Genomic DNA, 575097 nt, shown 5'->3' with positions numbered 1-575097 from the left:
CCCACTGACAGTTGGGATTCAAACCCACAACCTTGGAGGAGTGGAGCTACCTACAGGGTACCCTTGCTCTGAACATACAATGAGCTAAACAGTAAGCAAAAAAAAAAAAAACAGCAGTTTTTTTCATATAAGAAATGAGGACTCTGTAGACACAGTGATGACATCAAGCACAATTCTATTGCACCTTATTTTAAAAATAACTGCAAAACACACACACACACTCACACACACACACACTTGACTGTTAGCACAGAGCAGCAATGTATGCAGTGACCATTTGAATACAGCAAACCAGTAATTTTTATAAATTACCATTAATGGGCACGCCTAAAGCTGCATACATTTATCCGTAGGTTGACTGTGTCAACTAATCTTATTTAATCATAGGTTAGCTACACCTGTGCAGAACACACACATGTTATATGACCTGCACAATACATGTACTGTACCACATATTTAGTATACAGTCTGCAAACAAGTTTATGAGGCACTCAGAGAGATTGTTCTTCTTACAACATTGCAATTGAGGAGATTATGTCATGAACAGACCCTGACCTGCTGATCTCTCATCTATGGAAACTGACAAACAAGATTTTTGGTGACAGTTGAGAGGTGAGCAGGTCAGGTAACGACATTAGGTCATTACTCACAAGTTACCAAGTACACTAAGATACACACGTAACTGACAAATACGACAGGTTCGATAAAGCTATGCTTTCCCATTCAAAATTACCATTCAGTATTTTATAGTAGTCGGAACAGTCCAGCCCAGTGTTTCCCAAACCACCCCCCCCACGTTTTTGCTTCCTCCCAGCTCCCTGCCACACAGTCCAAATTTCTGCTCCCTCTCAGTCCCAGCAAAAACATGGACTGTCTGGGGGTCCCCGAGGATCACTTTGAGAAACACTGGTGAAGCTCTGGAAAACAATTGTAATCTGTTACATTTTACTGTGTAAATAATTACAATAGAAGAAAGCACTGCCAAAAACCTCAGACAACACATCACCAGGAAACCTGGGAGAAAATATCATATTAACAAAGTTCTCTTTATAATCATGTCATTTTTTAACAATGGCGTACAAATTATGAAAATATATATATTTAATAGTGTCAACTCTCCTCAAAAACCTTCTCAATAGCAATTCTCCTTGAACAGTTGCTTAAGTGTTGAATTGAATTTGCACATCAGCCCAATTTCCCTGATTATGAAACTGATAAGAATCCAGGGTCTAACTTTTCTTATCTGTTATTGATTGGTAAAGTCTGGTATCTAAGGCAACAGAAACTGTTAAGCAATATAACCCTGGCTGCTGGATAAAAGATTGAGGGTAATTCTTCCTCTCTACCGATAGTGGTAACTGCATGAAATTCCTGGTATAACAAAATATTAAAGCACTTGCCTTATTTCATAGGTTTTAGCCACCAAACTTACTGCTAAGCTAATTACCAGGCTTTTCAGAAAAGATGCATAGATTGCTTCGGCCTGAAACAGATAAGGTTCTTTAGTTGATCACACACAATAACCAGAACATTGTTGTTTACAGATTACCAGTAACTTGTGAATATTTACAGCATATCTAGTATTTGCATGTATTCGCCCTTTTGAGGTTCAAAACATGTAAGCAGTTTAAACTACACGTCTCAATGAGTTGTGCCAAGAATATGTCTATTTTGAAGCAGACGAATGTGGTTTTTACTCACAAGATATTACAGACCAAGTCCAGCCAAAATTATGTATTTTTCTTCATTTATATGTTTTTTGCACAACAGTAGACAAATAACTCTGCAAGTCTGTTAAATGCGACAAATGCTAGTTCATTCAAATGCTATGAAAACACGGACCCTTCTGACTTCCAGGCTGTTCTGCAGGTCCTTTCTTAACCAACAGAACACAGGCTCTGTTTTCAGACCAGTGATGACTTGTGCTGCCGTACTGTTAATGGATTCATCTGTGCTGCATTCGTGAATGCACTGTCATACCCTGAAATACCAAGGAGATAAATACATACAGAGGAAATTAAGCTTACAGAAAAGTAGTTTTTAATTGTTCATTTAAGGGTTTGGCTTTAAAAATAACATGCAGCACGGAGCGGTTCAGTTGTTACCTAGAGATGATGTAAAACTGTTAAACTGACTAAGTATTTGGTGTTAAAAAGACCAATTTACTCAACACACCAGACCGTCAGGAGCATACGAGTGCCCCTTTGACCTAACTGATATCCTGCAGCTCATTTTATTCGATCATGGTGACAGTGGAGAGCAGATCAGTGTTAAGCTGCACCTGACAGAGACAAGGTCCACTTTTTTAGCCACTGCGCACTGATCAGCGTCACAACCCCAGTGATCCCCATAAATACCTAAAGATACCACTTCTTTCGCCTAGAAAAGCGGGTATGAAAATGTACTAGGAACACTCAACATGAATGAGTAGGTAAGTGAGAAGCATCTTTTATTGCCAGCAAATCTTTTCCAGTGCCATTTATGGTCTGTCATTTGCCAGCCCAGTACCAAATCCTTTGTTTCCCATGGAATAAAATCTGTCAGCTTTAGTGCCTTAACTTCTCAAGCACAGCTGAGAAATAAAAAAAGTAAAACCTTACAAAAAAACAAAGTGACAAATGTGCGTACGCACGCGCCCGTGAAATATTCGACCATGTGGCTTAATTTCCTCCAGCTGTAATACAAAACCACAAAGGAGCAAACGACCCTTCACCACAAAACCCAGAAACGAGAAACAAATCATGACCAAGACTGCCACCAGGAAGGCGACAAATACACAAAAATAGTTGCTTCATTTCCTAAAAATAAGCTTACGCTAGGAGCACAAGACCTCCGAGTAAAAAAAAAAAAAAAAAAAAAAAGAGTAGAGTGAGCAAAATAAAGTAAAACAGCTGTAGTTGTCATTAACGTTAAAAATACATGACGCTGTTATAAAAGCTGTAAAGGACAGTCGCCATATTTAACAGGTCTGTGGCTGACGACAAACAGTATGGCTACAATGTAGTCGACACGTGTACAGCATTGGCTCAGGAATTAGGATGCTACGGAAGAAGTGCCTCATATCCTGACTGAATGACTCTGCCAGCAGCCATATGGGGGCTGGAATCCGTTCCGCGTTTTTGTGAAAAAGCCACGGGCAAGACGTCCTTTACCACCATGTTATCTTGAACTCGTAGATGGGCCTTTTGCAATAGTAGTGGTTGACGAGGTGCTTATCGCACACCCCGATGCACTGCTGGTCCGCGGTGATGCCGCGCTCGGCTAGGTCGCTCACGATGCAGTGAAGCAGGTCATACACGTCCGCCACCGCCTCCCAAGGCCCGAAAGACACGTCTACCTCGCAGTGGTGCTCGAAGATCTTGGCCTCGCTCTCCGAGCGCTCGAAGCGCAGGGAGTTGAAGAGCGGCCTCTCGTACGGGGTGATGGGCATCTCCTCTTTGTAGACGCAGATCTTCAGCTTGGCGAAGCGTGCCTTCTTCTGCATGGCCCGCACCTTGGCGATCTCCACGATCTGCTCCAGGTTCTCTGCAGACGGGATACAGAGGGCTGAGGCTCAGTGAAACCAGGGCTCCTCGTGTCATCGTACTTTAAAGACTCTGTGGAATACAATCTATTCGCAAGAATCAGGGCAAAAAGGTGCTGCGATCAAGGCAACAAAACCTACAGGGAGACTCTGACAAATGTAGACAACTAGGTTCAGAACACCTCACCTTTGTAGTACGGAAGTAGGTCAAGGAAAGCTTGTCGGACTTTCTCTCCTGTGAGGGGCTGACTGTCCTCCAAACTGTCCAGCAAAGGTCCGATGGCATAGTACTGCGCCTCCTTGTGGACAGCCCGCACACGGTCACGCTGGGGAAGCTCTCCCTCTCGCAGGAAGTTCAAGATATCCCTACGGGCAGCCCCAAACATGGCCATTTGCGGAATCCAAAAAAAAAAACAACTCACAACACAACACTGTAAAAAGGATATTGTCAATAGTTCTTTAAAATTATGATCAGCAAAATCAGAAAGATTAAAACAAGTTTATGAAACTCCAATCACTTTTTAAAGTTAATCTTTTTGAAAACTTTTTTTTTTTTAATTTTTAAAGTTAACTTTTTTTTTCCAAACTGAACATAGACAGGTAGTATCTTTAATTTGTCAATAATTACCTTTATCTGTAATTTGTTCCATTCATCTTCCAATCACTTAATCAGTACAGGGTTGAAGGATGTGTTGGAATGTACTATAAGCACTATTGAACACTGTGTCCCATCCCGATCCTCGGGGACCCCCAGACAGTCCACGTTTGTGCTGGGAGGGAGCAAACACACTGTCTGGGGGTCCCCAAGGACCGAAACACAGCCATAGTACACAAGGCAAGTGCAAACCCTGAGCAGGACGCCAGTCTAACATTCACATCACACACTATGGGCAATTCAGAGATGCCACTTAGCCTAACTGTCTCTAGGAGCAAACCAACATAACCGAGGGGGAATTTGCAAATCCCACACACACAGGTAGCGGGCAGGATTCGAACCCAACACACTGCTACACACCATGCCGCTATGTTAACCTCATTAAGTTTACAAAACTATTAATTAATCATCCTACCCAGGACTCACCCAAAATAAGCTCCATCCCTGTCGATGAAAAAGCGCCCCTCAGCATCGCGGGGGATGTGGTGCCGGCCGCTGAACATGGCCGCCAGCATGGTGTCCTCATACCGCCGGAGGGTGGACAGTCGCGTGGTGAAGTAAGTGCCGCCCACATTCAAGGGGATGACTTCTGGGAACTGGGGACAATGGGGTCCGATAAACAGCATCACACCAACTGGACAGGAAGAGCTGCCTGTCTTTACTGTAAAGCTAAAGAACTTTAATGCACCCAACACTGAAAACACTGGAAACTGGACATAAAAACATTCGAGACAGAACTTACAGAAAGGTTTGTGTTTACAGATTACTGGTTTCCTAACAAACACAAGTAAACTATCCATCCATCCAACAAATCATTTTGCACCCTATGCAGGATCAGCAACTAAACAGCAACTACAGCAAATACATGGATCTTATTCACAGATTTTCTTTTTGTTTCAGCCTTCTATAAGGAATGTTTTTCTTTTATTGTGAAGTAATCATTTTCATCTTGCATCTGAGGAATTACAAAAGTGAAACACAAATTCATGCCTTATTATAATGAACACCGGGGAAAGCAAGTTCCCCTGTTAAATTCAGCGGCATCAATTCAGCACTGATAGGGGAAAAAAGTTCTTGAAGGTACCTTTCAGATGAAATCGACACCCTGTAACAAAAATTAAACCACAAATAAAATCCAAGCATTTAGAATAGATTCTGTGAGAAGTTCACAAAGACTGAAATGAATGAAAGTACAATATCAGAAATAAAAAACTGGCAGCCTATTATCTACCAAAGATCCGTATACAGACCATGTAAATAAAGAACAATTCCTTGCTGTCACATCCGTGGATAATTGCTAGCAAACACAAACGAAATCATGCAAAAATCCATAACATTCTTGCTAAATGTAAGAGTCATTTGGAATAATCCCCTTACTCAGTGTGTCCAAATACTCTTTGGAGGTCTGGATATACTCTGAAGTGTGCAGAATATGAAAAGTGATTTTTGGTCTAAACTGTGTCTGTGCGGGATCCAAAGTCTTAGGACAGCTAATTTGTTCAACAGAAAACTTCTTATTTAAGTCCATCCAATGGCAAGAGTTTAATTCACCTACTGCCCAGGGAAGTGGAGCTATATGGTCAAATCGTTAAACAACAAATGCATTCTAAACACCGCCATGACTATTTTCCAGTCTCGAATGATGTGGGAAGGTAAATCCGACTTACGTAAATTTGACTTATGTAAGGGTCTGCGGAACGGTTCACTTACATCAGTCAAGAACTGCTTGTATATTAAGTACAGTACTTTAATCTTTTTGTAAAATGCACGCAGGTACCATTGTGCATACATCTCAGAGCATATGCAAATCACGTGTGATTTGGCTGATCTTTTTCTCGCCCTTTTACCAATAATTAATATGGAGTTTGCTTGTTTACATGCACAATGTCAAAGGGCTGGCCGGAGACCCTCAGACAGGCTTTCCGATGCTGGCTTCCCCAAACGCGATTAAAGAAGGTTAATCCCAAAGAAGGCCACGCTTTGACATGCGCGTGATGTGAGCCAATTAGGACACACGGCCATTCGTCTTGGTGAAACAATGAACCAATCAGATTCAAGCAAGTCGGAGGAAGAGGGCATGAGTAATTCATCTGTTGCCAATGGAGACAAATCCACAGACCAAGGGGGTTGAGAAACGTGGGAAAACGGAGTTAAAACATCGGTAAATAGGCGAGCCCTTATAAATAAAGTTCCCAGGGGATATATTGTAACATTGAAACACAGTAATGCTTATACTTGTCCACGCATACAAATTCTACGCCGATCCTACTGTTAACAGAGCACGTAAACAGTATGAACAACAACATCCGCCCTGCTCCGTTTACTCACCTCCTGGGAAGCGTTACATGCACGAAGAGGTTTGCTAGGGTTTAGGTTTGGGATAGGGACAGATGGCTTCCGGAAATCATCCTCGGCGGAACCCGAACTCGACATCGCATCGATCGGTTCGTCAGTCTCACATTGGGCGGAAAATACCACCATCACTCCGGGCTGTTGGACAGCTCGCCTGTCCTGTCCAAACCTCCTTACCCAAGAAGCAGGCGTAGGGACCGGGCTGCTGGTATTAGAGGAAATGGGTCTCTCTCCGTTAGAACTGTCGCCGGAACCATGCTGCTGCATGCACACACACACTAGGACCGCTAATCACAGCCAGATAAATTAAATCCGAATGTAATGCAAAATGAATTTCACGTCGCAAGACTGACAGAACAACCGACAACGAAGTAGGGGTGGGACTTCACGGCTGCTGAAGTGGACACTTTCCTAGTATCGCTCGGTACCGTAGCGCATCTGCTCGGCTGTTACCGGAGCCCCGTGTCTCGGTGAAATACGGCAGCCGGCGCAGATCTCCGATATGCCCAGGAGCTGTGCGCCCAACACATCTGTAGATGTCGACATCTCACTACTTTCATTGTTTTTACCACTTCGTGTTTATTTATTGTCATTTTATTTTTTGAGTATTTTCAGACGAGCACTTCTTAAGCAATCATTTTATTTAAGGGGATACAATATAATATATGATCGCTACTTCTAGTAGTTATTTATTAAGGGGGAACGCTAAATTATTCTGGTCCAACTTATTAAAAATTCCATATATTTTAAACATAAAATGATGTCTTCACTTGCCATGTTCTAGTTGTTCAGCTTAATGATATTGGTCATTAAGTCTCGGAATCCTAACGATGGTTGTGAAACGTTGATATCTTTCTCTGTGTGCAATGTTTTATTTTTTTTACAGGCCATGCTGCCGCATCTTCTTCTTCAAAGAATTTTAGTATATACGTGCAAATGAGTGCATTGTGTTCGCATTTGTTATACTGTACATAATTACCAGAAATACCACATATAATACACACATACATACAGACAAAGCTGAAACGCATAACTAAAATCGAAGTAAGGTTATATTTGCCATTAAAAACTGCATTTATGAAATCATAATTTTTATCGCTTTATGTACTTCATAAATGTGTCATAATGTTTGTCTATTCAAATGCAAATCTGTTATTGAGAAAAATAAGATTATCTTTGAAATTCCCAAGATATTTTTCCTTGCCAGTAATATCTTTGTCTATATAAATACAAAAAGAACAGTGACATGTATATTTTGTAGTTTTGCAAAAAACCGAAACACACCTTCACTCTCACACATCCGATTTGATGAGTTTCTCCTGGGAAACAAAGTGTGTTCAACTGCAATAAGGATTTAAAAACTTTATTGTTATTTGCAGAGGCGCATTGACATGATCAGAAATCACCCACAGCGATGGTAAATGCTATCCACATGGTATTTTTCATTAATTCTTTTAATTAGTTTTGGCTCATTGTGTAACGCTGTTGCTTCATACTTCCAGGGTTGAGGGTTTGAACCCCTCGTCTATCTGGTTTTTGTGGAGTTTATATTCTTCCCAGAATGCATTGGTTTCCTCCCACAGTTCATTGACATCCACTTAGGGAAGCTTGTGTATCTAAATTGCCCCTGTAGGATTGTAAGTGTATGCCAGCCAGGGGGTGCCCTGGCCTTGTGCCCCCTGCTGCCAGGGAAAGGCTTAACCCCCCAGTAACAACTCTGATCAGAAAAAGTGGTTAGCTATGTGAGTTTACCCAGAGACTGTGTAATCTAGTTTTCTTAACTGTTTAGTTTGCACGGACTGTCCCTGATTTATGAATGGGATCCGTTCCGACAGACAGGTCACACATCAGAATGGCCGTTTTTCGGAATAGAATGATCGAATGGATTTTTAGGATTAAGAATGGAACTGGAAGATGCGTGAGACTGGGACGGTCGCTCTGCCATACAATACAGTTCTTTCCCGTGGCGACTATCATACCGCGCACAGCGTACGCTAGGTAGCGAAGCACTGCTGGGCGCACAGCTGCATGAAATTAATTTTTACATACAGTTGATTAATGTTTTTTATTTAAAAATAAACTTCAGTTGTAAGTAGTCGTAAGCCGCATAGGTTGTGAGTTGGGGACCGTCTGTAATTTTTAAGGCCTTGTCCCTGTCTGTGCTCCGTTTGCTTACGGTAAATAAAGCTCTGAATTTACTGGACTTTGCAGCCTTGCATGTCAATCGAGGTCATGTTTCTGGCTCCCAACACCTAACCTGCCACAACCTAAACTATTGCAGTTATGATCTGTCCCGGTCCTAAGGCTGTTCCCTGTTTGGCCAGCAGGTGGCTGGCCACCCTATGTCATTAGCTCCTGTGCTGCGTGTGCTTGTTCTGTGGTTGCTCTGGTTTAGATATATGTGCTATGTTACTTCCTGTGTTACTTCCTAATTTAGTTCTTGTTTTCTACCTGTTTAGACCCTCTTGTTCTCTTTTCTTGTCTTGACCAGTCTTTCAAAAAAAAAAAAAAACTGTTCTGGAGAACCGCTACATTTTACCACGCCTTGCCACCTTGGCAGTTTCAAGAATCAGGTATATCATTAATCAGAGACAGTAAGATATGCTAGAGGAGGGTATGGTGGCTGAGATTGGGGCACTGCCGTCTCAGGCCTCTTCCCACACATTTTCTTGTGCTGGTTTCTTCCTGCAGGACAAAGCCATGCAGTTAGCTTAATCCTAGTGTGTATGTATGTGCCCTGCAAAGGCCTGGTAACCAATCTTGGCATAGGCTCCACCCCCTGTCCTGCCTGGTAACCAATCCCCTGTCTTGTGCCCCATGCTGCATGGCATAGACTCCACCCCCCTGTGGGGCCTGGTAACCAATCCCCTGTCTTGTGCCCCATGCTGCATGGCATAGACTCCACCCCCCTGTGAGGCCTGGTAACCAATACCCTGTCTTGTGCCCTCTGCTGCCTGGCATTGGCTCCACCCCCCTGTGGCCCTGCCCAGGATAATGGTCACAAGATGAATAGATGAATAAAAGATGCATAATACATTTCTCCATCAAACAACTCCATCTTCTGAACATGGACTGGTGAACTGGAGTTCCAATATATGGACTCTGTCAAATGTAAAGATCAGTATCTTAAAATGGACTGAAATTACTGAAGGTAACTACTTGATATAATGTGTCGGCAAGATTAAAAATAAATGTGTATGTTTAGAATACCTGCAGGTCCACTCAATCATCACACACACACAGGTTTGTAATTATATCTTCATGGAGACTCTCCATTCATTTCTATGGGGAAAACTCTTGTGACAACATGACACCCTTAACCCCCACCCAGCCCTAACCTTAACCATAAGTAACCAAACAAAATATGAGACTTTTGGCATTTTTACCTTTTTGATTGCATTCAGATCTTTGTGGGGACCTGAAAAAAACTTTCTCTCTCTCTCTCTCACACACACACACACACAAACAGATAATATGTTTTAATCATTATGATCATTCATCCACCCATTTAAATTTTCCTTAGCCAGTACAGGGTCAGTCAACCTGCCTCCTAAGAAGCTCAGAACATAAGACAGGGAAATGTCCTGGACAGGATACCGGTTTGGGCTTAGAGACACCAAATCACATCTTTGGACTGCAGGAGAAAAGTGAAGAACAACCTCAGAACATGCAAACTCCACACCCACAGTGAAGGTGCCGTTTCGACTTTTTTAATCAGGGTGCAATTGCGCCCCCTACTTGTCAGAGGAAAATATTATTTGAATGCATTAAGTTAAATCAATTTAAATTATGTTATATTTGGAATTGTAACTTGTGTTAGTCCTATCAATGTATAATAATTATTTATGGTAAATGTATTTACTGGATAAAGTTTGGCATAGTCTGTAATGAATGATTTGTTTGGCTCTCATCTTATCGCTCACAACCTGCGGGACAAAGGATTCAAAAACAGGCGCAAGGCAAAAAAAAATGTTTCCTTAACTGAACAGGAACAGGGAAACAAACAAGACCACGAGGACTCAAAACAAGATTAGTAAATAAAGGCAGACAGACAGAGACAGACAGACAGACACACACACACGCACACACATTATATGGAGTAAAGTGTTGGGACACACCTCTGAATTATTGAATCCAGGTTTCATTCAGTCCCATTGCCACAGGTGTGTAAAATCAAGCACCCAGCCATGCAGTCAGGTCTGCAAAAACTTATGAAAGAATGGGTCAGTCTGAAGAGCTCAGTCAACTTTAAGTGGCATTACTGCAAAGTGGAAGTGTTTAGGAACAACAGAAATTCACCCACAAAGTGGCAGACCGCGTAAAGTAACAGAATGGGGTTGGCGAGTGTCGAGATGCAGTGTGTAAAGATCATCAGCACTGTTAATAACTGCAGTTCCAAACTTGCTCTGGCATTAACCTCAACATAAACTGTGCACCAGGAGCGTCTTGGAATGGGATTCCATGGCCGAGCAGCTGCATGCAAGCTTAACACCAGGCACAATGATAAGCGTTGGATGGTGTGGTGTAAAGTACGCCACCACTGGACTCTGGAGCGGTGGACACGTGTTCTGTGGAATGACGAATCACACTTCTCTGTCTGGCAGTCTGATGGACGGCAGATGCCAGCACTAAGTTACCTGTCTGACTGCATTGTGCCAGATGTAAAGTTTGGTGGAGGAGGGATAATGGTATGGGGTTGTGTTTCACTGGGCTAGGCCCCTTAGTTCCAGTGAAGGGAACTCTTCATGCTTCAGCATGCCCAGACATTTTGGACAATTATATGTTTCCAACAGTTTGAGGAAGGACCTTTTCTGTTCCAGCATGACTGTGCCCCTGTGCACAAAGCATGGTCCATGAAGTCACGGTTGAGTGAGTTTGGTGTGGTAGAACTTGACTTACCCGCACAGAGCCCTGACCTCAACCCCATCAAACATCTTCGAGAGATTGCAAGCCAGGCCTTCATGTCCAACATCAGTGCCTGACCTCACAAATGAGCTTATGGATGAATGGGCAAAAATTCCCACAGACACCATAATCTTGTGTAAAGCCTTTCCAGTAGAATGGCAGCTGTTATAGCTGCAAAGGGGGAGGGGGGGGGCAACTCCATATTGATGCCTATGGATTTAGAATGTGATATCATGAAAGTTCCTGTAGGTGTAATGGCCAGGTGTCCCAGTAGTTATGTCCATATGCTGTGTGTGTAAATACATACATACAGCTAGTACATACGTAAGGGAAGAAACCAATGGGACACAGGGCGAATACATAAACTCTATACACAACAATGGGTTCCAAATTTTTTATTTAAAAAATTAAATAGAAAGAAATACATTTGTAATTGCATTAGCTTCGTAGGAAACTGGCGGGGGCTGATTTTGGTAGCAAACTGTTAGGGCAATCGGGGGACTATGACTGGTATAGATTGGTTTTCCAGTTTTTTTTTTATGTATAATCGTCACAAATTGTAGCTGGACGACGGTGAAGCCGACCCATGGTTTTGATCAACTTTAATAACGGCTTAATCATAAACGCACTGCTACAAAATAAAATACACAGAATAGCAAAAAATAATAATTACATATACTAAAGAAATATTATTTTCCCTGCATATTAACCATCCACAGAAGCGTTTAGAACTCATTTTTAATACACTATAATAAACGGACTATTGGTCGACAGCATTAAACTTGTCTAAGTTAAAACAAAAAATAGGAAACTTTAACAAAAGGTACAAAGATAACATTTAAATACAACTTAAGAATAAATACCTCGTTCCCGCTCCAACTAGGCGCTAATTTGCATGAATGTTCGGTAAAAGTCGAGTCCATTTCTTTCCATCAGCTCCAGTCACACAATCAAACTTACCCGCCTATGGGGATCTATGGGGAAGTATCAAAATAAACGTACCACAGTCCTTGCAAGCTCATTCAAATTAAAAGCAGAGAAAAATAGCATGCAAATATAAAACCTCCTTACATAAAACAAGAAATACCACAAATCAAAATTATAGCAAGTGTCAGTTACACATATTGCATAACCCTGACAGCCTGTCCCACAAACCAGAACATGTTTTTCTTGTTTCTACCCCTATAGGTTTTTTGAATCCCCATTGAAAGTGGAAAAGTCATTTTGCACTCATATTCTTCTGTCCTTAATCACCTGGAGCTCTGGAGTCTCTTGCCCCGCTGTCGCACAGGCACGCTGGTTACTGAGGCGGGGAGACTTTTAAGGGCCGTTCCCTCCAAATTGTACCCAAGTTCTGGTCGTAAATATCGGAATGCTCTGACAGGGACGCAGCACGCACAACATCTACATGCGAAACATAAAATAGTCCCAGTAATACATACATATATATGTACGTATTTAGCCTTACTCGATCATAATCTGTCCAGGGGATTAATAGACATACCGTATACTTCGTGTGTAAGAATTATGGCGAGCGGTAAGTTTTTTTCATTTATTTGAAAGACAAAAAAAAACCATATTCATAAAAACTCCGTTAATATGCATACATATATATTGATTTTGAAAGTTATGAGCTAACTTAAAAACAAACAAAATTCTGAAACAAGATCTTTTTAAAAGCATTAGTTTAAAAACATGATACATTTTAAGATAATGTATATGAAACTGTACATTTTTACTTTCGTTTTTACGAAAGTGGATTTCTATACCGTACACACCCGGAAATATAACTAATTTTAATCTAACTGAAATTACGTTCTTGCATTAATACTGCTATTCATTTCCCTGGTAAAATTTGTATGCGTGAGACATATAATTTGTAACACTAAAAATCACGCCTAAATACTTAGGCGTATTTAGCGCATACTGCATGCTGCAAACATTAATTATTAAACATGGGGCTGAAACTCACGTTCAAGAAACTACGAGCAGCAGAACGTCGAAATACGCCTACACTTTATCTTTGTTATATATTACTATAATATTTTGGCTCATGCGTTTTTCTTCTTTGCTAAATGTGTTCGTAATGGTATGGGAAGGTGCATCAAACTGTGGAATCAATCGCTTAAGTTAGTCAAGAACTGCTTGTATACTTAAATTAATGATCTAGGAATTAAATTCCAAGGAAAGCCCAGTAATGCAACAACTACAGCCTGGAACCTGTCTCAGACAGCACTGGAAGGCCTGGAGCCCATCTCAGGCAGCATAGGTCACAGGAGGTCCTCGAGCCTATCCCAGGCGTCACAGGAGGTCCTCGAGCCTATCCCAGGCAGGACAGGAGGTCCTCGAGCCTATCCCAGGCAGGACAGGAGGTCCTCGAGCCTATCTCAGGCAGGACAGGAGGTCCTTAAGCCTATCCCAGGCAGGACAGGAGGTCCTCGGAGGCCAGGAGCCTAACTCAGACAGCACGTAAGGGTCTGGATCCTCTCTCAGGCAACATAGGTCACAAGAGGTCTCAGGCAGTACAGGAGGACGTGGAGATTATCCTAGGCAGCACAGGGCACAATGCTGGAATGGGATGCTAGTGCGTCACAGGCACAGTAATACACTATTAGGAATTTAGAGATGTCAGATAGCTTAACTGCATGTGTTTTGACCGTGCTGGGAAACTGGAGTGTCTGGAGGAAACCTCTATGTGCAATACATACACAGGCAGGGTTTATAATCGCAGGCCTGAAGGTGTGAGGCAGCACGGTTCCCACTGGGCCAACATGCCACCCAGAGGTGCAAAGTCAACAGTTTTAACACGCGTTAATCCTTCAGTGCATCTCCTGTGCCCAAGTACACGTTCCTCTAGACGAAATCAGAGCATATTCTTCTAAAATTAAGGCCACAGATAATTCTCTCTCTTTCTCCCATGTCTCTGTTAGTAGAAAGATTAAAGCAGGTGCGAACGAGATTTGTGGAAAAAGTCACAGGACCCACCTTAATCCTGTTGCTGGACGATCTTCTGACGGACGGGGTCATCAACGAAGGGGAGATGGAGCAGGTAAAGGAGGAGTACAGAGCGAGAGCGGAGAAGGCGCGGGCGGTCATCGATATGGCGCGGAAGAAGGGCAATGCGGCCAGTGAGAAGCTGATCATGCGACTCCAGGAGCGAGACCCCTCACTCTTCCAAGACCTCGGCCTGGGCCCGTAAACGGGGGGCCAGTTCCACATCTCCTCTGTAAGCATTACCTATTTCTTTATTACTTGCCTTCCTGCATTAACACTGAAAAAGGTTTAAAGTTGTGATGCTGAAGGCATTTGTATTTGTCTTTTTATGGCGCTTGTCGTCACAGGAATCGTCCACGAGGCTGCACATCCACAAAGCCAGACAATCAGCTGACACAGTCCGCCGATTCATCCCCGCCTCACTCTTTCCTAGCATTATAGAGAATTCATATATTCATGTCACAGTATGTATCCCTCAAAATGAAGTATTTCAGGTGCGCTTAGTTGAAAGTTTGTGAAATCAACGAAATGCTAATCAGACTTTTTTTTTTTTTTAAAAAAAGCTTAAGTTCTCTGTACTCACCTGTTGTCGTTAAATGTGTTCTTAGGTAATACAGTGAGGTTTTAAGTGTCACACGCTTTTTCGGTGTATGTGCAAATCTGCAGCAAATGGAGAAACAGGGGAGTCGTCTTCACAAAACAATTTTAACATTTTATTTATAGTCAACAACATTTTTTTACAGACACCTTACTGTTTAAAATTGCATAAGCTTTTTAAAATCGTAATACTCAGCCATTATAAAAACAAAAAATAGAACATGGATATTACACGGTAATTGCCCAAAACTATTCAGTTACATTATCATTTAAAATGATTTGTTAACAGTAGTGGTTTGGCTGGTCCCACAGTAAGTCAAAATGTATGAATATATTCATATAAGACATGTAAATTCTATTTTCTGCCGTAACATCCGGCCTGTTGCACTGTGATCTGAAAGTGGAATGGAGTCCATCACAGCTTCCGAGGATGGATTCGGGATTCTTCTGCAAACTCGCACTTCTGATTGGCTGCATGTGACTCGGGCCTTGACGCATCTTTGGTTTTGGCCGACAGGTGACAGCACAGCCAGTGAATGACCACAGGTGGAGCTGCTTATCAAGGGGGGGGGGATTGGCAGCCTGGCTTTAGTATTAAATTTTTTTTTTGTGCTCCCGAAAAAGAGTTGAAACCTTCTAAGTAAACTGCTGACAATAACGCGAAATCAAAATGTTCTGTGACGCATATCGAGAACAGCAATGTGCTTCCTTATTCCTTCAAATTGTGTCTGCAGCCTGATTAACCCACTGTGACGTCACCTGGAAGAATTTCGCGTGCATATATGCATGCATGCTTAGGAAGTAATTTGCATTCTTATAGGGAAATTTTCCTAATACAGAATAGCAGAGGTACTCCACATAATTTTAGGTGAAACTGGCATCACTCACTGCTTTAACAAAGGAGAATCTGTCAAATGGCCAATAGGAAATCAGGTGACTCGTGATTGACAGCAAAGAATAACCCCACCCACCCAGGCCTTTAAAGTCTCGTTTCTCTCCAGTTAACCCGTCACAGGTGTACAGGACACCATCCAACGCTGGTGCACTGTGACCCCTCACTGTTCCTCAGACGGTGCCGAGGCGACTACCTGGAACATACTGACCTCTGTCTTCAAGGCTCCTTAATGGCTCAGACCTGGCTTCATTACAGAATGCTATCATTCACCTGTCCCACGAAGCCTATTGAAAAATGATTATCTGGGGTTTGATAGTGATGAACAGCAGTAATTCCTCTCCAAGATGCCGTCTATTCAAGTACCTCTATGTGGGAAAAGGTAAATGTCTCTGTAGTAATGGATAACTTCCGTTTGGAAAAAGACTTTGGGTTCACACTGCAACACACCCTTCATACACAATTACATATCATCATTTATATATAGGAGTAATGATCAGCAAGGGATAATCTCTGTGGATATAGTTACAATATATTACATCTGTATAGGCTCCCACAATAATGTGTTGCACTCCAGAAAGGCTGCGTCCACGTCTCATTTGTCAGAATCAACGATGGTGTTAACAGAGGTATTTTCCTATCAATGCTCTCTCTACCCGATGTGCACAACTATGCCTAATCCCCCCCCGCATCTGCCTTTCAAAGATCTAAATATCGTATATACATCTTTCGCAACACTATTCTAACACAACTCCACCATTGATTGGAACTTAAGTCAATGAAAGTACAAAATAAGGGAGGGAAGACTTCAGAGAAAAAAGATGTTAAGGACACAAAGACATTCACTAATAGCACAAAGACCCTCATTCCGCTTGGTTGAGCCTTGCTTGGAATAACTCGAGTTTGTTGCTTCTCGCTTGTCATTTTTCTTCAGGAGACCTGGATTTTCGAGTGGGCGTCTGAGTGCGTGAAACACCATTAGTCATTCGAGTCTAAATACAGAACGGCCCATTGTCCTACCAAACGCTTTTCATCCCAATTATTTCCGATTAAGCACTTCGCATGGGGCACCCCAAAGGGACATCCCAGCTCAGAAACTCTTCTGACAATGCATAAGCATCTTCGGAATGGGGTGTTGGTGGAAGCACAAATACTTCTTCTCGAAGTGAAGAGGTTTTCAGATACGTCGCTAAGGGCCTGCGCTATATTGCTAAGTACAGTCCTCGTACCAACACCCCAATGTTACTTATAGCTTTTGGTACATGGTGGGGGGGGGGGGGGGGGCGATGGTGTGTAGAAAGCACCCTTCTAGTAACCTTTACAGGAATACTCCAGCACAAACATACACAAAACCCCAGGCCTCACGGGACTGTCGAAAAAACACACCTCTAACTAACGGCACTATACGAAAGCGAGGACAATACATCGAAACTCCAAAATGGCTGCAACATGCACTTTTTATTTTCTCGTTTCTTTCTACGTTTGTTCAGTTGTTCAGCTCTGTTGGTCGCGCTTGTTTTTTGTGCGGACGTGTACGTGAGGCGGGTGGTGAGGACTAAATGGTGGTGGTGGTGGTGGTGGTGGGGGGGGGGGGTCGCGAGCCAGATTGCTGACCCATCCCGGTAGCGCAGCCGGTGTTACCAGTAGCTCCCATGACACTTTGAACGACCTCCCACTGGAGATCGTTGGCCAGATGCGTGTGAAATGGATGTGCTGCTCATGAGCTAACCCCTGCTTAGAGGAGAAGCGTTGGTCCACAGTTAGAAAGCCCCAGCAGAGTCCGGACCCAACTGGTGTGAATTCGGCATGTGTTACCATGTGACTCAGCTCTTTACTGGATAGCTTCACCACAAAAGACAACATGGCGGCATCATAACAAAGGCAGCGGCTTGCGTAGGCAACGTGGCTGTTATTTCCTTTATTTATATATTTTTTTTGTCAAATGTAAAAGTTGTTGGAATGCATTCGGTGGCTGATTTAGGCAGCTGCCTGTAGTCAGGCCAGGCACGTCCACACGCGGACCAGACGGAACGAAAACAGCACCACAGGACAATTAAAAGCACACTAGAAAGGGTGAGACGTCCCGCAATGTTGGGCTCCGGTATTAACATCAGTCGCACGGTATGGATTACATTGAAAAACACGGAGTACACCGTAAGCTTAGAGTGTAACCCATAGCTATGTCTATTTGCAGTTGAGTTTGGATTATAGCTCAAACTCAATGTCAAGGCAGTAAAGAGCTCCACTATGCAGCAGAATTGGACCAGACGGGCAGAATGATTCCTGTAACGTAAAGACGCACACGGTTCAGCACACCCTCACAACAGAACGCATGAGAACCAAAGAAGGACGACAGAAGATGCTACTTTGTAGCAGCTTGCTAGAGCGCGTTACTATGACGATTGGGGTGGGGAAATTTCGATGGTCGTAATAATACTGAGTGACGATAATCCCAGTCTTATGCAGCCGTCACCGAATTGAGTCCAAAAGCAATGATCTAAATACAAAGATTTTTCACGACTTTGTTTTTTCACGGAACAACATTATATCGTCTGAGATGTCATGCATAAGTCAGGTCTAGGACACGTCATGCCAAGAGGGCAGAGTGGGGCTCCCAGGAATTTTGTCTTTGTTTACTTATGTAAAACTGTTTTAAATTACACCGTTTCCTGTTCTGCTCAACATCCGGTGCTGTTGCTCCAAATATTCACACAGATCTATTGTGTCTTTCTATTAGATTTAGAAATCATCAAATGGACTAGTGTAGAGGCTGCTTATTCCACTGTAATAGAAAAATAATTAGAAAATGCCATTGTTTGGAATGTGCGTGCAACATTTTCAAGATCCCCCTCGCGCCACCCCCCTCATTAAAATTAGACCTCAAAAACATTTGTAAAATTTGTCATACGACACTCAACACCCAGGTAAACACACCGCGAAAACCACACACATTTACAAAAAAAAAACTCATGCATAAAAAATACATCTCCTCCAGTACATTGTGCATCGTTTGACAGAATGCGACTCATTTCATTTAAAATATATTTCAAAACGTGTGCATGTGCTTGTGTGAAGATGAAAGGCAGAGACAGGGAGTGTGTGTGTGTGTATGTATGTGTGTTTGAGACTCATGTGTTTAGGCATGTGGATACTCTTTCCTACTGCTGTAGCCGTGTGCTCTAAGCCAGCGTCCCGGCAACACTGGACGCTATTACAATGCCTAACACCACACAACATATAATGATCATGATTTTCTTCTGCGTGGCCATCAAGAGCAACAACGAGAAAGCAGAAGAGGTCCCAGGGAAGCATGTAAAGAGGAACACACAGGGTTAAACGGTTATGGAGGAGAGCTTGGGCTCTTCTGCAAGTGCAGCTCAGAAAATAACACAAAAACCACACAAAGGGCAGCTAAAGCAGACAGAAACACATGCTGGAATGTAATACCTCCACGGGTCTGCTGTTACCCTGTGATGTCACTGTTGCAGTATTTCATAAATATTTTCCTATTATGATTCACCATCATCGTATCTTTGATTCAGATTATTTAACACTGTAATACTCAACATTGTAGTATGAAATATTTCATCTGTACATTTGAGTTACACATTGGTGTATATTATTTATCAACTGTACATTCTGTACATTTACTTATTCAGACTGGTACCTTTTATTTACTTGTACCTTTTACTGTATTCTTACTTATCCTGCCCCTATTGCTATGTCTGTCTCTTTTTGTCTTAATCTGAGCTGCTGTAATGTCTTCTTTTCCCTCTAGGGATTGACAAAGTACCATCTCATCTCACATCTCATCTCAACAGCCAAGCTAGTTCAGACTCTGGCAGTTCAGAGGAATGTGGCTGCACTTCATCCAAAGCTTAATTTTCGATGTTTTCCTGCATGATACGTCTTGCAAAGCCCTGTAAGACAGCCCCTTCATCTTCTGACTGCTCATGACGACTATTTTAGGACATTCACAGATGAGAACATCATCACAGATCATGCAACATAATATGTAGGGATGAACATGAACACACTCCCCCATTAAACTCCTGTCTCAAGACACACCAACTTCACTGCACATCATCCCGACTCTTGATTATACCTGAAGCCCAGACTGATTGCAAAGCAAAGTGTTTCTCTAAGAAGAGTATCTGACAGACCCCAACACCTGGGCAACTCTCTGCTCTAATTGAATTCTCTCTCCAGTGGAAATTCTCTTCTTAACTGAAATCTATAAGACAGACGGTATCTATTCTAGGCTGAAATCCCCCCCCCCCCATAATATAATCTGTGCCATGTTGTTTAGATATTGTGGCTTGACTGTTATGTGGATTTGAGATAACCCTGTTAGACGAGAAAATACAGAAAATATACCTGTAATCTTATCTGGAAAGGGCCATCGTGTTTGCGGGTTCTCACGGCAACTCCCTGATTATTAATTAGGGGACTGATTGGCTGAAGAGTCCTCACACCTGGGTTTGAACAGCTGACCTAAAGGTTACCCCAAATACCTGCACACACACCAGCCCTTTGCGGATAAGACTGGCCACCCCTGTTTTAACACAGACGTTAAAAGGTCAAACTCAAACTCAGTAGCATCAAAGAAAAGCACAGCTCAGAAGCGACTCCATGGTTATTTCTCCAAAAACGCTACCGTTGGTAGCAACTGATGACAAAGCCTATTTATCTTCCGACATTCAGCACGCTGAGCTCAAAAATGTCTTCTTGTGCCTGTGCTAAAGCTTATATTGCCATTCAAGTGTTCTAAATTACGGCTATATACTACATTATGATATATATCATTAGATATTGACTAAGGAGGTGCCAGTAGCCAAGTTTCCAGTGAATCTACATGTTTGTTTGTTTTTGTTTTTTTTTTTTGTTTTTAATGAATCCTCATTTGTTATTTGGGTTTCTTCCCAGCCAATGAAACAGCTGGATTTGTTGTGTGAATTTTGTTTAACCAAACACACACACAAAAAAAATACCACTTCATGTGTGGACAATCATGAGCACAAATTTTAAATATACCGAGTATGGATTCCTCTGAGGTCCATCTGAATGCAATTTCTGTATAATTGATGCTATTTTCTAAAAGAATTAGGAAGTATTTAACGTATTTCAAATGCTTTTATTAAAACAAGGTGCTGTCAAGTCATATCAATTGACATCATATCAATTGACGTTCCACTAAGAATCCGTATATAGTCAGTTCCACTGTAATTTTATCACACTGCATAAATTTCCAGCCATGTTTGTGGTTCGCTGCTGGAAGCTTACCAACTTTAGCCACTCCAACTTAGCAGCTTAAACTTAGCTTGAAACCTGGCCACAGGCACAGACTAGGTTGTGATTGTGAAATTATCTTTTACTACCAGCCTGTATATTATGAAGAACATTAAGACCTGAGATTTTGCTGGTGTACGTTAGGGACGTGCATCTCCATCACTGAGGCGGTGCAATACGCACTTCCATGCATCTCCAACGTCCTGATATATTTAAGATACATCTGAAGCAGCTACAAATACAATACAATATGATTCACCACTATTGTGATGCAGCACCGCTTGGCATGTTTTGATCCAACACAGCGCGATTGAACACAATATGATGTGATGCGAAAGAATACGACGCTTTGTAATTCATATGGCACAGATACAGAAACGGTTTAGAGAGGGGGAATCAATCTAAAAATAATATTATTGGTCAAAAATGATTGGTCACGTTTCTAAATAATAAAGGCATAGGGCATCTACTAGTTAATGAATATTAATAAATTGGATTTTACCAATGCAAAGATGTCAGACATGATGGATCCCGAATTCATCCCAAATTCTACCCACTTATTACTTCTTGAAGAGAATATGGTGGCGCAGGAGGTAGTGCTATTGTTCGGCAACCGGAGGGTTGTAGGTTCGAGCCCTGGTTCCTTCTGCCCCCATCAAAGGGTCCTTGAGCGAGACACTGAACCCCGAATTGCTCCCGGTGTGCAGGTTGGTGCCTTGCATGGCAGCCTCTGCCACTGGTGTGTGGATGGGTGAATGTGAGGCATGAAATGTAAAGCGCTTTGAGTGCTCATAAGGGTAGAAAAAGCGCTACATAAATGCAGTCCATTTACCATTGAACTTTTATGTCAGAGCACCGATGCAAATCGGTGAATCTTCCCATCCCTGGTGCACTTCCTCTGTTTTGTGGACATCCTTTAAGACCAATCACATTGAGAGCAGTCACCAAGAATGTGTCTCACTTAGGCCTAACTCGGCCCCTGAGGGTTTGTATCAATCTGACAAATGGTACCCAGCGGATGGCTACGTGATCCTAACAAAGCATCAAATAGACTATTATCTTTTTTCCCATCAAATATCTGCTTTAGGTGATAGCATTCATGGATGACTAATCCTTATTATGAGCTCTAGAGTGGACAAAGATGGTAGGTGCGATTAATTTTAAACAGAAATATTCCAGATTATTTTTAAAGATGTCCATATTCCTCACAGCGTGGCGGTAGCTAATCATCTCACTGTCATTCAGAAAATGTGCCACATGAACTGTTTGTGATCAATCTCCGTATCGCTCACCCTGTAAAGCTCAACTCTGCAATCCTTTATATTGTCAGTTACCAATGGTAGCAATACTTCAATCATCCAGAGGGTGGAAACCTTGACTAATGAATCTCAGAAAATCCCATATACGCAATATAAGGGGAAAAAAGGGCGATCTTCAGTTATTCATATTGCCCACAAGCCAGATGAAGTCACTGACAAATTTACACTCCCTATACACCGCGGCGTAATACAGGAAACTTAGGATAGAGGAGTCTAGCGATAGGCTAGAAGAGGAGCTGCCAGCCTGCAATCGGAGTATTAGGTAACAAACTGTTCATCTCTGGCACCGATTTTAACCAAGACACTAATATAACTTTTAGCACCGAGCAAGCTTCCTCAGCCTACTGCCTGTGCAGAGACTGTAGGAGTAAAAAGAGATACCAAGACTCAAAACCCAAAATTCGGTAATTAGACGGGGTCACCTATGAAAAGTCTTAGGCCAAAATTAATCCTGCCATATTGAAATCACGGGTAACCCCAGTGAGTGCAGTACAGCAGATATTGGTGAGTCTTGAGACATGTTTTGCAGGGACAGAAGTAAAGCCAAGCCACACCATGCTACGCCACACCACACAGCTACTCTGCACAAGCTTTAGCGGACTCACCCTCCGAGCTTTACTCTGGTACTTCACTGCTTTCTTGGTGTCGGAGACCGCTCGCTCCACATAATCCACGGAGTGCTCCACGTTGTACTCAATGCGATCGATCATCTCCCCCTGAAAGTCATGGGCAAAGAGAGACAGACAGACAAACAGAGCATGAGGAGAACAGTACAGAGGCAGATGAAAGAGGTCACTAATAGTTGAGGCTGGGCATCATGTAACTCCAAGTATCTTACTGTAAAGTACCTGATCTTCCTCACGTTCATTGAAAGGTGTCCTAATTTAGGATCACGGCAAGTCTTCACCTGAAATAGGGTGTCTGCTGGTCCGTGCACACCAGCTTCCAAAATCGTAAAGATTAAAAAGAATTTGACCAGACGGATCCAATATATAGTGATTCGAAAGTCCATTTCCTATGTGCCTCCTCCTTGCCGGGTGTACAGACTGCTTTCGTTACAATAAATGAGTTCAGACATTCTGTACTGGGAAAGGATGAGAGAGAGAACACTAGCTTCTCTGGGGATTCGGTGGTGATTTTACCTGTAAAACACACTGTACTGCCATATTGTAAATAATCCACAGAAAATCACCTCTTCGGGCACCACACAAAACCGACACTATAATACTTTCACAGTTCTCGATACCTTACATGAGGAAGCACAAATAACGTAGTAGTACGATCTTACTTACGTTACACGTACTGATTCCATGTTTGTTCTTTATTAATCAATAACGGTTGATGCATGTCATACAGTTACTGTATTCGTTCATGATTTGTACTTGAGTAGCAAATGGGATACTAAGTTACTTGTGCCCCCTTAAGTAAAGTGTTACTGAACCTTCTGAGGAGAAAACACTCATATGACGTGGAAAACAGCAGTGCAGCAGGAGGTAAGTGCAAGATCAGTAAGAGTAAGAGTATGAGTATGAGTAAGGCCTCTCTGTATACCAGGCATGATTATAACCCTATTCGTATTTACAGAAAGACCAAGCGTGGGGATATCCTCACAGACACCTCTATAACGTATTTTTATGTCTCACCATAGTCCTTGCACCATACCCAACATGCATCATGTTCTCACTAGGAATTGGTCCAGAAGTTAAAGTGCATGATGTCCCATTCCAGAAACGTACAGTTGTCATGCCGGAAGAGAAGCACAACGCATTTAGGCAATGAAACTTACACTAAGACCTCTTTATGATGAACGAACATGGGATCAGTACATAACCAACGGTTACTGGTTAATGCTTTAAGTAAGAGTGTACTTTAGAATGGAGATTGTTTTAAAAAGAGCTCGCCAAAGAAAAATTTATTCCACAAACACATTAAGAGAAAAGGCAATTACACTAAGCATACTTATGTTAATACAGGTTGTACCACATGAGATCTGTGAATAATTCATGCGGAACAATCACTTGAGAATCTGAAGAGCATCATTCTGAATTCAGTCCTAAGGAGAGACTGAGATAAAGGTGTGTGGGATGGAGACACTGAACAATGTGGCTGAAGGCCTCGTGTGGGAATGCATACACACAAATCACGTGACCCAAAAGGACGAGCACTGGGCGTCATCATCATACTACGCCCAGCTACTCCCCGCTGGAGGTCCATTAAGCAGCAGGGCAGAACACTGCCCATTAAATGTTGCTATGCTGCACCTTCCGTTGGGGTAACTGTTGACTCGGCCACTACCCCACCTTGTTTGGTTAATCGACACCTGACTGAGTTATTTAACTAATTAAGTTAATTAATTAATTGACCTGGGGGGTGAAATCTAATGAACACATGGAGTGGATGAGGTGCCCCTGAGGTGAGGTTTGGGAACTGAAGTGTTCATCTACCCATCCAGCAGGATATCAGTACCTTTTTGGAAAATATAAGAAATTCTTGTGAATTTTTTCATTCCTGTACGGCATATGTTCGAATGTTGAACTGTGCATTTTTTTTCTGAGCAAATATGCACTTACTGCCCAGATAAACAGCTTTTTAACATTTTCTGTGACTGCCTAAGATTCTTCACAGTACTCTATAATCTATTCGTTGACAGCTATGATCCAACAGACCTTCATAGACGCGTTCTCCATTAAATAGGTTAATCGTTGTTGGGGCGAGCTTCTTTAATTAGGCTAATATCGAACAGCCTTCTGGGACCTTGGTGGAGCAAACAGCTGTAGGCGGCAGGTTGGCATGAGGGCATCACGTCGGTCTTACCTGGCTCTCCACCAGCATGGCCATGTCCATGAACATGTCGTGCAGCTCGCGGATGCTGTTCTCCAGCTTGATGATCTCAGTGTGCCGTGTCTCGATCTCACTCATGGCCTGCTGGGTGATGTTGGAGTCCATGATGATCTGGAGGGGAGGGGGAGAGGTAAGTGTCTGGCAAATGTCTCCTCAGCGGTCCTGCTTGGTTTTAACGCACCCCTCTGAGCCAAGTTGGACTGCCCCTTTTTGTTTGGCCATGCCACCAAGTGAAGCGAGACAGAGCTCTGAGTTGAGAGACGTGTCAAGGAATCTCAAGGAGGAGAGTCATGAGAAAGCCACACGGCAGGCACCAGATCGTGTAGACGGCCTGTGCAGAATCAACAGCCCTACTGAGGGCATCTCGGCTGTGTAAATGCAGCGATGGTCAGTGCATGAACTTAGCCAAAGCTACTACTGTCAGAGAGAATTATCAAGCACCATATACCGTATAGAGAAGGGGCATATTACTGCACCTCCTTCATGTTTGCATGGGGTTTATTTTTTGGGGGACTCAATGGGCTAACCCTCTGGCGTCTAGGGGTAGGGAACACACATTCACTGACTGGTGCATGGTCACACATTTCATTCAATAGCATAAACTTAATTCATGGCAAATAAATTATTTCTTATATATTTGTTTTGGCATTAAACTAATGTGCTTTGTAGATATGTCAGATTTATGTGAAGTTTGTAATTTGACATCAAAATATAGACATTGCAAAATGCAGTATGGAACACTTCCAGAAAGATTATAAAAAGTACATAGTAAGTAATGGTGGAAGTTTGTTTTGATCCCAGATATTTGACCACCGAAGTCTTGGCTACATGAAGATGACTAAATGGTGTAGTTGCAACATTCAGTTGGATAAATAAATAAGAAAAATCTAACTCATGTCACTATTTCTGGCTCCTTTCATTGAATAAGCAATTTTCATGTGTATGAATGAGCCATTCACACCTGGCCACATCCCCCCCCCCCCCCCCCTTTTATGGCGCTGGTAGGGATGTAACTGGATCGCGTTTCACTGTTGGGTTGTTCATCAAATTACCATGTGAATGTGATTTGAACACACGGTAATGCGACTATTTATAATGCGAATAGCGATCTTCAGGTGAGGGCAGTACTACACGCCCCCGATGCAGGTAAAACAAAGAAAGGTGACATGGTTTATTTTTTAGCCGATTTAACCTAATTTTAAAAACTTTAATACTTCTGACAGTGGAGGTTTTGAAAAGAAGACAGATTACGGATTTAGTCAGCGTTTTTTTCCCATGTTTCTACAATACGATTTCAGCGAGTTATGAACTGAAATACACGAGAAAGATACGCAACCCCAGAGGGTTAAGAAACCGTGCCTTTGATCAGAAGGTTGTGGGCTTAAATCCCAGAGACGGCACAGTGATTTTGCTGTTGAGCCCTTGAGCAAAACCCTTAACCTCCAATGGCTCTAAGGATTGTCTGACCCTACTTTTAGACACTGTACTATCTTTGTGGAGATCGTCCATTCATTTCCATGGGTATAACCCTAATCCCAACAATGACAAGATTAACCCCTGCCCAGTCCTAACTTTAACCATAAGTAATCAAACAAAAGACAAGAGTTTTGGCATTTTTAGTTTTTTGATTGCAGTAACAGATTTTTATGTTTGAGTAAAATGTTTTCATCAGGTGCCCCCCGCACCCCCAACCCCGGGGAGCTACAGGCTCTAAATTAATGCGTCTGTTAGTGTGTGCCTGTCTAAAACAACCCACGCCTTTATCCTGTATTCTATAGTTTCTCATTTGTATCCTCTGATCTTCTACTGACAGAACGAGAATGAAGGACTTTTGTGATTAAAATCTGTACTTATCCTGCGGTGCATAGCCTCAGCCTCGATGCATCATCACACAGTAATGCAGAATAACAGCGGAGCATGGACACTTCCAGGCCGCTCACCCCCGAGGTGAAGATGGCGGGGTTGTCGCTCTCCAGCATGCTCTCCAGCTCGTCGTTCGTGGTGTTCCTGCCAGCTGAGGTGACACAGTGACACAGACAGGTGGCACTGAGATGGTCACATACAAGGCAATCAAACACTGACCAACCAGGGCAGAGAGCGATAAAACAAGAAATACTGATCTACCAGCTAACATAGAAGAAAAATGCCACTGACTGAAGGTTCTACCTGAACACCAAGACTGGGTCCACGCAGAACCCAAATTTTGACTGCTACAGTATAGAGTCCAAACCTGTTTTATCCTTTATCACGTTTTGGATGGTCTGCGCCATCATCCTAATTACCACTAATTAACAGAATCCACGGCTAGAAGCAAGTCAAGACGGTGTCGAAGGCACAGTAACGCTCAGTAATATCTAAAGGATACAACGGAGTTACTCAAGCCAAAGACACAAAGCGTGCTACATCTGCGACAATGATCTCATGAATGAGGAAATCTGAAATAAAAACATACAAAAAAGGAACCCCCCTCCCCTTCTGTCAACTGCTCAATTATCTGCCGCCCGTCTTCCGGTGAATTCTCATTTCCTTCCCTGGCGATGCATGGGGGACGCATTACGGTGACACGCTGAATGAATATCCCCAGGATCCTCTCCGAAGAGCATCGCTCAGGCTTTCCGCACACAATGGCAGCGCAGGCTGCGCCCCCACATGCCACGCAGGCAATTAGAGAGCTGATTAGGCCCTGAAAGGCACCCGTTGCAGAATTAATCACAATTCAGTTGGCGTTCGTCGGGCCAGTTAATTATTGGAGTTCGGCTAATTTTAGAGTGTCGGCGACGAGATGCGCAGTTTAATGGGAAGCCTGGGCCGAGGATGTGGGTGTGACCCCTCGGATGGGAGACATTCTGGAAAGGAGCCCAAAAACAATCCAGGAATCTCAGTGCATGACGGGTCGGCTTAAACGGTCGTGTCCAGTTGCAGCTCTACGTCTGTTATTTAATATCACTACGCATCATAAGCCTGCAATTAGCATAATACTCACAAACCAGCAGTGGCCAGCACGAATGGAGTTCTCTCAGAGGACGACCTTTCGTGGCTAATTAAGAATATCTGAAAATAAAGCCGATTCATTGCCTTGACAGCAGCATTAGGGAAAAACCCAGAGAGAGATGCGAAAGTCGAAATCTGCACCTGTAAATTTGAATTATGTATGACGGTGCTTGAAGTAAACCCCAAAGTGCTGTCCCCATGCCAGGCAAGACAAATGGCGCTGCTGTGACGGTGCCTGATCATCTGGAGGAGGTGCATGACAGGACAATCCATCAGGAGCTGGTGGAGAGGACAACGAGCATGCACCACATGTGACCCTCCCTGGGCCTTGGTGATTAAAACAGCTATGTTCTGCTCTACTCTCTCTGTTGGCCAGTCTGTCAAGCCTTCTGTTCAGGACAGAAATAAACAGGCATAGCTCATTAAAAACAATAACATCCCCTCCAACACACACACACACACACACACACACACACACACACACACACACACACACACAGAGAGTTTTAATTATATCTTTGTGGGGACTCTCCATTCATTTCTATGGGGAAAATTCTAATCACAACATGATGACCTTAACCCCCACCCAGCCCTAACCTTAACCATAAGCAACCAAACAAAATATAAGACTTTTGGCATTTTTAGCTTTTTGATTGCAGTTGCAGATCTTTGTGGGGACCTGAAAAATGGTCTGCACAATGTAAAGGAAAAAAAAAACAGGTTTTTATTACATATAAGGTAATATAAACCTAAGCCCCCCCCCCTCCCAAAACAAACTGTTGGTGTCCCTTGCATGGTGTTTATTATTATCTCCAGGGTAAAACTGATCTCACCTATCCTGAAGCTCAACAAGTAGAGAATCATGCCAACAGCACAAACGTTGTGAGTTTGAGTCCCAGGGAACACATGTAACCCTTCCCTCTGCTGTAAGCCGCTTCAGATAAACGGCTCAGATAAATGTATTGCACTGTTCTGAGCTGTTGGAGGTCATGTAAAGGCCCGTATTTGTTACTGCTGGAAGCCAGATGGTTGCCCGGGACTTTGGGATCGTTATCAGACTGTGTCCTACCCACCTTACCTGTGGCCTGGGTGGGTAAACGGCCCCCCCAGATGTTATGTGCCACTCCGGCTTGCGGCAAACCTGAAACCCCCACGCTGTCGCACGGGGATGAATGGTGTCCCTTTTTGGCCCAGCTGCCCCGGAGCTTACTGGGATGCTGAACTGGAAACCCGGCGACGCGACTGATTCCAGGCCTTTGCTTGGATGGGGGCAGATTAGCTCGTCACGAAGTGTTAACATGACCACTGTATGTTTTTCTGCTACTTGGATGTGGGTGGGGAGTCTGAATTTAAACCCATAAATACCTCATCTGTAGAATCTCATTCAAAATTAAAATGTCCATTTCTTCCAAAGTATACAATGCGTTACAGCAGACTTTCAGCATATACATCGCATACCAAAGACGTGCATCTCCATCACTGAGGCTGTGATACATCTCAATGTGTCGCTAATGATCCAATACATTACAGATATATATGATGCAACTAGTAATGTGATACAATATTATTCACTGCTGCTGCATTCAGTGTGATTTGACACGATTTGATTCAACACAACGCAATTCACTGCGATATGATGCAATGCGAAAGAATACAATGCTACGCAATTCAATATGGTACAGGGACAGTCTACAGAGAAGGTATAGTTCTAAATATTGCTTGTCAAAAATTATTGGTCACATTTTGAAATCATAAAGAGATACAGTATGGCCTCTACGAATAATTATGTATTAAAAACTGTGGTGCACGCTTTTTCAATCGGGGCAGTCGCACCGTGAATTTTTATGCCAGTGCACTGATAAGAATCAGCGACTCTTACCATCCTCATTGGATACTAATTACGCAACTTCTAACCAATTATCCATCACTGGGTCACTGGGAGTCTGGAGGCAGCACAAGGCACCGGCCACATGGTGCCAGTTACCATATATTGCATATGGTTAAATGCTAAAAACAATGCAGCCTAACTAGCATAGCGTCTGCATCACTGATATTACTGTAAGACATCACAATTACTGAGCAAGTATTCACTACAATTTTGCAAGTGAACCAGTCATTAATGGTTCGCATTCATTAGTGAGAATCTGATCTGTGAAATTACAGACAGGAATAACCAGAATGTCAGAAACCTCTTCTGCTTGGCCTAAGCTCCATCTTTTCCATAAGATCTTCCCAGTTTAAAATCTCAGTAAAAGAGGAAGGCAATACTTAACCCAAACGGCCATCACTAAGCTCAACAGTGCTACAATCAGGCCCCTCTTGGGACCAGCATCCCTTAGGTTATGAGCTTGTATTCCTAAGCACTAAGCTACCACCCACTCTCCATTAGAACTTCTGGCATATGCAGAGACCGTGACCGTGGTGGCGTGGTCATGTGACCGGATCGGCAGCTGTGACGAATCAGCACAGAGGAGGGTGTATATAGATCTCCTCATGGTCATAGGCACCTCCATATTTTTTACATGTACTAGATAATCTTGAAAAAGAATACTCACTAAAATTGCAAGTCTTTTTCCTAAGGCAAAGTAAAAATATTTTAATGAAACAAACTACCTGCTCAATAATGTCTGTACAGAATTGAAGGTAAGAAAAAACTTGATCTTAATCTAACTAACTAGCAATGTAAGAACTGCATGTGCATAACATGCAATGTTGGTATTAATAATGCACATCGTTGAGCCCTGTAAAATACTGCAGCCATTTTTTTAATTCAGTACAAAATACTCCACGCGTTGTGATGTCTTCGGCGCTGATGCCAGTTTTTACGCCAGTGGAAAACCAACACCTTGAAGTACCAAAAGTACGGTACCTGGTGTGTTGGAAAAGCAGCCTGAGGATACAAAGCAGGAACACAGAAGGTTTTGCAGCAAGAAAGGCTGAACTGAAGTACAGGCCAAGATCTAAAATGGGTTAGAGTTTCTCCCGGAATGTTATGCCCCATTAAAAAGAGCTGAAACGTGCTGAAGCGCAGATGAAAAGTGGCAGCAGAGCCTGACTTCTAGATCTCAGGTGCTGGAAGTGGTTGTTTCACAGCAGGTGCCTCAAATATTAGACTAATGGGAGGACCAACTGCGGGGTGGCAGGGGGACACCCTTAGATGGGATGCCAGCCCATCACAGGGGATAAGGCAGGGGGACACCCTGGACGGGATGCCAGTCCAACATTGCGTGCCATTTGAAAGCTGTCACTTTAGAGTAGATTTCATTTTAGTTTAGTATTCACATTAGTTTCAAGTGCATTATATTATTTATAATTTAATATGAGACCTTCCAATTTTATCTTATGGCTATTCAGATATTACATTATTATACATATTAACTTCAACCAATTCTCCAAGAAGAAAACTTATTAAATATCAGAATCCAAATCTGAATATCATATATCTCAGTCATAAATACACCAAGATAAAATCAAACTGCAAATGAAAATCAGAAATATAAACTTTTTGCACCTCTGAAAGAGTAACTCTTTCTGAAATTCAACAATCTGATTACCCTTTGCGTACAGCCACAGATAGCAGCTGATCTTCGTATACTGAAGACAGACTCGTCCGGTCATGTGGGAAACCGCGCAGGTTTGTGGGCAGATGAAGTGTCGGCAGATTTTATTGCCTGGCAGAATCTCTGGATTCATTTTTTAATCAGTCATGCATATATGCTCTTCTTTATAGGGTAATAATTTATCAAGTAAAATAGGAAACAGTATTTCAGACTTTTCTAATTTAAAACATTATAATAAAACAAGAGCAAAAAGACAACCTTGAACTATGCCTGTGTTTAGGACAGATGGTCGAAGGGTTAAAATATTTTCCCAAGTTAGACTCTGTAACTGAAGAAAAAAAAAAACTGTCCTGTTCAACCATGCCCCCCCCCGCCTCGCCTGCTTTAGCAGTGCATGGTGATGGTGAGCTGAGGAATTTCAGGATGGGGACACCCAGTCCATCGCGAGGCCTTTGCTGACACACATTATCACAGGATACGGCCGATTGAAAGTCACTGGTTCCGCTAACCGCATGATTCTGGTCTGTGGGAGGAACCGCATTCAAACATAGACAAAGCTCACAAACTCGACACTCAAGCCACGGGGGAAATCGAACCCACGAGCCCAGAGGTGTGAGGCTGCGTCATAATCAATCTATAATCAATCTATCCATCCACCCAAGGTGACAATATCCAAAAAACCCAAAACAGTAATGCACTGAGCCCTTTGTCATTTCCTTTCTCTCTTTAAAGTTTTGTACATTGTGAATATGCGCTCTGAAGTGTCGTTTTTCAAAATGTAAACCTAGCTAATTAAAGATCTCCCCTGCGTTTCTGCTCAGTTGGCTTTAAATGTGACTAGACGGCACATTTCCACTGACACGTGTGTGCTCTTCACCTGGGTATTAGAGAGGATGTTGCCGCGTCACGCGTGGCCCCCCCCTCTTGTGGGGGTGTAATTTCGCCGTTGACAAGGGCAAAGGAAATAGGCCCCACCCTCGCCATGACAACCTGTGCAACCTATATAAATCAGGGGTGTCGAACTCCAGTCCTGGGGGGCCGGAGTCCTGTGTAGCTTAGCTCTTTCCCTGTTCCACCATGAATGATTCAGCTCAAGAGCTGTGTAGTAATTAGCACAAGGAGTTGAATCAGGTGTGTGAAATGAGGGGAAACCCAAAAATGTGCAGGGCTCCGGTCGTCCAGGACTGGAGTTTGACACCCGTGATATAAATAATACAGAAAACTGGAAAGAACTTCTTGCAGAATCAAGTAGAACTTTTTTCAGGCTTAGAATCAGACACAGAGTGCAGACTGAGACTCCCAGTCCCCAGCCCCGGACCCCCCGCCCACCTGCCCTTTCCCCATGGGGGTGTAACAGGTAATTGCCTGCTGTGGGGAAGAGCTCCACTGATGTCATTGTGGTGCTCCTCCAGCTGCAGCGTTGTTTTTTTCTTTTCCAGGACAGGCTGGTTCAATATTGACACAACGCAGGCTCTCATTTCCTGCATGTCCCACACCTGCAGGGCGGCGCTGTGGAAGTCGCGGGGGCGGGGGATGGGGGTGCTAGGGCTGACTGACTGAATGCAGTACGGAGCACAATGTCTGGGGCTGATCATTAAACAACTCAGGCCCTGAACAAACAAGGAGGGGAACAAACTCTACTGTAATGCATACTAGCTATTGCTTATAAAATAACCATTTTCAAACATACACACACACACACACACATCTGTTTATTGTACACTTAGTAGTCTATTTTTTTATTCAAATATATTTGTTGAAACTTTCAGAAAACAAAACACACAACATAAAAACTGTTTTAATTAACCTCATAGAATGTGGGGGGGGGGGATGTGGATGTTCCACAGTTAGACCAAATGCGACAAGTGATTCTCAAAGCCGCCCCCCATTCCCCGTACCTTCAAGGCAGCTGTCACACCGTCCTCAAACAGTTGCTGTGAGTAATTGTGTTACGACGACGCACATCTGATTTTTTTTCTCTAATTAGCTAGCCGAAGCACCGTCCAGTTGATGTGATGCCGCTCCGTCCTCGTGTTGGGTCATGCGACGCACCGTACGGCTGAACCTCGACCCGCCACGTGTGAAAGCGCAAGCTAAGCACGTGCCTTTCAGCTACAGCGCTACGCGCTTCAGCACGGGCTGCGAGTGGCCTCACGTCACGGCCTGCACAAACAGCCACGACGTCATCGATGACGAGCACCTCATGTTGCTTACAATCGAGTGCGGTCAGACGCCGCCGGCATGAAACGGAGCCAAAACGATGGCATGCTGCCCCGCATTCAGTCCCACCACAAACCCTTCAGCATTTGGACACACGCAGGAATGAAGACATCATTTCCTGTTTACTTTCCATTTGCAGTACTTCGGGGAGCAGTACAGCCAGCGTGAGGCCGGAATTTGCATACAGTTGCAAGCAATTTCAATATAATCTGAGCTCCACATGACCGCAACAGCTTCGGGATTCCGACTGCTTGTTAGTGGGTTGGGTTGTCACTCCAGGGCCTACCACGGTTAGCATGCCTGCTAATCACAATGTCACAGACAAAACAGGTCATGCTGCTATTAAAGGATCTAACAGGCGTTTGGATTTGGAAGGCTCTGATCCATATGCAGGCGTAAAGAGTGGTATGGAAAGCGGTCAGCATCTGGGGGGAGGCTGTAGAGCACCACTGAGACACCTGGTCCATCACTAAGGACAAGACCACCCAGAGGAGGGCAGTCCACATTTCTGCAGACATCAGAGCAGAGCTGGAGAGGTGAATGGCTTCATAAGACCGTGCAGGCCACCATTAACTTGGTATTCGGGAACTGTGGAAAAAGAATATCACCAATGAAACAGACTGGCGGGTGCTAAGCTAAGCTAAGACTGAATTGGAGGACTGATAAAATGGAGAAGAAGAGTCTGGTTGAGAAGGACTGAAATACCAATGAGAGGAGAGATTGCAAGAGGCACAACGGGATAATGTCACTCGACATCTCCTACATTTTTAGATTTCGCTTCAGAATTCCCGGGTCTGTTTTTGATTCGAAAGGAAAACCACCTAGTAGCTTTGATCCATTGATTCGACCCATCTTTGGTAAAAAGCCCACCGCAGAGTGGGCTTGTCGACTCGGAGGGGAAAACTATGAGAACGTGCTGTCAATTTTTCCATCGAGGCAGTGGAAACGAGCTCCAACTCGACTTCCTGGAGAAACGGACTGAAGGTAAGGCAGCCAGGCAGACAGAATCTCACCTCTCGGACGGAAGAAGCGATAAAAACAAAACGCTCAAGTTCCTGATACTCCGGCTGAGAGTGTCAATGCTGAGAACAATCGAAAACTTAACAGAAACTCTGCACAATTCATTTTCACCCTCAGCCAATCAAATGTTCATGCTGTCCCAACATGTTTCTTAAATGGATAAAAAATTATTTCCAAGAGATAAACCATTGTTATTCCAATTCGCAACTGTGTGGAAAATCACAGACAATTTCCGAGAAGCCTTCCAGTGCTCTGCCTGATGGCATCCTGTGTCAGGAGCTCTCCACAGCATCGCAGTGATGCGTGATGAACATGATGAACACAATAGCTCAGAGCTCCAGGGAGATCCGGCAAATCCCCCACCCCCCAACCCATGGGAAGCGAAGGATCTGACAGGTTGCCATGGCAAACCAGTCTCACTGATTGGTGCATCCTCACCTCATTATTTCCCTTTTAAAATGATCACTCTTTGAGGGATTTAATAATAATGCGGTCCATAGAGAATTGGTGAACAATGCACTGGCTGTGAAGCCGGCAAATTAATTGTTGATGTGTAAGAAATTTCCTTAAAATCTGATTAGTTCAGTTCCTCTTGTTTGCGATGCTGCCTATTGAGGAAACCAGGTATGGGGATTGCGGTTTGTATTTTTATCCCCCTATAATTCCCACAGGCAATGGGAATTCCCGGGAAAATGTCTGGAAGACTGTGAGAGCATCTGGTCGGGTTGGTAAACAATTACAATCAAATTATGCTTTTCAGGGACTGATGGAAATGAATAAGGCAAATGAGATGCTAAAATATATGCAAAAAGACCAGTTGAGTCTCCTTCGGTCACAATAAACACGGGGGGTGAAGTCAGATTATGTACATCTACAGGAACACGATCCTACTATCAGTTCTCTTTACTGTTACTCTGCAGGTGCAGATTCTCTTCTAAGAATTAGCCTGCGGCTAAGCCGTTTTTATCCACCTCGAGACAAAATCGTGAGCTGCTGCTGTGAATCTGCAACAAAAGCAGATTAGCTAAGCATCAAATTTCAAATGAAAGCTTCTGAATGTGTAGACTAGTCATGCACTAGTCTCTACCTCCTGGCATATGTCAGCATTGATGTTTTCGCCCGTGTGCTACCTCCAGTTGCATGTGCTTCCACATGTTTGTTTCTGGTCAGTTACCAGTTACTGCATGTGCTGCCCAATGAAGGCAAAAAAAATCAAAGCTCAGAAAGAGGGCATCAACGTTTTTCGACTGTCCACCTGTATGTGCAGTAGACAGGTAAATTATAGTATTTTCTTCAAGCCTGAGCATAGTTAAGCTTGTCACAAGATAGAACAGAGCCTAAGCGACTGAATTTTGATCATAACTCAATTTCGATAAAATACGCAGTTACGGTGTTTCGCCTTTATGTGGCAGTACGGCTCCTCTGTTGCTTTTTGACCAGGCTCTATGATTGGCTGGATTAATTAGAGTTTGTGGAATGAAATATGACAACAGGAAGTTTTTGGGAGGCCACGTCATGGCGCTCCAGGACACCGCCTGTCCCTGCGGCCACCTGCACTCGTTTCTGACTGCAGGACTCGCGTCCAGGCAAAGTCAGAGTGGACTGAGAGGCATTAAGTAACTCCGACAGCTAACTGAGCTCGGGTGCCGATTCTTGCCCTGTCACACCAATCGTACGTCATGCAGGCCCAAGACGGACAAGAACACAGAAAGCACGAGAGGAGACTTTGTAGCTGCTTTCCGCCACCATCTCAGATCCGAATCGTCCTCAGAAGGTGCGAGCAGTCACACGGCACCTGGCAGTGATTTCCCAAACCCGTTTCCAAACACAGGCCTGCGGCATTGAGGCTCCAAAGGAGTCAGCAAGCAGGGAACCTTGCAACTGCTGTCCGGAACAATCCGTCCAGCCTGGCCGAAATTAGACACCGAGGGTTAGTCACAAGTCCAGTGGACGAAGGAGGGCGTCCACTTTTTTCAAAAAAATCGGTAAATCGGTGTCTGTGGATCCGAGGATGATCATTCAGAGAGGATGGCCCGCTGGTGACGTCACAGCCGGGCCCCGTCCTTGAGCTCGGGCTAAAGGACGGAGCAGCAGGCACAGGTGTGTGTGCACAGCATGGGCACGCGCTGAGCACGTGTGAGGGCGCCGCTCTCGTCGGGGGTGAGACGAGCCAGAGAGTGTCGGTTCAAACCGGCAGGATGATGCAGCTGTGTGGTTTTTCAAAAATGAGAAGCTAAATTGACAATGACAAGGTGATTAAGAATCCAAACATAACTTTGGCGAAAAGCAAACCAAACGCACCAAAGTATTGGCCACAGAACAAAAATTAAAATAGTATATAAACCAAAGCCATTTTTTTTTAGGTGGGGGGGCAGCAATGTTTGAGAACATTCTGAATACAATTATGTTGTACCGCCCCCACTGACTGGCCTACAGGTTTATCACAATGCAGGTTTGGGAACTTTGACAGCAGGACTGTAGGTCGGTTGCTAGAGATGAGGCAGCTAAAAAGATGAAATGGTGGCAAATGGCATCCGTGCCAATCCCAGTCATTAAAATCGTTAGAGACCCCCCCCCAGACCCCCTTCAATATAAATGAAGCATAACTGAACATATATAGCAAACTACTTGTATAATTTTTTAGATCCCCTTTGAGAGTATGACTACTATGCGGTTCTGAAACATTCTCTCGCCGACTCACGTGATTGGTGGGCACTGTTACCTGATTTACCCCCCCCCCAGTACATTCCCCCCCCCATACATCCATGGCTTATTTCAAATCTGAAGCAAAAGTAAAATTGAAACAGAAATTGAAGCCTAAGGAGGGAGAGAAATGGCAGCCTAATGAGAAGTGAGATCACTGTGGCATGCAGACGCACCCTCGTGACCGCCTGGGCGGCGGAAAAAGCAACAGTCAGTGCAAGCAGCTGAAGGATCGTGATGCAGACATGGAGCCGTGGTGCAGATGCTGGAGGACGTGGAGGTGGGGGCTAATGGCCCCTGCGGTTGTCACCGCCGACAGGCCCCCCCCGAAAAGGGGGCTGCCCTTTAGCATCAGACGCTGGGGGACTGGGAGTTCTGGGGCTGCAGCAGACATGTCAGATTCACAGGATCTGAGCGAGGGAGCGAGAGCCTGGCCAGGAGGAACCCCAGAGCACGCCTGCCCACCACACTGCCGGGCGCCGTCTTCCCCAGAAGGAAACGGCATCATCGCAGCGCGTTTCCGTACAGGGGCCCTCAGTGACCAACAGCGCAGTTAATATTCAGAACTGTATTAAAAATAAAATTCAAATCTCTTACACAGGTTGACTAAACGCAAAATATTCTGTCACCTAAATTCAAAACACTGTCTCTATGGGTGACTTAAATTGTAGATGCACAACAAACTAAAATTCACACCACCCAGCAGCCTCCCCCCTCAGTAAAGGGGAATGTCTGTGAGCAGCCAGGTTAGAAGGAAAGTGGAATGCAAATTGGGGGGGGGGGGGGGGGGGGCGACACACGATGGATTAATCATGTCTGCCGTTCCTACTTCCTGATCATCCTTACTTTCATCTGGTCCTTCAGAATGTTGGAGGTTTAAACACGTCCTCCAGAGAAAACTACTAACCGCACTACCTTACCTTAGTGGGTCAGGTGAGGGGCTCTAGCTGCGGCAGGCTGACATTAACACGACCTGTCACAGCCACGCGCAGCCATGGCAGGCAGGGTGGGTGTACCCCAAAGGATGATGTGCACGTAGTTCCCGCCTCCTGTGAAAGATGATTGGCCAGGTGCGAGCTGTTACCCTGTGCCAACAGGCTGCGTTTGCTGTCATTTAACTGGAAGCCTCATCCCCTAAATCAGGCCACAGACGCACATTAACGGCATCAGGAAAAAAAAAGGCAATCCCCGTTATCTACCCAGTCTTGGTGAGGCAGCTTCCTCGGCTTGATGTTATGAATGTTTAATGTCAACGGCACGGCAATGCCGCTCGCGGAAACAAAACCATCAATCAGCATCAACTGGCAGAAAACAGTAATGTGGGATGTGTGTTTTGTAAGCTACGGCTTCTGTCAAACACCGTGTTTGGTCTAGGGGCGTGCCGTCTAGCCGGTCGGGAGAGGCGGAAGGGGCGGAGCCTCAGGACATGGTTTAGGGCCCAAAAGCCCCACGAGTGACAGATGGCTGAAGCTAACGAGTCCCGTCTTCCTCCCCAGGCCGCAGAGCCCGCTGCCAGTTGGGGAAGGAGGCTCCAGGTCGCCTACCGGCCGGCCCTGTCCACGTTTGGGGTGTCAGGGTGAGCGATGGAGGGGCTCAGAACGCTTATGGTTCACATACGCATTATGAGTACAGATCAGACATTGTCTGGCACTCACATGCTACTTGGTGACATTCCCTAATACCGCTGCCAACGACAGATCGAGTCCATCTACGGGCTCCGTCAGCCGAGTCCAAATCAAATTATTCGCATGCAAGTAATTACAAATGAAATGGAACAAGAAAAAAAAATTATTTCCTTCACGAATCTCCACTATATATTTTTTTTGATCCCGATTCCCATAAAATTACCGTGCGGTGGCAAAAACATACGAGTATATTATGACAAGCTGGAAAACACTGATACACCCAAACTGGCTTCTCTGTTTCCTATCATGGGAATTAAATTGACCCGTGTGTGAATGTGCCTTTGACAGTTACTGGGCTGATGTCACGGTCGCACCAAAGTCTGTTCAGTCTCAGCTTTGGCAGCCAGAAAACCCTCGGACCACCACAGACTGGCTGACATGATTAATCACTGAAGGCCCTAACCCTTCCGATTTAAGGTTTTTTTTTTTGACCTATACAAGGCTTGATGTCTGGTCATTCAACTGGACCACCACCATCCAAGGAAAGCATTCCTGACCCAATGAAATCCTTCTGAATGTCTGAAGCTACAGTCATAACAACGTTCCATTGCTCTGCAGACTGTGAAGCTGGCAGCCAACTGTTACCGAGGTGACCGGATTCGGCATCGCACAAACACGCAGCCCCTGCACAGCCCCTGCTGATTCGCACAACCGTTATTTACCGCCGTGCATGGAGGGAGCTCACAGCAGTTCTGCAGGCTTGCAAGGATTCACGGCTCTCGAGAAGTTAGTAATGAGTCATCCGGCGCCAGAAAAAAAAAAAAACTTCTAACATATAAACATGGCGCAGAAGTTGTCATTGCTTACACGACTCGCCCAAAGTGGATGCTGAGACGTAGTCAGCGTTCTGCTTGTGGAACGGACAACTGAGCTCCTACATCCACTGCAGGATGCAGCTGAAGGTGTTCAGCCACAAACTGGAGGTATGCTGAAGTGCTTTTCTGCTCCCTTTGTTTGCTTTCTGTACCCATGCAGCTGATCAGCTCTGCGTGTCCACGTTCCAACACGTGCTGCCGCAGTGATCGAGCAGCCCTGTCTCTCTATGTGCCAGATCCTTTCTGCAGATTGTGTTAAAGATCAGCCCAAGAGTTTCTTCATGCCTTATTACCTGCTACACGCTCATGTTTTCACTTTTGCTCTTTATATTAAGAATTATGTATAAGTGCCATAACAAATATGTCATACTAATACGATGATTCATCATCATCATCATCATCATCATCATCATCATCATCATCATCACCACCACCACCACCATCTATTTTGATATATATCATAATTATTATTATTATTATTATTATTATTATTATTAATAATGATAATAATAAACCCTTTGTTTTTATTAAATTAGCTTTTAATTAATTTAAAACATTCCACAGAGGGCTAAGCGGTGCAGTCAGTGCATTTAACAGCAACGGTGCAGTAGTCTAAAGGTCGGCGTCACTGGACTCACTGATCTCCAGCTGCCGCTGGATGCGGCCCTTGCAGCGCTCCCTGTAGTCCGACTGGGTGGCGTTGTACTCCGTCATCACCTCCACGAACTTGCGGGACAATGTGGAATGCTGGGGAGAGAGAGGGAGAGAGAGAGAGAGAGAGAGAGAGAGTGCACGCAAGTCAAGGGAGAGCGAGAAGCAGGCTGACGTTTAACGTTGTATTTCTTGCGTTGAGTTTCCACTAACACTGTACAGCAGCATGAAATCTAATCAGAAGCACGAGGCGAGATAAACCTGGATTCTCTGTTCTTATTAACCCAATTTTGCCGTAAAATGAAGGCACCCGGGGCATGAGTACTGCGCAGGCTTCTAGGCGGAGAAGCTGTAGTCCAACCTCCAAACATGTCTGGTGGTGTTTTGAAAAGTTCTGCCAGAGAAGGTGCATCTTTGGTGGGGTAAGAATTTATCAGGCTCTGCACTCTTTTGCTCACCTGCGTCTTGCGTATCCGCAGGTCCGCAGACGACCTGTTCAGGCCTTCCTCGTGTTCGATGGACTGCTCGATGCCTGCAGAGAAACACAGGGGTCTGTTTACATTCCTGGAAGATATGTTGCCTATTCCTTCCTACAAATTTGTATATTTAGACAGCCAGATCACTATTAATTATCTACTGTGGCATAACAAGCAGCTCCCAACAGGGGATTTAAACCTGAAGCCTTTCAGTTATCTTGTCCCAATTGTACCATCTGCTGTTGGGGACTAGAGTATGGAGATAGCAGACTCTCGTGCCCTTAAGTTGGCTGGTATATAAATCAGATACAACACACTCCAGACCATTCTGGAAATGGTGTGGACAGCGTGTCATACTGGGCCCCCTCCACTGTTAACCACAGCCAAAACTCAAGGCCGGACATTTACGGAGATACTTCCTCCTTGCGCGTCCTCTGGGACTGTCCCACAGCTAACCCCAGCCAATGCTGGCGCTAAACCACAATTGACTGCCATGCATTTCCATGGAGAGAGCCACAAAAAAATGTTCTGGAAAGGCTGGAGAGCATCTTCATTATAAAATCAGAAAAATCATACAGAGAGTACCAGAACATTAACGAACATTACCATGTCCAAAAAAAGGAAAAACTTCATTTTAAGTATCAATGACCGCTATTACCAGAATGACAGGTGATAATGTAATCCATCACTCTTCTTGCCTATCTTTTATCTGCTAATGGCAGCAAGCCTCTCTCTCGCTTTGCATGCGATCACGGCTTGAGGCTCTCTCCGGACGGGGTCTCTCTTCGTGACACATAAGAGCGTAAGCACGCAGCAGGCGTCAACACGCACGCGGGGTGTGCTCATGCCCATAGACACGAACGTGAAGAGCCGCCCTCCTTCACTAGTGAAGCACAGTCTCATTTCAGGGTGAAGCGTGGTCTCGTTTGAATGACTATTCTAAGACAATTACATAACTACTGACTTGAAATTTTTAGAAAAAAAAAAAACAAGAAAAAGGGCATTATATATATATATATATATATATATATATATATAAAAAATTATTTATAAAATTTTGTGACAGAATGGTGGCCAAGATAACCAGGATCTCCCTAGCCTTGGGCCCTGGAATGACATGTAGTAAATATTAACCTGTGAACATAAGATGATCTGGCCCCCACAATCCCCCCCTGACCTAAACACTATAGAGCTGGTTTGGGATGAGTTGGATCGAAAAGTAAGAGAAAAGTAGCCGACTGGTGCCCAGAACTTGAGGAAACTCCTTCAGGACTGCTGGAGAAGCATTCCAGGTGGCTACATCTGGAATCTGGCTCAGAGAATGTCAGAAGTCTGCAGTGCTGTCATCGAAGTAAAAGGGGGCTGTTTTGAAGAATCTAAAGAGATGTTAAAATGTTGAGATGCTGATATCCATTGGATATGCATCAGAGATACTCCTCACTTTGCGACCTCGCTGTTTGCCGATCGCCAAGTTTGAATGAAGGAATGGTTTATACTTGGCATGAGCTCCATACTCCTGATGCCAAAACTGAGCCGTGCTTTGCAACTGTTATATATATATATGACACACTGCTTCAAGTTTAACACCCATGTGTCTGACATGGGCCACCATATGCTGAATCTGGCAGTTTGGGTAAAGCTTCCAGCAAAGCATCTGGAAGCATCTGATGATGTCCTTCAAGAAAGTTGTGCATGTTGGGTTGTGTGAAGTTTGTTTCAAGTAAAAGCAGGGCTGGAGACCAAGGCAGGTTTGACCGACGGCAGACGCCGATTAGGAGCCGTGGCAGCTGCACCATCGTCGGCCCTGCGACGCCCCAGAAGACTGACGAGAAGAATCACAAAGGAGCATCGGCGCTACTGCTGAACTCCAGCCTGCTTCTTGGCTTGTCAAGGTGACCCTGCCCCCCCCTCCCCAAGTAGTGACCCCATAGCCAGATGCTTCAGACTGTAGGCCACCCCCCCCCCCCCCCCAAGAGGACTTGCTGTCCTCTTTTTGAACCCAGAAAGACCAGGGGACACTGTGATGTTCACTTACGTCTAAAAAGCTTGTGGGGTAAAATGACACTTGCTACAGGACCCTGTGACACAAATATGATCTAATTCAAAACAAAAAAAAGGTGCTACTTCAATAGAGTGTACATGCGCACACACACACACACACACACGTTGTGTGATGGAATAATTATTATTAACAATAATACTATTCATTATCATAATATTAATAATCATCATCACGAGCAAACCTTGCAATCTCAGTCATCTGACTCGCACACCCCCCCCCCCCCCAATGGGTTTCCCTGCCGTTTCCATGATCCAGGCAGCTGCACCTATTTTCAGTTTCTCCAAGTCCCAGTTTGTGTCATCAAGGGACTCTCTCACTCAAAGGGGTACGTGTGAGACTCACACCAAGTTGCACAGCTGAAGTCAAAGTCTGGCGGAAAAATGCTTAAAACTACTTATCTGGGTAGTAAGGACACATCTGCTGAAAAACCACTATGTGGCATTGAAAAATAAACAGAAATACATTAAAAGGTAATAAGAATTCTATCCTGTTGGATGGCTAGAACAACACCACTTCAGATACCAAACCTAGTCAATTAACTTCCTGGGGAATAAATTAGCCAAACAACCTGTGCTGTAAATTGAGGTAAAAACTGGATATTGCATGGTAACTGCAAAACACTGGGGCGACTGTTGGAGCAGTTTTGAAATGGCTGAGCTGACACACTTTAACAGACATAAAACTATGTTTTACACCAACGAGGCTATAGCTAGTGAGTAATATCCCGCCCAACCGGATTTACAAGATGTGCCGTTCAAGCTGTCATGAAGAAATTTTAAGAAACTGGGCAAGATGCGGACAGAAAGTGCAGAGTAAGAGCCAAAAATCTGGCCGTTTCTGATGAGCAGCACTTTACGCAGTGACCTTAAAGGAAATCCAGTGACACTGGCACCGGGCAGAGTCACCTGGCACCAAAGAACACACTTCAGCTGTGAGAAGTTTCCCAAGACTTGGTCTCATGTTGCAGCTGAAAAGCCATTCGTGCAGGACAAAAAGCAAGCAGAAGCCGCACAAAGCAGTGGGCGGCTACCAGTGGCAGCGGATCTTATGGAACGATGAGCTCCAATTAGAAAGTTGTGGTTGGCAAAGGCACCCGTATGTCAAAAGACAGGTTGGGGTTGAAGTACACAGATGCTGGGCCATCTGGCCAGCTCACGGTCCTGATCTGAACGTGACTGAAGCTGGATGAGGTCACTGGGACAGGAGGAACCAAAGCCCGGCAAAGTCTAAAGAAAATATATGGTAAGTCCTGCAAGAAGCTCAGTGTTGGGTCCAGAATGAAATCACTGTGGGTGCTTCTGAAATTTGGGGGTCGTGACCTCTCACTAAATACTGTCACAGTCATACAGTAACTGGCTTCCACCTGAGGGGGTGCATTATTAATCTGAGTGTGTTGTGCACAAAGTCAAACTCGGGTATGAAGAAACTCGGAGGAATTTCTCTCAAGACTCTTGGAAGATAACATACAGAGGTGGACGCAAGTGAATTACCGTATTACTGTCTTAAGTGAGGTCAAACAAAAAACATTGATTCGTTTGAAAAGCACAACACATTCTTGTTTGTTTTAGTGTTCATGTTTGTTTCGCTTAATTCTACTACTGTTTTTATGAGGAAGTATTTTCAGGGCTGAGATAAACAGCTTTATATGTAATTTTCCCGAGGGACCCAACTAATGAATAAATTTAAAAAGGTGTGTAAAATAGAGAGCTGGTGGTCACTGTCAGAAGTGACGCATTTGTGAAAATTGTGAAAAACGCACGAAAAAAAGAAACGGTAAGGCAGTTAGACGGTAAGGCAGTTAGCCGGTAAGGCAGTTAGCCGGTAAGGCAGTTGCATATCTCGGCTTTCTGGGCACAGCCAGAAGCTAAGAAGCCGGTGCATGTGAGCAGAGAGCAGCTAACAGGAGCCGCAGCAACAAAAGAATGTGACGGGTGCATTGGCAGCCAGCGGGGTCAGATGGGGGGGGATAGTACAGGGGAGTCCGTCTCCACGGCGACATGCACAGCGAGGCAACCGGCTTTGACTACGGCACTGAAGCTACGTGGCTCTGTACTGTTCAGAGGAGCGAGTTCCAATTGTGACCCCAGGAAGAAGTGGAGAAGAGAAAGAAGGTTACATTACTGGCAAATTGTACTTATATCACGTTAGCCATCGAACTAAAATAAAATAAAATAATAATAAAAAAACAAAAAAAACAAAAAACACAACACTGACACTCTAGTCGCACAGTTGAACAATATGTTAGTGCGTAGCACTGAAAAATCTGTCTAAATCATTTCTGACTTTTCCATTTCGCCGGAGATGATTAATCACTAAACCTGCTTAAGCTGCTGAATAATGAAAGGGCTACTCTGTACCACTAACTGTTCCCATCTGCCGCTGCACGTCCACGTGAAAGCGGCTGGCGAGAGGATGACGCTCACGGACGACTCACTCTTTAACTTGGAGCGCACTTTGTTGGCCAGCTTCTTAATGTCGGTCATCAGCTGCTCCAGGTCGGCCTTCGTCTCTGTGAGAGGAGAGAAGAGAGAGGGAGGATGCTGAATGGGAGGGGGGGGCTCTGGTGCCTGTGGCCCCTATCTTGGCGACCGTGCTGGGGAGGCGTGAGTCACACTCGCACTGTCCTACATGTGAATGCTCACGCGTCGATTGGGCCTGGTCACCGTCTGCAAACCGGCGGTTGACAAGTGGGGAGTAATACCATCACAGATGCATTGTGGGGGAATGGTCAGACCTCTCAGGCGGGACAACCGCCCCCCGCCCATCTCGCACGCGCACACACACACACACACACACACACACACACACACACGTGTGTCTTCATTTCTTTACGGGCACACTTCATTCATTTCTATGGGCATAACCCTAATCCAGCAATGATGACCTTATCCCCTACCCAGCCCTAACCTTAACCATAAGTAACCAAACAAAATACAAGACTTTTGGCATTTTTAGTTTTTTGATTGCAGTCACAGATTCTAGAAAAAAAACAACATTTCACGATTCATTTTAAGTGGCAAAGGGGCTCCATTTAAAACACATTAGTTCTGTGTACATCGCAGTTCTGAATTTTGTGTTTCATGACAAGAAAACCACATTGTGCATCATACATATAATGAATAAAACATGACCGTAAAAAGGTTTGGGGTTGGCTAAAAACATTCAAGGCTAATCCTCAGTAGCACCGCCGCTGCTGCTGACCCGGTTGTTAGCAGAACCAGCGGTAAATCACCCGAAATCTTAATACAGGTTAACGATAAAGCAGAGATTTGATGACCCATAGTGCACTGGGCCATAATCTTCTGCTTTATGCCAGTGGAATCGAATGAGGGATCGAGAGATGTGTGACCGCGGAAGATTTCGTCAGTCCGTCTGCCCAACGAGGTGTCATTACGATGTCAATATCAGCTGGAAAGCAGGGGGCGGAGTCACATCGAGTGGTGCATGCATCAAACACAGCAGGAGAAACAGGAATCAAACTGGCTTCAGATCACGTAGCACCGTTTGACCTAACAGACATAGATGATTTGGTGTGTCATTGTGTCAACATATTTTTCAGCATGGTCTACATGTGGCAACGGACCGCACGGCTCTAGGCGGACACCTTTAGCGCAGTGCCCTTCCCATTTCTCCTTGCAGGCTTTTTCGTTCGCAGTGCTTGTGGGAAGCCAGGCGGGAGTAATCAAACTCCGAATAATGGATGGTCGATCAGGGCGGAGGTGCCATGCCTGGCGCTTTCTAACGTTGTGGCAAACGGCTCCCCGGCTGCCTGTGCGCACGCAAAGTGCCGGCGCAACAAAAGCGGAAGGAACGCAGGACCGATCATCCACTGACAGCTTTATAAATAAACCAGACAGTACGCGGTGGCATTCACACGGATGGAGACAGAAACGTACCTGGAGAGTGCAATTAATAGGCAAACGTGAGCTGGCTCCGCTGGGAGGCTGCCACATCTGCGGCAGAGCACAAAATGGCAAGGATGGATGGGGAGAAGCAAGGAAGACCTGAGGAGAAACAGCAGCCGCCGAGGCCCGAGCCACTTCCCGAAGGCTCTGAGCTGGCTGACATTTTGCTCTGCCTGGGTCTTCGCCTGCTTTCCTGTCACTTGTCACCTGCCTGTTTAAGCTCCTCGCTGGCCTTCCTGGGCTGGAGTCCCATACAGCCCATCAATTAGCTCTTAACGAGGGCGGCTCGTTATACTAAGCAGTGCTATCCGGGACAGAGATGACGATGTAGGGACTGCTTGGCGACAAGCATGATATTGGCATGCATTTCACGATAAGAAAATCGTCTTGACTAAAAGTCTGATTTAAAGAAAGATTTGGGGTTCAATTTTCCACTGGCAGCCCTGGCCGCTGGGATTAAAGCCGAATGGATGACAGACTCAGTGCCTAAAGACACAGGGAGAAATCGATCTTCTGTCGTGGGATATTGAAGCGAAACTGATGGCAGAACAGAGTCTGCTCTAACTTTGCTCGTCAGCTGCACCTTGCAGGCTGACTGGGAAGCTGGTTAATGAGCACAGGCTGTTCTGCCGCTTTGTCATGTGGGGGGGGTGCCCCGAGCCCCACTGACCGAGGATCACAGCCTCGGCAACCAGATCTAGCCCAGGGAGCATAAAACACGGGTTGCGGATGCGACCCCCACCGACAGCCCGCTCCGAAACGGGGGGGCCGGACATCAGGCTCAGCCGTGGAAAAAACAGTCCGTGGGTCCGCATGAGAAAACACATTTCAGAGTGTTTCCTGTTTTATGTGGAACATCAATCGGAATCTAATGCGATTTAGTGCTGTTTATACTTCACAAACAACAAACAGAAAGGTACTGCAGTAGAATTCATTCACTGACTTAATATACAGTATACACACACACATAAATATAAATATATTAAATATATACACATAATACACACACACACACACACACACACACACACACACAGGCTACATACTGTATGTATACACTGTGACAGCACAGCCGGCCTGACAGCAGCACTCCAGAACCTGCCTTTCAGCACCACTCATCCGGACAGCGCCGGTACTTAACGCCCCTCAGGAGGAGGTGCCGCGGCCCACCGGCATAAAGGGAGACAGGTAGGTCACACGACTGGATTATCTGAAGAGAGTGGTGCAGTCCAAGTGGCGCCCCCTAGGCCCGGCTGTGGTGGCCCTTCCAGTGTTTTCACCATCTTCCTTCCAGAACAGCCGTCTCCCTACACAGCACCTGAGCCCCCTCTCTCCCCCAAGCCCAAGGAAGCACGTCTCGGGCTTCTGGGCCTCCCCAGGGTCGCCCCGGTCTCTCTGACAACTGTATATATATTTTTTACACAAACAGACACAAGCTAAAGGCAAACACACACAGCTTTAAATTGCTAATTTCATTAACTTATAATAGCTTATCATTATAAGATAAGCTAAATCAGTAAGAAAGCTTCCTGTTTGAATGCCTGTAATTGCTAAATGTGCAAGTTGCCTCACGCGCTCTGTACTGTATCAGGTTTTGTGGCCTTAGCAGCAGGAACCATCTCCATGCCAGCAGGCTGTCCATCTAACCATCCATCCATCCATCCATCTAACCATCTATCCATCCATCGCATGAAGGAGGGCAGACTCTGTAGAGGACACCAGTGAATTGCTGAGCAAAGTTTCAGTAGAGTCTCTGCCCTGAAAACATTACACTTCATTTCTTTTGGGCACTAATTTGGTTCAATATATATTTTTATCATCTATGAGCCTGAAAATACTAAGTGGTTAGAAGATGAATATTTCATCGTCGCTGCTGCATGTCTATCCTCAGATGTGACACTATAAAAATCTTGTGCACAAAATAATGCTTATAGTGGATACAGACAAGATAATGTGAGATAATGTAAGATAAATACATACACACAGATTATTTTCGTTTCCTGTTTGCTTCTGCTTGATATTACACAATTAATCATCACCCCCCCCCCCCTGAACCAATCAAAGCATATAAGAGACCGATTTCAATAACGCTGTGAGCGTATACCCGGAAACACGGCACCAAAACAATCACATCCGGAGCAATCAGCACGGGAACAGCCGCTAATCTGATTTGGACTTAATGCTCGGAACGTCACAGCAAATTAACTCTGGGTATCAAACCAACACAGCGAAATGGCTGACTATGCGGTTCCAGGCAATGTTGTATGATTTCGGGGGCGGGGCCAAAGGAGCAGTGGCCCCAGCTGATTGGCCCCCGGGGGGGCCTCCCCTGTCACTCACCAATTTGAAACACATCATTGATTGATGCTAAGTTTGGCTCTTCTGTATGAATTACAGCTCTAGAATCACCCCCTGGCTCCAGCTGCATAAGTTTCAAAGATACTGGGGATATGCCTTACACTGCATGGTTAAACTCCTTTTTAGGTGACTATTGCCTGGGTATATCACAATGAAATCGAGGGAATGTTCTGGTTCAGTTGAGGGGACTCAGGAATACATGATACTTCATGCTACTTCGGTCTGTCATTTTTTTCCCCCCAGATAATTTAAGTCCCGCCCACCATTGTCCCATTTTGCTGTGAAAGGTGGGCAAGGACAACAGGAGCAGCTCACACCCGGCGAGGGTTTTTAAGCCGCGGGAGAGCGTCTCGAAGAAAAGGATCCCACCCTCGCTGCCAACCCCGCAAACTTATTTATATGTTAATGGGTGACGGCGCCTGCCTTCGAGCCGCCGGGAACCGGCCTCAGCCAGAGTGCCGAACGACTCCGTGGATTTCTCTTTAATCAATATATATGATCTCAAAGGAGGGATTTATCTGCTGCTGAAAGACAGTGGCGTGGAGAAGTGAAAGCCTGTTTCCCAGCTATGGTTAACGGTGACCTCGGCCCGGGGAACGTACATGCATATGCCTCGTGTGCCTTTGGTGACCAAAATGGCTGGGTTAACATTTCAGGTGAAGCTCTCATCTATAATGCATTATAAATGCCTTCATATTGCGTTATAATAGTCAGTATAACAATTAATAAAGCATTACAGCATCTTCTATTGAGAGTCATAAGGCATTATAGTGTTGATTATAATACTTCGTGAGCTCCAATGAAGCTCTCATCTATAATACACTATAGATACCTTCATAATGCATTATAATGGCCAGTATAAGCATTAAGGATGGTTTGTAATGCATTATGAAGGTATCTATAGTACATTATAGATGAGAGCTTCATAAAGCATTCATAATGCATAATAAACATGGCTATAGTGTATTTATAGCTATATTCATATGCTTTATCAATGTATTCAAATGTTTTTTGTAATTTGTTTTATTAAACAGCACCACACAAAACTCAAGACTGCACAGGCAAACATCACAGAGGTATTTACAAATATATCAAAATATCAATATTGGGTTCAACCTGAACGACCAGCAAACACAGTTTTAATATTAAGGTCCAAATGCTGTTGACAGTGAGCCGGTGTCATGTCTCCATCTCAGTAGATGTGTCTTTGGCATGACCCACACATGTGAATTTTCCGGACGGGGGGGACTAAACCGTGTGTCGGCCTGGGGGGGGGGGGGGGGGGGGAGTCACCAACCGGGATCCTGAGGCGTTTTCATGTGTGGTGGGTGCGGCAACATGCCGAATCAGTGCAAACTCCCCAAGCTGACGTGACCTGACCCAGAACCACAAGGGGGCGTGCTTCACAAAAGCTGGGGCTCTGAACCCTTGTGCACACGGCGAAAGGTTGAAAACTAGCCGAACTGCTTACTTCAATCCCCCCGCAGAAAGTCAGCTCCACAAACAGGTTACACACTGCCTGTTATCGGCATTGTAAAGCTGCCTCAATGAATAATTTAATGCCAGAAAATGTTAGATGAACTGGCTGAATAACGGCAGCCCAGCGATCATAAAATGATTTGAAAGGTGTTAAAATCACAGGCCACGCCCAGTCCCTTGTTGAAGGAAGGGTAGGCGGAGCTGGATATGCAGGAGGCGAGCGAACGATCCCGCCCCCCTCCAACTCCCCCCGCCGAGCTCATCGGCATGGAAACCCCGTCTCCACTCTCCCATTGGTTTCCCTGGCAAATCCCCGCCGTGCGGAATCTCATTCTGCTGTCCCACGAGGCCACGCCGGCTCTCCACTCATCCATGACAAATGCAGCTTAATGTCTACTCACTGTCTACGTCTGAAATATTTAACACCCCACACTAGGAACTTTTCTGCGTGTGGAACTGCGAGTCTCCCCTGCCTCTCTCCTCTACCCATTTCGGGATTATCGGCATATTTTGAAGATCTGAGCTGTCATCTGCCCACAAAACATAGACGTCATGGTACTTACTTGCATGGGAGATGTCTGTCGGTGAGGGCAGGGAGCTTACAAGTATTAGTTTCCCTTTTCCTGGTTTAGGGTGGGGTGGGGGGAGGGGGGGGGGGCGTGTGAGGGCTTCTGGAAATTCCATCCTTTTCTCCACAGCTCAGCAAGGTTACATCAGGCACCCAAAGTAAGCATAATAAGCAATTTGTCACATTAACGTCCGGGCCGAGCTCGTTTGCATACGTTAACGAAAAGGTCACAGAGTCCCTCGGAATGATTTTCTCACTGGCGCCGTTGCGATTCCATCTGCTGCTAAAAAAACACTCATGAATTCTCATGCAAAGTAACAGTCATTACCTAAAACTCTGCTATGACTTGGTACCAGTAAATTACATAATTATGACATTATTTCACATTTAAGGGTGTTTAATTTGTAGCTTGCTTGTGTGGCTTAAAATAACATTTCTGTCTATTTAAACAACCATATGTTCCAATATATATTTGCAGTTTCCATTAAATTGTAAACAATAAGCTACAATAGTCAAAAAATGGGCTGCAGGCAAATTTTCTTCAGCTTTAGCCTATAGTAGCAGTCAAGCTAAGCCTTGAATTTAGCGACAAATACAAGGACCTTCACCGCATCCTGGGGGTGTGAGTCTTGGGCTTGTGCTGCCTGCGATAGTGTCATGGGGACCTGGAGCTGAAGTTAAAGGGTTACAGATGACTGAATAAAATAATCCCTTAAAATAGTTACCATTGTCTCTGCTATCATCTGAAAAAGGGACTTCCTCACAACATCTGCTTTTCAGGAATTATGATAATAATATTTCCTACAAAGATAGCAAAACTCCCACACAGACACCAACATGCATACGTGCCGCGACCGCAATAGCTGCTATGAAATCTGCATTTCAGCTGGATAACATCAGCGAGAGTGACAGAGGAAATTAATGTCATATCCTCGGGATTCGAGACTCAATCCTGGTCTCCGTTTAAAGGTGACAGAGATGGGAATCAGAATTCCCTTCAGGAAAATGGGAGACGTGCCCCCCGGAAGCTCAGGGGGCAGCCTAACCAGCTCTGCTATCTCATAACAGAGCCGCTGAAATTGATTTGTTCACCACTCTGGGCAGAAAGGTAAAACTGAAAGAAAAAAAAAAGAATTAAGAGATCACAGATGAAAGAAGCTGTTACGCTGGAGAACATCTTGCATGTCTTCAATTAGGTTAAATTAGATCTTGTAACTGCGTGAGAGGAAACATTTATCTATCGAATGAAATCATTAACGCCACAAGCCCCTTTTAATTAAGTATATCTATAAGTGCACGCATACACTCATTCGTCATGCAATCGGGGTCAAAAGGATCGATTACCGGTGCGGCCAAGATGTCTGATCTCAGTGATTTACGCATGGTATGATGGCTGATGACAGAAATGCTGGACCTAACACTCCCCGAAAGAGCCACCCGCCTGATCGATACGATGTTGGGAGTTTACAGAGAATGGCGTGACGAATGATAACATCCGGTCAGCGACGGTTCTGCGGCTGCAAGCCCTCGTTATGGAGAGGGGTCGGGGGAGAGCGGCCAGACTTGTTAAAGATAACAGGGACGCCACAAGTGCGGTTTTTAAGGGATCCGGGGGGCCGAGGCACCTTCTCCAGACACACAGCCCCTCTCAGGAGTAAACTCTAAAGCAGGGGTCGCCAACCTTTTTGAAACTGAGAGCTACTTCACGGGTACTGAGTCATACGATGGGCTACCAGTTTAAGTTTAGGTGCTAAACTTCATGTATAATAAACGTTTTAAATGCTTTTTGTCATTTTCAACTCTATATAAAATGCAAATGTGATTAAAGAAGAATAGCAACAAGATAAAATTTAATTTTAGACGCTGCTCACTGGCGAGTTGTGCTATTTTCAGAACAGGTCCGAGGGCAACTCATGTGGTGCTTGGGGGCATCCTGGTGCCCGGCGGGCGCCATGTTGGTGACCCCTGCTGTAAAGATTGTGTGTGTGTGTGTGTGTGTCTGATTGTTGACAGGTAAATACTGCACACATAGATATATTACACATACCAATTAAAACATATCGTGCCTCTTCATACTTGCCCTTATTCACACATGGCTGACTATAACTTTCCCTTGAAAACCATCCATAGCACATTCTGGAAATTAAAGATAAAAAATTGACTGCATAAAGGTGCACCCCCTCGACTATAGCCACTAGCTGTTGTTAAACTCATGTACGTTACTGTGCCTTCAAGGTGACACAATAAGCTAATTAGCCTCCGTTTTAATCAGTAGTTGCTGTATTTAGCCAAAAATGAAGATGGCTGCTTTAGAGAAAGAGTAGAACTATCAATGGCAACATTATGAAGTGGAAGGCAGGGTAAGCAGACTTGGGTCTTGGGGCAGATTGGGTGGCCGGATTCATGCTGTTTATGCCAGAGTCTAATCCTACAGCAAACACCGATATTCATCAGACCAGACGACGTTTTTCCAATTTTCACCCTCACCATCCATCCATCCATCCATTTTCCAACCCGCTTATCCTACTGGGTCGTGGGGGGTCCGGAGCCTATCCCGGAAGCAATGGGCACGAGGCAGGGAACAACCCAGGATGGGGGGCCAGCCCATCGCAGGGCACACTCACACACCATTCACTCTCATCTATGGGCAATGTAGTAACTCCAATTAGCCTCAGCATGTTTTTGGACTGCGGGGGGAAACCGGAGTACCCGGAGGAAACCCCACGACGACATGGGGAGAACATGCAAACTCCACACACGTGACCCAGGCGGAGACTCGAATCCAGGTCCCAGAGGTATGAGGCAACAGTGCCAACCACTGCACCACCATTCCACCCCTTCACCAGTCCATCCTTATTTTCTTATATTCTTACTTTCTTATATTTTCTATATATTTATTTTTATTCCTGATCACCTTAGTCTATCACTGCTCCTTTATCATTTACTGTTTGTTTATTTTATTGCCTTCTCTTCGTTTTCTTCTCCTTTTCGTTGCACAGTCTAGGAACGACTTAGGTACCACATTTCACTGCATAAAGTATGCGACAAATAAACGATATTTAATCTTGACTCTAGCTTTGGTAAACCTATACCCACTGCAGCCTCAGTGTAACCCAACACTGTCTTCTGCTGTTGTACCCCCTTAATCCGCAGGTTGGCTTTCTTAGGCATTTAGAGATGCTTTTCTGCTCGTCACTGTCGTAGGGAGTGATTATTTGAGTTCCTGCAGCCTTTCTGTCGGCCTTGAGTCAGTCCAGCCATTCTCCTCTGACCTCTCATCATCAACAAGGCGATTCTTTGTATAGAACTGCCGCTCAGTGGATTATTTTTTTTGTGGTTTCCCCACCATCCTATCTAAACTCCAGAGACTGTCATGTGTGAACATCGCAGGAGATCAGCAATTTCGGAAAAAACTGACCCAACTGGCACCAACAAATACGCCGCGGTCAAATTCACTTAAATCACATTTTTTTCCCCCTTCTGGTGTTCTGTCTGACCATTAACTGAAGCTCTTCAGCCTTGTCGGCATGATTTTATGCATCGTGCTGCGGCAAGATGATTGGTCGATTGGATATTAACACAAGTGAGCAGGTTTTCCTGTAAAATATCGAAGTACGCCCAGATCTCAAGTCACACTAGAATCAAAAGGTGTGCGTCTCCTTTCACAGGGTTATTGACCCCCCTGGTTATTATTTTCATTTAATCCTCATAGCAGAGTGTCACAGAGTGTCCATCCACTAAAATAAAAATAAACCGCTTCTTTGAAGATCTACAGAATTAACAAGCGTGATAGAAAATCTTTCACCTAAATCGACAATGACAAAACGGCATGTTCATATATGCTATAAAAGGTTATTAAATAAATATGCAAACATGAATATAGAAAGGATAAGGAGAAACAGATTCATGCTCCCTTTCGACAGAGATCAGAAACCTCTTATACAAAACATGATTAAAATCTCTTACAATCTGTGTGGGATATACAACCACTCATTTCACTCATCTGGTGCACAGTGGTAGCTATCGAACCGGGGCGTAAAACACAGAGATAGGCAGGGGACAGGAGGGAGGCCTTATCAGATTGCATTTTCCACAGAACAGCTCTCAGCGATTTTTAACCTGATTTTCCCATTACTGAGTGTGGCTCTGCCTTGATGGCAGGTCCTGTGCTCCTGTAACACAAGGCACTCAACACACCGTAGGTCGAATTTCACACACGAGTAAGACTGGAGAGGCGAACCCATTTCTTTGTGCTCTATATTAGTCACCGTGACCAGAATTACTCTGCAGCGGAGCGGGACCCTGCCTGGGGCCCTGGGCCAGTCTAGGCACTCCAAGACCCCAGACCCTGATTAGGACAAACGACTAGGAGATGGAGGGAAGGATAAATGGGTGAAAACAGCTATGACAAATTAGCAGAATTTAACTAAACTGGACTTGATCAAGAACATAAATTTTGGTTGGGTACTGTATAAGAGTCATTAACCAATTAAACAACAAAATGAAAATTTTAAGTGAAACTGTCAACAAGACAAATAACACAGAAAAAAACAGAAAATAAAAGTACGTCTTAATTTGGAACTCCCCACCACCAGCCCAACTGGCCCCAATTGCCTGTTCGATCCACTCAAGCAGGAAAACCTGGTGATAATTACGTTTTAGTCTAGGTGGCTTTTTTTGTTGTACATCTTCATGCAAAAAACATACCACTGGTGCAAGCGGGCGATTTTTTTTGTCACACAAATTCAAATGCATATGATTCAGTTCTCTTTTAATAAATAGGACACATTCCCAATTATTCTAATGAACAAAAGCAAACTTACGTAATTTCTCCTTTAAAGAAACAATGTGTTAAATTCTACGCTTTCCTGAGCAAAACTGAGGAGGCTGTCACGACAGATGTCTTCTCTCTGTGATCAGCACTAGCAGCTCGCTGAACTCCGTCAGCCCGACTTCAAAAGGCCGGCGAAGACCCCCACGTGTCCTTAAAGGCTATTTAAATGCCCCTTTTAATCAGCTGTGCAGGAGGAGTTTTGGGTTGGGGTGGGCAGGATCCCAGCCCCGGCTGAGTGCTGGTACGTGCCTGGAAGATCACAGTAGAATGCAATCAACTCGAACCGGGGGCCCGAACCCGCCGTCTGCAGAGACGGAATCGTTAAGACGAGGTCTTTATCACATCCGTGACGAGGCCACCGCGGTAAACGGGCCCATCTGTCGCCTGTGTAAGTCTTCGGTGCATTATGCCACGTGCGAATGCATTTATGTTGCATTACAGGATTGATGCAGATCCAGAACCGGATGCCGATGGAGGAAGCGATTGCTTAGGGGTAAACAGACTGACTTTGTATGACTGTATGCTGGAACCTGGTGCTAGGGCTGTTATCCACCTGAGCTTCCTAACCCTTTGCTCCCCCGATTCCCAAATGTGTGCTGTAGTACCGATGGGGCAAACCCATTCCAGCACATTGAAAGGGGTGTAATATTCACTTTTTACCCCTGAGACAAGGAAATCTGAGGGAGGATATTTTGACTATGTGTTTTGCATAATTTCAGCTTAGAAAACCCCAAGTAAGCTGGCGGGGGGTGTGTGTGTGTGGGGGGGGGGGGGGGGGGGGGTGTCCATCCCATTTTGAGATAAAAGTGATGCCAACATCCTAATTCATAAGTATTGATAGAGCACCATCTCATTAATGTTGAATGTTAGGAAAAGTCTGCCATCTCGGAGGACAGCGTGTGCACATACGTGTCTGCGTGATGGCGTACTGCCCTTTTACGGTGTACTAGCCTCAGCTAATTCTGTTTCATTATCTTGCTTAATACATTTCTGCTTCAGTCCACAGCACACTCAGCTATTGTACTGGCCATGCAGTTTACAAAAACGCGTCGCTGACATTTAGAGGTTCAAAACAAACAAGGTAGAGTGCTGTAAGGAATTCTTTTTCCATCGTATTCCTCCCATCCCTACCTGCTTGTTTACCGTGAGCAGGAAAATTACAATGCTTCTGACATTTTACTGAACAATGGCACTGAGGCGAATGTAAATATCAGCCCTCCATCAGCAGCGTTTGAAAAAGCAGAGAGACAGACAGAAAAAGGTGAATCACAACCACTGTGCTTTTAAATATTTAGGGCCAGATTCACTAAGCAGGACAAATTAGCGGGACGACGCAATCAAAAAAAAAAAAAAAAAAAAAAAGGTTCTGCAGATGATCTACTAAAAATACGCAAATTTATGAACAAAGACAATGTCAGTTCATTTAAATAACGACTGGCCCAATCGGTCAAATGCAGGAGAATACATGCTTTTTTCAGCATTAAATAATGGTACAATTTACAGCAGATTGCCTACTGCAAACCTTAGTAAATCACGTTACGTGATTCATTTAAATACTCTCCTCCCTCAGATCTTCCACTTTGAAAGGGGACTCCTACAGCGGCCAGTCACAAAATTAACTGTGTCAACACTTTTCCGCTGATATCTTTTCATTGTGCATCTTTTAGGGTTGTACCGATACCACTTTTATTCAGGCCGAGTATGAATATTTACATTCGTGTACTTGCTGATATCGAGTACCAATACAAGTACATAAAGCAGTAAAACAAAACACAAAGAAAAATGACCTAACTTAGTATAACCAGACCAATACTCAACCTGGCACAGACAGTCCAATATGGTTGACAAATCTCTCATAGATGCCCCAATCTGATAGGGATGCCACTGCTTTGAGTTTTAACATTCATCCATCCATTTTCCAAACCGCTTATCCTACTGGGTCGCGGGGGGTCCGGAGCCTATCCCAGAAGCAATGGGCATGAGGCAGGGAACAACCCAGGATGGGGGGGGCAGCCCATCGCAGGGCACACTCACACACCATTCACTCAATTTAGCAACTCTAATTAGCCTCAGCATGTTTTTGGACTGTGGGAGGAAACCCCACGACGACATGGGGAGAACATGCAAACTCCACACACGTGACCCAGGCGGAGACTCGAACCCGGGTCCCAGAGGTGTGAGGCAACAGTGCTAACCACTGCACCATCATGCCGCCCCGAATTTTAACATAATATTGCACTTGGTATCGGACAATTTTTACAAGTACAGGTAAGAGTATATGAGCACAGTATCGGCCTCAGCGTCTTTAGTAAAACCCGATGGTACTATATTAACGCCAAAAGGGTCTGAAAATATGGCCCTTAAACTTAAAAGCTAGAAACTAAAACCTGAATACAACATCATCCTTATTAATCAGTCATTGAATAAAATTTAACATATAAATGATAATACAATTAGTAGAATATAACCAACGGTTCATAACACTTGAATACCTGCCAAATGGTTAAACAAGATTCCCTGTGATGAGGGGGCATCCCAGCCAGGATGCTCCCTGCCTTGTGCCCTATGCTGCCTGGGAGAGGCACCAGCTGCCCCTCCCCCCACCAGGATAAGGAAGACTAAAGGCAAACACACCAGCACATTGAGGTCAACATGAAAATAACAAATGAATGGCTGATTAGCATTACAAAAAAGCCCTTTTTCAAATTGTCTTGCTTCCGTGTCTTACTATTCTTTATAGCATGTAATAAAATTAACATATTATGGTCTTCATCCTGCATACTCATACTCCACATTTTTGAATCATAGCAAATATTCGACTCGCTTACCTTTAATTCTTGAATCATTACACGGTGAGTATGAGGTGCACATTTGGAAAGACGCAAACATTTACCTTGTTCGCCGGCCAGTTAACATGGTAAGTTCATACAATGCTGTTTATGTTATCCTAGACATGGACTTCAGCTTTTCATTCTGACACCATCCATCCATCCATCCATCCATGCTTCCTCCATCTGCTCATGGTCAGGATTACCGGGTATTGATAACAGACAAAAGATGGAACAATAAAATATATAAGCATGAATATACAAATCACCATTTACCATCTTTGCTAGGACAAAAGCTAACCTACCTTTTTCACTGCCTTGGAAGAACAAGAGTGAAAGTAAAATGCACAGCTGTGGAAAAAACAGAGCACAGCTCATTCACTCATTTCTCGAATTACGTGCAGCCTGGCTCTTCCCTGTTCCTCATTAATGAAGCGCTTCTTCCTCGCTTTATGGGACTTCAGTCCTGCTTCTAGAAGCCTCAAACAAACTGTCCTACCAGTGCACTTCACACCTGCACTTAATGTTCCCCGTTCCTTTTGAAGGTCACTTGATATCATGGTTTCAGGTTGTTCCCAGTGTCTCCTGCTTCACCTTATTCTGTCTTAGAAATTTTGCGCCTGGAAGTAACCTGCTGCTCAGTGTAGCCTTCAGCCAGCTGAACCAGGATGAAACCCGGATTTAAAAATGCAGATTTATTTTAAAATAAGGAGTGGCCTCTTTTTACCACGATATTCTCATTTTACAATACATGCGATGAATTATATGACATATTCAACACTTTATTATAAAATAGGCTTTGTGCTAATGATTGTGCCCAACTTCAGGCTCATGCAAGTGTTCTAAGCATGTTTTTAAGGTTGGCTAGGCTAGACTATGATCTTTGGTAGGTTAGCTGTACTGTATTAAAATGCATTTACGCCTTACGATATTTTCCACTTACGATTGGTTTATTGGAAGGTAACCCCACCGTAACCCTGGGGAGGGGCTGTGTATGTGTGCCAAAAACCCCATGTAGTCTGCGATGATGTCACCGGCCCCCTCTCTGCTCTCCCCCAATATCCATGGCTGCAGTTACAGTCAAGACAACGCAGCCAAAGAGACGATCTCGCTTCCCCTTTACACAGCACCTCACCCTTATCCTCGCAACATTTTACCGACAGCATGACTCCATCTATGATGTAATGAAATATCTGCCACCCTCTTCTCCCCCGCTTCAAGATGAAAGCTCTATTAAGACAAAGCTAGCATGACTTTAAAAAGCAGCTTTACTGAGTAATAATACACCCACCATCTGAAAACCATAAACAAGGATTTCAGAATTGTTTTCACCGTCCCGCTCGGCGTTAACTATATTCTCCACAGGGTCAAGCATACATGTAATTATTTTTAGCTAATTGTATTTAAATGTGAAATACTCTTTGTTTAAATAGGAAGTATACGTCAAAGAAATATTGTACAAGTATTTCAATATGTAATACTTCTTTAAAACAGACTAATATCTGTAGTCTGTTGATGATGTATGTGCTACCCATAGGCTTATTAATGCAAGGAAAGTGAGATGGTCGACGTGGATAAAAATGGTCTCCCGCTGAAGATCTACTTGTAAACAGACTTCTTGGCTTATGTGACAGGCTGTGTGGACTTACTAGGAGCAGGAAATTCCACCTTCAGGATCCACCCTCTGCTACAATCTGGTATCATACCAAATGGCGAGTTACAAAAATAACGCACCTGAGCTACGAATGACGGTCAGGGAGTAGCAGGGATACCTGCGGCTGCTCTCGTTAATCACCGATGCAACGAGGAGCCACAGTGGTTTGTGCCAACTGACCCCGAGACTAAACGGCTAGTTTGGCCTAATGTGGTCACGAGGAGCGAGCTGCAGTGTCTGAAAGCGAAGTGTGGGCAGGTCTGAGGTGCAGAAGCATCTAGCAAGTGACAAATGAAATTCTAGCAGGAAAATTAGCAAGAGAATCTACTCATCTGGATGCCTCAGACAGAAGGAATACTGAATACGACACTAATACGGCAAAACCTTGTTTCACCGTCGCCCTTAGTGAAGACCTTGGATTGGTCTGTAGAGATGGTTTTCAAGAACTGATGGCGGAAGCAGGAAAATGAATGTATGTGGGGAAATGATCAGTTGCTGTGGAGATGACTGGTCAATCCCATACTCACTGAGCTGGAAGGTCATCAAACCAGCACTACAGGGAGATAATGACCAAGACCAAGAGGTGAAGCATAAACATTGTTAATTTCGCTCTGTGCACCGTCATTTGCATTCGGTTCTTGTTGCTTGGTTGATTTATTCATCCATTAACATTTTTCCCTACTCAGACAGAGCAATATTTCTGCTGGAGAAATTCAACTTAATTACCATTCTGAGGGGTGCAGACGAACCCAGGCTATACTGTCATTGCGCAGGTTTATAGGGAAAAAGCTCTTTTACCTCCCTGATAACTGTTGCTTTTCAGTTATGAGAGTCTCATCTCAACCCAGAGAAAAACATTGCCCTAAACCACCAAACCGCACACCATTCTCTAAGAGGGAAACGCGATGTAAACCACAGGCTTCATCCCAGTCATGCCACACTTGTACCGAGCTGCTTTTCATTGCTGCTGATTAATAAAGACTTTTCACAAGCCAGTTCATGAGCTGACGTGTAAACTTTTAAAAAGCAGTGTTAATCTCAGCTTAACTCAATACATCTCTTCAGCTGTCATTCCACAACTCATCAGCGGTGGAGAGTTCAGGTCCAGAAAGTACAAATCCAGACCAAAATTTAGTTTCAACCAACCAGCTGAGTCCTCTGTGACCGTGACTCTTTATACTCAACTGGTAGACTGAAACAAAATCCTGGTCTGGATTTTTACTGCCCGGACCTGAAATCTCCAGTTCTGCCTATCATTCAACACTGGCTGCCAACATAACCTGGTATGTATGATGTATGGAAGATATGGATGCCGTTAAAGGATGGAAAAAAAAAAAAAAATGAGGGTGGGATGGAAGATGTAGTTCTTGGAAATGAAGATTATTATTATTATTATTATTAATGTTGGCTTTGCAGAAATGAAGCTATAGGAGGTACGGCTGCTTATCATACTAAATTAGATCTTGGGGATGTTGCTGAAGGAAGGTTATGATAACTAATGAAGTCGAGCGCCAATAGCGGGTCTGTGACATCAGCGGGGGAACGCATGCAGAACATAAACTCACTTTTATCTGGAGCAATCTTAGTGTTCAATCTGACAAAACTCCCCCAGAGCAACATTTTAATAAATCGGCATAACGTCCTGTTGGCAGAGAGAATGCAAGTGGGATTCCTGTCGAAAAGGTGATGTTCGAACGAAGCGTGGTTTAGTACGAGGACATTGATATCAGCTCGGTAATGAATGACACCCTTTTCGGTTGACGCGGTTGCTTGGCGGATACTGCTGCGGCCCTGCACCTCTAGGTTGCAGGTTTGAATCCCACCTTTGCTCTGGATCTGCCATCCACATGTCCGCCAGGTGTCACGCAACCTCCCACCTGCGGCTCAGATAATTGGTGTCTGTGGCCTGTTGAGAGCATGTTCACGGAAGGGCCCTGCACCGGGCCGGTTTATCCACGGTGCAACCCCGGCCTCATGCCCTGCGGCGCATGGGCAGGCCTAAAGCCAGAAATACATTTTGTGGGGGGTACAGCAACCCTACCGATAGGTAGTAAAATTAGGCCTGCAAAATCTAGTAAGATAGACCTGTCTACATGTCTGCCAGGGATAGTTAAAAGATGAATGGACCCCCCCCCTCAAATTTATGAGAAAATACTATTGATTTGCTCATAAAACAAAAGAAGCCACACAGAGCGGCGGATTCACACCACGAGCGCACGGCCTTCTGTCTGCAGCGCCAGAAACACATAAGCTTATGGCGAACAAAAAAAGATTATAAATACTTAATCATGTTTATGCATGTAAAGCCTGGGGGGGCTGTGTAACACATCCACTACTACTCCGTATTTTTAGACGATTCGTACCGATATTGTGCTCACGTTTACGCACTTTAATCATTAGCGAAGCAGTGAATACGGAAGGTCCCTTCACCCACGCTGACAGGGCTAACAGCTTCTGTGTAAATCACGCGAGTAGCCGGGGAAGTCCGGGCCCGCCGAACGGACCCCCCCTCTCTGAAAGGTGAGCTGAGGTGAGTTGGGACACTCTGGGAAAGAAAGGGCTTAATGGCGGCCAGCAGCTGCATGGGTGAAAAGTCCTGCATACGGGAGCGAGCCCGTGGCTCAGTGTGCCTCAGTTAGGCCATATGAAGTACTTAAACATTGAAAACCAAAGCGGCATTCATTATTAATAGCAAATTGTGTAGGAAACGGTTATAGTTAAAAATGGAAATAGAGTAATACTTCAAATTGGTTCCAAAAGGCACGAAGTCGAAAAATGACAACACTAAAAAGCACTAATAAACGTTATAAAAACCTAATGAATAAATGCGGCGGCGTTATTGGCACCAAACACCAGGTAAATAAGACAATTTTTTTCCATTTATAAGCTTTTGTTTGATTGTGTACATTACAATACATCATTTTACATATTTTAACATCGCCCGACCAACGTCAGGTTATGTAAACTGACTTAAGACTACTTGTCAAATTTGACTTATCACGCATCGACGTATAACGAGGCATTACTGAACACCTGCAGCTGTGCTGTGTCTATGGTGAACTGCTACTATACTGCTATATAACCAAAGAGAAAACAAAGCAAGATGGGGAAGAGCGACCAAAGGGGAACAGGGGACGCATATCACGGTGGTAAAGTGCTAACTACCTGCAAACTGTCATGACCTGCTCGTCCGCTCCTCCCGTGTGCCACGCCCCCTGATTACCCACGTGTTTTCTCCCGATTGTACCCAGCTGCATCTAGTTAATTTGCTCAGTCCTGTGTATTTCAATCCGTGTCTTACCTGAGTCCATGGTCTGTCATTGATGTTAGTCAGTGTCTGATGTCTCCTTCCCCGATTCCTGTTAATAAATCCCCGTTTACCCCGAGTACGGCCTGCCTTGCCTACTTCCTGCCCGCTCGATCTGCACAATCGCCACTCGCTGCCGTACCGCCCGTGACACAAACTACTCTGAATGTTATATCTACAGGGGTCACTGTAGCATTTTAACGATTTAGCAAAACGGGCTTTTGAAGATGGGGAGATTTTATAAAACGGCAGGGCAGCTTAGCTGGCCCCCAGTGCCTGCGTTGGGTCCTCGCTGGGTAGGAGCGACACTGACCGCGTAGAGAAAGGCGACGTTCATGCACCGAGCAGCCTGGACACGGGCAGGTGCCATTGCTGGGGATACCTGCCCTGCATGAAAATGAATACCATCCTTTCTCATTTATTACTGCTAATACTCATGTTTACCATTTACCACTTACTTTTCTTGTATTTATCGGTAATACACATCATTACGAACACCAACAATGTGGTCAACAGTGTGTGTTATTAAGTTATTAAGATCTGTTGTGTCGAAAAGGCAGTCAGTTTTTTAGGTTAGTAATACTAAATCTGTGTTTAGGGCAATTCGCTGAGCTCCATAAAGCACAGGGGGTCACCTTCCTGGCTAATGAAGGAAGAGACGATGACGGTACCCCAGTGGTTTTGGTCTGCAGACAGAGTACAGACATCTGATGATCTTCCTCTATCAAACTGAAGGCAAAACCTGGCTTCCTTTTATTATTTTAAGTTCAGCCGACCAGGACGAGATTTTCCGTCCACCGCCCTGATCACACTATCACTGATTAACAATAATGATGCAATAAACTAGGAGGTCCATTTCAGCTCAGTCAGCATGCAATCAGGAGAATAATAGCCTTTCAGTTACTCAGACATCTTCCCCGGGCACCAGCAGAGAACATTCTTCCAGAAGACAACATTGCATGCAGCATGAGGGTGGGGGGCGATTTCACGTTACACTGAGGACAACAAGGTAATACCGTCCAGTCATGTGTGGCTCATATTACACTCAACAAAATTTTGGACATCAGCATTGAATGCTGCTTATTTCATCTTTGTTAGAAAACTGCAATGCTGTGCTTCATGTCTCGTGTGAATCTCTGGTAGTATTTGGCAGTTTCACGCATTCCTCAGCAAGAATTTATCATCAGACTGTTCTCTTCATTTTCATAGCAGAAGAGTTTCACAAGAATGCAAAAATTACAACCCAGAAAGTGTGTGTGTGTGGGGGGGGGGGTACTCAAATATTTCAGTTTCACATGTGGAGCACAGAAAAGAAGCGGTTAGTTCACGGGTCAAGGTGTAGGAAGGGACACATTTAAAATCTGGACGTGCCTGCATTTTCAACATGATCCGGTAATATTCCAATCTGTACGTTCAGAGGTTACTGTGACCTAAACTGAGGAGCTGGTTGCTGAAAACAGATGGACATTCAGATCTTCAGGCTATCGCAGAGAACAACTAGTTCAATCTCGGAGGAATTTCAAGTCTCTGAGCTGCCCGTATAAAATATATCCATTCATTCACCCAGGTATTCATCTTCCATCCGCTTATCCTGGATAGGTGGGGGCGGGGGAGGCGGGGTCCTATCCCAGGCAGCATAATAAAATATATCCTCATATGAAATATTCAAGCTCTATAAACCCAAGGCCATCAGCAATGTCATCTTAGTTCATATGACAACAACAACACGATGTCACCTTCCTCAGAAGCATATTAATTTTACTAAGCAGGAGGAGATTTCAAAATATTTTATTTCCATATTGTCAAGATTAAAAATGACCTATACTGTCCCATAAACACACACTCCAGATACCAACAAAATAAGAATGCATGTAATATTCATATAGCGAGCAAAGCACCAAATACGTTGTTTTTCATATTATGTTTGCCAAAAAAATTTGCTACCGATATGGGACAATCCAACAAGAAAAGTCAATATGGGTTCAGTTTGCTCCAGTCAAACTGACGTGATTACAAGCTCAACTGGTACTTTCAAGGTCCATCGGGCTCAGCCCAGAACACCTGAGAAAAATTGCCAGAGTCAGCCAGTAGGCCTGATTATTAGTGCCATTAAAGTAGAGGGGGTAGAGCAGGAACTGAAACAAAATCCCAGTTATGACATCATCTCTCACAGCTTCTCCGATGTTCACTCTGTACCCCCATATTCCACCTTCCCTCAACCTGATTGGTGTATAAATCTCATTGCCACCAAATCAGCCATAGCATTAAAACCACCTGCCTAATAGTGTGTGGGTTCCATGCTCTGAGCCCTCATAATTTGGCCCTTGTCAATGTCGTCCACATCCTTACAGTTGTCCATTTTTGCGGATTTTTCCCTCATTTTTCCAGCACATCAATTTCAAGGCCTGGCTGTTCGCTTGCCTAATATATCATGGCACTCATGACGAATGCCATTGTAACGAGACAATCAATGTTATTCATCTCACTTGTCAATGGTTTTAATATTATGGATCACCGATGTATGGCACCTGTTGACGTAAGGCTGGACTTCGACTAAAAGCCATTCCAATTCTGGTCAAAGCCACCCCTCCCCTCCCACCCCCCACTAAGAAAAGGTGAAACCAGCTTTCTGGGTCTTTGAAGCTTCACTCCTACACACAGCTATTCAAACACACCCACAGAGCCTCTACGCCAATGTGCGATGAATGTTTTCTGGACTAACCGTTGAGTGCTATATCCAATTGTTGTGCAACAAAAGGGTTCTTCAGAAAATGTTGTTGGAAAACATCTTGCGCAAGAAGGGGGTTTAGGCTATTTGTAGGTAATAAACAAGATACAGACCAACCTAAAGTGTATCTTCTATAAGGAGAGGTTTCAAAAATAGAATGGAAATCCAGGTTTTTCCAAAGGGGTTAATGTATTTGCATATGTCCGATTTTAATCAGCATGCTGCCATTGCTTTTTTATTCCAGTCTCTTGTCGTTTGGGCAAAGTAAATATAGATGTATTAGGGGGCGGTGGGAGAATGGGCCCAGGCATTTTCGGCTGGGGTGTGTGGGAGGCAGGACAGTAATTGGAAAACACCAGAAAATATCTCTGCCACACACTGAGCATACAAAAGAAGATGAGGAGAGGAGCTGGGGGAAGCTGGGCGAACACAGCACTTGTTAACTACGATACAAGGGGGGAGTCATTACTGACTGGAAAATGGTGTTTAAAAGTTCCACACGGGGCGGGGGGGGGGGGGGGGGGCAGCAATAACGGCATATTGGCTTCTCCTTTTTTGACCCTTGGTTATTGGGAAATGTGCAAGTTGTCAATGTTCAAAGGGGGCGGGGGATCGGCTGGATCTGGAGGAGATTCTAGCGGGGGGGGGGCACCCCTTTTACTGTTGTTTCCCATCACTCACAGGGGTGTCTGCCTATATGTGTGACCTTTGACCTTCCTCCTTATTCCCCCCAATTCCCCCATGGCCCCTGTGCCGGCCTATCAGGGCCCTGCAGCTTGGAGAAGGCGCACATTAAAGTAAAATACGGCCCATCTTTCTGTCACAGCACCCCCCCCACCGGGCTCTCAGATAATAGCCGTGATTTATGTCAGCACTGTGATAAGAAGGCGGGGCCTTGGGTGGGGGAGCATGGAGATATGTCAGGGGGAGAAGGACTGCAGGGCCTCCCTCTGGAAGCAGGCCCTCTCGCATCCTCTCAGAAAGCAGTGACGATGTTCTCCATCGCGGTGTGACCCATCCTGGGCCCACAGAACCACACCACGCTACCACGGCGACTCTCTTCCTCTTCGCATCTTACACGATAAACGATTAACATATCAAGTCAGCTGGCCCATACTGACATCATATAAAAAGCGAAAGAATGCAAAAAAAATTAAAATACTTGAAAAATTACCCATTTAGAATCAGGTGGACATTGTTAACACGATACAGCACACAGTGCACAACTAAATGTGTCCTCTGCATTTAACCCATATGTGACATCGTCACATAGCAGGGGGCAGCTAATTCAGCGCCCGGGGAGCAGCGCTTGGGGGCGGTACCTTGCTCAGGGTACCTCAGTGGGGCCTTGCTGGTCAGGGATTCGAACCTGCAACCTTTCGATTACAAGTGCGCTTCCCAGCCACCACTGCCCATCATACTTACGCCAGACCAACCCAATTATGTTCTAAATCTTTTAGGGCCCCTGTCACTCAGGAGCCCTTGGAATCGTCCTAACTGTCCCCCTTTACGGCGCCCCAAGTGCCTGTCTATGCGGTTTCAAGAATAAATCAGCTGCTCAGCTAAAGAACACATTAAAAGTTTTATGACAGACTCCATGTCACTCTGGGGACTGTCACAGCACTGTACAGGTGAACTTGCAACTCCACTGTTACCGTGAGCGTAGAACCTTGCCAGTTAAACTTCTACTTACCCGATAAAAGATTCTCAATAACTACAATCTTATACAGTGTATTGTGAATTCCAACAATTGAACTATGCCGAATATGAGACCCCCGGGCTACAACCCTGATTTTCCTCCGCAAAGCCCCTCCATGCTTCCATCACGGGCAGCCATCAGTCTGTGAACATGCTGCGGGAGCCTCCTGGTCGTCCATTATCTAAGTGAGGAGTCTGAACAACCTAAATTCAATGCAGAATTACGCAAGTTCAGAACAGCAAATGCCAAAAGCACTTAAGGCTGGTGGGGCCCGTCCCACTATTTATAAAACCACTCCGCTCTGTTACCTCCAATACGAAATTTGTCTAAAAACAGCATGACGTTTCTCAAAGTCACATCAATAGCCGCAGCCATAATAATGGATATAGAAGACTGAGTCCTCTTCAGCAAAGACCCCTTTTGATAGACGGAAAATGAAATGATTTGCCCTCCTCCAAATCCCTTTCTGAAAAGCAATAAAATCTCATAAGAAAAGAAAGCCGGCACAAACAATGAAATCCGACCCTAAAGTGAGGGCAAGGCTGTCACTGGTTTCACCAGCCCTTGGATTATGACGGCAAAGGGGTAAATTGCTTTGCCCGTGCAGGAGAGGACACCGGGATCAATAAGCACCTGCCCGGTGAAACGGTGCAAGGGTGACAAACGGTCCCATTGTAACTTTTCTGTGGCGCTGATTAATGGCCCCTCGTTTAGGCTCGGTGAAGCACAGACTCGGCCACGTCTGCCAGCACCCGCCATCTCCTGGGCAGGGAGAAAATTTGCGAGTAGCCACATCCCCCAGAAGCATCTTCATCTACAGTACAGAGCTCTGTCCTCTTCACTTCTCACTACTGCCTGGCGGTCTTGACGACGAGCCGATATCCACCAAATGAGTGGCAGTTTGAGCTCCCACCAGGATCTGCGACCAGACGACCCCCATAAAAGACATGGATTCTGCCACATCCAAACTAAAACCTCATACCGAAACTAACAGCATCACAGAAACTGGAAGCGCAGCCACAGTCTGTATCTGACCTATGCGCCTCCAATTTGTGTGCTCGTTATACCACCCACTTCTCGTGCTGTGAGTCACGTTGATACCATGCAGGAGAACTAAGTGCTAACATTGGTGGAACGACGCAGTTCCTAAATTTGGCAAATCGGGGGCTTTTATGCACCTGGAAGGGTCAACAAAACTTCTTCATGTTGCAGTTGGCCAAGATAAACCCTTGTTACTTTCAGCAACACTTACCTCGGGCGTACAAGGCCGATACGAATCACGATTATCAAACGACTTAACCCAGACGTGACCCATGAATGAAGCTCTAGTTAACAACCAACAAATGAATGCACTCACGGATTCTGAGAGAGCCAATATACATCCATCCATCCCCATCCATCCATTTTCCAAACCGCTTATCGTACTGGGCCGCGGGGGGTCTGGAGCCTATCTCGGAAGCAATAGACTGAGGCATGGAACAACCCAGGATGGGGGGCCAGCCCATCGCAGGGCACACTCACACACCATTCACTCATGCATGCACACCTACGGGCAATTTAGTAACTCCAATTAGCCTCAGCATATCTTTGGACTGTGGGGGAAAACCGGAGGAAACCCCACGACGACATGGGGAGAACATGCAAACTCCACACACATGTGACCCAGGCGGAGACTCGAACCCGGGTCCCAGAGGTGTGAGGCAACAGTGCTAACCACTGCACCACCATAGAGACTGAATGCCAATTTAGAGACTGAATATGATCAAAACCAAGTATGCAATCTTACTTTCATCCGGGTTAGGCGCAGCTAGGATGGCACTGTGCTTCCTCTTCACATCCTCCACCTTCTCAGAGAGCGCCTCGATGTACCCCCGGATCTCCTCCACCTGTAGATCGAGAATCCAACGTCGTCAAATAAAAAGAAAGCACTTCATATTATGGGTCTGTTCTGCTCGGACATGAATTGGTGCAACATCATCACTTGTAACCATAGCGATGAAGCCTTCCTGAAAACGGAGCTTAAGCTGCCATTCGACACAACGCAGTGGTCTTCAAAAACATTCTGTGGTAAAAATTTTAACCTACTTAGAACTGTGTATGTTAAGGTCTGTACCAGCCAGCAGGGGTTGATGGTCCATATTCAGACACGGCATTGTCAAGATGGCCCCCCCCCCACGACCTCACCGCGAACCCAAAAGGTCACGGCGGCAGGGGGTGGCTGGGTTCACACACACAACTAGCTCCGCTAGCTCTCGGAATTCCTCACTGCTGGCGTTTCTCCAACGTCTGAGCTGAAGTCTTATTCCTGCCATCTGCCTGCTTATTGTCCTCCGTTACTTAGGTCTATGCTTTGAAGACAAATCTGGCTTTTCATCTGGATGAAGATGACTGACGTCAGTATCAGGACAGCCTTGTTTTTGCCTTCTTGGTGTCTTCGCCTGGATAATGAAATACATTCCGAATTTTCAATCATCAGTGATTCCTTAGTTACTTATGACATATTAAACGGTAAAAGGTCCCAAGTTCTGGTGCATTTTCATTTGCTGCAAACCCCTGTTACACTACAAAGTCTTCCTGTCTGTCAAATACGGGCCCGACTGAGGTGGAAATGGCACTAAAGGTGGGAAGACACCCCTAGAGATCAGAAGGGCTTGAGTATCAAATTAGCATCACAATGTATTAAAGCCACTGCATTAAGAAGAGAGGACACCAAATGAGCAGGGCAGCCCTATTAAAGTCCAATAACAGAGGATGACAGACCCTCCGCTTGCAAGGCGAGCCCTCCGCCATTACGGGTCCCGGAGTAACGTCCTCTCATTCTCATCTCAGCTGCCTATTAGCTACTCAACTGTCCTGCTAATTAAATCTGCATTTCTCTAATAAACTCTTGATTGGTTTTCTCCAATTAGTTCATTAATGCTTGAAGGCATTACTAGCGCGAAGCTCAGGGTTGGGCTTTCTGGCAAGATATTCAGTGCGCCTCTGAGACCATTTCTTGGGAGCTGGACTGTGAGAAACGGCATTTCAAGAGTTAAAGGGGAAAATTCTTGAGGGGTGGGTCTCGGGAGTCAGGCAGACCATCTTGATGACCTCCTTATCGTTTGATCTACGTGTCGCACACCTATGGGGAGCAAAATGCTAGACCAGGGGGGCCCAACCTTTTTTAACTCAAAATCTACTTTTCAAGTGGCCAGTGTGCAGAGATCTTCCAGTTCAAATAGGGAGCCATAGCTATTACTCTTTTACTCTATTATTACTCTAGCTGCTACCTTTCTACATAGTTAACATGCATACAGCAAATCCAGACAAATCCAGGTAATTCTCCAAATTGAAAAAGCGTAAATGAATGTATTTCTCTACCTTAGTGGGGCCGCTGGCACTGGGAAGATGCAGTTGGGTAAAGACTGCTGAGCTGCTAACTGACTTTTCAGTTCTCGCACCTTTCGGCTGCGTGTGGCTGTTTTTTTTGCAGGGAACTCGGTCTCGTAGCTTTTGTGCATCGTTTTGAAATGCCGCTCCAAATCGCCCTTCTTCATTAAAGCCACGCTTGCATTGCACATAAGACATATGGACTTTGAATTTGAGTAAACAAGAAAATAATCCTCTTCCCGCTCTGAATGAAAATGATGCGTTTTTGATCTTTTGGCTTCTGACCTGTTTACGGGCTAAAGGTTTACAGTACACGATTAGCTGCACACTGAAAAATGGGCGTGCACGTGCACGGACGCTTGCAAGTTGCAACGCATTTCGCGATCGATTGAGAATTACTCCGAGATCGACTGGTGGATCGCGATCGACTGTTTGTGTACCCCTGTGCTAGACCATCTGGCTACCGTCTCCATCATGTCATTGACCTCCCACTACACCCAACCTCCAACCAGAAGTGCCTGATGCATTACACTCTGCACCATCCCCTTGCTGGAGGTAACACCTGTTTGTAGACACCCCCCCCCCCCCACAGCTGCCAGCCCAGACCCACGAGTTATCGCAAATGAAATACTTGACCCATCCATGAATCCATTCCAGCTAGCGTGCATGCCATCTCATTATGTTGACATACTCTCGTTTGCTGTGTGCCTGGCGATTTTGTCGAAAGGCAACACAATATTTGCCGCTCATATAGCTGATAATCTTACTGAAGCAGCCAGACTTCGTATCACTGAAACCACAGCCTGCATGTCAGGGCACCGATAAGGACGTTACAAAGGCACCCCCATGCTTGGAAAATAACTGCAGGAATCAAAATCTGTATTCTCCAAATCTTTGAAGCCAAATGTCCAGTTCACCACTTATATTTCAGTAAAGCAAGAAGACAGAGAGCCAGACATTTTCTTTATGACACAATGGTGGGGGGGGGGGGGGGGGGGGGGAGAAAACGTCAGTTTTGAAATAAAGTATTTTCTGGCATTTCTCTCCATCGGAGAGACGGTTACTTTGCCTTTTTCAAGTTGAGAAGTCAGACAGCTATTCAGCTGAAAGCTGTCAGATGTGTGTCCATTTCAGGGCCAGTGGGCTTAAACACATTAAAGCGGAACGCTTCCCCTTATACGTCACTGTTAATACCACCTCACAATGCACATGTCAGTAACAAAGGCCCTTCTCTCCGTAGGACAGTAGCATTAGCCACCGGCCTCGTGACGCTACGGCTCACAGTGACAACATTAGCATCTCGGCTGTCGGCTCCCCTGCTTTAGACCACAGGACTTTCCTAATTAGAGGCTTCGCTGCCTCGAGAATGTAATTGCTGTCTTCTGCTAAAGCTCAGAGGGTTTTTTTTGGTGTTCACCTATTTGCCAGAAGCTGTGTTTTGTTTTTGTGGAAAGTCAGGAATGTCACCATCATGACAGCCGGGCATGTGGGAGGCCAGTGCGGCTCTGTGTTCATATTTACATCTTCTGGCGCACACATGAGTATATATATATATGTTTATTTGTTTGGGCATGTGTGTTTAAGCAGATCTGCAGCTGCGTGAGCATGTGGGTAGGCGTAGGCGAATCTGCGCAGCCATGTTACAATTCACTGTAGAATGGACTGCCGAGACCCGGGACTCAAGGGGGTGTGGGCGGCTGGGTGCTGAGATGATGCGAGCCACGTTCTTCGCGGGAGGGGGAGAGTGGGTGGGGTGTTGACCGCGGGCCCCGGTGGTGGCAGCACGCATGCGGGTGGGGGGTGGCTAGTCTCACGCCTGCCTGCTGGGGCAAGTGGCCTAGTGCTCAGAGACAGCACTCAGTAGTGATGAGGGCACAACAAACGCCTCAATACCAAACAAGCAAACGCCACAATGCCGAACAAACGCCACAATGCCGAATGAGCAACATCATGCTGAACGACAAAATGCTGAATAAATGACACGATACCAAACAAGCAAACATAATGCTGAACAAGCGACACAACAGTGGTGGGCAAGATGGCCAAAATGTCATATCATGATATTTTTGGTTAGAATCACGATCCACAATATAAATCTTAATTTTTTTTACTTAAAAACCAATCAAATTGGAATGTATGTAGTAATGTTAATTAACCATTTAAACTCATTCCGATGATAGTTGGAGTGCTGCCCATTCCCCTGTATTATAAGTTAGATGTGGATAGTGGGTCATCATACGGCCGGCAGTGCTGCCCATTCCCCTGTATTATAAGTTAGATGTAGATAGTGGGCCATCATACGGCTGGCAGTGTTACCCATTTCCCTGTATCATAAGGTAGATGTGGATGGTGGGCCATCATACGGCCGGCAGTGCTGCCCATTCCCCTGTATTATAAGTTAGATGTGGATAGTGGGCCATCATACGGCTGGCAATGCTGCCCATTCCCCTGTATTATAAGTTAGATGTGGATAGTGGGCCATCATACGGCCGGCAGTGCTGCCCATTCCCCTGTATTATAAGTTAGACGTAGATAGTGGGCCATCATACGGCTGGAAGTGCTGCCCATTCCCCTGTATTATAAGTTAGATGTGGATAGTGGGCCATCATACGGCCGGCAGTGCTGCCCATTCCCCTGTATTATAAGTTAGATGTGGATAGAGGGCCATCATACGGCCGGCAGTGCTGCCCATTCCCCTGTATTATAAGTTAGCTGTGGATAGAGGGCCATCATACGGCCGGCAGTGCTGCCCATTCCCCTGTATTATAAGTTAGATGTGGATAGTGGGCCATCATACGGCTGGAAGTGCTGCCCATTCCCCTGTATTATAAGTTAGATGTGGATAGTGGGCCATCATACGGCTGGCAGTGCTGCCCATTCCCCTGTATTATAAGTTAGATGTAGATAGTGGGCCATCATACGGCTGGCAGTGTTACCCATTTCCCTGTATCATAAGGTAGATGTGGATGGTGGGCCATCATACGGCCGGCAGTGCTGCCCATTCCCCTGTATCATAAGTTAGATGTGGATAGTGGGCCATCATACGGCTGGCAGTGCTGCCCATTCCCCTATATTATAAGTTAGATGTGGATAGTGGGCCATCATACGGCTGGCAGTGCTGCCCATTCCCCTGTATTATAAGTTAGATGTGGATAGTGGGCCATCATACGGCTGGCAGTGCTGCCCATTCCCCTACACCTGTTACACTAAGTGATACTCCTGCTAACGACGCACTATGGCCACTTTCAGAAGTCTTGCGATCAGTGTATATTATTTACTATGGAGCTGGAATGTAAATGCGACTGGATGTTACTCGATAGAATGCAAGTCGACGGATACCTGTATATCATCCGACCACTGACGAATAATCAACTTTCTTGAGAATTTTAATTTATAGCTAAGTTTCTATAAAAGACCTCACACTGACTTAACCAGGCTTAGGGCTTTACCACTGTGCCAGGATTTTTAGCTTTGATTTGTATGTAAATGGGTTTGATTGTAACCTTCATATTCATGTTACAGACACTCTGAACCTCATTACCAGAATCCACCTGGCCTGATGACTGGCATCTAATAACATTGGCTCCTACAAGACAGTTAGAATACAAAAGCCTGCGTCAAGAGCTAATTGTGACCGACTAATTTTAAGCTAATACTAGGCAGCCTCCAGCACAGTGGGGTCAGATCTGGCCCCTCTCCCCTTTAGAGTTTGTGATATTTACCCTCTTTTCTGTAGGGTTTATTTTGGGTTGTCATGGTTGCTTCCTCCAGTTGTGTCTGTAACTGAATGAGTGCGTGTGTGTGTGTGGGTGCAAGAACATCAATAGTGACAGCCCTCCGATGCCCGAATAGGTAACTGGCACGTGAAAAACGATGAATGGCTTTAAACTGCTAATGGTGATGCTTTTATAACATATGGTCCACACATGCTATAACACCGGGACCCACTATACAGTCCCTGATTGTATCCATCTCACAGACCTGTGCTTAATGGGAACTGCCGCATCACCCTCTGGATCGATAACTGGCTTAAGGGCCAGTGTCACCCCCGCACTGCGTGCGTGTGCACACAGAGGACAGACACACACACACACACACGCACGCACGCACGCACGCACACACACACACACACACGAACACAGAGGACACACACACACGAATACAGAGAACAGGAACAGACACACACGCACACACGAACACAGAGGACAGACACACACACACACACACAGAGAACAGACACACACACACGCACACACAAACACGCACACAGAGAACAGACACACACACACACGCACACACACACACACCCTATGCATGTACTCTTTCCACAAAGTCCCAGCTCTGGGTTATTATTCCCTGAACCGCTGAACCATCAGTACTGCAGAGTGTAGAAAGTGGGTCAAAGCAGACTAATCTAAGCTTTGAATCACTCATAAGCGACAGGCCTGAGGCTCCAGGACGCGTCTGAAGCTCGTGGGAGGTGTACTTACACAAAAATGTGCTGAGGGCAGAAGCAAAAAATGATTGGTTCAGAGTGATAACCAATCAGATTATGGAGGAGGTAGGTCCAAGAAATCAAATGTCCTGGTCACGTCTCCTTTAGTTGCTTGGACCCACATCCTCCATAATCTGATTGGTTATCACTCTGAACCAATCATTTTTGCTTCTGCCCTCAGCACATTTTTCTTTAAGTAAAACACCATGAGCGTGTCTGAACCTCTCCCAGGGCTTGATCTCTCACTCTGGACCCCTGTCCCCTAAAAACCTTACTACTGCTCACTGACACAGAGAACTTCATTTGACGCTATTTTCCTGGGAATCCATGGCACCAGTGCATCACACACAAATACCCACAATGGGCCTGGTTGAGGTATTCTGGGTATACTGTGGTATTCGGAAATCCTGCCGGCAAAATTTGCCAATCAGTAAGCTTGGCAGCATAATTATTATAAAAACTAATGATTGCCCTCTCCCTCCCGCAAAAAAAGGGAGGTCCACCCATTGATCTGACACCATTTATCCTCCGCATAAACTGGAAAATGATTCTGCTCAGCGTCAGCCCAGGACCCAATCTCACTAAATCCAAGTGTACTGTAAACCTGCAATAGCTATAAGTTACGTCACCTGCACAGAGACGTACAGGACGCTTGGCTATAAAGAGGCATGAGGCTTCGCAGAAGTGTCTGGATTTCCCTGCGTTAATATTTCCCCCATCCATAAAATGACAACAGTCCATGACAAAAGCAAACGACGCTGCCTAACCTGCTCAAAGAACTCGTCCATGAAGCGGTCTTTGTCCAGGCTAACGGCCACCTCATCATCCTCATCACTTTCCTTGCCCTGGGGGGGGAGGAAAAAAAGGAAGATGTGAGATTAAGCAAACAAACAATCACGTCGCACGACACGGAACAGGGTGGCCAGCCAGAGCTAAAGTGCAGAGCCGCAGACCAGCGAAACGAGCACAGAGCGCTGTGGCTTCCAGCTGGTTCGGCGACGGGAGAAAACGCAGAAATCAATACCTGCCGCAAAGAATCATGAGCCTGGCACTTTAAAAAAAAAAAAAAAAAGGTCAGCTGTTAAGAAGACAAATAGGTACAACACTCCGTTATGGTGTATATGGGGATCCATTCAGGCTCGTGCTGACAGACACTAAGGCTAATTAGAAACAGTGACTGTGCTGTACTCTTAGTCCGTTACGACGTCGAGAAGCCCGTGAGGGCTACCGGATAAAGCCTTTGATCCGGAACGGTTCCATCAGCACTAATAAATTAATAAACCATGCTGTAATTGCCATTAAACCTAGTAGTTACTTCAAGCCGAACCACACAATTCTGTACGCAAATCAAACTTGTTCCCTACATTATGAAAAAAAAGACGTCAGCTTCAGTCCATTTTTAAATACAGATTCAGCTTGACCAATTAAACGGGAAATTACTTCGGTAATATGAGTGAATATATTTTTCCCCACATAACCGCACAGGCCTGCAGCAGAGAATCTTGCATCAATGATGCCTTTATTCGGCATCCACAGTCAGTTCAGTTTCAACTACGCCACTGTAATTTGCCTCAGAAATGCCGGCGAAGAATTTTTTATTATTTTTTTTTTTATTGCCAGCTGATTACTTCGCAGACAATAGACGGTTCTCTCCGGAAAAGGGCTCGTGATCTTTTGACGCACACACTTCAAAGGCATCCCTTCATCGGCGTCGCATTGCTCGGTGGCTGTTAGTCATCGTCGACTTTACTTAGCGCTCCGCAGTTCACGGTCCGGGAAGGATTCCCGAGGCCTCACCAGAACGGGACTCAATTCACTTTAGCTACGCTTAAACGGGTCGCATCTGAGAATGTCCAACGCCATGCAAAATCGAGAGCTCCGTGAAGGATCATCTCGACCTTTCCCTTCCACTTCTGGTTGTGTTTAAAGGTATTTATTCCACGCTGCCTTGCGTTTTATGCCGTCTGTCTTGGCTTTAGATGTTCATGTCCTTGCATACAATTTAACATCTTCCAGCTGACCATGGGTGTCGTTAGGTCTGATCGCTCAGGGCTATAGCCCCAAGTGTTTTAGTCCCAATGCCAATTGTCTTCAAAACAAAGGTCAAGCCCCAAGTAAACTTGACTTAGCCCATAATCTTTTCAATAGGTAGAAATGCCCCTGCAGCTGACAGAGAGGATACAGGAGCTCATTGAAGCCCACACTGGCTGTGACGCAGCCAACCAGCTAATCACCAGTTTCACCCACATGATGGTAAAGGGGCAGGGCTACAAGGACTCAGGCTCTAATGTCTCAGGAAGGCGCGTCGTTTTCTTGTGAATAGTTCATTTCTGTTGCAATGTAAGCAGCAGAAACATGGATTAATTGATGACGACTTCAGTGGGGTTTTTCCTTTTTCCATAGGTTGTTCAGTTGAAGGTACCCGTGTACACCAGTGCCCCCCAGTTCGGGTCCTGGAGGGCCAGTCTGCGAAACAGTTTGTAGATTCCCCCGCTCAGACACACCTTATTCAGCTCACCAGCTAATTACCAGGTTTAGTAGGTATGTCTGAGCAGGGAAATCCGCAAACTGTGACACAGACTGGCCCTCCAGGACCGGAACTGGGGAACCTTGGTGTACGGATATTTAAGGCATGGCTGTAGCCAACAAGAGTCATTGGAGTGCTTCATGAAACAGTACACAGAATTTAGTAAGCAAATGCTACAGTATGTTCGTCTTTAGTGCTATTCCTTATATCATTTTTTTTTTTGCTGACCTAGACTGAATTTGACGCCCACCGCTGAATCCGCAGTATGGAACACAGTACAGATTCCAGTTGTTCCACACACACACACACACACACACACACACAGATGATCTGCGATTATAAAAGCCAATCATGGTGTGTCAGCACTGCTTCTGGCTACACGCAGAAGATAACCCGAGGTCACCTCAAACAACTGACAGTCTGGGAGAGAGACGGAATCAGGATTTCAAAGAAATGAGACATCAGGAACGTTCCGGAGAAGCTCCCCCCCCCCCCCTCAACAGGTGGTCTGACCTTTATGATGATTTGACTGGGGCCTCAGTTATGAAAACGGAAGGTACAAAGGGATCATTGGGGGGGTACTGCAAAGCAAAGAGGGCAGCGCAATGGAGGGAAACAGTCCCGGCTTTCTCACTGACATGTTCTAAATATTAAGATGTGTCTCCCTTCTGCAGTATTTCAGGATGGGGTGAAACGGTCCCATCCATCTTCTAGCCGCCTCTCCGGGGGGGGGGGGGGGGGGGGGGGTTGGGAAACAATTATCCAATTTCGTGCCATGAAATTGCTGAGAATACAGTAGCTCTCCCAACATGCCCTAACTCACACGCAAACACGCACACTGCCCAGTCAGTCACCTGGCCAGCCCATGTGCCGTACATTACCGCCGGCCATCGATCCGGACTGGACGAGACAAAAAGGAAAACTAGAAAAACACCGGGGGGTTAGTAAACAGACAAATAAACGGCGTGAAATGCAAAGACATTGATTGGCCTGTTACAGCCCAATGCTGCTAGACTCCGCAGAAGCAACCAGGCAATAATTCTCTCTGTTCCTCTGCAAGAATTCTGAAAAAAAATCCAGGATGGTGATGTCATATAAGGATATCTGGGACAGGCCTTAAAACCTCAGCGGGACCTCAGTCAGGTAACAAGGCCATGGTCTCCGGGTCAGTCTCCATCACCTGCTTCCTGAACCCACCCTAAACGGGCACTCTGCCAGGCGGAGCGTGGAGTCAGCCGTAAGCAGCGTCCTGCCTGGCAGCTGACTGGACTGGTGCCTCTTTGTTTCCCAGAGGGCTCCCGCTGACAAGGCCACCTCCGTATACACTTTACCTGGCCAAGATTCACATTTAACTCTATTCACAATATTATACATCACATTATACTTCAGCAAACACTCACAGACATAACTCACAAATACATCAACATTTTTATGAACATTTACCTTGCTGATGTTAAATGAGAACCACCCATTCTGTGACACTCTGTGTTTATAGCCCTTCATGTTCTACATCATCCATCCATCCATCCATTTTCCAAACCGCTTATCCTACTGGGTCGCGGGGGGTGCAGAGTCTATCCCGGAAGCAATGGGCACGAGGCAGGGAACAACCCAGGATGGGGGGCCAGCCCATCGCAGGGCGCACACACACACCATTAACACACACATGCACACCTACGGGCAATTTAGCAACTCCAATTAGCCTCAGCATGTTTTTGGACTGTGGGGGGAAACCGGAGTACCTGAAGAAAACCCCACGACGACATGGGGAGAACATGCAAACTCGTGACCCAGGCAGAGACTCCGGGTCCCAGAGGTGTGAGGCAACAGTGCTAACCACTGCACCATCATGCCGCCCCCCACTCACAGACATATAACTCACAAATACATCAACATTTTTATGAACATTTACCTTGCTGATGTTAAATGAGAACCACCCATTCTGTGACACCCTGTGTTTATAGCCCTTCAAGTCCTACATCATCCATCCATCCATCCATCTTCTAACCGCTTATCTGGGAATAGATGGTGGGAGGTACAGCCTGAGCCGTGTAGGTTGAATGCACACTCAAACTCACAGTTATGCGTCATGGGGACTCGGGACACCAAGTGCAGGGTGGGTATTGCAGAACATGGAGGGGGGCGTCTCCCCTCAGCACTTGATTACCCCCGGACTGCCTCATGCTGATTGCCCTTCGCCGCTGTGCCACGGCCTCCCAACAGGGCCATCCTGTCACACAGGGCACGATGGGCAATTTAGCAATGGCCATTATCCTAACTGCGTGTCTCTGGCCTGTGGGAGGAAACTGGAACACAGAGGGAAACCGGCGTGACAGGGGCGTGAAATCCCCCCCCCCCCCCCCAACAAACACACACACACAGAGCGGCTGGCATTCACACCCCCGAGTCTGGAGGTGTATAGACATCCATTGAGTGACCATGCCAGCTCAAAGGATGGAATTGAGATGGTTTCTTCCCCATGTTTGGCCACTGTGGGTCGGGGGGACGACGAGCAAGTCGTGCCCCCAAAGCCAGAGCTGCCGTACAAATCCCATCACAGCAGGCAGCCACACGACATGAACTCAATTAGCCACACCCTTCTCACCGCTCTGCTCCGGCTCCCCCCACTCTGCTCCACACGAGCCCATCTCCAAGCAGGGCATGGGGCTACACACACGCCATTTGGACAAAAACCACAAAAAGCACCAAGCATGATGCTTGAGGAATGTTGGCACGCACAAGCTGCGTTAAGGGAAGGGCTGACTCGGTAGGTGGGTATACCAACATACCATATTACACCATATAACTGCGCACTTGCACTTCTCAGACTCTCATACATTTCTCACAATTTTAGGTGGGTATACAGTAAATCCACATTTTTTTTTTTTTTTAAATAAAAGGTGTGTATGCACCATATAGTTACATATACCCACCTATACACCAATGCTGAGCAGTCACAGGTTTAACAGTAAAACAGACACTAAAATGTACTCTTTTATATATGCCATTAATAATTATATATTCACACACAAATAAAATGATTCAATACATTTTAAAAAGGTATTATTTTGTAGTCATTACCTTAATATAGTTAACATCTAGATTAGCAAAGATTAGTAGAATCAGGAGTTATATAATTTTATGGAACTGAAATGAATAAGAAGCAACCTGTATGAATGCAGAAAGCAGCCAGGAAGAGGGCAGACGTAAGAACGTTATAAAGGCGATGGCCTCCTAAATGCTTCTCTCTCCAGCCCACTGCTCCTCCGATCCTTAAGAGCTTCTAAAATTAGACTCAGACAGAAATGGTGGCCAAGGAAATTAATAACGCAGTTCCACGTCCAGCGGACACCAGGAGGCGCTGTGTCTACCAGCTGAACGTGCCCGGGAGGCCGATTCCGACTCTCCGTGTGGGACGGCCTTTCCAAGGGGCAGCTGTACACCGTCCCATCCGAAGCCAAACCACAATGCGAGACGCCGAACGGAAACACTTTGATTTCGCAACCATCGATGACATGGAAGATTTGCCTGACGGACAGGAAAACCTCCCATCTAACCCACAAACATGGAGCTCATTCTAGGGATATACTGCAACAAGTCTAGATGGCTGCTTCAAATCTCTACACAGTCTAGATTAGCGTTTCCCCAACTCCTTGGGGACCGCCCAACAGCTCGGGAGTTGGGAGGGAGCAAAAACGTGGACTGTCTGGCAGGGAGCTGGGAGGAAGCAAAAATATGAACTGTCTGTGGGGTCCCCGAGGACCAGATTGGGAAACGCTGATCTAGATCAGCGTCTGTGCATCAGTCTGGTTCCCTCACACGCCACACTGCACTGCAGCAGTACACAGAGCACATGTGCTTTACACATCACTCTCGTCGGTGAGGGTGTCAAAGAAATGTTGCCATTTCTGGACATAAAGATGTGCTGGAAATACGAAATCCCTGCTGCTCATCCACGAGGCTTGGGGATCTCCATCAGAGAGCAGAGTGCTACTCGTGGAGCCTGGTGACCGTGGGAGGGTGAGCAGTCCACCGGCGTCCCACTTCCAGCGAGGCACACCACTGCTGTTAGCTGCCCCAGATGCCTGCTCCACTTCGGAGAGCACATACCTGGGAAGATGAGCCTGAGGGGATGAAGAACCGTCCCATAACTTTCGCACCAAGAGATAACAGCATGAAAAGTAGCGGTTCTTGCCATCGTGTACCAGCTGTTCCTTGTATGTAGCTAAACTGTTTAGCGTGGTACAGAGGTGGATCCTTCAGGTTCAGAAAGTACAAATCCAGACCAAGATTTTGTTTCAACCAACCAATGGAGTACTGTGTGACCGTGACTCTTAATACCAGAGTTAGGCAGCCCTGATCCATGAGTGTCGGTATCCAGCAGGTTTTACATCCTACCTGATGAGGTACTATCTGCCTGGGATCAGATGTGGTTCATCAGAGACCAGGTAGGATGGAAAACCTGCTGGATACCAGCACTCCAGGGTCAGTGCTTCCTTCCCCGGCTTTATACTCAACAGAATTTTGGTAGCAGATCCCAGGAGGATTATATGGCTCTAGACAACAAAACAAAAACCCCATGTAACTCCATTAACTGCCTACCACAAAATGCCATGAGCTGGAAGATGTAATACTCTCAAAGAAACATTAAGTGCACAGATTAATGTCATGTACTCTGATTTTCATGCAACTGGGGGGGGGGGCTGGTGGACAAAATAACAGAAATAGCACATGAAAAAGGATTTTACCTTTGATGCAACTAAATCACAATTACAAATGCACTTACAAAAGGTGAGTCATATACAGCTGAATACCAATTAGCAGCATGTGTCAGCTGTACAGAAGGTCGGAAAAGCACTTTGGTAAGTGAGGCCGTCAAACGGCATGAGAGGGTAATAAAGTCACGAAGAGACTGAAGAGTTCGAAGAGTCCGAACTGTAGGCGCATAACTCATAAAACCAAGTAAATTCATTAATGTTCTAAGGGATGCAGTTCCAACATTCAAAGACAGCATATATCAATGTTAAACAGGCTTTGTCCTGATTTGTCCTGTGATTACACAACATCCAACAGTCACAACATCAAAACTCACTGAAAAGGGTGGGTGGACACTCACCTGGACAGCCGCCTCAGAACATAAAAGTACAACCTCATAAATTGCCAAGAAACCAAATCAGCACCTCTGGGACCCAGTCACAATAAAAAAATGTATGTTATGAAGTTCATAAGGCTGGGATTTATGGCAGGGCAAGTGCTCAGAAACCACTTATATCCAAAGCAAATTCACAATCATGCATAATCTGGTGCGTCGGGCGCGAAACCAGGACCCCCAAAGCGGAGTGAAGAACTTAATGATCTAATGAGTCATCTCTCACCTTTTTAACTGCGTCTGGATGGGTTTACGACTGGAGAAAGCCAAAGGATACCTACAGCCCATAATATCTGATGGTTCTAGGCAGCTGTCTCACCGGAGGCATCAGCTCCAGCGATTGCTCGGGATGGTTGTATAACAGGCAAGGAATCTGAGGCCATTCTACAGAACCACGGTCACCCTGTGACACAAGCAGCCCTCCTTTATGCCGTCTGCCTCTTCCAGGACGGAGATGCCATCTTGCAAAGCACTTGAACTAATTGTTATTGTACTTTAATGGGAATTTCAGCACATTCCCATTCCCTTCATCCCAATGTGAGATGAAGGCTTTTCTTTTTGACGATGGGTCTCATATCACATTATGAAAAGTTCAGGGTGTGAATGCACCCCAAGAAGACCTGAAGCCCGTAGATTTTTCCATCGTTTATTTCCCTATTCCCTTTACCCATGTGTTCTTCAGCTAAAATACTAACTATAAAGTTGAGTACATTTTGTTTCCCTTTTACAGGTAAAAAACGTTCACTTCTAAGCAGTGCCCCTGGGATCTGAAACATAATGGTGGAAGCACAGCACATGATATACTTTGGATCGGACATATGCCTATTTTGCAAAAATTGTGCTAACCTGCCCCATTCGTAAACTGCAGTGACTCCCAACCCGGTCCATGGGGACCCACAGACGGTCTACATTTTCACTCCCTCCCAGCCCAAAACTACTAATACACACTGCATTCTCCATCCATCTATCCGTATCTTTAATCATCATTAATCTTCCAGTTCAAAAGAAGTCTTTCTTCATATTCCACTGCTTTCAGTGGTACACGTGACGACGTGATTTGATCTCACTGCTGATGTGCAGTAATGTGTTCTTAGAAGCGCAGTGAACTGAAATCAAAAAAGTGGAAGGAAAAAAAAGGTACAAATAAACTGCCAAAGCATGAACTTCAATGAATCCTTGTTGACAATGTTCAGGCGTATACCACATAAAACAAACACCGCAGGAGTTAGAAAATACTGAATGGTATCTTAATTCTTTCCAAATAACTACAGAGATAAAGCGACATGAGATATATTTGGTCACACCATCCCACTGTGTCACACTAACAATTCAACCCAGGAGCAGATCTGCAGGACACTATATCAGGTAAAAAATATGGGAAGCCGCTGTCAGAACACATAAACCATTTTTTTTGTGTGTTTTCTAGAGTGCATAGTTTGCGGGATGTTTCAATAAAGATGAACTGGCAATACATTCATTTTTCAGTGCGGGTCAAGATGTTGGACTTACCTGTTCATACAAATGCTAATTCACGGCTGGACAACTACAGAGACGCGAGTATGATACCATAAACCAGGAAGGTACCCATCCGCCTGAAGTCTGCAACTGTGTGAACAATATCTACGTGACCCCCATCATGAGGCACAAAACACCAGGCAGCAGCACAGTGACGAGCAGGGGATGCGTTATGACGTCTGGCAAGCACAACTGCCACACACCAGCAGGGTTAGAGGTTCGAATCTCACCTCTGCTCTCACTGTGTGTGTGTGTGTGTGTGTGTGTGCGCGCGTGCGTGTTCCCTTCCGTGGTTAGGCTAACTGACATAATCTGAAAATGCACACTGACATCCCACCGGAATCTGTAGTGAAAACCCAGCGGAATCCAAAAAGAATCTGTTTAGTGAGATAAGCATCACCTTCCAGTTCACGTCCCATGATGTTAATTCGGCAGAACAGAAGCACAGATGTGTCGCAGAAGCCACTGTGTCATGCACAGGACAATAAAATAAACTCCAGGCAACCTTCACCACCAGTTAAAACAAAGAAACTCCACTTGTGTTTAGCAGAATAGAGCATCTGATACAATCACGACACAAAAGTATTTAGAAGTAATTTACCTTGCATTCTGTTGCTTAGCCGTCTGTAATAAAGGATATACAATTCCCACACATTTAAACAAAAATTCTAAATCTAATTTACACTAAATATTCAAAGACATTACAGCAACAACCCTTCTGGAAGAACTATAAGTACCGAACCGATCCACTTCCACCTTTTAAAAGCACTTTTTACTACTTTGATCCTTCAAAGAGAATTCGAGAGTAGTACTAGGGAGCGAGTAACATCTGTTAAAAAAAATATGGGGTGGGATTTTGCTAACATGGGGGCGGTCCACACCCAGACGGGAACCGCCATGCTTCTACAACAGCTGGGCTCAGCAGCACGGCACTGATCCCAATGACCTTCTCCACTATGAGCAGGAATGCTAGCAGGTTCTGCCTCCTGTGGGTACTGAGCACGAAACTAACCGGAAACCAACGGAAAACCATATGCTTGATCCATTTGGGTAGCGAACTGCACATGCCTCGGGCTAATTACTCAACTCCCTCCTCTAGCCTTGTGCTGGTCATCCGCCGCCTGAGGGAACAGCCCTACAAAGGCGGGGGTGGAAAAGAAGTAATTAGATCAGGGGGAAGATGATGTACTAAGCATTCCAGGGGAAGGGAGTGCAAACCCCAGGAAGTGCTTTAAAGATGCGGCCGACCACTAGGCGCATTAGCAGGACGACACCTGAGGTCCACAGATGGCTTGGGGCCTTGTCGCTCATACACCTACATGCTGAACCTACACACTGCAGCTTGGGACGGCTCAACAGTAGCCAGCAAGCTATAACACAAGGACAATAAAACTCCGCTGGTCATTTATGGGCGCTAAGGTCCTTGTGAGCTAGAACAATCTGGCATATTTTAATCAAATATTTCAATAAAAGTGGCTGTTTGGGACATTACAAGTCCTCTGATAATAGCCAATAACCTTGTAAAACCGTGGGAGGAAATGGCAACGTTGCAGAGCATCTGCGCAGCACCTTGCAAAGAACCCTTAGTCCGGTACAATCCTTCGCTCCTTAACTTTTCCACCTGCAGCATGTTCATTTGTATACAGTTGTACCCTTTAGGTCATCGTACAAAATGAGTAGCTAGACTGAAACACAAGCATGCGGTCAACTCAGGTCCTGGAAGGGAGAAGGCTTTTCTTCCTCGCCGGAGGGAACTGCACAGTTAAACCCATCGCCTTCGATGAAGCAGTTTACCTGCCCTCCCGCGCTCCAGCAAACAGAGTTATACCAGAAGCTGGGCAGAAATATATATATATAAAATCACAGGAACTCAATCCCAATACAGTATCTAACGACTGAGCTTCACATTTCTCGCAAAAATTCCTTTGTGAATATTCCGCATGCAGGAGAGAATTATCATTTCTTAGAAAGGAATATCTTCCCACACTGGTTACTCATGTATTTGGTTTTGAAGTTGACTTTGAAGTCGATCACGGGCGGGATAAATGCAAAATGGATAGGAAATGAAAGACAAACGGCATGGAATTCTGCCTCCGCTTAGGGTTATAACAGCTACATCATTAATGCAAAGACTTACAAAGACTTGGTGTGCCATTTTGCGATTCCATCCACGATAAACCTCTTATCTCTGGCACTTATGTCAGCAGCCTATCAGGTAATTTATATATATATATATATATATATATATATATATATATATATTTATATATATATATATATATATATATATATATATATATATATATATATATATATATATATATATATATATATATATATATATATATATATATATATATATATATATATATATATATATATATATATATATATATATATATATATAAAAAATAAAGTTGCGGACCAGTTCCTTAAGAAATCCCACATGGCACTCCACTGTTGTACCCTGAGGGAAAAAACGCTGAAGTTGAATTTGTTCCGTAAAATATCCATCTGTATAAGTGGGTAAGATGCTAAAAATATACTGGAACTTGTACAATTCATTCTGGACAAAGCCTGTTTAACAGTAATGTCACCTAGAATAGCATATAGCTGCCTGCCACACTTCCCTTAGTGCCAGAGAGGACATAATCTGCACAATCATTCACTTTTCCATTGCCTACGGCTATTTATTTAATTGAGCAAATGCCATTTTAGCATTTCATTCAGCAGTACGGATATACTGCTCCTCTGGAGATTTAAACTAGAAACGTCTCCAGTTTCTCATATTTTATGAAGATGTTTGGGTGAGTAAAGCAGGCTTATGTAAGGTACGTATAATGATGTTTATTATGCAGCGTGTTTCACTTTTTTTGTGTTCATTCATTTGTGGGATTTCTTATGCATCTACAGGAACTGCACCTGAATAGGCTGAGCAGAGATTTCCATCATCCTCAACCAGAAGTCTTTACAGCCCCCATCACTTTCCAGCGCTCCACATGGCACCTGTACATTTTCTAAACCCATGTAAGTTGATTTTTAAACAGTAATAACCGCCAGGCCACAGATATCAATATCAGAGCCTGTGAAAAATGACTCAGCTCGCAGACATAACCAAACGAAAATGACTGCTCCATCCATCTGTCTCTTACCTACCAGACGGCAAGATCAGCGCGGCTTAATGTCGCCTTTATGAGGGTCTGGTCACTCATCACCACACCCAGGTAACTGTCAGTCATACACACACATCAAGCAACACTGCACACCATCCCCGTTCAAACAGCCCTCTGTGCTGAATCTGGTCATAATGGTCTGCCTCACTGAGTCACCTAAAAGGTCCTACATGTGAACTCCTAGGTGTGTCCATCAACAGCCCTCCTTGGGGTGTGGGGGGGGAGCGGGTTGCACAATGGCATGGGGGGTGGTGCCAGGATTCAGGGCGAGCCTACAGGCATAGTTCAAACAGTCAATATATAGCATGCAGTGAAGATGGAACATATAGCCTATCATTAGAGTGCAAAAACAACAGGAACATATTAATGAGTCCCTATCCCCACCAGAACATTAATATGAAGCCACTCCGTTTTTTCATTGTGGACCTTTATTCATTTTCTAATAAACCAACTAGGATTACGTTTTTTAATCACCCTTCATTTGTATGATAATACGTGAGAAACTAAGCAAGCAGAACATTATGAAGACCCAGGAAAGCCGATGTGACGTTTTCCTCAGTACCCACCAATGGTTCAGCTGGAATGAGATGGAGCTGACGGGAACATTAGGGAATGGCCTCGGGAAACGATCAGCGCGCCTCTGGGAATTAATTACTGCCTCCGATCGGGGGGAGAGGCTACGGGCTTACAGAAGGATGGATCCGAGTGTGATTTTAGTATCGTTTCAGGCAGATTAGGCATGTCACCCGTTTAGCATCCAGTTATTAAATGCAAGAAGTCAGCGCACGATTTCAGTCACGCATGTAATACGTATATATATTACACTCGGTTTTGCCACAAGTCATTCCCCTAAACGATATACTTATTTTATAATCAGTGAATAATGAAAATTCATATTAATAACTGAAGAAACGCCTTTGCAATAGCTATCTTCATCGTTACTACAAGTGAAACTTATTTGTACTCGTCGTAATAACCGTAAGCGGATTTGTTTAAGAAAACCTCAAACATACCATGACGAAACAAGGACATTGCTGCACTTAATAGTCGTAAATTACGATCTCAAATATAGTTGTAGGTGGTTATTCAAGAGTTGACTATCTTGGGTTAGCCCTGACTCGATTTTGATAAAAATCAACACATTGGTATATTGGTGTGACAAGAAGCCACGCGTGTATTTGTTAAATTGCCTTCGCGTGTTGCTATTCATTACACGAGAATCGTTAGGATCAGGCGATAAACATGTACATGACTCAAAATCTTACGGGAAACCCCCCAGTGACCATTTTTTCCAATATATGTGCCAAGTTATTATTTACATGGACATAATGAGCCGACGCCTTAAACGTTCAATCTGCCACTACATCTTAAAAAATGAATGAACGCGAAAGTAGCTGTGCGAATCGGGCTTTAAAACAGCGCTCACACTCTCACTCTTGCAGGTTGTTCCTTTCAATAGGAACCAAGGAATCAGCAGCGACGTCAAAAATTAAAATAATACAAAAGAAAAATACTGTCGCGCTGGCAGACTGATATACAGTTAATAATCATTGTCGTGTCACTGCAAATGAACAACAGTTGATGTTTTATTAACCGGAGACACTGATAAATCTACAATAATCCCTTTCCATATGGTTTCAGCCACCGAACCTAATTAACCCCCGGAAAGATTAAACACCAAGCTAAATATTTATAAACATGAAAAATAGATTTAAAAATTACCCGTTTTACAAAAGTTAGGGAATAAAGCGTATGCTAATTACAAAACAAAAATAACCAGATACATTTGTTGGATTATCTGCATCTCCCCCTTGGAAAACAGGTGTAGCTGATGCATTTGTCTAAATATTACACAGGGTGCGTTCAGCAGCGATCCTGGTAACAGCAAACCACCGTTTGCTTCAGCTGCGCTCAAAACTTAAAATCGGATTAATCCGGTGCAACTTACAGCTCGGAGCTCGTGCGTGCGATCCTTCATGGTGCAGATATGAGTTGTGCGGCAGTTTGCCTGGTCCCTTCTAACAGAAAGATGATGCTGACCGTAATCTCCACTCGCCTTCTCTTATTTCCTTTTTGTCAAATCACTAAGGTGCGGCGGCGCGCAAGGGGTGTAGAAGCGGCGGGAGCGCGCCTCACGCTCCATCCAGCGAGAGCGTCATTTTCCCATTTTCATTCTCGTCGTAAAGAACGAAAGGCGGCGCGATCGGAAATTAAAAGGCTGATTCAGTATTAAACTTCTACCACCTTCGACCACATACATGATGATAATTAAGATATATATCGTAGGAGTCACGTGGACTTAAATTGCGATTAATATTGCCTATAATGACAGGGAAACGAAGGCCATATCTTAGGGGCGTGTGTAGTCCGTCATTAGAGCACGACTCCGTGGAGAAAAATAACGAGACAACGTGGTATAAGGTGCCGTGTCTTATACCAACTACATAAAAAACACGAGAACCAGGTTTTTAACATAATTAAATACTTATTTTGGTAAGTATTAACTTGTAATCGATGGCGACCTCTGCTGGTAGGAGCGTCTACAAATTTATACCTGGAAACTTTTTTAAACCGCTCTAAACAATTATTTTCACCATGGAACTCTACATATATATTGGAGGGAGGGAGAGACAGCCGGTCACGTACAGATCTGACGCACACATGACACCAAGTGGATGTTCTTTGCAACAGTTACGGATGAGAACTGAACATCAAACCTGAGAGACATGAGGTTTCAGGTCTCACCACTGATGTCTTGCTGTGCTATGCAATTTAATTTTAGATTACACAGCCTCTGACAAAAGAAGCCGTTTAACTAAGAATTCTACAGACGGTATGTCGCAACGAGGAAGACCTTCATATGATCCAATTAAACACAAACATAGATGAGGCAGAAAGAGTGCATTCCAGGCAAAGAAAATTGTATAAAGAAGCATGAGGACTGTAAAGAACAGCTTGTTGAATCACATATACCCATGTTACGATCAATAAAATGACAAAAGGGGAAAAAAACATCAATGCAGGATAAAAAGCCCTTTTAATAGACCTGTTTTTACATGAACACAGAATTCAGCTTCAACATGCATGACATATGTAATGCAAATGGGTGGATTGCAGTCCCGCGTTCCGCACAGGACACCTTCCATGGCGTTCCTGCGAGTACACTGTCCACTTCCAAAGCCGTCCTCTGCGTTCTCGCTCCCTCCTGTGGTCAGTGGGTCACGCAGCCTCCATACAGCTCCAATCTCCACGGCTAAAAGCGAGGTTTCCTCTTGCGTCCGGTGTACTTCGTATCAGCGCGAACCTCGCTGGGCGAGGGAAACACAGACATGCAGTTTTAAAATGTCAGACTTTCTTCAGTGTCTATTCACCTCAATGTTTCCTCGATCCTGGAAAAATGGGGGAGTTTCAGACATGTGTTTTAAAGAGGGTCCCTCTATGGACCAAAGCCAGCATGTGGTTTGGCAATAAGCATCTTTCCTTCACAACTCCAGGTTTGAATCCTGTTCCTGGTGTGTGTGTGTGTGTGTGTGTGTGTGTGCGCGTGCACACACACAGGTGCATCTGTGCATGTGTGTTGGTTTGTTTTCTAAAATAGCTACAAGTTTTGTATTTCATTTGGTTACTTATGGTAAATGGACTGCATGTATATAGCGCTTTTCTACCCTTATGAGCACTCAAAGCGCTTTACATTTCATGACTCACATCCACCCATCCACACACACCCATTCATACACCAGTGACAGAGGCTGCCATGCAAGGCACCAACCTGCACACCGGGAGCAATTTGGGGTTATATATATATAAGAATATAAGAACTGTGTGTGTGTGTGTGTGTGTGTGTGTGTGTGTGTGTGTGTGTGTGTGTGTGTGTGTGTGTGTGTGTGTGTGTGTGTGTAATGTATATATTACATTGAGGAGACCAAATGTTCCCACAATGTGATAAAAACCTGTCATTTTCATATTGTGGGGATCACTTTTTTGGTCCCCACCAGAGAACTCAATTTGATAAAAATCTGTAAATGCAATAAAAAAAACTAAAAATGCAAAAAGTCTTGTATTTCTTTTGGTTAACGTTAAGGTTAGGGCTGGGTCATTTGTCATCCTGGCTAGTTTAGGGTTATTCCCATGGAAATGAATGGAGAGTCCCCACAAAGACAGGAATATACAATGTGTGTGTGTGTGTGCTGCCTGGTATAGGCTGCAGGCTCATTGTGACAGATAAAAGTCTGGTTAAGGTTTTGTTTAAGTTATAGAAATCAATTCAAAAGCTCAATTAAAAGTTAACCACTTAAGACTTCACATAGGACAAAGGAGACAAACACAATGGATCACCATGAGCAGGATAAACACCTGCTTGCCGTTTACCCAAATCCCTGTGACATCTGCTTGCACTGATACTGCACCAGTGACCCTGCACACAGCGAGCGTCGCGAGGCACCTACCGGCCCTGGCGCCGCCTCCTCTCTTTCTTCTCCAGAACCCAGTCCTTGCTCTTCTTTACAGATTTCCCCTTCACATTTTTGTAGCGACACCTTGACGGAAAAGGACAGATCTGGCTTGGCATACTTATTACTCTGATGCAAGCTGAAATGCTATTTCCTGTCCCAGAAAATAATTAAACATAAATTAAGGGAACTGTAGCAGAAAAAAAACACGTAATTTTATATAAATTAGAAATAAAAGGGACTTCCCTTCCATCTCCTCTAACAAATACACAGAAGTCCATTTAACAAATAATTATTCATACATTTCATGTTAATTCATACCTCCCACAAACAGATTTTCTTTTTCTTGAGTTAATAAATCAGGATTTCGATATCCTTAAAAATGCTTTCAAATTATGTAGAAATTAAAATGCAATCATCCTAATAAATCAGTTTTTCCCAACTCAGCCCTTGGGGACCCACAGATGGTCCACATTTTTGCTCCCTACCAGACAGTCCACATTTTTGCTCCCTACCAGACAGTCCGTATTAGGGGTGAGGCATGAGTGCTGTGTTTTACCTCTGTCCAGAGTACTGGACCTGATTGGAAGCACCTCGGTCCAAGGCCTCAGATCCCAGTCCCTGGAACAAAAAGAATGTAGTCATACAGACTGTGCTGATTTTGCCGAGTTCAACGCGTTCCTGGGTGAATAAGGGAGGGGCTTGCATTTTACTTTATTAACCAATCACAGTCTTCATTGAATGACATCACCGCATTAATTAAAAGCAATGTCTTCTACTAAGCGGCAAGATGCATAGATTTGTAAAATACCCATTTGTTGTGTATGCCTTTTGTTACGGAATACAAAACATAGGAACATGCATATCTGCAAAGGCTGTACGGAACAATGTAATGGCATGTCTATTTTATGATCTTAATAATAATAATATTATCGTTATTGACAACAAGCCTTGAACCAGTGACCTTCCAGTTACAGGCACAGAGGCTTAGCCCACCGAGCCACACACTGATGCTGGCCTGACTGCCGGATGGCTGGAAATCTTGAGTTTGATAATGAAAACAAAATAGGCCGATGCGGTGACATCATATGATGAACATTGTGATTGGGTCCCATTGTGATTGGGTCCCATTGTGATTGGGTCCCATTGTGATTGGGTCCCATTGACTCAAAGCTTAAGTATTGGCAGCGTCTCAGCTCTCTGACAGCTGGAGGGAAAGTACCTTGGGCAACACCCCCGAAACTCCAGCAAACAGGCAGAGGAAGAACCTACAGGCCCAAGGGAAGCCAAAATATCGCAGGTGAGACACACAGCAATGACTCCACCAGACAAGTGTCCATACTGATTACACTTCCAAAAGGACTTCCACACTTCTCTGGCAGACCACTCATCTCAGGTGCCCGGTGGAGGCAAGACACGGACAGACTCACTTCTTGGCCTTGGTGCTGTTAGGGTAATCCACCACCATGCCCCCAGTGAATCCAGCCTTCATGGCCTGGGCTGTGATCAGTTCCAGCTGCATTAAAGCGAAAGGATAGTTAGCATATCCGGCAAGTATACAGGCATTTTCTCAGAAGTTAGTCCTGAGAGAGTTCAAACACTGCCATCCACCTGGTTTTAGGGATGGGCAATTAATCAAATTTTAATTTCAATTATGATTTTGGCTTCTAATGATTATCAAAACACAATAATCAAGACAAAAAGATTATTGTGCCGCATTTCATTTTGCAGTGATGCTCCCGTTTTGTCTGGTGTAATAACACACCCCATTCCAGCCCCTTTTTGTTTGTTTCTCAGTTGAATTATATTTAGAGTTCAAAGAAATCCACTGCAAAGACACAAGTTTAAGTTCAATAAATGCATAATATTTCCAAAGACAATGAGTGATCATGTTAAATAATCGCGATCTGAATATTGACCAAAATAATCGTGATTACGATTTTTGCCAGAATCAAGCAGCCCTAATTAGTTTAACAAACTTTCAAGTTCTTGACTTTAAATCACAACCCCCCCCCCCCCCCCAAATATTTGCATGAAAGGGAGGCACTCAGAGAAATGCTGAATGAATTTCATTTTAAGTTAGCTACATTCGGCAAATTCTAAAGTAATATAATGTACAAAACAACAACGAACAAGCTAACGACAAAGAACAAGCGAACTGCAAACCATAAGCTGCCAATCAGGGTTCAGCTCCAGTGGGAAACATCAGAGCAGAGAATCACTCACCTGTTCAGAGTTTTCTGGGTAGATCTGAAAGACAGCTCGGGCGCCCCGGGCCTAAAACACACACAAATACACCCACATACATTCTCAACAACTATCTGGAAGAGTCCAAAGCGTAGTACAATCTGCTCAGGATTAATGTGAGATGCGACTGTTCATATTTCATCGCACAAGAAGTTGATGAAAAAGGCGGTTATACCACTGTTGCTGAGAACTAAACAATTGCAAAATTTGTAAATGCTGCATAATTCACATCGTATTTTCCAGCTCTACACATCCGTCAGGATTAAAACCTTCATTGTTTACGCCCATTTTGATCTATAATACTGCTTAATAAATTCTTGGGAATTACCAGTGAGGAGTAAAGGGTGCTGAAGAACGTGTAGAGCCTTTTGGGGGGGCTGTATGACTTTTTGTCTGCATTGCAGAGCCATTGCAGGGCAGAGATGCTACAGTAAAAGAGAACAAATACATTACATATAGCTACAGTACAAGAGCCAAAGGCTAAAGTTGAAGTACAAGTCAAGGCATAAAATGACTCATCGGTAACTACCTTATACAGCCATCAAATGCTCCAGGTCTAAAGGGCATACCATGCCCCATATCGGCCAAAATAAGGTCGCCTTCAACCTCTCTGTCCAAAGCAACATCTAGAAAGGGGAAGGGTTTTATTTTCTTTGCAAATATATTTATTCTCCTTTTAATATTCAAATGACTAAGTCACAGTAAAGCCGACAAATTAACAAATTATTGATGGATGAGGGATAAAACAGATGACGTGAAAGTGATAATTGTGGTTAAAGATACCAACCCAACATAGCTGTGCTGATGTCCACCCCCAGCCAGAAGTGGCCTTCTTCAGACAGGTAGTCCCCACTCAGCCCCGAACCACATCTGGAAATGGTTCATTTCAACAGCCAAGGATGAATAAAAATGAACCCCTCGTGGATGATTATGCAACTTATCACAATATTCGAGAGAGAGACAGACAGACAGACGGACAGACAGACAGAGAATACACACCATACCCAACATCTAGCAGAAAGCATGGCTGATCTTCTGGCAGGTTCAGGAGCTCCACAGCCCTCTCGGACATTTGACTCTGAATCTCTATCATGCGAGAGCTGCCATCAAAGCACACAAGACAATTAGCTGGAATATGGCGAGACTTTCTCACCAGACACTAATATTCGACAAATGAAACCTGGATTAAGGTTGCAAACAGATCAGTGGTCTTATTTAAGATTATAGCTATAACAACATTTTTTAACTTAGTCGTTTACCATAATATGAATCAGTTAATTCATGCTGCCTAAGAGAAACGTATATTTATGCCAAAATACGTTTTCAGAAGCACAGATGTTACGTAACGTAATATGGAGATAAGTCGATAAGAACAAGACATTATTCAGGAAAAAAAATAAACATTTACAAACTTCTGAGAGTATTTTCTGGCCTCTTCTTCGTTGTAGAACTACAGAAAGAAGAATAAGAATGACCAGTTATGAGCGAAATTATATTGTTCAAAACAACAAACTTGAACTGTGACATTGTACTTCAGGGAACAATTCGTCGCCAGCAGAAGTGGAAGACTCATACACGCAAATATTTTTTGGTTTTTGTAACATTTCCATATTTGCTTCGATTGTTTATACTTATGGATTAGATACATCATTCAACATAAATGTCCTGGCGGTCATTGCGATGTGGAAACTATTAATGCAAGTAAATAGACAAAGTGACAATCGTGTTTAATATGGTATTAAACACGATAAGCTTCTTTGAAATAAATGCAACTACAAACGAAGACCAAAACACGCGAGTTTTACTATCTCCAGCTGGTTATTACTACCGATCTTCATTTTGACAATATGACTTACCACCTCTGGAGGTGCCGTATGTTCCGGTCTACGAGAATTTGAAGACATTTTGTTTCTTTGCTGGATATTTAGTTTTTAAAGAAAACGCATAAACGACACTGTAGAACCACATGGACCGCTATGGTGACGACATATTCAAGCGACGCATTTTTCAGAAGTTGTACGCTACAACACACATGCGCACCTTTTCAGGTTTTGTCAATAACCAGTCTGTGTTGCGCATGTGCAAACATTTTAAAGGGACAGCTCACCCCAAAACTGGAAAAAGATATGTTTCAAATATGGATATGCTTTCCTACTATCTGTCCATCTAGCTTGTTCTGCTGGGAGTTGCCGAGTTTTGATGATATCGGCCGTAGAAATGTCTGGCTTCTATTTAATATAATGGGAGTGAATGGCATTCTTTCTGTGGTGATTAGAGCGCCAAATACATTTAAAAAATTCGACAGCAGTGTCTCGTACTTGAAACACAATTGTATCACCGCCGCGGTGCTCCTGCTCGTGAATTTTGCGAAATGATGCGATTTCTCAAATGAGAGTCCCTATCACGTACAAATATCGTACACTGTGTGTTACACCATACGTCCGCCATTTAACATTGTGAATGCAGTTTACATTGTGTGTGCAGCACGTTTAAGAAAACTGCAAAACGTTTACTAAAAGGTTTGCTAAATTAAAAAGCCTTTGAAAGAAACTTATGTGTTGTTTTATGTATATTATCTGTTTCCAGGACCAATGAAGTGAATTTAAGTGAGGTCAGCAGCGTACAGTCACGTTACAATGAAATTAATAATTTCTACAGGTCAGGTCAGGTCAAGTTGTGGAACATGCGCTAATGAAGCGTGTTGCCGCACCCACCACGCGACGAAACTCAGCGATCCCCCAGGCAGATACACGGTCCAGTCCCATCTTCCGGAAATGGCCATCCATCTGCCGCAGCCAGGTGTAACGTGGGCGTCCCCTTGGCCTGGTCCAGCCGCTCGAGTGCTCAGCATTGAGGATCCTGTAAGCTGGATCACCCACAGGGAAACGTGCCACATGGCCATAGTGCCGTAACTGACGCTCCCTGACAATGCAGGTAATGTGCTTCATTTGGGGCTCCTCTAGCAACCACTCATTCGACACAAAGACAAACCAGTGGTACCCAAGGATTCTCCGAAGATACACAGTACCGAAGGAGTGTGGAAGTGTGTAACTGTTACCTTTGTGTTTGACAAATAATTTATTTTTGAGTTTTTTATTTCTTAAATTATTTACATGTACAAATGCAAGGTGTTTGTTTAGTGTTCGTTTTATAGTTTTTGAATTCAGATTCATGGTCTAAAATTGAACTTATTTTTTCCAAACTCAGCCAGAAAATCAATCTTGGCTGCCTGTCCAGTAATGGACTCTCATCTTAGACTCACCCGCTGTTGGACTCGGTATTGGCTCAGACTTGATTTGTTAAAGATGTGATCTTGACTCATATTCGGTTTGTTAAACGCACGGTCTTGACTCAGACTCGACTAAGCTGGACTCGAACCGACACTGGTGAACACAACAGATAACGATGTTCTCAACGTTTTTGCACTTAGTTACGCACTTAAACAAGAATAAAATGAATTCGTATGTCCGACTATATTCAGGATCTGGCTCCTGCATTGATTCTGTACACTGCAGAGCGGCTGGGTCATGGATGATGGACTAAGCAGATGTAAAACAAGGAAAAATCTGAAAATAATTGGCATGTAACGACACATGAGCAAAATCAACACGAACCAAACCCATATCCTGAAACATAATTAATAAATATGTCACATGCTATTAGTCAGAGTATCCTCAGAGGATCCCAGTCACATCTTGACACTGCAAGGATTACAGCAGGATAACATTCGAGCGGGCATCTTAACTCCTGTGAATTTGGAATGAGATGTTCAACAAGGAAATATGGGTGTGATATTCAAATATCCATATCATTTTGGCCATGCTGTGTTTCATTGTTACATGACAAACACAGGTCTTGACTAGCATGGTTAGAGCATTGCAGGTATAAATGAATTCAGAGAGTAAAAGGTTTTAAATCCATGCGTGTATAAACATTTACTACCAGGGCTGCCCTGCCAAAATAGGACGTGTAACATGCCACACAGGAATCTACTGCTAAACTAATATTGATGTTATCAGATCGGTTAGCTGAGGTTGTTCATGCATTTAAAATTATATTTATTGAGCCGACATACATTGGAGTAAGCAGGGTCAGCCAGTAAGTGGAACATCTGGGGTTAAGAGCCTCGCTCAGGGTCCCAACGGTGACATTGAAATGACTCTGCTGACCAGTGGACTCAAACAGAGAGTTAAAATGAGCCGCGCATGTACCATAGTCTAAGACCCGTAGGATTACGGAAGGTAAAAAGCAGAGGCACCTCAAAGGGGGGAAAGTTAGGACTTACCCTAAAAAATTTGGAACATAATTGGACTGATCTGGGTTGGGGGCCCAAAATCTCTAGCGGGGCCCCTAGTAAACAGAAAATTAAAGACCCATCCATAGGAAACTGTATATTACCCACCCTTTTGTCAACCAGTTTTAACACCTGCCAACGTAATGGGGGTTTTTGTCCATCCCGTTATAGTCCTACAGGTGCCGACTGCTGGTTAATGAAGGTTTGCGTTTGCGTTCCAGTAAGCTGGGAGATGATCCGCTGAAACTCCGCCATACCGGCAGCGAGCTTTCAGAAAAGGGAAACCGGATCTTCAGAGACCAGCGGCCAAATGAAGGCCTTGTCAGTTAAATATGTACCAAAGACATGTCTTTATTTGGAAGTAACTAGAATGGAAAAGGGCTCAAAACCAGCAGAATAAGAGACTGGCAGAGCAGATCATTTAGAAGCAGAGGAAGGATGGAGACGTGATCGATCCTTCAGAATGACCATTATGATCTGGTGCATGTTTGGCTGGCTACTGGGACACATCAGGAATAACAAAACCAGTACCCTAGATATACCTCTGCAGGAAAGTAAAAATGTGCATTAAACTATCTGCTAAGTTTCCCCAATGGTTCACAAAGGCAGATAAAAACCTCTTATTGCAGACAGATGTTAGTCTACCATCCGGACAGGAGGGGGCGAAACTCAGAAGCCAAGCAGCACTCCTTGGAGATCAGGGAGACATACATAATTCGGGGTAACCGGACTCGCCATGTTCTGACGCAGGCTGGCTGGCAGACAGGAGAGGATTCAGCTCGCTCGCTACAGACCGACGGAAGCCCTCTCCATCCTCTCCCACGCCGAGGACGAGCGGTAAGCCCTAATTTAACTTTGATACCACCTTCTAGGATCACCAGCGGGAGAGGGAGCTACGCTAACACCGACGACAAGCGTGGAAGAAGAAAGCGGCAAGCAACGGAGACTGAAAGTTAGGGAGAATGAGCGGAAGTTACATTTATATAGCGCTTTTCAGGACACACAAAGCACTTATCAGAAGCAATGGGGAGCCACTTCTACCACTCACCAGGTGATGCACTGGGACAGTACGCCCACCACACAGTAGGTAAGGTGGGGAAGGGGCAGGAGAGAATGCAGCAGTTATATAGAGGGGATGATTAGTAGGCCAGATCTGAAAGAGGTCCTTAGTGGGCAATTTTAGGCAGGGCATCTTGGTACCATCCGTACTCTTTCGGAAGATGCCAAAGGATCTTTTATGACCTGAAAGAGTCAGTGCTTCTGCTTTACGTCTCATTAGAAGGATGGTACCGTTTTAACTACAACTAATGCAGAAGGTACTACCAAGTACTGTGCCATTCTGGAAAACAATCCTAGTCCCAGGGGTGTTTGAGATCTTGAAAAGCACTGTATAAATAAAATGTATTTATCGTTATTTCAGTAAAGTTATTAATCAAAAAAAAAAAAATCTTTAGAATACAAGGATATTTTAGACGTTTGGTGGTAGAGTGTTTGCTTCTAGTACCGCTGTACTGGAACTGGAACTGGAGTGTCATTTTTAAAATTTAATACCGTGTTTGACCACCAGATGGCGCTTATTTTCAGAAAGACAATGACTTGAAATAGGAAAGAAAAAATATGTATTCAAGATCACTGTGAATTCACAGAAATATGAATGTTAAAAACTTCACTGTGTACAAAAGCAAAGGACTTGTTTAAACTTAGCTTTGTGACTTAAATAGCATAAATGTTTAAAAGTCCATGGAGTAATCCACATTAGTTATTCCCTTGTGTGAACACACTAATTCTTCATCAGAGCCAGCAATCATTCACAGAAGTTAATTAGCAAGAATTTATTAAATAATAAATTAAATTGCCAGGGCAATATAACTGACTTTGACAGAGAAACAGACTGTATTAAAAATATTCTACAGTGTTTAAAATTGGCACATGAACACTATTAAATCTTTCACTCACCCAAATCCACAAGATCATTTCCTGCACAGAAACTGTTGGCTACAGCACGACTCTTTACAGTGTAGAGGTGACCTCAGACACATTTTGGTGTCTGCCCATCAATTAAGTTTGGCATATAAAGAGATCTGAGTACAGCTTCTGAGGGAAGGGATACAACAAGAAATATGTAAACCCATTTCACAACTAATGCACTAGGTGCTCCCAAGTCCTGGGGCATTCTGGGAAAACAATCCCAGTTTCAAACCCCCCCAAAAAAATACAGATAATCCGACATTATCTCTCAGTGGGCATGACATTTCCACTTGGGGTCTCCGTGGAAAAAGGCAAATCAAAAGCTGTTGGTTCAGGTCGTGTGACTTCAGGCTCCTGGACTCATCAGTTTCAGTGTCTATAAGGCACCCAGACACACTGAACCTGAACAAGACAGCATTTAAGGGTAAAACATACAGTGACAAAGTGAAATACATATGGTCTAGTGGTGCTCTTTCTACCACTATTGATAAAGGCATAAACATCTATGCTCACACGGATTCTCTATTTAAATCACTCTCAAAAATGACGCCTCATGAACCATTTGCAGTATTTTTTGACCCCACTAGATGGGGCTCTTGGCTTGCTTTGGGTCATCCTATGAGCCCTTTTTTGGGGTCAAGAAATACTGCAAATGCTTCTTTGTTATCACTACTGAATCGATCTTACATGTCATGTCCCTAATATCTATTGTGTGACAAAATAAGGGCACAGTGTTTGACAATCTGGTTTCAAACTGGCACTGGGCATGGCAAGGGACCGAGGGGGCAGCATAAACATGTTTTTCTACAAATGAGCAACACATTGGCAAATTCAAGATTTAAGCCGAAAATATAACAAACATTCATGCTGCAAACACAGACACATAGTGCCTTCCAAAAAACGTTCAGACCCTTAGTTATATGACAGATAATCAAAGCAAAAAGGGCAAAAATGAAGGAAGGAGTTTTTTTAAATGAGAATCTCCTTGAAAGCTTATTTTAGGTGCATATGATAACTAAAGTAAACTAGCCATATTGGTTGAGTGGGCCTTGTGCACAGCAGTGAGATATTTGGATATAATAAAACTTGCTTTGTTCATGTAGGTAATCATCACTACACAAAAATGATGAGGTGGGTGAGAAAATCAGGTGAATGGGGCTACAGGGGTGAGTGGTCAAGCGAAGGAAACATACACAGGCCCAGCCTCAGTACAGACAGAAGGTGGCCAGTCTTTAAACAAAATGAGCCACTGGGAAGCTCATGGAGGTTTTACATACATAAAAATGTTCTGAGGGCAAAATGGAAAACAATTGGTTCAGAGAGATAACCAATCAGATGTCTTGGGCCTGCCATATCTCGTTGCTTGGACCCACCTCCTCAACAATTTGATTGGTTATCTCTGGGCATTGGGTGATGCTACCGTAAGAGAGGCCACGGGCACAGCGGAGCAGGGAGGCATGGAGTCACGCGATGGTGATGCGACCCTTTGGCTGAGACTAACGGAAACCCTGGTATGACTCAACTGCGGCAGGGCCACAAAAAGACGTATCGCTTCTGGCTTCCTAAAGGAATAAAACTAGTCATTCCTATTTCCAATTCACCACGTGAAACTGTATTTCATGAGGAGTTGGTGGATGCTTTAGTGGAGAGGTGGACAATTTCATTTTTATGAACAAATTGATTCTGTGGAGCACTTGACCATGTAGACATCGCAATGTTTTTATGGCACCAAGGATTCTTGGGAAAAACAGGATGTGAAATGTGGAAATGGGTGTAAATCCCACATTTTGGGGACATTGAGTTTCACATTTTGAAACAAAAACAGACAGTGATACAGGCTATGAGGAAGATGAAGGGTAGATGTTTATACTAAGGTTGGAAAACTGCTGACAATCTTTATCAATTTCCTGTTTCATGTCAGTCTGGGGAATCACTTTAAGCTGCTGACCTGAGTTTAAAAAAAAGTACTTTAATCACAGCCAGACATTTCCCCACCAAATCTGCAGCTCACATGTATAAACATTTATGAAATTAATACATTTAGGTTTTCCTCTTTAGTATGTGCTGCCTTTTACAGTAACATGTATGGTTTATAATAAGTAAATAATCACTATATCTAACCTTTAAAATTTTACATTTTAAAATCGTGTGCACATTGTACTGTTATTTTACAAAATGGGACATTGTACAAAGAACCAAAATACTTCTGCAAGGCAGTGAAACTATCTGTGATGCATTTTTTAGTGGCTAAAGCCAATTTGTGTGTGGCTTACATCACAGACACTGGGCAGAGTGATTCTGTCGTGTGTAACTGGGCTCATTCACAGATGAGAGCCAGAGAGGCAGGTCCTGCGAACATTACAGAAAGAACAGCTCTCTGGAGCAGTTTTCTAGTCCAAACCCTGATGGATTTTGCTCTAGGGCACAACACGAACACAAAATAACATTCAACAAAACAATAACAATGACAAACAATAATAAACCATACCAAAACATCTTTTATAACTGGTCTCTATAATATACTTCAAATGTAAATCATCCCTTACTATATCAACACACACATTCATTACCGAAACCACAGGGCCTGCATCAAAACAAAACAAAACGAAAGTACAGAAAACATTTTGAGAGCAAATTCAGCAACAAACAAAACATTTTAAGATTAATTAACTTCTGGTTATTAAAGTTGAAATCGTGTTATGTCAGTCATCACTCACTAGACAGCCGGGACTAGTAAAAATGATCCATTAGCTACTGTGCTGGAACGTTCCGGGTTAGTTTACACTGTATAGTGAGTCACTGAAAGCCAACGCTAATGACACCTGTTTGTGAAAGATAAAGGCCACCCTGATGGAAGAGACTCAAATGACCAAGGGAAAATCCATGGTCATCTTTGTGCAGCTTTTAAACATACAAGAATGCAACAGACCATTTGTTAAAATAACTGACAGGGTCTTTCAAACAGTGAGAGTGATAATGGTGGTAGCAGGGCATGTGATAATACAAGATCATTTCCTCTTCCCTGTCTACGTTCGGAGAAGTGAATCCATGACCTTTAAAAGCCGAAGCAGAGGTTAAATTTCATTGGGATTTGGCTGGTGTATCTCTGCCAACTGTTACGAAATGATTTCATTAGGGAACCCTAAGCAGGGGGAGTGATACTTTAATAAACTGATATGTGCTGTAAAAATGTATATTTGGATAATGTCACCTGTCTTCTATGTGGGCTTCTTCTGGAAGCCGAGCCAGTGAGGGCTCAGGCTGCCACCTCAGTAGAAGGAATACTGGTTTTCCACGGCTCGCGCTCTCCTAGTGGCGTCACTTTCGTGGTAGTCCTCGGCAGAGCCACTAGGGGGCTCCAGAAGGCGCTCAGAACTGTTGCTGCGGCTGCGCAACCCACTCCCCCCCCCCTCCGCCTCCCCCTCCCCCTGGCTCAGTCCGGGAGAAGGGGGGCAGGGCGGTAGGCGAGGAAGACGTGCTGGAGGAAGAGGGGGGTGCGTCCGTAGGGGGGGGCGCTGGCTGTGGGGCTCCAGGGAAGTAGTGAGGAGAATGGTGTGGGTCACTCTGACAGCCTGGGTCTCTAGAGGGTGCTGGGATGCGGGGCGCAGCGGGATCTGTGCAGCGACAAAAGAAGGGCAAGTGTCAGGATGGTCCGGGCGAGAATGACCTGCAAGGACGCTGAAGTGTATAAGTTATGCATGCTGGAGGCAATGCTGAAATGAGTGAAGTTTACGTGAAACATATCTTTTTATACTCCTGTGTCTGTATATAATAATAAAATAATAATATGGATAATAATAATATTGGGGTGCAGTGGTGCAGTGGTTAGCACTGTTGCCTCACACCTCTGGGACCCGGGTTCGAGTCTCCGCCTGGGTTACGTGTGTGTGGAGTTTGCATGTTCTCCCCATGTCGTCGTGGGGTTTCCTCCAGGTACTCCGGTTTCCCCCCAGAGTCCAAAAACATGCTGAGGCTAATTGGAGTTGCTAAATTGCCTGTAGGTGTGCATGTGTGAGTGAATGGTGTATGAGTGTGTCCTGCGATGGGCTGGCCCCCCATCCTGGGTTGTTCCCTGCCTCGTGCCCATTGCTTCCGGGATAGGCTCCGGACCCCCTACGACCCAGTAGGATAAGCGGTTTGGAAAATGGATGGATATATGGATGGATGGATAATAATAGTGATACATTGCATTTAGAAACCACTTTTCTAAATCCAAAGATGCCAAAAAAAGAAACAGGAGTTAGAAGAAGGAGAATAGAAAGGATTTAAGATGAGATATAAGATGAGGACAATTCAGACAATGTATGTATGTGTGTGTGTATATATGCATGCTGAATGTATGTATATAATATATATCTCTATGCATATATGTTAATTGTGTGTATTTCTACAGAAAATAATGGTATGTACATATTTTTAAAGCCATATATGCATATGTATACATGTGTTTGTGTATGCAAGCGCATATAACATATATATTCTGAATGTCTGTGTGTGTGTGTGTTTAGAGCTAGTAGTAAAAGCCTCCTTATATCCGCCTCCTTATATCCAAATTGCACCTTATCATAGCCCAGCTTCACCTGCTCATGTCCAAATCGGACCTTGCTGAAGCACAGCTACACCTGCTTATGTTCAAATCACACCTTGCCGGAGCACAGTTCCGCCTGCTTATATCCAAATCATACCTTGCTAGAGCACAGCTCCCCCTCCATATGGCCAAATCGCACCTTGCCGGAGCACAGTTCCGCCTGCTTATGTCCAAATCATACCTTGCTAGGTCGCAGCTCCCCCTCCATATGGCCAAATTGCACCTTATCAGAGTCCAGCACTGCCTCCTTATGTCCAAATTACATCTTACCGGAGCGCAACTCCACCTCCTTCAACTTCAACGTTTTTTTAACATCCCAAAATGTAGAAAAAGACTCAAAGTGAGTGGTTCAATAAAATGTCAGTTTTGCACTAAAAGTTTTTTTTTTTTTTTCATCAGCTTTGTTCATTTTCATCAGTAGCTCTGACTGGAATCATTTCTCGAGCGGATGAGATACCCGTGTGTTTGTATGACTTAATCTGCTTACCTACTGCTGCCAAAACGTCACTTACTAGCTAGACTCTGCTGGAGGTGAGGCCTGTGTAGGACGTAAACCATGAATAACTTTATATTTTAATGCATTTTCATGGGGCATTACAAATAAATAAGCAGTAATATTACTTATAGTGATGAGCCATTTTGATGCATTTTTAAGTTTCATGTACATGTTTAAAAAAATTCATCATGTTATATCATCTGTTATCTGTGTACATATTGCATCTTTAAGACTGCAAATAAATTATAATACACTAATGTACCAAATGGTTTATTCAGGACCCCCATACAAAACAGCCCCCCTCCCCTCGTTAATTCTGCTTTAACCTCTGGTAGGGGGGCTATACTGAGCTGCACAAATAATTACAGCACAAAGAAAATGGGTTTCGGTGTCAGCGAGCGGCTCAGAATCTCAGGACACCCCCTGTCCCTTAACCTCTGAGGCTAAGTGATCCAAAAGCGGCAGCTGTACTGTGTTGTGTTTGATTTCTGAGTCAGTGCTGGTCCGGTCCCCATGAAAATCCTGGCTGTTAATAGCATGTGTGACACAGGAAGCGGAGGAATGTGAAAGAACGAGGAGGTGAGAAGAGGCAGAGAGATGCACAGGAGAGTGTCGGCTTTCCGCTCTGCGGAAGAATGCTTCGCGATCCGGATCCATAAACACGCGACACCGATAAGTTTACGACGAAAAAAATCTATAGACGCCAGGTCCTTTCTCTCCTCTCCTCTATTGAGCGTTGACTGAGTAAAAAAAACCTGTCAGTGAGACGTCAAATAGGTGTTTTTCAGTAAATATGCATCAGGAGAGTCGTCTAGAACATACAAAAGTATGACTTTCTACATTATTGTGGTGTAAAAACAATGGACTATTGTGTTTTTTAAGTAATGCTTGAAATAATGTTTTGAAATGGCTGCTTTGTATTGGTTCCTCTAGACTAGAGGTTCCTAAGTGAGGGTCACAAGATGATGATATGTTTATAAAAATGTCAAAATGAGGATTGTACCCCCTCCCTGCTGGTGGGCAAAATGGGGGTCATGAGTCTCTGAGTCACTGATATTTTGGGGGTCATGGACTGAAAGGTGTGGGAGCCCATCCTCTAGGCTTATGTGAGATGTTTCCTGAGTCGTGACACATCACAGTGGTGTGCGGCTTGGGGTCCTGGTGTGTCACATACCCGCCGGACTCCGCTGGGCCTGGACATAGCAGCGCAGCGTGATGTCGGCTGACCCCCCCGACTCCAGCGGGATGGGGTGGGTGTGGAAGTGGCGCAGCATGTCCAGCAGCGTCTGGAACCACAGGTGGTGCACGTGACACTGACCGTTATCGTTCACGGACAGCCGCAGGTGCTGGGGGGTGAGAGGAGGGGCGGGGGGGTGAGATGGCACGAGTTAATGCAGCAGCTCGGAGGGGGGGGGGGGAACATAGTGGTCAAGGAACTGAATTTAATACAAATAAAGGTAGAGTGTGAATGGGAAAAGTCAGGAAAGGTGACTAGGTAATGGGATGGCTAGCTAGAGCAGCTGTTTAGCTGTTTAGTGGGTTTAAAAGGCAGTGCCTTCAGGGGAGTGTGTCTTTAAGAGAAGCAAACATTTCAGGTTTTTTCATGATCAGCCGACAGTTTTATAAACAGAGAGAAAAATAAGATGGGGAGCCGTTTTCCGAGTTTCCTGTTACAAGGCCAGCGTGTTTCCTGCAGGATCCAGAAGCACTGTCGGAACACTGCCGGAACACTGTCGGAAGAGTGTCGGAACACTGCCGGAACAGTGTCAGAACACAGCCATAACACTGCCGGAACACTGTCGGAGTGTGGCTTCCTCCCCTGGACGTAGATCTTTCTACCTCCACAGCGAGCAAATTGTTTGCAACACGAGACCCCCCCCCCCCTCAGCCCCCAGGACAGCAGAGGGTGGCTGCCAAAAGATGCCGACTGACACTAGAGAAGGAAGGAATTCTGACTTCCTGGCCATGCTGGGGGGGGGGGGGGGGTGCGGTTCGCATTTCGCTCAGATTGCAATGCAGGCATCAGCTGGCTTCAGAGCACAACCCCCACGCGGGATGGCGAATTCCGGGCGCCAGGCCCCCCTCACCTTGGCCTTGCCCTGGAAGTTGAATGTGAGGACGTACTCTCCCGGCCGCGTCTCGCTCTGCCGGATCACAAAGAGCCCGTGGCTACGTGCACCACCAGCCAGGACCAGCTGGGCGGCGCGCACTCGCGACAGCGTCCCGTGAAACCATGGGTAGCGGCTGAGATTGCCGTCGGCCTCGGGCTCCTGTGCCCCCTCGCCAAGGGCCCCTGTAAAGACAAACAGACTGTGAGGACTCAGAGTACCCGGCAAGGGCCGGGCCCTCCTTAGACCAACTCTCGCTATTCTGCACCTGAAGTTCAACAAGCAGAGCACTGTGCTAAAGACACAAAGGTTGTGGGTTTGAATCCCAGGGAGCACACATAAACTGTAACCCTTCCTTCTGCTGTTGCTTAGCATAGAAGCATCAGATGAATGAGCAAAAATGTTTTTCGGTATTCTCATTCATCAGTTTCACTTTACCATTATTGTGGTTAGCAAAGTGCGAGTCTGGCTAGGATACTTTTCTCACTGCGTTTGCGCGGTTGTGAATGGACCTTCAGCTAAAGTATTCTTATGTTTGACAGAGACTGATTTCACACGGAAGCGGCATGCAGGAGACAGCCTGCCAACAAATAATAGACTTACTAATTCAAGACAGAAAAATCAATGTATTTCAATCTAGTGTTTCACAGACTGTAATGCTTCAAGAGTCCTGGCGGTATCCAGCACTGTATATAACCAAAAGCAGACTCCGCCCCCCTCCATCATCATTTGGAAGGGCTGAGACTTACTAGAAGCAGACTCCGCCCCTTCCATCATCATTTGGAAGGGCTGAGACTTACTAGAAGCAGACTCCGCCCCCATCCATCATCGTTTGGAAGGGCTGAGACTTACTACAAGCAGACTCCGCCCCTTCCATCATCATTTGGAAGGGCTGAGACTTACTAGAAGCAGACTCCGCCCTCCTCCATCATCATTTGGAAGGGCTGAGACTTACTAGAAGCAGACTCCGCCCCCTCCATCATCATTTGGAAGGGCTGAGACTTACTACAAGCAGACTCCGCCCCTTCCATCATCATTTGGAAGGGCTGAGACTTACTAGAAGCAGACTCCGCCCTCCTCCATCATCATTTGGATGGGCTGAGACTTACTACAAGCAGACTCCGCCCCTTCCATCATCATTTGGAAGGGCTGAGACTTACTAGAAGCAGACTCCGCCCTCCTCCATCATCATTTGGAAGGGCTGAGACTTACTAGAAGCAGACTCCGCCCCCTCCATCATCATTTGGAAGGGCTGAGACTTACTAGAAGCAGACTCCGCCCCCTCCATCATCATTTGGAAGGGCTGAGACTTACTAGAAGCAGACTCTGCTCCCCCCATTATCAGGAAAAAGTTCCAAGACTAACCTGAAACTGATCCCGCCCCCTCCACTGTCTGCAGGAAGCGGTCCAATGGGATATGTGAAGGGTACTCTACGAAGGGTGTTTCTCGGCAACGGGCAGAGGGGGCGCTATGGTGCTCAGTCGCCGCCGCACAAGGTCGCTCAGGGGCCCGGTGCACTCCTGACGAGAGGGAACATGACACATGATCATCTTCAGCAAGGTTACTGGACACTTCAATCGGTCAGTGTTCCCTTTAGCCAATGAAGGATGGTGTGGGCGTGTCTCAGCCTCAGATTTTCACGGCGATGCAGCGCACCCTCAGAGAGGAGCTCACAGCTGCAGGAGGACACCATGGAGAAGTCCCTGTGAGGCTGGCCGTGCGGACATGATGCCAACTCAATGTCATCGCCACTGTCCCTGTGACACACAGGTAAAGGAAAAAACAGTCTGGATGATGCTCAGCCATTAACTGGCATCAATAATACATCAGTCACTGATTATTTATTAATGTTAATAAACTTCCCCCAACATTATTAGTTGCAGATCAAGCAGTACTTCTTGATATGCTACTTTGCCTACCTGTGTACTACATAGCTACAAAAAAAAAAACCCACAAAATTCAGTGACACTGTAACCTTCCTGACGTCACTGCAAGTGGATTTACCCAGGGTCTATGCAGTCCTGAATATCCGCCACCCAAGAATGCTTCTGAAGTGAGTCGATGGTCTCCAGGATGTACTCCTCGCCATTCTCCACCTTTTGTCCCCCAAAACAAAAACAAAGAAAGCAATTAGTCATGCTGTTATCATCCTGGAGCACAGGCGACAGAGAGGAGTGTCAGCACACCAAAGAGCCACTGGGCTCCACTGCAGCTGCTGCTGAATCTGGATCAGACTGAGCCTCCAACAATCATTTACCAATAGCAGTCTACTTTGCAACGATGTGGTGTAATTATCTAAGAAAGTCCAAAAAGCCAAAGCACTGTAACTAATCAGGGGATGCAAAATGCACATAAAGGCGAGTAAAACGCAGAGATTAGATGAAATGAAGAGCAGCCCGGCGTCTGGGGAGACTGAGGCGCAAGTCGGAACAAGTGCAGGTACCGACATCCTATTATCACTGGATCATTATAGGATTTCTCTCCATTTTCCCCTCACTGCGCCTCCGGTTTAGCCGGACGTCTTGCCTCTCGTTACTAAGGAGGCAGCGACGTCTCCGTAAACTCATATCCATGAGAATCGCTTCCCGAAAATAAAAGGTGCTGTCAGGAGACCAAGCCAGGAGGAAGAAGGAGAAGAAGAGAGGAAAGAGAAGAAATGAACAGAGACGACAGCAGGAACACTGCATCCTGCCAGACAGGACAGGCAGGTCAGTCACTCCCAGGACGTTACGCCAGGGTTCTGCTAGTCACCTTAATGCGACCGGCCTGACACAGACGCAAAGCCTATAGGCCTCGGGGTCCAGGAGAGTCTGCAGTACTACTGCATCCATGCACACGGCCCCTAAGACGCATGAGTGGCCCTGTCTGCTGCGAGCCTCGCTTTCAAGTTATAGTCATGGCTGTTTCTGGGCTTAGTTTTTGTGTTTAAACATGCATGATCAATCTATCCATCCATCCATCCCCCATTTCTTTTTTTCCTGTGATGTATCACAGCACACCCATGTAAAGCGTCTTTGGATGACTCTGTTGTGAAAGGCGCTATATAAAAATGTACATGCATCTGTGGTGAACATACACATTCTACACTGTTGCAGTGTTGGCTTGCATGCGATGCTGCTGGGATCACGCAGAGGAAGCTGTACCTTGAGGACGAAGGTGTTGTCCTTTTCTGGCATCTCCAGAGGCATGGTGGTCCTCACCTCCACGATAGCAGAGAGGGGGACGCTCACTTTGGGCTTTGATGACTGTGGGGGAGGGACAAACACTGAAAGAACGGCTATGATGTCATCACTACCTGCACTCACTCAACCACCGTACAAGGCGACACCTCAGCTGCCTCTTGTGCCTCGAGCACGACTCACTCTCATCGTGACACAATCATCCCCCTGCAGCAACTGCTTCACACTGTGGGAATCCTGTAAACTAAAGTAGGGAAATTGAGCAAGGAGAAAAAGTGGAGCTCCAAAGTTAGCGAAGCAAAGACAAAGCTACCCAGGGCAGCACAAGCACGTACGCACGCGACAGAGACCAGCAGGAGCACGTACGCACGCGACAGAGACCAGCAGGAGCACGTACGCACGCGACAGAGACCAGCACGAGCACGTACGCACGCGAAAGACCAGCAGGAGCACGTACGCACGTGACAGAGACCAGCAGGAGCACGTACGCACACAACACAGACCAGCAGGAGCATGTACGCACACGACACAGACCAGCAGGAGCACGTACGCACACGACACAGACCAGCAGGAGCACGTACGCACACGACACAGACCAGCAGGAGCACGTATGCACGCGACAGAGACCAGCAGGAGCAGGTACACATGACAGAGGCACACCAATTAGGAGACGACCCAGGTCCACAGGTGACCAGAACATCCTGAATCCGGCACGGGCATCTCCAGGCCTCAGGAGCCAGCAGATTTGATGGCTTTTGCTCATCATGGACTAGCCCTCATAAGCAGTGTTGGAATTACGAGTAACGTGATCATTTAATGACATTCCGATCTTAAACCAACGTCCTGGCAATGTATGTGTGCTGTCTGGGTATGTATGCATTAATAAGAGAACTGAAGAAATGCAAAAGTTACTTTTCCTAGCAAGTAATTAATTAATAGATTAATTAATGTAGTAATTCGTAAAGCAAATGAGTTACTTTTGAAGAAAGTAACTAGTAACTATAACTAATTACTAATTTTCAGTATTAGCACAATATTGTTCACTGCACGTTGGCTTTGCTACATGTATGCTAGACGGAAACTTATTTATTGAGGGACTGATGTTATTTAAATCCTGTTAGCCAACAAATTATTTTAGATGTTAAGGACATGGTTCTATTTGTCCTTACAAAATATTTCGAAGAGTAAATGTTAATTCTTAGGTATTTACCTACTTACTTATTGTGGAGGGGGCATTATTTATTGTTTTGTCATCATATAAAATAATGAGCACTCATGTTATTGTGGGAAGATACAGGGTTTCCCAATTCCAGTCCTGGAAGACTAATCTGCGGCACGGTTTGCAGAATCCCTGCTCAAACACACCTACTAACCCTGGCAACGGGCTGGTGAGATGAATAAGGTGTTTCAGCAGGGAAATCATCAAACTGTGACACAGACTAGCCCTCCAGGACCGAAACGGGGGAACCCTGATCTTTGCCATAGGTTTAGTTTAAATTGAATGAAGAGTACAGCTTTAACTTACTCCTTCGGTTTCTTTTTTTACTTGAATCTGGCAGTTAATTCAGCCGATGGGTCAATAACAGCTCATTAATTAATCTCCGGGATCGGAAAGGAGAAGCTGTGGCCCACTAGACCCACGGCTGACCTCGTTTGGCCTAGATAGAGGAGCCAAACATCTGCAGCTATGGGCTTCACTGTCCTGCTTGAAGAAGAAACGTGAGTCTTATGGGCAGTTTGGTCTCCATTAGCTCCATCATTTCACGACAATCTCTATGTTTTACTCGGCCAGTTGACCTTGAGGTTCCGAGACACGTCACCCCGTACGAGTGTGTGCCGTTGGCCCAATCGTGTCAGCAATACGAGGCATAGCACAATGGGGGGGTGGGGTGTCAACAGAGGACCCCAGGCTCTTTGTCACATTAGCACCTTCGAGTGACTTGATATGATAATTGAGTAAATGGCTTGGAGAAGCGAAGCGATAAATGAAGACAATAACCAGCACAGCTACATCAGAGTCGCTAAAATGTACGAAAAAAAGAATATAAAGATTTAGACTTTCCAGGTTCTACGGTTCGCTGTTTTCCTACAGAGACAGCTCCTCAGGGATGAGATGCTGTGCGTATTTTTAATACGATTCAAAACTCAATTTCCAAATAATAGATAAACTATACAGCAATTTCACGCATATAATACCGTTTTTAAACACAAGAGCTAACAGCACGAATGCAGCATTTGGGCCTAAGCAGCACATTCCGTGTCCAACGGCTACCTATTAAGGGCTATATTAATGCTAGATTATTTATTAAGGAGCACGTGACACAGCATGTGTCATCCTGAGCTCACAGGGAGGTAAAACCTCGACCTTTTCATGTCTATTCATTTTAACGGTGGTAACAATCCCCCGATCCTCTGCCCCCTTCCACCACACTGCGGCGGGAAAAATGGAGGAATCCAGCTACCTCATGCCGGCATTGCGTCGTTTCCTGTCGGTATTGGTTACAGCTGAATATAATATAATAAAGAAAGGGGCAGCCCAGGTGCAGAGGGCAGCCATGGGTCGGCTGATCCACCATGACAAAATAATTATGAATGCATACGGATGCATGCCTCATGCCTTGTGCTGGACTGTCCTCATAATGTGAGGATCGAAGATATCCATCACAAGAAACTCGTGGAGACGACAATAAAGCCACATGGCTCCATGGACACCTAACACCCCCCCCCCCCCCCCCAAGATGGTACAGCCCTAGGTTTTGACATGAAAACAATCATGCAGTGCAGCACGAGTAATAAAGTGGTACACTCCGCCCTGGAGACATGCCGGGGTCAGCAGGGAGAGCAGAGCCTCAGAAGGATTCCGTTACCAGGACACTGGGCAGAATGTCTTGAATCACAAAGAGGGCAGCGCTGAATGGGGCATGAAGAACGGGGCGTGTGCAAGACGTGCTATGTAGATCATATTTAAATATGATCATATAATACATATTTAAAACCTGGCAACAAAAAAAAAAAACTGTTCATGTGAATGGCGCTTTTGAGAAAGCGGGATGTGTTCAGTGAGGTGAGACGAAGCGATCGGCCATGTCGGCCATCCCTGTGCTGAAACCCTCTTACTAGAATTTTCTCTTTTGCGAATTCAAAACAAAATGGGAGAAAGTCTGTGCAAATCCTCTGTGCCGTCTTCTAAAGGGCAGCATAGAGAACCCAGCGACAGAGCAGTACACACACAGATGCACACAGAGAAGGTCACCAGGGACACGGCCATGTTAATAGTATTTCCAAATGCTGTGGAGCTCAGGTGTCCGCTGGATCATGAGGTGATTCTGGCCTGGGGTGGGGGGGGGGTGGCTTTGCGCTGGACGAGTCTGTGAGCTCAGGACTCCTTCCAGCTGGATGAGAAGAAGCCGCATGGCGAGAACGCTCGCATATGGCCCTATCGGTTGGAAAGCGTATTCCTGTCCTTCCAGCACTGCCGCGTGAACCGAGTGACCTTGGCGTGTTCTGCTAGTTGTCCTGACACACGGGGAAAGCAAGGATCTCATTTCCGACGCCCCCCACCCCCCCCCCCCCAACCACATCCCACCGCAGTTATCGCACACATTCACCAACTCCAGGCAGATTTAGATGGCCACCAGGGCGGCGCTATGGAGCAAAGTATCAGAACCCACCTTGGGCGGAACGTAGAACTCCAACAGGAAGCGTTCGCCCTCAGTGCGCGGCCCCGTCTTCCTCAGCAGCAGCCGGCACTTCTGCCACTGCGAGCTGCCCATGCAGTTGGTGTCGTCGGCCACCATGTAGCGTAGGGCGCCCTCCCTCTGGATTTCTAGCTGCTCGGCCTTGTGCCCCTGCGAGCCCTTGGAGAAACGCAGGCGCTGGCTCCACTTGTCCCCCGTGGCATCGCCATTGGCCCTGCGGCCGCCGTCAGGCTCCGGCGACGAACGCCTATGCCAGATCTCCTTGACTCCGTCCACCACACAGAGGCTCATGTTCCGCAGGGAGAAGCCCTTTTTGAAGCGGGCCTTGGGATGGCCTGCTGACACGTCCTCGGAGCTGCGTGACTGGCCCAGGGCCGACACCTTGTGCGCCAGGGGCTGCGAGCGGGGACTGCGGCTACCTGGACCACTGTCCATGCTGTCCAGGGACTCGCTGGAGGCGCCGGCGTCCCGCCGCAGGTAGAAGTCCTGGCCGTACGGCAGCGGGCAGCTCTGGAGGCCGGCAAATGGCACGATGCTGTAGCGGGGCCCCCCCGGGGAGCCAGGCGTGCGGGGCCGGCTCAGCTCAGCTGAGAAGCACTCCAGGAAGTGCTGGGCAAAGTGCTGGGAGAAGGTGGCGTCGGCGCCCGGCGAGTCGTAGCTGGGGTTCTCGCTGACAAAGCGGCGAAACTTGTCGGCGAAGTCGGAGGCGGAGGCCCGAGCATGAAGCTCACAGAACTCCTTCCAGTCAGGCAGCGGGCAGGAAGAGAGGTCCGGGCTACTGGGGCGGGCGTCGCCATTCATGACTGCGCCATTCCTCCGAGGGGTGGGGGGCCTGCGAAGGGGCGACAAGAGAGCTGCGGTCATTGTCCTCTTTCCGGAAGGAAGTTACACGGCACTTACTCGGCATTTATGTTCTCGCTCACCATAAACGATCATTGGAAACGCACCCTGATCTGTCACAGCGCGCCTGTAAAAGCATCAAAACGTCCTGCCCTGTCCTGCCGACAGGATGAATGTCTCGTCTCAGCTCGAGCCGTCCAAGCCTCTGAGGTCTCTCCCAACCGGAGAAGAGCAGAGGGTTGGTGGTATGCAGTCAGTACGGCCCCCACCCCCCCATGTGGGCAACTAACAGTGGATGTTAGGGGCACGATTCCAGGCGACGGTGTGCCGCTGTGCCACTCTGCCAGCACCAGGGGCCTGGCAGTGCGGCTGAGCGCCAACAGCATGCCCTGGGATGCACCTGCTGTACACGCTCTTCAGGCTCCAGACAGTCCTGGAAAGTGGGCCAAAAAACTGGGGGGAGAAAGAGGTGGAGGCCAGGACAGGAGAGAGTAGTGCTGCTATAATCCAGGCACTTAGGACGGCAGCCCATCTAGTCCATCAAGACACATTCAAAGCATTCAGGAGGCTGTAGCAAGCAAAAACTACCACTTTCTTAGACATTATTAGGTAACTGCACAGCAAAAAAAAAAAAACTGATTCCAACTGCCACAAGCCAACCAGAGCGACAGATCAGATATCTGGAGATCATAGGCTGTTATCAGTGCCAGTACAGAGCTGGGCTGTGGGGGGAGGGGGGGCATGATTTGCATGGTTGAAGAACCTCCAATAAATATTAAAGAGGCGTGATTATACTTCACAGGGGGGGACGCACAATCAGGCTGGGCGGCTGCCCATTAAGCCATAAGTTAATGACAAGCGTGAGACTCCTTCGCTTTGATGCTGAACAGAGAGAGATTCACAGTTAATTGATATTTAACGGCCACCCCAGACCACAGAATACGACAGATTTAAAGCCAACAATGTTAGACAGACAATGTATCACGGCAACCTGGAGACTCCATTGGAATGGTAAGCGGAGAACGCAGCGTGAAGTTCCCATCAAAAGTCACAAACTTTATTAAATTCCCTGAGGAATTAAGCACAGCCCTCGCGTACAGTGTGTATAACACGCCATAAACTGCCTGACTGCATCGGTGCCGACTGACTCCCGCTCTTTTGCCTTTTGTGTTTCGTTGCGATCTTTCAACTGCTGGAAAGTTTTTAAATCACCAATATTTTATCGCTCGACAGTACGACGCTCCGAGAATGCTACACTTTTAGCACCTTATGAAATTCACCACGTTGGTTGTACCATGTTCTTTGCACTCTCTGCTGTAAATATACACCGTGACTTAGCACCTTAAACTATTAACAGGTCCCCACATACAGCTGTACTTAATTTCTGACGCAGCACATTCGTAAAGAAATGGAGATTGAACTGGAACCGGAGATTTGTTGGAGGGGGGGTATGAACCGGCAGGTGAGGGGGCCAGCAGAAAAGCCTGGAGCTTTTAGCCTGCCTAGAATCACTGTTCATTGGAACTGACTGGACCCCCACCTCCACAAATATCCATGTATATAAAAGGTACACAAACGGCAAATTTGTAAGCATCCACACAGTCTCCTCCGCGGTCCTCCAGGAGTCACATCATCGCACCCCCTGTTCTCTCGAAACCTTTAACCTCTCCCCCCCCCCGAAAAGACCCAGGATACTATATGAACATTTGCACATTTTAAAATTCATCATAGAGCAATTTATGAAAAGAAAACTGGCTCTAGAGATAGTTATTGTTGCCTCCTGCATGGAGATTTCAAAGGTTCAGATTTCAATGAGAAGCAGAGAATGTGTCAGACTGTGCTTCTGATAATCGCTTCAGCTAAACAGAGGGACCAGGCAGTTCCTCCTCATCCTGTTTAACAGAAATAAACTGCCACAGTACATGCTATCAGGTTTTAAACGCAGATATTAAATAGCACAATATAAACCTTTACTGGATAAAATAAAACTTTTATGACCTTTTCCACGCTCTCTCCTTCACAGAGTCGTACTGCAGCTGGACCGATTTAATCTGTTACTTATCTTAATTTTTAATACAGATTACATTAATGATTAATCACAACAATCTAGTGTTCTATACAAGGAGGGCAAACTTTTTCAACTTGTTCACACTGCCCCTTTTTTTAACGAGAATGTGAATTACCATCCATGATATACCTTTATGTATAAAAATGGATAGACTGTGGGAAATTTCACAGAACTCTTTGGTTTTGTGATGTCCTACCCATTTACCGTTATTTATAGTTCATGTATATTTTGCCGAAATGAATGTCTCCCCTCAGAGAGCGCGCTCCAGGCAGACGTCAGGGCTATGAAACTCAGTGCTGTGAGTCCCCACCATGTCTAAGCATTCTCCAGAGACACTGGATGACGCTCCCTTATTCGAAATCAGGCCCCTGTGCCAGAATCTGAAATGTGAAAAATGGAATAAACGCCGTTTGGTGCTGAATCCCACCCACTCCCTAGATGAGAACCTGTCTCGGTTTTGGGTACAAAATTACAATGGCCATCCTGGGGGAGCCAGGAGAATTGCCCTCCGGATCCAGTGACCTTCTGCAGTCACCGATGATAACATTTTTAAATAATTGGTGCAATACAGGCGTAATAAGAAGAAGCCCCTAAGGGGGAGGAGCCAGCAGCCCTTGTCTGGCAGTAACTCACAGAACGCAGCATCTTTGCTGACATCCTGGACTCTACTGACTTCACCGCTACGCAAAAAATGCCCGTCGCTCCTTGGCCGCGGCGGCAGAAGTGTAGGCTTCGACGCCCAGCGTTCTCCGTGGTGGACTGGGCCTGATGACACCGATGGCAACGCGCTGGTTACCGACGCGAAGCCAATTAGTGTAGATCAGGGTGCGACTGGTCCGGGGAGAGAATGTATCCCAGCAACTGAAGCCTTCCTGTAATCCAGAGGAAGTTCATAGGAAGCAGTTTTTCAACAGCATGCATATTTTAGGGAAATGGCCATTTCTGCTGTATTACTGAGGGAAAAATAGAAAGCTTCACAGATATCATTAGGATAAATTATAACGAATTATGCGTTGTAAGCATTCCCATTACAGGAAAGAAAAAGCTCCTGAGTAACGTCCAGGAGCTACAAACCCAGACCACGGTTTTGTTTCTGCCAGCCACTTGAGCACTCAGTGACTGTGAGCCGTTATGCTCAGTCTTGGTCTGGATTTGTAGCACCTGGACCTGAAATGCCCAAATGCCGATAATGTTGGAAAATGAGGGTAAGTGAGTTTAAGAGGATAAGACAGAGCACCTTCCTTTTCAGGGACTTCTGGAGGGCAAAGACAACGACCTTACAGTAATAATAAAGTCGTCAAATCCTTGTAAGTCACTCTGTAATGAACATACCACCAGTGATGAACTGCGGTGTGAATAATTATACAAGATCGAAAGACTTTGCCTTCTTTCCATGCTGAATTCATTTCTTGCACCTTGATCAGACAACCTGAGGCCAGTAATATGCTTTGCAAAGCATGGATGTGTTTATTTGTGCAGTTAATTATTTTCTGATATGGAAGCTGTTTTTTTTTGCATTCATTAATATATGTAAATTACTGCTGCATGGCTTTTTGGACTTGGACACATCAGCTGATATCTCAGCACCTTCAAGTTTAAACTAAGTCCAACAGAAGGGTAAGAAATGAAGAACATACCGTGCTGATTTAATCTCACTACGTTTCGCTCTCATTCAGTTTGGAGACTAAGCGGTTTCAGATCCGTTCAGTTCTGAAGTGACTTCCCTCTGCTCAGAAACTCATATCATACTGACCCAAGGCTCCCAAATGTCACGCATTGACCATGAGACACACATGTTTCAACCAGTTCAGACGCTCACATGCCACAACTAGTGTTTCTCAGGCTGAGAGATAAGGGGTAACACCCAGCAAGGTGTCCCGTTATACAGAATCAATGGACGCTGCGCATGCGTACAGAGTGGAGTTTTCCGCTGATTTCGTAGCTGTCCCGTGTTATGCAGAGTTAATAGCCACCTACCAGCCAATCAAAAAATAGCATTAGTTTCTTCCGGGTAAATTCCAAAATAAGTCACATGTGATCCTGCTGCATGCACGTTATTACATGGATTGGCGCACAGATGGAGCGCAGGAAAGGTGGAAGTTAGCAAGATCCGATGAACGCGGTAGGCAGGGATCTCAAGTGTCATGTGTTGACCGTGAGGCACACGTTTGGCCCCAATGTAATCTCAGCCCGAACTTTTGATGAAACCTGAGAGGCTCGCTGACCTGATACTAACAATGTATCAGATTGCTATTACATAAAGTCGTATGGGGCAAACTTTCATTACAGACATAGAATTTCAACGAAACTCAGTGTGTTGTGGCAAAATTGGCAATTCCAAAGAAACCCGATCTATCATGACTGGCATATTTGGGTGAATTGGCTCTGAAGTAACATCAGTTAGATATTAAAATAATTCCTCCATGACATGACAGAACAACTGTGGCTAGAGAAGGGGCTGCTGTCTGTCAGAAGGCCCTGGAGGTATTCCCTAAGAACCCTGGAGTATGCCATCTCCTCCAACACAGTCTGTGCAGCAGGAGAAGTTAAAGCCGAATCTCAAGACTGTATCAGGAAGTGGCAACATTATTGGTGGACATCAGCGTTCGTTCCAGAGATACTCATTTGAGGAAGCAGTTTTTTCAGAACAAACTTATGTGTGAAGTAAGTTAAATGCCGGTGACTCATGAGTGCCAGTGACTCATTGGGACTCGAGCGACGACTCATGGTTATGGTCTCCCAGACAGCACTGGTTTCTGATCCAGCTCTTTCTGGCCTTGACTTCTTCTTTCGGCCAATTAGCTTACCCCACACAAAACCTTCCTCCGCTCATGTTCTCAGTTCCCTAAGGGTGAACCCACCCCAGGCCATCCATACCGTGGCCGAGCACATCTGACCCCCAAAGTCTAGTTCATTTGATTAGCCCGATCGCTCCATACCATGTCCGGACACGGTTCAGTCGGACTCAGACACGGTGCGCATATATTGTGATCACTAACTAAGCCCGAGCACAGAACACAGACATGACATCAATCATGCGACCAGCACCTGGAAGGAACGAATCGGGCTGGCTGTACAAATTGGGTAGCATCACACATTTAACAAACATTGTTGCAAAGGGATAACTGATAGGACATCAGTCATGAACTGCACCGTGCTGTGTGATGAGGTTTCTCCTCTTATATTTTCTTCAACACAAAAAGTCGCACAGTGATGACAGCATCGTGCTCGAGTGATGATGAAAGCATGCCTGGCCTGGTACAAGACAACCAAGCCGAGTGCGAGTGCAGCCTAAAACTCCCCCCCCCACCCCCCCCCGTCTCCGGGAGGCTGGGACTCTTCGCCTTCACTCCTGCGCCTCACACCCTTTCAATCTGCCTTTTTTTTAGACGGAAAGTCACACGGTGCCTCAGAAGAACGTTGGGGCAGATAGTAGGATGAGTGCATATCTGGAGCTGGCGACCGGAAAGCCACAGGTGCCTGACGGGTCCGTAGGCAGCGGCCGGCTGAGCCGTCGTGACTGACTCTCCCCTGGCAGTGGAGTGACGCCAAATACAATCAGCTTCCCCAGCTCCAGTTGCTGGGTAATATCAGTCAAGCTCAAACCATGGATAGACTGTGATTAAAAAAATGTATATATATACATTTACATATAAATATACAGACACACATACAAAAAAAAAAAGCATCGGATATAGCGGACTGGCATATAACGGAATTTTGCTTATAACGGATAAACAGTTTGGTCCCCAGGTCTGCTTTTAGCTGTAGTTTTGCTCGCTATAACGGACATGCAGCTCCGCCGGTGATATCCAACGCAGATACGGAGTCGCGATTATTAATAGTCACGCATCTGCTCAGGTAAAGTTGGATTACTACATGTACAGTATGATAATCTCTACCACAAGTGTGTCTGCTGGGGTGCAGCATGAGTAAATGGTGAGTAAATGGTGTTCTGGGCATACAGCGACTCTGGATACGACATGTCACAGAGGTGACTGGCAGGGATAAAGGGACTTCAGAGACAGGCGTGAGGATTAAGGCGGAGCCTAATTCCGTCTGGTTTAGAAGAAGCAGCTGCTGCCCCTTAGTATTTATGCCTTTGGTTTTTCAAGCCATTTAATGTATGAATCATTTCATCGCCCCGCTCCCCCCCCCCCCCCCCCAAGAACCCTGCACACCTCTTTAACCACAAGGTTCATTTTACTGGTGAGACTGACCCATATCACCCTTTATTTATACATGCTGATTTATATCAGTGTCCAGCTTCATGTGATACCATGTCACACACCCTTGCCTGGATCACAGACACCTGCGGCCACGGGCACGACAGGGAGACTCTGAGTCAGCTGGGGGCTCAACTTAAAATATTCTTTCATGGTTTTTTGGCTCATAATGGCCATTTTAAACCGATGGATCTCGGCCTTTATGCCACTGATCGCTGGAGAAGAACAAGCCGCGTTATACAGTTTTTCATGACTTGTCCTACCAGTGTCGCACATATTCCGCTCAGATACGACAATCTTGTGGACTGTTATCTTTGGGAAGTACTAATGTAAAAAAGTACATAAAAACCTAATGTGGAAGCTTGTGTTTAAGGTGCTGTTAGCTATTTCTGTTAATACCGTTACCGTTTGGCTACATCGCCTGGCAGTCCCTTAATGATAACTCAGATTACAGTTTTACGGAGCTGTTAACAGAGCACTAAATCGCTTTGGTAAAGAGAGAAGCAGCCATATATAAGGATATAATTACAAATGTGTCAATCTCTTCTGCTAAAAGCAGTACAAACATGAATATCATTCATATACTGTAATAGTTAGTGTATCTCCTATATTACAATCGACTTTTTCAAAAAAATCTCGCATTTGCTTCAATGTGAAATCATGTCACCCAAAGTTCTACCCACAAGCCTCTCTGTTTTCCTATCAGACCAATCAGAGCAAGTGCAGTCAGTGATTTTTGGTCTGTATCGAATAAGCTTTTTTAAAAAAAACACGGCAGCTGCTCATTGGTCATCTGTGTCCCTGAGCCCTCAGGTGTTGGTGGTACAAAATGAGAAGATGGGATATTTATGAAGCGTTAGAAAGCTGATCCATAACAACGATGATGTACCCAAAAAAAGAGGAACCACCCATATTGTATAAAGAGGACACCTGTATTGAAACACATTTTTACCCTATAAAAGATGTGGTTACTAACGGTAACCCGTAAACTACACAATAATCACTTAAATGTTTAATGCTGTAACATAACACTGGACAGTAACCGCTAGTTGAATAATTAAATATGATTTCGACAGCCAAAAATAACTAATGAAAACATTGGTACAACCTCAAAGTTTTCTGTCTTACGTCGGAAGGGTGGTGAGTCAGCCTCTCTACCGAACAATAACGACCCACAATCGAGATAAAATAAAAGCAGCCATCTTTAATTGGACCGCTGCGTGAGCAGAAGATGATGACCGGCATGCTAATATTAACAACGCTGAGACAAGAAACTATAGTAGCCTGATGGGAGGAAGAGCTCTGCTCCAGGAATATATTGTCTTTCATGAGATTTCAGAGAAGTATCGGCAGACAGGCTGAATGTGGCGGATGCAAGATAATGCCACTGCATGCAGAAGATTCTGGAAGCAACTTGCAGTGTCAGAACTATGGCTCAAAATGAATGACAGTACTGAGAAACGCCCCAGGGGAACTCGGTAGAATTCCCTGCCTGCAGGCCAGCGAATGCAATGAAATTAACTGACCCCGACTCCAGTTGAGTGCGAAACATGCCTTTAACTCAGCCCACAAGCAAGCTGTTTCTGCACTGCTGTGCCACATTATCAAGAGACAGGAAACATGGTTGGTAGGAAGGGAGAACTGGGATGGCTCAGGACCTGGCGTGTGATGCAGCCCACACACAGAGACGAACAGTCAGGCAGCCACGCACAAGCGCGCGCACACACACACACACACGCACAGATAGTCAGGCTAAAAACACACAACGTGCTTTACACATCCAGCTATACAGGCTCACCTGCAAAACATGAAACATCCACTTCGCAAAAAAAAAAACAATAAAATCCTCACCTGGCAGACATACGCCATCCCTCCCTCCATCCCTCCATCCATCCATCTTTAAACAGACTAAACAAGAAAAGACTCCAAAACAAATAACATCTAATCAGATGAACTGTTCTAGCACCGGCAGCAGGGCCTCTATTGGATTACTGGCCCAATCAACAATTTATCTGCACTGTCAGATAAATTCAACCCTGGTACAGTTTTGTTCCCCAAGGTACAAACAACAATAATGAACCCCAATGGTACAAAAATGTTCATCAGAGTCCATTTCTGTACCTTAAAAGGGACATTTACCTAAAGCTAGGGTACAACAGACGTCCCCTTGAGAATTAAGCCCCAGTGATAAGTAATTGTCTCTGTGCGCAGAAGATTCCGGAAGCAACTGAACAACGGAACAAATTTGTACTTTTTTCCTGAGAGTGTGAGTCTCTCAACTTTCCTACGTAGCAAAAGCTTTAAGGGCTACACTTGACAGCAGAGCCGATCCCCAGTGAACGACGCATTAATCTCCAGTTGAGGCTGGATTTCTTTATGAGATCTTATGAGGGATACATCTGATAGGCTGGTCTCATTCAGCTGTCGATAAGAATACTCAGTGGTCATTTTGTATATATTAACTTTTGTAAAACGCACTGTGGGAGAGACGCCAATTAAGTTTCATACCATAAGGCCTCGTCAAATTTAAGAATTTTAGCCTAGAACAATACAATACGCTTCCCCCTTTATAAAACTCAGGTTCAATAGAGCACCATGTGCCCTTGATACATTTATTGACAAAGAAGTTGCATTCTAATCTCTAGTTTGATATTGTCACACATTATTGTACAAAAATAGTTCAAGACATTTACGGCGCACTGACAGAGTGGAACATTAGTAATTTTGTCACTTATACATGCACAAACGTTTTCATTGTTACTTAATAAACATCATGTGGCTTATTTAAGACGCGCTACAGTAAGCTATGCCAGACCAGTACAGTTTGTGTTAACTAAATGCCATCATTATCTACTGAGCCCTGAAGCACCTCATGCATCAGTCTGTTCTGCTGCTACCTCGGGGGTGTCAATGGGAAGAAAACAGTAGGAGACGAATACAAAATTTGGTTAAAATTCCGTAGATGACGCCAAAATGAGAGGTTACGGGTTCATGCAATTACACTTCTAGCAGCAAGAAGTAGTTTGCCTCGTGACTTACGTCATTGTCTGGGTCGGGCATCCAAAAACAATCATTTTATGATTATAGTGGCTGTAATGATTAGAATGATAAGGCATTGTGACGCGAGGCTCGGTAACCAAAGAACATGCGCCGCTTTGCCAGCGTTTCATTGTTAAAAACGCAGCTGACGAACTGTGAATGATTCTTACTTTTAAAGCCATACATATTTACCAATATCTCCGGAGTTAAAATAAATAAATAAACAAATAGTTTTAACTTATCACTGTATAAAAGTAAGAGCATCGCTGGCGTCTTAAATAACTATACAGTCCGATTCATTGTTATCAGTATTGTTATCAGTATTGTAATTCTACGTTACTGACGGGCCGCCAGTCGCTCGTTTCAGGGCTAGTGGGAAATGTCCAGAAAAAAAGAATGTCAGCGTCCGTCTACATCCGTACTACATATAATAATGTAAATGCCACTTCTGTAAGTCGAAGACCCGAGAGATGGGGGAGGGGTGGGGGTCTTTCCCCATAACTGGAATAAAGAAGCCCTTTTCAATGATACTCAATCCCTTAGATTAATGAATTAAAGCAAAGCACCCTGCTCCGTTTGCAATGGATGTATTACTAGCTCCGTGAATAAAGGCGTCGTACGCCGGAACATCCCCACAAACATGGGCTTTCAGCTGCACCTGACCGGGCTCCCGCAAACCCGCAGCTCCCACGATTCTACTGGAATTAGGATATTTATATTCAATTAAAAACGCGGTTTTGACAGCCAAGCAAACGCATCTCCTGCCCGAGCACAATGCCCACAAAGGCAGCCCACGGATTATTCCTAAGGACGCATGCAAAGAAGTGACAAGTGAATGAAAATGAAACGCAACAACGCTCACCTTATTTTCGACTCATCGTATGACGTCAATGCCGATGTTGTTTTTAGGAATTATTATTACATTTTATTTCAATACGCGCCCTTTCATAAATATTTTTTGGCTAATGGAAAATTCCTGAATTAGCATTTGCTACATGATCGCTCCATATTTCCTTGCCGTGCACACTAAAGTGTAAACTACACAGACACACATTTTTTTTTTTTTGGGGGGGGGGGGGGCGGCTCTGTTGCCTGTGATCTATCTAGCAGACATTAGCGCAGGGCTTAAAGGAGACGCGCAATATTCCTCTTATTCTGATTTCAGATTTAAATTATTTATATTGTCCTTCTACGAGTATTATATCACAATAATAGTTTAAAATGGCTGAAACATACACGACAGGTTATTCTTTTAAGCTTTAGATAATACCAATATTAATGTTTTATTTACGAAAAACGGTTTGGGTCAGTGGTTGTGAATATCTTAACGTCCACCATATGTATTTGAAATGTGTATTCATATAATCTGAGACTGTATCACTCTTTATGTGTGCTTATGAAATATTTCACTGAAAACTAAAACATATCCTCGTCGAACATTTCCGATGTCTTCATGTTTTAGTTTTTCATTCAGAACTTTCGCACTCTATATTTTGTATTTACGTTTAAACCCAAAATTTCAGACACACACATTAAGAAATGCATATATTTCTTTATAACCTCTAATTAAATCCTGAATGGGGAAACCTAAAATATTCCGGTGTCGTTGGCATGTCTATCATTATCGATTATATTACCAAACCATTTCACAGGTAGAAATGAAGGTTTCCCGCGGCCTTTGTGCAATTGAATGGCTATGCTCGAGATCAATTTCAAACAACATAATAAAGACATAAATTCGGAACAAAACGGGTAAATCTCTGCGCTGTCTTCATCGAATTATTTACGTTTTGTTTTTTAAGTTTATTCTGCGATAAAATGTAAAGGTTTACATAAACAAGAGAATGAACTGGTTGCGTCTGACATACACCCAAACTATCTAGCATTTTACACATTAAGACTGTCGGGCAGACTAATAAATCGTCTTTTTTATATTGAAATAAGTATTAAAACAATGTTCTGAGCAAATAAAGCGCCTTTACTTTCTTCCATTTGCAATTTGCGGGAATAACTGCGATCATGTATGGCTGCAACATTCAGTTAGTTAGTCCAGCAAAATATTACTCTCCAGTGGGTGATGCCGTCGCCCTAAGATGAAATATCCAGTGGTGCAGTCTGTTTTACACCAATCGATGCTGACTATTCGCTTGATCATTTCTGTTTGACTTATCACTATGTTTTTTTTTATTTCCTATGATCTCGCCTCGTCTTTTATTGTCCACGTTGGCTTATAAAACTTACACCTGAATTTCAATCTGACCACCCCAGCCGTAAGGGAAAGTGACTTCAGCCATTGTCAAATGTTTATAATCGTTTCCGCGGAAAAGTCTTTAAATCAAACGCATCCGCTCTCTTACTGCTGAATAAATACGTGGAAAGTTGAGATTCACGTTGTCATTCTGCTTGATCTGCACACAAAAAAACTCCAGACTCTTTCTGAGAGAAAAGTTCAACATGCACAGCACATCTGCACTGTGACCGTGACAAATTGCACACTTAGCAGCTTGACTCTGCACTGTATGTAGTCTCGTTTGCGCACGTTATTAATCAAGGCCGTGCCGTTTGTCTGCGCTGGAGGACACAGCACTCCTTGCCTGCATGTAATCTGACTAGAATGTCGCATGATGAACTGAAGTCACTGAAAATAACGAGGCACCAGATATTCCATGATCAAGTCAGTACTGGAAGATATTGTTTGCTATTGGGTGCTTAAAGCTGTGTGGTGCTAATTACAGCATCGCATAAATCACCTTTAATTGGATGCTCGATATTTTAGGCATCGTTGCACGCGAATGTTGTCAGCGTGTATCAATGGCTAAAAAGGTGGGGATTATTACTTCAAAAATGCGCCTTATGTATCTGAAACAAAAGAAAGCGAAACATTCATGAACATGCTGTATCGATGTTCATCTCTTTATTTAAAACATATCCTGTGGGCCTTTCAAGAGAGATTAACAAACGGATTTCAAGGTGACCTTTTCTCTAGCGAGAGAACAATTACTGCTTGATTAGCCCCGGGCCTCTTCTCTCTTTATAAACCTACGGTGCCGAGCTGAAGCTTCTCTTTGTGACTGACCATAGACCTGCAGAGAGTGTTTGCGTGATTCACACATATTTTACTGATCAGTTGAAGCTTATGTGCCAATATTGCAATTATTTGTCATAGAACAAACACATAATACCAGCACATGGAAAAACAGTGGCCACAAATCGTTTCTTTCTCACACAAATTATCAGCACTGGAAACAACTGCTATGTGAACAGACCCACCCCATGCCTTTTCACAGTTTGGGTTCTTACACTGTATTGAAACAGTCTCTTCCAGGGTGTAAGTCGTCTAGGGGAAAATAGCTCTTTTGCGTATTTAACAGATCCCCTGGAGGGTGCCTCCTGTTCCCGTGTAGATGTTCCACCATCGTTAAATGTCCTCCTGTAGTGTAGAAAAGCTGATGGCCACAAGTCACATGACTGTATTACGTGACACTGCTTATCAATGCGCTGTGTGTAACATTACAGTTATTTTCTTTTTGCCTCTCTTGCGAGGAACCATGCGCACAGAAACGTTCATTATCTTTACAGGCAGTCGCATCGCAGCCAGACAATACGCCGGACGCACAATGAAATGATCGCAACCCTCTGTGCAAGCCGAACATTGAACGGAGGGCCCCCGGGATCTTCGCAGTGGCCGAGCTGAAGATGAAACCTCGATGCACCCGGCTGGCCTGGAATATGGAGAGAGTACAAGGTCTCCATAATCTTTGGAGTGGGACCGTAAGGACACGGTGTCACACATCTGACCAGACAAGCTGCATCGCTACAGAAACCTACCCGAGTCCCCAGAATGTCTGTGTGAGTATCAGTTATCAGGCTCATCTCACAGGAAGGAGAACAGCAGAAATAAGTGTTTTGTAGCCGCCAGATCCACAGGGAGCAGGTCGTCTCATGGTAACCATAAATAGCAATCTGCATACATTATAAGAGCCTTCCTCAGTGAGGGCAAGCGATCCATGGTGGGAGCGAGGTTATGAGAGAGCTCACCATTTCCGGTCTTGCACTGAGTGTTCAGTTCCTGCTTCTAAGACATCTGGCCTTTTTCGGGATCAATGGACGTTCCTCTAAGGGTACATATTGAATCCCGGACAGTGCAAGCATCCTGTTGGAAAGGTTAATGTCTTTCGATACTATGATAATTCACGAAAAGGGAAATATTGCGCGTCTGTCAAGACAAATGTACGTTTTACAGACTCAGGAAAAGATTAGCGACTAAATATAGCCTGGAGCTAAGTCAAGTATACAGAAGTAGATGTACACTGAAGGAGCTCTCTGTTAGCGGACTGCTGCCCCCCCTCCTTGTGCAGGGATAAAGCCAATCACAACCTGGGAGAGATTCCCTTGTATTCTTACATCGAATCTATTTTTTCACAAGGACCCTGTCGTGTTGTATGATACATTTGCTCATGGTCTGTCTTCAGTAACTAATGGCAAACGAGATTGGTGCTGAAGGGAAATCAATAACGCTCTTCCGTTCGTGGGGTCTCCCTACATGATAACACCATGGTACTGTACACTCTGTGCCTATTTTCTCTGCCCCCCCCCCCCCCACCCCCACACCTTTCCATAGGGTCGACAAACTGACCCTCTAAGTGTCTGCGCCAGGCTCTTCATGCCTGGGAACTTAGATAGTACAGAGTGGAATCACAGGGACATAATTAAACTGGCTTTGTACATTAGGTGTCAGCTAGTGAAAAGAGGAGTAGAGGTACTGGGGAGGGAGGGAGGGGGGTTAATGAGTTAATGGGGAAGGGGGTCACTGGAAACCAGTGTGGAGAAACAGGCTGTAGCAGGGGGCTCATTCTCTTCCAAAAGGTTCCAGCTACTCCAGTGACAGTTAGTTATGAACCATCCAACTGGTCTGCATGCTCGCTGTTCTCCATCACCATGACGCCTTGACATATGATGTTGTTATGGACCTTGGATGGACGTGTTGAAGAAATAACCCTTTGAAACAGGTGAGAAAGGCTCAGCTGAGTACATTGTTTTGTATAATACATATTCTGACATGTGGGGTTGGGGATGCTAGTGGCACAATCGGACAATTGGAAATGTCAGCCCTCAGCTGCTTAAACAGCTAGTTATCTATGGCCAGCCATGCTTCTCGTAGTTAATCAGGGTGTTACCAGAATCGACGACCTATCACCAGTTTTCCTGTGCGATTACTTCAGTCAGCGTTCATGAATATGCGCAAAGGACACATTAGGAGGAAGCATGACTGCATGTATTCCTGCCCTGCTCCTGTCTCTCACAGGATTTTGAAGATGAACATTGTTGTGGCAATAATCTGATTTTAATTTCAGATCTTGGCTTCACTGCGTCCGCATCGTTATGTTATTAAAACCCGGTTTAATCCCCAGGGCTCATGAGGGATTTACCTGTTAACCCCTTTGCATTCCTTGCAACCGCAGACACAATGCGAAGCTCTCCTGTGAAACAACAAAGGATCTTAGGTGTCAGCCAGCATTAAGTACGAATAGATGAGTGTAGAGTGACCATGGCTAGACTGCTTTAGGAGAGGAAGCAAGATGTATACAAGGAGAATGCCCTTAAATTAGCTTATTTGATTATATTCCGTGAGATTGCAGTAGACTGAAGCAACAGTACTACTCTCTTTAATTGCTATAGTTAAGTAGTGGGTGTGTCATATATATATATGTCACCTACAAATAAAGGACTAAGGTCAGGAAGCTCTGGAGCAGGAATGATTGGATAGGCTTGATCACATGGTTTGAGTGAGGACTTTAATGGGGAGAATCAAAAACAAAGCTCTGTTACCATGGAAACCTTACGGGGCTACACAGAAAATGTAAAATTGAACTGTATGCTGGGAGACTAGACTATATGATGCCGGTTCATGGCATGAATTGGGAGTTCTGAGAATAGTGCAAGGTCTGTAGAAGATGCTTTGACAAATATTTAGAATTATATTTAATTTTCAATATACGTTGCTCGTAATTACACATGTAAGTCTTATGGCTTCCACTTTGACGCTTATTATACGAAAAATATAAATATTTTTTGCACGGATGATAAAATGATAAAATGATGATACAATGCGCAGTGCATAGTAAGAAGTCTGGCACCAAAACTGCACCATTAAACTCTTTTAAAAAAATAACTGAGAATAAAATGTGTAGGATACAGGCCGGGCGAGATATTTTTGTGGAAAACAACTATTTTTACTCCGCATGGGAAAGCAGGCTATTTGTTTATGTTACTCCAAAAAGCACAAGTTTATGAAACCAACCAATGACCCTGAATAAACAAATACCGAAAAAAAAAAATACCAAGAAAACGGAATTTATAAAAGCAAGGTCACGATTCGCGGAAACGGGTAAGGCGTACGGGCAGGCAAGCGGGCAGAAAGCAGGCGAGCAAGCCAGGTACGAGGAAAATACTGGGGCTTATTTAACGGAGCGGGACAGCACAGGAGTACGAACATCGACTAACATCAATGACTGACAGGGAACCAACGCAAGACACGGACTGAAATACACAAGACTGGGCTAACAATCAGACACAGCTGGGTACGATCAGGGAAGCACACGTGAATAATCAGGGGGCGTGGCACACACGAGGATCGTAAGAGCCGGGTATGACAGCAAGCATTTTACAGTGAGATATTCTCTGTTAATTATCCGTCCCTTTTCTAACCAATGCAGTGCATTTATGAAAGATGTAACAGAAGCTCTCACTTGGGACTTGGTGGTTATTTATAATATATACAGGAAAAAAATAAAACAGTACAGCTAAAAAATAAATGCTTTCATTTTCCGTATGATTGAAAATGAAATTTAGAAATTGTAAAATATGCTGGTCACTAGTTATTACCGCGGAGGTACGGGTAAAATACAAGTAATCAAATTTGCTTCATTTTTCAAGGAAATGCGCTACAGCTGCCCCCTGTTGGTGCAGTGGGGAATCACAAGGCTACTTATAAGTTGAATGAAATCAAATATCCATAACAATCCAGGTCCTTTACTCCTTATCCCAAAATGACCTCAGCAACCTATTTATAAACGTACCTGTTTCAGGGAGGGAGGAATAGAAATATGGAACTGCAGTGGCCAAATCCTTTACTTGTTAATGGATGTGTAAACACATTGTGTCTTGGGTCTTATTAAATGGGACAATGAATAATTCAGTTCTTCAGAAAGCTCCAGTCCATTTTGGGGGCTGTCGCTGAGCTTTCAACGCGGATGATGCTCTCAAACATGTCTCAGAGGGCTCTGGGTAGGAGCAGAGGTCACGGGAGCAGCCACACCAATCACTGATGGAGCAGCTCCCCCTCGTTTAATACAGTAATGCGGAGCACAGTCCCTGAAGAGCTTTTCACTGCAATCACCTGCTTTCAAATCAGCGCAAAGGAAAGTGCAGTAGCTCGCTTCTTGGGTTGTGTTGCACGAGTTTCGATAGATTGCGGTTCTTTTTTCCTGCTTTGGGCATGTGGCCAGTCGTCCTGCAGTCTTTGCAGCGCTCTGAATACCGGTATGTAGGTAACGGGGTTAAACTAAGAGTTTCTGTGCCAAAGAGGTTGCAAAGTGTGCCTGTATTCAAGTGACACACATACTGTAGTACCCCGTTTACCTCTTGGATCGGACAATATCCCATAAGAAGCACTTTTCAGCTTCATGTTCTTTCTGCAAAGCCATTTCCGAATTCTTTATTTACAAAATGTTTGTTTTTGCGTGTAGTTCTTACTTATTAATTGCAGTCAATGAGACCTATACCCCCCACATCCAGAACGTGGTCAGTCAGGAACGCTCGTACCCAGCCGAACGGATGCCGGTGTCCCCGTCAGTGTCAGCATTATCTGGAGAAGAGAGTGTATATGAGCAGAATTCAGCCTGACATTGAAGCTTCATCCCATTACGTTCTTGCTGGGCAAGTCTGCGGTCACGGTTTAGCTGTGCAGACACGCTACACTGCGCGCTGCAGATAGCGGTTCCTAGCGCCTTCTGCGGCATCTCCCTTTGCTGCTAATGAGGTCGACTTGGGTCAGGTTTAAGATCGCAGATGCTTCTGAGGTTTCAGTGACGGTTTAATGTGTGTATTCCGGCACTAAATATGGCGGGACGGGGATCAGCTGTCAGAATGGGGAAGGACTTCCGAAGAGGACAGAACGCCCAGTGCGTGATGTGGTCGTCTGAGGGATCATACTGCTAAAGGCTAATTGTGTAGGTTAAGTCTGAACTGAACATCAAATATATGCACACATGGAAAGCTGTGATGGGTCCATGGGGGGGGGGGTTATAGAAAATACCAGAAAAATGTCAGACTGGATGCTGAAGGCACTCGAAAGGCAACTGAAAGGCTAAAAAGAAATGGTTTAATGTTTTCTTTGCAGACAAAAACAACTGGATGCTACAACTAGAGAGGCAAATGGAAAACTAAGACACTCTTTGAAGCTGATAGGTCCATCCTTCCCTCATTGAGGGATTACTCAGTCTTGCTCCTATTGCACTAATTAGCTCTCCTGCATTCTCTTCTCAGCTTTCTATAGCAATAATAGTATATAGGCCAAGCTGGGTTCAGTGAAACGTACCAGTTTTAGTTATATATTTCACAAAAGATTAATGCACAGCCTATAAAATATGCAGAGAATTGCAAAAAGCAAAGAAGTAACATGTATATGACCCAATTCTTTAGAATAAACTGATTGGTCATTAGAATTAGATCCATTTTGAATTTTATTGAATTTAATATGTGGAGCCCACTGGGGTGACCTTTGTCGCTTTATATCCCTTCTGGCTGTGGTCCTGCCGACTTGGCAGAGCCGTTAGGCAGTGGCTCGTCTTCTGTGTCGCTATGTCAGTACGTCCACATCATTCCCGTCGACGCGTCCAAAAGCTCACCCCCCCCATCTCCCTGCGGGGAGCAGCCTTGGAAAAGGGCAGCATGCATCATGCAAACAGAAATTGATATCATGTAACAAAATATGAAGAGCAGTTGGCTTCAGTTTCATTTTATGTTTATAAATTGTTGACAAATATCATTTCTTGAAAGACAGCGGCTTCATTCAGTTTTTCTCTACTGCGCACTGCTTCGAAGACCGTGCTTTAAAACAAATAGCTTTTTGCCAAAATAAACTAGTTCATTGTTATCATTGTATCCTGTTGCACTCATTATTATAAATCTCCATTTGTCGATTCTCTCAGCATTCCAGTTTCCTCTCATAGTCTAAAAATGTGCAGTTCAAGTGGACTAGAACCTCAGAATAATCTCTAGTATATGCCCCCTGATGAAACGGCATCCTGTTCACGGTGTGCCCTGCCCTGCGTCTTCCGCTTCTGGAAATTGGCTCCACAGTCGCTATGATCCTGAGTCGCTTAAGTGATTACGGATAACGGAAGCATGGGTACGTTTTAGTATTGTAAGCAAATGCGCCCCCTTGTGGGCAAAAGTTATTGTTACAGAAGAGAAAACGCTAGATGGCACAGCACGCTGTTTAAATCCAATGTACGCTCAGATTCTTCAAATAGGCATAATCTCATGTTAAGGATGCAGATGATCTTGGTACCTGAAAGAGACACAAGTAGGGCTGTTTCTGGAATCTAAAGACATCAGGGGCTTAAGCCCATTGGCCTAATCTGTCCGAGGGTCTTCATACTGAATTATCGTTCTCTGAAGTTATTATGAAAGTTTAGGGAAGCACAACTCTGGAATCGATCTGCTGTAATGTTCTAACCACCACGCTGTCAGACTGAGAATTACAGACATCATTTGTGTCTTCTGGCTCGTGACGCATCTGGACACAAGCAAGGTTTCAGAGTCACGGCCATTAGCTGCCAATGATTAGCGTTATTCTGTGATTGTGAATCTGTCTGGAATATAACTGACCAGTGCTCCCAGTTCAGTGTTTTCTCAGGTGAGGCAAAGCTGACACTGTACATACTTTAGAGCCTGTCGACTGAGCTATTCACACGCAGCTGCTGTGAAAGTGCATGGGAATGTAATGAAGGAAGAACATTCAGTTCTGGGCAGGAAGGAGGTGGAAACGTCTGCTCCAGTGCTGCATTCATGCATTTCATGCATTTCATGCGGCTTGCGGAACATCATCTGACATGGAAACACATGGTCACGTGGAAATCGAAGGTCCCAGCTGTCAACTTGCTTAATTTCAATTATATATCATTTCATACCAATTTCTTCCATCTATTCCGCCGTCCAGCAAAGGCAGATGTAGTACAGAAAACAAAAACTTCCCAAAGTGATAATTTCACTGTAGCTCAAACCTGTTATGCTGTGGTGCTGAGCCGGATCCTATCATACATGGGAATCCTTTAATTTCAGCATATCTGTGCCCCTGCCCACCCGACACACAGGCACACATATGCAGGTGACAGCATGGCTTGGTGTCAGCCATCTCTTTGACTTGCCTTAAGGAGCTTTGGGGTTAAGAGTCTCGCTCAAGGGCCCGGTACCGCTGTCCATGGGAGATGAACCAGGACGTGCTGGTACTATGAGTTCAGTTCAATTCATTTTATTTCCATATAGGGCCTTTCACAACAGAGTCGCCCCAAGGCGCTTAGACGGGTGTGTTGTGATAGATCACATCATCATTACGGAAAATAATACAAAAACAGGAAAAAGGAAAGAAGAAAAAAAGAAGAAAAAGAAAGTCAGGTGATGAGAAGAGGAACCAAAAACACCCATGAAGGGAGAAAAACCTCTGGGGCTCAAAGGTAAACTGGCTGCCCAGCCCGCGCCCCAGACAGAGATCAGTGCTGGAGGGCGCAGCTGTCATTTCTATCTGCAGCTCCTGCACACCAGACCACATGCAGAGTTCAAAATATGGGAGCCTGTCAGACACATATAGCCCTTGAACAGGGCTGCAGGTCAGCAACTGGCAACTGGCGTAACGTCAGACAAAAATACAAAACTCATGGACCCACGTATGACGACTATTCATAATACAGTATGAGGGCCGAGCAAATTATGGAAGAAAGAGAAAAAGGGAGGAAGGCCGGGGGAGACCCCGAAATGTGGGAGTAATGGGAGATGGCAGGTTTGCTCCTGCTGGCGAGTTCATTGTTCTTGCAGGGGATTATGGGAAGCAGAGAGCCTGCAGGACGTCAGTAGGTAGACAGCACTGGGCTTCTGCGCCATCCCTGGCCATTCAGACAAGGCCTGACAGACTGCCCACAGATGCAGGACATCTTCATCTTACCTCATCTTCCACTTCAGTATCCAGCGCTTGTTTGCACTTCATCAGGAAGTACAGTGTGCACGGAAGAACAGCATGCAGCTCCCAGGGGATGTGGAGAAGGTATCGAGGAGGAACCGCGGCCTCTCTGACAGGCTCTGGGAATCTCTCAGGGTCAATTACAGCCGCAGCCTGCTGAAGAGCGATTCCAAGGCCTCGCGGAATTACAGGTGTCGGCATAAGTCAGGCCAGGGGCCGGGAGGCACGCAGAAGTGTAGAAAATGGGACCGAGATTTACACCAAACAATGTTTTGCCTCCGTAACAGACAAGAGATGTTTAGTGTGAGCAGTGCCAACAATGGATGTTGGGGTCAGATATCTGATCATGAAATTGCCATGACCGTGACAATATAATGAATTGAACATCCTCTGAATCGCGCCACTTATTCGCTCAGCTGTACACTTAGTGCTACAAACAGCATGTCGCCATGTCACATGCTTTTCTTTACCATCATGGTGGCCGAATCAGGGTGTGACAGAGAGGATGGGCTCATTAGCAGTGAGGCCTCGGGGCGCCGGGGTTTCGGGCCAATAAGAGCCCCCTGCTGCTCTGCGTCGCCTTGGAGACGGCGTGCGGCAGCCTGGCGGCAGGCATACCAGGATGTGCTATGCATTTCACACACATTTCATACAGTCCAATCATCGTGGGGACTCTCCATTCATTTCTATAGGCTGAACCCTAATGCTGATCTGATCATGATAACCTTAATCCCTACCAAGCCTTAACCATAAGTAACCAAACATACAAAACGTTTGGCAACTTAAGTGTTTTGATTGTATTCAGATTCTTTTTTTTATTATTATTATAAAATTGGGGTTTATATTGTTGGGACCTGAAAAATGTCTTTCCAAACTCTTATCACATTTGACCCCTCCACTCAGTGTAGCAAATTCATGGAGACACACAAATGAAAACATGCTTACACATGTTACGCTAATAAAAGAGAAACACAGTAAATTGTTATGATGTTTAAGGGTGCAAAGGGAATAAATGAGGCTTTGAACCCCGTGGGGGGGGGGGTCACCTGTCCCCAAAGGGATCCAACAGATCAGTGCAACTGCAGTGAGTGACAGCACACAGTAACCCTGCCTGCTAAGGGTAAAGTCCGGCTTCTCCGATTCCCGCTTTAGGAATGTGTGCAGAGTGGCACCGACGTCAGGAAGCTAGTCGCAATTCGATCACATGGCTTCTGCTTTCATTCACATTTATTTTTGTTTTTTTTTTTACACAGATAATTGTCTACCTAAACCCCAGTGGTGCAGAAGATCGTGACTTAGTGTGCTGACAGTATTTGGCCAAAGGCCAGTGGAAAGCAAAATTACAAGCCATTTTTTTTGCTAATGGCCAAATGCAGTTTGTGAAATGCTCATTCAGCCATATTGTAACAGCCTGAATGCTTGTAATACTCAGTACGGCCATGAGGTGGCTCTAGAGTGAAGAAACCGGGCACAAGCAAGAGCCATTTGTGTTGTCATGTTATGTGCAGAGCAAAGGTCAGATTAACAGTGTGGGGAACGGCTTAAAAGACAAGATCGTCTGCCCAGCATGTTATGACTGATTTACTGACCATGTCTTAAAAAATCTGAATCACAGATGTTATATTGCAAAGCATTATAATGAAAACAACGGCAAATAAACACCACACACCAGTTCTGTGTTTGTATAAAAGATATTTACTTCAATTATCACACCTAGGGTGCTAGTGAATAATAATAATAATAATAATAATAATAATAATAATAATACATTGTGAGCTTCATACAGTGATATTGCTTCTCCATATTGTATAGGGACTGTCTTACAGTGCTCAGAACAGACTACATGACTTAAATATTAGAAAACATGTATAAAAAAAAAACAGATGAAACAAGTGGGAGCAAGAGAGAAAACTTCTTTACTTTATCACTATTCAGCAACAACCCCCCGACGATTAACAATCAGGCAGCCTCTCACAGGACTACGCAGACTGACTAATGGGATGGGGGGGGGGGGTGTTTGATGCCTGTTTGATGGGCTAAGCCTCTCGGACATCAGAGGCAACAGTTTAGGGCTGCCCGGGGAGGGGGGCGGGCAGGATCCACGTGTGCTAACGCAAGACTCCACCTGAGCTTTGAGACGTAGTACGTAACTGAACCAGCTTACTTGGTTCTCCTGCTTTGAGTTTAAAGCTTAATTGAATTAAATTTTAAATAGAGAAAAACCAAAAACAGGCAAAAACACCTCAGCAAAGTACACAGAGTGTCACAATGCCATTTCAGGACCCTGGGGGGGTCCGTACTGGGGGGCCAAAACCTCAACTGGGCCCAAACGCATCAGGGGAAGATCTGCTCTTACTGAGGGAACTTTTTGGTGGAGAGGAGTTCTTTCGTATAACACCAGGGTTTAAAAACAGACTTCAATGTGAGGTACGATTTAAAAAACAAAAAAAAAAAACAAAAAAAGAAAAACAATACCTTCACAAGAAATAAAATTGCACAAAAAGCCACATTTGCACAACTGAGGTCTCCAGCCAGACAGTAGTGGCTGAATGCTGGCATTGTCCAGCCAGGATTTGAGGAAAAATCTCTCCGACATTTAAAAGCTAAAGAACAGCAGGGTAATGAAATGCCATCATTATTTGGTATAAAATTTTTTGTTACAAATTGTCAAAAAATAAATGGCGACACCCTGTAAATGGAGACAGGGTTCACCTTTACACCCCTCTAGTGCATCGTGTAAGTATAAATGCGGGAAAAAAGGTGGCTGACCTAGTGCAGTGTTTCTGAAACTGGTCCCCGGGGACCCCCAGAGAACTGGGAGGGAGCAAAAACGTGGACTGGCTGGAGGTCCCCAAGGACCGGATTGGGAATCACCGACTTAGTGAAGACTGCATTGTGAGGAATGGTGGGTTGACATATTCTACACATGCTGCACTGAAGGACCACAAGAAAGGCTGCCTTCACTAACACACCGAGGTTGGAGACCTCTGGCACTTAAACGCTGTGATTCAGTGTGGCCCTCACCCTCACCCCATCCCCACATACATACAATGCGTGCACACATTTATGCCACAATGTACACTCCCCCCCCCCCCCCGCTTATAGATAAAAGTAGTGTCCCTGTTTAAGTCGTCAGCTGAAAAATATTCTTCTACAAAAAGACTGCTTATAAATCTGGTAAAGTAGTAAAGTGATAAAATGTGTAGAACCACAAAACCGGCAGCGAGTACAGGCAGCTGTCCTTTTAATACACTTTGTCAATGCAAATCTGTATAGGACGGCCTCTTACAAAGAGCTGAGGCTGAAAAGCAGGGTATGATCGAACAATGCTGAGAGAATCTATTTGCAGAGTGCGCCGATTTTCACGGAGGATGACATGAGTTCCAGACCTGCACGCCAGTAGTGTAGCTTGACAAAATAACAGATTACAGCCCCCAGCAGACAAACTTTACGGGAGGACACGGCTGTGACTACAACACTGAAAGGGAAAAGAAAGAACCCCAATCTACTCCACACTTCATGCAAGAAAGCATTTGGTGGACTAGAAAACAGCATTTCAGATCAAACAACCTGACTAGCAGCAAAGCACTGTGGGAGATGGAGTTTAAGCTTCCATGGTCTCCTTCCCCCTGCACAAGGTCCATAGCTGCAGCTCCTGGTTCCTGCTTGTTTTATACAGAGTAAAGCAGAAATCAATACTCAGTCATCCCCAAAGAGCTGTTCAAGGTGAGCCCAAAAAGCCCTTACTGTAAGATCCAGTATCATAAATAAACTCATATGAGATCTTGTGATGAGACGCTCAATGCAGACCACGAGCTCCTTACATGAATCTATTGAATTCTGTCAACATACCAGAGAAACATCGTTTTAAAATGTCTGAATGGGAGGGAAAAATTAACTCAAAAATTCATTATCGTTATAAATTAGGTTACTCTCCAAACTCAATGGTCTTTTCGAATTATACCATCTCACCTGTTATACTAGTGACGCCTGTGGCGGCCATGCGGAAACAACATACATGGACAGAGTGAATATGGGCGATGCAGTGCTGCTCTTGCATGCTAGGGGACACAATTTCACTATGGGAGCTTCCATTAAAGAACTTAAGCCAGGGTTCACCCCTTAAGCCTTGACTATTCAGGCTGCGTACAACAGCCTCTCTGATACAGAGACCAAACGGCATGAACGCAAAGGACTTTCCAACTTGACTAGAGCATTTATTGCATATTTATGCCATCTAGTCGACGTTGCCTTCTTGTTATTCTAAATACTCAGATCGACTCTTGATGCCTACATGCTACTGAATAGCACACACTAAGCTAGTTAGCTTACAGTGCTCTCGAAGTCCCCAGCTCCACGGCACCCCCATTTCTCAAACACGAAGGACAGCAGCAGCCTTATAGTGTGGTTCATATCTTGCAGCTCTCCAATTCCTTGGGTGTGCTGACTATGCTACGTTAATGTAAGAGAGTAGGGTGAGGAATACAGCCATTATACCGAAAGAAAAGTCAGACACAATCTTGGCGATGCAGACCATAAAAATCCAAAACGGCAGCGTAACCCTAACCCCTCCTGCTAACGGCTCGGTGCATTATGCTTACAGTTTCTTTGTAAAAGGGGATCAGCACTATAGAGTAACTAACACACCTTCTGATATACTTTGTTTTAGTATGCCCTTAAAACATGTACAGAAAGACTAAATGATTAGAAACATAAAAATGTACAAGAAAATCTATTTACTTATTTCTTTTAATCTGACAAAGGTTCTGTTAGAAAAGTTACTCCAATGGACTGCATTGTTTGTTTGTGTAATGCGAGAGATATGGAGAAATCGATCAATAATCCAAGCACATCTACTGCAGAATCAACCCCAGGGCGGCAGCTGAGTCTCTAGGGCCCAAAAAATTTATATGGCGAATGGAGCCGCAGATGCACAGTAAATCTACATCATAATACTTCAACAATAACAAACACAACCCATAAAATGTTTGACAGCTTAAGGAAACGCTATAAGGATATATTCTTATCTGTACAATTTTAAATGACAGTGTATAGAATATCTATAGCAATCTGTTTTAGTTCTATACAAAAATATTTGCAAAAGGGCAAACTCCTGAATATCATCCAAAAGAATCACATTGAATCTGTAGTAAATTGTACACATTTTGACTGAGTGTTTGGTACTGAGGATTCATATTCATCCTTGTGAATTCTCACAATGTCAAAGATGAAATGATAAAAAAAAAACAAACAAAAAATCTGAACAACACACATGAAATGCCCTTTGAATTAACCAGTGTCACTTTGGGAGTTGCATTCTACAGCCACGCTCCCCCTATTCTTCATAAGATGCCAAGTCCTACCCGTTCGCTCAGAATACGAGTGCACATCCATGAGAGGAACAGACGAGGTGAGCATGTCTCCCTTTGTCAAAGAGGAGACACAGAGAGGAGAGGAAATTCATGTCTACTGTCAGCCTTTTACTGACAAACAAGCTGATTTTTTGTATCCTACAATACCGTACATGAATCGACAGTTATTCTTTTTAAAGAAATGTATATCTGGTAGCAGAATCCATTCAGTGTCTCCGAGGCTCTGAGAACTTTTGGTCCTTATGTGATGTTCCTATTACCTGGCTTCAGCGTCTCTCCCTTTCACCTCAGTTTCTTTTTACTTGTACACCCGACACGCCCCACCCTGGCTGGCAGAGATACAGATATACGATGCGGCCGACAAGTTACCGGCAGCTCCCCAACCCGGCCAGTAAAACTCTCTGCTACATCATGACGTGTATTAGTGACACAGGGTGCATGAATGACAGCCGATGACAGACCGCTGATGAGAGGCGTACCAGGCTAGGTTCTCAGTGTTGTGTTACGCAACATCCCCACCCTCTCCATCCTCAGGGAGACAGCAGCTTGACTCGCATGATGTAAACTGAGAGACATTGCAAGGGACACATAAAAACTCAATGTCTGCTGACCTTCAAAAGCTTTAAAACATTTAAATGCATAAAACAACCCGTTTAAACCACCATTATTTGGTTTTTATTTAATCATGCACAAGTTTTGTCGACTGTTTACATCATGGATGCTCAGATATTTAAAAGCTGACCTTAACGTTAGATTTGCTGTGACACACAGAGCTGAAGCTTCTGAAATGTGAAGAATGGGCAGGAAACAGAAAACCCAAAACCCATCGTCCAGCAGCACCGATTCTTATGTGAATCACGTTTCTCAGACCAAGACGGACGCAACACAAAATGGTAACGGCAGAAGGCTGAATAGCAGAGCTTTCCTTTTCGGGGAAACGTCACTTCATGAAAAAGACTTTGAGATTAGAATATCTTTGTAGAAAATGGAGGTTCAAGTTACTAAGGGCAGCAAAATGTATTCTGTCATTTCATCACTCAATATGGCCACTGGAGTAAGACATTCTGGAGAATAGATTCAATCCAAGCTCTCTGTCTCATCACTGGTAGCTGAATCACAATGAGTGGAAGTAATGGCTGTATGCATCGTGTTGCCCTCAAAAGTGTACAAGCCCAGTCAAGTCTCTGTGAACCCTGAACTCATCTGGAACGATATGGGGGGGGGGGACTTAGAGCTATAATTCCCTGGTGCACCCTACAGTCCGACTGGAAGACCCTGGCACTGTTAGAATCCCACATAACACAAAGCTACATCGACCCCCTTGCATCAGGGATGTGACATTTATACACCAGACTCCCTGAAACTGCTGGCTATAGCCTTAGAATCTCACTAGGCATGGGGGACAGAAGGTGGCCGTAAGACAGGACCAGTGTCTCTGTGGGGCATGAGCTGTCAGCCACGCTGGGGAAAACACGCAGCTGATCCTGCGAGTGGAACACAAACCAAACAAGAAGGCTTCAGCGTACTACGTGCTCCATCCAAAACCGATTCCTGACAAAGACCTTCAGAAAGACTCCCATGGACTCTACACGCACACATAGGAAAGCGCACGCAGTGTGAAATTACACTGAGCTACCTAAACAGTAGAACTATCTTCTCAATAGGCTTAATTCATTTTTCAGTGGCAGCTGCACAAGGCTTTGTTTGACGAGTGAATGGGGGCGTGTGACAGCATCATACAAAGAAAACAGAATCAATCCGGGGCTTCACACCAAAACAGCCTCCCAAGTTAGAGATGGACTGAAACCTTTCTGCATTGGCGGCAGAGCGAATCATCAGGATCACTCTCAAGGCACTCTGGACTTTCCATGGCTCGTAAAATGTCAGTAAAACAGCTAAGTGCTACCATTTATTAAGTGTTTTACCAAACTCACTGGGAAGATGCGTGAATGAAATGCCAGTGTCATAGCATCAACTGCATTCATTATATAATACATACTGTGCTTTTTTAAACACCCTATGCACAAGCAAGAAACCCCTCCAACATTACCAACTAGTGTGACCCTGCAGCCCAGAGTTCCAGGGGAACTTGATTTGTCCGTGAAAGGGACTTGGGTCCTCACAGATGCCTGTGCTTCTTTTTGACACTGTGTCACTGCCCCCTGCTGCCCTCCTGAGTAATTGCATTACCCTTGCTGTGCTGTAGGAGCGGCCCAGGCATGCAGTGATAGACTTTTGGTCATAACACTGAGGTCACAGCTGTCTCAGCTGTGCAATCCTGGCTGGCTGCCAGTCTAGAGAGTGGATTAATGTAGGCCACATTAAGTGCTCGGATCACAGGGCAGTGCTATTACAGTTATATTTTAACCATAGACTTCATAACATTTATGACATTTTAGCCTATGCAAGAGCTAAAAAAAGGGAAAGTTCATTTTAAGCTGGTAGAAAACAACCTTTTTTGAAAAAGGTTATCAGTACAATAACAGCACCTCAGAACAAGATTCAAAAATCACAAACAGCACAATTTCACTTGTCTTTCTAAGCCCAGCCTGCTCCATTGACATATCTGCTTTTAAACTCTTAGAGAGTGTCCAGGGACATTTGTGCTTCAAACACGGGAGGCATGGGGCTAAGGCTGGGTGTGAAGGCTACGGCTCCTCTTTTCTTCCATGTGCTCATATAGAAACAGGAAACGCACATAATTAAGTACAGAAAGGCGAACAAACGAGGTGCACATACGCACAGCGCCTGCAGTAACACAGTAAGTTTTCTGGAAGTCCTTTTAAGACTGATTTTACCAGGTTTACCCTGTCAGCTTCTGTCATTACTGCATTTGAAACTGTGAGGAGGACACAAGTTACACACTAAAGCATAATTCACTCTGACAACAAGCCTTGTGCAGGACCACACGCAGAACCAATCACTCAAATATGGGGGTATAATATAGACAAAGTGTGACGTAAACTCTCTCTGACCAGGCCTCACTTCACAATGAAATCATACTGTTAATGTGACCCCCAACCCCCCCTGCCCCTGTCCCCCAACCCAGTTTCCTGGCCTCCAAAACCTCCACCAATGCTGCTCGTTTCTCTTGCCTCGAGAGGCACCCAAGCCCGTCGCTCCCGTGTGGAGCCTGAAGAGCTGACAGCCCGGTAGCCGGCTTGCTGCTCTCTACGCCCCAAAGCCTTAGATGCCATTTTTCCTCGCGTATGACCCGTTTGTGCCTGTTAGTCTTCTGCACGGCCCAAAGCCTGACCTATGAAACAAAACACTGAAATAAAATCAACATACGGTACTAAAACTTCAGTGAAGTGTGCTGAGGTGTCGTCTATTTCTGTCCTCCGGAAACATCACTCCAAATAAAAAAAAGTAACATGTGAACCGTGAACACACCATATAACGCTATCGTCGTCATTCTTATTCATTGCTTATTTCTTTTAAACAATATAAATGTCAGAATAGTCCTCAGAGTACACTAATATACAAGTATGACAACTATATCTTGTAAGTAATACCCAATACTGCCGGCAGTCTATCAGTCTAAAAAAAAAAAAAAAAAAAAAAAAGATTACTTTCCCCATTAGAATCCCTTCCGTAAAATACAAAACGAAAATGAACAAAAACCAAACGAAATAAGACATTGAAATGAAAAATACAGCACCTATAAATAAGCAGAAAGAACAAAAAAAATATATATATATCTCTAAAATAATCTACTGTAAGTTTTGATAGGATATGGAAATAGGAGTAACCTAAAGATCAGTTACATAAGTGGCAGAAATCGATAAAACGTCTTAAAGGAAGGGGGCGGCATTTGTGCACTCTGTGTGTGCGCAGGTATGTACAAACTAAAGCCCCGCGCACATGTACGAATCACACAGGGGCCAAACACACGCTGACTTGCACGCTCTGGGATGGGCCTGACAAGGGCAGCGGTACCCGTGTCGTACCTTCCCAGCCTCTCTCTCTGTCCCACACACTGACGAAAACACACACACACGCACACACACACGCACACACACACACACAACGGGGAGGCAGTGGGCTGGCAGGCACTGTGAAATTGTGGGGGAGGGGGTTGAAGTTAGGTGCATGCGAAGACTAGAGGTTGGATCCACTCGACAGCTTACATTTCGGAAAAGGAGTCCGTGTTCAGAGATACTAGGGTGCTCATGTCCCCCCCCCACCCCACTCCTCATTCTCCGTGGCAACCGCAGCAATTGCCGTTCGGCAATCGTCGGTATTCCGCTGAACATATTCAGAAAGGGCAGCCTGTGCAGGGGCAGAGAATCAGTAGCAAATTATGATCGTAAAAGAGATTACATTTCCGCATCCATTAGGTGAGGGGCAATTTTTTTTCCTAGGTAATATGAGTTTACGATAAAAATCTCTTACTATATAGAAGGCCGATGTGATTTTGGGGCGGCAGGTGAAGCGGGGACAGTATGAATCACCTGATATTTCTTCAGGCGGCTCGGCCGACAAATCTGAATGGGATGGTTTCACACAGACTGGAGGGAGTAGGTGCACCACTTGGGTGATCGAAAGCTTTGGTATTCAGTCATTTGGCTAGTTTCCGCTGCTGTGCTCATGTTAACCAGTTGGGTTAAAAGCGGTTGGGACACGTTCTAGGAGATTATCCCAGGCTCTCTCTCTCCATGTTTGGGGTGGGGGGGGGGGGGGGGGGTAAACCAATATGCAAGCTGCCCTTTGTAAATATAATTCAAGGTTACATGCAGGAGACTGGCGAGGGAGGAGGTACTATGAGGGCAGTATGTCGTGTGACTTGCATGTTGGGTAAGAGTGCATAATAGAGTGAACCACTTGCTCCCTGCTGATGCGTGGCCGCAGCCCCGCATGCGAGATAACCGCACACAGAGGGAATCTGAACAATATACATATTTACACAAAACAGTGAGTAGCACAGGGCTACGGCAAGATGCTGCCAACCCATGCTAAGCGATCGCTCTGAGCCCTGATTTCGGGCCCTGCAGCCCAGACCTCAGAGCCTCGCACTCCGAGGTCTGGAGCTTAGAGGCTGGAGCGTGTCTCTCCTAAGCTCTGGCAGGCCCAAGCCCAGCCACGGCCCCCAGGCGAGCGTAATGCGGTAGCCCTAGGCCACACTGCCTGCCCAGGCATGAGGTCTCAATAGTGTGGTTTTTGTGGTTAGAGGTTAAAAGCAGGTCATTTTCTGTCTCTTAAAAATATCTAGACTGAAATATTTCTCCATGTGTACATTTTTTTTTGTCTTTTTTTTCTGCTGCAAGTCTTTCCTGATTTCGGCCAAAGTGGAGCATGTTAAACAAACGCCCCCAGAGGCCCAGATGCAGACCAAGAAGTCAGTTAAAGCTATGAAATAAATGTGCACTACTTGTCAAAGAGCTATAGATCATTTACAAGAAATAAGACTAAAATCAGCTACCACCACATTTTTACTCATTTTTTGTTTTTCCTGATGAACATTATTTCCGAGTTAAAAAAAAAAATCTGTGAATTAAAGTGATATCTCATTATTCCTTTTAAAACCAGAGTATTAGTATTTTTTGTGTCTCAAAATAGCTAGGATTCCAAACTAGTATTGTTTAGAGTCGACAGACTGTGCAATCTCTTAGTGGCAACCAAATTGCTATAAAATTTTTTTTGATGAAAAAAAAGTGTCCAAAAAAAAAAAATTCTTTCCAAAGTAGTCCATAGCCTGACGGAAATCCATAGCCATTAAATGGCGGCTTGGTAAGTGAGGGACCGTAGGAAGAGGGGGGTGGGAGTGCTGTTTGTAAGTGCTTGGCTTTTTTCAGTCTTCGTACTGGACAGTTAAACAAATACACGACATGGGGGAGACGGGAAAACCACACGACAGACGTGATGAGGAGGGGGGGGGGTAATGTAACAGTTCTTTAGTTCCATCATGTGTGGGTCAAGTGGGGGGGTGGTCTCACTGGAGGGGCGCGGTCGGAAACGCTCCGGCGTGGCGCATTAACCTCTCGGAGGAAAAGCAGATGGACGGACAGACAGACGCCGCCTCCTTCCCCTGCTCGAAGCCGCGCAGTCTCCTGGAAATGAATGCTTCTGTCTGTACCGTGTCGCACCATTGGCCGGGATGCTTCTGCCCTGTGGCCAGCAGGGTTTTTAAGTGCTTTTCTCAACAGATCCACACCGAGGATATTTTTTTTTTTGTTTTGTCCTGTTCATACCTCCCTTCCTTTCTTCCTCTCTGTAAAAGAATATCTATAACATGCCAGCTTTCCCGCTGCGCTGTGCCAGGCTTGGCCATGGCTCTGCAGTCAAGGTAATAATTAACTTAAAAAAAAAAAAAAAAAAAAAAAAGTTACCCTCACCCCTGCCCCCGCCGGAGGGGCTTCAGAACTCCCACTCGGAAGGCTCCTCGCGGCTGGCCGCCTTCTCCAGCCGATGGATGATGTTGTTGAGGTTGGCAGCCTTCTTCTTCCGTAAACTGCTGTCCCTGGGGTTTCTAGTGCCCGGGGACGCCGTCTCGGGGAAGCTGAACAAGCTGCCGATGGCGCCGCCCTTGTGGCTGCTAGTGCCAGGTGGGCTGAGGGCTGAGGTAGGAATGTCCTGAGAAGCAAGGGTGCCAGAAGGCACCTCTGCACCTGCCTCCTCTCTAGTCTCCCCCGGGTCGGCCCCGCCGCCCTCAGAGGCTCCCCTGTACTCCTCCGAGCCCGATGCCGGGCCGGGTCGGCTCTCCACCGTGCCATCTGACTCGGTGCCATCGCAGCTATCGCCCTCGCCTGCCTTGCCCCCACGGGCTGAGGGGGAGCTCCCTTCTCCTGCGGCGGCCTGGATCTCCTCAATGAAGAGTTCGCGGCGGATTCGGGACCTGGGTCACAAGGATGGTGGTGCAGGTGTCAGAACTACCCAGATATACAAAGGTCACCTACACTCAGGAGCCTGCAGATACTCCACCCGGCTTATTACATGCATTCCAAATTGCAATTGTATATGGGCCTGTTAGGGTTAGGCCGTTGTTTATTCATATACAACCCGTTCAGTGAAGGAGTAGCTTCAGCACTGTAATGAAACCTGAAAGCCCACCCCCCCATCTGACCTGTAATTGTGGAACCAGTTGATAACAGTGCTGGTCTTGAGGTTCAGCTGGCTGGCCAGCTCCTCGATGGTTTTAGGCGAAGGGTACGGCTTCTGCTGGTAGGCCCGCTTTAGGGCCTCCTTCTCCTCGGGGGCCAGGACCACACGGGGCTTCTTCAGCTGGTGCTGCTGATGCTGGGGGCTGCTTCCCTGGCTTGTTTCCCCACCGGCCTCAACGGACTGGCTCTCGCTCACCGAGCTGTGTCGACGCTTCATGTAGGCTGCGGAGAAATAATCATAACGGATCAGCCCAAGAAACTGTACTCTGTATGCCGAAGGGGGAAGTAAACTGTACTGACTGCGCCGAGGGGGCGAGGAAACTACTGACTGCGCCGAGGGGGCGAGGAAACTGTACTGACTGCGCCGAAGGGGGAAGTAAACTGTACTGACTGCGCCGAAGGGGGAAGTAAACTGTACTGACTGCGCCGAAGGGGGAAGTAAATTGTACTGACTGCGCCGAGGGGGTGAGGAAACTACTGACTGCGCCGAGGGGGCGAGGAAACTGTACTGACTGCGCCTAGGGGGCCAGTAAACGGTACTGACTGCGCAGAGGGGGCGAGGAAACTGTACTGACTGTGCCTAGGGGGCCAGTAAACGGTACTGACTGCGCAGAGGGGGCGAGGAAACTGTACTGACTGCGCCGAGGAAACTGTATTGACTGCACCGAGGAAACTGTACTGACTGTGCCTAGGGGGCCAGTAAACGGTACTGACCTAGCAGAGGGGGCGAGGAAACTGTACTGACTGCGCCGAGGAAACTGTACTGACTGCACCGAGGAAACTGTACTGACTGTGCAGAGAGGGCGAGGAAACTGTACTGACTGTGCAGAGAGGGCGAGGAAACTGTACTGACTGCGCCGAAGGGGGAAGTAAACTGTACTGACTGCGCCGAAGGGGGAAGTAAACTGTACTGACTGCGCCGAAGGGGGAAGTAAATTGTACTGACTGCGCCGAGGGGGTGAGGAAACTACTGACTGCGCCGAGGGGGCGAGGAAACTGTACTGACTGCGCCTAGGGGGCCAGTAAACGGTACTGACTGCGCAGAGGGGGCGAGGAAACTGTACTGACTGTGCCTAGGGGGCCAGTAAACGGTACTGACTGCGCAGAGGGGGCGAGGAAACTGTACTGACTGCGCCGAGGAAACTGTATTGACTGCACCGAGGAAACTGTACTGACTGTGCCTAGGGGGCCAGTAAACGGTACTGACCTAGCAGAGGGGGCGAGGAAACTGTACTGACTGCGCCGAGGAAACTGTACTGACTGCACCGAGGAAACTGTACTGACTGTGCAGAGAGGGCGAGGAAACTGTACTGACTGTGCAGAGAGGGCGAGGAAACTGTACTGACTGTGCAGAGAGGGCGAGGAAACTGTACTGACTGCGCCGAGGAAACTGTACTGACTGTGCAGAGAGGGCGAGGAAACTGTACTGACTGTGCAGAGAGGGCGAGGAAACTGTACTGACTGTACCGAGGGGGCGAGGAAACTACTGACTGTGCCGAGGGGGCCAGTAAACTTTATTGACTGTGCCGAGGGGGCCAGTAACCTGTACTCACTATGACAAGGAGGTCAGTGAACTGTACTCACTGGAGTGAGGGGCATAGTACTAAAGAGGGGTAGTAAACTGCACCCACTATGTTGAGAAGGGCCAGTTCAAAATGATAAAAAGCAGCTATTTATGTAGCTGTATACACTGCAGACAATATGAGACATCTGCACACCTGTACCCAGGTTACAGATGATAAGACAACCACAGTCATGCAATAATCACAGGCAGAACTGTAATAGGAAAAGCTAGCTCTGTGTCTTGCAATTGTTGATGACATCTCAAGCCTCAAGTGTTTAGAGCTTAAAAATGAATGCCATTAGCTGTTTCAATCACGGGCTTAACGGAATATGAGCTCCCCGCTCAGCCGACACAGCTGAACGTGCAGGTTGGGTGATGCTCTGTAAGTGATGCGAAAGCCTGTTCAGTGACATACAAAGACAGAGATAGACATTTCTCTGTGAAGGCATTACTGACAAACCCTGTGAGGATGCCTCAACATCCTAATATATCCTACAGGGTTAGCAGACTGCGTGGTCATTCCGCATAAAAATTTAAGTAAAACACAGAATAACTAAGGAGAGTTAGCTTGTTACTGCAGTTTCAACATAATGCAGAATGTGGACAGAATTAGATGAAGTAAAAAGAACAGCTCACTCTGAAGTGCTGCCACCAGGGGGCAGTACAATCATACTTAAAGATCTTCCTGATTAATACCAATTCTAGAGCCCTGCTGATACAATGGCACAGTACCCTCAAAATTCTCACTTACATACTAAAATCCAAATACTTCCATTATCCATTAACAGACTGTAGGCATCGTTTTTGCCATTTAAAAGCAAAATTCTGTGACTCAGAATTCAAAACGTCACTAACCTTCAAAGATGTCAGATGTTTTGCTTCTTGTCAAAAATGAAACATAGTTCTTTTCAGCACAAAACTACACAGCACCACAGATAAAAAATTCTAACCTTGAATATCATCCTCATTGCCTAGCTAATGTATAAATACCATTTTGCTGCTGTTGCCCCGGACTAACAAGTAGTTTGGGGGCCATTTCAGTCTGGCCGGGCCACCGTGCGACTCCCCAACTTCGATGGTCCCCCAGCCCCCCTGGAAGGCAGACGGCGATCCCCTTTCTTTAAAGAACAGGTTTTCCTGCTCACGTATTGCTGGTCTGAGGTCAAACGCGGGCAGCACAGCCCCTCTGTGGGAAACGCTGCAGGATCACCCTCTTCCCAGGGCTGACATGTTTAGACAGAGGTCCCAGTTGCCCAGCGGAGGGCGGCGAGCTCTAATGAACGGTCCCTGGCGGACGGCCCACACGGCACTTGACTCATAATGAAGAAATTGTCATCTGCACCCAACAGCACTGGCAATGTCACGTCTACCCCGGGAGGAGCGTTAAACAGGCCTAATCACTCCAAGAATGTGCTCTTGGTTTGCATGGGGTGGGGGGGAAGGCAGCTGAATGCACTGGACTTTGAATAAGTGAGGCCCTGGAGAGACTTCAGAGTGTCACGTCTGATGAAAATGGTGACATCCATCTCCCAGATCAATCTCGACAGTGAGGAAGAAAGCTGCCTTTTATGGGAGCGGCCGGGGCAGTGGGAGGGGGGGCAGGCAGCGTGGTTTACTCGCAGCTGGAGGGCACATCTCGGCCATTACACGAACCGGGGGGAAAAAAATTGAAAGCTCAATCAAAAAAGGCCTTGCTTGATCCCTCTTGAGTCTTTACTTCCAGCATGTATTTTTAGGAACACAACACTGAGGCACTTAGAAAATGGAACGTCTGAGACAGAGGCTCATGGGAAAGGAGAGGACGAACAGAACAAAGCGCCATGTTCTCCAGGAAAGCTTGGGAACCTTCTCCATGGTTAATGAAGGTGAACAGACATTAACATCAGCGCCGTTTCACAGATAATTAAAATGTTTTCAGGCACATCGCACGGAATCGCATAAACCCGGTTGAGCTGAAGCTGTTTTACAGCCCCTGGTTATATTCCGGGTACTGCTGCATGTCCATCAGCACACGCAGCTTTCTGCAGACGCCCAGCTTTCACATGGAACTTCCTTCTCCAAGATCAAGCTCCTCTGCACCCAAGTTAGCAAAGCCAATGAACATGTACCGTGCAGGTTAAAGGGAATGGACTCAAGAGCTTTTGAGATCCAGGAAGAACCATTTAACCGAAATTAAGCTAATAAAACATACAGCTGTATAAACTGGAAAAACAAAGTTCTTGAGGCACGAATGTCAGAAGTGACAATGTGGGTGGAAAAAGGCAGGCTGGGGTGTGGGGAGGGGCACCTTGTTCTCCAACTGCTTTGTGGTCATGAGCCTCTCCACGCTGTGCGGGTTACCGCCCGCCACACACCCGGCTCAGTGGCGCCCCCTTCAGGCTCACCTTTCTTCTCCAGCCGCTTCATATCCATGAGCTTCTCCACGTTGCGTGGATCGCTGAGCCACAGCTGCATGCGGACGAAGGGCTCGCGACCTTTCAGACTCAGCTTGTGCCAGGGTTTGGGTCGAGCCAGAAGGTCTGACACGGAGCCCTGCGTCAGGCCCAGGATGGTCTCCCCGAAGAGGCGCTGCCCTGGAGGATACAAACACCCAGAACGCGAGGCATCAGGCCCAAGGCAAATAGATCCAGGCCTCACCGAGCCTTCCAGCAGGGGGTAGACAGAAGGGAGAGACGCCATCAAATGGAAAAATACTAAGAAATTCGACATGGAATAAGAGCAGCCTGCATGAATAATACGTGCTGTTTGCCTCACTCGTACGTCACTTTGGACAAAAGTGCCTGATAAATATCAATAAACGTTACCAAGAATGTGGGAATCAATGCGGCTCACCAGACAGTCCCGCTTTAAAGGCGCATGTTCGAATACGGCCCTCTGTTGTGTGTGTTCCCACCGCCTGCCAACACTGGTGTCTCTAAGAAGTGCTAGCATGCGAGAATGGCCTGCCACAGAGCGGCCCCTTCCAGCGCCAACGCTGCTATCTGCTCCACGTCACCTCAGCCCCGACTGGACGGGACAAGGACAGGCGACTAGGAACTGCACAGAGATTTCAGTCAAGGCCAAGGCAACTGGATATCAAAGAGTACTTTTAGAATGTGGGTTCCAGACTGCCTTAATAAAGCAGCACGCCTTTATGCTGCATCTTATTTTACAGGACAAAAAAAGCCAAGGGTCAATGTTTAAAGCAGATGAACCGCGCAAAAAGAGCAACTGAAACAGATCACACCCTGCGAAGATGGAATAATACTTCTTGGTATGCATAAACTGAAAAAGCCATTTAACTTCCCTGGATGTGAAATGCATTGTGCCGCTTTTCGTCTCAAATGAGCCGGGACCACAGTTCAAAATGGCATTTCGATGACTGAGAGCTCGACAGGCGGACACGATTTTCGCAGAGGCCTGGATGCGGGGCTGAAGATGCAACTCCTGGCACGCTCACACGGGGGCGATGTTTCGGAAAGTGTGGCCCCCCCAGAGGTCAGGGAGCGTGGATCCCCCAGCTTACCCCACCGTCCCGCTTTTCCCACACAGATGCTTTGCTAAATTCCCCATGAGAACAGCTTTCCAATCGTTTGACGGAGGTAAACCTCGCGGCTCGGAAAACATCAGCAGAATGACTTCCTGTCACGTGCGACATGTGGCTGGTTGCCCCCCCTCCCACTGTGAAGGTCATGCCTCAGCAGAGAAGGGGCCTTACACCTGGGCCTTGAGCTTATATACTGGAGCACTAGGGCCTATCCAGTCAAGCTCCCCAAGAACCCTCCCCAATCCCCCCATCACAGTCACACCAATGAGGAACTTCTGAACATCCTATCAACATCCTATAACTTGTTCTTTAACAAAATCTGACCAGAAAAATGAAGCACAACACCCAAGCTGAGTCACTGAGCAGGAATAATCAGCTGATTTATTCTGCTCTACAAGCTAGGGATAAAACAGGCTATGTGCCCGTGTGCCGACGGGGGCCACAAGGCAGCCTTTGTCCGGGCATCTTCAGTGGAGAATCGCACATAGACGCACTTCAATCTGCTTTTTCATTGACACTCAGGAGCACCAGCTCCTGTGAAGGCAGCGGCTTGACATAAGGAGTATGGCAGTGCGTTCAGGAAGATGGGGTGCGGTTACAAGGCCGAGGACAGATTCCAAGGCCCCACCAATGATAAATCACAGGGCTGTGACAGGGCGAGGGGTGCCGTGACACACAGCAGGGGGTGGGGGGTGGGCCCAGGCCAGTCACCATGGTGATCAAGGTACGGCTACGGGCCAGCATGCTCTTCAGAACACATAATTACTCTATGACCTTCAGATGACCCATTTGTGTAACTATTATGGGATTCACCTTGAACACAAACCTAAATGGCTACAGAGACTTAAGCCGAACAAAATGACTGTTCACCAACATTATTCTGAGTGAGACACAAAGCAGCCCACTTAGGGAGCCCCTAATACGGAGGATCCCGGGGCCACAGCAGCAGGCCAGCATTTCCATTCCGCATAATCACTAAGTGCTCATCATTTCCCTAATTGGACTAATTTGTCTGTGCTCTCAGTGCTGAGTTTGCGAGTCAGGCCTCATCAGGAGCAGCACTGGAGATGCTCTGCTTTGCGCCTGTGATTTATAACTCCCTGGGTACACTAGACTTGTTCCAGCTCACTTCTTAACGAATTAGTCATTAAGCGCATCACTTGCACCATTCAAATCATGGCTATTTTTTTTTTTGTTTTTAAATAAATAAAGTAAGTGAAAACCTGCATCTTTGTGTTCCCTTGATTTTTTTTTGCCTGGTTTAATACTAATTTAACAACAATTTGTTAAACTAGTAGCACAAAAACTTGGACCAGATCAGAAATTCCCAAGCAGAGGTTTGAAAGCCACCGTTTTGAGCATTATCCCACATAAAGAAGCACACAAGGACAGAGAGACCAGCTTGGAAAATCTAGAAATACTAAGACCCACAGAGATGCAGAAGGCACCATGGGGGGGGGGGGGGGGGAGCGGGAGACAGCCAGGGGGTGCCATGGACTGTCACACTCACCAAGGTTGTTGTCGGTCAGAACCTCCTTGACTTTTTTGGTGATGACGTACGTGTCCAGCTCGGGGGACATGGCCACCATCTCCTGGATGCTGAGGCCCGAGTGGCCAGGGACAGGCAGGGGCGCGGGAGCCAGAGACTCGGGGGGGTCGCTGGGCTCTGAGGCCGGGGGCAGGGTGGCCGGCTCGCCCAGGCTCTTCACGGACTCTTCGGCGGAGCTCAGGGGTGACTCGGGGGCGGGGCTGCAGCTGGCCGAGGTCTTCGGCGTGCTCTCTGTGGACAGGGGGGGTGGGGGTCAGGGCACAGTAAGCACTCCTGCTGCAGTGTGCTGTGAACGAAGCGTAGTACTGCGTTCACATGAACACATCTTCTACAGGATGGTCCAATAGCGTCGCTTCACACAAGCGCCCCCATGATTATGATTGGCTGCATGTCATGACAACACAAGGTGGGCGGGATCTAAACAGAAAGCAAAGCCAAGCTTCAACACAACAGAACCCAGAGCAATACCCCAGTGGAAATGTTTCAGAGACCCGTGCAACTGAATGCCAATTTACAGCAGAGCGCTTGGCTAAGTTACAGGCTAAACCAAGGGAACAAACATATGGGAAGAGAGTAACACTTCAGGAACCTGACCAGCTGTTCACAGCGCCCATGGAAAACTGATGGATTATTTTGCCAATTCAGCCGCTAGTAACCAAGACGACCCAAAGGCAGAGGGAGGGAAGGTGTGAGAACGGGTGGGGGGTCCCTCAGAGTAAGGGGTGGGGGCAGTGCCAGCAGACACAGACAGACTCTGCAGGATTTACGATTGAGAAGCAGACGCTGTTGTCTAATTGAGGTAAACTGCCACCTAATGCGGCGAGATAAATATTCCCGCTGTGTGCGTCGCTGCGGCACAAACAAACTCCCCGCTCTGCCGGCTGACAGTGATTAATACCGAACAATTACATTCCAAACAGACACCGGCTTCAATTACATGTTACACGTGCGAGCAAGCAAGTGGACGGGCAGACCCAGGGGGTCTGAGTCCCTGGGAAGCCCCCCCTAGTCCGTCAGGAGCCGCGGGGGGGGGGTCACGGGAACAGCCGCAAAGCTGCTGGCCGCCCGGCTCTGTGAGTCTCCGGCCCCTCGGGTGTGTGGCTGACCGGTCCCTCTCAGGATGGCGAGTGGGGGGGGTTGAATCGCGCGGCGGCCCAGGGGTGCCTGCCGCACCAGCGCATGGCTACGGCTCGCCCGCTGCAATAATGGCGTGTGTGTCAGCCGGCGACAGCACAGATGTCCTGGACTTCACCCGAGGTACAGCACACCCACAAGGCACCCACAGGAGACCCGAGCCGGTTTGGAGGGTTAACAAGCTGGTTTAACTACAGAGAAAGATCCCTTGTTTGTATCTAGACTGCTGGCCAAGTTTGATAAAATAAGTGCATGTTAAACAAGGCTGCATTAAATCATTAGAATGCTACACATCCATCTGTATTAAACGACAGGCAAAAGTGAAGGATCCAGTTGTACATTTCAAATGACCGCTCTGCATCCTCAATAGTGAACTCTAAGCTGTGAGAAACAGCGTGTTCATTCTTGCAGAAATGATAAAAAAAACATCAGATAGCTAAGCTAAGGCAACAGACAGACCACAAGAGGGGCCCAAAGCAGGACATGGCAGGCCAGAAAGCACAATTAGGGCCAAATTAGCCCAGCGTATTGAATGAATGCGAGTATCAATAGGTTGGAATCAGCTAATTACACAATTATTGGCAATGACACGATAACTGGAGAGAGAGCGTATGTGCCAAGCCATCGTGTCAGAAGCCATTAGCTGGCTGAGCCACATGCGTACGCATTTACATGAAGGGCTTCTGTCGGTGCCAGTGAACGGCAGTGCTGTCCATCTCACCACAAGCAGAACCTCTCCAAATCTGTCAGCTCAGATTTACGTGAATCCGGGAAGCAGCTGACTCGTTGAGAGGGCTGCCCACTGTGTGCACTGAAAGCACTCTCAGGGCCCATACTGACCACATGGGCAAAGAGGGCGATGGGGAACTGGATGGGGGGGGGGGGGGACCAGAGGCTATTACAGGGGTGCCCGACGAGTCATTTCCCACAGGTACCGGTGACGGCAGATAGGGGGTGCCCTTTCGTGCGCTCTGCAGGGAAATGCGGTCAACTGTGCGACCTGGATGCGGGAGAGGTGCAGCTCTGATGGGTCTCCATGTCAGCCCCCCAGGTTGCTACGGTTGGCAGTAATTTTATACAACAGCTGTAAGCTGAAGGTCCCCTGGCAAATGAGAAATTACTAAAGTATGGGGGGCTTCTGTGGAGAGAAACCCAAGAGGAAGGAATTGGGGGTGTTGCTGCCCCCCCACGCTGGCCGAGAGCTGACCCAATGGCATCCACCCCGAACCCGGCAGAAGCCCAGTCAGAGACAACTGCAGCTTAGTCAGGCTTGGTATGCAGAAAGGGCCGAGAGCACGTGCCAGCAGACGCGTGTGCTGCGACATGGACCGCGCCGACTGGGCCTGCGCCTAAGCACGCCGAGGCAGACACACCGTGGGTGCTGGAGAGCAGCCCCCGGGTAGGATTACAAATACACCGCGCCGTTCCCTGTGTGGCTCTCCCGTAGAATTTCCGGAAACCACACACAATACCCATCTTTTGTTTCTCCATGCGGCATGGCTTGGTGCTGATGAGCATGTTTTGACAGCCTGCTTCGAGCTTCGCAATAACGCTCTGTCTCTCTGCCCCCCCAACTATACCCCAAACGAGCTGGCCACAACCCATCAAGTGAACAACTGGGGGGTGGGTGGGTGGGGGGGGTGGTGGGTCTGTCACTTGGTATTAGGTCCCGTGGAGGGCAAGGCCGGGCGGGGTGGGGGACAGTCAGTTCACATTTTGAGATAGGGAATTCATGCTGGTGACATTTTAACCGGCGGCAAGGGGGGGCTGTGCTTTTAATGTTGGGTGATGAGGGGCTCATGGGGGGGGGCACATCTGGGCACACAGCTGCTTATCGCCGTTGGACTGACATGCATTACAGCCAGTGATGCAGCTCTTCTACACAGATGAGAGGAACAGGGCAGTGCATTACGGGCCACCGGGGCATCCAAAGTGAGCGAACCACTGGGGAGCATGAGCAGAGGGGGGTGAGAGGAACCTGAAAACAGGGGCTCGACATGAAGGACTTGCGGTTGAGAAGGGGAGACCGTGAGGATGAGCGGCGGCACAGCGGCTTCCCCGGGGATGGGGGGGGAACGCTCACCCCAAAGAGCGACATGTTCCCCGTCCACCATCATCCAGCTGTGGCCAGCATCTCTCTGAAGATACCGTCCCATCACCACTGACCAGTGCACACCGCCACTCTCCAGAACCCCAAGCTTAGCCTCGGCCACTCCGATAAGCACAGCGCATTCATCATGCCGTCGGCTGATTATTTGCATATTAATCAGCTGCCGGTGCGTGGCGGCTGTGTGTGGGGGGGGTGCTGCCTGGTAATTACTGTACTTCAGCGTGCTGATGGGGTAATTGATTACAACAACCACAGGAGGCCCCAGGGACGCACACGAGGCTGCCTCTCCCCAAAAAACATCCCCCACCCCCTACAGCCCCTCCCACCCTGCCTGCCTCATACATGCTGTACGTATAGACAGAGCACAAGCTCAGACACTGCCCAACCATTTCTCCAGGTGCCTACCAAACCCTGCACCTAGTCTATGTCGGTTCTGAGAGCATCGTTGCACGTTTAGCGTCACAAAACCACAATAAAACTGCTATTTCAATTCCAACAAACCAGGAATAATGGACCAGAGAGAATGTTTGACAGTACACATCAACTGAAGGCCTTCCTCACATATCAGTAGATGGACATAGAACCTGGTCTGGGCACCATACTGGTAATACAGTATACTACACATACTGGTAATACAGTATTCTACATGCTTCGGGTATACTGCGGTATTCTGAAATCGTTGATGAAATACGCCATGCAGTGGAATTTATCATGGGAATGACCGGCAAATTGTATCACGGGGGCCCCCCAATTCCGGTCAGTAAATTCTAAACGCGCAACATTTTGAAACACCAGACTGGGATTGGTTTTGAAGAAGCAAAATACTGTATACTGCAGTTTTCTGTCTGGCCAGAATAAAAAATTAGCCTATATAGCACTGCAGTCGCCCAGGAAGATATCGCCACTCCCTCTGTACGGGGAAGTCCTGATTCAGGAGGGATGACTGGTGGAGGGTCACAGCGATGGGCCAAAGCAGCCAGGTCCCTAAATGAGACTGGCAGTCCAAAATGATAAAAGAGCAGGCTACCCTGAAGCCCTGAATCAGGAGACACTCAGTGAGGAGCTGCAGAAAGCCTTAAGTGTTCTGCTCGGCGTGAGTTCTCCTGATGTGTTTGAATGTGGATCAAGCAGAGCTTCAAAGCAGAGGAAAGACACTGGCCCTCTTTGGACCGAACTCTGAAACTTTCAGGTTCCAGTCCAATGCCACACCATTTATACCCATCCTACAACACAGGGCCTAGAGGAAAACTTAGAGCTAAAATGTCCGCACATTAAAAAACGGTTTAGGAAACGCAAAGCAATGAGACGAGGATCGTCTTTGTTCTGCGAGTTCTTTTTGCACTTGCGTATCTTCGTCCTCGTGCACTAATCCCCCCCCCCCCGAGCGTGACACGACTGATTCCGCTATTACATAAAGGTTCTGGGAACAAACACAGGCACGTGGGCACACGTTTCGTATATCACGATGAATCTCACGAGCGTGCTGTGCGGTTGGCACGGGGTGAGTTTGGGGGGGGGGGGGGCGCATTTGTGTGAAAGACAACATGCTGCGATGAGCTTGCTCAGCCCAGACGTCGGGGATCCAAACCGAGCCGCCTAGTGGACTTTTAAATCATTAAACTGGGTCAGGATGAACTAGGTTTCCATAACAACGCGAGAGCACCGAGACACTTGGGCGGCCCTCGCCTGTCCGACGGCACGGCAGCACACAGGATCCCCAATTCCCTTTACATCCCGAGTCCTGTGCCTGAGAGGGGGCTGCCGCTTTGTGTCTGACTCTGAGCTCCTTGGAGTGTGGATCATGAAAGTGGATGAATCAGGCATGACAGAAGGTTTAGTTAGTTATTTCAGGAACTCTCATTATTTCATACACAGTATGCAGCATGTTTTTGGGAAAGGTCTAGCACTGTTTATCCGGCATTCCTCACAAGCTACTTATGGTGATCACAGCTAGCAGTGACACACACACACACACACACACACACACACACAAAGCAGTACTCGCATCTTTATGGGACCATCCATTTATTTCTATGGGCAAAACCCTAATCCCAGCAATGACAACCTTAACCCCCAGCCCTAACCAAACAAAATACAAGATTTTTGGCATTTTTCGTTTTTTGATTACAGTCACAGATTTTTACCAAAAAAATGGTCCAAACAATGTCAGAGTAGCAGGTTTTTAACGTCCCCACAATGTAACGTACACCTCGACCACACACACATAGCAGCCCTCCCTGCGATTCCCACTGCAAGATGGCGAATGTGAGACTGAGCTTCGGCACTGGCCTTATTCCATAGCCTTCACCTGACAGCAGACTCGTCCTCTCTGTCCTGCTTAGTCCTCCATGCCTTAATTAGACTGCTATAATTAGCGGCCAGGCCAGTGGCGCTGAAGTGAAGCTGGCCTGGGCTGGAGAGGACGCCGGGGTGCAGATGGGGGGGTGTGCAGGCATTTATCAGGACCTCCTGCACATTCCCACATCCATGTCACTGCTGAGACGCGCCGCTGTTACTGCGCCAAGGATGGGCCTAAAAAAATCCGGCAATGCAAGCCCGCGGCGGAGGGTGTGCAGGCGTCTTGAAACTCAGACTAAAAGGAACACGTTTCTGAGGGAGGGAATGGGAGGACATCCAGGGCCAGGCGGTCTGGGAGCCCGGAAGAGCGGGACCGACGCCCTTCAATTTGACACCTTCGGTGTGCTGGGGGATGCGTTTTTTTTACACGGAGAGCGTGGCCCGCCTTCAGCGGCGAGAAAAGGGGCCGGCTCGCGCCCCCAGCAGGTGTCCCTTTGCCCGTCGCCGGCTGCGAGGCAGGATCTGGCCATCTGGGGGGCGCTAACACTCTGTGTGGCATCACATTATGTGTCTTCATAGGAAGTGCCAGGCACCCGATTAAGGACTGAGATAAGGCAGCAGCGAGACCACCACTACGGCCTTAAACAGACAGGGCATGTTTTACACGGTCATTAAGGGGGATCTGTCATGAAGTGCAGGGCGTGAGGATGGCTGGGGAAGGGGCCGCATGCCCGTGGGACTGTGGGCAGAGGAATGGCTGTGCCAAGCCTGGAGGTGGGTATGGGGGGGGTACTGGAGCGGCAAGCACAGAAGTGATGGGTGGGGGGGAAGCGGGCACAGGAGCGATGGGAGGGGGAGAGGCAAGTACAGGAATGATGGGTACAGGAGCCATGGGTGGGGGGAGGCGGGTACAGGAACGATGGGTACAGGAGCGATGAGTGGCGGGTACAGGAACGATGGGTACAGGAGCGATGGGTGGAGGGAGGCGGGTACAGGAACGATGGGTACAGGAGCGATGGGTGGAGGGAGGCGGGTACAGGAACGATGATTACAGGAGCGATGGGTGGGGAGAGGCGGGTACAGAAACGATGGGTACAGGAGCGATGGGTGGAGGGAGGCGGGTACAGGAACGATGGGTACAGGAGCGATGAGTGGGGAGAGGCGGGTACAGGAACAATGGGTACAGGAGCGATGGGTGGAAGGAGGCGGGTACAGGAACGATGGGTACAGGAACGATGAGTGGGGAGAGGCGGGTACAGGAACGATGATTACAGGAGCGATGGGTGGAGGGAGGCGGGTACAGAAACGATGGGTACAGGAGCGATGGGTGGAGGGAGGCGGGTACAGGAACGATGGGTACAGGAGCGTTGGGTGGGAAGAGGTGGGTACAGAAACGATGGATGGAGGGAGGCGGGTACAGGAACGATGATTACAGGATCGATGGGTGGGGAGAGGCGGGTACAGGAACGATGGGTACAGGAGCGATGGGTGGAAGGAGGCGGGTACAGGAGCGATGGGTGGAAGGAGGCGGGTACAGGAGCGATGGGTGGAGGGAGGCGGGTACAGGAATGATGGGTACAGGAGCGATGGGTGGGGAGAGGCCGGTACAGGAATGATGGGTACAGGAGCGATGAGTGGGGAGAGGCGGGTACAGGAACGATGATTACAGGAGCGATGGGTGGAGGGAGGCGGGTACAGAAACGATGGGTACAGGAGCGATGGGTGGAGGGAGGCGGGTACAGGAATGATGGGTACAGGAGCGATGGGTGGAGGGAGGCGGGTACAGGAATGATGGGTACAGGAGCGATGAGTGGGGAGAGGCGGGTACAGGAACGATGATTACAGGAGCGATGGGTGGAGGGAGGCGGGTACAGAAACGATGATTACAGGAGCGATGGGTGGAGGGAGGCGGGTACAGGAATGATGGGTACAGGAGCGATGGGTGGAGGGAGGCGGGTACAGGAATGATGGGTACAGGAGCGATGAGTGGGGAGAGGCGGGTACAGGAACGATGATTACAGGAGCGATGGGTGGAGGGAGGCGGGTACAGAAACGATGGGTACAGGAGCGATGGGTGGAGGGAGGCGGGTACAGGAACGATGGGTACAGGAGCGTTGGGTGGGAAAAGGTGGGTACAGAAACGATGGATGGAGGGAGGCGGGTACAGGAACGATGATTACAGGATCGATGGGTGGGGAGAGGCGGGTACAGGAACGATGGGTACAGGAGCGATGGGTGGAAGGAGGCGGGTACAGGAGCGATGGGTACAGGAGCGATGAGTGGGGAGAGGCGGGTACAGGAACGATGATTACAGGAGCGATGGGTGGAGGGAGGCGGGTACAGAAACGATGGGTACAGGAGCGATGGGTGGAGGGAGGCGGGTACAGGAATGATGGGTACAGGAGCGATGGGTGGAGGGAGGCGGGTACAGGAATGATGGGTACAGGAGCGATGAGTGGGGAGAGGCGGGTACAGGAACGATGATTACAGGAGCGATGGGTGGAGGGAGGCGGGTACAGAAACGATGATTACAGGAGCGATGGGTGGAGGGACTGGTGGGGGCAGGCGGGTAGGTTGTAGGTGGGTACAGGTGCAATGGGTGGGTGGGGGGTAGGCGGGTAGGTTGCAGGTTGGTACAGGAGCGATGGGTGGGGGCAGGCGGGTACAGGAGTGATTGGTGGGGGGCAGCTGGGTATAGGAGTGTGGGTTCTAGGACGATACGGGAGTGATGGGTGGGGGGCAGACGGGTACCTTGCAGCTGGCCCTGCAGCGGCAGCACGCTGTGCCCCAGCTCGCCGTTGAGCCACAGCTGCATGCGGATGAATGGCTCCCTGCCCTTCTGGGTCAGCTTGCTCCAGGGCTTGGGGCGGGACAGCATGTCGCTCACACTGCCCTGGGACAGGCCCAGCACCTGTAACAAAGGGTGGGGGGGCTCCAGTTACTCCCACATATGGAGCATGTGGACGCCACACGCCGCACACACACAGACGCCCACACTGCTGTATGGGGACTCGCTGTCAGCTCTCATTAGAAAAAGAACACAGGCAAACCGAACAGCATTTGCTCGCTTGGTTTGTTAAATGTAAAGCAGATGACTTTGTAATTAAATGCTGCTAGTTTTGCTGGATCCTGTAAGAATTGCGCACAACATGCTTATAAGGAGTTAGTCTTTTTTGGGCACCTTTTCATATAGTTTGCCTCCACAAATAGAGTGAAAACACAGACGCAGACACACACCTACAGACATGGAAATGCACACGCATGCACACGCACATAAACGTATTTTAAAGCCTCTGAGATTTGAACTTCATTACCCGTCCTACCAAGCAAAATCTTTTGTATTTCGAGAAACAGTGAAGCTGCTTTTCTGCACCAAAAAAGGTCTCTGTTCAGCTAGCCTTTAATCAGGTTTACTCCCTTCTGCGCTTACAACCCGCTAAGGCCGGTCAGTCTGGGGTATGACCTAGCTGCCTGATGCCTAAAGTTGTTGGATCTGAAAGATCTTCTAGAGGGAAGACATGTGTGGGGAGAGCAGGGCATGTAGTTCTGGAGACAGCCAAAGGTGGGCTCAGCATCGGCAATGCTGCCACCTCAAGAGAGCGCACTGGCTGGGCTCCTTCACCACGCCTGGGTGCCAGGAGGCTCAGGGAGATCCTCGGTAAAACTGACGGGGCAGCAGCACGCGGAAGGCCCTTACTGGGGGCTTTTCAATGGGATTTTGGGCAGAGTGAGTGGATGCCGGGAAGGGGTGTGGCGGTTTGGCCAGGGGCTGCAGACCTTTTCTCCAAAGACGCGCTGGCAGATGCCGTTCTTGGCCAGCTTGTCCTTGACCTGCTGTGTGAGCCCAGCGGTGTCCACCTCCTGGTACATGTAGAACTCGTACTGCTCGGGCGAGAGCGGTGGCACAGCCGGCTTAGCGGCCTTAGCCGGGGCCAGCAGCGGCGAGCTGGGCAGGGGGCTGCTCTGAGGCGTGTCCCCGCGGCTGGGGCCCTGCAGGCTGGGCTCGGAACCCTGCGAATAGGGCGAGTCGGCGCGCGGCCAGTCCTTCCAGTAGTCCAGGGAGGAAGAGGAGCAGGAGGGCGCGACCACGGAGCCGGCCGGCCGGGAGGGCTTCTACAGAGACACAGAGAGGTACAGTCAGTCAGCCCGGGGGGGCGGGGGAGGGTCTCTGCCGCGGCTGCTATGGTCAGTCAGACTGCATTTCTGTAACATGCAGCGGTACGTCAAGTCAAATGCGGCCACAATCTTGGGGTTCGTGGCATAAGGTGAGCAGGGGTCATGACCTCACGACAGGCGGAGGAGCCACAAAGCTGAACCGACCCGAACAGACGACGGCTCCAATGGTCTAAATGTGGTATCTGGCTGCCCATCGCAGCCACCATTTCGTTAAGATGGCTCAAGCCATGATCACTCAGAGTAGGGAAACTGCAGCGTTAGCTGTTTGGGCGGTGAGGAGTTATGAGTCACTCCTCCAAAGGGAACCACTCTCGTGTGATGCTGGACAGACAGACCGCGGCAGGGGAGCCGGAAGACAACGTAAGGAACTTCAAATCTCAGGCTGTCAAAGGGAAGTGGGAAAAGTCGCTTGGCTTAGCGGTACCGACGCTGGCGGGGGTGGCGATGCTGGCCACATGAGCGACACCCACCTCCTTGGAGTCCTCCTGCCCGCGGCTCTCCTCCGACGGCAGCGGGGTCATGCCACGGCGCTCAGGGTGCATGGTGCTCCACCACTGGTCTCTCCAGGGTCCTGCACCGCTGCCGCGGCCCTGCCGGGCACCCCCCTCAGCAGAAGCCTCCGGGACGGGCGGCTCAGCACTCTCCTTCTTCATGGTGGAGTAGTCAAGCAACGGCGAGGGTGAAGATGAGGCGGCGGTGGGCGTCGGCTTCTTCAGGGAGAGGGCGAGGGGCGAGTAGGGGGGCGAGACGCCCAGCAGCTTGGGGGAGAGAAGCGACAGGTCGCCGGGGGACAGCGAGCTTGCCTTCAACACGGGCTCCAGCGCTGCCTGCTGGGCCTCCATCTCGCGCCGCGCCTGCTCCAGGATCGAGCGGATGGTGTCGTCGGAGCTGCCGCCGCCCCCGCTGGATGACAGGGGGGCCTGGGAGGGCTCCACTGCAATCAAATGAAGAACCGGGCACGTTCGATTCACGTCACTCAAAACCGCAGACGTCTCGCCACGCCGGTGAGGGTCCATCATTAATGCCAAGTAAGACTCAGACCGGACCCATTCCTGTCTGTGCACGCTTACAAAGGGAGCTTAAAAGATTACAAGGCATAGCAATTTGCGTGTCCCAGAAAGAAAACAAATACTCGCCATTATTACTGTCATTACAGCAGAGAGAGGGATAAGACAGTATTCTGATCACTGGGGAGGTATATGATTAAGCCCTGCAGCATTTTCTCCCTGTGCCCCCCCAGAGCGGTGCTTTCCCACATTCTCTGAGGCCGCAGGATCTCCTGCCCACGAGGCCCACACAGACTCGCCGCTCTACGCCTCGCAGCCCCAGTACCCACAATCCACCACACTGCAATCTCCTCGGTGTACCTGCAGACACACGCAAAAGCTGCTCTCAACCCACCCTGCAGGAGCATCTGCTCAGGCTCGCCTTTCACTTCAGCCGGGCTTCCTGGCATATCCGTGGCCTGAGGTTCCCTCTACGCTCAAACACCCCACCCGCCGCTGCCTCTGTCCCACAACACCCACGTCAGGTGGGGTGGGGTCTGACTGCCGTATCCTCGACTGATAAACCGCGGCCACTCATGACCCCGCGGTGGCTCATCCTTACAAGGTTTCGCCACACCCGATGCCCATTCCAGGCAGACGGTCCTGGGGGGTGGCCCCCCCCTCACTTACCCACTTTCTGCACCTGCAGCTCCCGCTTGGCCTGCTCCAAGATGGACTTGATGGCCTCGTCCGAGCCACTCTCGGGGGTGCGGATCCGCGTGGTGATGCTGCCTGTGAAAGGAAACCCAAAGGTGATGGGCGCTGACTAAAGCTGTGTTCCAGCTGTGGGGGGGTGAAGGTGCGAGTACGCTTGGGAACGCTCAAAACTGGATGCAAATTAGGACCCGAGAGGAAAAACTGATTAAGAGATTCTCATACCATCACGATTTCCTCCATTAATGATTATGAAATGATTACGGCAAAGGATGATTCTGCTCAGCACCAGAGTCCAACGGGACGCATCGGTAGAGTTACGGGGCACGCAGTGGTACGAGGCGAGTGAGTAAGCAGGGCGCCTGGCGGCATGGAGCAGAGCTGCTGCGCGGCAGGCGCAGACCGGCAGATGTGCCTCGTTAGCAGAACCAGAAACCCTCACACTCTCTGAAGAACAATAGGAAGCAGACCGTGGAATTGATTAGCTTTAAATTGGGGGGGGCGGGTCGGAGCTCCGACGAGCCGCGCGCAGCAACCCTAATTGGGATTCTGAGCAAAACAAAACGACAGCGATGGCGAGACAGCGGGAAACTGAAGCGCTCCCTGTCCCACGCCCAGCCCGTGTTCGGAGGCGAGCGTAATTGGACAAGGTCATGCTCGCTCGTGTGTGAGCTCGGCCACAGGGCACCGGAGGGGCGCTGGGGAGGGCCCAAAATCAAGCTACAAGCTACAACGGGAACCGGTCAGGAGCTTCCCGGAGTGGCCGTCGCCACCGGCGCCGATGTAGGTCACCATGGATTTGGACGTGCTTTTTCCCCTGTCCAGGTTTCCTTCTCTTTTTTGAGGAAAGAATTTCTTCTGGCCCTCATGAGTGAAACAGTAAAAGGTACAAATGCCTGCCGCGCCAGAGGGCTCCATGTGAAATGACGCATGCCAGCTGGGGCCTAAAGCAAAGCCAAGGGCACCCACCCCCCCGACCCCCCCCCCCCCCCGGCACCCTCTGCAGGCCAAACTGGACTCTATCATCCGGACTCCAAGCCAGAAAGGGAGACAAACGCACACGCGCTCTCGGCCTCAGACAGCACGGACCACGGACGGAACGCGAGCACACAGCGCGGCGGCGAGGACGAGGACAGACCTGGCCGCGAGGCGCCTTCAGAGCCGGCTCTTCGCTTCGGAACCTCCTGAAACACTCTGTTCAGGTTCTGGCCTGGGTTCTCTGTTGAGAAACAAGTGGCGAGAGGTTAAAAAAAAAATTAAGTAAGTGCTGGAACTACTAGTACTGCACAAGTGGACCTCTCCCATCAGCCCCGGGCCTAGGACGGCCCCCCTGCCCTTCTGAAGGGGGGGCGGATGTAAAAATGCAATATGGATCACCCTGAAAAGTGGAGTGTAGGGGGCAGGAGAGACTGAGGTAGACGGTGACCTAAGCAGCGCTGAATGCACGGTTATCGGAGACTGCGAGGGGCCAGCAAACTCACAGCTAGGGCAGAGTCCTTCAGTGGCACCGCACCCAGCACCCACTCTGCACCCCTTTGAAACTCACAGTTGGGGGAGGCATATTAGCCCATGGTGGGGAGGGAGGGGGGCTCAGAAGATTAAGTTTGGCCTTTTGGGAGAGAATTTGCAGCCGAGGCTTACAAAAAAAAACGCTCCTTTTGTTTTACGAACAGAGTTTGCTTAGTTTTATGTGACACTCATGCTGTACATACAGTCACTTCCTGCGATTCATTCCGGCTGCTCGCTTCACGGGCTGAAGTAGCAGACAGGATTGGGGCACATGGCCAGACCAAATGCTGGATGCAGCTGTAGACAGAGACGCGGCAAACGGAAGCGGCCCTCGTCTGCTCCACTCCGCTTTTAGCGCTGCGCGAGCAGGCTTTTGCTGAGAGCGCCATGTAATTTATGCCCGCCCCCGCCGCCAAGCGCAGCCCCAGCCTGTAATTAGGACGGACGAGGACGTGGAAGCCCACCCCCCTGCATCAGAGAGGCTCCCGTCACGCTCCGCGTGTGGCTCGCGCTCCCGAACCCGCACCACCGCGACTGTATCCGGCTAACAGCTCCGGGGTGTGGGGGGGACAGACAAGCAGGTCCCCCGAGGAGAAAGAGACAGAGAGAGAGAGAGAGATGCTGTCACCTGCATGACCGACGAGGCAAAGACCCACCACCACCTGCAACAGTTCACACCGTGTGGACACAGGGGGGCACCGTGAGGGGAATGGGGGTATTTCTGAGGGTGTCTATAAACACTGACTGTACCGGCTGCACGCTTTCCTTAGGACTCTGGGACATAAATACAGTGATGCAACACTGGGTCACATCAGAGGGCCACAGTCAGTTGTCACGAGGGTCTTTCTGCCTGTGAAGCTTATCATCGCTGGAGACGACGCTGATGAATGCGACAGCCTGCTGTCACAGCCCGAGACACTCCTTATGCTCAAACCTGAGCCAGCCCAAGGAGGACGGTCACCATGTCACTCTCTGGGGTCATTTTTAAAGCAGGTTCCTGTACACACAGAAGACTGCAACTACTTTCTCCATACTTACCAAGGTTTCCACAAGTCTTATCTATGGGCTGCTGCATTTAATTAAATGCTCGTGTTTAATGCAGAGATGTGATGTGAGTCTTAGTGTGTTTCTGAAATGGTCCGACGAAGGGGATGGGATCTATCCTTTGCAGGTGCGGCACATAGGAAGCCCCGCATGTGTGTGCGTGTCTGCAGGGGCTTACCTCGCTGCCGGCCCTGGATGCTCCTCAGTGCCAGGATGTTCTGCTCATCAGACAGGAACTGCCGCATCTTGTGGAAGGGCTCCTTGCCCCGGATGGTGAGCTTATTCCAGGGCTTGGGCCGGGCCAGGATCTCGCTGACGGAGCCCTGAGACAGGCCTAGCACGTAGTGGCCGAAGATGCGCTGGCCGATGTTGTGCTTGATCAGCTGCTCCTTGACCTGGCGTGCGATCTCCGCCGTGTCCATGTCCTCGCCCTCCGAGGCGCTTCCCGCACCCTCCGACTGGCTGGGCGATGGAGCCATGCCGTTGACGTCGGGACTGCCTGCGGACTGGTGTGGCGGCTGAGGGTGGGGACTGCCGGAGAGGGACCCGGTGCCATAGGGGCCTGTCCCGAAGAGCATGCCCCCCCCAGGGGCATCCTGCAGCGCTTTGGAGTAGAAGGTCTGCATGAGCTGGCGCTGCAGCAACGAGTTCAACGGCACCTTGCTGGCTGCCAGCGAGAAGGCGCTCCCGGCGCCTGTCACCGTCGGACTGAAGAAGTCCTGCCCGATACTCGTGGGGGAGAAGGGGTGCGCACCGTTGGCACTGGAGGGCACCTCGCCGGCTGCTGCCCGCAGAAGCAGCTGGGAGGAGGCTGGTGGGGAGGAGCCCTGAAGACCACTTGCGGTAGCCAGAGGGAGGCGCTGTTGGCTATCTGCTGGGGCCTCTTTCCCTTTCTTCCCTGTTTAAAAAAAAAAGCAAAGCATTATGGGAGACCATAAAAACACAAAACAAGTAACGAACAATATTAAAAATCAGAAAATCATTAAAGAATAAACCACAGATTTTCAGTTTAAAACAGACTTCTTAAATTCCTCAAAATAAAGTCTGTTGAGGTGCTTCTGGGCACGTACAGGATAATATTGTAAGCTTTTAACGGGCATAAAAAGGGCTGTACAAAGCATACTAGCAGGGTCTGTGACAGACGGAGAGAGATCGATGCCTCAGGAACACGGCCGTTACCGTGGGTGGAAGGGAGGAGGAGAAACAGCTTATTTATTAAAATGCACTTGATATGATGTTAAGTCAAAAGTAATGTAGTGTAGAAAATATAGGTTAAAAAAAATATTTTTATCCCAAAGAAGGAAAAGTCCTGTCACAGATAAATTCCCAGTAGTCATAGCCAGTTTGTTTTGCATACGAATCTTTACCACAGGATTAATTACTAGACAACTGTTCCATAAAATACTCCACCTATGCAGTCCTACCATCTTCCATTATACGCTTTCAGCATGACCTTGAATAAAACATACAGAGACTCACACTCGCACACAGAGACACACACGCCGATAGCAAAGTGCCAAGGGCCCAGAATGATCCACATGACAGCGAGCAGCAGCTTCCGCAGAGGTCCTCTCCCCTCTCCCCAGGAGTCTGGCAGCCTTCCCAGGTGTTGTCCCCCTTGGGCCCTTCCCACACTGTGGTGGATCCCCACCACATTCCCCGTCACTAGCCATTCAGCCTCTGTGCAGTCTCATTCAGAGCACTGTTCCCACATCATGGGCTACGTTTGGGCTGCGTATGTCTGCTACATGTAGGAAATGTACCAAATATACAGTCCGCTAGGGAAGGGCCTTCGGGGGACACGGTCCGCTAGGGAAGGGCCTTCGGGGGACACGGTCCGCGAGGGTAGGGCCTTCGGGGGACACGGTCCGCGAGGGTAGGGCCTTCGGGGGACACGGTCCGCGAGAGAACAGCCTTTTAGTATATCTTCCAGTTACTATTTTAGCTTACAGTTTTCCTTCCTGCCACCTTTTAGTTGATAAATAATTAGAAGATGGATGGATGGGTTTGACTCTCCTCTTTCGGGTCTGTGCCAGAGTCATAAAAATGAGGATGTAAATATCACTGTACTGCTAAGCTTAATGCCATCAAATGGCTTGGTTACTACAACAGATTTGAGTTCATCTACGATCTAAGGACTTTGCCAACGTGTTCTGAAAAACTATACCTATCCAGTAAAAGCCATTCTCAGTGTTTGCTCGTAAAAACTGCTTGGTGCCATTAGATGCTGTAGGAATGCGCCATAGTCAGGTGAAAAGTACAGATCGAGGCCAAACTCGCACTCGTACCGCAGCAGAAACACCCTTCAGACAAAGAGTGCTAAATGATCGTCATTCATTACTTAAACCTGTTCCTATTTTACATACTCAAAGTAGGACACAACTCCAAACTAGTGTTTTAAAAAAAAATCATAACCTTCAGTTTGCTGGTACATGATAAGGTCAGATAAACTGGGGCCATTAAAATACAAATTACTGGATTCATTTTTTTTTCCTGCAGCATATTCCTATGACATTTCAAAGCCACAGAGCATGCACTGTATAAAGGGCAGCTGAGAGCGCTGGGGGCGGGACAGCCACGATGCTTCATTACCATATCGTGTCCCCCCCCACTACGCCCCCCCCCACCGCCCCCGGGCCCTCCCTTTGTCCGGGGCAGCCTGCTTGGTGCTGGTCTGAGGCCCGACAGGGTCAAAGCCCAGGGAAGGGCACTGGCTGACCTTAAAAAGCAGCACGAAGAAGTTCCCACCCCCCACCCCCCCCATCCACCCAAACCCAATAATAACAGCAGCTGGGAAAAAAAAGCTTCTCAGTTTTGAAAGGTTACAAATAAAACTACAAAAAGTGGCCTTTCCATCTCCCACAAGACAATGGCATCAAGAGCGGCCAACAAAAAAAAAAAAAAAACGTCTTCAGATAAACACAAAAAAATGAAACGGCACGCACAGGAGGTAGCTTAAATGCTAACGGCTCGGGAATGCGAGCACTGGAGCCTGTCACGTCCTCTGATGTGGGGGCGCACCGTTTCTGCTTCAATCGCCGGCCCAGCAGAGGAGATTCAGCCATGAAAGCGGCACTTCAGCCGCGATGATTAAAGCCAACTGCTTTCACATTCACTTCCATTTTAGGTCTCGAGCAAGATGTGTTTCTTGTCAAATTTAGAAAAGTGCCAACAGAAATCCTGCAGACGAGCTCTTTTACAAGCACAGTCGTCTTTTGTTCCGAGTAAAACTTTCTTTTTTTCCCTCCTCTCCCCCTTCAAAGGGATCGCAAGCTTGCCGTTCTGCACGAGATATATTACCCCAAATAACTGAGGGGTGGGTGGGGGGGGCGTGCTACCCGTGAGAAAAGAATGCATATTTGTGAGAGCTGCAGATATACATCCCTGAGCTTATCTCTGCAGCCTGTGTTTTGATCCCGGTAGATATGTCAGCCCCCCCCCCCAGTCCTGACGCACACAGCTGCTCACACAGCCGTCTCCAAAGATTAAGCCCTCGGTGATATAAACATTACAGGAAACACAATGCAGGTGCTATAATCTGCTGGGAGCCCCCCCCCGTCCCCCCCAGATCGCTGGGCATGGTTCTTGCAGGGCTCAGAGACGCCATTGCTGAATCCGAGGAAGGCCGCAGCTCGGGTTTCAGTGGACAGGGTCCCCCCTGTCGTCACAAACGGCTGGGACTCACCGCTGGGCTCGTTGTTGGCCAGTCGGAGAGGTGCGCTGTCCGACTGCAAGCTCCGCTTCTTCTCCTGCAGCAGCATCTCCAAGGGCTTTGAGGAGTCCTGGGAAGAGAAAATTAGCAACAGAAGCTCAGGGGACCTCAACGCGGCGCGACTGCTCATTCGCCTCCACACCGACACCTTCACTCTTCGGTGAACTTAGTCCCTGACATACAGCAGCTGGGACACAGAGCAACATTAACGTCACCAATTGAACGCAGCCAGGCTCTCGATGCAGACCTCCAATAGCTCGTATCCGTTATTTAACCACGGCAAATCCCCAAACCCCCATGCCCCAACCCCGCCTGAGGCCTTACCTGTGCTGCTGAGCCGTCTGATGGCCCGAACTCCATCGACTTGAGGATGCTGTGGAGGAGGAGACACTTTAGATCCTGGCAGACTGAGAAAGACAGCCTGACCCACCAAGCTCAACCTCATGCGCAGCAGTATGCTAACAAAAAAAACAACGGCTCATTCATATCGATATTATATTGCACATGCAAAATAATCCCCGTACTTTAGATGACAGATGAAACATTTGGCCAGACGAGAGATTTCCGGTACTATAAGGACGTTTATTTACGCCCACAATTTCTTCAGCAGATTAGTAGTATGCATAAAATTATTAATAAGGCATTTTATCACGCCCAAAAGTTAGTAATCAGTATACATTTGGCATATCCTTATGTTTAATAAATGTGTCACACTTTAGACTGCAAAATGTCCCAACACATCATGTTTTAACCTTGTTTATGTTCACCTCTTTTAAAAGATGCTGTGGCTGCTGAGCTGTTCCTTTTCCTCAGAGCCACTTCAGTGCATATCGCACTGAAGTATACCAAACCATAGTATACTAAAACAGTATTATGTGGTGTGCCCCACTACTGTGCATATCGCACTGAAGTATATCAAACCACAGTATACCAAAACAGTATTAGGTGGTGTGCCCCACTACTGTGCATATCACACTGAAGTATACCAAACCATAGTATACCAAAACAGTATTATGTGGTGTGCCCCACTACTGTGCATATCACACTGAAGTATATCAAACCACAGTATACCAAAACAGTATTATGTGGTGTGCCCCACTACTGTGCATATCACACTGAAGTATACCAAACCATAGTATACTAAAACAGTATTATGTGGTGTGCCCCACTACTGTGCATATCGCACTGAAGTATATCAAACCACAGTATACCAAAACAGTATTATGTGGTGTGCCCCACTACTGTGCATATCACACTGAAGTATACCAAACCATAGTATACTAAAACAGTATTATGTGGTGTGCCCCACTACTGTGCATATCACACTGAAGTATACCAAACCATAGTATACTAAAACAGTACTATGTGGTGTGCCCCACTACTGTGCATATCACACTGAAGTATACCAAACCACAGTATACCAAAACAGTATTATGTGGTGTGCTCCGCTACTGTGCATATCACACTGAAGTATACCAAATCATAGTATACCAAAACAGTATTATGTGGTGTGCCCCACTACTGTGCATATCACACTGAAGTATACCAAACCACATTATACCAAAACAGTATTATGTGGTGTGCCCCACTACTGTGCATATCACACTGAAGTACACCAAACCACAGTATACCAAAACAGTATTATGCGGTATGCTGCAGTATTGTGCATATCACACTGAAATATATCAAACCACAGTATACCAAAACAGTATTATGTGGTGTGCCCCACTACTGTGCATATCACACTGAAGTACACCAAACCACAGTATACCAAAACAGTATTATGTGGTATGCTGCACTACAGTGCATATTGCACTGAAGTATACCAAACCACAGTATACCAAAAAAGTATTATGCACAGTACTGGGGCACACCACATATCAAACTGAAGTATACCAAACCACAGTACAGTAAGCCCTCGTGCATTCGCACTTCGCAAATTCACAGATCCGCGAAAATTTCATTGGAACCGAACTTAATTGCATCTGCAATTTTTTCACACATCTGTGTTCCTTTTTATGTACATACTGTATTGTACCTTTTTACAAGATGTGAATCCCATTCGCAAAGTTTATTCCCTTTCGAACTCTCATGAGCTGCTTGTCCGATCCTCCTGTGTGTCACGCCCCCCTCATCTACCTTGTGTGGAATCTCCGTGTGATCAGCCGTTTCGAGTTGATGTCATTAGACCTCTGTATTTAAGTTGCGTTTAAGTATGTTTCCCAAGTTCAGGCATTAACGTCATTTTGAGTTTGCTGCTTGTTCCGTTGTCCTGCTTGTCTTTTGATTAAACCCTGTGTTCCCCGATTACTTTGGTCCTGTCCCTACTTCCCCTGTCCGTGCCCCGGCAATACGTGACAGGAACGCTAATGGTTACATAAATATTAGAAAATAGTTAATTTACTATTTTGTGATTAGTAAGAATTAACGTAAATTCAACGCACAAAAATGATACATTTCTTGAAAGGTGCTTATGTTTACGTACATAGCAAATGCGTCCCGGGTTTCCATCCCAAGACGCATTTGCTATAAACACTGACAGGGTTGGTTTTTAAAGGTAATGTATTAAGCTAACTTTTAAATGAAATTAAAGTGTTTTGGGGTCATATTTAGGATTTAAACTAAAGAAATAAGCACATATTACCATTTTTAGTGACTACCAAAGATTTGCGAATCCTCCTCATTCGCGATGGGTTCTGGAACGTAATCCGAGTATTATGTGGTGTGCCCCACTGCTGTACATATCACACTCAAGTATACCAAACCACGGTAAACCAAAACAGTACTATGTGGTATGTTGCGCTACAGTGCAGATTGTACTGAAGTATACCAAACTATAGCATACTAACTTTTGGGTGTCACAAAACGCATCTGATTAATATTTTAGTTGTACTACGAGTCTGCTTAACAAATTGTGGGTGTAAATAAATGTACATATAGTAATGAAAAGATGGTGTCCCACCAAATGATTTGCCTATCACCTGAAGCCCTGGGAATTATTGTGCCTGCGTGAAATAACATCGATATCATATCACCCAAACCTCATTCACATGACACAAATCAGGCACGTAAAATCAACCGTGTTATTCTACAGCCTGTTACTCCAGCTGAATGCCTATTGTAACTTTCTACACAGGAAGTGTGTTAACCGAAAGCTGCTGAGGGGAAAGTTTGACTCATTACAGTGAATTGTCTTCACTGGAGCAAGCTATCAATACAAATTAAACACTTGCAGCCGAAAATAACAGCATTTCAACAGCCCCACAAAGAATCGGGAGAGAAGCTCCAGAGATATTAAGGTTTAATGTTTCAAAAAGTGTTATTGTGGCGTAAATCAAGTTACGGGGGATCATGACACGCTTCGCTTTGTGGTAATTCTCGCAGCTATCAGATTGAAGAAGCAAACAGATCAGTAGAAAACAAGCACAATAAAGTCCGATTATGGTGTCTGTCAGTTAAGTTTATAAACCTCTGCATTTATCCCACGAACCGAGAGAAGTTAGGGCGATAACTCTGCACAGAATCCAAAATGGACTAGCTCGAAGACAGGGAACTGCAGACCTTTGCCGGTAGGGCATGAAAGCAAACCTGAAATTACATTTCATATTTGGGAGTCAACAAAATGGCGAGACCGCCAACTGCTAACACAAACGGGTCAATGGCCTGTTGCCACGAAAAACACGAAAATAATGGAGACTTACAATCTAAGACGACGGCGGTATTGACTTTCCTGCTGTCGGCAAAGAAGAAATATGGAAGGTAGCGGGCATAAACCCTACCAATGAAGCATACACCCCCCCTTCTGCAGTGTTCCCCTACCCCGGACTGGAGCGGGGAAGGAGACGCGGACGCGAGCGTAAGCAGAGGCACGTCTGATTCACACGGGGAAGGTCTTCGTTGTGTGGATGATGGCAGTCTCTTAACACTGCCGTCCAGCCAACAAGAAGAGGGAGCTGGGGTAGGGAGGTGTGGGGGGTGATGCAGGTACCCAGGCGACAAGCAAAGGTCAGTAGGAGTCGAGGGTTGGCATGGTGTCAGAAAGCTGGGTCTCTAAACCAGGCCAGGGGGGGCCAGACACACACTGGGGGCGAGGTCCGAACACAACGGGGCTCAGAAACAGACGGCCCGGCTGAGCCTGGCGTGGCCCCATCACTTACTTCAGCTCCTTCTTCAGTTCCTCATAATCCGCCTGCTCCTGCAACTTCTCCTCCAGTTGCTGTGGGGCAGAAACAGACAGTGACCCTCAGAGTACAGGGATGCGAATGGGCTGAAGAGGATGCGTCACGTGGCGGAGAATCCTCAGCTCCATCGTCAGCTACCACAATCCTCCCTCAAGGGGTCACCACAATCTGGCAAGTAAATAACTGACCAGCTAACCCAGATGGGCCAATACGAAATTCAACCTGTACTGCAAACAGCAGCCAGAAAAATAAGCTGGGGGAAGTGGCTTCAAACGGGCCTGCAAAATCAACTTGAGCAAGAACAGCGAATTGAGGAAAGCGGGTCATTCTAAAGGCAAACACTACAGAGAGAGCAGCTGTCTAGCTACATGGCCGCTGCTTGTGAGCCGCCCAATAGAGAGGCTGGCCCCGAACGTGTGCTGGCCAATCAGACGGGGGATGTGGAGCTGCACAGCCGTGCCCTGCCCTGACCTTCAGGGTGGAGTTCTTGCTGCTGAGCTGCCGCTCCAGCTGTGTGATCTGGTTGGCCGAGGTCTCCCGCAGCTTGTTCAGGCTGGCCTGCAGCCGCTGCACGTCTTCCACCAGCTGCACCACCTCGCGTTCCTTGGCGCTGAGCTCCACCTCTAGACTGGAGCGTGACAGCACTTCCAGGGCCTGCTCCTGTGGAGGGGGACCAATTGGGTGGCGGGAGAGTCAGCTATACACAGATTCATATAAAACTGGGGGTTATATTTGGAGGATCTGAAATCTCACAAGCTAAAAAGTAACAAGTTTAACAAAACACAAACCCACACACACACAGGTTTGTATTCATATCTTGGTGGGGACCGTCCATTCATTTCTATGAGCAAGACCCTAATTCTAACAGGGACGACCTTAACTCCTACTCAGCCCTAACCTTAGCCATTAGTAACCAAACAAAATAAGACCATTTGTCTTTTAATTGCAATCACAGATTTTTATAAAATTGAATTCCCTCTTGTCCAGACAACATCAAACCAGCAGGTTTTTAATCATATTATTGGGAAATTTTGGAAAGTTGTTTTGGGGGAGCTTCCGAAAAACCGCCTGAGTGGCCTGCAGCTCTCCATCATGCCCCAGCACTCGGGTGATTAATTAAAGTCCTCTCGCGGATAAAGAGCAGCATCGCCTGGTGTTTTCAGGTAGAAGTAAATTGCTGATTTGGCCATTTTCTCAGTCAGCAGCGGATTTTCCCCCGTCAAAGCTATGTGAAGCTACTATCTACGCAAACAGGAACCTTAATTAATCAGGTAAGTGCTGGGACACCCCATCTTTAGACAAAATGGACCAGGACGACCACTGGCACCTTTAATGAAAGAAAGCAAACAAACCCGGCCTCCACGGGTCACAAACAACACATCAACCAAATCCCACTTGCCCAAAAGGGCTTATTTTCTTTTTGAGATTCTGCCATAAAGGTCGTCCAAAAGCAGGCCTGCAGATTTCCGACAGGCTTAACTTGTGCTGTGCCGTCGGTGACGCTGATGCTGTGGGGCGTCGGCCTACCATATCAGGTGCCTTCTGGATCTGCGTGGCCAGCTGTAGGGACTTGTTGGCCGACGTGAGCTGTTCCCGTAACGTCTCCGCCTCCCTCTCCGCCACCTCGGATCGCTGCGAAAGGAGCAGGATGTAAAGGCGGGTTACGTTTCCCTGGCAACAGCGAAGGTCACCTGATGCGGCACCATGGGGCCTATAGGTGTAGTCAGCAGAGTAGCAGGTAGGGGCCACGCCCTCTGTGTGGGTAACCAGAGATTTAGGCATGCCCCTCCCCCACGCAATGGGCAGCACCCCCCCCCTCCCGCCAACACAGTTGAGGTTCACGGCACAGGTCAAAAGCATTCCTGATGGGAATCAGCCAGGCCATATCTGATAGGGAGGTACCATGACAGCACCAGCAGCTTAAGTTATTGTTCCGCAACCCACAGATCTTACAAACGAAGGCGTCGTTCCCCGACGCCGCGACGGGGTTCACGATAAGACTCCTCACCTGCATACGCAGCTACACAACATCTGCCAATCAGAGCCTTTTGTACACGCAAGTCACCAAAAAAAAAAAAAAAAACTCTGACCTTTATCTGGCATCAGCATGTCTCAGTGTAGACAGCAAAAGCACATCAGCATTAACCAGCGAACATTATGTAAAAATATACTGTAAAGTTTTCAAGTATGCATGTATGAAAGAGGTAGCTGCTCCCCTGATAGTTTCTCAGGTTTACATGACAATTCAGAAGCAGCTAAAATGGGGACCCCCCCCCCCCTCATATTTATTTATATAATAGTGATAAAAACATTTATGGTAAAGGTCACACTAAGCAGACGCCATCAATAGGTGTAAGGTTACCCTGGCAACAAGTCACCTGCTAAAGTTTATATAGCAGCCAACCAAGACCCTCCGGTCAACCCGATTCGGCTGTTCTATTCCTGTGGAATTCTGGGTAACGATCTCTGGATACCAGAGAACACTGTTTGAGCTACAGGACTGGGCCGGTGGCAATTACATTAGCACAGGCCTATTAGCACGTATTACATGGGGAATTATTTACTGCACGATCTCAGCTGGCCCATCTCACTGGCTGTCAGACACCTTGCTTATTTTTGATTAATTTCTGATTTCCTCTGATTCCTTCCTGGCAAATAAGTTTCAGCACTGTTTAGTACACTTGCTCTTCTCCTTCAGTCGCATCTGTTCTTTTTTGAACAACCTGTTTTTCCGCTATTTGCTATGAAGAAAGCTGCCAAGTACGAGTGACTGCACATCGGTGAAGTTTTACTGAGCAGTGTTATATGACCAGGAGGCTCAAAACCTTATTGATTAAACACACAAGCTCTAAAAGATAATTAGCCAGAGACGGGTGCTGGTAGAGTAACAATGCAAAATTTTTTAATTTATGTGAAGAGCAAAAACAAACCGTGGGTGGAAAAATGCATACTGTAAGCACCTAAATTATTAATTATACTTTAAAAACAATTAAGTATTCAACCTTTAGATGTTTGGGAGCTAAAGCCGTCATCTTTATGGAATTATGGAAATGTAACATTTGCAGATGCTAAACAACACCAAATTAATCTTATTTTATACATTTTTATGACATACAAAACCCAGCGTTTATATTATTTAAATTATTAGGGCTAACTTAATTGCTCTCCTGAAGTAATCGCTATTTTCAGCATTTCCAGAACTTTCAACTGTGGGAAGAGAGAGTGGGGAGGGAGAAAAAAAAACAGCTGAAAGTTCAGGCTGTTCAGACAGCATATATGCGGAAGGTGCTGTGGCCTTGTCGTTCTCCGAAAGTAGGACACGTGCGGAGAAGCTGCGTCTCCAGGTAGCAGCGACAGGCAGAAATAGCGGCCGGACCGTCAGCACCACGACCCCGCCAACCCGGACTCCCCATCACCACGACTCACACGCCAAACCAGGCAGAAAGGCTGTTTCTGCTAACTAATTTGGGGAGATGGGAGTGTGCAAAGGTGCTCAAATTACAATTTAATTAATGTCCTTTTCTACACTTTCCTTCAAATTTTAACAGAAAAGTTTTCTGCGGCTGCTGGGATGTTGTGAGTTTCTTAATCCAGGTCCTGGGGCTGTGTGCGCATGCCGGGCTTTGTTAAAGCTAAGATCTTAATTAATTAGTTCGGATTAAGCCGTTAAAAATGCGGCTTTAAAGCCATCTTGCTACAATTATGTCCTAAGTTATTTAAGGGCATACATTCAGTTTTGTGTGTTTTGAACAAATTAGTAGCTGACACCTGTGAATGTACAGTGTAAACTCATTCTTGTTCTTGGCTTAAAAAACAATGAGAATATTGTTTATTCACTTTTAGCATACAAATGACCTTTGTCCTGAGCGTAAATACGAGCCCTAGGTACAGAACAGACCCCGAGGAGTGATCGACCTGGAGGAAACACGTGGGTCGTACAAACGAGTGCAGAATGGGCAGACAGAAGCTCAATGAGGAATGTTACAGCACGAGTGCTGATGTGTCTCTCAAGATGGCACATGGACTGACAATGCAAGACCAGGCAGGGAAGATGACGCAAAACAGGCCTGCCACCCCGCACACACCAAAGCAGAACGGCTGCTCTGTTTGCTTGGGTATTTCGGAAAAGGGGTATTCTGCAGTGCATCGCCGGTCACTGCCTGTTTATCGCCCTGGAGCTGAATGCGGGCCGATTCAGAAGTGAACCGTGCTTCCAGGTTGTAGATAACGTCTACCCACAATCCTTTGCTCCAATCATATCATTCGCTCTGCCTGCCTGAGGAATCAGGCGCATGAGAGCCTCAAAGAGACTGGTCTTGAGCTCCTGAGAACACAAGTGACACTCACTGTTCGAGAGAACCCTGTAGAAGGCTCATTAATGAAGCATAGCAGAGCGATTCAAACAATGTGATGGGGGCTCACCTGATTGGCTCGCTCAAGGTCGGCCATCACCATCTTGATCTCGTTGACCCTGGGGGAAAAAAAGAGCAAAGTTTAATATTGAATTACGCAGGTGAGGGGATGGTGCTGGTGTAAACAAACAGAATTTCAAGACACTGGGCCACTTATGTCCTCAGAACAAGGATTTTGTGAGAGGATTAGGAAATATTTGTAACTGGTTTTTGCGCTGCTACCTTATCTTCCGTCCTTAACAATATCCTAGTTGAATCGAGGCAAAATACACTCAGTGCTTCACAAAGACAGAGATGAGGGTTTAAAAATACACACACATCCATGAAGCAAATTAATGTTCAGCACTTCAGAAGCTTTTAAGTGAAAGAAGTTGTCATTCAAGTCAAGACAACGAAAAGGCTGCTAACCGACACAGAAGTGGTGCATGTGCCTGTCCACTGTGTGTATAGAGAACCAGTCAAAACTCTGCGAACCCCTCCAAAAATCATTTAATTTTCAACAAAATAATGACCCTAAGCACACCTCAGGTTTATGCAGTGCTGTGACAGATGACCTGGCCGCCACAATCCCCCCCTGACCTAAACACTATAGAGCTGGTTTGGGATGAGTTGGATCGAAAAGTAAGAGAAAAGTAGCCGACTGGTGCCCAGAACTTGAGGAAACTCCTTCAGGACTGCTGGAGAAGCATTCCAGGCTACATCTGGAAGCTGGCTCAGAGAATGTCAGAAGTCTGCAGTGCTGTCATCGAAGTAAAAGGGGGCTGTTTTGAAGAATCTAAACAGATGTTAAAATGTTGAGATGTCGAACACTTCTCTTGGTCATTGCAATGCTGGATATGTATTACTTCATTGTGTCAAGACATTTTACTACAAATTGAATATCAAGGCATTAACCAGAAAGTACAGGCGAATGCATTGAAAGCAGGTGTGTCCAGACTTTTGAATGGTACTGTACACCACACTTGCATATGTATGCCAGACATCTGAGGATTAAGATGGCGTTCAGCCTACACAAAGCATTCACTCATCTTTCCCACATTGTTATTGGATCATTTTCCAGAGGGCAGGAAACTCATGGCTATTTGAAGCGACGTGAGTTTAACCAGACTAGCGGATCATCAGGTCTAGTCTGCCATCTACGCGAGACGGAGCTCAGATGTACAGGCTGTAGTTAAGCCGCTGAGACTCAGACGCAATTTCTAAATATTACTCAAGTCTCAGGACAAAGTTGGAGTTATTCCCGAAACGTTGCTTCAGACAGAATCTGAGCTCTGCTTTTGATTAGATGCAGAATCGCTCTCAAATAGTATTTAACAAACTGATACTTACATGGTTTGGGAATGACAGAGTGCAGTGTTTGGTAATACACTTAAAATCAGTCCCAGACATCCAAAAGGGAAGAGGAGACTGCTACTGTGCGCACGTGTCCGCATAGCATGGGTGGAAAGTTCAGGTCCACAAAGTACAAATCCAGACCAAGGTTTTGTTTGGTTTTGATTACTCTGTGACTCTTTATACTCAATTGGTTGGTTGAAAGAAAACCTTGGTCTGGATTTGTACTTTGTGGACCTGGACTTTCCACCTCTGCCCCACAGCACCTCCAGTTGCCGCGTGTGCCATGAACCCCTCCCCCTACCGCTTGGGGGGGGCATTTCAGGCCTAAAGAGCCCCATGCGGCAGCTGCATGCCCTGAGCCACATTGCTGGGCCAGCGGTGAAACACAGGGATTACACTAATACAGCCTTCAGGCTCCCCTTAATACACGCTAATCTGACATAATATTTTCACTTTGGTTAGTGCCTGTATTTGCCCCTCGCCTGCTTATCTGGGAGTTAAGAGGCACCCTTCACCAGCGAGGGATCGGCACCAGGATGAGGACAGGGAGCACTAATGGATCCACACCCGGTCCGAGATGCTGCTGCTGTTTTTCAAAGCGGCTTTGTGCAGAGAGGGAATATTCCAAGGGAGGATGACGGAAGCCAATCAGAGCCGAGGTCATGGGCAGCGCTTTCTGGTCATATTTCGCTGCAGGGCCCTGCGATAAACCTCTTGCAGCAGAAAAGCGGACATCGGGTTCTGGTCGTAGGAGCGGGCGCTAAGCTTTACGGCCCTTACATGGATTATACATAAAAATCCAAACCCGAGCGTAAACATGTGTGCCTGTCAGGCGGGCGTGCCATCTAACTGTGTGCAATAAATGCTGATGAGTGTTTTTGATAATTACAGTTTATAATAACAGACTTTTTTAAGCTTAGAATTTCCTAAGCCCGTTCCAGGGGGCGGTTTTTCTAGAGAAATCTTATATAATTGTTCAGAGGATAAACATCTATCAACAGGAGGTTTTTTAAAATATGAAATGGAAGCATATGCTTAGTGCACTGACACCAAAGTCAGGTTTAAATGGAAGGTACTTAAAGCAGAAGCACCTTCCCAGTATACCCCTTCTACTCATCTCTCTCACACACCTCTCCCCATGTTCCCATCGTCCGACCTCAGTGCACACCTCAGCATCGCCGCATACGCGTCCCCGGCTGCCACGGCAGATTTTTTTTAGAAATCTTTTTTTCTCCCCCCATGTTAAAAGGGAAGAAATAACACACTGTGGAATGATTTTGTGGTGGAGTGCCTCTTTAAAGCTCCGAGTGCCCTCTTCAAAAACAAACCAACAGCCTTCAGCTAAATGCCTGCCTCCCGGCTATCGTGACAGGCTTCTTCACGGAGGAGCGAGCGAATCGTACAGCTTTCTGAGCCACTCCGAACTGGCCAGCACCTCGGTCCGAGCTGTAAAGCGGCAGCTACTCCGTGAAAGGCGTGACAACAGCGGGGGGGGAAGAAACGTTTGACCAAAATGCTTTGCCTGCTGAGAATATGTCCTTCTCAACAGCAGGAAGAGAAAAAAAAATCATACTAAAGAACACTTAAATACATTCTAAAATCAGCCCAGACCTACTGAGACAAAAGGACGACAATCAGAACTTCTAATGGCCTGATGTACATTGCAGGTGCCGCGGATGGTCTGACACGAAGCTACTTAATTATGCAAGGTTTTCTGTGCCTTTGTCACACCATTCATACAGTCACCCCCCCTTCCAAAAACCTCGCCAGGCAGACTTGCTGCAAACCTGGGAAATGCAGGACACAAAACCCAGTGGAACCCCACAAAAAAAAGGCAGATAATACACACAAGGAAAGACTTAAACACTCAACCCTGGAGGTCTCAAACAACAGCTTCTGACATAAAAAAAAAAAAAATGGGTTCAGGCACAACTATATTCAGTCCCAGAATCCCACAGGGCTCAAAGACGACTCGGTGTTCGCTGGCTCCATTTATGCATTTGGCACTGGTATGGTGAAGCTCACACTGCGACTGGCCAAATGAACGTTAATCATTTTAATTGCAACATCTAATTACAGATTACTCTGTTTAAAGATATCAGCTGGGTTTTATTAAGAATTTTAAGTGCACGGCATTTTTTAATGAGCGTTTTAATGAAAGCGCAGCCTGTGCCAGGACGCTCATTACGTTATTTATGATATCGATAATGTCGATGGGATGCTATATCCAGTGCGGTTTGGCTGCTGCTCCCCCGATAATGACAGCGACAGGAGTAATCAAACGTGCGCGTGCCCAGAGGTCGGGCCTCGCTACCACCAGCGCAGTGGCTCTAATGCGAATTCGCCCACGTGGCTAAAAACCACTTTGCACATTTGGGCGAGGCGGTCAGCTCATGTGACCTCTGCCAGCAACAGTGAAGCTTTTATGGTGTCTAATGCTTCATATTAACCAGATAAGGCTGGAGCGATCGAGTATTAACGCTAAGCACAGATGACCCTAATGTAGCCCAAATAGGTTAAAGCATCGAATTTGATGGTTTGACTCAAGGCAGAAGTATTTTAAATACCTTTGGATTTGCTGTGGAATTGAAATTAGACAGCAAACTTGGCTGTTTTATCATACAAGATCAACAGTTACGGTCTTTTATTAATCGACAGTTTTGATAATCATAAACGCCCATCAGTACTTTACCAAATATAAACCCAGATGCGCAGACACCACACTGAGGAATAAACACACTGCAATGCCCATCTGCAGCCACATGGAGGCAGGGTGCAACGAAGGACCTTCCAGAAGCAGCCCGAGAGACGCACCGGCAACCCAAACTTGAAGACTTACATGACCGGGTCATGGCTAGCCACTCGCGAACAGTTCCTTTTTAGCTCCAATAAGCATGGGGACAATCTCAGAAGCACCTCTCAGAGGGCATCAGGGTCTTCATATATGGCAGAACCATCAAATTCTAATAAAAGATAGCAGGGGGTTCCCCACATCAACATTCCAAGATTGGTCTCAAATATAGAAAGAACAGTGAGAGCTCCGGTTGCATGAAAAAGGCTGATGGGAAGGAAGGAAGGAGCACACAAGGCAGCCATTAGGGTCATGATCGCAGGTTGGTCCTCAGCTGTCTGGAAGAGAAGTAAGCCACGCTGTGTATGCTGAAGGTGGGGGTCGGACAGGAAGTAGGCCAACAGCTGGCTACTCATCCCTTTATCGGTATCTTGGGTCAGACAAGGGAAACAGTCTGACAGGGACTGAAGATAAAGTCGCAAAATACTCTGAGCCTAACTGGACTGCAAAGACGAGAAAGAAAAAGGCCCAGAAAAGTATCCAACCTACATCAAACTGCCCTTGAGAAATTCATTTCCAGGAGGGGAATGGAACTGAGAAGCGGCCTACGTGGGGAACGTGTCTGTGGAGTCTCTTCATTTACTTGAGCAATCAGAGAGACGTTGTCTTGATTTTATTTTTTAATTGGGGCTGATGAGTCAGTGCCTGGAACGGTAACGACCTCACGGTGAACCACTTTGTCGCCTTTGCAGAAAGTTGTTTAATCAGCTTCCTGGATGTTTTGTTATCTTGGGGAGGGAGAGAGTGCTTTTGGGTTCTGTTGCTGTCCCCCCCCCCTTCATCCTTGAGAAGTTCCAACAAGCTACCACGACTTAGATGATATTTACTGGTTTTAACATCTGAAAACAATGCATTTAAGGGATGTGGTGCCAGAGTCTGGAGACGTACATCTGACAGCCTTTTGGAAGCATTTGGAACTGCATTCTGGTGACCATGAGGAAAAAGGGCAGTTAACCCTCTGGGGTCTAGTGGTAGGGAACACACTTTCACTGACTGGGGCATGGTTACACATTTCATTCAATATCATAAACTTAATTCATGGCGAACTATTTCTTATATATTTTTTTTGGCATTAAACTCATCTTTATTTTAATGTGCTTTGTAGATATGTCAGATTTATATGAAGTTTGTAATTTGACAAAGTACATAGTAAGTAATGGTGGAAGTTTGTTTTGATCCCAGATATCTGATCACCAAAGTCTTGGCTGCATGAAGACGACTAAATGGTGTAGTTTCAACATTCAGTTGGATAAATAAATAAGAAAAACTCATGTCACTATTTCTAGCTCCTTTCACTGAATATGTAGCAACTTTCATGTGTATGCATGAGCCATTCACACCTGGCCCCACCCCTTTTATGGCACCATGCGAATGCGATCTGTATGCGGAAAAGCGGCTATTTATAATGCGAATAGCGATCTTCAAGTGAGGGCGGCACTATACGCCCCCGATGCAGGTAAAACAAAGTAAGGTGACATGGTTTACTTTTTTGCCGATTGAACCTAAAAAACTCTAATACTTCCGACAACTGACGTTTTGAAAAGAAGACAGATTTAGTCAGCGTTTTTTTCATGTTACCACAATACGATTTCAGCGAGTTATGAATTGAATTACACGAGAAAAATAGGCGGCATCTGCGACGATGCCGTCGACTCCAGAGGGTTAACTTCTGTGCAGAGAATCAGCAACCCTCCTGAACAGAGAGAGGGGATTCATCGCTAGGGATAGAGCTCAGAGGAGGCCAAATTCAACAGCGATGTAAATCCATGCGTAAGACTGGACAGGGGTCAAAATCCACATCTCAGGCTAATGGGTTGGGGGAGAGATGGGTTTAGCTTCAGCAGAAGCCTCGTTCCTGTATTCTGACATCCTGGGAAGTTAGGGGCAGTAATACTAATAGTATTTGCTGGGCAAATCACAACCGTCAAAGTTCAGAGGTAAAAGGAACAGGACCTTTTCATGCTCCCCTCCCACAGCTGCACTTTAGCCACAAGGTAATGAACGACGACCCAGAAAGGGGACCCGACGGCAAAGATACACCTGTGCCAGGCTTGGTTTCCTGGAATGATTCTGGGCTGAGCTTCAGGGATCGGGCCCCACAGCGAAGGACCCCTGCCCTTCATTTTAGGATGCCCGAGGATGAGGCAGAACACCCCAGCTTAACTCAAACACAGATGCGCTGAAGGTTTTTAAAGCCGTGCATAGTTATATATAAACTATCCCAAAACAATCACCATCTGGGCATGTTAAATACGCCATTAAACAGTCACATCAACAATCCTGATGGCGGGCAATTCTATTTTCAGCCCACTCATGTGACTTCTGATACAGCGCCGTGGGCGGCAGTGGAATGACGTGCCCGTAGTCATGAGCTGAGCTCTGGAGCTGGACACAGACGATGAGCAGACATTAAAGGAGGTCCTCGAGCGGCCACTGGAGGAAATTAGAGGTTAACCTGCTGCTGTTACAATGTGGCTGGGGGGGGAGGGGGCACAGGAGCGTGCTGGCAGTAATCCCCCCTGCCCTCTCTCTCTTTCATATCCTGCGTTCCTACTGTAGCCCAAATCCCCCAGGGCCAGCACGACATTTCGCAGATTTACCCCATTACATTTTAATTCCCACACCCCTCCCCTGCCGCTGCCAAGAGAAGACTGTTTGCATTTCCTTGGTTACCCCCCTCCCCCTTTTTGTACTCCTTCACAGTTGCTTAACCTTTCCGTGGCTGGGAAGAATGGCCCCAGAGGCTGGATGGCAGTGCAGCCACATCAGCGTCAGCCTTATTTATGCACCCCTGTGGTCACTCTCGGGACACTTTGGCCTGGATAGTGATTGGCTAGAGGTGTGTCATCCCCTTATGGTGAAAAGTGTTAAGTTTAGGCATTGACAGAAAGAAAAAACAAAAGACAGATATACAGAAGCTTGAACAGCTCTTTCTTCCCAACAATTAGGGAAAGAAAAGAAAACGGCTGAAGGATGCCAAAGTGTTAAACCAACTGTTACAACCCAACAAGCTTTTGATGAAATTTGTTCTGAAGCTAACCGAACCCCACTGAAACAACAGCATTATGAAAGCCGAGTGTACTGGGTACTAGCTCATGGCTGCAGCATGCAGCGAAGGTGGTGGAAAGTACTGCATCGGTCAGCTGCTGCAGTACGGACACCACGTCCTGCAAAATGCTGCACATGCAGGAAGGTGTTGCTACCTCTTCTGCAAGGCACTCTGAACGAGGCCTGCGCCGAGCATTAGTTGCATGGAAATGGCTACCGGGGCCGGAATGATGCTGTCAGACTTGCTGGTCATTCCTGGACCAGTGTCCTGAGACCCGGAGCGGTGGAGGGCGTGTCTTCTTGACGCCGCGTGTGTGTCACATAGAAGCTGATGTGAGGGGGCTCTGAACACTGCTGACATTTTAAGTCCTCGGTGAGGAGAGAGCGCCTGTTGGAACTGGACTAATAGTGAGACTGTTCGTGGGGGGGGTGGCGGGGGCACGTCCAGAGCAGCTCTCTAGTTCCAGCCTGTAGGCATGGTGCCCACACGAGAGGGAGTGAAGTGAATAATACAGAAGCATAGCACACGCACAGATTAAGGCGACACAGTGAGAAAACGGGGGACCCCCGATCGGGGCCCCTTGAGGGTGACACCACGACACGAACACGTCACAGACGCAGAAGACGATCACTACGGAGGTCGGCCCTGCTCGCTATCACCCACTGCCACCCCCAGGCCTTGACCTGTTCTCATTCTGACACCCCATCCTTTCCGACAATCCTTGAGCCAATCAGGGGACGGCACCACCCCCAGTGTGCAGCCCAGAAGAGATGGCTGACTCACCCGGGGCTCCAGGTGATCACACCCAACATAGACACACCCTCTAGATCAGTATTTCTCAATTCAGTCCTTGGGGACCCACAGCCGGTCCACGTTTTTGCTCCCTCTGAGCTCCCTGTCAGACTGTCCATGTTTTTGCTCCTTCCCAGGAGCAAAAACATGAACTGTCTGTGGGTCCCTGAGAACCAAAATTGGGAAACACTGCTCTAGATTCAAGATCTCTGGTAAGATACAGAGCTGGAGGCCTTCCTGGTGCCACCGAGCAGGTTACCTTCTTAAAATGTATTCAACTTATCCTTCAGATCTGAAGACTGTCCCAAAAACCCTTTCTGAAAACAACCCAAAACCATGGACATAAGTACAGGTATTTTCCGAAGCTAATCTAATGCCTAATACGGGATGTACTGATCTCATTCTGTATATCTGACTTTTTAAATAGCATTCTCCCCACCCCAGACTGGGGGGGGGGGGGGGCAAGGCTGTAACAATAGTATATATATATATATATATATATATATATATATTGGGGGGGGGGGGGGGGAGATTGTGAGCAAATCTGAATACTTGGAGGGGTGTGTGTGTGTGTGTGTGTGTGTGTGTGTGTGTATCCAGGAGCAATGTGTAACGCGATCCAGCTACACGCACCATCTTCCGGAGGCTATTAATGTGGCGAATGAACAGTGATTGATTCAGTTTACCTCCGGTCATTTCTCCTTGTTCGAAGAACAAATCATGTTGCATAAAGATTTTTGTGTTTAATTACATGAATACTAACAGTCTAACCAAATGACGAGAATCGACTGACCAGATTCCTGTAGACAATAAAAGGGTGTGCAGGAAAGATTAATATATTCATTCATCTCTCTGCATTTTTTTAGAATGTGAATAACTGCTAGGGACAGGACGGGCTGTGACCCAGTGACCTTAAAACTGTTTCACTGGAGCCCAGCTCTTAAAAAACAATGCAGTTGATGTTTTGTGCGTTTTTGGCCTGTATAGTTTTATTTCATCTGACAATGGACATTATGATTTTATTGAAGGTGCAAGTAAAGTCAATGCCTCCGGCATATTGATTTTTGTTTTGACAAACGGTGCACAGGTTTTTGAATTTTTTCTCAGCTGAATATTGTTGCTCACACAGTAGAATGACGATATGTACTGAACGGAAACACAACAGTGGGTCTGGTGTTTCAGCATGATGATAGAAGGCTGGGGTTTGAATTTCACATTCGATAAAAAGGCTTTCCTTTTGCGGAGTTATGAAAGTTAAAATAAGTTTAAGGAAGATTAACACTCTACCGTACTAACGACTACCATACACAGCTTTTAAGACAAACTAGCGCAAGTAAATAGGCTTGTGTCTTTTCACTTTGGAAACATCTCTGCTGTTCATACAGAGCTCCAATAGTTGTCATAGAGGTATTAAGATTCTAATTCCACAAACTGCCAAACATCCCCAAGCCCAGAAATGCCTGCAGTAGCTGGTCTGAAAGGGTAAATTTTTAAGGTGTATTGGAACAGGGAGCTTCTATCTAACTGCTGGTGAAGCGGTTAGACTGTCTCAGAGGCTAGCAGGGGTCGTCAGCATGAGATCTGGCTGTCTACAATCCCCACGCAGATCAAGCCATCCGGCTCGGCCTGTTGGAGGCACAGATGCAATGGGGCCTTCAGGGGTACGTTGGGGAAGAAGAACTGGTCAGCAAAGTGAAAGCACGTCAGGCTAGCCTGGGTTTACAGGCACTCTGGGGCCTTAATCAACTAAGAAACAAGAAGAAAACTTACATCAAAAAAAGGAGAAAATCTTTCAATGCTTGTAAGGCTAGCTCAGAATCAACCTTGTTAATTATATTAACACCCAGAATTCACTAAGGGCATGTACCATGCCGGTGAGACGATGGACAAGGGAATTCAGACCCCCTTGTGCTCTGGCTGCGGCGTACGAATCACAGCTGTGCTTTTGAAAGAATGCTTTTCTCAGCTCTCAGCCACTGTACTGCTAGAAACTGCTGAAATCACGTTGCCAAAATCAAGCTTCATGCGTGTCATTCACAGGGTGCACAAGGAGGCAAAAACAACTGCACACGAGAAACAGCGTCCCGGCTGTATGAGCCTGTAAGGAGCGTGGCAGCGTTGGCTGGAGATTAAGGGCGCGGGGTGTTAAGGCCGGCTGACTCCCGGGGGAGGAGAGGGGGCCAGGGAGCAGCCACACTGAGCAGGGACTACAGAGCACAGCAGCGCATTAAAGTTTCACATCAGGGGGAGGAGCACAGCAGCTAGCTGGAAGGCAAAGGCCTGAGGCACTCTAGGGAGGGGGCGGGGGGTTGTCGAAAAGGGAGAAGGGGTGGGGGGGGCAACGTACGGGTCAGCAGCAAAGGTGCTGGACAGCGGTGGCGCCAGAATATGGAGTGTTCCAGACCTCTGCAAACATCAACATTCCTCAGTGAGCAGTGGTAAATGGTGCGGGGGTGGGGGTGGGGGGGGGGGGACGCAATCAAAACATGAGAGGAATTATCACCCAGCATAGTCCCTACTAAAGTGAAGCAGAAACCTTCACAGCTAACCCCCTCGGCCCCTCCGGTGTGGGGGAAGGGCAGGAAGTGAGGCTGGGGGGGGGTGGATGGAGGAAGGAAGGTAAGGGGAGTTTGGGGGGGGTGGTGAAAAACAAAGGGAAAAAGGAACCGTAAAAGAGGGAAAAAGAGGAAAACTGTGGGCTGTCTGACAGCCGGCATTAACAGCTACAGTCATTAACACAGGTGACGGCATTGAGCCCCCACACCTGCCGGTGCCCCCCCCCCCCGAAGGACCTGATTTAAACGCACCGTAATGTGAAACCCATAGGCAGCCACATACAGAGAACACGGCGGGAAAAAAAGTCACCTGTCACGTGGTGGGCAAAGGTGACAAGCAACTGAGATCAAAGGTGGCGAAAGGGCCCCCAAAGGGCCGGTGGCCCCCACCTCCCTGCCTGCTCGTTAGTGGCCAACTATATGCGACGCCCTCTCTTTTGACAAGGGCTCAGGCCACACCCCCCCGGTACGCTGACACTGCTGCTTCTGACATTAAACCACAGATGGGCTGTGGCTCGACGGGAACACCGGCTACGGGATTGAGGCGGCCTGTCTGGCAGACCCGGTACCACTCTGCTGACACAGACACCCTCAGGACCACTCCTACAGTATGTGGAGTCAGCAGCCAGAAGGAAGCTCCTCCATAAGGAAAACTGTCCCCCGGTCTTGGAATCTGCATTTTTATGCATCCACAGAGGCACTTTGAATGATATTACCGCCGTGCGGGAAAGTGCTGCTCAACACCGGACAGACAGACAGACCCGGCAGCTGCCAGCTGGGTCCGACTGGCGGTTTCACCCGCAGACAGCTGCAAGCGGCCGGCAGCCATTGGCACCCCCCGAAAGGCCGTTTTACACGTCACAGCTGTTACATCTCATCCAGGCAGATGCCAGGGGCTCGGAGTGGGGGACAGAAAGGCCCGTTTGTCTTAAACCAACACGGGAAACGTGAGGGTCGCGGCCGAGCCGGGATGAACACGGCGCTGCAAACTGGCGGCTTGAGGGAAATCGAAAAGGATCAATCCTCACTCCTCCGGCGGGCTTGGGGGGAGATTAGACAGGGGGAGGGGAAAAATGCAGCAGAAGAGAAGATGGAACGGGAGTAACAACAAGCGCGGGGGGGGGGGGGGGGGAGCTGGGAGGACAGATGACAGGAAACAAGATGGAGGGATAATGGGAGGAGGGCTTGCAAGAGGAGCCCCCACCCCCCACAGCCACATTTCAGGGGCCCTCGGCAGACAGTGGGGTGGGGTGGGGTGGGGGGGAGTTTTCCAGCATTGGCTCTTCAGCCCAAACGTAATTAGCCCTCAGAGACAGAACAAGGGGCCATTGATGAGGTACAAGGCGCCCTCTCTCTCTCTCTCTCTGCGAGGGGGAGGGCCTGACTACAGCCATGTGTATTAATGACGGAGACCTCCACGCAGGCCCTCATTTATGCCATGAAAAAAGGCGAGCCTCCCTCCTGGGCCCCGTCGCGGCTGATCGCACCACGGACACTCGGTGACAGACGCCGTCGCGGGGCTCCCCGGGACGAGTGGACGGCCCGCATGCAGGCCCGCCCATCAGCAAGCTGTGGCCCTCCATGCCGCGTACCTCTGTGTCTGCTCACTTAAAAAGGCTGCACGCCTCAAAGAAGTTTAAAGCCCAGAGTTGAGAGATTTTATTTAAAAAAAAATAATTAAAAAGACATTTGTCTGAGGGATCAATTCAGAAGCAGATGCATGCTGGAGCTCTACAACAAAGAGCACCCGTTAGTGACTGGAGCGCCAGAGGCCTGTGGTGCTCTCCCCTCTTTTACAGACACCTATTTTTGCTCACTGCCTTGCATGTTCCCAGCCAGTTGCGTCACGGGGCACCACCTGGGCAAGTGGTCAGCGAGCTCCGAAAACCAAAAACGAGGTACCTTCAACTTGGAGAGGGGCGTGACCTTGACAACACAACTGGTGCTGTTCGACCACACGCCCTTTGTGTGGCAAAACACTTGTAAGCCCCTCCCACAATGCAACATCTTCTGCAACATCGAACCAGCCACCACAAGACTCACTGTTGTGGCTCTAATTTAAATAAAAAATAAAAAAAAACACCTAAACATAATAGACAAACCCAAGCATAGTTTTGGAATGCACCATTGAGAGAAGACAGACATGCATTATTACATACAAATGAACAGGCATTTTCTAGCCTGAAACCAAAAGCATCACATTGTAGGTCGACAAGACAGAAATTTGTCCAGAGATCTGAAGTTGGGCTGCAGTTTTTTGAAGTCTCTGTTCACGACACCACAATAAGCAGTGGCGACGGAGAGACCGAGAACGGGGAACAATGTAATGCAGCAAATCAGGCAGCTTGAGAGAACTCCGACTGAAAAACTGCAGTGCCATACGGCCAGTAGGAAAGCCGCTTCCAAATGTACCAGGTCCGGAACACTGAGAGATTACCTCAGTGTGGCAATCCTCTACATAAATGATGATTCTTTCTGATTTACAGATCACTACACTTGTGATGCACAAGCATGCGGGGTTATAAAATGCCATGTCTGTCTCCCCCCCCACAAACGAGGGGGTGTCACTTATCTCAAAGCACCATGTCTGACAGTATCTGTCTGAGGAAGACGCCACTGCCGGGATGAGGGAGCAGAATGAGTTCGGCAACAAACATCCTCGTCGTACTCAGAGTAAATAATGATGTCGCCCCTTCACTACCTTACCGGTATAAGGGCTGGCTGAGGGGAGGGGGAGGGTGCTAAAAGTTAGGCCCTCAGATCTGATCCCAGAGCAGCGGGCTTCAATGCCGCCGTCACATGCAGTAATGTTTGTCTGGGCGGGACCAAGCCGCCACCTGGCACCGTTTCGCTGGCTCAGTGTGAATGAGAAAAGTGGTGAACAGGCGCAGGGCAAGTCACAGCGACTGAGGGAGGGCCCCAGTGTGCCGGCAACGTGACAGAGGCTGGCGCCAAGCCCCCCCCCCCCCCCACAACTCCTACGCTAGCCCAACAGTCGAGCTGTACATACGAGACGAAAAAACACACAGAGCGAGCCTCGGTATGCAAAGCATGTGGGAGCAGGGAGACACACACACACACACACACACACACACACACTCTGTCTGTCCGTTCCGCACAGGGCTACCCTGCATTGCAACAAAACCTTCGCTCGCAGGTACCAAAAAGTTTGTGGCTTCCACAGGAAATGAAAGATTGTAAAACCACAGGAAATGCGAGCAAGGCCTGCTGCACGCCCTGCTTTCCTGCGGCGGATCGCGGGCCGGTTCCGGATCCCTGCCGCTCCGGCTGACGCCGAGGCGTGACTCACGGCAAACCACCTGTCACCGCAACCATTAGCTAGACTGGTTAGGAGAGGCCGTCAGACGAGGTGCAGACGGGCATTTACACATCTGAGAGGCCAACGGGGCTGCGTGGGGGGGGGGGCACACCCACAGCCTGCAAGCCAAATCCTGCCTGCGGGACCCAGGCAGGGGGAGCCAGGAAATGGCCTCGTTAAAACGGAAGGTCTGAAGATAAACCCCGAGATGGGGAGGGGATGAGAATGAATGGAGAGAGGGAGGTGGGAGGGGGGTATGCTGGGTAGAACGGCAGACAGAGAAAATAAAGGCAGGGCCAGGGCTGGGAGGAGGAGCCAGTGGGATGCAGGTGGCAAACGAGGGTGGAGCCCCTCCAAGCAGCCTCCTGCACGGTGGGGGTGGAGCAGGCAGCCGGCGATGATGTGGGGCTTGTTCACATCAAAGTACCCCCCTGCCTTCACACACTGCAGCTGTAATTAAAGAGCCTGCCAGAGCTGGGTGGCAGGCACCAAAACAGCACCGGTGGGGGGTACAGCTCCGCAGGCATTCCCGCATGGGACCCAAGACAAGGAAACTGCAACCTATTCACAGCCGCAACCCAAGCTGGGAGGGCCCCGCCAAACAGAGTCCCAGGCAAGCCCCGCCCCCCACTCTCATAAAACAGAGCACTGAGACAGCCCCCCAGCCCACACAGGGCCCCAGGAGCCATGACTGGACAAGCTGCTCAACACCACAGCCTCCTGCTGAGCAAACCTCAGGGCGGCTGTTTTTCTCTTTACACCCGGTCCCATTTTTGGAAAAAATACAAGGGATTAAGGGCTTGACTTCACCTTGCTGCCAGCGTATAGCTTAGGCACCCAACCCTAACCCTCCCACACGCCGGGGTCCAGCGCAGCCCCAGCTAAGTGGGCGGATGCCGAGCGCTGCGCCATTAGCGATTCCAAGGCCACGCAGGCTCAGGGAGCCGTCAAAAAAATAAACACATCAGACGACGGCGTCAAACCTGGCTGGAAGGAAAGCTGGATATCTAAGGGATGTGGAATCCTAGTCAGGTGCAATTACTGGAGACGAGGAGCGCAGCTCCCCCTGTGGCCTGAATAGACGGTCGTGGTGCTCAATGCGCACATATGGCCAGCAGACAAGGAGGGTGTGGGGGGGGAACTTACTTCACTGCAGACTCCTTGTCGTACTTGGTCTTCAGTTCGGAGAGCTCAGCCTGAGTTTCTTTAAGTGCTAAAAGACAAAACAGGCATCTCCTCTCAGATGGAGGTCATGTGACATCCCAACCTCTCACCCACACACACACAGAGCAGAAGAAGGGGGCATCCCTGACAAAGGCAGACCTTGTAGCTTTGCCAGCAGCAGTGTTATGCCACCCTCCTCCGCGAATACAGCAGAGGGCACCTCCGTTACCTTTCTGTAGTGCCTGTGCCTTCCGGTCGGCCTCCTCCAGCTTAGAAGCCACGGACTCCTGACTTTCCTGCAGCTTCCTGGGGGGGGGGGGGGGAAGAGAACATCAGAATGAGTGGCAGGGGGACCATCGAACCCCCAGAGGCCAAGTCACTGTTGGCAAGGAGTCCTGGGCTGTGGGTCTGGCCCCCACTGCGAGTTCCCGCTTCCAGAAGCGAGGTTTATTTTTAGAATATAAAGTGGACATATCAGCCTGTTATTTGTGGACGACCGCATGCCTGTGATATTAATAAGGCAGCGGGCTGGGCCTTCCACACAGAGCCTATCCACCGACTCGCTCATCTGCTTTACGCAAAAGCGCTCAAATTAAACACAGCTTTATTAGTGTTAGGGGATCCATCCTGTCTGCCACATCATCCTTCAGTGCAGACGTTTACCAAAACAGGACTTCAGAACATCAACCGCAGGGCAGACAGAAACTGTGTCCTGCCCCCACAGAGTGATGGCACATTACACATACAGAGCAATCCTGCAAAAGGGGAAGCACTATGCTTTATCATGCGTTAGAGTCCTAAGTTCATATTGTGGCTTTCATTCATTAACATTAACAACCAGCCCATTCAAGAAACAGGTAAGGGCTTAAAATTTCCCGCAATTCATCTTCCCTCTAATCTTTATCCATGGAAAATGTTAAAACGGCAAATGCTGTACATGCCGGTGAAGCAAAGCATTGTGGGAGATCTACACGGGAAAGGCATTTACTAGCACGAAGCCAGGCGCTTGGCTCGACAGGCTGAGGCCCTCTTCCTCGATTGGTGTGCCGTGTGGGGAAGCGCCTGCCCTGCCCCAGATCCACGCTGGCAGGGCGCCCTGAAGCGATCCAGGCAGGTCGCTGCCAGGAAGAGCTCAGAGGGCCGGCCAGGGGTCCGGGGAAGCCCCGGGCTGTGAGGTTTGGAACAGCCAGCCGCCCCTGGCTCATCAGGAGAGAATTCCTGTGGAAGGGAGCTGGCGGAAGCGGCCGGGTACGAGGCCGGGGATGGACGGCGGGCCGCTGCCTATGCACTGACGTGGTGGCACAAGTTCACGTAGGTGGGGCTCACTGGGAGAGGCGGGGCTGACTGGGAGAGGCGGGGCTGACTGGGAGAGGCGGGGCTCACTGGGAGAGCCGGCCCCACCCCCAGGAGGCTCAGCGTGCACCGCTGCTTCCTGTTTAACAAGTCGATTTTACTGACAGCTACACTGACAACTTAGGATAAGAATGAAGAAGCCGCGGAGACAGCGGCTGGAAATGTGGTTTTGAAACAAATTGTTTGCACATTGAAAATACACCACCGAGTTCAGGCCAAACACAAAACTAAGGAATTTATAAAGTTATAAAGTACTGTATATCATTTTTTAATTTTGAAAGAGAAGATTAGGCTACATGTCATAACCGCTGTAAAGACTGACAGACGAAATAAGGTAATTAGTGGCCTAATTAACAAATAACTTTTATGTATTTTTCCAACCAGAGCTCCTTACTGCAGAGTTATTGTGAGGTCCATGCATCAGCACCTGCAGACAGTCGGGGTGGAATCAAGATGTCTGTCACGGCACACCCCCCCCCCCAGCCATAAACTGGCTGAGGAATTCCCAGGCTAGAGATGGTGGGGACGGGATGGGGGGACTGAGAGCACATCTGATAAATGTAACGGCACGAAGACCACACCGAAAGACAATGACGCTGGGGGTACAATGAGCGAAATATACTGGGTGGTTGGGAGGTTATGAGAAGGTGGGCACCCAGAGAAGCAGCTTATCAACGAGCCCAGAACCCTCCATAGCCCTGTTCTGGTCCAGCCCACTGACCCCAGCTCAGAAGGGCCCCATCTACTCTATGGACCTTCCGCCCTCTCGGATCCCCAGAAAACGAGTCCTCATTAAGGTGATGACAGAGGACGCTTTTCCTGCGCTGATGGACCCCCCCCCCCACCGAACCCTGCCGACCCCAACGCAGTGGTAACTTGACCTTCAGCGTGAAGAAGCAGCTCTCTGCCGGCTGACAGACGCCGACGCCTCAGGGTCCCTCGGCGTGCTGACATGAGGGCCGTCATTAGAGGACCCCGCGTCATCGGTCAGAGGACAGAGATGTCAAGCGGCAGAGCAGAGGGTCCGCCTGAGCAACAGCCAGGCATCGCTCTGCTTCTTCCCCCCACCACAGTCCGTGACGGAGCCCAGAAAAGGCCTGCAGGGGGCGGTAGCACTCACCTCTCCTTCTCTGCATAGTCATTGTGAAGCTGCTGCTCCTTCTCCTGAGCCAGGTCCTCCGCCTTGCTCTTCAGAGTCTGCTCATACTCCCGGATCTTCTCCTTAAGCGCTTTGATTGTGACCTCTGTCCAGGGGGATAGGGGGTGGGAGGCAGGAAGTTACATTGCCGCTTAGGACACTGCTGAAAGAGCGGGTGCTGGCTGAGGCTCGCCGGAGGAAGGACACACACTCAGCCCCGCTGTCAGCCAAAGTGACCCAGTAAGTGTCTGGCAAAGGCACACATCTGGTGTGGGAGCCAAACCAGTCTGACAACAGAACAGCTCTCCAGTTTCAGTACAGGAGCTGCTAAACCTCAAAGTCGGCAGTGAAATATTGTCCTGCGGCGAGAACTTGCCTGATATCAGAACCACCCTCAGGGTGGTCCAAAACATGACTGAAACTGTTACGTCTCTCTCTCAACCTATTCATTTCTGTTCATCCTTATTTCAAAAGTGGCTTTTAACAATACTTCATTGTGCAATGAAAAACGTGTGAGACTGATGGATGGAGCGCGTGTGTGAGGGGGAGCCGGTGTTTCTGTGAGGGCAACATCCACGCCTGCGATGACTGAGAGCTTCCAGGCCCCCCCGCCTCTCCCTGGCGTCTTATTCCCTTCTCTGCTGTGATTTAAACCCCAACGTTTCAGCCCTGACACATAATCAATGGCAACGAGTCCCTTTGGAGACCTTTTACCCCTTAACTGTTAAATTGAACTTTAAACATTTAGGTTGTGAGGGATCAATGGCCTCAGTTGGGAGGAATGTGGGGGGTGGGGGGGGGGGCATTGATCATGGGTTGGGGATGTTGATGCTGCCTGTTTTGAGGGGGGATATCCTTGGCCCAACCAGCTGGGAAGGGGGAGGGGTGGAGAATAAAAATCAATGCCAAAATGAAATATTGCCACTACAGACCAGGTTCAATTAGGTCTTGACGAGTGGGGAATTCCGAAGGCGGGGGGTGGGGGTTAGCCGCAGACCTGGAACCGCTACAGAGGATTTTATGACTGGGGGCCTGCAGACATCTAACGCATGTGACGGGGCCTTTTTTTGACAATGTTCATCCTTATTTCAAAAGTGGCAAAAAAAAGAAATATGATTACAAAGATGAAATAATTACAGGCATGCTCCCTCAAACGCGTGTAGTAATAAATCGTGCGTGTCATATCATTTTACACACACCCTTCTGGCCATCACATCTGATGATGTCCTCGGGCTGAAAAGCCTTGTGTGGGCCCAAGTTCTGTAGCACGACCCACCTTTCCATCCCATGTCCTGATGCAATTATGGGCTACAGTCATTAACATTATTAAGAACATCACATGTCTCATCATTGCGCCCTTACTTTGTAAACAAAGTGAGATCTGGCTCGGCTCGGCTCAGCTCACCATAGTTCTTGACCTCGGCAAACTCCTTGTCGTACTCCTCCAGAGTCTGCCGCAGCTTCTGGTTCTCCGTTTCTACGTCATGCATCTTCTGCACCTTGAGCTGCAGCTGCTGGCTCGCCTCCAGGGCCGGTGTGGGGTCTGCAAGGGCGGCACAGCGAGGGCACGAGTGTCAAACGGCCCTGCTGCCAAGACACCCTGCTTCCTGCCGACAGCTGCTGCCGGTGCCAAACGAGACCCTCTCAGCCGCACCGACACACAGAGTCTTTCCAGGCCTGTCACAGCGGCCGGCTGGCCAAGGCCTGGACAGGACCATCAGAGGTCCATCCATGGGAGGGGAAGAAGGCCCAGCAGCGCAGACGCCCCGTTCCCTGACCCGAATCAATCGGCGCTTTGGCAGTCTTACTCTTACGGGCTGCAGCTCATAGGATCGTAGGAAACCTCATCAAAAACAGAAGCCATATTAACTACACCTCCGCCAAGACCAACTCATCAGAAACACAACTGCTAGAAGCGTTACGATAGAAAGAAACTCAGAGAAAACTGCACCGAAGAGGCTGCGCGTCAGGTCCCATCGGGTAAACACTCCTCTCTGACAAACATGCTAGCCGTTTCCTGGACCAGCAAAGACACCTAAAATAGCACCAGAGATTAATCATTAAGGGCAGATGTGATGAAAACAATCTTTATAGCTGTGTAAAAACAAGATTAAGATTTATTTAGTCTTCCAATTTTCTGTTTTTATTTTGTCAAATGGATGCGCTGCCTTTTTGGCCCTGGCGCCCCTGCATGGCTTTTGAATCCCAGGGGGATTAATTGCTGGTGTAAATAAAAGTGCCTGGTGCTACCAGCCTAGATGTCCCTGCTGAAGCGAAACGGCAGAGGGAGCGAAGCGGGCAGAAGCTCAGGTGGTGACGAGAGCGAACGAGGGATAGGCGGGCGGATGTGTCTGCGCTCTCACTCTGCACAACTCGCTCACACACACTCCATCATCACCGACCGTCACCTCCGAGAGTCTCCTAACATTACTGTATCGAATACGCTAAAGTGTGAGGTAACCTACTGGCTAACAGAGATAAATCCAAGGAGGCTGGATTTACTATAATTGTGCAAACATTATCCTCCGCAATACACACACGAATAGGATGCCTGAAACACACACACAGACAGATAAGGTATTCGTATTTTTATGGGGACATTTCTATATGAAAAACCCTAATCCAACAATGATAGTCTTAACCCCTACCCAGCCCTAATCTTAGCCATAGGTAACCAAACAAAATACAACTTTCGGCATTTTAGATTTTAGCTGCGTTCAAAGAATTATTTATTTATTTATTATAAAATTAATGTTATTAATGTGGGGACCGTAAAATTGTCCCCACAAAAAAGTACAGGTTATCACATTGTAGGGACACTGGGTCTCCACAATGTAATAATTGCAAATTCTCACACACATATACATACACACACCCACACACAACCAAGGCTGACACCAACTGCACTGAGCCCCCCCCCTTTACTCAAACTGATGTTTTTGGATTGGACTGAGACAGGCTCCCCCATAAATAACACTGGCTAAGTGGTAGATGAATGTCATCCGACACCCCCCGCAAGGTCCGAAACCAGACCAGACCCAGCCCCCACATTTCACTGCCGCCCCTGAGGTAGAGGGGGTGTGGGGGGGGGGGAGAGGTTGAGGTGGCCCCCTCCCTCCCTGAAGCCTCATGCCAGGCCATCTCATCAGCAGCCGTCATCAGCACACTAACTGCCGTATGACTAATTATGCCCCGATTCCAGTTGATTTTCTTTAACGAGACAGCTGGGTTAATTATGTAATCATATGATTACATTAGCCCCCAGAGTCCCGTCAGGATGGGGAGAGGGGAAAGAAGGGCATGAAGGAATCGGGGGGTGGAGCAGCAGCAAAAAGAGCAGCAGTGATGAAGACACAGCCCTACAGGCTGAGTTTGACGAAGACAAAATCGGCCATGATGGTGGACTGGGGTCACGTTGCCCCACATTCCCTTCCGTCTTTGCTGAAGTCAAGGGCTGTAAAACTTGACCAAGAAGCAGATGCCAAAAATATAACCAGAGTTCCAGCATTCAGGTGTAATTCAGCCTGATTTAGCTCATTTTGTTGCTATGTCCATGCAAACAGGGTTAACCCCAAAGAACCAAGCAACAGCAGTAAGATTGTGAATAAAATTCATATTTAAAAGACTGACAAGGGGCAGAGCTCCTTGGTAACGAAGAACCAATCAGAGAACAAACATCAGGAGATACGCATGTACATCGCAGATGGAGGACCGAGGTATGGACAGAGGCTACCAGTAACCACCAAGTCGATGTTCTCCTCTACGGCCATCTATGCGAAAGGTGTATTTTAAGAGTTTTAAGCCAGATATATTTTAAGAGTTTCTTCCATTTTTTGTTCAGAAATACAGAAGCAGAAGATCCCAGACATTCCCCTTTTTATCACCTTTGCGTTCTGTCAGGAGTGGCAGGAAGAGGATTCATTTGTTGCATCAAAGGGAGGCAGTTTAGCAGTTCTCACAAGCACTGGCTGGGGGTGTGTGTCTGTGTGTATCATGAGCCTCACCGACCGTGAATGCTCTTTTCAGTCACGTAAACACAGCATGACAGGAAATCGTGAGGGCCCGGCTCCATATGGCTGGACGCATAATGCCCGAGTGGATTCTGCAGTACTAAGATGAGACGCCATCGCTCCCTGCTTCACTCTGACAGGCTCTGTGCCCCCAGACAGAGTCCCGGCAGCGTGTGGAGGCCACCAGCTCATCACAGCCGGAGACACTGTCCAAACTCCACCAAATCACCCGGCACAGCAAGCTCCGGTTCCGGCATGGGCGGGAATGACAGGCCAGGAGGAGTCAGACTGAACGGCCATGACACAGGAGGGATCAAAGAGGCATGCTCTTTAACCGAGTGAGCAGGGAGTGGAGGGTATGACCCTGTGCCACTGCCAGAACGCAGGCGGCAGGAGGAAGCAGCACACAAAGACGAAGGTGGAGGGGCTGAGAGCTGAGCGTGAGGAAGGGGATACTGCATTTGACACCTATGAGGAGCAGAGGGACCTGGAGCTAGTCACTGCAGCTCAGGGCTACTGGAAAGGCAGCCGAAAAGCAGTCGAGACAGCAGGCACTCTGAAGAAGGCAGACAGACACACAAGCACCTATTTAAAGATAAGTCACGCAACCATCACACCCAGAGACAGATATAGGTAGTCAGATAGGAAAACACAGGCAGCAGATTAAATGGATAAACATGCGCAGACATTTCCAGACTGGCACGAGCGTCACACAAACAAGATTATGGATCATGGCCCTTTCTACCACACGAACACACATGCACGTACGGGAGTCCAGGTGCCTCTTGCTCACTATGGCCAGACCAGCGCCCATCGTGGTGGAGGAAGACTATGTGAAGCACCTTATCCAGTGATGCGTCTAAGGGACCCTCCGTGCTGGTGTGCTCAAGCAGGCCTGTAGGGCCACCGCTAGCTGTCTCAGTCCACCACAAAAATGGGCCTTCCACTACCTCCCTCCCGGCACGGGCGCCGCACCAAACCACCGATCAACCGCAAACTGCAACAGACTTCGGGAAACGAGTCCCAACAGGGAAACCATCGAAAGAAGCATCAGTAAGCAGATTCTGCTGGAACTCAGGGGCCCAAAGATCCGGGCTGGCGCTTACCTGGGGCGTCAATTAATCGCTTATAGACGTTCAAGAAGGCAGCTTCAGACTCTTTACTTCTCTTACTCAAGGCGTCGATCTGAAAAACAGAGCAGAGGGAGACGTGCCGCTGAGTTTTCTCCTCCTGTGCCATTTTCACCAGCACATCTGAACCACTGTCACACTCAGATCCGCGTCGATAGTCCACATAAGTGATTCCACAAACAGCGAGGTGCCCAGAGGCAGCTGGGACGACTTGCTCTCCGGACAAACGTGTGCATGTACACCTCCTTACCTCCTCCTGACATCTGGATAGCAAATAGTAAAAGGATACTTTTAGCCACCGCACTCCAAAAGTGAAAACCAAATCTGTTACCTCTGCTGGATCACAACCAAGGCACTACATTAATTGAACACCGAAAATAGATAACTTGAAATTAAATGCTAATTAATCAAATTAAGCATATGTTAAAATAAAAACCACCTGATGTTTATTAATTGAGTGTGAAAGGTTATATCTGGAAGCAATAATAAAGATTAATTTTAGTTTTATTGATTTACATATGAAAACATGAAAGGGAGGTTCCAAGGATGAGAGGACTGGGCAAAGTGTCACAGTACAGGGCGAGCCTACTCACACCGACCTGCATGCCGAAGACATGCTAAAGACTGAATAAGAATGACACAGACAACAAATAAGGAATGTTTGTCAAATACACTGCTAACAAATAAGGACATTCTGTCTTCCATTGCATCAGAACCCTACACCTTACAAAATGACCTTTTATTGGTAATATGTGCCAACGGGTCCACGAAACTCAAAGTGGGCGGGATTGTCAAGCATTGTCAGTTACGTAGCGCCTGCAGTCATGTAGTGTCCTTCATTAACTCAAAGTGCGTTTCATTGTCTAATTTCTGTTGTCATCACCTTCTGATACAGCTGCTACTGTGGCAAAATACATGAAATGGGATGTGATGAGATTCTGGGTGTGTGTTTCTGTACATGCACACTCACCCACACACACACACAGCTGCAGCCAACGTCCAACCACATGATCACCCCTCCCACCATTTAGCAAGGGCCTGTTCACCTCCCATTTTACCCTGGACCTGTTCCTGCTGCTTACAAAAGCCTGCTCAGCTGTTTCAACAGCAACCGATGTGCTTAAAGCATCAGCTAACCTCTAAAGAGCAGAGCAGCTTTAACAGCCTCTTAATTTCAGCTTCCATAACAGCCGGCCCACCTAAAAACAGAGGCACATCTCAATATTAATATAGGCGTGATGCTTTCAGCAGACGCTGCCCTACAGTCTGCGGGCTGGGCTGCGGTGACGGAGCTTTGGGACGCATGTTTGGGATGCGAGCAGTGGGACACCCCTGAACATGGCTTGTTATAAATGTATAAAAGTGTTTATACATTTAACACTTTGAGTATTTCTGTTCTCTTTCACCTCTGCCTTGCACTTCGCGGTATGCAGTTCCCAAGCTCCCACACATGCAGCTTCCAGCCGAAGCCAGTTAGCTGACCCAGTGGACTGGGTCAATCTCGCTGTCAGTAACCTGTCTCCTGCGACCAGATCTTCTGCCCGATTACTAAACCTCATCACTATCAGGCATAATAATAGAAAGACTACAATATGTATGGTAGCTATTTCTGACCAGCAAGTAGCATGACTACAGACATGATTCAACTGCCTTTTCGAAAAATAACACTCAGCTTCCCCCCCCATACTGGCAGTTTTTTTTCACTCCGTCTGGAAAAAAATCTACAGTACACACACCCATGGCAGCATGCTTCTGAAAATCTGCTACTGCGTGAAATTTAAGCAGCCGGTTGATTGAAAACAGCAAACCAGAGGACGGCTGGGCTGAAGTGGGACTAGGGTTGTCATGGCGACACCGGTACCATCAGCAAACTCGCACTTCCATGGTGTGAATCGTTCACTCTAGTCACCATCCCAGACTGGACACCACCCGCCTGGACCGGACACCCGAGACAGTGGCGGCCACTGCCAGCTGGGCAGACAGGCTGACAGATGAGGCGAGGGAGCAGCAAAGTGGGTCACGGCGTGCAGGAAGGGGGGGGCGCGGACCCGATTAATGGCAGCGGGCTCCCGGCTGGGCGCTGAGGGGGCAGTAGTGGCTCAGTCAGCTGCCCAGGACAGGGCCAACTCAACGGGTCACACTGCTGCACTCCAAAGCTGCTGATCAGTGCCGTACATATTACACCCACAGCTGAAAAGGCTCCCGCAATGCTAATTAGCTGTAAAACCCCCATTTCATTTTCAAATCCTACCCATGGGGGGCAGTGTTTGCTTAGCTGCATTAAACAGTGCTGAGTCAACAACAAACCAACAAAAATCGGGATGCAGCCGGAACACACGAGCAGGGAGGTAAAAACATCAGGCCGGTTTGATGGTTAATACACCAAAGCCTGTTCTGCGTGGGGTATATCTCTGCAATAAGGATACTCTGCTGTCAGATTAGATGGTGCCAATGATTTTAAACAAAAGTAATTTTACACTGTTGTGTTAAGTTCAGTATGTCGCACCTTAATCCCAGAAACCTTGTATTTAATCTTGTTCGTTTTAATTAAACTACTGAAATGAACTGAATAGTAATCTGGAGCAAGGATTTCTAATTATTTTTTTGTATGAAAGATAAGTTGCACATTCAAAAAACACACACACACACACACACACACACACACACACGACTCGTGGCTATTGTGGGTGAATGACCCAAAAAGCACATACTGACCAATTGATAACCAAGTCACAGTTAAATCCGAAGTGGGGTTCCCTACCACCGGGGCTGAAAACCATAACCAGAAGTCGTTTCCCGTTTTTGCTTGATGCTGAGAGCAGAACAAACAGGGAAAATAAAAATCCAAAAACAAAAAATCTCTACTTACAAATTGTCAGCACAGGCACAGCGAGACCTGATTTATGAAACAGGGCAGTTGCCACTGTATATGGGCTATATGCACGAGTCAATTTTCCTTCTTAAGGGAAAGAAATTAAATCTTTTTCAGATGTTTTTTTTTTTTTTTACAATGGAAAACATCTGGATGGAGGCAGGCGAGGCCAAGTACTCTGTCACAGATGGAACAATTAAAGGCATACCCTACTTGGCCAGAAATATCGATTCGGGGGGGGGGGGGGGGGGAAATGGGTTATTGGGTGATTTATGTATAGCGAGGGCAAGCACAGCGACGCGGCCGCCTGTCAGATTATGCAAACGACCTTCCGGCTTGCTGTGAAAGTGGGGTGCGGCCATATTCAGGTTTCAGCTGGCACCTGGCGCCCAGGGACGCGCGGGTAGCGCTGACGTAAGGTGGCATCCGCGCGTGCAGTGAGTGTGCCTTAAAATAGGGGCAGTTACTACCCAAGCGGCAGCGCGGGTTGGGGGGGGGGGGACAGTCTGCCCTGACACAGGCAGGACCTCACTTAGCTCAGTAATTGCAGATCAGGGTTTAATCTGAGGGATAGCCGTTCCAGGGATGCAGAGCTCATGGCGGGTGGGGGGTATGGAGGAGGGGGGATTTACAGCAGGAAATAATAGCCAGTGTCTCCCCCCCCCCTCAGAGCCTGCAGGGAGACCGGCGGCTGAAACGGGACGAGAGCAGCGAGGTGCAGAGAGATGTTTACGGTTCCCGACATCAGGAAATGGCCTCGCGGGATGTATTTACATTCGCGGGATGAGAGACACCAGGCCCCCTGCATTAGGAGGCCCTCTGCACTCCTCAGAGGGAAGCCTTGGGCCCCGACTGCACTGATCCCCAGAGGGGCTCCGCTAACGGAAAGTATTAATACCCCATCTTCCTAATGCTCCACAGTCCCATGGTTCAATTAGGATTAAGATCAACCTGTGTTTTGTGCCGGAGATGAAGGTGCTTCTTAACTGAGCTGTGAGGGTTATCAGATGGATGATGGCAGCAGTGAACTGCTCCAGGAAGGAACACTGTCAGAAGGTTACGGAGATGCAGGGTCCTGGTGCACCGGGGCCAGGCTGCAGACGGAGGTGCCTCAGCGGCGGGGGGCCCCTCCCATCCGCCACACAGGGCTCTGCATGTTAGGACTCCGCACCTGTGATCTAAAGTTTGCCAGGTCCGATCCCGAGGCCGGCAAAGAGATTTCAATGCTCAAAGGCCCAAAACCCAGAAATTATCTGACCCGGCATCCTCAATTGAATGACACTTTGGGGAAAAAAGTGTGTGCTAAATAAATAGAAAGTCTGTCCAGCATCTCTGTTAGCGTGATTACCCACCAGTGCATATTGATGACTGGGTCCACCACCAGCAAATGTGCAAAATAGCAGTTAGGGGTCTGTTTGTGGCTGAAATGGATTTAATTAGTAAATAATATGCATTATTTACAGGCTAGATGTTATCACCTGGATGCTAGAAGGGGATGGAGCTGTACTCCAGGTCGGCGCCTCTGAACTGTTGCCTCGCCCCTTGCAGCTGTCCAGGCACAGCAGACGAAGACCATCTGGGGGTCCACACCGAGCCGCGAATTTCTCCGAGCCCCTGTCCCACTCCGTGTGCGTTTGCCAGAGCGGTTAACCTGGAAGTCCTTCCTGTCTACTCTTATTTTCTTTTTCATTTTCAGAAGGAAAAAAATGCCAGCAGCCCCTAAGCCCTCTTAGCATTCATTAGCATCTTAATTTAATTTGCTAGTCAGCTGACGTTCTGTGTGGCCCTCGCAGTGCCCCGTATGCCGCCTTTCTACATACAAATTTGACTTGATATCAGCTGGCCTTTAAAGGCCCTGCTGACAGAACCGAACAGAAGCAGGCAGGGAGGCAGCTGCCCAGATTGGCCACACATCAAGCAGGACTTCAGAGGACAAACACGAGAGTAGATGGAGAGCAAAAAAATAAGCTAGTGTCAGTCAAAGCAAAAAGCAGATGTGTGGATCATACAGGATCCCTGAAGAACTCCAATGCTAAAGCCACCTCCAGCCACCAGGGGGCGCACCTCCGAGACACTCAGACCTGTGCCCCACATGCTGTGCTCCCGCTCCCCATTGTGTGCTCATTTCCTGACCGGAAAAGAAGCGCCAGCTCATTCCCTCCACCTCAGCTCCCGGGCGCTCGGCCCATCTCCTGACCCTTAAAGTCGCTGAAGGGCCACTCGTGTCTCAGTGACCATGACGGTGGACCGGCAGGAGGGAAGAACCTCACTTCCTGTTCCCGGCTTTCCAGGGGAGCAGGTCAATGTGACGTGTGCCTGTATTCCGGACTGCGAGATATGTGTCTCAGTCCAGTTCTCTATATAACACTTCGCCAAACAGTTGCAGAATTATGACAGTTAGCCTACATCTTATCTAGGTATATCGAAGATTAAAATGCAATTTTTGCACCTGCCGAGGTCAAGAGCCCCCCCTGCCCCCCAATGTGATTAAGGGCTGAGGCTAATTCTAGCATCCAGTTGGCATCTACATTCATAAAACAAAATTTAGATTTAAGGGCGAAGTTATTCAAACATGGCAGTCACCTCAGAATAAAGAGCAGATGACGTGAGAACACAGAGGATAGGGCACAGGGACTGCTAGTGTGCTGCAGGGCCATTAGTCCAAGTCGGGAGACAGCAAGATTATTAAAATAATCAAATGAGCTGCACAACAGTGGGAGACAGAGGATTCTGAAAGAGCATCCAAGTAGCCAAACCTGCCCCCCAGCAATAGACTTCAAACTCCTAACCTACACTGTACAAATAGTTACTGATAGGTAGACAATGAGTCCTACCAATCTTATTTCAAATCTGCAAATGATGATGAACTGGTGGGCAGGAGGATGGTGGTGATGCAGTGTTTCTGAATGCCTGATCAACCACAGCAGTGCAGCTCCTTCCAAATCAAAAGCAGCAATATCTTCTGTATCTCTGCTAAACAGTACTGATTATCACTGCAAGTCTCTGAGAGGATCCTACGCAACATCCATCCATCAACGAGAGCAATACTTAAAGCAAAGCTCTCCTTAGGTCACAATCTGGAGGTTCTGCGATTCCTCTCATCTTCGACTCTTGTTCCTGCGCATGGTGGGAACACGGGGCTTATTAGGAATGTAATTTTCTTTGTGGAGAGCTATCCAGGTCTATCCAGATCACTAAAGCGCTTTGAGAAAACCTGGAATATGACGCTTGCGTGCAAACATGCGATTTGTGGGACAAACGGGTTATTTTTAGGGGGCTTTCAGGCTCTAAAGAGAGCATTATTTTCTCTTTCTTTTATAAAATCCCATCTGCGCTGGTTTTCTGATTAGGGATTTCCTGCCCAGAACTCTATATTTATAGCCATGGCATGGCAGGTCTGGCTGATAACAGCAACTGACCAATTATTGACTCACGAACAAACAGCAGCTTTCTATTCCCTATTTAATGTCTGCTAAAATAATACCGGCAAATGCTTCACCCACTGAAGGCCATTATTAATGGCAAAGACCTGGTCCTCAGAGCTACGGGGGCCACAGTAACAGGATGAGGCCGGGGATAACCAGCGGGCAAAGACTGAAAGGCACTGTACACTGTGGTCCCAACACAGACAAGTGTTGTGAAAGCAATTTTTTTTTTCGCATAACGGTTCAAGTTTTCTGTCTAAATTTAGATGTGAAAACAGAGGCTGCCTTCTATCAAAAGCAAAGCTGTAAAAAGCGAGCAGGAAAGTGTGGCACTTGATGATGCAGCAGAAAACCTGATGTAGGGAGAGGGGGGAGGTGGAGTCCCACAGATGACAGCACTAGCAGGACGGGGCACCAGAGTGAGAAATAACAGCACAGTCTAGGCTAGCGGTCATTGCACGCAGTGGGGGGAATCTGGGCACGGGGTGTCAACTAGACACACTGCAGAAAGAAAGCCTGAAAAAAAGCAGCAGTAGCTGCAGTGCTACTAAATGTAGCAGCCAACTGACTCAGCCACTGATGGCCGACTTCATTTGATAGTGATGTGTCACATGACAGTCACCTCGGTGACCCTGAGTTCAAAGGTCGCATTACTTCCTGCAGCCATGTTTTTTGCGTGCTCCCACATTCCGTTCCTAGCCAAAGCTAGGATCCACGTCACCATCACGTCTTCTCCCTTCACTGCCCCGCCAAGATCTCCTGTGACAACAGCCAGCAGCGCGTGAAGGGCACCGCCGTGACCCCAGACCCAGGAGCGGAGAGTGAGCCGGGAGTCAGATAAGAGCCCCTATAATGGGAAACGCTCTCCTGAAGGAGAAATAATCGAAAAGCCTTATCAGATCTCTCAGCTCTCGGAACAGAGAGCAGCTGAGAGGCCACAGGATGCTGTACGTGGCGTGGGGTTGGGTCACGGACCACGCAGCCTCAGCCCAGACCAGGTCCATCGCGACGGGAAGCGGTCGACATGTTTACGTTGTTATCGGATGATTCAGAGACCTGTCAGTGCTTTAAATGGTCCCGTCCTTCCTCTCATCAATGGCAAATTAAGTGTGCAGTATGCATGAGGACAGGCTAAATTGCAATCAGCGATGCTCATTATGCACTTGCCTTTACAAATCACAGCAACACAGTTTTATAGATGTCACTTCACTTGAGGAGTTGCGGGGGGGGGGGGGGGGTTCGAATTCATCATACATCACAAGCAAGCCTGAGTAACGGACTTGTCCTTCAACATAAAGAGACAGGCTAGTGCAGCCTTGCCTCAGCCCCGTCTCATACATCTTCAGGCACCATTTTGTCCATGTGGCCATTCGAAAAAGGCACAGTGCACGAACGGCGCCCAGAGTGCAGGGCTCACATAGCCTCCGGCTCCGTACAGCCGCGTCAAACTGTCGGTGGCTTCACATCCACACCGTCAGCACGTCCATCCGCACCCGACACCCAAGCGCCCACCGGACCGACCGATTCACCGAAGTCGAGGGTGAAGAAGCGACTATAAAACCACATTGTCTGCTGCAGCAGCGGATCACAAAGCAGAGTCCATAAGCTGCCATAATTCATACAGCTTCAGTATACTAATTAAACAAATGGGAGGAATACAGGTAAAGAGTGGGACTGTGTGAACAAACCAAACCCAAACAGTAAGCTTCAGTGTCAAATTCAGCTGAAGCGCTTTTAAGGGACGTCATTTAAATGTGGCTAAAGTTAGAGCCTTCATAGGTGTGATGCAAACAGCAGTGGCCGCTCCCCTCCCCTGTAGCAGGGCCAAATCAGAAGACCAGTCTACCCAGTCGACAGAAGGGAGGGGGGACCAGACCAACAGATATTCTCACATTGGCATTTGAAGGCAGGTTCTTTCTGCCTGCTTCACAGGGCATAATGGAGAGCAGCAAGTCAATGTTCATCAACAGCAGATAACGTACGGATAACGATGGTGGAACACACACACACACACACACACCCTCCGACAGGCGAGCACACTCACCTCAGCCTGGAAGCCCTTCAGCAGTGGAGCTACCTGCTTGCGCAGATCCTGTGTGACAAAAAAAAAGGAAAGTTTGTCAATTCATTACAAAAAATACCAAATAGAATGAAACAGTTGATGCCTAATGACGGAGGGGCGTGTCCGGTGGGCATCATTCACTTTGACCCCCTGACACAGCCCATGAACTCCCTTCAAGCTCAGAGCACGTGCTCCATTACCAAAGGCATGGGAATCACGGCTGCTGAATAGTGAAACAGCTTCTTCCCCCAATGTGACACACAAATAATCACATTTATGACGCATGAATGAGGCTGGCGAAATCCCTCAGAATGTCTGCGTAGGCTAACGTCCAGCGGCATCACCCAGGGGGTGGAGCACAGGTGGAGCGGGCGGGCGGAACGCAGGTGGAGGGGGGCGGAGCATGGGCCACGAGTCGGGGGCATACAGGAACACGTGTGGACCCGCCAACTTATCACATCCCACTTTCTGTTGCGTGACTCAGATGTCTGATTACATTATGACTTGTACAAAAATAGAAGGAGCAGAAAAGAGGCTGTTTGTCCCACCGCAGGAAAAGAGAATCAAGTGGAAACATTTGGGCAGAGCAAAGGCCTATTTTTGATGGGCTTTACGCACTATTGGAAAAGAATGGGATTAAATTTCCATTTCCTCAAGGTCCGGCTCGAGGGAAGTTTTTTTGGAAAAAAGAAAAAAAAAACACACACAAAATAAGGCATATATAAGTGCGCGTTTATGCAGGCAATCCACTGTATTCAGAAGCCTCTTCACCAATAATGAACTTCCCCTTGTGCGATCTTAGTGATTCTCAGTTTGCTCCCATTAAAGCAGATCTGATTATGTCTCTATAGCTTGGTGTGCCTCCTGCTTTAACAGAAGTGACATTTTTTATCGGAAATGACATTAAACGGGGATATGAAAGAACTTAAGTCGCAGACATAGAGCGCCTGCACATTAATGCCCATGTGGCCGGTACTGCTGTACAGCCACTAATAATGTGAAATGTCACGCGATCATGATCGGAGCTCGGCTCCTCATGACACTGAGGCATGTGGATAAAGGGACCTTAGAGGTAACACTAGTAGCTTGTGTCCGGTGAGATGAGCGACCACCGACCGACATGGCGCATGATTTGGCTTGAACCGAAAGACCAGGGTGACCGTGTCAAAGGCCGAGAAGCTCTCAAAGCCGCTGCACACCCCTCCAGCAGAGGAGGGGCCGAGAGCTCTCAAAGCCGCTGCACACCCCTCCAGCAGAGGGGCCCCTCACGAAGGGCAGTGCTGTTCCGCTGCTGCTCTGGAGTGCAGCTGGAGCTACACTGCCTCCCCTTCCCTCTCCGAACGGCGAGCAGCTACCGTACAGACGACATTTATGTAAGCACTAAACCAGAGACCGCACGTGACGCAGAGGAAACATCTCTCAACATCTGCTTTCCAGCACAGAGCTGACGGCCCCGGCCAGCGATGCTCGCAGACTTCCAGGCTCTAACGGGGACGCTCCTCCCGTAAACGCGATTACACCAGACCGTCGTCCAAGAAAGCAATTACGCGGCGATCGTTTCCTATTTGCAGCCAGGGGAATTAATTATGCAAAATTAAAGAGCGAATTCCAGAACAGCGGAGCAGGGAAGGTCCCGATTGAAGCGGGCAGCCTGAATGGAAGCTTTCACAGTGCGTGGCCTGCGTGAGTGTGTGTGTGTGTGTGTGTGTGTGCGCGTGCGCCTGCGTGGGTTCACAGCAGACGGCCGGCTGGGAGACGGGCCCAGCGGACGACGGTGACGACCGGCCACGCAAACAGACCGGCAGGCCGGTAAACAAACAGCTCCGCGGAGGCATAAACAGCAGTCCTCCACCTCCCTCCTCCCCACCCCACAACCCACTTGGGAGCTACACATACTGGAAAGGAGCCCAGAACTCTGGGGTGGTTTTGCCTGCAGGTTCCCTTTCAAGACCAGTTTTCCACAATCAAAGAGTGCCCCTCTGTAAGAGCAGAGCAGGGGGAATGGGAGGGGGGATTAAAAGGATGCATGCGCCTCAAACCCCATTATCACTTATTTGATTTATAGCCAGCAGTATATGGTCTGATGCATCCCATTCCTAAGACACAGAAGGCCTTCCCCACTAAAGCGATTCATCCTCTTATTCCTGGAGGCCGGTGGTGGGCGTTTCTGCATGACTGTCAGTTCCGCAACTGAGACGCTGCAGACAGTCCGCCAAGAGAGGCACTGCCGTGTTCACCTTAGAGCGAATTCACTCAGCTTAACTAATAGGTGCTGCCGTCTGACTCGCGCCATTCCTGCAGCCGCCCTCCTAAACGAGCCGATGCTGGGAAAAGCCACTCATCCCGCCGGCATGTGAGGCCAAGGGGGGGGGGGGGGGTCTCACAGCAACCGGGTCGTGGCTCAGTGGCCCCTTGGGCCGAGACTCAAACTGGGAGTGGTGTGACTCTGCAGAAGTCGCCCGCTGGCTGAGGGGCTAACCCCTGCCCTCCCATCGACCGGCCACGAGCATGGGGGGGGGGGGGGGGGGGGGGGGGTTTGAAGGTTTGACACATCAGCAAGAAGACAGGAAAACATGAGTCATGACGTGAATTTCTTATAATAAACAGAAAAGAGGGGGGAAAAAAACTGCACTGCATCCTGTTGAGACTGAAAGGGAGGGAAAGACAACTGGCAGGGACCTGACTCCCTTAACAAAGCATCAGGAGTACAAAAATGGGGGGGGGGGGGGTGGGTGGTGGAAAAAAAAGCATCCAGAACAAACCCTTTCCTGACTGCCTGAACTGGACTCCTAATCACGGCTTGCACTGTGCGCCATCAAATGCATCTTTAATAGATGGTATGTTTGGAAAGACTGAGCATATTTAAATATTCATTCAGAGCTGGTGCAGGCTGCCCTCCGACGCATCCGAAGTGTGGCGTGCTTTTTGTTTGATGTCTTCTGCTTTTTCAACTAGGAAGCCACCCCACCCGTGCATACTTAGGCACGAAGCCTTTTTATTGGCATTTCCACAAAGCACAGAAATGGCCTAATGGCCATACTGGCCGAGGTCAGGTTAGGGACCAGTACTATGCAGCTCTGTGGACAGCTAGAGACCAGAGAGAAAGGTGCACAAGAGGGAACCACGAGAAATGGGCGTAATGTAGAAACTCCACAAGAAGCACTAGAGAACAGGATTCTAAGGTGCGAGACTTCAGTGCCACCCAGTGACTGACTGACTGCTCTAATACAGAGAGCATTACCTGATACAAGAGACTTTCTAAAGCAGGAAACAAAGCCCCATTTCTTTTGCCATTCGGTACAAAAGCTCAAAATTTGCATCTCTGAATACCTGAATAAGCAAGCTAACCAAAGCAGGCACCGACTTTTCGATCACCCCGACCGATACACAGCAGTGTAACAAGGCCACACCCTAAGCAAATGCACCATCCCAAATTAACATCATGGGACAAACTAACTGAAAAAGCACACAGAGCTTCTGATTTATAATAAGCAGGAGCTAAATCTGTAGGGCGGCCCAGGTCACTTTCAGTCCCCTGGGGCTTTAAAATGGTCGCACTGTCCTTTCACAAAGGCACACTATGAACATCAAATACCTTCAAAACACAAACCAAGGTTTCTAGAGCACTGTATGGCATTTCTCAGAACTTACACTTAGTTACGGGCAAACTGACCATCAGCGAAAAAGTTTGTTTACACTGTTACATTTCCTGTTTTTGCTCTCATTGTTAAGGTAACTAACACTTAAGTGGGCAGCAGTCAGAGGGAACAGTGTTGGGCTGAAACCGAACTTGTAAAAATAATAATAATAAAAAAAAGTGCTTTAATGCTGCATTTACTTAACGCAGAAGAGACCCAGACAGACCAAAATATCAGCTCCAAACCATCCAAACATGGGGGAACACAATCATTAAACCACACTTAATTTGGGACTTTGGGCCACTGAAGGAAAGTCAGAAAAACAACACAGATGTCAAATGACTGGACTTTTTTGGGCAGTGTGAGCTTTCTAAAAACAGAGGCTTTAGCTGTATCCTGACTGTCGCATACATGAACAGCGGGACGCTGAAAGAATAGGGTATTTTTGGCCTGAGTACAGCCATCACATCCATACGTCACAGCACAGATTACTGTAAGTGAGTGACATCTTTCCCCACTCCCGTTGCCAACAGCTGAGGGTCACTGAACGGGATGGGTGGTGCCGGTACAAATGGACCGGACCAAACGGAGATCAGCCAGGGATCCATAATGCATATTGTTCCAGGGTAAAGACGGCAAGCACCTCAATACAGAGGGGGGCGGGGGGGTGTGCAGCCACGATGAATGGGAGAAGACGGCAGCGATGGGGGGGGCTCCTTCACTTTACACCCCGACTCAGGTCGCCAGAGCCGGCTTGGACCGCCGAGGCTCTAAAAATACCACGGCGTGTCAGCGTCACGTCAAGCTGCTCTGCCACTGGAGCCTCTGGCTAGCAGTGATTGAAGCAGCCAGTAGGAGAGAATCACAGAGAAATGTCGCGGGGGGCGGGGGTGCAGACGCTGCCCGCAGGGACTCCTGGAGCACATTCTTTCAGTTTATTACCAGTGAAGGTAGCACAGCTCATACCGATTTGGGGGGGCACCACAATTAGGGGTAGCTCCTCATCAGGGGTAGGGCTGACTGAGGCCACAATCCCCACCCCCAAACAAATCCCCAGGCCACGTGATTGATGAAGGACATCATATGGCTTTTTATTTTTTTATTTTTTAGTCCAAGGGAGTTTTCATTCGTAATTTATTGAGCAGCTCTTTTTCGAGGATACCTTTAATTCCATCTCTACTCCTGCCTAAAGAGAAGGTGGGGGTTGGTGGGGGGGGGGGCATATTCTACAGCTACATGAAGCGGCATCATTCTGAATTAAAGCTCAGACAAAGATCACAGAAGCCCTGGTAGAATGACACCAAGAGCAGGGAGGTGGGGAAAACTCCCCCTCCAACCCCACCCCAGCCCGCCTAGCCTGCCCCAGACACTCGTCTGGGAATGAGGTCACGACACCCCCAGAGCCACACAAAAGGACCATCCGTCTGATGCTGAGGTCTGCTAGGGGTGGGGGCTACATGACTATCCACTGGCCTCCCAACACCCACAGTAACCGCGGTGAGTGACACAAGGGGGTGGGGTGCACACCCAACATCTGTGCCAACCCCTAAACACTGGCCACACAGAAACCTCCACCCCGATAAAGGCCTGGGTCGCATCCTCTGACATTGTCAGCACCACTCATTTTGGCCAGCACAGCTGACACTCAGAGAAGCACAGTCCACAACAAGAACAGAAGATGATAAAAATACAAGACACAAAATCAGCAAAGCAAAGTGAAGAGTCAGCAGGTCGTTCTGAGAGTGGCGGCAGGAAGGTTTCCCTTCGGAAAGCGATACAGGGTGACGACGACGACGTCGCCGTCGCCAGGTACAGCGGGGGCTGGACAACAGCGGCAGGGCATTTACGTGGCAGGAGAGTGATGCAAGAGCCAAAGTGAACGGGTACAGGCGAGATTTTAAAAAAGGTTGGGGAAGAGAAGAAGATAGTGAACATGAGAGAACGAGGAGGGGGAAGGAAAGAAAAAAAAAAAAGACTGCTGCAATTAGTTCTGATGAGCAGGTTTGCTTGGCAGACAGCAATGGAGGAACTATTTATAGGGACTGCTTCAGGACAAAACCTGTGAAGCAGCCATGCAGAGCAGGGAAGGGGATGAGATGGGGGGCGGGTAAATAAAAATACGCAGGGCTGTCTGTTGACGCCCGCATAGGGGAACGGGAGGGCTGTGAACATTTCTGAGGGTCCCCCGCTGGCACCGATGCCCGACCCTCCCCCTCCTGTGCCAAGTGAGAAGAACAAGTGAAACGCTATCAGTCGCCCCCATGGCCGCCCAATCCACCCCAACACACCCCAAAAAAAAGCCAGAGCAGCTGCTGGCTGATTTTTATTTATTTAGTAGCAGCCAGGTTTTGAGGAGTAAATTAGATTAACATGTGCAGGAGGATTGTGGTACGTGCCTCGACGGGAGAAGCTAATAAGAAGCGTCATTTCTGTGGTGGTGGTGGTTGGGGGGGGGGGGGGGGATGTCAGGTAGGGAGGGGCCCAGGGCAGGTTGTTTACTTTTACTTCAAAGGCGTTGTAGTGGAAAAGAACCTCGAGTCCTTGTGAAACCTTTAGACCCAGCACTCCATTTCATGCAATTATTCACACCCCCCTGTAATTCCTACGGAAAGCGGCAGACATTACATGATCTCAGACCCCAAAATGAGCTCCGTGTGAACACATTAACTTTACCGGGGGGGTGGCCACTGAGGACAAGGAGAAGATGGCAGTCACTAGGAACGGATGCCCGGGAGGCGGGACGAACCGAAGAAGTAGAGCGGGGGGCCGCTACAATTCCCTGTGCGAATGTCTAAAGCAGGCTAGAAGGGAATCATAAGGAAGAGCATTTTATGTCCAGCCACTAAATGGAGAATGCCTGTGGAATATTCACCACGACAAACCCATGTGATTTCAGAGGAGGGGTACATGTGAATGGGGGGGGGAATTGGAGGGGAATATACTAGAGAGCCTGGCCAAACAGGGAGGGGTGCGGGGGAGGAGGACGGCTCTGTTTGAAAAGCCATGGGGGGGGGGGGGGGGGGGGGGGTTGCAGGAGCAGAAAGAGGAGAGACTGTATCTGAGTGACTCAGAGTACAGAAGGGAATCTCAGCGATAATACAAACACACACACCTTGTCTGTGTGTGTCTGTGTGTGTGTGTGTGTGTGCAGGTCTGGGCCTACAGGAAAATAGCAGCACTCAGACTGAATCAGCACCATGTGGGTCCAGCAAGCAGGAACTACGCTCTTTGTTCTCTTTTCACACTTCGGCATGAATTATCTATAAAGTCATGCCAACCATCACTGGCCAAATAAAAAAAGATGATCACGGTCCTCCTTTCAGAAAAAACTCTGACCCCCTGCCTTATACCCCATCCCCCCAGACGGGGGCAAGCACAGCGTCCGCGGCACACGGAGACGTAACGGCAGCACAATAACAGATGTCCTCATCCGTCATCTGCGGTCCCCCAGGCCATCGGAGAGACCGGACGGGACTCATGTCGCCAGGGGTCCGAGTGGGGGAGAAGTCTCAGCCCAGAATAGACCGGCGATAAATGGCGCTCACCCACTTCTGATTGGGTGCCCCAGCCTGGCCAGCGAAGACACAACTGGGCAAGACACTTTAGTGTAGCTGACACACCACAAACGTCAAAAATGGTGGCCAAGACCCCCAGCCTATGGATCAGAAATACCCAGTCACACACACAGATATCTACATACACCAGTGCAGCACTCACATGCCAAGACAAGCACAGAAACATATTTAAAAAAAAATAAATAAATAAAAAAAACAATCACACACACACACACACACACACACACACACACACACACACACACACACACAGCAGGCCTCCCAGCCGCCAGCGGAGGTGAAGCTCATCCACTGCCAAGACTATATATACACACGGCAATTTGTTACTGTGAAGAACCCATCTGTTTCTTGGTACCTCTATTCTCAGAGGGCAAATTACAGCCAACGTTCAACATAAAACATCAATTTAAACCATCGGCTATTCATATTTCCAAATCGCTATTGAGAACAGAGGCATTAACGTCAGGCAGCGAGGGAAGTGTGCCACAGCTAACGGTTAGTCTGTCCTTTAGGTGGCAGTCTGGAAACACATAAGCGGTCCTTGGGTGGGGGTGCAAATAAATAAATGTGACTGTTTAACGTTTAATCAGCAGCAGCGGTCGCTCAACAGTAAAACCACAACCTTCCGAAGTCCTTATCAAAATGACTCTGTGAAAATCAGATCCCGACACGAGGTGCCGGCAGATTTCTCAGCAGTTTTATTTTCCTTGGCAGCCCTCACCCAGCCAATTAAAACAGGTGCTGTGTCCACAAGTCAAGCATTAACAAAGAACATGGCTGACCCCATCCATGCAGCGTTTGCGGCCCCCCCACAGCGACCCAGCCGCCACTCGCTCTTCATGACGGGCGACGTCATCCAAGCGGCGGTCAGGCCGCGGTGGGATGCACCGGGTGAGGGGAGGGGGAAGCTCAGCAGTGTCAGTGATCACAATCAATCAAAAGGAAATGATTTCAGAAGGGGGAGGCAACTGGAGTGCTTCAAAAATGGTACTCAGATTGAGAAGAAGAAAGAAAAAAAAACCTGAGGTACGTTTACAGGACGTCACGTAAATATTCCCGTGCATCCAGAATTAGAATTGCTGGCAGTAGTTTTTATTTTTTTCACGAAGGTTAAATTTATACACTTTTGAGGTCAGGAAAGACGCCAGTGGGAGAGCAGCCATATTCTCGGCACAACAGCCTGACCTTGTATCTTTCTTTAGGGAAAGAAAAGCTGGATTTAAAACTTGACGTGCAAGTTTGCTAGTAACTTGAGAGCTGCACCTTGAGACCGCCCAGCAAGTGAGCCAGGGAGGCGTGTCGGCCCCGTCGCCGCTGCCCGTCATCTCCCCCAACCACCGTCACTCCCCCTCCCCCCCCCTTTTTTAGTTGTGCATGTGAAAAGCCAGAAGCAGCAACAGACACTTTAGCCCTGACGAAACAGACAGCGACGCCTAGCTACAGCGCGGACGCACTGACACGTCTCACGCACGTGAATGACACGGGGGCGAATCGACGTGCGGGGGGGGCACGTGACGGTGAAGCACCAAAAATGATAGGGGGCCAGGAAAGGCCACAAACACTATTTGGGGAAGGGCCAAGCCGCCTCACCGTCATTTGGGGGGCCAGGCGGTGCAAGCGCGCTCACGCCATTCCTCTTGTCCGCAGCACGGCAGCATTCGCAGACGGTGACTCATCGGGGCAGCATCGAGCGACAGCGGGAGGAGCGGCGCTGTCTTCTGGAAGACCTCCCCGTGGCCCGAACCGCTCGTCCCGGCCCCGCCCCTCCACCCACTCCAGGGATGTGCACACACTTCGCTTGCTCCCGTGCACGTTTCCCTGGCTGACGAACGGAAACAGTTACCATGTACTAGTGTACCACGACGTGCATGGGGGGGGGGGGGGGGGGGGGGCATCCCGGTTCCATCTGCTCGGGTGCCAGCGGAGGCTCTGATGACAGGTCGGCTTGGCTGGTATTAAGGGGTTAACACAGAGACAGCCCACAGCAGCCCCTAGTCACCCTGCCTTACGTTCTCAGGAAGCAAGGAGACACGTGATCCTGGGCCCTGCTGCAGCCCCACTCCCTCAAGCACCCACAGGGAATCGCTCTCCAAAGGGAGACCGTTAGGGAAAATTCTGCCATATTTACACCCTAAAACGTCTTCTGACAGAAAATGCACACGAAGAAAGGGGTACATGCTTCACAGACAGGGAAAGCAAGTGTGAATGTGTGACAGACAGACAGACCAAATGGTACTGAATGAACAACAATCGATGAGTGTTACTGCCTTTTCACCATCGCTTCCTTCAGGAGCACTCAGGCCTGATCTCACCCCAAGGCCTTTGGCATTCGGCGTCACAAACCGGTCGAGGAGAATGACGTCCGTTTGGGTGGCAGCTGAAAAATTATCCACGGACCACAGGTGAAGAACCAGCAGGCCGGTCAACGGAAAATCCAGAATCAGCTAAGCAGGTTCCCACTGACAGGGGACGATATTATCATTCGCAATCACAGAGCACCTTTATTCAGAGCAGTTCCATTACACCGCTAAAGCAAAACAGCACGCAAGTTAAAGATACGGCCCGGCCTTCGTCAGCAGCCTAACCACCCGAGATGCCCCATGATAGATGAGATGGAAACTCCATGGGATGGCCGAAGTCACAGATGTGGCTCAGAGCCATCGCTCGCTGGCATGGAGAGCCCCGGTGGGGTCAGGGTCGTGATCAGTGAGCCGATAACACGCAAAACCAGGGACTGAATCTAACCGTGCCAGGCCTAACTGGGGGGGTGGCCCGGGCACCATGGGGTTCCACCTGGGACAGAGGGCCTTCAGTGTGCTCAGCCACTCAGGTACATGATGTTAAAATACAGCCCTAGAGCTAAAGGTCACCACATCAAAATAAATATGTTAAAATAAAAATCCATCTACAGTTGCGGATAATAAATACTTGTGAAGATAACCTGCTAAATACACTTCCACCCTTTCCCAAGAAAAAAAAAAAACAAATGAAAATAACAAATCCTGCACGCCTAACTTCTCAGAGAACAACGGCAGAGAATTCTAAATTATTCGGAAAGCAGCTTCCTATAACCACTCATTTCGACCTTGACCCATGAAAGGTGAGTCTGCTGTGGGAGGAGCGAGAACCAGCAGATTACAGAACTCCATGCCCGGAGTTTTATGAGCAGGAAAAAGAATGTAACGGCGCATTCGCCTGACAAGCGGCATTATTTTGCCGGCTTTGTTTTCTGCTTTCTCTTCCGCAGACACACCCCGAGGACCCAAGGACAGCTCCCCTCGTTAATCCAGTGTCACCAGCTGTAAACAGGCACCTTTCTTCAGAGCCCAGCCCCCAGGGCGCCCCACATCATTTACAAAACAGGATAGCGGCATGGATTACAGGAGAATTAGCCCCACAGATGCATTTGACCACCAAGCCCCATCCCACGGCTTGCCGAAACAACTCTCTGGGTTTGTGGCGCAACAAAGGTTAGCTTCCTTCAAGAGGCTTGGGAGGGAAACCTCTGGAGATACAATCTGCCCCACCCCCAATCCGCTGCCCCCCACCTCCCTCCCGGCACAGGAGGCACGGCATGGGACCCCTTGAGGGAGCTCTCTGACAGCAGCCGCAGCAATGAAAGGAGCAGGGAAGCAGAGGCGGCTGTTGACTGGGCGTAAGCGGATCCTGTGTAAACAGAGCGCTAAGGCTGCCTGGGGGGTGGGGACGACCTTGACGCTGAAAGCCCGCCCTGATACCCGACACCAGCCTTGCCCACTCCGCCACCCTGCCTTCGGCCACCCACAGAGTAGTAGTGCCTGGCTGCGGCCCCACACAGACATACACACACATGCCCTCCTGCAGAACACACAGGCAGAAACGAGTGGGGAGGGGGACCCTTATGCGATGAGCCCCCATCAGCTATGCCAAACAGACTGGGGCCTGCACAGAGACACCAACCATTCCTACCACGTGTTATTTTAACGTGAAGCCGGCTTACTCATTCAAGAATAAGAGCCTTTACTTTCAACCTAAGACCCACCCCAGATGTACGTCTTTAAAAAAAATGGCTGGGGAAATCATTTTCAGACAGGCAGCTCCAGACTCCCAGGAGAGTGCTTTGTACCACTGATGGGGAACTCCTTGGCGAAAGACATGGCGGTCAGCTGGCCCAGAGGACGTTACCCTGGATTGGCCATGATGGTGTGGGGGGTGGGTGCAGGAAGGTGGGGACTGGGAGCCGTGATTGATATGCAGTCAACGTGTTCAGACGTAGGAAGAATGATGGCAGCCCCAGCCCCTGTCCAGCGAAGGCCAGCCAGCAGAATTCCAGGGGGAGACCGATTCCCATTCCTCAGTCTTGCCCCAGCATTACGCCCAGAGAGGAAGCACACTCAGTCCCCCCCCCCAATAAGACGTGCAGACAAACAGGGCTTGCCTTGTGATCATTACTCCAAAATATCCCGACCTCTGCGTGGCTCTGTCAAAAATCAAGCTGAGCTTCTGAAACCCCAGAGTGTAGGCAGGGTGTGGAGAGCTACAAAAAGCTTCAACAAAGTGACACTTGTCTCTGCGGCAAGCATGCACAGAGGTACAACACCATTAATGAAGGCCACTGGCAATGAGCAAGCGGTCAGGACACCGTCACACCTGGAATGACCGGGAAAAATACAAACGGACTGCAAACGTCAGCCTCAGAAGCCTGAGATGCAAAGTAACCTTTGTGCAAAGCAACATGCATTTCCTCTTATTATTCACTCACACTGTAACACGACGACCTTTTAGCAGCACAGTTCACGACAGTGCACGCATGTAATAACCTAGAAGTGGATACCCACACCCACAAGCATACAGACTGGAGAGCTCTTTCACTGCGTAGTGACAAAGGCAGAATTTTGATGAGATCAGCAGGGTCCAGCCTGAAGCCTTCAACTATCGCTATCATAGACCACACCAGACGGGGAACCTGAGCAAAGGCCCGGCAGCCGAGGGGGGAGTGACGCCAGCCTGCCCTACGTTTGACTCTGCTCTGGGTCACGGGGTCAGACCTTGTGGGGGAAGGCGGTGGGAGCAACCAGTCGTAAACCCCTTATTCTCATTAAGGGGGAGTATTAAATATCTATGCCCATACCTGTTACAACATTGTTGACTTTGGATACTAGAGACCGTATACATACCTATAAAGCTAATAAAGTTTTCAGACTTAAGGTGGGGGAGGGTATCTCCTCAAATACCACCGACTTTAATGTTGCAAGGGCAAATAACTAAACTTTTCAAGAAGAACGAGGGCATCATCAGCTCTACTGACAAAATACATAAATTGCATCTTGCACAAACGCAGAATGTCCTTTTTTCATGACAGAAAAAAGCATGATTAGCCATTGTAAAATGGAATATTTTTCTTACTTCCAAAATGCACTAACCACCAACTTATGCTTAACACGACATAAAAAAATGGCCCTAAATACCCCTTATTGAGTGACATTTCATCGAGATTATGCAAAGTCTTTACGAAGCATCAAGATGGTGGGACATCAGAGTTACTGAGAAAAGGCAGCATTCAGGGCTCAGGGGAGAATGGATCCTTAATACCATATAAAAGTGCAGAGTGAAGCCCAGCTCTGTCGACTCGCCTTTCAGCAGAGGCTGGTGACTAATCAATGGCCTTTTCTACACAGGCCGTTCGAATGGTTTATAACTGCCATGATCAATAGGAAGTGTACGAAGGGGGAGTAGGGGTTAGGACTGGAAATACGAGATTCCAAACAGACTGCTGTGGGAACGGTCAGTGAAGGACTTGGTTTATCAGAGGAATCTCCATGCCTTTGAGCCCTGCAGCAGCCCCATAGCGTGGCAAATTCAGATTTACAGCTGGGCAGGGTTATTCCACAAAGGCCAACAGACTTTCAGGTGCAGGTTGGCTTGGAGGGCAGGCCCACCGATCTAAGGGACAACCTTGCGCCACATAAGTTACCACTGACAACAGGTCTTGTCTGTTCACATATCGGTTTGATCTGCCCTTTATTTAACGTGCCGGTCGTGACACCTAGAGATACTTACCAAGTGTCTACTGAAATAAGGTTAGGGCAATCATAGTTACGGATACACCTTTCTGGGAGAACAACGCTGGCACTGCCTAGAACTGCCACCCTGCTTTTACAGAGTAGCAGGGGAGCGTGCATTCAAGTTTGACTCCCTCAACCTCCTATCGCACCCCATACTCCACCAAAATTCCTGAGTCAGAGCAGATTACAAAGAAACAGCTCTTAAATCAACGGTTTGTTTTAGTGAGGCATCCATGCTGGATTTTCTCACTGTCTCACTGGTAAATATCCCAGCGTTGCATTTAAGAGGGCTATAATTAACTGTGCAAGACGCCAGTCAGCCAGTCAGTGGGCACGGTGCCAGCAGATCAGCCCTAATTACTATATTCACTTCGTCAGGAACGCTCATTTGGCTGGCCGCTCAGATTCACCCTGGCAGCTGAGCAAATCCCTCGGCGTCGCGCGGCACGTTCTCCACCGCTCTGAATTTCGGCGAACGAAACCGATGGTGAGAGCTGGGAATGTCCCGGGTCAGACACCTCAGGAACCCAGAGAGGTCCGGGAACGAAATGCGAGCAGGCCAACAGTTCTGCTTCAGTTGCAGGCTCGTCAGCCACCGTTACTTTGCAGTCAGGCTGGTGAAAACAGGTGCGAAGGCTTATGAGGAAATGAGTTACAGGGACACAGTCTGTGCAGCAGGCGTCCCAGCTTCTACAGACTGGACTCCGTCGTAAAGGCGTCAACCCATTAGGCCTAATGTAAGTGTTGCTAAGAAAAGGCTGCTTGCTTACACTGACAGAATAAAACTGCACAAAGGTCATGACCCATGCTTAACTAAAATGAGGGGGGGAGGGAGGGTTCAGATCACATTTTCGACATCAGGATAACATTTCACAGGCAATTTAACTCGCCTGCATTCAAGGCTTCACGTCGCCACCAGAGCAAGATTAAGCTGAAATGTCATCCGGGCTGGCCAAAGGTGAAGGATGATCCCACCACACCCCTCCACCCAGCAGGTGCTGGCTGACCTTCTTCGAATGGCCACGACTGGAGCCGAAAGCCTTTGTCTACCTTCGAACGGTCAAGGTGTCCCCACCAGCAGGGAAGGCGGTGGCGTAGGCGACGACTGACAGCTGGCCCAGGCACCACTCTTCCGGCATCTGGCCCGAGTGCTAACGCTTCCCTAAAAAAGCCTCGACTCTCAATTATGGATGGAGTGGGAGGCGGCAGCGGCGGAACGGAGCAACGCCTAAATGAGGAGGTTACTTATTTTATACACTTACTTATTTTATACACTTTTATTTTTTAAACAGAGCCCTGCAGGGAGGTGCAGGTGAGTGCACCAGTGCATAATGTTCCAGAAAAAGCTTCGGTAATAAGCTGCAGTCTCGGATGTGGTGACGTTTACGATAATCACAACTGCAGAGAAAAGGTAACATTTACCAAAAGGCAGAATATCTTGTGTGTTCCTTTATGACATATCCACCATACCCACACAACAATGGCCACCAAAGGTAGCCCACAGCCTCGAGGGGAAAATCATGACCCTTGATGGGTGCCGCCAATGAAACAGTGGACCTGCGATTCTGCCACAGAGGTGAGGGTGAACGGGGGGAGGGGGCAGATCGGTGGGAGTGCAGATGGATGGGCGGCAGACGCAGCTTTACAGTGAGGGCGTTACTCGGAGATAGAGCGAGCTTCACAGTAATTAAGGCAGATTTCCAGCTCGAAGCGACAGAGGATGAAATTTCCTCCCCTCTGCCGGAACCCCTTGATGTTTTTTCGTACCTCCAGTTCTGGGCAGAGACGGCAAGATCATTTTTTACAGTGTTCACAGAATCCCCGAGAACAGAGCCTCCCAGCCAAAACCCCAGAACGATTAATTTAGTAACGGGTTATTAAGCTCAAACATAAATTGCAGCCCTGGACATTTTAAATGGAAAAAGGAGCCTGATTTATTGGGGATCCGGAGACAAAACAGTTTTTTTTTTTTATTTTCCATTTATTCGTCGACACTCTTCGGTGCAGGAACTTTGCAAAGAATTTGCAAAGATAAAAAAGGGAAAGAAATTATGGTGTGGAGGAGGCACAGTGGTCTCTGATCAAAGATCGACACGTCACTCCTAGTTCGTAAAAGCGTCGCACAGAGACGAGGCTGCCGAGGCAACCTCTGCACGACCGCGGGTATCCCTGTGACCCGCTCGCCAAGAAGAATGTCTGCGAACCCATGAAATTCCCTCATGAACCCATCTCCATGAGAATTAACAGTGGGATTGCCGGTCAGGGACGAGCCACATAGACCAGTTCGTGAACCGACTGGGTTCACAGACAGCATGGGGTTGAAATGGCACTGCTCGAGCAAAAGGTGCTCACTTCTGCTTTGCAAAATGAAAAAGGAAAAAATAAATAAATTAACTAACAAAAAAACTTAGAGCTCTTCCAGTTTCTCACTTCGAGGGCTAGGCCATCATTCCCCAGTTAAATCAATGTCACCCTGACTAGAGTAAAAGCCTCTCCACCTCCAGCCTGACACCTATGTTGTCTTTCCATCGGCCCTAATCTCCCCCTGTCCCCACACCCTAAAAGGAAGAGGTTGCCTCGGGCGGCTACGTTTAAAGAAACTAACATTTGCTGTTCTTCCATTTGTCAGGTCCCACATTACAGTTTTACTGCTAAGTGAAAAAGAGTTAAGAATAGTCCATCTAGTCAGATAATATATATAACCCCAGCAAAATTACATTTATTCTCCGAGGAATTTATACACCCTTGATTTAATTACTGACAATCTCCACATATTTAAAATGGATTCTAGTCTTTTCCTCAGGTGAAGATATGAAGGCTGCTTTCTGAATAACTGCAAAGCCTAGTGCTTGATCGCCACTGAAATTAGACTCAAGTGATTTCACTCTAGGGACTGAAAACAACCTTCAAGGGTCACAATAACTAAGCAACAGCTAAGCTTGCATGTAGTACAAGTAGCCCATTTAGATCTGCTTGTAAAATTTTAGATTAACTAATAGCAGCATTTTTACCAAATCGACTCAGCTTAAGCATTTTGGTCAATCAAAGGTACGATAGCAGAACCGCTCCAGAGACTTGGCACGGCCAGACTGCGCGCTATAAGCACACCTCCATGGTGTTTCTTGCCACTACGACAGGCGTTTCAAAATGCTTCATTTGGAAGCTGAAATGGAAACATCTGAGAGATTAAAAAGGTATTTGCGCCCAGGACCCAGTGGGCGCAACGCCAGAAGATTTGTGCCAGAAGCAGAGAGGGAAGAAAAGACAGACTGGCAGTAGCCCTGAACTTAAAACAAAAGGGTAAGGTAATTCACAATCTGGAGACCTTCATTCTGGTGCTAGTGATGTCAGACAAGCCTTCCCACAATCAGACTCTACCATCTACCTGCTTATGCCGATGCCCCAAATTTCAAACGATTAGACAACAGCACAGTTCTGAGATCACCTGACCCTAATTAAAGTGAGCTCCTGCGATAAGCACCTCAAGCTCTTGCAGAACTCACACCATTGCACCACCCACGACAAAAAGGATGAGATACATCGCACCCTTGGCTCTTCAACAGAATGGGGGGGGGAGGGGAGGGGGGCTCTGTTTACCTCTGTTAAACTCATAGCCTCCCCTGCTGTTTTGGACAAATGCACATTAGCAGAGCTGTTGCTGACACAGCAGGGTGGGGGTGGGGGTGAGTCCAGGCATGGACAAGGCCAAGCAAAAGTAATTTTCTACACTATAAAAGCTGGACTAAAAGGCCAGACCTATGCGATACCTATTTTTGAATGGGAACTAAAGTGACGACGCACCAATGTTACAGAAACTATACCTTGATGTGAACAAGAGCGGCGATGAAGCTAATAATTACGGACTTATACTCAAAAACACATCACCGATACTCTAAAGAAACACGTGGAACAGTGCTGATTCCTAACATACACTCTCACAACGCATTGCCAATCACCTCTGGTAACAGTGCATGGATCATACAATGACACTAACAAGAAGTTTTAGCGTAATGGCTTTATGGCTGGCTAATGCAACATGGATGGAATATACAGATCAATGTTAGGTTTTTATAAACCACACATTGTTATGACAGAGAAAACCATGAGTTGGGTTCACAATTCTATTGGCAAATGGTTCTTTTTGTGGAAGCACAGTTCTCCATCTATTAGGTCAGTAAGGTTTGATATATTAATCTTGTCTTGAATATACATTAAATCAACTATTATTGAAAAGCATAAAGGTATTCTGTCAAACAAGCACAATGCAAACTAGCACTAACTGAATGTTCTAAATTCAGATTAGAAGACATACAATAAACTAAAAATCATAACTGAGAAAGTGACAAACATCAGCAGCAGGAGCCACTGCCATTAAAAGTGACATGCCAAACCAACAGGAAACAAGCCTCTAAAGGATCACTTTCCATAGCCCAGGTAGCAGTTTTAACATTGTGCCAGCAAACAGAATCACTTTTCAGCACTTGTGTCTTATTTTAATGCAAAACAAATACTGACCATTTAAAATATAGAAGTATATGTTACTTTTAGGGGCGGCATGGTGGTGCAGTAGTTAGCACTGTTGCCTCACAACTCTGGGACCCGGGTTCGAGTCTCCGCCTGGGTCACATGTGTTTGGAGTTTGCATGTTCTCCCCATGTCGTCGTGGGGTTTCCTCCGGGTACTCCGATTTCCCCCCACAGTCCAAAAACATGCTGAGGCTAATTGGAGTTGCTAAATTGCCTGTAGGTGTGCATGTGTGAGTGAATGGTGTGTGAGTGTGCCCTGCGATGGGCTGGCCCCCCATCCTGGGTTGTTCCCTGCCTCGTGCCCATTGCTTCCGGGATAGGCTCCGGACCCCCCACGACCCAGTAGGATAAGCGGTTTGGAAAATGGATAGATGGATGTTACTTTTAAATTGCATACATCTATGAACTATTGGAGTATTCTTCATAATCCAGGTAGACGTCTCCAATGATCAATATCAGCTTAATTTTACACCTTCTATGCTCTTAATGGTAGTTAAAGCAGCATCCAGAGGAAGATTCATCCAAAAAGCTGTATACAGCAAGTTACAGTGTTTTGCAAAAGGGTCAGCAGGATTGATTCTGAGAAGGGGTACACAGGTGCTGCAGCTAAAATAAGTAAAAGTCCAGACTGTTTTAGCAAAATATTCTTCAGCACAGAAAAATATAGCGGCTGCTGGCTTGGGTGGAGGATTTACATAGAGTAATATTTTTAAATATGTAAAATAGCGACAAAGAACTCTTTTTGTTAATGCTTCCAGAAAGCAGTGAGAATTTGAATGTGTAAATTGCAAAAAAATCAAACCAGCCACACCAACAACTGTAACTTTGGGTATATTGGGGTGGCGTGACGCACTTGCCTTTCTGTTTCCATGAGTTAAGATGCCACGAATCACATTGCAATTAAATACCCACATACCAGTCTGGATACACTTCACTAGGGAGGTTGATATGCTTTGCTATTACCAAATCAGCATTAGCCTTCCCCAGAATCCCCCAGTACTGGCTGCTCCCAGGTGGGCAGCCAAACCAGCAAGGCAGCAGTTTCTGTGTTGTGACCCCAGCACTGAGAGATGGACTCTACTGGTCACAGGAGTGCACAGAAGAAATGGGGAAAACTGTTCTGACTCATTTAAAAAACACACAATGCCAAATATCAGTGAAGAGAACTCAGATACACACTAGTTAAAAGACTCTAACCTAGCATGCAAACATAGCGATTATTAAAGATCTTTTTCAAATGTGCCCTTTAAAAAATGCACCTTAATGCAGGTTGAAACATGCTAACTTGACGGAATGAGAGAGGTACAGATGAATAGAGGCTCTGATGGCGTCTAAACATTAAATGTGGTCAAAAGGAGCCCAGGTGAGGGAACTGTGCTTAAAAATGTATCCTAGAGAAATATGTCCACTTAATGGGAGCTTTTTATCTGTTACATTTTGTTACAATGGACATGAAAATGGCAGAGCATCAGAAGGCCTACACTAAGGGCAGGGTGGGTCACTGTTTATTCTCATCCTATACAGACAAGCTTTCCAGCTCACTATTAGGAACATCTCCCTAACGAGAAACTCAAAACGGCCAAGTACAGAAGGCACTGGGAAAAAAACCTATATAAGCTAAGGAGGCCATCATTAAAGTCACCTATGACTGAAACAAATACACCATGCGGATAACAAAGAACAGCTAACCAAATGGGCGAGCTATTTTAACTGGTCCATTAATATGGAATTGGTTCGGAGTGGAGTAGAGACAGAAAATATGGGAAGGATGGCGTGTCACCATTGTGTTTGTCTATACGTAAACATGATCACACAATCAGCAACGCAAATCGGCTGGAGGCGCAAGCGCTGACAAAACCATTGTCTCATTCGCTCTACCAGGCGCCACCTCGATGCCCCAGAGGCGAGACACATTGCCGGGGGATGACAATGGCAGCATTGACGCGGGATATCCCCAGACACATCTGCTGGGACGTGATGCGGCATACGCATGCGGCTGGCTCTGCACGGCACCCGACCGGCCGACACTCACCTCTGGGGTGTTTTTCTTGAACTCGCGGCTCTGGTCGATGAGCTTTTTCCTAGACTGTTCGCTCTCATCCTGTCGGTTGGCTAGCGCTGTGGCGGTGGCATCGAGTTCTCGCTGGAGGGGGGGGGGGGGGACACAACAAGATAATTACACAGGGCCCGCGGGGGTGGGAGAGGCTGTGAGCCGCTTATTTACATCCAAAGACAAACATTAAGCCCCTGGGGGCCTGCATGCTGGTGGGAAGAGTCAGGTTGGGGGAGTGAGTCACATAGGGCATCACATCTCATAACAGCTGAAGAGCACACCTAGCCATCATTATAGCGCTGCTGCAATCATACATCACACTTCCACACATGTGTTTTCCACCAATCAAGGAAAGAATCACTAAAACGTTTTTGGCCATGCTCATGTGCTCAGTAAAACTCTCCACATAAAATCAGCCCTTCAATTCATGCACAAGTGGTACAGTCACACAGAAAAAAACCTGGTGATCATCAACATGCCTTTACTCGCACACACGTTGCCTAACATATTATTTACGGCACACCGTGGACACAGACAGCCTAACCAACATGGCTGACACGATGAATAACAGGTGCCACATGGTGCTGGGGCTGCAGGCAGACTTTCGGCCGGCCAGGGACACGCAGAGTCCCAGTTCGCTCTGGGCCGCTGACATCTGGGAGCCAGATGCAGGAAACAAATCGAGTTAATTGGGCCACGACTCAGCCAGGCAGGCCCAGGCCCTTGTGCACAGATGCGTCGGGGGCTGTGCTAACCGTTGACAGGACTCCCCAAATCCCCTTCCCATTCTGCTGTCCTTGTCGACGCCTCATTACTGTCCTTCTTCACAAGGCCAAGCAAACTTCTCACTAAATGCTGAAACTCAGCATTGGTAAAAACCCCTCCCCCAGCTCCACCCATACCCTTGCCCCCTCTACCGAAAATCTATGTCTTTATTCAGCAGGCAAGGTTAACCCTCTGGATCAGTTACCATACAAATGATTTATAGGTCATGCATCCAACGTTCAAACGCATCTCCTGTGCAGGGTGGGGGTGGAGGCCTGAATCCTATCCTAGAGAGCACAGGACATGAGGCGGGGAGGGTGGGGGGGTACAAATAGAATGGGATACTAGTCCATTGCATGGTGCACACATTCACATATTGTATGCAATTTAGAAAAACCAGTTCATTTATCTGCATGTTTCTGAGCTGCAGGAGAAAACCAGAGTAACTGAAGAACATGCAAACCTCAGTCACAGAGTGGAGGTACAATTCTAATGTTCTAATGTTCAGAATGCTGCACACTGAGCTACCAGTCTGCCCAATGTGCACAAACATAAGTACCTACATACAACATTAATATATCAATCGTCAGTAAACAGACAAGATTAATCTAACCTCACAGATAAAATGACTGACCATGATGCATGTTGTTTGTATGAAATTTGATGCAATACGGTGAACACAAAAAAAAAAAAAAGATTCAGCAGTTTTAACTTACAAAATGTTTTGTGCTTATACAGGCAGACATTAGAACAGCTAGCCTTCACAGTGCCACAAACATGCCAATATCCTGTCATTGATCAAGACAGAACATAACCCACTATCAGTGAGGGTTCTTAGCCTCAGGGCCACAATGTCCTGGGGGTCTGCAGGGCAGCTGCAGAGGCATTAGAAAGATACAAGAAATATTAAAGCCACCCCCTGGATACTTAGTTGTTGGTTACTTATGAGATCATGGTAGGGGGTCCTAAGCCGTGCCCTATGTTCATTTGGAGATGCCAGATTAAAACTAAATTTCACTCAGAAGAATTAACATGCAAGTTATTTCTCACTTGCAAAAGGTAAAAGAGGAAAATGCTGTGGTAAATGCATGCACGCAAAAAAAAAACACAAAACCAACTATGACCAACTGGGAGGTAGAGAAGAATAAGGTGATTCAGGGCCAACATCGACAAAAGAAGAGAAGAGGCAAGGGATGCCAGAAGCCATGGTAACGGCCTTACCAAGGTAAAAAAAAAAAAAAAAAAAAAAACACACACACACACACAACAGGGCACTTCTGTTATTTAATCAGAGTTCAAGAATGCCAGGTTAATGGGTTACCTTTAACATCTGTCACTTTCTTTCAGGAAACTCAGACAAAGAGGTATGCGAGGTTAATGTAGTCCAGAGTAAATCTGGGGGGGGGGGGGGGGGCGCACACACACACCCCATCAGACTCACTCTCTCTCTAGAGCATAAGACCTTTTTATTCGCCGGCAATCCTCTGACACCAAAAATAAACAAATAAATGAAATGAACTGAAATAAAAGCAGGGGCCAAGGAAATCATTAGGAAAACAATTAGCTTCCTTAACAACCCCAGATAGCCAAATGAACACATAAACCAATTAGATGGTAAAACATTCATTAATGAAGGCTGGGAGGGAACAAGGTGAAACTATTGGGCGTATGCAAGAAAGGCTTTTAATTCTTGTTAGCACTCCAAGCCTGTCAATTCTCCACTGCCTTCCCCAGCAAAACACAGGGATCACATTCAAACAGAGCTTTAAATATCACCACCAATATAACCCCGGATTACTTACTTCAAATTACTCCGTGTTCTCTTCTTGTACTGTATTATCTTTTGTTGTATTACACGTAATATCGTGTTTTCTTGCACAATAACAACGAATATCGTGTCATATTGTATTACGCTGCTGTTTAGGGCAGCCTGTGACAGTATCATAACCTGAAGGCTGCTAACATTACACAGATTCCGGGAAGGTTTGCTGTTGTACCCCTGAGATGGTAGTTAAGGCAAATTGCACCAGTAAAAATATCCGAAACATAAAATGTGTAAAAGCAGTTTTGAAAAGAGGCATGAGCTAACCAACGAAACCGGAATAAAGCCGCCACTCACAGGACTGCCCCCACACAGAAACAGGAACAGCCCCGGCCTTTAATATACCATACTCGCCAATGTGAACTTGGAGCATGCCAACTGTATGCAAAACGCATGGCAGTGATTTAAAACACTAAGACTGTACTGTGCCTCATGCAGACACCCGTGGTGCTGCATCAACACTGAGACTGCATCGTGTGTTAACCCAACACAATGTGAATTAACAGTTTCTGCCATGAGTGTGCTGAGCCCACACAGGACAGCTTAGAAAACCTACCACACAGCCACACTTGGCAGAGCGAGACCGTCTTTGCGGTCTGCGATTCACCAATACCGCACTTGACTGCATTCTACTGCTTTGCTCTCTCCCTTCCAAGCCAGCAAGGCTTACGGAACGTGTGTGTGTGTGTGCGCGCGTGTGTGTGGGGGGGGAAACGACATTTAAAAAAAAAAAAGCTTCTTCCCCCAAAGCTCCTGTCAAGCGAGGCTCTTGAGACTGATTAGCAGATGCTATTACACCCATTATGCAAACGATTTGGCTAATCACTTAAAATTGATTAGCGGGAGTCTCCTAAATCCTAATTCACAGCAACTTCAGGACCCCTCTGGGGCCACAGGAATGGTTGGGGGGTGGGGGGGAGGTAATTATGGTTTTATCAAGCGGAATTCAGAGACTCCTCCCAATCCCATCATGCATTCCCCAAAACCCAAAGCACAAAACACAGCAGGGGCACCTAGAGAAGAGCCCCCTTATTTCTTGCAGCGTTCTCAAGGACAGACCACAGCGGCCGAGCGCTGACAGTGTCTCCAAGTGAAATCACAGGCGGTAGCACAGCTGGTTTTCATGAAACACTTGCTCCGTTAAATCGGTCTCAACCTGGCTTCAGTGGTGAAGGCCATACTTCTGCCTGCCTTTCTGGGCCAGCACGGACCACACAAAGTGGGCTGCACTTGCACACTTATTTTTTGCAAATGATTTATCAGGAATGTCATTTTAAATAGTAATAAGTAATGACTCATAAGTACTCCACGAAAAGATTTTAAAAGACAAACTGAAATAAGGTTAAAAACCACTGGCACGCTACTTTCTTCTAAAAAGTAGATAAAGCAAAGAAATCCCATAATGTTTCCACTGAATCTGCTTTTCCAGGAGTTTCGAAATTTCAAAATCCCCACCTAAAAAAAAAAAGTGAAAAGCTTCACAACCATGCACACCCTTATCCAAAGCATAGCACTCCTGATTGGCACAAATGAAAGCACCTCAGTACAGAAACAAACTGGACAAGGAACAAAACGTAAAGTAAATAAAAGACAAATGTATCCTTCCCCACACGCTGTGGGACATATTCCTGTTACATCCCACCAGATTCGGAGTAGGGGGGCGTTCGTACCGACAGCCGACAAACACGCCTCTTTCCCACTCCCTCTCTCCTCAAGGCCTTACTCGCAAGAAGCCCCCGGTTTGCATGAAGGGCCAAATTGTACTCCATAATGGCTTTATAATTTTCCTAATGGAAGAATTTCGCTGGCTCAGGCGCGGCAGTGCTTGTCTTAGTTAATTTGTTCGGTAGTAAACGCTGATGGAACAGATTACCGTGCTCCCCGGAGAGCCCGCCTGTGCCAGATGCTATCGGCTGCGTGCACGCGGGGGTGGCGGGGGAAAAAACCGTTACGAGACTGCTTGCGAGAGAAGCGCGAGGCTGAACCGGAGCGCCTCGGCGCTTTATTCGAATTAACTGCAAGGTAATGAAGAGCCGGGCGGTGGAGGCATCCCCCACCCCCCCGGGTGAATCGCTTTCCAAATTGAATTTCAAACTCATTAGAATGGCAGGGTAGGGGAGCGATAATACAGCCGGCCTGTACGGAAACAGTATATGCAAACAACCAATCATGATTTTCCTGAAGGCTGGCGTGGTGGAGTGCGTGAATAAGGTCGGTGACGTGACATTGGCCTCACTTATGACTTGACTTCGGCTCGCCCATTGAGGGAAAAAAAACGAGTCCAAACAGCAACACGACCCTACTCACAATTTAAGAAACTACGTCTTCAAAGATCTGAAGCTAGAGTTGCCTCGAGCCCTACAGTGAAAAATAAAATACCGTATCCTGATTTGTGCCATATCTTAGTATCCGAATCGGCAGATTTTGTCATTGGGGTCTCTGTGGAGCTTACTTATTCTGTCTGATTTAAAATGGCAACCCTAGCCGTAACACAGGTACTTAACTACCCTGTCTAAATTACTAAGACAGGACGCTTATTAAGATTCAAAATGGGGGAAACGATTCCTATTCAGAACGACTTAATACGGTTCCAAATTAAAAGCGCTACTCCACGAGGTGTCTTTCAGCTGGCCTGACCTCCTAGTACTGCACAGGCTGGAAATGAGGCCTGAATTTAGAACGTTTCCATTTCTCTGGGAAAAATACTCGCTGCAAGCAAAAGCCAGCAATGGAACCACTTTATTCAGGTGTACAAATTCAACAACCAAAAATAACTCCAGTCTGACATCTGTAACTTGCCTCTGCACCAGGGAAACCACAGAGCTGCGTACTCAGGATCCATACAGCACAAATTACAACGCAAGCAAAATAACAGTGTTTTCACTGGTTAATGAGGCGAACATAATTTCCAGAATTACACAGGTCTGCATCTATTACAGATTATATATATATATAAAATAAAAACTTGGTGAAAACTATATTTTTGTGGCGCAAATTTAACTTGCACAAGGATACCTTCCATTGCAGATTGAAGAAAGTCGTTTGTTCCACCTAAAGTCATGGCAGTCAAATTCGTTTGTATGTAAGCAGGGCCCCGAGGGTATAAGCATAATTCAGCGACGGTTTAACTGGTGTGTTTTCGTATAATAAATCTCCATCCGAAAATAAAACTTTAATAAGCGCAAGGGAAAAAGGAGGCACGAGATGCAGTACGCATATGGTTTGTGTAAAACGCGCGGGGCACCGATACAAAAACAACAAATGGCACCGGAGAGAGCAGTCTAGCACTGAGTACCACTTCAAAAGACCTTTAGACAAGCAGCAAACACAAGTGTCTGTTCTAGCTGGGTAGTACAACAGCTGCTGTGAACATTAAGTGGGCTGATTTATTTGCGTTTCAACACAGAAACAGCCAGACTTATCAGCAAGTTTTTTTGTTGCTTTTTCTTTTCCAAAACACAACCAGTGCAAACCCTTCGCATTGAAACACTTATCTGAAGTTACACCGTCTTTCAGCTTAATATTGCCAGCATTTGTCCAATGTGAGAACAATGTTATCTGATAAACGATTCGATGATTGCGGAATCCATTAGTCCAAACGCCGTGTACCGGATCCAAGACGAAAATGGCTAAATTGTGACCTCTAACTCTGCTGTCACGTGACACGAACCACCCACAATGGATGGCTGGACATATAAATGAGCTACTTAAATAAATGTCGTTAATCAGTGCGTCAGCGGGACGTAGGCTTAGCTTACATTACAGGAGGAACGCAGCCCCCGTCTTGCAGTGCATCGCATTCCTCTTATTTTTCCTCCCCAATAAACGCCCCAGTGTTTCTACCAGGGACTGAGCAGCGGATTTGTGAACGACGCATTTAGTGTGGGCGATGACTCACGCATCAGCAGACAGCGGGAAGGCTGGGAAGGACAAGGAAAGGAAGGCTTCCCACGATACCGAGCAACAACAACGCCTTGTCCCGTCCCCGAAGCCCTCTGTCCACCTCCATGCCACTCACGGCTCTTCTGTCGAGACTACTAGACAGGGGTGGAGTTTGATGTAAATTACCCACCATTATCCCTATTTAGTGCACAATAGTGATGGGAGGTTAGGTTCAATTTACAGAACCGATTCTACCGAACTCTTCGTTTAAATTAAAAGGACACTCTCCAGTTGACTTTCGGCACAATCAGAACCGGTCACTCTGCGTGTTGGCTCTCACGGCACTTGCCAAACACCGCTCTAATCAAACTCGCCAAAATGCCCAACTACTGAGTTACAGTAAACCGCTTCAACTGTACGTGCCGAACTGGTTAATGTGTCGATTACCGGAATCAGGAGTTAGTGAGCTACAGTCACCACGCGAGCGGGCACGCACAAATACAGTGGATTACGGTATGGGAGAGGCACTGAAAAGAACCGGTTCAAATGAACGATTATTTCAGTCAGGGTTTGTGATACTGGCTCTTTTTTATTTAATTCTCATAATGCACATTAATCATGGATCAAAAGTGCCAATTTCTAGTGACTGTTACACACATCAATTTTTTAAGCGAAAAAGCAACAGCACTACTAGACAGAAATACTTATTAATGACCGAAGCATGCTTAAAATATGCAGGTATTTAGATGCATCCAGTGCTTGCAAACCTTATTGATTCGCTTTAATTTTGCCACATGTGGCGCGTCATTATACATTTGGAGGTTAATTAGCATTGTGGATCATCAAGGCACAATTAAGACATTGTGTCTGGAAACGAGCGAGCAACCTTTTCTTTCTGGTTAACTGTACGGGTTTTGAAGCGGTGCATTCCCGTCAATAACTGAAAGTAACAGACACGGCTCAAGTAACAGGTATTTTGATTAATCCGCGAAATTTTTAGGCAGGCACACACCCCCAAGGAGTTTGCTTGTGCACGCTTTGTTAATCATAAAGACACTAATAAGCACTATGGTAAGCAAGCCGTAGATCTACCAAATGAACCAACACTTGTGGTTTCTATAGGCATACTCCACATCCCCCAACAGCCACACGTGGCCAGGAATAAAAAAATTAAGAACAAAACAATGTAAGAGCCGATAAAGCTATACTGTAAAACTATGTCTTCAACTTATTCAAGCATTAAAAAAAAAATCAAGTTTAAAGGTTTATTGGGTGGTTAATAAACTCTAAATGCTTCTGAGTTAATGAAAAATGGTCTGAATGTTCTGGTACTTCCAGTGCCAAACAGCCATTTAATCATCAGTTTTAAAACAAAAATGAATAAAAAGCTAGTTTAACGTACTGTATGACCACAAACGATGGAATAGCTCCATACCATGTTATCCCGATATAAAACAATTTGTAGGTAATGAATAAACGGCATCGACATACATTTATTTTCAGACATACTGCGCTTGTTTACAACCCAGCTTCATCTGTCAACCAATGATTGATCTTTAAATGTTATATTACACTTATGAGCACAGCAGAACAAGACATGAGAGTCAATATAACATGTCTCGTCGACTGAGGAACGGTGTGCTCTTCTCTTACTCCCTCTGCTTCCTGGGGCGGGTTCGGCATCACCTCGCCCCAGATTTCCAACGCGGCTATTGGAGACTGATAGGCGCTTCCCCTCCGTAGCCACCTGTGCAGAAGGAAACCGAGACCGCGGTAACAAATTGGGGTAAAGGAAGGAGAGGCTCTTTGGGGAGCAGACTTCAGTGAGGCTGCTTCACTTAGGGCAAGGTGTGAAAATGCCCTGAGCGATCGAAACGAAATGGTAGTAGGAAAAAGGCGGTGCATGTCACAATTAACTTAAACAACAGGTTTTAGTTACAACCTGGCCTACCCAACGACGCCTGTTGCAGAAATGCGGCGATTTCAGTAAGTCGGTTACTTTTCGTTCAGCAGGACAACATATACTTAAGGCATCCAATCAGTCTTCAACACCAATTGGAGGCCACTGAAAGAAACAAAAAAATACTAACAATCAGGGTTTAAATATAGATGCAACTCTGTGGAACCCACCTCCGCCTCAATATGTCCAAATCGCACCTTGCCTGAGCACAGCTCCGCCTCCTTCAACGTTAACTTTTTTTTCTTAATGTCCCAAAAATGCAGTGAAATATTAACAGGTCAGTTTTACCCTAAAAATCCACTTTATGTAAATTTTTATTAGTCGCTCTGATGAGATATTCCTACTTTTCTGATCCGTGTTTTTGTATTTTAACTCACTTACCATAGGGCCTACTGCTGGCAAAACTTCACTTACCAACTAGACTCTGCTAGAAGTGTGTAATAAGCAGTCAATAACTTGATATTTTACTGTATTTTCACGGGGACATAATGAATGAATACGCAGGCCATTTTGATATATTTGTTTCATTTACATGTGCATGAAAACTATTTAATCTATTTAATCACCTAATGTGTGAAATAATCATCAAATAACTTTTGAGCATATTTTTTAGCTTACTTTGCCGTGAAGTGGTAACATGACACATGAGCAAATTGCATCTTTTAGACTGTGATGATACATATGGTAACTAATGTACAGAACTGTTTATTCAAGATCCCCCCCCATCTGTATTCCTGACAGGGCTCCCCCTCCTTTCTGGTTCTAACCAAGTTTATTCGGATTGTGAGGAAATTACTGGCAAAAGTGATCCAGTGAGCCAACATGTAGAAATTTAGCAGTTCATCTTCAGTTACCAAATTAACTGTAACTGTATATCTGAGGTACCAGGTCTCATTTTCCCAGGAATTACAGCCGACTTAAAAAAATAGTCTAAAAGGGTAAAAACTGTCTCCAACATGTCCGCCCCTCATATCCTCCCCAAGTAGACAAGGCGTATTTTAGAATTCCGATTTATTTTCAGAGTAATTACTTTTTAAGTTCATCACATAAAATATTTATTCAATAGTTACAATTGTTAAAATATTGATTCAGTTCTGGATTACAGTAAAAGACTAGAAAAGTGACTGAAATAAGAGTTTTAGGGCTCCCACGTGAGTGATGCACTGCACCAGCGGCAGTCTGGCAGACTGAAAGGGGACTTAAACGAACAAGCAGAAAATCCTCACCAATAATGGTTTCTCGGTGCCTTCAGAGCTGTCACTCAGCCTGAGGTTCAGACACCCAGAGGAATTGACCCCTATGACTCACAGGGTCTGTGTCCTACATGAAGCAAGAACAGGAACTTAGCTTAAAACGACTGTGTTACCCATTAAGCTCTGCTTCCAACAGCAGAGTGGCGAACCAGAGGTAAGGGGATGTTTCTCATTGACGGAGCAGATCGGAGCCTCGTGGTCTTTTTTTTTTTTTTTCTTCCCCAGTTCAGTTTCCAAACTGCTTCTGCCCCCCTCCCCATACTGGACACACTGCAGGTAAAGGCTGTTCCACCCACTCAGCATCCTGCCTGACCTGTGTTTACCGGGTTTGTGAACTTAGAACCACAGTGTAGAATTATAGACCTGCTGGCCACCACAGTACATTCTCCATTTCTCCTCCCCACCAGGGGAAGCGAAGCACCAGAGTGGGGGGAGGGGGGTTCTCCATTATGGAACTTCAGCCCCCTACGCACCGCTGGTGACGTTCCTGTCACTTGATGCTTGTTTACATGCACAAATTGTGTATGTGCCATAATCAGGCTTTAATCACTAGCTGTAATGCGCTCTTGAGTTCTTTAAGATTTGATGAGTCTTTTTTTTATTTTTTTTGGGGAGGAGGGGGTTAGAATTAGTGCGATTTGAGCACAGACAGCTCAGCTGTAGTTCAACTCCGACGAGATCAATCTACACAGCCCCAGATTTCAGAAGCATTCCAGCTCATAAAGATGGGGAGTGATTCGTTCTTGTTGCCACGTGGCAAGACATTTGCAATCTCTTTATTTGTTGTTTATTATATGAGAACAGCACTACGCTGCCAAGTCCTCGCCTGATCCTAAAGCGGCAGAGACCACAAATCCATGCACAGAACACAGCTTAGGCTGGCTTTGGCCACGGCAAGCACCACGATCTCGACGGGTGGGGCGGTGTAACTCATTTTTTCGGTAAACAGCCCACGTTTTGGCAATGCGCACACAGCCGCTTAAGTGCTGGAGATTTCCACCCGCACAGTGGGACCAGCAGCTATTCCCAAACATTTCATTGGATGAACTACACCCCAGCCAATGCCAAACAGGTCACGGGGCAGGAGTGCATCCCACCGAGAGTTGGGGTACTCAATATTTTAGTCTGTGTTCTCTCCAACCTTAAATTATCAGTAAAAGATAAGGCAATGGCAAAAGACAGGAAGTGGCAGTGGCATTTTGTTGGGGAGCTGGGTGGGGGGGACATTTATAGCAGTATATTTACAGTTTTTCAGCAGTAGACACATTGGTAATGGGAGCTGCTATCATTTAACCTCCACCCTTTCAATAACCACATTCCTCACATATTTTCCAAGCTTTCTGGAGACTAATTAACGAAATTACAGAGCTGAGAAGGGAGTTTAGCCGGAGCTCCGAGTCACTTCTCAAACAGACAGGGGGGCCTGAAAGTGCAGTAAAGACAAGGAGTGATCCTGGAAAGGGGTGAAAGATCTTACTGGTTGTTGTGATATGGACAAAGTGTTTTATTTGATGTTGGTTTGGACAAGTTAGCACAAGCTCATAAAAGCGGGCCGTTACTGCAGCAGTTTGACGGCGCCTTGAGTTATTCAAAACCATAACCCTGCAAGCCCGCCCTGGAGTCAAATGGTTACGCTGTCTAAGAAGGGGCAGCCGGGGAGGAGGAATGGTTGCGGATGAAATAATAATCAATAGCATTCCAAACGCCAGCAACAGAAGAGACACACACAATGGATTGTGGAGTGATTTACCATCCTGATCTGTAATAAGTTAGTCGCAAATACAATCTGATTAGTCAGATGCCTTGCCTGTACCTCATATCTGGGAAGGTGGAGATCAGCTGGAAATGGCATAACTCAAGCCATCACACGCCACTTATTTTACAGAGGGGAGACTTACGAAACTGTCCTGACAAATGACGTAATGATCGAGATCCCCGGTTTTCTTGCAACAAAGCTTTGCGGGAGAAGACATGCCAGCCTGATGTTCCGGCTTACTCGCTCCAGGCTGCTCTTTCTGTACTCTCTTCACTGACACCTACATATATTTTTAGACTAATATTCCCTGGTAAAGTACCATCACCTGTCATTCAGCCTTTGGTGGAAGGTGTGACTTGTTAGACAGCTTTAAATTCCTGTCAAGAAGCTAACGGACGCCAATTACAAAATCAATATTAAAAATAACTGAGGGGCCATAGCAGTTCCCTGACCAAGATGGGAGGGACAATAATCTTTGGACCACACATTATACAAGATTTATAGAGCCTCCTCTTACTTAAAGCAGTTTGAAACATGTGTTGCAGGAAGGACTACAAACAATGCTGCTGCACAAACAAGGCACTTCTTTTGTTCCTCTGAGCTCATGCCACAATGGACAACAACATGACCACAGATTTCCTGCCTGCACTGAAAGCAGCCCCAATCAATCAACCCGCCTATCCCACTCAAAGTGGCGCTCAATCAAGCAGCGATAACGGACACCTGGTGAAAACACATGGGCCACAGCACCCATATTCTCCTACACCAATGGTTCTCAAACTCGGTCCTAGGGACCCACTGCCCTGCTTGTTTTCCAGCTATCCCTGCCCTACACACTGCTGATTACCTGGATCAGGTGTGTTCAGTCAATCAGAAGCTGAAAGACAACTGGGACTTGTGCGTGGGGCAGGGATAGCAGGAAAACAAGCAGGGCAGTGGGTCCCGAGGACTGAGCACTGAGAACTGCGGCTCCAAGGGAAGGTGGGACTAAGTGAATGCAGTGCATTGGGGGGGCGGTGTAGTGCTGATATTAGACTATAGAGGGCGCTCTAGGGGAGATGGGAGAATGTAGGGAGGCCAACCAGCTTGCTACCCTTGCTGAAGGAAGCGTCGAATACTTTCTTTGCATTCCCACACGTGTGGCATGACTGCCGCACATCCTGTTAGCAGCTGGCTGTTTAACGGAGGCTGGGTATCTGCATTTTAAGAGCCACTCAGTAGTTCCTGTCTTAGGCGTCCTGGCGGCGACACGCAAACCAAAACCTTAATGCCCATTAAAAAAGGAGTTTGAGGAAACAGGGGTGAAGCACAAATGCCTGTCAGACGAGCACATCGTCAGGAAACAGGCCCCGCGATTTAGATCAAGCAGTTCAGCTTTTCCTACTAGAGTGTGTAGAGGGGGGATTAAATACAAGGGTTTTAGTTTTTTGGGTTCAAGCCACCAACACAGGGAAGTGGTTCCAGAAGAGAGTTATCAGGCCAAGCTCAGGAACAGCGGGATGGCATTTTCCATAGGAGGTCTTCAGTAATGTTAAAACATCTGTCCATCCTTAAAAAAACCATAAAGCTTACTGAATAAGCCATTTTCAAAAGATTTACCTGTGAGTGTGCAAGAAATGAATCATTATTAATAATATTCCGGGCAAGACAGAGAGCGTACTGTATTCCAGGGGCCCGCCGCCGACTTTGTGGGGGCCCGGGACATCTCACAAAAGCCTGAATTCAGGCTGCAGCATACAGGCGAACAAGCGTGCCATTATTTCCCGAAATATTATAACGGTATCTGATTTACAGCCACAGCTAATCCCTCCCGATATTTGCATTTTGACGCGGAGAGGAATGTTTACTCTGAACACTGGGCGAGTGTATTCTCAACGCTGAATTAATTACGGCTCGGAACTATAATTGAATATTAGCATAGCGGCGGACAGTGAATGAGGAGGGTGCTTGTTAGTGGGAGACAAACAGGCAGCCGATTGTCGGCGTGCGGGATGCGGGCGTGCCGCGTGACCCGCTGTGATGCACAGGCCTCCACGCTGCGACTTGCCTGTTTTTGGCGTCTCCTTCCCCCAGAGCACCACAGCCCCCCTCCCCCCCCCCGGCACAGCAGCGGTCTCACTATACACCCCCTCCTCAGTATAGTCCTCCATGCTGTCAAACAGGAAGTGACATCAGTGAGGCCTTCCTGATTCCTGTCATGGTGGCCAGCTTCTGCCTCAATCACACACATGTGCAAGTTGCGTTTAATCTCTCTAAAATCCTCCACAAAAATGATAAACCCTGACTAAAAGATGCAGTGAGGATCTCCACCTGAAGCGCAGTGCCTTTTAAGAGTAGTAATCATTTTAAATAGTAATCTGTGCTTTGATGGAGTGGCATAAGGAATCATACATATTAGCATAGGCGTTAGCCTCAAGTCCCCACACTGATTGGCGAATAAATGGGGGCATGAGAAGGTCTCTATTTTGCAGCACCAGCATCTTCAGGAAGATATTTATGGCTATTGAGGGCTTCCTGTGGTGTGTTCCTGTCAGCTCTCTCACCGGCTCTCCAGGGCACGTCACATTCCTACCCCTAAACTGAACGGTAAGAACTCTGGCCACAGACAAAAGGTGAGATGGTGGCAGGGGGGACGGGGAATAGTATGGCTGACATTTTGAGGAATACTCATTACGACGAGCTATCATAGGAATTTATTTTTTTTTAAAGTAAATTAAGTGGAATGAAAATGAACACGGCTTTAGATAACAATGACGGTACATGTAACAAACCTTAACAAAACAGCAGCTAGAAACACTGCCTTTAAACAAATATTGATCTGCGTTCCAGGCAGTAGCTTTTTCTGTTTATTTACCAACGCAGCCTGAGTATTTTACGTAAACCGACTGAATGGCACCATTAAGCCTGGGCCCGAATTCGCCAGGCGAGTGCCATCTTTCGGGGTGACTTTCGGTGCTTCTTGCTGACATCTGGAGATCGCGGCGTGCACTTCCCATAACACTGCACTGTGGAGCACCATCTCCCGCCAGAAGCCACAGTGGAAGAGGATAGAGAAATAAGGCGATCCACCAGAGTGGAGAACCAGGGAGTCGCAGCAGAGAGCTGAGCGGGAGGTCGATCTCCGCAGAAGTGCTGCCTTTCCAAGATTCACGAAGGGGATGAAGATTTTAAAAATATTATGTATATATATATAAATACGGACACACACACACGAATAAACAAAAGTCTGGGAGAGATTCAGCTGCGATTTACAGAACAGGCCAGATAAGATGTTTGGGACTCAGAGATAGGATCAGTGAATAGTGGAGGGTTTCTGGGGGACGATAAGACGAGGAGCACCAACAGCTTCGCTTTACAAAGGAGTGAGAGAATGAAAAATCTTTATGCCCAGTTTGAATTAATAATATCGCCCTCACCATTAATTTAGAAGAAGCTCAGGAGGACTGAAGGCAGCCACAAAAATATGAAAGCTTGTGAGTGTGTGTGTGTGTGTGTGTGTATATGTATCTTCAGAGTTCAGAATTCACAGGGGCTTTGGAAATTAATGACATACAGATGCTGCACAGGATCCTAAGGGGCATCACTGAGTCACGGCAACAAACGGAGATTACGTTAATCTACATCTGCTCTAGAAACAGGTCGAGGGAAGGCTTCGGAGAGGAGAGGACATAGCGAGGAGCTCTTTACAAGCTCCTCAGCACGGCGGCCATTTCTGAGCAGCGTAAACAGGCTTGCGTGCCGTGTGAGCCCAGCCCTGCCAACTGATTATTCCAGCCCGCTGCCGAGTCAGATTAATGCCTGCGAGCCGTTCCTCCACCCAGCCTTCGGAGGTGAAGTGTTATTCCGGCTGACTGGCACGGACGCGGCTCTTATCGGGGGCCCCCTCCCCTGCCGCCGTGGAAACGCCGGGAAGAGCACCGTCGCGGAGATGGATTGGCTCAGCGATGAGCGGCATCAGATAAACCCGATGGGGAATGGGGGCGGGGGGTGAGAGAGAGGGAGAGAAGCAGCCTCTGTCACCCCGCCCCCACACAGCTCCCCGCGCGCGACTGGCAGAGCCACAGTCAGCCGGGAAGGGACCGTGGGGGAGGGTGTATACCATCGTGGTTCGAAGACAGGCTCTCCCCTACGCCGCCATTTATAAGACAAATCGAGGACTGAAGGGATAAGATTGGGGTGAAATTGAGGCCTGGAAGCGGCTTCACACCGACAATGCCACGCGGCTGCCATCTTAGAATGTCCGCTTTGTTTATGGACTGCAAGCTCAGCCCACATCCCCCCGCACAAAGGCGGCTCTCCATTACTACAACCTGAAAGTGGATCTACAGGGAGACCTGGGGGTGAAAGCAGACACCCTGGCCCCCACCACGTTTAAGGGGAGAAAGACAGACCTTAAATCATTTTCTTCAGTAAAGGGACACCTTCCATAAACATCCAGAGAGACACGTCCCCAGCCCTGCAGATCCATTTATTTCCAGGCGTATGTTTTTTCTTTTTCTTTTCTTTTTTTAAACTGCTTCTCCTGTGGTAATTGTTTTTAAAAAAAGACTGCCTTTCTCTACCAATTCAGGTACTATTCACGCCCAAGACAGGCAAATCCCCAGGGTACGATTTGCTGGCACGGTAGAGCTGGCGCTGTGGAAGCTGACCGAAGATATGTAAACCCGGTTCCACGGAAACGCGTAGGCAATGGACAGCCGCTGCCGGTCGATCAGGATGCAAAGCACGAAATGGGGCCTTTAGCTGGGAGGCAGGAGGCTGTGGGGAGGGAAGGGGATGCTGCAGCCACGGGTCACTCAGCGGCTCAGGCAGGCATGGGCCTGAAAGTGCTGCACAAGCATTAAATGCTACATGTTGGTGGATCGATGCCCCTGCCCAGCATCTTCTGCTGGCTTTCACCCACAAGAGGCCCCCCTGCCTGTGTGGATATTCCCACTAGCCACACATTTGATTTGTTTTCCTCCCCAGCTGCCCCGATAAACCACGATTTAGGGCCATCCCTGGGCACGACCCTCTGTGCCAAGCGAGAGCTCCGCTGGAAGCTGCCGGTATCAATGGAGGCCCTTGCTGGGAAAACATTAAAGAGAGACATTCCCACTTTTCCAAGGCAAAGAAAAATGGCTGTATGCGAAATCTATTCAACCACACATCTCCACCTTCGGACCTCCAGAGAGGAGAACGCTCTCCACCTTCGGACCTCCAGAGAGGAGAACGCACTCCACCTTCGGACCTCCAGAGAGGAGAACGCACTCCACCTTCAAACCTCCAGCAGAGTAGAGAACCCCCAGCCCGTTACTCCCCACATGGAACCTCCAAAGCATCCGAGCTGGGGGTCTGTGGGGACCCAATTTGCAGTGCGCGGGGGCGGCAGCGCGATCCGTCACGTGGTGATGTCGGTGTTTATTAAGGGTTGTGCGCGCCTTCATCCGAAAGCTGCACCGGGAGTCACAGACGGAAAAGCCTTCGGCTCCTGCATCTCCCCTCAGTGGCGACGGAATTTCTCAGCTCTCATTAACTTAATAATGCATGAAACGCAGCGCCGGGGGGGGGGGGGGGGGGCTTTAACTACCCGCCATAACGGGGAAGCGAAAAGCCCCTCATCCACGGCCCCCCTTCTGCGCCATGGGCCCACCCGCACGGCTGTGGGAGGCGGCTGCGTTTCCGCGAGGTGCGCGGCAGAGAGTGCAGGTGTGACAGAACAGCATGTTTATCAGACAGGGCTGCTGCACTTCCTGTGGGAGGGGCTGCAGGAGAGGAGCCCCCCCACACACCTCCGGGAAGCAAGATGTAACTGGGGGGGGGGAGGGTGTGGGGTGTAACTCTCGTTCTTTTATTTTCTCGAATTTGTTTTCCCTGTAGAAATGAGGGCTGGCTATTTCAACAGCCGTCTGTCTTAATAAACACGCTGGCAGCACGCAGGCGGGCTCAGAGCAAGGCGGCGGGCGGGCGGGCGGTGGGGGGGCGGGCGGTGGGGGGGGGGGTTCCCCAGCTGTTGGACGGGCTCCAGTGAAAACTGGTTGGAACATGGGAACATGGTGTCGGGCAAAGAAAGAGAACAAGCTTGTCTGGCTTGCGGTTTGTCCTCCCGCCTGCCCCCCCCCCAACTCCTCCATGATCCTCCCCATTCTCCCAGCCAGGGGGCTCCCCTCACACTGAACTGCCCACCCCTCCCCCCCTCACCAACAGTGTATGCTGCCAAGCAACAGCAACCTCTCGCACGCTCCCCCCCCCCCCCACCCCAACCCCAGTGGCAGCCAGATTACTCAGCAAAACAAACCCAGTCAGCAGAGCATGTGGGGTGGGTGCTGTCATCACGCTGGCCACATGTGGACCCAGTCGCTGCAACGGACTGCCGGTCCAAAACGAGGACTTTGGGACGTGATGCTGCCCCGGCAGCAACATGCTGGACATCCGGGTTTGACGCGCCTCCCAGCACCTGGCTTCTGCGTCCTGATTCGTTGAGGTCTGCTTGTTCCTGTCCCTTGGTGGTATCTTACAGCCATAAAAAGGACCTGAACAGCAGGTCATTCAGGACAGCTCTGTAGGAGAAGCACACCCCCTGGCCCCTCCCCCGTTCACAAGTCAATGTCGTTAGCACGTTAAATATAGACATTTATTTCTGAGGCACTGGAAGCCATGCCCGCTTCGGCTTGCTCATCCTCAGTCATACAGCGGATCTCCTCGCTTTAAATGAGACAGTGTGGCGATGCCGGCCTGCAGTTCGCCCACACTGTTTGCATTAGAGTGGAGGGCAAGAAGGATTAAAAGAGGTATCATGATGGTTTAGTTGAGCTAACCCTTCAAGATACACAAATTTCGTTGTAAACAATGTCCATTACCAATGTGACAGAACCATACACCTTTAAGCCCATGGCCAGACGTTCCAGATCCAACAGAAGCGCACATCAAGAATCAACAGGCGTGACGCGTACCTCCCGTGTGCGGATTGCTTGCTTGGTCACACTCATCCATACACTAGTGAGTCAGCCTACCTCTCCACACTAGGCTCAGAGCGACAAGCAGAATCAAGAAACATTTGGGGGGTACTGACAGGCCAGTCAGACTGTTCCTTAAACTGTGAACTTTGACATGTACAAGGTCGCACATAGCTACCGTGCAGAAGCGTCTCGTAAGGTCAAAGCCCTTCGACTCTGGATACCCAAAAACACGCGAGGATAAACAAAAAAGCTGACACGTCCCAGAGGGGTAGTGCGAGGGAGGTGCCTACAGTTAGTGCGTTCTGCCAGGAGGAGCCGTGCACCTCGCCATGGTTTTGCCGAGCGGGATTTGGAGACAACGCGCCACAATCATGATTATGGCCCTGATTGGGGACGACATCGTCCCCAAAATGAGTGTAAGAAGAGGAGACTAATTCCCCGGCACAGATTACGAGGCCTAGCATCATGCAAGGAAGAATCCCAGTCCTTATCCAGCAGTTTGATTTCATTTCCTTCCCACATCCTTCCCAACTTCGTTTGCACACAGTCTAGAGAGAGAGGGGTGGGGAAAAGGCAGCAGAAATCTATTTCAGGGCTTTCTAATAAAATTGGTGAAATTAAATTTCTGCCAGTGTTACACAAGGCGTACAGACAAGAGGACTGTCTGCCCTCTTGACAAAACGAGGTGCATGAGGCTCCGAAATGAAACCGACGACGTTTACGGCGCAATTTGATCAAAGCTGTTTCCTAAGCCGGCCCAGTCCCCACTAGCATGGGAGGACGAGCTCTTTAAAAAAAAAAAAAAAAAAAAAAACAGACTTGAGCCTGTAACATGCTGGGCTGGTGCATTTTCAGACCAAAAGGATTCCGTCCCTGGTTCCGTTTTAGGTTCCGTGCTGAGCAGCAGAATAGGGACTGTGACATTGTGCTGTGACTCCCACCAACACGGCCTCGAAACAAATACTCAGAAAATCTGTTTTATTCAGGCTGGGGATGAAACATGGCATACCTCCCTGGGTGTTCCCTGCTCTGCACACTCTGCCTCCTGAGACGGGCTTGCCTTGACCCCACACCAAATAAGTAATTATGGGAAATGAATGGACCAAATACACGGGTTTACATCGTCATGGTGACACGCCAGAGTCTCCCTGCCAGCCTGGGATGGCGCCAACGGTCCTCGAGCAGGACAGGAGGGTGCAGACAGGCATTGCTGGCCAGCCTCTCTTCTACAGTACAGCGCCCCCAGATGGAATTAGAGTGACTGGTGCTACTGAGGTCCGGATAGGCTGACTGGCACACCAGTAAACCCGGCCGCACTTCTGAAAATAACTGCCCCTTTTTTGAAGTGCGCCGCCAAAGGAGGCCCGAAGGACCCTCGACTGGAGGAAGGGAGGGGAGGAGAAACAACAAAGGAGCCTTTGTTACCAGGGAAGCCTTAACCTGCGAAGGAGCAACGACGGCAACAGTGACCAGCCAGCGATCGGAGTAATGGGGGGAGCCAAGGCGTCTCCAGCACACCCTTTGGCACAGGAGGAAGAACCAGGCTATCCGGTCATGCCCCCCCACAATAGTGCCCACCTATTAAAGGTAGCCAGGGAAGGGGGGGGGGAGCAATACAGGTCCTTGGTGGAAACAAAAGAATAAAAACACAGGTTGCAGGGAATTGGACGCAGGAAGGTCACTTACAGGAACGTGTTCGGTGATGAGCGTCCCAGAGGGCCTCCTACTGTTCTACGCACAAACAGATACGCCCTTCTGCCAGTGGCCAATAGCAAAACAGCAGAGGAAATCGGAAGTAAAAAAAAAAAAACAAAAAAACGCATGAGGGTAAAGAAAAGCCCCCCAGTGTCACGTTGCTAGGAGGTAAATAAATATAACAAAGTGCCACGTCGCCACAGGACAGGCGGCCTTCCGGCAGCCGGAGGACGGGCCGGGGCTGCCAGAGGGCAGGCGGCGGGGAGAGGAAAACAAAGCCGCCCCCCGGGCTCCTGACACGGGAAAAAACATGCGGGGGCCTCCTCCCAGGGACGCGCCGAAACGCGCCGCACTCCAGCTGCCGGCTACATCTGGATTTCATTTCCGGGACTCCTGGTGCTTTTTTTTTCCAGGTCACTAATAATAACTACTCCAGGCAAAACGCGGGGTTCAGCCAAAGTGTAGACGGTGGGATCCATGAGGCCTAAGCAGGTGGCGATGCCCCCTACTGGCAACGGGACATCAGGCTGAAGACGTCAAGTCTGCCCATCGGAGTGGGGGGGGTTCTTTGCCGAAGATGTGGCTCAAGGGGACATGTGACAACACGCAGCATAGACTGTGCATGTCAGTCCTTAGGATGAATTACAAGAAAACGGGGAGAACTTTCATACAGTCAGGCTTCTACCCCAGGGACAGAGACGCGGCCTGCATGTTACGAGGCTTCCCCACCCCAGCCAGGATCCCAGGGTGAAAATCAGTCGAGGCGCTGGATCCCAGCATCCCGCGATCCCCACGTCACACTACGGAGCGCTAAAACACGAAAGCGCGACTTAAAGGGAGACAAAAAAAATTGAATTATGGACAGGATGGCCCCTATATTACTGAAATCACACAATTTTTTCCTTGAATGCCAGCTGTATGTATGACATGTGTTATACAATGTGTCTCTTGCTTAGCCCTCTAGTCCGTCTACTGCTGTCCTGATGTCAACATACAGCAGTTAATATCAAATCAAAACTCAAAACAAGGATTGCTTACAAACTTACTTTAGTTCTGTCACATTATCATTCCATCATCTCGATTCTTGCTTTGCGTGCCGATACATGGATTGCTGTGTTGTACCGGCTACAACATGCGCGGACACTAATGTGCGCACTGCAGTGTATGGATCCGGAACGCAAGGCGTGAACCTCACCTTATAATCTGGGTTAAACTGCATTTCTTTGGCATTGCGGATTAGAAAGAAATCAATTGTTTTCCCGTTATCAATCTACATTAAGACACTGTCAAAACATAAAATTTTACTGGGACACAGCAGATCAATACTGCACGTGCCCCAGTAAAAGGGGTCTAGCGACGCCCATGATTAGGAATTTAATAAGGTATAAAAATACCACGGACATTCCTAAGCACTGTCAGTGGCGTGCAGTAAACGATCTGCTGAAATCCCTTACTGTCCTTGCAACAATTAGCCACCCAGAACAAAGACACACCTGCCCTTTAAATGGTGTGCTACCTCACCTGGCTCCAAAAATTCTCAACTGTAATTAAGCTCCTCCAGAGGAGTAAAAAGTGGGGGCATGTCACAATAAAGAAGGCGATGAAGGTATGTAAAACATTTAATTAAAAATTAAGATGGATCCAGAGAGACTAATGGCTCTGGAATCTGTGAAATTTAGACAAGCTTTTCAATGTTATTTCACTCAAGGTTATGATAGATACTCCTACAAAAACCACGCCTTCATTGGTAGATGTACAGGACAAATTGACAATGACTAACTTTTACATCGGCCAAAAACATCCATCCATCCATCCATTTTCCAAACCGCGTATCCTATTGGGTCGCGGGGGGTCCGGAGCCTATCCCGGAATCAATGGGCACGAGGCAGGGAACAACCCAGGATGGGGGGCCAGCCCATCGCAGGGCACACTCACACACCAGTCACTCACACATGCACACCTATGGACAATTAAGCAACTCCAATTAGCCTCAGCATGTTTTTGGACTGTGGGGGGAAACCGGAGTACCCGGAGGAAACCCCACGACGACATGGGGAGAACATGCAAACTCCGCACACATGTGACCCAGGCAGAGACTCGAACCCGGGTCCCAGAGGTGTGAGGCGACAGTGCTAACCACTGCACCACCATGCCGCCCCGGCCAAAAACATACGACAGTTAAACATATAAGAATGTTAACTACACATATGAAGCGTCAAAAAAAAATAAATAAATAAAAACTTGCCTATTCAGAACAACTTACAAAACAAGCACAAGAGCATCTTTAAAAAAGCACGTAGATTTATTCCATCTGGGAAGTCAGCCAGGTGGGTTCTTGAATGGGGGAATTTCGTCGTTTTCACCTCACGCTGGAAGCCCCCAGAGCGCAGCGAGGCAGCCCAGCCTTTCCTGAGACAGACACAGATTTATCTCGGTTGGTGGATTCCACACAGCCGCTGCCAGCGCTGCTCGAAGGCCCCGGATCGCCACACCACCAGACAACTGTGTTCTCTGCTCCCCCTGCCCCCCCACCAGGGGACACAGAGAACTCTCCAGCTATCAGGCAACTGTTACATCCCATTTCACCGCCGAGAGTTACTCATTTCTGCTAGAGAGGACCTTTCTATATTTCAGAAGCCTTAAAAACACTAAGTAACACTTTTTAAGTTACCCACATTAGTTAATAAACAGGTGCTTCACAGTCAGAATAAGAACGGCACCCACCCTGACACATAACTCGACCAACACCCCCAGCTGGCCAAATCGAGAGGCCTGCACGATGAGGGCCTGGACAGAGAAGTACAGGCAGGATGGCATCCGATGCGTCATGCTAGGTTTCGTCCCTGACACATACGCTGCGGAATGACCAGTGCTTTAGAGTTTCACTGGGTCTTAAATGTAAAACGCAGACGTCTGCATCCAGCGCCCACGGTCCAGTGTGGGGGGTTGCCGGGGGTGATGCTGGGAATCATTAAACGCATCCCAGTGAGTCAATGAGTAAAGTGACTAAACAGTCAATAGGCAGGAGGTTAGAGAGAGTAAAAATGTGGAGTGTGTGTGTGTGTGTGTGTACACGCCTGCTGGAAAAGGGCCGGGGAAAGAGAGGCCAAAGCTGTATGCGCAGATGAGTCACACCTGCATGCAGCTGCCAGAGTGAGCATGTGTCCACAATGACAGCAGAGGACAACATCAGGGTAGCGTGTGGGGGGGGGCACTCCCCCCCCACCCATGAATGCCTGCACGCCGTCTACATTACCACCTTGCATCATCACACCCCACTCCAACCCAGCCCTCTGTGACGTTCTGACCAATCAGGGGGAAGCTACCTTACATCTGGCATTTTAATTCGCTGACAATCATTAATGTTACGACGTTACGCCTCGGCATGATTGAGAAACCACTAAAAATCCACTCCCTCCAATCTGGCATCCAAAACTATCCACAGTGAAGAACACACACGCACAGACACACACATGCACAGTTCATATCATCATATATGAATATCCTATATGATATATCCTATCATCATGGAGACTCTCCATTCATTTCTATGGGCATAACCGTAACGCTAATCCTAATTATGATAACCCCTACCCAGCCTTACTCTTAATCATAAGTAACCAAACAAAATACAGACACTCCTCTACTTACGAATGAGTTACGTTCCAAATGGCCGTTCGTAACTTGAAATGTCCATAAGTCGTTATTCAACACCATTTTAAGGATATACACAAGTACTAACAACTAGGATACGCTACGCTGCTGCGCAGGGGAAGTAGCAGGCAGAAGTCGTACTGGGCTGAAGTGGTGCGCAGAAAGAAAAAATTGATGTTGCGGACAGGAAACACGAGCCCAACGAAAACAATCTGGACTTACAGTCCTCTTCGCTTGTATGTCTGATAGTTCGTAAATTGAAAGTTTGTAAGTAGAGGAGCGTCTGTACAAGCCTTTTGGGATTTTTATTTTCTTTTATTGCAGACACAGATTTTTATAAAATTGAGGGGACCTGAAAAATGTCCTCATAAGCTAAAAAGTAATGTTTTATCCCATTGCGGGGACATCTGGTCCCCACAACATGATAAATACACACACACAAACACACACCACCATGCCAGATGCAATGATCATTGGCGGTCCTTACAAAGGAAAAACATAAAATATGTAATATTAAAAATAAACACTTAACACCAAAAATAGGACATTTCCGCTTTGTGTGCAGTAATGAAAAGAACAGTCTGTATCCCGTACTTGTGCAGTATAAGCAGAAAGGTGATAATGTTTAATTAAAGAAAAGCAGAGCACAGCTATTATCCAAGATATGTTTGTGGGGGTCAGATATGACTTTTCAAAATAGTTCATTTTCTCAGGCACCATCTGGGAATGTTTCCAGGCCGGTGACAAGACTGGAGCCTGACGCGCAAATGTGCCGCTCCATCGAGAAGCCGCACGCACCTCTACCCGGCTGGATGTGCGGGGAACAATGGCTCTGTCTTTGCTGCTCTTTGTTCCACCCCCTCCCTGTGTCTGCGATCGCAGGTACCGTCTCCGGCGGACACACACGCAAGCACATACACGCGCAGGAAGGCCGCATGAATTTGGGCTTGACATGCCAGAGGAGTGACAAGCAACATCCAATCAAAGCACACTAATCAATTCAGTGAGGTTTAATAATTCATGACAAGAGAGATTCCCCCTCATGTCCTAACAGACGTGGGGGGCAAGGTAAAAATGGATGTCCGAGTTGGGGGTGGGGAGCGACGACCTGAACCAGGAATGCCTAGTGGATCATCATCCCCCCCAGTTAATGGACCCTGGCATCCTGCAATACACATACAAGCTCCGTACAACACGATGTCTCGTTTATTATTATTGTTCTTTAAATCAAACGACAACGACCACAATGGGGTTTTAGCCGCAGCAACATGGAGCATATTTCCCATGTGGACAAAAGGCCTGTTTCTGCATTTGTCAAAGAGGACACAACCGGAGGTAAAATTACACACGGTCGCACGACCATTACGGAATCAACGGGGGGGGGGGGGGGGGGGATTTACAAAGCAGGGAGAGAAAGTTCTGCCTTTGTCGAGGGTGGTCACATGCCACACTCATCTAGCTGCCGAAGCCCTTCTGGGCACGGAGAAGCCTTTGAAGCAGCATCGGACAGCAGGGGAAGGTGAAGGGGAGCAGCCTGCAGGGGGGCGGTCCGAATTCAGGGCAAGTCACCAGCATAACTAATTGGTGCGTCAGCAGGGCCGCAGGGCAACACGACCACACGCACACACTCACACACATACACAGCTACAAACCCAGGCGGGAGCCAATAGGATCACGCGGGGCCCGCGCTAATGCCCTGCCACATTTTTCATGAAAAATAGAAATATTTTTGGTATTTGGTAAATACCAGCCAGTCCGAGGGAGCCCGTCATACAGAATATTCACATTTCACACATTCTGGGCCAAGTACTCATTCAGAATTCCACGTGCTGATCTTCAAACGGACCCCTGGTTCTGTTCCAGCTTCCGTTAGGGGTTAAGGCCAAAGTTAAGCCCTCGAGCGGATGGAACGCCAGCCCAGAGTAAAGTGCTGCTTTTCCCCAGTGCCGTTTACTTAATGATTAAAGAAAAATGTCTATAGGAATTATCAGCATCACACGTACTGCAAATACACGTGTGTGGCTACGTTTGGGAGCACAGACTCACTTATATCTGTATTACAATAAGGTTGTATCAGCGCTGGTGCCTGATTAACAGTCCTGGCTGTGCCATTAGCATGACCGTGTTTAGTTTTAGTTAAATGCAGAGGCAAACAAAAGCACAAAAATGAAAGGGTGTGTGTTTTTTTTTTTTTTTAAAAAAAAAAAGCATGGTCTTGTACAAAGAAGAATTTTTAACAAGGTGATTAATAAGGTGAATAATTCTGCCATAAAACATTAACACTGCTAGTCTTTGCTGAGAAAAATATGTCATGCCGTGTTAGACTCCGGAGTCATGAACAACAAAGAAGAATAATACATAAATCTGATCAGCGGGTCAACTTGCCAGGGGGAATACTGGCTTTCTGACCATGTACAGAAGAAGCTCCACTTAGATCAATCCCAACTGACAACACAAAGGCACAGCAAACCAATGAAAGCAGAGCCTGGAGCGATTCCACTCTCTCATTGGCTACATGAGAAGTAGTCCCACCTCGGGAACGCGTGCAAGGAGACCGTTCTAATACACACACACACACACACACACACACACACACACACACACACACACACACACACACACACACACACACACACACACACTTCCTCTGACAGGGCAAAAAGTCTTGCTTATCAACGGCTCATGTTTCCGGAAGGACAGCTCATCAACAGCCCCCAAAACCATTTCCTTAGTGAGTAACTAGGCTGCTCGCCAAACATTTACAGCACTGCCCCTCACCCCGCCCCCCCCCCCCCCCTCCCCCAAACCTCCTGGCATCAATACATCCCAAAAGTGTGCCATGCCAGCCTGTCATATTCCAGGCAACACTTGCCAGAAGAATCTACCCCCTGAAAAATGCACCCAGGAAGGGAAACCCCAAGACCGTGTGGAGGACATTAAGTCATGCTTTTATATACCTTCCCACATGCTAGTCACGGTCAGGCAGAAAGCTTCATTCAAGAAAAAGCTGTGCAAAAGGTCAGTCTTTCAGGTGGCAGAGCGATACACACACCTGCTGCCCTTGTAAGAGGGGCTAATTGGAGAGCATATCCTTGGGGCTGGGTTAAGGACACCAAAAAATACACGGACAAGCATGACACTGAGCAGAACAGCAAATCTAGGCTGTTAAGTTGTTTTTAGAATTCAGCGATCTGCTGGCCGCTGATAAAATTCATGCACACGCCACTGAGGAAATGGCGTGTCTCCGGGTTGCACGGCGTTATTAATAATACCACGGACGGCTATGCTCTGACCACTGTCTTTAACAGATGTCTGAAAACACGAGAGCACTAAACACGACTTCAAAAAATAAATAAATAAATAAAAAAAGATCTAACACTGAGAAACATGCTGCTCATTAGGTTTATAAGCAATTAGAAGTTACTTGTGTTCTTCAGCCTTTGATCTCAGTCCCGATTTTCCAAAGTACGCTATAATTTACCAAGCCGCAATTAGCCACTCGGAGCTTCCCGTCTTCTCAAAGGGGCGCGATTCCGTTAATTGTTGCGGTTACTCCTTTCAACGTGTGCGCAAGACAACATATAAATCCAAGCTTCAGATTTTGTGATGGGGGGGGGGGGGGGGGGCAGTTTTTTCTGGTTTGTCATTAGACAGCCTTTATTGAAAGAGACCCTCACATTCTTGAATGATACTTACAAGGCGTTCATATTGTAATGCAGAAAATTGCTTAATATTTATCATAAAAAGCGATATAATTAAAAGTTCCTCAATAAAATGACTTAAATGTTACGAATTATATTTCATTGGAATCCTTCATTTTTTTTTTGTCAGGTATGTGGAAAGAGGGGGAAGTGCTTGGGAGAGAAAAATCCCACAAAATCATGGCAACTTCAAAAGAGAGCAGGGGTGGCGCTAGACAGGACAGGGCTTCCAGCTTCCTTTCGAATTTTCTGGGAGAACAGGGAAGGTCCCTACTTGTTCCCATCGGCTCCAATTCCCAAGCCCTCTAGATACCCTCATTTTCCCCCCCAAACTATTTCCAGATGTTCTCGTACAGAAGCAAAATAAATTAAAAAAAAAAAACCCAAACTAGCAGTTTTTAAGCCACCCCCCTCAAACACACACACACACACCCATAAGAAAATGCCCCCATATGGGCTGTTACGCAGATCCATTACAAGATGTGGCGATATTTTACTGGTACTTTTCATTCTTTTTACGAGACGTTTTATTGGGTTTGCTTTGTAAACCGCCATCTGCGTGTAAACATCGCCGCCTCGCCTTTCTGCTTTTTCCATGGGGGTACAAACGTACAGCAGTCGGCTTCGATTACATCAGCGAGGACAGTAACCCATGGGAATGGGGAGGCTGGGCTGCTCTCATCACTTCCACTCCTAGGGCGGCATGGCTCTGTAATGGTCACCGGTGGTGAGGAGGGAAGAGGAGGGGAAAAAAAAAAAAAAAAAAAAAACCTGCCTGAAAGGTCAACGACGAGCTCTCTTTGGATCGTCCCGCTCGGTGAACCGCAATATTTTCGACCGCAGCAATCAAAACACCGCTTTCCACATATAAGCGATTTTAAAAGCATGTTCGGGCTGCTGCTGACTCATAACCAACATTTACAACGGCGCTGTGTACGCGTTTTACACGGCCGGATGTGGCGGTACGAGCGTGACACAGCCTTCCCCCCCGTCGTTCTGGAAGGAGCTGGACCCTTCACCTCCACTCCTGACTATTCACAGTGAAATTTAAACAGAAGAACAGCAATATTGGGAATAACAAAGGGTTTTTGGGGCTTCCGTTCCTGACTGAAAGTAATCTCCCAGCCTCTTACCCAGAGTAGGGTTTTGAGGACAAGACAACACCTGCTGGTAAAACAACAGAGGAGTCACAAGAAGGTCCAGCTAAAGCACAGGGGAGGTGAACTGACAGCCGAGTTATCGCTCAGCACCCTAAATCCGCACGTGAGATGCAACGTGAGCGTTTTCATTCACGTTAGAGGAGACGACACACAGGAAACCACCGCGACAGACATCTCTGCGGGTCCCAGTTAAATGTTTCCTTCGTCCTGCATTTCCCCGAGTTTTTCCTCCCCTGTTGATCAAAGTAGCTTTAAAAGGGTGTCGGAAACACACTGCAGCAGAACTGCAGTGCAGTGAGGAGGGGCTGATAATCCATCAAGGCCAGGGAGGTGTTTGCTGAACATGGCGATCTCCTCTGAAGCCGAGAGAGGCACGAGGCGTGGGCTAGCGGCACCTCCTCCTCTTCCTCCATCTCCTTCCTCCCTCGCTCCCCGCCTCTTCCTTCAATGGACAGCACATTCCAGGCTAATTATGCATTTGGCATCAGAGCACCAATAAAACCGCGTGAGGCAGAGAGGGGGGCCCCCATGAACTCCCAGCTCTCCAAAATGGGGGAGGGAGGGGCACCAACACAGTCAGTGAAGTAATGAGGGGAGGGAGGTGTGAATTGGCTCCAGGCCTCTTGCTTCGGCACACTCCCGTGGCACCAAAGCTGTTCACTGTCCGGCTCCTCCATTGTAACTATCTGAAACATTTTACTGTGTAGGGGAGGGCTTTATCAGCCTTTAAGGCAATGACAGACTATCGCCCAAGATGCCACATATTGCAGTTTCTGAAAAAACACATTTAAGATGTTCACCACACTACTGGAAATAACAAACAGAGTCTCAGAAGCATACAGACCACCCCAAAGAGTACAAATTTACAGAAGATGATTTGCCTTGGAGCTTAGACTGGTATTAACAATGACACAGGCCTCAGTGAGGACCTCCCCACCCAGGGGTTACACTGAGAAGGCCGTTTGGAATTGCGACACAATACCAAAAGGTCACAAACACCAGGAGATTCCTGCAGATTCAACGCTTCGAGTTTAACGCTGCACTCAGGCGATCTTCCGGAAAGGATGCATGGAAAATATGGCAACGTTTTGGAGCTAAAGTTATCTAGGGGAATGCAAATCCCTCACTTTCATTGCCTTGTTTACTAGCTTGCTTGGGTTTACAGTTGCGCACATTTGACTTGGAAATTAACTGTAAATGAACAGCGGGGGGGAAATCTGCTACAACTCACTGTGTATATTTCAGTATTTATGACTTATGAGTTTTATAAAATCCTCTTTTTCTCCCCCTCCCACACGAACACAAAAGGCAAAACCACTTTGGCCAATGCGGCTCAGGTGTGGGGATGGAACGTGGCCCAAAAAGCCGTGTTTAAGATGCAAATGAAAGCTGGTGTAAACCAAAAGCACAAGACATCCGGTCAAAGTTTCAGTACCTGAGGACATAATGAACAGGCCAGAAAATAAGCAAACAAGTAGTTAGGCACTCCGGGAGCCTTCCTCGGACATCAATGAAGCAACAGGAGGATTAAAAAAAAGCCCCCAAAGGAAAGCAGAACAGGTCCTTCTGACACTTTGCAAACAAACTAATAAATCAGCAGCAGGCTATCGCAGATGCAAGACGGCAGAGGGTTAGGGTTAGGGTTATGGGTTTTGTCAAACGGCAACAGATGCAACACCCTGGAACCTGCCTGGGGTCACGCACCTCACCGTGAACTCTCACACACCCAAAGCCAGAGCGCCACAGGCAGAGGCGAGGGTGTAGATGTCACGCAGACACGGGACCTTTTTAAAGACACCTAACGGTTTTCGAAGCCTCGCCCCAGCCCAGTCTTACTCGTGAAGGGCGCCCTGGTAGACCAGCACAGCCTAAACACGGCTACATCTGTTATTATGGTTCTTTCAGGCAACAAGCGAGTTTCCAGAAATGTGCCAGGTTGCTGCGACAGTTGGATCCATGTGACCCGGTCCCTGCCACCCCCACTACGCACTCGCATACAAACAGCGACTTATTCAAAAGCGACACCCATTTCTTAATTCCACAATGGTGGAGAAAGGGGGACTGAAAAATTCCACTCATTTATTAATGCATTCAGTTTCTTGCATCCATATGTCTATAAATAAGTACTGCCATTACCACACTTGGGGGAAGGAAAAATTAGGAATGGAAAATGTGTAAATTCTTTAAAGTTACACCACCTGTCAACAATTAATCAAGCTCCCAGTCTAGTCATAAAGTATTCCAACTACAGCAACTAATTAAGATCAGATTTATATATATATATATATATATATATATATATATATATATATATATATATATATATATATATATATATATATATATATTTTTTTTTTTTTTATTTATTTTTTTTTTTTGACACTGTATACAGGAAAAAAGTGATTTGCACATTCACGAGGGAGCCAGTTAACTCATACACATCGAAATGAAACAATCACCGGTACAGACTTGATGAACAAATTTGACCACAAAGGATCAGTTATGGTGCCCCCCTCTCACACCATGAAGCCCAATCAGAAAGAGAGGGGGGGGAGAGAGAGAGAGAGAGAGAGATAGAGAGAGAGACCCTTGAACGCCAGAAGAAACTTTTCATTCACAATCACATCAAAGTGCCAACCGCAGAAGACAGCAGTTCCTTCATGCATGACGTAGATGAAGGGAGAATACAGGGCCTGGAGGGTGAACCTTGGGTTGTGTGTGTGTGGTCTCCGTCTTCCAACTGACACTCCAAACCTAACACTGCAAGCTCTCAGAAGACCACTAAGCAAAACGTGAGAAACACATAGCACAGGTGGATCCTTTGACCAGGCCAACGAAGGCCAAAAACGCAGATGCCCTTTGTTAGCAGGGGCAAATCGATGCCAGAATGGAAACGGCGGACCACCTGTGGCTGCATGTTCCCTTGCTTAAACTCTGCTTCCTAAACCCCTTTTCGACTGAACAGGGAGAACTTGAGAGCAACTTGGCCTGAAAAATATCCCATTATGTATTTTACAGAACAGGCATAACGCAGTCTACTGTCATTTGAGCTTTGGCAAGAAGACACTAAGCTCTCTCGTTGAGACCTGCCACATCCGAGAGGGAGTTCATCCAATTTTATTACATGATATTGTAACCTGTAGCCTTCGACGGCTCTAGCATCGAAACGACATAAACAAAAACGTCAATAAATGTAAAAAACAATAATGTACTGCTTCTCACTGACACAATATTAGTTTTAGGTTGGTGAGCATGACAAGCCACTGATAGGCTGTGACACCAATACAGCCTCCACACAGCGATTCTCCAGGAAGGAGTCTGTGGAAGTAAGGTAATAAGGCACCATCAGTAACACGTCAAACGCTTAAAACTCACACAGAGCCCCATCTGTTTTCAGATTCCCCAAAAAGCTGAAGATAATCCCCACCTTTAATAGTAGCATTTGTGATTATCAAAAGGCTGTTAAGGCAACAACATACAAATCCCATTCCAAAGCAAAGTGATTCAGAAGAAAACAGAAGGTACAACGATTCTCACACTTCGATATATATTATAGTAAGGCTATAAATAATTTTTTTTTTAAAAATTTATAAAAAACTACTTGAACACCATTAGTGTCAGGACAACACATTTTACCATCCGGAAAAAACCCACAGACCCAACACTCCAGATATAGACCCGGAGTCCAAGCATTTCCTTCCGCAGGAATACATTTAAACAGAAATTTTACTATCTTGTAGCCTGGCACTGACAGATCTGTCATTGCTAAAATAGTATTAGTATGAGACTGTTGTCATCAGAAATACACCTCAGTGCCGTAGTTATACTCTGAGCCCACTTTAAAGTAAAATGTTAAATGCCACCCCATCGTGGACAGCAATTTTCATGGTTTTACTTCCCGGTCTCCTCAATTACTCCTACAGCCTACAACATTTCGATAACTTTGCCATTTCTTAAAAGAAGATAAGGCACATTTTATGATCTCCACGTAGTGTCATTGCATATTTTAGATTCTCAATCTGGAAGGGAAACACAAAGATACAGATAGTTAATAACGGTATGGAAAGGAAGGAGAATTAGTCCAAAAGGAAAAATATACGGGAACTCGCTTAAAAGTTAGACTGACACTACCCACTACTTCAAAGGGCTGGGATATATAGTACAATCTATAGGCTGCAATGAGCGACGTTTTACTAGGGTTAAGGAAATAGGTCTCAAAAAATTAATTTACGAAAATGGCAGCTAAAGATCCAACCACAGAAAAAAAAGCTTTTGATAGCTTTGACACGTTAAGACATAAAACACAACTAACAAAACAAGAGCATTCAAGAGAATTATTAGCGTTATATAGACACCTGGGCGCATTATTACTGGACAACCGCAGGCACCTACTGGGGAGGGCACTGTCGAAATGCACGACACGGAAAAAGCACCTCCCGAAAGAAAATGAGTTACAAATACGCACTTCGGGTTTCGGCACACGATTTTAAGCAACTTCTTAAAACCGCAACGGTGCAAAAGGAAATTACAATAACGAATAATGCACCCCCACCCCTACAAATGCTCCCGATCACACGATCAAACCAAAGTGGGGGGGGGATCAATGCACATCCTTCCAGCGATCACCAGCGGTCCAATTAGCCGACCGCTTTCCAACAAGCAGTCCAAAGGCAATCAACGCCGAAAAAAACGTATTTTAATTGATGAAAGCCTCTTTTAATGACCGTCACAGACAGCGACCTGCTCGGGGCTGCACTATCCAGCTAATAAAGGAGCCATGGCGGACACTACTGAGAGAAGGGGGAAAAAACTCGATGCTACCTACCACGATGACAAAGAAAACATCGCGTAATATTTGTATATTACTGACATTAATGTTGCGGAGTTCTCTCTTCGTTACAAAATAACGGTGGGGGGGGGAGGCAGGATTTTCCCACCTTTTCCAGGATCTGACACGACGTGCGGTGACATTCCGGTACCTGAACCGACATTCGCCCCGATCCCCATTTTATTACCCACAAAGTGCTTCCCCCCCACAAATTAATAGAGAAAATATAACATCAATTATTGTCGATATGGGGGTAGCGTGGTAGTGATGTTAATATCCGACAGTCGTTTTTGGATTTCGTTGGGATTATTCAGAAAATGTTCAATCACAAGCCCCTTACCTGAAAAACGGCAAAAACAAAAAGAAAAGCTCCCAAACGACAGTTTAAAAAACGCTCAAAGGATAAGTATTTCACAGCCTTTTCTTGGGGATATTAACGTTATACGTGTATCCGAATTATTCAAGATATCGAAACAAATAATCAGTTAACGAAAGTCCCCCTTCATTTCCTCCAGGGACAATATTTCACTCCCCGAAACGGTTTCGCTCCATACGGATTTTAAAACTATTTCAACAGATTTAAAACAAACATATACACAGAATATGGTTTTTAAAAGCTAAAGATACATTAATAAAACTATCGGATAGAGAACATGGTTTGACATGGATCGATATCTGTTAGCAATAACAAGTCAATTCACTTTAATTTCTAAAACTCGCTTTTCCAGTGAACTTATTATTGTGAACTAAGCAGCTGTCAATACAGGGTTTGCAAGATAAAACTTCACAGCTATGAACTTCAGTCAGAAAATTTAAACTGCAATAACTCCACTGCTTTTTGTTTTAGGAAAAATCCCATTATAAACCCCAACCTACAATTTAAACGTAGTAGACAAGTCACCCAGAGAAAATAAAATATTACTGTAATACGTAAATGTGGTGTGATTCTGTTTATTTAAATATATTTACCAGCAAAATACAACTACAAAGACATTTATAGAATCGGCAGCAACGTTAACCGCTAATTCGTTAACTAAATTAGAAAAAGTGGTAAACAACACACAAAAACGTATTTAAGTTAATTCGGCATGCATTTAATGTATTCATTAAACCAGGATCGATAAAATAATTCGTTTTCAAATACGGAGACAAACTTCCAGGGATTGTAAGTTTTCAGTCGTGCCTAATCAACTATCTTCAAAATCAACTAATCGTTCTACAACTCATGTATTACGCGAAAACATAAGTTATTCGTTTCAAAATACATTTTTTTCGTTGCTACAATAAATAAAACAACTTACAGTGAAATACAAAAATAAGAGCTAACTGTCTGCGCGCGAGCCCGTTTCGGTCACCACAGCGCCACCCGCGCTCGCGAGACACAACAAACGCCTTTCAATTTTTACAAAATTATTCACACAAAACACGCCAAAAACCCATCAAAACATCCACTCTGCCATGCAAAGTTAACGACCGGCCGGCGAAACTCAGCTACGGGCACCTGGGCCGGCTTTAGCCCCAGTTTGCCTAGGTGGCCGTTTCCCCGCGGCCATAATGGCTGATCGATGGGAATTGAACAAAGAGGATCAATTTCCGATCAGCGAGAAAGCCGCTTCAATCAATGGGAGAAGCGAGCTCCTGAAAGCGGCCCCAAACACCGGCAAAGAAACGCCGGAGCACCGAGACACGGCCCCGGCGGCAGCCCTCAAGAAAGCGAAGCAACGTAAGGGGAAAAGGGCTAACCTGCAGCTGCTGTAAATCAAAGCGCTTCCAATATTGAAACATCGATCCAGCATTGGCCGCCATCTTGAGACATATTGAGACGGAGTGAGAGGCTGATAGAGAGAGAGCGAGGGGCCGGAGTTCGGAGGAAAGGAGGGGGAGCGCGCGCAAAACACGGAGCGGAGCGATCGAACGCGCGCTTCGCTTATTGAACAGGGCCGCGGAATGGAGTTATCGAACAGGAACCTGTGGTATTGAACAGCGCCGCGCAATAGAATTATTGAACGGGAGCCGGCAATTTTTTAAACCGATAAAACAAGGAATGGACTTTCTTCGCGCAGATCGCGCGTTCCCCGCCGCCGGGATAATCGCTGGCAAGTGTCTCTTTGTAACTGTTTATGTTAATTATAGCATTTTATTGGCAGTGACCACGATATCGCTTCCAAACCAACAGAAGACGAACACATGGTTTAATCGTGTACTGTTACACGTGTTGTTTACTGTGTGTTTTTTTAAATTGATTGCATCAGAAATAAACCGCAGCTACTGCACATAATCAGTGCCGTTTATAGATTATTGATTGTTGCTTTTAATGGTTTTATTGATTTTTGATACATCCGTTAAAATACACTTGTCGGTGATTTATTTTGCAATAGCACATTTAGTCTGTTGTTGTTATATCGGATCTACTTATTTCACTAAACCTTACGGATAATTCTACGGATAGTTTCTCAAGTATTTTAAATTTTAATGCAGAAAACACCTGCTTAAGATCCTATGTCCTATAAAAGTAATATGCAAAACACGCTGCTTAAAATAAATGCGACAAATAACATTCCACAATACTGTATTCATGGATGGTAATTCAAGGCTTATGTTTACTATTCCACCGAATATGTTCTTTGTAATTGCATTAAATTGTTGCTACAATTAATCATGTTACCAAGAACGCTTTTCCCTTCATTTGGTATTAATAATTGTTTGGAGAAAAACCATGATGTCTATAATAATCCGGTGATTTGACTGCAGATGAAATTTGCCAACGACTTTTTTTTAATGACCAGTGAATAGAAACTTGAACTTAAACTTAAGATAATGGCGCCCCTAGAGACAGAAACTAAAATAACACGATAACCTTTTCCTTTTTCTGTTAAACGAACAGCAGTCTTTTACGGAACATTGATTTTTCGTTTTCTGATTATACGATACCGGTCTCCCATCCAGATTGTACATCAGTCTAGTGCTTTTGTTACAGGTACAGACATGGATTAAGCAGAGGCGTTTGGAAGATGGATGAAAGATTGATTATGCAAAACTTATTTGTATTTTTATTATTGTTTTGAATTATGGGGGTTCACTTTTACTGCAGAGGAGGTTTACATTTTTTTTTTGTATTTTTAGATTTTATAAGAAACTCTTCAATCCTTCACTTTGGAAATTAAATTAATTTAGTGGATAACTATTAATATAATTACAGTCATCCCTTGTAATTTAGACTACATCTTTGCACCATCTGACTAATTTGAACTATTTTTGTTGACCTATTAAAATGTAAACAATATAATAAAATTAATTAAAATATGGCAATATTCACAAGTCTGTTTAATTACAATTAATAGCGCATGTTTTTAATCAATGTCAACAACTTAATTTATAGATAATTTATAAATTGCAACACTTACTTCTAAAACATTACACAGCTGTATTTTCCACTTTTAAATACACTACATATATTACCTTTTAATTAATCTAGATGGTGGAATTGTTTTTTTAATAATTTGTAATTCGAAAGTTGACTGAATAGTTATTGAACAAGTTCATATTGGTGTGCTGTTGTACATTGTGAAATATGCTGTTTAAATTAAGATAATAAACCATCTTTTCCAGGCATGCAGCATAATCCTAAGACATTCAAAGAACATTTAATACTTCGATACTCGGTATTTTTTTTCTGTCTGGCCTCACGTATCGAATGAGGAATTTGTTTTCCGCTCTCTATTGTTTTTCACGAGTCCCACCCCGCGAGAGTCACTTCTCATTTTCGTCCTGCTCCACCACTAGCAGATATAGTGCTTTTTTGTCAATTAATTATAAACCATTAGATTTCCTGGATCACAAGAAGTCAGAATGCAGCAAAAACAACTGGAGGATGGACTAGGTGGGCAGGCCCACAGACAAGAATTACAAACCGCTCGTTCAGTAAACAAGAATACATCCGAAAGCAAACTTCAAAGTACACCCTAAGACGTACAGCAGGCTGCTGGTCCATTTGATTCCAGATTCCGTCTCTCATTCCCAACTTAATTACATTTCCTGTCAGTTGACACTTCTCTTGGGTGGAGTGCACAAAATGATCAAACACTAAACCTGAAAAACAGGTTTCCTTGCGCTATTCATCACAATGAGCCGTTAATAAGAAACACCTTTTCCGATTTTTCCCATCAATTCTGTAGCTATTTTCAGTTTCATTTTGTAGTAGTAAGGTGGCCACAACAGTTACAAACATCTTAATTTACTAATGCACACACACATGGAAGAAGGTATACAGTACTGATGCACATTTGACGTACTTTGACAGGGTAGCTTTATAAACTTATGTGTTATTGTTTGGTCATTAGCACATTACTATTATTCTGCCTTTGAGCTTCTACAATGATGATGTCATATATCTCAAGTTGCCCTGACGATAGGCCACTGGGCGGGAGGCCTTGACAGAGTCCTGCATCTCTCCTTTTTATCAGTACCTGCCTATGGTCCTTTAAGACAAGAGAAGAAAGAGAAACAATAATTGATAAAAGACAGGTGCAAATGAAAAGCGAAGCAAGCAAATATTCCCGACAAACTCACTAGTTTTTTTTTTATGTTACAGACGTGGATGGATCTTTTAGTCACCTAAATCATAACCCTTGATCTTGATTTATTAGGTAAGAAAAGTAATCAAAGATGGCTGTTCAAAACTGTACTTTAAATCCTTTTCAGAAGATTTACACCAGGGACCGGGAATACAAGGTGTGTTCCCTGAGGAGTTTTTCTTACACGAATTTAAATAAAAATAAAAGTACAAAATTAAGCAATTGCTCCATAATTCATAATCATTTAATTATTAAATGATTATATTTTATCTGAGTTAAATTATTGAATTGTCATCTCAGGAATAACCACTGCAAATGAATTATGGATTTGACTACATGAAAAGGTTTTTTTTTTTTTTGGTGAACTAAAAAAATCCCATGCATATCAGGCAGAAATCACTTCTGTGAATCTACCCCTTTTTGCGGAAAGCAGACCTCGCTACCCAAGGCTTATCCACCTGGGCAGCACAGGCAAGATCAGCATTTTCACCCATTTTCCCACAGTAAATATTCAGGGTCGTTGTAATTTATAGCGCTGTCAATCCCCCACTCTATCATCTACCGTTCAAAAGTAATCATGGATGGGAATGTGTCAGCGCTGAAAGCTGCTTTGTACACTGGGAAATATCAGTGCTTGGACAAGAGAAATGTAATAACAAGGCGAGTGGTATTTGCTCTGTGAAGATTGGAATTGTGCTGTATGGTTGGGTGATCTTGATGAGAGAGCGCGCACGGCGTCCCTTCACAGAGCTGTCGAGGTGTAGAGAGCCCTCGCACGCATGCAGGACAGACCTTTCCAAAGATTAATGATGTTTGGGAGACACCAATTAAAAAGCGAAATTATAGTTAATCAACCTGCCATTGCGCTTGGCTTAAAAATGGTCCGGCTTAAGCAGGACGTGAGCTGTAACAACCTTCCTCTGTCGTTTCACACAGTTATAGAGCCATACTTCTGCGGAACACGCAAATTGAAGTATAACTTACATATTGCAGTGACCCACATATTTACTGAGAATCACATTTTCCCCGTGGCTCAACAATATCTCCAATATCTTGCACAGAAAAACATCAATTTGGAAAAATTCAGCTAGACAATAACACAGAGGTTCTTACAACCCCACAAAAACACTTCAAAAGCACTGTTCAGCCTGAGGGGAAGAAATCATGTTGAATGAACGCGTAAGCCACATGTGAGGGGGAAGCAGGAGGGGGAGACAGGAACGTTTCCTGTTAATCACACTTAAGTTTTCCCCGAAACGGTACATGCTGCGCTTAGGCATCCAGCGTGTCTGAGGAGCAGAGGGGAGGCGGCGGGGACCGGGAGGCTGGCGCTCCCGCAGGATGCGAGACGCGGTGCGGGAGCCCGAAACCGAGCCGTCCCGGGGAATTTGTTTTCCTAACTTAGGATCTTCACATTTCTCCCCAGGCACCCATCAGACAGGAGGCGTCCTCTCGAGACTTCAATTAGGCTTTTTCTCTCTCTCTCTCACTCTCACTCACACACACACACACACACACACACACACACACACACACACACACAAGCCTGCCTATTATGCCCGCTGTCCCGTTTCATTTTTATTTTTATAGTAAAGAAATCTCCGGAGTACCAAGAACACAATATCCTACGCTGGATTAAAACGTATCAATATTTATCAGATTTTTAGAAATAAAACGTCAAAGGAAAGTAAACAGTACTGTTTCCCATAGAGATTCTTGCTGGAATTATACCGATTTTGAAAGAGTGAATTCAGGAACGCGAAGTTAAGATAAACCGGCAAAGAAGTGAACAGGAGTCATGGACTGTGTGACAGATTTCGGTTAAAAGGCTCTCTTAGTATACTTGCCCATGATTTCTTTAGGCATCAGAGAATGCATCGAGTCTATGAAAAATGTGATAACAATTTTGATAAACTTGATAAATTTGATACCCTAGAACTGAAACAACATTCGACGTGAATGGGCGGCCATCTAGCGGAGATCAATTTGTGCTGCGGTTGATCCCGGTTCCCCCGTAACATTTCAGAACATATAGCTAACTTCCTCCAAAAAAGGCTCGCTGCTGTTTCCTTGCGTTTTATTTTTCGCAGTCAGTACCTCAGTTTCATGCCTGTGACCTCCATGCTTTGAAAATGCTGACGTATTGAAGGGGTGGAGTATTGCGGAAAAACATAATAGCCTTCAAAGCAATTTTGAGAATCTCGTTCTGAAATTACACGGCCATCCTGCTGTGCTTTTTCTCCCACTAATGAGGAGTAGAGGACCGAAGAATGTGTTGATTGCACGCACTTAATCAAGGACTTAATTGTGCCCTTAACAGCAAAACGGCATTTCCCAAAAATCTGCTTTAAGTGGATTACGAAGTCACGTCTGCATCCACAATCAGGCTGGTGTAGCCATCATTAGTTTATAACTTAGGACACGTAATTTTTTTTCTCTGACTGACTATTCATTAGCTTTAGAACAAGTAGAGGCAGCTATTGTGTTCGTACTTGCTAGATTATGGTAACTTGGTATGGAATCCCTGCATCAACACCAGAGGGCGCCACAGTTCTGTGAGCAGAGGAGCAGTATTCATTGGCTCTTTGTCTTTCAACAAAATATCGTCAAAATCAGGTGGAACTGTTTAAGCCTTTTGTATTCGCAAGCAGGTGGTCACAGCCTTGTGAGTTACTTGGTGAAAAGACTAACCCTGCCCAGGCCACGTATGGTGCAGTAACTATCCAAGCGATTCGATTTGTCTGTCGGCCTCTGAAAATGGATGTGCCTCTGGTCCATAGTTGCCAACTACTGGTGCAACTGGGGTGAGCCTGCTGGACAGAGATTGACAAGGCCAGCCAAATTAAGAAACAGTTACATGCTTACAAGATCTGCAGCTGCTTAAGCTATTGGACAAATGCCCCCCCCCCCCCAATAAGCGAGCCCATGGTGTCGCCTAACATGGGCACAACCACACAGCCTGGCACCTCACGAGGGTTGGCATTCTCCTCGTTTGCTGCCATCCCATTCCCCGAAGTGTCAGGGTCACGCCACACAAGGTCTCGTACGCATATCCATCAGGAGGCCGCAATGAAGAGCCTCGTCGACCTGCTCTGTCTGGCTGTGGGTCATGAGTGCTGGGTGAGCTGCTGTCTCTTAGCATGTATCTCAATAAATCTGTGAACCAAGCACCCAACTTCTCTTTACATGTGTGTCCCACTGTCATGCACTATGTTCTGCCGGAAAAACAAAGATCCGTTTCAAGTCTCAGAAATGGGAAAAATCCTCTCAGTGCATCTTCTTCTCTGCAGTGGAATCATATTTGCTTTTTACGGAGGAAAAGTGTGAAATCTGTCCCATGTCTGAATCTGTGTGTTTCTAACAAACCCAGAACCTTCTGATTGTCGCCCAAACCGCGCACTTCCTTCTGAAAGTCAGTTGGGAACAGTGCTGACATGACCGGCTTTACTTCAGACTTGTTAAGGAGCTGTTTTAATATTGCATGTTTTATAGGTCATACATGCTATCGGCATCCGACATCTTCAACTGGGATTTGCACTTATTGCTGTGAATCTGTTCTCTCCAGTGTAACTGACTGTGAAATGTCACCTCAGGTAAACAACATGTTCCCCCCTGGGCCTGAAGATATATAATGGCATTGACCAGCCAATGGGATGATCTCGCCAATAGGAACAAATGAGCACTTTGTAGCCATCTTAATGACAGGACTTGTAGAGACAAAGCTATTCGCAGCTTATGTGGCACAACATGTGACTCTGATGACAGTTTGTCTAGGGCCTGATGTCCTAAGATAGCAGCACCTAGTGTCCCTTCCATGGTGACGAACATCTGTCTTTTAAAAGGGGGCGGAGCCTTTCCATGTCAGGAATCCCTTTGGACCATACCTTCCTTTATCTAAACATAGCAATTGTGTTTCACTGGGTCAACCGGGATGATATATAAAAGGAAAGGTTCACTTTAAATCATCCTTCCAGGGTTTTGGCACCAGGGGACAAGAAAAGAGGCTTCGCAGAATGGTAGGCTCCTCTAATTCCCTGGCTTTCCTCATTAACCCCTCCCCGGTTTATCACAGCATAAGTGCCCCAGCGTTCTGCATGTGTGACTTTTATACCCCTGCATATCCTTAACGCTGTCAGTTAACATTGCGAGAACTTTGCTGCCAGTCAGTATCGCGCGCGAGTGCCGCACCGCTCAGAAAATATGAGCAAGCTCACTCCGGCTGGGGTGGCATTTGCTGACAGGATGACTGTGAACACAGATAAGGGGATGGCATAATTAAAAAGGCTTCTTTTGCAAAAAATGGGATGAAGCATGAAATTATTCAGATTTTACCACACTGTCAGAAAAAAGGGTACAGCCCGGGTATAGGTTTGTTCCCTGAGGTACAAACAGCATGAATGTACCCCCAATGGTAAAGAACCTTGAGGGTACAGTCCCAGTGACGAGTAATTGTACCCACAAAGGTGCAAAATTGTACATTTTTCTTACACCCAAATAACCTAAAAATAGCAAAAATAGAAAAGAAGACTGAAGATAAATATAAATCAGATCAGGAAGGAGGAGGGGTCCTCTCGCAAAATGTTCTCCCAAAGGATGTTTCTGTTGACCTTATAATACCAGAACCTTGAATCTTTTGTGTTTTGCATTCAAATGCGTTATAAAAATGGCATCATTAAAACGGCTGTTGTTTGTTGTATTTCTCAAATCAAAACGGTGAATGTAAACATAAAAGAATTTAGGACAGATATGGCGACTGATATTGTCTGAATCTTAGAAAAACTGGTTGATTACAGCAGATTCCAGCAGGAAAGTTCATAAGAAAAAGTCCACTGGGTGTAAACTGTGTATATTCTGTGAAAGAATACACTGGAATGTAGCAGTGGTGTATGTTGGCTTTATTTACTTAGATACAGGTCAAGCAGATATTGGAGTGTTGAGTTTACCATAACCGAGTTATAAGCCTTGTTTGAGTCTTGTAACTCCTGAGTCACGGGAGATCTTTTGCAGCTGAGCGGTATAAGGTTCGCCACATGGCTGTCATCAGCAGGCTTTCGCTTCGGCTCCAGTGCTCAAGGACTTGCCAATCATCATAAACTCCCTATAAAGGGCATCCACGTATTTATTGTTACACCAAGCATTTGTGGAATCAGTCTGAAACCAGATCCACACAGAAGCCACTCAGTTCGTCCAGCAATGAGCTTTGGCAGAGTTCACAATCAACCAGCTGACAATGTAACTCAGGAAGGCACATTCCGGCACATTCCGGGCAAGCGCATGGATCTCTCGCTGCATTTGTCACTGTGGCAGGTGGTACCAGGTATGCCTCTCTATTTCTTAGGCACCGAAGAAGGCTAAGAAGAAGGAGGGCGCTAGCTCCAACGTCTTCAGCATGTTTGAGCAGTCCCAGATCCAGGAGTTCAAGGAGGTGAGGCCAAGGACAAGTTATAGGCTATTACGTACAGCACTGGGAACAACTCCTGACCCGTCTCCCCCATTCAGGCGTTCACTATCATGGACCAGAACAGAGATGGCTTTATTGACAAGAATGATCTGAGAGACACATTTGCAGCCCTCGGTAAGTCAACATTTATCTCCCACAGTCGCTTATCAAGTAGAATAGAATACATGTACTTCATTCATCAATCAGACAGATTTCACATTCCGCATCTTGCGATTGATGAAAAACACAGACAGGTGTATATACTGAGATGAAGCCTTGATCCTCTTGGCAGAGGACAGGGCCAGCCTTTTCTCCACAGGATTCAAACTCACAACCTTCTGGACACCACCCATGTACAGGGTCACTGTGAACCTAACCCAGGAAAACACAGGACAGTCATACATACAGTTTCACACTATGGGTAATTTTGAGACACCAGTTCCACTACCAGTATGTTTAAAATCTGGGAGGCACCTGAGGCCCAGAAGAAATCCCCACTAACGTGAGGAGCAACTAGAGGAAGCGGGATCAAGACACCTGATTGGTTGGTTCTGCGTCCTCTAGTCGCTTGGACCCGCCTCCTCTACAATCTGATTGGTTGTCTCTCATTTTTCATTCCGCCCTCAGAACATTTTTGTGTAAGAAAAACTCCCTGAGCCAGCTGAAGGCATTATAGTGTTACAGAGCCAATCACAGAGCCACCATAATGTCCATAAGCAAACCCAGCCCCTGGTCAAGCTCCTCGAAATTTACAGGGACGCCTCTTCCGGGGACTAAAACATTCCATTACTGGTTGATTGCTTCGCGTCCGTCTTCCTCTCCTCATCGCATGTCACATGTTTCGCCATAAGTATGCATGTGCCCCACTGAGCCAGTCTTCAGGTATCCTCGCTCGTTCTCGTCTCGCTGTCCTGTCGGTCCAGTCTGCTCGGTAGGCCGGCTGTTTCCCGGGACGACACTTCTACTCTCTCTCTCCGCAGGGCGTCTCAACGTGGGCAACGACGAGCTGGATGAGATGCTGAAGGAAGCCCCCGGGCCCATCAACTTCACCGTTTTCCTGACCATGTTTGGCGAGAAGCTGAAAGGTTGGGCGCCACGCATCACGCCACAGGGCCGAGCTGATAGAATCCGGCCAGATCTCAGTGTGTCCGCCTTGACACTGCCAAGAACACCTTTTGCAGGGCAGTGCCTTCTAACAGAAGAGCCTTCAGACCTCAGGGCCAATTTACCCTGAAGTGAGCTTCTGCTTGGAGACCTAGTTTACACTTGGCTGTGGCTTAACCTGCCCAAGATAAGCTGGTCAAAAGTATTTACTGAGAACAACCAGATACCAGCTCTTCATAAAGATATTACTGATAAGCACGTATCACAATCAACAACAAAGAACTTTACTGGTTTATACATACAGACACACAAACAGAGTATATATAATTCAGTAACCACTTTATTAGATATACCAACATACAAACTAACTACTCCCTCCTTCAAACAGTAAATCATGTGGCTGTAACCAGTGATGGAGATTTCAGGTCCAGAGAGTACAAATCCAGACCAAGACTTAGTTTCAACCAACCAGTTGAGTATAAAGAGTCATAGTCACAGAGTACTCAACTGGTTGGATGAAACAATCTATACTCTCTGAACCTGAAATCTCTACCTCTGGCTGTAACTGAATATATCCAGCATGCAGACGGAATCTCGGATCCATTACTGTGCAGCTAAGTGTTAGAATGGCCAAGATGTGTGATCCGTGGTCATGTTGGTGTTAGACATGGTAGTGTCACCTTCTCAGAATCAGCCATCCTGGGCCTTACCCATGCGACAGCGAGTGCAGTTTACAGAAATGCTGCGATAAACAGAACATGCAGTCAGCGACACCTCATCAATAAGAGGTCGGAGGAGAACAGTCACATTGCCTGGAGGTGCCACAACAGCTCAGGACGAGATCGGCATGCAGAAAGGTGTCACTTAGTACCCTGTTTCGCAACCTGGTCTTCCGGGACCCCGAGACAGTCCACGTTTTTGTGGGGGCTGGGAGGGAGCAAAAACGCAGACCGTCTGGGGGTCCCCAAGGACTGGGTTTGGAAACACTGTCCTAACACACAGCTCGTCAACCTTCGAAGTGCTTTTGGGTTCAAATAAGGGTGATACATGGTGCTGTGTAGGGCTACCTACAGAAGTAGCGTAAGCGAGTAGTGTGAGACGGGCGAGATACAATTACCATTCATAACTGCATGTATGAGATGTTTTCAAATTGGCCATTTTGTGTATTTAACCATACAGCAGCCTCCCTTAAGATAGATGCATATTGAAACACGCACAGGTGGCAGTACCGTACCAAATATGCAGAAATACAGGACAGCCACAACAGTAAAATGATGCAAGTGATGATCAATATAATACAGGTATGTCATGTAAAGAATATGCAGTAAAGCTGTACATTAACTGCACTTCATAACGCATTCATAGAAAATTCAGTGTTCTATGCAAGCATTATGAAGGTGCACTGAATGTTCTATGAATGCGTTATGTATTCGGTAGTTTCTCATCACCATATTGGCCCACAAAAGTAAATAGTTATATTAGGACCTTTATATTTAATGTTGAGGTTTTATGCTGGCCTTTTTAATGTATTACAATATCTAAGCTAGACCACAAGCACATTTTATTCTACAAATGCACCGGTGGTCATAGGAAAATATTAATTATACACATATACCCCCAGAAGCTGCTTCTTGATTGTGGATTGTGGACTTAGGGATTTGATGCTTGTATTCTGTTTGTATTCTCTTCTTATTTCAGATTTGGTTCAATGGCCTTTTCATCGGTGTTGAGTGGACATATATGGTTGTCTCTCTGTGTTTAGGTACAGACCCCGAGGAAACCATTCTGAACGCCTTCAAGATCTTTGACCCAGAAGGAAAAGGAATTCTCAGAGGAGATGAGTGAGTAGTAGGCCTTGATACACAATGATCAAAATGGCAATTCCGAAATGATTCTATTCTTTCTTCAGTTAAATAAGCTTTTTTTTGAGAATTTTGTTTCATTGGATACCTGCACAAACTTTAGTTTTCTAAAACAGTATCAAGAGAACAAACAGATTTGTCGCTCTGTATTTTGCATATGTGTGGGATTACTGCATTTTCCAGAGTATGTCCTTAAATCTAGATTTAAATAAATGTTTCTGAGAGGCCCTGTGATGAAAGAGGAAGATCCAGATTCAGGAATCTGTTAACCTGAAGTATGATTTGTATATTTCTGCATGCAGTTTGTAACGTTAAACGCCACGTGCAACATCTTGTGTATTACTTGGATATTGTTGCCTTACAGGATTAAATACCACCTCATGTCCCAAGCGGATAAGTTCTCTGAGGCGGAGGTACGGCACGTTCCTGTCATCTCGCCACAGGGGGATCCGTGGGGATTGTGGTTCCGTAGAAGTATCAGCTTTCCCATAGCACTGCCTCACCGCCGTCGTTATCGGTTTATGATGCACGTTTGTCACAAGCTTCAGTCTTATCGATATGCGGTCGCCGTGGATTAGGGAAGAGTCACAAATAAACTTGGAGCGTTCTGCCAAACCACAGGCATCCCAGTAAAGAAAGTAAGCTGGAAATTAGATACAGGATTTAAGTGCTGACCAAATAAACTTGCAGTAAGCTAATTCCAGGCTGATATTATGCTCATTTTGAGTCCCTCTCACATGCAGATAGACACACGCACTCGTTCGTGTGTTTCAGCCATCCAGAGAGCTTACTTCGAACTTGAAGGCAGGGAAAGCTCGGATATAAAAATGAGCGAGAGGCAGTCCTGTCAGCATGCAGTGGCATCCAGGGACGCGTCAAAGCTATTGCTCCATTTTCATGGGCTGTATGATTATATAACCCCACAGTGGTATAATTATCTTGAGCTAGCCCGGGTATTCCTACCACCTGCTTGTCTTTATCAAGCTAGCATGTGATCATACAGCGATATACCATTAGCTTGAAAGTGTAGCCGTGGCAAAGTTAAAGGAAGTTCAAATTAGCTACTAGCTTTAAGTGGCTGTATTTTTAAGTCCTGCCTATTTTGGGGGAAAATTGATGCCATCAGACAAAGGCTGATCGAGAACCTTCTGTCCAGGCATTACAACTGAGCTCTCTCTGGCCTGTAGGTGAACCAGATGTTCACGAACTTCCCCCTGGATGTCGCTGGGAACCTGGACTACAAGAACCTGTGCTATGTCATCACCCACGGCGAGGATAAGGAGCAAGAGTAAGGCGGGATGGGCTGCTCCTGAGATGTAACTGTACATAACCTCCCCTTGATGACCTGCCTCACATCTCATTGTCAATAAAAATCTTGTATCAAATTTACATTGACATGGCTGTCAGGGAAACGTGTCCTAACATCACCAAGAATATTTGGTTACTCTCGTCTCTGATTGGACACGCTTAGAAGTCACAAAGGTGTAAATGTCTGACAAGCTTACCAGCCGAACCGAACGTACAAATCGCTGATTATAAAACCAGAAAGACTACATGTCATGTATTGAATGTACCTGGAAAATACAGCTTTGCTGAGAGGGGGTGGGTGTTGCACCAGCGGAATGACACAGAAGCATGTAAGTGCTTCCTTAGGAGCTACGATGCATGACAGGTCCTAACCTTAAATGGCCTGTGACCATTAAGAACACACAGCAAACTCCATTCAAAAGCACATGCTTCAATATAACGTAGGCATTACGTCTTAAAGGGATTTATTGATGCGACTACAGTCCATGTAATCACCATAATAACATTTACAGGCACCATGATACAACATAAACACAAAATGAACATTGAGATGTCATTGACAGCTCCAGTACACTGATGGATCATAATTTTCAGCTTTGTTGCGATTCATTCATATATGGATCTTAACATGAGGTGCCAATAAGGTTGAAAGACGTTCCATTACATGCCCAAAAGTATTTTGAATACACCTTGTATTTACACATATTACACTGCAATCAATCAATTAATCAATCAATCAATCAATCAATCAGAAACAAAACATGTCAATGCACACATGTTGTACGAGATAATTAATTCCCTGCTTTCATTTCCTTCACTTCAACATTTAGAGAGCATCAGAAGAGTGGTAATGACTCTGATATTCCAGAATATCAGATTTAGACTAACAAGTGTATTACATAAAACCCCTGCTCGTAGACCTCAAGAGGCATTGATGGGGAGCAGAAGGTTCACAAGGACACGGTGAATGTCAATGTATAAATGTGTATAGAAATGTTCAAGCTTTGACTGAGCTTTACAGAAGCCTCTCTCACTGTCTGATTAACTAAAACTGTACAGCAGTGTTTCCCAACCCGGTCCTCGGGGACCCACAGACGGTCCACGTTTTTGCTCCCTATCAGCTCCTCACCAGACAGTCCATATTTTTGCTCCTGGGAGGGAACAAAAACATGGACTGTCTGCAGGTCCCCCAGGACCAGATTGGGAAACACTGCTCTACATAACCTGGCCTACATGAAAATCCCCAAGAGTTCTGGAATACCAGGCCTTGTTGTAAATGAAACAGACTGACAGTTTAATTTGTATGCTGAGAAGGACCTCAGTCAAGTCCTCCTTACAGTACTGTTATCAAGCTGCAGGCCTAAGCTGTGTTCTTCCCTCAGATACTGTAGTTAATAGCATTCCAAGTCAGAGATATTAAATAAGACAACATTAAAAAAAAAATCTGCTGAGATTATTAGAGCCTGGCTCTCGCATAAATGACTGAACAGACACATCTGTTCAGGATGTTGTTAATTTCATTACATGTGAAGTTCCTGAAAATGGCTTTTGGTTTATTATGATCAGGGATGGACATAACTGGTACGCAATTAAGCATTCACCTTTAAAAGTGATAAGTGCGACAACCGACTGTTTGCGTACTTATTTCATGTGCATTTGCGCTGCTATGACAAGAAAATACCTTGAATTTTAACCTGTATACTGCACATATAAGTAGAGTTAGCATATAAAGATTAAATGCATTTTGTTTTGTTTTCATTTCAGCGCAAATGCACATAAAATAAGTGTTACCACAATCGATTGTCGCACATATCCTTTTTAAAGGCGAATACGTACTTGCGTATCAGTTATGTTCACCCCAGATTATTATTGTGTTTGTACATTTAAAAAAACAATAAGAGAGAGATAATCTAAGAAAATGGCCACAGAGAGGCTGCGTATGCAGCGAAGATCAATCCCCCCCAAAGGGTCCAGATTCAAGCTACTGGGTGTTTCTCGACGTGCGTACTTTACCGTGTTCTCATGAACTCATTTTACATCATCTTCCATTGCCGATTCCGATACTCAAGTTTCAATACTCAAGAAAAGAAGTAAAAGGACGGTAAAAAATCCCCGGATGCCGTTCTTGCCTCGACCCAAAGATACTTCAGTTGGATCCTCGGCAAACAAGAACAATCTCATTGCACCCCCAGTTCATCTTGCTAAGACCACAAGTACGATTTCCGTGTTCTCGGTATTGGGAGACATCAACGAGCTTGGAAAAGCACCCCAACACTGCACACACAGCCAACACACGATTTAAATGAAACATACCGCATCATAAATTATGAAGCTCCCACGGAAAATGAAAGAATCCTTAGTGTCATTACTACCAATCAACTTCAAAGAAATATGTGCTTTAGATGAGATTAAATGTATAATTTTTATATGCAGTTTATAAATGCTCAAAAGAATTTAGAAAGATCACGCAGTGTTGATTAAGATTTTACGTGGAAACGCTGTTCATTTCTTATGGTGGCATCAACATTAATAATGGCTGTAGTTTAAACTCTGTACGACAGGAACTGAAATACTGCACGTAAATCTAATCAAAAACTGCACGGAGAGCCTTCGAAGGTCTGACAGAAATCACTCGTAGAAGTGTGAGCAAATTAAGACAAGTACATGCATTTAATTGTGCTCTATAAAAAGTACGACTGAAAACCACTTGGAGCACTTGAGACGACTGATACCATCAATATGCAAAAGCAATCAGTCACAGATACTAAAAAATGCACTAAAAAGCATCACAGTAAACACTGTGCATCCTGAATATCTATAAATAATGTTTTCAGAGGCCTTGAAAGAAACGGTGATAAAGATCGTGACAACGACGACATCACCGTATCGGAACTTGGCTGAGGAGCGGCCGCCTGTTATCCCGCCTAAAGCATGTCCCGAGATCCCAGCCCCTCAGTCCAAGGCCTGACACACAAGCTGACAGGCTCGCACGCCGGGCCATGACACGCCGGGCAGCGACACGCTGGGCCGCGACACGCTGGCTAATAGCCTAAGCTACGCTCTTTGCTTTTGGCAGCGGGGCTGCTTTCTCTTTGCAGTCTGGAGTGTGCTCTTTTAATTTTCACAGCAGGCACCGATAACGGGTCCGCGAAGAGATCTAATCCAGAACCCGTCTCTACTGGACTTTCTGCAGAGACAGAAGGGGGGGGGGGGGGGTGTTGGGGTGGGAGAAAATGAATTCAGACAAAAATACTGGTTGACCTTTGCACATACATCTTGAAATAAGTTAGCTTTGGCCAAGTTAATTGGATATGAATCTATGCCTGGCAGGTATGAACTCATGGGCAGATGCCCTATTAAGGAGGTCCTGGTTCCCAAACCTCTTATTGAGGCCTCAGCTATGTCATATATTTTTCCTTTCCCACCACCAGCACACCTGATTCAACTAATAAATGGTGTGAATCAGGTGAGCTTGCTCATGGAATAAAATGTGCGGAAAGGCCGAGGATCCCCAAGGAGAGCTTTGGGAGCCCCTGAAATAGGTTACGTATTTTCATTACATACTCAACGGCAAAATAATGAGCATGCTGGGTGAGTTTCTGCGTCCAAATTAAGCTCCGGAGTTTTCATGCGGTGAGAAGCTGCATCGCTCTAATAAACGCGGCCTCCCGAGAAACAGCCAGGTCTGTTGCATCACGTCTCCATCTCCGCTGCTGTGCTAAGGTCTCGTGAACCCTTAGCAGTTACAGGACTGGTATAGTTTGTCCCAGCCGGGCGAAATTTTAGTGTGTCAGACAGGGAACTCATGCCAAAATTATAACTTCATAAATCACTGAATAGGGGTGGATATGTGGCTTTGGTTTGTTGCGTAAATCATTTTTCCCCTAAAAAGTAAAAAAAAAAGCAAACGAAAGAAACCTGTTCTTTGAAATTTTTGCAAACTGCATGATAAGTGTGCATGTTTCTGCAGAACTTTTTATCTTTAGCTCTTCAACTGATAGTTTCATGTCAAGCAACATAGTTTTACTTGCTTATAAAGCCATAGAGCTGATCTGGCACCATGACTTACCAACTACGCTACCAGCTGGCGCCTTCCTTTGACTCTGCATATCAATCAAACACTCCACAATGTTAAGCCATTTGTTCTAAGTGACCAATCATTTGCTGCCGAATTAGCCCCGCCCACTCCTCCTTACTCTGAATCAATCATTTGCTGCGGAATGAGCCCCGCCAACTTCCTCTTACCATGAATGCCAAGCATGTGCTCCAGAATGAGGACCCTCTCGGCCAGGATTTTCAAGGCTTCCCTCAGCTGCTGCACTCCTTCTCCCTGAGGGACACACCCAAATCCAGGGTAACCACACCAGCCACAGTGAAGCAGGCCGCACGCTTGAAGCTTGCAGATGAGATGTTTTATTCAGCGTTCTCTTGACTGCTTGCTTTCCCAGACCTCAAGCCCAATTTATCACGTTCCATTCTGGACTTTGGTTCTCTATAAAACCCCTCACACTCGCAGTGAGCAAAATGTATAGATATATACGGCTGGAGCTGAACTCCCAATCACCATCGATGCTAATGTGACTAATTCCGACTGCTGATTTAAGGGTCCTAGCATACTGGATGACTGGGCTGAACTGAGATTAAAAATCAGCATTGGGATTATGGGAGTTGGGTAAACATCTCATGAATTGTGACATCATTCAATGATCAGTCTATATATGCAAATTCCATAACTGTCTCTCAGCAGAAATCCATTGGATCAGTGATGTCATCATCTGTGTCAGGGACATTCCAGTTTTAGCCGCCTGCTCTCAGCATATAGGTGTCATACATGTCGGTAGAGGATTCTAAATGCATCTTCTCTCTTTACCTCCTGCAAGCTCTCTCCTGGCTCACCCTTGGGTCCGGGTGCACCCTACGATGACACATATGCAATAACCACACTCAGGCACGACAAACCCAGCAGACCATCGCTATAAAAACATCAGCTGTGCATCCCAAAGTGTCATATACACACACACACACACACACACACACACACACACACACACACATATATACATACATACATACATACATACATACATACATATATACATACATACATATGTACATAGCTCACAGAAAGTGTTGGGACACTCAGTAAATTCAATAAAAATGTGGCAAATTTATTGTTTTCATAACAAAATCTGCACAGATATTTTCTTCTATTGTGTCATAATGCTTTTGACTGACTTATTCAGTTCTTTTCTTGCCATTTTGATATTAATTACAATCCTAGTCATTGGCTCCCTTATGGATACGAAACACAAATATTTGGTGTTTAATGTTCTTGCAAAGTTGTTGCTTATTAAAAAGCCCCCAATGAGACTGTTTGCCAATGAACTTTTTAACTCAAAACAGCTCTTTTAGAACTATAATTTGAGTTTCAGTTTATTACTACTTGAAATAAAAGTTTTACTTACAACTACTGGTTATTTGTAACATGATGCTACATATATCTTGTTTTGAATAAATTGAATAAACAAGTGAATAAAGTAATGATTTTTGTAATGAAACCAATAAATTAGCAATTGTTTTACTGAATTAAGCAAGCGTCCCAAGCCTTTCTGTAGGCACTGTGTATATGTTTTGATCTGGGAGAATATACTGTAAGTTAACATGTGCAGTGTGCAGAATCAGACTGCAGTGATTGTGCAGTTTGGAGGCCCGTGACTCACTGGAAGGCCATGCTGTCCTGCGAATCCAGGAGGTCCCTGCGAGGAGAAGAAAGCCAACATTACAGTGCATACAGAGACACACACACACATAGACCGACACACACACACACACACACAGCACTAGCCAACACAAATGTCATGACAAAGAGGCCTGTGTTTTTGTAGCAAACCGGACACCGTGCCCTGACTGTGCGAGCGCTCGCCGATGGGCACCCTGCAGACCTGCCTTGACAAGGCGTGACTAATGAACTAGCCGGCTGACTGACAGGCCTGCTACAATACCCTGACCGGGGGGGGCATTCGTTCCGAGCGGCTGAACTTTTTTTTAATAAACTTTTTAAGACTGTAATAGAAGGAGGGGGACAGGAAGCAGCAGGTGTGAGGCTGAGCGTGGGCCACGGCGTGGAGTGGCGTGCGGAGCCGGCTGCGGCCATGACGCCCACGGAGCCGGAGGTCGCGCAGGAAAGGCAGAGCTTGCAGAGGAGCACAGTGACGCGCGAATCAGAGCCTCTGCACAAATGCACGTGTGCTGAGGGTCTCCGGATACGCAGGCTTGTATTCGGGGGATCGTTCTAACTGGCTGCGGCAGGATTCCTTGTGTGTGTATGAGCACGGGTGTGCATGTGTGTGTGTGCGAGCGGGTGTGTGTGTGTGTGTGTGCACAGGCTCTATGGCCGTTTCCTCGTTAACTGTCTAACATGAGTCTGTTGGCAGGTCTTTTTCCTCATGCATTAAATACGGTGCGGCAAACATCTTACAGATGAGCCGATTGTAACCATAAACATTTTCTGAGCTGTACGATAAAACAGCCATCTGACAGGTCTTGAGGACAATTTAATCAGCATTACTTCAGTGACTATCTGTTACCCCTCCATTTCAATCCCCCCTCTCCCAAAGCTTTTTACAGCTCACCAACGCCCCCACTGGACAAAGAGAAAATAACACTGTTTGATATGTTGGCGTTCCCAGATCTCTTGCCTGTATTGGCTCAGCCTGTGCTCATGCTACGTCTGATTTCCTCATTTGACGCTTTTATCCAAAGCAACTTGCAGATTAACCCATTTATATGGGGGGGGGTGTGGTAATTCACTGGCACAGTTCAAGTGAAGCATCTTCATAGCAACATGATCCCCTCTGTGGACTTGAACCAAAAACATTCTGGTTAATAAGGCCACAATGCCCCCCCCCCCAACTCCCTGCCTGTTCTCAGTCACAGAGCAGCAGACAGTGTGACTCTTTCGGCACTTCAGCTCAACTCATGTCAAGCCGCTTTATCGTCATTTCACACACAAGAAACGACACTGCGATTCTTCAGATCATCAGACAGCTAGAACAAAGAACAGCCAAACAATAAACGCTGACAATAAATACTAAGGGGGAAAAAAACAATGCGCAGCAGTACTCAATAACAACAATGACTCAGTGCAAACAGTACAAGCGGTAAGTAGGTGCAAAATAATAACAAAAACACTGTTAATTGTGAAACCGCTTGTTTCTCTGTGTTCACATCCAAACTCTCTGTATCATGGAAGAATCAATCAGTCGTCCAACAAACAGTTTAATGAACACTGAAGATTATAGTCCTTAAGAATAGTAACCCTGTATCATACGTAATGCTCAGTATCAGTTTGAAGCTTTTTATCTTATCACGATTAGTAAATCAACAGTGATACACCAGCATCACTATGAGCCAAACTTTTATCTCATTTTCGTAACAGATGTTCATATCCAATAAATGCATAATGCCTACGTCTCCCTGCATTATGTATGCTGTACTTGCTGTGTCTTCACATACTGTTGTTCAGCAAATGCTGTTTTTAGCTCAGGATTGTATCTGTGGAAGAGTCTTAAGCTGCCAAAGAAAATTATGCTTAAATTATCTATAAATTACGTTCATGTTTAAATTCTCTGTTGGTGTAAAACGTATTAGCTCAGCCATTTCAAAACCTCTCCAAAACCCTCCCTTGCATTTGCATCATATGTAGCCATATACCTGTATGTATTTGATATGTCAATGGCTTGCCCTCCTTTTTAGCTAACCAATACCTCATCACATTATTTAACAAATTAAGTTAAATAAACGAGTCGGTGGTGAAATGTGACAAACACATGGAATGGCTGAGGTGCCCCTGAGGAGATGTTTGGGAACTGAAGTGGTGTTCATCTAGCCATCCAACAAAATATCAGTAACTTTTTGGAGAAAAGAAGAAATTGTTTTTTTAACTATTATTTTGTATCATGTTACTGATCATTTGCATACATTCTAATGATAAACTGTTTTTTCCTGAGGAAATATACATTTACTCCCTAGGTAGTTTTAAACGTTTTGTTTTAAAACGTTTAAGACTTTGACAGTACTTTATTACATATAATAGGTTCAGATGGATAGAACATATTTTTTAATTGAAGAATTTCAGTGTCCAGCGTAATAATGAATATCAATATTGTAGTCAACACTAGTGTTAACTGTGGATATTAGTCATCACGTTCAAAGCAGGTGAATAACCTGAGATGAAGACGTAAAGTTCTTTCATACACGTTAGCTCCTCACCTTTTCTCCAGGATCTCCTTTAGGTCCTGGATCTCCAGTTTTTCCAACGATGCCTCCCTCCGCCTGGAACATACCATGGGACCAGGTTTGTGTTCCGCTAGGCCTTATGCTGTCACATTCAGGCATTCCAGCAGACACGCTACTCCAACCCATACTTACATGTCGCCCAGGTAGTCCTAGGTCCCCCACTGGCCCCGCGGGCCCTGTGGAAACAGCATGCAAACGTTTGAGTTCACAAAATGAGCTCTCTGCTTCAGCCATTTCCACCTGCTGCTGGTAAGGTTAGTGTGTCACATGACCAGTCAGATGTCCTCATCTTTAATGTGCATTAGTACAGAAAGTTATGGGAAAATCCTAAAGATTTGTGGTCATTCGGATCCTTCCTACCTGGGGGTCCGGGGGGCCCGGGCGGACCTGGGGGGCCCGGTGTCACTTGGTGGCTTAGATGAGGCACAGTGTAGAGGAGTTCTTCATCTGCAAACACCAAGAACGAGACTGGGAGCTAAGGTGGTTTCTGCTAATTACTGTTTCTTGTTCCCTAACAAACAATAGGGCCTGACACAATGGATGTTTCTCAATACCAATAATGCAACGATCATACTTGTGAGTTTGGCAAGACCGGTCTTGCTAATTTGCCTCCCAAGAATAAACTTGGGACACAATGAATCATGGGATTGGTCTCATTTGGCAATGAATACCAATCTCAATTGGAATCTCAATACCAAGAGCACCAAGGTCGTACTTGTGGTCTTGGCTGGACCGGTCTTGCTAACTTGCCTTCCAAGAACAAACTTGGGGTGCAATGAATCACAGAATTAATCTTGTTCATGGAGGTGCTGTGGCTTAGATGGTTAAAGTGCCTGTCTAGTAAACAGGAGACCCTGGGTTCAAATCCCAGCAGTGCCTTACGCATTATGTCATTAAGTTGCATGTGAGAATAACCCTATGAAAACCTAATGCTATGTGGGCAGTGGTGGCTTAATGGTGAGGGAAGTGCACTTGTAATCAAAAGATTGCTGGTTTGAATCCCCAACCAGCAAGACACCACTGACATACCCTGAGCAAGGTACCCCCCCCCCCACAAGCACTGCTGTGCCACCTATGGGTTAAATGCCAAGGACACATTCTGTTGTTGTGTGCTGTAGTGTGTCAATAATGACTGCTGATCACCAAATTCCAACTGAGAATGCAACCAGTGTATCCTTGATATTTGGGGTAGAACAAGATCCCAACATCCAGGGATTTTTACTATCCTCGTATACTTGTGTTTTTACTATTGGAACTGGTCTTTGGCAATGGAAGATGACGTAAAATGGGTACATAAGAACACAAGTACGGTCAAGGATGGATATTGAGAAACGCCCAACATGTGGATGGCCCTCATGAACCTCACCTTATAAGCGCCCATCATGGCCAAAGAAATGATTTCCCTGTGTTTACTTTTTTTCAGAGACAATCCACAGGACTCCCTAACTCTGCTGTAAAAATGTCACAATAATCCTTCCCTTAATAAGGGAGCCATGTTGTCGAGCTCGCCTCTCCCTCACCAGGATCAGGAATGGGACTTTGAGAGCTCAGTGCTCAGCTACAGTGGATGATTAACATGCAGATCTCACACAAATGGCAAATGGGCCTGTGGGAACACTCCCTGTGGAACTCATTTCTGGGGCTGCAGCAGTCTGCCCAGAGAACCCCACCAGCATTATGGCCTGATTTGAGGGCCTCGACTTCCCTTTTTATTGGGCAGGTTTTTGGCTTGGGGGGCAGACTTTGGTTGCCAGAATGGGGCTGCTCTGCTGACAACTTACAAATTGGGTTTGATTTACAGCAGGCTCACTGCAGCCAGTGCTGAGCCCTAAACGAAGCCAGCTTCCTAATTGAATACAGCTTGCTGAAGCCAGTGCCACAGTGGGTGGCTGCTGCCCTCTAGTGTTGAACACTAGGCAAACCTTTTTTTTTGCACAAGAGATGTTAAAAACCAAAAAGAAAAATAATCTACTATACAAAAGTTCGACTTGCACAAAAAGCAAATCTAGGTCCCGTTTTCTAACAGGGCTAAAAATAAATTTAACATGTGCAGCATGTTTTAATTTGATATAAACTGTGGTATGCAGATAATTGCCAGATAATAATTAAATAACAAAGTTACAAAGTTAATAGATAACAGGATAGATACTTGATATCTACTGCTAAAACATGGAGCTGCTTATAAAACGCAATGATGCTCCTAAGCTCAGGTTGACACTGCGACTTCCTGAATGACAGCCTTTATGTCGTTTCTGTGAGAAGTCTGTCTCCGACCGGCCCCCACTTCCTCAGCGCCGTGGACATTTACGTTGGTCTGGGGCGGGTTGAGCCGCCACGGACCATCTGGCTTTTCACGAGCTGACTTGAGTGGCTCACGGAGAGCGCGGGTGAGAGGGGCCGCGTGGCCCTCTGGGGCCCAGTTGTGGAGGCACGCTTCTTAACGAGAACCGGGTGCCCCCCCCTCCCCGCCATGCAGCCAGCGTTTCTTTAGCACACAGTGACGCCTCGGATCGTTACGGTCCACATAAAGGATTCAGGGGTCGCTTGTTTTACAAAACTTTTTTCCCGAGACAGAGCCAAAACGTCTCTGCTGCCCTCTCACACCTTCATTCTTTCTCTTTACACTTAATGGAGCACAAAATTCGCTCACAGACCCCCCCCCATCCAGGCTCAGCCCTCCCTGAAAGGTAATTTCATAGAAACCATAACTAATATTGTCATAACTACACTATTGTTACAGTCACAAATTCAGGAAAAGGCCTAAAAATATGAAGGCAATGGAACATCAGCTCAGGGCTGCCAGTCCTCACGCATCCGGCGTGATGCTCACATTTTCAGACCGTCCTGCTCACGCAAGAAATCTTACAGCAAATCTAAATTATTCCATTATAAACCTAAAATTAGTTACTTCAAAATCGCTGGTGCAGTTTGCAAACTCTGCAGACTATTTACAAGGTGATTAAACTATTACATACATGCAAATGCGTGTGGATGTCTGTGCAGACTTGCCGCAAATTAAAAATCTCAGTCCAGCCAGCTGACCGAAGTTGGCAGCTCTGCCAGCCGGACCATACAGCCCCGTTTGTTACGGTGTCTGTCGCCCACCGGAACACATTTCATAATCTGCGTGTAAACCCACTCACCCTGGCCCAGCTGCCTACTGTTCAGGATGAACATGTCACCGCGGAGGGGGAAAGGGGAGGCCGGGCCTGGTGGCCCAGGAGGCCCAGGTAGACCCTTCTCTCCCTGGGGTCCTCTCTGACCCGGGGGTCCTGTGGGGGGAGATGTTAAGAGACATTGAAGATACTCACCAGGGATGGACTTCCCAAACCCATAGTCGCAACTGAATGAGTCCAGCTATCTAAGTCGCTAACGGGACCCTTTAGGAAATGCAGCCCGGTATGTTAGGGGACAGGCTGAGAGACAGGCTGCTGGTATCTGTGACAAAGGGGGTCAAACTGGGCATGACGAGGGATTGTGAGCCTTGTCATGGGGCTAATAATGCTGAGATTCAAGATTCAATTCAAAGATTCAAGGCTTTATCACACACAAGGTATTGTGTCAGAGAGGACCTGGGGTTACATGTGAAGTGAGCAACTCTGGCATAGAAACAGTGACAGCAGAAATACATTTCAATAGTCATATGATAATAAACAGAGAGAAAAATAACAATAACTATACCGAAAAATAGTTATACTGAGATCAAAAATTAAAAAAGCAAAAATTATACTGCAGAATAAACTGTGATGTGCAGCACAGCTATAAGAAAATGCACAGGACACAGATCAGTGGGGATGTGTCAGGATTATGGGGTGATGCTGCTTTACTATATTCCTATAGTGAGTTAATGTTCAGAGGAGGGAGAGGGGCATGTGCCCTAGGCTTGTGTCTGAGTACCGGTGATAGCACCCAGATTTGGGGTGCTGGGTTCTCACCTCTAGGTCCCATGGGGCCAAGCTTTCCGGTGAGCCCCAACGCTCCTGGGGAGCCAGGAGGTCCAGCCGATCCGGGAGCACCTGGGGGCCCCATTGGCCCCGGGGGCCCTCTGACACCTGGAGGATGAGTCATCATTTCTATAGATTTGTTTGAAAGTCTTGTAGTCAAGTGAAGTCGTGTCTCATTACAAACACAATAAAGTGTTGGGAGACACAGACTTTTCTATAATATCCCCAAAGTGTTTGTGTGTATATATACATAACGCATATACTTCCTTCCTTCCATCCATCCATCCTCTAACCACTTAGCCTACTCAGGGTTACCATAGGGCCTGGAACCAATCCCAGGCAGCACAGAACATAAGACAGGGGACACCCTGTACAGGATATGAGTCCATCATTGGGCTCATTTTATATAATGTGATTAAATCAGATCAGATTCTCCTAGACAAATCTGAAAAAGCATTGCTAGGATGTACAATATGTGGAGTGTGTATTTTTCTAAATCAATTTAAAAATTGCCGCTCACTCAGCAGCTAAATAACTCGATAAAGAAGCCGACCGCCAGCCTGTCTGCAGTATCAAACATTCTGCACAGCCGGTCAGTTCTGCGTGTGTTTGGTTAAATACACCCTCTCACCTGGAAGCCCGACCACGGGGGGTCCTAAGGGCGTGGGGTTGGGTGCGCCCACCTCATTATCGGTCGATCCCTCATGCAGACGGTTGGCTGCAGTGGTAGCTGGCAAGGTCTCCCTCAGCAACAGGATCTAGTGAAGAAAGGGACCCTGTTTCATGGTCTGCTGCACGGAGGTGGAAAGTTCAGGTCCAGAAAGTACAAATACAGATTTTGTTTCAACCAACCAGTGATTGTGACTCTTTATGCTCAACTGATTGGTTGAAACTAAATCTTGGTCTGGATTTGTACTTTCTGGACCTGAAGGTTACACCTCTGTTGCTGTGTTCAGGACTGGCTCGTCCGTTAGATGGCTCTTTTTCCGAAGCCAGAGACATGCTCTCTGTCCCATTTGGCTGTTTGCTCACGTAATGTTTGACACGCAGCAGCCGGCCTGGTGTGATCCCAGAAATTACCTTGGACTCAACAGTGCTCAGTCTTTCACTCAAGTCTGTGAAGCTGCTGCAGTTCATACACTCTGCAGGGGCAGACAGAAACAGAGAGACGGACATTTAGTGGGCGGCCTCAACGGTGATGTGGGCCCTGTTCAACTGACACGGGGGGGGGAATCATTTCATCACAACCACAGCCTCTCTGAATAAAATAAACTATTTCAATTCCATTTGAGGGAAAGACCACAGCTTTTTGTGGCTGACAAGATGACAGAGGTGTCCAGAAAGTCAGAAGAAAAACAACCCCAACATCAGATGGGTCCCTCCTGGGCTCCTCTCAGTGTGAGGGGCTGCTGGCATCACGTCCTGAGCACCACTACACCAGCAAGCTGGCCAATCAGGAGTTACGTGCTGATACAGCAGTACAGTGATTAGATGTCCTTCGGACTCATTACCCTCACCCGAACCAATGGCCATAGTCGATAGCACTTTGACCTCTGTAAGACCCGCCCACCACCATGTGCACCAATCAGGTGTCATCTTGGTGAAGAATGACCTGGACAAAAAAAAAAAAAAACACCATCCCAGTAGGTGCACCCAGGGTGGGAGGCAAAATTATCAATAATTTGGTCTTGAAAAACCCAGACTTATTCTCTGCAAAGAAAATGATTAATTGCCTTACAATTATAATTGTACAAATATATCTAAATGGAGTTTGGAATAAGCAGTCTGGAAAAACTCAGTATGTATTTTAAGATTAAACCCAGGAAAAAACTGTCTCACTGGACCAGCCGAGCCATGAATTCTGTTACGGGGTTGACTGATAAATGCTTTAGCACACCCAAGGCCGTCTGGCTTTGATTTGCTCATGGCCTGAGTCCAGGTGCCCTTTGATTAGTCACAACAAATGCTACATTCTCAAGTTCCCTTCATTCCATCTTTGGATGCAAGAACATCCAGCGCAAAGGTGTTCTTGAAACAGAACTCAAAAAGCCAGGCATAGTTTTAGTTTGCTGGCATGTTTCTGTCTCAGAGACAATGTGCAGTGTTTGTTCTGGCCCGATCTCACATCATAATGTGCCAAGTTCTACAGAAACCAACCGCATGGGCTCAATAAAAGGAGAAAACTGACCAGAGGTCCCTCAAACGGTCGGACCATTAAAAGGTGGCACGTCGTGTGAGTCACTGGCCAGACTGGGCTCTCCCACCTGCTCACTGTGGAATTAATCACGCGACCATTATGGGTGTGGAGTCGATGCAGGTAAGCAGAAGGTACGAAGCAGAGGAGCCACTTGGACAGGATGACAGTCCATCACGGACACACCAACGGGGGGCTTTAGAGATGACAGCTTGCATATCTACTTGGGTATGAACAGTAGGGATACATCCTTACCAATATTGTGGGACTACTGTCTGCATTTGGGGGGCGGGTATCAGGGAAGATTTGGTCCCTATCAGCATTACACCAAATCTACGTCCTTGAAAGCGCATGTAGCAGGGAGATCTATTTCTGTCATGACCTCATAGCTGGGGGACTGCAGTGCCACCATGCTGTGCCAGTGTAAGGCATCGCCAGGAAGAAAGCGACATAGAAACGCTATGGTGTGGTTTAAAAGCAAGATTTTCAAAAGCTGTTGTCCCATCTGAATGCCAAGAATAATCAGACTCCATGCGACTGATAGATTCAGGGGCTTATCTGTCAAGAAGCATGTAAAATGCAACACGCGCTTCCTGATCTTAACTGCACACTGTGAGACACTGCAGTTAAGCCTTGTCAGTCTAAATTAAGAAATCCCCACTGCAGTGCTCAAGGCCTGGGAGCCGACGGCGCAGTTTAATTGTGGAGGGAAATGTGGAGGCAATAATGAGAAAGATACACAGTTGCAGAAAGATACAGAAAGAGGCAGCTTATAGAGACACAAGAGCCTTTGTTTGGAGCTTAAGGCTGACTGTGCCCACATCAGCAGACTGCACATCTCCTGTACAACAACATGTGTTCAGCAGGGGAAATCTATGCTGGACCTTATCAGGATCAAACCAAATGAGGGTATAGTCACCACAGTTCCTTCCTGGATCTGCTAAATGCAGACGTCGGACACAAAGCGCAGTTTGGTCTGAAAAAGCTAGGATCTCTAAAAGCCAGTAAACTTTAATACACGTAATTAAATATCAATAAACCTCAGGGCACATGTCGGCGTGATCCTCGTATGTCTAACACACACAAGCACGCACAGGATGAGAAGCATGAATGCTTGAGTACAAATGTATTGTACGAATGTACGAATGATGTACGGTATTCCCCTAGCGGAGGAAATTTGAGGGCTCTGCTTCTACTAATTAGCAGGTGAAGCTACAGTGACACACACAGGAGCAAAGGGATTTGGTGGAGATGGGATTTCCGGTTCGGAAGGAGAAACTATATTTAAACGTTGCAGGTCCCCCTCCCCCCTATTCGAAAGCTGTGGCCCCCAGCCAAGGATGAATCCTGGGAGAAACCCTTCAGAGGGTCATGGTCACTGCTTGATGTACCACCAGCCACTGCCGGTAACAAGGACGTAACTTCTACTGCACCTGCGTATGGTCCACTTCCCCAGCAGAGCCATTAGAGAAGAAGGACACAGTGTCTTCATGACCTGCCATCAGAGAAAGGCGTCCACTAGCCTCCAATGGCCCATTTGGTCAACGAAATCCCAGTCCTTCCCTCAAGGAAGACCTACCTTTGGCCAAGTGCCCCCCCCCGTCCAACACAAAGTATGTAGCTCCGACCGTACTATCCAGGAGCATCTCCAAAGGTATCAATCACGCAGTAAAGTTTTGACAGAGAAACGTTAAGATCCATGGCAGTAGTGGACGCTTAATGGCAAGGAAAGCATGCAGTTCACTGGGGGGTGGGTGGTTACTGATGAAATTAAAGCTTCATTCTGTCCATTGTTAAGCCACACAAAGCTTTACCTCCAGGACTGTTTCCACCATCATATTTCCACGATAAACCATGACAAAGCGTGCAGTTTGCATTCATCCGTACGAGGGACCCGTCAGCGACGAAGACCAGAGAAATTATGTGTATACTGCACATTCTGTACACATTGTAAAAGAAAAAATAACAGAGTATTAAGCACACAAGTGCAATCGTTTATTTATGCTTTGGCAGGGCTCTCTCTCTCTCAGTTTGTCTGTCCAAAGTGAAAAAAGTGTTTAGTGTCTGCAGTCTACAACTCAGAACATTTCAGTCACCCACAGCTAGAGCTATAGCTAAATAATTAGTGAAATTAACATGCAATTCTTTCTAGTAGAGTGAGCTGAGGGAAGGGGCTAGTTCGGGTTCTTCGAATTGGACTGATATCGGCTGCCATATGTGCATTTTCTCGCAATTATCCGATGGTGTTTTCATACTGCCTTGTGTGATCGCTGCTCCAGAAACAAACTACTTTAAGTAAGAAGTAAACTTTTAACCAGTAAACTGACGCTACCTGGATTTGTGCTCCTGGTTGTAATAGAGATACAAAAATATCACGGTCTGTCTTTTCATCTTTGTCCCTGCCTGTCACGCTGTGGGAAACATGACATGAGCTGCCCTCTCATTCAGGACGTACTACCACAGAGGAGCGGATTCCTAATCTGGCAGAGCACCATGCCGACCAAACACGGCACGGGAAGCATGGAATTACACTGATAGAAGCCGACAGATGCCGCTGCGAGTGTACTGACCATCCATAAGTAAAAGTGCTCGCGAGCAGGAATGAATCTGCTGCCAGTCCGCATCGTGAGTCAAATTAATCCCAGCACACGCACATGCACATGGGCGTACAAATCAGTGCAAGCAGGGTCTCGTCACCGTAGAGGGATGTTGAAATTTACATGTCGGGAATTGCACTTGTTTTCAAGGGCTAATGCTGCATGCGGGTTAGCGGATACGGAGACGGAGCCGCATCCCGCCGCAGCAGTACATGGGGGCGGGGGGGGGGGGGAGGGGGGGGGTTCAGGCACATTCCACGCTCTGCAGCTGCACCGCGCCTCACAATTGGGGACAACCTGCAGACAGCTGGGAATGAAATCCTGTCTGCGAGGATCAGGCCGAGGGGCGGAAATTACTGATGACCCCCCTCCCCCCAGCAGGAAAAAAAATCCCCGATATATACACGGTCTGGCAGGCGCAAAGAATCGGTAAATTGCAGATGACCCCAGCAAAAAAAAAAAAAAATACAGTCTGTCTAACTTCATAAAGACATGTTTTTACATCCCCTGAAGAGAAACCTCATCCACATCCTGACCTGAATAACAGAGGCCGTTGGAAAAGGGGGGGGGGCGTGGCGAGCGGGGTTGGTGGTTCTGGGGTTCTGGGTCATGAGCTCTCGGGAAAGCGAGTCCAAACAGAAACAACGTGGGAAGGGCCAAGCGGGCTGCCTGAACGCATGGAAACCAAACACCACCCGGAGCCACGGCCGACCCCGAGCTCGAACCCCCGTCCATCTGTTTTCCACCTTGAAAGAAAGATTCCCACGCGCCCCCACCCCGCCTTTAGAAAAATGGTTCCGACATGGCAAGCTCTCCTCAGGCGCAGGTACCCGCCAGGTGCCCGGACCTGTCATGGCGGACTACCCAGCAAAGCTCTCCGATTATGGGCCGCGGGCTTCACGCACTCGCTTCCAGATGCGTCGCCGCAAAGGGACGGGCCGCAATCGGCGGTCGCATGGCCGCTGACTCCGGCTCCGGGAGACCAAATTACGCCGTCCAGCCCTCGGGCCTCAGGAAAGCGGGATCGGCAGCGGAATGAAAACAGAGGGTCAACGGCTGCCTCTCTGCCCCGACTTCTAAAGCGCCGGACACCCCTGGAGCGTGACGCGCAGTGCACACGTCAACTCCGCTGAACGGCGACGTTTCAATGCCAGGGGTCGTGTCGTTCTAGCTGAAAGGAAGCAGCTGAACTCACAAGGCAGCACCATTTTACCTTAGTGTCACCTGGCTGAGGAGCTGAAAGAAGACTGAGCAAATTATTATGTGTTTGTATTAAAAAAAAAAGCCTAATGGAAATTAGCATCGTGACTCGAGTATGACGTAGCAGCGGCACACCTGAAGTGATTCCAAGAACGAGGAAGAGAAGCTGATCTTAAATGAAGAGCCACGGAGATTGTGGTAGTTGAAGACGGGAGCGAATCAGACTTCAAAACACAGGAGCACCGTGAACAGGCCTGAAAGCGACTCCCCGTTTCTCCCCGCGTTCGCGGCCGAGAGGCGCACTGTCGGACGAGGGGAGCCTCAGGATCCGTCAGTGGGCGTCAAAAAAGTGGAAAGACTCGAGTGCTCCCTGAAGAGCGGGCCGTAAAGCAGGCGCACTCTGCGAACGATGAAGACGGACGATTGACAGCGGCCGAATGCGTTCTCCAGATGGGAGAGCAGACTGGGAGGGAGAGGGGGGGGGTCTATCTGCCTGAAGTCTGCGCCAGCAATTCCCCCCCCCCGGGGGTCGGCAGAGGCTGAAAGACTAGAGGGACAGTTACTGTCTTAGACATAGACCCCCCACTCCCTGAATCACGAAGGCAGATGCGCGTGTGTGTTCCAGCAGTAGCAGCCGGCGGAGGGACCCGCTCATGCTAGCCACACGGGTCCGACACGCCCCATCACACATAGCTGTGGACGCATTTCCCAAGAAATTCCTCCCTGCAGATAAATATACATGCGCTGCTGGGCCCCAGTGCATCCTTGTGGTTGCACTGGCAGCACCCTTATGCAGGGTACAAAAAAGACACATAGCCTTTTTGGTATAAATAAAATACAAAAATACACAGAAACACAAAACAAAGCGCAGACTAGCTGGCAGAAACAGCTTTGGTCTGGTCTGGAGAGGCGGGCAGCGGTCGTATCAGGATTTCGACAGAGACTGTTCCGCTGGGAAGATGAATAGCGCCTCCCTACGGGGTTTTACCGGGGGCCAGTCGCCCCCAAAGAAACTCACAAACCCCAGCATAACCCTTTCTGAGATCCTAGCACTTGTGACACTAAAAACCTCGAAAAACACTCCACATCTTAGACAAACATCGCGTCCAGAGAGCTGACAAGCCGCCGCTTAAAACCACTTCCAGGCTGTAAAGCGATCCAGACCAAGGTTAAAAATGAAAACACAGGGCACAGAAAACGCATCTTCGGAAAGCTGAGGGAGCCCAAACCGGCAGTAGGGCTGAGAAAGGCATCATAAGCAGGGCCCCGAGATCGCCTGGGCTTTTGAGCGCCTTTCCGTATGTTTTCCGATCCCTTTCCCTCTCTTCTGAGAACGCGGCCTGCTCTGGGCACAGCCAGTGTCACCTGAGCAGAGGGAAGCAGTGACCAAAAAGCAGACCTCAACCCCGGCTTTCTGTCCGGACGGACGTGGCTCCGGCTCTTGGTTCTCCAGACCAGCACTGTGCTTCACCTCACTGGAAAGTGCGTTGCAAACTCTGGGAGATCTTCGGGGGATTTTTAAAAAAACAACATTAATTTGTCTAAACGATTGAATAATTACATGTTTGGCGTAATGGAGACCTCATGTTATGAAAACCACTGGGGCAATTACCCTTCAAAGCCGCACAAACTGCTATACAGCTCCTGCCAGGACTGTTACAGAAGTATTTAATAAATGGGATTACCTAGAAGAAGAGGCATTATCTACAGGGCAAGAAAGCAAGTGCTATAAACTCAGGTAAAAAGACAATTATTACCAATAATCAGGCCGGAACTCTTCGTTCCATTCGAGTAGCTGAAAGAATGATGTGGCAGCTATAGCACTGCTGTAGATATTTTCTGACGCACGAACGGCATGGAACCGCTGCGGAACCTGGGCAGCCAGCTGCGCCCGCTGGCACGACGTCACGTTCCAGACACTCGCTCGGAGCGGTGCGCGTCGAAGCGTAATTGCAGGGTGGCTGAGCGAGCGGAATGCGGGCTGATTAGGCCTCTGGCTGGCGGACAGCATGCTAATTAGCTGCTGTAGCTCATTTGGTGCTAATTCCACCTTTACCGTGGGTCAGGGAGACTCGGGGTTTTGTCTGCGCCCAGCAGGGTGGCCGGGCAGCACCTGCGAGTCACACGGCAGCGATGGGATGCACCCTGGGGGGAAGGATGTTCACTGCATTCGGATGTCTTTCCCATGATGCACTGAGGAGAGACAAAGTTTGTTTCCATTAGAGAGACAACTCTGGACATCTCCAGGCTTGGGATGATGAAGTAAAAGCGAGTAAGGTGGCCAAGTGGCGCTGGTCAAGTGGCATATTTCCACTGGCATACAGGAACTGACCCGTATCAGAGCCGTACTGTGAGGAGAGACTAGTTACAGCACGGCTACGGCTCGCTTCGGTTCGCAGAAGGGTCGGCGAAGGCCTTACCTCGTTTGGAGAGTGACACTGACGCAAAACATACAATGTGATTTACTATGTGCTACTTTCTGTTAGCAGGTTTGTGGAAATCATCATGTTATATTAGCTTCAAATGCTAGCAGGATTATCATTCATTTGCATAAATTTGCTTTTTTGCACTTTTTTACTTCAGATAATCTGTGCGCAGAAGACCGGTATCTCCATGCATTTTGACCAATCAGATAGTGGACGGTTACACTCTCGGCCCTCGGGCCTTGTCAGCGCAGGTACGGCTCATGTGATTTACAATGGAAAACTGTCAGTTCATGGTACGGCTCGGGTACGACAGTGGAAAAGCACTAATAGGAGGTACAGCAAAGAGGTAACGCAGACAATTAAGAGGCACATTCAGCATAGCCAAAGGCAAATTCACAACTGTAGTTACAGCCATTAGCTTCATATCTAACTTGTACCGGGACACGCAGAGGTTTAAAGAGGAGACCCCTTAGGTCTGTAACATTTCTGAACGATCAGAGGAGTCGGTGAGCTGACCGGGGTTTAAACACACCTGTCTGCACGCTGCAGGGAGCCTGAGGTATATCCTGTTTCCCAGCCTGCGAGGTTATGAGTCACAGCAGCCAGGGTAACTGTCACAGCGGGTATTTTTGATCAGCGAAACAGAAATTTCTAGTGAAAGGGTGAACCAAGGCTGGTGCCAAGCCCCATCAGCCCGCACAACCCCCCAGACATGAAAAACACCTGCAAAAATGTCGGGGGGACAAAAAAATTAAATAAATATTGAATGCGACTGCTGCTTGCCCTGCAAGCCTGTCTCTGGGGGCCTTGAAACGGGGGCCCCATTTATTCAGCTGTCCTCCACCAGCTGCCAGCCTGCGACATCATCCATCTGCCTGGATACCGTCGATCTCAGGGTAGCGTGCCGGCAGAGCTGGGACAGTCGACATCATGGTTGCGGGAAATCGCCGTGACAACCTCCTCCTCTTGAAATGAATCGGTTATGGCTGAATGACAGCTGAGGGAAGCCTGACGTGCAGCAAATGGTAGCTGCCAGGATAACAGCAGGCCGGCGCTTTAATTCCTATAGATGCCGACGGCCTGACAGCGCAGACATTCGCACGATATGTCGAATGACAGAAAAAGCGGAATCATAGAGTATCAGGTGATTTTGGCCTTCCTAGCGAGTTTTCTTTTCCCCTTGTCTTTCTTTTGCGGAACTGGAATGTTTAAAAAAGCCTTGGTGAACAAGATCGAGGAGCAATGACCCGGGAAGTGAATTGACCAAACAGGAAGAAATAAGGAGGCTAGTTAATCGCGAACTCGCCAGAGCTGCGAAGGGGATGGAGTCTCTGAAGTGTCTGACGGTCCGGCCCTGCGGACAGCAGCCTAATCGGTGGGAGACCCAGCTGATCTTCAGGAATGCGTCCCAGGAGCCACAGTCAGAGAAGGCTGCCCTCCTTCCGGACCTCGCAGCTGCCCCGGGAGCGTCAGCTGGCATAGACCGGGCAGCGCCTGCACATCGCCGCTCTGGGGAGCCTCCGGACCACAGACCACATGCCACGGCTCAGCTGCCTTATTTCTGTGCCGCCTGCGATACGGATGAGATTCCACCACACGCTCCCTGCGCCGTTCGCACCACCTGTCCCCGAGGTTACGTCACGCTCAGCTTCTCACTTTAAACGACAACAAATAAAACAGGCGCAGCATCAGCGTTACCCAGCGCCACATTCTGTTTACGCTCCAAACTGCTGACACAATACTGTGTACATGAAAATGTTGAGTAATCGTTCCCTCTGCTTTGAAATGCATGCTATGGGCTAGCTTACCAGGCAAGCATTAACAGATAATAAAAACTGCATTAACGGACAACCATAAATGCATTGTGGGTTCCAGGGTCGCCAACTCTCATGCATCAGGCGTGACTCTCACGCTTTCAGACTCTCACGCAAGTTAATCTTACGGCAAATCTATATTATTCCATTATAAACCTAAAATTAGCCACATCAAAAGCGTTGGGGTAATTTGCAAACCCTACAGACTATTTACAAGGTAATAAAACTGTTACATACATGTAAATGCGTGTGCATGCGTGTGCAGACTTGTCTGAAATAGAAAATCTCACTTCAGCCAGCTGACTGAAGTTAGCAGCCCCGGTCTTCACTACGCACACATTAAAAGTCAATGTCAGTGTTACGAACGTCAGTAAAACAGATTGTACTATCAAAGTAACACCCGCAATAAAAGAAGCAGTAAATAGATAAATAAAAGGCACAAGTTTAAGGAGACAGACGTGAAGCTAAGAAAGTCCATGTAACTGTGGTGTGGGAAGGATGGCAAAGGGGGCCTAGACAGAAGTGAGCGGGGATGGGAGGGATGGGGGCAAAGAGCAGATATGGGGGGGGGAGACCACAGAGCCCCCTCCAGCACAGACTCACAGGTGCATCAGCTGTGAGAAAAGCAGCCCCAAAACACCCCCCCCCACACACGCCACACAAGAGTGTGAGTAGCTATTGCTGATCCTGGCTCCAAAAACAACAAAGGGCAACATGCCCCCCCCCCCCCAGCTCCGCGATCAGACGAGGGGGAGTCGCTCATCTGTGCTTTTCATTAGCCCCCACAGCGGCACGTGCTAAAGTCAGCGCTGAGGAATTCTATCTGACAGACCATCAGTGAGCAAGGCAACAACAGCAAGGTGAGCAATCGCACTTAAAAAAACGAGCCTGCTAGGGGCAACAAATACCTTCTCATCTGCTTTCTGTCTGCCTCCCACGTCACCTAAAATGGTGATTACGAACAGGACAGCTACAAGTAGCCTGGCCTCGCGTGCAAAGTTTCCACATGAAAAACCAATATCCAGTCTGCCTGCGAGCGCTCGCGAATTAAACACAAATTCCTATAAAGTGCAACACATTGGGAAGATATTTTGTGAACAAAGGAGCGGTTTGAGTAACGATATTTCTAAACCTCAGACAAATACATTCATCGATCGCACAAATGCTTATTCCTGATTAAAGCATTTTTTGCAGTAATTTGCACAAGGGGCCCCCTTTATTTTAACAAACAGGGACTAAGGAAACACTTTCAGTATTTGTAAGTACAAACACACCTATCAAGGAATATTTTGCACTGCTTCAGGAGCTCAAGCTATTCAGTGGGATGTCGATTAACAGCTGAATATGTGAGACAACTTGTTTGGGAAACAGTCAGCCTCGTGTTTTAGGACCGGGGGGCCGTTTAGAGACGACGTACGCAAAGACGTGGTTTATTACGGCTTCAATCTACTGGATCGTAATTTTCAGTGATCTGCACAGCAACGGTGCCAGTTCTGTCCCGTCGACGTCTGATGGTGGCCGGGCATTAACGTGCGTTTATGTGTATATTGTGTATATTATATTCACGACGTGACATCTGCATGTTTACCGCTATTAGGCGTCTGCCAAAGTCCGCTGCCAAGGGGTGTCACAGTGGGAAAGGAAGCCAACAGCATCACCGCGACGTGTCCTGAAGTAGCGGGAAGGACCAAGGGACCAGAGGAAACTCCACATGACTTTAGGGGGGAGAAGATGCTCCACATGACTTTACACACAGCCCCCCTTCTGAAAAAAAAAACAGCATAGACTAGCATAATGCATGCTGGTCATACCAGCATATGTTATGTTTTGGTGCCGGTGGACCAGCATCATTAATGAGATATTACTGCTGGTCCAGTTTCATGTGCAACCAACACAGCTATGCTGGTCTACCAGCTACACCAGCACCAAACCAGCATGGAAATCGTACTGGTCTGTGCCGTTTTTCAGCAGGGTACGGCAATCGCAACTAAGGCTGACTGCTCCCAACCGGCCGGCAAGCCCTGAAATCCAGCATGATCTCTCTGCCGCCCCCCCGCCACTGGCGCGCTAACAGACCGCACGGCGTGTTCTGGAGCGCGCCCCTCATGCTCCCTCGCGCGGGTTTCCAGGGAACGTTTAAACCTGACGCTGGGAAGTGCTTCTTTCATAACGAAAGTTATTCATGTGTGGAGCAAACTGCCCAGGAGCTGTAGGAAAGTCACAGTCACTGTTCCCTGTTTAACGTCCCGTGTTCTTAAGGTCTTTACAAAGAAAGTCAGACATAAAGCGACGAGAGGGAGGATAACGTGGGGCTGCTGGGTAAACGAGGTGCTTCATTCCGGGGAGCCACTCTATGGTCAAGCTACGGCTTCCATTCCCCGGCATTCAAAGCCATAAAAATGGAGATTTATGCACCGTCCCACATCCATAAGTGCCGAGAGTGACTTTTATTATCATATCCTTACATTTAAAGGGGGGGGGGGACTTATAGCTTAAACTATAAATAGTTGGAGGGCTTTCCTGGTTCGGAAAGGAGCGCTGAGCAGTGTGGCTGGGGCCCCACCGGAGGGGGGGGCCTTTAAAAATGGCGGCTGGTGATTTATCCAGCTTTGTGATGTCGGCGTACGTCCCAGAGGCAGCACCCTGCCTTCGCTGGAGGTTCTGGAAGCCCACGGCTAATTAATCGGGACGTTGGCACGATGGCGCGGAGGTTTGTGGAGACCTCAGCTGGAGTAACGCTGACAAGGCCGATAGCGGGGGGGGGGGGGGCGAGTAGATCACGCTAACGAGAGGTGGGGGGGACAAAGGCCTGGCGGGATGAGAGCTGGGCAACAAGGAGCAGACCTGGAAATATGGACTGGGGAAGAAAATAGGGGGGGGAGCTGGGGGGGTTGCGGCCAATCTCATCTGGAAGTCTTCAGGCATCTGCTGCCGGTGGGGGGCCCTTAAATCATGTCACCCTTCAGCTCCTGCCACATGGAGAGGCAGAGCTGTCCGGCCGAGCGTAAGCAGGACAGACAAGCTATCCCATAATGCCACGGGTCCACAGTAACACACACACACACACTCACACGTTTGTATTCATATCTTTGTGGGAACCGTCCATTCATTGCTATGGACAAAACCCAGATCCCAACAAGGATGACCTTAATCCCTAGCCAGCCCTAACCTTACCCATAAGTAACCACTTTTAGCATGTTTAGTTTTTTTTTGTTGCATTCACAGATTTTTTTTATAAAATTGGGGTTTATATTGTGAGGACCTGAATGTAGACATCTGGTCTCCACAATTTAGTAAATATCACAGAGTAGATTCATGTACAGATTCATGTACAGATTCATGTACAGATTCATGTACACTTCCAAGTTTGTGACTAGCAACAGATAGAAAGAAGCAGACTCATCCACCGGAGTGGGTAACTGCACAGCCCCCGCAAGACAAAAAGTTAAAAATTAGTTGCAGTGATCCCCCCGCTATACCGCAGTCCAGCTATCACTGATGGGCCTGGAATGTAACTTCCGCGATAGGCGGGGGATCACAGTATATCGTGGACATGTTTTACTAATTCCTTTCCTTGTTTTAGTTAAATCGTGGCTGTGCTTTATTTATTCGTTCCCACGATATATGAAAACACGTGCACGTTTTACTAATTTGTTTACTAATTAGTTAAATCGTGGCCACATTTTTTTATTAGTCCCCCTCGATATATTAAATCGTGGGCACATTTTACTAAACCTTTCCCATGTTTTAGTTAAATCGTGGAAATGTTTTATTAATCCGTTCCCACGATATATATTAAAACGTGGCCACGATATATTTAATTTTTTAAATCGTTATGTCATGAGGGGGCTCCGCAGGTTAAAGCATCTCCACAGTCCGAACAGCACCGCCCCACCTGGGTAAACAGCAACGGCTCCTAATAGGCCCCTAATCACTATCAGATGGAGTCATTTGTCCCAGTTTTGTCAACAGGCAAGAGCACAGACAGAACAGACACAGTCACTGTAATTGTCTCACTGCCTGGATATAAAGCTCACTGCACCCCCAGGGGGATCCGATACGGAACGGGCTCGCATACAGCACTGGAATGTCACTTCTCTGTTACTGTGGCGCCGGCCAATTGCGTCGCGGCTCTGCCTCCGGCCCATTCATCATGGGGCCAGATAACATGAGGCACGCAGGTCACACGAGAGGCTTACACTTCTGCACGAGGGCTATAAAAAAAAGAAACAAACATTTAAACACATGTGGCTTTTATGGACTTCCAGCGTGAAGCGAACTGATACCGTTACAGACACAACACCCCCGATCCAATGCTCGAGGGTATCTGTGAAACACACTGCGGATGTTAAACCATGGTGTAGGACAAGGCGCCAGACTGGGTCAATAATTGCAGGCCAGCTGTGCACCACCGCGCACCTTTATAGGGATTAATCTGCCATCTTGTGTCCTCGCGAGCAACAGGCAGCAGAGCCATTTACAGGCACTAGGACCAAGAGTCCAGCTCCACCGCAAGCTTCTAGGTCTCCTTTTCGCATTTGAAAAGCAGAAAAAAATATGTTTCCAACGTACGTTTCACATACAGAAAAGGATGCATAAGTGGATTCCTTTATTTCCCTAATGAACAGCTGCCCCCCCGTCACCTCCTCCTCCAAACAGACCACAGAGTCCTGGGGAAGGAATCGGAGAGCAGCCGGCTCTGCCAGCGCGATCCCCTCCATTCCTGGAGCCACGCGTTGCCTAGGGGAACAGCAGCACTCAGGAGCCGCGCCGGGTTCCCACAGCGCAGCACAGACAGGCCGGGCCGTGGGAACAGCAGTGGGGGGCGCCGTCCCCCTCTCTCCTCTCACACTCTGTCCTATTCTCTCTTCTTCTCTCCTTCCTTCTGTCATCTTCTCTCCTCTTCTCTGCCTCCCTCTCTTCTCATCTCTCCTTCTCTCCCTCCCTCTGTCCTTTGCTCTCTCTCCCTGTCCTTTGCTTTCACTCCCTCTGTTCTCTAGTCTCCTTTTCTACCCCTCCCCTTCACTCCTCCACTCTCCATCCCCCTGTCCTCTCCCTCTCCCTCTGTATTTATGCCATGCTCATATTCACGCCCTCTAGCATTTTCCCTTTCACATAATCACTGTGTTTATACAAATCTCATACAGTCATATGTCTGTACCACACTCTCGCTCTACTCTCTTCATCCCTCTGTTTCCTCAGTTCCCTCTTACTCTCCCTCCCTCTCAATCTTCTCATGTCTCTCTGTAAAGGTGCCTGCTTCCCCCCCCCCCCCCGCATGACAGGTCTGCTCCTCAGCCCCCACACGCCATATGGATGCAATTTTCTGAGCACTTTAAATATTTTGGAAATATTTGCTAATGCAATTACAAAGGTTAAGCAAACAATGAAATGCGTGCACATTTGTTTCGTCCACACAAAAATAGCATTTCGCTGCGCGCTTATGTGTGGGTGCCTTCTTTGGTCTGAAACCGAACAGCCTGCAAACTGTTAACCCCTCGCGTAAAATGCGACGTCTTAACGATAAGCAGAAAAGTGTGTTTGCTGAATGTAAAAGACACCATTTGCCACTGCTGTTACAGGGAATGACATAGCTGATGATGAGATAAATTCAGAGAGGAACCCATGGTGACGAGCATGTGCTTCAGACTGTATGTGATCCATTTTGAGATGCATGACCCTGTGAGCCTCTTCGGAACTGGACAGATACACTATATGGCCTCTGTGTGGGCCAGTTAAGCACTTCCATACCAAACTTACCCAAGGTCTTTATGGACCTTGCTTTGTGCACTGGGGCCCAGTCATGCTGGAGCAGAAAAGGTCCTTCCCCAAACTGTTTCCACAAAGTTGGAAGCTTTCAATTGCCCAAAATGTGTTGGCATGCTGAAGCATTAAGAGTTGACTTCACTGGAACTAAGGGACCCAGCCCAACCAACTCTATTCCATTATCCCTCGTCCACCAAATTTATCAGTTGGCGCAATACAGTCAGGCAGGTAACGTTCTAGCATCTGCCAAACCCAGACTCGCCCATCAGACTGCCAGACTGAAAAGCGAGATTTGTCACTCCACAGAACATGTTTACATTACTCTAAAGTCCAGTGGCGCGTGCTTTACACCACTCCATCCAATGCTTGGCATTGAGCTTCTTGATGTAAGTCCATTCCATGAAGCTCCCAGTGCAGTTTTTGTGCTGGGGTTAATGCCAGAGCAAGTTTGGAACTATGAAGTTATTGAGTCAATAGACCACTGGTGACTTTTTTGCACTCTGCGCCTCAGCACTCGGTGACCTCGCTCTTGTTACTTAAGTGGTCTGTCACTTTGTGGATGTTTCTGTTGTTCCTAAATGCTTCCACTGTGCAATAATACCCCTTACAGTTGAATATCTAGCAGGTAAGAAATTTCGCAAACTGCAAAGTTGGCATCCTATGACAGTATCACGCGTAAACTCACTGAGGTCTTCAGAATGACCCATTCTTTCATTAATGTTTGTAAACCTGACTGCATGGCTAGGTGCTTGATTTTGTACATCTGTGGCAATGTGCCCCAATACTTTTGTACGCTGAGTGGCGATTCGCTGAAGCCTGTTGTTCCGGCAGAACTTCGTGTTTTCCATGGCGTGCGTACAAGGGGACGACAGTCAGACCAGAAACATGCCAAAACGACGTACAGTCGAACCTCGTTACTACGTACCCCGGACACAACGTTTTCACCTTTTCAACATACAGGTTTCTAATTCCCGTTTTTAGCCTATGTATTATTCCAATAGCAGCCATTGTTTACAGCGTACACCCTTACAGCGTAAACTTCGATACAACATCCAAATTTCTAGAGAAAATACGAAAACTAACCATCGTTACAATGTACAGCGCTCTCCCCGCCCACCACAACTTGTGTCGCTACATCTACCTGTATCTACCTGATCTTCGCCCAACAATGCACATTTGTCTATTGCGTTGCTTGGCAACACTGGCTTTATTCCGTCACGGCCGGACTCCGGTAATAACTGCAGGGCGCCCCGTACGTTTTTCCTCTTGTCATTCAGCACATGTCAAAATGCCTCCAAAACGAAAGCAGATCAATTTACAAACGAAAGCAGAAATAATTCTGCAATATTGTAAAGGTGTGTCACAGTTGAAACTAAGTGAAGACAATGGACTATGGACAATGGAGTATTTTCGTTGCCGTTTATCGCCGGCCGGCACTAAGTAATCGTGAGTAATTTAAGGAAAATTTCAAGGATCCAAATGAGCTTTGTTGAATTATTTAACAAGTAATAATGTGTTTGTTTGTTTTGTAGTCAATTTAAGGGTCTGTTCCATTAAAGTTCTATCATTTACATGGATATTTCATGAGTTCTTTCATCCATCTTGCACTAAGTGGTTACAACGTTCTATGCTTATAACGTACATGTTTTTGATATCCCGTCTTGTACGTAGCAATGAGGTTCGACTGTACTGGTCCATCTTTAAACAATTACGAATGAGCCAAAAGGCATGTTTTTTAACATCAGCACCTCCGGCCGTCTTCCTAGAAGGTCTGACTGCTCAGGATGGCAGCTTTCCCCATTTCTCAGGCTGACTTTGCTCTGGTCTTTAGGAGATTATTTCACCTTCACTTCCTTCACAAGAGCAAGGAACAGCCAGCTGCCTTATTGTCCATCAAAGGCGGTTCTCCCTGAAGTGTGCAAACGCAAGACCGTTGCCACATCACGTCAGTCTACATGGGCCCGTCTACCTGGGAAATGTCAGCCAAATCACGTCAGTCTACATGGGCCCGTCTACCTGGGAAATGTCAGTCAAATCACGTTAGTCTACATGGGCCCGTCTACCTGGGAAATGTCTGCCAAATCACGTCAGTCTACATGGGCCCGTCTACCAGGGAAATGTCAGCCAAATCACGTCAGTCTACATGGGCCCGTCTACCTGGGAAACGTCAGTCAAATCACGTTAGTCTACATGGGCCCGTCTACCTGGGAAATGTCAGCCAAATCACGTTAGTCTACATGGGCCCGTCTACCTGGGAAATGTCAGCCAAATCACGTCAGTCTACATGGGCCCGTCTACCTGGGAAATGTCAGCCAAATCACGTCAGTCTACATGGGCCCGTCTACCTGGGAAATGTCAGCTAAATCACGTCAGTCTACATGGGCCCGTCTACCTGGGAAATGTCAGCTAAATCACGTCAGTCTACATGGGCCCGTCTACCTGGGAAATGTCAGCCAAATCACGTCAGTCTACATGGGCCCGTCTACCTGGGAAATGTCAGCTAAATCACGTCAGTCCACATATGCCCGTGTACCTGGGAAATGTCAGCCAAATCACGTTAGTCTACATGGGCCCGTCTACCTGGGAAATGTCAGCCAAATCACGTCAGTCTACATGGGCCCGTCTACCTGGGAAATGTCAGCCAAATCACGTTAGTCTACATGGGCCCGTCTACCTGGGAAATGTCAGCCAAATCACGTCAGTCTATGTCCAGATTAGGACACAGGTCAGGACACAGATTAGGACACAGGTTAGGACACAGGTCAGGACACAGATTAGGACACAGGTCAGGACACAGATTAGGACACAGGTCAGGACACAGATTAGGACACAGGTTAGGACACAGGTCAGGACACAGGTCAGGACACAGATTAGGACATGGGTTAGGACATAGGTCCGGACACAGGTCAGGACACAGGTTAGGATGCTGTCCCTGTGATCAGTAGGCTGCTGGATCAATTCCCAGAGACAGCATAGTGGTTTGGCCATTAAGTCCCTGAGCATAACCTTTAACTCTCAATGGCTTCAGGGACTGGCTGGTCCTACACTCTCAAAAATGCACATTCTTTTGGATAAAAAAGAATGAAACAAAGTATATCTTCCGACCCCTCCCATACATACATAACAGCAGGAGGCCCTGCCGGCCCCTGGAGGATGGGCTCCCCCTTTGAGTCTGGTCCCTCCCAAGGTTTCTTCCTTCTTGGGAGTTTTTCCTTGCCACTGTCGCCTTTGGCTTGCTCACTGGGGGTTTTGGGTGGGGATGCTGTAAAGCGCTTTGAGACGATGTAATGTTGTGATAATGCGCTATACAAAAATAAATTTGTTTGTTGTTGTTGAGGTTCATCAGCAGTGTTCAGTAAAGGCAAACTGGCCGATTAACTAAACTGTTACTAAAATCAGAGTGACCTGCTGCCTGTGCACGTGACCAGCTCAGACAGACCACACAACTGAGCCCGCGGTGCTGATAATTCCTCAGACTTTCCCTGGTTCGAGTCTAATCTGAAAGGCCTGCTAGTGTACGTCCCTCTATAATTAGGACAAATTCTGAATATTGCTTATTTTAGGTCTCAATTCCCTCAGGTAAAACTACACTCCACCTTGGCCAAGTGGCCACAGATTAGCCTACGCATCTGCCCTCCCTTGGTGGACTCGCATACTATAGTTAATTGCATTTTTGGATGTGCCTGCATGTGAGATCACCTCAGAGTCAACCCCCCCCCCCTCCTTTGCCCGAGACAAGACAGATGGGTTTGGGGGTTTATTAATGGGCTTGTTTATACACTAGAGAGATTGTGAAAAGCCTTTCTAACAGCGCTGAGGGGGACTGACCTAGTTGCGTGTTTGTGACTCAACACACCGCATGCAAAAATGTTTATGCAGAAGTAGATGATTGATTCTTCCTTTGGTGACTTCATTCTTTAATCTCCCTGGGATGACTGGTATTTCTGAACACTTCATTCTAAAGATTTCTCAGTAAACAGACCGTTAACTTCCAAATCTTTTGAAGCATTTATGCCGATAACTTGTTGGCAACCTCAAGCAAAGTCAAACGCATAACAGGTATAACGATAAGAGGGAATAATCCTCACGTAAAGCTTTTGAATCATTCTTTTAAAAGTTTAGTGACTTGCACAAGTCCACAGCTTGCTATTTCCAGGGTCATCTGATAATTAATTGTGCATCGATTTAAGACAATCAACTCAAATGACCTGTCCACTGTGGATCTTTTGTGGACCTCATGTGCAAATGTGATCTACAGAGAGCACATAACGACTGACCCAAGTGCTCTTACTTCTCATCTCCCAAAGTACATTTGATAATTATTAAAGACGTTTTGTTGTTTGAGCTGGATTAAAGACAGTTGTCTTGAATTCTCGGCTGCTACAAGCAGACATTCAGCTGACTAAACGAAATCTTCAACTGCCCAAAGCTGGAATCGATTCCTGGGCTTACTTTGAACTACTCTGGTCCACCTGAGCCTCAATTATGACCCCCACGAAAGATCAATCAAAGACGACAAGCCTAATAAAAGATACCACTGCAAACAAAGAAGGTTACGAAACCGAATTAACAAATGTTGGAGGCGAGACCTTTGAGGGAAATCATTTAGGTGGAACAAAAAGATGAGTCAAGTGAAACATTGTAGGCATGCTCCTCATTCTTCTTAAGAGTGACGGACGTCCAAAGGGTCTGGATGCACATGGGAATGGGAACGGACCTGAGACATTAGAAGCACATGGTACATTGAGGAACCGACAAAGGAATCTCTGAATGCTAAACACACGAAATCATGCAGCTGGGTGCGTGTTCTGAGCCCAGGGAAGTGCAGTGGCTCAGGCTATATAACTGCCCCAAACATACCACAGCAGCATGCTAGCTGGGCCTTGTAGCAAGTTGGGTAGGGATGCATGGCCAAAGGTTAAAGCTTTGGAGAGCCATGCTGTTATATTCAGTCCTGATGTCAAGTTCAAGACTGCAAGCCACCGCTAGGCTGCCAGAACACCGACCACGTCAGAATTATATGGTTCAGTCGTCAACCAAGTCTAGAATCTTGACACTTTTGCCATCGGTCACTTCCAACGCTTGAGAGTTCATCAGAGAACAAAACACTTTGCACGGACTCCTATTTGCTGCTTAGGGTTAGTGTTTGTTGACTCCCCCACTGACTCCACGGGCATTTTTGCATTTCATTAGTTTGTTCTACTGGCCATCATCCATCCATAGATCCATTTTCTGAAACTGCTTGTCCTAAACAGGGTTGTGGGGGGTCCAGAGACTATACCGGAGGCTACAAATGCAAGGCGGGGAATCGGCGAGGACGGGGTGGTAACTCATCACAGTACCGGACATCAATTTCAGTAATCAGTACATCTCCTTACCCTTTAAGTTTATATTTATTGAGATTAATTGTATAGCTTTATACTGATTCCACTATTTATCATAGAATTTCATTTATCCTTTTTGTCTTGCGTTCTATGTTGTCTGTGAATGCATGCACCAATACTGCCAGAACAAATTTCTTGTACATGGTTATTAAAGTGAATTCTTAATGAATCTGAATTCTGAATGAAGCTGAATTCGGAATGAACATCAGACACGCAAAGCAGCACACAAGGCCCAGTCCTGAAGACGGCCACTTCGCAAACGGCCCGCCCTGCCTGTGTACTCCAAGGCCAGGACGGGGGGGGGGGGGGGGGGGGGGGGGGAGGCGTGCGACGAATTAGAGAACGGCAGCACGGTGGCCGCCACCACAGCTACTCAAGGCAGGAAATAACGACTCCTGCATTCAATTAATGCAACATCACTGCAAATGAATGTCGTCTAAGGTTGCGTAGAGAGGAAAGCGGGGGCTTCTGTTTCACTGTCAATCTCACCTTTGTCCCTCTAGAAACAAAAGCATACCCCAAATGGAAAAGACATCGCATCAGTGGCAGGCTGGCAAGTGGCAGTGCTCCTAGGGGGGTGAGTGGTTCTCGTTCATTCATATCTAAAGGTTATGGGAACCTTCAGACAGCTTCCCTAACGAGCACAACTCGCTCTTCACCAGCTCTGGATGCGTCTCTTGTGATCTCAGTCCTGAAAAGCCGCTGCCCCTTTGTTCTTCTCGTTACGCCTCCTGTCCGCCCGCCCTTCTCTTCCCACGCTCACTAATCATATTAAAGGCTTGGCTGTCCGTGGAGCTCGGGCCACAAGCTCATCTGATGGCCAGGATGAGATCTTCTTCAGCATCACGCGGAGCCAGCTCCTTGTCATTGATGTGCTCTGGTCGAGTATAAATGTAATAAAACACATTCTCAGGGTGGACGGCTGGAGCCTCCACAGGCGTTACAGATGGGAACGATATCAAATAAAGTGAAAATATCGATAATCTGACAGTTGGAGTGGATTACCCTGCATAAATCAAGCAGGATACGGTACGTTGCAGCGAAACATCAAGGTCAACCTAATGGGATCCTTTTCTCCAACTTTCATTTGCATTTTGAAGACAGACCCTGTGAATTCTTGTGAATTGTCACTGCGGAGGACAGGACGGAGGGGGCATTTGGGGTGTTGGGGGGGGGGGGGGATTGTGATTGTGACGGTTGAAGCCGGCAATCCTCAAATTTCAAAACAAGGACGAGCCGCAGATAAACAATGAGCCCAGGGGATGGGTGGTTGCATTTTGAGGGCCACCGCTGTGCTCGATTGCCCTTGTGAAGGATAGCTTCTGTAACAGGAAGCATGGCTATATGTGCATTTGCATGCAAGGGCACCACGGAGGAATCACACTGAAGACACTGAGGGCTACATTTCAATCACAATGCCTCCTAGTCATTCTGTTATCGATTGTATGGGGGGATGCAAAAAGCTATGCGACTTTAATCACCTTCCTCATATTTAACCTCATGTCCACTAGCTGCATGTCCACTAGCTGCATGTCCACTAGCTGCAACTTACCCATTCTAAGACAGAGCGTGAAAAATTGTTGAATTTCAACAGCAAGTTTAAACGTCTGTCAGCGCAGCACAATTGCGTCTCTCCACAAAAGCTGCTGCAATTGCTTCAGCGGGAATCCAAGAGTCTGAATGCTAACGAGTCATTCCTTCGAGTTCTTTGAGCTCCATTTATCGCGCTACGTCCCATCGACACAAACCCCAGGAGGACACAAGAAAAACACAGTTCTCAGTTGTCCTGGCAATAATCCATTTTCAACTTCCAGCCGCATATTGGATTCCATTTGACTGAGGAGACCCGACGAGACCATCGGTCTCGGTTTTCCCGTCCCTGGGGGGGTCGGGGTGGGAGGGGGGAGGGGGGCCTTTCCTCGTGGGGGATTAAATACCTTAAGCACAAAGCGATTCCTATGGGCAGTGGGGTCACCAGCTATCTCAGCAAGTTATACGGGAATGTAATTGTTGGAACACAACATTAAGGTATATGAGGAGGCAGCGAGATCCTGGCCACACCACTCCTGCATAACTGATGAGGTCGCTTGTACACTTTCGCAGTTTCAAGACATTTCAATGGTGTAAAGCAAAGTAAACATGAAAGCAGATTTTACTAACTGAATAAATGACACTTACTTGTGGATAATATCTACTAAACACCAGTATCTATAATATGTGCGTATATGACTGTTAAGGGTTAGAATTGGCACTTATTGATTATATTGGTTATTATTACCGTGCTGTCAGAAACAGATTAATAAGTGGGTAACATCAGTGAAGACGTGGTCTGGTATAGTTTAATTTGGCCAAGGGCAATAATGTTATGTTATTACTGCATAGCAGACCAGGCAGACTCACTCCTGCCCAGTGCTTATGTCTGAGTTGATGCCTCATTCAGCCACATCCAGGACACAGTGTCCACAGCCGCACTCTGTGGCGGACACCAGTCCAAACTTCATTTCCAGCTGCGACCCGCCCTACCAGAATGCTGCCTCCTTGCCTTTGGCATTTATTCCGAAAGGGAAGCGGAACAACCCATTCAGAAATGGGTGGCAGCATGACGTGGTCCGCCGCGGCTTTGGTGACATAGGGAGGCCCATATTCCACTGCGAACTGCCACCAGAAAGCTCACCCTAAAGTTACAGTGAGCTGCCCTAACGTCCCCCTCGCCGGGACCGCAGCTGGGAGTCGCAGAATGTCCAATAAACAATCCCAAAATGTAATCCGGACACTGAGACCAGAAATAAAGTGAAAGTGATGGCAGGAAATAAGCTGGTCTCCTGTTTTGCTGCAAGGTCATTAAGTAACAGGTTATGGAGACATTGCATGCACTGGGAGGACGGAGGAAGCGTTGATGGTAAATTCTTAGCGCTTGGGGCAGAATGGGGGTAACAGCGGGACATACCCTCCCGGCAATCTTCTCCGAGGAATCCCGGGCAGCAGCGCCACTCCAGGGCGGTCACCAGCCGGTAGGTCACGCGGTAGGTGGGCCTGACCAGAGTCCTGTAACTGACATGAACATCACACATACCATGTGTACCATACACACGTGCATGGATGCAGTATAAGATGACAGGCCGAGTAACCTGTTCAGGGGGAGATCATGAAGCACAGCACTCACACGCATGCTCAGAGACACCAGTGCTGTCTTTGGGCCATTGGAGCAAAACCATAGGAAGACAGGAAGTGGGACTCAATCCGATAACCCGAAAAGTGCTCAGGCCCGTTTACGCTTTGCACATCCGCGTAGCTGCAAGTCTCCGCAATGGTCGAGTAACGTAATTTTTGTCATCAGCTATGATTGGGTGTTGACTGACTGGGCGTCCACCACCCCGAACGGGAGCTTCCAGATTCTACCACCCAGGTCCACGGTGCTCTGATTTTTATGAGCATTTATGGATGGATGGACTCCCACTTGCATTCAGTTCCCACAATTCAACATAACATGCCAAATTAAATCCTTCCAGGCTTGAACATTGATGCCGCTGCTTCAAAAAAGCCCAGTCTGCAAGGGAGACTGAAAATGCTAGCATATGCTAAACGTGAACTTGTTCCATCAGCCGTGAAAGTGCAAGACCACGTCGTACGAGAGAGCAGCCAGTGGTGCTTTCAGGCGTAGCACCACCAGCGAAGACTACGAGCCCATTTTGGATGGATCCCAAAGACATAAAACGATGGAATGTAGTGTAATGATGTTTCAAATCACAGATATCTCTGTGATAAATGACTGAGTTCCTGCTCCAGAGTCATTTCGTGGGGCAATGGCAGACAGGGGAATATAAGAATGGCAAAGGAAAAGAAATGAATTCATGCTTTTTGAGGCAACGAGGCCAATGTCTTGCCTGGAATATAAAGTGTTTGCCATTCTGGGTGACTGCCTTGAGTGTAAATCTTACTTACTTGAGAACAAGCAAAGACACAAACACAGTTTTCATACAGGGATTTTAATTAGATAAAATATCTGGTGTCCAAGTAAGTTAAAGAGAAAAGCCTCCAATGAACTGGACTAAAAGTTTTTCAAATATTTATCGCCATTATGTCAGTTCAATGTTTTCATAAGTCTCAAATCACAGCAAACCGTACCAAAGACAAAAATTACTGCTTTATTTAATCAAGATTATTTTGATTTATGGAAAAACACATAATATTTGAGCAACAGGGTGTTCCGACAAACTATCTTCAAATTGATAACAAATATATGAAAAGAATCAGACAGCCCCAATGCAAGCTTTTACTTCATCCGGTAAGCACTCCAACAAGCTAACTGTTTTGACTTATATGTAAAAATGTACAGTTCTGTGCAAAAGTCTTAGGCAGTCCAAAGAAATGTTTAAAGCTGTTTATCTGGGTAGCAAGTGTACTTTGGCTTAGAACAAAAAACACAATTTAACATTAGAACATGTGCAAATTAAGAGTAACATAATAAAAATTGGTAATAATTTCTTCTGTTTTCTGAAAAGTTACTGATATCTAGTTGGATGGCTAGATGAACACCACTTCAGTTCCCAAACTTCTCCTCAGGGGCACCTCAGCCGTTCCATGGTTTTGTTAAATTTCACCAACAGCTCAATTAAATAATGAAATATATTAGTTTAAAAAGGCAGTGACAGATTGACTGGTTGTATGAGGTGTGCTAGTGGCCAAGTCAAACAATACATGGCTGCACTGGACGGTTGCTGCAAATACTAGGATGATTTTAGCAGAGGTTCTGAAATGGCTAAGCTGACACACTTTGACAGGCATAATATCATAGTTTTACACCAACACGAGGATAATCTAAACATCATTAGACAAAAGACTTTTGCACAGTACTGTATATTAAAAAATGTCTTTAGTGTCAAAGATTGTGGATGGGGTTAGATTCACACTTACCAAGGGGATGGGGGGGGGGGGGGGCGGAATGGGCAAGTGGGTGACACTGTGGGCTTATAGCCTTATACATATTAATTTGAGGTTCTTCCAAGTCTTCTAATCCAATGCAGACAGTGACTCCCTAAATCAGTGTTTCCCAATCCAGCTCCCTGCCAGACAGTCCACATTTCTGCTCCCCTAGTGGGAGCTGGGAGGGAGCATCCTGGGGTTATCTTCAGAACCACTGTGACCCTATACTGGACATGCAGCACGGAACATGGATGTATGTGTTAAACTAATACTGATCAGCGATGGATTGAGTTCAAAGCCTCAGAAACACCAACAACCCAAGGATCTGCTGCAGTCCATTATTGCCTAGAAGTGAAACCCTCAATCCACGAAAGTGCACCTTATCACAGACTTGGCAAAAGCAGGAAGTACTTTGAAGTTCATGCCCTGGAGCTTTGCTGTGGATTTTTCACATTATTTGCATTTCTATCTCCAAGGACACACAAAGGTCCATCTGCCTTTGCCATATTTCGTTTAAAAAAACAAAACGAGCAGGTTCTCCAAAGGCTGCCCTTTCTTCTGTAGGTTGTTTACAGAAACTAAAGATGTTTCCCGTTATTGCTGAAGATACAGGGTTCTGCTGTGCCTTCCCTAATTTTTTTTGCAATAATAGGTCTACATTTGCCCAAAAATAAAGCTCAACTGGTTATTACAGGTGTTCTGTTCCGCAAGTCAAACACACAACTCAGAAACATCATTAAGACTTAACTATCAAATACAAACTGTGAACATGTGACTCCCAGTATCCAACAATGTCAGGAAGTACAGATGTTGATGTGTTGCTATGGAGGAGGAAAGTGAGACCAGGTAATGAGACAGAGGAGAGAGAAACAGGTACAATAGAAGCTTCTAGAATCCATACCTTATGAGGTTGTTGCAGGGCCCTGGCCAGCGGCAGCTCTGAAACACCCTCTGCACCAGCTTCTCAGTGCCATTCTGCACCTGGCACGTCACAGTCTTCGACACCGAGTATTGACACCAGTTCCTGCTGAAAGATACCACCAGGGGGTGCAGTTTACTCTTCCTGTACAACACCATGAAGAAGGTTGTCCCTACACTAATCAGAACAGCAACATTAGTCAGGTGCTACCACTTCAAATCAGACTTTTATGTTTGTATTTTTCTTTGTTACTTCCAGCCAATAACAGCAGAATTTCCAGCTACTGTCCGATTGCTTTGACAACAGCTGGGCCAACTTACAAATTAATCTGTTTTTTATTTTTTTTAATTAAAAAAAAAAACCTAGCTATGTTTTCATTGAATGATGAATTCCAGACATTCCACAGTGTGGGACACGAGAAGTGAAACACACACTTGCAGACACTGGAACAGGAGCGGGGCGGGCGGGCGTGGGGGGGTGTGAGGTCAGGAAGTGTGTGGAGTGTGACAAGGAGTTGGGTTCTGAATTTTCTGGGGATCCCAAGCTTTCGCTTCTGTCGTCTGCGGTGAGAGTGAGGCGGTTGGGAGTGACAAGCGTTAACAAGGTTAACTTTGTTGGGAATTAACTTCATTAAGAAGGGAACAATGTCAGTTTTAAAAGGATTTAAAAGAATCTGTCCTTGAATTATTAATGACAGCTTACGCAAGTGACCTAGTGTCTATGGAATGTAAATTCTGATATAACAACAGTGTGAATGGAATTAATACCAATACAATAAATGGATACAAAGGGAAAAATGAATGAAGTTAGATTCAGAATATACCAGGGATGCATTCAATTAAATGTGATATTAAATTATGCAAGGTTCCCCTTCACAGGTGGCCCCCTTGCGTGTGACTTATGCTGCCACTGACCCCAACAAAGATGATTAGTTACACAAAGACCGTGTTCGAATTCAGGGACCGCATCCTTCGAAGGACGCGGTCTATGTAGACTTTGTAAGCTGTGTCCTTCAAAGGACCACGCAATGAATCTTGGGATATGTTGGGCTGCGAAGGATCCACTCGGCAAGGACGGGATGCATTCCTAGACCACATTCGAAGGAGTCTTCAAAATGGGACAGCCCTGTCACGTCGCTGTGATATATTTGTTTTTTGGATGTATCCTTAGAAGGATATGTGTCGAAGGACAATGTGGACAATAGTATGAGTTGATTCAAAATAAAATAGAAATAAAAATCCTAAAATTAACTGGCAAACTGATAGGGCACCTAAGACATATATATGTGATTAATGAGCCATGTCTGTAAATTCAATGACATCTATATGCACCTGTGCATGACCTTAGTAACAATATAGAAGCATTCTCTTTAGTGTACCATTAGTGTATCATTATTGCACCTTTCCTGGAAGTGCGCTTGCAGAATCCCAGGTGTAAACACTTACTGAAGTACTCCAATCTAGACTAAAGTAATACTCTCTTTATGCGAATATATTCAGCGGCTTTATCGGCAGATAAACCTTTGAAAACGGGATAAGTGTGTGTACATCTGTAATGAAAACCGCTACTCTGGTTTCAAAGCTACCCCGTGTAACACAAACTTCCGTCCCGTTTTACCCCGACGTGTTTGGTTCGCGAACAAGCCGTGTAAGATGAGCTCTGAATGGAAGGCGCCACCGCTCGCTCACACATCCCGCAGCATATCTACCAACATGTTGGCTACATGTTATGCTCTCAAAATTGAATCAACCCGTTGTGCGTTAAGAGAACAGGAGTGACACTCCCTTTCATGTAATAAGAAAGTGCAAGAAAGCCCTAAACCTCATCATCTGTTCTACTTTAAGCACACTGAACACTCTATTACAATATTCTGTGAAATAGTTATACAACGTCATTATCTTACTAGATGTTTGTGTTGCAGTCACTTTAGATTTTAGATACTACTCAATAGTGGACATGTTTTCACCACAGACGTTTCTGTCGAATAGCAAATATGATAAATTTCTCTAAAGTTTAGGAATCGAAGCTCCTCTGTTCCCTGACCTCCTAAGAATCACTACAGACCTCCTCTGAACGTCTGCGCTATGCTGAGAGCGCAACGCGAACACGCTGCTTTCTATGAATTAAATTGGATTAGGCTAATTTAACGCGCACTACTGAGATCAATACTTTACATAAACAGAAGTTATCTACTGATGGAGAGCTTCCGTATTTCGGTAGGGCCTTCCAAATTATATCCGTGATTCAACTGAACACAAGTTTAACTGAAATACAAGATAAACAGAAGCAAATCAAAGTTTGAAATATTTGAAGATGAAATTATACAGACCACAAACACACCACCTTTGTTCAGTTTCTTTCAGAGAGTTGTAGGTTTTGCTGCTTTCCTACCTGCATGCTCGGCGCCGTCTTACCTGTGGTGCGTGTTTGTGCTGGCCGGTGGTCCTGTGCTTTGTTCGTTGTTAAGACGCTGCAGTGCGACCCCTGGAAACCGGTAAATAAAACCAGTTCCTCTTGAGAGACCGAAAGATAACATTAAAATGCACAGAAAGTATAAAATAGCCGTTTTCTTCATCGTCCGCACCGGCACTGTTTTTCAATTATAATCAAACGGCTCTCATAGACCCCCTGCAGGAAAGTGCTCTTTCTGATATATATCGCCGGGGATTAACTGCTGAAGCAAATAAAACTGGGCTCATCAATACTCCACGCCGCTATTAAATGAGAGGTTACCCTCTAGACTCATTTTACACTTCCCTTCCCTGTCTAATCTGTGTGTCAGTGGCGCTCTTGCCTTTCAGCTCTTCAGGAGGGATTTAAACTTCTCAAATATCTTGCAGCTCGCGCTAAGACGCACTGAAGTTTGGAGAGGGAGCGTGTGCGGTGCGGATCCTCCGTGTATAATGAGATACACAAAAAGACTGAGAACTGTATATCTCTATAATGGTTCTTTCAGATGGTTTTTCTTTAGAATGAAACATTGGTCAGTTGGGCTTGCGTCTCCAGAGTACTATAACACCTAGCATAAAACACCGGGAAATTATATTATTAAATGGTTTACCAAGCTTTTCAGTATTACGTTTACCCAGGTTATAGAGTAGATTCTTCGGACAAACCAGCCAATAATTTTCAGTGCTATATCGTATATGACACAAATGAAAAGAAAATAACGAGCGCCCTTAGTTTAGACTAAATCTTAACAGCCTGATAGCAAATCAACTTGCAGAAAAAAAATCTGGCTTTAACGGAAATGCATTACTTAATTTTTCACAAGTGGCAACAACATATTCATGATTACGTCTTACTGTCAGATACTGGTGTATCGACAGAAACAATGGCCAATGATAAACGCCTGGTGGCGCTATAATGCAGACTATGACCTGCCAAGGCTTACCCCGTATCTTGCGTTCAGACCAGTTAACTACATTGACTAGAAAACCATTTAAAAATCTCTCGATTTTTAGTTTTCTGCCTATTTTGACAGATGGAAACGACGTTCTGTGGAAAATCAAGAACACGCCGACACACACGTGCTCATAAATATATCTGTATTGTGCCATTTGAGACAAGGATAAAGTCGAACTGTACATCCATTAGATTCTATTGTTCCGCTTTGATCAGAACTCGTTGTACCCGCCATTGTGAGGTATGATACATGACTTGATCTGTTTTGTGATTTTTTTTGGGATGGGTCATACTTAAACATTTTTTCCACAGATCATTCACTTCACCCAGTTTTTGGTGTTCCGCACATAACACATCCCACTGACGATATCGAAGTTGTTCCACGACTCTCACCAACGTTTAGGAAAACAAAATAAAATGAAGCAGAAATAAACAAAATAACAATAAAATGCTTTCCACACATGATATCTGAATCTAAAATGTATGATCAGTTGTCCTTCAGTAAGTGCTCGATCATTCATTCCATATAGATAATCATGTGCAATAATGACCATAACATAGCTTTAGTAAAACAGGAAACTTGTTTCAGAGTAACAACAGATATACGCGATGGCATATCAGAGTGTTTGATATTATGGGAACACAACTTTGTATTTAAACACAGAGGTCCATTTATTGAGGGGGATGGATGAATCTAAATATTGGGGGTACCCCCAACACCTTTGGATAGGCCTATAAGTTAGTTCATACTAGATGAAGGGTGTTCTATTAATGCGTCTCCTAAATGATTTTGTTTATCTATAATGTACACAGAAGAGGAATGCAACTCTACTCCAGACACTAATTGACACTTTCCTATGCAGAATACCGCCAATCGGTCATGTGTGAACCTCGTCACTTGTCAATCTCCTTTCATGCGTATCATTTTAAAAATGATGCCTGTATATTTCACGTGTATCGGGTAATAACGTCTCAGCTTTGCGTTACAATAATCCTGAGTGTCCATTTCTGGTTTCTACTCCAACCACAGTGCATTAATGTATAACTTAAAATTCAAGAAAGAACGGGAAGAGGGCAAAACGTGACCAAAATAGTATCACGTGATGTGCGTGGCGACTAGCAATGTAAACTCTGTGCTTGCTTCCCCTGTTAATTTCTTTCATCGCTGCTGCTAGAATCAATCTGTTTGCTTTCGCTGGCGGCTTCTGAGTACAGTCTTGTATGAGCCACCACACGCTTAACATTTATGAGTGTTTTTTCTGTCGTTATTACCGTTTTCCTTGAGATTCGGTGTGTAAATGTCCACGGCCTTCATAAACCGAAGACGTGAGCCTAGAATGCACTGCGAGAGGTTTTGATTACACATGGAACTGCATTGCATTGCACAAGATTCCGCTTCAGTGCCGTTTTCTGGATTCTGCGGTGCAGCTCCCTCTCAGGCTTAAAGGACATCATTAACGCTTCGTGTTTTTTGACAGCCAACCCACTGGAGGTCTTGGGCCCAAATACCGTGACCCGACACTCGCACCTTTGCTAGGTTGAACTGCCAGTACCGGTGCCCCTTAAAAACGTAGAGGTGTCCATCAGAGCGGCTGAGGGCTCCGTGGGTTCCACGTGGAAGCCCCTTCCAGTCCTCCAGGCCTCGGGGGTAGTAGGGCTCTGGAAGCAGTGTCTTCAGGTTCAGAACGAAGTACTGGGAGCTCTTGAACAGAATCATGTGCCCAAGAGGGGGGTAATAGAAGGCACAGTCGGGACGTCGGGGCAGGCTGGCCTCTGCGTGGTTCCTGGGAAAACCGGGGTCCAAGCTACTGTTCGAGTAGCGCCATAAGCGTCTGCCTGTAGACCGAGGCATGGAGGGAGCGCTTTAATTAATATCTACTGAACGATGCTACTGGGCACATCTCTATGGAACTGCCAATGCAGTATTAAAAACAGACAGTTCAGGTAAGGACTTAAGAACCTAGTCAAATTCAACACTATATTACTTTTCCTTTACATATTCATAAAGGGGATTTGGCTTATTTATATCCTAATTTATTGTGTCGTAGCTCAGCCGACTACACGCAAATGAGGCCCGGTGCAGCGCGCCTGGGGATGGTGCGTCTGCTTTGGCAGGTGTATCTCGGCATACCTTTGAAGAAGTAGAACTTGCCATCCACTGGGGAGAAGGCAGCAGCCTCGATGGTGGGGGGCAGCTGTGGCCAGCGCCGCTGTAGTGGGGCAGGTGCGCTCACATCTCCCTGGGGCGACACCACCCAAAACAGGCCCCCACGGAACACTAAGACCGTCTCGTCCTCGTCTGAAAGACAGTGATACAACAAGCGCCGATACGAGAAGGTAGAATGCACTCTCACATTCTCTCTGCAGAGTAAGCAATAGTGACAAGCTATAAACATCACATTTATTGCAGACAAGCATCCATCCAGCCAGCTTTCATCATGATATTCTTATGTTTTGAGAGAGCCTCATTTTGCTTCACCTATGGCAGGAACCCTGTGAACATGATCCACAAGGGGGCGCTGTCAGCATTCAGTAAGCCTAAAATGTGCTTGTGAAGAAACAAGTAATCAGTATAGCTTGTTGGTATTGGGGTTATTCAGTTAGTGCCACTGTGGCCTCCAGGTTTGGCTGTGGAGGGTTTGCATGTTTTAGGCTAGTGGTTCTGAAACTGTGGTCAGTGTACCTCCAGTGATTGACTGCCCTCGGTTGGTACATGAGAAGGAGAATTTGTTACTGTGATTCAGGTATCCATGATTTTTGCACTCCTGTGGTACTCGGTCACTTTGGTTTGATGAAGGTTACATTCATATAAAACTTATAAAGACACCCAAAGCACATTACAGAAGCAATGATTAGCCTGTTTTGTTAGAGGGACAACATCATTTTTACAGCACATTGTCCCCATCAATGCACTGGGGCACTGGGATCCACACTGACCGCAGGCTGGGCTAACCTGTTGGCCATACCAACACTTTTTCCAGCAGCAACCCAGCTTTCCTGGTTAGTCACCCATCCTGCTTAGCTTCAGATGGATTCCCTGGTCTACCTGGTGGCATGCAAGTGGTAGTTCAAGAAGTTTGAGAAGCACTGTCTTAGGAGATCTTTGGAGACCAGGCATTCTGGAACTAATGGAATTACAGGCCTGTTTTGGCTGGTATAAAACTGTCGCTCATGATCAAATGGGACTCAGTGTTACCCATGGTGATGGCATCGAAGGTGCCCTCGCAGTACAGGGGCGGGCTGGACCCCCGGTCTTCCTCAGTCTGGGTCTGCTCCCAATCCTGCAGAGCTGACATGAACGCTCTCCCGGATGACTGTGTTAACTTTCCATCAGCGGGTTTTCCTGTAGACACAGTGAGACACACGAGCCACCTGTTAGTGATGGCCAAATGAAACTTCATGAACCATTTTCTGTATTTTCTGACTCTAAGAGAATGGTCAACACTTGCATTAATTTTCATGCTGTGTTTTTGTCAGTTAAATAAGATACAAAAATAACTGCAGATCTTGTTAAATTTCATTTCAGTTAGATGTTATGGTATTAACTAGTGACTGACAAAATGATGCTTCATGAACCATTTGATGTATTTTTTGACCCCACTAGATGGTGCTCTTGGCTTGCTTTAGGGCATGCTTTGTGCCCTATTTTGAAGAAAGAGCACCATCTAGTGGAGTCAAAAAATATAGCAAACAATTCAGGAAGCATCATTTTGTCCATCACTAGTACTAACATGAGTCCAAATCAGAAATGGAAACAATACTCTGAATTATTTACCTTACGTTGCTGATCATGACATTCACACAGTAACATTCACTGAACCAAACAGACAAACGTGATTATAATAATATGAAGCCAATTTAAAACATCCATACTCCATAAAACCACAATGCTAAACACTACCTGACTCTCCATTAACATTAATGACACTATGGGGAATAAGACAAAATAAAAGAAAAACAATGGTTTTCAAATTTCTACAATGAGAGACATTTAACAATGGTCCCCTGGATAAGTAAAAAAAATGTCACATATCCATTATGTTTGCAAAACATGTAGGAAATATTTAGGTGGCAGATAAAACTGACTTCCCAAAAGGGCAGCTGACAAAACCGTAATACAATAGCTTTCCTTAATCGTGTTTGCACTGCTTCGTTTGCTTCAGGGAGTGAACGAAAAAAAGAGGATCCTTGGTGTAAACAATGATGGTTCTCCGAAAGGTTCTTTGTCGGTGCCAGTGATCTCTGCAGGCTCTGGAGGGGTGAGTGCCTTCCCTAGACCCTGGCTCTCCCTGAGTCTCCCTGCCCCATGATATAAACGGTGACCCTCTCCCTTGACTGCACCCAGTGGAATTGTGGGAGAATTGTGGGGGAGTGTGACAAACGGCTCCCCCGGGTAACGGTTTGTGAGAGAGCAGACGGGAAAGGGTGGAGCATATTTGCTGAGCTGAAGTCAGCCATTCGGGCTTGTAATGCCGGGTCACCAGAGCATGGATTCCCAGATTGCCATTATTCATAGACCACTCTCTGCCTTCCAGATGCATATAAAACTAATTTCTAGCCATTTCTAAACTAGAAGCTGGATTTCCAGTGTAGTTCTATTACTTATTACAGTGACTTTATCAGTTACTATCATGTCCTGCTGATTGATTATACAGTTGCGCAAATTAATTGAATTGAGTTGTCACACACATGCATGCTGAGTGGATGGAGAGAGGAAGCACTGTGCCCACAGATTGGCAGGCCTGCTCGGGTGGGGTTAGAGCTGAGTGGATGGATAGAGCAGGCACTGTGCCCACAGACTGGCAGGCCTGCTCAGGTGGGGTTAGTGCTGAGTGGATGTACAGAGGAGGCACTGTGCCCATAGACTGGCAGGCCTGCTCAGGTGGGGTTAGAGCTGGGTGGATGTACAGAGGAGGCACTGTGCCCATAGACTGGCAGGCCTGCTCAGGTGGGGTTAGAGCTGGGTGGATGTACAGAGGAGGCACTGTGTCCATAGACTGGCAGGCCTGCTCAGGTGGGGTTAGAGCTGGGTGGATGTACAGAGGAGGCACTGTGCCCATAGACTGGCAGGCCTGCTCAGGTGGGGTTAGAGCTGGGTGGATGTACAGAGGAGGCACTGTGCCCATAGACTGGCAGGCCTGCTCAGGTGGGGTTAGAGCTGGGTGGATGTACAGAGGAGGCACTGTGCCCATAGACCGGCAGGCCTGCTCAGGTGGGGTTAGAGCTGGGTGGATGTACAGAGGAGGCACTGTGTCCATAGACTGGCAGGCCTGCTCAGGTGGGGTTAGAGCTGGGTGGATGTACAGAGGAGGCACTGTGCCCATAGACTGGCAGGCCTGCTCAGGTGGGGTTAGAGCTGGGTGGATGTACAGAGGAGGCACTGTGCCCATAGACTGGCAGGCCTGCTCGGGTGGGGTTAGAGCTGGGTGGATGTACAGAGGAGGCACTGTGCCCATAGACTGGCAGGCCTGCTCGGGTGGGGTTAGAGCTGGGTGGATGGATAGAGCAGGCACTGTGCCCATAGACTGGCAGGCCTGCTCGGGTGGGGTTAGGGCTGAGTGGATGAACAGGGGAGGCGCTGTGCCCACAGACTGGCAGGCCTGCTCGGGTGGGGTTAGAGCTGAGTGGATGAATAGAGCAGGCACTGTGCCCATATCTGACGTCCATCTTAACTGTGGTAAATCTGTCTGCATATACAAGCGTTTTAATTAATTTGCACTAAGGTGTAGCTGTTTACAAGTACACTAGATGGGGTCTCATATTCAAAGAACATAAAGAACACAATATGTTTGTAAAAAAGTGATCATTACAGGCTGTAATACTTTAATCCTGATATCCTCTGCTTTTGGTGAAACTTAACTAAGATTATACAATCAGTCCTCTTTGTGCAAATTTCTTTTCTTCAACCACAAAATCGTCTGACTATGAAAAATTAAACAAAACTCAAACTAGAAATCTTGTATCAAGAAATGTGTGTTTCTCTTCAGGGTCGCTCCTGTCTGCCTCTGAAGCCTCTGACCGTTTACCGTCGCCTGGGTAAATCGGCAATTATTCTTTCTACAAAACCCATTTCTATGGTATTTCGCAGGTGTGAAGCATGTGATACTGGGTTAAACCCCCAGCCAACATTCCTGTGTAAACAGCCCCCGGTGAAAAACAGCAGCACAACCCGATCGTCCCACCCAAGAAGAGACGGCGGTAGGTGCAGCAAACAGCGTTATCTCACACCATGTCTGGGGGCACATGAAACATCTCCTAGAGTTGATGTTGACATGAAGGAAGTAAAATACAGATGCTTCTCACTTTACGGTGGTTTGACTTCGCAATGGTGCAACAGGTATGCACATTTAGAAGTCATAAAGCTTTGAATTTTCATTTGTTCCTGGGCTATGAATGAATTGAGATGAATAGAAAATTGACCTGGATTATATTTTAGCTTACTGGTGATTAGATGAAATCCAGATTAACATCCTTTCCTTGATAAACACAAGAAAAGATACATCTTAATAAAGGTCCATGATAAAAGGACCCACTTAATATCACGTAAAAGGAATATTATTCGATTGGGAATGCTCATTAAATTGCACTGTTCCTTTTGAGTGGAAAATTTGACCAATAAAACTTTAAGTAAAACTATGCATGGTTTACAAAGGTGTGTGTGAATGGTTTTATGGTGTAGCTTAATAAAATCACTTCCAGGTGTGAAATGGGAAGGTGTCATACATGGATAAGGTTTCACAGGGAGATGGAGCCTCTTTCCATGTCAGTGTTTCCCAAATTACATCATACAAAAATAGGTGTGGTGTGGGCGCTCAGTGGGTTAGTAGTGTAGCTTCACAGGCGGGGCGGGGGGATTCACTTATCTGTGGATTAATTTATCCCCCTAGGTTGACATCAGCAAGGACACTCCGGTGACCGTACCATTTTTCCCGAGGAGAGGTGGGGCTGAGTTTTGTCGGGGCCTTACGCTTAGTGTAGGATAGCTTATGCAATAATAAGCCCCTATTCACACATCCAGGATGGTTCTTTCTATTCTCTGTGTTTATGGGCATAGTCTGAGGGTGCAGTGAGTGCAACTGCACCCCCTACTGGTCAGATGAAAATGCTATTTGAATGTATTAAATTCAATAAAATTTAATTACATTATAAAGTTATATTTCAAAACGTGGCTCATGTTAGTCACATCAGTGTGTCATAATAATTTATTACCTATGCTTATGGGTACTCTGGTTTACTTCTGCAGTCCAAAGACATGCGGTTAGGCAAACTGGTGTAAATTCCCCATAATGCACAGCTGTGCTAGTGGGTGTGGCCTGTAGTGGATGTGCCTTCTTGGATTGGCTGCAGACTCACCCTGTACTGGAAAAGCAGTCACTGTTTCGACTGTCAGATGACGTGGGTGTATTATAGTGATGGACGAAATGATGCTTCATGAACCATTTGCTGTACTTTTTGAACCCACTAGATGGTGCTCTTGGTTTGTTTTGTGCCATTTTTATAAACACAGGGCACCATTTAGTGGGGTCAACAAACAGAGCATGATGCACTATTTTGTCCATCACCAATGTATTATTACTGTGCACCGACACATTAACATAGCGCAACCTCCACTGCAGCTACTTGACTATAGCGGCAGTCCGGCTCACCGTAGAGCTGCTGCACAGCGATGATGTCATCCCAGCTGAGCACCAGCGCCTTTCCCAGCTTCCTGTAGTATGGTGACATCAACGCCCGGCGCAGTGGCGAGTGCTCCAGCCCCAGCGTGTGGCCGATCTCGTGCGCGACCACCATGAACAGGTTGTGCCCCTTGCGGCTGTGCAGCGTCCAGCGCTCGGCCATGTCGAAGTGTGCCTCTCCCCGGCAGGGGAAGAACGCATGTGCGAGAGCGCCCCCTGTGAGTGAACATGCAACATTGCGGGCATGATAAGCCAACTTGATGCATTCTGTCAGGTAATGACCTGCCTGACATGTACGGTATCAATTCATGAACAGTTCTTGGTTTTTCTTGCACAATCATATGGAACCTGGAACACTGATCATTACATGAATCAGAAAGATGGAATATTTTACAACCCCATCGGACCCATACATTTTTTATTCTGGACTTTTATTCGTGCAACAAAACCATATGTACAGTTTTTTGTAGCCCCTGATTCATAAACTTACAAGAATAAAACAGACTTCTGAAGTGCGTGAGTTGGTATTTTGCCAGTACAAAGAGAAAAATCTAGCAAACCCTAACCAAGCTGGTAGTATGGAGATATATTCAATACACTGATCTGACCACATGCACTTTGCGTATTCTCCTGAAAGCCTTAAAATAGCATTTACTGAAAAAGCAATTTGAAGAAATTCCAGGATACATTTGATCACATCCTTTTTTTTTGCTCTCAAAAGCATAATCCATTGAAAAGTAACAGTATGAAGAGTTTAGCCTACAACAGAGTCTGGCCCGACCCAGTACTTATCAGGAGTTTTGATATACAACTTGCATTAGCACATGTATTTTACATTGTAAAATAGCAGTCGTACTTTTTTAACTATAAAGAGACTTTTGAGCAAATCGCAATTTTTGTTACTCATTAAGCAGTCAATTGCTCCTCGGTATTTTTCATTTACTCCAATGTTTCCCAATCCGATCCTTGGGGACCCACAGTCGGTCCACGTTTTTGATCACTCCCAGTTCCCTACCCGACAGTCCACATTTTTGTTGGGAAAAAACGTGGACCGTCCCCAAGGACTGGATTGGGAAACACTGACTTAGTCATATTTTCCCACACAGGGGCTCTTGCAGTCCACCGGCAATGCTTTTGAGTCACACGGCATCTGTGCAGTGTTTGTGTACCTGCAGAGCAGCAGGGAGATGCTCGACCACGATCCCCCACCTGGGCCGTCGAACGCGTTCCCTGTGCCGTCATCGTGCTCGCCCTCGAAGAAGGCCAGGCGGATATCAGCCGGCCCCTCGGCCACCTCCCGGAAGGCCAGGGCTGAGACGTTGCTCCACAACTGGAAGGCGGCACGCACAGCCAGCCGCACCTGGCCGGTGGAGAGGTGCCGAGGCCCATTCACAATGCGGTAGGTCAGGTGACGCTTGTGCCACCTGTCCCCTGTAGGGAAGCCCAGTACACAGGAAGGACAACCATGTGATCACTTTCATGCGACTATCAGTGGACTTTCCACCAATCAGCTGCCTCACAGCACCAAGTATCCATGAGAAACTAAACATTACAACCCTAGAAAGATGCAGGTGTGGAAATGTAAATATTACAATGCAGGGATGTTTTTTTTTTAAAATAAACTACACACATCCGTTTGCAGAAGACCAGTATAAAATGGGATAATACTGCAGAAATACTGATAATCTGCAGAAGCCTCCGCAGGCTTCCAGTAAAAGCTGGAACGGAAACATTTCCTGCTGGTAATGGCAAAGGGTACTTTCTTTTGGAAAACGCAGTACTACACAGTTTCATTTGGATCCTTGGGATGTTGTCTGGAAATTAGCAGAATAAATGTAGTATTACTTTCTGGTTAAGTCGCAGGCTTGGATCCCAAGAGGCAATCTGTTGTTGCTGCCTTGAGCTATGTACAGTACTTAGCTAAAATAACTACATCTGGCTTTATAGATGGGTAAACCCTAAGCTCCATCGCTTTAGTTAAAAAAATAAGTAAATCACGTCAGATGAAAGCATTTCCTAGAACTGCACTTTATTAAACTCTACACTGATGTACAGCATTGTATGGAGACCATACACATCGAGTGGCTTATAAACCGTCTTCGGTTTCAGGCCTTCTGGATACTTTCAAGCTTATCGGGCACCACAAAGCATGTGTTAGTCATGTGACTCTGAATCTCCCAGCTCAGAGGCAGGCCCTTCATTCAGAAACGGGTCGCAGCAAATGCTGCCGTAAGGAGCTATCAAAAGAGCACCAGATATGGGGAAGAGATCCATCATCCGACGAAGGCCAGACAGCCAACTGGACAAAGCGGCAGAATCATATCATGGCAAGGGGCTTTAGCGAAGCCACGAGAGCGCTCACTAGCGGCCACTAGAGGGCAAAGAAATACTGCGGCCGAGTGCCCGAACGGTGCAAACACATTACAGTGGTGTCAGCGGCCTCCGTACAGCAGAACTCGCTGACTCACCCTCTCTGTCAGGAGCACGAGGGTCGCCTGCAGCCCTGGGCCGATGCGCAGCCGCACTGATAATTAAGACAAAAGGGTCTCGGCTGGACATGTGGTCATTACCGCAGCCGACGCAGGCCGAGTTCTCAGGTCTCCGCGGCGGAGCGGCGCACCTCATGTTTAAGAGGGAGGTGATCGTAGTGGCAGATTAAAGCAGGCCTCGAAGATACAGCCACAGGGGCCAGGATGTTGGGCACCGAAGATATTCCCCGACTTCCCTTATGGAAGTCATTACAGCCACAGTTTAGAATGGGAGACAAACACGAGGAAGTGCTTTACATTCCTAGATCGAGATTACTGGCCACTTCAGAAAAGAGAACACGTCAGGTAAATTTGGGGCTTTAGCTCTTTGTCTACATATAAAGTAATTTCTACATATAATTGAAAATTCCCTAAGGAAAAGCCTCTCAGAGTTATATCATTTTTGTATATATAATTTCTTCGTTTAGTCTTAGATAAAAGATAACAATTAAATACAGGACAAGCCTTTTTCATTCAAAAACAAAGGATCGACATCTAAATGATTTCTAAACAATTATATGTTTAATACATTTCCAGATAACGTTAATTACCTATCTGTTGAAATTCAAACTGAACACTGTTTATAGGAATGATCGGAGTGTTATGCACATAGTGACCTCCCAGAATCGTCTGCTTAAATTGGGCGCAGTCACATGTCAGTGGTATCAAACTTGCCTCCAGTCACAGTCAGGCTAAACAGAAGGATACTTATGTTAAATAAAGCCACGTTTGTTGAAAAAGGACAATGCAAAAGCCTACATTGGTATGTAGACCTCACTACTTTTTTTCATACTGGATTTGGAATGTGGGGCTTTGGGTTATGGCCAGACTGACCAAATATAAGACACACTTGTATGATTGTTAATGCATTCTCTGGTCATCTGAATACATTAGAATAAGAAATTACGATTAATTCTGACTACAGCAAATTTTCCCTTGGACCCCATTCAAATCGGAGCAATCTTTTGCTCCCCCCCCCAAAAATGGAAACAACATCCTTCACGCCTGTCCCAGTTGGCTTGATGAAACCAGAGCCTGGTAATTGACCTCACTGTAGTAACATGGGGTCCCCTGCAATCAGCAGCCCCTCAGATTTTTGAGATATTTCAGATAAACACCAACAGCCCCGACTGCAGCTGTTTGGTATTCGCAAGTGGTTGGGTAATCGTCTTAATGGCTACATTCCTGAAGCATGAATGAACGCTTCCAGTAGATGTAGAATGTATAGTCACCACCATACAGCAACAATACAACAAAGAGTTGAGAAGAATATTTTGTATACAAAGCATTAGAAATTGACTATATTTAGAACAGAGCAGAACTCAATAGAATAGAATAGAATAGAACAGAACAGAACAACATAACACAATAGAATAGAATAGAATAGAATAGAATAGAATAGAATAGAATAGAATAGAACAGAACAACATAACACAATAGAATAGAATAGAATAGAATAGAATAGAATAGAATAGAATAGAATAGAATAGAACAGAACAACATAACACAATAGAATAGAATAGAATAGAATAGAATAGAGATACTTTATTCATCCTATGGGGAAATTCTCTTTTCCAGTGGTCTCCATGAGACACACCAACATATACACAGGTGGCAGCAAGCTTGGTGGTTAAAATGCAGGGTCATTGGGAGACACTTTGGCCAATAGTCTTTGCAATATATATTAAAATATTCTGACTAATTCAGAAACTTGTTACAATATTGTTTTTAATAGTGGCCATGCTCTGCCTCGGTGACCTGCTAACTACGAGTGGTGTGAAGTTCACATGGCCAGACCGAGCTCAGCAGGTCATTTTCAGCCCTGGGACAGACCCCAGAGAATCGGCTCAGACAGCATTCCTGAGCCACTGAGGGCAGGTCTGCACAGTTCCACTGGGAAGGTCTCTGAGCAAGCTGTCACGTGTCTTAATTACGCCTTAGCCAATTCTGCAGTCAGTACAGTAGGTTTCAACAGAGCCTTTGCGGGTTTCTTTACAAATCCAGGCACAATGCCCAGTGGTGATGGACAGCGGGATGAGAAAAGTACTTTTTGGGAATTGCAATGCATCTATAAATATGCTCTCACCTTATTCCTGCACAGATGGTGACAGATGCAGAACAGATACTGAAAGCAGATACATTTTTTGAGCAGTAAAAGAAAGCAATATCTATCTAACCTACATAGACCACCACTACATTGATACAGTGCTACAAATAAATGTACATTGTTAAATGACCGGAAATAAGTTGCAAGATATTTAACCTCCTGAAAGCCCATGTGTCAGTCAGGAAAACACTTTATGCAGTGAGTATTTCAGTTATTAAGGGATTAAGGAATACATCAAATATGGATTTGTAAAAATTAATTTAACTGCTTTTCTGCAAGGATTAGTTCAGTTTCGTGTAGATTTTTACGTTAACACAAAGGGATTCCTTCATAATGGAATACAATGCACTCAAAGTATTATGCACATGGCTACAACTATTTATCAAAACAGATTATAGCCATATTCATTATGCATTATGAATGCTCTATGAAGCTCTCATCTATAATGCACTATAAATACCTTCATAATGCATTATAATGGCTTATACTGACCGTTATAATGCATTACGAAGGCATCTATAATGCATCATAATGACTGCTTTAAGTAAAGTGTTACCGGCATTTCTTACAGCAGTTAAAAGGAGAGGTACCTTTTGTGTTGTTAGACATGCATGTGACCTCAAGCTCCATGTCCGGGGAAAGAGACTATGAACAGTTTCCCGGCTTCTTCAAACCATTATGCTTCCCTGCATAATACTGTATGACTGACAATTCGTAAAAGATAGTGGATTGATAAGGAAACAAATCATAAAGATGCGAATCAGCTGCTGTTCATTTGCTGGCAGTTACTGAAGTGTTAAGCACATACACCAGTGGCCAAAATCGTGCATTTTCACTAGACATTACACTTTAAGAATGACTACAAGAATACTGGTGGTAAAGTTTACGAACAATCAAAAAATGTTACAAATATCATACATTGAATGATTAAAGAGTAACCGGAACAACAGTTGAATAAAGTTCTGCAAACTCTAAAAACTGGAATTGTTTCCACAATTTTCGTCATTAGTGTATACGACGGTCACAGAATTTAATTTTTAAAAATTAGATAAAATTAGGGAAAAAATGTCAGATGTATCCTTTGTTCCATCTTCCCAAAGCCTGGAATTTCGAAAAGGAAAAGCTTGTGGCTTTGTGAGTCTTGTGCACTGACCTGTCCGGGCGTAGCGCTTCATTCTCCGGTGCCCACTAGTTGTGGCCACCTCGCCTTTTAGGAGACCGTTAATTCTGTGCGACCAGGCCCGGTGGCTCCGCCCATCCCTCACGCCACACCTGGGGGCTCCCATCTGCTGCAGGGTGACACTGTCCAGCTGGCCTGTGACCGGAAGCTGGGACAGCCACTGAAACTCCCTAAGGGGTAGCAGATCATGTCAGATAACTAGTTTGTACCTCAATTTATAATCGATGACAACGTTTCACAATCCGGTCCTCAGGGGCACACAGCCAGTTCACATTCTTGCTCCTTCACAGCTCCCTGCCGGACGGTCCACATTTTTACTCCCTCTACTGGGAGCTGGGAGGGAGCAAAAACATGGACTGTCTGGGGAGGACTGGATTGGGAAACAGTAATCTATAATATGCGAAGGAATCAATTGCATTGGAAATTTTTTTCATTTATGCATCATCTGTCTAAACTGCACAGCTGTTCATAAACATTCTTGGACTGATAACCCTCAATGACAACTGGTTTTATGGCCCCTTCCTCTTGCCGGTGACAGGAAGTGAAGTTCTTCAGCATCTGGGCATATAACTATATATCTGTAAAGCAAGGATGCAGTCAATGGTAAACCACTTCAGACAGAGGCAAGAGTGTACCTAAAAATTCTAGGCTCCCTGACAGAACGTCACCTTTGGTCCCTCACCCAATATCACATATAATTTTACACATTCATGGGCCCTTTTTAAGTGCTGAGCCCCCTGCATCTCTCAGAGCATTCCTGCCCCTCTGAGAACCCCCGCTCAAAGGTTTGCATTGACGGGGGACTATTTAACATTATAATGCAACAATGCATATATTTTATGTAAACTTCCAGTTATCAATAAAACCAGGGCAAAATGTACACTTTCAGTCAAGTCAGATGCACTTGCTAACTCAGAAAATAATCAGATCATGTAAATAATCAGATCATGGAAGTAGTTGTTCTTTGGTTTTAAACATTAACGCTCACTGGCCATATCGAGAGATACAGTCTTAAAATATTTTCTTTGTCAAGAGCATGTCATATTGAAATTAAGCATAGGTAAGTGATTCGTTGGGTCATGGGCTGGAACGTTCTGCTTGAGTAACGCCAATTGTAGGTAGTGCTGCCCCTACATGGCTGCAGGTTCTGCAAGACTTACATAATCCTGCAAGCAGCAATCGGGCTACATGCGCTTGTTTTTCTCGCTGTGACTGAAACGCAACAAACTTTCATTTAAGCCCAAATCTGACATCAACAAGTATAAGCTTCAGCTATACATGTGTTACTGGAAAAGTACAAACCTTTCTACAGCTGGATGTGGTTGCACTTGGATATGATCCCAAACGCTGTGTGTACCACTGTAATGTCTGTCCTGTCGTGAATGCGGCACTGTGGGTTCTGGAGGAACGCTATTTGGTTTAACTATGTTTTGCACACAGCTGAAATGGCAATAAAGCTTTATTTGACTTTACTTGATTACCTGAGAGCTGAATCGAGCTCAGCTGAACTGTGCTTGTGTTCTTCCTGACGTAGATACCCGTATTTCTCCAGGAAATCCTGCATCGATGAGACACATTTATCACTTTGGATTTTGCAAAAGCATTAAAGCATCTAACCCCATCGACTAGCATTAGCCCTTCTTATAGTTGGTATTGCTACTCTAAATACCATTAGCTGCTCAGTGCCACTCATGAAACATTTTGCCGTCACGGTCTATTGATAAGCAATGATGTCGGTTCTCTCCAAGGTCATTAGACGAGGTCAAGCCAAAATCATACTATGAGGCCATGAATAGCAAAGTGTGTGCTTTATAATAGAAACCAGAGGATCACTTGGGCTGCAGCAATGCTGACAGCTAGAACATCTGGTGAATGGTACGGAGTTAAAAGCCTTGGCACTGCATAAAAGGAGCCTTCTGACTCTTCCCATATGTTTGTTGGGAGAATCAAACATGGCATAAACACCAATCAACATGGAGGCTGCCCTGTAGGGATAACGGTACAGATGGAGCCGAGAACCTCAAGCAGTATTCCATACTGGGGGCATGTTACTCTATAGTTGCAAACCTCCTCCAATTTGTTTATGACGCCCCGTAGTTCATCCCCACGCTCTTCACATAGCGGACCAGCCCGCGGTTTCGGCTCTTCAGAACTGACTTTTACAGCTGGGCCGAGGCCTCTCTTCTCCCAGACCCACCCATAAGAAAACGGTCCCCTGACAGCAGGACGTCGATGCGGCAGGCCTGGGAAAAAGGCATCTACACACAAACACGGCCAAGATCGAAGATAGTTATTTACAAAGGGCACATCCTGGACAGGATGCCCGTCATCAGGAATCCTGCACGCAGGCCATGCCTGCAAACACACACACATACACACATATACACAAATACACAAATCCAACTGTCTATTAACTGTGGCAGAAAACACATGCAAACATCCAAGCCCAGCACACTGAGAGCTTAAGGCAGGAATTAGATCGACAACTGAGGTGTGCAAGTCTACAATGCCAAAATAAACCAACAGAAATGTATTTCATTTGAAATGCAGTAAATATAATAAGTTTTAACTGCTACATGAGAAACCGTGACCTTCACCAAAAGAGGTGTCTGCAGATGGATGGATGGATTGGACGATTTTATCATACTTTTGTTTATCAAACTGAGTTCCAAGCAATAGAGAAGTATTTACATGTGGCTTATTTTTTCTTTTTTAATTTCCTCTATTAGCGTTTAAAACACACGATTGCCCAGTAAAAGCTATTGTTTTTATGTTTGCTCTTTGATAATAGCGATCAAATATTCAATAAGCATCCAAGTCAGGATCTGAAATTGACATGATTACGGTTTTTCCCCTAGGAAACCGATTTTCCACAACAAACGAGAGTGTTTCACAGAAACATCAAGACAACACTTGTTGGTAAAAATGTGAAGAAGGCACAAAATTTGTTGAGAACTTGCCTCTTCAAGCATTTCACGTGCTGAGAGAAGTTTGACGGGAACATGACAATTAATGGCTCCTTCATTCGGATTTAGCCCTGCAGCGATTTTCAGCCCTGCATGAAAACCCTTTCACACGCTTTCAGCTTGGTATGCTGCGGAGAGCCTGCGAGAATGAAGCGCCTTTCGGCACATTTAATCCACAGAGAAGGTGATCAAAACTATGGAGCAACTCTTGACATGTTGCCGTTATATGACAACATTCCAGTAACAATGGGAGGGGGCGGGGGGGGGGCTGTAATCTTAGTGTCACTGTGAGAGGCCCGTGTCATACCATAATAAGCTCTGTTCTGTCTCTGACATCCAGAAGAGTAAATCAGCAAAAAATAACCTTTAGAGGGGAACTAACTCTTGGAAAAAGTGATAACTGACAGTGAGAAGCTAAATGCGGCTGATGTGCAAAAATAGGGAAGCCGAAATTAAAGGCACGCCGGATTTTTTCTCTCTTTTTTATATCCCCGGTATTTCGGTCGTGTACGCGTGAGGGATAGAAGTAGATATTCGCTTACAGCTTACACATGCCTTGTCAGCCAGAGCTGAGAAAGAAAACAGTGCTTCTCAAATGACCCGCAACTCCCAGCGCCACAGGACCGCATCTGAAGAGCCGCTATGTCGCGGTTAGCCATAATTCTACCCCCGCCTGGCGCTGGATGATGTCCACAAGAGCCGGCGGATTCGGGTCTCTGTCAGCCAGTGTTTATGGATCAAATCCTTTCTGCCTAAATGACAAGTGCCATTCAGTGCTGGAGGCTGACAAGCGCTAGTGCCGATGTTAAAACATCCTGTTATACTCATTGCCTAAAAACCCGAACCTACTTCGATGTGTGTATATTGGAATGTAACTCTAGTCGACACCTGTGGGTGATATAACCTTAATTGATAGGCCCACCACCCAAAAATTATTTCAGATCATTTCAATCAAATCAGATAAATTAGCAAAAAATTGCTTTGCCTTTCAGTCTATTCACTTCAAAAGTTGATATTTCTTTCTGCACTGGCTACAATTTACAGTTTTATTGGTTTTAGGTACACCACTTGTAAGTTATTAAAATGCCTGCGGATATATACTTTGTTAAAGAGTTAATGGAAACGTAAGAACCACGCAAACATAAAACAAAAAATGTAAAACTAAAAAATACTGCCCTGACAGTATCAAATGACAATTATACACGTGTCGTGCAGCTTTCGCACTTAAGCAGCTTTTACCTAGAATACTAACGCAGGATCCTATGCTCCCGTTTCTGCTTTATTTGTTTGGTGTTGCAGTAACGCACGCAGTCACACCGACATGCCCCATTACCTGCGCAGTGTCAGCGCGCGGAAACTCCGCCACCCGCGAGACTGCGGTCCCCTTCGCGAGCAGCAGCACCAGCAGCAGCAGCAAATGATGAAGCAGCCTCCCAGATATACTTCGTGGTGATATGACATTAACACTCATCCTGGACTCCTGACAGCTAACGCAATCCAACACACATTTTGTAGTCTTGCACTTTAGGAACTTGGTGCCATGGTTTTATTTACCTAATAGGCGATTCCCTCATTCCCTTGCCTACATTCTTGTCCTTCCCATGCCGGATATGTTATTATAGCTATCCGTAGCCTATGGGCAGGGAGAGTCACGTACTTTGCTCTTGGAGCGGAACCGCCCACCTCAGGCGGGGGTGAGCGCATGTCGTTACAATTGCATTAGCGCTGGTAATAACGGTTTTACAAACCGATAGTAATATGGCCGGAAATAACATTGTGTGGTTAAAAGAAAAGACGAAATTAAATGGGCTCACCATAGGAGACAGAGGACATAGCGTTCCATTCAAATCCATTGAGTGCCCAGCACATTTTGTACTGGATGCTAGCGAACACCGCTATTTTTACACACACCAAAGCGGATAGTTGTCAAATTGAAATATCAGACAAGAGCCTTATTACACAAAAAAAAAAAAAAAAAATAGACTTTCAGAAGTAAAACATTTTATTCATCTTAAAAAACAATGTCATTTGGAAATGCAATATCTTACAATTTAACATTGCGTTCCATGCTCTCAGCTATGAGAAGGGATAGGAAATCTTGACCAGCACTACTCCATACTGGGAGAGAGAGCAGCGGAATGGGAAGATCTCAGCATGGAACAGGTTAGGAGCAAATCTGTGGTACATGGACAAAAATAAGCCAAGTGAAAGGAAACATGGCCACCACCCTCCCCCCCCCAGCCCCCCCCGCAATCGATTTCCAGGCCGGAATGACTCCTCAAGGCATCTTCAGTAAGGTCTGTCACGTCGCTCTTCTCTGTGTTCGCCCCTGTTATGATGGGGAGAGACGGCTGTAGCTTTATCAGGTACAGCAGTACATCTGTACAATCTGCTCGCAGTCACAATGCATTGAACTGGCTTTGGCAGGAGCTTAAAAACTACCAGTAGTGAGAAGTTCAGTGACCTGAGACATGAAGGACTGCCCTCTTGTGGCTAAACCTCAGAGGAGGATTAGGTCTTAATACTGATGTAGGAGTTAATCCAGTTTAATGTCGTGCAATTTTATGCAGATTTCATCTGACACTCCAAAAATCGGTCTAAATGAAATGAAGGACCAAGCCTTAAATCGTACAAGGTGGTCCTTGAGATGAATAGCAAGCTGAAGCTCCGACAAGCCTGGACCTTCGCATTTTTAAACACCATGGACTTTCAGCAGAATGACGGTTGCGTCACTCACCTCCCGCCCATCTTGAAGCCTCCATATCCGCCACGGTCGCCGCCACGGTCGCCGCCGCGGTCGCTGCCGCGGAAGCCGCCGCGACCCCGAAAGCCTCCTCTGTCCCCGCCGAATCCTCCTCGTCCGCCACGATCTTTACATAAACGAAAGCGGAGCGTGAACGCCACCGACCATTTGCCTGACGATTGGTGCCAGAGGACTGAAGTCGAAATTCGAGGCTGTACCTCCAAATGAATCTCCAGGTTTCGGTGCTCCGCACTTGTTGCACTCTGTTCTTCTGGCAAAGTTCATGTTCCCACAAGAACTGAAGAGCACAAATTAGGTTTTAAAACACCCATCCAAATCTAATCAACTATTCTGGCAAAAATGGACCAAGCCATTCCCACAAAGTTGGGGGAAAAAAAAAAACTCCAGTTTCGGAAGTAATGGGGAAATGCATTAAAATTCTACACTGCTTTACACCATTGTCTGGTCAGACATGACAAGGTCAAAAGGTCGGCCTTACCTGTTGGGACAGGGCCAGTCTCCCCCTCTCATGTCAAACGATGGGCCACCAAATCCTCCTCCACGGCCACCCCGGTACCCTGGGAAACGAGGTCCGTTTGATACATGGTCACCATACAACACGATTCTCACCCTGTTAAAACACTAAAACGCATGAAACACTCAAGTTCCACAGGTTCTTACCAGCCACGCAAGAACGAATAGCACAATTTAATACTGCACAAGTCCAAGTATCGTCTGAAAATGAAGTAAAACCCAGGTAAAAAAAAAAAAGTACCTCCACGTCCTCGGCCACCTCTCTGCATAAACTCTGCTCTCCTCGTCGCAAAGGACACCTTGATGGGTCTCCCATTGAATTCCTTTCCTAGAAAACAATCCAATTTCTTTGTAAAGAGGAACCTGCAATGAGGCATTACAGAGGAGCCCGAAACAGACTTACCGTCAAACCAGTCAATGGCAGCTTTGGCTGACGGAGGGTCATCAAAGGAAACCGTAGCTTCACCCTTTGGTCGCCCCGTAGCTTTGTCAGTGTACAAGTTAATCATGGGCATGCCGGTCTTCTTATTCAACTGCAACAGGTAGAAAGGAAACCTGCTTTTATTAATTGGCATGAACAACCTATGACTTTTGTGACAATATTCAACAAATAAATGTCATTCAAATAATGTAAAAATTTAAATAGACCTTTTCGATTACAATCATTTAAGTGGTTAAATGAATCATTTAAAATGGCATATTCATTTATTCAATACGGTCACAAACACCCTCCAAACTAAATTAATTCCATATCATGCCATTCCGGGGAGGTGGATACAGCACTAGGGCCCCCAGGCTCTCTCACCTTAATGATGCCTATCTGTTTAAAGTAATCTGCAACTTCATGAGTGGAAACGTCTTCCCCGAGTCCTTGGACAAAGATCGTGTTGTTATCGGAGTTGTCCTGATCGCCACCTGCAAAGCACAGCACTCATCGATACTGGAAAAGGCCAATGGCAGACAGCCGAGCGGTTTGGCCGATTTCACATTGGCATGCTACTCACCTGAGTCATGTCTAGGTCCATCATCCCTTGGGCCTACAAGAACACAGACAGACAAATCAGCCATATAAACTGACTTGACCGACGTAAAAGACCCGGGAAGTGATGGCCATCACTTTGGCTGCAGAATCTAGCGCTCTTTGAAATGACCATAAATTGCTACCCCCCACCTATGCTACATCAGCCTTTTGCAGCACACATGAACCCCTTCCATAGAATAAACCAGCTGTCCTCTTATCATGCAACAACAGGGAATCGACTTGGTGACAAAGGGTGGACAGACCAAAACAAAGGCCCCATCAGGGGCATCCCACAAACAGGTTAACGCAGGATAAAATAACTACAACCTTTTTGGTTTGGTCTTTCAGGCGAATCCACCGCAAAAGTCCTGACACTCAACACTTACCACTGTAACTTTTGAAGCCACCTCGGTCACCACCTCTGCAGGAGAGGAAAAAAAAAAAAAAGGTTCGTCATAATGGGCCATCGATCGAGTCCTTCCCTGATGAGTGAGCAGCTCTTACACCTCAATTGCAATGACTGGCCTTATGGAACACCACAGGCCCGAGGAAAACCACACACCGGCACCTGGCAGTGATCCGGTGAACTCTGCTGCTAGTGGATCATTTTAAGGTGGCATTCCAAGCAAGTACAATAAAGTCAGTCTGAAGTTAAAGCTAACAGACCCGGCAGACGGCAAATGCGTCAAATGACAGTGGGGAAAGTTACATTTCATAAGGTAAAATAAAAGTAACAACACCATAATTCCTCAGACAAAGAGCATCTCGAAATATTGCAAAGCAGAGATTTAGTTTCAGTTTGGAGATTCCTATGTATTCCACACTGTAGGACAGGACACTACGACCACCCAATGCAGCTTATGTTTTTTATATATATATAAAAATAAAAAATAAAAAAAAACATCAGCAGGGGAAGGAAGTTCCAGCTCTGACAAAGCCTAGAGGACTGTCACCAGAAGATGTCTGTGAGCCAAGTGGTACATGGATAAAACAATATCGGATCAAAATATAGCAGACCCAGCACCATGGAGCCTCAGAGGGCAAGAACAACTTTGCAACCAGTAATTTGCATATTGGTATTGTCACCCTGAAGAAAAATAAAAGCTATACAAACCAGTGATATATCTCATAAAATACTCAGGGGTGCACCGATGTGGTCTACAACTTCAGATATGACGCTCAGTTCCGAGATGCACAAAACCCAGGAAACACCCAGGAACGCAAATGCAGGAAGACGCCCCTTTTACATTCACAAGGCCGGACATCACACACACCGCACCATCCTTCAGCAATCATCAGATTACATTTCCCTGAGGACACAACAGCCCGTTACTGACTCAACACCTATCAAACATTACCCTCCTTGTTTTCTCCAGGGTATATTCCACTACCTCCAAAACAGACTTCAGACCTGCATCCACACCTAAACTGCATGAGATTTACAAGAAGACTTACAACAGAACCCGGAATGAAACAAAATCAAACTCCAGGACAGTCGTGGATCCTGCATCACAAAGTAGAATTACTCGCTTTACTGGATAACTTGTCAGATTTCACATCAGTCTACACAGATTTCATCTTCATTGACTTACATTTGCACAGACTACTTTAAAATGTGACAAGTTATCTGGCCAAGCAAGAACTCCTGCTTCATGTTAGAACCAGTGTGCACCAACATGGCAAGACACTGTTTTGTGGTTTGGGAGTTTGACAAACACGTTGCAATAATCATTTGGCTGAGGGCAGGTATGTTTCGAAGTTTCCCAAAGAAGGAAAACCATTGTGTTCCCAGGACCATTAACGGATCATGCAAGAGTGAGTACTACAGTGATTCTGCAGATGACATTTCTCCACGGCAGGTCACCATGCCAAAATATTTGCTGACGTGGCAATAAAAAAAAGGTACCCACCCAACAAATCATCTAATCCACCGCCTCACTGATCCACCTGGGAAGCCAGATTCCTGCCCCCACCCTCCGGACACTCAATGCGAAATCAGTTTGTTAATGGGACCGATAGGCTATATTACACTGTCATTCTGCAGATGCCATTATAAAGCTAAGAGAGCAGACGTTTAGTCAGGTGGACGCAACAATACTACGCTTTCATATCTTATACTCACACACACTGAAACCCCTATTTTAGCATTGTCGTGTAGGAATGAGAGCAAATCTACGCGTCAGTCTATGTCCTGGCGACCTAGTAATATTAGCGGTAACTGACACCTATTACTTTACTGGTAAGGATAACTGAGCGGTACTGGTTCCCGTGCAGTTAGGCTGTGTGCAGTGCAGGGCAGGCCGTCACGTTGAGTGAAGCACTGGAGACGGGCAAACTGTTCAAGAATCAATTAAGCAACAGCTTACAAAAAGTTATAACCATCACAGAAAAATAACTGCTATATTAATTCACATCGTTTGTTTACACCCAACATTCCATGACTAAAGAAATGCACAACAATGGTCTGATGTTTGCATTTTTTCCCAAACTTGGACCTCATAGCTACAAGGAAGTGCAACAGATTTCACTTCCCCCCCCCCCCACCCCAACACTGGAAAAAAATGACCGTAGATTGAGATTTTATCCCAGATCCACTCCAAATTACTGAATGAGTATTAATGAATACGGAGGTCCACAACACTAAATAGCCATGTTATGAAACCAACAACCAAAATGATTACTTGGTGAAACTACTTGCTTAAACACTCGTGCAGACAAGCATTTATCGGCAACATTAGGATACCGCATAACAGTGGGGAAGAACTGTGGAAAGATCTGTCCGATACGAACAGCAATTTAGCTACACTTGCTGCTTCAAGATTCTTAAATGGAATTCAGTGAAAGCTAAAATAACAGCAAGCAAGTGTTTAGCGTCTATCAAATGAGGAAATAAAACCAGAATACAAACAAAGGAGTAGTTGTACAGGACATTCCCAGAAAACGACACCCCATACAATAACCAAAAACCACCCAGAAGAGCTACAGAAAGGGGTACATTTGTCAACACTGAGCAACGACAGGTCTATGGAGAAAATATATTACACAAGTAGAAGATAGATGGATGATAGCTTTACCCTTTTTTAGGGTAGCACAAAGAAAGAGCGACAACAATTTCAAGAAAATGTGCTGCTTTCAAATTTCCAGACCATCATTGAGAAGGGTGACAGGCTTAACGTACCCCATGCCATGTGGTGGACCCCTGCCATCTCGGTCATATCCTCCTCTGCCTCGGTACCCATCATTCCGATCACCGCCTCCGTAGCCCCTCCCCCCCTGACTGTCATCACCTAAGGAGAGACATCCATTGGTCAAAATTAGAAGGCGGCAAAAACAGAACCACCTTCGTCTGCCCAGAAACCTGAGGCAGACGATTACTCCGTAAAGAGAAACACAGACGTGGCAAAAGTCAGACATGTGAAGTAGAAGGTTCATTTTAAGGCATACCATCAAATCTCCTGCCATATCCTGCTTGAGGTTGCCCATAGGATCCTTGATCCCCATAGGACGGTTTGGCACTGAACCTTTGAAAGAAGTTAAATCGTTTCGAAAGCAAATCACACTTTTCTGCATTTCAGTTTTGTGGCACAAGCTGCTCAGTTCAAGGGGCTAAAACCGATCTTACCCCCCTGACGAGTCACTGCTCTGCTGGGAGTAGCTGTCAAATCCCTGTCGCTGTTGTTGGCCATATCCACCAGAAGAATAGTTTTCACTTGACTGCCCAAAATTTCCCCCTAGAAGAGCAGGACAATAAAACAGTCAACGCAGTAACCTAAAATGTTCTGATATGGGGGGGGGTGGTGGTGGTGGTGGTGGTGGTGGGGGGGAGGGGTGGTGGTGAATACTGGCTGCAGATTGCTTGGTGGGCCAGATTAAAGTTTAGCCATTTCCAGTCTTTCACATGTGGTAAAGGCACAGATGGCAGGGGTTGTTTATAGAGAAAGTGTGGTTCTTAAACTTATTTTGTAAATGAATCAAACCCTCTCCACACCCCCCAGTGATCCATGGCCCGGTGGTACAATCTCAGGGTTGGGAATCATTATACAGATTCTTCACCAGCAGGCCACCAACACATACCTTGCTGCTGACTATACCCCGAAGCAAAGGTCTGTCCGCCATATGACGATCCATGATTTCCTTGACTGTAGCTCTATATGCAAAAGTATTAGAGAAAAAACCGCGCTGAGAAAAATTAAACGTGTACCACTTGGCAGCAATAAGAGGCTGCCTACAGTGATCTGATAATAAAAGACGGCACCCATCAACGTCCATGCTCACCTGTTCATTTTGTTGGTAGGTCTGGGTGGGAGGTGCGCCGTAGGACGAATAACTAAATAAAAAAAAACAAAACAAAAAAATCCTTCGTAACTATGAACGGAAGCCAGACTTCCTGAGGCCTAAAAGCAGGTAGAAGACGCTTCTGACATACGATCACAGGTTACAACATCAGCCGAACTAAGGAAAGTGTTAATGAATGTATCACAGCACGGTTTCACCTTTGCTGATGTGCCCCAGGCTGACCATATCCGGAATCTTAGAGAGAGAAAAACGTCAGTTCATCACAACATCGAAGGTAAACTCTGCAGCGCGGGACGAGCATCCCCAGCAGCAATCAGCTCAATTTGCATTTAGCTTTATTCTACCACAAGGACGTGCTTAAGACAAAGTGCTCTTTAGAGCCAACTGTACATTATAAATAAAACTCAAAATTAAGCCTAAGTTGCAGGCCAGAATTACGGTTCTTGTACAATAACCGTTTAATACACAGTATAAGACACAAACCAGAAATATGGTAAAGGCCTGATTTGCATCATGACTTCGACGAAAATGGCGGACATGCAAGTTTCGGCTTCACGTTAGCGCGTTACAATGCCGAAAAGCGAGAATAGCATGGAGAACCGGTTTAAAAGTATACGTACGTACACTACAACCGTACGGATTCGCCTTTCTGATTAAAGAAACCAGCCAGTTCGTCGCTTTCAGATTTGGGAGTTTTACTGGCAGGGCAGACACAGTGCAGTAATACTGCGGATTTCCAGTTCACTTCTGTCGCTTAAGTTTCGTATAGATTCCGATAAATCATAATAAAATACACAATCGATCGACGGCCTTACCAGAAGACATTCTTCAGTTTTATATAAAAACCAGTACCTGAACTTTGCAAAAAATAAAACTAAGAGCACAACAAAGCACACACTGCAGATCTTATGAACTCCGACCTGCAGCTGGAAAATACCAAAAGGAAAGTTGAATAAATATATTGTACGAAAATTCCAAAAAGTACAATTAACTAAAAAAAAGTGTGATTATTTAAAAATAATTTAAAAATACATTTTAAATACATTTTTTACACAAATGACTAAGTACTCATTTGCGTATGTCTAATTTATAAATGTATATTTCTTTCAGAGATGCCCCCTTGTCTTTGTTATAGTGGTACATTCCCCGCGTTCTCCGTTTTGTACTGATCACGTGTCACAACCGACCGGCGTCTATGGTTTTGTACAGTGAAAGTGACAAGCACATTTGTACAATTACTTGCCAGGAATAATAAGTCCGTCGGGCTGAATAAAATATTTCAAATAATCGATTAACTGTTCAAAATGTGTGACTGGTAAGGTACCGCTTCTCTCAGTTTAAGTGAAGGAAGAAGTACGACGTCACACAGGATGCTACGACACGACTTTGCCGAGATGCTGTACTGTGGTTTTGCTGATGTATCAAGTGGCTGAAGGATAATTTAACACGGTTTAAAATACATCCCCCGTATTATTTAAAGGATACAAAAATTAAATTACTAAAAGAACACTTTAAAGCGTTTGACAGAGGATGACAGCAAAATGGGTTAAACAGCGTGTCCCCAGAGATGATTTGTATATCCGTAAGTGAATAAATAGTAATTTTAAAAAGCTTCAGGGACAATTTAAATAATTGCCAGTACAATAACTCAGTGTAATTTTTAAACTCTCCATACGTCGCTTCCAAACCGCAATGTGTTGTTTCAGAAAAGTGGTCAATAAATATAAAACACGTGTAACGCAGCTCCAGCACTAATCGATCGCAATAAAGTTATTCATAATTTTCCTGTGACTCAGCCTTCATTGGTAGTCATTACAGAGATCCAAATGGGCTTTGGTTTAATACCAATCACTGACTTCAGCCAATTAAGGACCTCAACATCCATTCCAGCAGAACTGTTATAAAACAAAACCAATAAATGAGAGGTAAAGTGGGCTATCTCACAAAAGCATAGTTTTGAGGCAATGAGCTCCAAAGTTGAATTTAAAAAAAAAATCAGTGTGCCTATACCCTACAATTGATATATATAATATATATATATATATATATATATATATATATATATATATATATATATATATCATAGGTATCACAGAGGTATGACTTAGATAACAACTTATCCAATTGAAAATATTCAATAAAAAGGGGGCAGGGGTCAAAAATGTGGGATAGCCCACTTTACCTCTCAAGGGCACAAATAACAATACCACAACGCTGAACATATTCCCAGTAAGTCAAGCTGCATCAGCTCTTGTCCAATGCCACACGCGTACAGAGACAAGAAATCGAACCAGTATTCGGGGTTTCACTGTATGTCCTTATCAGTAAATGCCCTGATGTTTCGTTTTTTCCCCAGTAGATGGCAGCAATATTCAAGTTGTCCCCCAATACGGAAGTACTTAATATTTTACTACGGCTGCTCCGAACGCGTTGGAGATGTTTCTAGCCGTTAATGTCACAATGTTCTGAAATATATTTCTTTATGACTGTCTCCTGCTAGTAATTTAGGGGGATCGCGATGGCAGGCGCATATTTCCAGTTTTCTTGCATATGTTCCGATTGACGTTTGACCTACAGAGCTGAGCTGCAAGCGGTTTAACAATGGAAACCTCGTTTAGTAACTTGGCGAAAGGAGGCTTTCAGCGGGCAAAGAAATGTGTCCTGGAGTTGGAGTTTACCAGTGGGGTAGCGACGGTGATCGCAGTTTCTGCGGTTTTGTTTATAGTTTCAACTTTCTGTCATATTCCAGCCGACGTGGGCAGCCTGGACAGCAGCGCTGTTTTGAAAGGAAACGGTAAGGATCCGAGGAACAACAATGTGTCTGTACGGAGTTCCGTGCTACTGAAATTCGACTGTTACAATGGGTCCGGCGATTCTTAATTGTATATTTAAAATCTGATAATTGGAACTGAAAGCAGGCATAACCTTTCCGGTTTAAGAGGATTTTAATAAGAAGCAATATATATATATATAAATCCTACCTAAGAGGAACTGCGTTAAAGTCATAATTTTGCGTTTCTTTTTGAATATCCTGTGCAAATGACGAACACCTAAAACCCCACATTTAGATAATAAGTCGTCCTTGCATCAGTTTATACATTTTTTTAAATAAGTTTATCTTTAATTACACATTTTAAAATCTTAATGATGTCCTTCGTTGGACTTGGTACTCCAATACTGGAGATCGATCACATCCTCGTGGGCAGAAGCTGGAGGCTCCTGCAGAACTGCAGGGTCTACTGAAGTGCCCAGTTTGTGAATTCTGACCACACTTGTTGCTACTCTGAAGATTCAGTTTAGATACAGTAGGCTACCAACAACTAGGAGGATGAGGCTGGACTTAGCCAGACTCCAAGATCAAGCTGTTTCTGATGAGTTTGCACACAGTTTGTGTGACGAACTTGCAGACTTCGGTGCGACTTCTGACTCTAATGTGATGTGGGAGCTTCTGTGATCAGACCCTGAAGGTTGCGGAGGGTTGTGTTGGTGTTGCCAGTGTTCCCAGAAGGAGGTGTTTCATCTCACAGAGCACCCTGGATATTATAGAGAACAGTCTCAGGGCACGACTTTGTGGCAACTGCAGTCTGACCTGAACTGAGAAGGATGGCTGAGGACAGATAAGGAGGCATTTCTTAGTCGAATTTGTAAGCAGGTGACACACCATCTAGTTGGTCTAGTGACCCACGTCCTGCTTGCAGAGGAATTCGAAGCATCACGCACATCTGAATCTGTTCCTCGGAGAATTGCAGTCAGGGCGGGTGATGGAACGGTCCTTACGGCTGATGCTGCAGTTGTGATCCGCTGGCCGGCTACTTTGAGCAGTTGTTTAAAACTGACCCTTCGATCAGTTGTGAACCACCCAGTCTCACTGAGATCGCAGAGGTGGTGATTAGGCTGGGGGTGGGGAAGGCCGAAGGGGTCTGCGGTATCTGGGGTGAACTTCTCCATGGGGCATGGGGGTCATGAAGTCGCTGGAATGGGGTGTGTGGTTCCCGATAACTTTGCAAGAGGATGAAGGTCCAAGTCTTTAGAGTCCTGGTGCTCCCTGTCTGGCTGTATGACTGTGAGACATGGAAGCTACCCAGTGAGCTGAGATGATGATTCAGTACTGTGTCTCTTCGGAGAATCCTTGGGTGCCACTGGTTTGACTTTGTGTCGAATGAGTGGTTGCTAGAGGAGCCCCAAATGAAGCACATTACCTGCATTGTCAGGGAGCGTCAGTTATGGCACTATGGCCATGTGGCGCGTTTCCCTGTGGGTGATCCGGCTTACAGGATCCTCAATGCTGAGCACTCGAGCGGCTGGACCAGGCCAAGGGGACGCCCACGTTTCCGGAGGGTGGGATCGGACCGTGTTTCTGCCTGAGGGATCGCTGGCCGGCATCCGGAGGAGTTTCGCCGTGTAGTGGGTGCGGCAACACGCTGCATCAATGCATGCTCCCCGACCTGACCTGACCTGACCTGACCTGAATGATGGACACCTTCCCACTTCTTATAATATCCAGCATTTCAGGCTGTAGAATTTTAACATGAACATGAGATGGACGATATTGATTCTGCTGCATCGGGCACCATCTCCCTTTTTAAGTGTGACGGATGTCGGCAAGGTGCCCGCTGTCTCACGCTGCTTCCTCTTTCGTCCTCAAAACAGTGCAGCGGCTCTTCACCTACTCCTTCTTCCATGAGGACGCATGGCGGCTGCTGCTCGGTGCCGGCGCCCTGCTGCTCCTAGGCGGCGGGCTGGAGAGAGGCCTGGGCACCGTGCGCTTCCTCTACCTGCTGCTCCTGCTGCCCGCATGCGCCGGACTGCTGTATGCGCTGCTGGAGCCGCTGCTGTTCGGTGCGGCGGCGCGAGGCTGCGTGCTGGGCCTCGTGCCTGCAGCCCTGTCCCTGCAGGGGGCGGCCGTCACGCGGAGCCTCATGCGCAGGGCCATCCTCTTCGGCATCAACGTGCCTGCCCTCGCCCTGCCCTGGGTATTCCTCCTGATCGCGCACCTCATTCCGGGTGACGTCCTCCTCTGTAACGCCTTGGCTGTAATCGTGGGACAGATCTGTATCCTTATTGTCAGCGTGACTGAAAACAAGCAGCATAGTGGTTAAGGACTTCAATGCGTAAAGGTTGCTGGTTCCAAAAAGTGCCTTGCTGTTGTACCTTTAGATTATCTTATTCAGAATATATTTAGTAAGACTATGGTAAAATTAAACAAATAAACCACGCCATAATATCAATAAGCATCTTAGTAGTAAAATCATTATCATGCAGTAAAATAAGGTCAAAAACTGCTCATTTTCCTTCATAGGTCGTTTAAGGTGAATTGACCTCCTGGTCTTTGCAATGTGCTCCCTGAGGTCCGGTACAGTGCTGTTTACGATGTGCCGTAGCACGTCCTTAACCTGGGCTCCCCACAAAGACGGAAAGGGCTGGCTGGCATTGCTCACCGTGTCAGAAAGCAGGGCGTCTCTTCTGGATAAGAAGATGCCATTCAGACTGTTGCGGAAGCTGCCCGGGGTGACATACATGCCAGCATGTGTGGAGGAGAGGAGGAGAACCACGCACCGTCTGTAAGTACTTAAAAGATCAACCTCTGACGCAGTCGGTCCGATTCGTAAGACAGTCAGTGGAGCTCCTGGGCGACAGGAACTTTTAGGTTGTCCACAGTACTTTGAAATCCTACCCGGAAGGAAGGACGTAACTTTGATGTGTGACGATTATACATCATACATGAATGACCAGCGATGGTCAAAGACATCTAGTGGCTGGAGAGTGTATTGCGTCGATCTGCTCAGTACTGCGATGTATTGATGTTGATTTTCCTTTGTAGTTGCAAGCCAGCTCCTGGGTCCTATCCGGTTCAAGCCTACGCCCCAGTGTCATCCACCCTCCCCACACAAGCTGTGGGGACTCTCCCCCAAATGTACGACGGCTGGAAACACTCTACGTGTGCTCAAGAGAGCTACGCTGCATTGACCTTACACCACGGGCCCAGCGCTGGGTGGGGTCGTCATCACAGCCAATGGCAGACTTACCCTGCACAGCACAGCAGTCATCACTGCACTCAAGGCAGCACTTGTGCACATTCCCATGCCGGTTCTCCTGCAGCCTTTGCTCCTCCGCCTGTGTGCTATGCTGCTCCTCTCACTGTCCCAGCCGGGGGACCGTCCAACATCCCGGGGACACCCCAGGTTAGCCTGGTTACCCATGGAGGCCATGGACTGCCCCCTTAAAGAAGTACTGATGTGTTAAGATAATGTAAAGTTTTTTTTAAATGACTATGTTGGGTAGGAGTATAGTTTTAGTACGGAGACTGTTTTCAGTCTGGCAACTTCAGACATGCTTTATTTACTCAAGCAGATATGAATTGTTCGATTGTATACTCTCATCAAAAAAAAGAATATAAATGTTTGTACCATTTCTGTACCTTAAAAGGTACAATTACAAGGGTCCAGCCACAGTGACAAGCAAAGATGTAAATTTTTACCCTTTTTTCAGAGTGTATCCTGTTATTGAAAATATTTTCTCCTATATTTCGCTTTGATACTTTTGACTTTTGACATGTTAAATGTAAATATTTTGACCGTGAATCTAATCCTTTGTTTGTAGTTTGTAGTTTTGTTTGGTTGAATGGACTCATTACATTTAATCTCTGCTGCTACTGTGGTAACGTCTCATTGATTTCGACTAGGATCTGTGTTCTAGACCCCGGGAGGCAGAGCTGACGTGTGCCGTCAGTGCCACTACCTCGTGTTAACGGGCCCTCTAGTGGTGAAGTCCCACTTAATTTAAATGATCCCTCATAAGCAAAGGCCGTTAGAGGTAATTGCCTTGCGTGGTTTTGCTTCTCAGTCTGCTGGATGATGGCCAAAGACAACTGTGCATCAAGCAGAAAGTCCTGTGTCTTAGTGCCAAAACATTTCCAATCATGATTTTCTTCCCAATTAAGCGTTAATGCGTTTTATTAGTAATTTGGCATCCCTCGACCTCCAAAAAAATTTATTTGGTGTTTTGGGGAAGAATTTTTGGAAGGACAGTTTCTGTGTGGAAGGGTCCTTAGAGCGAACTAGCAAGTGCAAGAGATCACCGCAGCGAAGGGGAAGATAATCCACAGAGCGTCAAAAGCCAGTGCATCTCCCTGACCACACGATCTCCGCCACTGTTCCTTGTCTGAATGTATTATAATGTATCATGACTATTATAATGTTTTTTTACATCGTAGAGTCACACGTCAGAACTGAACTATCATTCATGATCTTAAATGTATCTTCTTACTGTACTTTCACTAAGCAGTAAACATGCGTACATCCTGGGAGCTCTGTCTGGATTCTCTAAGTCAGTGTATCTCAACCCAGTCCTCAGGGGCACCCAGACAGTCCACATTTTTGCTCCTTCCCTGATCCCAACACACCTGTACTAGGCATTTGGTCTTCCTGATTGTTTGATTCAGGTGAGCAGGGAGGGAACAAAAACATGGACCGTGTAATACTGTAAGTTAATCATCTGCATGGACTCTGAGACTCCGCCTATTTCCATATTCACCTCCCCTTTTAAGCATGTAACCCGATTTATCAAACATCTGGGTATTTATATTCCGTCAAACCCAACTCATTTAAACATAACCATATCCACGGACAAGAAACGAGAGAACCTAGTAAGATAAAGAAACAACTACCCCTATCTCTGTTTGACTGAATAGTCACGTAAAAAACAAGTAAATCATAGTGACAGAAACCGTGTTCGGCTTTGGGTGATATGGATGCACAACTGCTTTTTATAATCGAATTCTCTGTGGCAGCGATATTTCCCTTTTAGATTGAAATTACAAGAGGCAAATTTCTTTTAGAACTTATATTTACAGACACATCTAAAAGTTTCACTTTGTGTTGCTACAGACACACATTCTACAGTGTAAAAGTATAACAAATCTTTGACAGATATAATGCATTTTGAAAAAACTAAACCCAAACAAAAAGGCACTGGCTTTCATTGATAATTATATACAAAGACGGTACCAAACCTCAGGATGTGGTTCCTAAACACTGATAAATGAGCATTTCAGTTACTGAGGTGGAACTTCACCTGAGGAGCAGGTGCATTATCTATGAGGAGCAGGTGAAAGCCTTGTCCATTATCTAATATTATAGAGCAAAAGGCCAGCATTGAACAGTGCAGTAAAAGGAAGCAGATCTATAAATAAAACATAGAAATATGTGTATAGCCAAAGAAGCAGACATATCCCACTGTACATTTAACAGACGGGAGGTAAGACGGAAGAGTGACTGGAGACAGACCAAAACAGATTTCAAGACTAAATACTAACTTTTTAAAGAGTATATAATTAGAAAAACAAGAAGAACCCAGAAATATCCTGGAAAATGAGTCACAGAACCGGAGCTCAAGAAGGGAATAATAGCTTAATTAGCCCAGCCTAGCCTAAGACCAGCAGAATGAATGCATTGTGGGGACTCACTTTGGCTTATATTGCATTAAAAAAATGATGGTGATAAAAATGTCCTGCGCAAGTTTGAGGAAAATCGACCAGAATCACATGCATATAATTTCAATTAGTCTTAATAGACCATAAAATGCCCATTTTCAAAGTGGGATCAGTCATTTAACAAATCTTACTATGTGCAGGACTGAAGATCAACAGCAAAATCATGGTTCTTATAAAGTGCGCGAAAATGCCACCTAATCCTTCATGTACAAAGAAATGTTTGGTGATTCCGGGTGGTCGTCCATCGTGCACAGCTCTCAAAAACGGGAAAATATTCTGTCTGATTTACAAGGGTACCCTCTCACTGTAAAAGTCACCCCCCGAAATGTTCTTTCCCTAAACCAGAGTTCAGGTTGATCACTGAAGCACCTCACCTAAAATATTAACCAGATTTGATGGAGAAAAAAAAAGTAGGAGGAAAGTTGATGCATGACACATAATGAAAAAGGGAGTTTTGTTTAATGGAAGTACAAAAGAAGTATGACACAGTGTCACCATTATCTAAAATAGCAGAATTCTAAATACATCAATATCACAATATTATGGTTACATTTAATTTACATACATAATTCCATTAGTATCAATCAAGTTTGTCTCCCAAATATGGGGTTTCAGCACCTAATTCCCATAAAATGTCACATTTTACAAGTATCCATTTTTAACGGGCATCAGCTGAACCAATATTTATCCTTGCTGTATATTTGGCCCTATGTGATGTTCTCCATATTGGTAAGTGACAGTTAAGATGATTACTAGGGTTCCAAATTAAACCAATAAACAACAAGGAAAATGTTACCCTTGATGCTATTTACACAAGCAGCACCACCTACTAAAGTGACTAATCTCAGCCAGATGAAAAAATGCTTTTGTCATCCAGAAAGAATGGGCAGCAATGGTGTCCAATGGGAGTGAAGGCTCCTCCCCCCTGCAGAAACCCCGCCCTTAGCTCCACACGTCCTGCGAGTAGCGGCCCTTGGTCATAAGCCTCTTGATATAGTCCACGGCCTGAGCGTGCGTCAGGCTGCCCAGTTCCTCGGCAATCTCGCAGAAGACGTTCTGCACATCGCGGGCCATGTTGCGGGCGTCGCTGAAAAAAACACAGCGGTCACTTAACGATATAACCTCTCATGCTCAGCGAGGACCTCACCCATACCTGAGCACAGGTACCTGGCACAGGCGTAGGTATAAGGTGTACTCGCCCCGAAAACATTCCAACCAACAAAGGCAAAACCATTTACGCCTTGTTGGTCAAGTCGTTTCTCAAAAGCAGTCCTCTGAGAACCCAGACAGTTCAGGTTTTGAGGAAGCAAAAATGTGGATGGCCTGGGAGGGAGCAAAAATGTGGACCGTCTGAGGACCAGGTTGAGAAATACTGCTTTATAGGTAAAAATTCTACCCCATGCTTGTTTCCAGAATCGGGCCTTGAGTTTCTCCTCTTCCCCCATTACGACACTCACCCGCAGACGTAGACGTGTGCCCCGTCAGCATTAATCAGCTTCCACAGGTGCTCCTTGTTCCTCTTCATGAGGTGTTGCACGTATACCTTGAGGGTCAAAAAGGAAATGAATTCATTACATTTTATGGGGAGAACAACATCACAGTGGGCAGCACTTTTCAAATCCCTCTGAACTTCGCATGAAACATCCGACGGCTGATCACCTTGTGCTCCTGGTCTCGGGAGAAGGCCACGTTCAGCTGGGTCAGCACCCCGCTACGCTCATACCCCTCAAGCTCCTCCTGGTACAGGAAGTCCTCGCTCATGTGACGGCAGCCGTAGTACAGGACCGTCTCGCCAACATCCTTCCCTGCAAGAAAAAAAACATAATTAGCTACCGCACAGCTACTTTGAAATTCACGTATTAACCAGAGGCCCATTGGTAATGAGCACACACCTATAAAAAAGTCAATTTATGACAAACAGAAAAGTACTGACTCAGCTCTAAATGTTTTAAAACACGACATATTTGTCAAATTACAAGTAAGTAATGCAAGGATATGTAGGTGGTTTGTGAGTCAGGATTCCAATTTATTTTTAACAGGGTACGAAAACAGAATGATAAAACTACAAAGAAGTATTACTGCTGTAGATCATTTATACAGAGTCAAGTGTCTAAATGTGGTTCTGTGGTTTATAATAAATGTTATCATACCAGGGCAGGGCTATACTGGTATACTAGGCATTTTCCCAGTTGGCCGATGGGTTTGTGGGCCATGAAACCCTATCTATCATGGGGGGCTGATTATTAATCCCAGTTTAACCAGGTGTGTTAGTAGCCCATTTGCCACCCGAAGGCCAGCAGGCAGACTGTCCAACATAGGGTCAGCAGTAAAATACCGAATACGTACATATAACCATATCTGCCAACATTTATGGACATTGTCACCAGAGCGATTTCATATCCAGGTAACAGCGTGACATTCCCGGACGACGAGGAGCAGGACTGTACCCCGCATCGGTCACCTTGCTGCTTGAGCCACGCCCGCTCCTGGATAAAGCCGATGAAGGGGGCGATGCCAGTACCCGGGCCGATCATCACCACCGGGCTGCTGGCTTTGAAGGGCAGCCGGAACTGTGACTTCCGGACATACATGGGCACGGTGGACTTGTGCCCATTGTCCGTCGCCACTTTGTTCTTCAGCCAGTTGGTGGCGACTCCCCTGTTGATCCGACCCGTCTTGGTCTTGTACTCCACCACCACGGCGCAGATGTGAACACTGTTGGGGAGCACCTGGACAGGACAATGGCGAGAAGCCCAGTGCTTACGTCAAATGGCTTTCACCTCATTCTCCATAAGAGGTCACAATGTGAAGCAACCCTTATCACAATTTCCATCTTCTAAGGACACGCATCCATTAGAGGGCGGTGGCGCCATATCAATAGGGACCATAATTCTGATGATGTTGATTAGAAATAAACGCCAAGACATAGACCTACAAGACATAGACCTACAAGACATAGGCCTACCAAGACATAGACCTACCAAGATATAGACCTACCAAGACCTACCAAGCTTGCATACAGCCACCCATACAAGAAATTTCCCATTCAGAAAGTTTTTGGAAGTCAAGCCTTAAGAATTTTGTTCCTCCAGCTTTTTGTGAAAAGCCACTATTAGATAAAATGAGTCGAATTCCGATGGCGTACCCACAGAGGAGTGACATGCTTAATAATACCGTCAACGGGTAAAAGTAGGAGAGGTCCGAGCTTCTCAGCTCACATCCGTCTGAGCACTGGCAGATGGGGATGGGCCATCCGTCTGAGCGCTGAAGATGGGGATGGGCACGGCGCTGCACTCACCATGGCGGAGGAGGCGATGGAGTAGTAGCGAGCCTGCAGGCGCGGCAGCAGCTCACACAGGTGGTCGGCGGGTGGCCTCAGCGACGGCATGTCCTCCAGGACGGCCAGGATGTTCCTTTGGGATTCCAGCACCCATGTCTGATACAGCGCCTGGTGGGAGCAGACGCAGACGTGGAGAACTGGAGTAGGTACATAACTCCCCTTGTGGTAGTTTGGCGCTACTGCACGCTGCAAGAATCAGGCTGACTGAGCGGCCACACACCATTAAAAGTCTGATTGGACCCACAGTACTATGCTGATCTGTTACAGGCCGCCCACGGTTATAGATTTAAGGGCTGAGAAGCAATGTATCAATCATGCTGGAAAAGGGGACAGTATGTGGTTTAGCAGGCTAAGCCTCTATGCCTATAATTGGGAGGTCCCCGGTTTGAGCCCGGGCTAGTCACATGTCCGTGGGCCCTGGAACAAGGCCCTTAAAGCCCAGCATGGAGATCAAGAGGGGGCACTGCAAAAAAGAGAATTTCCCCACAGGGATTAATGAAGGATCAGCTGTCCTGTTTTGTTCTATTCTAAACCTTAACCAAAAACGGCACATCATTCCAAGTCAATGAAAAAAAATCCCTAATGAATATTCAGTATTCTAGAATTTACGTAAAATGTACACAGCACAGCCAAGACTTGCGTGCTTAGTCACTTTAATGATTTGTGTCACTGACCTTGCCCTCCGAGGATGAGGAGGCCATTTTACGCATCTTCTCCTGGTCTTTGGGATCAGTGGCGTATTGGGCCAGTTCATAAAGGACGTTGGTGCGAGGGGGGTTGGTGATGTCCAGGTAGTGTGTCAGGGCTGTGCGGTACGTGGTGGGGCAGGGGAACGGGTGCTTCTTATTGGACTCCTCTGTAGATGGGACCACAAACCATATCTGAATGCCACCATACAAACTTTCCAATGCTATCAGATTCCTTGATTGCTATTTAATCTGGCTGTTTCCAGGTGACACAACTAATGTCAAGCAGAGGACACCTTGGGTCTCTGTGGCATCACTGACACAAGGAATAAGGACATTAATCATGACCTACCATCAAGGTTGTTGAGAGAGATTACTGTGTCAAGGTCAACGCCAAGGATCTCTCCAATCTTATTCACTATTGACACTTCATTGATTGGGTAAACGGCGACGTGATCTCCCGATTCATATCTGCAGAAATGGACAGTTAGATTAGCTATTTCAGTATCTGCTTCAAGATTTATTGGGCATTTGGACATAAACAGGATACTGAAGAGTGTCACTGACTGGATGCCACTTTTGTATCAACTGGAATCAGAGCGAAGACAGAAGAGGGTGATCCCAGCATGATCCCAGCATGATCCCAGGGTGATCCCAGCATGATCCCAGTTCCCGAGTGCAGTACCTGATCTTGGAGTCCGAGATGTCAAGTTCTAGGTGCATCAGGTGCCGAGTGCCTCCTTTGTTCAGCTTCTGGTTCATGGTAACGGGGGCCAGGAAAGGATTCTTCGAATCGAAAGGCCTGATTTTGAAACAAGGTAGAACAAGCCAGCACAATAATATTAATATTCAAGCACTAATGCCATATTGGAACATTCACCCTGTACAGAAGCTCCTCTACTTACGAACTTTCAACTTATGTCTCCCTTATTTTGCTCTCAAACATTGTCAAAGGATCCGACCCTGAGGTCTTGGGACTCACGGTTTCTGGTTCTTGAAGCTCTTCAGGCGGTACAGCTCTCCTGTGTACACCTCGCTCATGTTCACATCACTGTGCACCACCAGCTTGTACTGACGGATGCTGCAACAGCAGGACAGCTGATGAAGCATCTCACACACCACGCAGGCATCTAACGATATTAATGAAGTCTAAGTGAAGTCAACTTAGACCTCCAGCCCTGATCAGTCGGTGATAATGATGGACAGCCTGTTTTTGCCGAGTTCGATGTGTCACTGGGTCAACAAGGAGGGGGATGACATCACAACATTTGTCAATTTTTTTTCTCATTTTTTTCTCAAGGCTACCAGCCATTTAGCCAGCAGCGCTGTGTGGCTTAGGGAGTTAAGCCTCTGTGCTTGTGATGAGAAGGTTGTTGGTTCAAGCCTCATTATTATTATTAGTATTATTGTTGTATTTTTAGTATTATTGTTGTATGATTAGTATTATAACCTTGCCGCTTAATAGAGAACACTGGTTTTAATTAATGTGGTGATGTCATACTTTAATGTGATGATGTCATACTTTAATGTAGTGATGTCAAAGGATGAAGATTGTGACCGGCTAGAGGTGAAACACAAGCTCCTCCCTTGTTGACCCAGGGACACATCAAACTCCGCAAAATCAGGATGCGAGTTAATGACGGCCTCGAGGATATCACCGAAGTCCTGAACTCATTATTCCACACTAAGCTTAAACGCTGCCTAATAAATAATGACTGGTGGGGATGCAGTCAGGCCAGGAGGGGGCTTAAAGTTAGGCACCACCCACCTGCAGTCCTCTCCTGTGGCCTCCACACCAAAGTGCTCGCACACTGCGGGCCAGAACTGCTCCCGCCATGAGACAAAGTCCTCTTCCATACTGATAGGGTGACAGCGGGAGACATCAGAAGTAACCCTCAAGATATCAAGCCAAATAACCCAAAGGCATTAAAAAAAACACTAATAAATAGAGGCAGACAATACATTTTGGCAAATATAAAACTCTCCCCGAGTGAGACAGTCTGCACCCATTTTCCTGTACGTGGTGTCACACACCTGGCAGGAAAGGTCTCAAATGTGTCTGTTATAGGGATGGATCACAACAGGCATTCACAGGCAATATTTCTATTGACAGATAGACCACTGACAAGCTATCGTTATCATTTATAGTACACATTTTTATATCAAAAGAAGCCGCACAGAAAGTAGTGCCCCAGTGAACAACAGAATGGGTTATAATTGCAAACCCATTTGGCCAACATTTGGGCCACACAGCACCTGCACCAGCAGGGGGCGTCGGTTCACGTTGCGCTGCTTTTTCCTGACCCCCCCATGCCTCACACTTACTTGGCGTCGTCGTCTCCCAAGCCCAGGTCAAAGATCCTACGGGCTCCCAGTTCAGCCAGTCGTCTGTCAACGAACTTCCCCATGGCGTTGTAGTGTTCGTACGTTTTATTCCCCAGTGCAAACACCTGCAGAGAGCCCCATACCCCCGCCAGCAAAAAAAGAGACATTTCACTGATTATGATGAGTCAGCATCAAACTACAGGACAGAATGGCCGTACAAAGGATCTCTAACAGAGCAACTCCCATCGTTATTCACCGTAAACGGGTTTCTGTTTTATCATTAGCATGGAGCTGAATTTCAAAGCACCCAAAGTTAATTGCTTCCAGTCAGAAGTTACATTCCCTGCTAAGCTAACACAGGCACAAATACAAAAACACCCCGAACGAACAGAAATAAGACGAGCTCGGGTACAGTCACAGGAACCATTTCAAAGCCTTCTTAGAGGGGAAAGTATGTGTGTCGGTTACAACATGCAACATGAAATGAGTACAGACAGCCATGGTCTTCTCTAATGTTTATTATTACGGAAAATTCTCTGTAGTTGGGTCTTAAGTGCCTGTATGCATGTAGCTCATAATTATCGCTATACTTAATGCTATTTTTATTTTTAAAAGTCATATGATAAATAATGCCTAACCATGCAAATGACATGAGTGCTCTGTAAATCTTCCTGAGATCCGGCGGTTCATTTTTGTCCTCTGCAGAGGACGTTGCGTTTCTACTCATCTCTGTAATACTACACATGTCAGTCTATTGAGTCCTGCTCTTCCTCGAAGCAGACAGCTGGGGCTTTAAGATGTCACCGCATGTGTGGACGTCTGCTTTTTACCATCCCAGCTGACTTTAAATGGGCGCTTGCATCGCAAGCTGGTAACTAAATAAAATCAGCGCAAGGAATTCTTCGCGACAGTAAACACATGGGTACAAGGGGCTGCTGCAACCATCGAAATGTAACATGAAATATATTTTTCTGCAAAAGTTAAGCTAATGAAAGACCAGCTCTGATGCTGTAAACACATCAGGGAAATAAGAATAGACGATGGCCGAGACCTAGGGCAAGAACACACAGGGACATGACACAGGCAGCACATGCTTTCTTGTATGGATATCAAAGGCACTCATTACCGTCCCTGTCTCACAGTAAAGATGCTGGGAGAACAAGCAGAAGCGAGTTCCTGGAAGCTCCACCCACAAGCCCAGCTGACACCACATGCTGAGCTCCACGGGCCTCTAGTGCCCGCAGGACTCTGCTCCATTTAGGTTTGATGTGGTGGGGTGGCATGTTCTACAGCCTGAATAATAATGCAGTCAGTAAGACCACCTCTGGCTTGTGATGGCCCTGCCTCTGTTTTACTGAACCTGAAGATGCTGGACAAGGTTGACCTCCAAGGGCCCTAAAGATTAACCGCTAAGGTGGCTTTCCCCAATCTGCTCGTCATATGATGTGCCTCTGGACGTCCTCCCCAGTCCTGAAGACGAATCCTGGCTCAGCAAATGCTACCCTTTCATTTGTCATCGGTGATCATTCGCCGTTTCTCCGGGAAACCAAATTCTAGGTCTGCTGGTTCTTCAAGGAAGGAAACGTGTGGAGAAAGGTGAAGTCCACTTACGGCAAAGTTGACGCCTTCAAGACTGACACTGGTCTCCTGAAGCCAAACGGAGAAGTCTTGAGCGTTATCAGTCGGCTCCCCTTCACCGTAAGTGGCCATGCAAAAGATGACAAGAGAATCTTCTATCTCCGTCAGGCGGCGCAGTTCAGACTGAGGATGGAATGCAGCTTATTGACACACGTTGTTAAAAATTAGGAAGGACGCCATTAACTGCTTGTCAATCAATTAAAATCATTTAGCAATCAAGACTGAGACTGATTTAAGATTCCTAATGGGCTTATTGTTCCGATCTTAATCTATACTAGAGCAAGAATGAGTCGTCAACCTTCAGAAATAAACACAGGGTTTTAAACTCCTCAGCCTATAGGTGAAACTCTTTTTTTTGGTCACTTCTGGATCCTGTACCATAAACCCAGAACTTGTCAGATTTAAGGTAGTTTTGGCTGAATGTTAGTGCATGAAGAAGTGCATTTAAACCGGGCTACCTTAAGTCTGACAAGGTATCCGGCTAAGCAAGAAATCCCGCTTCATGACACAGGCTCCTGGTGTGGAAGACCATGGTGTGAGTCTCAACACAAGATGTCACAGGATTTCCAAATCTGACTTAAAGCTATTCAGCTGGGGAACAGCTGTATTCGGGGAATAAAGGCCCGGCTAAATTACCATATCGTATTCCTCAGGGTCGGCTGCCATTCCTTTCATGCCGTAACGCTGGGCATCCTTGGACAGGCGGTTGGCGAACTCCTCCGCCGTGCCCGTTTGGGAACCGTAGAAGACCACAATGCTTTTGTTCTGCAGAAACAAGAACCGTCTGGACTTCAAACGATCAAATGCATCACAGCAGCGAGCAAAAATGTCCGCTGTGCCGTCTCTGTACACATGTATATGTAAATTACGCCACTTCGTTAGGCCGACTTATCTGGGGAACGAAAAAAAATATGTATCAAATGAATTTATGGAGTAAACAAACATGTGAAAAACTGAAACGGCATCGTTAAATAAAGGACAGCTGTAATACCCTACATCTTAAACAGTGTAAACGTGCAGCTGGCAGGGCTATTCAGAAACAAGAAAATGATTTTAAAATAATGTTATCAGGAAAGAGAAACTCACGGTTTTTTTCATTTTCTCAATAAAACTTGTTTCATGTACAGAAGTGGGCGTCCTACAAAGAAGAAAAAAAGATTAACCTATTTTTCTGTGGGTATCATGAACTTACCAGTGAACGTTTAACCCTACCCAGCTCTAACCTTAACCCCAAGTAACCAAAGAAAGACTTCCATCATTTTTAGTCGTTTGATTGCAGTCACAGATTTTTATAAATTGTGTTTCCTTTTATGGGAACTGAAAAGATGTCCCCAAGAGGAAAAAGTAACAGGTTATCATCTCAGTGTGGCGACATTTAGTTCCCACCATGTAATATATAGATGAGCTCACAGATGGACAGACACATGCACGCACTGTCTGGGAGATCAGTGGCAGGACCCTCACGCTTCCCCTTGAATTGACGGAGGGAACTGGACGTTAACCTGATCTGTTCCCCTAAGTTACAGCATGGTCAAAGAGTTACTTTCCTTTATTCTTGTATCTCACCAAGGAGGCACCTTCACTCTCGAAACATGACATAAAATGAGGATTTTACGTAATAATGATGAATGAGCAACACGGCATAAGGTGATGCAGTTTCTGAAAAAGGCCTGTTAGCAGAGACTGTTGGAACAGCCAGCTTCTTAAGCCCTGGGTGATGATCTCACACGCAACAATCCGCACGAAGAATGAAATAGCAGCATTTCGCGTCACTGTCTGCATGAGTCTGGCTATATTTCCAAAAATCCAGCAAATTTTAAATATGACTTTCTTTTTACATCACAGGGGTACCATCTGTAGTTAATGGCATTTCCAAAAATCAGTCATTTCATGTAGCCAACTTCATTAAATCACAAGCCTCAGCTATTAAATGAATAATCGTATATTTTTTTGTTTCTGACATATTTTTCCAGACAATAAAGACTTAGTATTAGCGATCTATACGTTTGTTCACTTCAAGATTCTCCAATCTGCAGTTCAGCATGTTACTGAGAGCTTTGGTAGAGCAAAGTGTGCGGTCTTGAAAAGTTCACAAACCAACACATTCTACTAACAACAACCACAACTCAGAAATTCCTGCAACAAACACCTCAAATCTTTAAGAAAATGTGCTTTAGCTGCTTATGTGCAGACCAGACACCGTTCTGTGTTCTCCTGAAATGGTAAGTCTTACAGAACCCATTTTATCACGTAATAATTCAGATAGTTAAAAATTATTCCGCTTATAAATTTATGCCACCCAGAAGTCCTGAGCAAATCACCCAGTCAGGACTGACTGACCTGTCCGCAAGAGCCTGCCTTTCCCTGGACACAGAGTACGTGCATCCCATGTTTATCAAGCACTCAGGCCATATATTCCAAGGAAGGGAAGAGACAATTTGATCTCCCTGACCGATGAAGTCAAAACATGGAGTAATAATCAGAGGATTCAGCAAAACAAAACAAAACAAAACAAGAAAAGTTTCGAAAAATAATGAGGCGCCGACTCGGATTCTTCATACTCCATAGCTTGCAAACAGGTCTCCTGCTTAACCAGACCCCCCTACTGCTCTCCTGTCAGCCGCTCAGCAGCAGAGCGAGGTCAGTTAGTGCGCTAATTCCGTGTCCCGCGGGCTGGCGTTCCGGCCTCCTCCTCCTGCGTCATAAGCACCACTCAGGAGCAAGCCCAACATCTGGAAAGGGACAGGCGAAGTGATGGGAAATAAACAAGCCTCCGAAATCTCCCACAAGGCCCTGCAGCTGCCACACTCATGCGCACAAGTGTGCGTGCACAGACACGCCAGCCTCCCACGTGTAAATGCTCACAAATATAAATGCACACACACTGTAGTGCATCCGGCATTTCCTCCCCTCCCATTTTCCTTTCCAGCCTGCAGGGAATAAAGGAAAGAGAAGAAGAAAAAAAGAAGTGTACACTGCAATCCAGTTACCCTGGCAACCATTTATAATAGCTACAATGTTTTCTTTGTTTTTGACACAAACCATGCAGCCCCTGAAGACAGAGAGGGTATCGCTATGGTAACCTGATCTGTCACATTAAGGTTATCGTTTGCGAAACAGCGCCGCGCCTTCGAAAATCCTGATAAACCGAGGAGGAAATTGTTCGACAGAACTGTGCTTCAGCTACCCCGACGTCCCACCTGCCTGTTAGGCCACTTCCTCTCACAGATCAAAGGACAGCAATATATCCATCGATTTGGACACAATGGGCAATTGAAAGCTCACTCAGACACTTGAACGCGACGAAAACATCACCACACATTAAGTAACGGTCCTGATCATTCCAATAATGTCTGGTATCTTTAGGTTCTCTTATGAAACATATGATCTGAAGTTCACCTCTAATATATAGCGACCTATATACTATTGATAAGTTCTGGTCTCCAGGGACCTCCAGATGGCCTACATTTTTGCTTCCTCCCAGCTTCCTGTCAGATGGTACGCATATAAAACCCGTTCTTTTATTTTTGTTTCATTTCTATAGTAAATTTCTTATTGGAAGTGGCTAAAATAAACAAACTTGTTTTTATTCCACATTGTTTACATATGTGATGCAAGGATCCACCAGTCACCAGCAGGGGGCGATCAGCACCATGCAGGCCAACGGTAATGGGGTAAACGGTTAGCAGGGGAGGGCAAATCCACTGTTCATGGTGTCTCCGTGTGAGAATAGTCTACTTGGAGGACGCCCATGCTGAAGAACCAGTTGCCTCCTGACTGACCCCATCCATGCCTAAGGATCTGAGCCTGTTTAAAAGAGCTGCTCCCCCCCCCCCCCAAAAGGAGCCCCTTCACCACCACCAGCCATTTCTATACCCCCCCATCCCCCGCTTCCAAATAAACCTCGCCCCTCAAAGGGTATTGCACCCACCACCCGTAACGTTCTGAATTCACATGCATGTTTTACCAGCTTCATATGCAGCAGAAAATACCCCACAGAGTCGAACTAAACTCTCTCATTCCTCTTAAAGACTACAAACTCAGGACAGCTGCAAACTGCTACACAAGTTTTTTTTTTACAATAAGAAAATGTTAATGAACAACTGAATGGGCGGCTCTCTAGTTACATAAATCCAGATTCATTCAAAATATATCGCAAAATATATAACGCCAAAAGGCGACATATATGTAAATTACCTTTTCTTTTATGCGATATATATTCCTTAATTCGTACTATTAGTATACTTTTGGTCTGTGTGTTTTTTCTCTGAGGTGTCTCAAATGTTATGAGGGGCAGTAAATACAATTAATGTACAATGTGTGTGGGACACTATGAATTGTGCAGCAATATCAAAATATAAGAATGACGCCCAACTACATTTACGAAAAGTAAATGTATAAAAGGAAACGTGACACTAAAGTCAAGATACACTTGCATGGTAGAGTGGCTGAACGTCTGATCGAGGAGCAGACATTAAATCTGACAGTGATGACATTTAAGGGTTCATGACATAGCTGATGGACAATAGCAACACTCACTGTATGGGGACACTCTTCGTCACCATTACGTCCTTCTTCTTGCGGATGACAAGCCAGCAGACAAGAAAACCGACGATGAGCGAAAGAAGAAAGATGTAGAAGCTCTTGGAGAGGGGGTCTTCCCCTGCCGCCGGCTCCGAGGAGGAAATGTCCGTTCCAGGATCCGTCATGATGTCACTAGATGCTGTCAATGCAGCAAGGCACAGAGAATCATGGGAAGGGACACACTCTCTGTGCTGAAATCGTGCCCCTTATAGCAAACTTTTTCTAATGCAAAGAGACTACATTGCTTTATGTTTCTGCTGGAAAACACATCTGTCGCACTTTCCATTTCAAGTAACTAATGTGGGGTTGCAGAGAGCTGGGGACCTAATGCCAGAAAATATGGTTCACAAGGCAGAGGTCACCTTGGAAAGGACTTCAGCCAATTCCACTGCACATGCTCACACATACAGGCACACACTACGGGCTATTTAGACACCAGCGCATGTTCAAATCCTCCCACAACATTTCGTCTGAATTGGGATCTGGAACGATTTGGCCATTCTGCAAATAACCCACCATTTTTTCCTTCTGAGCCATTGTAGGTTTGCTTGTATATTTAAGGCCATTGTTATGCTGAAATACCCGCTTAAGGATCGGCTTTGTGATAGACGGCCTCGCTGGTATGATGTGGTGTTCGCCGTAGACATTACGAAGACATGTTGGCCAGGCCCAGAGACAGCAAAGCCGCCCCAAACCAAAAAAATCCCACCGCCAAGCTTCACAGCTGCTCTGAGGTTTATTCTCAAACGTTATTTTTTTTTCCCCACCCAGCATAACATCTGCAGTTGTGCCAAAATGTCTCCACCTTTGACTCATCTGTCCAGGGCACACTGTTCCAGAACTGTTGCCACTTATGTTGGCGTCTAATGGCAAACTTCAGCCTTGTGTTATCGTTCTTTGTTGAAAGCCGAGGCTTCTTCCTCACCGCCGTCCCTTAAGGCCAAATCTGACTTCTGCATTTTCACATGGGCTCTGACAAGAGTTGACTGCAGATCCCTTGACGAGACCCTGGGGTTCTTCCTAGCTTCCTCTGCTCTCTAGCTGAATTTGGTGGGATGACTTATCTTGTCAGGATTGTCAGTGGTCTGAAACCACCATAAAAAACAGCTCTTTGGAGAGTGGCATGATGGTACCATGTACCTCAACCGCTATGGCCAAACCACACCAGCTGTCCATATAAACTGTAAGATTCTGAGATAATACCCTAAGCCAGTGTTTCCCAACCCGATCATCGGAGACCCGCCCCAAACTCGGGAGCAAAAATGTGGTCTGTCAGCCAGGCAGCAAAAACCTGGACCATCTGTGGGTCCCAGAGGACCAGACTGGGAAACACTAACCTAATCACTTGGACTTAATTTGATGCATAATTTTTAGGTTTAATGTAGGGATAAATGCGAAAGTGTAGTACGTTTTCCTCACAAGAAAATAGAATGATTATTAGTATATTAACAATGTAAATTAGCAGTGTTACTTTTTGATTTTACCACATTTCTTTATCAGTATTGTTGAAATGATCTAACATTTGTCCAACACACCTTCAAGGTTGCGTGTGCATTTTTCCCATCAAAACCATAAATCAGGCTCTGAAGTATGGAAGATTATAAGCACAAAAATTCAAATGGCAATTCATTTTGCAATTGTCAATTCAATATTCAACCAGAGCATGCATTTGTCATTTCAATATTTAATCTGTGCATGTAATTTGAAAATACATTTTGCAATCGGCAATTCAATGTGCAAAGTGCTTATGCAATCCTTAATTCATTTCATAATGTTTTGAATAAAAAATAGAATGACAATTCACTGAATTGCATTTCGTTTTGCCATGGGCTTTTTGCCTCTTTATTCAAATGGCAATTCATTTGGCAATTGTCAATTCAATATTCAATCAGAGCATGCATTTGTCATTTCAATATTTAATCTGTGCATGTAATTTGAAAATACATTTTGCAATCGGCAATTCAATGTGCAAAGTGCTTATGCAATCCTTAATTCATTTCATAATGTTTTGAATAAAAAATAGAATGACAATTCACTGAATTGCATTTCGTTTTGCCATGGGCTTTTTGCCTCTTTATTCAAATGGCAATGGCGTCCCCGGGAATTGCATTGCATGTTGGGGAGAAAACTCAATTTGCAATTCCCAACTGTCAGACCGCTCATCAAGGTGGACCTTCATTAACGACGTCACTTCCTTGTTTAGGGCCTCGCTACCATTCAACGGATTTGTTCGTTTAGTTAGAATGAGTAAACCCCCTTTATCTTCTTTATTATTTTTTTTAAATTTTTTATTATTATTTATTATTTTTATTATTTGTAATAATTATAACTAGTTGCACTTTTCCTTATTTGATTGTAACATGCTGATTATATCATTGCAATAACATGCTTTTACCACAGGAGGTGTGATATATTGTTATGTAGACTTTTATAAGTAACTGTTTGTTTGAGTTTGTAATTGTTTTGCTCTAAATAAAGTTCTTTAAAACGTAAAAAAAAAAAAAGTTAGAATGAGTAATGGCGGCAGAAGAGCTTGCAGTAAATATTTCTGTCTTAGCAGATGACATGGAAATTAATCGGGTATCAGCAGTAGATGCGTTTGATAGGTTGTTTGTGTTGTCACAGAGGGTAGAGGAACTTACAATCTTAACTGGACTTGATACGAGAAGGGTGCAAACTAATGTAGCTCAGGCGTTACATCAAGTCACGCAGTTGGTTACCCTCTGTGACAACACAAACAACCTATCAAACGCATCTACTGCTGATACCCGATTAATTTCCATGTCATCTGCTAAGGCAGAAATATTTGCTGCAAGCTCTTCAGCCGCCATTACTCATTCTAACTAAACGAACAAATCAATGGTAGCGAGGCCCTAAACAAGGAAGTGACGTCGTTAATGAAGGTCCACCTTGATGAGCGATCTGACAGTTGGGAATTGCAAATTGAGTTTTCTCCCCAACATGCAATGCAATTCCCGGGGACGCCATTGCCATTTGAATAAAGAGGCAAAAAGCCCATGGCAAAACGAAATGCAATTCAGTGAATTGTCATTCTATTTTTTATTCAAAACATTATGAAATGAATTAAGGATTGCATAAGCACTTTGCACATTGAATTGCCGATTGCAAAATGTATTTTCAAATTACATGCACAGATTAAATATTGAAATGACAAATGCATGCTCTGATTGAATATTGAATTGACAATTGCCAAATGAATTGCCATTTGAATAAAGAGGCAAAAAGCCCATGGCAAAACGAAATGCAATTCAGTGAATTGTCATTCTATTTTTTATTCAAAACATTATGAAATGAATTAAGGATTGCATAAGCACTTTGCACATTGAATTGCCGATTGCAAAATGTATTTTCAAATTACATGCACAGATTAAATATTGAAATGACAAATGCATGCTCTGGTTGAATATTGAATTGACAATTGCAAAATGAATTGCCATTTGAATTTTTGTGCTTATAATCTTCCATACTGAAGGCCAGGGAGAGCAAGCAATACCCCAATACCTCAGTCAGCATCCAGTGGGCAAGCAAATAAGCAAAGGAAGCACTCACAAAGACTCATAGAGACACATTAGGGTTAGAGACCCCCAGTCACTGGAATGGAGGTTATGGCTTCAGCTGAGATATTCATACTGTGAGATAAGGCCGAAACACACAAACCCAAGGTTTCCAGCTGCTACGTCAGAACTCTGTCCTAAGAGGTTTTCATAGCCTTTGTCTAACGAGATATCAGCGGAACCAAACATAAAGTACATTTTCAAAACCTTTAAAACTGACAGATACACTGTACAGTCAATCACCTTGGCTCAATTTGCTCTATTGCACATCATTACCAGAAATCCAAAGTGTATTACTATACAGTATTGTGTTTCTCCAGCCCTATACAATCGACATCTTGTATTACATTTAATCAATTATGCTATTTTGCCGAAAGAAAAACACATTAACCCACAATGGGGACATTTACAAGACAAACAAAAAGCATTATAAGGTTAGATACGTATCAGATTTCTATCAGAGGGAGACGAACACAAATTTCCAACAGATTTTAATTCATTTTGTACAATATTTGCAAAAGGAAATGAAGACGCGAGTTTTCTAGCCAGGTCGCAGTTTTTGTTGCAAATTCACACGGTATTATTAATAACCTAAAGGGACGCATTAAAACAAACACAAGACAAGTCTTATTCATGAAAAATTCCTTTTGCATAACCTGTGGTTCGTTCACTTCAAACTCCACCTTTGTTTTACACACATATATTTTATCATTGCCATATTTTATCCTATTATTCATGGCCTAATGTGCGCCTTGCATTTGTTTACATTTGTTTTCTGCTGTTATAGTGAAAAAGTATGGTTTCTGTGTTTAATTTCACGGGGAGTCATTTTTTCCGTAATGTGTGCCCTTTATCTCCATCCGATATCCATATGACATTAATCTGTTGATCTCCTAGTTGTAACTTTAGCCTTTCAAAAACACAGTTTCGCAAGCGTTCACAGACATTTGGATGCAGTAATGATTTTATTTTTCTTTCATGTAGAGCTACACTGTTACAATCGATCTCGCGGGGACGAAAGGAAGCGCAGACAAGCGCTGAAATATGAAATGCAATTCTTCATTTTAAACACAAGGGGGGAGGCAAGATAAGGAATAAGTACGGCTGCAAAATTACAGACGCCAACTGTGACGTAACAAGTGAACTAAGTGTGAGTCCTGGTACATAGTACAGATCTCAGGGCTACACCAAACTGCGAGTACAAAAACAATTAATAAGAAAAAAATGTATGTCGAACTGCATTTTTTCTGCATTAGCCCAGTTGACTAGTAACAAAAATAACCTCCCCCCACCCCTGATTGACAAGTTTTACCGCCTACGTCCCCTCCTCTAGTCGATAAGTTTTTCCAGTGAAATCATTGTATGATGGAAAGCGGTCCGCAGACATCAAAAGACTGGTATCCCCGACCCTAAGCGGCCGTTTATGTCGCCAAATGGGTCGATCAGTCGTGCATTTATCCATTACAGCTAGAAATCATGATTCCTTTCGGGGATTTTTTTCCCTTTAATTAAATTCTGTCCCGAATTGTTCATTGATTCGTTCATTTCTGACAATAGTGAGTTTTAATGTAACTTAAGTAGGGCTCCGTGACAGTCGCTGTGCTTAGACTATTGAATGAATGAATTAATGTCATATTTCAATAGCACTTTTCAGAGAGTGCTTTACAGAAGCACTGTACAGGGGATCACTTCAACCCCCACCATTGTGTAGCACCCACTTGGATGATGCGACAGCAGCCATCCTGGCCAGTGCGCTCACCACACAGCAGCTAAACTTTCCTAGTAGGTCTCCCATGCGAGTACTGGCCAAGCCCAAACCTACTTAGCCTATGATGGATTACCAGGTCTGTACTGCAGGTTACACAGCCTGGGAGGTTCTTGAGGCTTGTGTGTTATTGCCAACTGTTCAGCAGTGTGAACTTGCTTGTGGCAGCTCCTGAGCAAACCTTATGTTCTCTATGTTAGTCAAACGGCAAAATCAGGACAGACTTTTCTCTCCTGGTATATGTGGGTCCCATATGGGCCCAGGAAGGATATACACTGGAAGAACTCCAGCCTCAACTAACACCATGACATGCACCAGGCTGTCCTAAGAGGAGGCTAAACGGAACGCCGGTCCATTCCAGGACAGTGCTACTTACGCATATTTCTGACGTTTGAATTTTGCGCGGTTGGGGCGTTCGGGGAGGCTGGATAGCTATCAGGGGCATTTCCAAGTGGTTGTCCCTAATAATGATAAAGATACAGTTTAACGCCACTGGGAATCCGTCACCATCGAAGTTCAAACTGGCCTCAACAGCTCAACGGCTCGGATCACTTTTTGTGGAGTCAACCGAGAACTAAAAAAAGAAACACTATAAAAAAAAAACATAAAATCGTCGGATGTTCATGTTAACGTTAAATGAGGAAATCCATCCAACAAGTATTCGGTAAAGGATTTTCGCACCAGACTAATTTTTATACCCAAAATAAACGGCATGGAATGTAAGGTGTAGAGCAGATATCAATTTTTAAGATCATTTTCAGAAAAACCGAGAAATATTTGTGTCGACAAGTTGAATTGCTTCCAGGATTTTCTTGACTACGTGGGTTATATGCACCATTCTGCAAATCATGAATCTTTTCCAGATCTCAGGCTCGGCATCTGTGCCATGCCTCGGCGGTTGTCTTCTTTCAAAAGAACACGTTCAGTCTTTAAACCAAACAACACAGCAGTCGTTTTTAGAAAGATTCTCATGTAAAACCTTTCAGATGTAAGAACTTCCATCCTCCATGATTCCTTAATAGTCTGATAAAGAGAACAATAGTCTAAATAATGGCTTAAAACTCGCTGCAAAATCAAGGTCTTGACCATTAGCCCAGAAAAACAGCTGTACAGAGCCTCTTTTTATTACTATGAAAATAACATTTTGCCGTTACCTCTTGCCAGAAGAAACGTTAGAAATTACTACAAACTGATAAAATTGCTATGAATTTACTTTTAATTTCCTGACTGGCCTCTGGCTTAACAGAAATAAATTAAATGTTCTTTACACACACACATAATAAGGCAACATATATTTATATACTTACACACACACACACACACACACAATAAGGTAACAGTGTCTGGACTGAGCACAATTCAAGTCTCTCTAGAGCATCCACACACTGCAACAGACTGCTGTGTTATATAAAGGGAGACTTATTGTATGGAAGTTTACCAGGAAATAACTGAAAGAAAAGCCATCAGATAAAAATCACGGAACACCTAAACCAGCAAAAAGTCAGGGAATTATGGGTGCAACCCAGCACGAGAAACCCCAGTGTACAAAATGGCCTGCAATTCCCCTACCCTTGCTGGAATGCTGAGCCCATGCAGGGAAAAATGAATGCCAACCAGCTGATTAAGTGTACGCTCTCAAAGATTTCAGACATAGGTCATTCTTTACTGTTACTGAAGTTGAGAGTATAGAATGGGAATAATGCAAACCCAGAGTGTATTTTACAAATACAGAATTTTAGTCAAAAATTGACAATATTCCGATAGCAACACTAATCTTCTTTCTATTGAGGTATGACTGCCAAAGGTGGTCTTTGATCGTATGACAGGGCGAAATTTCGGATCCCAGGAAGAATTGTTTGCAATCCATAATATAGATTAAAACCATCACAAAAATGACAGAAAAACTCACCCGTAAGACACAAACTATTTTGTGAAAAACTGCACGTAAATTCTCCAAGCAGGATTTCATTCAGATTAGCCGGTTCCAGCCACCTAAAGCTCACCAGACTGACTACCAGGATTTATACTTGAGGTCAGATGACAGTGGGAACGGTCATCTTGCGTGGCATGATGCAGCAGTAATTCAACGTTGCGTAATTTACCAAGAAATTGCTCAATCAATGGACACCATTTCCACCGTGACCAACATGAATAAAAACCAAAGCTTTGGTTTCAATCTTACAGAAAGACTAAAAAAATGCTGAATACTTCAAGTGTTTTTCCAAGTCCAGGCAAAACTATCTGATCACTTTGATGGTACTAAATAGTAAAAATATATGCACAACCAACACATACGGCCACCAGATTTCACTCAAGAAATAAAACAAGAATTGCATTCGTCTTGGTGCCGTTTCAACTTTTCTAAGAGAAAATTGTTATATATTTCTATCAGGAAATTAAAGCCAAAAATTAACAAACCAATTGTATTGTATTACGCTCCTTCAGAAATAATGTATTCTTCCTTAAATAATTATACCTTCCCTGAACTCGAGAATGTACATCTATCCTTAAAATACATATTACATACATAAGACTTACGAACACTATTCAACCATCCATCCTTCCATCCATCCATCCATCATCTGCTGCTTATCTGGAGTCGGGTCACAGGAACAGCAGTCTAAGCAGGGATGCCCAGACCTCCTTCTCCCCAATCACCTCCTCCAGCTCCTCTGGGGGGGGCGGATACCAAGATGTTCGCAGGCCAGGTGAGAGATATAATCTCTCCAGGGTGTTCTGGGTCTGCCCCGGGGTCTCCTCCTCGTTGGACCTGCCTGAAACACCTCCCCGGGGATAGATGTCCAAACCGCCTCAACTGGCTCCTTTCGATGCGGAGGAGCAGCAGCTCTCCTTTGAGCTCCTCCTGAATGTCCGAGCTCCTCATCCTCTCTTTAAGGCTAAACCCAGCCACCCTGCAGAGGAAGCTCATTTCCGTCGCTTGTATCTGCGATCTCATTCTTTCAGTCACTACCTAAAGCTCAGGGCCTTCTGGCTCAGCTCTTTCTTTACCACGATTCGGCATTACTGCTGCTGCAGCACCGATCCCTCTGTCTGGCTCCTGCTCCCTTCTTCCCTTAATCATACACATGAGCACTATTCACATTAATTTAGCAAACAAAAATGAACTATTTACAGTGGCTGCTACAAAAAAAAAACCTGCACAGGAATCTGAAATCATTTTGATCGACAGTTTACAAAATCAGTTGCACGACATTACACTTATTAAAGCTAGACGCCTCAGGCAGTGTGAGCTACAGAAAAGCCGTTTGCCATAACTGCTTATGTGATTGCTACAAGCCTGAAATCTAAGGCAGGATATAATAATAATCCATCCATCCATTTTCCAAACCGCTTATCCTACTGGGTCGCAGGGGGTCCGGAGCCTATCCCAGAAGCAATGGGCACGAGGCAGGGAACAACCCAGGATGGGGGGCCAGCCCATCGCAGGGCACACTCACACACCATTCACTCTCACAAACATTTCTACGGGCAATTTTAGCAAGTCCAATTAGCCTCAGCATGTTTTTGGACTGTGGGGGGAAACCGGAGCACCCGGAGGAAACCCCACGACGACATGGGGAGAACATGAAAACTCCACACACATGTGACCCAGGCAGAGACTCCAACCTGGGTCCCAGAGGTGTGACGCAACAGTGCTAACCACTGCACCACCATGCCAACCCTATAATAATAATACTAATAATAATAATTGATACTTTATTGATCCCCGTGGGGAAATTGTCCTTACACCTCCCTCAACTTCTTTTTTTTTGGAAGAGTAAGTTGTCTGCGAAGGGCAGCCACCCGTAGTGGCACCCAGGGAACTGGGGGTTGAGAGCCTTGTTCAAGGACATGCAGATGGGCTGAGGCTAGGTTTGATCCTGCGACCTTCTGATTACAAGTACATAGGCTTAGTTCACTGAGCCACACATGACCCCCTATGCAGGACATGAGGGGGGGGGGTTCCCTAGATAGGACGCCTGTCCATCAAAGAGCACAGTCACGCATAATCTCACTATGAGCAATTCAGACACACCAATTCACCTAACTGCACTACATTAGACCGTTCAAAGACATCAGGGTGCCAGGAGAAAGCAGGGATTACAGCTTGTGTGTTCCCAGATCAAGGAGCCATTCAAAGCAGAAGGCTGTGAATTCAAAGGATTACATCATCATCACAGCAGACTTACGTAAGCTAAGGAACCTCCTGCCTTGGTTTAATACTAATTAATGTAAGATTTTCCAAACCAGGAGCCAGAGGATGTACATGATAAAAATTTCCTTCATGAGACAGGAGACAAACCATGTGACTACCAGAAAAAGGCCTTAATTTATTTTCATAAGGATGGACATATGAAATTAAATTTGCTTTAAATAATTTACAAATTTTCCTGCGATGGGCTGGCCCCCCATCCTGGGTTGTTCCCTGCCTCGTGCCCATTGCTTTCGGGATAGGCTCCGGACCCCCCACGACCCAGTAGGATAAGCAGTTTGGAAAATGGATGGATAATTTACAGATTACATTTGTACATTATATATTGCTTATCTAGATATTAAGTTGACTCAACATCAATTAAACACTCACTTAACCTAAACAGATAATTGACATGTGTAGGTTAAGAAAATAATGGAGACACTTAATATTTGGATTAAGGTATACGGAAAGTAGGTACTTCACGCAAACCTCATTTAAAAAAAATTAAACTGCAACTGGTGTAAGAACAGATGTATTGAGCAGCAGAAAAAAGTTGCATAGTCAAGATATTGTGAAGCCTGCTGTCAACAAGCAGAGGAGTATATATGTAATGACACCATGAAATGTCTATAGGCTCTTATTCTTGGTACTTTCACTGTAGGATTTGGGTTCAATTTCCTGCCATGGTCCGCTAGAAAGCTAGACATTACATCACTACATTTAGAACCATAACTCTGAGACTATGTAAATATTATGGTGAATGTTGAACCTGATGAGAAGCATCTTCCAGGATGAAAGGAAGAGAACAGGGATACATTTCATCTCCATGGAAAATTTGTCTTCATTTGTTTTGTTTTTTTTCCCGCCTATTCCATCTCGCTCTCCATGAGTCACACAGACGTATATACAGGTGAGAGCAAGTTTGCAGATCACAGTGCTAAGCCGGCCCAAACCCAGCCACCCAGGAGTAATCGGGGTCTGCCGGCCCCAGCATCTGAGCTGGTGACCTTAAGATCGCAGGCACTGACATCAATATGCCGGCGTCACGCCATTCAGCCAATCTCAGCCCACTATCACCAAACACAAAAACAGCAGAACCTCTGGCATCGCTCCTCTTCCTGCCATGTAAAGGCCGTGCCAAAGCAGACTGAAGCTATTCTGCTGGCTTGTGGAGGAGAAACATCCTGTCAAATGACAATGCTGGGTTTTCCTTCGTTTTGAAAATCCCCTGTATCGTGTTGTTACGAGTTCGGTGTATCGCACGTCACGGGCGCCTGTATTCTGGTGGATTTTTGAATGCTAGAGAAGTATATCAGCAGGCCAACCATATACAAAACTGACGGAACTACTGAAAGCCTGAGTAGACAGCCATCTTCGGATACATTAAACGTTAAAAGCCTAAAAGATTGCTATTCATACAATTAAGTATGTCATTTGCAATAATAAAAAATGTTAAGGGCTTTTGTTAAGGGCACCATATATTAATAATTGTGAACCACGGCAGGGCTTCGTGTTGGGTAAGCTCCTGGCCATCCAATCAAATGCAGTGGACCCCCGAGTTACGCTTATATATCATTTTCTCGTAGAAAAAAATACCTCCCATAACCCCAGAATAAAAAAGCTTCGCTCCGATTGGCCAGGCAGTCCCGTGTCGTCATAGACAAGAGAGTTAAAGCAAGTCTAACAATGACCTATGTACAAATACATTGAGTGAATGACATTCGCACATACCGAATACAAATTAATAGCCGACACTGTTTTCATTGCATTATGCAAAAAGTCGTTTAACTACAATTTAAAAAGGTTGTCATTACAAAATTTAGAAATATCAATTATACCAAGTTAATAAAAATAGTCGTATCGGGCAGCTCATTAAATAGTAATACTACTTGCTCGTGGTACTTAAAAGGCGTATAAAAAGCTCTAAACATCTCCGCACAAATAACCATTCCCGAGAGAGTTAATGAACAAGTTGTCAGGGTAGCCAGCCATAAACCCAAGTTCACTGTGTAACTTGCTTTCAGTAACTTCGCCTTTTACAAGTGACAATTCACAGCGGGAGACGTGGAGCATCGCGTAAACTTTGTGCCTTGAGCATTTCCCGGACGCAAATCAAAAACATAGAAACGAGGAATAACAGCGCAGAGGGACACTTACCAACAGTATCTACAGGCTGCGCCGGACCCTTGTGTATACCCGAGTACCCACGTCACGAGCCTAGGTACAGGAGGAGTCCTTAGCGACCACAAGGGGGTGGGAGTGGTTAAGATGCGCAGGACAAGGGCAAAACAGCGTCGACGAACGGTATAACATTTCACAACACACTACCAATACATCGCATCATTAATTTCCATGTGAAATTTCGATTATCATCACTAGTACGAACATTTAAGATCTATCCCTCCCCTGATATTCTGAGCTGTTTGCACCGATGACGGTTTTTGACGTGACCAAGTTTATTTAAAGAGCAGCGGTCGATTAAATAAAAAAAAATGAAAAAAAAGTCACATAAAGTACACAATCTTGTTCAGAGGTGTGTGTGTCTATATATAAATACACACACAGACATAAGGACACACACATACTGTGATAAGACACTTAAGATCCACTGTATGGGCGTGTATTTTGCTTACTTTTTCTGATATATTTATACCTGGTTAGAGTGTATTCCAATTATCCGTTAAACAGAGTGAAACACTTCCTTCTGGTTTCAAAGGAGGGGGCGTGAAGTCTTTTGTTACAAAATTATCTGAGCTCTGAACTGCATCACGTACGGTTTCCTGACTTCTTTACGCTCCAGTGCGAAAGTATCCCACCCAGCTCTGTCCCGTTTAATGTTAAATACGATGGCTTCCTTTGCTGTTCTTTGTAATTCTCACGTCCTACATAGCCGTGTATAAGTGTGTGTTCATGTACCGCGAGGTGGACGGACATACTATACAGGATGCCCCCCCCCCCCACACAAACACTCTGCTCGTGACATCTCTACTGCAACATATTGACATTTTAATGCATTTCCAATACAGTTCTGTTCAGAAAGAGAACCAACCTCAGTGAAATGTTTTAATAATTTAGCCAATGATATGCTCATTTGCATTTTTTTCCCCCAGAGTTTTACATAACACAAGTACAAATTTCAGAATGGAGCTTCACTGAGCCTATTACTAAGTGACCTAATCAGCAATAAAATGAAACACACCTTAAAAAACAAGAGGCATAAAAACACGCCCACAAGGTACACAGCTGAAGAGAGACTGCAATTGGTACGATTTCCTCATAATGACATCATTACCCGACATTAAACACGATACACAAGTAGAACTTTCAAATTTCTTGAAACGCACGAACACATCCATAACGTATTTACTCATGTTAGATCATGAAACTGAATATGATCGTAACATAAATCATTAAAATGTAAGCAATTTCCTTTTAAAAAGGCCATTCTGTTTAATACATTCACCTGTTTCAGTGGTATACAAGAGTGGACAATAAGATTTTGTTGTGGTGGGTTTACCTTGCACATTAAACGTTTAAACACCCAATTAAAATTACACCATACAACCAACTCATTATGGGCACAAAATAGCTGTACCATTTAACTGAAGTTGTTGAACTTTTGTGACAGCACAGTGCAGTAATATAATGCAATGTACAACTAGGTTACGATGGGGTTACGTTACGATAAACCTATCGTAAGGTGAAAATGCATTTTAATACAGTACACCTAACCAAACAAACATCACAGCCTAGCCTTCCTTAAATACATGCTTAGAACACTCACATTAGCCCAGTGTTTCCAAACCCAGTCCTCGTTTTTGCTCCCTCCGATCTCCCAGCCAATCAGGAACACCGAATACCTGGTACAAGTGCGCTGGGAGCTGAGAGGAAGCAAAAACGTGGACTGTCTGGGGTTCCCCGTGGACTGGGTTGGGAAGGGCTGCATTAGCCTACAGTTGGGCAAAATCATTAAGTCAAAGCTGCATTTCATAATGAATTGTTGAATATCCCGTGTAATTTACTGAATAATGTACTGAAAGTGAAAAACATTCACCCATCGTAAAGTCGAAATATCGGAACACGGACCATCGTAACCCATGGAGCGTCCGTATTCATCATCTGGATAAGGCCTTTGTAAAAACAATACAAAAGTAATATACACTGTTCAGCTTCTTCCATAGTTTTGCAGGTACTAACAACGTAATGCAAAATGGTTTCAGGTGCTCTGAGTCCATGATTTGTGTCAGAAGGTACTGAAATATAACCTCAGAAGGGGTTTGAACAAGTTAGCTTGGAGTAAACCTGCTGTATTGGACATTAACCCTCAAAAAACAAGCAAAAAGACTGTAAAACTGGGAAATGTATTCTGTTTACACAACAAACGTGTTAATATCTGGGGACAAACTGACATATAAAAAGAACTTTGGTTAAAAAAATGTTTGGTACATTGGTAAAGTGCAGGGAACCAGTTCTACATTAAGATCACTCTCTTTGAAGATCTCAGAGTTCCTTAGCTTTGCCCCGATTGTGCTTGTATTTGTGGTAGACCACACCAAGCGTAGTGAAGAAGTTCCCCATGAACAAGACAAGGTAGGAGGCTCCACACATGGCCACCTGGGAAGAGTATTCAAAAAACACGTCACCATTACATAGTACTGATAAATCTTCATATTGATATGGTACATATCTGCACTTTGTACTTATTTAAAATTTTGATAAAGACAACAATTCATTATGAAAATTGTTTCTATCAAACATTTTAGCAATAAGAGGCGTATCCATGTCTATGTGCTTGCTCTGTAGGTGCAACCAAATGCAATATGCATCATTAATAAAACGCTCTTAGAATTACATTGCATTAGCTTTTAGCCTAGCGTGTCCTTCATCCAGCGAAACACATATTAAGATAATACTCTTGTATTAAGCTGTATAGCTCATATATAGAAAACATTCCATATATCATTCCTTGATGTTAAACAACAAGCAAACAGTCAGCAGCAGCTTCATAAGTGGCTTAACACCAATTTGAGGTTTGGAATAATTTGACAAAAGATGCAACCAGGCACACAATGCAGCAAAGGTTTTGTGGTCACGCTGACCTGCCACTCTTTACACTCTGGGAGCTGGGCCATCCTGAAGAGAGTTAGGCCATTGTAGAGCTGCCAAAACTGGAACAAAAAACATTGAAAAAACATGAAAAAGGATGAAAAACATTTTTAGTAGGCAGCCGTGATACGTCTGTGGCTAAAGGAGCTCTTACTAATATGAAACAATGACCATGACTCAGCACTTACTAACATGCCTAGAAAATGTATTTCAGCACAGTTAACCGTGACTTGGCAAGATTTCCGATATGGGGCACATTTTCATTGCTGATTCAGAACTGAGTAAACGGTCAGACCTGACACAGCTCTGAGAACGAAACTGTCAGAAGAAACCATGTGATACTCACATGACCGAAGAAGAGGAAGGGCAGGAGGAAGGTCAGGCCTCGCCACATCCAGGACTGAAATCCCTCTGAGACAGAAACAAATAGCATGAAAAATAATCATAAATCCAGGATGACACAAGGAGCTGATATGTATTAAATACGGTATAAATCTTCTCAATATGTCCACCATGGTATTGCAAGCAGAGGTGGAAAGTTCCAGTCCAGGAAGTACAAATCCAGACCAAGATTTTGCTTCAACCAACCAGCTGCGCATGAACAGTTACATTCACAGAATACCCAACTGGTTGGTTGAAACAAAACCTTGGTCTGGATTTCTACTTTCTGGACCGGAACTTTCCATCTCTGATTACAAGTGAATGATTAAAAAGCAGTCAGAAATTCTAAGAATAATATCAATGTTTTAGCAACATATAAGACAGTGAATGGTTAAAGATACATGTTTAGCATGTGTAAAACAGTGAGCTGTTGCTTATGTACCACAAAAACCATTTATTCTGTCTCACCGACTGTAAGGTCCATGTTGTGTCTCTCCCCCAAAGCTCGCAGTCTATAGAGACACCCGCTCTGATAGTAGTACTGCAGGAACTGCACAAAGCCTGTTTTCACAAAGAGGAGAGGCGCTGGCGTAAACGCTTACAAAAGCAACACCTGAACGCAGGTGTATTCTGGTTGTCCAATGCAGATAAAATATTGTTTGAAGCTGGAAACCACGCATCATACATTCAACTCGGCAGATTCTGGGGACACAAAACCGAGATTAACTAACAAGCAGAACTAAACACACAACAGCAGCAAGAGCTGGTGAGAGGTGGTGAGCTGAATTCACGAGGCTGGGAAATATCCTGCATGTGTTGTTTGTAATTTCAACCACTGTCATCATCATCACAGTTTTAGGCATCTCTATTTCAGGATCTGTGATTGGCTGCCCAGAGTGACCATGTGTCCTCTACAGGGACGGAGACGGTTGAAGTGGGCGTGTCGAAAGGTGGCGTATGCAAATAGGGCAGGTGTGCCAAAAGGTTATTTCTATTTGCTGAAAATGCTGTCAATAAACATTATTTTAGAAAAAGACCAGACATTCAGCTCATGAAATATCTATGATTAACAGATATCTATAATTAAAAGCCTGTTTCATATTTGATGTTTCATGTTTCATACACTTCCAGAGAGTGCAAAGGAAAATGTGTGCGTGGTTCCACCTACTTTGCCACACTCTATTCAGGCCAACACGTCCACAAACCTTTCGAAACACTCTCCATTCAACACGCCCAGTACGCCAACCTGCAGTGACCTATACCAGCTGAAGTGCGCTACTCCAGTCAAACGGCACCACGAAGGATGGCTAAGGTCCCCATTTTACCGCTAACCAGTAACCAAAACGTTCTGAAAGTCTAGGTGAAGCTATGTTACGTGAGCAGCCACATAACCAGCAACAGCTGCTTCTCTTACATTGGTGCAGGCAAATTTAACTGCGGGCTGCAGGGCAAAAACATTCAAGTAACCCAAGCCGGATTCCAGATTCCGGCCTGCGATTAATGTACACTTACTTTGGTACAGAGAGTAGGTGAGGAATTGGTTCCTGAACATCTGGTAGAGCCTGCCATCCGGCCTGTGGGGTTTTGGAAAAGAAAAAGAGGTGAAGACACATACCAGAAATACAGTTAAACACTCAATACCAACACCCAACAGAGAACGCGGTTTGCTTGGGAAGACGCCAGCGGTCTAAAGCGTTTTAAGCATCTATAAGTCAGTTGGGGAGGCCAATTTATAATCAAAATACTAAGCAAAGAGTGAAGTGGTGGTAGAGGGCAAATTGATAGGATGGTTTAAGCTACTGCTGGTATCTGGGCATGAAAGGGGTGGCAAATATTATACTGATCACTTGGAACGGTGCGCAGGAAGGGCGTTGATGTTTCGGGGGAGGGGCGAGGTTGGGGAGCAAGTCCCACAACTCACCTGTAACTAATTTCCTGTACAGAGAGTATAAAGCTACTTGATGTAGGTGTTAGAATGAAAGGGACAACGATCCAGTTCCCTCGTGTTTATGCTTTGCTCAGAGAGCGAAATGGTGGCTTTGTTATTGGCCTACTCGTCTGTCCCTCCTCCCCCAAGAGTACTAAGAAAATCGCCGCATTCTGTCCTCCAATAACAGGGTGTTATGGATCTATTCAGTGGCCATATAAAAGTTCAAGGAATGAAATCCACCCACAACTAAAAACACTGCTGTTAAACATGTTTGTTGAAATGTAGGAAGGTCGCACACATTGTCTACAGGCAGTATTAAACGAGTAGCTGGTAACACAGATTTTCTTTCGAAATAAAAATTGGGTGACGCAAAACATCCGTTTCCAGAAAATGTTTAAAGCTATTTATCTACTGAGAAAAAAAAACAGTATACATTAATAGTATGGAGCAGATTTTGTGCCACATTGAAATGCGAACACAACTTTGACATGTGGGGCGAAGCAAATCGACGCGGCGTATTGTCTGACAGCGCACAGCACGCAGAAGCCGTGCCACGTGGAAATGCAATGCACAAGAGGGGCTGCTTTTCCGTGAGTGTTGTATGCAGAATGTGACACAATGAAAAGCAGAACCATCATTCCATTGATCTGCATCTTGTTCAATTACCATCCAGAAAAAAACAATTAGAAGGGTGTACATTACACACAATTTAATTAAACAATGAAATTATGCCACATCACACCGAAATGGCGGGACCACTCGTCGTGAGGTGCACTCACCAAGTCAGCATGACGCCCGAGAGGAAGGTCGACACGTAGTGGTGAAACACCCACCAGCCCTTGATTCTAGAATGACAGGGCAAACGAAAAAACTACATTAGTGACGAGACAGTGGCTTAGTTACAAAAGTGTTAGTGATTTGCAACATTTATGACACACCAAAGCAGATTTGCTCATAATATATTATAACTGGTGCAGCTGCATATACTTAAAAAAGGCTTATATAGCGACAAATAAAATGGATTCGTTTGTGGTATTTTGTTCTATAAGTCTTTTTTAACTGAACTTTTACAGTATCCATCCATTTCTGTATCCACTGCTCCTATGCAGGCTGACAGGGGTCCGGACTTCATCCCAGAAGTTATGGGCACGAGGCAGAGAACAACCCAGGAGGCGGTGCCAACTCACAGGGCACACTGTCTCACACACACACACACACACACACACACACACACACACACAAACTCCAATTAGCCTCAGCATGTTTTTGGACTGTGGGGGGAAACCGGAGTACCCAGAGGAAACCCCACGACGACATGGGGAGATCATGCAAACTCCACACACATGTGACCCAGGCGGAGACTCAAACCCGAGTCCCAGAGGTGTGAGGCAGCAGTGCTAACCACCGCACCACCCTCTTTTACAACATACGAAGAACATTTCTGTGATGTATAAACAGACAATTATCAATTAATGTCAGGAATGACGTTAAGACATCTTGGCCTGGACAGCTGAATCTCTCACATTCAAATTATTCTTACAGTCAGCAACACCCACCCCCACAAAAAATTACAGTGTAATGCAACTTACACCAGAGCCCAAATCCTCACAGAGACTAAAGTAAACATATACTTGACATGATTTTTAACTTTATAATATTGTTCGTTTGTTCTTCTACGGTTTCCCCCGGGTACTCTGGTTTCCCCCCCACAGTCCAAAAACATGCTGAGGCAAATTGGAGTTACTAAAAAATTGCCCGTAGGTGTGCATGTGTGAGTGAATGGTGTGTGAGTGTGCCCTGCGATGGGCTGGCCCCCCATCCTGGGTTGTTCCCTGCCTCGTGCCCATTGCTTCCGGGATAGACTCCGGACCCCCCGCAACCCAGTAGGATAAGCGGTTTGGAAAATGGATGGATGAATGTTCTTCTACCAGAATAAATTCCTGCTCCAGCATGACCGGCGCCGACGACCGTGGGCTAACCTGGAGCCGTTGCTGATAAGGATGCTCTCTCGGATGGTCAGGGTGCAGTAATACCACACCAGCAGGAAGTTAAAAAGTGCATCCACCACCCTGCAGGCAAATACAAAGGCCAGTCACATATCTGCAAAGGCTAATGTCCTCTCATGTTGAAAATACTCGCGTTTAATTAAAGGCAACATGCTTATCACAGTATACAGCACCAAGGTCCCAAACAGAAAGGTGGACTCCAGTTCTCACTACTTCATTCTTTCAGCACTTCAGTACCATATCACTCGTCCGATTGCTAGATGACGAGACGCAGATTTCTCTACTGCTAGAAATGTAACTTTATGACAAGCTGATATTTAGTACCAGTGCCTGTAAGCTAACCAGTCAAAGAAAATGCTGAAAGAATTTAATCTGGGTAGTAAGCGTGTATTCTCATTTAAACATTGGAATATATGCAAATGAACAATAAAAACTAACAAGAATTTCTTCACTGATGGCTATATGAACACACCGCTTCAGTTCCCAAGGATCTCCTTGGGGGCATCCCAGCCTTTGTTAAATTTCAACGCCAGCTCAATTAACTAACTTAATTCGCTGACGTACTGATTAACCAGAGATGGTATGCTGGTAGTCAATAAAAGTCAAGAAAAACCACGGATATATTGAATGGTTACTGCAAATATTAGGTAACTATAGGAGAGGTTTTGAAATAGTTAAGCTAACACACATTGAGAGACATATCACAGTTTAATGCCAATATGATGACCATATTAACATCATTGCCTAAGACCTTTGCACAGTACTGTACTTCAGAGGTGGATTTTACCATGGCCCTTAAGTTTGCAGGTATCACATATTATTCTGGGAGATTCCCTGTAAACTTTCCCCATGGCTGGGCCAGTAGTCGGGACACACGTACAGTCACATACTACTGGCAACAGTGCATATAAACATCTAATGCGACATAATGTGATGTGCCTGTAGAAGTACAGTGCTCAGCATAAATGAGTACACCCCCTTTGAAAAGTACGAATGTAATCAGTAGCTCAATGAACAAAAGAATAACTTCCAAAATTTTCACAAGGCTGAGTTTTATTGAACACTTGTTTAACTCCATAACATGAAATTAAGGTTAATAATATAACTTAGATCACAAAATCTTCAGTTTTACTCAAATTGGTTGAAGCAAAAATGAATACACCCCGCAACAAAAAGTACTACATCTAGTATTTTGTATGACCGCCGTGATTAAGGACAGCACCAAGTCTTCTAGGCATGGAATGAACAAGTTGGCGACATATTGCAACATCTATCTTTTTCCATCCTTCAAGAATAACCTGTTTCAGAGCCTGGATGCTGGATGGAGAGTGATGCTCAACTTGTCGCTTCAGAATTCCCCACAGGTGTTCGATTGGGTTCAGATCAGGAGACATACTTGGCCATTCAATCACCTTCACCCTGTTCTTCTTCAGAAATGCAACAGTAGCTTTAGATGTGTGTTTTGGATCATTGTCGTGTTGGAAAAGTGCACGACGACCAAGTGCATGGAGAGATGGCAGCATCTTCTCCTTCAGTATAGAGCAGTACATTGTTGAGTTCATGATACCATCAATGAAATGCAGCTCCCCAACACCAGCAGCACTCATGCAGGCCCACATAAGGACACTGCCACCACCATGCTTCACTGTAGGCACCATGCATTTTTCTTTGAAATCCTCACCTTTACGACGCCATACAGTTTTGAAACAAGTAGTTCCAAAAACAGGGATTTTTGTCTCATCACTCCAGAGTATAGAGTCCCAGTAGTCTTCATCTTTTTCCGCATGGGCTCTAGCAAATTCTAGGCGTGCTTTTTTGTGCATGGGCTTTAGGAGAGGCTTCCTTCGTGGACGATACCCATGCATGCCATTCCTCTGCAGTGTGCGCCGTATGGTGTCACGGGAAACGGTCACTCCAGTTTGGCTTTCTACTACTTTAGCTAACTGCAGTGAACTTGCATGGCGATTTTCTTCAACCCTTCTCATCAGCAGACGCTCCTCTCGAGATGTTAACTTCCGTGGACGGCCTGGACGTCGCTGTAAGATCGTTGCACTTCCATCTTTCTTAAATTTTGGGATCACTTTTGCTACAGTATTTTGACTGATAGGTAAAGCTTTGCTGATCTTCTTGTAGCCCTCACCTTTTTTGTGTAAAGAAATGATTGCCTTTCTCAGATTTTGTGACATTTCTCTTCCATGTGGAGCCATTGCTGACAGCATGAAATGGGAAGGGCTTTTCTTTGTTAAGTAATGCCCTTTTATAGTCACCTGTCTGCTGGACACCTCTTAAATGAATCATTAGACTCACCTGTGGTTGAACGCCTGTTAATTAGAATTTTGTAGTCTTAAGTGTGGCTTTTCTCCTAAGACTATAATTGGGGTGTACTCATTTTTGCAACATGGGCTTGAGTGAATTTGTTAGGAAAATCACTTTTTTGTGTGTGCAAATCAACAAATCTTGTTTGCAATCAATGGCCCACATTTGTGAGAGTATTTTGTAATATAGTATCTCATAGAAAATGTTGATTCTGAAAGGAAACTAAAGGTTTTCTGACAAATGTAGTGGGGTGTACTCATTTATGCTGAGCACTGTATATGCAGTACTGTGCAGTATAACTGACATATGTCTAGGGGAGCACATCTGCACTGTCCAACAGACCTCCCTTGTCTGTCTACACCAATACAATAAACAAGTGGTCCAACATTTCTCAAATGCATATCAATTAATTCATTGTCATTTAAGAATATAGCTGTCTGTTTTGCAATTACCTCTTCAATGCAGTCTGCAGGTGGTTAAGAATCATCCGATTCACCATACATAAAGTTAACACTGTACTGCAGTGTTGCTCAAGTAAGAAAGTAACAATCAAAAAAAAAATCTACTGAACAGGCATGTAGGCTTTAATTTGTATCAATGCTGTGATGATAAAATGTCAAAAAGATGGAACCTCTTTAATACTGAACAGAATGAATAATGAACGGAAATCACAAAAGCACAGGGAACATAATGAGATGTAATTTAGCCTCTGACTCTGGGGTGAATTCCCAGTACAGGCATGTCCTTTATGCTACTCAGTTATGGGCCCATTCATTACAAGCACCTCAACTGGATAACCGTTTGGAAGGTAGGCAGATCTGTTCCAATTGACATGAGGCTGATATATGCTGAATAGACGTTCTATCGATGTTTATTACACGCACCTGGCAGACTGTATTAAACGATTACGAGACGAGCTGGTGAGACGAGCAGAAACACGCACCTGGCAGACGGTATTAAACGATTACGAGATGAGCTGGTGAGACCAGCAGAAACACGCACCTGGCAGACGGTATTAAACGATTACGAGACAGGCTGGTGAGACCAGCAGAAACACGCACCTGGCAGACTGTATTAAACGATTACGAGATGAGCTGGTGAGACCAGCAGAAACACGCACCTGTAAGTAACGACGAAGCGGCACGTGAAGGAGAATAGCAGAAGTAGCACGGTGAGGCACAGCTTAAACTTCTCGTATTCGTCTTTGTAGGCAAATCTGTGAAGTAACAGGAACGCAAGTCATAATAGTCTGAACGGGCACCTGGTAAATGTAAAAACAACAACTGGCACAACTGGAAAGTACAGGCTGATGAGATGAGACTGGAGGGTGTGAAACATGCATTAAGCACTGTGTTGTAGTGTATATGTGTGAGGAACTGGGATCCTGTTCAGGATGGCCCTCTGGCCCATGCAACACTCCCCATGACCCTGTCGGGGGTAAGCAGTTGGAAAATTCATAGACAATGGCTTTGGCAGACAAAGTGGTGGTGTGATGCCATCTAGTGGCCAAACTGATAGCTGCTCCATCCAATCAAAAATACTCTTCTGTTACATTTGGGTAGCGGGGGAATCATCCATCCATCCATCCATCCATACATACTCAAACAATTAATCCTGGTCATGGTCAAATTTTACATTCACTATCAAAGCCTTTGGAAAAACATCTGAGTGTACAATAAAACTGGACTAATCAATAACAAAGTATTTTCTTTCACATAAATAAATAAAAAAAAAACCTGCAGAGCAATACTCACTTGGCCTGCTTGTTGAGCAGAGTTATATTTACGTTACCCAGAACAAGACTGAGATACAACCTAAAAAAAAAAAGTGAAGAGAATTTGGATTGCGAGTTAGAACAGGCGAGAAGGTTCAATCACAACAGCAGAGTGACAGCTGGCAGCCCCGGAGAGGACTGGTCAAGACAAGACAATGTTGTTCAACATTTATTTTGTTTTCACCTGATAAAGTTAAAAACAAAGAGCATGGCGGGCAGCTGCTTACCCATTCTTTTTTGGGAGAAAGGCCTCCATTTCAAAGAAGACGTTTGGTCTTTCTCTGATGTGGTCCTGGATATCTTCTATTGCACTTAGTTCTTCGGGACTTAAAGTCTCTCTGCATCTGATAATGAGTAGACAAATATTTATAAAAAATTTATGACACAAACAGAGCAGGAAAAACAAAATCACACCTAGTGGAACCACCAGCCAGTTCCCATCACTGCACTGACAGGCAGCTACTCCGCATGGACATGGCTAAAGGTCAGCCGGCGACGGCTGAGGCGCGATGCCCAAGTACGCACTGCTCCAGCGACGCAGACAGATCCTTCAGCTTCTTCTTCTGCCTGGTGATGCAAGCCGAGCAGCTGTCCTGCAGCTTGGAAACCTCCTCCAGCTTCTGTCGGTACAGGCGGTGAGTCTCCTGCAGAGGCGACCGACAGACAGCTTCTCCGTCAGTCGCTTTCCATCCAACGGCACCAGTTACAGAAAAAGATGAGCTCATATTTCTGATCTTGACAATCAACTTTTTAAAAAAAAAAATTGACAGTGTAAGTTAATTACGTGCTACAGTCTGCCTGACACGGTCCTGTGGCAGCATTGCTGTCATGGCACCTGCTTATCTAACTGAATCAATGCACACAAACAAACACAGGGAATGCAGGCCTTCCGTACAATAGTCCGCCAGCATATATGACTGATGCCCTCTTGCACTCACTATTGCACTCCAGACTAAAAACTTATTACTAGTGATTGACAAAATGACTGCGATGGGCTGGTCCCCCATCCTGGGTAGTTCCCTGCCTCGTGCCCATTGCTTCCGGGATAGGCTCCGGACCCCCCCCGACCCAGTAGGATAAGCGGTTTGGAAAATGGATGGATGGGTGGACAAAATGACACTTTATGAACTATCACTACCTCTTTTTTTATATTGGGCCCCACAAAAGCATATTGAATTGGGCCCCCAACCCAGATTAATTATATTCCATCGCCCCTCTTTATGGTGAGCCGGCTTTATTCTGTCCTACCATAACTACGGCTGCCGTTTCATGCTGCCGTATTGTGTTTGGCTTTGCCTTTGTTGGTGATATATGATCCACTATGCAATCTGCCTCTCCACTCAGCCAGATGTCCCATATTGGTGGCAGACATTCACAGAGTTCATGCCATGGATGTAGCAGACCTCAGGCAGAGCTCGTGGCGACTAGAGATTTAATGACCGGTCTATAAATGGCTGGAGGAAGAGCTGACCCACAAACAGCATGATGAGCCACAGATGGCATCACAGAAAATAGAACTAAACATAAACAGACATTACTCTCTGGTTTATTCATTGTCAGCATTTCCGGTGGAGGTTGGGCAGCCAGTTGACCTTTGACCCCCAGAGGTTCTCTCCCCTATATAAAACTATGGGGTTTTGTGTCCGCAACTGCACCATCTCCTGACTCTTATTCACTAGTAATTTATGGTGCTCTTGGTATGTGAGTAAGTATCACTGTTTTACGATTACCACACTATATAAAAATGATTCCTCCAAAACAGCACAAATAAAGCCAACAAGAATTACTCAATCTAAGGTTCATGTGTGCAATTCACACTGAGGTTTACCCTGCTGCACATGACACATTTCCCATAATAAGCCAGCAAATGCGTTTAACTGTAGATTCCGCGCCAATAACTTACCAGCATGGTGTTTCATTTCCATTCAGAATTTCTCTATTTCTTCTCTATATACAGGTGAGTCTTTCCAACCCCTCATTTAATACGTGTGAATGAAAGATCTGCTGCAGATAAGCTGGCGAACAAATCCAAGTGACATGGGGATGAAAAGGAGGAAGGGAAATTTGTAATAACTTGTGTTACAACACGCTGGGTTGAAATGAAATGAAAGCGGAGGGGAAGCGGAAAAGAAAAACAGGACTGATATAGAGCTTGGAGGAGGACAATGATGCCTGGCTGACGACGAATGGGAGGTCAGGGCCTGGTGAGATAATACACCACGGGTAAGTGGCTACAGGCGAACGGTGCTTGGCATCTAACCCTAACCATCCCAGAAGATGCACGTCTTCCCTGTCTAACAGAAAACAAGGCTTCCATCTAAGGGGAGAACAGACGCTATAGTTTGCAGAGACAACGTCCTTATCCTATAGAAAAGGGTTTCATACACTTCTCATTTAAGTACCCGTCTCCCAGAATGAGTCGCAGGCAGCTACTCAGAAGTCGTAAACACCTAGGCAGTGGTTCTCAAATTCTGCCCTACTTGTTTGCCAGATGTCATTACCCTACACACTGCTGATTGATTGAACACGCCAGATCCAGGTAATCAGAAGCTGAAAGACAGCTGGGACTTGTGTGTGGGGCAGGGATAGCAGGAAAACAAGCAAGGCAGTGGGTCCCGAGGACCAAGTTTGAGAACCACTTCTTTATGGGCACTTTACTAATTTACAAAAAGAAAGAACCGACTATTTTTGAGAAACCCCAACATCAACTTGAGAAACAGTATGATACACACACACACACACACACACACACACACACACACACACACACACACACACACACACACTATACATACATACGCACACAAGATCCTAGTCCTCTCCAAAACTCCCAGTACAGCTGACCAGTTCTTATGGCAAATTATAGGATGGCTCTGCCAAAGAGGACACACCCCAGGTGACCTAAGGAGCTGAGAATGAGCAGCTTTAGCTGGTTCTGGATGTAAAAATAACAATATTACGATATTAAACACTCACTGGCCACTTTTTTAGGTACAGCTCTTCACCTGCTCATTGAAGCAAATATCTAAAATCAGCTAATTATATGTCAGCAGCACAATGTATAAAATCAGAGACACAGGTCAAGAGCTTCAGGTGTTGTTCATGTTCAACACCAGAATGGAGAAGAAAGGCGATTTAAGTGACTTTCAATGTGGCAGGGTTGTTGGTGCCAGACACGTTAGTATGACTATTTCAGAAACTGCTCATCTACCTAGATTTTCATGTACAACCATCTCTAGGATGTACACAGAATGGGCCGAAAAAGAAATAGATGCAGTGAGCTGCAGTTCTCTGGGAGAAAATGCCTTGTTGATGGCAGAGGTCAGAAGTGAATGGCAAGACTGATTCAAGCTGATATAAAGGCAACAGTAACTCAAATAAACAGAGGTTGCAATCTCAGGTCCAGAAAGTAAAAATCCAGACCGTGATTTACTTTCAACCAACCAGTTGAGCATAAAGAGTCATGGTCACAGAGTGCTCATCTGGTTAGTTCAAACAAAATCTTGGCCTGGATTTGCACTTTCTGGACCTGAATTTCCACCTCTGCAAATAACTGCTCGTTGTAACCAAGGTATGCAGAAGAGCATCTCTGAATGCACAACACGTAGAACCGTGAAGCAGATGGCCTACAGCAGCAGGAGACCACACCGGGTGCCACTCCTGTCAGCCACGAACAGGAGACGGAGGCTACAGTGGGCACGGGTTCACCAGAAGGGGACAATGGAAGATTGAAAATTCATTGTCTGGTCAGAGGAGTCTCGATTTCCACTGCAACCTACAGATGGTAACGTCAGAATTTGGTGTAAATAACATAAAAGCATGGATCCATCCTACCTTGTGTCAACAATTCAGGTTGCTGGTGGTGTAATGGTGTGGGGAATATTGTCTTGACACACTTAGTACCAATTAACCATCGTTTAAATGCCACAGCCTACCTGAGTACCCTTGCTGACCATGTGTATGACCACAGTATACCCAGTTTCTAATCGCTACTTCCAGCAAGATAACACATCATGTCACAAGCTGATATCATCTTCGACTGTTTTTTTTTTTTTAAATATGAGGAGGTCACTGTAGTCAAATGGCCTCCAGTCACCAGATCTCAGTCCAATAGATCAGCTGTGGGATGGGATGGAACAGAAGATTCACATCATGAAGGTTCAGCTGACAAATTTGCAGCAACCGCGTGATGCTGTCAACATGGACCAAAGTCTCTGAGGGATGTTTGAAGTACTACGCTGAATCGCAGCCATGAAGAATTAAGGCAGTTCTGAAGGCAAAAGAGGGTCCCGCCCGATACCAGCAAGGTTGACCTAATAAAGTAGCCAATAAATGTAAATTCTTTTCAGACCGAGAGAGAAAACAAGAAATATCAAAAGGGAAGCAATGTGAACAGTGGGACAACATGCCACTCCTGGACTGAGCTTCAAGGACAAGTTTTATTATCGGACTAAGTTGGAAAATACAGTAAAATTCTTGCGCCATGGCTGGGTGAGTGTGTGCATAAGGAGGGAGAGAAAACAGCGGCGAAAAGATGCAAAGAAAGAACAGGAAGACACCGTAATAAAGAACTTCAGAAAGTAAGTTTATGGAGAGCAATTTATGACTATATACTGGTAAGATGAGCAGGGAGGTTTTACAATCTACTTTAAAACTGAAAGGCTCATATGCTTGGCTAAACAGTTCAGTTCTAAACATTGACTGGTTCGTTTCCTTGATTCACTCATCCAGCTGTTAACATTAACAGTGACACGTGTATGATTGTAGGAGACTGAACAATCAGCACACAGCAATAACTCTGTGCTTACGCGAAATCCAGGTATTTTTAACTGAAATGTTACTTTGCAAATCCTGTCTGAAAGTGTCCTCCCTGACATGGATTATCTGGTCCCCCTGATATTGGTCAGCGTGTATTTATATGTAGATCTAGCCCCAATACATTTCCTTGTTGAGTAACCTCTCACTGTCCAAGAGTATGATTGCAGGGCCGATTACCAAAATTTTATTAACTTTCACACCATTAGGTTGCGAAAAAATGCAGCGAAAGTTCAGGAGTCAAGTCGCAGTCTCGCATAAGTAATAATCACGTCGAGTAAATGTTAATTTAAAAAAGCGCGATCACTAGAATTTCTGTCACGCCATCCCAGGTATACAGCTTTGGCTGCTTTTAAAGTAGTGAAATACTGAATGTTCTGAGACTGCTGCACGTATTTTAGTAAACTGGTTTTAAGGCTCGGGTATAACTAAGCCAGTCCATAAATAATAGCCAAAACAAAAAAATGAGGGTATATTAATCCGGAAATCCAATTACGTCTTTACCTTAAATAAGATTACGTTTTTAAATAATACATAATTCTTTTAAAATTACTTAAATGATAAAATAATTCATTATAAAATTATATTCGTTTTAGCTAGACAGATGTATAAAAATTGGGTGTATTTAAAGATCACGTTTATTTGTACCGACTACGTTTAAAGACGCGTTCAGTTCAAAGCCAGAGAATATTCAGTGTAATATAACTACTTTTATATATAAAATTATACCAGGCAACAGGTAAATAAATATGCTATTCGCTATAAACGTCCCAGGAATGTTACAGGAATAGAAATGTAGTTCGTTCTAACAGCAACGAATTGAAGAACAGGCATTGTGACATGTCAGAAACGCAACACCACTAGCTACATCTCGAAAATAAAGCAAGCGAGTTTATAATAGCCATGGATCTTTTAAAACTGGTTATTTACTATCCATCCTTCTAGGCGCATATCTTGGTCACGTTGGCGGGCATGGGGGCCTGCAGCCTACACTAGGCGGCACGGGGCACAGGGCTGACGTGCACCCAGAATGAGGGATATAGGTGCTACCAACGGCGAAATATAAATTCATATATTCCGCCCTAAAGTTCGTCTTAAAGACGGATATTTTACAGTTAGCATTTAGCGCAAATTTAAAATCGAACAGAAAAAACATACATCTTACATATTACCATTCATGCATAACTGATAATTAAACAACTGAATGAATTATTAAACATGAATTATAGCCGCTCGTTATCTATCCAGCAAGAGAGCATTTGGGGGAATCGCACAAGAGGGATTAGCTAAGCACGAATCCAGCTCCACCAGCCATTTTCTTACAAAAGCCAATCGACAAAGCTCACCTGGACCTGTTGATAGTCTTTCTCCAAAGCCTCCCATTCCTGCAAGCATTCCTTTATAGTGGTGGGACTGTATAACATCTTCAATACAGCGAGAATTCAATGCAGCCGCAAGACGACTCCCGGCAAGATCCGGACAATGGGGGAAGCGAGTCATCGCCACACCCCTTTCAGAGCTGACAGCCAATGACGCGGTAAAGTTCATGTTCGCCCCGCCCTCGCCCCCTGATGACCAATAGGCGTTTCCTACGGCTCTAACTGCCGGACACGCCTCGTGTCTTCTTGGGCTTCGCGTGCCAAGCTGGAGTCGCTCTTGCGACTGCTCCACACATACCGTGAGGTTGGCGGGCCACTGACATGCAATGATGAAACGGTTAAGGTTCCTTTTTATGAGGCATATGGCGTGTTTCTAATTAACATAAGTCTTCCTGCAGTGCCCATCTGTTCATCTCGGAAGACTTGAACTCGCCGTAATGTAGTTAACAGTGCGTCATGTTGCACTGTAACTGTGGTGATCTCGATATATTCATTCACCCACTGTTGTGTCAACACCAGAAAACTGAACATAATTCTTCATTGTATATTATAGCATATTGTAAAGCATTTCTTCTAGAAATCAGCCATCAATAACATTTCCTTGTCTTTGTAAATGTACCTGCTGTATTTTTGCTGTAAAATACATTTATTGTAAGTATCTAGTAATAAAAGGACAACTCACTAATAATTCTACATCACAATCCCCCAGCTGGTTATGCAGTAATACAAAAATAAATAATAGGTCTAATTTATTATTACATTTGACATTTTAGTCACCAAATGGTCTTATCAGCTTATCCAAAACTGAAACGAGAAAGGGACCATGGATTATTTCCAATTTGCCATTCAATATATTTACATTTATATAGAAGACATATTTTTATGAACTCTTAGAACACCTTCACAATGACATTAGATTTTTCTAATAAACCAGTTACCAATAGTGTTATTATTCAATCATTTAATTAACTTAACTATGATTTGTTGACATGCAGTCCTATTTAATATTAAGAATTACTTCTTCAAGTAGCCAGTATCGTACCACACTCAGCATCTCGATGTTGAGTTTCTTGCGAGCTTCACCTGCTGTACATATTAAAATCTTGATATATTAACAAGAGGTGTGTGTACCCGTTACCCGTTTGGGACCAGGCAGTCAAATCACGAGGACACAGAGGAGTTACTAAAGAAACAGAGTTTTATTACTCAAAATAATATGGGTAAATGTCAAATATCAAATCATAACGAAAAACTAGTTCCGAAAAAAAGAAGGGCAAACTTAATATACACTAATAAACAAAGAAACAACTCAAACAAAATGAACCCCCGACTGCCCATCCCCCCAAATACAGCCATGAGGGGACACACAGAGACCCGGCCAATCCATTTACACACAAAAGGGGGGATACACACATAAACATGACTATTAACATTAACCCACAAAAGGACTAATTACAATAAAGTCTCCCTCGCTTGGCAACCACTTGGGCTCTTCCAATCAGCAGAAGTCTCAGGTGCTCTCTTACCCTGGACTGTCAGCCACACCCTCGTTTGCTGCAGGACAGGACCTCCCCAACCACTAGGGGGTGTTCCACAAAGCAGGATTTCTCAGTTAGCTGGGTCAACTTAAGATAGAAGTCATGATTGTGCAATAAGATTTTAGGTAAGGAACATTCCAATTTGATAGTCATGACTTCTAGCTTAAGTTAACCCAGCTAACTGAGAAATCCTGCTTTGTGGAATAGCCCTCAGGTAACTTAGCAGAAAACAAGAATTAATCACAGCAGAAAATATGCTCATACACCAGACAATACAACAATAACTTAAATAATCTCTTAAAATCAAACCGTACAATGATTACTTATTTAAATGTAACTGAAAATAAAATAATACAATTATCTAATGAAATAAGAGAGGGTGTATTAACATTTGTGGCCTCAGCTTATTATCTAAATAAACTATAATTTCATTTGAAAATAATAATAAAATCTCACTAGCCTTCAGTGAAGTACTTAGTACACTATGGTGACTGTTGCGCCTAACCCTGATGATAGATTCTCAGTAGTTTGGCTCTGCGATGCTGGTTTTCCTCACTCCAAGTGTGCAGAGCTCCCAGTCAGACAGCTGCTGCACAAACCCCCGGTTTGGTCTCATGTTGGTTTTGCATCTTAGCACAAGTGCCCAGGCCTCCTGCAAAAGCCAGCAAAATGAGGCTTTCAAACTCCTCTATGGATTTTAAAAGCCTTGCTTCTCATCTCTGTAGCTGAAAGCCCTCCGTATGTCAAACTGCAAACTGCTCAGCTGTTGATCTGATGTGACAGACGGCAGCATCCCTCACCTTCAGGGTAAATTTCATCTGGTGCAGAAGGAAGGCCATCGTTACAGCACTGCAGCGGCTTACACCGCGACTCGAAAATATCAACACTGATGAGCCAGCATTGATGTAGGAGCCTAAGATACAGATCAAAGAGGGGAGATGCAGGGACTCACAGAATACATACTTGTAGTGAAAGAAAAAAAATAAAATCTGTTTTTAGAGGTGGAAATTTCATGTCCAGAAAGTACGAATCCAGACCATGATTTTGTTTCAACCAGCCAGTTAAGTATAAAGAGTTACAGTCACAGACCGAGGTGGAAATTTCATGTCCAGAAAGTACGAATCCAGACCATGATTTTGTTTCAACCAACCAGCTGAGTACTCTGTGACTGTGACTCTTTATACTCAACTGGTTGGTTGAAACAAAATCTTGGTCTGGATTTGTACTCTCTGGGCCTTTACTTTCCACCTCTGTGTGTTTTAGAAATTTGATCATGTTACAAAAACGGCAAACTCTAAATAAAAGATTGTTAATAAAAATAATAGATAAATAATAAGACAGGTGGGTAAGAAAAATGAACTGATAAATAATGTAAAATGATAAAACTCTTAAATAAGCCATTGCAAACAAACAAGGAAATTAAACTCACCAATAAATATACACACCCTCTCGAAAGAGCCAATGAGATTGGCTTCTGCAGAATCTGCCACAGGAATGTGTAGCACTCTGCAGTGGCATGTTTCAAATCTAACTTTGAAAAGGGTGGATAAATTGAATGAGTGTATCACGTGCAGGACATAAATCTCTGCCTGAGAATTCAAGGGAAAATAATGACGAGAGTCTTTACGTACATTTCGCTCATCTCTTCTGAGACGTTGACAATGGCACTCAGTTTGAGATCTTTATGGATTTGCAGACTGGTAGCCTGCCTGTAATCTCCCATGTACAGCTGGCCTGGGAGAATTTCCACAGGGTACGGCATAAGGCTCTCTAGTTCCTGCAACGCCCAACCTGAAGGCATCAGTGTCCTGGTTCACGCAGCAGCCACATGATGGTTTAAAATATTTGCTTACACAAGGGGATTACCAGTATAGTGTATAAGATCTTCTGTGTTCTCATGAAAGGGTAAAGTGCCGAAAACAACTCATACCCCCCCTTCAGAATCCAGACCGGACAGAAGCACGATTTTGCCAGAACTTCAGCACAGTCCATAGCTGGACCTAAATCAGGTGACAATAATCAGCATCACAAATCGAGACACTGTTGTGGCTCTAAATAACAGAATCTATCAAACTAACAGAAAACCCCCAGCATTAGCCAGCACTATATCAAATACATATAGTAGAGACCTTTCATCCACTGATATAGTATTACTTTTCAGTCAACCATTGTAATGTAATTCAACCACCGTTTGCATATTGATCTGTCCAAAAAGCTGAGTAATACGGCTTTATGGTTACACTGTATTATACCGTGCAAGTGCATTCCATTGTGTAACACACAAATCCTTTTCAAGCAGCCTATGGCATATTTAAATGCATCTATCAATCTATCCTTCCATCTTCCACTGGGTCACTGGGACTTACTATACAACTCTTTCTAAAGATATTCAGCACTTCTAGCATAATTGTTATTTAATTTCCATGAGCTAATTTATAAAGATGCTGAAGTGACTCCTGGTGGAGATTTCTATCCTTAAAAGTCTGCTGGGGTATAGCTAAGAAGCAACTTCAAATAATAATCATAAGAATTCAAAAACATAGGTGAAGGTCAAGGCACATTCTACTTACCTGAACCGAGCAAAAAACTAGTGCTACTGTCATAGACAACACAATATCTCATACACTCAATCTCCACATCAGCAGGAATTAAAAACTTGCCCTCGGTGTCCTGAAGGGGGGGAAGCATATTTCAGTTTTCATGATTTCTGCAATCAGTTGAGCTATTGAGTAACGTTCTCTTTTTTTTTCTCTTGGTATTGCAGTTTTAAACTTTCAACACAGTTTATAATAGTACAGAGATTTTAGGTTATCGCAGACTTCACAAAATACCAGTTTTGCCTTTCTGGCAGTGATGATATGGCTTTCATTGTATTCCTCTTTTGAACGAGCATCTGGAACAAATAAGAGATCCAAATTTAGCATTTAATTTGTCCCCTTTAAACACCGTGGGTTGGTACAACTGCAAAATGAGCAGTCTGATCAGTTCAAAGACACATTTTTTTCTTCAAAGCAATGCATCCTTCTTCGCAATAGTGTGTATTTTATGAAAAAAGGACTGGCATAGCCTATGTAGTCCACTACAACAACTTAGCAATTAGACGTATGAAATGTATCTACCTTACCATTACGAAAGCTTGCAGAACATGTCTCTTACCTATTAAGCAAAGATAGTTGGGCTCGGCAAGTCTAGACACAGGGCAATATTGATTCAGTATATTGTAAACTTCGGTTGAATCGCAAAGAATTATTTGAGCCATTGCAAATCACCTGAAAAACAGACATGACACAAACCAGGAAAAGACCTTACTCATATTTTTAATTACTAGATTATTCCAAAGGCCCATCTAATGATCTAGAATATTAATGAACCATCGAACCGTCTTATAGATACGGAGCAGCTAACTGAAAATCGGAAATACTGCAATAATGATATACATTTCTTAACAGGAAACTCTTATTTTTACAGTTGACTCAGCGTAACTTGAAAACTTTTTTGTTTGTACCTGCATGCATATTTCCCCATCCATATTAATAGCCCTATGTATTATGGATGTTCTGTTGTAACGAAGGCATCACATTGCTAATATTTAACATCAATATTTAAGTAAAATTACTTATTTTACTTTTAAAGACGAAAGTCTTACCGACTAAAATGAACATAACCTGAAAATACTGTTCATAGACGATTATAGAGTTAGCAGGAAGATTCCGAATTTGTTAGGAGCTCGACGCCTAGGCAACAAAATATAGGTAGTTGATTGGCTAGATATTCTGCTTAGGTGATTGGCTAAGTAAGTTTTGTTTTCCGGGCCCACTTTTGTAGGAGCCAAACAGCGTCAGACTTTGGGCAGTGGGGCGTACCCATGCTTTCTGATTGGCCACAACAGATTCCTTTCAATTTTAAAAAGTTCAGCGGCTTGCCGTATGTGGTTCAGGTATGTTATCTTCAATATCGTATTATTTTAAAGGTAGTTTTGTTTGCAAAATTTGTCAAGTTATGCATTTGAATCATGCGAATACACATTCTCTTTTTTCGTTTTAGTTGCTTTGGTTGTAGATGCGCAGAGCAAATGTAGCTAGCTGGCTAAAGTGCTTTGCCTGTCTTGCAAGATAAGTTATTTTTCATTTACTTACTTTTGCACATTTTATTCAATCACGCAAAATACTAAGCACCGTGAGATAGCGTGCACACCTTTGTACAGTTACGGCTGTCGTGGCGAATTTTTAAATAGCATTTTAAGAATCCAGTGTTATTTTTTGTGGATATCTCTTCAGAGGTAACTAATTCGTTCACTATCTGATTTTAATGTGTAATCTTTTGTTTATGTCATTATCTAGAGCGTAGCATTCTATTATAAATGTAACTCTTAAAACTCCAATTTAATTTAGGGGACAAGCTAAGTCATCTTTCTTTTTAAGGGCAAGGTTCAGTAATTGACAGATGCAGGTATCTGTATGGTGAGATTTGTAGCTAACGGCGACTGTTGCTTATGAAAGAAACGAATTGGTTCCTTCCTACGGAAGTTGGTTAGTACAAAATCGGTTGAGCCCTGAGAAGTGAACCAACCAGCCAGGACATAACTGGGACCTTAGATGCTGGGCTGGAAATTAATTTGACCCATTCTGAGGCGTGTAATTTAGACTACGGGCGAGTTCAGCAACTGAACAATAACCGCTGGCTAGATGTCGGGTTGCATTTTTATTGAATGTAGTATCTGAAGTTGCACCCCTGCGTTCATGGATCTTTGGTTTACTTTCTGGTGTTATAAAACTGTTGGAAATGTCTTGCATTCTTTGCTTTTTATATATTTACCATGTAATTTTGGTGTTCGCATTTCCGGTATTTTATATTATTTAGAATTGTTTATGTGTTATATGTGGACTTGCAATTTCATGGTGAATTGATATCAATTATTTGAAATCAGTATTATGTGTGTGTACATGTATTTTATGATATAAAATCATTGTAACTGCTTCAAATAGGCGTAAGGTTTTTCAGTGTCACTTTTTAAAGATGAATGAGCATTATGTTCACTACTGGAAACTGACATCATTTGATGTGAGATCCGAGCGTTGGATTTTTAGAAAAATAATTTTTATTGAAGTGGCGACAGGCAAGTCTGTGCGCTGACCCTCTCACTCTGCAGGGGCTGAAGGGCACAATGAGGCAGCTGAGGAAGCGGAGGCCCACAAGCAGGCGCTGGGCTCTGAGAACCAGCCACAAAACGAGGCCGCGACTCACCGGTGCAGCAATAGCCCATCAGTAAGAACGCGGGTCCTTCCCGACAAACCTTAATGTCACACGTTATGCCGCGATTCTGTTTTGAATTGAGCGGTAATTAAGATTAAAACAAACTTCATTGATCTAAGGGGAAAATGCTGGTGCATATAACAGCAAGAACGTAGTGCACAGACAGACATGCATGTAGTGCCAAACGGACAGGATGCAAAGACACGTAGTGCAAACAAGGCAGATGTAGTGCAAACAGATTCAAAAAAGTATACAATGCACAAAATACCATGGGGGGGAGAGACACAGAATGTTGATATCCTGCAGAAATAAATATTTATAGATGATAAAGATAAATTAGCGAAGTTATGTGCAGGTAATGTACAGATAATTTTCAGAACAAAATTGGGAATCTGTGACATCGGAAAATGTTTAACTGCCTGAAATCATCAGTCACTGGGGACTGTGTTCCGTTTCTGACAGCATTGTCTGTTTCTTTAGCTCCAGTGCTTCTGCCCTTTCTCCAGCTGAGCCGGACGTCTCGGTAGATGTCGCGGCAAATGCGAGGAGGCCCTGGCTTCCGCGACTGGGCGTTGACCTGCTGCTAAAGCTCGTGGGCAGAATTTGCAGAGGCTGGAGGTTCAGCATTGTACAGGTGTCTGTTTGGAAATGGTTTATAAAATTGTTATAGAGATTCCAGTAAAGGAGGTAAACATCAAGTCGCTGGTCGTCACGACCACCATCTTTTGACCAGCAGCCCTCCCCTCTGCTCCCCTCGCCGATGTAGGTGTGTGCCGGCGTGCTGAACAAGCTGCTGTCCTGGCGGGACCAAACGCGGCAGTTGGAGACGCTCCGCGGGCAGGTGGAGGAGCTGCAGAAAGAGATGGTTTTCCTGCGTGACGCCGTACAGGTTGGCTGAGGCTGCGAGCAGAGGGACGCTTCTAGGCTGTGCTGAGGGATTTGATCTGATGTCGATGTGCAGTCCGGCGTTCCTGCTTGTGGTCACGTGTCGAGTTGCTCTGTTTCTCTCTTAGCCAATCAGAGGGGCTGATCCAGCCTGCTGCTGTTCCAGGGCGGGGTCCGCTGTGGATTCTGTTCCCGCTCCCATTCCGCTTGCCCCGCCCCCTCCTCCTCCTCCTCCACCACCTCCTCTGCCTCCTCTCCCTCTACTACCTCCACCTGATGCGGCCCCTCGGAGACCTGTCATCGTTGTCACAAAGAAAGCATCATCTGCATCCTTTCCGGTAATGGATATGATTTGATACTGAGCAGATGCTGGTCACTGCTTTAGGTTTCCTTTACAGTGTCACAAATTTAGCAGAGTGCGAAGAGGCATGCCACAAAAATGTAGCACTACATTTGCCTCTAAGTCATGTACTTTTTATATATCTTACATTTTGAACCAATGAGTGCTTATGCTGCATCTCAGAAAAGCATAATGTCATAAACTCTATCTGCACATCTATACATTTCATCCCAAAGAGCAGCTGAACATGCCAGATCGTGGTTAGATTGTCTACAAGTTCAGCCTCTTTTTCATTCTTCAGAAGGAGAATGTGCGTCTGTCCACAGTGACTTTGAGGGACCTTCAGAGCGTGAAGCTCCGGAAAGTGACCAATGCCACCGTTGCAGCCGCCAGAGTGAGTGCGCTGGCCGGAGCGGCTGCATCGCGCGCATGTTTCACGAGAAATCTGCTGACTTGGGGGCAAACCTGCGCTACTCTGCATTAGGGGTTGCCAACCTTTTGATAAGTGTGTAGTTGGGGATTTAATACGAAAATATGATCAACGTTATGGCTTGTTTGCTAGCTTTCTGGCTTGCTATTGGTAGCTCCACGTGTGGTAAACCTGAGAGGCGGAGGGGAGGCATAACTGATGTACAGCAGCTGCTCCTTGTTGTCAATTCAGAAGACCTAGTTGGTCTTTCTCAATTAGCCGGGTTAACTTAAGCTAGGGGTCTTGGGTGTTCAATACGAATGCTCCTTACCTCAACTAATCATAACTTAAGTGAACACGGCTAACTAAAGGTCGACTCTCCACCTGTCGCAGGTGTCCTCGGACATGAGCCGGGCCCCTCTGATCACTGTGGCCGACCTGCAAAAAGTGCACCTCCGACGCCCCCACTGCGACTTGGCACTCAAGCCGCGCCTGGGCGTGGGCATGTAAGTGCAGTTGTGGGCTAAGACCTGCAGTTCGCCATCATTCTGCGACATGCCACCTTGTTTGAAAACACTGCACTTGTTAATCAGGTTTTATCGTGAATGGCTCTTTGAAGATGTAGCAGAATTTAAGTTCACTGCCAGTGTTCTTCAACGTAGCTGTTGCAGTACGTTTCTGCTGCAAGTGTTTGCCAGTGCAGAGGGGTACATGTAAGAAGGCCACTTGTATCTGATCCCATGTCCATCCAAAGCAAAAATCTTAATGCAGCTAGATGTATAATACTGACCATGTGGAATTTAGCTTACCTCAATATGTCACCCATTTACCATCAGGAATGCTGTCTGTTTGAAATATCCTGCTAGAAGAAATCTTTGTTTAAACAGCCAAAATGATTTGTTTGTTTGTTTTTGTGTTTAAGAGATGTGGGTTATTTAAATTTTTTTTTTATTTTCCTAAGAAGCCATTTTGGTTTAGTTGCCACATTCCTAAAGGCCAAGACTATAAGTCCTCTGTGGGCTTCAAAGGTGCCTTTTGAATTGCGAATTATGCACTACAAGTAATATATAGACTAGAAAAGATGCAACTCTTTGGTTTATCTGATTTTGTTGTTTTTTTTATTACTACATAGATTGCCTAATAAAAGTCCGGGGAATTTGCGCAAGCAGCTGAAAAAAGTTCAGATCAACAGGTAAACTTTCAGGAAACTTTTAGTTGGACTTATGTTCGTGTTTGATGTTCAGTCTTATTATCAACTCCATCCAATCAGTAGTAAAGCGCAAACTTTAGTTTTGTCTGGCAAAGCTTCTTTAAAATGATGATTAGTGTGTAAACGAAATGTCACATTCTGGAAATGTCCGTCCCTGCATTTGTACTTCGCTGTTGCAGGAGCCCAGGGGGAACGCCGCTGACCGACAAAGAGAACCAGGAGTGTGGCACCGGTTTGACCCCCATCATGACCCAGGCTCTGCGACGCAAGTTTCAGGTACAGAAGCCCATGGACACACAGGGGCCCCTCTGGAGCCTGCATCACAAAGCTGCATGTTTTGGGTTCACAAGATAACATGTCATATTTAAGGTAGTCTGTGCTAAATGTAAGGGAACAAATAATATCCATTTAAACTGGGCTCCCTTAAATCCAACAAGTTAAGCAGATAAGCAACAAATGTCATTTGGTGATGCAAGCCCCTGATATTTATTAGGACGCTACTTAACGTCAACTTTTCATTTTTGCATTTTCCTCAGATTGCAATACCCAGAAGCCCTTCTCCAAAACTCAAGAAGAGCTTTGATGAACAAAACTGAGATCTGATGTTTCATATTCTCACTCTTGGTTTATTTCGTAACAAGTTTTAAAATTAATCAGAGTGTCTATAAAAACAAGCTTGCTGCTACCTGCAATGACGACTTTACAATGGCTTTAGCAGCAGACAGAATTTCCACGACCACATTCACAACTTGGTTCTTTCATCTTTCTACTGTAATTCACTATAATTTGTTCTGTTTTGTTAGTAATATTCTCATTATTGCTTCCTGTTAAATGTGACCATGTGACCTACCGCAGAGCCACCAGTGAAGAGCATGTCATGTCAGCCTCTTACTGTTTACTTCAGCTCTGTGTGGAAAAGGACTCCGCTTACACTCCCTAAACAGCCAAGCGTAAGATTCGGATGGACGCTGAATTCTCACTGTATTCATGTTTCAGCAGAAGGGCACAGGGACGATCGGCCGGATGAGAGCAGGGCTAGTTGCAGGATGCTAGCTAAAGTTTGGCGATTAGCCAAACTGAAACCCTTCAGAAGTGAGCTCAGTGAAATGTTGTGCACATGGTTATTTTTCCTTTATTTTAATGGCAATTTAATATTGCAGGTCACTTGTGCACTAGCCTTTGACAGCTGCTTTTCACACATCATAAATGGCAGTCACAATTGGCAACAATTACGCTGGCTACTTTGTCAAGAATGCATGTTAGCCTTTTAACAAAAATGTATGAAAATACTTGAATTTGCATTACTTGTGCACATTTAACCAAAGTTTTGCCAATTTGTAAAATGTTTACATGTTTAATGTGCTTATTTCACGTGTTTTTAAAAATGTGTAATTATTTTGTAAAATTGAATGCGTATTTGTGTACTCTTAAAAATGTACACCTTTACTTTCTATTCTGAAAACTTTGTATTATGGTTTTTAACTAGTATTCCTTCCATCAAAATGTTTGCAAACAACCAATTTGTACTAATTTCCCTTGTAATCAAATTATAAATAATCTGACTCAATTATTTAATGAATATTTTCAACAATTATTGGTATGTGCAATGAAAATAATGCACTGCACAGTTTGAATTTTATTAAAGATATATTCATATGCACTTCCTTTTATTCTGAAATCCCCTATAATTTTTTCTGGATATAAAAGTACTTTTGTTTTATACTTTCTGAGATTCTCATTATGGGCGTCGGTAGGGACATTCACACTCCTGAAACAGCGTCAATATCAGTTGTGAAAATGACGTTTAAATTATTTCAAAATATAACATGCGGGTTATGATGAAAATGTTTTCTAACAAAAGCATAGAGCTACTGTACTCAGACTAAGGTGACCATAGCAAAAGGAAAACATGATCATCCTAACTACAATACGTTTTAAAGAACATTAATCACTTTACGGTCATGCGTAATACTGTCTAGTTCAAAACTACTTATGTCAGACATCTTTTTTTAATGCTCAAAATGCAGTTATACTAACATAAAGTCACAGGAACATTCAGAGCATCAACAATATCCGAGCACAATGAGAACAATGCAAAGCATAAATAAAACAATTAGAAGCCTTCCAACAATAAAGTCCTCAGCTTGCTGTAAAAGTCTCCACTGCAATTTTCTTCATGTAGATTCCACGGCTCTTCAAATCTGGTTCTCAGTGTCAAATCCAGGCTGTGTTGTCAGTTCTCGGTAGTTACTTTAATAATTACCGATTGGCTGCAAAGGCTACACATCTGGCTCACAGGTAAAAGAATGCTGTAAAATGAGCTGTGCTCGGCTCTTAATGATCAGGATTGTAATAACCCTGACGCAGATCAATGCACGAAAAATGAGAGCAGTTCTTTGTGGAAAATTTGTGGAGTTCTTAGAAATGGACGCTTACCTTATCTGTTCTTTGACGATTACCACATGGTGCCGTGAACCCAAAGTAGCGAACCCTCGTTTGTTTCAGCACGGAAGGTTTTGTTTGAAACTCGCAGACGTTTACGTCCCCTGTGCTTCGGACTTTATGGTCCGACCTTAAGATGGCGGTGCCCATGAGTGTGGGTGCGTTACTGCTGTCAGAAATAGCAGAAGACCCGCTGTACAAAGATGAAGGGCTTTGTGTGCTGGGCATCTTCGGGAAAAGCGCTATGCTGCCTGATTCCGCAAAGGAGTCCCTCGTTAACGCCCTGGCGGATAAGAATATTTTCCCTCTATTCGGACCAGATCAGGCAGACTGTCCGGGCGGCGGTAGTTTTATTCAGGCGTACTACAGCCAGGACAGTCGCGTCCTGTACCTGGTGCTCACTTCAGTGTATGATAACCGGCAGCTTCTCCGAGCGTGTGAAACGCTGAGTACTGGGATCGGACACTCCGAAGCGCACGATTTCTGGAAAGGGGCGGAAAAGCAGCACTGCTTACAGCTGATGTACCTATTCTCGTTGTGCCATATCCTTTTGCTGGTTCACCCTACGTGCTCATTTGATGTTACCTACGACAGGCTATTTCGTGCTCTGGATGCTCTGCGGCAGAAAGTGCTGCCGTTGTTGCGCGCTGCTATTAAGGACTGTTCGGTGTCCAAGGAATGGAAGCTGAACTGCAGGCCATGCCCTCCACGCCTGCTTTTCGTCTTCCAGATGAACGGGGTGTTGAAAGTCAGCGGGGGTGCTGGGTCGTCAGGATTGAGCGGAAACTGCGCGGATGCGCCCGGGGGAAGCTCCGAGAAGCCCAAAAAGCACTCGCCAAGGAGGCGCCTGCAGCACGCACTGGAGGACCAGATTTATAGGATTTTCCGCAAAAGTCGAGTCCTCACCAATCAAAGCAGTAACTGCCTTTTTACCGTTCCCGCAAACCAGGCGTTCGTGTACGTGATTCCGGGGCCCGACGAAGATCTGATCGGTGCCTTGCTGGGGCAGCTGAGGGCGAATTGCGCCCTGCGGGAAAATGACACGGGAGTGTCGGTGCCTGGGAACAGGCGTTACCAGCAGATGCGCCACGCTGCCAGACAGCCTTCGTTCAATGTGGAGAACAGCAGCCTCTCTACCGCCGGCGGACAGCTAGTGGACTGCACCCTGAAGGAGTTTCTGTGGCAGCACGTCGATCTTGTGCTGACCAGGAAGGGTTTCGATGACAGCGTGGGTCGCAATCCTCAGCCCTCTCATTTTGAGTTGCCGACGTACTCGAAATGGGCCCAGGTTGCGTTAAAACTCTATCAAGTCTTGATCGACAGCAAAGAGGAAGAGTCGGCTGAGCTGGCGATGAAACTGCAAGGTCAGCTGAAGGTGTTAGAGGGTTTCCTTGACGCCGACTCCAAGTTCTCCGAAAACCGGTGCCAGAAAGCGCTCCCGCTTGCGCACAGCGCGTACCAGTCCAACTTGCCCCATAACTACACTACGACGGTACATAAAAACCAACTGGCGCAAGCGCTGCGGGTTTACAGCCAGCACGCGCGTGGCGTGGCCTTCCAGCGCTATGCATTGCAGCTGCATGAAGACTGTTACAAATTCTGGAGTAACGGGCATCAGCTATGTGAAGAACGGAGCCTCACAGATCAACACTGTGTCCATAAATTCCACCTCTTGCCCAAGCAAGGTAAATTCCACTACAGCCAGACCGGGCCTGTTTATACACGGATATAGAAAGAGGTGACAGAAAAAATGTTTACATTATTACGTGGTATATGTTCGGTTTAATTTGACTAGTAGCAATTGATATGTATTGGAAATGCGTCTTTTGTCTTGTGATATGTCAACCAACCACCTGAGGTGCATTGAACAGGGAACAAGGATTTATTTGAGAGAGAACTGATTAAATGAAACCAGATGGGAGGAATGAAAACAAATGTGAGCAAAAGTCAGCTTCAGTACAGGGATGAGTTTCAGGTTTTTATTTGTAAAGAGCTTGCAGCTGTGAGCTGGGTTGAGCTTTAGGCTGTAGAGGCCGTTACTAAGGTGAGAGAGCGCAAAACACAATCTTGTATAATAATTGAAAGCAGGGAGGAACTCCACCCTTGTGAAATAAACACAGCCATCATTACGAGATTAATAGTTTTCATGTCAAACACGTTTGATTATTAAGCAGGCACTTTTTGTCCAAAGCGACGTATAAACAAAATCGGATTTGATGAATAGCGACAGATTTGGCCAGCTCATTTGTGGACACTGATTTGTTTCCTACACAGTATGATTTGGTAATTATTCAAGGTAAGCTAGTAGTTGGGTGTATCTAATGGATTCTCCCGCTAATTCTGTGCAGGGGAGAAGCCTGAGATGGACCGGAACCCACCCATCCTTTACCACAACAGCAGGGGGCGCTCCACAAGTTCCTGTAACTGTGGCCGCAAGCAAGCCACTCGTGAGGACCCTTTCGACATCCAAGCGGCCAACTATGATTTCTATCAAGTCGGTGTTCAGTGTCGCCGCTCCTCCAAAATAGCTTTCAGTTGTCTGCGTCTTATTTCTGCATTTTCTGAAATAACTCGTTCTTGCGCAATGTTTTTTCTTAGATGCTGGAGGAGAAGTGTTGTGGCAAACTGGAGAGGATCCACTTCCCTGTTTTTCAGCCCAGCACGCCAGACCCGGCCCCAGCGTCTAATGAAGCTAGCAAGCCCCTTGAGTCGGGGGCATCCGGGGAAGGAGAGAGGCTAAAGGAGAAGGAGACTTTGGGACATACTCCTGGGGAGGGTACCAGCCTCAGCCTGGCCCTCAGTCTGGGACATTCCACGGACAGCCTTGGGACGTATGGGGAAGGGGCGGAGGGCCAAGAGAAAAGGCCCAGTCTAGTGGACAGACAGCCCTCCACAGTGGAGTATCTCCCAGGCATGATGCACTCCGGTTGTCCCAAGGGTCTCCTACCCAAATTTTCTAGTTGGTCTCTGGTAAAACTAGGCCCAGCCAAAGCCTACAATTGCCACACTGGTCTGGAGCAACCTGGCTTCCTCCCAGGCTCCGCCTTCTTGCTTCCTTGGGACATCGTGATTCGCTGCCGTTCGGAGGAGGAGCCGGGACTTTCCGAGCCTCTCGACGGAGGCCCCTCCTCCTGGCCGGTCCCGAACAAGACGTTGGCCGGGAAGCGAGGGGGAGTCAGTGGGCTGGGTCGGGGCCGCAGACGGGATGATGTGGCCCGTGCCTTCGTTGGCTTCGAATATGAAGACGGTAGGGGGCGCCGTTTTCTAAGCGCCGGACCAGACAAGGTGGTGAAGGCTCTCGGCCCAGGCACTGTGAAAGAACCTGCCACACGCGTTCTTAATTCCGATATGCCCCTGTACATCCCCTCTCCCGCCCAAGGCCGCGGCCTGAAGCCTCACTATGCCCAACTCGCACGACTCTTCATTGTCGTTCCTGACGCACCTCTAGACATTATTCTCAACCCACAGGTAGGCCTCTTATAGGACTCTTAACATTGTGTGTCCAGTTTGACTGTAGTTGGCCTATGTTGGCATTTTTTAATTAGTATTTCATATCGACATTGAATACTGGTCCCAGGGAAGTTGTTTCTGTCAGAAACCACGTTGGGAAATTAATGGGTTTATTATTAATTGAGTTACTTTATCTGGTTATACACTAATGGCATATGAGTGGGTGATGATTTTATAGGCTTTTTCATATTTATGTCCATTTGCTACATTGGCATTTAGAACAGAATGTTAGGTTGTCGTTCTTTCAAGATTTACTTTCCGTTTGAGGGTCGTCTTAAAAGTGTGTTTTTTTTTTTTCTCTCCCCCTTGAACAGGTCCAGCCGGGACCCCCTCCATGCCCAGTGTTCCACCCAGAGCAGACTGAGCTGCTTCTGTCCCCAGACAGCTTCTGGGTACTGCGCTTCCCCTATGCCTACGTTACGGAGCGAGGGCCCTGCTACCCGCCCAAGGAGAACCAGCCGCTGGCTAGCTACCGCGTCCTGAGGGGCGTCTTGCGTGCCAACACCGTCAGCCCCACACCCTAATGGTCGCAGCCTTCCGGGGACCTGCCTTCAACCTACGCTCTTGGGAAGCCGGCATAGGAGACTTGTGAACGTCAGCTGTGTTGGGAGGTTTTAAATAGTTAATTCCACTGTCCTTCCAGTTAGAAAAAAAAATGTTTTTGCCTAAATAGGTCCACTGAGTTTGTGTTCTGTGCTTATACTTTGTTGAATTGGAATTTAATAATTATGAAAGATAACATTGTGTGGACAAAATTGCAACTACTGTTCTGTGGGAAATATCGGGTGATTCTACACAGTATGTATGATACATATTCTGTAGTCCATGGCATTAAGAAAATTAAATGCCAGTTTATTTAATTGTTGTCTTTATCAAGGATAATATGGGTGACCAATTTTTGGTGAATTTTTAGCACATGTACATTACTTTTGGATTGTTTTATGTGTTTAGATTAAAAACCCTTGTTTGAATTTACCACGATTTGTACAATGCATCTATTTGTGTTGTCTTGTCTTCTGTTCTGCTTCCCTCTTAGTTACTTAGTGTCTCTAGGTGTTTCATTTCCCAAATTGCAACAGTGTTTCATATATAAGTGTGATACTGGAAACAAAGCTCTCTCTATTCGCACGAATTGATGCTTGACACTTCAAATGGAATTTTGTATGGAATACGCTGTTACAAAAAAAGATGGGGTGTGCATTGTGTATTCCTGTTTGTGTGTATGCATAGCTAATCTTTCCATGGTTATGGGTGTTTGTTTTAATCACGTGACCCTCGAGCGCAAACTAGTTGCTCGCCCCGTTGCGCATGCGCCGTGATTTCCTGCGTTGCATTTCTGGTCATCGGCTGGCGCCGGGGCTGTTTATCGCTGCACAGCGCCCTGTCTGCACATTCAGTACTTGGCGTTTACAGTCGCGCGAAGAATATGGTAGTTTAAAAAACTAACAAGTAAGTAAGTTCTGCTTCTTTAGATATTAATTTTATTATTACTGATTGCCAGCAAGCATTTCGCGGTGATAGCGAAGCTTAGTACAGATGTATCTGCCTGCTGTGCACGCCGGCTGCGCTTGTGATATGCGTTTCTCTTGCGCTTTCGGGATGATCAGCGAGGAATGATGTGCGCCGCCGTTTACGTCCTGTCCGCCGTTACCGGATACGTCCTCGCTTCGGCTCTTTTTCTCAAGTGTCCGTCTCTACTGCATCGGAGGAAGCGAGAGCCGTTCCTCAGCAGACACATCTCCCACCGCGGCGGTAAGTGCGTCCAAAACCGGTTCGCCAGCGCCGCACTTCCCCTCTTCTTAGGCGGTCTGGTCCGGAATGATTCACTCTGTTTACATGCGGCAGTCTTTGTGCCCGTATCCTCGCGTCAATAGCCCGAATTTAATGGTGACAGTCCCACACTGATGCAACATGATTCGTTTCTCGATTGATACACTCCCGGTCCCATGTCTGGATACTTTACAGTATGTTTGGCACATGATTATATTGCGCATATACGGCACAGTTTTGTTATAGTACTATCATCCTTAGTAATATCACTATAGTGGAATAATTTTGATAATTGTAGGTGTCAGGTTTCTTATTAACGCTGGATTTAACAATAAACGATGTTGCATTTTGGGTATTTTATAAGCTGTTGATTGTCTTGATGGATTTTGTACTGATTCAGTTACTGTTATACTGTTCAAGTAATCAATACTCCTTATTCTTAAAACTGCTTTTTTCATAACATTACCTCTGGGGGGAAGAACGAAAATAATATACAAAAAGTACAGTCGTAAAGAGTATTTGGTATGGTAAGTTTCTTTAGAATTCTTCTAGTGTAATTGTAACCTATTTCGTTAAAATCTGCCCAAACCTGAAACTCCTCAAATGCAGTCAGACTGATGACTTGGTCATTTCTTTTTCCAGGTGCTGGTGAGAACTTGGAGAACACAATGGCAGCCTTCAAACAGTATGTCGTTCGTCGACGCCACGCTTGCCTATGGATATTTTCGCAAAGATCATTTTCACATACCGGCGATTGGACAGCTTAAGCTGTCCATCTGTCCAGATCAGCAACAATTTGAATGTTAAACAGTCAGGAATAGAAGGCTAATCTTAATCACTGTACACTAAACATACCGCAGTCTCCCTTTCTGAGTATTTAACGCTGCCTGCGGTTCTTCCTCTGCTCTCCTCGCGCGACTCCGTCGCCTCTCTCTTGGTCTGTAGCGCGGTGCAGCTGGGGACGGACATGCTGGAACTGGACTGTCATCTCACGCGGGATGAGCATGTTGTGGTGTCACATGATGCCAACCTGAAGAGGCTCACTGGCATTAACGCCTACATTTCCGACTTGCCTTATGCTGTGAGTTGTCCTGCTACGGGCTTCTACTCCTAACCTGTCTTACCGACTAAACGATGTTCTGAGCCTCCTGCCCCAGTTTGTTTGCAAGTATTTCTTTCCTGTGCTACAGGTATGATGCTGGGATCTGTTTCAATAACCTTTCCTCTATGATGTGCAGCTAAAATCTCTGTGCATGTGTGTTTATCTGCAGGCGCTGCCTCCGTACTTATGCAAGCTCGATGTGACTTTCCAAAGCGGTGGGTGTTGCATATGAAACCAGGGGAAAAAAATGCACTTTCTGAGTATCTGAGAGACTTCCTCATTGTAGTATGTACGCCTGTCAAGCTCCTTGGGTCGACATTGCACTGTAGTGTCTTTTGTCTTGTCTTTTCATAGTGTTCCTCATAAAACATACGACAATTAAACTTGAAAACGAAAAAACTGAAAGTAATATTTCTCAATGAAATCAATACGTTAGGACTTCTATAGCACTGAACCTCAACCGGTGGGTCGGAACCCAAAAATGCACCACCATTTTCATTGGGTCATGGAATGTGTGGTTAAAAAAAATAACGTTTTTCGTTGTTGTTTGACTTTTTTGTTTTTTTAATGTTAGATATTCTACTGTTACTGTGTTATGTATGTTATTGTACTATTAGTTTATTATTTTTAGAAATAAATTTGGTACAGATTTTTTAAAATCTGGGTCGTGATTTAAGGACCACAGAAAAAGATGAATCCTGAGGCTGAGAAATATTGTTCTATATAGTCTGTCACCTGCCACTATATCTGGACATTTTTTTTTCTTCAGATCATTAAATTTCATAGTTGATTTTTCAGTCATGGGCTGTTATAAATAAGCAGTGTGTTTTTGCATTCAGGAGAGCTGGACCACAAGCAGTAATGATTGATGTTACAGGCACAGAATGGGCAGAATCATTTGTCCCTGGAATGTAAACGCTGTCCCACATGGAGGCTGTGCCCGCAGTGTGAATGACTGTGCGTGATTTTCACCTGTCTGGCATACAGAGTGCTCCTGTGAAGGAGGTGAGGACAAGCGCTTCCCGTTGCTGAAAGAGGTGTTTGACTCCTTCCCAGACACTCCCGTCAACATTGATATCAAAGTCAACGACAACACCCTCATACAGAAGGTGTGCTTTCTTGGCATTTGCGTCAATGCATGAGCCCTTGTTTTGGGCTCATGTGTGTGTGTTTGTTTGAGTTATTCCATATGCTAACCCCTAAAGTAACACTTGTGAGAGTTTTTCGTACACAAAAATGTTCTGAGGCCAGAGCAAAAAATGATTGGTTCAGAGAGATAGCAAATCAGATTGTAGAGGAGGTGGGTCAAAGCAACTACAGGAAATCTTGGGCCCGCCTCCTCGAGTTGCGTGGGCCCACCTCCCGTACTATCTGATTGGTTATCTCTCTGAACCAATCATTTTTTCCAATGATCTCTCTGAACCAGTCATTGAACTCTGACATTTTTGTGTAAGTATAACTCCTACGAGCGTAACTTTAGTACCCTAGTACAAGGAAGTGACTGCATTTTGAAAATATATCCTTGCAGGTCTCAGATTTAGTCAAGCAGTATAACAGGGAGCACCTGACCGTATGGGGCAATGCCAGCAGCAAGATAGTGCAGAAGTGCTACAGGGAGGTAGGTGGCGCCATTGAACACTGGGCTCATGGCTGCTAAACCATTCAGTGCTGTTAACATGTTTATGTGTTTTGGTGGGTGGTGCAGCAGATACTAAACTGACAACACCAAGGCTACAACGGGATCTTGATTTAATTAGCGACTGGGCTGATACCTGGCAGACGAAATTTATCGTAGGTAAATGTAAGGTAATCCATGCAGGGAGCAGAAATATAAAGTACAGATATTTTATGGGTTCCACTGAAATAAAGGTAGCTGATTATGAGAATGATCTCGGTGTGTATGTTGATGCTTCCATGTCCCACTCTCACCAGTGTGGGGAAGCAATAAAAAAGGCCAATAGGATGTTGGGTTACATCTCTAGGTGTGTGAAGTTCAAGTCAAGGGAGGTGATGCTATGATTATATAATTCCTTGGTAAGACCCCACCTAGAATATTGTGTGCAGGTTTGGTCACCATACCTTAAAAAGGACATTGCTGCCTTGGAAAAGGTGCAACGTAGGGCTACGAGAATGATTCCTGGTCTTAGAGGAATGTCTTATGAGGAGAGGTTAGCTGAGCTGAATCTGTTCGGCCTCGAGCAAAGGAGACTAAGGGGGGCCATGATCCAGGTATAAGATTCTAACAGGTCTGGATGCTATTCAGCCAAATGGCTACTTCAATATTAAATACTAGAATTTGAGGTCATAGGTGGAAATTAGCGGGAGAACATTTTAAAACTGAATTTGAGAAAACACTTCTTTACACAGCATGTAGTTAGAGTATGGAATAGTCTTCCTGCTAGTGTAGCGCAAGTTAAAAGCCTGTGTTCCTTTAAATCAGAGTTAGATAAGATTTTAACAACTCTGAGCTATTAGTTAAGTTTTCCCCAAACGAGCTTGAAGGGTCGAATGGCCTCCTTTCATTTGTAAATTTCTTAGGTTCTTATGACCTTGTATATGTAATCTGATATATGTGTTTATCTGATGCTTTATATAAATTCGACAAACAACAGGACTCGGCCTATAAGCCCCGTTGTTACATTTGCATGTTAAAAGTCATGCTGAAAGCCAAGAAAGAGCGTAGACTATTTGCAGGTAGGTCTTTAAATGTAATGTGCTATTTAAAGTATCAGTCAAAAGTTTGTGCACACCTACCCACAGAAAAGTTTATTTGCAATATTCTCATTTTAGAATAATTATAAAGACATCAAAACTATAAAATAACATTTATCGAATTATGTACTGACCAAAAAGTACTAAGCAAAAAAAATGTAGGGGAGAGGGGACAGCTCTGTGGGTTGGGACTCAGAAGGTTACCGGTTCAAATCCCTGAGTCAGCAGAGTGATCCCACCATTGGGCCCTTGATCAAAGCCTTTAACCCCAGTCACTCCCAGGACTGGCTGACCCTACAGTCTCCTCTACGCCAGTTTCATGAGGTGGCCTCCTGAGATGCTTTTCCAGCTGTCTTGAAGGAGGTCCCACATATATGCTGAGTGCTCATTGGCTGCTTCTCCTCCACTCTCTGTTCACACTCCTCCCAAACCATTTCTACTGTGTTTGGGTCAGGTGGTCAGGTCATGTGGTGCGACACTGTCACACTCCATTTGACTGCTCCTGTGTGACTCTTCCCCCCTCCTGCCAGAATCCCCACATTCCCATTCTGTTCAGCATGAGGAGAGTGGTCATGCTTGTGGGGCTCTTCTACACCGGGCTGCTGCCCTTCGTGCCCCTCAAAGAGCAGTTCCTGGAAATTCCCATGCCATCCATCATCAGAAAGTAAGAGCTGCAGTGTGCTGATGTGCCCTGCAGGTGGCGATCTGCTTGCATGTGCATCTCATATCCCTCTGTTTGTCTGGTGATGTTGATGCCTCGCAGTCCCCTGTTTGCAGCCCAGAATGTGACATAATGGAATCTTGAATCTTAGATTAGTAGACTTAGGGTTCGCTTCTAACCTGTTCCGACAGTCTGACTTGTAGCGTAATACACGATGCCTGCTGATTACCCTTTATTCTTGGCCGTCATAATTAGTGTTCTTGGCCTGAACTCTCCCCCGTATTAGTAAAGTTGACCATTTTGTATGTCTGGGCAGGCTGAAGGGCCCAGAAAATATGACCAGAAGCCAGAGGGCAGCTGTCTGGCTCACTGACACGTGAGTACTGCCACAAATTTAGTCCCAGCTCTGCTACACTCTGCACTCTGGAGGAGTTGCGTTAAATTTTGCTTACGAGTCAATAGCATTTGTTTATAACAGTTAAATTACCTGAGTAAAAAAGAACCTGCTATTGCATGGTCTGGTAAACAAATTTTTTATTCTCAGGTTTTGAACGTTTTCTTTGCCTTCCGTGAATGTTTGACTCGACATTTTCTTCTGCATAGGCTGCTGATGAGAAAAACCTTGTTTGACCACTTAACTGCAAGAGGAATTCAGGTAACAGGAAAAAAGTGAAATAAATGTTGACAATTTTTTTTTTTTTTACGTTTCATGCTTTTCTTTCAGCTAAAAAAACTGAAGTGTCTTGCTTTGTTTCTTGGGTGGGTGTGGGTGTGTTTTTAATCCTGATCGTTTTCAGTTAAAATATCACAAACTATATTTCTTAGATACCACCCAGCCCTAGTTGACTGATAACAAAAGCAATGACTCCATAAATAAAAATACAATAATTTAAAATGGCTGCATAAAAAACACTTTACTTGATGGGGCACAAATATAGTATTACGCTATTATTTATATTAAAATTAACCACAAACTAGTTTTAGTTACATACTGATCTCATGTTAATTCGTCATTATTGAATCGTAATGCATCTTTTATCCCAGGCAGTTACTATATTTGTTACTATATTTATTAATTCTGTAAATATCTGTGAACTACTGAAGGAAATACTGAATAACAAGTGAGATACTGAACTCATGTTTGTTCATCATTAATGAGTCATAATGCATTTTTATGTCAAGTAGCAACTATATTTATTCATTATCTGTACGTCAGTGGAAACTGAGTTATTAATAAGTGTTTGTGCCTCGTCAGGAAAAGTGCTACCAGAATTATTAATAAACTCTTATTTCATAACAAGGACGTGTAGTGTTGCATGAAACTGTGAGATTGAATTTAGATATGTAATTTCACCACTTTTCAATGACATCTTGGTGTCGCGTGTGTTTTTTAAAAGTCCGGCTGTGTCCGGCACTCTCAAACCAGCTGGCCCGCACGTGCTCCATTCTTCCCCCAGGTCTACGTCTGGGTGCTGAATGACGAGGAAGACTTCAAGAGAGCCTTCAACTTGGGGGCCACTGGGGTCATGACGGACTTTCCCACTAAGCTGAAGGAGTTCATGGACCAAAATGGCATCACAAGGTCCCACTGAGCTTCACCCACATACTTACGCTCTTGGACATCGGAGCCCTGTTCTTCAGAGCCCTGATGTTCAGTGCCCTGTTCTTCAAAGCCCTGATGTTCAGTGCCCTGATGTTCAGTGCCCTGATGTTCAGTGCCCTGATGTTCAGAGCCCTGATGTTCATTGCCCTGATGTTCAGAGCCCTGATGTTCAGAGCCCTGATGTTCAGTGCCCTGATGTTCAGTGCCCTGATGTTCAGAGCCCTGATGTTCAGAGCCCTGATGTTCAGAGCCCTGATGTTCAGAGCCCTGATGTTCAGTGCCCTGCTCCATGTTCAGCAGGGTGGGGTTTCCCATATGCACTATATTTTTTAAAGCCAACCTCATAATGTCTTTAGCTTCATTTTCTTACAATGAAACGTTTGTACTGTCATCACATCTGACGCTACAGGTGCATATATGCATGTATCACAGAATAAATTACCTTGGCTTTTGATAAGGTTACGCCTACTTTAGATACATACTTTGCTGCTCGGACAGGTGCACATAAAAAACAGAGGCAATATCTCAATATTTTTTTTAATCGGATGCCTCTCAAAAGCCTTCTGCCATGGAAGATAAGGCTCATTCTCCATTTGGTGTCTGAATGGTGGCGGATTAATTCCGAAAAATCTGTTTAATTTATCCCTAAAGTAAACCACTTAATATATGTGTTAACATGCCCTACCATTATGTATGCAAAATTAAGATGTGAAAAGATTTTGTCCGTTTGTTGCTGGTGTTATCACATCACAAGGCACTCAGTTTGTCAGAAATTTGTTGATTTTTCAATTTATATTTCAATGCGTCTGTTTCTAATGACATATAAATCGCGCGCTCTTAATAAAGACTTTCATCAAAAAAGAACAAAGACCTACCTGATTTCCATAGCTTTATAATCGTTTGGATCAATCATCAGAAATGTGGTGCAACAACAGTGACATTCTGATTAAAATGGAAGGTGACCTCGTGTTACAATTTATAATCAATGCAATAAGACATACCAGATTATTTTTTACAAAAGTTAAATTACCCAGCCCTTACAGCACCTAATGCCTGTGATGTGTAGATGTTGCTACACAATTATCTATAAATGTATTAAATAAAATGAGCTAGAATGGATTCATCTTGAGATGCTTCCTCTACGGTGGCTCTTCATTCACAGAAACAGTTAAATAGAGCAAGACAGTAATGCCCAGTGACCCAGTAATGCCAGTGACCAAAATCACTGTAACAAATGTATTTTTGAAGTAAATTACATATTTTAATGTAATACAATGTTTATCATGTATATTGTGAAGATTTTATGCAATCTCATAAGTTGTACCTTAAAATATTGTTTTATATTAAAATTGGTTATTAAAACCCTTGACTGTGACGAGCTGTTTTCCAGGTGCCAAGCAACTATAAAGCATGATAGAAATGGAAAAATCAACCAGATTATGAGATTCTAGTAAAAAGAGTTTTATTAGAAGACAATAAGAAGCCTTATTTAATATGGCATCACCTGTGTGAATGTACATACTGATGCTTCGCCCCGTGCTTCATGTTTGAAGCATGTTTTTATGTCCTGCAGACTCTGTGTTGCGGTTTCCCACTCCCAAAGGAGAGCCACCCATATATGATGCGTTATCATCCAGAGCTAGGGGATAGATTGTCAATAACCTGAAGTTAATTATGAAGTTAGCTGAATCAGAAAAAGCAGTAACTGTGATCTTGCAGGATTAACCAACGCTGAGATTGGGCAACACTTACTCGTACTTCCCCCAAGTGCGGTTCAGTCCCGGTCTTTAAAACTGCAGGTTGTGCAATTTATGATCAGTATTCGGGTGGTTTGATGCCTTTCGGTGTGAAAAGCGTGTCCTTGCTTAACCAGCCAGCTTGCGGAATCCTGTCCTCAGCACTGACATCTCATGTTCATAGCCCTAGGGCTGGGTTCCCCGGGTCCGGTCCTGGAGGGCCAGTCCTTGACACAGTTTGCAGATTTCCCTGCTCAGACATACCTACTAAACCTGGCAGTGAACTGAATAAGGTGTGTTTGACAGACTGGCCCTCCAGGACCGAAATTGGGGGACCCCACCTGAGGGTACAGATTTGGGTATTTCACTATGCTCGTTTAAGTTATGTGCTACAGACTATGCAACATTCACAACTTAGCTTTATGTGGATTGCAATGAAATGCTGATTTAAAACTTGTGGTTCAAAAGAAGATGTTAAATGTTGACGTGGTTTGTTATATAGAAACAGGGCGGTTGGAATAACATTGCAAAAAATAACAATCGCTTATTTTAGGTTCTGGTAATTGGCATGATAGACATACTGATGATTTTACATTCAAAGTCACTTATAATGGCATAACAATTACCGATTCAAACAGGCAGCATTTCCTACACTGTAAAAAGTAATAAGTTGACTTTACTTAGAAAAGCCATGGAAACTGATTGCCTCAAAATTCTCAAGCAAATTAGGTCATACTTTTTGACTTGATACTACTTACCTCATCTTTGTAGTTAACTTGCGTATTTGTAGATGTTACCATAAAACTTCAGTACTGGTAACTAAATTTCAAAAGTTAAGCTAACTTACAGTTTTAAGTTGAGCTTTATAAGCAGAATTCAAACAAAACAGTTATTTTAACATACCTGCTTGTTCATTTTACTAGAAGAATTTGTGGAAACTGATCGCCTTAAATTTCTCAAGCAAGGTGTACTCAAAGTTCTAAGTACACATCTAAGAATGTACTGGTGATCTAAGAATACAAAGACACAGATTTAGCACGACACTAGAACGTTTATTTGCTCTATAGACATTACTTAAGGCATGCCTGTCAACATGGGCTGCCAAAAACAATTTAGACAAAAAAAAAAAAAAACAACACATAAAATAAACAGCACTTAAAATAAAGGACAATAAAATTCTCTCTTTTTTTAACATCTTTACAAAGTGGTCAAAAGCAGAGTTTGCAAACACTGAACAGTCTGTAAATTTAGTAAAGCTTTCCTAATATAGTTCTCTTCAAAATTGTCTTCTAATAAAAGTCTTTTAAAACTAACATTAAGTAAACTTTTTTTCCTTTTCAACAACTGTAAAACACTATCAGTGTAGTACTGAACATTCACATCATGGCAATGACATATTACTTAGTCATATAGACATATTACTTACTGATTTTTTTAGTGATTGGATTTTAGGTTTGAGTGACTTATGGCCAAGAGACAAAATCACTCTCTGTATGAAATCAAATGTGCTCTTCAGAGCTGCAGGATATTCTAAGTTTAGAGCATTAATCAGTCCAAAGAGCAGACACATTGCTTGTGGAAGATTTTCCACGTTATCCACAACGACGGTACCTTCCAAAATGATAGCTGCTGTTGTGGTATCAAGACGCAGGGAGTAGGGTAGTGTTGCGGTTGCAGAGTGCTTGGGAATCACCGTCAGAATTCCAATTGTAATGTCAGAAAGGTCTTCGTTGTCGTCACAGTCCTAAAAACAGGGCAAATGGCAATAATGAGGTCAAAGTAAGCCACAAAACATCTTTAAGAGCAGATATGCACATTAAAATGTGAAACTAAATTAATAACACCATAATATGTTTAAATATACAGGCCTTTCCAATCAGGACACATCAGTGGATGCAGGAAAGAATACAGACATTCAAACCACTGAATGAAAAGACATTCAAAATAAATCAAACTGAAGGTCAGCTATATAAATTAATTAATAATTATTCTACAACCAATAATTTGCTATTCAAAAAATTATCAAAATACATCATTATGGAATTGGTTGATTTTTTTAAATCACCTATAAATGTCAAATATAAATATCCATTTTTTCCTTCTTTAAATCTAATCTCCTTTCTGTATTTTACATTTATTTCACTGTACTTTCTTACCTTTTTCTTACCTTATCTCTTGTGTCTGTCCTTTATTCTTCCTACCTGCCTAAATTTCCAACCTCCTGTCTATTGTCCTTCTTACTATTGTTTTTCATTTCCTTTCTTTATGTAATATAAAATGTGCCTTCTTACTGTCTTTTTTCTTAATTTATCTTAACTTTCTTTTCTCTACCCCAGGGGTAGACAAATTCGGTCCCAGGTTCTTTCTTTTTTTTCGGTCCTTGCCTACCCCTTTGTTTGTTTCAGTTTCCTGACTGTTCAGATCTCAAAACTGTTTAAAGAGCAATTTGAATGTTAAATAAGAATCACATCACAGACAAAACTACTTACAAAACAGGTCTTGTAAAAATCTGTGTGGTCCTCAGCGAGAAGGAATGGTAGTCCATGAAGAACGGAGGTTCGTCTCGCGTTGATGTTGGATTTCTGGAAAGTTATGATAAAAATTACTACTTAATAGAGCTCATGACACTAACACAAAACAGAGCAAAGAACAACAGCAAAAGAAACAGCTGTTTTAATATAAAAAAATTGTGATGTGTCTGAGGAGCTTACATCATTTTCAATCTGGTGCAGAATCATCTTAAATTTGGCGCCAATCTCTCCACCTTTAGTCCTGAAGATATCGATGAAACGTTGAGTGAACTTGTCCAGTTCTTGAAAGAATGTTCATGAAGGCCGCACGGGTTTTTACACATCATTAATGATAAACCATGAACTTACAACCGATTAAAATAGCTTACAAGCTGTGAATAAAACGAGTGTTCAGTAAAAATCGATTTTTGCAACGTAGCTAGTAAGCAATTGGTCGCATTACACATAAAACTACTTCAATGTGCCTTTTTTATGTATTTTCCTCTTTCCTCACAACTAGCAAATGAAAATTATATTTAAGTTTTTAATGAGTAATACAATGACACTGGGGTTTATAAACAGCTCATCACAAGCATACTTAATTCTTGTGCCACCACATCCCGAAAACGCGCTGTTCAGCCTATTCTTCTTCGTCAACGTCGTCTCCGAACACCTGTGTTCCGTCGTATTGAGCATGCGTGAGACGAAAGTGCGTTTAAAAAATTAGAAGATTTAGAAGTTGTTTCGCGCTATCCTGATATTTAACCATAGGCCAGTAAGTATATCAAGCTCCGTTCATACAAATATGTTTGATTGAGAAGCAGCAGCAGCTGATTGTCTTGGCAATAAGCTTAAATCTTACTGCTTTCCCAGTTATTTTATAGCGCAAATGGGGAAAAGACCCAGAACCTATGAACAAATGAATACATAAATAAATAAATACGCGCGCGTGGTAAAAGGAACATAAATATTTCTGTCTCTACTCCTTTTACCATGTGCACACACACGCACAAACACGCGCACATGGTAAAAAAAAAAAAGCATAAAGATTTGTGTGTCTCTATGCAAATAGAGACTTGGCTGAAATAAATGTACATTTTAAAACATAAGCTGGAAAATATCCCATATGTACATAATAAACACACAGTGTGAACATGCCATCAGTACAACACACTCAACACTCTTAAGTACTATGTACTAAATTTGTTTAGTTTAACCACTGCATCCACCAAAAAGTTCACACTACTAATCTAATCAAGTTAAATCAACAAATTTTCCAGTCAGTTAAATTTACAAGCTTTTCTTAAGTAGATTCAGCAATTACTTTTTAGTGTAGTAATACTTCCAAGGTGCCCAAAACGGATTCACAAAAAGCCAACACCTCTGTGCATTTTTACCTACATTCTTTATGTATAAAATAATTTAACTTAAGGATGCAAAAGTTTCAACCCAAGACAGATACAACAATGAAAGATTACAAGAACACTGATCTTTAAATGTTAAATGCTTCTTTATTTTAGTAAATACAGACAGACTTAAATCGTTCCTTTTTTAAACCTCCTTCCCCGACCCCAGCCCATCAGTCCATACATCCTTGACATCAGCTCTTCCTCACTGACTGGGTGCCTTTGGTCTCTCTCTGAACGCAGAGGGTGGCAGCCGTTCAGTTCAGATGCTTTCCTTTTCGTCATCCCAAGGAAGGCTAGCTGGCGCCTCTCTGCCTCATGCCTTCCACCTCCTTGCGTGGGGGTGGCCCGCCTCTCCGGTCCTTCAGCTGTGGCCTTCGGTGACCAGAGTTTCCTCTCTCTCCATTCTGGGGCAGCTGATTATAATTTCCCCATTTTACATTTTGGTCTGTCTGTTTGAAGACAAGGCAAGTTCATAGAAGTAGTCCATTTCATACACAGATGCAGGTGTTAAAAGACAATTCAGTGTCCCATTTAATGCAGGACATTACCTCTGGCATGTCCCTGCCGTCCCTTAGCTGAGGCCTTTCTCTGCCAATATTCCCCCATGGTCTATTTTGGGGCTGCCGATCGAAACCTCCATATTTTTCTCTGCAGTCACCCTGGTTTAAGACAAAGCAAGTTGATAGAAATGACCTGTTTCATATACAGATGCTGGTGTTTTTGTGTGTTTTTAATACTCAGTACCCCCTTTAATACAGAACATTACCTTTGGCCTGTCAGACACCCTCGCTGTAGAGTAGGATTTTACCTTCTCCTCTCTGTCCTGTTCCAAGGGGTGCTGCTAAGGATTTTGGGCCCCATGAAAAGAATTTTGACAGGGCCCCCAACACAGCTGAGACTTTTTTCATATTAATTTACATAAAATCATGCGCTTTTATGGTATTTTGACTATCATTCTCATATATTTAAGTCAATCAGACAATTGAACTCCATCCCATGTCCACACCCGTAATTCGTCCTCTGTAATACTGCACTACTTCAGTACTGTATAATGTATATATTGTGCATAGCTGTACATGTGTCATATAGTGTATTCACATATATTTATATTTGTATGTATGCACTGTACATATTTGTACTGTACACTGGCAATGACAATAAAGTTAATCTAATCTAACCTAATATTTTTAACATAACAATTGAAATGTAATGGAAAAACTGAGCACTCTTAATGCAATGAAATGTATTAATATTTATTTGCTTCAACACTGATTATTGAACACTGAAATCTCAAAATAAAACTCTTCAATTTAAAAAAACAGTGGTGGAAAAAAAAATCTCAACAAGAAAACACCACCATAAAACAAAATGGCCATTTCTGGCCAAATTATTTTCTAATAATTTAAGCAGAACTTGCATAATATATTATATCAAAGAATAGCATAAATGTATAACATAAATGAGTCTCAGTTACTTTTTTAAAGAGTAACCCACATTATTTCTAATTCTTCTCCTTGCTTAACATTTCTGTCTGTCAGACAGATGTTGGTGTTTTTGTGTGTTTTTAATACTCAGTACCCCCTTTAATACAGAACATTACCTTTGGCCTGTCAGACACCCTCTGTGATGCCTGGCCCGTCCGCTCCTCGTGTGTGCCACGCCCCCTGACTACCCACGTGTTCCTTCCCGATCGTTGCCACCTGTGTCTGATTTCTTTGGTTAGTCTTGTCCTGTTTTAAGTCCTGGTCTTGCCTGTTACCCTTGTCGGTCATTGATGTTAGTCTTCGTGCGATGTTCCCTGTTCCCAGCACGTTGAATAAATCCCCGTTTACCCTTCTTTTGCCTGCTCGCCTGTTACCTGCTCACTCGCCTGCCAGTGCACTCGCCCGCTTCCCGGACGAGCATGACAGAATGACCGACCTAAACAAAGGGAGGAAGAAGAGGACAAGGAGGAGACCAGAGGCGTCAATCCGCCTGGGAGCGTGCTCTCTCGCCAGGCTATGGCTCCCAACAGGGAGCGAGGAGGAACCCCTCCTGCTGTGGGAACCGGAGTCAGTCGCCACGGAGCTGCCACCGCCCCTCGACCGGTATTTCTTCCGGCCTGAGCGGCTGGCGAACAAGGGGGCCAGCACGGTACGGGACGCTATCCCGCGGGTACCCCGGCGCCTTAAAGGGACCACGCCCGTCTCGTCTGCGCGGGACCTGCCCGTCCCGCCGCCTGCGGCAGTTGCGCCCGAGACGCTTCCTTCGCCTCTGCTTGCTACAACAGCGGCGCCCCCGCAGGAGGTCCTGGCTACGCCCATTGCCCTCGCCACCCAGTTCTTCACCCTCCAGGGATTATACTGGAGGGTCATAGATGAACTGGCCGAGCAGGGTTCTCTAGAGGAGGACCAGCTCGCCATGCAGCTGCGGGATGGGTTCGCCGCGTTCACTCCCGTCTCTCCTCCAGCTGACCTGGAGAAATTGACAGTGGATCTCCGGAGGCTGATCCTGCTCCGGAGAGCTGCGACCCCAGAGCCCGAGCAGCCGCCGCCGCTGCCCACTGCGGCCCCAGAGCCCGAGCAGCCGCCTCCGCTGCCCGCTGCGGCCCCAGAGACCGAGCAGCCGCCTCCGCTGCCCGCTGCGGCCCCAGAGACCGAGCAGCCGCCTCCGCTGCCCGCTGCGGCCCCAGAGACCGAGCAGCCGCCTCCGCTGCCCGCTGCGGCCCCAGAGCCCGAGCAGCCGCCTCCGCTGCCCCCTGCGGACCCCGCGCCCTACCAGCCGCCACCTGCGCAGCCCGCGCAGACACCGCCGCCTGCGCAGCCCGCGCAGACACCACCACTGCTGCCTGCGCAGCCCGGACAGCTTCCTTCGCAGTCGCCGCCGCCGCTCCCTCTGCCTGCTGCTGCTCCCACGCCCGAGGCGCTCCCTCTGCTTGCGGCTCCAGCGCAGCCGCCGCTGCCACCAGCGCAGCCGGCCCCTCTGCCTGCTGCAGCTCCTGAGGCGCTCCCTCTGCCTGCTGCGGCTCCCGAGGCGCGCCCCGAGTCTCCCCTAACTTTGGCTCCTGAGACTCCTGCTCCCGACCCCCCTCCAATCCCTTCGGCCCCAGTTCCTGAGGTGGTCCCAGAGGACTCCAGCGAAGCTCCTCCCTCTTCGAACGAGCCCGGCCCCGGCGCTTTCTGTCAGTGTCCCATAAGGGGAGAGGACACCGACGCTGGGCTAGGGTCCCTCCCGCCCTGCCCCCTGGCTCGCCCTCGCTCGCCTGCGCTGGGGCTCGGGGAGCGCCTGTGGGTCCTGGCCCTCCGGGTCGGACGTCGCCTGCGGGTCCCCCTCCGCGGCCTCGTCGCCCGGCCACACTCCCCCCTCCGGTGCCTGGTCAGTCGCCGGCGGGCTCCCCAGAGGCGACTCCTCGGTCGCCTGCGGTTCCCCCCGCTCTAGCACGTCGGCGGACGTCGCCACCTGCGGCGGCTCCCCCCTTCTCCTTGCTCTCGCCCAGGTCCCCTCTGGCTCCCTCGTCCCCTTCCCCGGTGCTCCCTCCTGCTCCCGCCTTGGCCCCTCCGTTGGTCTCTCGCCCTGCCTCCTCTGCCCCTCCACGATCCCCTCCGGCTTCCCGGCCGCCTGCTGCCCCTCTGGCTGCCACCCGTCGCCCGCTGGGGCTTCCTCGGACGCCCCTTTATTCCCCCTCCTTCTCTCCCTGCTCTCCTGTCTTGGCCCCTCCTGTTGCTCCTCGTCCTTTTCCGCCCTTCTTTGTTCCTTGCCCGTCTGTTCCGCCCTTTTCTGCTCCTTGTTTCCCCATGTTCCCTCCTTGCACTCCCGCTCCTAGTGTCCCGCATGTCCCTCCTGTCTCTCCCTTCCTGATCTGTTTCTCCGCTTTCCCAGTCCTGTGTCAAGTCTTGTCCTACGTCCTGTCTCTCGCTGTGTTTTGTTCTTCAGTCCTGTTCCCGGTCCTGCGTTGATCCCTGTTTTGTTTTTTAGATCCTATTTTTCCCTCATCCCGTCCTGCGCCCCTCCGAGGCACACCCGGAGAAGCGTGCCTTTGGGGGGGGGGTTCTGTGATGCCCGGCCCGTCCGCTCCTCGTGTGTGCCACGCCCCCTGACTACCCACGTGTTCTTTCCCGATCGTTGCCACCTGTGTCTGATTTCTTTGATTAGTCTTGTCCTGTTTTAAGTCCTGGTCTTGCCTGTTACCCTTGTCGGTCATTGATGTTAGTCGTTGTGTGATGTTCCCTGTTCCCAGCTCGTTGAATAAATCCCCGTTTACCCTTCTTTTGCCTGCTCGCCTGTTACCTGCTCACTCGCCTGCCAGCGCACTCGCCCGCTTCCCGGACGAGCGTGACACCCTCGCTGTAGAGTAGGATTTTACTTTCTCCTCTCTGTCCTGTTCCACTCTCTCTTTCACCACAGGCACCTCCTCCTCCTTCCTCGTGTAACACTCTTCCTGTCTCTGATCGGTTTTTAATATTGGTTCAGATTTCCTAATTGTTATATTAATTTTAAGGCTAATTTTCATTTTAATCTTCATTGGGTTCCCCATTTTCAAACGCTGAGAAGTGCAAAATACAACCACTTGCCAAGCCGCTCAAAAGAACACTGAGGTTGTAACTTCATGAGATTCAAATTTAAACAGGCTGGCAGGTTACCATGGAGTGGTGACATCATCATAGAATCTTTAGAACTCTATGCTGCATATCTCTAGCTGTATTTGAAAAATGCACATACAGTAATATAATACCCATGACAAAACACAAGTGTTTGCTGTGATGATGCAAAAGTTTCAACCCAAGACAGATATAACAATGAAAGATTACCAGGACAGTGATCTTTAAATATTAAATGCTTCTTTATTTTACTATATACAGGAAGAGTTGACTTTCCTATATGTAGTAATTCCTAAATAATTCAAACCGCAAATATATCTGCACTTACACTGCATAATAAAAAATAAAGTTTGAAAAACAAGTTCCAGTTAAGTAATTTAAGTATTGCAATATATAGATGATGCATAGATAATTTGCCGTAATATTGCATTTTTAAATGTAAAAATTTATGCAAAATAACTGATCATGGAATTTTGAGTTGCCTGCAGCAAATCCGCCAGATGTCGCCATTATCACTTATTCTTGCTAGTAGACGAAGCACATAACACGACATAAGTGTTGCACTGAATAAAAATAGTATATATATATATATATATATATATATATATATATATATATATATATATATAATCTTATTACAAATGTACTTATCGCGACAACGTGATTCTTTTAAAGAGATTAATCTCTCACGCGAAATTAATTTATTTTTATTTATGGTAAACTTTGAATGGAGATCCTGAATTTCATATAGCTGTCATATTCACCTCGTATATCATTGTGTGAAGTATGTTAATCAGACACTGAACATTGTGAATAATCGGAAAATGCCACAAACCGCTCTCCGCAATACGATTAACCACTCAGCCGCAGTTGCGGTTCCCGACAAAATAACGCAGCTGCTAATATAACGCGCAGCAGTTCCTAATGCGCTACAGTGCGGACGGTTATTGGTTAGCGATATGTACCCCTAGCCAATAAGCGCTATGTTGCCATGCTTTATCGATGCGATTATTGGTGGATGCAGCTGTCATTTCTACGGCGCCTTCAGCGCTTTAGCGAGTTATTGTATTTGCGCCAGTTAGTGCGGTGTGTGAGGGGAGCTGCGTGTCCGATAGAAGATTGAATAAAATAAACGGGCAGTTATATACGTAGGCAATGCAAGGGGTTTGCGCCGCGTAACGGTGAGGGAGTGCAACGTCTACAGCTGTTGTTGTCTTGAATTCAGAGGTAATTTTTTATGATTTCTGTCTGACGTGGCTGATCTCAGCCATTGCACTTATTGGAACGTTTTGGATAAAAGTTTATGGTCGCTTCTTCTGATTATTTTAATAATTTTGTGACACCCTCCCCCCGCAGTAAAGGTTGCTGTGGCAGTTGTATTGAAGGTGGCAGTGCTGTTTTGTGATGCGTACAGGGATGCCGAGATCTGCAGCGCTGGCTGCGCATGTTTTTTTTCTTTCTTTTTTAAATCACATACTGTTCCTGAAGTTACAGTGGCGTATCCTGCACCAGTGGTGTACAGTTTGCAGAGCGTCCAGCAGCACGGTAGCTGCGGCGGGGCCGCGTGCCAGTGATCGATAACTTAGACAGAGTCGTAACAGCACGTAAGAGCTTTTGATTGCATGTGTTAATAACATTCGCGTGAACAATGTTATAATAAGCGATCGCCTCTCAGTTGTCAGTACTAGTTGGACAGTATGCATTGTTTTTGCGTAGTTGCGCCATGTTTAAAATCATTTCAGTGTGACGTTTTTAAGTCGCATTTGCTATACATATGTATGTGCACATTTTATTTGTAGGTTACATTTTATCTAATTGTAGCAGAGTTTGCACTCGGCAAAAGGTTGTCAGCTTTCCTTTGACTGAGGATACATCTAGTTGGAACAAATCTGTTTCGTTATGCACTGCTTTAACTCCAATATACCTTAAGTGTTCCATCCTCGGTTTCTCATATTTTGTCGGTAATTATCAATTGTCAGGTATGTTGCTTTACTGTAGCAACTGTAGCACGCAATATTCCCTTCTCATTGTGCGTGCGCACGTGTCACAATTGCTCTTCAAGCCCACAATAACTTGAAACGGATGAAATGTTTTATTTTCCTGTTTCACCATATATTTCTGTCCTCTAAAACTGTTTATACGCGCAACATGAAATATAAATTTAGCGGCATTTGTTCAAACGCATGTATCAGTTGTATATTAAGTGTTGAGAAAGAACTAATTACAGCGACAGCAGTACTGCTTGTAATTGCTTGTTAAGGATTTGGCTTTTCGACAAATGGCGTCCCGTAGTGTTTTTAACCATACAATGGACTGCGGGATTCTAGGTAATCAAGTCTTCTGTAGAAAGTAGGCCTTCAGTACTTTTAAACATAATTTTGCGTGTCCAAAACGGGTTTTAGGCCGCTCAGAAAATGCGGTAAACTTTGTAAAAAGCCCTTACTAAAATGGCATGTTTATGGGGGCCTCTGTGTTTGGGGGTCTGGCCTCTGCCTCTGCTCTGTGTGTGTGCAGTTCGCACGTTCTCTGTTGCCTTATGTTGTTATTTTGGATTCTTCTGCATGTTTTGCTTTCTGATTGTAGCCCAGACACATGCACATGGCTTAATCGATGTCTCTAGATATTGCCCATAGTGTGTGTGTGTGTGTGTGTGTGTGTGTGTGTGTGTGTGTGTGTGTGTGTTGTGACGGACTGGCATTGTACCGAGGGGGAACCCCAGATTTGTGACCAGGCCCCTGAAGAGCTCAACTGCGATTAGTGGATACCAGGGTAATTTACTGTGAATTTAGTTGTGAAAAGTAGAAGTGTGCCCCCCCCCCCCTCAAAAAATAAATAAATAAATAAAATAAATTCACTGGAATAGTGTTTAATCATCATAAGAATTGTCGAATGACAGTGCTCCTTCCATTCGGGGGCCAGACATAAACGCATTAAGGTGCAGTTCGTTGGGCCTGTTACTTGCTGTACTGACTGCAGGTCTCTGTGTCTTGCAGTGCAGCCAGTGTGCTGCTTGCAGGTGCCTCACTGTTCAGCAGGAGGTGCAGCCAAGAGATGCCATCAACTATGCGGCAGTAGCACTAATTGGGGTTTGGAAATGTTGCAAGGGGGAAGCCTTCCAGTATATTCCTTAGACTAGAGCAGTGTTTCTCAGCCGGTCCTTGGGGACCCCCAGTTGGTCCGTGTTTTTTGCTTCCTGCCAGACAGTCATACCGAGAGCTGGTAGGGAGCAAAAATGTGCACTGTCTGGGGGTCCCAAGGACGAGTCTGAGAAATTCTGCTTTATTTCGCTCTTAAACCTGCATACTTTACAGTACTTGGCCTTTTACCCCAAAACCTTTTTTCCTCAACACCTTTTCTGTTTACCAGATGTGCTGTCTTATGGTTGCGTTAAATTTTTATTTGATGTTTAGCGTCCTGCTTTTGCCAAGCGATAAATCAGAGGTCAAAACTGATTGGATGATGGGGACATTACTTTACTGTGTTCTGGTGGGATGCCATTTGTCAGCGTTTGGTTCCTGCATCTCTGGCGCCGAATGGGTTGGGCCAGCTCAGCAGCCAAGCTGCCCATCTGTGAAGTCTGGGCACTGACACGCTGACCTGCATGCAGCCCGGTCCATCTACACGCATGCTGAGCCCTCTTGACGCACGTCACAGCTCATGCTGCGGCTGCTCAGGGCTGCCCTCTAGGTGGGGGGGCTGTTATTTGCAGCTCAGAATAGCTGTGCTTGCATAATCACTATGAGTAGCTCTTTCACGGCCTTAAAATTGCCACATAGATATAAATTATCTGGCAATCTTCTTCAGTCATCTTTCCCTTAAAGAATGCAACTAAATGTGGCCCCTCTAGTTTGCCATTATGTTGTCTTGATATTTTGGATGAATTCGTGTGTTTATATATGTTGCCTCATTTTATTTTAGTTGATCGAAATATCCCAAAGGGTGTCAAGTTATGTTGTGCTTAAAAAGCCCTCTCTAGGTTTGCTAGATCTTCAGAAGAGGTTTTGATGGTGAAAGGAACAAAGAGAATGTGAAAGATGATTCCTTTTGTAGAAGTCCGCTGTAACATAAGGGCATCTTGTATTGTAGCCTGACTGTTTTTTTTACTGTCTTAACGTAATAGCAATGCTGGAAATGCACAAGCACTGTGTCCCTTTGCTATGTAGGACAGCGCTGGTTAGGAGACGACACAATTGTTCATTGTCCTGACTGCTGTTGTCAGCAACATTCCTGTTGCATAACAAAGGTTGTGATCGGACTGGGTTGTTTAGTCTGTCTGTGTAAGAATAAGGAGATATACGGCTTTTGCTTTACCTTCCTTTGCAGGGCCTATCAGGAGTGACACATTTGTTTAATGGTGAATTTCACCAAATTTGGCTGAATGTATTATAGGCAGAATATCAATAGATCAGGCAGTAGAAATCTGCGTGTAAAATTAATCTTATAAATGGTTATAAATTTCCTTTAAATCAGGGGTGGCCGATCTAACCCAGAAAGGGTGACTTTGTGTGCGGGTTTTCGCTGCAGTTCCCTAATTAGATTACTAATTAGAGGCCTGATTGGTTGAAGAGTCCTCACATCTGGGTTTGAACAGCTGACCTGAAGGTTATCCCAAAAAACCTGCAAACACACTGCCTACTCCGATGTAGGCTAGACGTTTAAAGATTTTACACCTCTCAGTTGATTTTATTCTGCTTAATGTATCATCTAACCGTCTAAAAATCCGTCTGAACGTAGTTGGGCCATAATGGCGAATCGCAGTAGCCTTTGTCTTCTGCCGTTGATGTAGTCGGTTTGGGGTCGTGCGTGTGCTGCGTGTAGCCTGCCGTGCCGCTGGGCCTGCACAGCCGGCTGTCAGCACTTGGATGTAACGTACAATTAGCCCAGGAAAACAGGGTCTTGATGAGATGCTGCTCTATTGTTTCTGTCTTCCTGGAAAGAATGCACTCTCTATAGCCCAGCTGTGTCTGTAGATATTGCCAGAAAGGGATGGCAGGCTCTTTGTGTCACCCTTCATTTTTTTTTATTTTCCTTTCTCTCCCTCTTTCTCTTTCTGCTATCAACACCAGGACTGAGACAGACATTAATCGGTGCTTCTGAGCAGCTGATTGGCCTGCGATTAGGACCGAAAGAGGCAGTTTGAACTGGCTTTTCGAGAGTCGCGGCCGGTTTGTGTTCGGTGCCGGCACACGTGTCAGTCTGATGGCAGGCGGACCGGTCATCGTGGGGACGTCAATTTGGCCTTTAATATTTACAGCTTCTATTTTGGACCCAGGCTATACATTGGCGACATAAAGGGGTCGCCGCCGGGGGGCCTGCCGCCTTGGTGGGGGCCGGGGGCTGCGGATGGCGAAAGGCATTTGAGCCACATCAGGACTCGTGCCGGCAGTGATTGTTCTGAGAGCCACAAATAGATTGGAAGCTGAAGTTCTGCAAACCAGACTCTTTCCCCCCCCCCCCCCCCCCCCCCCCCGTGGGACCATCCCGGGTTTGCTCGACCTCAGCTATTTGTAATCTTTCCATCGGCACCAGAGGCCTTCATCCTCACCTTGGCGCTGACCTTCCACTTGGAGCGTGACATTAATAACGTTGTGTTTGGCTCCTTTTCCATCCTCTCAGGCTCGGAACTTCACGGAACATGATGAAAATTGTTTGTGTTTTTTTTTTTGTTTTTTTTTTGTTAAGGTTCCCTTTTGGTGGGAAGTGCATGTAAGGTTCACGTCATTCCTGAACATCTATACATAGGGTCTGCGTCAGTGAATGGTCACTGTTTTAACACTTAAGCGACTCTGACGAATTGGATCTGGAGAACGTGGATAGAACTGGCCCTCAGATCTGGAGAGCGTTTCCCAAAGGCACGATCTCCAACTATGTTGGCAACTTGCGTCGTTGGAACCATGAAACTGAAGCGGTCCAACGATGTAAGTTGCTAACAGGAGATTTCGGGAAACGCACCCCTGTATGTTTCCAGTGAGGAAGACAATTTATTATTTTTGTTTCTCGCAAGCCAGTGCTGCTGATTTATATCCCAAAACAGGGATCGTCTTAAACGCAGTTGTAGCCTCCCTGTTCGCTTTTGAAGGAGCAGGTTTTGTTCGTCTTGCATTGCACATCTGATAACAATCACACCCGCAACGTCTAATCACCTTCTAATATGGCTCCTTCGACTTGGCACAGCCTGACATTTTTGCCATTTCTTTCCGCTGCTCTGCCAGAGGAGAATGAGGCCACATGAGGACAAGACAGCCTGACTTTGTTTGTTTTTCCATTGCAGTGAGAACCTGGACCGGGACTCTGCCTGCAAGGCGGTGATGTCATGTTACCCAAAAAAAACAAATAGCCGTGGGGTTAACCTAGTTTAGCAGTAACGAATCACACTCAGATTAGCATCCAGATTGGCACGTCACGCTCTTCTGTTTTGGTACGCTTTGTTAAACTTTCATGGCAATGGACATACAAACCTTCCCGGCATTGTGCTGTTAGAAGTGCATCCCTCTAAGCGGGATCCTCTCCATATATCCTCTCCCCTCTACCTTTCCAGTCTGGCTTTCCAAGTCTTCCTTACCCTGTGATCTCATGCCATTAACCCGGTCTGGAAATAATGTACACTCATGCCCGCCAGTCGTGAAAATGTACGTTTTGTGTGCTTGACTCCCCTAAGCTGTGGGGGCCCACATCGCTGGCCAGCTTTCCATCCCGACCAGAACAAGGCCACCTCTCAGGCTGCATGGCTGCTGTTATTCGGTCCCTCTGACCTGTGCCCCCCTCCCTCGGACTCGCTGCCGTGTTCCCGCCTCCCCACTCGCCTACCGTCGTGCTACAGAGGACTTGGTGTAACTTTCGTCTGGCCTTTATCCTCCCCGCCCACCTGGATGCTCGTTCTTGGTCAGAGTTGAATTCGGGGATGGAGGCGCTGCTGTTCACTGCGAGCATCAGGTCTGATGAAGGTGCCCTGAACTGCCACGGTGCCACTGTCAACATGCCCCCCCCCCCCCCGCTGTCCTAGCGCTTTATAGGGGCCCCAAATTAAACTACAAAATTTACTGGGCATGGTGACAGCTTGGTAAGGGGCCCAGAATCTCTAGCTGTACCCCAGTCTGCTGCTCTGAAGGTGTCCCGTGAGCTTAGCATTAATTAGGCCCCCCCCCGGTTAACGAGCCGTGCCTCTACCTGTGTCCAGGTGCCTGCCTCCCCCCCCCACGCCCACCACGGCCCTCACCTGCGTGCTGCGGTGCTTCCCCTGCGAGCCGTCCTGGGCCGGCAGCCCCTTTCTGCACCGCCCCCCCAGCCTGCCCATGGTTACTATGACGCGCTCCAAGACCTTCCAGGCCTACCTGCCCAGCTGCCATCGCACCTACAGCTGCATCCACTGCCGCGCCCACCTGGCCAACCACGACGAGCTCATCTCCAAGGTAACACCTGCCAGCTCCCCCCCCCCCCCCCCCCCCCCCCCCCCCCATGGTGGGTGTTCCACAAAGCAGGACTTCTCAGTTAGCTGGGTTAGCTTAAGCGTGAAGTCATGATCGTCCAGTAGGAGTTGGGGTGAGGAGCATTCCTATTGGACAGTCATCATATGGAACACCCCCTCAGGCTGCTACAAAGGACTGATATAGACTAAATTTGTTATTGTATATTTGTTATTTATTAATATTAACACAATATGCTTCCTGTTGCTGATTTGCTCATCGCTCTGTTATTCCGCTTATGTTTTGTGATTTATTGTACTGTGATGCGACCTATTTTGCCCAAACAAATTCCTTGCACTCGGGCTGTAGATGGAGGATAAAGCTGGTTCTGATTCTGGATGACAGTCCGGTGTCTGACGAGGCTGATGGGTGCGGTGACCCTCGGGGCCCAGCCTGGGCTGACAGACGCCGCCTCTTGTGTTGCTCTAGGAATGACAGGTGAAGATTGTGCTGAAAATCCGCTGCGGGAGTTTCATGTGAGGCAGTTCCCACTCGCATCCAAAAACGCAGCTCCGAATGCGACTGCGAAGTGATCAGATAGCAGACAACGGGTCAGATAGCAGGTGTGCTGCAGGGAAACCGCAAGGCTGCGCAGCCGCTGCCCTGCAGAGATGCTGCGGGGCCCCGTGTGAGATGCTGGAAACCTATGTGGTTGGCAACGGCACCTCCCTGTTTCTGCACTCTGACATGACTTGTGCTACATCGTGCACGAATCTGCTCTCGCACCGTCCAGTGGGGTGGGAGACCGCCATGCTGCGAGGCCGAGCACGTGACCCTGTGCCACTATTTATGGGTTCCTGACTGCACCTGTGCTGTAGCCGGCCGGCAGAGCCCGTTAAAAAGAACCTCTGACAGGAGGGTTTGATGCAAACACTGCGTACTGCGTTTGTGTCGAGGCTCGTTCAGAATGCATCCATCAAAGGTCATACCCGAGTCCAAAAAGCGCTCTGTGAGTCATCACAAGTTTCCATAAAAGCGCTTGGATGCCCCCCCCCCCGCCTTTCACACACCCCCAGCTAGCCCGCACATGCTCAGTCCTGTTTTCCTTCTGTCAGCTATAAAAATGGGGGAGAAGAAAAAACTTGATCGGTCACACGCTGCAGGAAATGCGTCTAAAGCTTCAGGAATGGATATGAATCGCAGCTCATTCAGGGGAAGGATTGCTCTACCTCATGCAGAAATGAGAAGTTTTTCGACCATGCAAACGTTTGTTTTAAGGTGCCCTTATTCGGTTGTTCATCTTTGTTCAGATTGTAGAACATCAGTACTAATGTGGATACAGCTGGATAATGGTTGTTTGGTAGTAGGCTGTTGGCCTGCATTGTGTCTGTTGTAATATTTAATACAGACGCTCCTCTATTTACGACTGAGATGCGTTCCGAACGGCTGTTCGTAACTTGAAATGTTCGTAAGTCGTTATTCAACATCATCTTAAGGGTATACGCAAGTACAAAGAACTAGGTTCCTGGGAGTACGCACGATACGCTGCTGCGCGGCAGGAGTAGTGGCCAGAAGTCGCACTAGGCGGAACTGGCGCACAGAAAAAAAAAATGATGCTGCGGAGAGGAAGCAGGAGCCCAATGAACACAATTTGGAGTTGCGGTCCTCTTCGTTCTTGCGTTTTGAAAATTCGTAAGTTGAAAGTTCGTAAGTAGAGGAGCGTCTGTATAAATGTTTGGCCTTTCTCACCATGTGTATGACGTCCTCGCTTGAGGATGCAGGATTTTTTTTTTGTCAGTAGCAGAATCACAATACGAAATTCAAAATATGAAACCCACCCCCCCCCCCCCCCCCAATCGACGTTTGGATTCTCATAGCAGCACAGAGAAATTCACCCAAATGACCGGGCAGCCTTCTGAGATTATCAAAATGTGGCGACCTGGCAAGTTTGAAGCCCCCCTCCTGTACGATGCCCATGGCCCCCCCCCCCCCGTATGCTTCCCGCAGTCCCATCTGCCACCGTCCTACGCGGACAATGGCTCGCGGTTGAAGGGCGCCTGTTTGACCGGCAGATGTCGTGCGGATGGATGAGCGGTCCGGCCGCGCGGGAACGGCGTGAGCTCCGCCGCGCAAACATATTGGAAATGACGAGCCTGCGGAAATCCGAGCGGGAAGCGGGTGGGGAAACGCAAGCCTGCACATTAGGGAGCCGGGAATAGCATCCAATCCATACGTTTGATTGTCCCACTCTGGGGATGAGGGGCTTGTGGATTTTCTTACAGTGTTATTAGGTGATGGCTGGAGGTCACTGCAATATAATTAGGATATAAAAGGTTCGTTCTTCATTTGTGTTTAAAGATCGATGTCTGTAAAAGCTGGCCGGGGGGGGGGGGGGGGGGGGGGGGGCATTTATTATGCTGTTCCACAGTCTACAATCTCACGTGACTTTTATTCCCTCTTCCAGTCCTTCCAAGGCAGCCAAGGTCGGGCGTACCTCTTCAACTCCGTGTGAGTACCCCCCCCCCCCCCCAGTGCCATCAGCTCTCATGCCAGGATTACGGCTCATCGCAGAGCCTGAGCCCGACCTGTGTTTGCGCCTCTAGTCTCAGTGATCTCTAGGCTAAACGGCCATGTCTTTCCATAAATATCGAATGCTGCTATGATTTACAGCCCGGTCTCTCCACGAAGTGGGCAGTTATCTGGGCGCGGTGGTTTGGGGAAAGAGAGAAACGGGGTCGGATTGAGGATAGAATGAAGGGGGGTTGGGGGATGCCTGTCATCCCGTCACTGACGGCAGTGTAAGCACAGACATGCGTCAGCTGATGATTCATCCAGTCTAGTTTCCGGATACTTTCACAGCCTTGAGCCACCCCAGTGGTGAGTGTACCTAGTATGTCCATTAGCAGTAAATATGGATTTTATGTTCACTGCATTTTAGGCTTCTTAGGGTGTTCTAAAGAGAGCAGGTGGAACCAGTGATGGGGAGATGACCATGACATGCAAATTTTAGTACTTTTAATAAATAGCCTGCCTAACATTATCATCTTTTAATTTGGAAACATTTTCAATACATAACTTTTTTTTTTTCCCACATTTTTGTTCTAAAATATCAGGTAGTGTCCCCGTATGAGGAAATAAAGAGTAAGAAGACTATTAAACTTGGCAGTTGACTTAAAAATAATGTAACCGTATTGTTGGCTAAGTTTGGAACCTTTACTCAAGTCACAAAACACTGTGGTTTTAAAACCATTAAAATAATGGAACAACTGCAGATTTACATTACCTCAAATGTCAGACTGGGAAGAGGGGGCTTTTTATTTGAAAGTTGTTTTAGAAAACAGTGGATTGGATATAACATCATAGAGAAACCCCCAAGCATCATGGTGCAGTGAAAACGTTACTAGATCCAACTCAAATACTGACAAAGTGTCACTTTCAGCTCATGGTTAGACCTTCAGTTTCTCTGTCAGTTGGTACAACCTGTGAAAAACCATGAAAATGCTGTAACGTGATAAATCTCTAATTTTTAAACCTATGAATAAACTTGATATCAAGGACATTTCTTCATGTGAATAAGCTTAATGTCAGATGGCACAACCACAGTTAATGTTAGTGCTAATCACAATTGCAAAAAACGACATCTTTAATTCCTCTTTGATGTATTTTAGACACTTAAATGGAAACTGTATAATTGTTTTTTATTTTAGGTGCGCCGTCTGACAGTTCTTAGTTTGTGAAAGTCTTATTTCATTGGTCTGGATGAGAAAATCGCCTGGTTGTGCCACAATGCACAACTTCAGGGAAGATGCCCTCAGTTTGAGACCCTCTGCCCAAAGAGCTGATTGGATAGCCAGGCTACAGTAGTCAAATCAAATCACTGTCGCATCACTTGGCGATTTGTAAAGCACATTCAAAAGCAACTTTAATTAAAAGCGAGCTGAATACAAAAAAACCATACAGATGTCCAGTTTCTGCGAGGGGCTTTATCAGCGTCAATACAGAAAAGTAATCAGCCATTTTATAAAAAATTATGTAAATACATGCGTGGGCCTTAGCTTTCTATAACTGCTAATGGTGCAGGTTTGGCAAATGGTCTAAAGTCTAATTACTTAACCGTTAAAAGTATTAAACTATCTGATTCAGATCCTGTAGTGACATGCAGAATTGTAATAGTGTGCAAATGAAAAGGGATAAATACAATGATCGGAAAAGTCGGGACGTGATGGATATCGGTGACCGAGGGGGTGCGTTGAGTAGACGTTCTAGTTTAGAATTTGAATGTAAGTACTCTGACAGGCTGGGGGGTTAAGGGAAGGAGAGGGCGGAGGTGGTGGCAGCTTTGGCTGACGTTGCCTCCCCATCTCCATGACCCCCCCCCCCCCGTGTCTCCCCGCTTCCCCAGGGTCAACGTTGGCTGCGGTCCGGCAGAGGAGCGGGTGCTGCTGACCGGCCTGCACGCAGTCGCCGACATCTACTGCGAGAACTGCAAGACCACACTGGGCTGGAAATATGTGAGTGGCCCGACTGGCGGGTACTTCTTGTAAGTCGGGGCGGGACTGGGGACGACGGTCCGGCCAAACGTACATCCGTGAGAGGCGTTTCCTGCATGCTCTCCGGTCACGGTGCGGTAAGGTCGCATGTCGCAGGACTTGGGCATCAAGGTACATTTATGACCTGAATGCGTGCAAGTTTGCCTGTTCAGCTCTGGTCTTGCTTATACTTCCGAGCACATCGATGGGAAGAAAAGGCTAAAACACAAACTGTAGGCTGCGTCACACCCCAGAGGTCCAGGGGATGGAAGGAGATCATCGTAAAAGGTCTTTTGTTTAATATTAGTATGATGTTCATAGGGGATCAGATTAACTACGTATCAGACTTCTACCTGAGACGTGTTGTACGTGGTTTAAGCCACTCGGTATGACACTAACGCAGTCTCGTGCAGTGCTTAAAACCCATAACCCATTCCACAGCGGCCTGAATGAAACTGCAGCTTTACCCAGAGGCAGATAATTCCGGTCCAGAAAGTAAAAATCCATATCGAGATTTTGTTCCAACCAACCAGTTGAGTACTCTGCGACTGTCACTCTGGCCACCCCTGGTATAAAATCTTATCCGCAAAGGGTCGGTGTGTGTGCAGGTTTTCACTGCAACTCCCTAATTAGGTCACTAATTAGAGGACTGATTGACTGAAGTGTCGTCACACCTGGGTTTGAACAGCTGACCTACAGGTTATCCCAAATACCTGCAAACACACCGGCCCTTTGCGGATGAGATTGGACATCCCTGCTTTATACTCAACTGGTTGATTTGAAACTAAATCTTGGTCTGGATTTTCATTTTCTGGACCTTAACTATTCGCCTCTGGCTTTATCCGCAAGTTCTTTGAACCAGGAATTAACGTTAAAATGTATCAGTTTCAAACCATACTTATTGGTTGAACTTCATTTGTTCGACTTGCAAACAAACGTCTGTAGAAGAACTGAGGCGGTGATCTGGCAAGCTTAGATCTCGTCTAACATGCCTTTCATTGAGGATTATAGATGGCATTGCCATCTGTGTGGGCTTTTAATATCTTCAGCGTGGTTACTGTCAGGTTGCCAGAGCCGCTGACCTGGTGAAGATCTAGTTTATATCAGCTGTGAATTGCAATGGCGTCACACCACGCCGTGTTCCATTTATGGTGCTAGAAAGATGAGCCTAAGCGCTCTATAAAAAGTTCCAACGCTTTTATTTGCCAAACGGGCAGGTTAACTCTTCCTTACGCAAGCGGTAGCGGATGAGTTGTTTATTGATGGATTCCTCTATGCGAAACACGACTAAAATTTGCTTCTGTGCTGCAGGTCTTGGTGTGGGAGACGTGCAAACTTGTGGCCTGTCGTTTTTTTTTTTTTTGCACTTTTACTGGGGTTTTGGACTGACTGATCTTTTTGCATCTGATCGATTTGTGTCATCTGTTCCTGTCTCTAGGAGCACGCTTTCGAGAGCAGTCAGAAATACAAAGAGGGGAAGTTCATCATCGAGCTGGCTCATATGATCAAGGACAACGGCTGGGACTGAGATGCCGGAGGTCTGGAAGGGTGGGGGTGAGGGGTCTGTGGGTGGGGGGGGGGAGGCATCAGAGACCTTTTTTTGCATGCGTGGTTGGGTCTGTAAGTGCAGGTCTGGTGTAGCATCCTTCGCCTGGCCCCCTGCGACTTACAGACCCCTGGGAAGGAGGGGCCGATGATGGCAACATCATAGGCCATCCGGATTACTCGGATCGTACGTGTCTGCACATGCAAGGTGGACCCCCCCCCCCCCCCCCCCGACATGCTCACACGCAGCCGCATGCTAGCCCTACACATTGGCGCAGGTTTGAAATGCACCCTGAAGACCTGCATTGCCACATCAAGGTGAGGCACAGGAACTGCTGGAGCACCAGAAAGTTGCTTGCAATTTCTGGGCCTACCTCAGGCTAAAGAGACGGATTGAGGCGATTTTTATATATTTTTTTTATTTGTACCCACCAGCTACCTTGGCAGCAATGGCGTAGAATCCCTCGTAGGCACAAGCGGGACGCAGCTATGACACTCAGTCCGTTCTGGCCATTGTTGAGGAGAGCTCTGTCCGCTGTTGTGAGAATGCCAGTCGCATGCCTGGTACAGACTCCCCAAAGCTGTCACTCGGCGTAGACCAATACGAGGACAAAGTGTCACTGGGCAGTCATCCTCGTCTGAGGATGACCCTGTCTGGTATCTGCAGCACACCGAACTGCCTGACTCCCCTCAGCCGGGTTCACTTATCGCCCCATGTTTATGTAGTGTTTCTGTGTTACTGCCTCTAGATGGTCCTGTGGCGATTTCCCCCCCCCCCCCCCTCCAATCACCAGCCACCTGTCACATCTATATTTCCTGCTGGAGGTCGACTTCCTGTGGACGTGTGGCATTTCATGCAGAACTGTGAGGTGGTGGGGGGTGGGAGGGCGGAGACGGAGGGTGCCGGGGCCAGCGCCTTCTCTCATTCGCTATCCCAGCGGCGATGCTGCTCATGCTGTCTGCGGGGTCCGGCAGAACGGTCTGGCATGTCGGGGGTCAGGACTGGGGCGTTCTGTGTTTACGTAAGAAACTGCCTTTTTTTTTTTTCTTTAACGGTAAAACGGCGATGGATCAGCCTGCTGTTTGGGATGTATAATCTACTGGCTGTCAGCCGAGTTGATTCACAATGGAGGTGACCAATCAGAGGCTGTTAAGAAGCCCCAGCACCACCAAAGATCCCACCTGTTTGCAGGAAAAAAAAAATCATTCAGTAATTTTGGCGAAATTTTGCAAAATAGAGGGTTGTGTTGGCTGAACGCCTCTGAGGGTAGCCATATCTCTGTGACATATTGCATCGTTCGCTCTTGTAAATTACTGGCATTCAATATATGTATATTCACTATGAAGATAGTATTATGAATTATTGCACAGTGTAAATAGCCATACTCTGTATGTATTTATTTATTTTAGCGTATGATATGCTTTCTGTCTTGAGCCCCTTCCACTGTTCGCAAAGGGTCGCTCAGACAGTGAGGCCCCACATTCTTGTATTTGCTACTTTTTTACCATTTGAAAATGTTTAGATTTTAGTGTCTTTTTGTAACAGTGGAAGGAAGGCGATGAAGATGTACTGAAACTTTACCAATAAAATCCTCATTTTAGCAGCCCAGCGGCGGCATGGCCACCTGCTTCCTGCCTTCCGTCCTGCTGTGGCTCACACTTAGGCCCTAACCCATGTGGCCGGTGTCGGACCGTAAGCCCGATACCCACACTGACGACCACGTTTGTCTGTTCATGAAAACAAATAAAGAAAAATAACCTCTTTCATTACACCTTAATTTTTGAGTTATGACCCTTTTATTTGGTGATGCTGAAAGGATGGTGACGTATATTAAATGGGGGGGCGGGTTCCCGATTATGTCATTCATGGAGAACTCTGATTGGTGGTAATGTATCAAATAAAGCGTCCAAGCCTTTTGCGTGAAGATCCTGCGGCTTTCGGGGCTAGAGGGGTGGTCGGGGGCTCAGAACTGGGGAGTATAGGTGGTGTAAATCTGCGACGACTCTGTCTTCGCCGGTGGTGGGATGTGCGACCTGCAATGCGGCGAGTTCGGGAATTTAAATGCTCAAGCTGGAGCAAACTCCCAAGATGCTTTGGGTCCCTTTTGTTTATTGTGGAGCTGAGAACTTTCTTTGTTCTCTTTACAGGACATAAAGGATGCGTTTGTTTTCCAAAGAAATATATATATTTTTTTCCCCCGTTGGAGAATAAACATGTATGTGTTGAATAGAATGACCTCATATGGATTCACAGGGCGTCGTCAGTGGTTTGAGGTCTGTATGAAGTAGGCCGGCAGAATGGCAGACAAGTGAGGTGACGGAGGTCATGTCACAGCTTCCAAAGCAGCTGCAATCGAAATCATCAGAGATGGGGGGGGGGGGGTCTGGGTGCGGTTGGCGCCAATGCTGGCAGTCCTGTAAGTTGACTGACAGTAGAGGTGACCAGTCAGAGGCTGTTAAGGGGGAATGATGTGCAGGGCTTCCTGGTACCTCACCGCCATTCAGCGATCCTGGATGTAGCTCAGTGTTTCCCAATCCAGACCCACAGACAGTCCACATTTTTGCTCCCTCTGAGCTCCTTATAGAGGGAGCAAAAATGTGTAGTGTTTGGGTGCTTTTCCGCCACACATCCGTACTTTTGGTACTTTCACTTTTCCATTGACATCTAGTTCAGTTCCAGTACTAAAAGTGCCAAACCAGCTGGGATATTTTGGTACATTGGGGTGGGACTTGTAATACTTCCGTTGTCAATTTGGTCATGCAAATAGTCTGCCTCTGAAACTCAACAGCCATCTTGAGAAAAGGTTGCAAACTCAGAAAACAATGCTAAACAAAATCTGGTCGGAAGAACAGATACAACACAAAGGTTAGGATGGAGTGACAAGAAATTAAAGTATTTTGTTTAATTTATGGGCGGCATGGTGGTGCAGTGGTTAGCACTGTCGCCTCACACCTCTGGGACCCGGGTTCGAGTCTCCGCCTGGGTCACATGTGTGCGGAGTTTGCATGTTCTCCCCGTGTCGTCGTGGGGTTTCCTCCGGGTACTCCGGTTTCCCCCCACGGTCCAAAAACATGCTGAGGCTAATTGGAGTTGCTGAATTGCCCGTAGGTGTGCATGTGTGAGTGAATGGTGTGTGAGTGTGCCCTGCGATGGGCTGGCCCCCCATCCTGGGTTGTTCCCTGCCTCGTGCCCATTGATTCCGGGATAGGCTCCGGACCCCCCCGCGACCCAATAGGATAAGCGGGTTTGGAAAATGGATGGATGGATGGATGGATGTTTAATTTATTAGGAGAGCACGCAGTATAGCGATGTGATTTTGTTGAAAAAAAAATTGGGGTATTTATAAAGCCAAAAGGAGTTATTACATTTCTCACAAACACTATTCTAGCTAACTAGCGATGTGAAAATCACATGTGGATAACATGCGACATTTAGTATCACACCTTGAAATACCGCTACTTTTGGTACTTTCTCAAAGCAACAAAGGTTCGGTACCTGATGCAGTGCAAAAGCGCATTTTGAAAGGGAGCTGGGAGGAAGCAAAAATATGGACCAACAGTAGGACCCCGAGGACCAAGTTGGGAAACACTGGTGTAGGTCACTGGCGCTGCCCTTAAGGCCTAGAAACAGCATGGCATAGATTAATCAGTCCAGGTCCCTCTTCTCCCCCCCCCCCACCCCACCACAGAATAGCTTGAGTATTAAATAAACCCCCTCTTTAAAACACCGCTCAGTGCAGATTTAGATCCCCTCCGTCTTGCCAAAAAACCCCCCAGCTTATCTCACAGGCCGCTCTCATCCCAGGAATCCCTTATTTCAGTGCCTCTACATACAGTGACAGCTCTAACTTTAACTTCTAATGTAAATATCAAAATGCTTTGCATAAAGTGCATTTCTGGAGGGTCACATGGTGAGCGTGTATTTTTATCAGTCTCGCTACTTTAAAGTGTAACCCACCCACCACCACAAAAGCGGCACATAAAATACGATTATCTGTCACCATAAAAGGAGAACTGGCTCATTTCCTTGCATGACTCCTGGGGGACGGAAAAATGAAATGGAGCAGATTAATTACTGTTGTTCCCTTTGCCGGAGAAGATTAGATGGTTGTCTTGCTCTTCACTTCCTGTATAACCTAACATGCATCGGTCCTGTTTAATCCTGGGAAGCCAGCGTGCGTAAAACGTCAATGGAATTGAAGTGGAGCAGACGGCGAGCAAGAGGTGGCAGAGCCTACAGACAAAAGCGGGAAAGCGATTTGGCGTTTAGCGGCATCTTTGAGCACTTGTAGTATCAGGGGTTGCCGGTGCTCCATTGTTCCACTAGTTTGAACCAGGGCACAGGGGAGGGTAAACAATCTTTGTTCTTAATTTGCACTTGACACATTGGAGTTAACAAAGCACTAAGGTCAAAGGGAGAGCATTTTCCAAAACAAAGCAGGACACTACTTCCTAGATAGACGTACATACACATAGATTTTCATGTCTGCAATTAGCAGACCAGGTAGTGCATCCCTGGACGCAGGGAAACACTTACGATGTTTGCTTGGGTCAGTCAGCCTTGTGAATCAAATCTGAAAAATCAAAATGAGTCCGTATAAAACATCACAGCAGCAGCCACATGCCTGCAGCGCCTGGTTCTCATTGACAGAAACGTCACGTCACCCAGCTAGGGTGATTTATGCGTATGTTGCACTCCCTTGCAGGTTCCATGATAGCATACAAAACTAAAGGTGAATTTCCCCGGGGATTAACAGAGATTATATATGTCTGTGAATATAGGAGACTCAGATACCGTGCGGCTGAGCGTTAGAATGGCGAAAGCGTCATTTGAGCAATTCTGGACGCATCACAAATGCGGCGCCATGTTTTCCCTCCCTTGTGCCCCATGCTTCCAGGGATCCGCCGTACGCTCCTCGTGACTCCATGAAGGATAAGTGCCTGGAAGACGTACGTGTTTATGTTTTGCCTCTATATTTATATGTGCAGATGTTTCACATAGAGATTTCGTCGGTGGAGAACAAGATGTCTTCACTGGGGAACGTCGTGTAACCCCAGCAGCTCAGAGGCTCTGGCCAAACCCACAGTGGCAAAAAAAAAAAAGTTGCGCGGAGTCAAGCCAGAGCGACAGAGTCCAGACGCCGTGTAGAGAGTACAGCAAACAAGTCGCAGTACGTTTCATGAACACGGCATGCAGAATGTCCTCACGGCTAAAGATGGACTGCATGCCCACTTTCCTCATTCTGTCAACACGGAGACTATAACCTAACATGTGTAGTGCGATTTTTGAGATTATTCCAGTTTTTTTTTCCAGATCATTCACAAAAAGATGATTGTTCATGGATGAGGGTGTATCCAAAATGATGATTTTTTATTGTGAAATGGTCATGTGTGTTGGGAGGCGGGTTTCCTCACGCCTGCAGGATGGAGAGTTTAAATCTACGTTCTTGCTGTGTCATGTGGATTTCCTCTGGCTTCTCCTGTTACATGATGCGGTAAAAGACAAGATTTACTGATCCCAGGAGGACATTTTTGACGACCTCAGTCTATGCTGCTTGGAATTGGCCCCAGTCCCCCCCCCCCCCACCAGCCTCTGACCGTGGATGGATTCTATTGAACAAAGGAGCAAAACTGTAAGAATTACGTTTGAGACGGTAAAAGATCACGCATTCAGCATCATGCCAAATCTCAGATGGTCCGGCAGCAACAGTAGGCGAGCGATATCCCTTCTGAATCGATGCGTTTTAGTCTCTGTGCTGGTTTCAGACTCAGTTTGACTCATCAGCAGGTGGCACACCTGCGCTCATGAACGGAGGGGTTATCCTCCGGGGGGGATGTGCGTGTTCGGCAGTCATCTGCTTTGGTTGAAGGGAGGAAGGATCGTTCTATCCAAAAGATGTTAACCTACAGGAGAACTCTGTCCCCCCCCCCACAAAGTCCTTGGAGAAGTAACACCAGGGAGACTGGGAGTGGACATCCATCATGCTGACGGATGATATCATAAAAGTTGCAGGGACAAGGCTAGACTCCAAACTGTCAAACAATCAGGGCAGGCTGAAGTGGAACTTCATGTTTTGGATCTCGTGCTCCAGAGCGAGTTTCCAGTGCTGGACTTGTCTACGTTTTTACCTCGTGTATATAGATCCGTGTGAGGCTGAGAGGCCAGCTAATTAGGCCCAAGGCAGTGACCGCATGCATGGGGCCCATCCCGCCTGGGGGGCTGATAATCGGATGGGCCCAGGCAGGAGAGACCTGGGCCATCTGCCACGAGCCGAAGGGCTGGGAGGTGTCCAGCTGGCCGCGTGGAGATGGGAGGAAGCCTTCCCCTATTTCGGAGGGTCTGTGAGGTGGGGAGGATGCCACACGCATTAGGGTAGCTTTCTTGCACCCGTAGAAGCACTGCACTCCCAAATTCCTCCGTAGCCACGTGAAGGTTTAAGTTTGACCTCAGAGTAAAAACAGCGCTACATTTTTTTTGCTGTACAGTCCAGACGCATACCCACATATTAAAATGACAATTTTGATTCCCCAAAATTTGTTTCATATGGATCATACGAGGCATTATTACCTGGGCTGCTCGAACCATGGAAAGATAAGATGACTGAGGTCACGAATATGTAAAGTAGAGTCACTTTTGCAACTTGGTGCCGGCCGGTGATGCCATGGCGTGTCGTGACGGCATCCCGCAAAGCCCCTGCTAAGATGAACTTTGGTCGAGCGTGTTGGTGTGAGGAGCCCTTTAGGTCCATCTGGATCCAGCACGCCACTAATGATCCCACATTTATTAAATGCTTCCAGGGGGTCTACATGAACCACAGGCAGTGTGCGAACAAGTTATGTTCCCTGTTTCTGTGCTGGAACATGAGCGGCAGTCTGCAGAGACTGGGCGAGGGGGATGAGGATCTGGAACGCAGACAAAGCAGACGAACTGCGGGGAGCTAGACAGGGTGGGTGGGTACCATAATTGCCCCCCTCCCCCGCCATCGCTGCAGCAGCAGATGGTGCAATTTTAATGCACGTAGCAGCACCACAGCTGGCAGGCTGTGGAGAGCGAAGGCTCATGGGAACAATCCTGAGGGAAACTACTCATAAATGTATGATCTTAGCCACTGTATTCACACAACCCCCCCCCACAGTAATGTTCTGGCCACCCAGCGACGCATGCAGACGCGCTGGCACCTCAGGGGGGGCGGACTGCATTACTCGATGTTAGTGTTCCTTCGCTGACACTCTGTGTGGAGTAGCACGCATGTCTGCTGTCGTATCTGGGTGTGCCCCCCTCGCCTCGAGTGCCGACTGGATCGGATTGGGGGGGGGTGCTCCAGGCCGGGGTTTGACCCGCTGCCCTGCAGGGAGGCACGGAGGAGTGTTAAGCACAGCTCTGCCAGGCTAAGACCATTAGGCGTGCATGCGGCCATCTGTGCCAAGCTGATTAAGGCTAATGAGAAAGAGCCGAGCGATGGTCAAACCCCCCCCCCAATGAGATTTAGGGCAGGCTTTTCAACAGGCCCCTGTGCACGAATGAAAAGTCCGATTTAGTCTGAGCTTCCAGAGCCGCCCATTCAGGAGCCCTCAGCTGATTCGGTGTACGACCCTTGACCTGCGACATAATGGGGACGGGTTGATTGGCTGGAGTGCTGGGCCGGGGGCACACCTGTCCTCCCTGCCTATTCCCGGACAGCTGGTTTCTTATAGCCAGCAATATTTTTCTTGTCCACAGATGGGCCGTTAGGAGGCCTCAGGGAAAATGGAAGGCGATAAGGAGGAGGACAATGCACATTTAAAGTGTCAGATTTGCCTTAATCATTTATTAGCAAATCACCATATTGCATGTAATATCATTGACCACTCTCTGCAATTGCCTCAAGCCAGACATGTAATTTAATATTATACCTTAATGCTCCATAATCCTGACATGTATATTGTGAACCAAATTAACCGAGATCATTGTAGCTAAAGAATCTCAACAGCATTAGACGGTGGCCCCAAGATTTTTTCTCTGCCACAACAACATTGATCAGTGAGGAAGTCCAAGCAGGAGAAGAGGTGGAGATGGCTAATGGAGACGGGATGTCAGACATAGGGGAGGGAGTGGAAAGAGAAGGCGGTCAGGAAGGTAAAGACTTTGCATACGATTCATAGCTTGACGCTAATCCACAAAGCTTAGGTGGCCCTCTGGTGGTGGCAAAAGACGTGCATTCCGATTGCCTGTCTGGTGAAATTGTTCTGCAATACAGCCCAGTGATAGGTTACTTAAAGTTACCTCAGGATTAATATTTTACAGTTTACCCTGCAGAGAAAAGAAAGTCTGTTTCACAGGGGACAGACACACCCCATAACTTTGTCTAAAAATCACTCAGTAAAATAGCACACAATGCCTCGCCTGTCTGACCTTTTCCACGTCCTCCGTCTTTAAAGAAAAAAATATTCTGGAAATTTACTCCCAAACACTGCTGCCACTAAGCAGGATGTGAGGAGCTGTTGTGGTTTGCTGGCATCACAGCGCTGCTTCAGGCAGCTGTGCCAGGAGAAAACGGCTTCAACATGGCCTGCTTCCCCTCTAATCAAATACAGGCTCCAACAACTAATGACAGGACTATTTAAAAAAAAAAAAAAAAAAAAAAAACTTTGCTCCCAGAATCAGTTACAGGCTCCCTTGCTGGGTTAACATTACTATGGGCCATGTCTGCCCTGCTCCTATTTATACCAATTACTACACGCTGGTATGGGTCTGAACTCGTGCCTTGGCTGCTGCAAAATGGTCTGAAAACACTCTTCATGGAAACAGTCTGGCTGCAGAGTCCCCATGAAATATTTCAGTTATATGGAAAATGTGTAAAGGGGCAGCACTGTTGCCTCACACCTTCAGAATTGTGGGTTCAAATCCTACTTCTGCGTGATCTCCCCGTGCTGTGCAGGTGTCCTCAGGGGCCACTGGTTTCCTCCCAGTCTCACAGACACAGCAATCCTGCAAATTGGTTTCTCTATATTGCCCAGTGTGTGTAGAATATTTTTCTGACACTGTACAGTGCTCACAGAAAGTCTTGGGAGGCTTCCTTAAGTCAATAAAAAACACTGCAAATTTTATGGTTCTATAAAATCTTATTTGTTTACAAAATATATATATATATCATATTAGAAACAAGCACTAGTTTTAAGTAAACCATTCCAGTAGTAATAAACTGAAACCCAAATTATAGTTTTAAAAGAGCCGAGTTAAAAAGTTAGCTGACAAGCAGCTTCATTGGGGGCTTTTTAATAGCCAAATCACTACAACTGTGGTTAATATCAAAATGGCAAGAACAGAAATGAATGAGTCAGTCAGAAACATGGCACTCAATAAAAAGAAAGCGTCTGTGCGGAAGGTACGTGCAGATACGTTAAATACTACTTGTCAAATGACATTTTTAATTAAACCAATAAATTTGCAACATTTTTTATAGAAAAGGGGTCCCAAGACGTTCTGTGATCACTGTATAACAGAAGATTTTCCTGTAAAACAAACACAATAAAAGCACAGAATTCAATAGTTCATTGCTTTAATTAAAAACAAAGGAACATTTTAGTATATGGTACAAAGATATTTTTTCTTAATTTTGTGATGTTTTATTAATGAAACATTATTAAAGTGTTTCTTTCGCGTCTAAAGTGAAAGAGGCAGCAGAGAGGCTGGCTGGCTGGTCACATGACACAAATCAAGGAAGTTTAATACCAGGAATACATTGGAATATTAACATAGGAATTAATAAAATACTCAGTGTTACAACTTCACCTACTGACTAAGGCAGTGCTACAGAACGAGGAGAATCAGGAAGTTTAATTGTACAATGTGTGTACACCACACACAGACCCACTCAAAACCTCACACAGCACTCACACACATACAGAAATGACATACAAAAAAAATTCTTTATCAAAGCAAAACACTGGCCTACCAGAAGACACAGCTCTCACCAATGGAGCTGGTCTTAATGACAAGAGCAGATACTCTGTTTATGTGACAGCATGCCGAGCTGTTGACCATGTGACATCTGTCCACCTATCAGTTTTGGCAAAAGGTTGAGGTGGGCAGGGCCTGAATGTGCCTGAGTGTAATTGGCTGGAAAATGCTACAAGGCCCCGCCTCTCAGAGGTCTACTCATCGAAGCCACCTAGAACCCATCATTGTTGTGCTAACAGTTTGAAATAGTCATTGGCTGCTGTGAAGAAACGACGGGTTTCCGCGTGGCGACTGATGATTGCCAGCTATCTGATAGGCTTACGCACGCTGAGGGGCGGGACCTGCCCAGCGTGGTCACCGAACCACGGACGTCTGTGGGAAAACTGCTGAGTCACTTGGGAATCTGAACGTTACGGCGCTACGGTGCCTCCACACAGGCTGGCGGGTAAGGGTAGGCGTCAGAGTCGGGACCCACCCCAATTCTGTAACCAGCACCACATTTGGACCTTTTACGATCCCAAATTATGAGTGGTGGGGGAAAAGGAAAAACAAAGAAAGACCGTATCCACTCCGATTTTTCAATTTTTCTCAGTAGAGGCTTTGAGTCTCCCCTCCCTGCAAAGGCACTGACTTCTCTCATAATCGCAGCAACACAATCTGCTTGACTTAATGCTGTATGCGCGCAAAGAGAAATATTACAAAAAGGAAAACAGCACATACATTTTTGGACACCACCAGCCCGGATGTGGCCACTGACACTACAGCGAACAGCAGAATTCCTTCTTTGCAATTCAGGGTATTGAAAGTCCAGGACATTTTGGTTGAACTTGATGGAAGATACGCAACGGCCGCTTACACTGATCCTGATCCCGGAAGCATCGAGTTCTATCCAGGTTTTGGGCTTTGTGTGAAATGTGAGCTGAACCCAGAGTGATTCCTGCGGGTGCACGACTAGAACGCTGGGGTCTATAACAGTATTCAAGCAGCTAGCTACGTCTGGGCAGCAGGGCAGACGATCGAGGGAAAGAGAGAGAGCAGCAGAGAACACAGGACGCACAGCAAAGACGGCCACAAGGGGGGGCGATGCTGCAGCCCTCCGACCGACCCCGCCCTGTGGGAACGCCTTCTAGCGGAACCGTACTTACACAAGGCGAAATTAGTGTGCAATACAGAAATAAACCAGCACACGCAAACACTGGGGGGGAGGCAGCCTCTGTTTGGGCCGAGGGGGGTTTGGTGTGTGTTTGCGTCAAGGACGAAATGGGGAGGGTGTCAGTCACATTCTGATCACAGTAGCTGGGGGGTGGGGGTGCAGTCTGTGAGTCCGGGCTACTTATAGTTTGCGGGTGGGGTACTTGGTGAAGGTTATGAGTGTGCTTGGAGAGAACTGGGGTGGGGGGGGGCGGGGTTCAGGATATACACAGTGAAATGGGCCCCATGGCAGCTTGGGTCGTCAGGAGCGAGACTGGCGCCGACATCCACAGAGTCAATAATAAAGGAAAAGCAGCATGCGAGCTAATAAATAAGCGGGAGCCGGGTGGAGAACAAGCCTGCGATTGCGTGAGCAGGCCAGCAGAGGGCACTGCAGGCGAGCCCTGGGCTGCACGCGGAAGCCCACCAGCTGTGCTTGTCTTGTAAAGCTTCCATGGGCCATAGTTGTTGTTGTTGGTGGGGGGTGGGAGGGTGGTGTGTGAAAAAAGAGCACCTTCGTATTTGGCTTATAAACTGAAGCAAGGTACAAAAGAAAAACGGAAACAGACGGTGTGTAAAAACGGTAAAATATGGCAGAAGCAGGGCCGGCGCTGATGGGCGTCAGGGCAGGCAGATCTCAGCCCGTGCCTTGCAGGAAAGAACAGGAGAGAGAACATAAGAGAACCAAATGACCGGCAAAAACCCTTGATAATGTGCACCACCCCCCCCCCCCAGCAAAACCAGGTCTCGGTATGTTATGCAAATTGCTACTGGTTGAAAACTAACTAAATGCACACGTAGAGAATTACATGAGTTTCCTTATGCTGGTCCTTTAACCACCCACCCCATAATAGGCTGTTGGAAAAACCCCACTAGCTGCAGCTATTTATTTACTGGCCCACCTTTCACCCCCCCCCCCCCCCCCCCATCACAGCATGGTATCGGACCCCTTTAACAGCAGCTGCTCGCCAGCACACAAGCTGTAGGAGAGTCCGGCCCTCCGGCACGGGGTCAGGAGGCTGATGGGGCTTTAAATACTAAACGCGGATTCGAAGCAGGCTTCATGCCGGCCTGCTCCGCCAGCAGTCATGTGACGCAGCTCACGTGTCAGATCATGTGACGCGGCTCACTCACTCTGCTCCTCCTCCCAGCCCTCGGCCACACCCGCCAGCTCATAATGCTTCTTCCTCAGCTCTCCCAGACGTTCTCGCTCCCTCTGGAGCCGCGTTTCCAGCTCCAGCACCCGCACCTTTGGGGGGGGGAGCAGGGTTAGTGGGCTGTACTGACCCCACTACTCACACAGACCAGCAGGGGGCGCCCTTACCTGTGAGTCCATCTCTTGCCTCTTGATCTGAGTCAGGGTCATACTGGAGAAGTCCATCGTGTCTGAAAAAGCAGGTGGAATAGAGTCAGGTGGAAACCCGTCACACATTGACGGCGCCTATGGCCCCCCCCCCCGCCGCCAGGCTACAGGAGGAAATGCCAGCGTGGCAGCACCAGTATGCAGACATTCCATGGCCCCCCCCGGGAGGCAGTGCTTCCGCTGGCGGCCTGCCCCGCTTCCTGTGAGCCTCGTCCTCACGCAACCCTAGCTGCCCATTAGGGACAGGGTCTGAGTTAACACAGGGTGGGGGGGTTTCAGCACAAAGTCATTTTCGTTTCTGGTGAGATAAGGGGCTGCACCGTAAAGGACCATTTAGAAAGGATGGTTTTTGTCGCCATGTCATGTGACACAGCAGCCTACAGAAGCAGCCAATGAGAGGTCTGTCGGGTGTGGAAGAAAAATTCTTCTGACCAATCAAAGCGTGTAGCTACCAGGCAGCCAGTACATTAGCAAACCTTACCTTTCTCCTCGATCTGTGATTTTCCGGACTTAGTGGAAGCCACGACGCCGGCGGTGGCCTGGGTAACCCCGCGAGATGCCTGCTGCAGGCGTGCCAGGTTGGCGCTGTCCTTGTCAGCCTTCACCTGAGACGGGGAGCCGCATGGGACCATGATGCTTTGTTTAAATCACTAATGAACATTAAACAACTCGCAAAATTAGCCTCTTAGCTAATTTAGTACCTTAAAACCCATCCAATAAATACAAAACTTCTTTGTAAACCTTTTAAATTCTTCCCATTGCCTCTAGCCAAAAATCTAAATCTCTGCCAGCAGGGGGCAGCATGTCTATTGTGAACCGGCGTCGCTAAATCTGTTAGCAGATCCCTCTCTCCCTGCTGGCCCACGCCAGGCCTGCCAGGTACAGCTGAAGGCTCATCAGATGCAGAAGCGGCTGCTTTCATAAAGCAGCATCTGTCTGCCAAAAACGCGAGACGATGGATGATGAATTTTTATGGACATGCAAATATATCCTGCCACAGCTTTAAGCTCCCATGAACAGATATGAGGGAATATTTGTCTACCACTCTGCTTGCCGAACTTCATCGGCTTTTTTTCAATTGCCACCTAAGATTCTCCTTAATTGGACACACCTGGTTGCACTAGTGCTAATGTGAGCTCACTATGTTAAGCCATTAGCTATGCCCTCCCTTCACCCCCCCCCCACTCACCTTGGATGCGGCCACCAGCTGCGCTGTGCTGGCTGCAATCTCGTGCGAGCAGACCATCAGCTCCTCGAATTTGCCATTTCCCTGCACCACCAGGTCGGCCGCGTCCCTGTTGGGAATCCACACACGTCAGACCGCCGAGCCATGGGTCACATGACTGACGCCGTACCGTCCCACGTCGCTACATGAATCACGGTTCACTTCTTTTCCTGGCTGAGAGTGTCATCTGCAAATGCGGCAGCCTGCCATCTGTACGCCCTGAAAACAAACTGTGTAGACCGGTGCGTCCGCAGCACATCTAACAGCGCTATAATTGGTACTGAGCAAACAGGAACAGATAATGGACTCATAGTAAGATCGCAAGCACTCAGTCGAACACCTGCACACATCCACACAGGGAGAACTTACACCATCATTGTGGCGCCCCATCCCACTGCCTTCGAGGCTGAGATGAGCCCTTCTGTCCAGCGGGAATTTTTGGCATAAAACTCCTTCATCGACGCCGCCCCCTAGAGGCAAGAAAGGGCATAACATCAAAAAGAATAATAATAATAATAATGATAAATCAAAAGTGTGCTGAGGAATGACCCGCAGGCCATTTTGAGAAGCTGTAGCTCACCCTGCCGCTTTCAACGATATCCCTCTGGAGATCTTTGGAGGCCAGCACCAGGACTTTGATAGCCTGCATTAGCTCTGTACAGGATGCCAGGATCCTGCGAGGGGGGAAGCGTTCAGATTGCCTGGTTTTCAATTCGCTGAGCAAGACCCATACCCGTCACAGGCCTGCTCCGCACGCCGGCATTCACTCAGGCCTGCTCCCCACGCCGGTATTCACTCAGGCCTGCTCCCCACGCCGGCATTCACTCAGGCCTGCTCCCCACGCCGGCATTCACTCAGGCCTGCTCCCCACGCCGGCATTCACTCAGGCCTGCTCCCCACGCCGGCATTCACTCAGGCCTGCTCCCCACGCCGGCATTCACTCAGGCCTGCTCCCCACGCCGGCATTCACTCAGGCCTGCTCCCCACGCCGGCATTCACTCAGGCCCGCTCCCCACGCCGGCATTCACTCAGGCCCGCTCCCCACGCCGGCATTCACTCAGGCCTGCTCCCCACGCCGGCATTCACTCAGGCCTGCTCCCCACGCCGGCATTCACTCAGGCCTGCTCCCCACGCCGGCATTCACTCAGGACTGCTCCCCATGCTGGTATTCACTCAGGCCATCTATGCACGCCGGTATTTACTCAGGCCAAGGATTTAGTTAGTTATAGTTTTACTGAGCTGTTAACTGGACCAACAACCTGAGCTAAAAAACAAGCCCAAACTGACAGCGTGCAGGCTGATCATGTGACATTATCTCTCATCAAAGGAAACCTGTGGCTATGTAACCTTATAAAGCAGTCTATTAAACATCCTGCCAATGTTTTGCCTTTTATACATCACCTCACCTGATTATTTAAAAGCCAGAGAACAATTTGGAACTTGTAAAGTAATGCTTTGGAAGGTACTGGTAATGCAGTGCTATTCCACAGCACCTACAATATAACTGTGGAGACGTGAATCAAGATGCGAGCATCATATTGACGCAAATTAACCAGCAGCCCTGCCAGATGGAGGAAATGGGGTGGGGGTGGGGCTGCAGATAGAGAAACGCTAATCTGCATTGTTTATGCTGCAGGGCTGTGCTGGGCAGCTGTAAACAGAGAGCGCTCAGCTGCATGCTATCACATGCACATTTTCCTGTACAGCAGTCGGTTCATGCTTTTGCTCCCTCCCAGGTCCTTGGGAGACAGTCCTGGGAGGAAGCAAAAACATGGACTGTCTGTGGGTCTCTGAAGACCGCATTGGGAATCACTGCTCTAAAGCAATGAAATAAACCTTTTTCGACAGCAATACTTCAAAGTAATCAAAAGGATAGTTAAGAAATCAGTAAGGACCATAAATACTGGTACTGGTCATCATCATGGGCAAAAAGATAAATGTGAATATGGACCAATGTGGGGAATTTCTCAAAGCTGGAAAACTGTTGAGAAGGAAAAAGCATAAAGTATTTCCCTTTGCCGGGCAGGGGTCACATGATGTGGGCAGGAAATGTTTTTGTCCTGCTGCTGGGAAACGAGGAACTGACCTCTCGTTGACCTCCATCTTCACTCCCGTGTCGACAGCTCGTGACTTGTTCAGCATTTCCTGTTTTAAGAGATGGCGAATAGCTTTAGCTGAGCGGGTTCCGGTCATGGAGCGGTAGGGATGGGGGTGCATACGGACCCGTCCGTGTGGTGTTAACATGCAATGCTTTTTTGCCATGGAACATTAACCTCAAAATCTGGCCTCGGCTTACAGGTACAGCCAGCAAGGTCTTTACTGCGGCGGAGGGGCAACGATCTACTGCTGCTGTGGAAGGTTGTGGGTTCAAATCCCAGGAAGTGACATAAATTGTAACCCTTCCATCTATTGTAAATCGCATTGGATAAAAGTGACACATAAGTATGTGAATATAAATGTACTGATGCATTAGGGCAGACGGATCGGTCGAGAGCGGTACCTCAATCCTGACAGCAGCAGACTCCACAGCAGCGGAGGTGGCCGCCATCTCCTGCTCCACCAGGTCACCCAGCTCTCCCTGCTGCAGCTCTAGCCCACGAGGCCGCAGGTCCTGCGACAGAAACAGGGCCATGGCATGCGGCAGCAGAAAAAGACTGCATTACTGCCAGCTCAATACAGACATATTGACAAGTGCCCATCTCGCCGTTTGCTCTATTTAATTTACAGGCTCACCTCAGCGGTGGTCTTGATACGGCCCAGCACCGCCCTCAGCGTGGTGCCGTCAGCAGTGCCCAAGGTGCCCTGCTCCTTCAGCTGGCCCAGCAGCTCCAGAGCCTCCGCCCCGCAGGCCTTCACGTCCTCCGCCAGAGCTGCCGAGGCACAGAACGCTCCGTCACTCAGAGAGAAATGCAAGAGCCACACAGTAACAAAACACTCACACGGGTTTGCGGTGATGTGTGTGTGTATGAGAGTAACATTTATGCTAGCAATACTCTCACACACAAAGTAACGAAACACATGGGACTGCGGTGATGTGTGTGTACGAGAGTAACATTTATGCTAACAATACTCTCATACACACAGAGTAATGAAACACCCACACGGGACAGCAGTGATGTGTGTATGACAGTAACACTTATGCTGACATTACTAATATACACACAGAGTAACAAAACACCCACATGGGACTGTGGTGATGATACTCTCACACACACACATTTATGCTGGCATTACTCTGATACACACAGAGTAACAAAACACCCACATGGGACTGTGGTGATGATACTCTCATACACACACATTTATGCTGGCATTACTCTGATACACACAGAGTAATGAAACACCCACACGGGACAGCAGTGATGTGTGTATGACAGTAACACTTATGCTGACATTACTAATATACACACAGAGTAACAAAACACCCACATGGGACTGTGGTGATGATACTCTCACACACACACATTTATGCTGGCATTACTCTGATACACACAGAGTAACAAAACACCCACATGGGACTGTGGTGATGATACTCTCATACACACACATTTATGCTGGCATTACTCTGATACACACAGAGTAACAAAACACCCACATGGGACTGTGGTGATGATACTCACACATTTATGCGTACATTGGTCTCACGTGCACAGCTCTGCACTGACGTCACTCGCCCAATACTTATTTCACACCACGATAATGAACTGTAGAGCTACATTTCATTAAATGATACCATCTTCATGTCTGTATAGAGTGTACAGCCGCTTTCCTAACCCTGACCTTCCAACCCACTGTGTGTGTGCATTTTTCTGGGGCTGTTTTTTCCTCCAGCTGAGCTCTTTGTTGATTAGTCCTGATTGAGCTCTTGATTGAATCATAGATGCTGCTTGAATGACATCAAACTAAACCTTCGGTAAACTGCCTTGTTTTTCCTTTTGAATCGCCTGTCAGTCAGCTTTAGTCGATAAGAAACAAAAGGGCTCGCCCGATGTAAAAGGAACTTCGGGGCTCATTTAGCATCTGCTTCTGCAGGAGACCAAGTGGGAAAAAAAATGCTCAAACAAGAAACGTATCTATAACACCCCCCATTTTCCGAAAGCTTAAGTAATTATCACTTGAAAGGCTGAAAGTGCAGACAGGAGAACCAAGAATATTTTGAATTGAATCAAAGGCTCCAAATATAGAGGTATTCGATGAGTGACATCAACCAGGTTCGGTGGCTCTACATAATGCTCAACTCTCAACAGATGCTGCAACTGAAATCATGTCAAGCGGATCGCAAAAAGCAGCTCAATCAAGGCTGATTAAGAGCCCGACTGTGATGGAAAAACAGCGGGGCACAGTGGGTTGTCGGGACATGTAAAGAAAACATCTGACATTAACTAAAGAAAGCACTAACTCCTCATATTGCGTGACTGTGGGTGTCCTGCAATAGGTTGCGATCCTGTCTAGGCTGTACACCTGCTGTGTGCCCTGTGTAGCCTGGGATAGGCTCCAGGTCCCACTGCAACCCCGACCAGGATAAGTGGTTGGAAGAAAGATGGAGGAATAGATGTCATTATGGAATAAACACGCTGCAGACTTATTGAGGACTGCATGCTAAGACCACACCTCCTGCTGGGCCGATTGTCTTGGGTTGGAGTCTCCTCACTGCAGCAATAGCATTCAGATCAAACACTCCCACGAACCAGAGGGCATCAGTGGTGATGGTGGGGCCATTGACAGTTGGTAGAAATGGGGCAGGGCCATCCAGTATACTCACAGTCAGCCTGCTCCACCGCTAACATGTGCGATGTGGCACCGCCCTGCATGATGGTGTCACTGACCTGGTGGCCGAACTGGGCCACTGCCCGCAAAATCTCTGCCACATCTGCAGGGACAGACAGTGACAGCTTTTAATACATCAGTACTACAACCAACAGTACTGCATGAAATTCTTCAGAAATTCTTCTCTGTGTGCAAAATGAATGCATCAGATTCGGCGATCTGCACGGCTACCTGCTACTACTTGCTAAACTTTGCTTACTCTGGATCTGAGGCAGATTGGATGCGGGTAGGATCCACTTCTGCCCCCAGAACCTCTTCGAGGGCAGATGAGTTGTGCATTTAGATAAGCAACTCTCCACAAAACTGTTGTACTGAGCTGTTATTTTTGCACTTGCGGCCTTCCCGTTATCTTTAACGAGTCTGACCATTCTCCTCTGACCTCTCCCATTAACAGGATATTTTCAGCCAGAGAAAAGCCATTATCAAGCCATTCTCAGTAAACTCAAGACACTACAATGCGTGAAAATCCCAGGAGGGTGGCTGTTTCTGTGATGCTGAAACCATCATATCTGGCATCAACAATCAGACCACATTCAAAATCGTTTAGATCAGTGGCCTCAGCCGTTCTGCTGCTTGGCTACAGATTAAGTGAATCTCTAAATCTAAGTCGATTTTCTCTGAGTATTGAGCTGCAGCCATATGATTTTCTATTTGCATTAGCAAGCTAATGCATCTAATAAACATGCCAATGAATGTAAAAAAAAAAAAATACAAAAAACTCTTTTGGGTTAATGTTAACATCAGTTTAAAATCTTTTCAAAAAACTATTCTGAGACATGCTGCATATTTATAACAAACCAAAAAACAGACTAAAGTATAAACTGATGCTTCTGTAACTAAAAACCCATTACATCTGTATGTCAACAATGTAAGTAATACATAAGAGAGGGATGGGCAATCTTATCTGCAAAAGGCTGGTGTGTGTGCAGGTTTTGGGGATAACCTTTAGGTCAGCTGTTCAAACCCAGGTGTGAGGACCCTTCAGCCAATTAGTCCTCTAATAAGTAATCTAATTTGGGAGTTGCAGCAAAAACCCACAAACACATCGACCCTTTGTGGATAAAATTGCCCACCCCTGGCCTAAGTGCTCCGATTTAGCACTAATTAAGAAGCAGGACTGGCACATGTCGCCTGCAAGCAGCTACATGGCTGACCTGTGCTGTTGGACACATAGACATCTCTGGCTGCCTGGAGTCTGTCCACACATTCGAGGGCGGCCTCAGTCCTGGACATGAGGTAATCTGTGGAAGGAAGGGGAGGAGGCCAGAGACAGACAGTTGAGCCGTGTGGACGGACTGGTAGTTGGTATAGGCTGACTGGAGGTGTACTGGGGAAGGGCGTCTGACCGGCTGAGCTGGTGCAGCTGATGTGTGCCGGGTCATCCAGGCCCGCGAGGGAGTCCTGCACGATGCGTGTGGCCTCCTCCAGCGCCCCCTGCAGAGCGGCCCAGCGTGCTGCCACCAGCTGGCTCTCGAGAGCCTGCTCCCGACTTTCCTGAGTGTCGCGCCACACACGATCAATGTTACTTTGTGCAGATTTTAGGACTGGTCACATCTCAATGCAGATCAGGATTCCTAGACCCCAATCGCAGCAAAACTCAACGATAGTAAAAACCAGAGGTGGATAGTTTAGGTGTAAAATGCAAAAATCCAGACCAACATTTTGTTTAGTACTCTTTGTGACTATGACTCTTTATGCTTTAGGTTAGTAGAAACAAAATCTAGGTCTGGATTTTTACTTTCTAAGTCTCAACCATCTACCCCTGGTTAAAACCAAACAGAAGGTTTTAACAATTTCAGTTTTATTTTCAAAAAGAACGACTTTGCATTGCTCGGACTGCTCCGTCCGCTTTGTAGTGAATCTGCTAGGCAGAGAAGGCTACCTTCTCGTTGAGCTGGTTCTGTAGATTCTCCGCCACCTTCACACCGCTCTCCCGCTCGCTTGCCAGACTCTTCTGCACTCGCTGCAGCTCCTCCCCCAGGCCCGCAAGCTCTGCTTCCTTCCGCGCCAATGTCTCAGCCAAGCCCGACTTCTCTGCCTCCAGGGCCGAGACCTGGGAACTGAGCACCTCGCTCGACTGGCCAATGGGAGTAAGCAAGAGGCGGGACATGGAGGTGACTCGGCGAATCGGCAGAATATGATTTTTACCTTGAGAAAAAAGCCCTCTATGTTCCCACACCGCTACAAAGCCCTAGTGTGTTGGGAAACCCTTGGCTCAGGCGAAACATGTAATATAGAATATCATAAACCCCCTTATAGCCTCTTTGTTTAGATTCATTCCAGTGTCCACAGATGACACACTTCCCCCGAATCAGGGTTTGTGAACTTTGACCCACCTGATGTGAGGAGGTCACCGTCTCCCTCAGCCTATCCAGCTCCGCCCTGCTCGCCTGTACCTCCTTCTGCAGTGTCCCCAGCTGCTCCTCTTGCTCCTTCTCCTAGAGGCAGATAGGGGGCACTCAGCGAGGGCATGGCGGCGGTGTGCGAAACGGCGACTAAAAGGCCAGCACGGCGAACCCTCACCCGCAGGTGGACGTCCGCCTCGGCGGCCTTCACCTTCTCCTGCATCTCCCGCCTCACGCTCTCCACCTCATCCTGGGCCGCCCTCGCCACCGTCATCTGCCGGGTCACCTCTGCGTTCTGGAACCACACACAGAATCCCAGGGATTGTTCCAGTTTCTACACATCATCACTGGATCCACTGAAAAAAGCTAAAGACTAAAAAACCTTTGACATTTTTATGCAAACTGGGAAAGCAGGGTCAGACAGTCCTTAGAGCAATTGGGGGTTAAGGGCCTTACTTACGGGGCCACACAGAAATCCTTTTTTTAGGCGAAAACAAAGCTTTGGGTCAGAGCACAGGCTGCGGGACGGTTTAACACCTTAGGTTTTCCCCTTAAGTATTACACTTATGGTTTCATTTCTCCTTAACTAAGTGATTTATTTAAGGGTAAAGCACAGAACAAAGAAAGGGACCAAAATAGATTTTACAACAGTAAAATAGTACAGTTTCCATGGAGTTTCTGTGTTTGCTGGCACTAATGCCTGATTGCGACACCTGTTATTGCCTCCAGTGTTCATTTCGTTGACGAAAATGTTGACAAAAATATGGCCTGATAAAGGGGTTTTGCGTGCCTTCAACTAAAACACTACAATATGCGTTAATGACAATGATGAAATTAAGCATATTGTCTGACGAATATTAATAAAATAAAAGTAAAAGCCGGATTCCATTATCACTGCATCCTTATCTCGCAAAAATGTGAACTGTTTCACTTGAGGTATTGTGTTCACTACAAGCAGGTACCACTCGCTTGAGGAAAAACTATTGAGTGGGGCATATGGCAAACGACGTTAACTTGGCAGAAGTGTGCGGAAAAACAAGCAAAGTAGTGGAGCAAAACTGAGCAGGTGGAATAATTGTTGTATCTCCGTTACATTAAGTTCACTAATGAATACCTTTTTTTGCATTTGATTGATAACTGATATAATTCTGTGTCTGTCTTTTTGTTGGTTCTGGCGGTGAAACCTGCCAGCATTTATTAACAGGATAACATTGCATCATGTTTTATTCCGTGGAAAAAGAAAGATCGATCTGCTGGCCAGATTTAATAATGAATTATAAACATGTCACTGGCCATATATATATAATCATAAACCGACTGCCAGTCAAATTTATAATGCAAAATCAACTGATCAATTGTATCCCTTTTTTGCATTCATTTTCTTTGTTTATCGTCATAAATTCTGCCATGTTGCAGTTCAGATACAGTCAGAGGCACGGCCCTTGTTGAAGGGCCCAATGGCAATGTGACTCTTCAAGTACAGGATTCAAACACAGTGGACAAATCCACTGAACCAAACACCACACTGCATTTTCCAAACCGCATATTCTACTGGGTCGCGGGGGGTCCGGAGCCTATCCTGGAAGCAATGGGCACGAGGCAGGGAACAACCCAGGATGGGGGGCCAGCCCATCGCAGGGCACACTCACACACCATTCACTCACACATACACACCTAAGGGGAATATAGCAAGTCCAATTAGCCTCAGCATGTTTTTGGACTGTGGGGGGAAACCGGAGAACCCGGAGGAAACACCACGACGACATGGGGAGAACATGCAAACTCCACACACATGTGACCCAGGCGGAGACTCGAACCTGGATCCCAGAGGTGTGAGGCAACAGTGCTAACCACCATGCCGCCCCCTCAGAGACAAAGCAAGGACAGAATTTACCTTCATACACGTATTCAGACATCCAGCTTATGCTACATATTCTGTAAATTCATGCCACTGTAGCTTTTTGAGTTGCACAGGCTTTCTGCTAAATGAATGGTCTGGTTTTGCAGACACTTACCCTAGCACTTTATATACCGTACTGTGCAAAAGTCTTAGGCAGGCAAAGAAAATGATGTTTAGATTATCCTCGTGTTGGTGTAAAACTATGATATTATGCCTGTCAAAGTGTGTCAGCTTAGCCATTTCAGAACCTCTGCTAAAATCATCCTAGTATTTGCAGCGACCGTCCAGTGCAGCCATGTATTGTTTGACTTGGCCACTAGCACACCTCATACAGCCAGTCAATCTGTCACTGCCTTTTTAAACTAATATATTTCATTATTTAATTGAGCTGTGGGGGCGGCATGGTGGTGCAGTGGTTAGCACTGTCGCCTCACACCTCTGGGACCCGGGTTCGAGTCTCCGCCTGGGTCACATGTGTGCGGAGTTTGCATGTTCTCCCCGTGTCGTCGTGGGGTTTCCTCCGGGTACTCCGGTTTCCCCCCACAGTCCAAAAACATGCTGAGGCTAATTGGAGTTGCTGAATTGCCCATAGGTGTGCATGTGTGAGTGAATGGTGTGTGAGTGTGCCCTGCGATGGGCTGGCCCCCCATCCTGGGTTGTTCCCTGCCTCGTGCCCATTGATTCCGGGATAGGCTCCGGACCCCCCGCGACCCAATAGGATAAGCGGTTTGGAAAATGGATGGATGGATAATTGAGCTGTTGGTGAAATTTAACAAAATCATGGAATGGCTGAGGTGCCCCTGAGGAGAAGTTTGGGAACTGAAGCAGTGTTCATCTAGCCATCCAACTAGATATCGGTAACTTTTTAGAAAACAGAAGAAATTATTACCAATTTTTATTATGTTACTCTTATTTTGCACATGTTCTAATATTAAATTGTGTTTTTTGTTCTAAGCCAAAGTACGCTTCCTACCCAGATAAACAGCTTTAAACATTTCTTTGGACTGCCTAAGACTTTCGCACAGTACTGTATATATTTTGCTTCCTGGATTAACAGTGTTTTCTTCCCCTGTCAATAATACATTTAACACTGAGAATCGCCCCTTAGCAAGAACAGTATTTAAGCCATTTTTTAAGCAGAGATTTACTTTTGATGCCTAAAGCCCCTTTTAGCTGTTAACTAGAAAGTGGTGGGTTCCAAGTGTACAATCAGACTTACACAATGTACGTCTGCCAGCACACAAAGGCAGAATAAAACAAAAGAATGAGACAGTAATTATGAGTCAGATATGACAGTTCTTAAAGTGGCTTTTGTTTCATACTCATGTGCTACTTAGTCGATGTGTTTTTTGAGAGACCTTAGAGGAAACTCTGCTAAAGACACAGATTTGGAAGAAGTGCCTTGGGTAGGGTTTGAGATGCTGAGGGGTTAGTGTTAGCCTTGGGTAGGGTTTGAGATGCTGAGGGGTTAGTGTTAGCCTTGGGTAGGGTTTGAGATGCTGAGGGGATAGTGTTAGCCTTGGGTAGGGTTTGAGATGCTGAGGGGATAGTGTTAGCCTGCATTGGCCTTGGGTAGGGTTTGAGATGCTGAGGGGATAGTGTTAGCCTGCATTGGCCTTGGGTAGGGTTTGAGATGCTGAGGGGATAGTGTTAGCCTTGGGTAGGGTTTGAGATGCTGAGGGGATAGTGTTAGCCTTGGGTAGGGTTTGAGATGCTGAGGGGATAGTGTTAGCCTGCATTGGCCTTGGGTAGGGTTTGAGATGTTGAGGGGGTTAGTGTTAGCCTGCGTTAGCCTTGGGTCGGGTTTGAGATGTTGAGGGGTTAGTGTTAGGCTGCGTTAGCCTTGGGTCGGGTTTGAGATGTTGAGGGGCTAGTGTTAGTCTGCACTAGCCTTGGGTCGGGTTTGAGATGCTGAGGGGTTAGTATTAGCCTGTGTTAACCTTGGGGAGGGTTTGAGATGCTGAGGGGTTAGTGTTAGCCTGTGTTAGGCCTGGGATAGGCTCCAAGACCTCATGTGACCCTTATCAGTGGATGATGGATGGATAAGTGCCAGTACCGTCAGGTGATATTAGTATTGCAGTAATAAACTGGAGGTGAACACTGATAATGTCTCTAATTGTTTCTGATGAGAAAACGAGCTCTCTCTCATTGAGGAAAACTCTGAGAAGATGTACTTCCTGTACTACAACTTAACACTCACAGTCTGGGATTATTGGCAAGTGTTCTGGTTCACTCTAGGACTAAGTTGGGAGAGAATGAGTGTGTAGGTATTTATGGTAAAGACCCAGCGGAATTTTCTTCCCTCAGTTTGATTTGCAGTGACTAGATGTGCATGACGCACCACTGGCATCCGACATGCATTTCATCAAAACATGAGCTCCCTTACTATTCCAAACATGGGTGTCAAAAAGAGTAAAAAAAGCAAAAGGCATTCATGTCTATGGGCGGGGGTGGGGGGTGATTAAAGGAACACTGCAAACCAAGTACACAATTATGGGGTGACCAAAATCCCAAAAGGGTCAGGCTCAATTTTTTTAATCATACCCAAAGTCATACCCAATACAAAAGAGTTGTTAGTGGTTGACTGGAAAAGGAAATATTGTATTGTACCAATCAAAAGGCAAGGATTTTTTTTTTTGGATTTGTTGATTTGTAAGACGTTTTGGTTTATTGTAACAATGTACTTTAAATATAGTTATTTGAGAATTCAACACTGTGAGAGTTCGCAGTATTGTTTTAAACATTATAAGGTGTGGTGTTTGTGATTACATTAACACTGAAGGTGTATCCGAAATTACATACTTATACAGTATGTATTGAATTTCATTAGAAGCCTACTACTCAACCATTAATGTAGTTCGTAATTGTATGTATGCATGAGAATGGTATGCATGCATTTGGGCATCTTGCTTATTACCTGACCTGGATGTTTTCCAGTGATGCAGCTTGACCCCCATGATAGTTAAATACTACCAATAAAAAAATACATATTCCAATCAATTTATGTACTGGGTATTGTTTTCTACTTAAATCTGTATAGAGACACCACTTCCTCTGCCGCCTTGACACAGCTCCAATGGCCTTCGTAGCACGTTGCATCCATTGGTTGCATTCTTCGGAATTTCACAAATTGTAGTATGTCACTGATGTACTGTTTTTGTACTGCATCAAACAACTATGCAGTTTTGGACGTGCCTTGAGAGTTCTCCTGTTTTAGTTTGTTAAAATGAACCACACTGTTTAAATTTTTGACCATACAACATTACATAACCTGCTATTACCGGTTATCAGAGTTCTTTGTTCCTTTAAATCTGTATCAGTACAAGGATATGGAGGGCTACGGTGTACATATATAATGTTAATTATTATTTATCATAGCTTTATTAAATAACTAAATAGTCTGCTTTTTAAAAAATGGTAACTCAAATATTGTTTATATGTTTATATTAAAAGGTTCAAAAGCTCCCAAAAGATCAGGATTAGGTACGACAATTTCATATTCCACTGAATTAAAGACAAAAACCAGGGGACGCTGTTTAAGTTTAGTGCTACTGTGCTGAAAAGTAGGAGGCGCTGTTTAATCGATTTACTGCTGCAATGTTCAGATCTGTGGTTTTCACCCTAACAAAGCTACAGTGCCAGCGACTCGGACAGAGGGGAACTCCGGGGCGGCTGCCCTACCTTCCGTAGCAGGTCAGCGTGACTCTGCACCAGGGCTGTGTATTTCTCCTTCAGCTTGGTGTAGCGCTGCTCATTTGCCTGTGCTTTTCCTGCAAGACAAGCATGACCTGTTGTCAGGTGGATAGTCTGGCTTTGTAAAGAGGACGCCCCCTTCTGGTGACCCTTTGTAATAGATGCTGATAGACACAGGAATATCCTAGACCAGTATTTCCCAATCTGGCTCTTGAGAACCCCCAGATGGTCCATGTTTTTGCTCCCTCTCAGCTCCCTGCCAGACAGTGCACATTTTCGCTCCTTACCAGGAGCTGGGACGGCATATACACAATCATACACTATAGACCATTCAGAGATACAAACTAAGCTAACCACAATCCAACTACCGGACTGTTTAAACATGTACAACACATGGAGAACATGCAAATTCCATGCACCGATGGAATTCAAACCAGCAGCCCTGGAAATGTGAGGCAGCAGTGCTGCTCACCAAGCCACACGTCACCCCTGTGAGTGAAACGAGGGCCCCTCTGAAATTAGATTCTGGCAAAAGACATTTAAAATATATATTTTCCTAAATTAAATAACAGGCTTCATTGCCACTCGGAGCCGGGCTGGGCATCGGGCCAGGTGATACAAGCGTGAAAGACTTTGATAATCACTCGGCGCCAGAGTTAGGGACAATTACAGCTGACAGCGGCATCCTCTGTGTGCTGCCTGTGGGGACAGCAGACGGCAGGAGGAGGTTCCCAAGCTCCCAGCCACAAAGCAGGTCGTTATTCGTGCTGTGAAAACGAGCTGCTAACTACTGCTTGCAAGGCCCTAGACCAGTCCTTTCCAATCCGGTCCTGGGGGATCCATAGTTGGTCCATGTTTTTGCTCCCACCGAGCTCCCTGCCAGAGATGGACTGACTGTGGGTCCCCAAGGAGCGGACTGGGAAACACTACTCAAGTCGATCATCGAAAGCACACATGGTGTGGTCAGAGGAGCTCTCCGTGATTGGCTAGACCAGTGTTTCCCAATCCAGTCCTTGGGGACCCCTTCCAGTTCACATTTTTGCTCCTTCTCAGTTCCCTACCAGACAGTTCATATTTTTGCTACTGGAAGTTAGGAGGGAACAAGAACATGGAGCATCTGCAGGTTGCTTTGGACCGTGCTGAGAAACAACGCTGTAAGCTCTGCCGTAATACATACGACGCAAGATGAGTGGGGAGACGACTGCCTCAGGCAACACGGGCAGAGAAACCATCAATCATTTTCTATATGCACTGATTTACTGTCATGTCATGTGTTTTAAATATCATGTTCCTTCAGGCGGGAACTTTAACTCCAGTACTGACTTCAAATTAATTCCAAATGAACAGAGAAGAAACAGAGACAGTGCGAGTGACAGGCGGAACCGTTTCAGATTGGTGGGTTTGGACGAGGCGGTAGAGACTGCTGAGGGGGGCAGCGTGGCGAGGGGGCCCATGCCTTGCCAGTCAGGGAGGGGTCCTCATAGCAGCCCCAACAGCAGGAAGTGCTGCTCTTACACTGAGGTGCCAGACGGCAGAAGGACTGAACCAAGCTGGATTCCTTTGTTCTGTCATTATCAGGAAACTGCATGTGACTGCGGAGACGCGGGGTGGGGGGGGTGGGGGGGGGTCGGGGGGCGAAGTGATTCGGCTGCAAGATCGAAACTGACGATGCAGCAAAGAGCCTTCGGTGCGATGCATTAATTGTCTGTTTAAGTCTCTGAAAAGTTTATATTCCCTTCCTAACTATAGCTTGCATCTGCTCTTAGCTGGCTTCCAGTAAAGCTCTACACTTCCTACTGAAACCCCAAAGAGCCCCCAGCCCTTCTCCCCCATACAGGATACGTCATTAATACTCCAGTGTATTGTAGTGTTTGTTAAACTCGACCATAAACAGCTTACACTGCTGAGTTTGTCTTTTAAATGAGGGCGCTGCAAAAAAATAAATGACGTCCCTAAGCCTGTTCATTAGCTGCATGTCACAGCTTTTAAAACCCATTCTCGTCTGCTAGGATGGTTTTGCTGCGGTTTGTAACAGAATGGACCATCACCAAGATTCAATGTTATCTTCCAGCTTGATGCAAAGTCTTTGGTGTAAGGGAATTTGCATCAGCAGGGGTTTGGAAAACGAGGTGTGATTTATTGATAGGAAATCTGAGGCTTCAAAGCTCACAGTCGCAAATATTATCAAGTGTTTTCCATCACTGCCTAGTTCACCCATTTCCTGCTACTTGCTTTTTCAGCTCCAATTGGTTTAAACCAGATGACTGACAGTTCGCGGTTAATCCCGCCTCCTGTCATGAGCAGGGACCGGTGCCTCACTCTCGATCTCGGTCAGGCTGCGCTGCTCCTTCTCCGTGTCCTCCTTCACCCGCCGCAGGTCCTCCAGCTCGGCCTTCAGGAACTCGCCTTCCCCCAACGCTTGCTGCTTCAGGTGGCTCTGCTCGGCCAGCTCTGCCTCCAGCTCGTTTACACGGCTCCGTAGGGACTGGCACAGCCGGGAACTCTGGGAAGGCATTGGGGGGGGGGGGGGGGGGGGGTATGAATGCTAATCATGCAGGGGAGATGATCGCGGGTCCCACCAGGACAACCAGAAGCTCAGTTACAGCTCCAGCTGAAAGAGCTGATGCTCTGAAAGAGGACACTAGGAAGAAATTCCTCACAAAAAAGAAACCCGGTACCTTTGCACAGCTACTCAGACAACCTCACATAAGAGGAAAATGATGACATTACTGGAATCCAAGATGGAGTCCCTCAAATGGACTAAATCAGCATTTCCCAATCTAGTCCTCAGGGACCTACAGACAGTCCATGTTTTTACTCCCTCCCAGCTTCCAGTAGGAAGCAAAAATGTGGACTTTCTGGCAGGAAGCTGAGAGGGAGCAAAAACATGGATGTTTTTGAAACTCATGAGAGGTAGGGGTCACAGGTCACCATATGCCGGGCTCAAACCACAGGTTACGGCGCCAAAAGCTGTTAATGGTGAGCAGGCAGCTGACGCCTACCTCCGAGCAGTACTGCGATGAAGGTGCCCTGCCTGAGACTGCTCTGAGGCACAAGCAGAAGCAGTAAATACCTGGTCCGAGAAAAACAACATTCAAGAGCTCAGCCAAATCGGGTGAAAACATCTTTGGAATGAGCTGGAAGGACACACGGCCGAGAGGGAACGGCTCTGAAGGGAAGTGGGGGGATACTAATCCAGGGTGGGGGGGGAGTATATTACATTAAAACCACAGTTGATTCGAAATTCTGATTTCTCATGAAAGTACTTCACTATTTTCCACTGCAAAACGCGACAGATCTACACTCAATTTAACGACAAATGCTGGGTGAAAACAGGAAATCATTTCCTTCTATTCCTGGGGTCCATTTCTCAATGTCACAACTGACACTGGAGTACTGTCTATCAAGCAGTGTTAGGACATCATATTTTAACGACTAATTTGATTCATCAATCCGTCTATCTATCCGGCGTTAACCACACCTGGTTATTAAGTACAGACTTTCATATAAAAAAAGCACATGTATGGTTACAAATTGAAATTTAAAAAGTATAACTGAAAACATATGGAGTGGTGGAGCACTTTAAGATGTAATCTTGTTGCTTGTGTGGTGTCTGAATACACCGGCCAGACTATTAAAATGTTAGCAAAGGATGGTGGCAGACAGCCTGGTCAGAGATGCTGCTCGCTGTTTGACAACAGGATGCTTTTGCACAAATCACTTCACATTATCGTCTTCCTAAATGGGGCTTTAATCCAAAGTGATGCACACTGCTTGCAAGGCCCTAGACCAGTCCTTTCCAATCCGGTCCTGGGGGATCCATAGTTGGTCCAAAGTGGTGCAGTTTAACTGCATCACTCATTTCTACATTCAGAGCCAACTCTGATACCGCTTTCAAAGGAACCATAAGGCTCTTTCTGAGTCTTGAACACATACCTCGTTATTGTCATTAACCATTAGTCTCTAATTAACCGAAAACTGAATAACTCTCAGTACACAAATCATATTAAAATATGTACAGTTATAAACAGTACACCATCAGGGGGGATTCTAGCATGTACCTGTGGTGTTTTTCCACTTCACAGGTACCATACTTTTAGTACTTTGAGACCTGCAGGTTGTAGCTGTCTTTCAGTCCAGTGTTTCCCAGTATATATACAACAAAATCACATCGCTAGGATCCTTGTATATTCAAACACATACTAGCATATTAAACATAATGCTTTTTTCTTTTCTTGTCATGCCACCCTGATATATTTCTTGTATCTGCTCTTCCACCCAGGTCTCTCTCTCTCTCTTTTTTCTCTTAGTTTATCGTTGTTTTCAAGGTGGCGTCTGCATAACCAAATCTACAAAGAAAGCGTTTCAAGTCCCCCCCCCTCAAAGTACCAAAGAAGTACCGCAGTTGGTTTGGTACTTTTGGTACTGGAACTCGACCGGAAGTCAACGGAAAAGCAAAAGTATGATACTTGGTGCGGTGGAAAAGTGCCCCTAATGTTGGGGACATAAGAGGGGCCATAATTCATACAGGGGGGCCCAGCCTTATCAGTGGACGATTATATGTTTTGAATCGGTGAGTGACAGGGGAATGAGCACTCTGGGGACCAATCAGCTTTCAGCTGAGGCCAGTGGCCTGAGGCCCAGCTATGCATCCTGTCTTATCAGCTACATGTGCTTGCTGGATGAGTATGCCTCTCCTCACCTCCATTTTGAAGGACTCCAGCTCCTCCTTGAGGGCGTGTAGCTCCCGCGTGAGCTGCTCGATCAGGCAGTCCCTGAGAAAGGCCGTAGGGACACAATCGTCAGCCCACATCTAACCATCCATCAGCTACCACACGGATACGCCATAAAGAAGGCATTACATCATCACTAGGTATTTAGAATATACTGGAGGTAATCCCCAATGAAAGCCCTGAATAAACGCAGCTGAGCGGCTCTGTACCTGTCATCCTTATACATGCCATTCTGGCTGTTGAAATTGAATGGGTCCGAGGAGGAGGAGGTCCCAAAGACATCATCAAATTTGCTCTCGGTGCTCTGTTTAGACAGTGACAGTTTAACTTTTGGTCCACCTTAAAATTCTCAGAAGCTCCATGATAGCACAGGTCCACCTTAAATACTGCCAAATTGTGCCTGTGAACGTGATGAGCGCTGGGCAAGGTGGGCTCACCGTCTGGACTGGGATGTCCGTGTCGACCAGCTCCTCTGTCTCCACGACATGCTCGCTCTCGGGTGATGAGGCCTCCAGTGGGATCACCACCACCGGGCTGATGTGCTCCGAAAGAGCCGAGGCACGCAGGAAATTGGGCGGGTTCTATGGACCGCCAGCGAAAGAGAAGCCCTGATGAGCACAGGCACCAGAGAGAAGGGCTTCCTTTGTGGTGCTCCTAAGCCCACTCAGATACTGATGCATGGCGGAACTGGGAGGGGGCCACTACACGTTACCTCCGACAACTGCGGAATCTGAATCAACCTCTTGAAATACTGCAGGTTACTGGAGCGGTAGAACAGACTCTTTAGCCTGGAGGGAGAGGAAAGAACAGCATTTTCACTGCAGAGAGAAGAATGAGATGGATATGGGTACGAGCTAAAAAACAGAGCGGGCTGCAAAGGTATTGGGTGCAAGGACAGGAGAGACAGGCCTTCTCTCATGTTCTACGGGTCCCCCGAGAGGACATACTTCTTGAACTGCTCTTGGAAGCGGTCCCGGTGGCCCTGGAGTGTGTCTGCTGGAAGGCCTGCAGAAGCAGAAAGACGGATGGATGGACAGACCTTGAGCAGACCTCTATATCAGCCATTTCTGTATGCATATAGATGCAAATCAAGTCTTGTACAATAGAATACTGTACAATCAAAATGCCTAAGATTTCCCAATTCCATATGAATAACTTATTATAAAAACAGTATTCTTACTAAACATTTTAAATGAATACATTCCAAGAAAATTTATATTCCCAGCATACTCCATCCATCCATCCATCCATCCATCCATCCATCCATCAACCATTTATCCTGGTCAGAGTCACGGGGCCATATTCAACCCAATGTATACATACACCATATGGACAAAAGTATATGGACACCTGGCTGTTAAATCTACAGGAACTTTTATGACCTCCCATTTTGATTCGTCACTCCACAGAATACATTCCCACTGCTCCAGAGTGCAGTGGTGGGTGGTGTCTTTTACACACCCCCACCCAACGCTTGGCAGTGCCCTTGGTGATATGACTCGGCCATGGAAGCCCGCTCCATGACACTCCCTGCACACAGTTCATATGCTGGGACCAATGCCAGGGGAAGTTTGGAACTCTACAGTTAGTGAGTCAACAGAGTGTTGGCGACCTCTACGCACGATGAGCATCAGCACTCGGTGACCCCGCTCTGTTACTTTACGTGGTCTGCCGCTTTGTGGCCGAGTTCCTAAATACTTCCACTTTGCAATAATATCACTTGCAGATAACCATGGAATATCCAGCAGGGAAGAACTTTCACAAACTCACAGAAATCTTCAGAATGACCCCTACTTTCACAAACGTCTGTAAACCTGACTGAGGTGCTTAATTTTTTACACCGGCGGCAATGGATCTGAATTCAATTATTAAGAGGTTATGTCCTAATACTTTTGTCCATATAGGGTACATATGCAATGTCATGTAATTTAATGACCTGCATTTAGAGTGTTCACCTATGCACATTTGTACTTAGTTTAATGTAATATAAGTATCACTCCATTTGGTAATTGCTTTAGAAACTGCTTATCAGGAATGCCTGAATATTCTCAGCATCTCCAGCTTGTAAATGAGATTGCTGAGAGACCAACCGAGCTCTTAACATAATTAAACGGCTACAATGAAGGTGCTTGTGCACCACTGCTATTCTGACAGCAGCTGTTTATTCTGGCGCAAACACACAGGGGTGCCCGTGCTCGTGGCCACTGGGAAGCTTTGAGGGACCCATGATTATTAAAGTGAAGGAAACCTGCCCCCACGCCCCCGCCAGGCGACTCACAGGAATGCAGCTTGAAGAGCAGCTTGACGGTGTAGTCATACAGATGGCTGCAGTCCAGGATCACCTGAATGAGGGGTGCTAGGCGACACTGTCCCGCCGCCGTCACCGATACGGAGCGCGACATGTCCAGTGAGCTGAAAACTGGAAGGGGAGGAGGCGGGGCACACGCTTAATGGACACTGGTGTCAGATATGCTAGTCTTACTGGCCTTCACAACCAGGCAGAACAGGCAAAAAGGTTCTTAATATATGCCCTTCAATACACAATTAATGGGAGGCGCCACAGAGCAGGATTTCTTGCTTAGCTCGATAACTTGTTGGATTTAAGGTTGTCTGGGCTAAATGGTCTTTATGTTCATTCACCTATATTTAACCTAGACTACCTTAAATGTGAAAAGTTATGCAGTTAAGCAAGAAACCCTGCTTCGTCGAACACCCTCCAGACTCATTCCATCTAGTACTCATAAACCTAAGATTCAGTATCAAAATTTTACAATTGCTACATTCACTTATTGGTCTCTGACTTATAATAATTAGGTATGTTAGAGCAGAAAATATTTGTTGGCTATTCCCAGAAATGTCACCTACTTCTGGCAGAACTTTTCAAATTCTCATTACGATCCAAATAACAAACACTGCCACACTGTGTACACTCTGCTGAAAACACTGAACTTTTCATCCACCCAGAGATGCTAAATCAAACCGGGGTACGGATAGATTTTTCACTTCTAGCTACCAGTTCCTCTCTTTGTTTTATATGAAACCACAACAAACTACGATCGGGCCAATCAGATCAAGCCGCCACAGTGGAACACGCCCAGCGTTCCGTCGCCTGACAGCTCGCTTTGCAGGGCAGGCTCTCACTAGCTTGGCGTTCACAGAGCGTGACCTCACTGTGTGGGGACTGAGACGAGGGGTGAGGTGATCTAAGCACCCATAGGGCTGAGGCGGGAACATTACCCATGAGGCCGTGCAGGAACTGTGGCTGAATGGAGGGGAAGTGCAAGTCGAAGCTGCAGACTGGGCTGCACTCAGTGCCCCCGCCAACCCAATCTCTCCCTCCCACTCCCTGTCTCCCCAGCAGCGTGGTGCCCACTCCCACCACGCCTGGCTTAGAAGCCAGGTCCCAGGAGCCCCTTCTTGCTCCAAACAAAGGTGTGGCTTCCTGAGCCCTGTGTTTCATGCCAGGTTCATGCGTGGCCTTCTGGGTATTTTTTTCATAAGGAGGCTAACTGCTGGTGGAGGGACAGAAGGGTGGAGAGGACACATATATAGCACACCCCACATATAGCACACCCCAAAAGCTACACAGAGACACAACCCTTAGAGGGATAGAAAACAGCAAGACAGACAGACGGAGAGGGATGGAGAGAGATAGAGAGACAGAGAGCGACAGACAGAGACAGACAAAGACACAGACAGACAGATAGACAGAGACAGACAGACAGATATGCACATATACAGTGCCAGTCAAAAGCCTGGACACACCTAATAAAAAAAATTGCCTTTGCACAAGATAACGACCCTAAGCACACTTCGAGGGTATGACAGTGCTGCATTATCTTGTGAAGAAGGAAAGAGAGGGAGTGCTGTGACAGATGACCTGGCCCCCACAATACCCCCTCAAACTAAACCCTATAGAGTTGGATCAGAGAGTAACAGTAATGTAGCCGACTAGTGTCCAGAACTTGTGGACTGTTGGAGAAGCATTCCAGGTGGCTACATGTTGTCACAGTATGCATCATGTATCACTTCACTGCCTTGAGCCTCTTTACTATAAGGTAAATAAATTGATTACAAGCAGGTGTGTCCAGACTTTTGACTGGAACTGTATATAAAACAGGCCTTACCTCCCAGGAAGAGGCTCAGCTCACACTCCAGGTAGTCAAACATCTCTACTGTAATCTGGAAGCTTCACACCAGGGCAGATGTGTAGGACAGGGACAGAAATTTTAGAGAGTGGCACACCCTGCTACTGCAGATACTACAGTGAAGTGTTTATGGTCTTTGTAAATAAAAGACCCCGTTTAGTAATGGCTGACATTCCAAATCAATGTGTTACTTCGTAATTCTATGTTACTGCCCTGTATCCTCCTTCTGAATAAACAAAGGACATCCTGCTGGCTCCTCTTGCAAAGAAATTATCCATTAACTGAAATTTGGGTCTTCTGTCTAAGCACTAGACTAAGTGCTACTATACTTCTGTTTTTTTGTCATTCTTAATGTAGGGCCTTCAGGTTCTTTTCATGCCATGTCATGGTTAAACTAAAATAAAACAAAAAGGCCAGCAAATGTCAAGAAAATGCGAGATTGTGCAGCTACTTTCATAATTACAGTGTTCTGGGCCTGGCCTCTGCATTATGCTGCTGTAGGAGTCGGTTATCCAAGGGGGAAAAGCCAGTCACACTCACAAGTTATTGACATCGTTCTCTCCTGCTTCCTCGAGCTGCTTGTCTGTCATCTGCAGGTTGCCGGGGAAACGGGGATTCTGGGCACAGTTGTGACAGACCGTTAGCTAAGGGGGATCCGCTTGGTTTAACAGTGCCACTCACATGTTTATTCTGCACAGCTGAAAACTTCACGGCCCAGGTACGGTAAAAGCTGCCAAGCCGAGGTCTCAGGGGGATGTGCCAGGAAGGAGGCGTGGTCTTAAGTCAAATCGCTCACCTTGACGTGAAACTCCATTTTAGTAATGAGCAGTTTGAGGTAGATGCTGCACAGTTTGCCATAACCTTCGCTCAGGTGTCCCTGCAGGAGGTGCAGAGAGAGAGAAACGGACCAGTCAGCTTCCATCTTAAAGCACCAAGGAAGGTGAGATTCAGTTCTGCAGAGGTTGAGGCTCGACAGAAGCCAGCGGGGGATTTGCGTGGGGGAAAAGGGCTGTCTGTTACATCGTGGAGCTACAACGCTGAGGAACAACTGCAGTGAGCCATTCTCAATCCGAAGCATGGTCACCAGCATGAATAAAGGCTAAGCTAACAGGAATGGCCTGACAGGGGACCCTCACTCTTGCACCAATTATGCAGCCAATCACGCCTAGCTGATCCCACTTTCCACTGATGCAAAAAAAAAAAAAAATCAACCGATGACTTTTAGCGTGAGTAAATCAGGAAATAAGGTTTCAAATCCTGTTATCTATTACAAGGCCTAAGGTGTGGTTTTCCCTTTCAGTTAAAATTGGAACAAAATTTATCTTACGTATCCAGCATGGCTCAAAGCTTACGGCCAGCCTATTCCCATCCAGGAAAAACCTCAGAGCCACCCCCCCCCCAATTTGGTGACACATCTAGCAATCAATAAAGCAGAACCATTTCCAAATCAAACGTACAAAAAACACAAGCCATTGGACTGCTGACTTGATTACGTGCATAAGCCTTGCCGATGTGTGCACTGCAGCTTTGCAGAGAAATGTGTGTCTAGCGCAGCGTGACTATTGCAGCCCATACGAGACACTCAGTTTCAATAATATGCATCTGGCATCCTGAAACACGGGGCCTACGTGCGGCCTAGCCAGCGCCAAGACAAAGGCAGGATTGTTAATGCTAGGAATGACACGGCTTTGACTGGAAAAAAGGAAGAGGGGGGAAAAGGTAAACCTGGCTTTAATTTTTCAGTCATAGTTTCATCCTGCCAACCTTGAACAGGCCGTCATAGGCTCAATAGAAGGGACAACAGCACACGCAGAGCTGAAAAACCCGATTAAAAACTACACTGGTCAAAGGACGGAAAATTTCTAGCTGGGCTAATTTCACTTCTCAGTCCTCCTTATTCTGCTACAAGGCATCCCACAGGACAAATCGAGCGGCCAGACAGAGCCTGCTCCCAGTGCAGGATGCTCAGACACGCCAGGGGACCGCTGTCGCACACAGGGGGCTCACAGGGAGGGGACACACACAGGCTTCATACACAGGACACACACACACACACACACACACACACACAGGAAACAGGAGCAGGAGATATACAAAAAGACACACAAATACAAAAGATAATCAAAGGAGATACATGCAGAGATGCACAGACAAAAACACACACACAGACATAGAGGAGACAATCACAGGAGATACACACTGAAACACACAAATACAGGAAATACACACAGAGACAGGAGACAATCACAGGAGATACACACTGAAACACACAAATACAGGAGATGCACACCGAGACACACAGATACAGGAGACAATCACAGGAGATACACACTGAGACACACAGATACAGGAGACAATCACAGGAGATGCACACCGAGACACACAGATACAGGAGACAATCACAGGAGATACACACTGAGACACACAGATACAGGAGATACACACTGAGACACACAGATACAGGAGATACACACTGAGACACACAGATACAGGAGATACACACCGAGACACACAGATACAGGAGACAATCACAGGAGATGCACACTGAGACACACAAATACAGGAGATACACACTGAGACACACAGATACAGGAGATACATATCGAGACACACAGATACAGGAGACAATCACAGGAGATACACACCAAGACACACAGATACAGGAGACACACACCGAGACACACAGATACAGGAGACAATCACAGGAGACACACACCGAGACACACAGATACAGGAGACAATCACAGGAGATACACACTGAGACACACAGATACAGGAGACAATCACAGGAGATACACACTGAGACACACAGATACAGGAGATACATACCGAGACACACAGATACAGAAGACAATCACAGGAGATGCACACTGAGACACACAAATACAGGAGATACACACTGAGACACACAGATACAGGAGATACATGCCGAGACACACAGATACAGGAGACAATCACAGGAGATACACACTGAGACACACAGATACAGGAGACAATCAATATACTCCTTTCATTGTTTATACTATTTAAACTGCCCTCTTTGCTGTTTTACACCTTTCAAGAACACAGACATAGGGCAGAAAATAGCCACACGCGTGCACACACACATGCACGGGTGTATAACAAGCCTGCCTTTCGCGGGTAGGTATCATGTGCATGGTGACGGTCAGCAGCCCGGGCTCAATCCGCCACGCTAGACTGGCAGCATCACTAATATATGAGACGCATATAAGTAACATTACACACAGTAACATTACAGCAGGGTTGGCTACTCGCTCCACACCGGCAGCATCCTGTTGCAGGACCTCATCATTATATACTACCTAACGGGGGGGCCAGAGTCGGGTGATTATCGCTCGCTGAGCTGCCACTGGATACGGGGGCTTGCCCTCACCCCCTGACCACCACATCATGGTTCTTACCCACATCCTGCTCATGTCGCACAGGTCTGCTTTGTTCCTCATGGAGTCCTTTATTACCTGGACACAAACACAGACACAGCCGCTTTGCTTTCTTTCCGTCCAACTGCCGCTCCATTCGTTTCGTTTAGTGTGAAATGAGTGCGTGAACGAGGCGCGAGCCGGCCACACTCACGTTGGGATGCCCGTCCCGCAGCAGCTTGTGGAAGACGTGGCAGAACTTCCAGCAGAGCACGGCATTGCTGGACAGGGGCAGCCGGTTGACCGCGGCCCAGAAGGTGTGGGCGCCCTTTTCGTGGTGCGTGCCCAGAATGCACGGTGGGAGGGGGGGGTGCAGTCAAGGAGAAAGGGGGAGTGAGAAAGACAGCCAGAGAGAACTGGGAGCTCTACATCGACTCATAGACACACACGCACAACATGCGTGTCTGCGGTATCCTCCTCCGCTGTAGACGTAAAAAGGATATTCCTGGCATGTTTCTCCTTCACGGCAACCTCTTGCGTGTTGATGGCCTTATTGATGCTCACGGCCTGTTGAGGAAGAAGAGAGGAACTTGAGAGCAACTCTTAATGCGAGGGCCACGTTTGGATGTGCCTATGGTGTCCACAGGGGGGCGCTCTGTCACCAATACACTGTCTGTACAGTAACCTACAGCCTCTACTTTGTGATGGACACGCAATTCCCCAGTTACATCCCCCTCCCCCCTCCAATCGCCTGGTTAATTGGGCTTCCAATTACGGGATGGGGGATGCGGTCGATACAGCGTGCTGACAATTGCGTCAGGAACGAAACTAATGTTAACAAGATTGTACGTTCTGCTTGTCTTCTGTGGGGAAGGAGGCAACATGATGAGACAACTCCGAGTCTGGGGCTCAATATTCAGGAAAAACGGGAACCTTGGGACGCAACTAAATAAAGCTTTTCATGTTGTCAATGCAGCTGGCTCACATGCCCCATCCCCCTATCAGATTTCACTGAAGGTGATAAAAAGAGGCTTTAATGTGGCAGATGGAGATGGAGAGATGGGGGGGGGGTGAGGCCTTTGAGCTGTGGTATTGGGGAGGGTCACATCTCACGCTGGGGGTCCTGTGCTCTTTTGAGGGCGCATTTCCTCACGGCTGCTCAGGGCCCTGCCTGATGCTGACTCTGATGCTGACTCTGATGCTGACTCTGATGCTGACTCTGATGCTGACTCTGATGCTGACTCTGATGCTGACTCTGATGCTGACTCTGATGCTGACTCTGATGCCTCGACCTCTCCTCTCCTCCACGAGACATCAACTGGCATGCCACACAGGCGGCAGCCCACATCGATCTCTTCAGTATTGGAAGAGATCCCCCCACACCCAATGCACTCCATGTCATGTGTGGTAAATTTTGGGTCAGGGCAACAGATCAAGCAAGTACACTTCCATTCAAGGAGCAACAAAAGGAGGGGCTTTCCCCGAAAATAAGATGGGAACTGCAACTGCCCCGGTAGTCATTTAAGTTTGCAATTTTTATTACGGAATGAATCAGCAAGTTGAATTAATAAGGATGCTAAGTGCTTGCTATAAATTAATTCAGACATTCAAAATTTAGCTTTCGCTGTGTCTAATCTGGCCCTAATTCACACGTAATTTGGAGAACGCCCAGTAGCTAATACTATTTCCAATGATCCTTTGAACGAACGCTGCTATGTCCTGAAAAACAGAAAAGGCGTGTTACGCTATAAAGCACCTGCTTAGGGTGCACTCACTGTCATTAGGTATTGTGAGAAATTGTCCTTCCTGGTGTTTGTGGTTCAAAAGGTTAGGACTCAAGCTGGTGATCGGAAGGTTGCCAGTTCAAATCTTATGGCTAGCAGAGGGCCTTAATCCAGGAGCCTGACACTGCTCTCTGATCCTCACTTGTACATTGCTTTGAAAAAGTCTGCTAATAAAACCAATGTAATAAAACTGTTTGCAGGGTTTCAGCCAATATGCACTCAAATGCACTTGCTGAATCACATAATTTAGGCCAGGGGTGGGCAATCATATCCGCAAAGGGCCGCTGTGTTTGTGGCTTTTCACTGCAACTCCCTAATACTAATTAGAGGACTGAATGGCTGACAAGTCGTCACACCTGGGTTTGAACAGCTGACCTAAAGGTTATCCCAAAAACCTGCACACACACCAGCCCTTTGCGGATAAGATTTAAGCCTTGCCGTACCTATGCTATTAGCAATAAAAAGAGAAATTCTTCATATTCAGTTCAGTGGCATAGAAGGTAGAAGGACTGAAATTTAGGCACTCAACCATCCGCTATCAAAGCCTCACATCTGCTTACTCAAAACAGACATTTCAGTTGAATGCTCGAATTCAACTCTGGCATCCATATTAATACAACTCATTCAGTGAGAGACTGACACTTAACTTACGGACAAATAAAATAAACAGAAACAAAATTAAGCAATCACATATTAAGTTCTACAGCAAAAACATGAAAGCTACTATATTGCAAAGAAAAGGCTTGTAGGAAGATCATTACAGATATTAAATTTGTATAATATCTACACCAGCTAGCATATCATGGAGACCCCCCAGGAGGCACCCATAGTGTGTCACTTGTGCTCACAGTACCCCCACACACCATTCTTAGTCAATACACCAATAAGGGGGTGTGGTCAAGAAAAGCAAGAACCACCTGAACAAATTTAACAAAAATGAGAGGCGTTGTCAGGAGTGAACCAGACGACAGATGGTAGACTGACAACGTCTGCTGTCCATGGACCGTGCAGTGAGACATGCAGCAGACACTTAGTCTGGGTATGGCTTCTCCGTATGGAAGGGGTAGCGCTGGACCACTGGTGAAACAGACCAATACCCTGACAACTGGCGGGGAGGGGGGCGGCAGGATGCTCATTAAGGGAGATCAGCCACACTGATGAGAAGTGGTGCCGATCACACCTCTTAGTGATGGAAAAATCTATCTGTCCAACGGGACAAGGTCAGATAAGCCCACATCCTTCGGCAACATGAGTGCAGTTTCCAACATCCGTAACTTCAAGAAGGTCACAAAACCTTACAACTAATAGCCTGAATTTAATCCATTGACAAGAACTGTTGAATTATACATAAGCGATTGCCCTATCTGAATCCAAAATGACCACACACTGAAATCCACTTTTTCTTGCTTTGTTTGGTACTTTTACTACAACACCAAACTGTTTGGATAACAGTTTATGCATCAGAGTTTGGCTGGTAAGCTTTAGGTGGCTTTTATTCCTGACAATAATGCACCGATTGATTAAATTAATACCAGAAACCTTCCCCACTTGCAGGCAACAGAACTGGGGGGGACATGCCAATCGCTGAGGACATGAGGTAAAAAAAAAAATCCAAGAACATGAGGACATGAGGTAAAAAAAAAAAAAATCCAAGAACATGAGGACATGAGGTAAAATGAAAACAAAAAACTCATCTCCAGCACTACCCAATCCCGGTCTTCTTGCTGCTAGCCTGTCGCCGACCTTCCACACAATTCCACAAAACTTATAATTTGACCCGTTGTTATTGCAAAACTTGCACATGCAGCCCTATACATCCATCCATTTTCCAAACCGCTTATCCTATTGGGTCGCGGGGGGTCCGGAGCCTATCCCGGAAGCAATGGGCACGAGGCTGGGAACAACCCAGGATGGGGGGCCAGCCCATCACAGGGCACACTCACACACCATTCACTCTCACATGCATTCCTACGGGCAATTTAGCAAGTCCAATTAGCCTCAACATGTTTTTGGACTGTGGGGGGAAACCGGAGTACCCGGAGGAAACCCCACGACGACATGGGGAGAACATGCAAACTCCACACACATGTGACCCAGGCGGAGATTCGAACCCGGGTCCCAGAGGTGTGAGGCAACAGTGCTAACCACTGCACCACCATGCCGCCCCCGCAGCCCTATACATCATTTACAAAAGTCCTCCAGCTTCGAAGAGTCACCATTCTGTAAGAAACCATTATCTCAGAACCACTTAAACAGGTACCGGGACCATCTGTAGAATTACAGTGGCCGTGCCTGACACTTAACAGTTCTGTGAAAGGAACGCAAAATGGTTCGATGAGGCATAACTGCTGCCCATTCCAAAATCATAAAGTGTTTTAAACTTAATACACAGCCGCACCTGCCTTAATAAAAAGCGATTATGCTGTCCGATACAGGCACGTGGGCTCGTGCAAAGCGGGGAGGCTCGGGTGTCTCGCACGGTCAGTAAACGCACCTGGCTCCATTCCAGGTCCATTTCTCAAGCCAGACGAGAACACACCCAGTGATGCAGCATTTGATTGCTTCAGCCCTAAACTGAATTTCCTCACAAGTCATTTCCTGCAATTTATTACTCGAAAAAAGACAAGTTATTGAGTAACAGCTTGGCCAACAGGAGCACGCTCCTGGCGAGTCACCATTTTGTTACGCAAAACCGGAGCCCGGTTTCATGTAGGGCAACTTCCTCGTTTATCGATTAAACAAACAGCAGGGGTATTAATCTCCAAGAATCGCCGGCGTCTCACTTCTGGCCTTACAAATGCAGTAAAATAAAGGGCAGCCTGTGTAAGAGCGTGCTAACCTTAAAACGAGGAGAACACCCACAGGCGGGCTTCCGAAGGCTTTTCATGCAAGTCACTACACTCGGGCCCTAGTATTGCATCCCAGGGGAGTCGGCTGACCTCTTCCTATCCACACCTCTTATCTGCCGTACAGCTAAATTCCAGTATGGCCCTCCTTCAAGCTCGGGGAGGCTTAGGAAGCAGGGAGCAGATGCCACTGTAATCGTGATTAGGCTGTGAATTACAACCAACGGAGCCTCCTCGACCTGAATTATCACTCGTGACCTGCACAGAGGCATCCGATCGCTACAGGGTGCCACATCTGTCACGCATTAAAAAAAAAAATAATAGTAATAATAAAAAAAAAAAACAGGAAATGGCAAATGGTTTAACTGTAATGGCTGGAATGCATCATCTGGGTTATGATACAACAGGCAGGATGCAACGTGGATTCCCCTTCTAAGAACAAGCAAGAATGAGAGTACAAGATAAGGCAGCTAATGGACTAGAAAAACTAGGTGATGGCCGCTGGTCATTACAGGTGTACCTGTACTTAGGAGGGCTGAAGGAGTTAAGCAGCTTAGTCTCCAGCATTTTAAAGCCCTGCCCCGTGTGGAGTGAGTGGTGGTTGACTCCCTGCCCTGTGTCTGAATTGGTCTTTCTGAGCTCTCTCATGTAAACCATTACCTCACTGTTCTCTAGGGTGGCTCCAACAGGCAACAGAGACCAAAAATATCTGTCCGCTTCCTTTACGCATACAAGCACGCCCTTTAAAATGAAGAAAAAAAACACAAAGCGCTCTGTATTTTGGCACCCACTTTTATTTCCATAAACCTGAACTCCACTCCATCTTTAAGATCGTCACGCTGAAAAAAGCCCCTGTGAAGGGAGTCACTCCCACAACCCAAGTCCGTTTATTTCTATAATTTACTTGCGTCTGACTGAAATACCCGCTCCGACGGAACGTTCCCTCCTTGTTCTCCTGACGGGGACTGACCAGGACACTTGTACTTTTGGTTGGCCGGCCTCCACATGTGACAACTTAGGCATGCTATGCTGTAAGAATGCCACACTAAGAAAGTCAAGGTATCTAAACTTTCACACATATACTAGATGCATTTCAAATAGACAGATAATTCATGTACAAGGACTAATCTATCTCCTAAACTAAACAAATATGATAACTAAAACCCAAACAGTTTTGAGTTCTCAGGGTTACCAAAGCTCACTTTACCATCTAAAGATGCGTCATGCGGGGGGGGGCACCAAGTACCAGATTTCAGAACCCCCTCCGCCCCTGATAATTCCCGTTCTTCTCAGAATGCTAATGGCCCACTGCCTTTAATTTTAAGGGCATTAAAAGGTTAGGGTACAACACCCATGGGGCTCGGGCAAGGAAATAGACACAAACAACTACCATAAAAGGGTTATAAACAGGCCACCGGTCACTGGCGTCCAACTCGATGGCCTGTAAAAGCGGAGGGGGCCTAATTAAGATGCCTCCGGTTGGTTCCTAGTGAATAGGCTTCCTCTGCATCTGAAACACTTGCGGCACTGTGCACAGGGACGCCTCCCAAAGACAGGACAGGCATAGGAAGTGAAATCCACGTCCGTGCAAGTGCCTGACTTTCAAGCACATACCCAAGCAAACCCAACCGCCAGCGCTCCACCAGGAATTAAAAACGACTCACCACATTAAGACACACAAGGACTGCATACGAAAGAGGCCAGCATGAATAAGTAATGAGTTTCACTGGTGGATCTGCACCTGTCTCAAAGCCACACCATCAACTGGTCTCTCCATAGGCAGCATGAACCACTGGGCTGTGGCTGCAATAAGACATGTGCACACAAGCGATTAAAGACGCCGTGATTTACAAATACCGGGCAGAAGTACAGGGGAAATTATAGCATGTTCAGAGGGTTGAGTCAATTAACCACGAGAAAGTCACAGCACAAGTTCAGCACAGGAATAATTCAATGGACAATTTTGAAATTGCGGACAGACATTTCTTTATTGTTGACGTTTACTAGGGTCATGGTACGGAAGAAGCAATACATATTCACTACATTTTATTTACTGGATAGAAAAAATAGAAAGGATGGTACAATACATCATTCTGTGACCAATTGGATACAAATCAACTGTTTAGACAGTATGTAGGGTACATATAAGATGATCTTAATCCCTGCAAATCCCTGCATATTTATGGGTTGGATTATATTAATAAGGCATCTTCCAGCACTATGGGTACATACACAGTGCTTAACCAGCTCCAGGTGTAAAAACCAGTGTTTTTAAAGAATTCCAATGTGCTTCTCTTACTACACGTATTAGACAACCAATTCAAAATTGTTACAATGTATTTACACTGGTCAAGGTGATCTACTGAAACATATGAGCTGTCTTTCTATCGTCTCTTAACCACATTTAATCTGTAAGGCATACTTATTATATATATATATATATATATATATAAAACATTTGTTCAGCATGCCAAGAGTGTTAAATCATTCATTCTCAGTTATTCATTTATTATTCACAAGCTGTGACAAAACGTTAGAATAATCGTATTTTATATTCTCTGTGGGCTGAATGCATATTTCTTCTGGCAAAAGTTTCACAATGTATATTATCATAAAGCACCTCAATGTGACAAAAAAACACCGCAGATATACCTTGAGAATAACAGGACTCGGAACGTCTCTCTGAAATAGCTTTTTCTTCGCTAATTAAACGGCTCGCTCACGAGGTTTCATTTCATAACACATATTTGAGATTGAACTATAAAGAGATTTATGCGTCATTCTGCATCCAATACATCAGAGACCGTGCCATTTCACTAGATGGTATTCGAGCGTTTCCATACATCTTAATCGTCGCTTAGTGTATGACGCAGTCTTTCATACAGATGCCTGCTATGTTATCATTTCAACAAACATGAGAACTTTTTACGCTAAACAATCAAAGGTGGCATCATTTCGTGGGGACATGTCCTTCTCGGCTCGTATCCTGCTTTCACGGAGACCGAAACGTCACCGTTGCAGAAACACAGCCTGTACTATTAGATACCTTAAGTATTTGGCTACCGAATATCTACAGTTACTTCTAAAATAAACTGTTTATGAAAGCGACCCTGACAAGAAATGTCGCCAACCACAAAGCTAAATATCCCCATCAGGGAAGTATGTTATCATGACCAGGCACGCAAGGAGACAATCCCATCTCCACTCCGTCCATCATATCTCACGAATGCAAACATGCAGATCGCCAGATTAGGGGGAAAAGAGGACACATGAGTTTTCATGCCTGTTGCAAAAAAACTTCAAACTCCTACGTTAGGTGGAAGGCAAACACTATAAAACACTAAAGTCAACTGGAGAATCATTAATCGGTCGTAAAACTGTATTCGGTTACCTAATAACAAAGCCCGTGCTTCCGTTTCTTTAAATCGTAAAACGCAAGGATGTCATGGTCGAAAACAACAGCAGCCACGTCCTTCCCCACCGCCCGCAAGCACATTTTTTTCGGGGGGCACGATTCTGTTACATCAAACTAATATCCATCGATTCGTGATCGCTGCCCCTAAAGCCCGCTGCATCCTCTCCGCATGCACACCGACACATCAAGCTGCGCCCTTGAGATCGAGCAGACAACACATACACGCCATCCAAGACACCTTACCATTTTTCCAAGATCCATAGTTTCGCGAAAAATATATTAGGTAGAAGGTGAACTCCAAAAAACGTTATGGAAGAGTAACGAGCGATAAAAATTAAATAAGTCTGGTTTTTTTAAAGGAGGATGGGGGTTGGGGTGGGGGGTACCGGGAGCAGTGTTAGCTCAACATGTGTCCCGAATTGCCAAATAGGCAAGTCTTTTAGTTCAGTCCCCTCCTGCTGCCTCTTCCTCCGGCAATGCGCTACGGAGCCCCCAGCTAACGTTAACGGCAGTCGCTCACAGCATCCACGGCTGAAAAAGTGCAGCAAAACGGCCCACATACGCTATCCAGCGGGGCATAAAATCCGACACCTTCGCGCACTTGCACGACTTTTTCTCTCCCCAGAAATAATAAAAAAAAACACTCAGGAAGGAAAATGTTTTATTCCATGGCTCTGGTTTGCGCGGCTGCCCCTCTCCTGATGATTGTGATGATGATGTCGATGTCGATAATAACAATAATGATGAACTGAGCAAAGCAAGCATGCGAAAGCAATGTGCATGTCCACAAAGAAGAGCGCCTGCCGGAAACCTTAAGCTACAAGAGCACTGAACAATAAAAAGAAGAAACGTATTTAAATAACAAGAGCAAAACAGGGGGCGCACATCAGGAATTTAATTCAAACGGCACTGGGCAACTGGAGAAGGAGGGAAATGAGAAGGGGCGTTACGCTGCTCTTCACAGGGGGGTGAGGAAGGGAAGAAGGGGCGCCGGAAATCCCGGTGGGAGACCCTTTACTGCCATATTGACCCTCAGCGGCATACTGACTAGAACGATTGACAACGGTTCCCAAATAATTATTAAATACCCGACACATCATGGTGTACTTAATAAACGATACGGCACGCGCTAAAAAAATGTTTGATATGGTTATAAATTCCTGGACAGACGTGCCTTAGACCCTGTCATATGTATACATTAGAAGGTACCTATATTGGGGAAAAAATGCCTAACGCGTATTTTATTATTTCACGCTTCTTGGGTATAGGAACGAAGGACAGGTAAAGAAGGAATGTCAATTATTGACTGATTTAAACACATCGCGGCTTTACGAAAAACTTTCATTTCACCAAATGCGCACGCTGACTTCAGCAACGCAAAGCCGCGCACCGTTAATCACCGCCCGCAAGTGAACGGCAACCGCCAGGCACGCAACAAGTACTGTACAATTGTCTAAAGAACAGAAAGCGAAACTTTTATAAGAGATAATATTCCAGAAAGAGAATTTTAATACAAGTTAATAACTTAGAAATATATGGAAGTAGTTCTTTCCATCCTAACCACCAAAATCGTTTTCTTGATTCTGCCATACAGGCAAACATCGCCCTCTTTTGGTTACATTTAATGGAGCTGAAAGGACTCAAATAGCGATTCAATGGCTACTAACAGCAATGTTAGGTGTTACGTGTAAAATCAAAATGCGGAAATCATAATGTAGGCCTAAATATCACTGATCAAAAACCGATAGGTTTGAGACTATTTCAGCTTTGCTATAAATTTAACCAAATATGTAACTATCCACACTTAAAAATATGTCCACTCTACATAATAGTTATAAATTAATCTGGTTGACAGCAGTCTGGATTAGTATCTCTTCACTGCCACACTGCCACAATGACTTAGGAAACTTTGGTCTTCAACAAACAGTGTGAGTAACAAGCCCGGTAATAGCACATGAAGTTAGGAATCTGGGCTCCTCTCCATAACGAAGCAAGCAGATTACAGTGTGTGTGTGTGTGTGTGTGTGTTTTGGGTGGGGGATGGCTGTGTTGATGCTGCACCAGTGGTGACAAATTAAGGCCTTTCTCACCAGGATTCTGTTAACGACACAAAAATGACATAAAACACATGATGCAGCGTAAGGTCTTATGAGCCCTGTTTACTCTTAAAAAAAAAAAAACAGGACCGTACAAAATAGGCATGCAGTGAGGGGAGTCGTGAAACACTATGGCAGGGGTGCCCAACTCCAGTCCTGGGGGCCAGAGAACTGTGTAGCTTAGCTCTTTCCCTGTTCCACAACAAATGATTCAGCTCAAGAGCTGTGTAGTAATTAGCACAAGGAGTTGAATCAGGTGTGTTAAATGAGGGGAAACCCAAAAAGTTTACATTTATGGTAGAACAGGGAAAGAACTAAGCTACACAGGGCTCCGGCCCCCCAGGTCTGGAGTTGGGCACCCCTGCACTACAGGAACAATGACATTTTGGTCAGCCCTAATTCATGTGCATGTATAGCTTTGTGTATGTGTGTCAGGGTAACTGGAAGTCCTGTTCATCTTTTACGTGCTTGGTGGGCATCCAAAGTATTTGCCGCGTGATCGACATTCACACAATTAGTTTGCTGACAGTTCGGAGAAAGGAGCCCAGGGTGTTTTTGTTTTTTTGCTGTCTTACTGCTCTCGACAATCCTCAGTCATGAGGTATATGTAGACCATGGTGGTTGGGGGGGGGGAGGGGGGAGAGTACATGGGACTGCAAGCGATGATGGGGAGCGGGAGGGATTAGAGTATGCTCGTCTGGGCCTGCCCTTCTGGCTCTGTCAGTGCCCAGGGAATATCACCACACCCGCTACGATCACCCCACCACATTCCACAGCTGCCAGGACACTGATTACCCCAGCAGTGCAGTACGGGAGGCAGCGCTGAAGAATGGCAAACCCAGAAAGCGAGGGCCGTGACCCTTGGCCTGGAACGAGAGCCTGAGGCATGCTGCTGCGGGTGGGAGGGGGCGCTCGTTAGAGCATTATGACTCCATCCATCCATCCCCCATTTTGGGAGGAGCTGTAGGCTGTCCCAGCCCTTTACGTAATGCACAGGACACCACAACGGATGTTTGTGGAAGTTGGAGAAAGACAGACAGCGGCCTGCTACTTCCTGTCATAAAGGCCACGTCACGTTAGTCATTAAACAGTATCTACTAAACAGTACATTTTAAAGACTGTAGGGGGATCCTACATCCCTCAGGAATGTTCTGGAAGAAACAGCAAGCATTAAAGAACGTAACTAGGAAGTTAAGGGGGAAGGGGTGGGGAGGGAGGAGCGTTTCCTCCTGAGTGCAACACAAACACATCCCATAAGAACCACTGCATCTGAATGCCTGAATGGAATGACCTCACCTTTGGGGCAGAGCTAAACATGCTGCTTTGTGACTGGAGAGTGTCAAGTCCTCTCCATCAAAAAGAAAGAAAATAAATAAATAAATATATATATATATATGATTCTTTTGAGAAGTTTGAACTACTGTCTTTTTTCACTTGCCTCAATACCACAAGAGTCAAATGCAAACTAAATGCATTACACTCTGTAACAACAAGAACACTTTGTCATCACACATATACGTGCTAGTGAGGCAAGGAAATTTCTGGCTGATACCGATAGCCGATTATTCTGAAAACTGACACCAGTACCGATAACAACTGTTTGGGAGATTCTGATTAAATAAGTTTAAAGGGACACTGCTTATCCTACTGGGTCGAGGGGGGTCCAGAGCCTATCCCGGAAGCAATGGGCACGAGGCAGGGAACAATCCAGGATGCGGGATCAGCCCATCGCAGGGCACACTCACACACACATGCACTCCTACGGGCAATTTAGCAACTCCAATTAGCCTCAGCATGTTTTTGGACTGTGGGGGGAAACCGGAGTACCCGGAGGAAACCCAATGACGACATGGGGAGAACATGCAAACTCCACACACATATGACCTAGGCGGAGACTCGAACCCGGGTCCCAGAGGTGTGAGGCAACAGTGCTAACCACTGCACCACCATGCCGCCCCCATTTTATGACTCTATACATCTTATATATTTATAACATTTATATCAGTGAATGGTTGATTATCAAGCATGATAAACTACATCATTTTGCAGGTAATACATTTTGATTTTGCACTGTCTGCACTGATTTTTCTTTTGCTATCAAGGACTTGCATTACTGACAGACTAGTGTTATTCAACAGTACTGCAGCCTGCTTCACTGGAATGGATTTGTTTTTCAGAAACTCTTCATACTCTCGGGGTATGAAATCTCGCCCGGTGACCAATCAAATTTGTTGAGCTGAAACGTTTATTAATAGATCCTCCTCCTGAAATTTTAGCAGGGTAATGTTTGCAAAATGCATTTCTAATGTCATTTTCGCTAATGTTAAAATGATTCCACATAGCTGACGTTTTTTCTAACTGGTTAGTATGTGGGTGTGCAAAGCAATATGGGTCACCATTTCAAAGGAATTATCGTGGTAAATATCGGCTCGTTTTTAACCATCAGCCGACAGCCAGTTCCTGCTGTACCGGCTAATACTGATAGTTGGCTGACACAATCGGTGCATCTCTAATACGTACCATATTTTACTGGGTGTAATAAAAGTGGAAATGAATGGATCTCCTACAAGGTTGTTAAATACAAATGTAACTCACATAATTGCATATGGCTAGTTCTATGGTAACAGAATTACAATCAGAGGAAAATCTGGCTACAATTTGAAAAGAACTGACTGACATTGCTTGAAATACCATCAGTTCTCTGATGTTGTATCCCAAGTATCAAATTATACTGTATCATGGGTTACGCCCTTCTCCAAATGCATGACATTTTGGTAACGGAATTATCTCTGCTGTAGAATTACCCATATAATAAGCATGCATGCCACGTCCATCAAATAAGCAGCACCCTGGGTGATCTTAGCTAGTATGCTTCTGAGAGAATTCAGCTGCTGGTCATATCAGCAGTGCTTTGATTAGTGGGCCAAGTTCAATCGCAAGACAAACAACACATGACAAACAGCTTAGCAACGATACAAATTATCAAATTGCTATCAACAGCGGTAAATAGACAACAAATAGCTACAAAAAGATTCAGAGAGGAATATGAAATTCTGGCAATGCGAGTCTGATGAAAGGGCCATACACACTGACCCACATTCGGCATAGAGTCTGCTGTGCAGCCTGACCCAGTGACCTGCAAGTTATGTCTGTCTGCACAGGGCTGCCCCATTTCTGTGGGAGCAGGTAGAGGAAAAAATAAAAAATAAAGCAAAGATCCATGTTCCCTGACTGGAGGAGCAAGAAGGGCTTTGAGGGGGGTCTGAGGGCTTTTGGCAGTGCAGCTTAGCATTGTGCAATTTATCTGGCCTACTTTGTGCAGCGTCTTTCTGGTGATGCCTTCGCCCCAAGCTATCCTTAGAAGCCATGCCACAGATCTGCGTATGTAACACACCTACATGCTCATATGGTGCATCTGCAGCCACCTGACATCTTATGATTTATAATGCATATCCTCTTCAGAACGCTAAAACCAAGAAGGGAGACCACTTCCAATTTTGACCACTGCGCTCTCAGTCCCCCACCGTGACCCAAAACCCACATTCTGCAACGCTGTCATTATTGAGCCCCCCCCCCCCCCCCCCCACCCACCCATCACTCCCACCCTTCTAAAAGGCAGAGTACATTTCGGGAATCAAACGATGTCTCATGAACAACAGTGTTTACTGTTGTGCTGCACACCATTGACAAAATTACAAAACATTTGAAAACACATGATATATACCCATAGATGTTTCCAAAGATCTAAAATAAAAAAACAGGCAAATTAACAGTCAACCTGGCAGCTGTGGTTTGTGTTGCCAACTCCCAAATCCTCTTTTATAAACTGCTGCAGGGCAATGTATCTCACCTGCTTCTGAGAGAGATGTATGGTTTAGATATCACCAAGGGTACACAATGACAAAGGGCTGCCACTGGCTGGTTGGATTCACAACACTTTCAACAACTGTTTCATTGTCTTGCTAGAACGATGTGCTTAAACATGTGTTCAACACTTTCTTTGTGCCAACTACCCAAGACAGTTGGGTCATGGTGCTCTGCCTAACTGTTTCACATGTAACCCCACATAGATTTTACCTCTGCTGGATGTGATGACCTCATATAAATGCGGCAAATCCCAATACTTATCTAAATAATATTGAATACAGATGTAATTTTTTTTTTTTAGTTTGTAGCTTTGGAGAGGCACCATAACAGTTATAATATACACATTAAGTGCACCTACTTAATGCATTCATAATGTTTCGAGAATCAGCATGTAAGTATACCTTAACATCCTAACATACCTTAATGCTGTTATTAATGCATATTGAAACTGTAAGGTATACTTACAAACTGCTCATTAATGTTCTATGAAAGCAGGCACACCGAATGTTCTATGAATGCACTATAAAGGCATTATGAAGGTGCAATTAATGCAAATGGTTTCCTAATATACCAAGGGCTTCCTCTGTGCTCTTAATATTTAGTGACAATGCATTAATCATAAAGCAAAACACTTAAAATCCAGAGGGCAGTAAGTCTACCTCTATTTTTCCAAGAGATGGCAACAAGCCATTCTGGCCAAACGATCAATAAGCAGTGCGACAAAGCCTGGAGAATAAACTAACATGTTTCTAGACTAATAAACTGCTAGGCTAACAGAAGCTGTATCATTTTCTACACTGTGGATTTACTGTGAACATTCCCGGCACTTCAGATTATCATTTCAGAGACAACATAACATTTTATAAATGTATCGAGCACCCCCTCCACCCCACCCAGAGAAACTCTGTATTAAAATGCATGTGTTTCATGCAGTGTTGCTAGACTATTCTACCACAGTTTAGTAAAATTGTTTTAGGTGAAAACAATTACGGAGTTAAAACAAAACCAAACAGACTACTCAGACCTGCAACACACATAGTTTGTGCAATGGGTGACCTTGAAAGGTTCCCGAAATGCCCAGAAATTTGGATGAATACATGACAGAAAAACATAAACTGCAAGTTTTAAGGAATCTCTCATTACAAGAGCTTTGCCACTCACATCCTCTGAGGATAAGATGACGGAGAACGTGACAGTCAATAATGCTTATTAATGAAATGGTTACTGAAAAACTACACTGATCTATACCATGAGATGTATCACAAGAATCCTAACTGATACTCATCCAATAGCAGAGAAACGCTGAGATACTGGGTGTGGTATGTCGATAGAATACATTAAAAAAAAAAACCACAGGTTTGAACTAGGGAATTTTGAGCCTACTGCTTATTATTGCTATTGAAACTTTAAATGAAGGAGATTTACATTAGACCAACAATGGGAATAAATTCTCATATTAACACAAAGGCTGATTTATATTCCCCCTGGCATGGCATATCCCATTGTACAACACTCCAACAATTCTTTAACTACGCCCCGTTGTGTTACAGAAAGTAACGTTTACCAACGTCACCTATCATGCGATTTACAAGTAATAACTGAACATGCACTGAGCACTAACTACTGCAGGAAACTTTATAAAACACAAGTGTGACCATTAAAGAAACCACATTGAAAATGGTACTGCTTTTATTAAGCAGCGCCGGCCACATCGGGGTCACTGACAACACAATCCAGTCAATAAGTATGCAGATCCGTTTTTGGTTTGTTATTATAGGAACAGCAATAAAATATAGCTTTTAAAATAACCTCGGAATCATCTAAGGGACGCCTTCATGTCAAATACCACAAAAAGACAATGGTCAATATATAACAAAGTATACGTTACATACAACAGCTTACAATTACCTTACAATTCTTTAGTTGAAATAACAAAAAATGTATCGATTTATAAATTACTACATGAACTATATACATTCTAACACTGGAAGCTCAGACCGATCTCATTTAAATCATGCCTTGACCAAACGGCTGCCCCTTTACTTAACTTTTTCCCGTCTCGCTGTTATGTTCAGATTTTACCTGGCTTCGCTCGAAGTTCTCTTTTTCTATTTCCAGACTGTTGGCACCGGTTCGACGGATGAGCCCTTTCGGGATGGGGTTAGGGACTTGCTGTATGGAACTCTTCATTCGATCCATTGCGAGTACAGCAAGCTACCAGGGGAAAAAACAGCAGCGCGATCATGAAATTGCGAAAGGGGAAAAAGTCCAGTCCTTGCTTCAGTTAGAACAGGTAGCCTTTTCTAAGTGATTAGGAGAACCGAAATGAATGCTGTTCGTTTCTGCCCGTTTGTATTGTTGTTGTTGTTGTGTGTTTCTTTATTATTATTTTTTTTTGGTCCACCGCCCTAGAACTACGAACCCACCATCCCAATATAGCGCAGATGAAATTCTGCCACAAACTCCTCCTACACTCGCTGTTTACGACTGGCTAACTTTAGAAATACCCGCCCATCGGTGTTCTGTCCTGGCCTTTGTTTGGCTACTCGGAAATCAATATAATTTAGCCCAGCCTTTCAGTAATATTTTACTAGCTGGACCAAGTACACCAGTCCGAGATTGCATACCTTCTCTTTAACTGAAATCGTATAACAGATCATTGAATAAAATCACCAACTCCTGAACTTATTGCAACAAATTATTTAAAAAAAAAAACTGATAGACGTGGTATTAAACATCTAAAATTAATCTCAATCCCATGAAAGTCAATAAGCTTCACTGGTTTGTGTATCTTGTTTTACATGACTCACTGAATGAAGCGCCTAAGCAATTCAAGGTTATTTAGCTAACCATTAATAGTGTTCAATCAGTCCAGGATTTATGAAAAAGAGATCAGGACACGATTTGTCTTTCATATCCACAAACGTATATCTTAAGGTATATATATATATATAAATTTGCTTAAAGATTTATAGAAAACTGTGTGATTTTGCAGCCTTGCATCATTTTCCATAATCTCTTATCCAATATGGGTGTATATAGATCAGATAAATGACAAAGACTATAGGAACATAAAACTATTCGTTTAACACTCAAAGGAACGGCCAAAGTAAACATTTTGCTTGCTCAATAAACATTTAAACAAAATCTATTTGAAAGACACCGGTAAATGTACATTTAAAGAAAACCTTTTCATCTGGCATATTTTTCATATTTAGCATACACAACAAAGGTACTGAAATATTAATATAACGGATATTTATCGTACATACTCCACTAAATGTAGTATTGAAATATTACTACGTTTGCAGTAATCTTTAAGGTTCTGTCAGGCTCGTGTCCCATCTAGACCACTAAGACCAAAGGAGTTTATTTTATTTGCGCGTTTTCATGAAACAACACGGTAGATTGCAGTAATAGTAAAACTAAACACATCGAGAGTAAACAAGGCATTACATTCTAGGCAACAGGCGTTCTGTTTTTCAGAACATCCTGTATTACTGTAACATTACTTATAAAAGAATTATTGCTCTATTATATAATAGGAAACCGAAATAAATGTTTATACATAAAGTGAGAAATATACAATTTATAGTGGGAAGTTTTTATGTAGTTGTTTCCGATTTAAAGCCAGTAGAACTATCGGTTGAAGTATATGTCCCATACCACGATTTCCGATATATTATTGTACTAGACTTGAAAGCTTTTCCTTGTGCTGCGTAAATAGAACGTTAACAATCTGATTCACTCTGCACTGCAATATGTCGTTTTGTGGTGCAGTTTGTCAGGATTACAGAAGCACATATTTAACCTTACGTGTGTACACGAATAATGGGGTAGTGTTTAGGGTGAAAGAATAAGATCTTACATGTGTTAATTCGGGTATTCCAGCTTTTGTTGGAAGTAAAGTCTATCATATGGTCGCAAGGAAAGACGCAACTTGGAACGAGAGTCCGCTACGTTTCCTTATGAGTAGCGGCTCGCTGAGGTTCACTTGGCTCAGCTGCGCTGTTACCGCGCAATTCTGGTGTCTCGCGCATTCTATTTCGTGCGTAACCAAACAGAATTATGGGATATTAAAGTCCTCCGGCGGCGCGGTGCCGCCATGTCTCCCAGGGAGAAGTGGTGGATCGTGTTTACCTCTCTGGTGGTCTTTTCTTTCGCAATCCTTTATTTAACACTTTATTTTATCCCGTATATTTTTTACGTTGTGTTTATATTCGGTGGTATTTGTGTCGCCTGTTTTCATTACATCGGCGACTCGCCGTTTCATGCCAGGTTAGGCCCTCATCCTCGGACAAGTCTGGTAATCCCACCGGTATTCCGACGCTGGTTACCGCGGGGGACTGCCAACGGAGTACCGACACCCGGACGAGTACACCGGGATCGTCTCAACAAAGCCATTCAAAGGGATTCATTTTTGTCAGGGGGTGAGGGACGCTTGCGGAGCCCTGGCGATTTTTATAGAGACGCAGACACATTTAGTGACTCGGTGGTGTTCAGTCCCCGAGACATATTCATGGGGAGTTACCTTGGAAAACAGGATAGTCCTTTACCCGCCGGGAGAGCCAGTGGTGGTGGTTCCAGAGAGCTCCGTGAAAGACTGTCTCGACCCAACCACGCAGTGCCCACCCCGAGCAGAAGACTGTCATTCAGGTAAATAAAAACCAGTCGACTTGGTAAGCCAGCACCCCGTTGGTGCTAGCTAGCCGCATCAGTAGCCATGCCTGACTAGCTACCAGATTGAGTTTAATTCCAACTAGTCTGGGGCGAATACTCATTTACAGGCTCTGTTAATAACTTCCGATTGTCTGGAATAGCTTCTGTTTTGGTGACAAATGTGTTGCGTAAAGAATGCAGCCTCCGGAAAACATTTTGTCTGCTAACCAGCGGGCTAAACTAGTTCAGCGCGGAGTTCAAGTATTCCCTCCAATATTTGAAAATGTGGGAGTTACTGTGGGCGCTGTGCAGGCTGCTCCTTCCCCCCTCCGGTTGTTCCACTGCTTTAAATCGCAGTGGTCGAAGATAAACTGGTACCATTTGTGTTTCCTTGAAACTGAATCGGATTATTTGCAACCCGGTATTTTCATTTATGTTTAAACGTCTTAGTTGTGCATTGGTGATTGAAGCATTGACTGTTGTATTTGCTGCTGCCTTAACTACTTGGCTATTAGATCCTGAAATATGAAGCTGCCCCCAAGCTAACTGCATTTAAACTCTCAACTTAATAAGTTGTGTTAATTAAATGGAGTTTAAATGATCTATGCCCATTTTGTGTTGTTTTTTGTGCCGGAGTCGAGTTTACTTTTGCAATAAAATACATTTTGATCTTATGGGAATTACTTGAAGTCAATGGAGATTTATTGTTTATGAAGGCCATATGATAGTCTGTGATTCAGGTTTACAGTGTCCAAAACGTCTCAGTTACGGCGTCAATATTTAAGATGAACGTTGAGTTGTCAAATGCATCATGTGCAGTGTTTTTGAAATCGCATATGCCATCAGCAGGGAGCCCATCGCCACGACGGGCAGATTCACCATCACCCCTCAACGACACTACCCCCTCCAGCAAGTAGGCTCCCCGTTGCTGGGTGTGCTGCCCCCCACTCGGTGGGATGGCTACAGAAAGAAGGCCGTCCTGACGCCACGAAACTCGCCGGCAGCCCACAGCCCCATCACCGTGAAGATCGCACGCCCGGACCGCGCTCGTTCCCCCCTGTGAGTTGGAGCGGGCCGGTCTCCGAAGTCATCTGGGCCATTTTCTGAGCTTTTTGGAAACTCAGTGCTTATCATGCTGGCATCAGTTTTGCATTAATTAAAACATTAATTTGGTTTATTGCACAGCCTGTATGTACACTACATTTTCACTTATATCTTGTGCAATACCTGTGTGCATGTATACATCTACATTGAGTGTGTGCTTTTGTGTATCTGTGTACTATTGGCACTTTTGCATATGTTCCTACTTGACTTGGACTACTGTTAAATGAATTTTCGCTGCTCTATGAGCAGTGACAAAATTCCTGTTCTATTCTCAGTGGTCATGTTAAGTTGCAAGATGCTTGTTTCCCCTGTTTTGTAATTTTCCCCCTTTAAAGCAGTGATATCAAAATTTGAAAGGAATCCTATGTTTCTTAAACTGCTTATGCATGGATATAACACTACAAACTCTGTTCTGCAAAAAGGGTCGTTGTTTATTAATCCTGCTCCCCCCTCTGCAGTTATGACCCACTGAATTCGCCGATGTCTCATCCTTTGGGGATGAGTGCGGCTGCTGACCCCTGCGCCCGAGAGACTGTCCTCAATATTTTGAAGGAAAGCCGCAAAAGAGGGGTAGAAGAAGATGAGGAGCGAGTCTGTCCTTCTGAGCAGAAAAACAAGAGGAGGTAGGCAAACCCAAAACAAGAAAACCCTCAGAAATAGACGGGTGGGACTAAGAAAAGAGACCAGATGTTCAGTAGTGTGTCGTACTATTGATGTGACAGAAGTGAGTTTGCTTCTTCAGTCTGTTTCATTTTTAGTTGTGGGTTTTTAAGATGTGTATTTAGCTGTCATTAAGGTTACTTCTGTTTCTAATAAAGTCTGGTTCATTTTTAATGTGTTCAGCTGCACGGTGTAATTCTGTTTCTCATCAGCTTTGACGAGCCAATGGCACATTTCCTTTATTCTTAGGCTGTCAGAAGTGGGTTGCACATTGTAAAAATTGCCCACTGCTTCTTTTACTTGTGTTAAGATAGGAACATATATTTTATCTGGGGTTAGGGTGGAAAAGTGCTATTCTTCACATATAACCTTGTTGAATTTTATTGCTTCTTGGTTGTAACATATCAGTTGTTTTTGTTATTTCTTTTCTTCAAATAATTAAGCACCTAAATTAAGTTTCTTAACTTACTAAGTTAAGTGTCTGGTCTTAAAAGCTTATATACCGTATCGTTTTTATTTCTTCGGGGGGGTGGCCATTTGTGACATGCTGTGGCTTTTAAGGTGCATGACGATGTGTCCAGTGAGCTGTTTGTAACCCGCACTGGTCACTAATTGTGCTTTGTGTGTCCTCTGCCCTCCCAGACGTAGTGACAGTGGTGGGAGCAGTCATTCTGCCTTTGAGCCTCTCCTTGCCAATGGAGCCCCCTCCCAGCTGGTGCCCAAGTGAGTGACTGCAGTGCTGTGTGGTGCCAGGCACTGCTGAATCATTCGGATGTGCCTTCAGCTACTTGCCCCACCCATGCTTTGATAGTGTGTGTGTGTGTGTGTGTGTGTGTGTGTGTGTGTGTGTGTGTGTGTGTGTGTGTGTGTGTGTGTGTGTGTGTGTGTGTGTGTGTGTGTGTGTGTGTGTGTGTGTGTGTGTGTGTGTGTGTGTGCTTGAAACGTGTTGAAATTTACTGCAGATCTAGCCTTGGGTGGTTTTATTTTTATAATTATTATTAATGTGGGTGGAATGAGTGTCTGCCGGGCAGCATTGTCGCTTCTGCGTTTGCATCTGTGCCTGGATGTTGCTCAGAGTTTGTCCCCCAATTGTTTTCTTATTGTGGTAGATTCTCTCCCCACAACCCGAAAGCCCCTTCTCTGCGCTTGCGTGCGCGCATGCTTTGCAATCACCTGCCCTCGCATCCTCACCATATATAGCATTATGCAGCATGCATCTTAAGACGAGCAGTTATTCTGGTCTCACGGGCACCTGCATAGCTTGGTTAGATACGAGTCTAAGCTGAGCGCAGGATAGAATATTGGAGTAGTTCCTTCGTGTTTTGATTTTCATTCCCCATTAAAAAAAGAATGATCGGTGTTTTTTTGAAGACATGCAGCTAGCCTGATCTGCTGGTATCCTTATTCCTGTTTTCCCTGCCTCCCATCAAGGCCCGGGAGCTTGAAGCGGGGTTTGAACGCGTCCGTGATGGAGGAGTCCCTCATAAAGCGCAACCGCACCTCCTCCATGAGTTCACAGACTAGCAGTTTGGACCCTTGCGGAGTCCTCGGTTCGGCCCGAAACCCCATCCGCAGCTCCTACAGCTCCTCGCAAGGATATCCTCAGGTACAAGTCCCCCAACACCCCTCCGCCAGCCCGCTCACCTCTCCTCCTCTTTGAAACTTCAAGATGTGCTAGATTTTGAAGGATGAACCATTTCTGATTATATTCCAAACTTATCATGATATCCTCAGGAATTTATTTGAAAGTCCTAAACAACCCACATACTTCATTATCGATTTATATGAATGTTGAAATATACCATGTTCAATAGGCCATTAATTATTTCATGGTTTCTGGTGCGCTCAGCTGAGCTTTCTTGGCACCATCGTAACCGTTTCCCTCTTGCACCATTTCTTTGCAGCGCAAGGCAGCCTCCAGCCTCAACTTCTCCCCACTTTCCAGCCCCGGGTCGTCACGCTCGCAGACCCCAGAGCGGGTCTTCAAAAAACCACGGTATGTTCTCCTGTGTGGTTGCATCTCCCCACCTCGCTTTGGTCACGCTATTTGTGTTTTTATACCGCTGCCAAAGGTGAGAGATCACCACAGCTCTCATAAACGCTCCATGTTCATTTTGGCTGAATTTTACGCTGGTTGATGCACTGCTAACAACTGATTCATGGATTTGTTAATTGCAGTTTATTTTTTGCTCTCTTGCTCACTTTATAGCCTGAATTAAATCTTTATAGAGAAGCTGTGTGGTTCCCTAAATGCTTTGAAAAGAAGCTAAATAAGCATTTGCTGAATATTTATCAAAAAATTGCATACTTTAAGGTTGGATAGCCGCCATACCTCAAAATATGGATCAAAAGTTTCATTTGTGCAGCACTTCTTCCAGACAGGTAGAGCCTGACACGGGGTCACGTTCTCTAATGCAGGGAGGTTAAGGGCTGAAAAATGATTCCCAGCTCCCCTATAAAGGTAGCTGGAGACAGCGGGACAGGGACCCTGGCTGCCTCTAGTGTTTGTGATGGTGTCTTTCAGTGCTGACTGACTAAGAAAAGCATTTTAAGAGGGACCCCATCTGGTGTTGAAACAAAGCACCAGCTGACGGGAGCTGAAGGTTGCTGTGTAGCTGTTACATTTGTGTTCTGTAGAGCACCTCTGTTTGAAAGGTGTTTAGTCATGTGCTGTTATGACCGTAAGGCCTGTACAGCATCTGAAACCAGAACTTACTCTGTAACCCCAAAGTGCCTCTGAGTGTCCGCCTCTGAGTGTCCGCCTCTGAGTGTCCGCCTCTGAGTGTCCGCCTCTGAGTGTCCGCCTCTGAGTGTCCGCCTCTGAGTGTCCGCCTCTGAGTGTCCGCCTCTGAGGAAATCTGATTCCCACAATTTAACTATAAAAACAATGTGATTTAAAAACCTCTAACTTTTTAGGTCTCCGTAATATCAACCTGAATTTTATAAAAATCTGTGACTGCAATCAAATAAACAAAAAGGTAACCACAAGTGACCAAATTTTTTGTTTAAGGTTAGGGCTCAGTAGGGGTTACAGTTCTCATAATTTGGATTAAGGTTATGGCCATAGAAATGAACGGAGAGTCCCCATAAAGACTGGCGTGTGTGTGTGTTTACACAGAGAAGATGAGGCGCTCTCTCCCAGCTTTGCATCTTCACCGAATTCTGATGGGATAGTGATGGACCAGACTGCAGCCCCAGGTCAGACCAGAGTCTTTGCATTTCTGTGGGATTCATTTACCTGGGGTGGAACATGAAGTTGCGTGGCAAGCCTGCCCCCTGAGGCAGATGGGGGGCAGGCAGACTTCACTCTACCCGTACGCTCACTCTCCGGATCCCCGCAATTCAGGCAAGCTGACGCAGATGCCCGAGCCCCCTGCCCCAATAACCTCGCGGGATTCCGGTGGGAGCGATGGCAAGCGCAAGCGGAAGGTCCAGCTGGTATCCAGCCGCAGGGGTGACCACATCTCCCTGGTAAGCCTCGCCCAGGGCTACCCTCCCAGAGTCTGGTTCATCGCCGTCCTTGACTTGATCCATTAAGAACCTGCTGTCGTGTTTTTGCGTGGGCAGCCCCCTCCTCCGGAGCTGGGCTACACAGTGACAGTGAAGGACCTGGACTTGGAGAAGGCCGCGGCCCTCAAGCAGATCAAGAAGGTCCTGGAAGAGCCAGGTGGGTCCCCCAGGTCCCCGGAGCTGAGGAGCTGGGCTCTGTCCGTTACATTAAATAAGAAATGTGATTAAGTTGGCCAATTTGCCCATCATTTCATGCCAAGGCTGTTCACTCTTAAGGGAGTTTCGGCCCACACATGATTTCCTAATAAAGATCTTTTGCTGCCATTTACGGTGTAGTGGAGATTCCTGTTCTTTTGGAGAGGGCCATTAACTTGTGATTTTTTTTTTTTGGACTTCAGAGCCAGTGAAACCTGTGGCACCCTCCAGCGTGCTCTCCTTTCTCACACCCACGTCCAACACGTCGCCACCCGCCCCCATCAGCCTGCTGTTGAGCTCTGCCCCCGCTCCAGTCTGCACGGCCACCCCAGCGCCTACCCTGACCCTTGCCCCTGCCTCTGAGGCCACCTCGGCCAACGCTCTCAACACCACACCGGCCCCGGCGGTTCCAGGCATCGCCCCTGCCGCCAGCTCGGCCAACCCGCTGCTGGAGTCGCTGAAGATGATGAAGAGCAGCCCGGCGCCCAGCCCTGCTGTCAGCAGCCCAACAGGTCGCTCAGCTGCTTCAAGGAGCCCAGTGGGCAGTTTAGAATCCTGTCTGTGTCCATCTGTCTTTGTGAAATGGGGGCTGCTTTCCTCCTACACTCCAAAGACATGCACTATTGGAGTCTCTAATCTGGATTGTAGTTCACAATAGATTACTATTAGGGACTGACATAACTGCTTTGCATTTTTTGTATAAAGGTTAAAATGTTCGTAAAATAAGTACACATTTGCAATGTTATGACAAATCACTATACAGTTTAACCTTTGTACTTGTGTACCAGTTGTCTGTCCCTGATTGGTCCCCCTTCCAGGGTCTCCCCTGCCTTTTGTTCCACTCTTCCTGGCTTAGGCTTGAGACTCATTTGAAGTCATCGAAACATTTACAGGGGTGTTAATCGGTGCTGAAGGTATGTGAGGTGTTAACGGTGCCTCCCCCTCTATCTGCTTCGTAGGCCCTGCCGTGACCTCGGCAGTAACGAGCTTGTTGGCTCCAGCCACCGGCGTCAAGGCGGAGCCCAGCCTGAGCGCGGCCCAGCCAGTTCCCACGGCCCTGCCGCCCAGCTCCCTGGCCATGTCCGCTTTCGCTCAGGTGCTGGCTCAGCCCCTCAAGCCGCCTGATACCACCGCAGCCACGGCAAGCATGACGTTCAGCCTGGGCACGCCCTCTGCTGCCACCATATCCGCCACCGTGGCACCGGGGTTAGCTATCGGTACCAGCATCAGCAGCAGCGGAGGCAACAACCCACTGCCGTCTGCCTTCAAGCCCATTTTTGGTGCTGCCACCAGCGCCCCCACCGTCGCCGTCACCTCCACCACCGGGGCGGCGCCAGCATCCTCATCAGCAGGTGCCCCGGTCGTCTCCTCCTTCAAGCCCATCTTTGGGGACCCCTCCGCCAGCTTCCCCGCTTTCGGCCAGCCGCCGTCCTCCATTGCCCCGGCGTCCACGGCGCCGTCGTCCAGCAGCTCCACCATTATCAGCAGCCTCTCCGGCACGGTCACTTCGGCTGCCCCTGTGACAGTCAAGCCTCTTTTTGGCGGCTGGAACGCCACGCCCGCTTCTGGCACATCCTCCTCCACCACCACCGCCCCAGCCACCGGAATCTCCTTCCAGTTCGGCGGCACTCCTGCCAGCACCGCATCGCTGTCCCTGAGCACGACCACATCCACCTTTCAGTTCGACCCGGCGACGACATCCACCTCCGCCCCACAGGCTGCTCCCCAGCCCGCCCTTCAGGGGGGCTTCACGTTCAGCCAGTCAGGCAACCAGACGGCCACCACCGGGTCCTTTGGTGGCTTTGGCGTGACCAGCGTGGCGACCGCGACGACCACAACCACCGCATCGGCATCAGGAGGCCAGTCGCTATTCACCTTCGGAAAGCCCTCGTTCGACGGGCCCGTCCAGACTGGCTCCGCCCCTCCAGCTGTAAGCAAGCCTTTCCCCTTTGGAGGCAGTGGGCCCACACCGTTCAGTTTCGGCACGGCGGCGTCTACTTCCACGGCCACGTTTGGCACCCCGAGTCAGCCGGCGTTCGGTGGGGGGACGTCGACTTTCCAATTCGGCGGCACCTCTGCTCCATCCGGCGCTTCAGCTTTCGGCACGGTCACCCAGCCGCCTGTGCCCACCTTCACCTTCGGAGGAGCGTCGTCCGCCCAGCCTGGCGCTTCCGCTGCCGCCCAACCGAACACCGGAGGCTTCGGTTTCGGTGCGGCTGCCCCGGACACGCAGTTTGGAGCCCCAGCCCCAGCTAACCCCACCACTCAGACTGCAGGCTTCGCCTTTGGCGCCAGCAGTGCCAAGGACAGCAAGCCAGCCTTTGGTGAGTGGAGCCCAACCGTTTCCTAAAGGCCGCTAATGGCGGTAAGGGTTATCGACCGCTCTGCTCACAGATACAAAGCAGTAAAGGATCTGCTGTTCTACATGCTAATTGGTCAGGCTCTAACAATCTGATTGGCTGCCTCAGGGTTTGTGGGAGAGCCGTTTTAAACCGAATGTACGATTCTTACAGGGAACTCCTTTGGATCTCCGAGCGTAAATTTTAGCGGTGAGTGTTGCCCGTATGCTGCTGTCTGAGCGCTGCAGGCCTGTCAAACTGCAAACGCATACCGTCTCTCTTCCGGCCTTTCCTATGTTAACTCTGTCACATTCCCCTTCACTTTCGCTATCCTGGATGCTGTCTCCTTGGAGATTGAACGTGGGGCTCACTGCTTGGCACATGTGTTAGCCAATGGCAACACAGGGTTTACAGAACAGTGCTGCTGCTGCTTTGGCGTCCAGATTGATGTGGCAGCAGTACGTCGCTTGCTAAATCTCTCACGCTGCCCGACAGCTTGCCTCTCCAAGGCATCCCCTAATGTGCGCCCCTTTGTGGTTTTAGGAGGTCATGGCGCACGATCTCACTAACGCTTCCTTATCCTCCCTTCTGTGCTCTGCAGGAACGTCAACCCCTGCATTCGGGCAGAACGCCACCATGCCCTTCACCAGCCCCGGCACACAGACCCCCGGCTTTGGTGCGCTGGCCTCCTCGCCGTTCGGTATGTTCCCTCGATCGCCGAAGATGCCGCGAACGTTGCATTTTTTGACGGTTCCGTCCTCTGATCCGCCTTGTACGTTCCAGGGGCTTCGACTGTGGCTTTCTCCATCGGCTCGTGCTCGAAGCCCGCCGGAGCCCGCCAGCGTCTTCAGGCTCGAAGGCAGCACCCAAGGAAGAAGTAGTCGGGGGGACCTTTGCTCTGACCTTTGACCCCCGACGGTTACCCACCTGACCCCCCTCTCCACCGCATCCCAAGGCCGGGCCTGGCCACGATTCAGAAGACGACCTTCCAGTCTCAACACTGTTACCAGTGACCGAGCGGGCCCCCCTCATCCAACCCCCTTAGCCACCGTGAGGAGCCGGGGTCCCGCAGGCGATGGAATACGGCACATATTACTTGAACAATTCTAGTCTTGGATGGAGCCGGTTCCCTTTCCCTCTGGCCCCCTCACTCCCTGTCCATCTGTCATTCTCCATCATGACGACTAGGCTGAAGTCGGGTCTCTTGATTTGACTGCTTCGTGGCAGGATGTGAGGGGGGAGAGGGCAACCTCCGGCTTTCGTGTGCAGGGAGCCAGCGCGTCTCCAGGGGCGTGGCAATATAGCAGGTGCCGCGGTTTGTTTTTCTTTTATTGTTTTTCCGTTTGCCGAATAGGATTTATCGCTATGCAGCCCACCTAAACGGCTCGACGTCTACAGAGGGGTCAGCACTGACATTTCTGACAGCAGAATCTGTCGCGCGCCGTAGGCGAGACGTATTTATAGCACGGTATGGCGATCGCTTCTCAAGTTTGTTGTTTTCCCAAAGAGCAATTTCATGATTTTGTTTCTTGGCATCAGTTAAATAGTTAGCATATTTTAGAATAAATCTCATTACGCTTCACAAGGTTAACGAGATTTTTTTTTTTTTGTTTGTTTGTTTTGCTGCAGCTTAATGACGTTTCATAGAGGCTGTATTTTAAAAATGGCAAATGGGGGATTATTTTCCAAGCACTCAAACCGTCCTTGCTGTTTTTTTTTCTCTTTCGAAAGCCCTGTTACAGTAGAGACCTGTGACACAGACATTCTCTGTCTCTCTCGCTTGTTCTTTCTTTCTCCCTCTCTCTCTTCTGGCCTATGCCTGGCTCTCTGAAAAACCAAAGCCCTCCCAGTTCTTTGCAATGCCATTACAAGCAATGCCTGTTGTTCACTGTTCAGATTTGCCACTGTCAACACGAGCTGCTTTATTCTAGACTACCTCTCTGTCTTTCACACACACTGTCTGGCTCCCCTCTCCTCCCCCCAGTCTTTGGCCCTGGCTCATCTTATTTAATATGAAATAAATGAGGGGGAATTGGCCATCTCTTAGCTGGTGCTGTAAACTCCCAGCATGCATCACACCTGACTGGGTGTCGCCACTCTCGCTGCTTTCATGGCGTATGACCCAGACCACTTCAGTAAATAGAGGTGACTATTTCTTGAATCTTATTCTCATTTTCCCTCTGTCTCTTTCTCTAGTGCTCACTCTCTCTCCCTCTCTCTCTCTCTCTCTCTCTCTCTCTCTCTCGTGTTTCTTTTTCTTTGTGTAGCTGCTAGTTTTCCCCTTTGCTTAAGATCCACTTTGAAAAGTGTTTCTTGTATTTTTTCATATTACTCAGCCTCAGGGAGTCCAGTTTGAAGGAAACTGGTAGTGAATGGCGGCACATTGGTAGTGCCGGACATGGACTTACCTGCAGAGTGGGGTGGGGGGGATGGCACATTTTGGGGGGGGGGTGCAAGTTAATGAATGAGTCAGGCTTTGTATATCTATATATTTGGTAACTGGTTCTTTTTCGTTTTTTTAACTGTTCATTATGAATCAAACATGAATGGATTGTTTGAACTGGATTCAGCAGCTGCCTAGTTTTCAGTTTGACTATCTACAAAAGCATGGAATCCCTCAAAAACTGTTGTTGGATTATTTGAACTTTTATTGATCCCAGAGGGAAATTCTTGAAATCGAAGCTGGATACTTAGTCATGCGTCGTGGATGATTTGTTATTTTGTATAAGTGGGAAGGTTATTAGTTTAACAGCAATGGTGTTTTTGTTTTGGTTTTTTGAGTATATATGAGAGCCTTTCTAAATTTAGTCCGTAACTCAGCAGCTGCTGACTTGCAAGAGCAGTATGAATGTGGGGATGATTGGCAAAATACAGGCAACAGATGTTCAAATCAGAAACAAATTATTTTTGTACTAAAGCAGGTTGCCTTTAGAGTTCCTTCAAGCTTGGCTCACTGAGGCAGTATGTTTACAAAAATCATTTTTGTAATTAGGATTTTTTTTTTGACTTTTAGTTGGAAGAATAGAAGTGTGTCGGTTTTTGTCGGTGTTGTGCTTTGTAATGTGAACCAGTGTTTCCCAACACGGTGCTCGGGGACCTCCAGACGGTGTACTTTTTTTTTTTTTTTGCTCCCTATCAGACAGTCCACATTTTTGCTCCCTCCCAAACATGGACAGTCTGGCGGTCCCCGAGGACCGGTTTGAGAAACACTACTGTGAACGAGCAGTTGGTCTGCTGCGGTCTGCCTGGGTACTGTTGACATTGCTGTAGATTTTCTCCCTGTGGTCTTTTCCCTTGGCATACTTCACCCTATCTGCCCTGGGGAGGGGGTGGGCATTTACTCCCTGCCATCACACGCTCGGCACTTCTCTGGGCTCGGAGTCCCTGGTAGCTGCTACACTCACAAATCGCATCGTGAGAGATGTGCCCAGTAGGAGACGTTGACCATGTTTTGGTGTACACCCTCTTCAGTCTTACTTGGACATCCTACTAGTAGACGTATCGTCTTAGTTTCAAAACTGAAACCCATTTTTTGGATTCCCTTGGCAACAACAAACTGAATCATTTACCTGTCTGCTGTGAGGGAAGGGAAAACAAATGAATAATATGGTAATTGAATTGGTGACTATCTTTAAAAATGAACTTTTTTTCATGTTTCATGTTACAAAATGTTTGCCCTCAGTAAATAGATCACAGAAAATTCATAATGGGTGTGACTATCCATTGCCAATACCACAGTGACATTTCCTGTTTTAAAATTCTCTTTTTAAAAAGCTAGACTAAAAAAAAAAAGCCTGCTGCACCTACTTTGATTTGCTCCATGAGCTGGTTCATCGGGCAAAACTAATACTTCATATTTCAGTGAACTCTTATGCCCAGTAAATGTTGGATCTCAGACATAGCTGCCTGTACTCTTAAAGTTTTGAATAGTAGCAGAACTTCATAAGGACCTCTCCACGGCTTTGTCTCCTACCCGACCTACTTTTGTGTGGCTGTTTGTAAATACGCAGAGGTGTGCTTAGTGTTGATTGACCAAGGGACTAGATCTTAATCACTTTTGTAATCCACAAGTATCCGCTGGTAACTTAGGGCAGTGTTTCTCAATCCAGTCTTCTGGGACCCCACCAAACATAGGAGCTGGGAGGGAGCAAAAATGTGGACCGTCTGGGAGGGGTGATCCTCAAGGACCGGGTTGGGAAGCACTGACTTAGGGTACACTTGACTGTTCTGCTAGAGTGCATAATTGCTGGATTCCTTGGGAGTAGATAATTTTGGGAGAGTGGAGATATGACTGACCTGGAGAATATATGTATTTGTGGATGTTGCTGTGTATGTATTTGTATGTAAGCTACTGTGGTTGTATTTTTCCCCCATTATGATCATTCCCACTAGACTGGGAGAAGAATGAATGTGCAGACCTGTGCAGTGTAATATTTCCCTACGCTTATGTTATCAAAATGTGGTTTTGAATAAAAATGTGATGACAAACTTCGTTTTTCCCATATTAATATTAAGTCAAGCGTTTGAGATGTAGATCTTCGTACAGCATTTTCTGTTGTTCCCATGCATAAAAAAGTTGCAGGTAAGTGTAAGTACCCTAAATAGACTGCAACAAAGTAACATGAACAGTTTAGACTCCTGGGTTCTATTGGTATGAGAGAAACTGGTATTGCGGTCAGTAACAGAAATCTGCAACGAGATTCAAACTTGGGTATAGTGTTTCCCTAATCTGTGGTTTTCAGAGGTTACTTTGGGTTTTTCTTCTCCTCTCCTCCCCTGCAGACTACAAGAATCCAATATGTTTCCCTATCATATGGATGGAACAACATCTTTTAAAATACTGAAATAGTATTAATGAACTCTGAATTAAGATGGTCCCTCCCCTCCAGGTTAATTACCTTTAACCTGGCAAATTATTGTTACGGTAATTCTGAGCCGATTGAAAAGCAGCAGGCGGGCTGCATCCTGAAGGGGATATCTGCCTGTTGTGTGTGGACACTGCAGGAATAGCGCCATCGCCGGTTCACCCAAAGCAAACGCAGCGAACTAAAATCTTATTCAGAGCAGCCTGGAAATGGCGAATGTATTAACTGTATTAAAATAAACACTAATCTCGACTGTCAACGTAAGTGTCCTATTCCCATCTCCAGGTAACATTTTATTTTCAGCATATAGAGCAAAAAATAACACCAAGTAGGTTGGTTAAAAATATTTAAAATGCTGTTTAAGGTAAACGTGAACAAGTCATACTAAATATCGTGACTCAAAACCGCAATTCTTATAATTCACATGCGAATTATAATTACAATGGAATGCGAATGAAACGAAATATTGCCAATACTGAATTTTAAAAATCAGTCTCACAGCTCTGAAGGTGTGCTGCCCACTGCGTTACCCTACTGCCTGCTATACTAACGAATGTCATCTAATCACATGCTCTTAAAAGCCCGACGGAATTTAGTTGTTACATAAAGTCGTAACCACGCGCACAGAAGTCAGTAACAAAAACTATAAAATTTATATAAATTGAATAAATAAATCCGGTCTCTAGCACCAATCGTATTCACGTCCCGTTTGACCAGGGTAGCGACGCAGCTCTTGCCTTCCTCCTGCAAACGAAAATGCCGTCAATTTTCGATCGCTTTCTAAATTATTTTCCGGCCTGTCGCAAAGTGCGTTACGGCCGCTGACGTAAAATTAGACAGGAATACCCTTTCCACTTATAGGTTAGCATAACGAGCTAGTCGTTGCTTTAAATGTCACGGGAATGACTGCAGGGCGCTATTAGATTGTGACCTGAACAAGAAACGTATTATATAAATCATTCCGTTGCACTGAAGAGTTTGAATAATTTGTATGCGCGGCTAAAAGCCAATTCAGCAAAAGAGCTGCACTTGGGCTAACGTGGCACTCCAGTGAAATTCGCTAGTCAAACATGGAGTTGGTGGCAGTGGTTGCTGTTTCTTTATTGATAGGCGCACTAATATTATTGGTCGCTGTTGCAGTTTTCAAGCAGGAAAAACAAATGAATGAGCAGAATAATGAGAGAGAAGAAACTGATGGTAAGAATACGGCAAGCAGATTAATAAAACCGTAATTATCAGTCTATGTATGAAATTATAGTACTCAGTGGCTTAACTTCCCAGTCGTGTTAATAAATATTTTGAAAGGTTTGAAATATGGATTTCCTGTGTAATGTGCAGTTCATTCCCGGAGTATCAAATAGCCTATTATTTAATTAGTAATATAGCTTGATCAGAACAGCAATTAAATATTGCAGCATTGTACTTGAACCTATTATCAATATCCTGGTTTAACCACAGACTAACATTATATTCTTGGTGTTATTCCTTTCTTTTTGGAATCTCATTTGCAATCTGAGCAAACTTTAACATAGATAGTCTTCGAAGTATGCTGTCTAAACAAACTTAACATATATACATTATACAAAGTTTCTTTAGTTATTGTGTAGTGTAATTTGTAAAGCAGCTTAGAAACTTGTCAGGACATTTTAGGTCTCACACTGTAGCTGAACACAGTATAGATTTTTGGGTCTTTATAATGATCACTACCATGCCTTAATGTTCCCTTTAGTGAAAGAAAATGGAGAGAAGGCCGTGTCTATCAAAAAGCAGAAGCAGCAACAGCGTCCCCGCAAGGAGAAGTCGCAGCAGCACACATTCTCACACACTCTCCTGGCAGCATCATTGAAGGTAAACTGAGCTGCCAATCAAGGTGCCCAGTGAGACTGAGATTGATTGGTTATGTCTGTGGATGTTGGGAGAGGCCCACAGTGCTGTTTTGCAATCTTAAGATAACATGTATCAGAGTTGGATGGATTTAAAAAGCAGTTGTTAGGTAAGCTGGGTTCGTCTATGCAAGCAATAACTCGGCAATGGTCTTTGGCTTTCCAGTTGTCATTCCTAATCTTTTTCTATGTAAACCTTTAATCAGTATCTTTGTAGCTCATGAGAGTGCTTATATTTTTCCATTTCAGTTTTACATTTCGATTGTACTTGATCTAATGTTTCCCATGCAATGAACATATACAGTAATTCATTACTTAATGGTCTCCTTTGATAGCAGCCTACAGAAATTTCAACCTAGGTATATAATTGTCATATAATTTGTGAGTAAAATTCTTTGAAAAGAATAATGAATGTTTTCAGTCTATTGAAAGCTTTATAAAATCAGACTTATTGGGATTCTAGTTGACCTCCTGCTGACAGTTTTTTTTTTTTTTTTTGTCCAGAGTCACAGTGGCAATGTGACCTGCTTGGATTTCAGCAGTAATGGGAAATACCTGGCGTCCTGCTCTGATGACCGCACCATCCGTATCTGGAGCACCAAGGACTTCCTGGACCGAGAGCACCGGTGCCTGCGTGCCAACGTGGAGCTGGACCATGCCACGCTGGTCTGCTTCAGCCCAGACTCCCGGTACGTCTTCTGGGAATGCTGTAAGCTGTGGGATCCGTGAGCCAGGAATACTGCTCTGCACATCCTGTTCTTTACTGCTCCACACTTCCCCCTGCGCAGAGCCTTCATAACATGGTTGGCCAATGGGGAGACCGTCCGTATATTCAAGATGAGCAAGAAGGAGGACAGCTCCTTCACCTTCAAAGCCGCACCCGAAGATTTCCCCAAGAGGCACAAAGGAAACGTGATCAACATTGGCGTTGCAGAGACTGGTAAACTGGCCAGAGACGCGTGTGGCCGCCTGCACAATATTGTCACATATTCATTTTCAAAGGCGTCTCGTTGGAACTGGTGTGTCCCCCTCGTGACCCATGGTCCCATGCAGGGTGCATGGCTTTTATGTCCGGTTTCTTTCCATTGGTTCTGCTTCACCATTACTCCGGTTGTGTTGGTGATTCCCTGAAGATAGCTAGGCCGATCAGTGGATGGTGAATTCCTATCATCCATGCATCTCACTAGTCTTGGTATCCTTGCATTGAACTTGGTGGGGTCACAAAGATGTTTGGTACCTTGCTAATTCAAACTAGTAAAAAAGAAAAATAACCTACAGAATAATGTAATTCTTTTACAGAAAACTAACCACATGATAGCACATGTACTTTAACATGGCGAAACCCAAGGCACAATTTACAATTAAATAAAAATGTATCTGTTGCTATTTAAGTTGAAAATATAAGATGACCCTTTGCACAGTGTTGCGTTCATTCTGTTTGATCTAACATGTAGCAACTTGTCTTAAGAATAGACAGTGTGTGGTTCAGGGGATTAGGACGCTATGCCAGTAATCGTAAGGTTATTCGTTGAAATCCCAGTGTCAGCAGAGTGGTTTCATTGTTGGGTCCCTGAGCACAGCCTGTAGCCCATAATTGCTCTAGGGATCATCTAACACTACTGAAAAAATGTATGCTCCTTTGGATTAAAGCTTCTGCTAAATAAAGGAAAGCTGCTAAAGTGGTCTTAAAAGATGGAAAGAGCATTCATCTTTAGCTGATTATATACAGAATCCAGATTAGGTTTGAACATTCCGTGTTTCAGAGATGATTTTAAATCATCAAGCCCCAAGAGAGACTTGGTTGTTACAGGGGGTAACAGTTCATATGTTTCAAACAATCCTGCATTTCAGTAATGAGAAAATGGATGAATATTTAATCTTTACAAACTTTTTTTTTTCTAGGCAAATTTATCATGACTGCGTCCACGGACACCACCATTCTAATCTGGGACCTCAAAGGCGAGGTTCTGGCCTCCATTAATACCAACCAGATGACTAACTCCTATGCCGCCATATCACCCTGTGGCAGGTCTGTCCGCCGGTCGTCCACTCTGGGAAGTTTTGTATTCTCATTGTTCCAGGAATCTGAAGTGAATCCAGAGAGAAACACAAGTTTTACACTCGTAAGAATACCAATATTGTTTGAGCAAGCTCAGGAGACGCATTGTGGGTCGTCAATGACTTATTTCGACTTAATACTATTTGAGACATGTACGATTTATCGTTCGACATACTGTGAACCGATGACGACTTCTCGTCCTTTCCGCAGGTTTGTAGCATCCTGTGGGTTCACTCCAGATGCAAAGGTCTGGGAAGTCTGCTTCGGGAAGAGTGGGGAATTTAAAGAAGTGACCCGAGCCTTTGAACTTAAGGGCCACTCCGCCGGCGTCTACTCCTTAGCCTTCTCCAACGATTCCCGACGGTAAGATAAATATTTTCAGCATGTGCCATGGTCATATTGTACAAGTCAATGCTGCAACTGTGCTCACAGGACCCGGGCAAGCCGGCGATAATGGTGATGTCATCTCTGTTCCCTGGAGCTGAGGCCAGAGTTCGATTGTCTGAGCCGAAAATGTGGGCCTTTAGCTCAGCTGACCAATCCACACTCATGATCGCAGTGCATTTCTGTGCCGGCTGGGGATCAGCCTGTTGTCCACGTCATACCTTTCATTCTGCTACTTTTATTTGTCCTGTTACAATGTTACATGCAGAAATCTTGGGGTCAATGTTCAGTTGATGATAGAGGTTTTAGATCAGTTTTTTTCTCTCTTTTGGATAATTTAAGATCCACTGTAATATTCTCATGTGTGATGCAGAAGAATAGAATATAATGGGAAGTAATTGACACAGTGAATCACAGAAATAATTAACATACATGAAACTGAATTTAAAAAAATAATCACTTTTATTGCATATTTGTAAATATATTTAAAGAAACATTGCCTCTACAAAATCCAACACTTCTGTCATAGAGCAAGATGAATTATGGAGTCTTTTGTTAATGAACAGTCATTAAAGTTTATGCTGTAAATATGTAGGTTTGTTTACAGCAGCATCACCAGAAAAGCGTAACTAATGCATTGCACTATGACGTCACTAGGCAATAGGAGTTTTGTAGCCCCATTATAATCTTATGGGACCACCATCATATATGTGGTCCATCATTATGCAGAACGTGACTGTACAAAGTGCTTCTAGAAGGACAAACGAAGACGGTTAGATGGCGAGTGTGACTTTGCAATCCTTCCCCCCCCCCTAACCCGGCAGGATGGCGACGGTATCCAAGGATGGCACCTGGAAGCTGTGGGACACTGACGTAGAGTATAAGAAGCAGCAGGACCCCTACCTCCTGCGGACAGTGTGCTGCCAGGCCTCTCAGGGCAGCCGCATCGCCCTGTCGCCGGACGCCCGGGTGGTGGCCGTCTCCAGCGGCTGTGACGTGGCTATGTTCGACGCTACCACTGGGCAGCTGGAGGAGGAGTTTCACGGCATCCACAGCGAGGAGATCACGGACATGAGGTTCGACGGCAACGGCCGCTACCTGGCGTGCTGCGGGGACCGCGCCATCCGCATTCTCCACAACGCCCCGGGCTACCGGGCTGTCATCCGGGACTTGGAGGGCCTGCTTAGAAAGGCAACCAATGAGGGCATGCGCCAGAGGCTGCAGCAACAGATCCAGGAGGCCCAGAGCTTATTGGACACCATCTTGGCTGCATCTAAGGACTGAGTTTCCCCTCACTCCCATTAACCCCCTTCTTTTCTCCACCTAAAATTTGGAAAACATGAAATTTCTGTGCTGATTTTTAAAAAATAAACCATGGTGTGTTTCTAGTAAAATTGCATTGATATGTTTCATGTGATTTAGCCCAACATTTTTTGGAGGTTCCTTCAATGTGGAAGGTATTACATGCCTAATAATTAATTCTGATTATTCGATTTTGGTTCTTTATCAATTAAATGGTGTTTCCAGGTTACTACCTTAATTAAATTTTAGCATCTTCATTTTTCTCTGGTTTTGGGAAGCTGCTATACTCTCAGAAAAACAAAATTTAAAAGCTTAAACTACAAAAGGTTGTAAAATGTAGCTTGAGAGCTACTTTTGAATGTACAGAATCATTGCAAATAAACATATTTAGCCATTTGTATACATTTATAACTGCATTCATTGATTGAAAAGTTACGTAATATTAATGTGCTAATACTCGCATAATTTCGTGTAAAACTAAATTTTTAATTGTCACGTTGACAAGTTGAAACCACGTGGAAACAGGGGGAGGGCGTTCGGTGAAGGGAGGGGCGGGCGGCGAGTGAGGCACTGAGTCAGAGTGAGTGAGTTAGTGAGTGAGTGAGTGAGTGGGTGGTGTAGTCTCGCGAGATTAGGAAACCGGACAGCGAGACCGAATCGGTCGGAGTAGCAAGAGGAGAAAAATAGAACTAATATCAAGCTTCACAATGTCTGGACGTTCGGTTCGCGCTGAGACCAGGAGTCGTGCTAAAGATGACATAAAGAAAGTGATGGCGGCCATAGAAAGGGTTCGTAGATGGTAAGTGAGAATACGAGCGGAATGGTTTTCATTGTGTGAGAGAAATATCTCTAAACATTCCCGAAACAGAAACTTCAGCGACACTGGAGGGGCGCGGCTTACGCTCTGAATGACAGGTGAATGACAGGGGAAATAGCCAATGACGTGAGGCGTGGACCTCGTATCCCTAGAGACGAGTGGCTTGTCAACGAGAGGCTGGACCAAAAGGGGGCTTTTGAAAGGCTGATGATGTGCATGACGCAAAGCAAGGGTGTATGCAGCCCAGTTCACATATATTAAGATATATACGAGTTTAATTTAATCATATGCTGTGAGCTGTAGCTCATTTGAGAAAAAAAACATTCGCCTTGGTTGGTTATTGTAGTTAAGTGCGTGAGACACAATAAACTCTGTTTGTGACACGAACGCCCGAACCCTAATGTGTCTATTCCCCGAGGAATACAAGTTGTACGCACACTAAGTCGAGTGACAAGGAGAGCATAGCGGCTAGCTAACTGGGTCCCAGTCTTTCGCATTGAGCTTTTCGGTGCCACGTTTTGAGAATTATCAGAAGACACTAGGCAAACATACTGATTCTGCACCAATGTTGATATTTTTTTGGTTCGCGTTGATGTATTTTTCTAAATGACATTAGTTGGGCGCTCTTCCTGTTCTGAGCTCTAAACAAAGTGATGCGACAGCTTTTCCGCATGAATTAAAAGACATGAGACCAAAATCGGCCTAAGGAATACGTTATTGTCTCTTTTTGCCACTGATCCCATATTAGCTCTGCAGACGAGGGGGTTAATTCATTTGTCAGGCTGTGTTTTAAACTATGGGCATCTACCGTATACGTTCAGCTGCTTGGTAGTCTTTAGTTAGGGTGGTTAGACGCCAGTTTCAAGAGCGGAAAAGATAACGGAAGTGAACGTTGAATAGTCAGATAACAAAGAACACGTCAGTAATGATAACAGCAGCAATGGAAATGTTAATGGTATTAATACGTGCAAGTATTCTAGAAATAATTTAGCTATCTAAAGATTCCGCACGCATACAGTTTGTTTCAAAATGACACTGAGGTGTGCTGTGCAATATGTCTGCCTTTCAACGTGACCCTGGTTATTCTTGACAAATTAAAAGGTTTCAGAAATTTTATATTAATATCCTCACTCCTCGTCCCTTCCGTTTCCTTGTTTTCTCCCCCAAGAATACTTTAGCTTGCCTTGGTTAATATGTTAAAATCAGTAATATTCATGAATTTATCATTTGAATGCTCACTATTTAGATATCTCCAACCAGGTTTGCAGTGGTCCCGAGACTGCAGGGCATAGTCAGAGTACAAACTGGATAGGAAGCCAGACCTTTGCATGGTGCAATGGTCTCCTATGTACCTGTATATCTCTGAAGTCACTGCTACAGATGTTGTAGATGCTAGCCATTGGCATTCAGAAAACCCCACAGAGAAAAATTTACTGTTGAAAGTACAAGTGTAATGTGTTCTCTGGCTCTGTTCCACATGGTAACGTTTACAAAAGGCCACATTAATGCGTGAGCTCCATAGCTCAGTCTTAGCTGTCTTTAATCTTCAGTTGGTTCTTTTCCAGAATACCTCACTTCAAACGACTCTTGCAGGCACCATATGCAAAATGCAAATCAGAAGAAATGTCTTTCATGTGCCAAAGTTATTACCCATAAAGCCACTAAACTCTGATGTCACCAGCTCTAGTTGAGTTATGGCTTGGCCACCAGACAGTTCGGAATGTATCGTTCGATATACAGTTTATAACTACTTTAAGCGTAAAAAAACGATCTTCCATAATTCATGCACTTTCTGTACTTTAGACAATAAAAATGCAAGGTGTATTGCTTGCAGGGGCTTGCCATGAAATGACTGCCAGTTTAATTAGCATTGTGGGTGGCTCACACTTTTACGCTTGGGGATTTGAGTGCCGTCCTCCGTTCTGTAGTTTGCATGTTCAGGTCCAGGTTTTCTCAAAGAACTCTGGTTTCCTCCTGCAATTTAAAAATATAAGTGGCCCATAGCTTACTGATTACGAGTGTGTTTCTGTGTGTGTTTGTGCCGTGTGATGGACTGGTGATCAGCGCAGAGTTGGGTTAGGACGGGCTGCACAGCACTCTTAACTGCTAACAGTTTTTTTGTATGCCTGCTAACTATGGGCAGTGCATGATAATGCTGATGTTCCTGTGCTGTCATAAAACAAGCATGCTTTGGCAACAAGACAATTTGGATACACATTTACTGAGGTCAAGGTCTGCTGTACTGGGCCATAGTACTGGAAACCTAGAAAATAAAGGTTGTTTAATTGGTGATTGCAGACAAATGCCACTCATGTTTAATCTGTGTCAATGAGACATTTCAGTTGTTTTAGAAAATAAACTATTTTGTCTGCTGACAATGTACGAGTAATATAAACAATATAAAAATTTTTATTCAGCAATATGATATATGAATTTAGCAAAAATGCTGGGGCTTGAAGAACCCTAAATTGAAGGCTCTTTTCTAAAAGAAAAAAATAAATAAATAATAAATTAGGTCCAAAAAATATAATAATATTTGGAATATTGTCCTTTGATTTTAATGCATTTTGTTCAGTTGCCCTTTTGCCTTAAAATACATTTTTACTATCTATATTTGAGTAAATGCAAGGATTGTTTAATAAACCTGATTTTCCTTTCTCTAGGGAGAAGAAATGGGTGACAGTAGGTGACACTTCTTTGCGAATATTTAAATGGGTTCCTGTAGTGGACGCCAAAGAGGTAGGACATGTGATTCGTAATCTCCGATGCTGTTTATCAACAAGTAATGATTGAGACTTGGATTTGAACTGTGTAGATATTTAGGGACTTGATTTGAATCTAAGGAAAAATCTAAGGATTTTTCAACTTACTGAAGCCTCTTTCAAGCATGCATACAGTATACATGTGTGAATCATCAGATTGCTGCAAGAGCTCTTTTTCCATGTTGGAGTAATATGATAGTTGCATGAGGTTCTTCCAAAAAAATATTTTGACTGAGCACGAGATTTGGGACAAATTATTGACAGGTGTTTCTAATTGTTCGAGAGTTCCATATTGCTTCAGTTGTGCGCCCGTATTAGAGCTCTTTGTTGGGCTGATTGCAGCTTTTGAAGTTATGAAGCATAACAAATTAAAATGAAAAATATGGCATCATAGTGAGGGCTGGAATGGTGGTGCAGTGGTTAGCACTGTTGCCTCAAACCTCTGGGACTCGGGTTCGAGTCTCCGCCTGGGTCACATGTGTGCGGAGTTTGCATGTTCTCCCCATGTCGTTGTGGGGTTTCCTCTGGGTACTCCGGTTTCTCCCCCGCAGTCCAAAAACATGCTGAGGCTAATTGGACTTGCTAAATTGCCTGTAGGAGTGCATGTGTGAGTGCATGGTGTGTGAGTGTGCCCTGTGATGGGCTGGCCAGCTGTCCTGAGTTTTTCCCATCAAAACTACTAGCTTAGGGACGTAGCCTGCAGGACTGAGTTCTGCTCAGTGCATACTCTATGGCAGATTATAGTATCTGGTGACAGACATTATTAGATCTTGTAAGAAAAACTTTAATAGCCAAAGAAATCATAGACGAAAGTGAAAGAATTACGATTCTCTAAAGACAACTGAACCTAGGAACATCTGATGGACACTACGAACAAAAGACCTAAAATGAGAGCTGGATAGCTCAGGACTAGAAAGTAAAAATCCAGGCCAAGATTTTGTTTCAACCAACCAGTTGAGTATTGTATTACTGTGACTCTTTGGCTGTGTCCGAATTCAGGGGCTGCATCCTTCTAAGGCTGCATTCGAAGACGAAATGCATCACAACGATGCGGCAAGGCTGTCCCATTTCGAAGTCTCCTTCCAATGCGTCACAGTAGTGCGACAAGGCTGTCCCATTTCAAAGTCTCCTTCCAATGCGTCACAGTAGTGCGACAAGGCTGTCCCATTTCAAAGTCTCCTTCCAATCCGTCACAGTAGTGCGACAAGGCTGTCCCATTTCAAAGTCTCCTTCCAATGCGTCACAGTAGTGCGACAAGGCTGTCCCATTTCGAAGTCTCCTTCCAATGCGTCACAGTAGTGCGACAAGGCTGTCCCATTTCGAAGTCTCCTTCCAATGCGTCACAGTAGTGCGACAAGGCTGTCCCATTTCGAAGTCTCCTTCCAATGCGTCACAGTAGTGCGACAAGGCTGTCCCATTTCGAAGTCTCCTTCCAATGCGTCACAGTAGTGCGACAAGGCTGTCCCATTTTGAAGTCTCCTTCCAATGCGTCACAGTAGTGCGACAAGGCTGTCCCATTTCGAAGTCTCCTTCCAATGCGTCACAGTAGTGCGACAAGGCTGTCCTTTTGCCAAGTCACAAACGATTTACCTGATGGATTCTTCTCAGTACAACATATCCCATGATTCTCTGAGCGTAGGTGTAGTGGGTGTGTCCCAACTAGGCTATAGATGCAACACTTTGTGACTCAAGGGTGAGGGTAGGAACAGTTGGTGACACAAATAGGAAATTATCCATAATCCAGACCGTCCCATTTGACAACACTCTCTGTTCGATCTTCGAAGAACACAGCCTACAATGGCTGCACCTTCCAAGACTGCATCCTTCGAAGGATGCAGCCCCTGAATTCAGACACAGCCTATATTCAGCTAATTGTTTGAAACAAAATCTTGGTCTGGATTTTTACTTTCTGGACCTGACCCATCCACCTCTGCCCAGAACAATTTCAAAAAAGAGTTTCGTGGACAGATATTCCTTCATCAGAGTGACCTCACCTGTGAAGCATGGAGGAAATAGTGTAATGGCCTGGGTATGCATGGTTGTCTCACAAACTGGATTACTGCTTTTGATTGATGACATAAGTGTTGGTGATAGCAGTAGACTGGATTTTAAAATGGCACAGCATTCCAGTCTTCCCATATCCCAAATTCTTTGTAGCAAGTCCTAAAACTATACTGCACACTTAACCAAGGAGTTAATTGGAAAGAGAAAGCATGAAGATATAAACTAGCCTAATCAGTTTTGTGCTTTAAATCCAGCTGAGCAGGCATTTCTCTTGTTGAAGAGGAAACTGAGGTCATAGAACTCCCAAAACAGGCAGGAACTGAAAAATGAAAAATCTCAAAGGGAGATATCATCAGATTAGTGATGTTCATCGGTCACAGGTGTAAGGCAGGTATAGCATGTAAGGGGTTGATCATTAAATGCTGACCAACACAGTTATGGTTTGGTTACATGCCTGTGTCCCGTGACCTTGCAGAGGACAAGCAGGCATGGAAAATGAAATGGATTGATCTATTTGTCCAGCACTTATACTTGACTGGAATTGAGGCCGTAGCATTTCACACAACAAATGATATCACAACGTGGTTTAACATGTATGAAAAACATCACTTAGAAATAAAGATGAAATCATGTACTGTAGTCTCATTTTAGTCTTTTATATGAAATGGAAATTTCAGTATTACTCTGCAGAAATATTTTTCTCCACTCTTCCAGTATTCATGCTTCTTGCTGTCTAATTCTTACATTTATATGTATATACATATATTTGTAACTGCATGCTTGTTTATGGTGCCTGATTTCTTAATTGTTTGAGTATAATTCTAAAAATGGGGGGGGGGGGTTAGAATATATTTTAACACCCATCGCACTTCAAACATCAGGTGATTTGTGCTAAACAATGACCTCATTAAAGCAATTAATGTCTGAAGGCGAATCCAGCTTTGCTGTTGGCCTCCACAGTTGAATTCCGCGTCCGTGTTTTAATTTTCCATGTCCACTTTTTTACAATTATTATAATTGGCAAAGACAGGACAGAGGCTGGCATACGGTCACCTTCTGTACTGTTATTTCATGCATGAATGTTGATTTGTGTGCATTACGTATTGGACTCTAGCACACTGGCTGTTAGAAACTTGGAGCCGTGACTGGCCATCAGTACGTGTAGCTGCCCGAGCCCCTGTAGCGAGGCTTCAGCCCCATGCTTTTCTGTCAGCCCCTTAAAATGTTAAATCATTCTTTCCCAAATCTGTTGAAAGCCCCTGGATTCCGTGATCTCTGCTGCATGAGAACTGACTGTCAAGCAGCAGCACGTCAGCACACAGGCAGTAAACTGACCCCCCCCCCCCCCCCCCCCCGACTCCTCTTGTTATGAAATTGCGTGGATTGAAGGGAACCAGAGGCTATAACACAACGCGTTCTGCGATCTTTAGCCTGAAGTACGCAGACGAGAAGTCGGGGGCAGTGCTTTTGGTGTCATGTGGGTTTATCACATGTCACTAATTATAAATGTTCGGGGGGTTTCAGTTCTCCAAATCCATGGTTTGGTTCATACCTTTGTTCTATGTCTTTTTTTTGCGGAGGGGGGAGGGCATAGTGAAAAAAACCCAGAAGGTTATTAATCACCAACAATGTTACATTAACATAACTTCACATAAAATAACCATGTAAACAAAAATTTATTTAAAAATGGAATATTATACTGTACTGGGTAACCAGAATGTTCCCAGACCGCTGACCTGAATGTGCCCTGCAATCTCTGGGTTATTATCCATCTTGAGCTAATGAAACTAACCTAGCTTTTACTGCAGATGTGATTGCTCAATCGTGATTGGACCAGAATAGTCACGTGACACACACAGTTGAGGACAATAAATAACTGTAATGTGTATATATACAAAATATACAACTTGCCCTAAGTTTAAATAGAACCGTTACACCATTACTAAATATTATAATAGATAAATTCCATATTGCTGTTTTACGCCTGTTATATTACACATGCAGTCGAAAGTCTTTGAGTCATATGATACATGAAACCTAGCCGTGGTGTTTGTGGAGTTACTCAGTTGTTCTGACACTTTCTCCTACAGAAGGACAAAAGCAAAATGGGTGCTGGAGCAGTGAGAGAGCTGAAGAGCTTCTCTGCAGAAACCCCATCAGAAGCAGCACGCTCCGTCCTCCTGGATTTCCAGGGTGAGCCGTCCATCCTCTGATGCCTTGCAGCTTAAGCGTGAGACGCTGGTGGGCTGGGTTATCGCCCCAGAGCAGCTGCAGATCCCAGAGCCCCTTGTCGTGTGTCTGTCACCTGTCACAGATGAGAACAGCAACCAAAGCTCCCTGTCAGACACGTACCAGCCAAAGGTGGACAGCAGTGGTAACTCCAGCCCACAGCCCAGCGAGCCAGTCAGCCCGGCTCACACCTGTGACTTTCGCACCGATGACTCCCAACCCCCCACCCTGGGCCAAGAGAGCATGGAGGGTGAGTAAGCGACTAGGGCATCCTAACCCGTTCTGCACTTTGCCCTGATCCTGAACACACAAGCTGCTTACATCATCAGCCATTTATAATGCGGTGTGCTTTTCATATAAGCTGCCTATGGAAGACTGTCGCTTAACTGTGCATTTTTACAGACCCTCCGTATCAACGGTTTCAGTTATAGTTTACTGTGGTCTGGGGAAAAAAACATCATAAAACGTGTAACAGTATATATTTTCATTGTTCATTTGTCCTTTGAAGGGTATAAAAAGCATAATTTTTATGGCTCCGTCATCCCTTGGTACATTGCTCTATCGTCTCTTGAGAATTAGGTTAAAATGTCAGAATCCCTTTCATTCAAGAAAGTACAGCACGGTACAGTATGTTTACTGTATAATAATGTACAATGTACTTTATTATTACTATATTTAATGTTTATCAACATTATCATGTCTTACTGTGTGTAATTTATCAATTAAATTATAATTATGTAAGTACATGAAAATCACGTTATAAATGGGGTCAGCAGACGACTGTGATTGCACTTTTATTAATGTAGGAATTAGCTCTGAATATGTTTATGCTTACGGTATATTGGTTTATTTATGTCTAGAGCCATCTTTGCAGACATGTGAAGTTGCTGATGAACCTCCTACCCTAATTAAAGAGGATCTACTGCCCCTCGCTGCTCAGGTGAACATCTATGAACGTGGCATTATGATCAGTTTATACAACAAACATGCACAGATGTAGAGTACCAGTGAAAAGTTTAAACACATTTACGCATAGAAAGGTTTATTTGTAACATGCTCTACATTTTAGAATAAAGACATCTATAGTATAACATGTGTTGAATTATGCACTTACCAAAAAAGTATTAAATAAAAAAATAATAATAATTTGTTGGAAAGGCAGCTCTGTGGGTTGGGACTTAGAAGTTGCCAGTTGAAATCTCTGAGCGAGCAGAGTGATCCCACCATTGGGACCTTGAGCAAAGCCCTTAACCCCAGCTGTACCAGGAACTGGCTGAGCCTACTGTCTCCTCTACGGCAGTTTCGTGAGGTGGCCTCCTGGGATGCCTTTCCAGCTGTCGTGAAGGAGGTTCCACACATAAGCGGAGCTCTCATTGGCCACTTCATATCTGCTCTCTGGTCAAACTCCTCCCAAACCATTTCTGCTATGTCTAGGTCAGGTGGCCAGGTCACGTGATGCAACACTATCGCTCACCTTTGTAGCCAGGTTGGCACGTCCAAATCTTTGATGGGTACTGTACGTAATAGATGTGACATACGTGCTGTACATTGTCGTGTCATTACAACTAAGGAAAATATTTGTGATTCAGTAAACCAACACAGACATAACTTCATGTGTCTTTTTCAGGAGGAAGAGGAAAATTCTGGCGCGCCCCCCCTTAAAAGAGTATGCACTGAGCAGAACTCAGTCCTGCAGGCTACGTCCCTAAGCTAGCCCGCAGTGCACTTGCCTAAGCCACTCGACTAGTTGGACTGCTGCCTGTCCATCCTGAAACGGCTGCAACATAGACACACCGAGGACCAGACATGTTCAGCCGGACGAATACGTTACTATCTTCAACAAATATTGCATTTTGCATAGTTCTCAGATGCTGAGATGATTTTTTTTTTCTTTCCAGAAGGATCTTATACCAAAAAGTGTGTGAGAGAGATGCAAATAAACATCACTGGCATTCGTGTGATCAAATAGGTAAAATGAATCCAAATACGTATGCTAGGCTCTTTGTTTTCTTTAATTGGGATTACTGTATTCAAGGTATATCTTCATATTGTAAATCCTTAGCGTATGCGGCATAATGCATCAGAGTCTTGATGTTCTTGTCAATTTATATCAATACCTGTAAGTAGTACATAAAAGCCATGCTTGGTGTTGTATTGTCAAACTGCTCTTGGTAAGCCTTGAAATGAATTTTAATGTGGAGCCGTCGTTTATGCATGTAAATTATTCACATTAAGTTGTGGCAAATGGGCTAAATTATATTTTAATTACAACTTTCTTGTATAATGAGAAACTTTTTCCGATGGATAGTTCAATTTTCTGAATTCATGGAGCAGTAGTTTGAGGGCAAATTAGTTTATTGACGTAGATGGCAAACCAATGAATTTATTACGGATTGTGGAAATAATCTCAAGGTTCCGTTCAGAATTATAGTTGTTCACTATGCTTTAAATGTGCTTTGTTTCATATGTAGTTTCGGCATTAGGCCATGAATGTGACACGATAGTTAAGAATGATAGACCTCATGTGCATTTGACACCAATAGACTCACGGAGACAGTTGGAATTTCCGTCTGCAGGAGAAGTTTTGCTCATGGTTCCGTGACCTCAGCATCTTCCCCATATGCCAAACGCAGGAATATATTTGAAAATGTGTTAAATACATGCATTTTAACCCAAAAATACATAAAATAGCTGGAGTCACAGATACATTTAGAAACATAACAGTTAGCTAAGGCCAGCATATACTGCAAGTTAGTAAATTCTTAATATGATTTATACTGTAAGACTTGCAGTAATGTCCTTTAAAGTGTTTTTAAGATCATTATTGTACTGACAATCAGAATTACTTGCTGGTGTATTAAAATGAACAGGTTTTATTGTGTAAATGAATATGTTATTCATAATTTATGAAAGAATGGTTTCACATTTGAAGGATGATTAAGCAAACAGGTGATATTAATGTTGTCCTGTTCTTATGTTGATATTCTTCTATCCAATCAGTTTTTTTTAACCTAGCCTCGACCATAATGCTCATCAATTTGTACGAGGCCAGAGGTGTACTGTACTTTTTTGTTTGTGCGCTGTTACAGTAACAGATGTGTTCTACGAATGGAGCACCATAAAGCGAATGATGAAATCCATAACGCAAAGCTGACTGTAATGCAGCAAAATCAGTCATTGAATGACAAGGATACAGGACCTATTCTCTTGAGCACAAGAAGAATCCAGAAGAAAGGTCTCCCAGGAAACCATTTATTTGAGAAACGTTAACTTTGTATCTTCGACAAAACCATTTTCTTTCTGGAATACTAGACACTGAAAAGACCATTATGCCATAAAATTTTCTACATAGCTTCTTCGGTATTTGGGAAGCTCGGAATGTATTTTCATTTGAAGTATATAGGCTGGTTAAATTTTATTCTCTTTATAATGTATGACTTCCTTCATGAAACTCCACCAGATGCTAGTGATTACTGTTCGTAGCGATATCCGGTCTTGTCTTGTACAGAGCTTTAACAAATGTGTAGCTGTTCATTTTGCAGTATGAGGTTGTATTTTCTTGTTCTAGTTTATTGTTTTATCCATGGAGATGATGCTTTTATGCTCATTTGTTGTTTGAAATAATCAAGTAAATGACTTATCACAGCCATATTTTAAATAATACAATTGCAAAATGTTCTGTTTGGTCTATGGAATCTACAGTTTTATCCTTTTCTTGCAAGAGGAGGGACTGGAGACAAGAATTTGTATAAACTATTTTGCTGGATGCTGAAAAAGTATTTTACTGTAACTGAAGACAACAAAGAATTTTATAAAGGAATGTGGATTTGAATTGAATTTGTGCCCGCGCATTTGTCACGATATGTACCTGCAGAAAGACGTGGGTGGTTTAGTGGGACGTGGGGGTGACACGATTTGCTACCAGCGCAGAGATTGTGTGTTTTCATTTGGGATATTGTGGGTGGGGGAGGGGGAATTGTGGGGTTGGTTGGAAAAAGTTAATTGATAATATAACAGTTGAAGTAAAACATCTTCCACTAAAGTCTCGTGGAATGTTCACTGTGTTTTTTCTTTCTTTCAAAGTATGTCAACATCATATAATGCATATAAATATTAGAAACACAGACAGGAAGCAAAATTATCCAGGTGATGTTTTGGAGTAAAAACATATTGCACACTGACACTGCTGTGTATTGGCTTAATCGATTTAACGTTGGTAGCGGTTCGTTACATGTGGAGAAATGCTCTTTGGTCGCTGTTACCAAGGAACAGGACACTCCGGCGTGGACAAACCGCTTTGGGACACTGTCGTTAAGAATTCACGGGTAATTATAAAACAATGAAATAAATGATGCTATGCGCCAGAAATCACTTTCAGAATTGAAAACAATCTGAACCAATGTAAAGATATCTAACAGGGCACTAGTTTATAAGTCATCTTTCCGGTTTTACTGATATTTTTGTTCCTCTCGCGCTGCCGCCTTCTCCCGTTGCCCCGGTTACCAGAAGCGCGCCGTCCCGAACAATATGGCGGCGAGCTGGAGCAGCAACAGCGGGGAGGCTGTTTATCGCTCTCGCGATGCCATTAAAAACTTAAAAATACGGTAATCACGCCCGTTGCCTTCCTATCGAGAAAAGACGGGTTCTTATGGGGAAAAAATGTTACGACATTATTCTAGAGCCCACGTTAATTTAATAATTAGCCTGCTAGTCTGCTAACCTATGTGCAAGTTCTGTTAGACATTTGTTTTCGTGATGTATCTGTTCAACGAGAAACGCAAACTCTTCTTTGACCGTCTACAATAATATTTTGTTAATCGATAGTCACTGGAAAATAACTAATTCAAATGAATTTGTTTTAATTGTGTTGAATCATTGTCACAGGTTACTATAGTTCAGCAATGGGTACTGTCGTCACATTTGCATTAGAAACAAGTGTCATTAATTTAATTATAACACTTCTTTATGCTTTCATGACATATTCTGGAAAACTCATGTTCTGTGCTGCTTAGTGAATGATATGAACAAAGATATTAAATTCGTTTAATGTGTAACATTAAGCCTTTGGTGAAGTACTTGGTTTACATTTACTTCTGGGTACAGTATGGCTTCGACTGTATTTTTAAAGCCGTGTAATGCGTTATTGATAACGCCAACGACTGGGGATTGAATGGCTGCTGTAATTCGCGTCCTGTTGGGGTGACAGAGCGCGCCTCCAGCGAGTGACGTCCGCCGCAGCCTTATCCCGGCAGCTCCAGCAGCGGCAGGCGTCGGCCCAGCACGATAGGGCTGGGATCGAGCTGGACACGCTGGGCAGCCAGCCCACACCAGGTACACTGCCGCTCACAGCGCCCCTTATATCTGAATCACCACCATTTTACTGGAGGAATTTTAAACCTAATGCATGTTAGTCGCCTAAGGAACTCGGATGTGTTTGTGTGTCTGTGTGCGAGATTACATAACCTGTAAATAAGTACGTGAACACCTTACCATCTCACCTAAATGTGCTTGCTGATCATCCCATCCCAAAACTCATGGAAGTGCTACCCCTTTGCTGCTATATCAGTCTTCACTCATCTGGGAAAGATTTTTGAGTGTGGTTGTATGCATCTGAGCCCATTAAGCCACAAGAGTACTGATTGGGTACTGATGTTGAGTGAGCAGGTGGCATTCCAGTTAAACCCAAAGGTGTTCAGTGGGATTGAGGTTGGGGTTCTGTGCAGGACAGTCAAGTTCTTCCACACCAAGCTCTCCAAACCATGAATTCATCGACACAGGGGCACACAACAAGAAAAGGCCTCCTCCAGACTGCTGCCACAAACTTGGAAGCAACAATTGTCAAAAATGCCTTTGTATTAGAGATGCACTGATTGTGTTGGTCGATACAGCAACAATTGGCTATCGGCTAAACAGTTAGAATAATGTCTGCCGTGGAATTATCTTAATGTTTGTGAAACCGACATTAGAAATGCATTTTGCAAGCATTACTCTGCAAAAATTTCAGGTGGAGGATCTACTAATAAACATTTTAACACAATACATTTAATTGCTCACCTTAAGGCGAGACAGTGAAGCTCATGAAGAGTTTCCGAAAAAAACAAATCCATTCCAGTGAAGCAGGCTGCTGTATTGCTGAATAACACTAGTCTGTCAGTAATGCAAGCATTTGATAACAAAAGAAAATTCAGTTGAGACTGAATTCTCAACTGAATGTGAAATGAGTGCGAAATCCAAGTATATTACTCAGAGAATTACAGTTTATCACACTTAATAATCAGCCCTTCTCTGTTATAAATGTTATAAATATAGTGCTCTGGGACTCCTGTATGTTAGGGTTGGTGCCTTCTTCCCAAAAATAAATACTTTTTTTACTTTTATACTTTTTTAATGTTTTTGGCATGTAATTTATGGTCATGAGCTGTGGGTAGTGAACAAAAGAACGAGGTTGCGAATACAAGCGATCAAAATGAGTTTCTTCTGCAGGGTGGCTGGGCTTTCCCTTAGATATAGGGTGAGGAGCTCGGTCATTCGGGAGGGACTCAGGGTAGAGCCGCTGCTCCTCCGTATCGAGAGAAGCCAGATGCGGTGCCTCGGGCACCTCAGGGTCTGTGCAAACCTATAAATGAGCCTTGCCTCTTTGTTGCTCCTAGATGCTTCCCCTCTACAGTAACAGCTAACAGTTGACCGGGGCAGGTCTAACGGCAGAAATCTGATGAGCTGTTTTGTTGCATCTTATGACGGTGCCACTTTCTAAGTCACTGAGCTCTTCACTATAAACCATTCTTCTACCAGCATTGGTTTATGACTCTGTGCTTCATTTTGTGCACCTATTAGCTATATTGAGCAGTTGTAAACTATGTGTAATGTGTTTCAGCTGGAGATGATCAGGAGGAACTTGTTGTGTCCTGGCAGGAGAAGTTATTCAGCCAGGTAGGGGATACACCTGTTTGTTCATATATTGAACACACAAATGTTTTATATGCATGCACATTATAATCTACTTATCAATATACTTTAGATTGCATATTCTTATTAGGATGTCCTTTTGAATTTATGAATCCCTGCACTCAGCATCAGATTGTATATAAATCTATGACTTTTGTTTGTGCAGTTTGAGGTGGACCTGTATCAGACAGAGTCTGTGTGTGTGAGCCCATTGGACCGTCAGTACCGCAATGACATTGTGGCCTTGGAGCGGGCTGGGGGCAGGCGCAATCGCCGGATCTTCACCTACACAGACCACGATCGCTTCACCAACTTGGAGGAAGTGAGTATTTCCCCTCTCATCACGATTGCTCCTTCATTGTTTTAAATGTTCTAAATTGATAAATTACTGGCGTGTGTCTGATTTCTTGTTTACTGGTTGTTTATGAGCATTAAAAATAGTATAAATATTCCTTTACTTGTAAAAGACTGGCATGTAGCAGTTCACCCTGGGAAAAAAGACACCCTTAAAGATTCACTAAAATATCTACATTTAAATTATGTTGTTTTAGCTAACCACTTGGTCGCCATGAGAATACTAGTTTTATAGTTGCATGTTTCATTAAATAAGTGATCATTTGATTAATAAAACACTATACTGTATGTAACATTACATATTTTGCCTTGTATTGAATTGATGTTCACAGTTACTGTTGAGAATGGCAACATCCTGTGTAATGTGTGATTGTCGATTTTTCATATTATACTTTGTACAACATTAGCAGTGCGCGAGCTGATTACGGCATTCTATAGACATGTCAGAATTATACAGACTGTTTTTGGTTTCAAAGTTTGACACAACAATTAGAATAACTGCCCATTAAATCTATGTGTGTACATATGTCAGGAATTTTCTCAGAGCCTGGTTATCCCAAGCAAGTCTATCCCAACCTTCTTGGCAGAGAGGATGGCCAATATGAGGCACAGGAGGCATGAGAGGCGTCAGCTGTGAGTTACAGTCCTTAATCATTTTTGTTCTTTATTGTTTTTTTGTTTGGTATGAATGATGCCACATTTGGCAGAGGAATTTGCAGCGATCCGCGAATGTCCCTGAAATGGGGTTAAGATTCCAAAGCCCAGGCTTCATTCATTCCAGGTTTCTGTGGAGAGATTGCAGTGCTTAGCTGCTCATTCAGTCTAGCAGAACTTGAGTAAGCTGCTAGGTAGAGAATGAGTGAATCTTGAGGTGCAGGGCTGACAGACCGACATACCAAGATAGAAAGGCTGCTTTATGCTAAGGGGCTAAATATTCATTAGCTTCCCCTACCAGTATTTCTTTACTTTCATTATATCTAAATCTTCATGTGGTGAAGTACGTTCAGCAGTTCTGACTAAACTGAACTAGATTCTGTTTCCTGAATATGAGTATGTTGAGGTTTTTTTTTCAGAATTCTGAACGTCCAAGTACCCAACGTCCCAAAGAACTGGGGAACCCTGGTTTAGGCCAAATGTTTACGTGCAACTAGGCTAAAACTTTCAAAGTCAATGTTTGGCAACATGCCACTTTTTACCATACATTTCCTGCATGAAGACAAATCGGCTATCTACTTTATTCCCGTAAAAGGTAACGTCAAAATAATGGCTGAGATTTTATTTTAGCCTTTATTTACTATATCAGATTTACAGTGGATTAAAAGTTGACATAAACCAAGTTATATGTTTTTAAACTATGTGGAAGATTCCAGAAATGTCTTTAGCCATGATGTATGTAAATGTTTGTTCTTAACTCTGTTTCTTCCCATAATGTGACACTTACACCATGTCTGAAGGAGTGAGAAGGAGCACATGCTTTCTCCTATGTCCTTGCTGTCAGACACCTGTTTCTTTTTAGTGAACATTCTGCAAGCATCATCTTTGATGTAGTCAGGAAGGAGAGTGCCGTTCGCTCCATTTACCCAAGTGTTGTAGGTGCCCACTTGACAGAGTTCGGTAATTCAGGTCCAGAGAGTGAAAGTCCAAACTGGGATTTTATTTCAACAAACCAGTTGAGCATAAAGAGTCAAGGTCACAGAGTACTCGACTGGTTAGTACAAACCTCAACCCTTTCCCAACATCCAAGTTTGTTATGGCAGAAGGTATTGTATTTGGTGGTTTTGAAGACTTCATTGGTACTACTTTTATATTTACATACTCCTTCTCATTTGATGTTCGCAGTGCTTCCAACACTCTTCAGATGGTGCTTTTAGATTTGCAGTGTAGCATTGACCTCAAGGCAAGGCAAGGAAGAACAGATGATTGGACAATCGCTGGTTTTATATCAGTTATCCTTATCGTGCCTTTCTGTGGTTTTCTGTCATTAAGGGAAGGCTATATACCCAAGTCTCAGCTGATTACCTGGGAACCCTCAGAGGAGTTTGTGAGGAACAGCCATGTCATCAGTACACCCATGCAAACTATGCACATCATGGCGGATCTGGGTCCGGTTGGGCAGTGAGTAACGTTCTGCGTTTTTGAGGTGTTTGTCTGAAGGTGGCGCTGCATCCCAACCTGGCCCAACTGTGTCTCGGCAGGCTGGGTCAGAGGGAGAACGAACATGTACTGTGTACCGTGAGAGTTGACGGCAATGGCGTCATCACTGTCAAACCAGACTTCAACAACACAAAGGGACCCTACAGGTAGGTGACCCCCACCACACCATTGGGTGCTGACCATTAAATTACATTTAAATGCTACAAGTATGCACAAACCCACAACTTTAAACAGGTGTCAGAGACATTACATCCTGTATTACTTCCAGTATTCCAGAGGTTGTTTTTAGAGAAAACTATACCATTTTAAAAACGTATGGTAGTTGTGTACTAAATGCACTTCTTGCAGCATGTTGTTTTTTTGTTTCTTTTTTTGAGTATTATGATTGTTCGGATTCTGGATCAGGGTGGAGACCAAAGGGGAGAAACGCGAAGTGTGGCACCTGACTCTGGAGAACGCGTCGGCCCCCATCAGCCAGGAGGAGAGGACGAGGGAACAGCGCATCTACGGCGATGTAAATGCAGGCCCGTCGCGTTCATGCAGCCTCATGTCACATGACCCGAGTCTCCATAGGTCCCCAAGAACATCTGTGCTTTTGCGTGTCATTTGGTCTGTTGACGTTTCATGAAGTTTCTTGTCTTTAGCTCTACGTTCGTCACAAAGACTACCTTGATAGCCTAGTTGGCCAAGACTTCGAAATGGTATGTGTCCTCTTTGTAGTAACTGATGTACTGAATTGCCGTATTTCAAATAATATTGTAGCCAGGGTTATGGAGGAAGCCTGGTTTCACTTAATACATTAATTCATCTTTTATACCACTTGTCCCATTTAATTCTATGGGTTGCTTTCACCTAATTTTCACTCTGTGACTCTAGGGCTCACTCATAACAGTTTGTAAAACTCCATAGTGGATAAAAGAAATGCAGTGCTATTGTTTCACTGTTCAGGAGTCTATAAATGATATGGATTTTAATCCAGAAATTTAGACGGTCAATCCAATCTGGTCCCCATATTGTCCTTTGTCAGTAAAATGCATTTAATGCTTGGTATCTTCACATTTTCTATACAAATATTGTAACATTTAATAGTAGTATATTTTACCAGAACATAGGTGGTACTTATACTTGAACAAATGTCATAAAAGTATCATTATTATACAAAAACATAAACATTTGGAGTAATCTACTTGTTACTCTCCCATAAGACTACTGCTCATAAATAATAATTCAAAAGACATTTTTTCCCCTCTCACAAGCAATTTGTTCCTCTCATTATGTAATATTAACAAACCTATTATTCTGCTCTTATTCTTCTTATATTAATCGTGTAGATGTCAGACTTTCAAATATAACAGTAGTACCGTTTTATTTGACTGAATTTCTCCTCATTTGCATCATCTGTTTGTGGCTCTCTCAGCCTCCTCCGGGGATTCTCCGCCTGCTGGTGAATGGAGAGATCGGTAACTTCAGCAAATGGCAGACTTTCATTTAAAAAAAAAAAAAAAAAAACTGATTTAGTTTAATTTATGAAAGCCGTGACAGACCTAGCCATTGGCAGGCCAAGGCTGCTGCTAACTTCAGGACCTGTCCAATTGCAGTTTCAGCCCAGGGCTACGAGTATGACAACGTCTACATCCATTTCTTCATGGACTTACCCCGCAGTAAGCAAGGATTTAACTTTGTGAAACGTCACGGACTTAAGGCCACAGCAACTTGCTACAGATTATGGTTGGAAGTACAGAAGTGGCATGACTCTATATATGGAAGCATCTGTTTACTTAACTATTGTTATCCTTGGGTGGGAAGGAAGTAAAACTCTTCGGATGTTTTTGAATAAAACTCAAGAACTACCTTGTGGTTATGCCAGCCAGACTGTATTTCAGATTGTTTGAAGAATTTGTGCATGGTGTGATGTGCACTGCTGTTAATCCCTTTTGCCCTGCCTAGACTGGTCGAGTTTGCCTCTCCAGTCCTTTTCTGGAGTCACGCAGACCTGCCGCACACGCACCCTGGGCACGGTGAGAAACGGGAGCGGCTGCTGTTATTTTTGTTTGTCATGTGAAAAGCGGGGCGTTGGCTAAGGATCGAACAATCTCCCTTGGGCTTGGCAGGAGAGCGTCGCTTTCTTCTCTTACCCGTTCAGCTTTGAGGCGTTTTTCAGGAAAGAGGATGAGACAGAAGGTGAGCTCAGAGTAATTTACTGTTAAGTATACAGTGCCAGTCAAAAGTTTGGACACACAAAGCCACTTGCACAGGAAAGTCATAGTGTTGCATCACCTGACCTAATCACAGTAGAGATGGTTTTGGAGGAGTTTGACCAGAGAGTGGAGGAAAAACAGCCAATGAGAGCTCAGCATATATGTAGATACAGAAAAAAAAAAATCTCCCACCACACTTCCTCACTTTAGGTCCGCTAAATAGTCACACCTGATATAATTTGGCCTCATATCCTGAAGTTTTTGTCCTGACTAAATATGAATGTTTAAGTGTATTTCACAGTTCATATCATCCTCACCTAATGTGGGCACTTTGTTGTGTCTGATTGTGCCTGTAGTTCTCACTGTAACCACTAGGGGAAACACTAGGTGACCATGTCCCATTTGTACCTGCAGGTTCACTCCCCAAATGGCCTGTGCTGTACTTCGAGGTTCTCTCGCTGGATTCCTGGCAGCGCCACAGGACTGAAGGCTACGGTTACCTGGTAATCCCCGCAACCCCTGGTAAGTCACATTTGCGCATCAAAGACTCCAGAACTGTCAAGGGTCAGCTGTGTGGCATCACCACGGCCCTATACCGTCCGCAGGCTGCCACTCCCTGACCTGCAGCACCTGGAGACCACTGCAGTGTGGCACGCTGGCTGAGCTACGTCGCTTTTTTGTTGGCGGGGCCCTTGAGCTGGAGGACCTCGGCTACGTGCGGGTACCCGGCACCTTCAAGGTCAGTCAGGCCAAGATGCATCGCGGCTTGTATCTCTCTCCCTTTTACGCTGAGCGCTGCTGGGGAATTCATGTGCCGGTAGATCCCTGGTCTTCAATATGCCGGGGAGATTGAGGAGTAGTTTAGGGCTAATGTGGCTGAGCGCATGGACCATGGAACCGGGGTGGGGGGGGGGGGCATCATTAAGAATGCAGTTACGACCAATCACAAAGCAATTACCTGCAAATCATTTTATGCAAATCAATAACACTTTATTAATAAAATTATATCCATGTTCTCTGAATCAAAAGGATATCTTCTTTGTTTTTCGAAAGCAAACAGACAAGTGGACAGGACTTTATAACGCTCCTTGTTCAGATGCATTCCACTGTCCATGAATGAGGGCGATTTTCCCTAATTAATGGGCAGTTTATGACATTCCATGTTGCACACCTCTATTGTAATGGGATTCTTCACAAATGTAGGATGTGGGAGGATAAGTTTTGAGTTAATCATTATTAATTTATTTTGAAAAGTTCTAGTGCAGTGAGCATAGCTTCTGAAATGAGGTTGAGCAGGCACACTTCACTTTGCCACAAGCTTCTTTGCAGTGGAGCAGTGAGGCTTTTCCTCTGCATAGCTTTACCTCTTCTTCCCTCTCCTGCTCTCTAAGGGGGACCGTCTCAGTCGATTTGGTTTCCGCACAGTGACAACAGGAAGCGTGACGTTTACCTTGCACTGTATTCAACATGCCAGGTGGGACTCTGTCACTGCTATAAGAATATAATGGATGTTAACACAGTGCTAATACAGGAATAAATATAATATTTAAGTTGAAAGTAATGGATTTTTTTTTCCTGTTGCAGAGCTTTTGTAGATGCCAGTGCATTGAGGAAGAGGAGACAGAGCGTGCTAGATCAGCTGGGAGGCTTCAGCCAACAAGGATCTGTCTACAATGTGCTAGGTGACTTTCTGTTTGCTATCTGAACATGTAGTCACTTTCAGCTCAGTTTTGTAGAGGGGAATGACTAAGATTTAGCTCATCGTTGGGTATATTTAATACACAACCGAGGGAAGCTGTACATTGAATATGGAACCAGTAACCTGTTGCCAGCATTTTTCTGATCCAAGTGGCAGCAGTAGCCATATTAACCTCTGTCAGTCAGTGTGATTTATCTTGTGAAAATTCCCTTATTGATAAGTTAAAAGGGAAAGTCCTCCCAGCCCATTCTGGTTTCAGATCCATGTATTTTCACGGATCCTATAATATATTGAAAGTTCGTTAATTAGATAATAATAAAACACTTCCTGGGATTTCTATGAAATTTCCGGCTATAACCATACGGTGAGAAAGATGACATGTAGGTGCTAATTCTAGCACAAAATGTGTCTTGTGCATTGTGGATCCTACCACAGGGAAACAAGGGAGCTGTTTACACTCTTTCTGCTGACTTTCTCCTTAATTCTAGCTTCACTTTGACCAGAGTCACAACTGCTCTCTTCCTTCTAGAACTGGGAGATATTGTCTTCTGCATACATTGGAATAAAATGTTATTTGAAAAAACAAGAAAGAAAAATATCCTCAAGTTAATGATGTGAGAATGTGCTGGGCAAGATTAAGTTACCTAATATTCCCTTAATGGACTATGTTGTATTGTACCATTTCTAATTGTGCTGTTGTGCTCATCCCTCTGTGTGGTCCAGAGGCTTTTCAGAAGGCCAGGAGACGCATGCAGGAGGCCCGGGAGAGCCTTCCTGGAGACCTGATAAACACCAGCTCCCCACTCGCCCCCGAGCCCACAGCATAACTCCCCTGCTACATGTCTGCAGAAGAAAATCAACTTCCCTCTCAGCTTTTTTTTTTCTTTTTATGCACTGTACAAATCTGAGGATTCTGCTTATAGTACCATCTGGAGATAATTTGCATATATTTAACATATGCAAGCAGTTTTATAGCAATTACGTGTATATGTGTGTATAAATACATACCATAATTGATACTGATGTTATTGTTTTGGCTGGCTAAGCCAATATGTATAATTACTTTTTTTAATTTCAAATGATATTAATGTAATGATTTTAATGTCTTAATAAAATAGTATATGTGGTAAGATTCCATTCTTGCATATATACCTTCTTGTGACATTTCTATGCATTTGTATGTCTGTCACATTTTGAAAGGCACTAGTGTCTCACACTTCCAGGCTTGGGGGCTGTGACATGTCTTGTGAATGTATGTACCCCTGCCCAGTACCCCGTGCTGCCTGGAATTTGTGCTCCATGGATTGAGTTGATTATCTATGTACCCATTTAAAAAAAAATACATTAAATAATTAAATGAAGCTATTAAAACGGCATGGGTGCATGGCATATCCTGTTGACCGACTCAATTACAATGAGTAGTAATTAAAAATCAAGAAATCGGGCTTTTTCCAAAGGATGTATAATTATTTTACTAAAACGAAAAAAACTACTCCTAAGTGCACGTTTTGATTGCAACTTAACCATAAGAAAATAAAACGGGAAAATCACAACTAACAACTCGATGGGGAACGTCTGTCTTCAACGTGGACTGAACGGGGCACCAACATACAGCATTGTTAGATAACAATAGATGATGGTTGGCGTGGTCCCTTAAAAAAAAGATACGTGCATATGCCAGCTTCACATTTCTTAACAAATGTTTAGTTTTAAAAATGATTTCTACTAATTTATAATTGTTGCCAATACACTGAAATTACATCGGAATTTTAAAAATGTATCGATTTCAGTTGACACATTCTGACCTTTAACCCTTCGCTTCAACCAACCTTGACCGAACTCCGAGAATGCGCGAAGTTTGGTGATGGATAGGACAGCTAACCAGTGAGCTACTTCGGCAGGGAACTGTGTCATTGACTGACCAATGACTCAGACGTAGAGGCGGGATCAATGCTTGCGACGCCACACGCTGCCCGGGTAACGGAGTTTTGGGGTTGCACAGAATGTTGCCGGCGGTCAAGGAACTCCCGCCATTTTTCAATCTGGATGTCGCACTCCTGTTTGTTTTTGCAGCTCTTTGCACATCGCCGCGTATTTGGGGATAATTTAAGAAATAATAAAGACTATCATCAGCCTCGCTGGAGGAGTCAAACCAAGGTATCTCATCCTGACCGCGGGAAAGCGCGCCAGACCCCCTAACGAGCGCCTTCGTTTCGGCTACTGCTCCGTTCAGGAGTTCAGTTGGACTTACTTTTCTTTTATCTCCATTTTTCGGAAGGTCTTTTCCCTTTTCTGGTGAATACCCATATTTTCAATACTGGAACGTATAACATCTTCTGCGCCGTGCCGGGGCCATGACATCATCGGCTCACAGTAGCAAGCCTCGTCGCTGACCAGCCTGCTATGTGTTATTGTTTTGCGCTGAGGATCAAACCAGCCAACCGCTAGCTAGCTAGCCGGCTAGCTATGTACCCCATGCGTATTGGGTACCCGGGAAACGTGGGAGGAACTTCGTAATACCGGCGCTACGGATACTGTTTTGTGTTTTTAACGGAATCCAGAACAAGCTGTTAGGGACGTATTTATTTATTTATCAGTGCTTGCCGCTCTCTCGACATGGCACCGTTGCTGGGCCGGAAGCCTTACCCGCTGATTAAGCCTATAGCCGAGCGGCCAGGCCCGGGAGAAGATGTCTACATCATCGAACACACCAAGGAGGCCTTCAGGAACAAAGAGTATCCTTTCAGCTGCTAGCTTCGCAGTTTCAGTTTTCGCTTTTAAAGACAGTAAAACTTGGCTGAAACAGTGTGAAGATCTGTTCCTTGTCGCACGAGTTTTGGCGATTCGGTGGCAGTTAAAACACGCTGTGCCCTTAAAGAGTCTAGAATTTCTTATATTTTCACAACACCGTGTCTCTTTAAAAAATCCCCGATGGTTATTGCCGTGTAGTAGACTTGTTAAATTTACGGATTCCTTATTCATCTCCGGTGACAGCGCTTAATCAATTTTGCCTGGTTTATACCTAGACACGCTTAATCTGTCTTGGTGGAATACTTAGAGTATACTTAAAGTATAGTGACAGCAAGCGATTTTTAATACTTAGGGCCATCTCGCAGTGCTGTGTGCCATGTGCTTTATGTACTTGTTTTATTTTCCCTTAGGATCAAATGTCACATTCTTCAGAAGTTTGGTTTCATGGGCTCGTTCATCCCCAAGTGTAACTGTCTGCCGACATTCCGCCGGGTGGGCGGCCGCCTTGTCTGTCATGTTTGCATGGCGCGATTCGCTGGATAAAGGCGAGACTACGGAGAAATTCCTGAATGCGCTTTTCGCACGTTATGCTTGCGCTCATACAATAAGTTTTGAAGTAATTACAAACAAAAACACATTACGAGTAAATCTTTTCTCGTACACGGTTGAGGTTTCTTTATATTTATAAAATGAGTTTGGTATTTTTTGCGTTACGTCGAAACTGCGCGGGGCTGCCTCGCGCTAATGACGGGGCGGCTAAGCGCGTGCCGGCGTCTAGTGCGGGAAATGCAGGCCTCGCTTCCAGATCGCGGCTCTGCCCGCTGTAGGTGCCCTTGTCTCCGAGGCGCTTCACCTTGCCATGTGTTTTCGTGTTGATGGCTGTATCAAGCCTCTCTACTCTGTACTGCTCTCGGAGTTTCTCAGACTCCGGGCTGTTTGGTGTAGAGAAGCCGTTCCCCTACGTAATGCACAAGCGTATTTAGACTGACCGGAGACCGCAGGCTACAACAAAGGAGGCGAGCAAATCGGGCAACGTGGGCATGACTGTGATATTCTCATTTCTGATCATTTATATCTTATACCGTATAAATTTGATCCAGAAACCACCTTCAATTTCTAAACATGTTCACGTGTAGTGAAGCGTGGTATATGATCCTTGGATTTAGGTGTAATTCGGTATATCAGTTTTTAAACTGATGTATGCTCTCTTGACATAGCCTAAATAGCTGGTCCTTAATTATTCAGTGCAGTTGCCACAGACTTGCATCAATTATGAATGATCCTGTCTGTCACATGGCTGCGCATACCAGGCATAAAGCCCTCTTTCGGACAGCTTCCATACAACCGAGTGTCTCGTAATGTGTTTGTCGTATAATCGTGTGCGATTTTAGTTCCTTCCACCGCCAGCCACGAGACGAACCACGAAACTGTCGGCTGTTTTCCTGAGCGATAACTTGCAGAGAATACGAGGCGCGCCTTCAGAAGTACAGCGAACGCATTTGGACATGCAAGAGCACCGGGAGCAGCCAGCTGACGCACAAAGAGGCCTGGGAGGAGGAGCAGGAAGTCACCGAGCTGTAAGCGCCCCGTGCACACGCCGGCGGTTGCATGCACTGCCCTGTTTTAAAGAGGCTATCTTTGTTTGTATGCATATATGCGTACGGTTAATGGCACGTTTAACTTAGAACAGATGCCAGGGGGGCAGATGAAGGACCCGGATGCGTTTCTGAGATTAGAGGTCTGGCTGCTTGGGTTTTATTGAGAACGTGTGATGCACATCTTTGTGTTCATTTCTCCTTGATTGCCTTAATCCGGTGTAGGTTAGCTTTTGCGGTGCCCCAAGCAGCCAAACCTTTTCGTCATTGTGATCTCTGTAGCTGGCTGCCACAGGTTTACTCTTTGCTCTGTTATCATCGTTGCATAGATGTTTAGGTCCTGTAGGCAGCGTAAATAATAGAAAAATATGACATTGCCAGTTAAACATCATGTGCTGAATTATTGCTACGGTAACTACATATAAATTGATATGAACCTGATATCCATGCTAGATTTATATGTTTCATATCTTAACTATGAAGCTTCTCCAGTCATTGCAGAGTTGACCTAGTAGCTGGATATGTCATTGTTTGACCTGATTGTGTCTGTGCCTTTCTGTTTGGAAAGACTTAAGGAGGAATATCCGGCATGGTTTGAAAAGCCAGTTTTGGAGATTGTCCATCATAACACCGTATCTCTGGACAAGCTCGTGGATCAAGCTTGGCTGGAGATCCTCACCAAGTATGCTGTGGATGAAGAATGTGATTTCTTGGTACGATACTCCAACCTGCAGTTTGCCGATTAAACATTAGCTGATTCTACTATTGGCCCGTGTATTTTCACTTGCATGTAATTTAGACTTAGTGTGTCCTTATTCTCATGGTCCCTAATCTGAACGGAATCATGCAAATGTTCAGTTATCACTTAAACAGTACATTGGCATTTTATTGAATCTTACTATTTTTGTGTATGCCTCCGTGTTGCTCATACATTTGCGGCCCATGTCCGTAGGTAGGGAAGGAGAAGAGCCTGCGCGTGAAGGTGGTGAAGGTGCATCCCCTGGAGAAGTCTGAGGAGGAAACCCCTGAAAAAAAGCTTGACGGAGCGTGCGATTCTCCCTCGAGCGACAAGGAGAATGCCAGCCAGGAGAACCAGAAGAAGGACTCTTCTAAGGAGGAAGACGGCAAGAGGGAAAGCCTCTGTAAGTGACTTCTGACCCTTGATGAGTTGCCCTAAAACTTCATGTGAGTCTTTGGCTTTGTAACACTGTGCAAATGGGGCAGTTTGTAGCTTAGCAGAAGAAGTGTGTATATATGTGACCAGAAGGTTGCTGGTTTGAGGCCCGGCCTTGACAGAATAGTCACATTTCCATTAGGTACTTGCGCAAGGTCCTTAACCCCTTAAAATGCTCTGTTGGTGCTGGATAAATAGTCTGTGTGTTATGTATACATGACATTGTGTGATTAAAAAAAACCTGTTATTCTAATGTTGTGGGGACCAAGTTTTTTTCAGTCCCCACATGGGGAAACTGTTTTCTATAAATATATAGCTGTGATAAAAAAAACTAAAAATGTCAAGTCTTGTTTTTTCTTTGGTTACTTATGGTTAAGGTTAGGGCTGAGTAGGGGTTGAGATTGTCATTTTTGGGATTAGGGTTATGTCCATAATAATGAATGGACGGTCCCTACAAAGATATACATACAGGTTTATGTATGTGAGTGTGTGTGTGTGTCTCTCATAGGAGGGTAAGATGGGATATGTGAAAAGAAGTATTCCGATGTAGCTGTACATCTGCTTATGCAAATGGTGGATCATTTAGTTATTTCACCTGCTCTAATTTCTGTAAGGTGAGCGAGCTCGCCGGTCGCCCAGGAAGCTCCCCACCAACTTGAAGGAAGAGAAGAAAAAGTGGGTGATGCCGAAGTTCCTGCCACACAAGTATGACGTGAAGCTCATCAATGAGGACAAGGTGTGGCGATGACATCAGTCTGAGACATTGAGTAGTTTAACCCTTTGCTGCCGACTTCCTTTACAATGTATTGTACGGTTAAAGTAAATTTTGTGAACTTGCTAAGATTCAGTTGGTCTGTATGTAACGCAACGAAGGCATGAAGTAGAAATCTAGTCAGACCAAACACACGTGTGCTGTATGTCGTCATTTAACGTCAGTCGTTAATGTACCCTTACGCTTTGCCAGGTGATCAGTAACGTGCCGGTGGACAGCCTCTTTCGCACGGAGCGGCCACCCAACAAGGAGATCATGCGCTACTTCATCCGCCACACAGCTCTGCGGCTGGGCACGGGAGAGAGCTCCCCCTGGGTTGTGGAGGATGAGCTGGTCAAGAAGTACTCTCTGCCAAGCAAATTCAGTGACTTTTTGCTGGACCCACACAAGGTATAATTTAATATGTATTTCAACAAAACGTAGTGAATAACTGCAGTCGACTATTCCTCATCGCAGGGGTTAGGGGAGCAGCCTTCCCTGTGAAATCTGGAAGAACTGCGTAAAAAATTTTGATCCCCTTGGCGAGCAAAGCAAAAACTTATTAGAAGCACGAAATACGCAGTGATCTTCTTACATGAGCACGAGATAGGAAGATCGCTGCGAGTAATGTGCTTGGCATCCAGGAAACCGGCAGTGTACATATTTCATCCATTTATCAGTTACTGCATTTTTGTTTGCCATCTGCTCTTTTCGCAAAACTCCCAGAAAATTCCCGTCTGATTTTTTTTTTTTACGCCAACCCCCGCAATTTGTCATACCGTGAAAGGGAAAGTCGCCACGCAGAAGGTATCTGAGAATCTATTTCTTCTTTTATAAGAATCGTCATTGTATGCCTTATTATACAATATGGAATCCCTTTGCCTGCGGGAGAATATACATTGCAGTGATTCAGGGAATAGTTGTGAAATTTTTGGCTAGGGTGTTTTAACTTGGCATTTTATCTTGTTGCTCTTCGGCAAGAGGAGAACAAGTACAGCTGCGTGTGGTCCCCACGTGGATTTGCCGTGAGCCCTTCCGCACAGGAAACTGACATGAAACGGCTGAGCTGCCAGTCAAAGCCTTATGTGTGACCCTTTAAATCTTCTCATGAACAAAAGCTGCTTGTGGAACCCAGAAGTTCTTTTAATAACTAGAATGTTTCCATAAAATTGTATATAGATTTTAATGGAGCAGGTCATAAATTCTCTTCTTGATGACTGTGACATGGTGTTGAATCTGGTGATTGAGGACCAAAGGTCTGCCATTGGGTAGGCCGGTTTGCGTACTCCGCTGGTTTTTGAAACCGCATCTCTCCGCCTTCACACATAATTCGTTCATCGCTTCTCTTGAAGCTGAGATGTTGCTTGTGGCGAAGCGCCGTGTGGCGTATAGGAAACAAGCTGTGCAGACACAGACCCCTCCGTGAGGGCTGTAGCTTCAAAGCTCAGAAGCATTTGTGTGTATCAGTGCTTCGTGGATGTTTGTAAGTCCTTTGATCATTTGAAACTGGGGAAGTTTTTTAGCTTTTCAAAACGGAAGACTGACTTCGCCCAAATTTGACATCAGTTGTTGATGTTATTTTAAATAGTGAGGTGTGTGGGGTAGGGGAGGTGTGTGGGTGTGTGTGAGTGTGTGTTCATGTCCACATGTGAAGCATGTCAATGAATGTGCATAACTGTTGTACCGAAAGTAGCGGGAGGCTGCATAGACAAGATACAAAGTCAGTCTTCCACAAAGAGAGTGTGGATCACTTTTTTTATTGCATCATCAAATAAACTTTGTAGTTTTTGTTTGTTTCTAGTACTTTGCAGAGAACCCCACAGCTAAACGGAGAAGCTTAAGCACTTCGGAGGCCAAAGCGTCGAAGAGGCAGAAGATGGCAGGAGGGGATGCTGGTGTGGTGAACGAGGCGGGGGAGAAGCTAAAAAAGAGGAAGAAAGCCCCGCTTGGCACACAGCTGAGCCCAACCATCTGGGGTCATGTGCAGGTAACCCCCTGCAGCATAAATCTGCATGAGGGCAAACACTACTGCTTTAGTTCTGTTCTGTTTAAGGCTGTGTAAGAGTAGAATGAATGGCTTTTGTGCTAATCTTTTTGTCAGATCAAAAAGATGAACGGCTCCCCTCTGAAAGTGAAGATCTCTGGGACTCCCAAGAAATTTGGCGATGGCGGAGAGGCCGGCGACGTCATTCTTTTGACGCCGGGCTTTCAGAAGGGCCCAAAGTCTAGCAGGAAGCAGGGCGATAAGAAGCAAAGCGAGCCCAAGAAGAACAGGAAGAGCGGGGTCAAGAGCTCGAGTAACCAGAAGACCAAGAAGGACGGGAAGGGAGTAAAGACCCCTAAGATGAAGCAGATGACGCTGCTGGACGTGGCCAAGAACAGGTCCACCGTGAGCCCCAAGAAGAAGGCCAGGAGCACTCCGGGAACCCCCAAGCTGGGAAAGCCCCTGCCTCCCATGGCGCTGCACCTCCTGCGCTACTACAAGGAGAACAAGGGCAAGGAGGACAAGAAGAGTGCCCTCTCCTCACTCATCTCCAAAGCGGCTAAGGTACTGACGCCGGAAGACCGCGGCCGGCTGCCAGAGGAGGTCCGCGTCATGGTGCAGAAGCGCTGGGAGCTGCTGGAACAGAAACGGCGCTGGGCGGCCATGAGTGAGGAGGAGCGACAGGACGAGCTGCGCAGGAAGCGCAGGGAGCTGAAGGAGAAGCTGCGGGAGAAGGCCAAGGAGCGGCGCGAGAAGGAGATGCTAGTGCGGAGGGAGCAGCAGCGGAGATACGAAGACCAGGAGTTGGAGGGAAAGAACCTGCCCAACTTCAGGCTGGTGGACATGGCCGAAGGCATCCCCAACACGCTCTTTGGCGATGTTGCCATGGTAGCAGACTTTCTGAATTGTTACTCTGACCTGCTGATGCCCGACGACCAGTACACTGTCACGGCAGCGGGGCTAATGGAGGCTCTTGGCGCCGAGCGGGGTGGATTCTTCTACCTGAATCGCGTGCTGGTGATCCTGCTACAGACGCTTCTCCAGGACGAGTTGGCTGAGGGTTATCGCGAGCTGGATATGGCACTTTCCGACATCCCACTCACCATGCACTCCGCCTCCGAGCTGGTGCGCCTCTGCCTGCGCCCACAGGACGCCTGCGCCGACGGCAGCACCTCCGAGGACTCTGCCGACACCGACCCCGACGACACCGTGAGCACCGAGATCCTGGAGAGGCTGGAGACATCGGAGGTGTTTGAGCTGAGCCCACACGAGAAGGCCGTCTTGCTGGTGGGGCTGTGCCACCGCATCCTAATGACCTACTCAGTAGAGGACCACGTTGAGGCCATGCAGCAGCGCTCCGCCGAGCTGTGGAAGGAGCGCCTGGCCACGCTCAAGGAGGTCAACGACCGCAAGAGGGCGGAGAAGCAGAGGCGCAAGGAGGAGATGGAGGCCAAAGGTGCCTCGGCGGGCTGGGTCAAGCTTGAGGGTGGCGGGGGATCTGTCCCAGTGTCCTCAGGGAAGGCCGACAAAAAGAAAGAGGGTGGAGGTAAGAAAGACCCCCCCAAGGCCAAGTCGTTGCCCCCGCCTGCCGAATCGGAGCCTGATGACCTAATCAGCACAGTGAAGAACAGGAGGCTTCAGACCATTCAGGCTAAGAAGGAGAAGGAGGAACAGGAGAGGATCAACAAGGGTAGGTTGCCGTGCCCTCGGGGTTGGGCAAACCCAGCCCTTGTTATTGTTCTGAATAGGATACTAGGGCACAAGCGTCCGAGTCAACGAACGCTCCTCTGTCCTTTCAGAGCGGATGGTGAAGGAGGCGGAGGAGGAGCGCGTGCGCAAGCTGAAGGCCGCCGCCGAGCGAGCCTTTCAGGAGGGCATCAGGAAGGCCAAGTTGGTCCTGCGGCGAGTCCCACTGGGCACAGACCGCAACCACAACAGGTCAGCGAGCCGCATGTCAGCCCGGCATTTTGGTTCTTGGAAGGAAAATTCGGAGGTTGTAGGAAACTCTTGGAGTGTCTTCACCCGTCTTTCCCAATTACCCCGATCTCTTGTTACATGAATCAAAATAGACGAGTCTTCGGCACAAACATTTTTAAATCTCATTGGAATTGTCACGCAAGCATTTCAGGTGACACACGGTTAAACATGAAGCTATGTGAATATTTACAGAATGTGCATGGTGGAAGTGCCTCATCTGAAAGGTGGAAGTGTTTGATTTCCTGCTGTTCTTGGCCCCCGGAACATCGCTCTTAAGGGCCCAGCAGAAGTCAGCCTTCATCCTGCCACTCGACTTGATTATTGTTTTTCCATATCAGAGACCAGGATCCTGTGTTGACACGTCCAGACATGTTATAGCCTGTAAACAGACATACACTGCCTTGTGCCCTTCTCTGAAGCCATAGAAATTTACAAAAGTACGGAAGTACAAAATAAACTATTTTCCTTAAATTAAACTTTAATATATCGACACTTTGTTAATCAGGAAATAAATTCTGCCAGTATGTCCTAAATATGATATAACTCAAATACGTGGGTGACGGTGAAATTCTGAGTGCATTTCTGAAATCGGCTTTAAAAAGCATGTTAGGCTCCCTTTTTTGACCAGTGTTATTCATCTCCTTGTGTTGATTCTTTGACATAGTAAATTAACGTTCCTGGCTGTACCCCAAACACGGATTTAGGGTGGTGTAACTACCCTGCTTTGCCGGTCTGTTGAGTGATGGACTAGCGGCTGTGTTGCAGGTACTGGCTGTTCTCTGACGTGGTGCCAGGTCTGTATATAGAAAAGGGCTGGGTGCACGAGAGCATCGACTACAGCTTCACTCCATCCCCCGAGGAGGTGAAGGAGGAGCCCAACGTGGAGGGTGAGACTCCTCGCAGACACTCTTTCATCTTGCGTGTCGCGTAGCTCCTGTCCGACGGCTACTTTCCCCCTGTAGAGGAGAAGGAGGAAGAGGAGTGTGACACAGATGAAGGTGCCCAGACGTCGCCGCAGGCTGCCCCACAGTCCTCCGTGGAGACGAGCGTCCCCAAACGCGGGCAGAACCTCTGGTAGGGAGATGGGCTTGGTCTGGGCTGGCAGCAAGACCTCATCCAGCTGAAGCCTGACACCGGTTTAAAGCTTCTCCATTTGTGTCTGTGCTGCAGGTTTGTGTGTGACACCACGCGGGAGCTGGAGGAGCTGATGGGCAGCCTTCACCCTCAGGGAGTGAGGGAGAGTGAGCTCAAGAGCCGCCTGCAGTACAGGTGAGTGCTCCACGCGCTCTTCCGTTGAATTGTCACTTTTTTTGTTAGACATTAAAATAGTTTAGGATACGGAGGCTCTTCTGCTTACGAACCAGGTTGATTACCATAGGTTGTTAAACACTATATGCAATGTTTCCGATCACGATTGCTAACAGCGTAGATGCTGCCATCGCCCGATATCATACGCCAATGTCAGAATTCAGAGTTTATTGACTACTGAATGTGCATCGCTATCGCACCATGGTATTGCAAGTCGAGTCATAGGAAAGCGAGGAGCATCTCTACTTGGCAGTGGGAGACTTTTTGCGTCACGTTGCCTAAAGGCTTCAGAAGCTGTTTGGTCTGAATCCATCGCATGTGTCGGCTGGTTCGGCCCAGATACCAGGATATCCTGCGCTCCATATGCATGGCTCGCAAGCCCAACCTGGGTCTGAAGACTTGCGACGGCCAGCAGGAGCTGCTGAAGTACCTGCGCAGTGATATCATCGAGGTGGCGTCGCGTCTGCAGAAAGGGGGCCTCGGATACATGGACGACATCTCCGAGTTTGAAGAGAAGGTCGGAAACTCCATGCCACCGCGGAGTCACTACCATTATTATATTGACTGAACATTTTGCGGGGGTGGGGCGGGAGGGTGGGTATGGCAGTAAAAACATGAGTGACTCTGTAGCTGTTCCTTGTGGGTCTTGCACTGAATACAAGACACTTAAACTTGCTTTGTAACGTGGTAAGAATGTGTTGGGTTTTCCAGCCTGATCTAGGATGGCAAATGCTGACGAGTAAACTGACCCGAATGATTTGGGTCACCTGGCGCCCCCTACAGGTACGCTCTCTGGAGAAGCTGAAGGACTTCGGCGAGTGCGTCATCACCCTCCAGGAGAGCGTTATCAAGAAGTTTCTCCAGGGCTTCATGGCTCCCAAGCAGAAGAAGAAGCGGAAGCAGACAGGGGAGGAGAGCAGCAAGGCGGAGGAGCTGGACGAGGAGAAGAAGCTGTCGGAGGAGGCGCGGGTAGGTGGCCGCGTGACGGCCGGCTCCGTCTGCCTCTCCTTACGAGTCTGTGGGCTTGCAGGTTCCTTTGCAGAGTCATTTGAAGGTGCTGGGGGGCTCTAAGAGTTTGTCTGCCGTTTGATGTTCTTTTGAACCATTTCATGGTTTGACTTTGTGGGGTTGGGGGGCTGCACTTTCTCTGCACTGGTTGTAATGGTATTTTAATTAACCAGGGCTGGTTAGTGTTGAGTTGCAAGTTCCTTCCATCTTCTGCTTTACTGGTGAAACATACAGTACTGTGCTTGATCTTTATGTTGGTGTAAGACTGTGCTATTATGTCTGTCAAAGCGTGTCAGCCGTTTCTAAACCCTAAAATCACCCCAGTGTTTACAGCAGCCATGAAATATATCCATGTGCTTTTCCTTTACTGGACCACTAGCAGACCTCATATAACTAATCAATGCCACATTACCTTTTTTAATTAAGTTAGTTAAGTGAGCTGGTGATGAAATTTTACGAACACATGGAATGGCTGGGGTGCCCCTAAGCAGAGGTTTGGGAGGTGAAATGGTGTTACAACCAGTAACTTTTTGTATTACAGAAGAATTTTTTACTAGCTTTTTTAATGTTCTTTTTAAATTGCACATGTTCTAATGTTAAATTGTGTTTTTTTTATTCTGACCAAATATACACTTTCTACCCAGAAAATAGCTTTAAACATTTCTTTTGGCTAAGTTTGATGGGTGTTTTTAAGTAAGGAATTTGTTACCCATTTTTGCCTTTTAATGCTATGCAATTTGTGATAGTTGAAAATGGTGTATTATTTTCGCTTCAGTTACATGGGGGGGGGGATGTGGTGGCCCATTTAAATGTACAGGTTTAAACATAATACATAATTGTAATATTGTGCTGACCAGTAATTTGATGGCGATGTCCATGCCCGCCCTGCAGGTGGCGACGGCGGTGGAGAGGTGGAAGAGCGCCATCCGTGAAGCACTGACCTTCTCGCGCATGCACGTGCTACTGGGCATGCTGGATGCCTGCATCAAGTGGGACCTGTCCGCGGAAAACGCACGCTGCAAAGTGTGCCGCAAGAAAGGTGGGTGTGCGGCGCAGCATGGCGCTAAGCCTGTCCGCCCGGCCGCTGCGATCGCCCCACCTTCCAGTCTGATTCTTTTAGCAGCTGGTTACACTGGGAGAAGCAGCATGTTTGTCTTTAGGTTCTTACAGAGCTGGACCGACATTATAAATGTTTTCCCTTGGTCGGGTCTGGAAATAAATTTGAAAGACTGCAAAACTTCCTAAGGACTGACAATGAGCAAACTCAACTTGTCGCGTACTGTGGGATCTGTGTAGAATTACTTTTGTGTGGGGAATTGGAAAACCTGGACCGGTGCTTTTTTTTGAAGCCTGAAAGTCGATTTTGTATTTAGCTATAGGATTGCTGTACATGCATGTGGACTTGCTGATTTTAATGTGTCGTGATGTCTAAGTTAAACAAAGGATAGGATTATGAACTTAAAGGTGTTTTAGATATGGATTAAAAAGGGAAAGTTTTGCTTGATTAGCCTGAATTTACTGTATATCTTTTAAGAATGAATGACTTTAAAATAACTCTGAGAAGGTTCTAATTGTAGAAGTACTTTAATGTAGGCCTTGTCTAATCGCATGCGTTCTATGTGCCTATGCGGCTTTTGCACCACTAGGGGGCCTCCAAGGGCTGTTACTTCACAGCCAATCTGCATGTTTATCATCGACTGAAACATTGACTCCTTTACTGCCAGAATTAATCATTCAGAGTCTAACTGTTAACATTTATATCCAGCAAACGCAGGCAGGCTGAGAAGAGACGCTGTGGAAGCAGCCGAATGCTGTAATCTCTGTGAGGGCGGTGAAACGTTGGGTTTGGTGTGGGGTTCACACTCGACAGTGCAGGTGTGATGCGCTGCCTGGGCAGCCATGGGAGCTGCTCCAGCTGGCGTAGAGATGGCGGTCTCTTACCGTTACTGTGGGGAGTGTCGTCTCGCTCTGGGGGGCGCACAGCAAACTTAGCACGCGCAGTATTAGCAGATGGAAAATCTATAGTGCCATGTTTCATTCAGCTGGTGCCATGTGGACTCATCATGTGTGTCCATGATCCTACACTTAGAGTATATGTTCTACGTAATTTTCGGCTTGAGATAAACGACGACAAATGCTAGGGAGATGAAAGCGCATTCGTTGGCTGCAAACGCACCGTTTTAGGCTGTGTGACAGGACGTGTGGACAGGTCTGCCATCTTGCTCTGAGTCTGTCTAGACTCCTTGAGGGTGGGTCTGTGCCATAGAGTGAAAGGATGCAATGCATGCTGGGAGATGAAGTCCTTCACAGGGATGGTTGCATCATTTAGCTTACTACGGTAGACCCCCTGTAGGCAGCTGATTTCATCTCATCTTTTTTATTCATTCTTAGCTGCCTAGTCCGCTAATCGCATTCCGTTTAAATGTGCAGAGTGAATTAAGGGAACTAATGTTAGAACCTCTTGTAGGCTTTGTTCTTTGTCTGAGTAGCGTGCTGCCACACCCCGTCACAGCATAACCCTGGGAGCCCGGTGTCTGTCGGCACACTGATGTAACCCAGCGCGGCCCTCTTGTCACCCCCTTTCAATGGCAGGAGAGGACGACAAGCTGATCCTGTGTGACGAGTGCAACAAGCCCTTCCACCTCTTCTGCCTCCGCCCCGTGCTGTACTCCATCCCTGACGGGGAGTGGCTTTGTCCTGCCTGCCTGCCCGCTGGGGCACGCCGCTGCTCTCGCGGCAGGTACGCCCACCCCCCCACCCCCACCCATTCCACTCGGCTCACATAGCCACCCGCAGGGAGGTGACACTCCGTCTCGGCTGCAGAAACACAGAACATCCCACACATTATATCCCTAAAACTTAATGCGTACTAACTCTGACACCCAGGAATCTTTCACTCTCAGATGATCCAATACACCTATAAGTACTTGGTCTGTGATATAACAGAGTAGATATTCACATGTCCTCCTTTTGAGTTACGAGTCATCACATATTTAAATTGTTTTTTCATTCGGAGCTAATAACTATTTTTCACTACATTCAGTTTCCCTGAATTTGCAGTTCTATCAAAGACCCTTGGGCTGGATTTGAAATTTCAATTGGTTACACCTCTCATGATGTGTGTTACTCAATTTGAATATTATACCTGAGATTCATGACCTCACACGCTATGTGCTGTTTTGCTCCAGAGTTCCTGGACCGATTTAATCTTTGTTTTTATGTTCTGTTAATAGGATAAATGGTGTAAGTAATTTTAGGTGGTTCGAAGGCCACATTGTACATATATGTTAAGGTATTATATATGCACTCTGCATCTGATCCCTTGTGAACGCTAAACCAGAGAATATACTGCTGAACATAATTTACTTGAACTATATAATAAGGCGATTAACCTATGTTCATTAGACATTCTTCATTAAACACATTGGATGATGTGACCCCGTACTGAGTGAATGGTAGAATTATGTGATTTATTAATTCAAATGGCGAATGAAGTGGAAACGGGTTCAGTTCTCAGCTGGAACAGGACCTTGTGTATCCGGAGCCTCTTCATTCAGGTGCTGAGTCTCCCAGCATGCTGGCCAGACCGTTACACCCCCCTGTGCTGATCCCTAACCCCGGTCACATGGACGTGCCTGTGTATGTTGCAGGAGCTACAAAGAAGAATCTGAAGAGGAAGAGGATTCTGAGGAAGAGTCTGAGGAAGAAGAGGACGATCCTCAGGAGGAGGAGGAGGAAGATGATGTTGACTTCAAACCCATTGGACACAGCTGTACGTCCCTCCTCTCTGCCTGCTGAATTCTGCAGTCTGCTTTTTCCAGTTGTGCGTTTTGGTGAAAGGTTTTTTTTTTTTTTTTTTTTTTTTTGGGCTGTGAGGCTGGCAGTTTGGGACGCCAGTGCTGTTCTGGTTCCCGAGGCGCGTGGGGGTGTTACTGCCAGGTGCCTCAGGGACCAGACGGCGACTGCCGGTGTCTGAGCCATGACGGCTACATCAGCAGCAGAATCTACTAGCCGCTGGGACGAGGGGGCTCGTTTCCCCCGAATGGGCGATTTGCTGAATCTTCGGCATGTTTAATGGGGCGCTAATGTATGGCGGTGGCAGCTGTGACATGCGGGCTGCCCCCAGCCCTTCGCCGGGAGCTGACAAGCAGACAAAGAGCACCATATGCCTCTGCTGCTCTGCCCCCTCCCCCTCCCCGCAATCGGCCAATGACCCGTGAGGGAGGCGGGGCTTGTCTGTGAGGGTGATGTAATGCCCAGCATGTGGAGTGGGAATCCCACGAATGAGGGCTGGACAAAAGAGACTTCACCTTAAACGTGGTGCTGAGGGGTGGGAATGATCGCTATGCGCTCTGCTTTTCTCATCATTACTTTTATTTTTTTTATGTGTTTTTCTTAGTTTATGCAGCTATTTTATTTATATTGTCTGTTTGCCCTGGTTGTCTGACATTGAGACGTTACTGGTAGGATGACAATGCCGCCACATGTGTCTGGTTGAGTTTGGGCTGTTAAGTTGGGGCTCTGGTGCCTACCCCCCCCCCCCCCCCCCTTCCCATCACGCGTTCCAGTACGTCAGGCTTCACGATCCACCCCGGCCACCCCTGTTTTTACTGTTCTCCGCCTGCCCCCATCCCCCCACTCTTTTTTTTTTTTGTTTCCATTCCTGTATCGCGCTGGGTCGTCCCCATGGCCCCCAGCACCTGTCTGGGTGCCTCAGAGGGGGCCTGTGCTCTGCTGATATACATTCTGACATATGCTAGCCCAGTGCTGGAGAGCCTGGGAAAAAATGGCGTCTGTGTCACTGCGCCCCCTGCAGGACATTAGGGGCTGGCCATCCTGTACCCCACTAACGCGAGCCATGCCCATCTTTGAAATGAATTAATATTTGAAATGCCATATGAATATCTTAGTTAATTTTTTTAAAATTTTTGTTTTTACTTGCGTGTCAAATTCTTGTATTAAACGCTGGCAATATCTTTAATGTCTGTCGCTTACTCAGACTGCGCCGACGTCTCATAAAATTTACGGCAAGAAGTGAAACGCTATCGCTGATTTATTAAAATGTTAAAATTCCCAGAGGGCTTGCTGCTGTCCCTGTGAGGCAGAAGTGTTTGTCTTCTCCGTGAATTTCGTTGATCAGAGGTTACAATGAGAAGAAATATTACTGTAAGTCAGGCCATTCACGTCATTTATAATCATTTGGCTGTAAGTGGACGCCTCGTTGGCTCCTCCGCACTCTGGCAGTCTGGTGATTAATCGCCGAGTTCTGTAGGTGAGTGGTGCTTGTCTCTTAAGGATGATTGAGCAAACGGGCCTTCAGAAATGGCTGAGTTATGATTAACATTTACGATAACACCGGCTAGTGGATGGAGACCGTCTGAGAGGAAGTCCTGCTGCAGCTTTTTATAGTAATTGTTCTGCTTTATTAAGTGGGGGCCCTTAAGCACGGTGGCGTGTGTGTGTGTGTCTGTGTCTGTGTCTGTGTGTCTCTGTCTCAGTGAACATTCTCACCCCTTGTTCGTGTCCCTCAGTGAGACCGCGGAAGGCGACCAAAGGGAAGCACTCATCCTCCCGCTCCAAACAGCCCAGCAGGGCGGCGACAGCCAAGAGGCAGTTACCACGTGGAGGGAGGGCTAGGACCTCGCCAGGCAGCCTCGCAGAGCCTGAGGAGCCGGTAAGGATAGTATCGGACCTCCGGTACCACTTACGGCATACATGAAATCGGCGTGTTTCAGAAGCTATACGCTTCGGCTGAGTTGGGAGTCGCTGTGCTAAGTGGCCTGAATGCTGAGAAGCGTCGTTCGCCTGCTGCCCCTGGTATGCTGTCAGACAGAGGGGCTTCCCAGCTCCCTTTTTACAGAAGCTGTCATCCAGGCAGAGCTATCGTCGCGTACTTAACCACCTGACAAGGCTTGTGAGCGACTCTCCCCCCCTCAACTGGGGGGTCTTTATCGGGCCCCCGGCGTGCTTCAGCTCCTCGTTACCCGACAGGCTGGCGCTCAGGGGCCTCTGGAATGGCAGCTGTGACCCCCTGTCGTCCTGCTGTCTGTCGCCCCCGCAGAAGACACCTTCAGGGCTGCCATACTGGGCCACGCTGGGCCCGTTTAAGCTCTCGCCCTGCCATTGTTTTGCAGCAGAATCTTGTGGATCTCAGCACTGAATGTAGCCACCGACATCCTGCCTGTTACCCCCTCTCCGTGGCAACCAGGTTACTCATGGTCTGTCATGAGCCGCTGCTTGGTTTTCCTGCTCTAAAGTTTCTCCTCGACACATTGCAGGGGCGATAGGGACCCCAGCCCCTATGCGAGCCAAGGAAGGCGTCTAACTTTCCTTCACTCATTATCGCTGTCGTGCCTCCCCCCAACGCAGGTACGGCAGAGCTCCAGGATGGGCGGCCAGAGGCACAACGCGCATGTGGAAAAGTGTGAGGACGTTCTGCGGAAGCTTATAAAGTACCGCTGCAGCTGGCCATTCAGGTGAGAGTGGCCTCTACACCCTGAGTGGCTCAGCGCCGTTGGGATGGACCTTCAGCATCGTTAATGCTGGAAAGTAGCTGTCTGCAAAGTTGGCGTTGGTGAGCAGAGTGACGAGATCTCCTCTTTCTTATTATAGAGAGCCAGTGTCCCCTGAAGAGGCTGAGGACTACCTGGACATCATCTCCCATCCCATGGACTTCCAGACCATGTTGCAGAAGTTCGCAGAGGGTCAGTACCGGCACAGCACCGACTTCCTGGAGGACATGAAGCTGGTGTTCTCCAACGCAGAGGAATACAACCAACCGGGCAGCGTTGTGCTGTCCTGCATGGCCAAGACGGAGCAGAGCTTCGTGGAGCTGCTCCACAGGATGCTGCCGGGCCTGAGCTACCTGCGGCGACGGCCCAGGAGGCGTCAGGGGCGAGCGGAGGAGGCGGGCCGGGGTGCGGGGCGGACTGCCAGGCGGGGGGAGGAAGAGGAGGAGCAGGATGAGGAGCCACCCGGCCGGCAGAGCAGGCGGGGCCGCGTGGCACGGCGGGCCTGCGAGGAGAGCGACAGCGATGTGGAGGATGACGAGGAGGTGGGCACACGGAGGACCAGCAGACGTGCTGCGGCCGCCGCTCACAGGGGCGAGCCGGAGAGGGACGGCGAGCGGAAGGCTGGCCGGCCACGTAGGGGGGCGCGATGTGGGCTGGAGGGCAGGAGACCCTCACCCCTGAAGAGGGGGGAGGCCGAGGAGGAGAGCAGCGAGGAGGACAAAGCCAGCTAACGACATTCCAAATGGCAGAAGCTGCTCACATGAGGCTGAGGAGGGGAGGGGATTTGCATTCCCTTTGTCTGGGTGATACTGAGATCCTGCCGTTTATGTCCGCAAGTCACACACACCCCTCCCCCCATTTCCTTTCTGTCCATCTTTTGAAAAGCTGATTTTAATACCCGTAACGTTAACATTGGTGTAACCCCCGTCCTCGGCCCCAAAAACGGACAGAATGTTTCAGTATTGAGTGAAGTGAGCGCTTTTATAAAATGATTTCCTTTATCCTGTCTGTATGTTTTGGAAGCCTGATCATTAAAATGGACCGTGGCTCCGGCACGAGTTTGATACCGAAGGGGGGGTCTTTGATGCGGAAGGTGGAAGGGTGGGGTGGGCTGGCAGCTGTGGGGAGAGAGGGAGCTCGCAGCTGTGAAACTTGTAACTCTGGACTCTTTATTCAACACTGAAACACTGGCATCCCGTTTCCTGGCTCCAGCTGAGTTTGGGCTCAGTGTTAAAACTCACTCTGGGTTTTCGTTTTCTTTTCCCATATGCAACAATCTGATCACTGCTATAATTATGCAATTTATTTTTTTTCCATTCTAATGAAATACTTTTTTCAGAAAGCAGCTCTGCTGCAAGTCCCTTCTGCTTTAAACCAATACTGAAAAAGGTGCAGGCTCTATGTTTGTCCCGACAAATCCAGGTAAACGTGTTGCTCCTGTCAGCAGGAATCAAACTTGAATTTGAATTGACCTTTTTTTTTTTGTTTTGGGTCAGCAGGTGGCGCTATATGTGTGCAGTGTGTCTCCAGTGAACTGCAGTTGTAACAATTCTACCTCTTACATACCTCATCGTAAATGATATTGGACAGTAACACCCTCCCCTCAATAGACCCATTTATAATACCAATTTTGAGGTAATTCTATTTCAGGATGTCAAAACAGAACTGACAACTTTTTGTGTGTGTTTCCTGCAAACCAAAAGAAAATATCGGCCTGGTCTGCTCTTGGTTCTACAGCAGTTGGATTATATTTTTGTTGAACCGCTTTTTATAGACATGGGTTTGAAGATGTATAGTACATTTTTGGCGCAGAAGGCGGAGAGTCTATGATTAGCCATTTCAAGCCGTGTCAAACCACAATCCAGTTCTAGCTGCGAGCTGTGTGCCCAGGTCCCAGTTTAGGTTGGCTGAACCCTCTTCTCTCCATTGGACACCAAACAGGTGACTGGTATCTTTGTTTTAATTTCACGCCGCTATTTATCTGCAGAATAAATATTAGGCAGCCATCATCAGCCCTTCTAATAGAAACGTATTTGCATGCTGTTTGCTTCTGTTTGCCTTAAATCGGGCATTGCTGGTTTAATATGTTAAAACCTTAAACTGCTACTTAAATCCTTTAGTCCTCAGTTTTAGCAGCTTGATATTTAACGATATCAACAGAGTATATTTTAACCGTCTCGTTTAGTCCTTCCCTCGCCCTGCGCGGCACTGAAGATATGGTTTGGCTCTCTGGCCACTAGGTGTTGCTCTTGTCTCGCAGTAATGTGGGTTTGCGGTCAAACGAGCCTGAGGGCTTGTTCTCCAAACCAGCCCCTGGTCGCCCTCTGACCTCTCTCTGCGCTTCATGTGGCCTCCTGTCCTGCCAGCGGCTGGACAGACGAGTAGCTGCTGGTGTAGAGAACGTCCAGGCTCTGTTAGCTTTGGCCCCACGTCGCGTTTGTATCGTCTCATCACTCGGGCACTTAAATTCTCGTCTCCATTAGCCGTGTTAAATATCTTACATTAGCTTTCATCTGTCACAAAGCTATTTTTTTTTTTTTTTTTTTTTGAGCTATATATTTGCAGGGATGCCCTGTTGTTTTTATGACTGGATTTGGATGTGATGTCGTCTGGGGGGGGGGCACACATGTCTGACGCTGTTGACTGTTGCCCCCATTTATAGATCAGTTGTACATGCTTCCTTTGTTTACTCAGACTCAAAGTCTGCAACGACTCTGTTTTTATAGGCCCTGAATAGGCTAAGATGAACAAGTTGGACACCATTGTAATTCTAAATAAAAAATAAATAAGCAATTTAATTTTAGATCCTGTTTTTCTGATGTGTAATTTCCAACCCGTCACTGCCAATCAAACTTCATAATATTTGGACTTTGGGGGAGGGGGGTGTTATAGTAATAAATGATGAACTGATTCTAAATGTACGAAAAGTTGTCTTTTCTTGCAGTTGCCTTTTAAATGCCCCGATTGAATGCATGGAAATGAGAAATCCTGTTTTCTTCCTGAACAGCAATCCTAGTGAGACTGCCTGTCCTTATTTACCTGCATTTAGCAGAAGGCGAAGGCGCGGTTTGTCTTCTCATGCATGACTGCTTGGCAGCCTTCTCTGATGCCTGTTGACTGTCGGTTCCATAACCGCAGTGTCACATGTTCTTTCTCATTCACAGTCCAGTTAACTTAAATAGCCTAGTTGGGGTTTCGGTCATCTTCAGCAAACAGTTGTTCATTTTGTCCTCATTATTAAGCAGATGCTTTTCCAGCCAGCTTTGTCCCCTTGTCTTCCTTTTTATGGCTCCCCTGTGTATTTGGCTGAGGTTTGTACCAAATCATTGGTTGTAGTGTGGGTTTAAAAAAAGTAAGTTGTTTAAATTCCTGAAGTTATGGATTGTAACACGTTGTCTCCTTGGGGGAGACATGAAAGCCCTGGGAGAAGGTGCACCTGTGGGGGCTGTTTGTAGGAGGTCAGGGCTGCTCCATAAGGCACATTCCCACCGACGTTGAGAAACTTGGTTCATGGTTCTGAGTTCCTGAACCTGCAATGGCCACTTTCATGTGTCGCTTTTGCGCCACAAAACAGGAACTGGGACTTTTATGCTAAATAAGCATGCGAGATGCAAAAAGCTTGTGGGTTAAATTTCACACAATGTGTACCCCTATATTTGTACCTCTTATTAAAAATTACCGATTGAATGGGTCAAACTCTTGTAGACATACTTTAAAAGGACAGTTAGATGTTAGATTGAATAACCTGAGCTGTTTCTCAAGGAAGCCTCTGAAATAATATCCAAATTGGTCAGTGATCTCATTTTCCATCCATTATTTAAGCATTCTTTATTAATGGGGTTCTCTTGTGTCAGTTGAAATCCCCCCACACTTGCCTTTTAAGACATCCTCCGTGTCTCCGACCGACAGGAACGGAACCTGAGATCCACATGGTTCTGAGGGAACAATACTCCACGGTCGCTCTTAAACCAGTGGCTTTGACTGGCACATAAGCATTCCCAGCACTGGGGTGTCTGGGCTGGGAACATTAAGCGCCTCTTATCTGCAGATACCAAACCCGTTCAGCTCCGCGATCAGTATCACCAGCACCATCCCTGGTTTTTAAGTGCCTGCTGTGTGTGTTTCACTCCTTTAATACCACAGTGCAGAACAACATACTCTGGGGAAGTTCTACCCAGAATGCCCTGAGAGTCGCAGCATAATGCCTAATGACTTTCATTGTACTTGGAGCTCCCGTACTGCTCCTTAGATACTTGACGCTGCACGAGTCGCGTTTGCTGGGAGTTTGTGTTTTCCAAGTAGCCCGAGTGCCCTGGGTCTTTCTTTAGATCGCTAACATTGCAGTTACATTGCCCAGCGTGGACCCCTGCCTTTATCCCGCTCCACAAGGCCATATTTAATCCCTGTCTTGTGTAACGCAGCTGCCCCCTATATATCCCGCAAACCCTGCGGTAACGTAATCCTTCCTTTTGAAAACGCGTATACATACACAGGCACAGTGACAAGTCCTCAGATCCAGGGAGCTTTTCAATGCTTTATCTATGGGACTTTCTTAACATGGCCCTGTGTGCGAAGGGCAACAAATTGATGAAAAAGTGGATTAAAGGGCAGAATGGCTCTCAGCCAAGGGCCTCGGTCCCCTTTCAGAAAGATCCTGTTCAGTGCTTGCTGTGATCCGTGCTGGCCCAGCCTGTAGCTTTTCCTTCTCTTGTTTTTGAGCCTGCTACGGTCACACACCCCCCCACCTAAAACCCACGGAGTTGTAGCAGAAGATGACCTCATCTCGTGTTTTTTTTCCTGCTGAGGCCGCAAGGTGCAAAAATCAGATTGACGTTTGACTCGGAGCCGCTGCACGCGTTCCTGAATGACTGAAAGGGACTTAAAAAAGAAACACGCTAATTATTCTTACAGCAAAACAGGAGATGGAAATTATGCCACGTCTGTGCACTGATGAACGCAGTTCAAGGCCCCTGGGGGTTCTATCATAGTACCCTAAGAGCAGACGCAGTTGCAAATTGTGAGGAATTTTTTGTCATCTAAGCAACAAAATAACTTCCTCTTGCAAGTCAAAGACTTTGATGTACCGGTATGCAGCTATGTGGTGTGATAATGAGATCTGATAAGACTTTTTAAGGGTGAATGAAGTCATATGGAGCACGGAGGAGGGGTTAAAGACTGCACCATTTGATCGCTGCGAATTATGGCCTTTATGTTTCCTTATCTTGAGGTGATCTGTGCCATGCAGTCGGTATTTTGAATGGCTACCAAAATATTTCCCTCTTGAGAGGGTGAAATCTTACGTTGTTGTTCTTACAAGTTATCACTGCTGCTGTTACGCTCCTAATTTGATTAGGTTTGTTGTTTGAAGGTAGGTGAAGTTCACATGACCCTTACGGACTCATTTCCATCTGTTTTTGGGTTTTTTTTTTTGGTTCCTCAAGCTGCTCTATGGGAGATGTGGGTAGTTTGGCTCCATCACGCCCCCTGCTGGGGCCCAGGAGTCACATGGAAGCAGCTGTCCAGCAGCATTTGGTAAGGAGAGGTGAGAAAAGTGGGCACTCCGTCATGTGTAGCAACTGTGCGGGCTGAACAAGGCAGGCCTGTGAGGGATGGCCGTGCTTGGAATCCCAAGCCTCCCCAGCCCCCAGCTCCCCAGCCCCCACTCTGCTCCTCCTCACTTTCCCCCCTTATATCTCTCCCCCCCCCCCCGGTGACATAGTTTAATGGCAGGGCAGAGCATGAGTGCCCACTAGGTGTGTGCCCGCTGTGACCTTTGACCCACAAACCTACAGCGGCAGGTAACCGATCAGGGTCTTGGACCTCGTCAGTACCGGCAGTGGTCAAGTTGTAAAAATATTTCGAGGAGGAGGGTGGGGGTCAAGGAGAATTGTGGGGGGGGGGCAGGGCATGATAAAATTACTGAGGGGGTTGGGGGGGGTGTTCACATGGTCTAGGTTTAATTGTTTTAATCCAATTGTAGAGCAGAGTTTGCTGGTATATTTATCTTAGCGTGAGTGAAACTACACAGAACGGGGGGGGGGGTCTATTTTCACAGATCTTTGACTTTTTGTCTTTTTTTTTTCCCCAGAGGAGGTGGCATCCATGTGCATCCCATGACACCTCCAGCCTTGAATACGGGTCCCACGGGGACCACCAACCAAATATTGATCGACTTGCCCCACCGTATTGTGTCCGGACCTCGGGTGTCTCTCCCTTACTCCGCTGGGCACTTATTCAGACACACGTGTGTGTTGCCGCATGATTCCCAGGACATTAATCTCTCAGCCCCCTCTCTCTGCTTGTCTTGCTTTCTCTGGTAAGCTAAGGGAGTCCAGGAAATAAGCAGAAGAAATGGCAGTGAGCACATGTGCTACCCGCACTTACATGGTCAAGGGTGTCCTGAACCGACCGCCTTTTTCAGCGATGCGCCGTGGAATGGATGAATAGATGTTGATAACATGCACTTAAGAGCCCTTGAAGAAATTGAACATCATAGCATTTCTGGGTGCAGATCACTCTTGAGCCTGATAATGCTCTACGCGTCACAAAGACCTGAGGTCCTGCTTTGGCGGTGCATATTTCAGCCTCATTAAAACAAACAAACAGGCCAGACGGCTTAATTTGAAGCCCAAGGAGGCAAACAATCGTGCTGCTTTCCTTTGATGTAAAGACCAGAATCATGCCCCCCCCTCAACAAAAGAGCAAGGGAGGGCTTCTCAGTGCCAGCTGAGGTCTTATTTCCATACAGAAGCCCCTCGTTAATGGGTCTGATTAAACGCTGCCCCGTGTCTTGGGACGCTGGTCAGGGGGAGGGCGGCACCTTGATGGCACCTCATTGTTCAACACTGTGACAGTTCATTCCAGCTGTTCAGTGGGGGTGGTTTTACAGAAAAAAAATAAACATAAAAAAGCAAACTGCATTGAGGACGCAAGAAGAAAGTTGTGTATCCTCACAGGTGAAAAGTTCCACAGATCCCGACCAAGGTTTTGCTCCTACCAATCAACTGAGTATAAAAAGTCACATTCACAGAATACTCAACTGGCTGGTTGAAACAAAGCCATGGCCTGGATTTGTACTTTTTGGACCTTAAAAAAATTGAATAATTATCAAACGAGCAGTCGGCATCAAGAAATATTCACTTTTCTAATGTGTGAGGTAAGCTTATTTACAGACATTCTTTCAGATTAAAATTTAACTTAATGGAGTGACTTGAATAAACAATATGAATGACACTGAATGTAATCCAGCGGAAAGTTCAGCTTTCAAACCGGACAAAGCATGTAATTCCAGACCAGCAGTTTCCTCCTGGTGACACTTCTGTGGCTCTGAGGTCCAAGGCTTGTCTGCCAAGCAGGGATCGTGGTACCCCTTAAACTGAGATACTGCCCATCCATGGCTCTCAGCTCTCATGGGCTTATTCCAGCGTCTGTGTGTGTGCGTGCGTGTGATTGTGTGTGTCCCTCCACCCGCCCCCAGCAGAAACACAAATGCACTCTATCGACCAGCTGGCCTGGGAATGCTTGAGAATACCCCAGGGTTGGCTGGAATCTGATGCTGAGGAAACGTGCTCTTCTGGTCGGTCTTAGTCAGCGCGCCACATGTGTGCTTCTTAATACAGGCAGCAAGACTTCCTGGGAGTTTACTGCCAGGCACACATACACACACACGTTTCATATCTTCATTCATATCTTTGTGGGGACCGTTCATTCATTTCTATGGGCATAACCCTAATCCAGCAATGATGACCTTATCCCTTGCCCAGCCCTAACCTTAACCATAAGTAACCGAACAAAATACAAGACTTTTGGCAATTTTAGTGCAGTCACAAATGTTTATAAAATTGAGATTCCCTTGTAAGTGAAAAGGTGGTCCCCACAATGTCAAAATAACAGCTTTTTATCACATTGCGTCGATATTTTGTCCCCTCTATGTAATATATACATGATCCCCCCCCACACACAAACACTTTGTTGCTTCCTCCTTCATCAAGCCCACTGACAGCAGAGACACTGACCGCTCCTGTCTTCTTGCTGATTGCCGTGCACCAGAAGCCATCGCCTCAGTCTACATATGCAAACCGAATGCTTTTTTTTGGGGTGGGGGGAGTGGGGGTGTCAGAGAACGGCTCTTTGAGCCACTAACTGTAGCAGCTCTTTTCCTGTTTTTCAGTGAATGCCATAAAATATACTTTCAGATGTAGTTACAGGTATTGTTTAATGACCAGTATGTTGCATTTTAATGGAAATGTCTTCCTCTCTGCATCCAGCATATTTTATGGTGTAACTGCATATTGTACATCAGCAGTAGTAAAAACTTCCAAACATTGGCTATAGGTATCTAGGAGTCGTATTACTCCAACTTTCATATTTTTCCAGTTGACTCTTCCAGTTCCACTTCATGTTTTTGGTTCCCCACAGCTTTTGAATGAAGTCCAGTTCTGTGATGGCCGTTCAGAAACCTTCATGTTACTGTCCTGCAAGGACGCCTAGAGATTTGCTTTAAATAGTTCTCTGGCTGAAATATCGGACGTGATGTCACCTTCAGTTTCTCGAACGATTCTAAGGTTTCTTGATATCAGCATGTTCTTCCACCCACTCAATGCTCTTGGCTCCCGTACAGCCCCGAGGATCCACCGCATGCTGTACAAGGTGTTCATTAACCCTTTTTTGAGTCTATTCTACAGCTGTGGTTGAACGGTCAGTATTGCTCAAAATGTTTCAGGGTTGTCAGGGATATTACTTATTTATGACAATGCATTGCAGTAATATGTCAGTTATATTTCGCAAATCTCTGGCAAGTGTATGAGAAGTTTTTCATGTATTTTTTGGTCCTCAGAATCTCTCCAGATGTTTCTGACAGTTGAAATTACTAGCTGGAAGCATGGCTAGACTTTACAGGCTTCATCTGTTTTGAAAAAGGCCAATTATCTTTGTTTTCAAAATCTCAAACACTCCATGGAGGAACCCATGCTGTTGGAAGCAGACACTCCATGGAGGAACCCATGCTGTTCGAGGCAGACACTCCATGGAGGAACCCATGCTGTTCGAGGCAGACACTCCATGCAGGAACCCATGCTGCTGGAAGCAGACACTCCATGCAGGAACCCATGCTGTTGGAAGCAGACACTCCATGCAGGAACCCATGCTGCTGGAAGCAGACACTCCATGCAGGAACCCATGCTGCTGGAAGCAGACACTCCATGGAGGAACCCATGCTGTTGGAAGCAGACACTCCATGGAGGAACCCATGCTGTTGGAAGCAGACACCCCATGCAGGAACCCATGCTGTTGGAGGCAGACACTCCATGGAGGAACCCATGCTGTTCGAGGCAGACACTCCATGCAGGAACCCATGCTGTTGGAAGCAGACACTCCATGGAGGAACCCATGCTGCTGGAAGCAGACACTCCATGCAGGAACCCATGCTGTTGGAAGCAGACACTCCATGGTGACTCAGCCTTGGAATTTAACGGATCGAGCAACAGGTTTTTTTCTGGACCTTTATCTCCTTTTAAAGAAGAGATAAAAATTTACCAATGGATACTGAACCTTCCAACCATGAAGTACACACAGAAAGACGAAGCACAGAAATGAGAAGCACAGAAATGACAAGCACAGAAATGACAAGCACAGAAAGACAAAGCACAGAAATGAGAAGCACAGAAAGACGAAGCACAGAAAGACAAAGCACAGAAATGAGAAGCACAGAAATGAGAAGCACAGAAAGACAAAGCACAGAAATGAGAAGCACAGAAAGACGAAGCACAGAAAGACAAAGCACAGAAATGACAAGCACAGAAAGACGAAGCACAGAAAGACGAAGCACAGAAAGACGAAGCACAGAAATGAGAAGCACAGAATGGCGAAGCACAGAAAGACGAAGCACAGAAATGAGAAGCACAGAATGGCGAAGCACAGAATGGCGAAGCACAGAAAGACGAAGCACAGAAAGACGAAGCACAGAAAGACGAAGCACAGAATGGCGAAGCACAGAATGGCGAAGCACAGAAAGACGAAGCACAGAAAGACGAAGCACAGAAATGAGAAGCACAGAAAGACGAAGCACAGAAAGACGAAGCACAGAAAGACGAAGCACAGAAAGACGAAGCACAGAAATGAAAAGCACAGAATGGCGAAGCACAGAAAGACGAAGCACAGAAATGAGAAGCACAGAAAGACGAAGCACAGAAAGACGAAGCACAGAAAGACGAAGCACAGAAAGACGAAGCACAGAATGGCGAAGCACAGAAAGACGAAGCACAGAAAGACGAAGCACAGAAAGACGAAGCACAGAATGGCGAAGCACAGAAAGACGAAGCACAGAATGGCGAAGCACAGAAATGAGAAGCACAGAATGGCGAAGCACAGAATGGCGAAGCACAGAAATGAGAAGCACAAGAACGCACTGTGGGCACCCACATGTGTAATCACAAGATAGAAGGTGGGATTCAATCTCACAACCATGCAACTATTAGGTGCAGATGGGATGTAAAAATGTAAATGAGAAGTAAATATGAATGAGAAATTACTTAATGGTTTATCTCCCGTAAATACTTAACTAGTATCGAGTTGCAGTGACAGAGATGTCATGTTTAATTTTGTTCCAAGAGGTCGCCTCAGTTTCTACCATGTTAAAAGATGTTAAAACACTTCACATAGAACTGCAGTCACACATCGTTTGGAGAGAATTCTATTTCGGTCTGTTCTGTTAGTTGTCAGTGTTAGAAGCACCTGATCTTAGTGGAGAGATCCGGAGAAGCACATGTCACCTAGAAAAACACTTAGCAGATGCACAGAAGTGACAGATTAGTGAGAAACGGCAGGGGGGGGTCAGAGATTCCTGGTGGAATGGGGAGGCTGGAGGCTAATAGGATACAGGGAAGGAGGAACGGTGTGTGGTGGGGGTGGGGGGGGCTGGCAGGGGAATCTCGAGCTGTGGTGGATGAAAACAAACCTTGAGAGATTCTGCAGGGCCAGTGGAGAGATGAGCCCTGATAAAGTGCTACTGGGGGGGGGGGATTCTAGCACAGTCTGTCTGGTTAACAGGAGACCCATGGGGGGGTGGGGGGAGGCATTCAGGACTGACCTCCGTGTCTCCAGGAGGATGAAGGCAGTTAACAGGAACCTCACAGTCTCACTGTGATGTCAGGGTGATGTGGGACGACTGGGCCAAGAACAAAGCCAGTGGAGCTGGACAGGAAGGAGAGAGAGAGAAAGTGAACCTCAGGAAGTATTAGGGGTGAGAATTAGTGGGGAGAAGGTTACTCACAAAAGTAATCCATTAAAGACAGAGGTGGAAAGATCAGGTCCAGGAAGTACAAATCCAGGCCAAGGTTTTGTTCCAACCAACCAGCTGAGTTCTCTGTGCATGAGACTCTTTATACACCACTGGTTGGTTGAAACAAAACTTTGGCCTGGATTTGTACTCCCTGGACCTGGACTTTCCACCTCTGTCTGTCGTGGATTGCTTCTGTGAGTAGCTTCCCCAACAGTGCTGAGGACGAGCAGGAAGGGCAGAAAGCCAGAATCTACGTGTATCAGGATGTCTGTATAAACCCTGAAATTCATCTAGCTGTGTTAGGCACTTTTATACTTAATGTTAAGAATTCTCGCACCAAATTTTCTGCAGAATTTATCAGGCGTGGGGGTGGGGGGGGATTGGCTGTAGCCTTGTGCCTCTTGTGACCGTCTATGTCCCCCATCACTCACGGCTCTCACAGCCCCCGCCTACTGCCCTGTATCACACTGCTCCCACAGTCTGTGAACAATGGTCTGGGGGGGCCTCTTTGTGCCTGTGCAGAGCCCGCAGCGACCTGGGTCTCTAAGTGCGGGGGGGGGGGGGGGGGGGGTCACTTCTCACCCACAAGCACAGATACTGACAGAAACCCACAGATACCCACTGAAACTCAATCTGTCCACCTGATTTATCTGGAACTCAAACAGCACTAGTGGGGAGTTAAAAAAATTAATTCTAATCATTAAAGGTGAATGGCTTCTTCCACTGAATATGTAACACAAGCCTACACGCCCTGGCCTCCGCCCGCTGGTCTCCACGCGCTGGCCTCCGCCCGCTGGCCTCCGCGCCCTGGCCTCCGCCCGCTGGCCTCCGCGCCCTGGCCTCCGCCCGCTGGCCTCCGCCCGCTGGCCTCCGCCCGCTGGCCTCCGCGCCCTGGCCTCCGCCCGCTGGCCTCCGCGCCCTGGCCTCCGCGTCCTGACCTCCGCGCGCTGGCCTCC

At 45.9% G+C, this 575097-nt stretch overlaps 24 protein-coding genes, 1 long non-coding RNA gene and 1 other non-coding gene across 47 annotated transcripts; 13 read left to right on the top strand and 13 right to left on the bottom strand.

Moving 5' to 3' along the window:
• Window positions 1-158: 158 nt before the first annotated feature.
• On the bottom strand, window positions 159-7020 carry kctd7 (potassium channel tetramerization domain containing 7). Its single transcript, XM_048982496.1, has 4 exons — window positions 6507-7020; window positions 4605-4774; window positions 3711-3889; window positions 159-3525 (listed from the first exon to the last, which is right to left on the bottom strand). Exons 1-4 carry the CDS (start codon window positions 6795-6797, stop codon window positions 3149-3151), a joined length of 1017 nt encoding a protein of 338 aa, XP_048838453.1. The 5' UTR covers window positions 6798-7020; the 3' UTR covers window positions 159-3148.
• Window positions 7021-12713: 5693 nt separating this feature from the next.
• On the top strand, window positions 12714-15063 carry LOC125712465 (caspase-1-like). 2 transcript variants are annotated; one of them, XM_048982499.1, is made up of 3 exons: window positions 12714-12972; window positions 14369-14661; window positions 14777-15063. In XM_048982499.1, the coding sequence occupies exons 1-2, from the start codon at window positions 12963-12965 to the stop codon at window positions 14632-14634; spliced, it is 276 nt and encodes a 91-aa protein (XP_048838456.1). In that variant the 5' UTR covers window positions 12714-12962; the 3' UTR covers window positions 14635-14661; window positions 14777-15063. The 2 variants fall into 2 exon arrangements, with proteins under 2 accessions (XP_048838456.1, XP_048838455.1); XM_048982498.1 differs by having other exon boundaries at window positions 12719-12972; window positions 14366-14661.
• A 57-nt stretch (window positions 15064-15120) lies between these two features.
• On the bottom strand, window positions 15121-91251 carry LOC125712464 (syntaxin-1A). Its single transcript, XM_048982497.1, has 10 exons — window positions 91087-91251; window positions 77542-77619; window positions 70697-70796; window positions 45985-46059; window positions 41471-41544; window positions 41000-41108; window positions 27308-27381; window positions 25341-25478; window positions 23132-23242; window positions 15121-19175 (listed from the first exon to the last, which is right to left on the bottom strand). The coding sequence occupies exons 1-10, from the start codon at window positions 91114-91116 to the stop codon at window positions 19098-19100; spliced, it is 867 nt and encodes a 288-aa protein (XP_048838454.1). The 5' UTR covers window positions 91117-91251; the 3' UTR covers window positions 15121-19097.
• Window positions 91252-92156: 905 nt separating this feature from the next.
• On the bottom strand, window positions 92157-97867 carry bud23 (BUD23 rRNA methyltransferase and ribosome maturation factor). Its single transcript, XM_048984595.1, has 12 exons — window positions 97690-97867; window positions 97246-97283; window positions 96838-96933; window positions 96621-96703; window positions 96363-96459; window positions 96162-96258; window positions 95813-95863; window positions 95017-95102; window positions 94809-94854; window positions 94146-94207; window positions 93584-93673; window positions 92157-92446 (listed from the first exon to the last, which is right to left on the bottom strand). Exons 1-12 carry the CDS (start codon window positions 97735-97737, stop codon window positions 92392-92394), a joined length of 849 nt encoding a protein of 282 aa, XP_048840552.1. The 5' UTR covers window positions 97738-97867; the 3' UTR covers window positions 92157-92391.
• A 4077-nt stretch (window positions 97868-101944) lies between these two features.
• LOC125713339 (SH2B adapter protein 2-like) lies at window positions 101945-119041 on the bottom strand. The gene is given in 10 exon segments (XM_048984363.1): window positions 101945-105538; window positions 105540-105709; window positions 108354-108525; window positions 109267-109472; window positions 110653-110808; window positions 110945-111045; window positions 111293-111384; window positions 112432-112533; window positions 116139-116997; window positions 117089-119041. Coding segments are annotated over 10 exon segments (2088 nt in total). The 5' UTR covers window positions 117145-119041; the 3' UTR covers window positions 101945-105364.
• Window positions 119042-148595: 29554 nt separating this feature from the next.
• Window positions 148596-269141, bottom strand: cux1a (cut-like homeobox 1a). Of its 2 annotated transcripts, XM_048983607.1 has the most exons (24): window positions 269013-269141; window positions 233835-233945; window positions 214002-214049; window positions 205637-205715; window positions 201926-202063; window positions 200503-200626; window positions 198259-198335; window positions 198012-198078; window positions 182975-183023; window positions 180080-180184; window positions 179024-179212; window positions 178529-178587; window positions 174696-174744; window positions 174345-174441; window positions 170838-171557; window positions 169245-169325; window positions 168083-168184; window positions 166877-167340; window positions 166008-166343; window positions 164982-165141; window positions 156650-156919; window positions 153998-154186; window positions 150013-150271; window positions 148596-149784 (listed from the first exon to the last, which is right to left on the bottom strand). In XM_048983607.1, the coding sequence occupies exons 1-24, from the start codon at window positions 269073-269075 to the stop codon at window positions 149307-149309; spliced, it is 4314 nt and encodes a 1437-aa protein (XP_048839564.1). In that variant the 5' UTR covers window positions 269076-269141; the 3' UTR covers window positions 148596-149306. The 2 variants fall into 2 exon arrangements, with proteins under 2 accessions (XP_048839564.1, XP_048839565.1); XM_048983608.1 differs by lacking the exon at window positions 166008-166343 and having other exon boundaries at window positions 269013-269131.
• A 6568-nt stretch (window positions 269142-275709) lies between these two features.
• On the top strand, window positions 275710-281638 carry myl10 (myosin, light chain 10, regulatory). Its single transcript, XM_048984356.1, has 7 exons — window positions 275710-275859; window positions 277182-277268; window positions 277343-277418; window positions 278264-278368; window positions 280150-280228; window positions 280614-280662; window positions 281437-281638. The coding sequence occupies exons 1-7, from the start codon at window positions 275857-275859 to the stop codon at window positions 281539-281541; spliced, it is 504 nt and encodes a 167-aa protein (XP_048840313.1). The 5' UTR covers window positions 275710-275856; the 3' UTR covers window positions 281542-281638.
• A 366-nt stretch (window positions 281639-282004) lies between these two features.
• Window positions 282005-323860, bottom strand: LOC125713332 (collagen alpha-1(XXVI) chain). 2 transcript variants are annotated; one of them, XM_048984354.1, is made up of 14 exons: window positions 323437-323860; window positions 321005-321130; window positions 318128-318231; window positions 294880-294941; window positions 294431-294557; window positions 293791-293907; window positions 292999-293127; window positions 290216-290302; window positions 289988-290031; window positions 289829-289891; window positions 287278-287313; window positions 286428-286472; window positions 285803-285887; window positions 282005-284744 (listed from the first exon to the last, which is right to left on the bottom strand). In XM_048984354.1, the coding sequence occupies exons 1-14, from the start codon at window positions 323595-323597 to the stop codon at window positions 284599-284601; spliced, it is 1332 nt and encodes a 443-aa protein (XP_048840311.1). In that variant the 5' UTR covers window positions 323598-323860; the 3' UTR covers window positions 282005-284598. The 2 variants fall into 2 exon arrangements, with proteins under 2 accessions (XP_048840311.1, XP_048840312.1); XM_048984355.1 differs by having other exon boundaries at window positions 321005-321127.
• On the top strand, window positions 290661-290734 carry trnat-agu (transfer RNA threonine (anticodon AGU)). The gene has a single exon. It is a non-coding gene; the product is annotated as a tRNA-Thr (tRNA).
• Window positions 323861-324553: 693 nt separating the features above from the next.
• mmp28 (matrix metallopeptidase 28) lies at window positions 324554-342809 on the bottom strand. 2 transcript variants are annotated; one of them, XM_048983832.1, is made up of 9 exons: window positions 342218-342809; window positions 340116-340176; window positions 339400-339476; window positions 337892-338088; window positions 333313-333534; window positions 332074-332319; window positions 327624-327770; window positions 326559-326726; window positions 324554-326263 (listed from the first exon to the last, which is right to left on the bottom strand). In XM_048983832.1, exons 1-9 carry the CDS (start codon window positions 342343-342345, stop codon window positions 325869-325871), a joined length of 1641 nt encoding a protein of 546 aa, XP_048839789.1. In that variant the 5' UTR covers window positions 342346-342809; the 3' UTR covers window positions 324554-325868. The 2 variants fall into 2 exon arrangements, with proteins under 2 accessions (XP_048839789.1, XP_048839790.1); XM_048983833.1 differs by lacking the exon at window positions 340116-340176 and having other exon boundaries at window positions 342218-342807.
• Window positions 342810-342868: 59 nt separating this feature from the next.
• Window positions 342869-350410, bottom strand: taf15 (TAF15 RNA polymerase II, TATA box binding protein (TBP)-associated factor). The gene is made up of 16 exons (XM_048983834.1): window positions 350294-350410; window positions 349676-349712; window positions 349458-349509; window positions 349257-349329; window positions 348805-348913; window positions 348627-348703; window positions 348361-348469; window positions 345569-345603; window positions 345166-345198; window positions 344967-345076; window positions 344565-344694; window positions 344403-344489; window positions 344127-344205; window positions 343846-343925; window positions 343622-343754; window positions 342869-343213 (listed from the first exon to the last, which is right to left on the bottom strand). Exons 1-16 carry the CDS (start codon window positions 350301-350303, stop codon window positions 343174-343176), a joined length of 1194 nt encoding a protein of 397 aa, XP_048839791.1. The 5' UTR covers window positions 350304-350410; the 3' UTR covers window positions 342869-343173.
• Window positions 350411-351854: 1444 nt separating this feature from the next.
• Window positions 351855-356128, top strand: rhbdd2 (rhomboid domain containing 2). Its single transcript, XM_048982945.1, has 4 exons — window positions 351855-352272; window positions 354129-354530; window positions 354889-355039; window positions 355300-356128. The coding sequence occupies exons 1-4, from the start codon at window positions 352080-352082 to the stop codon at window positions 355700-355702; spliced, it is 1149 nt and encodes a 382-aa protein (XP_048838902.1). The 5' UTR covers window positions 351855-352079; the 3' UTR covers window positions 355703-356128.
• Window positions 356129-358409: 2281 nt separating this feature from the next.
• LOC125712662 (NADPH--cytochrome P450 reductase-like) lies at window positions 358410-382285 on the bottom strand. Of its 4 annotated transcripts, none has more exons than XM_048982942.1 (16): window positions 382235-382285; window positions 370498-370681; window positions 367045-367096; window positions 366595-366723; window positions 365932-366081; window positions 364321-364445; window positions 363764-363853; window positions 362978-363076; window positions 362681-362797; window positions 362348-362466; window positions 361984-362165; window positions 361268-361417; window positions 360431-360698; window positions 359629-359774; window positions 359427-359512; window positions 358410-359056 (listed from the first exon to the last, which is right to left on the bottom strand). In XM_048982942.1, exons 2-16 carry the CDS (start codon window positions 370665-370667, stop codon window positions 358912-358914), a joined length of 2028 nt encoding a protein of 675 aa, XP_048838899.1. In that variant the 5' UTR covers window positions 370668-370681; window positions 382235-382285; the 3' UTR covers window positions 358410-358911. The 4 variants fall into 4 exon arrangements, with proteins under 4 accessions (XP_048838899.1, XP_048838897.1, XP_048838901.1 ...); XM_048982940.1 differs by lacking the exon at window positions 382235-382285 and adding an exon at window positions 377792-377920; XM_048982944.1 differs by lacking the exons at window positions 370498-370681; window positions 382235-382285 and adding an exon at window positions 377792-377815.
• A 778-nt stretch (window positions 382286-383063) lies between these two features.
• Window positions 383064-399895, bottom strand: tmem120aa (transmembrane protein 120Aa). Of its 3 annotated transcripts, XM_048982950.1 has the most exons (12): window positions 399752-399895; window positions 394116-394234; window positions 393818-393934; window positions 393571-393630; window positions 392937-393032; window positions 389474-389563; window positions 388274-388339; window positions 387077-387138; window positions 386033-386125; window positions 385530-385594; window positions 385177-385245; window positions 383064-384691 (listed from the first exon to the last, which is right to left on the bottom strand). In XM_048982950.1, exons 1-12 carry the CDS (start codon window positions 399827-399829, stop codon window positions 384578-384580), a joined length of 1029 nt encoding a protein of 342 aa, XP_048838907.1. In that variant the 5' UTR covers window positions 399830-399895; the 3' UTR covers window positions 383064-384577. The 3 variants fall into 3 exon arrangements, with proteins under 3 accessions (XP_048838907.1, XP_048838910.1, XP_048838909.1); XM_048982953.1 differs by lacking the exon at window positions 399752-399895 and having other exon boundaries at window positions 394005-394140; XM_048982952.1 differs by lacking the exon at window positions 399752-399895 and having other exon boundaries at window positions 394044-394136.
• Window positions 398050-410986, top strand: prr11 (proline rich 11). Of its 4 annotated transcripts, XM_048982948.1 has the most exons (11): window positions 405238-405259; window positions 405367-405601; window positions 406472-406587; window positions 407056-407209; window positions 407342-407464; window positions 407589-407798; window positions 408102-408194; window positions 408603-408715; window positions 409342-409401; window positions 409599-409695; window positions 409956-410986. In XM_048982948.1, the coding sequence occupies exons 3-11, from the start codon at window positions 406487-406489 to the stop codon at window positions 410013-410015; spliced, it is 1011 nt and encodes a 336-aa protein (XP_048838905.1). In that variant the 5' UTR covers window positions 405238-405259; window positions 405367-405601; window positions 406472-406486; the 3' UTR covers window positions 410016-410986. The 4 variants fall into 4 exon arrangements, with proteins under 4 accessions (XP_048838906.1, XP_048838903.1, XP_048838905.1 ...); XM_048982949.1 differs by lacking the exons at window positions 405238-405259; window positions 405367-405601 and adding an exon at window positions 398050-398170; XM_048982946.1 differs by lacking the exon at window positions 405367-405601 and having other exon boundaries at window positions 405184-405259.
• styxl1 (serine/threonine/tyrosine interacting-like 1) lies at window positions 400965-405102 on the bottom strand. Of its 2 annotated transcripts, XM_048982955.1 has the most exons (9): window positions 404969-405102; window positions 404479-404591; window positions 404154-404215; window positions 403893-403992; window positions 403189-403322; window positions 402954-403099; window positions 402752-402849; window positions 402123-402235; window positions 400965-401974 (listed from the first exon to the last, which is right to left on the bottom strand). In XM_048982955.1, the coding sequence occupies exons 2-9, from the start codon at window positions 404579-404581 to the stop codon at window positions 401843-401845; spliced, it is 888 nt and encodes a 295-aa protein (XP_048838912.1). In that variant the 5' UTR covers window positions 404582-404591; window positions 404969-405102; the 3' UTR covers window positions 400965-401842. The 2 variants fall into 2 exon arrangements, with proteins under 2 accessions (XP_048838912.1, XP_048838913.1); XM_048982956.1 differs by lacking the exon at window positions 402752-402849.
• An 804-nt stretch (window positions 410987-411790) lies between the features above and the next one.
• smg8 (SMG8 nonsense mediated mRNA decay factor) lies at window positions 411791-416346 on the top strand. The gene is made up of 4 exons (XM_048982939.1): window positions 411791-413546; window positions 414210-414355; window positions 414460-415329; window positions 415686-416346. The coding sequence occupies exons 1-4, from the start codon at window positions 411998-412000 to the stop codon at window positions 415893-415895; spliced, it is 2775 nt and encodes a 924-aa protein (XP_048838896.1). The 5' UTR covers window positions 411791-411997; the 3' UTR covers window positions 415896-416346.
• Window positions 416347-416465: 119 nt separating this feature from the next.
• LOC125712667 (lysophospholipase D GDPD1-like) lies at window positions 416466-424586 on the top strand. Of its 2 annotated transcripts, XR_007383367.1 has the most exons (12): window positions 416466-416820; window positions 416979-417123; window positions 417784-417826; window positions 418087-418222; window positions 418413-418458; window positions 419231-419352; window positions 419772-419861; window positions 421486-421619; window positions 421933-421992; window positions 422220-422271; window positions 423074-423279; window positions 423415-424586. XR_007383367.1 is itself a non-coding variant. In XM_048982954.1 (11 exons), the coding sequence occupies exons 2-11, from the start codon at window positions 416985-416987 to the stop codon at window positions 423206-423208; spliced, it is 957 nt and encodes a 318-aa protein (XP_048838911.1). In that variant the 5' UTR covers window positions 416466-416820; window positions 416979-416984; the 3' UTR covers window positions 423209-424586. The 2 variants fall into 2 exon arrangements, 1 of the variants encoding a protein (XP_048838911.1); XM_048982954.1 differs by having other exon boundaries at window positions 423074-424586.
• A 4403-nt stretch (window positions 424587-428989) lies between these two features.
• Window positions 428990-430973, bottom strand: LOC125713112 (uncharacterized). The gene is made up of 3 exons (XR_007383480.1): window positions 430475-430973; window positions 429423-429533; window positions 428990-429323 (listed from the first exon to the last, which is right to left on the bottom strand). It is a non-coding gene; the product is annotated as an uncharacterized LOC125713112 (long non-coding RNA).
• Window positions 430974-434493: 3520 nt separating this feature from the next.
• On the top strand, window positions 434494-448706 carry LOC125713269 (protein yippee-like 2). 2 transcript variants are annotated; one of them, XM_048984267.1, is made up of 5 exons: window positions 434494-434678; window positions 440629-440860; window positions 443319-443362; window positions 445257-445365; window positions 446822-448706. In XM_048984267.1, exons 2-5 carry the CDS (start codon window positions 440744-440746, stop codon window positions 446909-446911), a joined length of 360 nt encoding a protein of 119 aa, XP_048840224.1. In that variant the 5' UTR covers window positions 434494-434678; window positions 440629-440743; the 3' UTR covers window positions 446912-448706. The 2 variants fall into 2 exon arrangements, with proteins under 2 accessions (XP_048840224.1, XP_048840225.1); XM_048984268.1 differs by lacking the exon at window positions 434494-434678 and adding an exon at window positions 434754-435055.
• Window positions 448707-456450: 7744 nt separating this feature from the next.
• hip1 (huntingtin interacting protein 1) lies at window positions 456451-503676 on the bottom strand. 2 transcript variants are annotated; one of them, XM_048983857.1, is made up of 32 exons: window positions 503550-503676; window positions 501764-501895; window positions 486177-486240; window positions 485888-486030; window positions 485716-485772; window positions 483090-483170; window positions 482834-482910; window positions 482273-482334; window positions 480424-480564; window positions 479093-479150; window positions 478858-478933; window positions 478583-478726; window positions 478355-478449; window positions 478115-478187; window positions 475732-475915; window positions 473401-473489; window positions 467998-468114; window positions 467811-467912; window positions 467357-467551; window positions 466821-466968; window positions 466629-466715; window positions 465410-465517; window positions 463381-463517; window positions 463148-463258; window positions 462734-462792; window positions 461228-461321; window positions 461017-461117; window positions 460612-460717; window positions 459904-460027; window positions 459384-459445; window positions 459194-459308; window positions 456451-458707 (listed from the first exon to the last, which is right to left on the bottom strand). In XM_048983857.1, the coding sequence occupies exons 2-32, from the start codon at window positions 501878-501880 to the stop codon at window positions 458697-458699; spliced, it is 3138 nt and encodes a 1045-aa protein (XP_048839814.1). In that variant the 5' UTR covers window positions 501881-501895; window positions 503550-503676; the 3' UTR covers window positions 456451-458696. The 2 variants fall into 2 exon arrangements, with proteins under 2 accessions (XP_048839814.1, XP_048839815.1); XM_048983858.1 differs by lacking the exons at window positions 501764-501895; window positions 503550-503676 and adding an exon at window positions 493962-494641.
• An 88-nt stretch (window positions 503677-503764) lies between these two features.
• Window positions 503765-516636, top strand: pom121 (POM121 transmembrane nucleoporin). Of its 4 annotated transcripts, none has more exons than XM_048983854.1 (14): window positions 503765-504337; window positions 505190-505399; window positions 505903-506067; window positions 506747-506827; window positions 507536-507710; window positions 508009-508100; window positions 509223-509302; window positions 509451-509575; window positions 509672-509771; window positions 510013-510321; window positions 510769-512133; window positions 512323-512358; window positions 512750-512848; window positions 512932-516636. In XM_048983854.1, exons 1-14 carry the CDS (start codon window positions 503787-503789, stop codon window positions 513027-513029), a joined length of 3486 nt encoding a protein of 1161 aa, XP_048839811.1. In that variant the 5' UTR covers window positions 503765-503786; the 3' UTR covers window positions 513030-516636. The 4 variants fall into 4 exon arrangements, with proteins under 4 accessions (XP_048839811.1, XP_048839810.1, XP_048839813.1 ...); XM_048983853.1 differs by having other exon boundaries at window positions 505187-505399; XM_048983856.1 differs by lacking the exon at window positions 512323-512358.
• Window positions 516637-517810: 1174 nt separating this feature from the next.
• Window positions 517811-523041, top strand: tbl2 (transducin beta like 2). Its single transcript, XM_048983864.1, has 7 exons — window positions 517811-518210; window positions 518743-518861; window positions 519401-519585; window positions 519685-519836; window positions 520799-520925; window positions 521166-521318; window positions 522164-523041. Exons 1-7 carry the CDS (start codon window positions 518084-518086, stop codon window positions 522621-522623), a joined length of 1323 nt encoding a protein of 440 aa, XP_048839821.1. The 5' UTR covers window positions 517811-518083; the 3' UTR covers window positions 522624-523041.
• A 203-nt stretch (window positions 523042-523244) lies between these two features.
• bcl7ba (BAF chromatin remodeling complex subunit BCL7B a) lies at window positions 523245-534285 on the top strand. The gene is made up of 6 exons (XM_048983872.1): window positions 523245-523440; window positions 526122-526197; window positions 530315-530417; window positions 530539-530703; window positions 531314-531393; window positions 532081-534285. Exons 1-6 carry the CDS (start codon window positions 523349-523351, stop codon window positions 532165-532167), a joined length of 603 nt encoding a protein of 200 aa, XP_048839829.1. The 5' UTR covers window positions 523245-523348; the 3' UTR covers window positions 532168-534285.
• A 658-nt stretch (window positions 534286-534943) lies between these two features.
• Window positions 534944-545218, top strand: mks1 (MKS transition zone complex subunit 1). Of its 3 annotated transcripts, none has more exons than XM_048983860.1 (18): window positions 534944-535057; window positions 535660-535784; window positions 537328-537383; window positions 537565-537720; window positions 538285-538385; window positions 539739-539867; window positions 539948-540052; window positions 540312-540420; window positions 540551-540607; window positions 541324-541366; window positions 541505-541567; window positions 541854-541924; window positions 542018-542087; window positions 542519-542626; window positions 542710-542843; window positions 543496-543578; window positions 543689-543786; window positions 544527-545218. In XM_048983860.1, exons 1-18 carry the CDS (start codon window positions 534981-534983, stop codon window positions 544628-544630), a joined length of 1689 nt encoding a protein of 562 aa, XP_048839817.1. In that variant the 5' UTR covers window positions 534944-534980; the 3' UTR covers window positions 544631-545218. The 3 variants fall into 3 exon arrangements, with proteins under 3 accessions (XP_048839817.1, XP_048839818.1, XP_048839820.1); XM_048983861.1 differs by having other exon boundaries at window positions 535660-535785; window positions 537332-537383; XM_048983863.1 differs by lacking the exons at window positions 534944-535057; window positions 535660-535784; window positions 537328-537383; window positions 537565-537720; window positions 538285-538385 and adding an exon at window positions 538398-539001.
• Window positions 545219-545751: 533 nt separating this feature from the next.
• On the top strand, window positions 545752-565666 carry LOC125713064 (tyrosine-protein kinase BAZ1B-like). Its single transcript, XM_048983852.1, has 20 exons — window positions 545752-546538; window positions 548015-548131; window positions 548718-548862; window positions 549102-549291; window positions 549938-550059; window positions 550288-550485; window positions 551876-552061; window positions 552176-553748; window positions 553858-553996; window positions 554801-554922; window positions 554998-555109; window positions 555206-555304; window positions 555683-555860; window positions 556127-556312; window positions 557243-557390; window positions 558944-559091; window positions 560002-560123; window positions 561883-562025; window positions 562721-562827; window positions 562964-565666. Exons 1-20 carry the CDS (start codon window positions 546420-546422, stop codon window positions 563592-563594), a joined length of 4785 nt encoding a protein of 1594 aa, XP_048839809.1. The 5' UTR covers window positions 545752-546419; the 3' UTR covers window positions 563595-565666.
• Window positions 565667-575097: the final 9431 nt, after the last annotated feature.

This window comes from Brienomyrus brachyistius, chromosome 18 (assembly GCF_023856365.1).
Source record: "Brienomyrus brachyistius isolate T26 chromosome 18, BBRACH_0.4, whole genome shotgun sequence".
NCBI lineage: Eukaryota > Metazoa > Chordata > Actinopteri > Osteoglossiformes > Mormyridae > Brienomyrus > Brienomyrus brachyistius.
Note: the sequence above shows the minus strand (reverse complement) of the source record. Positions and strands in the feature narration are given on the sequence as shown.

Coding starts and splice junctions, on each gene's coding strand:
- taf15 (XM_048983834.1), bottom strand. Junction 349,330..349,457: donor CCTACCAACAAAATGAACAG/GTGAGCATGGAC, acceptor TTTTGCATATAG/AGCTACAGTCAAGGAAATCA. Junction 345,604..348,360: donor GGTCCACCACATGGCATGGG/GTACGTTAAGCC, acceptor CCTCTCCTGCAG/AGGTGGTGACCGAGGTGGCT.
- LOC125713269 (XM_048984267.1), top strand. CDS start 440,744: ATGGTTACTATGACGCGCTCCAAGACCTTCCAGGCCTACCTGCCCAGC. Junction 440,861..443,318: donor ACGACGAGCTCATCTCCAAG/GTAACACCTGCC, acceptor TCCCTCTTCCAG/TCCTTCCAAGGCAGCCAAGG. Junction 443,363..445,256: donor GCGTACCTCTTCAACTCCGT/GTGAGTACCCCC, acceptor CCGCTTCCCCAG/GGTCAACGTTGGCTGCGGTC.
- cux1a (XM_048983607.1), bottom strand. CDS start 269,075: ATGGCGGCCAATGCTGGATCGATGTTTCAATATTGGAAGCGCTTTGAT. Junction 214,050..233,834: donor TCAAGAAAAACACCCCAGAG/GTGAGTGTCGGC, acceptor TTTGTCACACAG/GATCTGCGCAAGCAGGTAGC. Junction 180,185..182,974: donor ACCTTGAGCGAGCCAATCAG/GTGAGCCCCCAT, acceptor CTCCTTTCGCAG/CGATCCGAGGTGGCGGAGAG.
- styxl1 (XM_048982955.1), bottom strand. CDS start 404,581: ATGGCTCAAATAATTCTTTGCGATTCAACCGAAGTTTACAATATACTG. Junction 403,323..403,892: donor TAGTTTTTTGCTCGGTTCAG/GTAAGTAGAATG, acceptor CACCTGATTTAG/GTCCAGCTATGGACTGTGCT. Junction 403,100..403,188: donor AGATCTTATACACTATACTG/GTAATCCCCTTG, acceptor TGGGCGTTGCAG/GAACTAGAGAGCCTTATGCC.
- LOC125713332 (XM_048984354.1), bottom strand. CDS start 323,597: ATGAAGAAAACGGCTATTTTATACTTTCTGTGCATTTTAATGTTATCT. Junction 293,908..294,430: donor CCCCGTGGTCGGGCTTCCAG/GTGAGAGGGTGT, acceptor CTCATCCTCCAG/GTGTCAGAGGGCCCCCGGGG. Junction 285,888..286,427: donor CAGGAGAGAGCTTGCAGGAG/GTAAAGAGAGAA, acceptor TGTGTCCCTCAG/GGAGAAGGAGTGCAGCAGCT.
- smg8 (XM_048982939.1), top strand. CDS start 411,998: ATGGCGGTGCCCATGAGTGTGGGTGCGTTACTGCTGTCAGAAATAGCA. Junction 413,547..414,209: donor CCACCTCTTGCCCAAGCAAG/GTAAATTCCACT, acceptor AATTCTGTGCAG/GGGAGAAGCCTGAGATGGAC. Junction 414,356..414,459: donor CCAACTATGATTTCTATCAA/GTCGGTGTTCAG, acceptor GTTTTTTCTTAG/ATGCTGGAGGAGAAGTGTTG.
- pom121 (XM_048983853.1), top strand. CDS start 503,787: ATGTCTCCCAGGGAGAAGTGGTGGATCGTGTTTACCTCTCTGGTGGTC. Junction 505,400..505,902: donor GACCGCGCTCGTTCCCCCCT/GTGAGTTGGAGC, acceptor CCCCCTCTGCAG/TTATGACCCACTGAATTCGC. Junction 508,101..509,222: donor CGGGTCTTCAAAAAACCACG/GTATGTTCTCCT, acceptor GTGTTTACACAG/AGAAGATGAGGCGCTCTCTC.
- rhbdd2 (XM_048982945.1), top strand. CDS start 352,080: ATGGAAACCTCGTTTAGTAACTTGGCGAAAGGAGGCTTTCAGCGGGCA. Junction 352,273..354,128: donor CGCTGTTTTGAAAGGAAACG/GTAAGGATCCGA, acceptor TCCTCAAAACAG/TGCAGCGGCTCTTCACCTAC. Junction 354,531..354,888: donor TGTAATCGTGGGACAGATCT/GTATCCTTATTG, acceptor CTCCCCACAAAG/ACGGAAAGGGCTGGCTGGCA.
- kctd7 (XM_048982496.1), bottom strand. CDS start 6,797: ATGCAGCAGCATGGTTCCGGCGACAGTTCTAACGGAGAGAGACCCATT. Junction 4,775..6,506: donor CATGTAACGCTTCCCAGGAG/GTGAGTAAACGG, acceptor CATTGTCCCCAG/TTCCCAGAAGTCATCCCCTT. Junction 3,526..3,710: donor CCTACTTCCGTACTACAAAG/GTGAGGTGTTCT, acceptor TCCCGTCTGCAG/AGAACCTGGAGCAGATCGTG.
- mks1 (XM_048983860.1), top strand. CDS start 534,981: ATGGCGGCGAGCTGGAGCAGCAACAGCGGGGAGGCTGTTTATCGCTCT. Junction 540,053..540,311: donor AACACAAAGGGACCCTACAG/GTAGGTGACCCC, acceptor ATTCTGGATCAG/GGTGGAGACCAAAGGGGAGA. Junction 540,421..540,550: donor AACAGCGCATCTACGGCGAT/GTAAATGCAGGC, acceptor TCTTGTCTTTAG/CTCTACGTTCGTCACAAAGA.
- LOC125712662 (XM_048982942.1), bottom strand. CDS start 370,667: ATGACGGATCCTGGAACGGACATTTCCTCCTCGGAGCCGGCGGCAGGG. Junction 360,699..361,267: donor CCATCGCCTCCTCCGCCATG/GTGAGTGCAGCG, acceptor TGTCCTGTCCAG/GTGCTCCCCAACAGTGTTCA. Junction 359,775..360,430: donor GGCGTGGCTCAAGCAGCAAG/GTGACCGATGCG, acceptor TTTTTCTTGCAG/GGAAGGATGTTGGCGAGACG.
- bud23 (XM_048984595.1), bottom strand. CDS start 97,737: ATGTCTTCAAATTCTCGTAGACCGGAACATACGGCACCTCCAGAGGTG. Junction 96,259..96,362: donor GCATTTGATGGCTGTATAAG/GTAGTTACCGAT, acceptor CTTTTACTGTAG/CATCTCTGCCCTGCAATGGC. Junction 94,208..94,808: donor TTTCGGGGGTGTTGCCCAAG/GTACTTTCCCTC, acceptor TTTTTGTTCCAG/GGACTGGGATCTGAGGCCTT.
- LOC125712464 (XM_048982497.1), bottom strand. CDS start 91,116: ATGAAGGATCGCACGCACGAGCTCCGAGCT. Junction 77,620..91,086: donor GCACGCACGAGCTCCGAGCT/GTAAGTTGCACC, acceptor CTCCCCCCCCAG/GGCAAGGAAAGTGATGAGGA. Junction 19,176..23,131: donor ACCAGAGTAAAGCTCGGAGG/GTGAGTCCGCTA, acceptor ATGGCCACGCAG/AAGAAAATCATGATCATTAT.
- prr11 (XM_048982946.1), top strand. CDS start 405,188: ATGCTTTCTGATTGGCCACAACAGATTCCTTTCAATTTTAAAAAGTTC. Junction 406,588..407,055: donor GGTGCAGCAATAGCCCATCA/GTAAGAACGCGG, acceptor CTGTTTCTTTAG/CTCCAGTGCTTCTGCCCTTT. Junction 407,799..408,101: donor CATCATCTGCATCCTTTCCG/GTAATGGATATG, acceptor TTCATTCTTCAG/AAGGAGAATGTGCGTCTGTC.
- LOC125713064 (XM_048983852.1), top strand. CDS start 546,420: ATGGCACCGTTGCTGGGCCGGAAGCCTTACCCGCTGATTAAGCCTATA. Junction 548,132..548,717: donor GAGCAGGAAGTCACCGAGCT/GTAAGCGCCCCG, acceptor CTGTTTGGAAAG/ACTTAAGGAGGAATATCCGG. Junction 548,863..549,101: donor ATGAAGAATGTGATTTCTTG/GTACGATACTCC, acceptor CCATGTCCGTAG/GTAGGGAAGGAGAAGAGCCT.
- myl10 (XM_048984356.1), top strand. Junction 277,269..277,342: donor AGATCCAGGAGTTCAAGGAG/GTGAGGCCAAGG, acceptor TCCCCCATTCAG/GCGTTCACTATCATGGACCA. Junction 280,229..280,613: donor GGAATTCTCAGAGGAGATGA/GTGAGTAGTAGG, acceptor GTTGCCTTACAG/GATTAAATACCACCTCATGT.
- LOC125712667 (XM_048982954.1), top strand. CDS start 416,985: ATGATGTGCGCCGCCGTTTACGTCCTGTCCGCCGTTACCGGATACGTC. Junction 417,124..417,783: donor ACACATCTCCCACCGCGGCG/GTAAGTGCGTCC, acceptor TTCTTTTTCCAG/GTGCTGGTGAGAACTTGGAG. Junction 421,620..421,932: donor ATGCCATCCATCATCAGAAA/GTAAGAGCTGCA, acceptor ATGTCTGGGCAG/GCTGAAGGGCCCAGAAAATA.
- mmp28 (XM_048983832.1), bottom strand. CDS start 342,345: ATGTCATATCACCACGAAGTATATCTGGGAGGCTGCTTCATCATTTGC. Junction 338,089..339,399: donor GAGCTCGATTCAGCTCTCAG/GTAATCAAGTAA, acceptor GCTACCCCTTAG/GGAGTTTCAGTGGCTGTCCC. Junction 326,727..327,623: donor CTTCGATGCCATCACCATGG/GTAACACTGAGT, acceptor ACTGTCTTTCAG/ACGAGGACGAGACGGTCTTA.
- hip1 (XM_048983857.1), bottom strand. CDS start 501,880: ATGGATCGAATGAAGAGTTCCATACAGCAAGTCCCTAACCCCATCCCG. Junction 473,490..475,731: donor CAGCCTGACCGAGATCGAGA/GTGAGGCACCGG, acceptor CTTGTCTTGCAG/GAAAAGCACAGGCAAATGAG. Junction 467,913..467,997: donor AGGCGGACGTCCACCTGCGG/GTGAGGGTTCGC, acceptor ATCTGCCTCTAG/GAGAAGGAGCAAGAGGAGCA.
- tmem120aa (XM_048982950.1), bottom strand. CDS start 399,829: ATGTTATACAGTCCCACCACTATAAAGGAATGCTTGCAGGAATGGGAG. Junction 393,631..393,817: donor TTTCTCCCAAAAAAGAATGG/GTAAGCAGCTGC, acceptor TTTTTTTTTTAG/GTTGTATCTCAGTCTTGTTC. Junction 385,595..386,032: donor CAACATGGACCTTACAGTCG/GTGAGACAGAAT, acceptor TTTCTGTCTCAG/AGGGATTTCAGTCCTGGATG.
- bcl7ba (XM_048983872.1), top strand. CDS start 523,349: ATGTCTGGACGTTCGGTTCGCGCTGAGACCAGGAGTCGTGCTAAAGAT. Junction 523,441..526,121: donor ATAGAAAGGGTTCGTAGATG/GTAAGTGAGAAT, acceptor TCCTTTCTCTAG/GGAGAAGAAATGGGTGACAG. Junction 530,704..531,313: donor GGGCCAAGAGAGCATGGAGG/GTGAGTAAGCGA, acceptor ATTTATGTCTAG/AGCCATCTTTGCAGACATGT.
- tbl2 (XM_048983864.1), top strand. CDS start 518,084: ATGGAGTTGGTGGCAGTGGTTGCTGTTTCTTTATTGATAGGCGCACTA. Junction 518,211..518,742: donor TGAGAGAGAAGAAACTGATG/GTAAGAATACGG, acceptor TGTTCCCTTTAG/TGAAAGAAAATGGAGAGAAG. Junction 518,862..519,400: donor TCCTGGCAGCATCATTGAAG/GTAAACTGAGCT, acceptor TTTTTTGTCCAG/AGTCACAGTGGCAATGTGAC.